Below are 512273 nucleotides of genomic sequence, written 5' to 3'. Positions count from 1 at the left end.
ACGAGACACGAAATTCCCTCCTCTCTCTCTCTTTTTTTAAATAATATTTATTACTTTTCCAACAATTTAAACACTACAAAAAAGAAGAACAATACAATACAAAAACACTACATAACACGAACATTAAACTAGCAAAACAAAACAAAAACAGTTTAAAACACATCAAATAATTTCAATATCTTATCTTTCATTCACTTATTTCCGCGACCTCCTCACACCTCCCTTTTTGTATTCCACTTCTGTTAATTGTTTCAGCAATTCCTTTCCATCTTAGAATGTGCTAATTATCTTAGCACATTCTAACCTTATTTTTTCCTTTAATACTCTATTAATCTATTTATACTTAATTCCTTATAACGTTTCTACTAAAGCCATATAACTTCATTCCAACATTTTTCTAGCATTCATTAATTTTACAGTATTCCCGTAAATAATCTTTAAACTTTTCCCAGTCTTCTTCCACCGACTCTTCTCCCTGGTCTCGGATTCTGCCAGTCATTTCCACCAGTTCCATATAGTCCATCAACTTCATCTGCCATTCTTCCCGGGTGGGTAGATCTTGTGTCTTCCAATACTTTGCGATGAGTATTCTTGCTGCTGTTGTTGCATACATGAAAAATGTTCTATCCTTCTTTGGCACTAATTGGCCGACCATGCCCAGGAGAAAGGCCTCTGGTTTCTTCAGGAAGGTATATTTGAATACCTTTTTCATTTCGTTATAAATCATCTCCCAGAATGTCTTAATCCTTGGGCATGTCCACCAAAGGTGAAAGAATGTACCTTCAATCTCATTACATTTCCGAAATTCCCCCTCCTTGACCATCTCCTCGCTTTTCTTCCACCTTCCTGCTCAGACAAGCCTTTGGGAACTGACATGTAGACCAGGGTCTCCCAAACTTGGGTCTCCAAGTTTCTCGACTACAAATCCCATCACCCCAAGCTAGCAGGTCCAGTGGTAAGGGATGATGGGAACCGTACTCCAAAAACAGCTGGGAAACCTTGGTCTAGACCAAGCTGATCGCTGGGCTTCTTTCAGGGCAAACTGGATTTTAATAGCTGGTTCTAAATTTATTAATCTCATAAAATTTATACAATGCTTGATTGTAAAAAAAACAACAACCCTTGAAGCAGTTTACAAAAGACAAAAATCAAGGGGGTAGGAATCCTATTTTGGAACATACAAAAGCTAATATACTGAAACAGATTCACATTACCTCAACTTTCTAAGTCTCTGGGTGGACTTGTCCAAATAATAATAATAATAATAATAATAATAATAATAATAATAATAATTTATTTATACCCCGCCCATCTGGCTGGGTTTCCCCAGCCACTCTGGGCGGCTTCCAACAAAACACTAAAATACAAAAGCTTCCCTAAACAGAGCTGCCTGTTTAGAATGTCTTCATCACGGCACCAAAAATAATACAGTGATGGTGCCCGCTTGATATCACTAGGCAGGCAGTTCCAAAGTGCCAAATTAAAAGATGGATTCTTACAAATGCGGAATGAGTATTATGGGGCACTTGTAGCAGGGCCAATTCCTCCGATCGAAGTGGCTGAGTGGGCAGCTGTGAGGTAAGGTAATCTCACAGGTAAATTGCTCCCCAGTTGTTAGGGGCTTTATATGCTAAGAACAGCACTTCGAACTTGGCTTGGTAGCAGATGGGCAGCCGGTACAGATCTGTGAGCACGGGAGTTATATGCTGGCAACACCTCCCTCCTGTCAGCAATTGTGCTGCAGCATTCTGCACCCACTGCAGCTTCTGGGAAAAGCGTGAGAGAAACCCCACACAAATGCGTTTTGACATATTTTAATTATTGCTTTTCAGCTGGTTTGTTCTTACAGCTTTGCATTTTATAATGTCTCTAAGTGCTGTTAGCTGCCTTGCAGGAGTCGTTCGGAAGCTGGCGGACTCTTCTTCCTTGTGGTTTTTGAAAGAGAGGTTGGGTGGCCACCTGTCAGGGATTCTGGAGCGGTGGTCCCCGCGTGGCAGCGGGTTGGGCTAGATGACCGCTGGGGAGCCCCCCCAGCTCTACAATTCTATGAGCTGAACGCCGACATGGGAGAAAAGCAGGCTATAAATACAGTCATACCTCTTGTTACGTTTGGTTCAGGTTGTGTCCCACAGCAACCCGGAAGTACCAGAAAGGGTTACTTCTGGGTTTCGCAGCTCGCGCATGCGCAGATGCGCAAAATGATGTCACATGCATGCACAGAAGCGACGAATCGTGACCCCCGCGCGCGCAGGCGCACAGACGTTGGGTTGCGTTCCTCTCGGGTTGCGAACGGGGCTCCGGTACGGATCCCGTTCGCAACCAGAGATACCACTGTACAGTAAACAAGAACAATCGAATAAAGGGCATGCGCACTGCTGCCGATTCGAACACCCAGGAATGCCGGCCCACCACCAGCCCCTGAGCTCATAAACATAAATCTCATTAGCACGCTTTCGTTCCCCGTTTTCTCCAGAGCCTCTTGAGCCCCGAACAGGTTTTGCAAGATGTTGGCACGCCTGGGACCTTGGTGTCAATTGTGGAGAGAGATGTGCCAGATATAAAAATAGAGCCCGCTTTGAAGTTCTCACCTCCTCCTTGGCTTCTGAACGTATTATCTTACAGCGCCTTTGTATCAACAGCATCCCCGTTCTTAGGCCCATTTTTAAAAGAAATGGGAAGGGGCAGGCACACAGAAACACGGGAGCTGCAGAGTCTTGAGAGCTCAGCAAAAGAAAGAAAACCAGGAGCAAAACGACAGAGCGAGACCAAGAATGCAATGAACCCTGCAGCCATTGCCAACCTGGTGCCCCTCAGATGTTCTGGACTTCTTCATGAAAGCGCTTCTTCCTGCAGTGCACCATTAAACTATGGAACTGATAGGGATGGCCACCAACCTAGATGGGTTTAAAAATTAAGCAAATTCATGGAGGGCAAGGGCTACTGAGCCGTGTTAGAAACTGAGATATGAAAGCTAGGAGCTAAAGGGCACCTTAAACCGAGGTTATGGGTGCAACAACGAAATGGGCGCATACTTTTTTAAGAACAAAAATGCAAAGCTGAAAATGAATGAACTGCAGCTAAAATATTATGCTCATGTTTCACATGGTCTAGTCCAGAGGTGCCCAGCTTTCAAGATACTGCGATCTATTCCAACTAAAAAAAAAATAAAACTGGCAGTAATATGCCCATTGTATTGACCAAAGTTGTTGAGCTTTTCGGGGGTAGCACTGATCAGACGCGGGTGGCGCTGTGGGTTAAACCATTGAGCCTCTTGGGCTTGCCGATCAGAAGGTCGGTGGTTCGAATCCCCGCGATGGGGTGAGCTCCCGTTGCTCGGTCCCTGCTCCTGCCAACCTAGCAGTTCGAAAGCACGTCAAAGTGCAAGTAGATAAATAGGTACCGCTCTGGCGGGAAGGGAAACGGTGTTTCTGTGCTCTGCTCTGGTTTCACCAGAAGCGACTTAGTCATGCTGGCCACATAACCTGGAAGCTGTATGCCGGCTCCCTCGGCCAGTAAAACGAGATGAGCGCCGCAACCCCAGAGTCGGCCACGACTCGACCTAATGGTCAGGGATCCCTTTACCTTTATTTAACTATTATTATTATTATTATTATTATTATTATTATTCCCCGCCCATCTTACTTGCCCCAGCCCCTCTGGACGACTTCCAACAAATATAAAAACATAATAAAACATCAAACATTAAAAAGCTTCCCTATCCACCGCTGCCTTCCAATGCCTTCTAAAGGTTGTACAGTTACTTATCTCCTTGGCTCGGGGGTCACATAACTCCATACCCTCCAACATTTCTCCGATGAAAATACTTTATACTTTATTGTATACAGTGAAATTACAGGAGCACCCCCCACTCAGCTCTCTTGGTCTTAATTCCCCTCGTTTACCTTACTGATCAGAGTTGTTGAGAGGAGGAAGCAGCAAAGCTGTTGAGCAATTTTTTATTTTTGAAAAAGTGGTTGGGGGTCCCAAGATCGACCAGGATCAACCAGGGGCACACCCTGCAATCGACCAGTAGATCGTGATCAACCTGCTGGACAGCCCTGGTCTAGACCTTCCCCCCCTCTAACTTCTGCAGTCTTCAGAGAGCAGCTGGAAGCAGGGAGGCAGAAAAAGGTCGTCTTTTCCTTCCACTCTGCAGTTTTAATCTCAAATCTTAGGCCCAGTCCTGCACCCAGAGCTCAGAAACTGCTTGCACTATTGACATTTCCCATCGCAAAATGCGCCGAGAACAATGGGAGTTATGAACGTTGCCACTGAGGGCTACTAGACAGCGGTAGCTCAGTTGGTAGAACATGAGACGCTTAATCTCTGGGTAGTGGGTTTGAATCCCGCATTGGGGGAAAGATGACTGCACCTGCATGTTTGTTGTTTTAAATCAAGTTATATAATAATAATAATAATAATAATAATAATAATAATAATAATAATAATTTATTATTTATACCCCGCCCATCAGGCAGGGTTTCCCCAGCCACTCTGGGCGGCTTCCAACTGAATATTAAAAACACAATACAGCAATCAACAGTAAAAGCTTCCCTGTACGGCGCTGCCTTCAGATGTCTTCTAAAAGTCAGATAGTTGTTTATTTCCTTGACATCTGCTGGGAGGGCGTTCCACAGGGCGGGCGCCACTACCAAGAAGGCCCTCTGCCTGGTTCCCTGTAACCTCACTTCTCAGAGGGAGGGAACCGCCAGAAGGCCCTCGGCGCTGGACCTCAGTCTCCGGGCAGAACGATGGGGGTGGAGACGCTCCTTCAGGTATACAGCACCGAGGCCATTTAGGGCTTTCAAGGTTAGCACCAACACTTTGAATTGTGCTCGGAAACGTACTGGGAGCCAATGCAGATCTCTCAGGACCAGTGTTATGTGGTCTCGGCGGCCGCTCCCAATCACCAGTCTAGCTGCTGCATTCTGGATTAACTGCAGTTTCCAGGTCACCTTCAAAGGTAGCCCCACGCAGAGCACATTGCAGTAGTCCAAGCGGGAGATAACCAGAGCATGCACCACTCTGGCGAGACAGTTTGCGGGCAGGGAGGGTCTCATCCTGCGTACCAGCTGGAGCTGGGAGACAGCTCTGCCCTGGACACAGAATTGACCTGCGCCTCCATGGACAGCTGTGAGTCCAGAATGACTCCCTGCTGTGAACAAGAATTATATGCAGATGTGCTACAAATTACCCAGAGATCCACCAGCAGATCCCAGCCTAGCCTGAGCCCATTCCCAATCCAGGAGCACCTGGGGAGGGAGCCCTGAGCACACTCCAATCCGGATCCCATCGTCCCCTCCAGCGATTTGGCAGAACCATCAGGCCCTGGGCCAAGGCCAACTTCTCCCCCAGCCTGGGACCATCTGGTTCTGCTCATCCTCCAGAGGAGGAGGAGACGTCCTTTTAAAGCACGTCAGACCAAAATGTCCTTTGGAGCTGAATTGGGAAGCAACTTCCAGATGGGCCCGTGTCGGTCTCTAGCAGAAAACAAAGAATCACGTCGCAGCACCTTTAAAAAAAAAAAAAATAGCCAATTTATTTGCAATGAAAGGAGATTCCGTCTAAACATTAGGAAGAACTTCCTGGCAGTGAGAGCCATGTCTGGTTTTCAAATAGAGGCTGGAGTGCCGTCTCTCAGGGATTATTTAGCCGCAATTCTTACACTTTGGGGGGGCTGCACAAGATGACACTTAGGGTCCCTTCTAACGCCACGGACGTGAAAGATTTCACTAGAAATTATGAGCCTCAGAAGTAAAGAGTGTGGGCATGTGCAGAGTGCACGTCCCTCACCATGAGGACCCTCTGAATTAGGAAGATGATTCCGTTATGCAACAATATTCCTTATTTTATTCAAATTCTACGATTTCTAGTAATAATGAATGATGATTAGCAAATGTTGATTATAGAATCATAGAATCGTAGAGCAGCAGCCCCTCAGATATTTGAAGCTGGCTCTCAAATCTCCTCTTAGCCTCCTCTTTTCCAGGCTAAACATACCCAACTCCCTCAACTGTTCCTCATAAGGCTTGGTTTCCAGACCCTGGGTCAACTTGGTTGCCCTCCCCTGAACATGTTTCTTGACTTTTGATTACATTTATGTTCCTAAAAAACTTGGGTTGGTGTCGAGAACAACCTTATGAGCTCATCAACAAATATTTATTTTTTTATTATTATTATTATTATTATTATTATTATTATTATTATTATTATTATTATTATCATCATCATCATCATCAAGGGGCCGATGAACTCTAACGTCTGAGGAACCCTTTCTGGGAGTCAGAAAGTCCTGTGGAACAAAGAACCTGCAAGCAGAAAAAATTCCTCTGCCAAGAATTAACTGATTGCAAGTTTCTTCAGTATACCTGAAGGAGTGTCTCCACCCCCATCATTCAGCCCATATACTGAGGTCCAGCGCTGAAGGCCATTCCGCACCCACCCCAAAAAGTCTTAAAAGCAGGTTTGGGAGTTGAGTTGGCACGGGAACATCAAACTAAGGGTTCTGTTGGTGGGGGGTGAATGAAAAGAGGTTCACAGAACGATGATGATGATAGGGAAAATGCAGAAAGGGAAGTTCATCTCCCTCTTTCTAGGGCCTTATTATTATATTATTATTATTATTAACCCAGCCAGTCTGGGTGGCTCCCAACAGAATATTAATACTAATAATAAAAGTGACAAAACATGAATTCACACAGGCTTTTACAGTAGTGTTTTAAATCGGGGCTGTTCTCATGCCATCTGTTACAATAGGGTGGGTGGTGGGTACATTTTCTTTTCTTTATTTTAACTATGATATACTGCATTTTTAGGAATGCAACCACATAAAATTAAAAGGAAGGGCTCCACAAGACCGAACTCAGGGGGCTTGCTCTAAATAAAGCGCTGTTTGCTTTGTTCCTTGAAAGAGTTTTGGGTTTTGTTTTTTCCCCCATCAAGAAAAGAATGGATCTCCAGTCTACTGTCAGCAGCATGTCTACATTCCCATTTTTTCGAAACCTGCCATTCAGTAATTTTACTGGCAAGACTCAGGCAGCTCACCCCCCACAGCCTTCAAACAGATGGGTGTCTGACTGAGAAATGGAGATGGGAGGATGGGAGGGAGAAATCGAAGAAATATCCGGGGTTTTTTTCCAGGCAGAGAGGACTATAGCTCGGAGACACAGCAGCTGCTTGGCCTCCAGAATGCCTCAGGTTCAATCCCTGGACATCAAGTGATGCAGAGCGGAAAATTTATTTATTTATTCAGGCTTGATAGCCTCACCTTTCTTAGCTCTCTCTTCCTTGCATTCAGGAAACAAGCAAGCTAAATCAGATCGCTCTCATTTTTTTTATTATTTTGAACGCAAGAGGAAAATGATCCTAATCTGCACAGGAAAACCCCTCCAGAAAACCCACAGGGGTGTCTGACACTGGCCATTACTTGCCTACCCAGCACTCTATAAGGCAGCATCACATATGGCTCAAATCCTGCATTCAGAAGAGCTCAAGGTGAACCATCGGCAGGAGGAGCCTAGTCAGAGCAGGTGCAGAAAGGTGAGAAGGAGGGATCCCAAAGACCTGAAATCAAGGTGAACTGCAGACATGTTTTTTGTGTTATCATCACACATGCATTTTATGCACAGAGGAATAATAATAATAATAATAATAATAATAATAATAATAATAATAATTTTTATTTATACCCCACCCTCCCCAGCCAGAGCTGGGCTCAGGGCGGCTAACACCAGTAAAATTACAGCAAAAACTTAATAGGGGAAAAAACACCAATTTAAAATACAGGTTAAAATGCAATTTAAAATGCAGCCTCATTTTAAAAGTAGCCCATAGATCAAGACCATAAGGGGAGGGAAACGTAAGGGTCAGACTGAGTCCAAACCAAAGGCCAGGTGGAACAGCTCTTGCTTGCAGGCCCTGCGGAAAGATGTCAAGTCCCGCAGGGCCCTGGTCTCTTGGGATACAGCATTCCACCAAGTTGGGGGCAGTACTGAAAAGGCCCTGGCCCTAGTTGAGACCAATCTAAGCACCTTGCGACTTGGAACCTCCAAAATGTTGTCATTTGTGGACCTTAAGGTCCTCCGTAAGGCATACCAGGAGAGGCGGTCCCGTAGGTACGTGGGTCCGAGGCCGCATAGGGCTTTAAAACACAGGGAATAAAAACAAACCACATTTCTAACATTCCCCAAAATGGAAGAGCAAAATACCGTAGATTGTTTGTGCTTGGAAGGGAGGGAGGGAATGAACATACAGGGAAAGGATTGTGCTGAGGGTCTTATGGGATTAGAAAGAAAAGGAAGGGATTAGGGAAAATCACCTTCGAGGCAAAGGCTGCAATCTTAGAGGCAGGCTTGCCTTCAAGAAGCCCCCATTGCACGCAAAGGGAATCACATCCGAGTCAACACCCTATAGGGTTGTCCCACTAGGCTGCACTATCCACTGGTCAGAATGGGGCTCACTTTCAAGGAAATATATGGAGCACCAGGTTGCAAATTTGTGGAGGAGGAGAGGACTATGGGTGTCTCCCAGCCAGGATGGCTGTGCTCTTGCTTCCACAGGAGGGGAGAGGGATCTTGCGTGGGGGTCCTCCTTGCTGGTTTCCCGCAATGGACACCTGGTTGACCCCTGCAAGAACAGGAGGGTGGAGGGGGTGGGCCACTGGGCTGATTCGAGCACAAGACCAGCCCTCTCCCGTCCTGTGGTTTCCAGCAACAGGTATTCAGAAGCATTTCCGCCTCCGACCGACCGTGGAGGCAGCTCAGGTGGGCATAAGAGCCCTCTTATTTACGGGACTGCCTCTCCTGGTGTGCCCCGCAGAGGACCTTAAGGTCCATGAATAACCATGGTTTAGAGGTCCCGGGCCCTAAGGAAGCCGGACTATCCTCCACCAGGGCCAGGGCCTTCTCAGTGATGGCTTTTTTCAGTGCCTTCTAAAAGCATTCCTGTTTAGACAAGCTTAAAGGTAAAGGGACCCCTGACCATTAGGTTCAGTTGTGGCCGACTCTGGGGTTGCGGCGCTCATCTGACTTTATTGGCTGAGGGAGCCGGTGTACAGCTTCCAGGTTATGTGGCCAGCATGACGCTTCTGGCGAACCAGAGCAGCACACGGAAACACTGTTTACCTTCCCACCGGAGCGGTACCTATTTATCTACTTGCACTTTGAGGTGCTTTCGAACTGCTAGGTTGGCAGGAGCAGGGACCGAGCAACGGGAGCTCACCCCGTCGCGGGGATTCGAACCGCCGACTTTCTGATCGGCAAGCCCTAGGCTCTATGGTTTAACCCACAGCGCCACCCACGTCCCTCTAGACAAGCTTACCCGGATATTTAATCTGCTCTTAGTTTATTGTGAGTTTTAAAACTGTTTTGAGTTTACTAGTATTTTAACGAAGACAGGGGTGCCTGGCGTGCTCTGGTCCATGGGGTCACGAAGAGTCGGACACGACTAAACGACTAAACAACAACAACAGTATTTTAACTTTTCGAAGGTCTTAAATGGCCTATTCTCCTTACGACCTTCCCTGCACCTGATGATCTCAGGTGTGGGAAGGCAGGTTTGGGTTGTGGTTTGGGGGAAACGGCCTTGCGGGCCAAATTAGATCTCCGGTTGGGCCAAATTAGAGCCGCGGGCCACAGACTCACCACCACGACGGCTCAACCTTGGCTTCGTGTACCTGGGTTTTTTAAAAAACAAAAGGGGCAACTCTGTGTGTTTGCCGTCTCTCCAACAGCTGCCTTCCTCCATCTTAGTACGGTGAACACTAAGTAGATTTCTCTCCCCCCGCCCTTTCCCTCCTTGTGGAAATATTATTTACCGAGCCCATTTCCATTAGGAAGGGAGCTCTTTAAAAGCCGAAACACCCCAGGGCTTGGCTCTGAGCCGCCAGACTATCTAATGCCTTTTTCACTAACCACATCCCTCTGGCAAATGTTGCAGACATACGGGGTTATTGCTGTTGCTGTGCTTTCGCTGCTTCGTGCGTCGAAAGATCACAGCCATTTCTCCTGCTCCCCTCCTCACTGAATGTGTAATCCAGGCTAGGCTTTGGGGGGGGGGCTTTCTGTTTGGGAACACAATGGCTGCAGCTGCCGCAGCGCCACAAATCCTGGCTCAGCCCCAAAAGCCACCAAGACAGGTAACAGAATTGGGTCTACATAGTACATAGTGCGTGTAACTGCGTGGATGATGGAGCAGCTCCCCAGAGAAGGAACGTCGCAGTGATTGGGACTTTTCAGCTTAGAGAAGAGGCCATAGGAGGCAACACGACAGCCGCTTATAAAATTACATGTGGCATAATAGTAATAATTTATTATTTATACCCCGCCCATCTGGCTGGGTTTCCCCAGCCACTGGGCGGCTTCCAGCAGAATATTAAAATACAATGATTCGTCAAATATTAAAAGCTTCCCTAAACAGGGCTACCTTCAGATGTCTTCTAAAACTCAGTTGTTTATTTCCTTGACATCTGATGGAAGGGCGTTCCACAAGGCGGACGCCACTACCAAGAAGGCCCTCTGCCTGGTTCCCTGCAACCTCACTTCTCGCAGGGAGGGAATGGCCAGAAGGCCCTCGGAGCTGGACCCCAGTGTCCGGGGTGGAGATGCTCCTTCAGGTATACTGGACCGAGGCCAGCATAGGTTAGCCCCAACCCTTTGAATTGTGCTCGGAAACGTACTGGGAGCCAATGTAGGTCTCTCAGGACCGGTGTTATATGGTCTCGACAGCCGCTCCCAGTCACCAGTCCAGCTGCCGCATTCTGGATTAGTTGCAGTTTCAGGGTCACCTTCAAAGGTAGCCCCAGAGAGAACACATTGCAGTAGTCCAAGCGGGAGATAACCAGAGCATGCACCACACTGGTGAGACAGTCTGCGGGCAGGGAGGGTCTCATCCTGCGTACCAAATGGAGCTGGGAGACAGCTGTCCTGGACACAGAATTGACCTGCGCCTCCATGGACAGCTGTGAGTCCAGAATGACTCCCAGGCTGCGCACCTGCAGAAAGCGAACAAAGAAATATTTTTCTCCTCCTCTTGTAGCACTGGGACCTGTGGGCATCTAATGAAGCTGAGTATTGGAAGATGCGGGACACAGAAAAGGAAGCTCTTCTTTCATGCAGCGACTGGTTAAACTGTGGAACTCCCTCCCACAGGATGCAGAAATGGCTAGTAATTCGGGTGGCTTTAAAAGAGGATTAGGCAAATTCATGGAGGAGGAGAGGGCACTTGTGTTCGAATCCTGCTTGCGGGTTTTTCTCCGGGGCATCTGTGAGAAGAGGATGCTGGACTTGGAGGGGCCATGGGCCTGATCCTGCAGGCTCCTCTTTCGTTCTTATGGCAACCAAATATCATAACTGAACATTGGGCTTTGTTATGGGTCCTTCTCTATTCTGAACTGGCTAAAGCCCACCTGGAGTCCTGTGTCCACTTCTAGGCACCACAATTTAAGGTTAAAAGTGCATCCCCACCTCACCTGTCCAGTTTTCTATGTACTTGCAAGACAACTAGACAAATTGGTGTTTATCTCCCTAGAAAAACCAAGAACAAATGGGCCAGCTTCCACCCTGTGTGTGCTGTTAGCATGAAATATAGCAGAAAGGAATTACTTTCCAAACAGTAACTAAACTGCTCTGTTATACTAAAAGTAAAAATCCAACTCTATACTTTTCCTGAGAGCAATTGCATCTTACTCAGTGGGACAAGCAAGAACCTTTCTGGGATTTTTGCATTTAGCGTTTGCTAGAAAATTTCCCTCTGCAGAATTAGAATAATTTGCACTGGGAACTGTTTCGCAGAATTCTTCGTCAGCATCTGACATGAGCACTGTTCCACAGCATTTGATATTTTCATTTATATACATTCATTCGAAATGAAATGGGTTTATAAAGCAATTCTATAACTTCCCACCATGCTGACGAACAATTTTACGAAACAGAAGTCAATATCCAGAATCACTGTTCAGCGTTGAGACATCATATTTGCTGAATACATAAAGCTTCACAGCTTGTCTGTCATCGTACAAAGTCTGGTACCTCGCTTCATTTAAAGATTTTCAGAGACTTTGAGACTAAAGATCTCATTTTGTACTTGTTATGGTTTGAAGGAATTCTATAAAGATTGTCTATTGCGTATGTACATGGTCATCGTGTTGCCTAAGACATTGTTGACCACCCAGCTGTAGGTCCGAGAATCTCAGAATTGTTGCATTAGAAGGGACCCAACGGGTCATCTAATCCAACCCCCTGCAATGCAGAATTCCTGTCCCTGGGTGGACTCGAACCACCAACCTTCTGGTGAACAGCCATGCAAACTGAGCCACTGAAGGGATAGTCTATCATCCTGTTCTCTCAGTGGCCAATCACATCCCTGTGGGAAACTCAAGAGTAGCAGGACTTGAATTCAAGATTACTGTATTCTCCCCACAAACAATTCCCAGCGGAGGGCATTCAGAGGCCTAATTCTCCATGAATTTGCCCAATCCTCTTTCAAAACCACCTAGGGTCTTGCCTAGCACTGCCTCCTGTGGCAGGGAGTTCCATAGTTTAACCGTGCGCTGCTTGAGGAAGTCTTTCGTCTTGTCTGCCCTGAAATCTCCCCGCGCTGAGCTTCGTTGGAGGTCCGTGAGTTTTAGCAACGTGGAAAAATATTACCCTGGTGCAAACTTTAAAAGATAAACAGAGAAATATTAAGTGCAAGGAGCAGAATCAGACCGGTGCCTTCAGCTGTACCCAAAAAATTTCACGCCAACCAAATAAGCCCAGTGAAACTTCTGGCAAAGAGCTCCATGTCTTTGGGGTGGAAATAGAATTTAAAACCCAATAATTCATTCCCCCTTTGCACCAATTCCTGTAGCCAACACAAAGAAAGTATTAAACATTCCATGCCTTCTGTCTTTGATAAGAGCTTACAGATTTAGAGGATACAAGTTCCCAGCTTCCTTCCATATCAGAAAGTTATCCTTTTCAAAAGGAGATTTTGAAAAATCCATTTTGCCCGCTGCTTAGCATTCAGAGCAGCCCCTAACAGGATCAAGCTGCTAGATTTCCGTCATCGGCAGCAGCAAAACCATGAAAGCCTGCTCTGCACGCGCGCGCACACACACACAAGTTTATTTAGGGTACTAATTTGTCTTGCAGAGACAGTGTGGGAGAATTTAATCGCTGCCTTCCAACAGTCAGTGGCAGACCAAATCCTGCCCTGTCTCATGCAGCTGGCACCAAGCCAAGCACGATAATCTTGTCACCGTCGTGTTGGGGTGCAGGGAATGTTGTGCATTACTGTACTTTGGAAACGTAAGCAGAGAAGGCAGCCCCCACCTGCCCCACCAAATCCTCTATTTCCCAGGTAGGCAGGGAACCCAGGGGTGGAAGGCCTGGCAGCAGCCAGACAAGAGACGTCAAAGGACAACCGTCTTCCAAAAGGCAGCAAAGGCTGCAGGCTGCATGCTTGCCTTGGCGCTGCGCATGACGTCATGCAAAATGTATGGGGATTTTGAAGCCATGCGGTTGAGCGGAGCAGGGAGACAGCAGTGTTAGAAACTCATCAATATATAAGCTGGGAGACAAATCGCTCCTTAAACAAAGGTTACAGAAGCCAAAACAGAACGTCTAGTAGCCATTTTGGGGCCAGACACCTCCAATGTCTTACCCATGGGTAGGCAACCTAAGGCCCAGGGGCCGGATCCAGTCCAGTCACCTTCTCAATCCGGCCCACAGACGGTCCGGGAATCAGCGTGTTTTTACATGAGTAGAATGTGTTCACTGCTCCTGCTCAGAGAATGAATTTTTGGTTCCTGAAAATCTTTCTGATTGTGCAGATAAACGATATTCTCAAGAGTGATCTAAGTTAGCATGTTTACTTACTTGCATTTAGTAAGCCAACGGAAAAACTTGGAAACTCGCCTAATAATATCTTGATTAATCTTTATTTGCAATTGCACCCTTTTGTTGTTTACCTTACGAAATGGAAAATTTCCTGTGGGAAAGCTTAAATAACTGAGCTGGGAGGGCAGGGTAAAGTTCTGCCCCACTTGGCTGCACATTATACCTATTTTATAGCAGGAAATCCAGTTTAGAAAGTCAGACATATGTTAACACCTGATTCTGCAGAGGGAAACTTTTCCTGGGACCGCCCCACCCAGATCACGGCATGTATGGACTGTTTTTTTATTAAGCCATGCACCACCATCGATGCAAACACGGAACGCCATTCCCAAGAGAAAGGTCCCTGCCTCAAGGAGCATGCAGAAGTTTTGAATTGAGAAAAGGCGCAGCTGCCACCCTCACCAAACCTTCAAAGTTCGAAGAAGGTTTCCAGGCATGTCGTCGTCGCTTCCGTTGCCACGGCAACAGCATCGTCTCACTTCCATCCATCAGGACGCAAAAGGCAACTTTGCACATGAGGAATGCTTTTGCTTGCACAAACGGGAGGCAAGGGCTCCAGGAACCAAAAACATCTCACCGAAAGTCCACTGTCTCACTGTCAGACCCCTTCCCTTCCCCAGGGCTACAACTGTTTTGCACAAAGTTACGGCAACTTGGGCTTTCAGAGGACCTCCTGGGTGCTGTGGCTTTTCCAATCACCAAGGCCATGTTAAAATAGGCTGTGGGACATAGACCGCCAGGAACTCATCTCAGCTGTGGGGGAAAACATGTTCCCCTCTTTATTTTCGAGTCTCCTGGGCGCAGGAATTTAACCTTAATTATTTACCATTTTTGTTCAGCCCACAAGAAAGAAGGGCTTTTTGGCTGGCTAGGTTCAATTGTCTCCTCCATGGATCACTGCCTTGCCGTGGCGAAGGGGCTTGAATAACTCAGAGAAGCTATGAGCTATGCTGTGCAGGGCCACCCAAGACGGACAGGTCATAGTGGAGAGTTTTGACCAAACGTGATCCACCTGGAGCAGGAACCGGCAAGCCACTCCAGTATCCCTGCCAAGAAAACTCCATGGAAAAAGACAACAGGCATATAAAAGTTATGACGCTGGAAGATGAGCCCCTCCGGTCGGAAGGCGTCCAACATGCTACTGAGGAAGAGCGGAGGACAAGTACAAGTAGATTCAGAGCTGATGAAGTGGCTGGGCCAAAGGCGAAAGGACGCTCAGTTGCAGATATGCCTGGAAGCAAAAGGAAAGTCCAATGCTGTACAGAAAAATATTGCATAGGAACCTGGAATGTAAGAACCATGAACCTTGATAAGGGGACGACAGAGGACGAGATGGTTGGACAGTGTTCTCGAAGCTACAAACATGAGTGACCAAACTGCGGGAGGCAGTGGAAGACAGGAGGGCCTGGCGTGCTCTGGTCCAGGGGGTCACGAAGAGGCAGACACGACTAAACAACAAGGTTCAATTGTAATCCTTCTATCCTCCTTTGGGGTAGGTTTGCGGGTTTGGCAGAAGGAGACAGGATCTGCCCATGTGTTGCTCACCTTGTGAAAACTCTAGCTCACACGGCCCTTAAATGTAAAATACATTTGGAAACAAGAAGAATTACCGACAAATGGAGAATGAAGTTGATGGACTATGCAGAATTAGACAAATTAACAGGAAGTATTTGAAACCTGCAGGATCAGAGATTCTTAGAAGACTGGAGTAATAATATGAACTATTTTGAAAGTAATTGTGATGAACAGGTTACGCTAGTAGGACTGCAAGAAGTTCTGTAAGGTGGATAATCTGAAATATTGCAAGAAGGACCATGAAAAGAATTATTAGTTAAGGACAATTAAATGCAATATAGAAATTAAGTACGGAAACTCATCAGAGGTGTTGACGGAAGTCTAAAATATTGTATAAGATGAGAAGATGTATTGTATGACTGTTGGAACTGATATTTTTTTAAAAAAAAATCAATAAACATGTATTTTTAAAAATAAATAAATGTAAAATATACAGTGGTACCTCGCAAGACGAATGCCTCGCTAGACGAAAAACGCGCAAGACGAAAGGGTTTTTTGTTTCTTGAGTTGCTTCGCAAGATGATTTTCCCTATGGGCTTGCTTCGCAAGATGAAAACGTCTTGCGGGTTTGCTTCCTTTTTCTTAAAGCCGTTAATACCCAGGGAATCCGCGCTCCGCAAGACAAAAAAATCGCAAGGCGAAGCAACTCGCGGAACGAATTAATTTCGTCTTGCGAGGCACCACTGTATTATGATCTCCACCAACAATTCTTAGACCACCTATGTATCCCAACATGGAAACCAGAGACAGAGGTTATACGCTTCTTATTAAAGGGGAGAGACCAGGAGCTCACCAAGGCAGTAGCCAAGTTCCTCTATTTGATTTTCTTCTGCCCAAGTACGCTACAGGACCCTGCCCTTGCTGGAGACCCACAGAGGTGAAATAGATCGCTCGCCTTTTCTTCCCTTTGGCAAATGACTGTACTGTTGAAATGGCGACGAGATCGCATTGGCCTATTTATTCTGCAAGGGATGCCAATAAAGGTTTGATGATGATGATGGAAGTCCACACCCTCGCATGCCTCTGGCAGAATAAAGGAACTCAGCCGAGATAAGAGGCGAGGCAAACGCCAAGCTCTGCGGACGGCGCAAACCCTAAAATGAGCAGGGACCTGCTCCATTTATTTGGCACAGAAAGAGAAAGGAGGTTATTCTGTTTCCAGCTCTTCAACAAGGTCACCTGGGGGGAAAAAGGTTTTCTATAAAAATAATCTAGTCTTAATGTCCTCCCCTTGCACACACAGGCTGCTGTTTTTGACGCTGGAGACTGGGAAGAAGGACAAGGAGAAGGAATTTTAGCTATTAACCATCAAACCTTGACAGCTCAGTTGGTAGAGCCTAAGACCCTTAATCTCAGGGTTGTGGATTTGAGAACCATGCCGGGCAAAGAGGTCCTAAGGGGGTTGGGCGAGGCGATCCTTGTGGTCCCTTCCAACAATTCTATGACTGTATGAAACTGAAGGGTTAGACACTGGTCATAGAACTGCAGTGTTGGAAGCAATGCAGGAGTCACAACTGATCCCAGCAGGCCTGATGGATATAGACTCCCTGGCTCGATTCGGAGGCAGACTTCCCAAGGAGTCAATTACAAACACTATCATGTCCACTTTCTATGTGACTAGCATATTTTTTGCTCCATAAGACACACTATTTTCCTCCTAAAAAGTAAGGGGAAATGTCTGTGCGTCTTATGCATAGTCCCTGGAGCTAAATTGCCCAGGGGCGAAAAGCAGATTGTGGGGTTTTTTTAAAAAAAGAAAGAAGGAAAGGGGTGTTGAAACGAAGCCGCTGAGCAGCTGATCGGCAAGCGATCAGGAGGGAGATAAGGGACGCTAGTGATAAAGGAGGCTGCTTTGGAGGGGGGAGGTAAAAGCCCATGGATCCTCAGGATTTTTGCATTGGGTCACCCCAAATTCACCATCAGATCACATTGCATGTCCATGGCTACAGCCTGCACCAAAAAAATCACGCATCCACTGTTTCGTGGGGCCGCAATGGTGCAAAAACGTGGTTACAAAGCACTGATCCACATGGATCCTCAGGATTTTTGCATTGGGCTACCCCAAACTCACCGTCAAATCACATATCATGTCTGTGGCCACAGCATGAACCACAAAAATCATACACCCACTGTTTCATTCAGAATATTTTTTTCTCTTGTTTTCCTCCTCTAAAAACTAGTTGCGTCTCATGGAGCGAAAAATACGGTAAATTTTGTTGGGCTAGATGACCCTTGGCGTCCCTTCCAACTCTACCCTTCTATGACTCCCAGAACACAGATTTCTCGTGTGAGCTAGACAGAAATTTCACACCCAGAAAGTGCCGGCAGTGCACAAACCCCTTGCTCCTCTTGCAAATACGTTTGCTCTTGCCTCCGAAGGCGATTCCCTCTTTTGCAGCCAGCGCATTCTGGGCTGTTCCCCGGCAGAGAATAAAAATTCCAGAGGCGAACAGAGAGAGCCTGGCAAGGAAGGGAAACGGGGTTTGTTTCCCTTTAAAATAAATTAAAGCCCATGTTTGGCTCAGCTCTTGGGCGAAGGCATCCCAGCCAGATCTCCGGCGAAGATTCAGGAGCAAAAGAGCACAAAGGCAACATCGGCAACAACCGGCTGGCAGCCGGCACATCGGCTGCAGAGGCTGGCATCTTGCCCGCCCTGGCACACCCTCGCCTGCATAGGGTGCACTCTGACTGCAAGCTCTCCCACCCTTTCCTTTTCTGTGTTGGCAGAAGCCCATGGTGGACGGTGGACGGGACCCACCAGGAAGCGAAGGGGCAAAAACCAGCCGCTTTGGCAAATTTAAAGGAAGAGGCAGAAGAATCTAGCTTCCTGAACAAGGAAATCTATCAATGGTTACTAGCCACAACAACCACAACAACACAAAGCCTCCCTGTTGAGGTACAGTATACCTGTAAATACCATGGAAAGGTCACTTCGGTGCTGTTAATGCAGCGGTTTGACTTCACCCACGGAGGCAAACTCCATCGTCTCTGGAGACAGACAGGTGCCAATCAAGCAACCAGAGTCTGGACGTTTTAGGTATCATAAACGCTAGAGTTGTTGTTGTTGTTTAGTCGTTTAGTATGTCCGACTCTTCGTGACTCCATGGACCAGAGCACGCCAGGCACTCCTAGAGACTTACCCTTCAAAAAGAAAGCTGGGCACCTGGAGTGTGTTTATTTATTTTATTCCATTTCCATCCCAACTTCTCCTCCTAGGAGCTCAAGGTGGGGTACAGAGGTCTCCCCTCCCACATTTAATCCTCAGGCTGAGAGGCAGCGACTTGGCCCAAGGTCACCCAGTGAGCTTAATAATAAATAAAAATAAAAATAAAAAATTATTTATATCCCGCCCTCCCCAGCCAAAGCCGGGCTCAGAGAGGTTAACACCAATAAATGTAACACGCCATTCTAAAATAAATTCATTTCAAAATCAATTCAAAATCAAATTAATGGCAACCATTGGGCTAGAGTTCTGTGAGGATTACCAAAGGGTTCATGGCCAAGTAGGGATTCGAAGCCAGCTCTCCCACGTCCTAGCCAAACACTCTAACCACTACACCACCACTGCCCCTTAGGGTTCATGCAGCACACACACACACACACACACACACACACACACACTGGCACCCTCTGTCCCTACCCAAGGTGGCTGTGCTGGTTAACGTGAGCCATTCCCACACCCCTGGAGTCAGGCAAAAGAGCTCAGAAGAAAGCTTATAGAAATCTAGGGTTGGAAGGGAACCCCAGGGGTCATCCAGCCCAACCCTCTGCAATGTCATAGCTATAGGATCCCTGGCAGGTGGCCACCCAACCTCTGCTTTAAAACCTCCACAACCTTATGAGGGAGCTGCTTCCACTGACGAAAGGCCCTTACCATCAGATAGTTCTTCCATTTTAAAACTGAAGTCCCCCTACCCAGCACACAACTGATTTATCCTTCTGCAAGAGAGAAGGGGAACTGACTGCCACTGTTTGCCAGGCTCTTAGCACAGGGAAAGAAAGCCGCTCTATGTACTCAAGAGATCACACCCAGCGATGCCAGAACTATGATATTCCAGCAGAGAGAGAGAGAGAGAGAGAGAGAGAGAGAGAAGGCGGGGGAGAAACCACCATGTCTAACTGGCCCCAACTTTATTTCCAAAAATATGCATGGAACAGTATGTCATATATATGTACAGCGGTACCTCTGGTTGCGAATGGGATCCGTTCCAGAGGCCCGTTCGCAACATGAAAAGAACACAACCCGCAGCGCCACACACGCGGGTTGCGATTCGCTGCTTCTGCGCATGTGCGTAGCATCATTTTGTGCTTCTGCGCATGCGCGAGCGGCAAAACCCGGAAGTAACCCTTCCTGGTACTTCTGGCTCACTGTGGGACGTAACCTGAAAGAACGTAACATGAAGCGGACGTAACATAAGGTATAAATGTATACACACACAAACACAACCAGCAAGCAGTGTTTGAAGTTAGCCAGGCGCCAGGCACATTTTGCGACCAAGTGACGATGCCTGGGTGCCAAGATGATGCCTGACATCTCCACCCTCTGGGGATCCTTGGATCTTGACTGTTTTCCCAAACGAAGACCCCATCCTGTAGAATTCTACTGGTTATATCAGAAACCAGGCCTGATGAGGAACGGTTGAGGGATCTGGAGAAAAGAAGATATGAGGAAGAGATATGAGAGCCATCTTCAAATATCTAAAGGGCTGTCTCGTGAAAGATGGAGCAGACAGGTGGATTCCAACGACCAGGAAGGAGATTCTGATTGAGCATCAGGAAAGACTTCCTGAAGGCAAGAGCCATTCTACCTCCTTTTTTGGAGGTTTTTAAGCAGAGGTTGGGTGGCTGTCTGTCCTGGATGCTTCAGCTGAGATCTCTGCATTGCAGGGGGTTGGAATGAATCCTAGAATCATAGAATCATAGAGTTGGAAGAGACCACAAGGGCCATCGAGTCCAACCCCCTGCCAAGCAGGAAACACCATCAGAGCACTCCTGACATATGGTTGTCAAGCCTCTGCTTAAAGACCTCCAAAGAAGGAGACTCCACCACACTCCTTGGCAGCAAATTCCACTGTCAAACAGCTCTTACTGTCAGGAAGTTCCTCCTAATGTTTAGGTGGAATCTTCTTTCTTGTAGTTTGGAGCCATTGCTCCGTGTCCGCTTCTCTGGAGCAGCAGAAAACAACCTTTCTCCCTCCTCTATGTGACATCCTTTTATATATTTGAACATGGCTATCATATCACCCCTTAACCTCCTCTTTTCCAGGCTAAACATGCCCAGCTCCCTTAGCCGTTCCTCATAAGGCAGCGTTTCCAGGCCTTTGACCATCTTGGTTGCCCTCCTCTGGACACGTTCCAGTTTGTCAGTGTCCTTCTTGAATGGATGACCCTCGGTACCTCAACTCTCCATTCTACGACTGTAAGCGTGTCTACACATCGTGGGAAAAGCTTCCTCTCTTTCAAACCGCTTTCAGCTTGCAAAAATATATCATTTGCCCAATAATAAGTGCTGGAAATGTAAAGAAAATGAAGGTACATTCTTTCACCTTTGGTGGACGTGCCCAAGGATTAAGGCTTTCTGGGAGATGATCTATAATGAATTGAAAAAAGTATTTAAGTATACCTTCTTGAAGAAACCAGAGGCCTTTCTCCTGGGCATGGTCGGCCAATTGGTGCCAAAGAAGGGTCGAACTTTCTTTATGTACGCCACAACAGCAGCAAGAATACTCATCGCAAAGTATTGGAAGACACAAGATCTACCCACCCTGGAAGAATGGCAGATGAAAGTAATGGACTATATGGAATTGGCGGAAATGACTGGCAGAATCCGAGATCAGGGAGAAGAGTTGGTGGAAGAAGATTGGAAGAAATTTAAAGATTACTTACAGAAACATTGTAAAATTATTGAATGTTAAAATGATGTTGGAATGAAACGAAGCGGTTTTAGTAATAAGGTTAAACAGGAATATGTAAAAAAGGATTGATATTAGATGAAAATATAAAGTTATAATATGTGAAGATAAAGAACTAAGATAAAACAAAGAGGGTAAGGATTTGCTGAATTAACTATTTGAACTGGAATACAAAAAAGGGAGGTGTGAGGAAGTCATGAAAATAAGTAAATGAATTGTAAGATATAGAAAGAGGGATTTATTTTTAACTGTTTTTATTTTTTTCCTTCTTTTGCAATTTGTATTTTTTGTTTTTTTCTTTTATCATTTTTGTAACCTTTTTCCTATTGAAAATTTAATAAATAATTTTTTTAAAAAAAAAAAAACCGCTTTCAGCTCTCTTCAAACCAATCGCCTGTCTCCAGGCCAAATCTAACAGGAGTTTTGTAACACAATCAGGAAAGGAAAAAGATGTTTGGCGACATAAAGAGACGGTGTTAACCAGATCTGGACTGCAGCCAAGTCTGGTATACATGACCTTGTAGATATAGTTACAAAGCTGGGGTGGACACACAGAGCTATGCAGAAACAGGAGTGACCCCAGCCCCTCGGTGGGGGGAATGCTCTGCAGCCAACGTAGATAAGATTATTTTTCAGACACAGAGGAAAGGACGACTCCAACCCGCACAGACGAACTGCCCCACATCGCTCGGGTCTGGAGAGGAAAACTGGGAACAGGTGGTAAACACAGAATAAGGCAGGAATCAGGAAGTGTTGATAGAATAGCTGGAGAAGCGAGGGAATTAAGAGGGTCAGAAAAATTAGAGGATCAGAGAATTGTAGAGCTGGAAGGGACATCAAGGATCATCTAGTCCAAACCCCTGCAATTAAATATACACTGCTCTAAAGAAAAACCCCAAAAAGCAAAACAAAAAACCCACTCTACACTGCTCTGCTTTGTATCCATTGTAGGTCAGGTTACCCCACCTGGTCATCTATAGAGATCACGCAACGCTCACCTTTGGTGAAAGACTGCATGTTCATTTATTTAATTTAATAAAATTCATATACCGCTTGATTATAAACAAAACCCAACACCCCCCAAATGGTTTACAAAATACAGTCAAACCTCGGTTTTCAAACGTCTCAGATGCCGAACGTTTCAGAAGCCGAACGCGGAAAACCCAGAAGTGAACGCTTCCATTTTCGAACGCGCATCAGAAGTTGAATGGCTTCCGAGGCTCGTTTCTCAATTTCCCCCATTGGACTTGCTGACAGCCCTTAGATCCTCGGTTTTCAAACGTTTCGGAAGTTGAGCGGACTTTAAGAACGGATTACATTTGAAAAGTGAGGTTCCATTGTATAAAACACTAAAATCAAGACAAATTGGCAACGCTGCTTTAAAACATACAAAAGTTAACAAAACTAAAACAGATTAAAATTCCCTCAACTTTCTAAGCATCTGGAAAGGCTTGTCTAAATAAGAATGGTTTTTAGCAGGCGCCGAAAAGAGTACAGTGAAGTCACCACCTTGATCTCAATTGGCAGGGAGTTCCAAAGTTTATGCACTGCTAGACTAAACGGCCGAGTACTTACAAATACGGAGCGGCATTATGTAGCACGTGGAGGTGTGCCATTTCCACTGATCATCTATCAGTGTTATTTGGGTATTTTTACCCCAATCATGGTGCTGGAGGAGACTCTTGAGAGTCCCATGGACTGCAAGAAGATCAAACCTCTCCATTCTGAAGGAAATCGGCCCTGAGTGCTCACTGGAAGGACAGATCCTGAAGCTGAGGCTCCAAGACTTTGGCCACCTCATGAGAAGGGAAGACTCCCTGGAAAAGACCCTGATGTTTGGAAAGATGGAGGACACAAGGAGAAGGGGACGACAGAGGACGAGATGGTTGGACAGTGTTCTCGAAGCTACGAACATGAGTCTGACCAAACTGCGGGAGGCAGTGGAAGACAGGAGTGCCTGGCGTGCTCTGGTCCAGGGGGTCACCAAGAGGCGGACACAACTAAACGATTAAACAAAACAAAACAAACAGGGCTGCCTTTAGATGTCTAGTGCAATCACAAAGGGTGCTGTGGTACCCAGAAGACTGCTCAGTTTAACGCAGGACCCTCTTCCTCATAACAGTACCATGGTCCCAGGTGCCACCCATTTTCTTCCAGTTCGTCTTGCCAGGCTCCTTGAGAAGGTCTTTTGCCCCAAATCCGTAGAACCAGGTGCGAGGGGCAGAGTGGTTGCTTCTCAATCAGGGGTGCAGATCTGGATTATTATTATTATTAATAAATAATAATAATAATAATACCCTGCCCATCTGGCTGGGTTTCCCCAGCCACTCTACTAGCAGATCTCTGGTTGATTTTGCAACAGGATTTCTGGCGCCCCAATTGCTTAAGCACATCAGCAAAACGCCACCCTTCCTTCCCCAAATGGTGCTTCTGAGATGAAGGAATCTCGGAGTTGCTTTTTGTGCGAAAAATCCATGGACACCATCAGATTCTGGTGCTCATAGGAAGCTCTTTGACTCAAACTTATTTTTAATTCCGAGTCTGCTTCCCTTGCGTCAGGCTATGCTTGATGGATTTGGGGCTTTAGAAGACCCTGCAAGCCCTGGTTTAGATTGTGTCGTTTAACACAGGGACCTCAGTGTGAGCTAGAGCTAGGCAGTAACCCTAGAAAGGGGGTTCTGGGGGGGGGTTGCAAAAGATGGAAGGGAGCACCTGTATGTTCCTCTTCTCTTTCACCCTAACCACCCATCCTATGGTCCAAACATTTCCCTTTTCTGCAGCTGGTGCATCTCTTAACAGCTTTCTGGGAGCTGTTCCATGCATCCTTCCTTTTTCCTGATATATTATCAACTTTTTGCCGCCTCCTGCTTCAAGTAAGTAGGCGTACAGTGGGCAACGAGTGGCCTCCTTGCCCATGAACCTGCTCCCCTTTGCCCCTTCCCCAGTGACACTGTGTTTGGTGCAATACAGCCTTGGACACCACAGTACCTTTCTTCTCAAACCCATTTGCCTCGGCTCCTACCTCTGAGCAAAATTCCTGCTGGTTTTGATTCGTGTTCCGCCCCCATCCCACCCTCTGTGTGCCCCCTTTTATTGGCCATGTGGCCAACTGCAGGTGAGAGGGAAAGGTCAAGGGGGCAGGAGGCTGGCTGGATCAGGAGGGCAGGTTTACACCTTAGATATACACTACCACTAGTAATAATAATATTATAATAATTTACGGTATTATTTATACCCCGCCCATCTGGCTGGGCTTCCCCAGCCACTCTGGGCGGCTTTGAACAAAATATTAAAATACAGTAATGCATCAACAACCTCAGATATGCAGATGACACAACCTTGATGGCAGAAAGTGAGGAGGAATTAAAGAACCTTTTATTGAGGGTGAAAGAGGAGAGCGCAAAATATGGTCTGAAGCCCAACATAAAAAACCAAGATCATGGCCACTGGTCCCATCACCTCCTGGCAAATGGAAGGGGAAGAAATGGAGGCAGTGAGAGATTTTACTTTCTTGGGCTCCATGATCACTGCAGATGGTGACAGCAGTCACGAAATTAAAAGACGCCTGCTTCTTGGGAGAAAAGCAATGACAAACCTAGACAGCATCTTAAAAAGCAGAGATCACCTTGCCAACAAAGGTCCATATAGTTAAAGCTATGGTTTTCCCAGTAGTGATGTATGGAAGTGAGAGCTGGACCATAAAGAAGGCTGATCGCCAAAGAATTGATGCTTTTGAATTATGGTGCTGGAGGAGACTCTTGAGAGTCCCATGGACTGCAAGAAGATCAAACCTCTCCATTCTTAAGGAAATCAGCCCTGAGTGCTCACTGGAAGAACAGATCCTGAAGCTGAGACTCCAAGACTTTGGCCACCTCATGAGAAGAGAAGACTCCCTGGAAAAGACCCTGATGCTGGGAAAGATGGAGGGCGCAAGGAGAAGGGGACGACAGAGGACAAGATGGTGGGACAGTGTTCTGGAAGCTACGAACATGAGTTTGACCAAACTGCGGGAGGCAGTGGAAGACAGGAGTACCTGGCGTGCTCTGGTCCAGGGGGTCACCAAGAGGCGGACACAACTAAACGACAAAACAAAACAAAACAAAACAACTAGACTAGATGTCTAGTGCAATCACAAAGGGTGCTGTGGTACCCAGAAGACTGCTCAGTTTAACGCAGGACCCGCTTGCGAAAGCTCACAATCTTCCCACAATAACGTCATGTGGAGAGGCACCGTGGATGCATCTGCGTGGAGAAGGCAAAGCATCCATTTAACAAAGGAAGGAAGGCTTTGGGGAGTTTCTGTCAGGGGGAAACTATCAGCGCCAGAGAGCAGCATAGCTTTCTAGCTTAAAAAGAAAACAAACAAGGCTAACAGCAGGTGAGAGGCAGAGAGGTGTACTGCAACCTGCCTTGGAACCTTAGGGCAAAGAGCAGGTAATAAACAAATTAATAATAGTAATAGTCAGTGCTTTTTTTCCTATAACAAAAAAAAGGTTTAGGGGTACTCTCATAAAATCACCATTTTATAGTTCAAATCGGGAAAAATAAATTCAGTAAATGGACATACCGGTAAGTACAAACATTCACAAAATGTTTAGGAGTACGTGTACCCCTGGAAAAAACAACTGGTAGTAATAATAATAATAATAATAATAATAATAATAATAATAATAATAATTTATATCCCGCCTTCCACAGCCAAAGCTGGGCTCAGAGCGGCTAACAACAGCAAAATAATACAAGATTCTAAAATCATTTCATTCTAAAATCAGTTCAAATAGTAGTAATAACAATAGCAGAACTATAGAGGCTTAAAGCTGCATTAAGAAGCACGGGGCAGAGAGCTAGAGAAAGGAGGAATCACAACGGCAGGCGCTAGCAGGATCCAACCTAGTTATCCCCCTCCCTTTATAATAAAAACACACACACAAAACCTTGTATAGACAAAATGAGACCAGGGTCCTCTGAAGCACGTGGCTGCTGTCCGGTCGCGCCTGAGCCTTGACACTCAACCCCCCCCCCAAAAAACAACCACAAATCAAACTTTGACTGCAAACTCCTGCGGGGCAGAGACCCTTTCCCCAGACGCTTATTGCTACCGTTACCCCTTAACAGCGCAGACACGTGAACGCTCGCGATCCAAGGCAGCTGACCGTGTGGATGAGCAGACACGTGAACGCTCGCGATCCGAGGCAGCTGACCGTGTGGATGAGCAGACACGTGAACGCTCGCGATCCAAGGCAGCTGACCGTGTGGATGAGCAGACACGTGAACGCTCGCGATCCAAGGCAGCTGACCGTGTGGATGAGCAGACACGTGAACGCTCGCGATCCGAGGCAGCTGACCGTGTGGATGAGCAGACACGTGAACGCTCGCGATCCAGGGCATCTGAACGTGTGAATGCGACCGAGGGCGAGCAAGGGGGAGGAGGAGGAGGAGGAGGAAGGGGTTCGGTGCACTCACGGCTGGCGCGGGGGCGGAGGGGTCAGCGGCGTGGCCGGCCGCGTCCTTCCTGCTGGAGCCTCTCTCCCACCCGGAGAGCCAGAGCTCGGAGACGCCCCGCCCCCGCCGCCGCTCATTGGCCCGGGCAACAAAGAGGGCGAGGCTCCTCCCGATTGGCCGCCGCCGAGAGGCCCTTCGGCCAATGGCGGGCGGGGGAACGGGGCGGCGGAGGCGGGGCACGGAGGAACGGCGGGGGCGGGGCGCGGGGGCGGGGCAGGGAACGCCCTTTAGAACGCGGGGGCGGGCCGAGGCGGGAAAGGCTCGGCCAATGGCAAAGGAGGGAAATCTTGCAGGGCGGGGCGGGGCCGCTTGCGTGTCCGGCTGCACGTGGGAATGGAGAGCGCGCGGTACGAAAACGACAGTGCAGCACAACAACCCCTGGCTCTTTTCCCCGCTGACCTGCGGCCGGGACTGTCCCCGCTCCGTAGAATCCTAGAATCATAGAGTTGGAAGAGACCACAAGGGCCATCGAGTCCAACCCCCTGCCAAGCAGGAAACACCATCAGAGCACTCCTGACATATGGTTGTCAAGCCTCTGCTTAAAGACCTCCAAAGAAGGAGACTCCACCACACTCCTTGGCAGCAAATTCCACTGTCAAACAGCTCTTACTGTCAGGAAGTTCCTCCTAATGTTTAGGTGGAATCTTCTTTCTTGTAGTTTGGAGCCATTGCTCCGTGTCCGCTTCTCTGGAGCAGCAGAAAAGAACCTTTCTCCCTCCTCTATGTGACATCCTTTTATATGGATGAACATGGCTATCATATCACCCCTTAACCTCCTCTTCTCCAGGCTAAACATGCCCAGCTCCCTTAGCCGTTCCTCATAAGGCATCGTTTCCAGGCCTTTGACCATTTTGGTTGCCCTCCTCTGGACACGTTCCAGTTTGTCCGTGTCCTTCTTGAACTGTGGTGCCCAGAACTGGACACAGTACTCCAGGTGAGGTCTGACCAGAGCAGAATACAGTGCCACTATTACGTGACTGCAGCTTCTGCCGCAGGGCACTTCACCGTGTCCAAGCAAAGCCAGGCTGGGTAAGCCAGTTGTTGTTGTTGTATATTTATCATCGGGGGCAGGAGTTGTTTGAGCAGGAACACGGGGGAACTGAGTTCCCTTGCCTTTCCTAAATTAAATAATTAATTCCTCCACCACCACCCGGAGGGGCTGGAACAGGATATGCACCCAATGCCTGAGCCAAAAATCCACTAATAATAATAATAATAAATTTTATTTATATCCCGTCCTTCCCTGCCAGAGCTGGGCTCAGGGAGGTTAACACCAATAAAATCACAGTAAAAACATAATAGGAGGGAAAGGAAAAAAACACCCCAATTTATTTATTTATTTTTTTATAAAATATTTATTAGGGTTTTTTATAAAAGAAATACAAAGATAATAAACAGCATTGCTTTGTTATAACAAAATTTCATAACTTCTTTGGACTTCCTCACGTCTCCCGCTCCCACTTACATCGTTAATAATTTTTTTTCAAGCAAATTATCATCTTATTTGCAAATTTATAACCACTCAATTCAATATAGTGTAACAATTCTCCAACAAATTTTTGTTTCTCTTGATCTCATTTATCATCAATTTCCGATCCAATTTAGTGATGGCCAATTATTTATAACCAAGCATCCTTATTAACATTCCTCTAAATCACAATATTTTTGTAGATAAATCTTAAATTTCTTCCAATCTTCTTCAATCCTTTCTTCTCCCAGGTCTCGAATTCTGCCAGTCATCTCCGCCAGTTGCATATAGTCCATCAGCTGCATCTGCCATTCTTCCAGTGTGGGTAGATCTTGAGTTTTCCAGTTCTTAGCGATGAGTATCCTTGCTGCCGTTGTTGCATACATAAAGAATGTTCTATCCTTCTTTAACACCTTCTGGCCGACAATACCCAGAAGGAAGGCTTCTGGTTTCTTAGTGAAGGTATACTTAAATACCTTTTTCAGCTCATTATATATCATTTCCCAGAAGACCTTCACTTTAGGGCAGGTCCACCAGAGGTGAAAGAATGTTCCTTCATTTTCTTTACATTTCCAACATTTATTATCAGACAAATGGTATATTTTGGCAAGTTTAACTGGGGTCATGTACCATCTGTATATCATTTTCATTACATTTTCCTTTAAAGCATTACATGCAGTAAAGTTCAGCCCAGTGGTCCACAACCTTTCCCAGTCCTCAAACATAATGTTATGCCCAATATCCTGTGCCCATTTTATCATAGCCGATTTAACCATTTCGTCTTGTGTATTCCATTTCAACAGCAAGTTGTACCTTGTACCTTGCAACAGGTACCTTGCAAGTTGTACCTTGTACCTTGCAAGTTGTACCTTGGTCTATTCCATTTCAACAGCAAGTTGTACCTTGGTCTTTGGTTCTAACAATTCTGTTTCCAACTTCGATTTCTCCACCTGGAACCCTAGCTTTTTGTCATTTTTAAACACTTCTTTAATCTGAGCGTAATGTAACCAGTCTCGCACTTTATCCTTCATTTTCTCCAAACTCTGCAATTTCCAATTATTTCCATCTTTTTCTAATATTTCCCAATATTTTGGCCAGTCGGCTTCCATATTGGGTCTTTTTCGGGCCTTAGCTTCCAGAGGTGAAAGCCACCTTGGAGTTTTATTTTCCAATAAGTCTTTGTATTTTGTCCAGACATTAAATACTGCTTTCCTGACAATATGGTTCTTAAAGGCCTTATTGATCTTAACTTTGTCATACCATAAGTATGCATGCCAACCAAAAGCATTGTTAAAACCTTCCAAATCCAGCACGTCAGTGTCTTCGAGAAGTAGCCAGTCTTTTAGCCAGCAGAAGGCTGCGGCTTCATAGTACAACCTTAAGTCTGGCAGGGCAAAGCCCCCTCTTTCTTTCGCATCGGTTAATATCTTAAACTTAATTCTGGGCTTTTTGCCCTGCCAGACAAATTTGGAAATATCTCTCTGCCACTTCCGGAAGCACTCCGTTTTGTCCACAATCTGCAACGTTTGAAACAAAAATAGCATCTTTGGCAATACATTCATCTTAATAGCTGCAATTCGGCCTAACAAAGAAAGCTTCAATTTTGTCCAACTGTCCAAGTCTCTCTTGTTTTCAGACCAGCATTTTTCATAATTATCCTTAAATAGACTCAGATTTTTTGCTGTTATATTTACCCCTAGGTACTTTACCTTTTTGACCAGTGATAATTCTGTTTCTCTCTGAAACCGTTCTGACTCTGTATCTGTCAAATTTTTTCCCAACACCTTTGTTTTCTGTTTATTTAGCTTAAATCCCGCCACCCGACCAAAATCATGAATCAATTGTAATACGCTTTTCGTACTAGATTCTGGCTCCTGCAATGTCAAAACTAGGTCATCTGCAAAAGCTTTAAGTTTATATTGTTTCGCTCCGACCTGAATCCCTTGCACCAACCGGTCCCCTCTAATCAAATTCAAGAGCACCTCCAAAACTGAGATAAATAACAAAGGAGAGATCGGGCAGCCTTGTCGTGTTCCTTTTTCAATTCTAAACTCTTCTGTTACCACATTGTTAACTATCAATTTTGCCTTTTGTTCTGAATATATCGCATCAATCCCATTTTCAAAACCCCGCCCCACTCCCATTTCTTTTAAATTTCCCTTCATGAATTTCCAGGAGATGTTGTCAAAGGCCTTCTCCGCATCTATAAAGATTAGCACTGCTTTAGTGTTTATATCTGTTTGCAAAAGTTCCAAAATGTCAATAATGTTCCTTGTATTAGCAAACATGTGTCTACCTGGGAGAAAGCCAGCCTGATCTTTATGTATTACTTCATTTAAAACTCTTTTGAGTCTGCCTGCCAAAACATCAGCAAATATTTTATAATCCACATTTAAAAGGGAGATGGGGCGATAGTTCTTAAGTTGTGTCTTTTCAGTTTCTGATTTGGGTATCAATGTGATAAAAGCTTCCTTCCACGATTCCGGCGCCTTCTTTCCCTCCATAATTTCATTGCTAACCTCCAACAATGGTTGAATCAAATAGTCACTTAAAATCTTATAGTACTTGGAGGTCAAGCCATCTGGCCCTGGAGATTTGCCCAGTTTCATGTTCTGAATGGCACGTTCGATCTCTTGTCGTGTTATTTTGCTGTTCAGGAGTAATCTGTTTTCTTGTGACAGTTTTTTAAGTCCATTTTTTTCCAAAAATTGTACAATCTCAGCCTCATTTTGCGGCCCTTGAGTATATAGTTTTTAAAAATATTTCTGGAAACACTTTCTAATCTCCACAGGGTTCTGAATATTTCTTCCTTCAATTTCCAAATTTGTTACTATATTCAACTTTTGTCTCTTCTTCAACTGCCAGGCCAGCAGTTTCCCGCATTTATTTGCCGATTCAAACGTTTTTTGTTTCATTGATTTAATCTTCCATTCTATTTCCTGGTTTATCAGTTTAGAATATTGTGCCTGATGAAGTTTAATTTCTCTCAAAATCAGCTGTGATTTCGGATTTATTCTTAACTTCTTCTCTAATTCTTTAATTTTCTCCAAAATCTTTTCTTTCTTTTCATTTTGTGTTCTTTTCTTTATAGCATTCTGTTGTATCAAGAACCCTCTCATCACGGCTTTGCTTGCGTCCCAAATTATTCTCTTTTCCACCGAAGTGTTCAGATTTATCTCAAAATAGTCCTTTAAAACTTTTTGGGCCTTCTTAATGATCTCCTGATCTCTGAACAAGTTGTCATTCATCTTCCATCTAAAGGAGCCAGTTGGTAATAGTGTCATATCCATTTTCAAAGCGTTATGGTCGGAGCAGGTCTTTGGGCAGATTTCCACTTTCCTGACCTTAGGTGCCAGACCTCTAGAAATCCATATTTGGTCGATTCTTGTCCAAGTCAGCTGGGCTTCAGAGAAGAATGTTCCTTCTTTTCCCAGGGGGTTCTTAGTTCTCCATATATCAATCCAGTCCATATTGTCTGTCATTTCGAAAAAAGTCTTTGGTAGTCTGCCATCTTTGGTAACTTTTTGGCTTTGTGACTTATCCATGTTAGTTGATACAATCCCATTCATATCTCCCATCATAATGATGTTGTCGTAGTCCAGATATTCCAGCATGCTCTCATGCAACTTCTTATAGAATTCCGATTTCCCATCATTTGGTGCATAAATTCCTAATAACAAAATTTTTTCTCCTTGATGTTGTATTTCAATTGCCAAAATTCTGCCATGTTCATCTTTGAATAGAAATTTAGGTGAAAGGCTCTCTTTTGCATATATCACCACCCCTCTCTTCTTCACTATGTCTGAAGATATAAATTCCTGGCCAAGTCTTTTGTTTATCAACACTTTTCTGTGGAGCCTAGTCACATGTGTTTCTTGCAGACAGATAATGTCCAATTGTTCCTTTTTTAGTATATGAAAAAGTTTCCTCCTTTTTTCCGGAATGTTACAGCCATTTATATTCCAGCTCAAAAGTTGCAGAGACATCCTGAATAAATCTGGTTATTTTTCTGGGGGTGGTACCTTATTCGCTGGATCTTCAGGATCCAAGGGTGCAGGTGCCTCTGGTGCTCCAGGCCCCGAAGGTAATCCAAGTCCTTTATGAAGGTCTTCTCCGTGCTGGTTCAGAAACTTATCTCTGTCTTCCAGTGTTCTAATTTTATTCTTCCTCCCTCTAAAAGTAAAAGATAGTCCTTGCGGAAAGTCCCACCTAAAAATGATGGAGTTGCTCCTCAGCAGTCTTGCTAGTTCCAAATATTCAGATCTCAGATCCAAAAGCTGTTTAGGAATATCCTTGTAAATTTCAGTCCTTTTGTCCAAAATGTCCAGTGACTTCCCGTAGTGTAGGCCCAAAATCTTGTCCCTCTCCTCCTTTGATCTCAGTGTTATCAAGCAGTCTCTGGGTTTGTCTTTTTTTGTCAATCTTCCGAGTCTGAAAGCTGATGTAATCTTGAAGTCTTTCTCCTCTAGATTCCAGTGCTTGGAAAATATTTTGGTCAGAAACTCAGCCAAGTTATCTTCTTCCACTTCCGGTACCAGCCTTATCCTTAAATTAGTCTCCCTATTTTTCAATTCAATCATCGAAAGGTAGGTCTGATGTTCACCTACTTGTTTGTTGAGTGGTCTCACCTCTTTTTCTAGCTTTCCAAGTCTTTGGCTAGTGTCTTCAGCCAATTTCCTGTTCTCCCCTGTAGCCTCCTTCAATTCTGCAATTGTTTGGGCGTTCTGTGCCACTTGTCCAGTTAATCTATTTAAACTTTCTGTGTTTTGATCTATTTTAAATGTTTGTTCATCGGCCTTTTTATCCAAAGATTCCACTTTCTTGTCCAAAGATTCCAATTTTTCATAGATTTTTTCTAAGATAGAAGCAGCTGTTCCTGAGGCCATATCTTCCAGTTGTAATTCCTCTGTTTCTCCTTCCCCTGCACGTGGCAGTGAAGCGGTTTCTTCCTCAGAAAGCAAAATAGGCACAGACGATCTGCGTTGCTGTAAAGTTGAGGCTAAGGTTGTTTGTCTAGTTCTTGGTCTTTGTTCTTTTTCTTTAGACTCCTTTTTCTTTGCGCCACTCATTCCAAATTTATCTAAAAGTCAAGGTCAGGCTGAGTTGTTCCCATGAGAAAGAGACGGCCCAGATAGTAACAGTCAGCCAGGAGGCCGGGAAATGGAAAGTAAAACAATGTCACTGCTGTAAAGTCCAAAAGCCTCTAGGGGGAGCTTAAAATGTCTTTCAGGAAGGAATCAATTAGTGCAAATCACAGAGAAAATAAAGTTAATGTCCAAAAACCTTCAAATGTTAGATTTTCAGCAGAGTTGGTGTTACAAAAACACAATGTCTCAAACAGTGCTTGCTGGTACTTCTAATGGTGTTTCAAAGTAACAAAGTCCAAACCCCTCAGATTTTTTCCCAATTTATGTTTCAAAGTATTTAAGTCTGCAGACTGACTGCTACTGTTGCCAGGCAGTTCCAGCACCTGGGTTTCTTCTTTAAATGTAAGTTCAACAGAGGAAGATTCCACCATCCAAATCAAAACATAAATCCAATGCTTACAGTCTTTTCTGCATTAAAAAAGATTCAATGAATGCTCAGATCCAATTTGTTAAAAGTTCATTCACTGCCTCCACTCCTCCTGCTCTTTGCTTTGAAGTTTAGTGACAGCGGAAGACGGACTTCCTTTTTTTTCGTCCTCCGCTTTCAGCCAAATTCTGCAGCTTTTGATCTTTAAATTGTTTAAAAGTCCTTATTGCTCACGGGTTGCTGCTTTCCAAAGTGCCAAATCCAGGAAGAAAGGTCAGCGCTCACCGGCAACAGCTACGCGGCTTCACTCCGCCGATTGCGGAACGACCCTCAGCGCCGCAGCCTCCTCCGCGATCCGGAGCCCCTTACGGGGTTCCTTCAACGTTTTGGGGGCCGCTCCTGGCGCCCGCCGGGTCCCAGGACCGCATGCTTCTGCCGCCTGCGGTTCTCCGTTGTGGGTCTCCGCTTCGCCGTAGCGGACGACCCGTTTTCGAGCGGAGCTCCCTTCCCGGTTAGGAAAGGGCAGCCATTACCCTTCGCGCCGCCTCCGGAAGTTCAAAAAAAAACAAAAAACACCCCAATTTAAAATACAGGTTAAAATGCAATTTAAAATGCAGCCTCATTTTAAAAGTAGCCCATAGATCAAGACCATAAGGGGAGGGAAACATGAGGGTCAGACTGAGTCCAAACCAAAGGCCAGGCGGAACAGCTCTGTCTTGCAGGCCCTGCGGAAAGATGTCAAGTCCCGCGGGGCCCTGGTCTCTTGTGACAGAGAGTTCCACCAAGTCAGGGCCAGTACTGAGAAGGCCCTACTATATCTGTAATCAGTAAAGTACATAGTGGCCATTTCTAGTCCAGATCCTTGTCTGCTTGAATTTATTAATCACACATTTAGCCGCTGCACGAACTTTGCGGTGAGTTCCCCCACCTATTTTCTAGAAAAAAAGCACTGTTTGTTGTTGTTATTACTATCATCTTCGTCATTTATTAAATTTGCATATTGCCCTTCTTCCATAGACGGGCATACCCGCTCCATACACATCATTCCAGCAGCTAAACCTGCAACCTTAGAACTGTAAGCATCACTCTCTAACCAACTGAGCTATGGGAAGCAAGACCTAAGAACCAGCAGAGGTGCCCCTGAAGGACCAGGTGCGCAGCCTGGGAGTCATTCTGGACTCACAGCTGTCTATGGAGGTGCAGGTCAATTCGGTGTCCAGGGCAGCTGTTTACCAGCTCTATCTGGTACGCAGGATGAGACCCTACCTGCCCGCAGACCGTCTCGCCAGAGTGGTGCATGCTCTAGTCATCTCTCGCTTGGACTACTGCAATGCGCTCTATGTACTTTTGAAGGTGACCCGGAAACTGCAACTAATCCAGAATGCGGCAGCTAGACTAGTGACTGGGAGCGGCCGCTGAGACCACATAACATCTCCACCCCCATCGTTCTGCCCGGACACTGAGGTCCAGCTCCGAGGGCCTTCTGGCGGTTCCCTCACTGCAAGAAGCCAAGTTACAGGGAACCAGGCAGAGGGCCTTCTCGGTTGTGGCACCCGCCCTGTGGAACGCCCTCCCACCAGATGTCAAAGAGAAAAATAACTACCAAACTTTTAGAAGACATCTGAAGGCAGCCTTGTTTAGGGAAGCTTTTAATGTTTGCTAGGTTATTGTATTTTAGTGTTTTGTTGGAAGCTGCCCAGAGTGGCTGGGGAAACCCAGCCAGATGGGCAGGGTATAAATAATAAATTATTATTATTATTATTATTATTATTATTATTAGGAATAATCCCAGTGCTTCTGCTAGCTGAGAGCTAGCAAAGCCGTCCTAACTAGAAGCTGGTCCAACGAAGAAGGAAGTTAAAAAGAGAGAGGTGTGGTATGTGACTCGTCCTTTTGTTACCTGGACAGGTAAGGTCAAGCCTACCTTCTATCACATGCAAAAGGTAGGATGCTCCAACTAGGAAGAACAGGAAGTTTCGACTGGCTGAACCCAACATTCCCTCGCATGTCTTCTCTAGGATTACAAGGAATGTTGTACTTGACTGACTGATTACATCCCATAGCTTTAGCTGTGACCCCTGCATTTCAGGGGGTTGGACTCAATGACCTTTGGGCTCCCTTCCAACTCTACCATTCCAATGCCCCCATGTCAAGCATTGTTGTGACGACGGTCTGCCTCTGCAGCCAGTCACCGAAATGTGCTTTGTGCAACCACATGCCACCCCACCACACTTGAGAAAATAAATTTGTCTCCCAGAAGCAGCCAGGAGCGATCTGTTTTCTGCTCCCGGCAGCCCAGAATAACTTGGGTAATCTCATCAGAATCCATAATTCACTAATGGATGGTCTGTAGCCGACAGAGGGGTCTTGCTTCTTCGTCCCATTAGTCATCGACAGCCTTGGTCTCCTGCTTCCTTTACTGGGCCCGATTTCTTTGCCCTTCATGGGGAGCCAGGAGGTTGGGTTTCGCCATGGTGCCTCCCCAGAGATCAAGGAACACAGAGCAAATGAGATGATATGAGATACAATCTATGGGAGCAAATGGCACCTGGGGTTCTGGAAACAAGGCTCCAGTCACACTGAAGGCAGAAATCAGGATAATGTTCCCTCGTCACCCTGGGGGAAAGTGATAAGCAGGGTGCCGCAAGGTTCTCTCCTGGACCCATTGTTCAGCATCTTTTTAAACAATTTGGACAAAGGAATTGAGGGGATGCTCATCAAATTTGACAATGATGCCAAACTGGGAGGGATAGCTAATGCCCCAGAAGACAGAATTGGGGTTCAAGATGACTGCAACAGATTGGAGAACAGGGACCAAACAAACAAAATGAAGAATGGCAGATGAAGATGATGGACTTTTTGGAGCTGGCCGACCTGACTGGAAGAATCCGCGATCAGATAGAAGAGGAGACACAAGAGGACTGGATGAAATTTAAAGAATATTTAGCTAAAGATAAATAGAAAATCCTTGGAAGTATCAAATAGGTTTAGGGGTAGAATAGGAATAGGTGTTAGTAAGTATTAAAGATTAGAATAATAGTAAAGGAGAAAGGGTTAGTAAATGAAAGGAGTTAACATTATGAAATATACTCAGAGTCGCAAAGTGATTTCATGCTCTTTATTCAGCTCATAGTGGTGAGGAGGAATGAATGAATGTCCCCTCAAAGTATCTGCTTTATATACATTATTTACACAATGGGCTGCACATGATTGGCTAATTCCAGGATTCTACTGTAGGCCAATCAGGTTGTGGATTCACTTCTATCTGGAGCATGATTGGGTGGTTCCTGCTAACCAATCATACTGCTGCATTGTTCTAGGACCAATCAGACTGCTGCATTCTGAATCCTATTGTTCTAGGACCAATCAGACTGCTGCCTTTTGGAGCCTATTGTTCTAGGACCAATCAGACTGCTGCAGTTTGGATCCTATTCAACTCAGTACATAACACCCCTCCCCTCTAAGTTCCAGTCCTGCCCAGAAGGTCGCATTCATAGTCCTCAAGGTACGCCGGTGGCCTACGTGTGCGTTGCGGCCTGGGGTGTTCCCTGGTCCGGGGTTCAGGTTCTGGCTCGTGTTCCAAGGATGGGGCTGTTTGGTCTGGCGCAACCGGCTCGCTCAGTCGTGGTTCTGGTTCCGGTGTCCTTTCGGCCTCGCGGGTCCTCTCTGTATTTACTGATTCTGCCTCTCCTGCTTGCCCCTGCTGCTCTATGGGCCTCACTGCCCCACTGTTCCCTTGGGACTCCTCTGACCTGTCCTCCTCCTCCTGGTTTTCTCCCGGGAATCGTCGCCGTATCTGGTCGCAGTGGCGGCGCCAGCATTGCCCCCCATCTGTTAGCACCTCGTACGACACGGGGCCCGTGACCCTGGTGACTGTGGCAGGTACCCATGCAGGGCCTGCCCCAAAATTCTTTGCGTACACTGGGTCCTGGGCCTCGAAGGTCCGGGGGTTCCTGCCTTCCCCCACCACTACCTCATCCTGAGCTCTATCGGGGTGAAGGCGGTCCAATCTGATTGCAAGGCGCCGACCCATTAGTAGTTCAGCGGGGCTCCGGCCAGTCGTTGAGCTGGGGGTGCTGTGCTGTGCTAGAAGGAATGTGGCAAGGCGGTACTCCCAATCCCCTTGCGTCATGCGGCGAAGGGTGTCCTTGGTGGTCCGCACCATGCGTTCTGCTTGGCCATTGGTGGCAGGGTGGAATGGCGCCGAACGGATGTGGCGGATGGCGTTCTGCACTGTGAAGGTTTGAAATTCTCCTGATGTAAATGCAGTCCCGTTGTCTGAGACGAGAGTGTCAGGGAGCCCGTGGGTTGCAAACAGCCTGCGTAGTACCCGGATGGCTGCGGACGTAGAAGTGGACGGTACCAGTGCGACTTCCAGCCATTTGGTGTAGGAGTCCACCACTATGAAGAATGTTTTCCCCTGAAAGGGGCCAGCGAAGTCCACATGCAGGCGTGACCATGGTGCTCGGGCGGACTCCCAGGACTGGACTGGGGCCCTTGGGGGATCTGGGCGGGATTCCTGGCAGGCCTGGCAGTGTTTGACCCAGGCCTCTATCTCTCCGTCGATCCCCGGCCACCACACATAACTCCTGGCAAGGGCCTTCATTCTTACTACCCCTGGGTGTGTCTCGTGTAGGGCTGTGAGGACCCTTTTGCGGAGGGGCTGGGGAACAATGACCCTGCTTCCCCATAACAGGCACCCCTTGTGGGCTGACAGTTCATGTTTGCGGGTTGTGTAGCCGGCGAATTCTGGCCCGGGGCTGCGGCTGGGCCATCCCCTCCACACCCAGTCCAGGACCCGGGAGATGACCCTATCTTTCTTGGAATGGTGTGCAACTTCTTGTGCCTGAATGGGGCGGTCAGGAAGCAGCTCCAGGCTCATAACCTCTTGTGCAGGTGCTGGGTCGGGGCCTGTTTCCGGTAGTGGTAGCCTGCTGAGGGCGTCTGCATGGCCCATCGCCTTTCCAGGGCGGTGAATCAGTGCATACTGGTAGCTGGCAAGGAAAATTGACCACCTGAGGACGCGAGGAGACAGCACTTGGGGGGTCTGCTTTTCGGGGGCAAACAAGCCAAGCAACGGCTTGTGGTCAGTCACCACGGTGAAGGGCCGCCCGTACAAGAAATCATGGAATTTTTTTACTCCCTTCACGATTGCCAGACCCTCCTTGTCGATTTGCGAGTAGTTCCGCTCGGTTTCGTTGAGTGTCTGGGAAAAGTATGCTACCGGTACCTCTCTTCCATCCGGGAGTTGGTGTCCCAGGACAGCGCCGATGCCATAGGGCGAGGCGTCGCATGCTAGCACCACCGGCAGCCTCTCGTCGAAGTGTGCCAAGACCGAGTTTGAGACAAGCAAGTCCTTGACTGCCTGGAATGCGGCCTCCTGGCGCTGGCCCCACACCCAAGGGGCCCGCTTGTCCAGGAGTCTGTGTAGGGGCTCCGCTACCGCCGCCTTGTGGGGAAGGAAGGAATGGTAAAAGTTCAATAATCCCAAGAAGGCCTGAAGTTCAGTCTTGTTCTTGGGCGCTGGGGCATCACAAATGGCCCGTACCTTGTCCCCAGTCGGGTGAACCCCTTCTGCATCCACCATAAATCCCAGAAAGTCCACTTGAGGCACTCCTAGTAGACATTTTTCCCGCTTCACCTTGAGACCCGCCATCTGGAAACGGTGCAGAACAGTGCGGAGGCGGTCCTCAAACTCCTCTGGTGTGGGCCCGGCAATCAACACATCATCAAAGAAGGGGGTGACACCAGGAATCCCTTTAAGGAGAGAGTCCATTAGATTCTGGAATATGCCTGGTGCCACGCTGACCCCGAATTGCAGCCGCTTTACCCTGAACGCTCCTCTGTGCGTCACAATCGTCTGTGCCTCTGCTGTGGCCTCATCTACTGGCAGCTGTTGATATGCTTGGGCCAAGTCCAGCTTGCCAAAAATTTTCGACCCAGCCAGGGTGGCAAGGACATGGCTGACCACTGGCACTGGGTATGCATGGGCCATGAGGGCCTTGTTTATGGTACATTTGTAGTCTGCGCAGATGCGGACCGAACCATTAGGCTTGACGGGTGTGACGATTGGGGTTTCCCAGGGGGCATTAGGCACCGGCTCCAGCACTCCTTGCTCCACGAGTCGGTCCAATTCCTCGTCTATACGGGGTTTCAGGGCGAATGGGACCCGGCGGGCCTTGAGCCTGACTGGTCGTACTGCGGGGTCAAGCTGTAGAGCAATGGGGGGGCCCGTATACTGTCCCAATTTCCCATCGAAAACCCCCGGAAACTCCTTGCATATGGCGTCCACGTCCACTTGTAAGCTCATGTGGTTCACCCCGGTGATGGCTAGTCCCAGTGGTCCAAACCATGCCAACCCCAGTAAGCTAATGTAGGGGCCCTTGACCACAAGCAAGTCCAGTTGCCGCGTCCGCCCTCGGTATTGCACCCTGAAGGTCCCCACCCCCATTGTGGGGACCTTACGTTTCTGGAAGTCCCGGAGGGTGAATGGGGCCGGCCTGAGTTTGGGACCCCCAGTAGGACACAGTTTCCTTAAGGTCCTTGCCGAGATTATGGATAAAGTTGAACCCGTGTCAAGCTCCATGCGGCATGGGGCCCCCTCTATCTGTACCTCTACATAAATTTTCTCTACGTTGGGGTGGGGCAACTGGTATACCTGGAAGTCTGTGAGCTCCGTCGAGTTGCCTTGGTGCGTTGGGCCCCGGGACCTGGGGCTCTTGGATTGGTCATCTGATGCCTGGCTTCGGGTGGGCCGAGCCCGACACACCCGGGCGATGTGTCCCAATTTTCTGCACTGCCTGCACTCTGCGTTGCGGAAACGGCAGGTCCTCCTCTCGTGACTTTCTCCACAGCTTGCGCAGTTCCCTCCTTCTCGTCGAGGCAGCTGTGGTATGTGGGCTGCTTGAGTGCGCTGCTGTACTCGGTGCACCTCCTCCCTGTCGGATCCCGAGTCGTTGGTGAGGTCTTCGTGGTGGACCCTCGGTTGGGACGGCTGGCTCAGCCGTGCCTCTTGCGTCGACCTCTCAGCAGCTTCCGTTGCCAGGGCCTCCTCCAGAGCGACCTGGAACGTTAGGTTCTTCTTAGCGTAGAGGCGTCGTTGCAGCTTCTCATCCTTCAGGCCACCGACGAGGCGGTCACGAAGCATGTTCTCCAGCTCTGAGAAGTTGCAGAACCGGGCAGCTTGGCGGAGAGAGGTCACAAACCCAGTTATGGTTTCCCCAGGGGCTTGCCGCTTTGCGTAGAAGGCATTTCAACGAGCCACCACTGAGGGCTGTGGCGAAAAGTGCCCCTTCAGCTGTTCCATTATTGTTTTGTATGGAACAGTAGCGACGTCTTCAGGCGCAAGGAGAGCCCGGGCGATTTCAAATGTCTCCTCTCCGCAGACGCTGAAGAATATTGCCCTCTTCTTGGCGTCTTCTTCATCGGTGACCCCTTTGGCTTCTAGGAGGAAGGTGAAACGGGAGGCGTACGCTTCCCAGTCTCCAGATGCTGGGTTGAATGGCGAGAAGCTGCTGTCAGTTGCCATTCTGAGTTCCTTGTGTCCCGGAGCTGAAGCCTGGATACACGGTGCGAGGCAGCGGTGCGGCAGGTGGCGGTGCTGCGGTGCTGTGTGTGGCAGTCAGCTCAGCGGGATCCCATCCTCGTCGCCAGTGAAATATACTCAGAGTCGCAAAGTGATTTCATGCTCTTTATTCAGCTCATAGTGGTGAGGAGGAATGAATGAATGTCCCCTCAAAGTATCTGCTTTATATACATTATTTACACAATGGGCTGCACATGATTGGCTAATTCCAGGATTCTACTGTAGGCCAATCAGGTTGTGGATTCACTTCTATCTGGAGCATGATTGGGTGGTTCCTGCTAACCAATCATACTGCTGCATTGTTCTAGGACCAATCAGACTGCTGCATTCTGAATCCTATTGTTCTAGGACCAATCAGACTGCTGCCTTTTGGAGCCTATTGTTCTAGGACCAATCAGACTGCTGCAGTTTGGATCCTATTCAACTCAGTACATAACACATTATTAGAAATATGAATTTGGAGAACTGTTATAAAAGTGATATAATGAAATTCAGTTAGGGGGGATTTGAGGAAGTCCCCTATTAATGTGAAGTAGTTGGGTACTAGAAGAAATAGACTTTTTTGTATGTGTTTAGTTTATTGCTGTGTTTTCTTTGTTGAGTGTTTTTATGTGTTTATGTGATGTTTTAAATGTTGAAAATCAATAAAAAAAATTGGGGGGAAAACAAACTAACAAAACTGAGTTTCAACAGGTACAAAAGCAAGGTTCTGCACTTAGGCAGGAAGAATCAGCTGCACAAATATAAGATGGGGGGACCCCTGGCTTGCCAGTAGTACATGTAAAACTGTTCTAGGGGGTCGTAGTAGACCAGTAGCTTAGCATAGGTCAACAGTGTGATGATGCAAAAAATAAATAAAAGCTAATCCTATTCTAGGTAAAAGGTAAAGGACTCCTGGATGGTTAAGTCCTGTCAAAGGCGACTGTGGGGTTGTGGCGCTCATCTCACTTTCAGGCCGAGGGAGCCGGCGTTTGTCCACAGACAGTTTTCCGGGTCATGTGGCCAGCATGATTAAGCTGCTACTGGCACACGGAGGACCGTGATGAGTGTCACAGCGCACGGAAACGCCATTTTCCTACCCGCCACAGCAGTACCTATTTATCTACTTGCACAGGTGTGCTTCTGAACTGCTAGGTTGGCAGAAGCTGGGACAGAGCCTCCGTCGCAGGGATTTGAACCGCCGACCTTCTGATCGGCAAGCCCAAGAGGCTCAGTGGTTTAGAACACAGCGCCACCCATGTCCCTGTATTCTATAATGCTATTCTAGGCTGCATCAACAGAAGTTTAGTGCTCAGTGAAGTAATAGTTCCCCTCTATTGGCCTTGGTCAGACCCTACCTAGAGTTCAGTGTCCAGGTCTGGGCACCACAATCTAAGAAGGATGTTGACAAGCTGGAAGGTGTGCAGAGGCAGGCAACCAAGACAAACAAGGGTCGGGTAACCAAGCCATATGAGGAACGGTTGAAGGAGCTGGGTATGTTTAGCTTTGCCAGCCTATGATTCCCAGCAACAGGTATTCAAAGGCATGACACCTCTGGCAGTGCAGGAGAACATGCCCATTGTGGCTAGTATCCATTGATAGCCTTCTCCCCATGCATTTGCCTAAAGCATCGAGGGAGCCCTAGCTTGGGAGTGCTGCTCCAAAATCTTTTGGAGCACTCTCCCTGCTGCTAAAGGACCCCTGACCATTAGGTCTAGTCGTGGCTGACTCTGGGGTTGCGGCGCTCATCTCGCTCTATTGGCCGAGGGAGCCGGCGTACAGCTTCCAGGTCATGTGGCCAGCATGACTAAGCCGCTTCTGGTGAACCAGAGCAGCGCATGGAAGCACAATTTACCTTCCCGCCGGAGCGGTACTGTCAGAGCTGCCCCTTGGTCCCAGCTCACAAAGGACCAACGCCCGGCTGTAGTTATGTACAAAAGTCTTTATTGAAGTTCAGTTTCCATTTCAAAGCCGCAGCGTGCCGCTCTACGTCTTAAAGTCTAGACCGGCGAAGTCCCGTCTGAGTCTCCGCCCCCCTGACACCAGTTTAAGACTCTAGCCTTGCCCCACCTCTTCCTTCGCTCCTTCCTCCTCTGGGCCCTCCTGCCCGCTGGGGTTTCATCCTTTCTGGACTCTTCTGACGCTGACCCCCCTGATTCTTGCCCCTCCTTCCGGCGGGCTTTAGGACCTGGTTCCCTATCCGGGCTACCTGCTGTGCCGCTCGCCTGTACATTTGAACTTGGCGCGCGCGCCCAGCCGGTAACCTTCCTCTCGACCGTTCCCTCGCTCTCCGATGGAGGCGTGGTCAACCCTGACTCATCTTCTCTCGCTGGTGGCGAATATGCTGGCCCTGATACCTGGGGCCCTTCCCCCCCACTATGCTCTGGTGGGGAAGCTGGTCCTGATTTCCAACTGCTGCTCTGGGAGTCCCCGCTGGCCCCTTGCTTCTGGGGTGTCCCCCTTGGGGCCCCCCTTGCCCTGGCCATCGGCGCCCCCTTCTGTGAATCTTCCGATTCGCTGGAGAGGCTCATGGAATCTCTCGGGCTACTGTCCTCTTCTCCTACGCTGCCCTCGGATTGCTCCCCCTCACTCTCCATCTCCTCCCCTCCCTGCGCTCCCGCTGCGTCCCTGACAGGTACCTATTTATTTACTTGCACTTCGACTTGCTTTTGAGCTGCTAGGTTGGCAGGAGCAGGGACCGAGCAACCGGAGCTCACTCCATCGCGGGGATTTGAACTGCCAACCTTCTGATCGGCAAGTCCTAGGCTGTGTGGTTTAGACCACCCGCGTCCCTCCTCCCTGCTGCTAGAGTGCTCCAAATAAAAGAGACGAGGAACGAGAAGGATAAACTGTTTTAATGCTGAAAGATCTTCAGACAAGCCCCTATGCAAAGAAAAACACGATTGTACAGAAACCCCGGCCCGTGATGACCCAACGTTACCCAGATGCAACATTAGCTTCACCATAATCGAAAAGCGATTGATTAAAAGCAACTGATCAGAACGCCTGCTCCATCGGCGGGAGGGTCTGCTCGTCCACGCCACCGTTTTCGCATCAGAGCTGGGCCAAGGACCCCCGTCTTGTGTCTGCTCTAGACAGCATCTCCTGAGAAAATGCTCAAGCATTCATCGTAGTCAGGGCATGGCATGGTGCCAGCCTTCCCCCATCCCTTGTGGCCACGTTCCTTTTTCTGCATGGCATAAGGAAATGTGGCGTCCGCCTCCGAGAGCCCGGGGCAGCAGCCATGGTGGAATGGCATGTTTTGAAGCAGATTAGCTTGTCCCTTCAAGTTCTGTGTTCCAGGCTGCAACAGTCACAAACGTTTCACCAAGGAAAACAATAGCTATTATGTGAATTGCTCACTAGATGCCTGAGGACAATAGAAAGTGGGATATCTCCTCCAGCTTCCTGTGGCGCTAGGAGAAGGCCCCATGGTTTAGACCATGTGGTGCCCCTTTAAACGTTTTGGGACTACTGCTCCCATCATCCCTGATCACTGGTCCATGTGATGGAAGCTGGGGTCAAACAGCACCACGTTGGCGACCCCTGAATTCAACCCTCCCTTGCGACAGCGGGGCAGATGCAGGCATCTCTAGAAGATTCTGAGATCTGCATGGCAGTTCCAGAGATCTATTGCGTTGGAAGAAAAGGTCATTATGGGAGCTAAACAGGGAGAGCCGACTCAAGAGTCCCCGTGGCAAGCTTGGAATCTTACACAGTATTGAGCAGTGAAGCCCACGCAGAATTATATGCAGAGGTCTGTTGGAGGCTGTGCGCAGGTCTGCTGATGCCATAATTGAAGCTTGCTGCAAAAAAATTCTGCACACCCCCATATGATGGGCAGATCCTGAGGTCAATAAGAGAGAATGTTGGAGGTTTGCAAGGTCAGACTGAATTGCATACAGCAAGGGCCAAATAATAGAACAAAGGAGCCCTCGCGACAACGTTCGGTTCTGTTTGGACTGAAATTCATTGGATGCAAACCTTCCTTAGTGGCCCAGCATATGTGAAGATCTAGCACAAAAACCCAAGAGAAAAAAACAACAGGGCTTGCAAAGTAAAAGGACATCCCGGGTGGTGTTCCCGAACTCTCCCAAAACCTCCCACCTGATAGGTCTAGATTTGGAAGGTTGGAGGTAAGGCAAATGACTTTTCTCCTATCGCCAAGGACGGTCTCCTTTGCCCACCAATCTTCAAATAATATAGCTGCTTTCTGAGCCACGACCGACCCGCGAGTTGTCATCACAAACATCTGGGGGGCACCAGGTTGGCAAACTCTGGCTTAGGACAGCAGAAGCTGCCTTCTTTCATTTTGGCAAAAAAAAAAAAAAAGGAAGTTGACTTAAAATTTAAAAACAAAATAAAATTGGGGAACCTATGTTCAAAACACAGGCCTGCAACTAACTTATCAAGCGGAAGTCACGACGCCTCTTTGTCGTTGCTGCATCTGCAGATTCCACTTTTGTGCAAGAGCCCCATTTGCCTGCTGGGGTTTGCAACCGTTTTTCTTTCACAGTTGGGATTTGCATGCCCTTTGCCACAGAGGCACAGAGTGCAATTGTGCAAAAAGCTTTCACGGGCACCAACAGGGTTCAAGGGGTGACCCACTCCCTATTTAATGCACGAGGTGCCTGCCCCTCACTGCAGAAAAAGTGGGGTCTATGGGGGAACCGTTCCATCTGCACATCTGCAGCACTGGGAGCAGGGAGATGAAGAAACAGAAGAAACAGCCAAAACTATCGCGCCCCCCCCCCAAAGGTGAAAACAATGCTGGAGAGAGAGAAGACCCACAGAAGGATGTTGGATCCTGATTGCCGCGTCACCCACAAAGGCCTGTACTTCTCAGAACGACATTTCCCAGGGGCAATGCACCAGCAGGATCCCCCCCCCCCGTGTACCCTGAAAGTACAGTTTCTCCTCAACAGAAAGTCGCAGAGCTCAAGACACCTGGCAGAACGCCCTGTTGCTCCATCCACAGCCCTCAGAGCCTTCGAGATGTTCCAGTGCCACCTGCAAGCGCAAGGACTTGGGAGAGAGTGGGCAAGGCACAGAGGCTGGCCTCACCTGGGAGGAGGCAGGCCTGGACCTAGTCACCAGGTGAGGAGGCGGCAAGCAGGGCATCCAAGGCAACAGTGAAGCCACAAGCCCATTTCCTAGACTGTTGCGGAGTGGGGAACTCTCAAGCGAGTGCTGGTTTTGGAGAGCCCAAGAGGGAGCTCTCATCCCTGAGCAGCAGAGCCCCCTGTACCAGGGCAGTCTAGCCCTTGGATGTGGACCAGCAAGAGGGTTGGGGAGAATTGAGGGCACGTCCTCCTGGCCTGGCACCTCTTGGCTGACTCCTGCTTTTCATCCCATCCCTGGCCTCTGGGCATCGGCGAGGCCATCTGCCCGCGCCAGCCAGACTTGGGACCTCTGCCAGCCTTTGTTGCTCTGACGTCTCAGCCTGCCTGGAGCCTGAAAGCAGCTGTTTGCAAAGGAAGAGGTGGCAGAAAAGAGAGAAAGAGAGACAGACAGACAGAGAGAGGAGGCCTGGCCATCTGAAAAAATCGTCTGGTGGGCACCAGAGAGGGGAACCCGAGACGGCGCCTTCACTTCCGCCTCTGCTCCGCCTGCTGCAGGCGGCGGGTTAGGTCATCGATCCGGACGTTCTTCAGGTGCAAGAGATGCTCCAAGCGGCGGACCTTCATCTGGAGGATCTGGACCAGGGAAGAGACAGAGAGGGGTAGATTTTGAAGGGTAGCCCCAGCAGTTCCTGGTGGAGAGGAAAGAGACCCAGGGCCCTGAGGCAGCCACAACCGGCATCCTGTGGCAGGGAGTTCCTTGGGTGGTGCGTGTGGCTAACAGCCTCAGACACGTCTGTCCAGACTAACCCTGCCCACCTGTAGAAACAGGCGGAAGGGGCGCTGTGGCAAGTGCCACATAATGCCCATTCTGCAGCAATAGGAACTGAGATCTTTGAGTCTGTTGGCACCTGATGAAGGGCAGGGCAGGGCTAAAGTTTGGGTGAGGAAGATGAACCTGGCTGGGCCTCAGAGGAAGGGCAAAGGAGCGCCTCTCACCTGCACCATCTCCTGCGAGGCCAGAAGGGCTTGTTCCCTCTCTGCTAAGTGGAGTCGTAGGTTGGCATCCGTTTGCAGAGGCACCGTGTAGCTCTGGTGTCCTTTGGGCCCCCTGGAGACAAGGAAAAGTTCTGGAGGTCACGGTGGTGCAAAAACCTGGGGGGTTCCTACCCAACACACACACACACACACACACGAGCAGCCAGGTACTTTACCAGGTCAAAGCAAAACCCCAGATTTGGTTCAGGGCTTCAGCTAGACTGCCACTAATCCTGGAGGCTCCATTTAGCTATCCCAGTTCGCAGCAGAGCTCGCCAACGTGGCGCCCCCAGATGAACTACAACCTCCCCACTCCTCCTCCCTGGCTGGCTGGCTGGCTGCCGGCGCTGATGAATGCTGCGAGTCCACCAATATCAGTGTGGACTAGTGGTTAGAGTGCCTGTCTTTGGGGGCCTGGGAGGCCGGGGTTCGAATCCCCGCTTAGCTTGCTGTGGCCATTCGCCACCTCCCAGCCTACCTCACAGGGCTGTTTGTGGGGATAAGATGGGGAGGGGCGGGTGGGAGTTGAGCGGTGGTCAAATGTGCCTGGAGGGCCCTATGTTGGGGAAGTCGGGCAAAGGACACAGACAGGGCGGCACTGAGGCTGCCGCAGGGCTCAGGTGAGAGAAAGAACCAAGAGGATTTCCACCGGGCTGCCCAACCTGGTGGACCTGCTCCTTAAACTATGGAACTCCCTGCCACAAGAGGCAGTTATGGCAGGCTAATAATAATAATAATAATAATAATAATAATAATAATAATAATTGCTTGCAGCTGTAATGCCAGCCCTGGCAAAACAGGGTTTCCCTAACTGCCAGTAATTCTTCTCTTTTTTTTAATTACCTTTCCAACCCAGGAGAGTCCTGGGTGCTGTTGGGCTTGGGCTTTGAAGTGAAGCCTGTAAAATGCGAAACAGAGACTGTAATGAGAGGCATGTAGGATCTCCAAAATCCCCACCCCGCAATGAAACCAGAATTCAACGGAGACTGTATTTATAGCTATCTATGCCTTTATATGACTTTAAAAATAAAAAAATTGCATGAGAATTTATTATTTATTGATCCATCTTATTAGGGAAGGTCCACAGCTCAGTGATGGAACATCTGCTTTGCATGCTGCAGAATGTCCCAGGTTCAGTCCTCGATGGCATCTCCGGGCAGGGCTGAGAGAGACTCCTGCCCAAAATCCTGGAAATCTGCTGCCAGTCAGTGTAGACAATACTGCGATGGATGGTGTCAGGGTTCGGGGAAGTGGCTTCCTCCCTCGCTTTGGCCGTGCATAAGCAGAACAAAGCAAAAATAGTCTCTTTCCATTTAAAGAGATTCTAATGAACACAGTGAAAGAGCAAAGAGTCCGTTCTCAGAGTAAAGGTGCTCCCAGTTAAGGCTTACACCCACTTCTCCCCCAGAGTCACTTCTTCGTCTTGCAACCTGATCTGGCATCCACCGTGCCTTCTGTGCAGCCACCTTATCTAATCTCCTTGACCTTTGTCAGGAGTGCATGCAGGAGCCAGGCCCTGGGACCAGTAGGGCTTCGCAGGACTGGGGCCTTCCTAAGTTTGTTCTGAAGAGGCAAGGCGCGGCCACACAGGTGAGGCTGATTGGTAACTAACAGCAGCTGGTGGCAAGAGCCGGAAAGGGATATAAGGTCAGTTTTTCCCTTCAGCTCTTGGCCACAGCAACACGTTCCCTGCCTTGCTGCATTTGGCTTCTTGTTTCCTGATCCTCGAACCTCGGCTTCTTGACTCCTTGCTTCTTGATCCTCGGACCCCTGACTTTGTGACTCCCTGCTTCTTGATCCTCGGACCCCTGACTTTGTGACTCCTTGCTTCTTGATCCTCGAACCCATGACTTCGTGACTCCTTGCTTCTTGATCCTCAGACCCTTGGCTTCTTGACTCCCAGCTCTCTGACCCTCGGACTCTTGGCTTCCCAACTCCTGGCTTCTGATCTCCCGTTCCTGCTCCCACTCCGCCATCTTGCCCCCGGTCCCGATGTCCCCAGCCAGGACTTCGATCCCCCATGAACCGGACCGTGACAACCTTGGACTGAACGGCTGGACGCTTTCCAGTGAACCAGAGTCTGTTAACTCTCTCTCTCCCTGCCGGTTCTCCTCCTCCTAGCTGTTCACCACCCAGTTCTTCCCAACTTTTGCTTTCTGGACTATGCCCCTCTGCGAACCACAGTTCCAAATCTATACTGCCCCACTGCTCCTGTGAAGATTCAGGATTCTGGTCCGGAGCAGGCTCCCACCATTCCTCATCAGTGCAGCCCTCCTCAGCACAGTCCCTGACGGATGGATCCTGTTCCTTACTGCATTCTGGTGACTGATTTAGGAAAAAGATGCATACACGGCTTAATAATAAATAATGGCTATGGTTGATTGGCATCCGTCTGGCTCGGGAGACAATGGAGGAGGGTGCCTTTGAGGGTAAGGTTCCAGCACCTCCTGGGGTCATGTGAAAATTTTATAATAACAAATAGACTCTCTTAGCTATATGCATAAATATCCCTCTAGGAGGATAGGCTGCCACTTTGTACAGCAATCATACCTCAGGTTACGGACGCTACAGGTTGCGTTTTTTCAGGTTACGGACGCGCCAAAACCCAGAAGTATCAGAACTGGTTACTTCCAGGTTTCGCGCATGTGCAGAAACACCGAATTGCAACCCACGCATGCGCAGACACACCACTGCGGGTTGCGAACGCTGAGGTTTGCGAACGTGCATCCTGCACGGATCACGTTCGCAACCCGAGCATCCACTGTACTGAGTCAGACCTCTGGGTCCTCTGGCGCAGTATGGCTTACACCAGGGGTTGCCAACGTGTGGCCCATGGGCCGGATGTGGCCCACGAAGACCGCTTTACTGGCCCACGAGCCACCCCTGAACTGAGCCACCCACTTGGCAAGTCCCCTGCGCACTGCGCTAAACCGGCACAGCGTGGTGCGGGGACTCATCGAGCGGCGCCAGAAATCGCATCTGCACATACGTAGATACCGGAAATCGCATCTGCGCATGTCCAGACACCGGAAATTGCTTCTATGCAGGTGCGATTTTCGGCGTCTGGGCATGCGCAGTAGCGATTTTTGGCGTCGCAGATATGCGCAGATGCAATTTCCGGCATCGCGCTGCGCCACTCCGGCCCACGGACTATCTCCATGGGAGTGATCCAGCCCATGGCTGGTAAACCTTGCCGACCTCTGGCTTGCACTGACTGGCAGCAAGTCTCCTCCAGGCCTTAGGACTGGGGTTAACTCACTTGGTGGAGCAGGAGACTCTTAACCGCAGGGTTGTGGGTTTGAGCCCCATGTTGGGCAAAAGGTTCCTGCATTGGACTGAATAAATCTTGTGGTCCCTTCCAGCTCTAGTTGGAATACCCCACAGACACGTTTAAAAGCTGGGTGATGGAAGTTTCAGGACAGGCAAAAGGAAGCCCTTCTTCATGCAGTGCAGAGTTAATCTATGGAACTCTCTGCCACAGGAGGCAATGATGGCCACTAACTTGGACGGCTTTCAAAGGTTAGAAAAAATCATGGAGGAGGACAGCTGTCAATCACTACCAGCCATAGTCAGAGGCAGCAATGCTTCTGAATGCCAACTGCTGGGAACCACAAAGGTGGTCTTGTGTTCAAATCCTGCTTGCCGGTTTCCCACAGGATGCTGGACTAGATTACTCATTGGTCTGATCCAGCAGCTGGCTCTTCTGGTGTTCTGGCCTGATCCAGCATTGATCCTTTGTTGTTGTTTAGTCATTTATGAAGCTCAACATCAAAAAACCACTAAGATCATGGCCACTGGTCCCATCACCTCCCGGCAAATAGAAGGGGAAGAAATGGAGGCAGTGAGAGATTTGACTTTCTTGGGCTCTATGATCACTGCAGATGGTGACAGCAGCCACGAAATTAAAAGACGCCTGCTTCTTGGGAGAAAAGCAATGACAAACCTAGACAGCATCTTAAAAAAGCAGAGACATCATCTTGCTGACAAAGGTCTGTATAGCTAAAACATTGCTCCTACCTGTATCCAGGTAGTTGTTTTCCTCCAGGGTCGAGCGCATTCCCAGCTCCTGTGTCGAGAGAGCCAGAGAAGAAAAGCAAGTTGACTCTTCGAGCGCTCAGGGTCCCGCTCCTCCCTTCCTCCATGAAAAGCCCTCCTGGCCACATCAACACTACAGTGGCATCTCAGGTTACATACGCTTCAGGTTACATACACTTCAGGTTACAGACTCCTCTAACCCAGAACTAGTGCTTCAGGTTAAGAACTTTGCTTCAGGATGAGAACAGAAATCGTGCTCCGACAGCGCGGCAGCAGCAGGAGGCCCCATTACCTAAAGTGGTGCTTCAGGTTAAGAACAGTTTCTGGTTAAGTACGGACCTCCGGAATGAATTTAGTACTTAACCTGAGGTACCACTGTATTCAATTAAACTGGCTTCTCCCCACCTTCTGGTCTGATGCTGGTTTGAGTTGTGACATGCAGGTGTGAGCTTGGAAAGGAACATAGGGGTCGCAGCAGCCTCTGAGCAGGGCAGGATTAATCCCACAGCAGCAGAGAAAGGAGGGCAGCAAAGGAAAGAGGCACAGCAGTTTGGCGACCCGTTGAGGAACAGCCACCGAAATCGTTTCTGGGGCTCCTGAGAAGCTGTCAGGGAGAGGGGAGGCTTCCCGGGCTTTTGAGATTATTTTCTTTGTCAGGGTCCGGCCGTGAGCAGCCATGCACTAAGGAGACCTCAAAGCCCATCCCAATGCCAGACTCCCAAATAAATAGATAGAGGAATAAATAAATAGAGGAAATCCCTATTTTCAGTCCCGGATTTACAGAAGCCGTCCTGGTTTCTGATTTGATCCCAGAATTTCCCACTTTTCCTTAGAACGTCGCTATGATCTCTGTCTACTGGTCCGCAATAGAAAGTGTCCTTTCACACTGCATCACGGTGTGGTACGCTGGTTTGACATCAACTGATAGGGAGTGGTGAATACAGCACAAGATATTATGTGATGTCCCATGAATCTGCTGGATGAAATAGCGGAAGAACGTTGCCTCAGGAGAGTGAGGAAAATCCTCAGGGATGATTCACACCCTGGCCGGCACTTTCTTGATCTCCTGCCCTTGGGCAGAAGGTATGGAAGCATGATTAGTCGCGCCAACAGGGTAAAGAACAGCTTCTATCCCTGGGCTGTTAGGATGCTGAATGGAAAGATAACAACAGGGCAACTGACTTTTGGGTTTGGTGTGTGTGTGTGTCAGTAAATGAGGGGAATTAAGACCAAGAGAGCTGAGTGGGGGGTGCTCCTGTAATTTCACTGTATACAATAAAGTATAAAGTATTTTCATCGGAGAAATGTTGGAGGGTATGGAGTTATGTGACCCCCGAGCCAAGGAGATAAGTAACTGTACAACCTTTAGAAGGCATTGGAAGGCAGCGGTGGATAGGGAAGCTTTTTAATGTTTGATGTTTTATTATGTTTTTAGATCTGTTGGAAGTCGTCCAGAGGGGCTGGTGCAAGTAAGATGGGCGGGGAATAATAATAATAATAATAATAATAATAATAATAATAATAATAATAGTTAAATAAAGGTAAAGGGACCCCTGACCATTAGGTCCAGTTGTGGCCAACTCTGGGGTTAGGCGCTCATCTCGCTTTATTGGCCGAGGGAGCCGGCGTACAGCTTCCGGGTCATGTGGCCAGCATGACTAAGCCGCTTCTGGCGAACCAGAGCAGCGCACGGAAATGCCGTTTACCTTCCCACCAGAGCGGTACCTATTTATCTACTGTACTTGTACTTTGACGTGCTTTCGAACTGCTAGGTTGGCAGGAGCAGGGACTGAGCAACGGGAGCTCACCCCGTTTCGGGGATTTGAACCGCCGACCTTCTGATCGGCAAGTCCTAGGCTCTGTGGTTTAACCCACAGCGCCACCCGCGTCCCCTACATATAGTAGGCGTATTTAAAATGAGTCATCATAGCGTACCCTTTTGTGCTCTTCAAAATATGGCAACCCTAGCTCTGCTTGAAGCAAAGAAAGAAAAAGCAGCCATGGAGGACTAGAGACAGATGCACTAAGGAGAGGCAGATAAATGGCTATTGTCCATGACTGCTACGTAGAACCTTCAGGTTCAGAGGTAGTTACCACTGAATACCAGTTGTGGGGCAGGGAGGGAGAGCAGGCAGTGAGGAAGGGTTACTGCAGTCCTGCCCTGCATGGGGGTTTCCTGGATGCCGTCCCTGCCCCTGCCCTGGGTGTAAATTCACCAGCTTCTTTCTAGATGCTGGACAGAGTGGATCAAGCCAGGCTGCCCTGCGCTGCATTAAACAAGTTGCAGCGCTGGCCTGTGCCTGTTCCGTTGAGTCCCACAAACGAGCTGCACGTAGGATTGTGGCTCCTTCTCTCGGCTGACAGCCGCACGTGCTGTATGGAGCGCAAGTGCACACAACCCACCCATTACTCCACAACCGCCGGCTGTCATTTGTGCATGGGCTGTGGCAGATCAAACAGCTCGAGCCCAGTGCTTTCGGACGGAGGCCATTCATATTCTCTGCGACAGTCCCGGATGCGTCAGGCTGGCATGAAAGAGCCCTGACCTGGCTCCCTCCCTGGAATCCATCCAAGAAGAGAGATTTTGCAGCCCAGCTCACGTCATGGAAGAATCACGCCTGGCCTCTTGACGCAGATCTGCCTTTTTTGCATATTCACCGCAGATGATAAGAGGAGTTACAATCTCTTCTTATTCTTGCCAGAATCCTTTACTTTTCCAGCAAGCTCTGTGATGCCGCAGACCCTCCAAGTCTTCCTATTTTCCAGGGACATTTACAGAAGCCGTCCCGGTTTCTGATTTGATCCCGAAAAGTTCCGCATTTCTTTAGGACATCCCTATTTTCATTGGAGAAACGTTGGAGGATATGGAGTTATGCAGCCTTCTTGAAGCCAAGGAAAGAAGTAACTACACATCCGAAGACATCTGAAGAAAGTTCTGTACAGGGAGGCTTTCAGTGATTGGTGTTTTCTTACTGTTTAATATATTTTAGAAGCCACCCAGAGTGGCTGGGGCAACTCAGTCAGATGGGTGGGATATAAATAATAAGATAATAAGACCTACGGGACCGCTTCTCCTGGTATGCCCTGCGGAGGACCTTAAGGTCCACAAATGACAACATTTTGGAGGTCCCAAATCGCAAGGTGTTTAGATTGGTCTCAACTAGGGCCAGGGCCTTTTCAGTACTGGCCCCGACTTGGTAGAATGCTCTGTGCCAAGAGACCAGGGTCCTGTGGGACTGGACATTTTTCCGCAGGGCCTGCAAGACAGAGCTCTTCTGCCTGGCCTTTGGTTTAGACTCAGTCTGGCCCTTATGTTTCCCTCCCCTTACGGTTTTGATCTATGGGCTACTTTTAAAATGAGGCTGCCTTTTAAATCGCATTTTAACCTGCATTTTAAATTGGTCGGTCCCCCCCATTATGGTTTTACTGTAATTTTACTGGTGTTAGCTGCCCTGAGCCCGGGGAGGGCGGGGTATAAATTATTATTATTATTATTATTATTATTATTATTGTTATTATTGAATAGGATGTTCCCATTTTTGTTGGAGAAACGTTGTAGCTTCTAGCTCTGATAATAATAATAGTAACAGTGTAGTAATAAATAAGTTAAATAGGACATCTCTATTTTCATTGGAGAAATGTTTGGCAGTGGAACAGTCTCTCTCAAGAGGCGGTGGACTCTCCTTCCATGGAGAATTTTAAGCAAAGTTTGGATGGCCATCTGCCAGGATGCTTTAGCTGAGTGAATCAGACAAGCAGAGGGGGAAAGAGGGGGAGCGAGAGAGGGGGCCTTCGAGGAGGGGTTGTGCTGAAGAGGAAAAAGGCTGAGACCTGGGGCAATGGAGACGGAAAGGAGCAAAGACTGCAGGAGCCCACAGCGGTTGGAGGATGGCCCTGGAAGGAAGCAAAAGGGAGGAAGGCGTGAAAAGGGGCTTGCCTAGGAAACACCCGTCCCAAGAGGTTTTCCGTTTGCCCCTCTAATTTCCCAGGAAAACCCTCTGCTTATTGCTGAATCAGAACGAACTCCAATCCATTTTTTTCTGATTCAGCAGTAAACAGAAGAGCAACCAGCTGCTGCTTTGGCCAGATCTAACTTCACCCCTGTTATGTACTGAGTTGAATAGGATCCAAAATGCAGCAGTCTGATTGGTCCTAGAAAATAGGATCCAGAATGCAGCAGTCTGATTGGTCCACAGGAGCCACCCAATCCAGCTCCAGGTGGAAATGAATCCACAACCTGATTGGCCTACAGGAGAATCCCGGAATTAGCCAATCACGTGGGGCCCATTCTGTAAATAATGTATATAAAGCAGACATTCGGGAGGAACTTCCATTCCTCCTCACCACTATGAGCTGAATAAAGAGCATGAAATCCACTCTCGACTCCGAGTTTATTTCAACCCCTATCGATTTATCTCACTTTCCAGAGATGTGGGCATCACAGCACAGCAAGAAACATTTCAGAAGAACATGCTAAGCAAACGTCTTTCAGAACCAATGCATGCCGTGGTTGCAGCCTTAATCTTGACACCGTGTTCCCAGTGCCTGAAACAAGCAGTCTGGCGAACTTAGGGTGCGAGCACCCTCTGCTGCTCTCCAGAAAAATAGCAAGCAGCCTGGCCCCTTTCTTGCTTTGCTGATAGGGACTGTCCTACTTTATTTATACTCTGTGGCATAAACCTGATGGCTTTGTCCCCACATGCAAAATAAACTGTGGTGCAATGACCAAAAAATACCAACGGACAAGGAACGGTTGCATGAAAAAAAAACTGGTGAATTTAAGGTGGCTTAGTATTTTCACTGCACCGCTACAAATGCTGGGCATGATCCACTGGGAAGTTCTCCTGTGGAAGTCCCATTGAAATGAATGAGCTCTATGCAAGAGCACAGAGCATGAGCAGTAGTGATTATGGCGCAACAAGAAGCCGCATTTGCAGCCCGCAGGCTTGATGGCTCTGCGTGGATCTGGGAGGCAGCGGTTTGGACTTGGCTGGGCCATTAGCAAGGAGTTGTTGGCGCTCTGGGGGCAAACTGCTGCCTCTCAGCCTCAGTTTTGTAATCTGTAAAATGGGCACAATAGTTTCCTGTTGCTAGGATGACTTGCAAGGTTGCAGGTGAACGGAAATGCTGTAACAGTGCAAGATGCAACAGGCCAGGGCTAATTGCCTTCCATCCCTCGTTCCTTCCGGGCTCTGCTAACCTGATAGGAGCTAGACATCTTGGCCTGCTTCTGTTTTTCCTCGATTTTCTGCCGCAAGGGAATCAGCACCAGCTCTACCATCCCAGGGGTGCACTGGGCAATCTTCCGGACCATGTCTTCTGGGATGGAGAAGTTAAGCTTGCTCAGCACTTTCCTGCAGAAGAAGAAAGGCAATGAAATCAAGCGTATCCAAAGTCCCCACTGGAACACAGGGTGCAATAATAATAATAATAATAATAACTTATTATTTATACCCTGCCCATCTGGCTGGGTTTCCCCAGATACTCTGGGCGGCTTCCAACAGAACACTAAAATACAATAACCTATTAATCATTAAAAGCTTCCCTAAACAGGGCTGTCTTCAGATGTCTTCTGAAAGTCTGATAGTTGTTTATTTCCTTGACATCTGGTGGGAGGGCGTTCCACAGGGCGGGCGCCACCACCGAGAAGGCCCTCTGCCTGGTTCCCTGTAACTTGGCTTCTCGCAGGGAAGGATCTGCCAGAAGGCCCTCGGCGCTGGACCTCAGAACGATGGGGGTGGAGACGCTCCTTCAGGTCTACTGGGCCAAGGCCGTTTAGGGCTTTAAAGGTCAGCACCAACACTTTGAATTGTGCTCGGAAACGGACTGGGAGCCAGTGTAGGTCTTTCTAGACCGGTGTTATGTGGTCTTGGCGGCCACTCCCAGTCACTAGTCTAGCTGCCGCATTCTGGATTAGTTGCAATGAAATCAAGTTAGCGTATCCAAAGTCCCCACTGGGACACAGGGTAGCCTTGGACGCATCAGGATGGTGTTGGCAAGGGCTTAAGGCACCCAGGTTTTTGACTCCTGGGAGTACATGGGCACCTCTGGAAGGCTGTGATGGATTTCCAAAGGTGTTTCAAAGTTCAGTGGCCAGCTATGCTCCGTTTTGCAGCAAAATGCCGCAAAGACGAGAACATCACCAAGCAAAACAAGCAGCATTTAACATTCAGTGTTCCCATTTGACACGTCCCATATCTCAGCTGGCAGCGGTGGATTTTAAATTCAGGACATAGCTCATGGATGTCACTGACCTGTTCAGGTGTCCCCAGTTGGAGAGCTTCTGCTGCGTAGAATTAGCCGGAGCGTAGTTGTGCATTTCCACTATTTTTGGGAAGTAAAACTTCACCACTTCGGCCACCAAAACTGCATGGGAAATCAAAGGGAGAAGTAGGAACAGAATCAGCTGATGAGCCCCCTCCAAAGCCCACCGCATCCCTGGCTTTTCCTATAGACTTCGTCTATGGTGGCCCAACATGTCTCCAATCAGAGCAGAAACTATCAAATGACATTATTATTATTATTATTATTATTATTATTATTATTATTATTATTATTATTTATTCATACCCCACCCATCTGGCTGGGCTTCCCCAGCCACTCTGGGCGGCTTCCAACAAAATATTAAAATACAGTAATGCATCAAACATTAAAAGCCTCCCTAAACAGGGCTGCCTTCAGATGTCTTCTAAAAGTCTGGCAGTTGTTCTCTTTGACATCTGATGGGAGGGTGTTCCACAGGGCGGGCGCCACCACCGAGAAGGCCCTCTGCCTGGTTCCCTGTAACCTCACTTCTCGCAATGAGGGAACCACCAGAAGGCCCTTGGAGCTGGACCTCAGTGTCTGGGCAGAATGATGGAGGTGGAGACGCTCCTTCAGGTATACTGGACCGAGGCCGTTTAGGGCTTCAAAGGCCAGCACCAACACTTTGAATTGTGCTCAGAAACGTACTGGGAGCCAATGTATGTCTTTCAAGACTGGTGTTATGTGGTCTCGGCGGCCGCTCCCAGTCACCAGTCTAGCTGCCGCAGTCTGGATTAGTTGCAGTCTCCGAGTCTACGTCAGTACAGTGCGCGCATGACTTAGTGTTGATGTCACTTTAAGAGCCCCACATGCCCCACATCTCAGCAGCCTCTCCTTAAAAACTTCAGGGAAGTTTTTAATATGTAACGCTGTACTGTTTTTAACACTTGATTGGGAGCCGCCCAGAGTGGCTGTGGAAACCCAGCCAGATGGTGGGGTATAAATATTATTATTATTATTATTATTATTATTATTATTATTATGACTCATACCTTCCAACATTTCTCCAACAAAAATAGGGCCATCCTATTCAACAACAACAACAACAACAACAATAATAATAATAATAATAATAATTTTATTATTTATGTCCTGCCCATCTGACTGGGTTGCCCCAGTCACTCAGGGCAGCTTCCAATGTATATAAAAACATAATAAAACATTACACATTAAAAAAAAACTTCCCTATGCAGGGCTGCCTTCAGATGCCTTCTAAAGGTTGTACAGTATAGTTACTTGTCTCAAGGGTTGCATAACCCCAAACCCTCCAACATTTTCCTGATGAAAATATAGATTGTTCCACCACACCCTCCAACATTTCTGCAATTAAAATAGGGACGTCCTAAGGAGAAGCGGGACATTCTGGGATCAAATCAGAAGCTGGCGGGACGGTTTCTGTAAATGCGGGACTGTCCCTGGAAAATAGGGACACTTTTAGAAGACGTCCGAAGGCAGCAGCCCTGTTTAGGGAAGTTTTTAATGTTTGAAGTTTAATTCTGCTTATAATGCTCTGTTGTGGTGTTTTAGCGGCTGTTTTTCCCACGTGCACAAGTTGTTATTTATGTGTCGTTTTTACCTGTATGGGCCTATGGCCGTAAATAAAATTACTACTACTTGCTAAAATTAATACTACTCTGTTGAAAGCCGCCCAGAGTGGCTGGGAAAACCCAGCCAGATGGACGGGGTAGAAATAATTTTGTTGTTGTTGTTGTTGTTGTTGTTGTTGTTGTTGTTATCATTAGAGAGTCTGCAAGGCTTTTGCAGCAGCTGCTGGCATCGGCCCAATGGACAGGATAGGAATAAATAATAATAATTATTATTATTATTATTATTATTATTATTATTATCAGAGAGTCTGCATGACTTTTGCAGCAGCTGCTGGCATCGGCCCAAGCCAAAGGCCCTGGGTGCTATGATTCTATAATCCACTGTGAAACACACATATACAAGTGCCAGGACACACACAAAATTGGCCGCCCCAAACCTCCATCGCTGAAGTCGCGGGCGATGTTCCTCTTGGGGCGCGAAAGAGGGATGGCATCGACCCAACTGTACAGGTCGTTCAGGCTCTCCTCGTCCAGCTCCCCGTTGGCCATGCCGATGCCCGTCTCCCCTGTATCCTTGGCAGCCTCTAGGTGCCCCTCTGGACCGGGCTCAGAGCTTCTCCTCCAGCTCCCTTCTGCCCTGCAGGGCTGGGCGCAGCCATATTGTTTGCCTCCGTGACCATGGCAACATCAGCACCCCCCCCCCATCTCAGGTGTGGCAGGCCCCAAAGCACCCTGGGAGCGGTAGTTCTGAGCGGATGCCCAGCAACCCGCAATCGCAACAGCAGGGTTGCTAGGCAACCAGAGCATCTTAGCAGGCGCCTAGCAACGGGATGGGAGCTGGCAGACTAAGAGACAACTGGGGGGAAAGAGCCAATAAGTGGCTGTTTGTGTGTCTGGGGGTCCAAAAAGCATGCAAGAATAGGGGGCAGAGGCCAGGAGAGCGGGACGTATTCACAAGTTCAAGGGCAGCTAAGGTCGACAAGGGATTTTGAACATCTTCACCGGCTCGCTCCTGTAACTTTAACTGCAGCTTGAGCAACAGGAATCAGCAGCTGGTACTGTACTTTTCTTGGCTTGGAAGGCACCCAAAGGGTCATCTAGCCCAACCCCCTGCAGTGCTTGGGAAACAAGAAGTGTGGTGGTCTGCTCTTCAAATCAAATAATAATATAATAATTTATTATTTGTACCCCGCCCATTGTGGCTAGGATTCCCCAGCCACTCTGGGCGGCTTCCAACAAAGATTAAAAATACTATACATTAAAATGCCACACATTAAAAACTTCCCTGAAATGTCAGGTAGTTGTTTATTTCCTTGACATCTGGTGGGAGGGCGTTCCACAGAGCGGGCGCCACTACCGAGAAGGCCCTCTGCCTGGTTTCCTGTAGCTTTGCTTCTTGCAGTGAGGGGACCACCAGAAGTCCCTCAGAGCTGGACCCTGGTGTCTGGGGTAGAGACGCTCCTTCAGGTATACTGGACCAAGGCCGTTTAGGGCTTTCAAGGTCAGCACCAACACTTTGAATTGTGCTCGGAAACGTACTGGGAGCCAGTGTAGGTCTTTCTAGACCGGTGTTATGTGGTCTCGGCGGCCGCTCCCAGTCACCAGTCTGGCTGCTGCGTTCTGGATTAGTTGTAGTTTCCGGGTCACCTTCAAAGGTAGCCCCACATAGAGCGCATTGCAGTAGTCCAAGCAGGAAATAACCAGAGCATGCACCACTCTGGCGAGACAGTCTGCGGGCAGGGAGGGTCTCATCCTACATACCAGATGGAGCTGGTAAACAGCTGCCCTGGACACAGAATGGACCTGCACCTCCATGGACAGCTGTGAGTCCAAAATGACTCACAGGCTGCGCACCTGGTCCTTCAGGGGCACAGTTACCCCATTCAGGACCAGGGAGTCCTCCACACCCACCTGCCCCCTGTCCCCCCAAAACTGTACTTCTGTCTTTTCAGGATTCAGCCTCAATCTGTTAGCCACCATCCATCCTCCAGCCGCCTCCAGACACTCACACAGGACCTTCACCGCCTTCACTGGTTCTGATTTGAAAGAGAGGTGGAGCTGGGTATCATGCGCATATTGATGGACACCCAGTCCAAACCCCCTGATGATCTCTCCCAGCGGCTTCATGTAGATGTTAAAAAGCATGGGGGAGAGGATGGAACGCAAATCAAAGTCCTTGTCTTCTGTGAATTTGTCCACCCCTGTCCCCTGGCCTTTGAAGCCTTTCGGTTTGATAACTGCATCACCACACCCTGTCACAGTGAGTTCCGTAGCTTAACCACACACAGTCCTTCCTTTGGGTGGTCCGTTTGAATTGATCAGACAGTCCTAGGCTCCAGAACATTATCAGAGGGTCAGTAAACAGGCATGGAAGAAGCACATTGGCAGAAGATATGAAATCATGTGTGGCGCAGAGAGAATGGAGAGAGAAACCTTTTTCTCCCTCTCTCATGGCACTCAAAGTTGTGGACGTCCAATGAAGCTGAATGTGGGAAGATTCAGGACAGACAAAAATAAACGAATTGTTCTGCATGCAGCACACGGTTAAACGGTGGAACTCCCTGAGACTGGAGGCAGTGACAACCACCAACCTAGATGGATTTAAAGAGGATTAGACATGGGTCAAACATATGTTGGAAATGTAAAGGAAAGGGACCTTTTACCATATGTGGTGGGAATGCAGAGAAATTTAAAAAGTTTTGGGAAATGATATATAATGAGTTGAAGAAAATGTTTAAAATGACATTTGTGAAAAAACCAGAAGCATTTTTGTTAGGGATTGTAGGACAAGACTGGGTGCAAGAAAAATAAAGAACTTATTAATGTATGCTACAACAGCGGCAAGAGTCTTGATAGCACAAGGATGGAAGAATGAAGAAACCCCGACAAGAGAACAGAGGCAAGAGAAATGGATGGACTATGCAGAACTGGTGAAACTGACATACAAATTGCGAGATAAGGACAACTGTGACTTTAAAGAAGAATGGGAAATTTTTACAAATTACTTTAAAAGGCAACAAAATGAACTGGACTCCTTGGCAGGTTTTGAATAAACATACACAAATTTAGTGAGGGTTAATATAGTAGATAGCTAATACAAGGATGTATACAATTTTACAATATGCAGAGAACAATATGAGTTGAGAAATCAGAGAGAGAAGCTGAGGGAAGTCTTTGGGGGGGGAGGGAGGGTTTGTTGGGGAGGTGGGAGGGGGAAAAGGGGGAAAATAATGAAGATGATTTGTTTTGATAATTTTATGTTGAAATTGTTAATAATTATATATATATATATATATATATATATATATATATATAGTTAGACAAACTCGTGTTCTCTCGCCGTAGCTGGAGGCAACAATGCTTCTGACCACCAGTTGCTATAAAACCACAGAAAGCGAGAGCATTTCTCTTGTGTTCAAATCCTGATCTCAGGTTTCCCACAGGGTCATCTGGTTGGTCACCATGAAAATAGGCTGCTGGGGTCTTCTTGAATTTTTATGGCGTGCAAAGCTCTACCAGTTGAGCTACGGCCTTCCCCCCCAAATACTTAGCTGGCATCACCCCCTTCTGGAGCCAGGCTCTCTCCAATGGCTCACTAAACTCCATGGGCTTGTCTGAAGGTGTCACCAATTCCATCAGGCAAACAGTTGCCAGGCAGCAGCTGTAACCATTGCAGATCCTCATTCATTCCCCCATTGCTCCCAGTTTACACAGTACGGTATTGCAGTTTTAAGTGCACCCAGTGCTTTTTTTCTTTAAAAAATAATGTTTAGGGGTACTCTCATTTTGACTCAGGAAAATCACCATTTTATAGGTCAAATCACGAAAAATAAATACGGTAAATGGACAAAATTACAAAGATTCACAAAATGCGTCCCTCCCCCAGAAAAAAAAAAGCCCCAAATGCACCCTACGTTTGCCCAGGAAAGCATTCAGCCTTAAGGATTGTGTGCAATGGGGAAAGGGGCACACATTCCTTTTTTATTCCTTTTTTTATTATTGGCTTAAAAAAACAAAGAAGCCTAAATTAACATCGCCTTCTACCAATGAGAAATAATAATAACTATTAAAATAATGAAAAATACTAAAATTACATTTACTTCCCCTTTTAGACTTCGATTCTGGTGACAATATATTACTGTTCTCTAAGAATCTGTTATATCCTTTGCTGTCCCATATTTTATTTCCCAAATTTGGGAATAAGGGCGACGCATTCTTGTGCATGCAAAATAGCAGACTTTGCATGCTTTGTTGTGTAGAGTCATGTGGAACTCAGGTCTCAACGTCTTTTAGCCAGAATACCACCAGGTGGCAGCAGAGACTACTCTGTAATCATAGCGTCATTAAATTGTAGACTTGGAAGGGAACCGAGGGTCATCTAGTCCAACCCCCTGCAATGCAGGAATCTCAGCTAGGTTTGTGAGAACTTGGTTTTGTTGGCGGTTTAGGACAGGTTTGTCTTTGCCGACTGGTTGCCTCCAGATGTTTCAGGCTACAATTTCCATAACTGGCGGGAGTCCAAAACATCTGGGGCAGGTTGGTAAAGCTCTACTACAATGCTAAATGCTAATACCTCAGATGGGTATATTTTTCTCTAAAGGGTTTGTATGCCTTTAGCAGCTGCTCTGCAGGCAAAAATTCAACAGGTGCAGTTTCCCCATTTATTAGAGCCTTCCAGCCTAGAGAAAGCTGGGCATATCTGTTGGATATTCTAATTTCAGAGCAAGCCCAGGCACATCCTCATAAGTGGGAGGCAGAAAGACATTTACGTTGCAGTGCTTATTTTGATTTATTACCCGTCTTTTGCCATATGGTGCCAGGCTGCGTTACAGCAATTTAAAAACGCAGTTTTAAAAACAGTTTGACACAGTCCTAGGATCAGTGGAACAGGTTTTTTTTGGGGGGGGGAGATTCAGAACAGAAAAAAAAAATGTGAAAGAGTTTATTTTGTGGCATTCACAAAATGCAGCGTTGGTTAGTTTTTGAGATGGCTTTAAGCGGGGCTAGATCGTGGAGGAGCAGAGGCCAGTACTCTATTCATTTCATTCGTTATTACTCTCTGTTTTCCTCTGTGTAACAGCAGACCTGTTTGTTTTCCGTCTCATCTTACTCGTTCAACAATTTTGCGAGGTAGGAAAGGCTGGGAGACAGTGGCCACAAGGTCACCCGCAGTGAGAGAATTCTGGCCAGGTAGGGTGTGGACCAGAGCTACTCTAACCACTACACTGCGCTATCAGCTATGAGTAACAACAACAACAACAACAACAACAACAACAACAACAACAATAATAATAATAATAATTTATTATTTGTACCCTGCCCATCTGACTGGGTTTCCCCAGCCACTCTGGGCAGCTTCCAACAAAGATTAAAAATACATTAAAATGTCACACATTAAAAACTTCCCTAAACAGGGCTGCCTTCAGATGTCTAAAAGTCAGGTAGTTGTTTTTCTCTTTGACAACTGGTGGGAGGGTGTTCCACAGGGCAGGTGACACTACTGAGAAGGCCCTCCACCTGGTTCCCTGTAGCTTTGCTTCTCGCAGGGAGGGAACCGCCAGAAGGCCCTCAGAGCTGGACCCTGGTGTCCGGGCTGAACGATGGAGGTGGAGATGCTCCTTCAGGTATATTGGGCCTTTGAGGCCGTTTAGGGCTTTAAAGGTCAACACCAACACTTTGAATTGTGCTCGGAAACATACTGGGAGCCAATGTAGGTCTTTCAAGACCGGTGTTATATGGTCTCGGTGGCCGCCCCCAGTCACCAGTCTAGCTGCTAATTCTGGGTTAGTTGTAGTTTCTGGGTCACCTTCAAAGGTAGCCCCACATAGAGCGCATGGCAGTAGTCCAAGCAGGAAATAACCAGAGCATGCACCACTCTGGCGAGACCGTCTGCGGGCAGGGACGGTCTCAGCCTGCGTACCAGCTGGAGCTGATAAACAGCTGCCCTGGATACAGAATTAACCTGAGCCTCCATGGACAGCTGTGAGTCCAAAATGTCTCCCAGGCTGCGCACCTGGTCCTTAAATAAAAGCTCCAAATTCAGAGGCACTCTCCACCTGCATAACAGTTGCTATGTGGAACACCTTAGCATTGGAAACCTTTTCTTTTTCAGCAAACCTTAAAGATTTTTAAAAAACCTAATTTGTATCTGTGTTGGATTCGAACTTGTTTTCCATGTGTGCTATTGCTTTATATATTGCTGCATGTCAAACCAATCTCCAAACACCGGGGTTCCAGGAGTTCCCCCAGGGTTTGGTTTCTTTGGAATGAGGGACAGCAGAGACTCTGGTGTCTTTAGGATATATGGTTTATTTACAGTTATATGCAACCTGAGCCTAGGATGGAGGGGTTCACAGCATTGCACCCCAAGAAAGTATTTATTCTTCCATAGCCACAGCCTTGGATCCCAGCAGAAATCAGGCATGGCTCTGTTGTTTAGCTGCCCAGCCTGCAGCCCACCAGCTTCTAGCTAGCTCTAAAAGGTCACCAGGTTCATAGCAGGAACAATCAGAATGAGGGCCACTAACTGACTGCTGATTCAGGACTTTAAATTGTGCTTTTATATCAAATCTCCTTTTCTGCGTATACTGTAATGTTTTATTGTTGCTATGGCCATTGGCTAATGCGAATAAAGTTTTATCTAAGCATTAAATGATTTTGTATCAGGCAGTTAAGGAAGGGCCCCGCCCCCAATTTGGTCTCTGGCACAGAGCCACTTCTTTTGTTCCCTTAATGACCCATATTTAGTGTGGCCATTATCTATCAAGAAGCAATTGAATCCTTGCTGGATTCAGGAATTAGAAGAGCCTCGGGCTCACGGCCTCAATGCCCCCTTCCTCGCTCAGAAACTCACAGGACTTTCTTCCCAATCTGTTGTGAAGATGCTTGTTGAAGACCACAAAACCAGGAGAGCTGCTCTTGTGTTCGAATCCTGTCTGGTCGGCCACTGTGAGAACAGCATGCTGGACTAGAGGGGCCCTTGGCCTGACCCACCAAGCTGCCGTTATTTTCTTATGTTTGATCTGGTCAGGCCGGCACTTATTTTTAAGGTGGCAGTTCCTAGAATTGAGGGGCAGGGAGAAGCCATTGCAGTTCAGATGGCTTTGATATTTGTAATGTGGAGACTCCGCTGTCCTGATATGTTGCCTTAATATGCCTTCCAAAGAAATTGTTTCTGTATGTCACGACTGCCGCCCGGATACTGTTAGCCCAAAGATGCCTTATGAGGAACGGCTAAGGGAGCTGGGCATGTTTAGCCTGGAGAAGAGGAGGTTAAGGGGTGATATGATAGCCATGTTCAAATATATAAAAGGATGTCACATAGAGGAGGGAGAAAGGTTGTTTTCTGCTGCTCCAGAGAAGCGGACACGGAGCAATGGCTCCAAACTACAAGAAAGAAGATTCCACCTAAACATTAGGAAGAACTTCCTGACAGTAAGAGCTGTTCGAGAGTGGAATTTGCTGCCAAGGAGTGTGGTGGAGTCTCCTTCTTTGGAGGTCTTTAAGCAGAGGCTTGACAACCATATGTCAGGAGTGCTCTGATGGTGTTTCCTGCTTGGCAGGGGGTTGGACTCGATGGCCCTTGTGGTCTCTTCCAACTCTATGATTCTATGATTCTATGAAAGATGGAAAAGAAGAAGCTGTCCCAACTAAAGAAAACTGGCAAATCAAGTTAATGGAATACGCCTAAATGGCTAAATTAATTGGAAAGCTCCGAAACCAAGACGACAAGAAATTCAGAAAAGAATGGGAAACGTTTGTTGTAAAAGTATTGTAACCAAGTTAACACACTGGCAGGATTTTAAGAACACTTGTAGTTTTAGAGATATAATAGAGAAAATTGGATGATGATGATGATGATTTTTTGAATAGTAATGATATGCAGTTGAAAAGAAAAATTAAGGAACCAGGGGAAGGGCTGGAGGGAAGTCACGGGATTCAGAGAATCCCTATTTTTGGATTTGAAATTGTTTTGGTATATAGTTTTGTGTGTGCGTGTTTGTTATTATTGTTTCTGTTATGGTGATTTTCACTTTTATATACAGTAGTTGGAAGAAAATCTAATAAAATGTATTTAGAACCAAACCAAAACCCAAACATACCTTCCAAGTGTAGAAGAATTCCAACTGGAGAACAATTAAAAGTGGTGTTGGGGGGGGTTGTAGGTGCAAAAACAGAGCCCTGTTTTATCCTGAAAATAAAACTCCGGCTCCAAATGAAGGAAATGAAGGGCTTTGCTGCCATGCAAAGCCCTTCCCATAATTTTGAAGGGATAGGTCACTAATCCACTTTAAATCCTTCCATTGCAATGCTTCCGCATCCAGCCATGATTTAGGAATAATGTGGGCGTTTATTCCTTTATTGCAAATTGAGCAACCTTTATCTGTCTGCTCAGAAGTAAGTCCCACTGTTTTCAATGGAACTTACGCCCAGGTAAGTGGGTAAAGTCTGTGTGTTCAGTGGGGCAAAGGGCTTTCCCTGTTTGCACTTGCCATTGGTCAAAAGAAGCATGATTTGGTTAAAACCTGGGCACTGATTAGATTGTCATTCCTAGTGCTGCTTTTGTTGCTGCAATCACAAGGTCTATCAAAACAGGTGGGGCAGGCTATTTCCCTTCTGGGAGACCCCACCCCAGTTCCATGCAGACTGAATATGGGGGGGGGGATTAAATGCTCTTTTCACTTTGAGGCTAGCTAGGAAATCACATCTCGCTTTTGAGCATTTGAAGGTATGTCTCTTTATCTCCTTCCAACATTTGAAGGAATGTCTGTTTATTTGTTTCCTAAAATTTACTTCTGAAAATAGCAGCAGGCTAAAAACAGATTAAACTCAAGTCTACCTTCACAACACCTGGGCGGGCTTGTCTGAACAAGACTGTTTTCAGCAGACCCCGAAAAGAGCACAGCGAAGGCGCCTGCCTGGTGTCAAGTGGCAGGGAGTTCCGAAGTCCACTAAAAAAGAGCGATTTATGCCTTGCTCCCAGTGTTGCTAAACTGGATCGCTCATGGATCTTCCAAGTCCTGGAGCAGTATATATCTGAATATTGGATGCTGGAGATAAACAGTGGAGGGGTGTTATAACTTCTGTGTCCTGCTGGAAGTGAGCTGCTGGAATGGGAAGAGTTGTGCATTTCTCCTGTTCTTTCAGGACTGCTGGGTTTATCGCCTGCAAAAATCAAGGCGTATGGGGAATAAATTCCAAGAGGGAGAATGCAAGTCATTTAATCCCTCCCAGTGACTGTCAAATACAATAACCCACATTTCCCCAGGAGCTTTTTAAAGGATTATAGAATGCAACTCACACGTGTTTTGACTCCATTGCCTAATATGGTTGGTTCTTGGTGCCTGCTTCGCTTGGGTCGTGCAAATTCTCCCAGATTCCTTTTCCTGCCAGATCTGCCTTTTTCAGTTTGGCTGGGAGGCCCAGTTCCTTTTCATCAGCAGGCTGCGGGGAGTGGGAAGAAGAGAAGAGATTGCTGGTTGTGCATGGACTTCATTTTCAACAAGCAGCAACAACAAGCAGCCGAAATCCCTGGAGAGTGCTTTGATGCCTCCAAGCTGGGGGGTGGGTGGACATCTGCAAAGTGGCTTTCTCCCCCTCGGCTACCACTGTCTATGGCAAGAAATATTAGGATTATCCATCAATAATGAACAATGACAGGAATTCTTTTATATATATATATAAATTTTTATTAGTTTTTAACACACCATTTTCAACAATAATTAAACATACTTTTTCATCTTATTCATTTTTTTGACTTCCATCAGTCCTGTCTGAAAATTTTCCAATCTAATCTCTTAGTATGCATTTCTTGTTTTCCCTACTACATTTAAAACTCATAACCAATATCTCTCTCTTTTTCTACTTTGTAACACTTCGTATATTTCTCCTTACAGAACTTCTAGTAGTCTTACTAATGTAATTTGTTGATTGCAGTTGCTCTTCAAATAATTCATATATTTCTTCCAATCTTCTGTAAATCTCTGATCCCGCAGGTTTCAAATCCTTCCTGTCATTTTGTCCAATTCTGCGTAGTCCATTCATTTCGTCTGCCATTCTCCTTTCGATGAATCCTCCTCCTCCTCCTCCTCCTTCTTCTTCTTCCCTGCCCATCTGACTGGGTTCCCAAAGGACATCTAGTCCAACTCCCTGCAATGCAGGAATCACAGCTGATTTGAACATGGGATTCACTGGTCGTAGTTGAATACTCTAACCACTATACCAGCGCTGCCCTTCCTATTACCCCCCCTCCCCACTTCCTTGTCTGGTGCTCTTGCCATTTGTATCCCCTCCGCTCCTTTCTGAGCCCCAAGTAGATTGTAAGATCCTTGCGTCTGAGACCTGTCTTAAAAAAACAAAACACTGTGCATTCCGCCCCCTCGAAATCTGGCTGGCCTTTGAGAGATTACCGTATATGCTTCCTTTCCAGGTCTAGACGCAAACAGTTCCTGAATCCTGCCCTTAAAGAAAAGCAACATTTTGAGCTTTTCTTCCAGCAGAGGAGAAAGCACCGGTCACTTTCCTCCTGAACTCTTCTGCTGAATCCCACCTCCTTCTCCCCAGGAAAGAAGGGGCTCAGTGCTCTCCAATGGCCTCAGAAGAGAAGCCGGTCTTTGGCTTGGGAGACAAAGCTAGGAAGGGCCGAGGACCAAGACACCTTTGCCATGGGCAGTGGAAAGCAGTGAAATAAATGAGTTCGTCGAGTCTCAGTCTCTTGCAAGCTGAAAGTTCTGTGGGGTCTGGCAAGAGTTTGGGGTTCCCTGAGAACTCAGCACCCAAAAGATAGGAAGAGTCGTCTTGGCGGTCCATGCGAAATCCCTCATCTAGCCCCTTTTAGGCAAGTGTGGAAGGCCAGTTCTTCATAAAACAGGGATTCATAGGATCATAGAATGGTTGAGTTGGAAAAGGACCCAAAGGGGTCATCTAGGCCAACCCCCTGCCGTGCAGGAGTCACTTTTCCTACAATCCTTTGGAGACGGTTTTCAAAATTCCCATCATAGCCTCTGCCTCTGCTCTTGCCCAACTGTTTCCCTCGCTTGCTCAAACGCCAGCTACTTTGCAGCACCCTCCAATATTCACTTCTCCACGCCTCACTGCCCTGGCTCCTCAAGCCTCAACTGACCCCTTGGATTCCTCTTTATCAGTCCATCCCCGATTCCAAGTGCTATCTTCAGTCTCCTTTGGCCTGGCCTCCTTATCCTTCAGATTCCCTAAACCCTATTCTCATTCTTTGCTCCTCAGCCTGCTCCATGTCCATCTTTAACCCCAGCCAGACTGAATCCGAGATCAGGGAGAAGAGTTGGTGGAAGAAGATTGGAGGAAATTTAAAGTCTATTTACAGAAACATTGTAAAATTTTTGAATGTTGATGACACTGAAATGAAATGAAGGGGTTCTGGTAATGAGGTAAATTATGTAAGAATGGACTGATGTTAAAAGAAAGTTTGAAGTTAATGAACTTGCTGAACTAATTTTTAAGTGGAATACAAAAAAGGGAGACGTGAGGAAGTCAGGAAAATAAGTTAATCAAAGAGGAGAGGGAAAAAAGAGGGATTTTTGTTTTTTTCTTTGTATTTTCTTTTTCCTTCTGTTTTTTTGTTAATTGTGAGAATTTCTTGTATTTTTGTGTTTATGTATTCTCTTTTGTGTTTCGTTATTGTTTGCTTTATGATCTTTTTTATTGTTAAAACTTAATAAAATATCATTTTAAAAAAAAACCCAGCCAGACTGACAACTTTTCCTTCAGTCTCAGAAGCTGGACGACTCTATTTCCTGAGCAGCTGGGACATTCCATATATCACCAAGCCAGCTCAACCGAGGTCACACAGGAGCCATATGGCAGAGTGTGGTGTGTGAAATGTAGCGTAGGAGCAAGGAGACCTGGGATCACATCCCTCCTCAGCCGTAAAGCGCACTGGTGATGTGCAGCCAGCAATCTTTTGGCATTACGTGGCACTCTTATAGATGCCACATAATACCCGTTCCTCATTTTAGGAAAGGAATCCCTTTAGTGTGGCAGCACCTAAGCCTTTGGAACTCCCTGCCTATTGACACCTATTGACCTCTTTTACAGGGCTCATTTATGCAGATCAAAGCGGTTGAATGGGCATATACGGGTGATGATGATAATAATATATACAGATAATAAAAATAACATTATATTCTTTTTCAAGTGCACCAAATCCAGAATGTAAAATACTTGAATACACAAGCATTGTGACACCTCTCTCCTGGGGCAAAAATATTCTTGGCATTCCTTTTTTTAAAATATATCTTTATTAATTTAAAATAAATACAGTACATTTATGGGAAAACAGACTACGTGCAAGTAAACAAACATACAATCAAACAAACAAATAACAGAAAAATCAAACAAACCACCACACTATAAGATACAGGAAGATTAATATAATTATCATCATATATACTCCTGATACTGAACACAATTACAAAACTTATAGAGAAGAAATTTAAAACTGATTTCCAATTAATCTCACTGTACTTTATCTATTACTTTATACCGCACAGTTACATATTTCTTACATAATTTCTTTTTACCTCCCTACGAACTTATATTTATACAATACAGGGATCAGTCTAATTCTGCCAAGAGTTTCCTTTTATTCCATAGTTTTCTAAATATTCTTTAAAGATTCCTTATAGACTTTTTGTTTTGGTTGGCCTCTTCCAGTCGCTTTCTCTAGCTGCAGATATTCTTGGCATTCCTTTTCCTGGCTCCTTCAGCCTCAGCTTAGCCTTTGGTAGAGCAAAGACCCTTCTCTGAATGTGGCTTCGGAAATCTGGCAAGGAGGAGCAGATCAAGGAGTCTAGCTGCCCCCAAACTAATGCCATTTTCCATTTACCTGCTGATTTCTCAGAGCTCTGACGCAGCAGCCCCAGAGCCGCATCTGCATAACAAAACCCATGATTAGATCACTTGCTTCTTGCCAGCTCCAGCTGCCCACTGATCCCACTGGAGCCATTACTTTAGGATATCTGGTGATAATGGGGTTTCAGAAGCCTCCCCCCACCCATGGGGAGGGTGGTTTCTCATACTTCCCCTTACACAGCTATTTTTAAAAGAGGGAGCCGGCGACCTTGAGACCTGGTGACCAACAGATAATTAAATCTCTGAATTCAAGTTGGAGAGGCACCCGTTTGCCCCCTGGTTCCCCCAAGGTCAACACACTGGAAAGATGGAGTCATTCGCAAGGCACTTACAAACATCTGACCTTTTAGCATCGCTGGCCTGACTCTCGTGGTCACAGCTGGTTTCAAAATAGCAGCGGTCACAAGACTTTAAGCCATTAAAGGCTGGTTGCCAATATTAGGCATACTCCATTGATATCAAGAGGCCTACTCAGTAAGTATGGCTTAGTTGGATGTCACCCAATGTTTTTTTACATTTCCATTTTATTTGCTGGTTTATTGAATCTAGGTAAAGGTAAAGGGACCCCTGACTGTTAGGTCCAGTCATGGCCGACTCTGGGGTTGTGGCGCTCATCTCACTTTACTGGCTGAGGGAACTGGCGTACAGCTTCCAGGTCATGTGGCCAGCAGGACTAAGCCGCTTCTGGTGAACCAGAGCAGCGCACGGAAACACCGTTTACCTTCCCGTCGGAGCGGTACCTATTTATCTACTTGCACTTTGACGTGCTTTCGAACTGCTAGGTTGGCCGGAATCTACATCCCATCTTTTTCTCCAAGGAGATTCAGTAGGAGGCAGAGGTGCTGAGTTGCAACCAAAATTGGGTGGGGGCTGTTGTGCATGCATGACGTCACATGTACGAAGCCCCCAAGCCACCCGGCCAGGCCGACTAAGCCCGCCATCCCTCGCCCAGCACCACCACATTCAGGATGGATAAAATAAAGTTCTTGTTCACGCAGTGCATCAAACTGTGGAACTCGCAAGATGCCACTGGTCGGCGGTTCGAATCCCCGTGACAGGGTGAGCTCCCGTTGCTCAGTCCCTGCTCCTGCCAACCTAGCAGTTCGAAAGCACATCAAAGTACAAGTAGATAAATAGGTACCGCTCTGGCGGGAAGGTAAACGGCATTTCCGTGCGCTGCTCTGTTTCGCCTGAAGCGGCTCAGTCATGCTGGCCACATGACCCAGAAGCTGTACGCCAGCTCCCTCAGCCAATAAAGCGAGATGAGCACTGCAACCCCAGAGTCATCCGCAACTGGACTTAACTGTCAGGGGTCCTTTACCTTTACCTTACTAGCCAGGATGGCTCTGTCCTGCTTCCACAGTCAGAGGCTGCAATTGCTTCCGAAGACCCGTTGCTGGAAACAATTGCAGGGGACAATGTTCCTCTTGTGCTCAGATCCTGGGTTTCCCTGTAGTCATCTGGTTGGCCACTGAGATAACAGGATGCTGGACTAAGTGGGCCGTTGGCCTGTTCCCAGCAGAGCTTTTCACATGTTCTTATGACCAGAATTGGAAACCACAAACATGTTCAGTTGTGGCACAAAGCTTTTATGATTCTGTTTTTTTTTTTTTTAATTTTTTTATTGAGATTCGTTTGAGACACACATACAAAGACAATATACCAAAAAAAAAGAGAAAAAAGAAAAAGAAAAAGAGTAAAGCAAATACATTTGTATAGAAAAACACAGGTACCACTGGTCACTGAATATCTTAACAGAAAAAATTGTAGGAAAAAAAAAATGCACAAAAAAACGCGAAACAGAAAAAGACTAATACATTACACATAAAACATCAAAGCTTTTATGATTCTGGAAGAACCTTCCGATGGAGAAAGAGCTTTTTGACAATGGAATGGGCTCCCTCGGAAGATGGTGACCTCTCCTTCCTTGGAGGTTCTTAAGCGGAGGTCGGATGGCCATCTGCAAGGAATTCTTTAGCTGAGATCCCGCAGGGGGGTGGATTAGATGACCCTTGGGGTCCCTTCCAACTTTACAATTCTGTGATTCTATAGAGTGAGGAAGCCGAAAGGTGAAGTACACGTGGATGCAAACACACACACACACACACACACACACACACACACACACACACATTTTCTGAGTTTTGGGGAGGACAATTGAAAAGGCATCTTTGTCCTATACAACAAACATTCCAGCGATTGAACAGAGCCCAACCTTTTCAACAATGTTTGATCAGAGCAAAACTCGGTTCGCACCACAAACAAAGGCTTCCCTATGCCGTGGACAGAGACACTTGCCCTCTGAAGCAAGCAAGATTTTGCCACCTATTTCCATGAAATCTAGGATTTCACAAAGGCCTGGTTAACTCTTCTGAGTCACAGGGAATTCAGGAACTAACAATATTGCCGTCTTTCGTTTGTCTAGTTCTTAGGCAGAATCCATAGCTCAGTCGCTTGTTTGCTTAAAGCTAAAATGGTGTGTGCTTTTCGATCTGGCAGTTCAGTAACTATTCAGTATGCAGTTCCTCTGTGAGTCAAAGCAGATTAAGATTTCAACCTGTGAGAACGGTATGTGGGACTATGATGGGCCTGATCCAGGGGGTTCTTCCTACGTTCACAATGCCGTATTCCTTCCACCGCAACCACCCCATATCAGTTCAATTCTCTGTATTGCTGAAAGCATTTAAACAGCAACAATGAATAGAGTGGCTAGGAAAACCCAGCCAGATGGGCGGGGAATAATAATAATAATAATAATAATAATAATAATGGGAGCTGCATTCCATTAAAACTCCTTTTTCAAATATTACATCAGGGGTCAGCAAACTTTTTCAGCAGGGGGCCGGTCCACTGTCCCTCAGACCTTGTGGGGGGCCGGACTATATTTTGAACGAATTCCTATGCCCCACAAATAACCCAGAGATGCATTTTTTAAAAAAGGACACATTCTGCTCATGTTAAAACACGCTGATTCCCGGACCGTCCGCAGGCAGGATTGAGAAGGCGATTGGGCCGGATCCGGGTCATTCTATACTCATAGCTGTCTATGGAGGCGCAGGTCAATTCTGTGTCAAGGGCAGCTGTTTATCAGCTCCATCTGGTACACAGGATGAGACCCTTCCTGCCTGCAGACTGTCTTGCCAGAGTGGTACATGCTCTGGTTATCTCCCGCCTAGACTACTGCAATGCATTCCACATGGGGCTACCTTTGAAGGTGACCCGGAAAGTGCAATTAATCCAGAAAGCAGCAGCTAGACTGGTGATGGGAGCGGCCGCCGAGACCACATAACACCGGTCCTGAGAGATCTGCATTGGATCCCAGTACGTTTCCAAGCACAATTCAAAGTGCTGACCTTGAAAGCCCTAAACGGCCTTGGTCCAGTATACCTGAAGGAGCGTCTCCACCCCCATCTGAAGGACCGTCTCCACCCCCCTCGTTCTGCCCGGATACTGAGGTCCAGCTCTGAGGGCCTTCTGGCGTTTCCCTCATTGCAAGAAGTGAGGTTACAGGGAACCAGGCAGAGGGCCTTCTCGGTAGTGGCACCTGGCCTGCGGAATGCCCTGCCACTGGATATCAAAGAGAACAACAACGACCAGACTTTTATTTTTATTTTTAAATATATTTATTATTTTTCCAGAAAAGAAAGAAACATCAAAACAATACGCAGCAACAAAAGCAATCACCAATATACATCAGAAAAAAGAAAAAAGAAAAAAAGTTAAAAATAAAAACTCCAATTTTTAAACTCATGTTTACAGCTCTGAGGGCCTTCTGGCGTTTCCCTCATTGCAAGAAGTGAGGTTACAGGGAACCAGGCAGAGGGCCTTCTCGGTAGTGGCACCTGGCCTGCGGAATGCCCTGCCACTGGATGTCAAAGAGAACAACAACGACCAGACTTTTATTTTTATTTTTAAATATATTTATTATTTTTCCAGAAAAGAAAGAAACATCAAAACAATACGCAGCAACAAAAGCAATCACCAATATACATCAGAAAAAAGAAAAAAGAAAAAAAGTTAAAAATAAAAACTCCAATTTTTAAACTCATGTTTACAAAAACATTCTTTCTTGACTTCCTCACGCCTCCCTTTTTTGTGTTCCTCTTTGTCCAATCAGATACAGCAAATCCTTGCCCTCCTTCAAAACTCATTTCTAATTATTATAATCACTTCTATTATGTCTCCGATCTTTCCTCCTTATAATTAAACACTTTTAACATATTGTTTACTTTTAACATAATATAGCCTTATTCTTTCACCCTTTTTCAATTACATTTTTGCATACTTTTTTAACACTGTATCACTAATGCCACATTATTTTCATAAACAACGACCAGACTTTTAGAAGATATCTGAAGGCAGCCCTGTTTAGGGAAGCTTTTAATATGTAATGCTGTATTGTTTTTAACACCCAGAGTGGCTGGAGAAACTCAGCCAAATGGGCGGGGTATTATTATTATTATTATTATTATTATTATTATTATTATTATTAGCTGGTTGAGTGTCCGGAACTTTAGTCCAAAACCTCTGAAGGGTAGGCACTAGCTTAGAATCATGGAATTGAAGAAGAGTCCTGCAATGCAGAAATCTCAGCTCCAGCATCCCTGGTGACCTTGTGGCAAGGTGCTTCTTTGCCTTGAATAAAAGTGCTTTGAAATTCAAAACCGCATGCCCAAGCAAACCCACAACCCATCACAATGCACCCTGGCATTCTTCAGAAAGAAGGGGCGGCAGCTGGAGAATGAAATCCAATCAATAAAATCCAATCAACATCACAGACCAAAGGAGCTATGTGCAGTTTAGCCACAAACACCTAGATAAAATTTAAATGAGTGCATAAATAAAATTCAAATTAGTTTCCTTTGTGTTTCAAAATGAGCATTCTGGAGCTAAAGGGGTGAAAATTGTTTTCACCTTTACACTATGTACAGCATTGTAAGAGGAGTGCAAGAGATACAAAAATAAGGTGGTTTTAAAAGGGCGGTGCAGTAATTTCTATCAGAATTGCTGCATTCCTTTTCTTCAGAAAGTTGCCTTCATTTTTCCAAGCTGGTGTTCATAGCCAATGTAGGCTGAATTTTCCACAAACACAACCAGGCTCACAACAAATATTCGAAATACAGTAATAATAATAATAATAATAATAAATTTTATTTATAACCCGCCCTCCCCAGCCGAAGCCGGGCTCAGGGCGGCTAACAACACTAAAACAGTACAACATTATAAAACATTATAAAAATGAATTAAAATCAAAATTGATGGCAATAATGATACATAATAAAAAGTGTAAATACCACTACAGCATTAACACTTTATTTATTTAGGACTTCCGGGTTAGCGCGAACGGCTAATGGCGGATTCCCTCCGAGCTCCGGAGGGAATCGGCTCTGCTGAGGACGGGTCTTGCCGTGCCGGCGACACGGGGACCCTCAGAAACCGCAGGCGCGGAAGCCTGCGGACTTGGTGACTCGGTGGGCACCTTAAGCGCCCTCCCCGACCCACGAAGAGCCTTTTTAAAGGCTGCGGAGAGGGTACGGAGAGTGGCGTGGTGCTGAGAGTAGACCGCTACCTCAGTAGAGCGAAGCCGCAAGCCATGGCCGGAGAGCGCTGACTTTCTTCCCAAAATTTGGACTGGATAACAAAGGACCCGTGAGTAGTGGAATTTGGACTTTAAAAATTTTATCCTGTGAATTCGGCACGATCGGGGGATGTGTTAAAGGGAAGTCCGCACCCCCCCTCTACTTATAGACGTTTCAAAGCAAGGAACGGAGAATTAAGGCGGAATGAATACTGTTTTGAGGATTTAAAAGTTTCTCACAAATTTGATAGAACAAGATTTTTGTGCTGGAGAGAAAGGGAATTTGGAACTTTGTGTGTATCCCCCCCAAAAAACCCGGGAGTGTCCTATTTGGGTCCCGGAGGAAGAAGTGAAAGGAGTTTGACAGCTGTCAAAGAAGCTGTCAAACGGGCGGACAAAGTAAAGAATTTTGCTATTTAATAACTCTTGGAATTAAAGCTGATACATTTGGACTGAGGCGATTGGAAACAAAGTATTGATAATAACAAAGTAACAGATTATTGGAAAAGGACTACTAAATAACTGAAAGCCCCCTAGGGGGAATTAGTGACATTACAATGGCTGCAGAGGGAAAATTACTGGCGGAGATAGAAAAAATGTTTTTTCTCGTGGGAATCCTGCAGGAGCAGAGTATGGCTCTGAGTAAAGTTTTTATGACCTTGAATCCTGAAACAAACAACTCTGCTGAATGCACAAAGGAGATGTACGATAAAAATTCTGCAGCTGAGCAGGAAGAGATGCCTTTGGAATTGACAGAGAAAAAAGAAGGAGTTCAGACACTACAAGTGGAAAATATCAACCAGAAATCTGCAGCGTTAGAGTATGAGCAAGAAGACCTTTGGATTATAGACCTGCGAAAGATGAGAAAGAAGAAGAGAGAAGCCCCTGGAGTACTTGGAATATTAAAACTAGAAAGAACAAAGCAATATGATTGGGACTTTTCTCTTGAGTATGGAAAACTAGATGGTCTTTCGCAGCAAACACTCTTCAACATTCTGAATGAAAGAAAATATGATCTGACTCTGACTGAACTCCTTCGGGGTCTTAGGACCATCAAAGAGGACTACCAATATAGCTGGCAGAGAGGGACTGACAGAGAATCAGACGCCTCGGACGTGAGGAATCCGGGCTAGAAATACTTTTTGTTTGTTTTCTGGACATTTGTCTAGGAAGGGACAGAAACCGGGGCAGGGGGGGGAGAGAATAGAATTATAAAATGTTATGTTTTGTTTTACTTGGTCAATGTGACCTATAATTAATATAATAAAGGGAAAATTTGTGAAGGGGAAGTTAGATCGACCTTAAAAAAAAGAGAAATTAATGATAATAAGAGAATTGGATAGTTGAATACAGATAAACAAAAGATTTTAACTTTTAAAAGCAATGTGAATATCTTTAAGAGGTTAGGTAAGAACTTGCTGAATTAATTTTGGAATTGGGATGTAAGAGGAGGGGGTGGGGGGAAGTCAATGAAAGTGGGTAAAGAAACTTAGGGTATGTAATTGTATTTGTGTGTTTGTTTGTCTTTGTCTTTGTGTGTGTGTCTGTTGTCATAAAATGTAAAAACCCAATAAAAATTATTTAAAAAAAAAAAAAAACACTTTATTTATTTATTTATTTGTAGATTTTATTGCAAATTTTATTTACAACATAACATAATCCCCCCACCCCCCAATACAGAAATACAATAAGCATAACATACAACAATGCAAACAACCAAATAAAAGACTTCCTTTATCCTGGATCTGGTCTCCTTATTTACTTCTTATAAGCTGTTTCCTTTCTGAATAATTATTAAGATTTTTCTAATTTTAACTTAAATATGCACAAAGTTTCCTGCAGACATTAGTCGAAACAAGTCCAGGAATGTATTTTAGGGTACTATTTTGTGAAGTATTCTCTGCATTTTCCTCATGCTTTTTGAAACTCTTGTCTAGTGTGGTCTCTAATTGCCTCTGTTAATCTAGCCAGTTCAATATACTCTAACATTTTGTCTTGCCATTCCTTTTTTGTTGGCACAGTTTCTTTTTTCCAGTTTTTAGCAATTAGGATCCTTGCCGCTCCTGTGGCATAGAGGAATATTTTCTGATCTCCTCTTGCTATACCTGTGTCCGTTATCCCTAGTAGAAAAGCTCCTGTATTTTTCATAAAGTTACACTTAAACATTTTTTTAAGCTCATCATACACTGTGTTCCAGAAGCTTTTGATTTTTTTCACAGGTCCACCAAACATGTATAAGTGTCCCCTGTGTTTTACCACACCTCCAGCACAGATTTGTTTTTGTCTTAAAGATTTTAGCTATTCTGGTAGGTGTTAAGTACCATCTATAAAAAATCTTGATTAGATTTTCCCTCAATACTTCACAGGCTGTAAATTTCCAGTTCTTTCTTCATTGCTCTTCCCACGCTGCTAATGACAGCATTAACACTTTAAAACAACAGCAGCAACCCCACCCATTCATTTTATCTTACAGTACCTAAAAGTTTAAATGGGGAAACAGGTCAGGTAAAAATATTCAACTCCAAAAATATCCTCAAAGCTGATGGCGTTGGTTAGTGCCTTGTTTTTGGTTCGCAAGCATCTCCATCGAAATAAAGGAGCAGTTTCCTTATTTATATATTTATGTATTAAGAATATTTCCGTACCACTCATCCTTAAAACTCCTAAAGATGCTGTGAGATTAGTGTTTCCTTTTTCCTGTAGTTTGTTTTAGCTGTTTTTTACAGATACTGGATTTTAAATTGTTGCAAGCTGCCCTGGGACCTGCTGGTGGAGGGGAGGCAAATAAGTTTAATAATGATGATAGTAATAATTACCATGTCATTTGCCATTTGCAGCATAGCCAGATCATCCGTCAGAGCTTTTAGCGCCTAAAGAAACGGGATCGCCAACTTTTTTTGGGAAAGCAGAGAGTTTCTCTGAGCCCGGCTTCGGCTGGGGGAGGTTGGGATATAAATAAATTATTATTATTATTATTATTATTATTATTATTATTATTAGCCACGGGCACCCCCTCGCAAGTTGCTCCCCTTGCCCTCCCCTGGACACTCCCCCCAAAATAAGGTTTATTGGCAACGTGTGAGATCACAGAGCACACACAGAGTTAAGAATCCTTTCCTATGGTTTTGTGGGGAAGGTTTGATCCAGTGGAATTAAAAGGGATCCAATTGCAAATGATCACCGGGCAGCTAATTCGCTTAGAGCAGGCACCCCCAAACTCGGCCCTCCAGCTGTTTTGGGACTACAATTCCCATCATCCCTGACCACTGGTCCTGTTAGCAAGAGATGATGGGAGTTGTAGTCCCAAAACAGCTGGAGGGCCGAGTTTGGGGGTGCCTGGCTTAGAGTGAGGTGTAGATAACACCAAGGTTGCAGGATGAATCCCTGTATGGGGTAGAGGCAGAGGCCTGCAGGCTGGACTAGATGATCCTCAGGGTCTCTTCCAACGTCACAAATATATAATTTCCTTGATCCTTCTTCTCCACCTCCATCACATCAGATGCGGAGACGTTTTTCTTTCAACAGACTTGTACAGTGGGTTGAAAAGCTCTCTGTCTTAGGTCCTTATTCTATATAGTTTATACACCTTGCCTTCTCTGCTGGCTTTGACCCCCCCCCCAATTGTTTGGGCAGTTGGAGGATGGATGGCAGCTAACAGATTGAGGATGAATCCTGGCAAGACAGAAGTACTGTTTTGGGGGGGACAGGGGCGGGTGGGTGTGGAGGACTCCATGGTCCTGAATGGGGCAACTGTGCCCCTGAAAGAACAGGTGTGCAGCCTGGGAATCATTCTTGACTCACAGCCGTCCATGGAGGCGCAGGTTAAGTCTGTGTCCAGGGCAGCTGTTTACCAGCTCCATCTGGTTCGCAGGATGAGACCCTACCTGCCCGCGGACTGTCTCGCCAGAGTGGTGCATGCTCTGGTTATCTCCTGCTTGGACAACTGCAATGTGCTCTATGTGGGGCTACCTTTGAAGGTGACCTGAAAACTACAAGTAATCCAGAATGTGGCAGCTGGACTGGTGACTGGGAGTGGCTGCTGAGACCACATAACACCGGTCTTGAAAGACCTACATTGGCTCCCAGTACGTTTCCGAGCACAATTCAAAGTGTTGGTGCTGACCTTGAAAGCCCTAAACGGCCTTGGCCCAGTATACCTGAAGGAGCGTCTCCATCCCTATCGTTCAGCCTGGACACTGAGGTCCAGCGCCGAGGGCCTTTTGGTGGTTCCCTCGCTATGAGAAGCCAAGTTACAGGGAACCAGGCAAAGGGCCTTCTCGGTGGTGGTGCCCGCCTTGTTGAATGCCCTTCCACCAGATGTCAAAGAGAAGAACAACTATCAAAGAGAAGAACAACTTTAGAAGATATCTGAAGGCAGCCCTGTTTAGGGAAGTATTAATGTTTAACGGACCCCTGTATTATTATTTTTTTAAATAATTTTTATTAGTTTTCACAACAATAAACAAGAAAAAAGAAAACAAACACAACACAGAAAAAACAAATAAACATAAAACATGACTTCCCCATACCTCCTTTTCACTGCATCCTTATTCCAAAAGATTTTTTAGCAACCCTTTAATCAATTTTTCTATTGGTTCTCTTTAAGTTTCCATAAAATTATTATTTACAGCTGTAATTCTCTGTTTCTCACCCCTTAACATCTTAACAGTCCTCAATTTTGCAGCAGTTTTTAAGATATACTTTAAATTTTTTCCAGTCCTCTTCCACCGCCTCTTTCCTCTGGTCACGGATTCTGCCGGTCATCTCTGCCAGTCCCATAAATTCGGTCACCTTTGTCTGCCATTCCTCCAGCGTAGGTAGTTCTTGCGTCTTCCAATACTTTGCTAAAAGAATTCTTGCCGCTGTAGTTGCATACATAAAGAATGTCCTATCCTTCTTTGGTACCAATTGGCCCACCATGCCCAAGAGAAAAGCTTCCGGTTTCTTTAAAAACGTCCACTTAAGGACTTTCTTAATTTCATTATAGATCATTTCCCAGTAGGCTTTAATCCTTGGGCAGGTCCACCAAAGGTGGTAGAAGGTTCCTTCCGACTCATTGCATTTCCAGCAATTGTTATTGGGCAAATGGTAAATCTTTGCAAGCTTGACTGGGGTCATGTACCACCTATATATCATTTTCATTATGTTCTCTTTTAAGGCACTACATGCCGTAAACTTAATACCAGTGGTCCATAACTGTTCCCAGTCAGCAAACATAATGTCATGACCTATATCCTGTGCCCATTTAATCATAGCTGATTTAACCGTTTCTTCTTGTGTATTCCATTTCAGCAGCAAGTTATACATTCTAGACAAATTCTTAGTATTGGGTTCTAACAGTTCTGTTTCTAACTTTGACCTCTCCTTCTGGAATCCTAATTTCCTGTCTTGCTTAAATGTCTCATTTATCTGATGGTAGTGCAACCAATCTCGAACTCTATGCTTTAGCTTATCATAACTCTGAATTTTTAGCTTTTCACCCTCTTGTTCTAAAATTTCAGAATATTTTGGCCAGTCAGGGTCCATATTAAGTTTCCTGTATTTTAATACTTTGTTGGAAGCCGCCCAGGGTGGCTGGGGAAACCCAGTCTGATGTGCGGGGTATAAATAATTAAATATTATTATTATTATTATTATTATTATTATTATGTAAATCACCTTGAAGAGGGACGCAGGTGGCGCTGTGGTCTAAACCACAGAGCCTAGGACTTGCCGATCAGAAGGTCGGCGGTTCGAATCCCCACGACGGGGTGAGCTCCCGTTGCTCGGTCCCCGCTCCTGCCAACCTAGCAGTTCAAAAGCACATCAAAGTGCAAGTAGATAAATAGGTACCACTCCGGTGGGAAGGTAAACAGCGTTTCCGTGTGCTGCTCTAGTTCACCAGAAGCGGCTCAGTCCTGCTGGCCACATGACCCGGAAGCTGTACACCGGCTCCCTCGGCCAATAAAGCGAGATGAGCGCCGCAACTCCAGAGTCGGCCACGACTGGACCTAATGGTCAGGGGTCCCTTTACCTTTAAATCACCTTGAAACCTATAGTAGCACCTTAGATGATGGAACTCCCTGCCACAAGAGGCAGGGATGGCCTACAACCTGGAAGGCTTTCTAAGAGGATTAGGCAAATTCATGGAGGAGGAGAAGCAGAAATGCTTCTGAAGACCAATTTCTGGAAGGAGGAGAGAGTGTTGCTCTTGTGTTCGAATCCTGCTTGATGGTCCACCACAGGCCTCTGGCCTAGGAACAGTAATCTGGGCCACACGGGACATGTCCTTGGGCCTAGCCGCTCTCTCTCAGCTTAACCCACCTCACAGGGTTGTAAACAAACAAACAAATTAGCATACATAAGAATGTGAGAAGAGCCCACTGGATCAGGGCCAGTGGCCCTCGAGTCCTGCTTCCTGTTCTCACAGTGGCCAACTATTCTGGGAAAACCCGCAAGCAGGATCTGAGCCATGGGTAGGCAACCTAAGGCCCGGGGGCTGGATCCGGCCCAATTGCCTTCTAAATCCGGCCCACGGACGGTCCGGGAATCAGCGTGTATTTACATGAGTAGAATGGATGTCCTATAATTTAAAATGCATCTCTGGGTTATTTGTGGAGCATAGGAATTCGTTCATTCCCCCCCACCCAAATATAGTCCAGCCCCCCCCATGGTCTGAGGGATGGTGGACCGGCCCCCTGCTGAAAAAGTTTGCTGACCCCTGATTAATTCTGAGCCCAAGAGCAACTCTCCCCTCCTGTGGCTTGCAGGAACTGGGATTCAGAATTGTTGCACCCTGTGGCAGGGAGTTCCGCAGATTAACTACGCCCTGAGTGAAGGAGAGCTTTCTTTTCCCTGCCCCGAACCTTGTACTGTTCAGTTCTAGTCTTATGACAGTGGCAGAGACCCTCCAAGTGTCCCTGTTTTCCAGGGACGTTCCTGATTTAGAGAAGCCGTCTCGGTTTCTGATTCCATAACATAATGTCCTGCTTTTCCTTAGGACGTTTTAATCAGGGAAATGTTGGAGGGTATGGAGTTATGTGACCCCCCCCCCAAGCCAAGGAAATAAGTAGCTATACAACCTTTAGAAGGCATCTCAAGGCAGCCCTGTATAGGGAAGTTTCTTTTCAACGTTTAATGCTTTATTATGTTTTTATTTTATTTTTTATAATATATTTATTAGCAATTTTTTAATTTAGTTGCAATTCCAATAAACAATACAATATAACATATCTTTTAACACAGTCTTCTTGACTTCTTTGGACTTCCTCACATCTCCCGCTCCTGCGTTCCTAACCAAAAAACAAATTTTCCAACAAATTTATTCCCTTATTTCCATTCTTATTATCTAATTTTCCAATATTATATCTCTAATTTTTGATATCCTTTATTCAATTCTTAAAAAATTAAATATAACTTAAAATTTTTCCAAATTAATCTTTTCTTAAATTTAACTTATCTTCATATATCCCTCCCTCTATCTTAATGGTGCCCAGTTGTTTATATTCTAGCATCCTTCTTAACATTCATATAGTTTACAATATTTTTGTAGATAAATCTTAAATTTCTTCCAATCTTCTTCAACCTTCTCTTCTCCCAGGTCTCGGATTCTGCCGGTCATCTCAGCTAGTTCCATATAGTCTATCAGTTGCATCTGCCACTCTTCCAGTGTGGGTAGATCTTGAGTTTTCCAGTACTTAGCGATGAGTATCCTTGCTGCCGTTGTTGCATACATAAAAAATGTTCGATCCTTCTTTAACACCTTCTGGCCGACAATACCCAGAAGGAAGGCCTCTGGTTTCTTAGGGAAGGTATACTTAAATACCTTTTTCAACTCATTATATATCATTTCCCAGAAAGCCTTCACTCTGGGGCAAGTCCACCAGAGGTGAAAGAATGTTCCTTCACTTTCCCTACACTTTCAACATTTGTTATCAGACAAGTGGTATATTTTTGCAAGTTTGACTGGGGTCATATACCATCTATATATCATTTTCATAACATTTTCTCTCAGAACATTAAATGCAGTGAAATTCAGCCCAGTAGTCCACAACCTCTCCCAGTCCTCAAACATAATATTATAACCAATGTCCTGTGCCCACTTTATCATAGCCGATTTGACCGTTTCATCTTGTGTGTTCCATTTTAACAGCAAGTTATACATTCTAGAAAGTACCTTTGTTTTGGGCTCTAGAAGTTCAGTTTCTAACTTTGATTTTTCCACCTGGAATCCTAACTTTTAATCAAGTTTAAAAACTTCTTTAATCTGAGCGTAATGCAACCAATCTCGCACTTTGTCTTTCATTTTCTCCTGACTCTGCAATTTCCAATTATCTCCATCCTTTTCTAGAATTTCCCAATACTAAATAATGCTTTATTATGTTTTTATAACTGTTGGAAGCCTCCCAGAGTGGCCGAGGCAACCCAATCAGATGGGCGGGTATAGATAATAACATTATTAGTGTTATCCGAACCCCAAGCCATCTGAAGGCCATGCTGTTGTTTGTTTAATGTTTTATTATGTTTTTATATATGTTGGAAGCTGCCCAGAGTGGCTGGGGCAACCCAGTCAGATGGGTGGGGTATAAACAGTAAAATTATCATTATGGAAGGGGTCGTGCCTGTTTCCAGGGCCAAATTGAGGTTTGATGAGGCCCTAAACTAATGAAGGTAATGGGGCCATTTATATGTCCAGCTGTCCTTTGTCAACAACAAATTATCACCGTTTTTTGTGTTGAATATATGCTATATGGTCATTTATGGACCTAATAGGTATCTAAAGCAATATGTATTTTATCAGAGTAACTTGTTTTTTATCTTATATTTTGGAAATGTACATCCAGGTTCCCCCCTCCTTTAATTTAGTTTCTAGAGCCATTTGCACATAGCAAAAATATGCATTTTTATCAAAGTAATTTGTTTTTTCATCTTCTATTTTGGAAATGTAACATCCAGGGGTTTTTTCCCCCCTTTAATTTTTTTTTTTTTGGGGGGGCCCCCAAGAGAGTGAGGTCCTAAGCTGCAGCTTGTTTAGCTTATGTGTAAATCCGGCGCTGCTGGAGGGCGTGCAGCCCTGCCCCCCCCCCGCTCGCCCTTTTTCCGGGCTCACTCGTGCACGTGCACCGTGCACTTTTCTCGCGGTGCCCCCCCCCTTTGCAAATTCCTCCTCCTTTCTTCCCGCGCCGCTGCCATTGGCTGCCCAACATTCTCCTCTTGGCTCTGTTATTTTTCGAATATGCAGGCGGCGCGGCGAGGGATGCGGGCGGAGCATCCGCGGAGGCAGCCGCGTCGCCGGGCGGAGCTTCCTCGCCTGCATCCCGCCTCCCGGCCGCCTATAAATCCCCCCCCTCGGGGCGCCGCGCATCCTTGCTTCCTCTTGTGCAAGGAGCATCTCTCTCCTTTCGCCCTGTCCTCGCAGCGCCAGCTTTTGAAAAGAAGCCTCCGGGATATCTATTTCTGCTTCTCTCCAAAGCACCATCTCTTTCACTAGGGAGCACGCCGACGCGGCAGCCTCTCGCCGAGCCTGGATGCATGCTCGTGGGAACGCGACCCGACACGTGTCTTCGCAACCGAAGCGGGCAGCCATCCTTCCCTCGGATCGGATTCCTCCTTTGATTTTCGCGGCGCTTCGAGAAAGAAACTCGGAGCCTCCCCAGCCTCTCGCCTTTACGCGCAGCAGCCCCAGATGGAGACCGCCCGGGTCCCCGCGGGGTCCCCCCCGGCCTGCCGCGAAGCCCGGAGATCCAGAAAAACCCTCGGCTTCCTCGCCGTCGGGCCCAAGACCCTTTTCCCGGACGGCGACGGAGCCGCCGCGATGTCCCCGGTCACCACCTTGGCCCTGAATATGGACAAGCTGACCGGCCTGGGCAGGTAAGACCACGAGGACTAGCGCCTTGGAGGAGGAAAATTGGGGATCTTGCAGGTCCGCGGGGCGCGTGTGTGCGTTTGCAGGAATTTAGCTTTGCATGTCATTTTGTGCACGCAGGACTTGCCCCGGGGGTGGGATAAAAACACAACGGGCCTAAAAGGAAACCCCTTATTTTTTTTGGGGGGGTGGGGGTGGGGTACGTGTCGCTTTTTGCAAGCGACCGAGCAGCCTTTCCAGAGGCGCGCGTGGCTTTCTTCCACGCGAAAAGGGGGAAGGGTAGTTTGCAGGATAGGGGGGGCCACGTGCGCGCCTTTGCAACATTGCAAGGTTTTTCCCCCCTGTGCGTTTGGAAAAAAGCAAGAGTCTGTAACCCCCCCCTCTTCCTGCCCCCCCAACTTCTCTCCTGGGTGGAAAGAGCGAGCAGCTGTTTTGCAGGGGTTTTTTTGGGGGGGGGCCGCCCGGGCCGCGTGGGAGCCGGACAAAGGGAGCCTTTAACGGGATCAGGAATGCCGGCGGGGGTCGGAGGCGGAGGGATGTCTGGGGGTAGGTGGGGGACACACACATGTGTGGGGTCGAGGAGGAATGGGGGTCCCTGCGGAGCTGGAGGAGGCCCCCCCCCGGCTGGATGGTTGGGAAAGAGGCCGGAGGCGCCTTTCCAGATGTTGCACGACTCGCAGCTGCAGGGTCTGGGATTGTGCTGGGGGAGGGAGCGATGGGCCAGCAACATCTGGAAAAGCTCCCCCCCCATTCCTGCTTTACCCCAGCCTAAGCACTGGTTAGTTCCCCTTTATTTTTCTCCATTAAAAAAAATTAAATTTGTATATTCATCCGCAGAGCTCCGGGCAGGGGCAGCAATATATATATATATATATATATACAAGATAGAAACTCAAAATGCAGAATAAAGGCAAAACAAACGGCCCCCCCTTGAGATTGCCATATAATAATAATAAAAAAAATTATACCCCGCCCTCCCCAGCCAAGACAGGGCTCAGGGCGGCTAACAACCAATAATAAAAACAAGTTGATTAAAATACAATTTAAAAAACAAGATTAAAATACAACATTAAAACAATATAGGATTGTCTTCCATATATATGTGTGTGTGTGTGTGTGTGTGTGTGTGTGTGTGTGTGTATGAGACACATAGGGTCTCCTAGTACAGCCCCACTGCCATGCAGGAATTGCAAAGAAACTAAATCTTTTCGAGTTTCCTTTCCTTTCATTCTCCCTCCCTCCACTCCCAATGTAAGAGTTTTGCAGCAGGATCAGGCCTGGGATTATTGGGGCAGGTGGGGGGGCGGCCTTTGGAATCTACCCACATCTGGAAGGTGCTCTTGCCGTACCCTAAACACTGATCAGTTTTCCTCTGGGTCATCCTAGGATTGTCAAATTGCAAGGGGAATCCAGAGGTCCTTTAGCCCAGCCCCACTGCAATGCCCTACCTTCCTTTCATTCTCTCCCCTTCCCCAAATGTAAGAGTAACACAGCAGGATCTGGGCCAGAGGCCCATCTAAGCCTAGCATCCTGTCTTCTTGGAAGGCCGCAAGAAGTGCTTTGAGTGTGCGCAGACTTATACACACTCCTGTTTCCCAGTTCAGGGTTGCGCATGTTGCACCTGTGCGCACCTGATGCATTGAGCTGTGTGGTCCATGCGCATGTTGAATTTAAGGGCGCTTTTATTCTGGAAGGAGCCTCACTGCCTGCAACACAGTGCATGCTTCCTTGGAAATAAGGCCTGCTTTTCCAGTGCAAACAGGATATTAAAAAGGTCTAAAAACCCACATTCCGAACAGCTTCACTGCCGCTGCTCATTTTGTGATTTCTAAACTCTGCTGGGAGAGTGTTTAGCCCCACGCTTTGGATCTAGCGATCCAGCAAAGTTACAGAATCCTAGAGTTGGAAGGGTACCCCCAAAGGTCATCTATGCCAGCCCCGCAATTCAGGAACTTCCGCTAAGGCACCCATGACAAAAGTCTTTTATTAATTACCCCACATGGGGAAATCTATATATTTTTCTCCCTGCACAGTGGGGCTCATTCCTTATTATGCCCCTCCAACACATTCTAAGCCCCCAAGAGTCAGCCTTTATGCCATAATCGAACTACATAAACGAAATATGAACACAACTCTTAACATTTATTTTTGGTCAGATGTGAAACCAGCCATTCCAAACATGGTTGACACTAAACTGATTCTTTTTTATTTTTTAAAAGCAAGTGCTAATAATGTTTTCACGAAGGCAAATAAATAAACAGATGTGTAAAAACCAACAACCCACAGTGACCACAATCTAACCCCTTTGAGTGACATCTGCTAGACCAGGCATGGCCAACCTTGGCCCTCCAGCTGTTTTGGGACTACAATTCCCATCATCCCTGACCACTGGTCCTGTTAGCTAGGGATGGAGGGGGTTGCAGTCCCCAAACAGCTGGAGGGCCACGTTTGGCCATGCTTGCTCTAAGCACTATGCCACACAGCCTTTAGGATCTGCATGCATGCATGCGCCAGAAACGAGATCCATTGCTTTTTCCATTTGCCTTGTGGGATTTTTCTGTTTGCTAATGTGTGGTGCCCTGCTGAATAATCCCGTGCAAGATTGGGGGGGGTCTGGGTAGGTGAGGGGAGTATTGTTGTGAGGGGAGGCTGTGGTTGGTCAGGGGCCCTGTCAATATACCATTCCCCCCCCCCTCCATGCAACCATCTTGCCTCCATGTTGGAGAAGAGAACTGGCTCCTCTGAGATTTGGGTGGGTGGGCTGCAAGCAGCGGCCCTGAGGCTTTCTGAAAGGGAGTTTCCCTTTTGGAAAAAAAGTGCATGAGGCTGTAATCCTAAGCATGCATATTTGGGAGAGAGGGGGGCCCTAGGAATGAGTTGGAGCTGTGCACATGTGCTCAGCAGCGGGACAGGAAAATCAAATGGGGATTTATTGAAACCTGAGTTCAGTTGTTAAACCCAGGGCATAGGCTGAAGTCCATGTAAACCTGCTTTCTTAGGTTGCTTTTTAAATGCTCCCTTTTGTCCTCCCCCAGTGGTTGCATGCATGCATTCTTTATTCTCCCCCCCTTCCCCCCCTTTGTTCTAACCTCTTCTTCTTCCCTCCCCTCTTTGAAACCCTTTTTCCTGCCTCTCAGGGCTGGCTTTTCTCTGCAGGACTGTTTGCCTGCACAATGTCACTTCTGTTCAAAAAGAAGAAATAATGCGTGCTTGGGGTGTGTGTGTGTGTGTGTGTGTGTGGTTTCCTCTCCTTCCCCTGCCAGGGTGTGCAGCAGAGCAAATAATGTTTGCATGCCTTTCATGTGGGGGGGCACACACACACAGGACTTTTTTTTTTTGCTCTTGCCTGGTAGAAGCAAAAGGCTTTGCAGAAAAAGTGGCTCTTGTGAAACTGCGACTGCATGACTGTTTTTATAATTATGGTGTCTGTAACCCAGTCTGAACCACAGGATTTTTTGGGGGGGGGGGCTTTTGACAAGAGCTGCTTGCAGACCGACTAGTAATATTGAGGCTGTATTCCTGAAGTCCTTTGCTCAGGAGGTACCATGTGGGGTTGGCAAGACCTTCTATGGTTTTTTTGGAGTAGAGGAAACTGCCTTAACTGTGAATCGGGCCTTTGGGGTCCACCTGTCTCCCCAGCTGCTGTCCCACCATCTCTTACTAGCGGGGCCAGCAGTTGGGGAATGATGGGATTTGTAGTCCAACAACAGTCGCAGCTTTGCAAGGTGAGGAGCATCTCCCGGGGGGGAGGGCTCTGGTGGAATGCAGACTGGGGATAGCTCTGTTGGTAGAGCATGAGACTTGTAATCTCAGGGTCCTGAGTTCGAGTACTGCGTTGCTGGGGGTTGGACTAGATGACCCCCATGGTCCCTTCCATTTCTACAAATCTGTTTTTCTACTCAGCGAATTGGGTGCTGGAAAGGCCCAGTTTGCAATCTGAACACATGTGGGGGGGAGTGTGTGTGTGTTGGAGGGGAAACCACCACTCAGTGGGTACTGAAGCCCCTACTGTGTCTGGGAGAAAAAAACTCCTAGATTTAGCAGAGAAGCCACTTTTCTGTCTGCAAAGAAATATGACGCAGCACTGGACTTAAAGCACAAAGACAGGCTGGTGGGGTCTCAGGCAAGACCGTAGCCCATCCATTTCCCTTCTCCTGGGCTCTCTGTGTTTTCACCCACTCCCTCAGAGGTTGTGGCGAGAACATTTTTTGTGCAGCTGGGTGGAGGAAGAGGAAATGGGTGCGAGATATATTATTTTATCTCTGGGCCTGCAGTTAACCTTGCCCAAGCAGCCTCTCCCATCACGTTAGCCGACCTGCCCTGTAAGTTAATCATTGAGCAGCTGGCATCTCGCTGTGGCTTATGATAAGGTGACTGGCACTCTGTACGTTGCCCAGAAGCCTGAAATTTGGTGTGCCCCCCAAGGTCTGGAACCCAGCAAGCATTTCGGTCTCCTTAGTTTTTAAACAGGAAGTCGCAAAGGAATGAGCAAGCTTTCTCTGTTTCACAAAACTCTTCCCCAGATCCTTTTTTTTTAAAAAAAAAGTAAAACAGGGAAGTTAGTTGAAAGGGGCACGATTGCAACACTTAAGGTGGGAAGCTCTGGGTTCAAATCTATGCTTGGCTGTAAAGCTATTCTTGGGCTGAGAGAGTGGCTGGCCTAAAGGGAAAAGGTAAAGGACCCCTGGACGGTTTAAGTCCAGTCAAAGGCGACTATGGGGTTGCGGTGCTCATCTTGCTTCCCCAATTTTTTAAAATTCCTTTTATAACACAAATAAACAACACAAACAGAAAAACACAACAATACAAGCAGATTATTGTCTTATCCTTATTTTTTTCTAAACATTGTTAGGTGGGCTTCTCCAAGTCCCCCCTATCTGATTTTCATTTCACCTCATCTTTAGCAGTTTACATATCATAATTTCTAACCATTTTTTAAATCACACTTACTTTAACCATAAAAAACCTTCACATTTTATCACTTACAAATAATACTACTTTAAAATACACTACTTCTAACCCTACAGCCTAAATCCACTTCCAAAGCTATTCTAAGGTGTAAATATTAACATATTTTTTCAAATATTCCTTAAACTTCTTCCACTGTCTCTTCTCTCTTGTCTCGGAGTCTCCCGGTCAGTTCGGCAAGTTCCATATAATCCATCATCTTCATCTCCCATTCTTCTATAGTTGGTAAATCTTGTTTCTTCCATTTCTTCTCTAGCAATATTCTCGCAGCTGTTGTGGCAGACAGAACAAAAGTAACATCCTTTTTGGGGATTTCACCCCCCACTATACCAAGTAAAAAGGCTTCTGGTTTTTTAATAAATGTGTTTTTCAGCACTTTTTTCAGTTCATTATAAATCATTTCCCAGAAGTCTTTTACCCTGGGGCACGTCCACCACATAGGACAAAGGGTTTCTTCTTTTTCTTTACATTTCCATCATCTCGCTTTTGAGCTGAGGGAGCCAGCGTTTGTCCACAGACGGCTTTCCGGGTCATGTGGCCGGCATGGCCAACCTCGCAGGGTGGTTGTGCAGGTGAAATGAGAGCAGGAACTATGGCTTTCTCTTGGGCCTCCTTAGAACCAGGAACCTTAGCTCCCATCAGCGCCCCAGACAGCAGGATGGGAGCTGGCGTCCGAACATATGGCCATGGCTGCCTTGGAAGGACAACGTGATTTTGAACAAAACAGAAGCTATGCTTTTAATATTTGATGTTTTATTATGTTTTTATATAGGTTGGAAGCCACCCAGAGTGGCTGGGGTGTGTGTGTCAGATGGGTGGGGTAACACTACTATTTATTATCAATAATAATAATAATAATATATTCCAAGTTTCTTAATCACTGGTCTTTTCTCGGTTTGCAGTGATTGTGACACCCCCAAGAGAAGGAAGCGGTTGGGCCTTGACTTCAAGAAAGAGTGGTCCTCGCAGGATTCCGTCTCTTCTGAGTCTTCGCAGGAATCGGGAGATTCAGGTCGGTGTTTGGAGGTGGCTGCCAACTTCACCAAAGGGGGCTCCTGTGCTTCACTAAACTATGTCAAGAGGGTGTTAAGAAAAAACTACCTGCTCACTGTGTGGGGAAGAGAGGGGATTAGGAGAACAGCCCCTGTTGAATTGTCTTCCAACCCTGTAGTAGTAGAAGTAATAATAATAATAATAATTAATATTTTTTAATTTATACCCTGCCCTTCCTGGTTCAAAAACCGGTCTCAGGGCAGCCAAGAACAAATTTAAAACACTTAATTATAAAAGCAGCATAAAATACAGTATAAAAACATGAATAACAGTATGGAACTTTAAAACGTTACTGGGCAGAATCATAGAATCATAAAGTTGTAAGGGATCCCCCCACAAAGCCGGGGAGACTAGTGTGTCTCCCCTATATTATGTTAAATAATAATAATAACTAATTTTGTATCTCCTTTTATCCGATGGTCACAAGGAGGTTTGCAATATAAAAACATAAAAATGCACGTCATAGTAGCAAACAAACGATCCCAATTGATAGTTTTATCTCTCTACCCCAATTAAAGCAGCTGCGAAAGGACGGGCTCTTATTCTCTGGGAAGAGCAGTTCTGAGTGTGGTCTTTTTTCGATGATTAAACATGTGATTTTGCCATCTCGGCTAATTCTAATAGGCACCCTTCCATTGCCGGTCGTAATCTCTTGGAGTGCAAAGGCAGCTAACTGCTGGTCCTCCAGTTAAGCGTGGGACTAAAATTCCCACCCTCCCTGACCATTGTCCGCAGCGTCTGGTGCTGATGGGAGTTGTAGTCCAAAGATTCCCGGAGGGCGCCAGTTTGGGGAAGCCTGATGGGAGAAACTTCTTGCTGGTTTTCCCACCTCGTTTATCTCTCTTGATAAGATTCCAGAGGGGTTCCTGCCTTTAATCTGTAAAACCTTTAATCTGTAAAAGCAGGGCATTCCCAAAAGCATCTGAGACTCTCCTAGGAGGTGGTATCTTGCAGTTGCAGATCAGGGGTTGGCATGGCCTGAAGCAGATGATCTGTGATCCAGGATCACAGATTCTATATAATCAGGGATCAGGAGGATGTGTGGCCTTTTGGAGGTGTTTAGTGACTATCAGATTGTCATCGCTGGACCAAGTCCATCCCTTTTGTTGCATTAATCCAGGGGTCAGCAAACTTTTTCAGCAGGGAGCCGGTCCACTGTCCCTCAGACCTTGTGGAGGGCCAGACTATATTTTGAAGAAGAAAAAAGAACGAATTCCTATGCCCCACAAATAACCCAGAGATGCATTTTAAATGAAAGCACACATTCTACTCATGTAAAAACACCAGGCAGGCCCCACAAATAACCCAGAGATGCATTCTAAATAAAAGGACATATTCTACTCATGTAAAAACACGCTGATTCCCAGACTGTCCGTGGGCTGGATTAGTAGGCGATTGGGCCAGATCCGGCCCCCAGGCCTTAGGTTGCCTACCCATGCATTAATCAAACTAAACAGTTTGAACCGCTTTCTTTAGTGGGTTGTGCAAGCCGCAGTTCTGAAGGATGCTTTTTATGGAGTAGGGGGCACTGGGGCTCAGTTTATGGAGCTTACGGGGGCAGTGTCCAGAGTTTTTTTTTGGGGTGTGGGGAATTTAAGTTCAGTAATACCTGAAAAAGTCCAGGGTTTCCGCACACCTGGAACACAAGAAGTGCCCTTCTCCTTCCCAAGCCCTAAATCTTTATGTGGCAGCCCAAATATACGCCCTCTCTCTCATTGCCCCTTCAAATGTTTGCACCCCACCATTATCCCATAAGCTCCCCAAACCTAATGTGCCTTCTGGAGCCTCTTTGTAGCTCTTCCCAGAAATGTCTAGTTTTGTCAGGCTCCTTAGTGTAATATGACATTGGAAGAGAAGAGCCCCACGGAAGACCTCAAAGGCTGGGGGGCTCCCTCCGATACTCCTCGAATTTCTCTTTCCTCACGGGAACATCTTTTTGTTGTTGTTGACGCAGGCATGGGCCCCGATTCCCCAATGGAGCCAGAGCTGGAGATCTTGGAAGATGTGTAAGTTGGATTTTTTTTGCTGATCCTTGAAGGGTAGGGAGGTGTTGGTTGTTTGGTTTCAGCCCCCAGCAGAAAGGCTTTAAATGAGGATTTGATGGAGCGTGAAAAAGCGTTAATCCCGAGGCTCTGTCTTTTGATGCAGTTTGCTGATACTTAGTTTTAGTTTGCTAGCTTCTTGGAACAGAAAGGGCCAAGGGCTTTTTCCAAGAAACAACAGAAAATGGCTCAAGAATTGTGTTGTGGAAGGGGGGATTATTGGGTTGCTTTTAGTTTTGCTTTTATTATTTATTCTTTTATATATTGTGATTTTATGTCTTGAACCACCCAGAGATCTAAGGGTAGATCATATTATTATTATTATTATTATTATTATTATTATTATTATTATTATTACAACTAATAAGAATAACTAATCATAATGAGATCTACACGTAGATCTCAGGGTGGTTGACGACATAAAATCACAATATATAAAAGAATACATAATAATAATATTAATCATCATCATCATCATCATCTCTCCACCATTATTCAAATACAACCCCCCCCCAAAAAAAAATATATTGGTGGCCTGCAGAAGATGTGCAAAGATGATGCGCCGGCCTTGTTGAAGAAAGGACCACTGGTCTTTAATTCAATTTAGGTTGCCCATGTGTCTCTTTCCACCCCCCCCCCCCGGGGGGGCGAGAACATGGCAACTTCCCCTAATTTGAAACCTGTGTCATTCTCATTCCTGTTAACTGTAATCTGGGCTCTGTCCGCTGTCGCATGGACTTGCACCCAGAATGCATCTCCTGAAGTTCTTCAGCAGGAGCTATGCTGGGCTCCAAACCAGTTTCAGACCTGTAGTGTAGCCAAAGGGGGGGGGTGAAACCTAAAAAGATTTGGTTCTGTTCTTTGGGGATTGCTCGAACCTTCCAGCATTTGCTGGAGAGGGTGAGGTATAGCTGGTTTCAGGTTTGCTGGGTGTGTGTGGCAGGTTTATGGCTTGGTTGTTTTCAGGTGACTTTTCAAAGCTGAGGATGTGTTTTCTGGCCCTCTTAATCCCTTTACTGCTTGTGGATTGGCGTGGCCTTTGTTCTCTCCTCGAATGTATTTGAAGTGCCCAGATTTCAATACTTTGAAATGCTGGTCTTCGCTGGAAGTTTGCATCCACTGTGACTAATCCATTTCCCATATCGTGCCGGCATTCCAGGGTGCGCCAGAATGCTGTTCTGTGCCTAGGGCTGCGCACAACAGTCCAAAAATCTGCTTGCATGGCCTCCGGTAGCATAAACAGAGAATCTGTGTTCAGGCGCTTGAAATCGATACCAAATTTGTAGGGTGTGCAATGCACTTAATGGATGTGACAAAAACAGCATGAAATACAGTATAAAACGTGAATAACAGTAAATTCAATTTAGGGGAGAAATCCATCCAATAAATATTAGATGATCACCAGGGCTAGCTGGCTAAATTAGTCCTATTTGGGCCAACAAGGAGACCAGGGGAGAATTAGCTGTGGGACCCCAGAGCGGGTAATCTTCATAAAAAGGGGAGGGGGAGGGAAGGAAGGGGAATATAAGATCAGGCTAAGTTCAAATTGAAAGCCAGGTGGAATAGCTCTGCAGAAGGAGGTTAAATCCTTCAGGGCCCTGGTCTCATGGGACAGAGGATTCCACCAGGTCGGAGCCATCACTGAAAAGGCCCTGTTCCTGGTGGAGGATAGTCTGGCTTCCTTAGGGCCCGGGACATCTAAACTATGATTATTCATGGACCTTAAGGTCCTCTGCAGGGCATACCAGGAGAGTTGGATGGGGTCCCTAGAGTCATCTAGTCCAGTCCCCTGCAGATGCACTTATATAGTCAGGTTGGGCCAGGCCTCCCTCGCCTCCAGCGAGCCGAGAGGGGTTGACAGGTGTGGTCTTGTGGGAAAACGGGCCTCTCCCATCTCTCAGCAGCCTTAAGAGAAACCAGTCTCCGTGGGAGAATTAAGAGCGCTCCACCTTTGGGCCATGCCACTGCCAAGAGATGGTTCCAACTGGTATTTTTGAAACCTGCCCTCCCCAAAAATAGGTGTGGGGCTGCGTGGGTGGACCGCTGTCTAGTTCTTGGGACTTGATGGGTTAAGGTCTTAACCGCACTCCTGATGGTTTCCTGTTGTTGTCAATGTCTTCAGAGTCTTAACAGGAAAGACTCTGCAAAGTTGTGGCCAGGATGACGCTGAGAGTTTCCTTTCAAAAGGTTGCTTTGCTTTCGAAAGGCTGCCTGCTCTTACCCTATCTGTTTATTTCATAAAATTCGCACAGTGCAGGATTGAAGAAAATAACACTCCCACCTCAAAGTCGTTTGCAAGCAGTTAGGGAAAAAAGAGAGATGAAATTATCAATGGGAAAAACCAACCACAACAATTTAAGACAGTTAATACAAAGTGTGTGTGTTGGGAAACCACAGCAAATTGCATTTTTTATTTTACTTGAACCCCCAATATGCCAGGGACTCATTGGGCCTGGGGGGTGGGTGGGTGAAACGTGTGTCCTTTGGGAGTCTTTTTCCTTCTGTTTCTCCCCCCCCCCGAACCACAGAAGGCTGGGTCATGCTGAAAGTACTGCAGCTTTTAATCCATTGCTGCAGCTGATCAGTTTGCCAGCATTTTAGAAACTTGATTAAAACTCCCCCTCCCCATTAGTTGGGAGGGGCTGAAGGCAGGCAGGGACCCCTGGGCACTCGAAGGGCAAGCCAGCATTTTAAGGGGGGGGGTTTACTGAAACCAGGGCCAGTCCATCTGTGACAATGGAACCTTCCCAAATGCTGGAGGTTTTTGGAATTAAGGCAAGTTTGTCTGTTTCCCTCTCAAATACAGCGTTGACACACTTTTTTTTTGCTGGGCAAAATGTATCCTGTTCCCCCATTCCTAATATTATTTTAAAAGGCACCTTTTTGAGATCGTGCAATTAGAAGCTTCTCTCGCTTCCCACAACCGAAGGGCTGGAGATTTTTTTAAAAAGTGGGTTCGGCTTGGTCTTTTTAACAAGTTAAAAGTCCCCTTTTGCACCTGTCCTTTTGGGGGGGGGCGTTTCTAGCCCGGCAGCTGCAAGGCGGGTGAATGGGGATCGGAGACAGATGGTTGGAACTCCACCCCCGCCCCCTTTATTGAAGCAGGGAAACATCTGCCTGGATTTCTGAGCCACACAGCCTCTTGTTGAAAAGCTTGCATTCCTTGGGAGTGTCCAGTTGAAGGACCTTAAATACTTCTCTTCCCAGCCTTCTGCCTCCTTCTCTTGCATTCATCCATCTTCAAAGGTTCAAGGAGGCCTTTTGTACTTGGGGTACAGACGCAAAGGGGGATCTGCTAGGCTGCGATTTGCTTGTGTGCAGGTTGAAGGGGGGAATGGCAAGAAAGCCTTGGAGAGCCACCCCCACCCCCCCGCGTCTAGGTGGCTTGTGAGAAGTGGCCTTCCATTGGGGGGAAGTTAGCTGTGTTCCCTTCCTATGAGTATTTCCATTTTCTGTATTTATAGCCCAGCTTTTCCTCCCAGGAGCTCAAGGTGGCATCCATTCTTTTCCCTCTTTGTTTAACTGCCCCCATACAACATCCCTGCGAGGAGGCTAGGCTGAGATAAGACAGCGATGGGCCCCCCGAGGAGACACCTAGGGAGCTTCACGGCCGAGCAGTGGGATTTGAACCCACGCCCTCGTCCGACACTGTAACCAATACGCCACACTGTCTCTCTTCTGTCTTGGGTGCATTGGGGTGGGTGGAGATTGCCTTTGTGAAGAGTCTGCAGCGAGGGGTCAGGTGGGCTTTGAATTTTATTGTATTTTAGTTAGGTTATTTATTTTAGTCTTTTGTTTGGAAGCCGCCCAGAGCGGCTGGGGAAATCCAGCCAGATGGGCGGGGTATAAATAAATTATTATTATTATTATTATTATTATTATTATTATTATTATTATTTCCATTTTCCTTTTGGTTGGGACCTGCAGTGACTTGTGGTGTGCGTCTTCCTCCAGAGCAGGCTTCCTCAACCTCGGCCCTCCAGATGTTTTTGGGACTACAACTCCCATCATCCCTAGCTAGCAGGACCAGTGGTCAGGGATGATGGGAACTGTAGTCTCAAAACATCTGGAGGGCCAAGGTTGAGGAAGCCTAATCTAGGGCAACTCTATGTGTTCACGTAGCAAGCCAGCCCTGGACCACTACGCAGTGGTCTCCTCCTGGCTCAAATAGGACTAATTTAGCCAGCTAGCCCTGGTGATCAGCTAATGTTTATTGGATGGATTTCCCCCCTAGATTGATTTTGAATTTATTGTTATTCGCGTTTGATACTGTATTTTATGCTGTTTTTTGTTGCATCAATCAAGTGTTTTAAATTTGTTGATAGCCGCCCTGAGCCTGGTTTTCTAAACCGGGAAGAGCAGGGTTTAAAAAAAAAATTATTATTTATTACTGTGCTCGGATCCTGCTTGCCAGTTTCGCACAGGCAACTGGTCAGCCGCTGTTTGACTGGACCACATGGGCCACTGGCCTGATCCAGCCCTCTTTGCCATCCTTATAAGTGATCTGCGACGCGTGGCTTCCTGCGTCTCCTGTTGCGCAGCCCTAGCTGAATTAAGCCAAACCTCCGATCCTCCGTTGCAAATGTTGCTTAACAGCAGAGGGGAATAACCTCACTCAGAAGGCTGGCGATGGGTGCGTGTGTTCAGCAATAGCCGGGGGGGGGGGGATTGGGTTTGTGCCACGTAGCTGGCAGATGGCACCCGGGAGAGTCCCCACCCCGATTCGCAGCAGCACCCGCTGCCATGGGAATGCCCTCGTTCTCCCCACGCCTCCATGCAGAAAGGGATCTTTGAACCAAGGCCCCCTCCCTCCTTGCCCAAAGCTGGCAGCAGCTGGCAGCCGCTTTCATGTCTCCACAAAGACCACCCTGCAACCGCCCGGGCCACGCTTATTAACTCTCGAGTGGCCACAGCGCAAGGGGGCCCATCTCAGGGCAGCTGGGAAACTCTAGTGTGTGTGTGTGTGTGTGTGTGTGTGTGTGTGTGTGTGTAACCACTGCACAGTGGGAGACAGGAATGGCTGAGCACGGTTTGGCTATAGAGGAGTGGGATCTGAACTTGGCACAAAAAAGCAAGGCGTTGGGCAACCGTGCTTTTAGTTCTGAAGTGCAGAATTGAAAAATAATAAAAGAAAAATGCGTAGCTTTGGTCAGCTGATGGATGGCCTTCCTTGGTGAATTCCAGCACATGGTTAGACTGTGGAACTCCCTGCCACTAAACTGGATGGCTTTAGAAGTGGATTAGGAGAAGGAGGAGAGGGTTATGGCCGCAATGGCTCTGCTCTGCTTCCACAGTCGCTCCTGATTCCCACTTGCTGAAAAACCACAACAAGTGGGAGCGCTGCTCTTGTGTTCGAATCCTGCTTTGTAGATTTCCCTTTGGGGCACCTGGGTCATGGCCATTGTGGACCAGCTGGGCCTGATCCAGGAAGGCTCTTTTGATGGTCTTTAGTTGTGTGACTTCTTTATGAATGGGAGGATTTCTGCCTCCCTCTCTGCTTTTGGGGCAACGCAGCCTGGATTAGGGTGTAGCTGGCCCTGATTCGCACCCACGCTAGCCCACACGGCACCAGCAACACATTGGGGGTGCCCCTTGGCACTGAGCGAAACATGCATGATTTTCATGTCTTCATCCAACAGGTTTGAGAGGAACATGTTCGGGTCTCAAAGAGTCTTCAGAAAGTAAGTGCTTTACATCCTACAGTGGCACAATGACCCAGGAAAGCCCCCTGACTCTTTCTCTCCCACCCCCTTTCTCCTTTGAGATTCTCTCAAGCCCCCATCCTTGAGGGCTTCACCTTCCCACCCACTCCTGTCTTGCTTAAGAAACCATCTGCTACCTTCTGCATGTTGTCTGAGCACGCCAAGACTTGCAGACGCTAATAATATTGCAGGGTTTATTATCTCCAGGTTCCTGGGTTTGGTGGGTGGGCTTTTTTCCTGTCTCTGCTCATTATTGTTATTATTATTGGCAAAGCTCCCATTATGGCGGCTGGGGAGATTAACTAGGTCGCCTATGCATGCAGCACAATCGAGCGGCAAAGGTTTTCCTGGTCTGCATGCAGGAAGCTGCCTTGTACTGTCTTAACTCGCTATTGCCTCCATTGATTGTTAGCTGTGTATCTGCAGGTTTTCATAGAGGTCCCCCTACCTGGATCTGCCCTTTGGGATTGTTGGGGTGTTGTTGAGAGGCTGCAAATGTCCCTTGTGGAAATTGCTATTGCATGTGAAAGAGAATTTACCAAGCGGGACTCACAGCTGTTCATTTGACATTCTGCCTTTGCACACCCAGAAAGTGTGCTTCGGGGTTGGACTAAATGACTCTTAGTTTCTCTTCCACAACCCTACAGTTTTTTATGATTCTCTGAAATCATAAGATGTGGTCCCTTGCCTGCAGCCAGAGGGGGGACAGTCAGGAGAAAGCTTTTCTGTCTGGGAGTCCTCTGAAAGTATCAGCCAGTCCTTAGATTTGGCAGAACCCGAGCAAATATATTTATCCCGTTCCAGATATGAATATCTTTTTATGGAACATTGCAAAGCGATTTGAGAATAGAACATCGACAATAAACACAGCAGTTTCATATGTAAAAAACAAATTTTGAAACCTTCCTAAATAATTTCAGACCGGGCACAGATTCAGAGTAGGATAAAAATCTCCAGTGGGAGAGAGTTCCAAAGTCTGCAGCTGACGATGATTTCTCTCTTTTTCCTTGCAGTGATTATCTTCCCATCAGAAGAATCCAGTCTTTGCCGGTAAGTTTATCAGCTGTTTTTTTAAACCAGGGAAGCTTTGCTTGGTGCCTCCTCATCTTGAGAAGTGGGGACGGAAATATTCTGTACATGCTCAGGAGCAAGGGAGTCTTCGTGCAACTATTTTTCAAAATAATAATGATAATAATAATTTATACCCTGCCCATCTGGCTGGGTTTCCCCATCCACTCTGGGTGGCTCCCAACAGAATATTAAAAACATGATAAAACACCAAACATTTTAAAATTTCCCTAAACTGGGTTGCCTTCAGATGTTTTCTAAAAGTCTGATAGTTGTTTATTTCCTTGGCATCTGATGGGAGGGCGTTCCACAGGGCAGGCGCCACCACCGAGAAGGCCCTCTGCCCGGTTGCCTGTAACCTCACAGTGAGAGAACTGCCAGAAGGCCCTTGGAGCTGGACCTCAGTGTCCTGGCTGAATGATGGAGGGTGGAGACGCTTGTCCTGTGGGGTTGCCCATCAGAATCTAAACCTGAGTGCAAAACTCATCATCCTTCTGTGGCTTGACAGGTGCAGTTTCTGGGCTCAAGTCCCACGCTGAGGAATATTTCCAACTGCAAGGAATTCAACAGGCCAGCGGCAGCCGAGACGGACTCTGGCCTCCAAGGCAACGGGGGAAATGTAAGTGGTGAGAACTGTGCCTTCCTGGTGCAGCCCCCTAACCCCCCTCTCCGCCCACTGTGCGGCGCTGCTGAAGGGTGACTGCCTCTCGTCCTTCCGAAAGTTGCAGCGCATCTCTACTTCCTCCCCCTGCAGGAAGGTGCCATCTTCAAGAAGCCCCTGCGACCTGCGGGCAGGTTGTGCCTCTCCGGTGGTGGGGCTGGCAAGAAGGACTCCTTTGCACAGAGGCCCAACTCTGCTCCAGATCTCATGGTGAGTGTGCTTCTTTTGGGTAAGAGCAATACTTTCTGATTTATTTGCTTTTCTGCAGTTTTTGGTCGCCTCTCGTTTCCCAGGTCCTAATTCTTGGCGTTAAAGCCAAGATGGATTTTTGGTTCTCAGCCAGATGATAACTGTGCCTGTGACTCTTAGTTTAGGTTAGATGCAGACATGCACAGTTCCAGCAGTTGCTTCGTTTTGGGAGAAAGAACCCCCCCCCCAGGTTTTTTTTTCCTTTTGCAGCCAATTGATAACTGCCAATTAAAGTCACATAGCTGAGTTTAAGCAGGTCTTAGTCTAGACAGACCCCGGGTGGGAGATCTCCTGGGATTCCTGTTACATCCTGCTGCCATTGTTCTACGTTTGATGAAGAACAGGAGATATGCCCATAACAAAATGAACAAGGTGGAGGGGCAAGGTGCTTTGAAGCAAACACACAACGGTGGCTTTTTTCAGCCCCCTCCCATTTCATGTCTTTCACTGTTGCATGTTTTCCTCGTCCCTCCTGTCCCTTTTTCCTCTTGTGCTGTGTCTTTTTTAAGATTGCAAACCCAAGAGTAATGCTGCTGAATTTATTATTATTATTATTATTATTATTATTATTATTATTTTATTATTTTAAAAAGCCACTCTGGGAGCCTTCTCGTAGGGCATTAAGGATTTTAATAAAGGCAAAATGTCTTGATGGTTCTGTGTTCCTTGCCCCTTTCAGTATTCGAGCCCAGAGAAAGAGAACAGGAGTCCGGGGTCTGATAGCCCTGTCTACCTCCGCCGTTCGTCCTTGACCTCCTTCATGGTTGACGAAGATAATGATGATGATGGGTTTTTGGAAATCCTGGATGAAGAAGACCTGAAGGTAAGGCTTTTAGTGTTCCTATCTTGTGTCAAAGAAACCTGGTTGGCGTTGCAATTTAACTTTCACGGCTCACGGCTGTTTTTTGATGTCTGCGTGCGAACTGCTGTTTTTTGTTGAGTTTCCTCCAAAATAACAAAATTCATTATTAGACTTGTCTGCTTGTTAGGCGTATAGAAGGGGAGGAGCTGTGCTAAACACAGCTGGCCGATTTTTGAACTTGTCTTTGTGACCTGGATAGAAAATATACTATCAATTTTGAGATTTTCTCTGAATTCTGTGTGGAGTTTGTCATTGCTTGCAGCTCGGACTCAACAGAAGGCAGTTTTTTGTAGAATTTCTACAAGGGAACAGCGCTGTGGGTCTGTGCAAGGACCGCTTTTTTGTATGACATCCATATTCCAACCTTCCTCCGAGGAAGGTGATGGTGGCATCCATAGTTCTCATCCTTGCAACAACCATGTCAGGCAGGCTAGGCAGAGAGATGTCAGCTGGCTGAAGAATCACCCTAGTGAGCTTCATGGCTTAAGAGAGAATTCGAACCCTGGTCTTCCAGGCTCTAAAACAACAAGTAAAGAATCCTTGGCAGATCTCTTGTAACTTGATCCAGTAGCGTCACTACATATGGCAGATTCGAATATACAGATAAGAGTACTGTCCTGTGTTGTATGTGGGGCAGCCATCAAAAAATGGCCCAGTAATCAGCTAGCGCAGAATATTTTGTTCTCCTAAGCTTTTAAAATCGGCTGCTTTGATTTTAATTCCTTTTCTTTGGCTGTCTTTCTTCTGATGTGTTTTGAGGCTGCCTGCTTGTTAGATTTAGCCACTTTCTCCTTTCGTATCGCTGTTGGGTTTTCTTTGGGGTTCCCCTGCCCTCTCTTTCCTATTGCACAAACCCCCAGCCTGGGGTGGGGGTCTCCTGAGCCAGCCCCGCTTCAATAAATGGGTCCTACCTTCCCTCCTCCAGGGCGATGGAAATTTCCCGTTGGGTATGGAGAACTTGCTAATGGCCCCTCTGGTGAGGAAGGAAGATGAGTCCAGCCTGGTACGTGACAGTGCCGTGTTAACACCCTTTGTTTGTCCCTGTCCCCCCCCCTCCAAAAAAGAATTTATTCTGTGGGTGACCAAGGTCTTGGTACTGGTGTTGGCGTGGCATTTTAAGGAAGAGAAACTTCAGCTTGAGGGCAGGCCCTCGTTCTCCCTCGTTCTTTCCTCTCCTGAGATCCCCATATCCCAGTGGGGAGTGGTGGTGGGACGACAACGGGTGGTAAGAGCGGGAGGACTGGGAAGAAGATGTGTTGGAAGATCAAGAGGCAACAGGGCTCAGTGAGCAGGGAGAGACTGGGGAAGAGAGCAGTCCAGAATTGGAGGCAGAAGCAGGAGAGAGGTAGAGATGAATCTCCAAGAACCAGGAGAGGTGTGAAGAGGGCGGAGGAGAGGTTGGCTTCACAGAGGCACAGTCTCCGATTGCTTGGGGGAAATCCTGGAGAGGAGGAGACTTAGGAAGCTATGGGGAGTCAGGGACTTTCAGTCTCAGCAACTGCTTCATGGGGGAAGACCTACCAGATATGAGTTGCTGTCCTCATTAGGCCCGAAACCCCTGTGCAGATAGTGTGTGTGTGTCTTTTTGCTAATAAAGAGTTATTGCAGTGGGGTGTTTGGGAGCAGGCCGCTCACTCCCAGAGCTTCTTGCAATCTGCTCTGGATATGCTAGGGCCGGACAGCTGCCTGGCCTTCCAGCTACTTGTCTGCATGTTAGTCTGTTTCAGTGACTCCTATGTCCTGGCAGGGGCTGATGGAAGTTGTAGTTCGAAGCCTCCGGAGGTTGCCAGGTCGGCAAAGCCTTGCCCCACATTTGTGAGGGGAAATTCAAGTTGATTCAAGCCTTCCCCATGTGGAACTTGATTCTTTTTTTTCCCAAATTTTTAAAAATCAATTTTCAATGTGGAACTTGATTCTTGCTAAGAAACAGCGGTGGAGAATTTCTAGAATCGTTGTGTTGGAAGGGTCCTGAAGGTCATCCATTCTAGTCCCCTGCAATGCAGGAAGAAGCTTTGTCTTGGACCTTTCCTCCTGACCCTGCGATATTTCCACAAACAGGATATTTTTCAAGGCCATGTGCAATGGCTTTGTCTTTGTTGCATTTTTAAAAGTCTGTATACCGTGTTTTTCGCTCTATAGGACACACCTGACCATAGGACGTACCTTGTTTTAGAGGGGGAGAACAAGAAAAAAAACATCTCTCCTGCCGCTTCGCTGAAGGGGCGCTGCGCAGAGAGGGGGAGATTTTTTCCCCTTGTTCTCCCCCTCTAAAACAAGGTGCGTTTAAGGTGTGTTCAGTCGCCTTCAGTGAAGGCACTCCAAAGCCTCTGGAGCGTAGCGGAAGTTCCCGCTGTGCTCCGGAGGCTTCAGGTTCCTTTCGACCTGCTCTTTGGGGCTGGCGGGGGAAAGCCCGGCTCTCCCCCACTGCCAGCCCCAGAGAGCAGGTCGGGGAGCAGCAGAAGGCTGCGCAGCCTTTCCGCTGCTCCCCGAGCTTGTTGGGGCTGGCGGGGGAAGCCCAGGCCCCCCCAGCCCCAGGGACCACACATTCGCTCCATGAGACACACAGACATTTCCCCTTAGATTTTAAGAGGGGAAAAGTGCGTCTTATGGAGTGAAAAGTACAGTAAATAAAAAGTACCGTGCCAAGGTCGGTCTATCTTTCATACAGTATTGGAGTCTCATGATTTTCCTCTTTCTCCCCCAAACTGGAGCAGAGCCCCCTGGGAACCGGCAAATGCCGCCGTCTTTTCCGCTCCCCGTCCATGCCCAGCGCTGTCATCAGGCCCATCCTGAAGCGGCTGGACCGGCCCCAGGACAAAGAGACGCCAGTGAAAAACAAGAGGCGGAAGAGTCTGGCTGGCGGCGCCATCGAAGAGAAGGAAGAAGAGCCGGTAATTCATGCAGCAGAGGCTGCCTCACAAGGACGTGGGAAGAGGGAGGGTTGGAGGCAGCAATAAAGGGAACAGGGCCTTTGTAGGGGTGGCTCCCTGCTTGTGGAATGCTCTCCACATCTGACACCATCGTTGCATATCTTTATGCGCAAGGCGAAAACGTTCCTCATTCACCAGGCCTTTGGCTTTGAACCATCTGCGGGCTTTTGCAGGGATATTTTAGTGCAGTTTAAACTTCCAGATTTTTCTTTTTGACGTGTGTGTTTTGCTTAAGATGTTGGAGGTTGTTTCGAATTACTGCGGCAAAAAAAGAGCAACTAATGAATTTAAATAATAATATAATTGGGGGGAGGCAGGCTGCTGGTGTGAAGGCTGGTTGAGCCTTAGCTTGCCAAGTCCTAAGGGCTCTTTCTGGCCCTGTCTTTTAAAATGGGTTGCCACATATTTCTTGCGAGGTTTTGCTCAATTTCTGGGGGCTGCATCAGAAGAAAGGGGTGTGGCAGCTTTTTGGACACTTATTGTGGGTTTGTTTATTTCATTTTGCAAGATTTGTATAGCGCTTGACTGCAACGAAACCACGAAGAAGTGATAAAATTATCAGTTGTTATTTAAAAAGCAAAAACATGGGAGGAGATTCACTTCTGCCCCAAATGGCTTGCTTGAGCCCATTGCTGGTGCCCAGGAAGGAGCCTCTGCTGGTTTTAGTGGGAGAAAGTTCCCACCTCTGGCCTTCTGGGTGTCGGTGATCGGTGATCTACAACTCGCACCATGCGTTGGCATGGTTGCTGGGGCTGATGGGAGTCGCAGTCCACCAGCACCGTACAGGGCCGATGGGAAGCTTACTGGGTTTGGCACCCTGGATGTGGCCGCAGAGCCTCCCTAACAGTCCTTTTTGTCTGCTTTTCCTAGAAACCTCGGCTGGTTCGCTCTCGCTCCTGCTGCCCCAGCGAGATCGCAAACATCTTGGACAATGACCACCGGGAGCTGATAGGAGACTTCTCAAAGGTACCGGCAAGAATCCCGCTCTTTGCATCCCTGCAAACCGTGTTAGGTTATGCTATGCTATGCGTGCACTGCCTTTTGGCCAAAAAAGACTGCTCGCAGTACCAGTGCAAACACAAAACAATGCAGAAATCGGAGACTTCCGGGGTTGGCGCCTCCGGCAATGGCGGAGCTCCTCCGATCGGGAGGAACTTGCACCGTGAAAAGTAGGGTCTGACCGCCATGGCAAAGGCGGAGACCCATAGAAATCACAGGCGGAAGAAGCCTGTGAACTTGGGATTCGGCTGGCACCATTCGCGCCTCCCCTACTCGCGGGGAAACCCTGTTTTGGGGATCCGGAGCGGCGTGGGGTGAGCGGCGCGGTGCTTTGAATCGACTGCTTCTTTCACGGAGTGAAGCCGCATTGCTATTGTCGGAGAGCGCTGACCGTAGCCTTTCAGAAGGACTAAAATGCATTTGTTTCCCTGCCAGGCTTACGTTTTGCAAACGGTGGAAGGGAAGCACCAGGACCTCAAGTACATCTCTCCAGAAATGGTGAGCAAGTTTGGAATCCAATATCCTGGGCCTCTTTAGCACAAGGGACCTGTAGCTCTGCTTTCTGCAGCTGTTGGGGCCACCACCTTGAAGACCTGGTCATAGAGCCTTGCTTTACCCATGGATCTTGCGCCCCAATGCAACTGTTCAAAAATACTATAATGGGGGAAGGAGAGCTGGGAGGAAATTCATATCTAGAAACCGATGCGCCCTGGTTCTGACCAAAGTCAGCCTCCTAGAGCAAAATATACACCTGGAGTTTGGTCAGAATTGAGTCTACACTTCCAGAGTTAACACTAAAAACATTACTTCTGGAACATGAGCCACCATAGTCGCTAGAGGGCCATTAAAATTTGGGCTTTTTAGACTCCTACCAAATCCTACCTATCAATTTGATTTTTGATTTCATAGTTACTCACGTTTTATACTGTATTTTATGCTGTTTTTTGTAGCATCAATTGAAGTGTTTTAAATTTGTTGTTAGCTGCCCTGAGCCTGGTTTTCTGAACCGGGAAGGGCAGGGTATAAATAAACGTTGTTGTTGTTGTTGTTGTTGTTATTATTATTATTATTATTATTATTATTATTATTATTGGATATATTTAAAGTAGATAATTAAATGAGTAAATTAAATGAATTTGGATATGCAGAAGATGATAAATTTAAGGGACCACAGAAAGAGGGGGAAGGAAGTTGAACTTTGAAATGTTAAAATGATTGTAGAATAATAATAATAATAATAATAATAATAATAATAATAATAATAATAATAATACAACAACAACAACAACAACAACAACAACTATTTATTATTTATACCCCGCCCATCTGGCTGAGTTTCCCCAGCCACTCTGGGCGGCTCCCAATCAAGTGTTAAAAACAATACAGCGTTAAATATTAAAAACGTCCCTGAACAGGGCTGCCTAATGAAGAACTAATGAAATGTATAAACATGAAAAGTACAGTGGTACCTCGGGTTAAGTACTTAATTCGTTCCGGAGGTCCGTTCTTAACCTGAAGCTGTTCTTAACCTGAAGCGCCACTTTAGCTAATGGGGCCTCCTGCTGCTGCTGTGCCGCTGGAGCACAATTTCTGTTCTCATCTTGAAGCAAAGTTCTTAACCTGAAGCACTATTTCTGGGTTAGCGGAGTGTGTAACTTGAAGTGTATGTAACCTGAAGCGTATGTAACCCGAGGTACCACTGTATAAATAAAAACATAATAATAATAATAATAATAATAATAATAATAATAATAATAATAATAGAGAAGAAGAAGAAGAAGTCTGGCACCAGTGACCTCTTCCAGGCTGCACAAGCAGTGCTTAAAGTCTCCGGTGCAAAATAATACAAGTAATTCTGCGTACGGCTTATTTTTTACTGTTGTCATTTGCCCACAGATGGCGGCTGTGCTGACAGGCCAGTTCAGCAACCTCATCGAGAACTGTGTGATCGTGGACTGCAGATACCCCTATGAATACGAAGGAGGCCACATCAAGGTGAGTCGTCCATCTGCTTGAGGTCACGGCTGGAGTCGGGTGCTGGCCCGTATCTGCCCTGGGTTCGAGGAACCTCCCCTGTCCCAAGCGCAGCTCAAGGGGCGGAGGGATCGCCCTGCCAGAGTCCTGCCCGGCTTGGGACCCTCCTGGTGCCAATAAAACAACGTCCGTCTCAGGCTGGAGGATTGTACAGTACACAGGACACCAGCGACTACATTTTTGTAGTATTTTAGTTGGGTTGTGTTGCCAATGGGAGCTGTTTGCTCCTTCCACACGACACCCCACCTCTGGAAACCCCAATACGTGGTGCTATTCCCAGTGGGGGCCCAATATGCCTCCTGAGAATTACTTCTGACCCCTGAGGTTCGTGGCCCCATCCCTTTGTGTAATTTTGGAGGTGGAAGGGGACACCAGGGGTCATCTATTCCAACCCCCTTCACTCCCCACGACCGACTTTGGAGGGAAAACAAAACCTTGCATCATTTTTCTCTCTTATCAAATTGTGTTTTCCTCCCTGTATCCTCAGTGTTTTGTAAACTGTATATTGATGGATGCTTTTTAAAAAAAATAAATCAGTGGTGGCCCTTGCATTTGGTGTTGTGTTTGGCACTCTGCATTTGGTCTTGTGTTTGACGTGCAAAAAGGCTTTCTTTTGCTCTGGCAAACCCCTCCTGTGAGGTAGGCTATTCCTGTTGCCTGCAGAGCCCGCCTTCCAGGCTACCAGAGGAGGTCTGGGAAGTGGTGACCTTTCAACACCCCCTTGTCCCCCAGATCAACATCCAGCTCTTCAGCTGCTGGCTTCCTAAAACTGGACCGCATTTCAACAACAACAACAACAATAATTTTTTTATTATTTGTACCCCGCCCATCTGGCTGGGTTTCCCCAGCCACTCTGGGGCGGCTTCCAACAAAGATTAAAAATACATTAAAATGTCACACATTAAACACTTCCCTGAACAGGGCTGCCTTCAGATGTCTTCTCAAAGTCAGATAGGTGTTTTTCTCTTTGACATCTGGTGGGAGGGCGTTCCACAGGGCGGGCGCCACCACTGAGAAGGCCCTCTGCCTGGTTCCCTGTAACTGGGCTTCTCGCAGCGTCCGGGCCGAACAATGGGGGTGGAGACGCTCCTTCAGTTCATTTCAATTATCAAGAGTCCTGGCAAAGCACAAAACCCATGCCCCTATATCACTCTCTACTCCTGGACTAGCCAAGGGCTTGTTGACATCTTCCTAACCAGGGGGTTGGACTGGATAGCCGCTGGGGGGTCCCTTCCAACTCTTGATTCTACAAAATCGGAAAGTATCACGCTAGAGACTTGGCATTGAGTGGCAGTGATAGTCTTTGGCGGGAAGTCTGAGTCTTGCTCACCCACAGAAATCTTTATTCTCTTAAGATCGATTCCCATATTTCAACAAGCTTCGTATTCTGTTGCATACCTGCACTTAAAAGTGTGTTTTGCACACCAGGTGTGGAAGGGAGGGAACTGGTGATGCTTTTTGCTATGGTTCTGTTTGATGGATCCTGTCCTGACCCTACCTTTCTCTCCAGGGCGCTGTGAACCTTCCTCTGGAAAAGGATGTGGAAGAGTTTCTTCTCAAGAAGCCCATCGTGCCGTGTGACCCGGCAAAGAGGGTGATCGTTGTTTTCCACTGCGAGTTCTCCTCTGAGAGAGGACCCAGAGCGTGAGTAGCTTCTGCCGCCGCCTCTCCTGAAACCCAGCCACTCCCAGTTTTTCTGAAATAGGTGTTTTCAGATTTCCATTTACTTCAGGACTAGGGGCTTGAAGTGGAATTATTATTATTATTATTATTATTATTATTATTATTATTATTATTGTTATTATTATTACGCAGCCCTCAGGGCGGCTAACACCAATAAAATCACAGTAAAAACATAATGGGGGGGAAGGGGGGGGAGAAAAGAAAAGAACCAACTTAAAGTGCAATTTAAAATGCAGCATCATTTTAAAAGTACCCATAGATCAAAACCATAAGGGGCGGGAAACATAAGGGTCAGACTGAGTCCAAACCAAAGGCCAGGTGGAACAGCTCTGTCTTGCAGGTCCTGCGGAAAGATGTCAAGTCTCACAGGGCCCTAGTCTCTTGGGACAGAGCGTCCCACCAAGTTGGAGGCAGTACTGAAAAGGCCCTGGCCCTAGTTGAAACCAGTCTAACCTCCTTGATGCTCTGGATCTCCAAGCTATTATTATTTGCAGACCGTAAGGTCCTCCATGGGACATCTCAGGAGAGGCGGTCCCGTAGGTACGTGGGTCCTAGGCCGCATAGGGCTTTAAAGGTCAAAACCAGCACCTTAAATCTGACCCTGTACTTTTAGTCCTTCGATGCCAAGAACAGCAAGAAAACTCTGTGTGTTTGTGTGTTTTTTTTTGTGTGTGTGTGTGTGTGTGTACCTGCATCTCCATATTTAAGATTATGTGTGTTAACAATTTGCGCTCTCCTCCACAGGTGCCGTTTTGTCAGGGAAAAAGACCGGGCCAGCAACGATTACCCTTCCCTGCACTATCCTGAGCTGTATGTCTTGAAAGGAGGCTATAAAGAGTTCTTCCCGCAATATCAAGTGAGTTTTTCGCGATGGGCTTAGACAAGCTGGAAGGTGTGCAGAGGAGGGCAACGAAAATGATAAAAGGCTCTCTCTCTATATATATATAAGACCTAAAAATTCTTATAACAGTAGCAACCCCAAAAATAAACTAAGCAGTGTTTGTTCTCCTCTTCCTTGCCCCCCAAACTAGATGCACTGTGAACCCCAGAACTACCGCCCAATGCACCACAAAGACTTCAAAGAAGACCTTCGCAATTTCCGCCTGAAGAGTCGCACATGGGCCGGGGAGAAAAGCAAGCGAGAGCTATACAGCCGCCTCAAGAACTTCTAAGGCGGGGAGGGAGTGGTTGGGAAGGGGGGCGGATATTTGGGGAGAGGGGCTGCTGCTGCTGCAGTAATTAAGGAGCCAGCCATTTTTCCCTCACACACTTAATTCAGGGTGGACTTCTGCAGCGCGGGAAAAACAATCGACGTTTCTTTTTTATTTTCTCCCACCGACTGCGCTCATTTGGAGACTTCAGATTCTGGGATTTGCTTTTTTGGGGAGGGTGGGGGAAGTCGCAACTGCTTATCTAAACAGCAACTCCAGCAATAGCGATACCTCTGGGTCCAGCGGGCTGGAACCTGCCTCAGATGCTGTGAATCTCCCTCTGCCGGTTTGGGTCTTTTTCTCTCTCTCTGACCCCGGAGATGTGCTTCCATCGCCGGCTTCTGAACCTTTTCTCCGGGAGAACTTGGGGGAGAATCTCCTGCACCCTCCGGCTCGTGACACCGCCTCCCTTCAAGAGGAGGGGGGAAACTAGGCAGCTACTGGGAAACGTCCACTATAGGGGCAACGAGGAATCTTGCCCCACAAACTGCATAGGAAGCGACATCGAGGTTGTGCATGGTGTGTTGTGCATGAGCCCTATCGAAGGGCCTGTCTGCTTGGAGGCGAGGATTTCGGAGGCCAAAATGCGCCCGGGAAGCAAGTCTTTTCCTCTCTCCTACCCCAGGACTACCATTGAAAAGAAACGCAGTAAGGCAGCCTGTGCTCCTGGCTGGGGAATCTGCCTCCCACCTCTAGATCTTCCACCCCAAAGTGTGGGGGCAAAGGTTTATCAGCTCTGTCCATAACGAAAGCTTCTTTCCAGTTGCACACCGCAAAGGACCGGGGGGCAGAAAGCACTTAGAAGGAACTCTTAGTTTGCACAGATTCCCACGTTCTGTGTTTTTGCAACGTTGAAATCGGAAAGTAGAACGACTTGCTGTTGTTTTTTTAATGAAGTTGTGGGACACATCACTCCTATCAGGCTCTTCTGAACCCTTTTTTGTGTTTTTATGTTTTATATTTAAAACGTGCGTGCGTTTTAAAAAATTGGGGAGTGCTTTTAATTTTTTGTTTGGACCGCAAACCCATTTTACCAATCCTCTTTTATTTCCACCGCATGTGGCAGATGCATGGAAAACAGAGATGTACCTTTTAAATTTGGATGCAGTTTATTTATAGTGAGCCCAGGATGCTGGGCAGAGATGACACAGAAGTTCTGAGCGGAAGGGAAACATTTTGAAGAAAAAATTACTGCGTTTTAGTATTTGGGGGACTGTCCTCTATGAAAAGCATCCCAGCTCCCCCCCAAAAAACCTGCCAGTATCTGGGTGACAAGGAGTCTAAAGGGCTTCAATATTAGGAATTTTAGCAGTACTTGGCACTTGGAACTATCCCCCTGCCCTGGAAACCCAACCCTGGAGCTCTGAAGAAACGTCTTGTAGCTTGAGAGCCCTCTACCTGAATGCTGTATGTTTCCGTCTAGAGAGAAAGGACTTTCCGTTAACTGATTTGTAGCGTGAGAGGCCAGGCCTTTGCTCACTGGTCAGGCTTAGATCTGTGGCGTTCCGTGTGTGCCACCAAATTGTTGGAGACTCTGGACATTGAACTGTTTACTGCCCGTTGGTGGCTTCCAACTTGTGTGCTTGTTGCACTTGTCTCTTAATAAACCTCCACATCACTGTGATAAGCCCTGCAGCCATTGCTAACCAGATGCCATGGGGCTGAAGGGCACTGTATTCCCAAATGCCTGGAATGGCGCGCGGTTCCACTGCCATTGTTGACCGACCTAATTCTGGACGCAGCTCGGACCCGGTTGCTGTGTCTCCCGCGTCTTCACGGTGGCGCTTAATCTCTGCAAGTTAGGAGCCATCGCTTCTACTGTGAATCCTGCATCATCCCTGGGTTGCAGGGAACCGGGGAATTGGTGCCCTCCACCTCGCGCTTGAAGTTCCCGCGGAGACCCTGCTCTGATGCAGAGGAAAGGCCCTATTTATGTGTGTGTATATATATCTATTTATGCTCATGGTTCATGATCCTGAAGCCCACACTTGGGTTTTCTCTGCGTCGGGGTGACCATCTGTAAAACTCTTGAATCCGGTTTGGCATCAAAGTGTGTATTAAACTTGTGTTTTCACCTGAGGGGGGGAGAGGGGCTCTCGGATATTGCAAGAATGATGATTGTTTGCTTTGTACACCCAGTGTGTGCTCTCTGCACCCCTTAACATTTCTTCCATTGGAAAAAGGAAAAACGCTCTTTTTTTGTCCCTTCGCCCCCACCCCTAACGCTGTCGTGTGTAATCAGGGAGTGAATAAACTGCGAAGCTGTTTCAGAAAAAGTCTCAAATGCTGGTCTTTGTGCAGAGCTTTCCTGGCGAGCTGTGGTGGTCGCTCCCGTTTGAGGTGGGAGATGCACAGAATTGCAGAACGGCAGATTTGGGAGGGAACCCAAGGACATCTAGTCCAGCCCCCTTCAGTGCAGGAATCACAGCTAATCACATGATTTCCCCCTCTATTGTGTGAATGCGACTTGACTGGGGTTGGTGATTTTTCCACAGGGCTAGTGATTTTTTTCTTGGGGGAAGGAAGCAGGGGTACACATGGCCCTAAACATTTTGTGAATCTCTTTGGCCTTATGGGGGGCAGTATTTCAATATGAGTAGGAAAATGAGAGTACCCCTAAACATTTTTCTAGAAAAAAAAGAGCACTGCACAGGGCTCTCATTTATTTTTATTTTTTGCACCAGCTATCCCAAAAGAAATTACAGCTCTTCGTGAATTTCGCCGACTTCTGCAGACTTCTCCCGACTTCTGCCCAGAAATTACAGCTCTTGGCGTTTCACCATGGCATCGGATTTCTTTGCTGTCCTGGTTTCTTAATACACTCAAGGGCTGTTGGCACTGCCCACATTGCTTAGAGTAGGCCATGTGGGTTTATGGAGGACAGTCTCCTGCCTGGCCTGTCACCCCTCCACATCTCCCAAGGCACTTGGCCTTGGATCTGTGCCCTCTACTTTTGCTACTGCCATGTTCAATTCATATGCCACCCCACAAAAAATAGCTGGCAGGGATAGGATGACTGCTTGGGGGTATCTCTCAAAGCTGTAGAAACACACACACAGCTGCAGGTGGGATCCTAGCTTTCCTCCTAGAAATGATAAAAACTTTCATGAGGACTAGGAACCATGGTATCAATGAGATTTGAAATCTTCCAAGGTGGTTCCCTGCAAATAACATTCACTTAGTCCAGTTCTGAGACCGCAGAGACATGAATGACGGTTGCCAGGTTCAAATTAGCTTGGAGGAGTAGTAATGATATGTTTTGCCTTGATTGAATCTATAAATGTGGGTTTTAAGAGCAAATCTTGCGCATGTTTACTTGGAGGTAAATCTAATCAAGCCCAGTGGAGCTTTCCCCCATGTTAAATGCACAGGCTAGCAAGGCTTAAACCTGCTGAAATGCAAGCTTGGCTTAGCTGGAGACTTTTATTCAGTCAAAACACAAAAGGATAGCTTGCAGAAGCTATCCTGTCCAAAGGCAGTGTGGTGCAGTGGTTAGAGTGTAGCACTAGGGCCTGGGAGACCAGGGTTCAAATCCCCACTCGCCCATGAAGCTCACTCTCAGGCTAATCCACTGTTTCTCGGCTGCTCCTTCCACACAGGGATTTTGTGGGAGACAACAATAGGGGGTTGGACTCGATGGCCCTTGTGGTCTCTTCCAACTCTGAATACCCAGAGCGCTTTGGGGGGGGGCAGGGGCGGTGAGCTATGAAGGCAATCGATAAACAAGCCCCACTGAATTCGTGATGGTTAGAAAAAGCGCTGTTGTTTTCCAAACAGCCTTCAAAATAAGCTGCATTCGCAGCAGATCCCAACTGGCAGCTCTCGGTTAACTTTTTAAACTTTAAAACCAGGAATTAAACGGCCTCTTTGTGTCACGTGGCCTCTGCTGGCCTCCTTGGCACGCGCTTCCCTAACCTACAATTGACAGCTGCCAAAACGGGCAGAAGTTCACGTGGCTCACGTTTTTGGGAAGCAAAAAGCCTCTACCCACCCAGAGCAGAACCACGTGCTCTTTATCCAGAGTTGTTCAAAAAGGCAAACCCTTCACTTGTGTGATTCGCTGGCAGCATTTGGGGGAAAATCCGATGTGAGCTCTGCAAAAGTTGGGAAGCCGTCCCAACACATGCCTTGGAAGGGAGCCTTGGTCACGTCAACGTGGAAAGTTTAAAATAAACCTTGGCACGGCTGTGGAACTCCTCTCTCTTGCTGCTCTAGCTAGCACAGCCTTCCCCAAAGCCGGTCAGAATGAAATTGCTTGCCCAGGTGTAAACCTCGTGGCTTCCGTCTGTTTGGAATAAGGCCTCGCTGTAGAAAGTTAAGGGCTGTATCCATTGCTCCTCTCTCGCGTGAACCGTAGAATAGCACAGTTGGGAGGGACCCCCAAAGGACATCTAGTCTAACCCTCCAGCAACGCGGGAACTGTGACTGGAGAATCACTAACAGATGGCCCCCAAAACTGCTGCATGAGGCCCCTGGAAAGTTCCCCAGAAGGAAACTGTGGCCCTCAGACTGAGAAAGGTCTCCTGCCCTGAACCTGCCATTAGATGGAATGAAGTAGCTGACTTGGGGTATCAGGTAAAGGTAAAGGGACCCCTGAACATTAGGTCCTGTTGTGGCCGACTCTGGGGCTGTGACGCTCATCTCGCTTTATTGGCCGAGGGAGCCTGCGTACAGCTTCCAGGTCATGCAGCGCACGGAAACGCCGTTTACGTTCCCGCCGGAGTGGTACCTATTTATCTACTTGCACTTTGACGTGCTTTCGAACTGCTAGGTGGGCAGGAGCAGGGATCAAGCAACGGGAGCTCACCCCGTCGCGGGGATTCAAACCGCCGACCTTCCGATCGGCAAGCCCTACCCTAGGCTCCGGTTTAACCCACAGTGCCACCCGCATCCCTTTATTATTTAATGTACTGCTGCTGTGTTTTTCCTTTTTTTGCTTGGCCTCAGGCACCAAAATAACAAGTGGCCTTGGGCACCTTGACTGCTGGAGGGTAGAGATGCTGATGGGTTCTCTGCCTTGGGCCACCAAATGTCTCAGGCGCCCGCTCTGGTTTTGAAAGCCGACACTCCTTTTGGACACACCTGGTGCAAGGGTCAGGATCCTGCCAGGCTTCTTCTGCTTAAAAATGTTAGATTGGTCCCTGCACCTAAATTGAGGAGGCCTTAAGCAAGGGGTTTCACTCACCACTTTTGTCTGGCCTTTGCGAACCTGCGCCATTTGCAAAGAAAATAAAAACACAAACAGCGGCATGTGTGATCTGGCCGTCTCCCAAGCTGGCGCCCTCCTGGTGGGAGTTGCAGAAGGGCAAAACACTTGGAGGGCGCCAGGTGACAATCCGCAAACTTGTGCAACCCCTGAATGAGTAATACGCTGCTTCTCCTCCGACTGTTTGCATTTTAACACAGGAGATGCTTTTCCATTCATGAAAGGGAGGGCTATGCCTGGAATGCAGGCGTGTCTGGAGCCACAAACAGAGAAGGGCGTGGGGCCTTCTGGGCTTAAATGGAGGCCCCACCACCGACTTCACCCCCGCTGGTTTGGAGTCAGATGCCTGTGTGGTCTATGCCCTGCCCAAGCCAAATGGGTATTTATATAAGCCTGTCTCAGCAGACGTTTCCACATCACATGTAAAGAAGTCATTGTCCCCCCCCCCCCCACCACCTGAAATGGTTTGATTTGGAAATGGAAGTCTGGTTCCTTCCTGGGAAGGCGAAGGCATATAATGTCTGTGTGTCTCTGGGGTGCATTTTTAAAGGTACACTTTGGAACCTAGGTGAATGGCAGCTAACAGATTGAGGTTGAATCCTGACAAGACAGAAGTACTGTTTTGGGGGGACGGGGGGCAGGCGGGTGTGGGGGACTCCCTGGTCCTGAATGGGGTAACTGTGCCCCTGAAGGACCAGGTGCGCAGCCTGGGAGTCATTCTGGACTCACAGCTGTCCATGGAGGCGCAGGTCAATTCTGTGTCCAGGGCAGCTGTCTCCCAGCTCCATCTGGAACGCAGGATGAGACCCCTGCCCACAGACTGTCTCGCCAGAGTGGTGCATGCTCTGGTTATCTCCCACTTGAACTACTGCAATGCGCTCTACGTGGGGCTACCTTTGAAGGTGACCTGGAAACTACAACAAATCCAGAATGCAGCAGCTAGACTGGTGACTGGGAGTGGCCGACAAGACCATATAACACCAGCCCTGAAAGACCTACATTGGCTCCCAGTACGTTTCCGAGCAAATTCAAAGTGTTGGTACTGACCTTGAAAGTCCTAAATGGCCTTGGCCTAGTATACCTGAAGGAGCATCTCCACCCCCATCATCCAGCACAGACACTGAGGTCCAGCTCCGAGGGCCTTCTGAAGGTTCCCTCCCTGCGAAAAGTAAAGTTACAGGGAACCAGGCAGAGGGCCTTCTTGGTAGTGGCGCCCACCTTGTGGAATGCCCTCCCACCAGATGTCAAGGAAATAAACAACTACCTGACTTTGAGAAGACACCTGAAGGCAGCCCTGTTTAGGGAAGTTTTTAATGTCTGATATTTTATTGTATTTTTAATATTTTGTAGGAAGCCGCCCAGAGTGGCTGGGGAAACCCAGCTAGATGGGTGTGGTATAAATATATTATTATTATTATTATTATTATTATTATTATTATTATTATTAAGAATATGTGGGTGTATGATTGAATAGGACCTTAGAAATCAGACGTGGTGCAGAGAAATGCATAGCTGTCAACCTTCCCTTTTTTTGCGGGAAATCCCCTTATTCCAGCGCCGTTTTCCACTGCTTCCCACTGCTATCCCGGATTGTTAGATATCCCGTAGACTGTCCCCGGGACAGATGAGGCTGCTGATCCCTTGTTTTTGAGGATGCTGATCCCTTATTTTCAAATCTGAAAGTTGATAGCTATGGAGAAATGTAGCCAGACAACTTGTGCTTTCACCTGAAGGTAACAGGTGAGAGATACCTAGGAAGCTGCCTTATACAGAGTGACACTATTGGTCCACCTTGCTGTCTTGTCTACATGGGCTGGCAGCAGCTCTGCAAGATTTCAGGGACGCTTTCTCAGCTCCGCCTCCAGGTTTAGGACCTTCTGCCTGCTCCCATGGGAGAGAATCTGTGATGGGGGAAGCTGGACCTCTTGAACAGATTCTCATGCCATAGTTAAGGCATTTGGTCCCCATCCTAAAGAAGAAGGAGGTAATAGCAGTGTGATTCTGGGGGTATTTAGGGTTCATGGTGTAAAACCATAGTTTTAATTCTATTCCTGCGTAAGTGTTTTTAGCTGTTATTATTTTATCTGTAAGCTGCCTTGAGTCCCTGTTAGGGCAAAAGACAGGACATAAAAATAACAAGAAGCCTGGATAGCTCAGCAGGATTGCACATGGCATTGATAACACCAAGGTTGCAGGTTCGATCCCCATATGGGACAGCTGCGTATTCCTGCATTGCAGGGGGTTGGACTAGATGGCCCTCAGGGTCCCTTCCAACTGTATGGTTCTACAACTGTTAGTACACCAGCCTTCAGCAACGGGACCAGTTTACCTGTGAGATCGCCTTACCCCAGATACGACCTCTTGGCTGCTTTGATCATCAGAACTGGAACTGTTACAGGTGCCACCTAATACCCGTTCCACGTTGGTAAGAACTCAACTGTTGAGTGTGGCAGTGCCTATACTTTGGAACTCCTTGCCACTTGAGATCAGGCAGGCTCCTTCACCCCACCCTTGAAAACATTTTTATTTACACAAACCCAGGGTTTTTCCCCCCAGCCAGAGCTCAGCTCCAGCACCTCTCACGTAGGTGCCTTGGCATTCTAAGAGGGCAGGAGGTCATGGTGAGCTCTGGCACCTCTTTTTCTAGGAAAATAGCACTGGGCAAGCCAACCTAGTTAGCTAGAATGTTGGTGTGTGTCTTAGTTTATGGCTGGTTTTAATCTTTTTGATCGTTTTGGGGTTTTTTAAACAAATAACTGCGTTGTAGTAAACTGTTTTGAGGTTTGTTTGCTTTTGACAATCAAGTGGCGTATACATTTTAGGAAATAATAAATGTGTGTGTTTGCGATCTGTCTGTCTATATACAGTGGTACCTCGGGTTACATATGCTTCAGGTTACATACGCTTCAGGTTACAGACTCCGCCAACCCAGAAATATTAACTCGGATTAAGAACTTTGCTTCAGGATGAGAACAGAAATTGTGCTCCAGCGGTGCGGCAGCAGCAGGAGGCCCTATTAGCTAAAGTGGTGCTTCAGGTTAAGAACAGTTTCAGGTTAAGAACGGACCTCCAGAACGAATTAAGTACTTAACCCGAGGTACCACTGTATATACATATGCACAAAACACCAACGAGAAGTATACAAAAACCAACAACCCCAGCGACAACCATGGTCGTATATAACAAGGATGTTGCTTTGCAGCAGGGTGATGTTTGGGTTTAAATAATGGCTCTTTTTTGGAGGGCAGAGAGGCACGTGTGAGGCTGAGGGAAACCCTCTCACGTGGCCCTGCATGTGAATTTGGCCGACTTTTGCTGAAGTACGGCGAGGAGGGCAGGCCCTTCCTGCTCAGCTTTAGATCTCGGGTTTCCGGACTCTGTGCCAAGTCTTCCCGGAATTGTGAATCACTGTTATGCTAAACCACTGCACTCGGTCTTCAAACCTCGCACATGGGACCTTCCTTCATGTGACTGGAGAGAGGCCCTTTTCCTCTGTCTCACACTGGAGAACAGGACCCCCTCCGCCTTCTAAAATCACAAATCCCATCCTGCAAAGGCTTCGGATCTCTCTGTCCCGTGGTTGGTATTTCCCCCCCCGGCCACTTGGCACGATTTTATTTCACGACAGGTTAAGAGGTGTGTGGCAGAGGAGTCGCAATGGTTTGGGTTCTGGAGTCAAGTTGATTACAGTGGAGAGAACAGGTCATAATTCATTTGCAAACACACACAGGGACGAGCTTGAGAAATACTGTTTCTGCACTTCTTGTTGCCTGGCCATGCTTTCTCCTGAGGCCTGCAATGAAAAGAAAATGTTTATTATTCACTTTTTGCCAAGGCGCAAACCACACTCAGTCCCCAAGATTTTAAGTAGAAGGCTTGGGAAAGAACACTGACCTCAAATAATGGAGAATTCTAAATTGGGAAAGACTGCAGAGGGAATAAAACTTCAGTGAAGGAATGGCAACAAATGGAAGGCTGATGGGAACATGGTAGGTGATGTGAATCAGAATCAGAATCAGAATCAGAATCAGAATCAGAATTAGAATTTATTTATACCCCGCCCATCTGGCTGATGGGCAGCTGCCACTCTGGGCAGCTCCCAATCGAGTGTTAAAAACAATACAGCATTCAAATATTAAAAACTTCCCTGAACAGGGCTGCCTTCAGATGTCTTTTAAAGATAGGATAGCTGCTTATTTCCTTGACATCTGGTGGGAGGGTGTTCCACGGGGCGGGTGCCACTACCGAGAAGGCCCTCTGCCTGGTTCCCTGTAACCTCACTTCTCGCAGGGAGGGAACCACCAGAAGGCCTTGGCGCTGGACCTCCACCTGGGGGTGGAGATGCTCCTTCAGGTCTACTGGGCCGAGGCCATTTAGGGCTTTAAAGGTCAGCACCAACACTTTGAATTGTGCTTGGAAACGTACTGGGAGCCAATGTAGGTCTTTCAGGATCAGTGTTATGTGGTCCCGGCGGCCGTTCCCAGTCACCAGTCTAGCTGCCACATTCTGGATTAGTTGGAGTTTCTGGGTCACCTTCAAAGGGAGCCCCACGTAGAGCGCATGGTAGTAGTCCAAGCGGAGATAGCCAGAGCATGCACCACTCTGGCGAGACAGTCGGTGGGCAGGTAGGGTCTCAGCCTGCATACCAGATGGAGCTGGGAGACAACTGCCCTGGACACAGAATTGACCTGTGCCTCCATGGACAGCTGTGAGTCCAAAATGACTCCCAGGCTGCGCACCTGGTCCTTCAGGGTCACAGTTACCCCATTCAGGACCAGGGAATCCTCCACACCTGCCCGCCTCCTGTCCCCCAGAAACAGTACTTCTGTCTTGTCAGGATTCAACCTCAATCTGTTAGCCACCATCCATCCTCCAACCGCCTCCAGACACTCACACAGGACCTTCACCGCCTTCACTGGTTCTGATTTGAAAGAGAGGTAGAGAGAAGGCATAAACAAGAGAAAGAAACAGGGTTGCCAAGTTTTTTTAACTCCACTCTGTTCTTTTTGCAAACAAATCTGTCCTCGCCACCAGCAGTTGGCAACCCTGCAAAATGGGCTCAAAGAGGCAACAATCTTCTTGATATGACGTCTGAAACATGTGCGTGTCTATGTAGGAAACAGATCAGAAATTTTGAGCAGAATTTGTTCCTTAATATGGGGACTGGAGGGAACCTCTTCTGATAAACCAGCCTAGGACTGGCCTTCATCTCTTGCCGTCTCCACCTTTTCCAGGACACCTTGACTCGGCAGCCAAAACGTTGCCTTCCCCTCTCCATCCCCTCCCATCTTGCCTGCAAAATTCTGGGAAATAAAGAAAGAGCAACTCTCTCCCTCCGCCCTCGATAATTAAGTGCATTTCACCCCCCCTTTTGCACCATACGGTTTTTGCTCTCCCTCACAACAACCTTGCAAGGTAGACTCTGCTGAGCAGCCCAGGGTCAAGCAAAGCAGCTTCATGTGTTGGTGGGGAATGGAACCCAGGCTCATAGTCGAACACTCTAACCACTACACCATGCTTCCTCCTGTCCCCACCCACCCCTGAGGACTTTCTCATAGTGGGCAAGGATGCGTAACTGCTGACCCCTTGAGAAAACCAAAGTCCTCTTTTGCACAGTCCTTTAAAAAAGCCTCTCTGGAAACCGCCAGGAGTTAGCGGAGAAGCACAAGAAGGGTTAAGAAGCTGCACCCTCCCTGGTTTGGCTCCCTAATCTGAAGGGGAGGAGCTGGACTTGGGAGTCTTGGCCCCCAGGCAAGGAGAAGCGTGGGAAGCGAACTGAGGGAGTGTCTGAAAATTCGTAACCTCCACTAAAGTTCTCCCAAAGGCACAACTTTCAAGCCTGGTCTTGCTTTTCTGCATTGAGCCTCCTCTTGCAGCGACACACACACACACACAGAGGCATTTATTTGGGAGGGAAACTTTGACAGCAGGCAAATGGAAAGGAAGGTCACCTTCTAAAACTGCTCCTGTGCTGGATAGGGGAATAAGTTCAAAGAACCCTTGCAATTTCCTAGTTTCCGCTGCTTTGATTTTTGCAGCCTTTCAGGGCATGGTGGTGCAAAACAGGCGGGCTTCCATCATAGCATAGGAGATTCAGGGGATATATTATTATTACTATTACTAAGAAAAAGTTGCTTTTATGTGTGTGCAAAAGTACTCGCTTATTTTTGCTGCTGCATCATCACACTGTTGACTCGTGTTAAGATGGGCCCCTTTGGCCTGATCCAGCTACCGGGCTCTTTCCGTATCCTTATCTAACGTTTACCAGAGTAGAGTAGGGCCATTGAAATTAATGGGTATGACAAGCTTTGGGCCCCTAATTTCAGCAGGTCTATTTTGAATTGAACTTAGCTGGAATTCAAACAGCAGTTGAATATGAACTAAAGCTTGAAGCTTTTATAGAACCATAGTATTCTGGGATGCTTAAGGCCTGAGTTATAATGTTTTATTATTTTTGACAGTTGCTAAATCAATTATGGCAAACCATAGAATTGTAGAGTCCCCAAGGGCCATCTAGTCTCACCCCTTGCAATGCAGGAATCATAGCTATGCAGTATATATAATCAGAGCAAAAAACCTGTAACAGGGGGAGACTGGATAAGAAAGTTTAGGAATCAGCCCAATGTACTAAATTACCTGAATACATAAGATTAAGAGATGGAAGGCAACTAAAACCCAAATTTGAAACCAAGTGTGGGTATACTATGAATTCTAATTGTTTAATGTGAATTTAGTGGATTGCAATGAATGTATTTTGCTACTCTCTTTTCTACGTTTTTGGCATCATTGGCTCTCCATTTGAAATTTCAAATCATGCTGGATTTAAGACTGTGCAAAACAACAACAAACCTCTGGTTACGTGAAACATATTCAATAAACACACAAGACGTAACCAGCTGTACATTTGAACAAATAATATATACTACTCATTGTATTGAATTGTAGATTTCAACAGAAGTAGTTCATAAAGTTCAACGAAAAAAGTAGAAGACCCAGTGGATCAGTTCATTCTCTAATCAGTTTATGCATAAGATCCATACATGTGAAAGTGTCTATTCCTGTCTGTTCATAAAGTCCAACAATCCACACAAAAGGTTGTTGCAGTTCCACAGAATCCTTTCACAGAGTTTAAGACAAGGATTTCCGGAATATTATCCTTGTTTCGCCGTCTTGGGCTTCATCAGTAGTACAAACTCATATATGATGTCACAGGACAGTGGATCTTATAACATAGTAGAAGGGTCTTCTACATTTTTCGTTGAACTTTATGAGTTATTTCTGTTGAAATCTACAATTCAATACAATGAATAGTATATATTATTTTTTCAAACGTACCGCCGGTTACCCCTTGTGTGTTTATTGGATTTAAGACTGTGGCAGGTTGCAAACCCAATCTTGGAGCTCCCCCTGCTGGCTGACAACTGACAATGTTGTTCTGTCCTTTTGCAAATAGGGTCACACCCGCACCAAAGCTTTAAAGCACATGGTTTCTACCCAAAAGATGCTGGGAACTGTAGTTTGCTAAGGGTGCTGGGAATTGTGGCTCTCTGAAGGGCAGACTGCAGTTCCCAGGCCCCTTTGGGAGAAGCTATGTACATCATCTTGCCAACAAAGGTCCATATAGTTAAAGCCATGGTTTTCCCAGTAGTGATGTATGGAGGTGAGAGCTGGACCATCAAGAAGCCTGATTGCTGAAGAATGGATGCTTTTGAATTCTGGTGCTGGAGGAGACTCTGGAGAGTCCCATGGACTGCAAGAAGATCAAACCTCTCCATTCTGAAGGAAATCAGCCCTGAGTGCTCACTGGAAGGACAGATCGTGAAGCTGAGGCTCCAAGACCTTGGCCACCTCATGAGAAGAGAAGACTCCCTGGAAAAGACCCTGATGTTGGGAAAGATGGAGGGCACAAGGAGAAGGGGACGACAGAGGACGAGATGGTGGGACAGTGTTCTGGAAGCTACCAGCATGAGTTTGACCAAACTGCGGGAGGCAGTGGAAGACAGGAGTGCCTGGCATGCTCTGGTCCAGGGGGTCACGAAGAGTCGGACACAACTAAAGGACTCAACAACAACAACAACATGTGCTTTATGTGTGTTCAATGTGTGGTGTGTGTGGATGTGACCTGGGTCACTTAGATCTTACAAATGAGTTAGAATAATAGAATTGTAGAGTTGGAAGAGACCTTGAGGGTCATGGCCAACCCCCTGCAATGCAGGAATCTCAACATACTGTCTCCCATCCACTTTGAAACCATACAGGACCCTGCTTAGCTTTGCAAATGTGCTAGCCATTTTATTGCTGGGTGCTGTGGGTCATTTAGATAGCACAAACAAGTTGTTGGCAGCAGAGCTTCATATATATGTGTGTGTGTGTGTATATATATATATATATATATATATACACACACACACATATATATATACATATATATATATATATATATATATATATATATATATATATATATTCAGATCCCCCCCCCCGGATAAATTTTGATTAAAGCAGGAGAGAGAGGGAAAGGCTGGGAGATTTGGATGATTCTGAGCCACCTGGGTCAGGGGAGGGTCTCCTGCTGCTCTTGCAAACCTATTCCCTTGCAGGAGTTCATTTTGGGGAGGAATTTACTTCAAAATGCATCCAAAACCCACCCAAAGCTGTGAAAAGGAAAAGATCAAAGGCAGCCATAGCCAAACTCTGCCTTCCAGATGTTTTAGGACTACAACTCCCATCATCCCTAGCTAACAGGACCAATGGTCAGGGATGATGGGAGTAGTAGTCCCAAAACAGCTGGAAGGCAGAGTTCGCCTATGCCTGATCAAAAGGCTCAAACCCATCAAAGGGGCAGAGCGCTCCAAAATCCAGCCTAAATTTGCATTCCGAAGGACTAGCCAATCGTTGGAGGGTCCAGCCTTGTCTATCAGAACCGCGGCCCAATCAGCGCCTGCTCCCTTTGGGAGACTTTCCCCGCCTCCTGCCCCCTAAGCCTCCCCTTTCCTCCTATTGGCCGAGCGCCTGCCACTCGCACTTGGGATACGCCCACCGCTCTGTGGACCCGGAAATTGTGAAGCCGCGCCTCCTTTAGCCCTTTAGCCAATCATAGTAAGAATAACAGGCAGACGCATGCGCATTTGGCGAAAGGAAGCGGCAGTCAGGATGGGCGGCCAGCTTTGTGCCACAAAACTACATCTCCCAGAGTGCATAGCGGAACGCTCCAGCGGGCGGCTGCGCCCACTTTCAACCCGCGCGGCATGCTGGGAAATGTAGTTTCTCCAAGTCCTCCCCTTTAGAAGCAGCTGTTTTGCAGCTTCGCCTTCGCTTCGGGAGCCTCTGGCCGCTGCCGCCGGGAAGACGGGTCAGTGGGGGCGTAGAGGGGGGGGGGCTGGCAATGCTCCAGTGGCAGAAGGTTCCGCGGGTGGCTCTTCGCAGGAGAGGCAGTGTTGCTCAGTGGTTAGAGCTGGGAGGGAGCGGGCTCAGCCCCTGCACCTCCCATTTCACAGTGTTGCTGCTGTGGGGATCAGATCTAGTTCTGCAGTGAAGGGATCTCAGCTAAAGAATTCCCACCCAGTCTCTGCCTCTGAACCTGGAGAGGAAAAGCTCCCTGACAGTGGATATTTAGTTCCGTCAAGGGACTTTAAAGATGAATGGGAATCCTTTACAAAGTATCTGAAGACGCAACAAAGTGAACTGGACTTTTGAATAAACATTCACAAACTTTTTATTGATAATAATCAGCTAAATAGTTTGAGGATCTATACAACTTTGTAACATGCAGGAAGCAGCATCTCTAGAGAAATCAAAGACTGGAACTGAGGGGAGTCGGAAGGTGGGGGTGGGTGGGTTTTGTGGGGGGGGGATGGAAAAATGGGGGGGGGAAATAAGGATGATATGTTTTTGGATAATATGTCTTGTTTTAATTTTGAATTTTTTTTTTTTTAAAAAGAACTGGGAGGGAGCAGGGTCAGCCCCTGCACCTCTCATTTCACAGTGTTGCTGCTGTGGGGATCAGATCTAGTTCTGCAGTGAAGGGATCTCAGCTAAAGAATTCCCACCCAGTCTCTGCCTCTGAACCTGGAGAGGAAAAGCTGCTTGACAGTGGATATTTTCCCAAGGTTGCTGCAAGAAACCTCCTAGTTCAGATGCAAATTCATGGAGCGTAGGGCTATGACTGGAATCATAGAGTTGGAAGAAGCCTGAGGGTCATCTAGTCCAACTTCCTGCCATGCAGAAATCTTTTCCTGCAATGTAAGACTCGAACTACTGATGTATGGAAGTGAGAGCTGGAGCATAAAGAAGGCTGATCGCCGAAGAATGGATGCTTTTGAATTCTGGTGCTGGAGGAGACTCTTGAGAGTCCCATGGACTGCAAGAAGATCAAACCTCTCCATTCTGAAGGAAATCAGCCCTGAGCGCTCACTGGAAGGACAGATCCTGAAGCTGAGGCTCCAAGACTTTGGCCACCTCAGGAGAAGAGAAGACTCCCTGGAAAAGACCCTGATGTTGGGAAAGATGGAGGGCACAAGGAGAAGGGGACGACAGAGGACGAGATGGTGGGACAGTGTGCTCAAAGTTACCAGCATGAGTTTGACCAAACTGCGGGAGGCAGTGGAAGACAGGAGTGCCTGGCGTGCTCTGGTCCAGGGGGTCACAAAGAGTCGGTCATGACTAAACGACTGAACGACAACAACCATACATTCTTCAACATATAGATGCAGGGAGTCTTCTCTTCTCATGAAGTGGCCAAAGTATTGGAGCCGCAGCTTCAGGATCTGTCCTTCCAGTGAGCACTCAGGGCTGATTTCCTTCAGAATGGATCGGTTTGATCTTCCTGCAGTCCATGGGACTCTCAAGAGTCTCCTCCAGCACCAGAATTCAAAAGCATCCATTCTTCGGCGATCAGCCTTCTTTATGGTCCAGTTCTCACTTCCATACATCACTACTGGGAAAACCATAGCTTTAACTATACAGACCTTTGTTGGCAAGGTGATGTCTCTGCTTTTTAAGATCCTGTCTAGGTTTGTCATTGCTTTTCTCCCAAGAAGCAGGTGTCTTTTAATGTATGGTAAGAAAGCATATGTAAAGAAAACAATAAAAAGTTATTGGAAAAAGAGTCTACTTTACCGACTGAGGTATCCTTTGTTCTCTCCCAGTGCCCAGCGTCCCGCCATGGTCCACGCCTTCTTCATCCAGACGTTACGCTGCCGACCCGGGGAAGAGGCCGGCTGCTGCCGAGTGCTCTATTCCAGGGTCTTCGGCCCTGAAGGGTTGGAAGATGCCCGTCCCCAGGATCGCGAGAAGGAGCGGCTGCGCAAGAAGGAGCAGATCCTGGCCGTCGCCAGGTAACGCAACCTGCATGCTGTGCTCTGGAATTGTGTACGTGATTCTGACCTAACTCAGCCTCCTAGAGGAAAATGTACAGCAGGAGGCTTAGTTTGGTCAGAACGGAATATAAACTTCCAGAATTAATGTTAAATACGTCACTTCTGGTGAATGAGCCACCATAGCCGCTACAGGGCCATGAAAATTTGTGTCCCAGGCTTTTAAGACTCGTCTACACATGTACTGTCTGGAACCAAAGGGGCGCATTGGTTAAACAGGTGTGAATCCCACCCCCAAGCTCTCCCACCCCACCATCTACAGTGGTGCCTTGGTTCTCAAACGCCTTGGTTCCTAAACTCCGAAAACCCAGAAGTAAGTGTTCCGGTTTTTTAACGTTTTTCAGAAGCCGAACGTCTGATGTGGCTGTCGGCTATTGTTTCCAGGGCCAATCAGAAGCTGCACCCTGGTTTTCGAACATTTCAGAAGTCAAACGGACTTCCGGAACAGATTAAGTTTGGTGTGTTTTTTTTTGCTATTTATTTTGCGCTTTTGTTTTTGAGGCTTTTTCGGTTCATTTGTTTTTGTGACTGTGTGGAACCCAGTTCAGCTCATCAACTCAGTTCAGTTCATCAATTGATTGATTGATTGATTGTGTGACTGTGGAAATGGATAAAAGCCCCCCATCCAAACAATGACTATCATCAGTGCAGGTAAGAAAACATTTTTAATTTTTTTAAAAATCATTTACAATACAGTCATACCTCGGGTTGAAATAGCTTTGGGTTAAGTATTTTCGGGTTGCGCTCCGTGGCGAGCCAGAAGTAACGGAGTATGTTACTTCTGGGTTTCACCGCTTGTGCATGTGCAGACGCTCAAAATGACGTGCATGCGCGGAAGCGGAGAATCGCAACCCACACACATGCAGACGTGCGAACGAGGGTTGCGTTCGCTTCAGGATGCGAACGGGGCTCTGGAACGGATCCCGTTCGCATCCAGAGGTACCACTGTTCTGTCTTATTGCTTTCATTTTATGGATCAATGGTTTCGTTAGATAGTAAAATTCATGTTAAGTTGCTGTTTTAGGGGTTGTTTTTAAAAGTCTGGAACAGATTAATCCATTTTGCATGACTTTCTATGGGAAAGCGCACCTTGGTTTTGGAACGCTTTGGTTTTGGAACGGACTTCCGGAACGGATTAAGTTTGAGAACAAGGGTACCACTGTAGTGGTTTGTTGGTCTCCCACAGGTGAGCCACTGTGAGAACAGGATGCTGGATAAGGTAGGCCATTGGCCTGATCGAGCACTGCTCTTTTTATGCACACTATTTTATTGCGTCTCTTTCTCCCCACTGCCACCTTCGTGGAAGGAAAGCTCCCTCCGATAAACTTCAAAACTCCGTTTCCTCTCCATTCACAGGCAAGTGGAGTCAGCCTGCAAACTCCACCAGCAAGCCTCCGGGAAGCCTCAGTCCGAGCACCTAGCCCAGCTTCCTGACGAACCCGTTTCTCTCCAGGATGCCCCGTCGGGGGTGTTCCGCCTCCCCATGGGGGACCCCTTCTCTGAGGACAAGACTGTTCTGTGGCTGGGCATCCAGTGCCTGGGCTTTGCTCTGGTCTGCGACCCCCACGAGAACCTCCTGCTGGCCGAGAGCACCTTGAAGCACCTTGCCAAGACCCTCGTCGACCACCTCAAGCTGCTGAGCTCAGGGAGCAACGTCGTCCTCAAGGCCGACAGGACAGAGGTCCTTCTCCACAAGTTCCTGCCGCACGGGCAGCTGCTCTTCCTGAACGACCAGTTCGCGCTGGGCCTGGAGAGAGAGGCGAGCACGGCGCTTTGCAAATGAAAGATCTCCAAAGGGATGGAAGCTTGAACGGCCGTGGGCAGCTGTGGACGGGTCAGCTGGTTTGCTGCATGCTGCGTATGCCAGCCTGGACCTGCCTGCAGCCCCTCGGAGCGCTTGGGACTACAATTCCCATCGTCCACATCCAGCACTGGACAATGGGATTTGTAGTCCCAAGGACCCAGAGGGGCTGCAGGTGGGTGAAATGTGCTCTGTGCGACAGCAATGTCACACGGCACACGGCATGATGGAGAAGAAAGAGGAGGAAGAAGAGGAGATGGGGCTTCAGAGACTTATTACCGCTTCTCTGCCAAAATCTCGAGTTCTTTCCCCCCTCTTGACAAAATGTTCTTTAATTGTGTATGAGGCAGTAAATCGTATATCCTCTCGCCAGAGATGGATAGTATGTCCGAGATCCTGAGTCCATTCAATCATCGTTTCTTTCACTTCTTCCTCCATCAATTCCCAGTCCTATAAAAGATTATATGACAAAACTCAAGTTCCGATTTCCCCTCTGCTCCCTTGGAACAGGCCCTGACTGGTGAAATTGTTAGGAGAGTTGCTGTTGTAATTGCCTCGAATAATAAAACATAGCTGTGGTTTTTCAGTGTTCAAAGCATATGGCATAAATCAGGGATGGAGAACCATCAGAAATGTGGCCCTCCGAGCCTTTCTGCCTGGCCCTCGAGACTCTGCCACACCCATCTCCAGCCCTGCTTCGTGCCTCCCTGAGGGATTTTGCCTGGCTGCAATTGGTCCTTGAGCTATGATCATGCAGCTTGGTTGCCTGCGAGGAGGACAGAGAAGTAGAATCGTAGAATTGGGACCCCAGCAAGAAACATCTAGTCCACCCCCCTGCAATGTAGGAATCTCAGCTAAAGCATCCTGGACAGGTAATAATAATAATAATAATAATAATAATAATAATAATAATAATTTATTATCTTTACCCCGTCCATCTGGCTGAGTTTCCCCAGCCACTCTGGGCAGCTCCCAGTCAAGTGTTAAAAACAATCCAGCATTAAATATTAAAAACTTCCCTAAACAGGGCTGCCTTCAGATGTCTTTTAAAGATAGCTACTTATTTCCTTCACATCTGGTGGGAGGGCGTTCCACAGGGCGGGTGCCACTACCGAGAAGGCCCTCTGTCTTGCTCCCTGTAACCTCACTTCTCGCAATGAGGAAACCGCCAGAAAGCCCTTGGAGCTGGACCTCAGTGTCCGGGCAGAACGATGGGGGTGGAGATGCTCCTTCAGGTATACAGGAGCGAGGCTGTTTCGGGGGGCAATAAGGTAGCAGGTGGGTGAGGGAGCTGTGTAAATCAGACTTTGCAAAGCTGGTCTCCCTGGATCAAGTTTGTTGAATTAATCAAACTAAATAGCTTTATTCGGGTTTCGGATAAATTGTCGCTGTATTGAATTCTGTTTTGTTATTGTCTTCCTTAGTGGGCTGTGCAAACTGCTCTTTTCTTAATAATCCTTTTTATGGGGTAGGGGGCTCAGTGGGCACTAAAAGTTTGGGACTTTGGTACAAAGGCAACTCTCAAATTGATTGCTCGACCTGCTTTTTCCGTCTGGCAAAAGTCCATCAAGGCAGCCTTGCCTCTTCCAAGCCTTTAAAATTCTGACATGCGGATTGGGGAAAAGGAAGAGGGTGGAGGGTTTTCCTGCAGTGTTCCCATCGATTAAGAAAATCTGGCAGTCATGGGGCTAGGCCTCTCCTGGAGTGACAGCTGCTTCTGAGCTTCTGGAGACCTTTGGCTGTCCTCTGCTGGATCCAGAACACTGGGTTCGGTGGCCCCTTAGTCCTGTCCTGGAAAGGCAGCGGGGCATCTGCTCAGGAGAAGGCCTTCTTACAGATCCATTTATAGTTGTATGTGCAGCTGACGTCGTTCCAGTGCGTTGTGAAATGAACACAGTCTTCCTCATGTTGTGGTGCTCCATGCCAGTTGTCTGGTTGTCCTTGTCCCCAGAAACTGGAAAAGAAGGCAAGAGGCTGTGATTATATAGCTGGCATGCTTTAAAATATATATATATATATCTTAGGGACGCGGGTGGCGCTGTGGGTTAAACCACAGAGCCTAGTGTTAGAGGACATTCGGCACAGAAACATGTGTGTATACCTTTAAGAAGTTTCTGCAGCTGGCCGTTGCTATAAAGGAAAAAAGCTGGGTTTTGTAGCCTGCCTGCAGGAATAACACCCACCAGAGTTTGTGTTTATTGTTTAGTAATAAAGTCTTCCTTTTAGTTTGGGTTTTTACACCTATGTCTCCTGGAGTCACTCTGTCCTCTGCCACCAGCTGGAAATCCCCCTCCAACACCTAGGAGTTGCCGATCAGAAGGTCGGCGGTTCGAATCCCCGCAATGGGGTGTGCTCCCGTTGCTCGGTCCCTGCTCCTGCCAACCTAGCAGTTTGAAAGCACGTCAAAGTGCAAGTAGATAAATAGGTACCGCTCTGGCGGGAAGGTAAACGGCGTTTCCGTGCGCTGCTCTGGTTCGCCAGAAGTGGCTTAGTCATGCTGGCCACATGACCCGGAAGCTGTACGCCGGCTCCCTCGGCCAGTAAAGTGAGATGAGCGCCGCAACCCCAGAGTCGTCCGCGACTGGACCTAACGGTCAGGGGTCCCTTTATGCATGCAGTGCAACAGATCCCTTGTTGGCCTCCGTCTGTCTTGAGAGACAACGGAGTGCACCTCTGCGGGTGAAGTCAAACTGCTATGTTAGCAGTGCCACAGTGACCCCCCCAGGATGCAAGCCTGGATGTCCTGGGCTGCCCAGACGACAAGACCCCTCTCTCAGCCTCACTGATGGGGTCCAAAGGAAAGCAGAGCAATATTTTTGGCACCCGCTTGGCTGTAGCATTTGCTGGAAGGAGGCGTGCAAGGCACCAGCCAACTGTCTTAGGGACTCCACTCTGGAATTGTGTAGAGTTTACTCCTTGGCCTTTTCTTCTCTGGAAGATGTCCCACAAGGCACCAGAAGTTTAGAATCAGAGTTTTCCTTCTCCTAGATGGGCTGCCTTCCCAGGTGGATGAGCCCCACCTGCCTCTCTCTCTCTCTCTCTCTCTCTCTCTCTCTCTCTCTCTCTCTCTACAGCAGGGGGCTGGTCCACTGTCCCTCAGACCTTGTGGGGGGCCAGACTATATTTGAAAAAAAAAAAATGAACTAATTCCTATGCCCCACAAATAACCCAGAGATGCATTTTATATAAAAGCACACATTCTGCTCATGTAAAAACACGCTGACTCCTGGACCGTCCGCGGGCTGGATTTAGAAGGTGATTGGGCCAGATCTGGCCCCCGGGCCTTAGTTTGCCTACAGCATGTGCAGAAATCGCCTTTTTGACAGTCTATTAGTCTCGTCCGCTCAATTCCCAGAGCCTGTCTTTGCAAGTCCCTAACTCACTGAGAGCTTGAGGCCCATCAGCTGCCCTCTATTTGTTTAGCCGGCCAGTCGAAGCCATTCCTGGGATATGGCTGCTGTCGCATGCTAACACATTCTACGAGCCACAGGTGAGAGCTGAGTGCAACCAAAGGTGGTCAAACTATCCCAGAAGAAGGAGCATGATGTGTTCCTATTAGTCAGGGTCCCTATTACTCAAAGATCTCTATTGGTCAGGGATTATCTTTCCTGATTTTGGTTTGTTTTAGGAAATCACAGAGTAGCACTTTTCCAGGGTTCTCCTGGGACGGAGGCGAGGACTATATGAAAAAGTCTGTTTTGTAGGGGCACTTGAAGTGAAAGAATACAGAAAGCCACACACTGTGTTTTCTTCTTTTTTAAAGAGCTGATCAGACCCACCTAAGCTTTTCGTTGTACTTTGTGCCGTCCACCCAGGTCCAAACGCCTTCTGTATTTTGGTCAGAGAGTCCGATCCAAAAGCGCTGATTTCTGGCTTCCCTGACAAGGTATTCCTGCAAAACAGTTTCAAACCACAATGGTCCAGGGTTGCAGAGAGAGAGAGAGAGAGAGAGAGAGAGAGAGAGAGAGAGAGAACGAACTAGGCTCAGGGACAGGATACCATTCTCAAATCCTGGCTCAGCAGCAAATGGCCTTTAGATTTGCAGCTGGGCAGCTTGATCCTGTGCACATTTACTCAGAAGTAAGCCCCACCCAGTTCCCAGAGGCAGGCTGGGACTTTAGGAATCAGCAAGTTGTGCCTAACCCCTTCTGTGCAAAGGACCCTCAACTCTAGAAATGCCAACTGACCAAGAAAACAAACCCTTGTGTCTCTAGCAGCTGCTTGATGCGCAGAGAGCAGCAGCGGCTGCTTTTCCCAGGAAGGGGACTGGCCTGGTAATAGTGGCAGGCTAAGTTGCTGGCAAAAGTGCAGAAGCAGAGGCCAGCAAAGAAGGTGGCAGCGCAGTCTTAAGGCGGCTGCTTGGGCCAGGAAAATGTTTCGGGCCAGCCCAGGTGTTGGTGTTTTTGTTAGCCGAGCAGGTAAATCCAGGTGTTTTGAAGTGTGTGTGCAGGGCTGTCTTAAGCATATGTGGCTCCGGGGTGCAGAGATCCGTTCGGCGCCTCCCCCAGGTTGCCCAGTCCCAGGTGCGCAGGAGGGTGGAGACAGCTGGCCGCCTCAGCGTCTTGCTGGCTTGGTTGTCCCTGAACTTGCAGCGCAGAGCCGCCCGCAGCAGAAGAGCCCACTGTAGCGCTCTGACCGACAGACGGGCTCTTCCCTGGACTCAACTCTCGGACCCTGGACTCAGCCTGGCGCCCAGGTGCCCCGTGTCGGCATCTCCGCTCGGCCAAGCTGATAAAGCTCATCTATCACCTCCGACGAATAATTAACGACCTGAGCCTTTGATGAGGCCTCAGGCACATTCCCGTTCAGCAGAGTTTCCAGCACAGGGAAGTGATTTATAGCTACATCGCTATGCTTTATTTCTTACTACACAGACAGCAAAGAAAAATACGCCCTCCCTCTATGAAAGCAGAGAGCAACTGGAACAAAGGAACCGGAAACCAGTAAACATCACATCCGTCTCCTGCCCCCGTGAGACTTCCAACAGCCTGGAAGGTCTCTGGAATGTAAACGGAGCCTTTAGAATCCTAGAGTTGGAAGAGACCCCAAGGGCCATCGAGTCCAACCCCCTGCCAAGCAGGAAACACCATCAGAGCACTCCTGACATATGGTTGTCAAGCCTCTGCTTAAAGACCTCCAAAGAAGGAGACTCCACCACACTCCTTGGCAGCAAATTCCACTGTCAAACAGCTCTTACTGTCAGGAAGTTCTTCCTAATGTTTAGGTGGAATCTTCTTTCTTGTAGTTTGGAGCCATTGCTCCGTGTCCGCTTCTCTGGAGCAGCAGAAAACAACCTTTCTCCCTCCTCTATGTGACATCCTTTTATATATTTGAACATGAACACTTTGACTCTAAGCAGCTGCTCAGTGGCAAACAGAAACTAACACCCCGCACCCCTAGCGCCTATGGGTAAGACGGCCCTGTGTGTGTGCTCACCATCTCTTCCTTTGACGTGATGGAGACCAGGTGTGTCCCCTGGGCTCTACAGGTGTCCTCAGCTTCCTGCCAGGGCTTTGCCTTTTGGGAAAGGAAATAGACGCTGCCGTTGTAAAACTTCCAGCCTGTGGAGAGGAATGCCAGGAGTTCCCCTTTGGGAGAAAAAACGGGAGTGGGTCTCAGGAACCCTGAACTGCAGGAAAGGCTGATTGGAGGGGTTGGATCTGAGCATCGTCTGTTCGAGGATGTAGCATGGGTGTCTCAAAAAAGGGAATGGATGTGTGCTAGAGAAGGGATGGGGGCTCAAGCATGGTGTGTGCATAAATATTATTTATGTATTGCATTTATAGCCAACTCCCGCCCCCCATTCAGTTCAAGAAGGAGCTTGTCATGCAGAGGTGTGAAAAACCACAGTTCTTGAACATTTTTTCTTGTTCATTACATGTACAAGGTGTGACCGGAAAGTTCGGTGAATGGTCACGGAAATCGGACAGTGAGAAATATTTGAACATACATACCTTAAAGGTAAAGGGTAAAGGGACCCCTGATCATTAGGTCCAGTCATGGCCGACTCTGGGGTTGCGGCGCTCATCTCGCTTTACTGGCCGAGGGAGCCAGCGTACAGCTTCTGGGTCATGTGGCCAGCAGGACTAAACCGCTTCTGGCGAACCAGAGCAGCGCATGGAAACGCCGTTTACCTTCCCGCCAGAGTGGTACCTATTTATCTACTTACACTTTGATGGCTTTTAAAGATAGCTGCTTATTTCCTTGACATCTGATGGGAGGGCGTTCCACAGGGCGGGCGCCACTACCGAGAAGGCCCTCTGTCTGGTTCCCTGTAACCTCATTTCTCGCAATGAGGGAACCGCCAGAAGGCCCTCGGAGCTGGACTTCAGTGTCCGGGCAGAAAGATGGGGATGGAGACACTCCTTCAGGTATACTGAACCGAGGCCATTTAGGGCTTTAAAGGTCAGCGCCAACACTTTGAATTGTGCTCGGAAATGTACTGGTTGCAAGAAGGAGATTCTGACTAAACATCAGAAAGAACTTTCTGATGTTAAGAGCTGTTCAACAGAGGAACAGACTCCCTTGGGAGGTGGTTGCCCCAGGTCTGGCCAGGAGGATCGCCATAACTCAAGTTAGGGTGGGGACTTGGTTTTGCCCCTGCAACATTAACTGGATTGTGATATGCAGAAATCATGTGGCAAAGTCCTTTAATTGAATAAGGACCAACATTGCCGCCTCCTAATATGTTTCAATTACAGGAGCAGTAGGCGTTTAAGAAGTTGGCACCGCTTATGTCCAGAACCGGAGATGGTTTGGGATGCTGACTCCCAAGGTGGGATTGGAAGAGGTCTTCGACACTGATTTTGACCCCTACTTACTGTGACGATTCTGGATAGCGGTTTTTGACGCACTGACATTCCCCAGGTGGGTTTGGATCTTGTAGAAAGCCTCAGAGATGTTTTGGAGCAGCTGAACACCTGGAAGGGCAGAGTTCGGTGTAGTATCAGACCAAAGTGAGCTTTGTGAAATGGGAGACTAGGAGAAAAGTGTCAGGAGCTCGTCCTACACTCGAGTAGGACCCTGGCAGAGACATATGCCTGACTGGCATGTTCTCTCCCTCCTGGTCGATTGTTCAGGAGCTTCAAAGCTTTCTTCAGCCCAAACATCACAGCGACCGATGCCAACAGATACCAGCACACTTAGGGATCCACAGAGTTTGTGCAGCATGCGTAACAGACCTCAGCAACTCAGCATTTTGGCTAATCTACTTTATTTACATATAAACACACACGGAGCACTGCAACATGGCTCCCCCTCTCTCTAGCATCAGACAGCAAAGAGAAAAAGAACAAAGGACAACAGTCCCAATTTAATGGAACACAGTAACACCAAACATCCTTTCTCCATCGCTTCCCACTCGGTGGAGTCAAAACATACACCGTCATGTGAAAGACAACAATCCCATAACTGCAATCACGGAGCAGGAATTCTAACAAAAAGTAACGTTTTCATAAACTTCTCTCTGGCTAAGAAAATCACTGAGATGCAGTGATTGGGGCAGCTGCACCTGTTGGGTTTCTGTTTAAAGGCACAGGGTACTCTAATAAGAGAAACAGGTGTTCCTTATCCCTGAAGGAGGTATTTAAAATCTGCCAGTTGCTGGAAACTACAGGAGAGGAGAGTGTTTCTCTTGTGGTCGGATCCTGCTTGCTGCTTTCCCATAGGGGCATTGGTTGGCCACTGTGAGAAGAGGATGCTGGACTAGGTGGGCCATTGGCCTGATCCTGCAAGATCCACTTCTTATGCCATAGACGCATTGTGTGGCCTATTATCACAGCCTCAGTTTCCCAACTGTAAAATGGGCACAACAATAACCTACCGTACTTTCCTAGCTTGGCTGTGAGGACAAACACTTTTCATTATGCAAATTAAATGACGAAGAGCACAAATCATCTGGAGGAAAGGAAGGGAAATGATTAAAAATAGGAACCTTTCCCATCCTCACATACTCTGAGGGTTGTCCTCATTTCTGGGTTTTGCAACTTACTCTCAGATGCTTCCGCTGGCGAAAGAGAGATATTACTGAGAAACAGGGAGGTTCTGATCTTCTCCATCACTCCTTCGATTTCCTGGAGTTTCTTCTCCTTCTGGGAATCTACAAACCATATGAACATCATAAGAGCATGCTGGATCGAGCCAATGGCCGACCTGTGGGAAACCCACAACCAGGATTCAAACACAAGAGCAGCACTCCTCCTTCTTGTGGTTTGTCTAATATTATTAGACAATTATTTGTCTAATAATCCTTTTTAAAACACATCCAAATTGGTGGCCATCACTCTTTCCTGTGGCAGGGAGTTCCACAGGTTATCTGTGCGCTGCATGAAGAAGGACTTTCTTTTATCTGCCCTGACATGGCAGACATGCAGGATTAACTTCCAAATAAAAGTGCCGGCGAAGGCAAGAGGTGTGAAGGGGGCGTGCAAAGTAGGAAATCCAAAAATCTGAAAATGCTGAACAGATTTCAGAGTTTGGAGTTTTGCTCAGAACTCCCTGCTACCCCTTTTCTTTTTAACAGGGCCGGAACTTTTTTTTGTTCTCCTCCCAACTGCAGCGGAGTCACAAACGGAACTGCGTCGGCCCACAATCCATTTGAGTATCCTTGCCTCTCCTACCTGCCCTGCCAAATTCTAGATTTTGTAAGCTCCACGGGGCAGGGACCTATCATTCATGTTCTCCTGCAAATTCCCATGTACTTCTAGGGCAGGCATAGGCAAACTCTGGCCCTCCAGATGTTTGGGACTACAATTCCCATCATCCCTAGCTAACAGGACCGGTGATCAGGGATGATGGGAATTGTAGTCCCAAACACCTGGAGGGCCAGAGTTTGCCTTTGCCTGCTCTAGGCAGCCTTGCAGTATCTTCTGGGATGTTACAGCCCATCCTTTAGCATGCCTCTTGAATACCAATGGCACTTTGGCCCTTCCAAGATTTTGTTCTGCTGGTCTTCCTGGCAATGGGGCTGGTGGCATTTTCTGCAGGCCAGCCAACTCTTCCCTATTTAGATCAAATCCCTTCCTTCCCCACCATCGCTTTTCAAGGCTAATTTCCCCTCCCACTTGGAAAAACCTCACCTTTGCTCTGGTTCTCTCATTTTTGCAGGGTATTTTCAGGGGTGGGCAGTGACCAGCATTTAGCTTTTAATTATCGTAAACAAAATCTGCCCTTATTCCCTTATGGGGGACACAAGAGCCCTTATAGAGTCCTTTGTAAGTTCTCCATTGGTAGGAGACAATAACAGAGGCCAACCAGAGAAAGCCCTAAACGGCCTCGGTCCAGTATACCTGAAGGAGTGTCTCCACCTCCATCTTTCTGCCCGGACACTGAAGTCCAGCGCCGAGGGCCTTCTGGCGGTTCCCTCACTGCAAGAAGCCAAGTTACAGGGAGCCAGGCAGAGGGCCTTCTCGATGGTGGCACCCGCCCTGTGGAACGCCCTCCCATCAGATGTCAAAGAGAAAAACAACTACCAGACTTTTAGAAGGCCCCCTCTAGGCAGCCCTGTTTAGGGAAGCTTTTAATGTTTGACAGACTATTGTATTTTAATATTTTGTTGGAAGCTGCCCAGAGTGGGCAGGGTATAAATAAATTATTATTATTATTATTATTATTATTATTATTATTATTATTATTATTACTATTATTATTACTATTAGTACTATTTTGAGAAGCAAAGCAGTTCGTAAGCCTGATCTTTATTGAACTGTTGCAACAGGGTGCTCCCCTCACATGCAGGAAAGGAGGAGGAACCCTGAACCAAGGTGTGCCTGCCTTTATAAAGACATTTTAAATTGCCCGCCCTGGAGTCCAAGACCACCCCCAGAAACATCATCTATACATCACAGAAGGGGTGTAGCTCAAGACCACCCTCCCGATATATCATCTATTTCAGTCCGGTTTCCGTCCTGGTTTTGGGACCGAGACGGCTCTGGTTGCCCTCACAGATGATCTCCGTAGACAACTGGATCAAGGTGGGTCAGGACTGCTGATCCTTTTAGATTTGTCAGCGGCCTTTGACATGGTCAATCATGATCTTCTGGACCACCACCTCACAGACATGGGGATACAGGGCATAGCCCATAACTGGCTGTGCTCTTTTATCTCTGGTCGGGGACAGAGGGTGGCACTAGGGAGGGAAATGTCGTCGCGCCACTCCTTGGTGTGTGGAGTGCCGCAGGGCGCAATTCTCTCCCCGATGCTTTTTAACATCTTTATGCGCCCCCTTGCCCAGATTATCCGGAGCTTTGGGCTGGGCTGTCACCAATATGCTGATGACACTCAGCTCTATCTGCTGATGGATGGCCACACCGACTCGGCCCCGAACACATTGACCAGATGCTTGGAAGCTGTGGCTGGATGGTTTCGTGGGAGCCGATTGAAACTAAATCCTTCGAAGACAAAGGTCCTATGGCTGGGTCGGGATGGCATGGGGATGAGGGGCCAACTCCCTTCTCTTGTGGGGGCCCAATTAGTGCCATTGCCCTCCTTTAAGAGTTTGGGTGTAATCCTTGACACCTCCCTTTCCATGGAGGCGCAAGTTACAGCAACAGCCAAGGCAACATTTTTCCACCTTCGCCGCATCAAGCAGTTGGTCCCTTACCTCTCCCGCCCCGACTTGGCCACAGTGATCCATGCGACGGTCATCTCCAGTCTTGACTACTGTAATTTGCTCTACGCAGGGCTGCCCTTGAAGCTGACCCAGAAACTCCAGAGGGTGCAGAATGCTGCAGCGAGGCTCCTCACAGGGTCTCTGCCATGGGAGCATATTCACCCAGTGCTTTTCAAACTGGACTGGCTCCCGGTAGAGTACAGGGTCAGATTTAAGGTGCTGCTTTTGACCTTTAAAGCCCTTCCCGGCCTAGGACCCTCGTCCCTACGGGACCGCCTCTCCTGGTATGCCCCACGGAGAGCCTCAAGGTCCACATATAGCAACACCCTAGAGGTCCCGGGCCCTAAGGAAGTTAGATTGGCTTCAACCAGAGCCAGGGCCTTCTCAACACTGGCCCCGGCCTGCTGGAACGCTCTGTCTCATGAGACCAGGGCCCTGCAGGATCTGATTTCTTTCCGCAGGGCCTGTAAGACAGAGTTGTTCCGCCTGGCCTTTGGCTTGGAGCCAATTTGATTCCGTCCGTCCGTCCATCCGTCCCTCCCTTTCTTTCTTTTTTCCTTTCCTTCTTCTCCTGCGATGAGGCTACATTTTAATATTTTAATGTTTCCATATTTTAATGTTGTATTTTAATTTTGTTTTTAAGTTGTAATCATTCAATTTGTTTTTATTATTGCTTGTAAGCCACTCTGAGCCCGGCCTTGGCTGGGGAGGGCGGGGTATAAATAAAAATTATTATTATTGTTATTAATATTATTATTATTATTATATCATACCTACATCACAGAAAGGGCGGTCTACAACAGAAATCTGAGTGCGTTGTTTATCTCCTGTCTGGCAGGTTATCTGATAATGCCTTATCAGATGGTAGTCTGGCGCCCGCCCTGTGGAACGCCCTTCCAGCAGATGTCAAAGCGATAAACAACTACCTGACATTCAGAAGACATCTTAAGGCAGCCCTGTTCAGGGAAGTTTTTAACGTGTGATATCTTACTGTATTTTTGCTTTCTATGGAAGCCGCCCAGAGTGGCTGGGGAGGCCCAGCCAGATGGGCGGGGTATAAATAAATTATTATTATTATTATTATTATTATTATTATTATTATTATTATTATTTGAGATGGTGATTACCCAATCCCTGAGACAATGGGAAGGTTCCCTCACCCCCTCCCACCTTGCAGAGAAAACATTTGGTCAGTTTGGGAGTCAAAATAGTTTCAGGGCGGTCTTCCTGCGCTGCTCCAGACATGTGGTCCACACATCTATGTACGTGCTTGGTTGGTACATTTATGAACATTTAAAAGACCTTAAATTTTTTATTACATAATGGGAGCCTGTGTGTGATCGCCCGAAGCAGCAAAATGGTTGCGTCGTTCTGCACGTCCTCAGAGGCACTCTCAGCACCCATTGGGGCCTGGACAGATGTAATTGAGATCAAAGTAGGAAACGTGTTGTTGTACTTACAGAGAAGGGCCATTGCAATGAGGGAGGTGGCCAGCAGTAGCAGCAGCAGAGTCAGGAGCGTCCCGATGATGGTGGTGGAGATGTCTCTCTTGCGAGATGGAGAAGAAGCTGAAGGAGGCAGAGGATGGTGGGAAAGATTAACATTTTATTCCCCCACCCTGCTGTCTCTTAAACGTGAGGCTTCAGGGGACCACGACCCCCTGAGGCAGGTAAGGTTTCTTGCCTGCCCTCCATCGGCAGGTCTCAGGCAGGGCAGGTTAGAACCACACCATTAAAATCTTAATTGCAAGAAACTGGAAAAGTGACAAAACACCTACGATAAATGAGTGGCAGGTCCAAATGATAGAATACCTACAGATGGCCATGATGACAGGGAGAATTAGAGGTTATCCAAAACAGAAAGTACAGAAAGAATGGGAAAGTATTTGGAAAAGCATTACAAGAACAAATATCTCCTGGCAGAAATAGAACGATGCTTGTAAAACAACAAATATAATGTTTTTTTGATATCTGATGAAAACAAAGAAACAAATACAATAAATTGGAACTGTGTGTGAAAAAATTGTGGAAATAATAATACAATGAGTCTAATCGGAAGCCAAATGTGTTTGTTTTGTTTTGTTTTTCCTTTTTTTCTTCTCCCCTTCCCCCCTTTCCCTCCCCCCTCTTCTTCTTCCTCTTCTCTTTTCTTTTTTGTACCTCCTTTCTTGGTCTTTCTCTTTTTGATATGTTAAGAAAGAGATAAAGAGATAAAAGTGTAATATGAAGACTTTAGTAAGTTAAAAGTGACGTTGTGTAATTTTTCTATTATTATTTATATACTGTTAAAATTGGTTAATTGTAATGAATTGATGTAACAACTACCGTGGGTTTTTTCCTTTGTTATTGTTGAAATCTAAATAAAGTATTATTCTTAAAAAAAAAGAACCATACCATTAAAAACCAAGCAAAGCAGTTTACATAAAACTCGATGGAAAAAAACCTGAGGGGCTGAGTAGCACTGAGTGGTGCCCCAGTGAAGAATAGGGATGGAGGTGGGTGGGGGGCAGTGGTGTAGCGTGGGTTGTCAGCACCCGGGGCAAGGCAAGTAATTTGCGCCCCCTAGCCCATGGATTTGTGCCCCCTAACCCTAACCCTAACCCCCAGATGTTGCGCCCGGTGCGGCCGGCCCCCCCTGCACCCCCACGCTACCCCACTGGTGGGGGGAGAGAGAAATCAATGTATGGTCTTGTTGAGATTCCTCCATTGCAGGGGGTTGGACTAGATGACTATCAGGGTCCCTTCCATCTCTGCAATTCTATGATTCTATGATTCTAGTTCACATTTAAAGCCAATTTACCCCCCCCATCTAATTCACACTTCCCAAAACAATATGAGAAATGAAAGGAGGGAAGAGTGTCCTTGTGCTCAGATCCTGTTTGCAAGTTTCCCACAGGTAGCTGCTTGTCTGCTGTGAGGGCAGGATGCTAGGCTAGGGGGAACCCCTTGGGCCGAATCCTGCAGGGCTCTCCTTATGTGCCCTTATGAGATGCGTTTGAGATGGAGTTGCTGTGGTCCATTGTGGGATTGCACTTCGTTCTGCTTTTACAGTGTCATGCGCTATGCAAATCGGCAGTCTATAAGTATATATTTTTGAAGAGAAACAAATAATAAATTCCCCACTAAAAAAGAAAGAAAAAACCCCGCTCTGGTGCCTTTGCAAAACACAATGCAAAGGAATACAGAGAGATAAAGAAACACAGCTCACACAACTATGCAGTCAATTATATAGAACTTCCCAAAGACAAAAAATGTCAAAAATATAACATAAATGTCTTATTTTTTACATTTTGTCTCTAGTCCATTTGCAGGTGTGTTCTGCAGTGTGTCTCGCTTGATGCCTGGTTTGGGTGGGGTACACGAGTTGGTGTGGGAATCAGGCGGGAGGGATGTTTCTTAAGAGCTTATTTATTTTCATCTGTGAAACTCTGCAAGCTCTGCAGTTTCACAAGAGCTTTATTGCGGATGTTGAGTTCCACCCCATCGTTTCCGGCCATCTTTTCAGAGGAGGATGAGAGTCCAGCAACTGCATCCCGCAGGAGGACCATAGGTGTGTGTTTGGTCCCCCACCTCACCCCCAGCCCCATATTATGGATTAAATTCAACCTTCACACAACAGGAAGCCACTGTGGACTCTGGGGCACTGATAAGCAGAGAGGAAGCAGGATGTTGACAAGCCCATTCTTGCAAAAGATGCCTTGCACCAGACTTCGCATTGGGCACCGGCAATTGACCTTACGACTCCTTACGTTCCTATCACCGGACCCAGGACTGGCTCTCAGGATTGCGTTGCCACAGGTAAGAGCAATTGCTCAGGTAAGGCAATTGTCCTCCACAAGGAAAGCCACTCCCCTCAAATTTACCAAATGGATGGCCTGATCCAACAGGGTCTTCTGATATTCTGGTGCCTGGGGAATTTCAAACACTGCAAGGGGCAAAGAGGAGCAGACAGACCTCCTCCCCAATATCCCCCACTTTGATATTCACTTTGGACAAAGGTGCATTTCAATTCCTGCTGGATCAGGCCAGAGGGCTCCCATTCATCCTGGTCTCACGATGCCCCAAAGGGACCTGGGTGCAACAGCAACACTCCCCAGAAACTGGTGCTATTCAGAAGCACTACTGCACCCCAGAGCATAGTGATAACATAGCCATTGCAGACCCTCCAAGTGTCCCTATTTTTCCAGGGACCATGTCAGATTTACAGAAGCCTTCCACATTTCTGATTTGATCCCAGAATGCCCTGCTTTTCCCTAAAAAAAGGTAAAGGGACCCCTGAGCATAAGGTCCAGTTGTGTCCAACTCTGGGGTTGCAGCGCTCATCTCGCTTTATTGGCCGAGGGAGCTGGCGTACAGCTTCTGGGTCATGTGGCCAGCATGACTTCTGGCAAACCAGAGCAGCGCACAGAAACACCGTTTACCTTCCCGCTGGAGTGGTACCTATTTATCTACTTGCACTTTGACGTGCTTTCGAACTGCTGGGTTGGCAGGAGCAGGGATTGAGCAACGGGAGCTCACCCCGTCGTGGGGATTCGAACCGCTGACCTTCTGACTGGCAAGTCCTAGGCTCTGTGGTTTAACCCACAGCACCACCTGCGTCCCCTAGGACGTCCCTATTTTCGTCAGAGAAATGTTGGAGGGCATGGAATAGGATGTCCCCAAGGATTCCCCCCAGCTGGAACTCACTGGAACTGAGTTCTGGCACCTCTCAGATGGGCACCATTGCCATTCAAAGAGAATGACAGAGGTGTCCATGAGTTCCAGCCTCGTTTCCCTTAGAAAAATAGCAATGAATGTCCTTATTTTTACTGGAGAAATGCTGGAGGGGATGCAATTGTGGTTAGAAGCCATTGATAGCCTTCTTCTCCATGAAACTATCTAATCCACTGCTGTAATGCCTTTCCTCCCCTAGACCAAGCCCCAATTCAAAATGTGAGACATTTCTTAAAAGGGAAGGGAGCCTGTCATTAAAGTGTGCCCTTACCACCGACTTCAAACTTCGTTGTATTCGCATAGATGATCTCTTGCGCCATCCTTCTCTCGATGCCACCAGCCTTGCCTGTTCTTCTCTAGCTGTTCCCTCTAAGACAAACGCCTTTCTATTAAGCCTTTCGTTCCGGCGTCCTGCTCAGCTGTCCCGGCTGCCACGCCCCCTGGCAGCCAACCAATCAGGCAGAGGCTTGGGGGCGGGATTTAGCTGCTCAAATGTGGCCACGGCAGCACTGCCCTCTCATTCTGCTGCTGGTTTTCGTTGGATCATGCACGCACCCTCCCTTTAGTTCATTGCTATGTTTTTGACCTTGCTATGGACCTGTGGTTGGTCGCCTTGGTTGTCCAAGGGGCCTGGTAGGAACTGGCAAATTGGCACTGGCCACTTGGTTTTTCGCCTAAAAGGTAAAGGTAAAGGGACCCCTGACCATTAGGTCCAGTCGTGGCCGACTCTGGGGTTGCCGCGCTCATCTCTCTTTACTGGCCGAGGGAGCCGGCGTACAGCTTCCGGGTCATGTGGCCAGCATGACTAAGCCGCTTCTGGCCAACCAGAGTAGTGCACGGAAATGCTGTTTACCTTCCCGCCGGAGCGGTACCTATTTATTTACTTGCACTTTGACGTGTTTTCGAACTGCTAGGTTGGCAGGAGCAGGGACCGAGCAACAGGAGCTCACCCCGTCGTGGGGATTCGAACTGCCGACCTTCTGATCGGCCACACCTAGGCTCTGTGGTTCAACCCACAGCGCCACCCGCGTCCTGGTTTTTCGCCTACCTTGTAGCAAATTGTCACAACTTTTTGGGTATTGGCGGTTAGGCATTGGAATATGTTTGTGTATTGGAGGGCAGGATGTGGCCATCCCCTACCCCTCCACTTTTTGGGTATTCCGTTAAAGGGATCCGGTGGTTTTTGGATCCTGTCCAATGCCCTTGTTGTATTTGCATCAACAGGCTCCTTCTACTGGTGGTTAACCCTTGATAGACTTACCTTCCTGAGGGTATGGAGTCAAGCTCTGTTGTTTTATCCAATGCCTAAGCCAATATCACTCACATGCTGTAATCAATAAAGTTGTGGCCTTTTTTAAACCTATTAACCTAATATACTGCGTCCTTGTGTCTTTCTTATCCTCAAGTGGGTGGCAGGTCCTTGACTCACAACTGTCATACTGCCAGAGAGAGGCTTGTGGGCTTTGTGGTTAAAAACACAGTGACTTTGCAACTTTGCCGTATTGTTTTTAATATTCAGTTGGAAGCCGCCCAGAGTGGCTGTGGAAACCCAGCCAGATGGGCAGGGTATAAATCATCATCATCATCATCATCATCATCATCATCATTCTGGGATTTCCCTTGCCAGCTCTGCTCATTTGGCACAAGGCTGGAAGTAGCATTCAGGGACACCTGGCTTATTAGCAGTGTGTGTGAAAAGGATCTAGGGGTCTTGGTGGACCACAAGCTGAACACAAGTCGGAGGGTCACAGCTGGGGTCAGAAAGTTGATGAGGAGTTTCCTGGTACCTTCACCTACTTAGATGCCAAAGACTGCTGCCTCACAGGCCCAGCGCCATCACAATCTGCCTTACCTTTCAGCCACAGGTGTGCTTGTGATGGTGAATGGTGGCAGGCAGCCAATCAGCAAGGCAGGGCATGCAGCCAATCAGCAAGCGGCTTGTGTCACAGGGCTGCTGCTTGGACCATCCTGGGAGGACAAAGGAAGCGAGTATAAGGCCGTGGAGGGAGGCATAGGAATCCATGGGAAATATAGAGCAGAAATAGCGTAGGGTTCAAGAGAATCAGACTCGAAGAAGAACAAGGGAAATCCTTGACAGATACTCTGGAAGGGAATCCTAAGGTGAACCACAAGCAGAAGGTACAGTAGTTGCCTCGACACTACAGCAGATTATCCAATGTTGGGAAGATCTTCTTATGCCAGGGTTGCCATCCCTCCAGAATTTTCCGGACATAGCCGGAATACCGCAGTCGGAAGCAATGTCTGGGCAAAGAATCGCAAAAAAAATGTCCGGGAAAATTTGATCATATGGCAACCTATGTCACTAGTGTTGTTTTCGGCTATTTTCCTTTAAAAATAGCTCAGAAACCTCTCTCTTTTTTGGGGTGGGGGTGTCAATTTTGCCCAAAAAGCTCAACAACCTTTGTGTACAGATGTTCACTTTTTGAAATATGGCAACCCTAATTTAGGCAATCCCTGATTTTTTTTAACCTCAGCTCTCCATTACTGGAGGGACGTGGGTGGTGCTGTGGTGTAAACCACTGAGCCTAGGGCTTGCTGATTGGAAGGTTGGCAGTTCGAATCCCCTCGACGGGGTGAGCTCCCGTTGCTCGGTCCCTGCTCCTGCCAACCTAGCAGTTTGAAAGCACGTCAAAGTGCAAGTGGATAAATAGGTACCGCTCGCTCCAGCGGGAAGGGAAACGGCGTTTCCGTGCGCTGCTCTGGTTGGCCAGAAGCGGCTTAGTCATGCTGGCCACATGACCCGGAAGCTGTCTGCAGACAAACACCGGCTCCCTTGGCCTATAGAAAGAGATGAGCATGCAACCCCAGAGTCGTCCGCGACTGGACCTGACGGTCAGGGGCACCTTTACCTTTACCCCATTACTGGAGCTTAAACTGTTCCCTTTCCGCAGTGAATGTCATTATTTGAGAACTTAAAAGAACAGTTAAAATCTGTTAGGCAACTGCCCCTCCTTTCCCACCTTCTCCAGATGATTCTGAGCCCCCCGCCCTAAGAGACCCCCTGCTCCTTTGAGACCCCCGTGGTCTCCATTACACCACGACAGATTTGTCTGAATTTGAAATGCAGTATCATCCATGAATCGCAGGTGTGACTGCCTTTTGCTCAGTTACCACCAAATGTTAGGGGGTCCCTCTGCCTATTGGGTCCTGAGTGCAGCACCCAGATCCCTGAATAGGCAAAAGGCAGGGGGCCTGATGATGAACTTGCCCCTCAATTTGTTGTCTTCATGGGTCTTTCTTCCTTCTTGTCATTGCAGCCATGGCCCCCAAGAAACCACCAGCACCAGCACCAGCAAAGGCGGCGGCAGCGGCGGCACCACCAGCACCAGAACATCTTGGCATGACACCGCAACGTTTAAAGATGATATGGATGTGCATTGGTGGGACGGTATTGGTCTTCGGTACCATAGCTGCAGTGATGGGCTATCTCTGTAAGTTCAACTCTGTCTGCTGACACACACCTTCCCTAAGCTGCCCCTGAACAAACTGTGCCGCTTGGTTTCTCCTGCTGAAGGACAGAGGCTTGAACAAGGTGCCCTTGCGCAGTGAACAGGGGAGGAGGGCTGGGCACAGCTAAGATGCGTCTGTTGGCACTCCGCACCTGGCGGCAGGCTTGTTGAAGGGGCCCTTAGCATGTACAGACGCTCCAAGCACCCTTGTTTTCCAGGGCTGGATCTATGCTGAACTTTTTAACGTTATTAGAACGATATTAGATACTTTGTTCTAAAACGTCACAGGACATACTGGTACAGTCATACCTCGGGTGACCCGGAAGTGATGGAGCGCGTTACTTCCGGGTTTCGCCGCTCGCGCATGTGCAGACTCTCAATATGACATCACATGCATGCGTGAAAGTGGTGAAATGCGACCCGAGCACGTGCAGATGCGCAGTCGCGTCTTACATTTACTTCAGGATGCGAACAGGGCTCTGGAATGAATCCCGTTCTTATCCAGAGGCACCACTGTACATTAAATAACATCCCTTACCTGTTTTTTGTTGGTAACAATGCAGTTTGCCTATCGCCTGGTTCCTGGTTGCTCTGCAGAAACCTCTGGCATCAAATTTTAATAACACATTGTTAACATTACAAGCAACACCTAATGTGTCCATCTATGTTATGAAAAGCATTCCTTAATTCTTCCTATTTTTATAAACCATGAGTGTATATCAATCACGGGGACAATCACAGATTTACAGAAGCCGTCCCGATTTCTGATTTTATCCTGGAATGTCCCATTTCCCCTTAGGACGTCTTTATTTTCATTGGAGATATGTTGGAGGGTGTGCCGTTTTGTGACCCCCCCCCCAAGCCAAGCAGATAAGTAACTATACAGCCTTCCATCAGCTTTGTCTGGTGGCCCAGCTACGCCCCTGTCTGGACAGGGATAGCCTAACTACTGTTGTCTAAGCTCTGGTAACCTCAAGGTTAGATTACAGTGGTACCTCGGGTTAAGAACTTAATTTGTTCCGGAGGTCCGTTCTTAACCTGAACTGTTCTTAACCTGAGGTACCACTTTAGCTAATGGGGCCTCCCACTGCTGCCACGCCGCCACCACACAATTTCTGTTCTCATCCTGAAGCAAAGTTCTTAACTTGAGGTACTATTTCTGGGCTAGCGGAGTCTGTAACCTGAAGCGTCTGTAACCTGAGGTACCACTGTACTGCAATGCGTTATATGTCAGGCTGCCGCTGAAGATGGTTCAGAAATTTCAGCTAGTGCAGAATTCAGTGGCCAGGTTGCTCACCGGAGCAAGATGGTTTGAACATATTACACCGATCCTGGTCCGACTGCGCTGACTACCGATTAGTTTCTGGGCCCAATTCAAAGTGCTGGTTTTGACCTATAAAGCCTTAAACAGCTCAGGACCGCAATACCTCAAGGACCGCCTCTTTCCATATGAACCTACCTGGACCCTGAGATCATCTTCTGAGGCCCTCATTCGTGTGCCTCCTCCTCGAGAGATACAGAGGGTGGCAACATGAAAACAGGGCCTTCTCTGCAGTGGCTCCCCATCTATGGAATGCTCTCCCCAGGGAAGTTTGCCTGGACTCTCCTTCCTTGGAAGTTTTAAAGCAGAGGTTGGATAGCCATCTGTCATGGATGCTTTAGCTGAGATTCCTGCATTGCAGGGGGTTGGACTAGATGGCCATTGGGGGTCCCTTCCAACTCTATGATTCTGTGATCTCAGGCTGGGTAGCTGGTAGAGGGCTTTGCAGGAGTCTCTGAAGAGCTACTACCTGTTGAGAAGACAGTCCAAGGCTTGGTGGAAAACGGCTCAACCTCTGAATATGGCAGTTTCATGTGCTTATTATGGGGTTATTGAGGGGGCAGTTGTTTGGCAGCTGGAAATCTGAGTTCCCGTCCTTGTCTTAATACCTTTAGATAGCAATATGCTAGCGGAACCACCCCATCACCTCGAACCATCGTTGAACAGACTCAGAAGCTCAATGGCCGCTTCGTACAGACGCCCTAAGCTCAATTACGGAAATGGTAAGTGGGATAGGAATAACTGTTTATTTCCAATTCCGGTTTCGAAATGCGGGGTGCGGCACAGTTTCCATAGCTCTGAGGACTGAAATGAAAAGGCGGAAATCTCCTGAAGATTGTTGTTATTTAGTCGTTTAGTCGTGTCCGACTCTTTGTGACCCCCTGGACCAGAGCACGCCAGGCACTCCTGTCTTCCACTGCCTCCCGCAGCTTGGTCAAACTCATGTTTGTATCTTCGAGAACACTGTCCCACCATCTCGTCCTCTGTCGTCCTCTTCTCCTTGTGCCCTCCATCTTTCCCAGCATCAGGGTCTTTTCCAGGGAGTCTTCTCTTCTCATGAGGTGGCCAAAGTCTGGGAGCCTCAGCTGCAGGATCTGTCCTTCCAGTGAGCACTCAGGGCTGATTTCCTTCAGAATGGAGAGGTTTGATCTTCTTGCAGTCCATGGGACTCTCAAGAGTCTACTCCAGCACCAGAATTCAAAAGCATCCATTCTTCGGCAATCAGCCTTCTTTATGGTCCAGCTCTCACTTCCATACATCACTACTGGGAAAACCATAGCTTTAACTATACAGGCCTTTGTTGGCAACTCCTGAAGATACAGATGTGGAATTTTGGCTAGCCTTTATAGGAAGTTTGTGGGTTCTGTGTATATAGCAATACCCACCATAATATCAAATCATGATAGGATGTTCCCAGAGCTTCCCCCCCAGCTGAAACTCACTAGAACTGAGTTCCGGCACCTCTCAGGTGGGCACCATTGCCATTCTAAGAGAACGAGGGGAAAGCTGATGGTGAGTTCCGGTAACCCTTTTCCTAGAAAAATAGAACTTATTCTTATTATTTAGATATAGACCCCGCCCAAATTCCTCCAAAGGAGGTCAGAGCAGCGAACATGCCAGCACTAATATTTATTGACAATGCTAGCACAACTGAAACTTCTTAATAACAGTTTAAAACAACCTTCTAAGGAAGGAATGTTGCATTTGATTACATCCCACAGTTGTAACAGTTATCCTGGAAAAGGATATCCATTTGCTGATATCCATTTCCTCAAATATTTAACCCCCCTGTTTTAATTCTCGTAATATTCTCAAGTCTTTCTTTTGCCTGTGAGTCTAGATTTTTAACTATCGTTCCCCCCTTCCCCTTATTTATATAGAATCCTGCTAAGTTGCCAAATTTTGTTATTCTTTCTATTGTCCTTGGGACACTTTCTATCAGATTTTCCAACGTCAACACAACATTGTCCACAAGGCTTTGACTTCGGACTCTCTCAGCCCAACCTTAATTCCTGTTATTTCATTATTTCCCCATATTTCTCTACTTAACACTTCCAATGTTGGGATTAACAACAGTGGAGACAGGGGGCATCCCTGCCTTGTCCTCATTATTGGGATTTCAGTTGGGGGGGGGAGGGAATTTCCGAAAGGCAGCACTTTAGATCTTAGGCAAATCAATTAAAAAATTGTGGGTTTTTTTGACGTTTTAGAGTGTCCTCCTTTTTATAATGGGTGGCGCTGTGGGTTAAACCACAGAGCCTAGGCTTGCCGATCAGAAGGTTGGCGGTTCGAATCCCCGTGACGGGGTGAGCTCCCGTTGCTCGGTCCCTGCTCCTGCCAACCTAGCAGTTTGAAAGCATGTCAAAGTGCAAGTAGATAAATAGGTACCACTCCGGCGGGAAGGTAAACGGCATTTCTGTGCACTTCTCTGGTTCGCCAGAAGCGGCTTAGTCATGCTGGCCACATGACCCGGAAGCTGTACGCCGGCTCCCTTGGTCAGTAAAGCGAGATGAGCGTCGCAACCCAGAGTCGGTCACAATTGGACCTAATGGTCAGGGGTCCCCTTTACCCTTTACCTTTTTATAATATGGGAACCCTAAAACATGTTCAAATGAAGAAGCAAACGTGTCTGGGTCTGGGTTGGGCTGGTGCTGAAGAAACTCTCATTCTAATTTTGGGAATACTTTCAGCCATAAAGGTATCAGATTTTGCTTTGACGTTGATGGACACATTGAAAAGCAACCAGCATGAATATGCTGAGCAGAAGAAAAACTACCGTAAGTACCTGCATGTCAAAATACAGGGCACACTCTGAGAACGGAAGGGGGGCAAATAGATATGGCGGTGAGCCAGAAACTGAATGCTGGAATTGCAAAAGGGGGGGGCACACCCTTAGCTTCCACAAAAATTAAAGGCCACCCCGAATGAACATTAAATGCTGGCACAGAGCACCGGCTAAGGGAAGGAGCTGGGACATATCAGTGTTCAATCTCAGCCATTGGGCAGCTTTCTCTTGCGTTTACCCAGGCCCTGATCTGCCAGTTTTGGTTTCTTTATTCAGCTTCTCAGTTTCCCACATTTCCGCAGCAGTTTGCATTTATTTAAAACAGGTTGTTATGAAAATGCACGAGCATTTCAGCGCACGTTTCTCCTCAATATGCCCAGTTTTGCTTGCAGTTTTGCTTCAGATGCAATTTTTATTTTTATTTTTTGTAAAGTAATTTCCTCTTAAGAGGATGCGGTCCCTGCCCTCCCCCGTTATCATCACAAACATAGGCATTTCAACACTCCCTTCACCCTGGTCTATGCCTTTTTCCAAAGTTCCTTGCCTGGCGAACTCCATTTCAAAACCCACAGGAGTGTAACTTTTGAGGAGTGGTTGTGTTTCAGGTCATTTCGGAGAGTGCAAATCGGGCAGGTTTGCCTTTAAATCAAACCCCCTCTTCCACTGAAGCAACTGCTTATGGAGCCACAGGTCAGCAGAAAAGCCCAACCGTTGCAGGGAAATAATCTTTGAGCGACACAGGGAATCCAGGAATCCTTGTCTTGTCTGCCTGGGCCAGCATCCATCAGTGCCATTAATTTACCGTAATTTGATTTTGAATTGATTTTAAAATGAATTGATTTTAGAATGCTGTGTTACTTTTATTGTTGTTAGCCGCTCTGAGCCTGGCTTTGGCTGGGGAGGGCGGAATATAAATAATTTTTATTTATTATTATTATTATTATTATTATTATTATTATTATTATTATTTTGTCTGCCAACCCTATCATCTTCATTAGACACTTAGAATATTATTTCACACCACTCTTCTAAGGAATATGACAGAAAGAAAAATACAAGAGCAGATGAAGAAATTAGAAAAATCATGTAGCACGGCACTGACAATCTAGGACTTGTATTTTGTACATACTGAACTTGGTGGTCAACTGGAAAGCTACATTTTAATATATTATGTCGCGATGTTGATTTTGTGCACAACTGCATGCACTCCATGCACCATGCAATAGCAGCATTCCTCTCTCTCACTCATAGAAAGTCTCTACAAGAAAGATACTAAAGCCAGATCTGCTGGTACCTGGGATACCTTTGGGAGGAATCTCTACTATGTTTCAAAAGGAAGAAAGACCTGGTATGATGCAGAGAACTTCTGTGTGTCCAGAGATTCCCACCTGGCCTCCGTCTTAAGTGATGAAGAACAGGTTATATATATTTTTCCTTCTCTCTTCCACAAAGTGGTCATCCTCTCTAGTGCCCAATGCTCCTGTCAACCTTGTTCTTCTTGCCCTCGCCTGCAAATGTGTTATGATTTCTTGCAGTAATTGCCATGGCTGCTTCGTTTTTTGTTTTTGTTTTAAATAATTTCTATTCATTTTCAATTACAAAAATCCAATATGTGTCAAATTATATTAATACCCAATAGCAATACCAATTCAGATACAAATCAATTACATAGCCAATTATAAATTTTGTATGGCTTCCCATGTGCTGTACTTCAGGGTCTGGTTCTCTTTAGTTCTGACTCCAGATTATTGCTCAAACCAAATGCAATCCATTCTCCATAAAATCCCTTATACCACAGCTACAATGATTAACTTCAATTTGTATTAACACATATAAAGGTACCCCTGCCCGTTCGGGCCAGTCTTGCCAGACTCTAGGGTTGTGCGCTCATCTCACTCTAGAGGCGGGGGGCCAGCGCTGTCCGGAGACACTTCCGGGTCACGTGGCCAGCGTGACAAGCTGCATCTGGCGAGCCAGCGCAGCACACGGAAACACCGTTTACCTTCCCGCCAGTAAGCGGTCCCTATTTATCTACTTGCACCCAGGGGTGCTTTCGAACTGCTAGGTTGGCAGGCGCTGGGACCGAACGACGGGAGCGCACCCCGCCGCGGGGATTCGAACCGCTGACCATGTGATCGGCAAGCCCTAGGCGCTGAGGTTTTACCCACAGCGCCACCCGCGTCCCATTAACACATATAGTAGTTTGTAAATTTGCAAACGAAGTTCTCTTTTCTTCTTCCTGTGTGAGGTTTTAAGTTCCATCAATTGTTCTGTTATCAAATATTATGTCCATATTAATTAGTTCCTGATCTTCTTTGATGACTCGGAATTACTCTGGAGAGGTATCTCTCTTTGTTCTCATCTCTTCTGATGCGGCTGTAAAATTCCATTTTCAATTTCTAACAGGGAGTCACCCAATGTTTTGCCAAAGTCCTGCCTGGCTGGCCTCCAGGTTCTCCCCTACACGTCCAGTCAAAGCAATTAATTATAATTATAATTATGCCCCACCAGAGCCCCGGCAAGTCTTTGAAATCCAGTCCCTCCTCCCCTCAATGAGGGGGCAAGTGAAAAAATTAACTCCGCAGTTGTTCCAAGCCATTTTTATTATCTACCTCAAAGTACATGTTTCCGTTTGCCTCGCAACAAGTCACAGCATTCAGTGTGCAGTTCCTTTTTTTAATATATATAATATTTATTGGTGTTTCAAAAAGTTACAAGAAAAAAACAGAAAAAAAGCAGAAAATACAAAATACAGATTTTTTTAAAAAAACAATTAAAAACAAATCCATCTTTCCATATCTTATCTATCATTTGCTTGTTTCCTTGACCTCCGCGCACCTCCCTTTTTTGTATTCTAGTTCATTAGTTGTTTCAGCAAATCCTTTCCTTCTTTGTTTTTATCTTACTAATTTATCTTAATATATTGTAACTTTACATTCTGACCTCTTAACAATCCATTTTTACTTAGTCCTTTATAACATTACTGCTAAAACCACATAGCTTCATTCCAGCATCCATCTAACATTTCTTAATTTTACAATGTTTCTGTAGCAATGTGCAGTTCCTTACTGCCACATTGCTCAGGCTTAGGTAGTTGAATTGGGCCATTTTGTCAGCTGAGGTCGTTCCTTCTTTCCGCAGAATTACATCACTTCTCAGCTCAAAGATCCCGCCTGGATTGGTTTTACAGATGAAAAAGAGGAAGGCAAATGGGAATGGACAGATGGCTCCAGGGTAACAAAACAGTAAGTCTTTTTTAAGAAGGGGGGGCGTATTTCAAGAGGTGTTAGGGAACTGTTCTTGAGCATGTAAAGAAGTTAAGTAATCTTTACAACACGATCTGCTGCGGTGCCTTGAACATGCATACGTGATGCACCCCCAAACTAACCAGGCCAGCTGACCCCTGATTTACACAGTGGGTCCTGCGTGATTGGCTGATTCAACTCCCCTCCTGGAGCCTGATTGGACTGCTCCTGCAGGCCAATCCGGTTGCTGATTCACTTCCGCCTGGAGCTGGATTGGGCGGCTCCTGCAGACCAATCAGGTTGCTGCCTTCTAGGATCCTACCTGCCTATTGTTCTAGGATCCAAGCTCAGTACATAACAGTGTCACAGCCCATTTTGCCTCAACAGGTCTTGCCACCTCTCACATCCTCCTCATCCTGTTGCCTTGGTAGACCCAGCCTCTCTGTATGTCTTGGATTTAATGGAAGTCTTTCCTCTCTGGTCCCAGGTATTGGCACGAGGAAAACACTTACTTCACAGAAAGCAAGAGAAGACTGGAGAAGGACTGCACATCCATAGTGCCTTCGCTGGCTGGAAACAATTGGCACGATACCTATTGCCACGAACTACGGAACTGGGTTTGTAAGGAGAGCGTAGAAATTTAAGTTGGCAAAACCCGAGCCAACACGTGACTGAAGACAGAATGGGTTTCATCCCATGGTTCAACTTCAGGAGACGTCTGCTTAGAAAGAATGAACAGAAATATACTATTCCACGCAAGCCTTGTTCTTTGTGCTCCCTGAAACCAAGAGAGTTGAGAGATTGTTTCAGGGGCGTCTTACCCATAGACGTTAGTGGTGCGGGGCGCCAGGGCACCAGATTTTGGAGGGCGCCACAGGCTGAGTGTCTGGGAAGGAGAGTCAGGTTTCCCTCCCTTCCCTGCTCTGGGGCAGCCCACTCCTCTCCTCTCAGCCACCCATCAGAGCGCGCTTCGTCCGGCTCAGGGAAGCCCCTTCACGTCCCCTGTCACCACGGCTGCCTGGGTGTCTGATGGGTGCGATCGGGAGCGGTCGTGGGGCACCCCTTTCTGGCCACGGCACTGCCTGCGTGCCTCCCTGCAGAGTCTGTGAGCAGAGCAGGGAAGCACCCTGTGCGATCCTGGCGCCAAGCGAGGATGGCACAGCCCGCAAGCCACCTGATCTGCTTGCTGGCACTCCTGTGGAGCAGACTTCCCCAGATGGGGGCAGGTAAAGGGCACCGGGCGCTTAGAGGGAGGCTTCACAGGAGGCCATCTGAGTTGTGATCTGTGCGCCTCTTACTTATGTGCAGTGCCGAGCACACGCCGGACCACGCGATGTAAACGAGCCTGGCCAAAGCCCGTCCCCCCACTTAAAAATTACGGTTATTATTTGTTGTTCCCTAATATAATTTTTTCCCAAATTCTTAGCCTCCTCTTTCTTTATCCTTTTTAAAGACCTCACTTAGTTGAAAATATTGAAACCAATCTATAATCCAATTTGGAATCCCTTCCTTATTTTATTTTTTAAAATCTCTTAAAATTAAGGAGATCTTTATAAGTACCCCAATTCTTATCCAAATTTACTTTTTTCACTGCCGCAGCCCCAGTAGGGGATATCCAATCAAGGGTCTTCCTTTCTAGAAGGTCTTTGTGTCTTGCCAAAACACTACGTAAGTTCTTCCTTATTATGTGGTTTAGGAATCCCTTATGTGGCTTGGTTTTTCCATAGTAAAGGTAAGCATGCCATCCAAAAGATAGGTTGAACTCCTTTAGGTCTGGGATGTTGGCATTTTTTAGTTCCACCCATTCATTCACCCAACACAAACATGCCGCCTCGTAATACAATTTCAGGTCTGGGAGAGCAAACCCCTCTCTTTGGAGAGGAGAAAGCAATAGAAAAAGAAATAAATAAACAAAGAGTAGAAAAGAGGTTACAAGATAAAGATAAGACAAATAAGATGCCAGAGTAAAGGGTTTTCGATTCTTCATATGTCTACTATATAAAACCAATATTTGCTTCATCCAATCAAATATAACACCCAACAAAGCCACTTTTTATAAACAAACATGTTCAATCCTCAAATGGCGCTGGACACTTTCTGCAGTTTTAAAAGTTGTTCCTGGCTTTGTTGAGGGCTCTTTCTCTTCCTTTTGTTGGGGGCGGGGAGTGACTTTCTTGCAGCAGATCAATAAAGATGAGTCTTAAAGAGCCTGTCTTGCTGAGAGCAGACCTGTAATTCCTCCTCAATGATTCCTTATCATTTACAGTAGTAACTTTTTGTTGGTAAGCTGGATCAATTCATTTCAGACTTTGCTTCCCTGTTTCTTCTTCTCCTGCGCAGCTAGTTCAAGGGTGTCTGAGCATGTGTGTTAACCTCTTCACTCCATATTGGCCATTAGGGCTGGGCGATATTGTTGGGAAACAAGCCTCCTCGGGATAAGCTGGCAACTCTCCCGGGCTCCCGGCTTGGTCTCCGGTGACCTCCCTGGCTGCAATCCCTGCAGGATCCAGGCTAGGTCTCAATAGGCGACACCTCCCAGCGTGGGAGATGCACACCCCCTCCCTCCTGCTTCCCTGGCAGGGAAAGGAGAAAGTCAGAAACGTCTGTTTACATGCTTTTATTTCTGACTTTGCAGCACTACAGAAAACATGTCCGTTCACTTCAAAATCCAGCAAACAAGAGAGAGAGAGACTTCCTGTACGTACACAACAGGAAGGTCTCATACTACACACTGAGCAAATTCCTGTGAACTGCCCTGTGAACTGACTGTAACCTTGTTTCCCACAGTCAGCCCCATCATGTGATGTAAACAAGCTGGCTGTCTGCAGCTGCGATGATCTCATATTCTGACAGCAGACATCATCCAAAACTGGTTTGAAATCCATATTGTGGCATTGGTTTTTGGCCTGGCATTATATCGCGAATCATGACGTGTGTGCCATGCGAAAATCACAACGTGGGAAAAACTGTGAAGCCAGCCAATGTTTCTCTCAGTTCCTGCAGCCCCTGTGAACTCTGCTGGCTCAGCTCTCCCTGGCTTCTGCAGCGGGGCAGCAAATCCCTAGAACTGACACCGGCAAAAATCACAATGCAGGAAAAACTGTGAAGCCAGGCAATGCCTCTACATTGCTCTATCCTTACTCCAGAAGCTGTGATATATCGGTATACTGCAATGCTTAGCTGGTGATATACCACGATGATGAAAACCAGATATTGCCCAGTCCTACAGGCCATATGCCAAGCCTGTTCTCAGAATGGCTTTGTCTGCCAGGAATAATAAAACGTAAGTTTCTTCATTCTTTCATCCAGCACTCGTACCAGAACCCTTATGTCTGCACAGTATATAAATACCAAACTTCAGCAGAACGCACAATAAAAATAAATTCTGGGGCCCACCCCAAGACAATGTGCTGGCAGCGTCCATTGCGAAGTGACCATTTTAAACCTTTACAAAGTCACCTCCTAGGAAGTGACCCCGAGATTCCTAATAATTTGTCCCCAGAGAGGAGCACTTTGGAACGGCAGAGGGTTCTATTTCATTCTATTTCTGCAGCTAGTTCCACAGGATTGCTTCCCTTTCCAATGCTTTGCTGAGCTAATCAGTGTACAGGATCCAGCATGAAATTCAATTGCCTACCAGGAAATGGCACAAATAGATGTGCTCAAAGCATTGATCTGAGGGACACCTGGTCAAGTAGACTTCTGGCTCCCCAAGAATACTTATCCCTTCTGTATCTATCATGGATGCTTTAGCAGAGATTCCCACATTGTACAGGATTGGACCAGAGGACCCTTGGGGTTCCAACTCTACAATTCTATGATTCTATATGGCTTATAGCAAAAGTACATTCTCAACTCCCTTTTATTTCACCAGCTTAATTGCTTTTGCTGCTCACATTACAGCTCTAACATTTTCCGCATGCCACTCTAATCTCAGAGCGGTGGAAGATCCCAGGGGTTCTAGGCTCTCATCCAGGGTCCAGATTCCTTAGAATGAGCAACAGCTGAGACTTCAGTGTCTTTATGTTATGTGGTTTATTTAAACATATGCACAGTCTGAGCCTAGGATGGAGGGGTTCACAGCATCAACACCCCAAAAGATCTTGCTGTTGGGATATTCCATTCCACCTTAAGGATGTATGGAATTGTTGTGTGTCACATGTCTGTTTACACTCCAGCACAGTTTGCTGGGAACTTCCGTTTGTGTATAGCTTTTGCTTTTAGCTGCTTGGTTTGGACACGAAGGAGATCGGACATGTTTCCTTTTCTCCTGATGTATGCTGAATCAAAGGGACGTGGGTGGCGCTGTGCGTTAAACCACAGAGCCTAGGACTTGCCGATCAGAAGGTCGGCGGTTCGAATCCCCGTGACGGGGTGAGCTCCCGTTGCTTGGTCCCTGCTCCTGCCCACCTAGCAGTTCAAAAGCCCGTTCGAAAGCACACCAGTGCAAGTAGATAAATAGGTACCGCTCTGGCGGGAAGGTAAACGGCGTTTCCGTGCGCTGCTCTGGTTCACCAGAACTGGCTTAGTCCTGCTGGCCACATGATCCGGAAGCTGTACGCCAGATCCCTTGGCAATGAAGCGAGATGAGTGCCGCAACCCCAGAGTCGGCCACGACTGGACCTAATGGTCAGGGGTCCCTTTACCTTACCTATGCTGAATAAACTGCTTGTAAATATGCTCACACAGCCTCTCCGGCCACTTCTGTTGTGTAGCATTTACTCTGCTGAGTGGCGTGCCCTTGCTTCTGAAGTTCAGGTCGCTGATGCTGCACCAAGGACTGGAGATTGCCCGGCACACCGGCCGACGGGCTGGAGCCAGCTGGGGGCTTGCCAATTGCCCCCGTTTCCTTGGATGCAGGCCAACTTGCTTTCCCCCTAGTCACAGCCTTGGAATCCCACAGAAAGCAAGCATGGCTCTCACACCCTGGCTTCTGCCTGCAGCCTTCTTCCAGCTCTCTCACAACCCCTGCACTCACTGTTGCCCTTCTCACTACTTGCCAGGGGAGGGAGGGGGCTCACCCATTTGTCCTCTGGCACAGAGCAACTTCCTTTGTTATACTAATGATGGCACTTAGGGCCATAATCTCAACGAGAAACCTGCCCGGCTCGTTCAACAGTGGGATCCTCTATTAGGTTTTAACCCTTGCTGGATCCAGGACTCCGGGGACTGGGAGGAACTCAGGCACCATACAGGACACCCCTCCCCAACTCACAACAATATTAATATGCTGTTGTCATTATGGTAGCAATTTTAGGCAAAATTCCATGATTCCTATTGGGGCAGAACTGTAGCTGACCACTTGCAACTTCTGGATTTAGACCAAGGGAAGTTCCACAAAGACTGCAAGGTAGTAATCCACTCTGGAAGCTACCAGTGCCAGGTTCATTGTATTTATTTATTTATTGTTTGTTTGTTTGTTTTTATAAATATACCACAAAGTTTTACAGTGAAGCAAAATATACCAGAAATCAGCCACAACAGGCGCTATAACTCTCCTGTGGTTTGACTTCACACTTGAAGGCATGCTCTTCTGTTGTCCCCCAAGACAGATGGGACGCCAGCAGTAAAATACTTAAAAAGTTCAAGCTACCAAGGCCAAGCTATCTTAGTCCATAAGTGCCCTAGGAACTGAAGCTAGAAGAAGGCACTCCCAGCTACTGATAGTTGGTTAGAATATGGTGTTGACAAAGCCAAGGTTGCAGGTTCGATTCTCATAAGGGGCAGCTGCATATTCCTGTTAGATTTCTGTTATGCCACTGTGCAGTTTTTGGAGTCACAAGACTCTATTGACATTCCAGACATTCCAGACTGCTGGAGGTCGATGGGAGACGGATGTTGATGTTACTGGTTTCCTGTTCATTTCTTCCAGTTGTTTCTTACAGCTCACAGAGAGCGGATGTATATTCTTTTCTATCCTGCGTAGTTAGGAATAAAAGTAGCAATGGAGCACATTTCTCGGCTCCTTCTGCTGTTTGGATACTCTGTGTAATGGGGGAGCGTGCCTGAGCCTCATCAAAGGCTTAGGTCCTTAATCATCGTTGGAGGAGAGCCTGGATGGATTCCGAAGATACGACGAGGAGGAGAGCCATTACAGCTCGGTCGTATGGAACCTCTGACAATTCCTGCATTGGACCAGATGATTCTCAGGGCCCCATCCTACTCTATAATTCTATGGTTCTATGTCCCTCAAGTGACAGAGATGGATCTAGAAGTACTTGCAGACTACATGTTTCTTCCTTCTGAAGCAATTCAACCCTGTCCAAAAAAGGTAACTAACCTATCTTTGTTGTGATGCAGCCAAGGAATCAGGGACAATTGGCAGGCCCCCAGCAGGTCCCAGCCCACCGGCCAGTGTGCCAGGCGATCTCCAGTCCTTGGATCAGCATGAAACTGTGACCTGAGCTTCAGAAGCCTTCAGAAGCTGGGCACGCACACTCAGCAGAGTAAATAACGCTGCGCAACAGAAGTGGCAGGAGACGGCTGTGTGAGCATATTTGCAAGCAGTTTATTCAGCGTGCAGCAGGACAAAAGGAAAACATGTCTTCTCTCCTTCGTGCCCCAAAGCAAGTAGCATAAGCAAAAGCTCTACACAAAGGGAAGTTCCCAGCAAGCTGTGCTGGAGTGTAAACAGGCATGTGACACACAACAGCCATGCCTGTACTTAAGGTGGAACAGAATATCCTAACAATCTCCAGGACACAGGAGCCATGCACTCACAGAGCCAGGATTTAAAACCAGTTTGTTGAATATGAATATGATAGATAGATAGATTCTTTATTGTCATTACACAAGTGCAACATTGCACAAGTGCAACGAAATTGGATGCCATCCCTTAAAAACAACAAAAGCAAAACAACAACAACAACCAAACAAACCACATTCCAGCCACACCCACACCCACACCCATCAAACTCCCAGGTCACACTATCGAGTTACTGCATTTAAGAAGGCCACAGCTCTTGGATAGAAACTATTTTTCAGTCTATTTGTCCTTGACTTGATGTTTCTGTATCTCCTGCCAGAAGGCAGTAGTACAAACAGACTGTGTCCCGGGTGAGATGCATCCTGCAGGATATTGTTTGCTTTCCTAAGACAACGGGAACCGTACAGTTCTTCCAAAGATGGGAGGGGATGACCAATAATCCTTTGGGCTGTGGTTATGACCTTCTGGAGCACCTTCCTCTTCCTAGCTGTACAGCTGGAGAACCAGGCACAAATACAGTATGTGAGAATGCTCTCTATGGAGCCTCGGTAGAAGGACACCAGCAGTCTCTCACTCAGATTGTAAGGAAAGGAAAATAGATTATGGATGCAATTGTAAAGAGAAAAGATGTTGTAAGATCTGTAAAGTTTTTAAATGGCAATAAAAATCATTTTAAAAAAATTAAAACCAGTTGATTGACCTCTATCCGGTCCACCACTGCACTCAGGTATCGATGCAGAACCAACCAACTTCCCTTCCACATCAAATTCAGATGGTACAAGGCAAGAGCAGTGTGTCATCAGTGTACAGGTGAAACTTTGCTTCAGATCCCCCAATGACTGTTCCCCAACTGTCTCATACAGCCCCAAACCTGATTTCAGCCCAAAATATTTCCAGGGACTAGGAAGATGGGAGATGGCTAGTCTCACCAAGCAGGTGAGGAGCTTGTTGATACCATTGCCCATGATGGGTGGAGATGGTCTTGCTCCACTTTCTTTGACATGGGATGCCAGAGACTGCTGCCTCACCCTGCCTCCCCACCCCCAAATGCCATCACAATTCACCTTACCTTTCAGCTACAGGTGAGATTGTGAATGGTGGGAGGGGAGAGCAGGCAGCCAATCAGCAAGCAGCTGGACTCCCAGGGCTGTCGCATGCACCATATTGAGAAAATAAAGGAAGTTAGTAAGGCAGGAGGAGGGAGTGGCAATGTGCAGTGCAGATGAGAAGTATTGCAGGAATCAATTGCATCAAACTCGGAGGAAGAACAAGTGATAGCCTTTAATGGTGTCCTGGCAGGGAATCCTAAGATAAAGGAGAAGGTACAGTATGTGGCCCCCAGAGTATTTCACTTCAACCTCCAGTTACTAGAGTTTAGACAGTTTCTTTCTGGCCCTTTGCAGAGAGAACAATTTCATCAGATAACTTTTTTAATTGCTAAAAGCAGCTGCTCTTTTCCAGCCTTCTGCAGCTTAAAGATGTTTCCCTTCTAAGATCTGCCTCCCGTGAACCACCCTGAGACCCCTGGGTACAGGGCGGTATATGAATTCAAATCATCATCATCATCCAGCGGCGTAGCGTGGGTTGTCAGCACCCGGGGCAAGGCAAGTAATTTGCGCCCCCTAACCCGGGGCAAGGCAAGTTATTTGCGCCCCCTAACCCAGGGCAAGGCAAGTAATTTGCGCCCCCTAACCCGGGGCAAGGCAAGTTATTTGCGCCCCCTAACCCGGGGCAAGGCAAGTAATTTGCGCCCCCTAACCCGGGGCAAGGCAAGTTATTTGCGCCCCCTAACCCGGGGCAAGGCAAGTAATTTGCGCCCCCTAACCCGGGGCAAGGCAAGTTATTTGCGCCCCCTAACCCGGGGCAAGGCAAGTAATTTGCGCCCCCTAACCCGGGGCAAGGCAAGTTATTTGCGCCCCCTAACCCAGGGCAAGGCAAGTTATTTGCGCCCCCTAACCCGGGGCAAGGCAAGTTATTTGCGCCCCCTAACCCGGGGCAAGGCAAGTTATTTGCGCCCCCTAACCCGGGGCAAGGCAAGTAATTTGCGCCCCTAACCCCTAACCTGCCGCCGCTGCCAGCTTCTTCTTGCTGCTGCCTGGGCTGGTCGGGTGTGGTTCTCTCCCACGCTCAGCGCTGCGCTGGGCGGCCGCTGCACTGTTCCTCCCCCAGATAGTCCCTCCCTCGCTCTCCGCTCCGCACTGCAACGCACGCCTGGCACCCTCCCCCTTCACAGTGGGCGGCGACCCGGCAGCTCGGATCGGATTCGCACAGCCAGCACTGCAGTGAGAGAGAGAGAGTGAGCCAGGTAGGGGCAGAGAGCTGCGAGTGCGAGCGCACCCCCCCAAATGTTGCGCCCTGTGCGGCTGGCCCCCCCTGCACCCCCCACGCTACGCCACTGTCATCATCACCTTTGCACATGCAACCGGCCACTGCTTAGTGAGTGACCACCCAATGTTGACACAGTTCCCACTGCTGATTGGGTGTTGTGCACAGTGCCAATTTCCCCGTTGTTACAGGACAGTGACTTTTCCCCGACCCCGTGTTAGCCGTGCAGTCAGTGGAAAACCATATCAATCCAAATGTTAAGCACAAAGAGTTGATCTTCTTTCTTATGACAGCAGCGAGACAAATAGTTGCTTCCAACTGGGGGAGAAAAGCACCACCGAAACTTGGACCCAATGTATGTGGAATATAGCACTTACGGAACGCTGAACTGAGCATCGGAGGGTGATAACAAGAATAACAAAGAAAGATGGCTTTGTCTTCCTAGGGTCTTGATTTATATCGTTTCGTAACAATGATACAGTAATCTGTCTTCTGTCTAATCTGTTCCCCCTGCAACTTTCCCCCTGGGCAAACTGTGGTTTACCTCTGAATCAGAAACAGCAGCAAGCAGGTTCCCGAAAGGTTGCCGTTTGTTCCGATTCAGTGTTAAATCGGAAAGCAGCAGGGCAAAGGGAAACCACTCAGACCTGTATCTAGAAATCAGGGAACAAGCGGAAGTGTGTGCCATGACTTGTAGAAGCCAACTGGCCAAGAAAATGTTAGCCTTGGGCCCACTGTTGGTTGTTGATACCACACCATCCTTTGACTAGTGTGATCAGCGGAGTATGCACTGCTCCAGAACACCAAAGTCTGTAGTCGTCCTTTTACAGAGTTCCCGGTTAAGAAAACTCCTTTCCAACTCAGTCCAGTTTAGAGTATGAAATGAAGTCTCCGGCCTTCTATCTGTCAGCCTTCCTAACAAGGCTAGAGAGGCTAGCAAATAGAAGGCTGGAGAGCCTCTTTCTGTTCTTCCCTTGAGAAATATGCATTTGGGCTGATCTGCCCATTTTTCCAAACTATTGATTGTATACCGCTTAGACTTCACTGTACAGCCCGATGATTACAAGGTTTAACATCTGTACATGCGTTTGTCGCAGAAGGCAACACTACATTTGCTATGGGTTTTTTTTAAATTCAAAAAAAGTTTGTAAATAAGTAAATAAACCCCAGATGGGCAAAAGTGAACCTGATGGTAAATCTTTCCCTCGATGAGTCATCTTCACACTCAGTTTTTTTGTTTTAATTTCTTCTTGTCATTCAAGCTATGGCACCTAAACCGAAAGCAAATCCGAAAGCAAAACCGAAAGCAAAAGCCCCTCCAAAGAATAAAGCATCCATACCAGGATCGCCATCGCCACCGCCACCGCCACGCAAACCTATCGTTCTTCTCATGAATGAAACCCGCGTGAAAGTCGTGTGGACTGTCATCACTATTGCTATAATAACCTTAATTGCCGTGGCAATCGGGATGGGTGTTTCCTGTAAGTTCAGCTCCCCCTGATCATGCACTCCCCTGAACAATCCTGAATAAATTGTCCTACTTGGGTTTTCCTCCTGAAGGGGGATTAGATTATCATTGCAGGGTTTGGGGCTTGATGACCCTTTCATAGCTGTCAACGTTTCCCTTTTTTAAAGGGAAATTCCCTTATTCTGAATAGGATTCCTCACAAGAAAAGGGAAAAGTTGACAGCTATGGACCCTTTGGGTCCTTTCCAACCAGTGGCGTAGCGTGGGGGGTGCAGGGGGGGCCGGCCGCACCAGGCGCAACATCTGTGGGTTAGGGTTAGGGGGCGCAAATCCACGGGTTAGGGGGCGCAAATTACTTGCCTTGCCCCGGGTGCTGACAACCCACGCTACGCCACTGTTTCCAACACTACAGTCACTATGAGTATATAGGCCAGACTGTTACCTAGGGCTGGGCGATGTCTGGTTTCCAACATTGTGATACTGTATATCACTAGCTAAGCATTTCGATATACCAATATATCACAATGTCTGAAATAAAGATGGAGCATTGGCTGGCTTCATGGTTTCCCTGACATTGTGATTTTTGCATAGCACACACATAATGGTTCGCGATATATGTTAGGACCGTCCTACCCTCGTGTAGAACCCTGGCAGAGACTGGCATGCCTGACTGGTATGGTCTCTCCCTCCTGGTCGATCGTTCGGAAGCTTCAAAAGCTTTCTTCAGCCTGAACATCACAGCGACTGATACCAAGAAGCATCAGCACACTTAGGGATCCACAGAGTATTCACAGTTTCCGTAACAGACCTCAGTAGCACAGCATTTTGGCTAATCTACATTTATTTACATATATTACACTTGGAGCATTCTGATTTAGTTCCTTCCTCTTTCTCATCAGACAGCAAAGAGAGGAAGGACAAAGGACAATAGTCCCACTTCACGGAACACAGTAACATTAACATCCTGTCTCCATCACTTCCCACACTGTGGAATGAAAACATACACCGTCATGGGATATATTACAATCCCATGACTGCAAACATGGAGCAAGAATCCTAACAAGGTCAAAAATTATGAAACCGATATCATGATATGGACTTCAAACTGGTTTTGGACAGTATATGAATATATCTCCCAGCCCTAGTGAGCAAGGGAGCGCAGGGTTGGGCCTGAAGGCTACCCCACATCTAGAATGCATCTGTTGGCTGTGCCCTTGGTGAATATGAGAAGGGACGGTTGGCAGGATCCCTGGTCATGTGGCCAGAAGAACTGGGTGTTCTTCATGCACCAGAGATGAGGCTTTCCCAAGTGGCCCCCTCAAGCCCTTTGCACTTTGAGGGGTTCAAACCCAAGTCCCCACTGCTGGCCTCTACAGCTGATGTTGCATGGAGAGGAATGCCATATGTCTGGAATTTCCTGGACATAGCCGGCAAAACTAAAGGTGATTTGAGATTTTGCAAACAAAACACACCAACCTTTTGTATCCAGATTTCCACTTTTTGAAATATGGCAACCTTATGCATGGATCAACAGCAGATGAGAGCCATGGAGCCATCGCTTTGCAAACTTCAGTGCTAAACAGGTGGACATGGGGAGGGGACAGGGGCAGTGAGAGTCACAACCCCTGGAGGGGGTGAGTGGCAGATAGTGTTTCCCTTCAAGCTGTAGTACTCCTTCACACATGCAACGCACCAAGAGAACTTCATTTAAGACCTCGTGCTGGGTTTAAAACCCTATCAGTAATACAAATATTCTTTGGTGGGTCTAGCGATGGGGGAGAAACTCAGTCTGGGTAACATTTGACACTGAATCTATCTGCACCAACATACAACTGACCTCAGAAATTAGCACGTCTCTGAATTTTTTGATGCCAGCATTTATGAAAATGTATAGAACACAGGAAATGTGCATAAAAACGAATGTCGTATTTAAAAGTCATTATAGGAGGAATTTGTAAGTTATGAGGAGAAAAATGTGTGTGCATTACTCAAAACCGCATACACAAATGTGCTTATTAGAAGCAATTCGCAGGACAAAGCTGAAGAATTATCATGAGTCTTTAAAAATAATAATAATAACAATAATAATAATAATTGCAAAATGCTTCAGAGAGATGGAGCATTGCATTTAAGATTAGAAAAATGGAGAGTATTCAAATGAAGATGATGTAAATAATAATAATAATAATAATAATAATAATAATAATAATAATAATAATAATAATATAATAATAATAATAATAATAATGCTCCCATCTGACTGGGTTGCCCCAGCCACTTTGCGTGGGGCAACAGGTCCTCTGTGGGATATTCTCCTTTGCCTCCTGTAAGTGAAAAATCCTTTGTAGACTCCTAGGTATCAAATGAAGCAGACTGGGGCAGAAATTGGGCACCTGCAAATCTTAGCACTCATCCTTGTCTTTATAACTTTAGATCAGAAGCTGAAAAGAGCACCTAAAGATCCTCGCACAGACCCATTGATCACACTAAGGAGCACAATGGCTGCCTCACTAAACCGTCCTAAGATCAATTCCGAAAATGGTAAGTGGAAAAGCAAGGATGGTTTGTTCCTGACTGGCTTTCAAAAGGGGATGGGGGCTGCTTCCATTCCACTGAAGCAAATATGAAGGACTGCCTTGAAGGCATCGCAGATAAGACACAGATGTAGACTTTTGGTCAGGCTTTACAGAAAATGTTACCACTTCTGTGTACCACAGGTGTGCAAGTAACTTGCAACTTACACGCATTTAACTTGCAAGATTTCAAATTTATGTGCTGGGTGGCCAGTCAGTTGAAATTACATGAATTGAATGCATGTAAGGCATAGCGCTTAAAAACTCTTTTTGCACTGAGTTTTCCTGGCACAAGAATAGCTTTTATTTTTATTTTTTAAAATAATATTTATTACTTTTAAAACTTACAAAAAAGAAAGAGAAGAAAAAAGACAAAAAGAAAAAAAAAACAAGAAAGGAAAAAAACAATACAATACAATATATAAACAATACAAAACACAACATTGACACATTGACCTAAACAAAACAAAACAAAAACAATTTAAAACCATACATCATACCATTTCAGTACTCTATCTTTCATACCCTTGTTTCATCGACCTCCTCTCACCTCCCTTTTTGTATTCCACTTCTATTAATTGTTTCAGCAATTCCTTTCCATCTTTCTCTATTTTCTGTCATATAAATATCTTAACTTATTTTTACCCTTATTTTCCATTAATACTATAATGCTTATTTATGCTTAACTCCTTATAACATTTCAACTAGTCATAAGATCTCATTCCAACATTTTTCTAACACTCAGTAATTTTACAATATTTCTATTTCTGAAAATAAATTTTAAACTTTTTCCAATCTTCTTCCACCATCTCTTCTCCCTGGTCTCGGATACTGCCAGTCATTCATCAATTCCATATAGTCCATCAACCTGGTGATCTTCTGTCCGAGGTTCTTAACTCTTTTCCAAGTCCCTTCTGCAGGTCTTCTTCATATTTATACATGCACTTTACTTTGTCTTCTACTGATCTTGTTCTTATTTTCCTTCCTTTGATACTGAAGAGCAGATCTCGGGGAAGCTCCAACCTAGCAATGCTTTTATTCCTTCTCGACAGGTCAACCAAATCTCCATGGTTAAATCTAAAATCCATAAGGTATTTCAGGACATGTTTCAAAATTCCTCCAAATCTAAAGGCCCCAAGAATAGCTTTTAACCTCTCTACTTTGCTTAGTGGGCTCTGGGCATCTTCTCCCATGTGCTCTAGAGTCTCTTTTGAGATCTCTCATGGCCCTGTGAGATCTCATGAGAGCCTCCAGAGACAGCAGGAGAGGCTTCTAGAGCCTGATAAACAAAGTGAAGAGCCTAATAGTTATCCATCTTGTGTGTGTTCACAGGGAGTAAGGTCCACAATGTGGAAATGTTCAGGGATGCAGGAGAGGATATATTGTTTGATTATAGCCTTTCCAACTTGTGTAAACAAGTTCACAATTTAGCAGAGTAACAGTCCCCTTTTTAAACTTGCAGCAGATGCGTTTCCTCAGGCTCGCTAAAGCCTCTATAATAACTGTTCTGGTATTTCCCCCTTATTCCCTCATAAAAGATAAGACACAACACAGTCTTTTATAAAAGTATAAAAAGAGTTTACTCACATTCTGTTCACAATGGGATCCCAGAAGGCAGACATAGCTTAGAAAAGTAAGCTAAACTATCTCATAAGGAGACAGTCCCTTTGTCCTCTTTTGGCTGGAGGCCAAGAGAGCATCTTTGGCTAAGCAGATGTTGCTTCTTCAATGCATGTAGACAAAGAGAGAGAGATGGCTACCCTGCCCTGTGCTTTTGTCGTTACCTGCACAGGTGAGGCCACGCTCACCTCTAGTCACATACAGAGGAAGGCTGGGCTGGGTGGGTTCTGTTATCTATATCTATATCTATATATCTATATCTATATCTATATCTATATCTATATCTATATCTATATCTATATCTAATCTATATCATCTATATCTATCTATCTATCTATCTATCTATCTATCTATCTATCTATCTATCATCTATCTATCTATCATCTATCTATCTATTATCTATCTATCTATCTATCTATCTATCTATCTATCTATCTATCTATTATCTATCTATCTATCTATCTATCTATCTATCTATCTATCATCTATCTATCATCTATCTATCATCTATCTATCATCTATCTATCTGTCTATCTATCTATCTATCTATCTATCTATCTATCTATCTATCTTTTAAAAATATATATATTTATTAATTTTTAAACATATAAGTTCCAACAATCATTTAACATAACTTCTTATACAATGTTTTAGACTTCCGTCAACAACCTCTGATGATTTTCCGTTCTTTATCACTTATTCTCCATTTCTTAATTTCTCTTTTACTTTTAATTGTCCTTAACTAATAATTCTTTTCAATGCCTTCCTTGCAATATTTCACAAAGTCCTCCTTGCAGAACTTCTTGCAGTCCTACTAGCATAATCTGTTTATCACAACTGCTTTTCAAATAATTCAAATATTTACTCCAGTCCTCTAAGAATCTCTGATCCCACAGGTTTCAAATCCTTCCTGTTAATTTATCTATTTCTTCATAGCCCATTAATTTCATTTGCCATTCTTCTTTCGTCGGTAATTCTTCTTGCTTCCATTTTTCTGACAATAATATTCTATCATCTATCTATCTATCATCTATCTATCTATCTATCTATCTATCTATCTATCTATCTATCTATCTATCTCTATCATCTCTCTCTCTCTCTCTCTCTCTCTCTCATCTATCTCTATCTATCTATCTATCTATCTATCTATCTATCTATCTATCTATCTATATCTATCTATCATCTATCTATATCTATCATCTATCTATCTATCTATCTATCTATCTATCTATCTATCTATCTATCTATCATCTCTCTCTCTCTCTCTCTCTCTCTCTCTCTCTCTCTCATCTATCTATCTATCTATCTATCTATCTATCTATCTATCATCTATCAATCATCTATCTAGCTATCTAGCTATCTAGCTATCTAGTTTTGTTCTCACACCAGACTTCCCTGGTTGTAAGGCTAAGATATAAATACTTAACTATAACAAGCAAATGTGTCTGTGGTGGTGAAGGTGAAGAAGAAACCTTCTAACTGTGGGAATGCTTATAGCCATGCAGGTAGCAGAAGAAGTGAAGACATTGCCAGACCATTTAGAAGAGGCTGAAAAGGCCTACAAGAAACGGAAACTGAAGTACCGTAAGTAGCTGCATGCCTGAACTCAGCACTTTTTGAGAATGCAAGGGCGATCAAATGGCAGGAGGCGCATGCTTAAATTGCAAAAAGGACACCCCCCCCAGCTGGCAGGCACAAAGATTAGAGGCCACTTTGGTTGAACGCCAGATGTGGCACAGAGAGGAAGTTATGAAACACATCTGTTGGCTCTTGCGCAAGCAGATTGCGCAAACAGGCAGAAGCGCCTGCGTTTGAATATTTGATGGCATTTTATTGAAAGACAGAAAACTATATACAAAACAGAATCCTTTTCTTTGTTGCTTTTCTCTCTGTTGCATCCACCACTACTACTGTTCACCTTGAACTACCTGCCATGCAGGAGTGCCATCTTGGCCCCACAACTGTGGGTGCCCAGGGCCATGGGTGCCATGCAGTGTGCATGGCTCTGGCACCGAAATTTGTGAGTGCCCAGCCGCTTTGTGGGGAATTTTGTGGGTGCCCGGGCACCCAGGGCCCCAAGGAGTTGGCACCTTTGCTGCCACTTACTGTACCAAGGCCAAACTGTATTTACAGCTTCTGAGCTCCAGTGTCCTTGAGCTTAATAATAATAATAATAATAATAATTTTTATTTATACCCCGCCCTCCCCAGCCAAGGCCAGGCTCAGAGCAGCTTACAAGCAATAATAAAAACAAGTTGAATGATTACAACTTAAAAACAAAATTAAAATACAACATTAAAATATTGAAACATTAAAATATTTATATGTAGCCTCATTGCAGGAGGAGAAGGAAAGGAAAAAAGAAAGAGAGGGAGGGAATCAAATTGGTTCCAAGCCAAAGGCCAGGCGGAACAACTCTGTCTTACAGGCCCTGCAGAAAGAAATCAGATCCTGCAGGGCCCTGGTCTCATGAGGCAGAGCGTTCCACCAGGCCGGGGCCAGAGTTGAAAAGGCCCTGCCTCTGGTTGAAGCCAATCTAACTTCCTTAGGGCCCGGGACCTCTAGGGTGTTGCTATTTATGGACCTTGAGGCTCTCTGTGGGGCATACCGGGAGAGGCGGTCCCGCAGGTACGAGACAGACCAGGTGCATGGCCCTGACCAGGGTATTTCAGTTAACTGTTGCAGAGTGCATAAATTACTGACAATATCAGCATTCAGATCCCTGGGCAGATGTATGCAAAACCCTCTCTCTCACGGTCAGACCTCTCTCAGCTTCTGCCCTCTGGGGATGGAAGCATGTGTCAGTTTTGGTTTGTCTCAGCTTCTCATTTTCTGGTCTTCTCAAGATTTCCACATCCACTTGCGATTTGTTGTTTGTTTTGTTTTTTAAAGAAAAGGTTCTCATGAAAACAAACCAGCATTTTGGAGCAAGTTTCTTCCTCATATGCACATAGTCACATGAAATTGTGATATATATATATAACCTGCATTCCTGTACCCGTGAAAATCTACGAAAGCATATATATATATATATATATATATATATATATATATATATACACATATATATTGTGATATTGTGATATATTGTGAAATTGTGATATATATATATATATATATATATATATATATATATACACATACATACATACATACATACTTTGGCAAAATGATTTCAGCTCACAAGATGCATACTTGTGAGCTACCTCCGCAAGACACAAGCATTTAACACAAACTTCACTTTAGTATATGCATTTTTGTGAAATTCCTTGGCTGGAGAACTGAAATTCAAAATTCAGAAAATTCGGGGAATGGTTGTGTTTCATGCATTATTTCAGAAAGTGCTGGCTGGGAGGGTCGTGGTTCTGCTGCAAAAGGACCTTGGCTCCACCTCACTGGGGAGCAGAGCTCTAGATTTTAAGCATGTGCTGAAGTGATCAGTTGGTGTTCCCGGGCTCACAGAAAATGGGGAAATATGAATTCAGTTCTAATGGGACCCAGAAGTGGGTTCTGCAGCAATTCCCAATATTTCTTATATTTGGGGTCCCTCCCTTCCCATAAGGAGCTCAGAGCAGCGTGGATTGGATTATCCAATTTATCGGCACAAGAACCCTTGGAGGTAGGCTAAGCTGCAAGAATTAGCCCACGTCACCCATTGTTCCTCAGGGATGAGCAGGGGTTGAATTCAACTATGTATAGAAGAGAATACATTATCCTTTTCTTCCTACTTATTTCTTCTTAGAATCCTTCTTCCTTAAAGGTGGGAAGTCTTCTGGTAGGTGGGATGCTTTTGGGAGGAATCTCTACTACATTTCAAAAGGAAAAAAGAGCTGGTATGATGCTGAGAATTTCTGCGAGTCCAGAGATGCCCACTTGGCCTCCATCCTGACTGATGAAGAACAGGTTATTTACATCTGCTTCTCTCCTTTCTGTTCTCGCTTGCAAATATTGTACGATTTCTTGCCTGCTTCCTATCCACACATCCCAGCTGGATAGCTCGGTTGGTTAGAGTGTGGTGCTAAGAACGCCAAGGTTGCAGGTTTGATCCCTGTAAGGGACAGCTGCTTATTCCTGCATTGCAGGGGCTTAGGCTAGAAAATCCTCAGGGTACCTTCCAACTCGGTGATTTTGCTACTATTCTGCCTTTGTAGCATCAATGCAATGGCTTGAAAATTCTGTCCCAAATAGTCCCGGGCCTCCATGAAAGCTTACAAGAGGCTCCTCAATTAAGTTAGAAATGACAGGCAGGCTTCACTGAAAGGCATTTGTCGCTCCACGTCTGACCTTTCTGGAACAGGAGAACATGGTTCTTTGGCACAGTCCCATTGCACATGCAGCGATGGTGAAGCCCAGTAGGCAATGGTAGAATCTCAATGTAAAGTCATTATAGAACACAGCCCAGAATATTTTGCAACCTGCAGAGGCTCCATTACAGTTGTGTAAGCAGTTTCTTGGCTCAGAATCTGAGGCGGAGAATTTTTTAAAATGAAAATTGTTTATGTGGGTTACACTGAACCTGTTGCAGATATTAATGTTGCGCAGTCTGAAGTGACTGGAAGCGTAAGAACTGAGGCCTTTGGCAATGAAACCTTGTGCAGGCTCATAAAAATATTATTCAAAGTTTTACTGGCAGAACTCTTCAAAAACAGAACACAAGCATCAAAGATACAATCAAAATATCTGCACATTGTCTTGTGCTGTCCAGCACAGGCTCAACATCTTAGAAAAGATGAAATGATCCAAGAGACTGAGAACCTGAGGTCTGTTTCTCCCCACAGCCTTCATTCCAGCCTCCATTGGCTTTAGGCTGCTTACTCTCCCTTCAGGAGAGCTTCATTTGAAGCCTCATTCCATAGAGTTTAAGAGATAAAGGAAGCTTTCCAGATGGCAAATTTGCAATCCAATACCTCTCACATGATCTAAGGTTACAACACTCACACGTTAGCTACCAGAGAACAACAATCAGTTAATTCTCAACTCAGCAAGAGCTCAGAGTGCTCTTGTTGGCTTTAATACAGGCCCATGTTAAACCTTTCAGCAATATACCTTTAGCCATTCTTCATCTCTGCGACAATTAAACCAATTATACTGAACAGAACCTAACTTTTCTTACCACACATTTAGGGCTACGTTGGCAAATCTGTGAAGGCTTACCGACATGTGCAACCCTAGGCAGGCTGTTGTCTCTTTCTTGCCTCAATGACCTGACACAATGTCGAGTGAGGTTGTTCCTTCTTTCTACAGAACTTCGTCACTTCCCTGCTCAGTGACCCCACTTGGATAGGCCTTACAGATGAAACGGAGGAAGGCAAATGGGAATGGACAGATGGCTCCCGATTTAAAAAAGAGTAAGTCTGAAATAGGCGGTGTCGAGGAATTGTTCCCAAACACTAGAGGAAAAGTCAAGTCATCTTGCAGAAATTGCTGCAGCATTTCACACAGGAGTGTTTCCTGTGTCACGGACATTCATGGACCAGGGTGTGTGTATATGTGAAGGCGGGAGGCGCATAATGGAGTAAACCCCTGAACACCTTCTTTCCATGTTCTAAGATATGCACTGTATTATGGTGTTCAGATGGTTCTTTCCCAGGTATAGATGAGCACACTTACTTGCCTGTCAAATGTCCCACACTATTCAGAATCTTAAAAGGTAAAGGTAAAGGGACCCCTGACCATTAGGTCCAGTCGTGGCCGACTGAGGGGTTGCGGTGCTCATCTTGCTTTACTGGCCGAGGGAGCCGGCGTACAGCTTCCGGGTCATGTGGCCAGCATGACAAAGCCGCTTCTGGTGAACCAGAGCAGCGCATGTAAATGCCGTTTACCTTCCCGCCGGAGTGGTACATATTTGTCTACTTGCACTTGGGTGTGCTTTCGAACTGCTAGGTTGGCAGGAGCTGGGACCGAGCAACGGGAGCTCACCACGTCATTGCGGGGATTCAAAACACCGACCTTCTGATCGGCAAGCCCTAGGCTCTGTGGTTTAACCTACAGCGCCACCCACATCCCTATTCAGAATCTTGCAAGGGTCCAAATACAGTCTGATACAGCCTCTCCTCTTCCTGGGAAAAGGAGACACCCATCCCATAATTATTTTGAGGTGTGGTTAAGTTTCTGTGTTACGCTTCCCAACTTGCAGGGATTTCTTTTTTAAAATAATAATAATAATATAATAATAATAATAATAATAATAATGATGTTGGGGAGCATCTAAAAATGTGGCCCTCCTGCCTCCCACAATCCAAGGGGGCTGCATCCCATTCTCACCCCACAGGTCTCAGCATGCCTTGCTTCCTCCTCATTGGTAGACCCAGCCTGTCTCTATCTTTCCTGTTTAATGGGAAGTCTTTCCGCAGGTACTGGTCTCACAGTGAGACTCCCCACAGACAGCAAAACAGAGAAATAGAGGAGGACTGTGTCTCCATCGTCCCTGCAAGTAACAAATATAACTGGAACGATGCCTACTGTCATGAACCGCGCAGATGGGTTTGTAAGGAAAACCTGGATATTGAAGAACTGTAAAGTTGGGGGAACCAACGCTTGAGTGAAGACAGAATGCTTTGCATTTCACCATCCAACCCCATGGAAAGCCTTCAGAGCTACAGAATAAACATAAACATCCGATTCCATTCAAGCACCGTTCCTTTAGCTGCCTGAAACCAAGAGAGATTAGAGTGTGCTTTGTTATTATCTGTTGGCTGTGGGGATCTGTTTCTCAGGTGATGGGTACCTGGAAACTGGCACCTACTGGACCTGGCAGGGCTGCCAGCAAGTCACAGAGCATGACCAGTTGTTCTGGTGCTCTTCCCAGATACGATGGACACTTAACATACCCTCCAACATTTCTCCGATGAAAATTAGAGACACCCCCTTCAATATTTCTCTGCTGAAAATAGGGATGCCCTAAGGAAAAGTGGGACGTTCTGGGGTCAAATCAGAAACTGGGACAGCTTCTGTAAATCCGGGACTGTCTTTGGAAAACAGGGACACTTGGAGGGTCTCCGTTTAAGCACTGCAGTTGCACTAATACCAACTAAATTAAGAAATGTCATAGTTTTGTTGGGAAGGGATGCCTGCTGTCACAGTTGCTTCCTTGCTGCTTCTAAAGGACCGTCTCTCCTGGTCTGCCCCGCAGAGGACCTTAAGGTCCATGAATAACCATAGTTTAGAGGTCCAGGGCCCTAAGGAAGTCAGATTATCCTCCACCAGGGCCAGGACCTTCTCAGTGATGGCTCTGACCTGGTGGAATGCTCTGTCCCATGAGATTAGGGCCCTGCAGGATTTAACCTCCTTCCGCCGGGCCTGTAAGACAGAGCTATTTCACGTGGCCTTTAATTTGAATTCAGCCTGATCTTTTATTTCCCTTCTCTTTCCTCCACCTCCCCTTTTATGAAGATTACCTGCTCTGAGACCCCACAGCTAATTCCCCCCTGGCCTCCTCGCTGGCCCAAGTACGACCAATTCAGCCAGCTAGCCCTGGGGATTATCTGATTGATTTTTGATTTTGATTGTTATTCATGTTTTTATACTGTATTTTATGCTGCTTTTATAATTAAGTGTTTTAAATTTGTTGTTAGCCACCCTGAGCCCAGTTTTTGAACCAGGAAGGGCGGGGTATAAATAAATTATTATTATTATTATTATTATTATTATTATTATTATTATTATTATTATTTCCCAAAGCTTAGTTAGTGCTTTGCCAGCTTTGGGAAGGACTCTAGGACCCTGCCAGAGACTTGCACCTCCTTCTGAAGTTGGGCACCTCACTTACCTGGCTTTGGGAAGGCAGCAGGAGGGCTGGGGGGGGGCATCAAAGGGTTGCCACTTTCCTCCCAGGTCATGGCTGGCAGGGACTACTCTGTTGAAGATAAAGAGCCCTGGAGCATGGTAATATTCAGGCTACCTGTTGTGTTTGCTGCCCGCTCCACCCCTCAACTGCCAGGAAGTGTTGGGAGAAGCTACATACCTAGAAACATACATAAATAATTTTCCTTGTGTGCTTTCCATAGTTCAACCCATGCTCAAAGTGGCTTACAAAAAAATCCACATAATTACAAACACAACAAAATTAGTCATGAACAATAAAAAATACATTAACAGAACACAACCAAATCAAGCAATTTCCACAGAAAAAGTAATAAGGTCTAAAATGAAGATACAAAAATTAAGTGCCGGCATCCGCCTGTCTCAGAGGACAATGGAGGAGTGTGCCTTTGGGGGGTGTGTGTGTGTGAAGTCAAACCGTTGGAGCGTTACAGCTGTGGCCATAGAGACCGATATAGGAGAGACATGTTTTGTTACAGCTGGGGCAGATGAAGGCCTCCAGTTGGGCTGCTGCAGATGAACCATGGTGTTTCTTCTCTCCGTGTTTCTCCCAGCAGTCTGATCACTGCACAGCTGACCACTGAGACACAATGATCTCTCCTACTGGTGGAGGCAAACCATGGTGCTCATATCTTATGCTAATCAGGTTGAGCTTCTAACTCGTAACTGCTTCCTCCTGTGTTGTTTTTGCTGCGTTTGCAGCACCCAAGTGACCTCTCTGGGGCCCAAGCCTGAGCAGTTTGTCTGGAGGTCCTGGGCTGCCAAGATGACAAGGTCCCCCTTTCGGCCTCGCTGGTGAGGTCCAAAGGAAAGCAGAGCAATTAATCTGGCTCCACCTTGGCTGCAGGAATTGCTGGAAGGAGGTTTCAAAGCGCCGTCCAATTGCCGTAGAGACTCCACTCCAGGTTTGTGTTGGGTTTACTCCTTCGTCTTTTCTTCTCCTGACGATGTCCTGCAAGGCACATATTAATATTGATTTAATATCAATAATACCAACAGCTCCCTCCCCCAACAGAACCTGCTAAACCAAGAGGTGCATTTGACAGAACTTTACAAGAATGTATTGCTCTCCAGTTGTTGCTGAACTGCAGCTTCTATCAAGCCTGATTTTGGGCCATGATGGCTGGGGCTGATGGGATTGATAGCCCTCCACTATCTGGAAAGGCACAGCCCCCATCCGTGCCCCAAAGGAAGGAAACTGGCCTGATGAGGTAACTGTTAGGTGGATTTGTAGCTGGTTGACTGACCGAACCAAAAGAGTACTCATTAATGGTTCCTTGTCATCCTGGAAAAAAAGTGACAAATCCGCTCCACTTCCCCGTGGGGGGGGGAGTTGTGGTGGACCGCGTGACCACCCACTCCCCTCTGGGGGCAGGGGACCCCGGCCACGTCAGAGCCTGGCCAGCCAATCCACTGGCCAGGGGTGTGTGGCCGGGACCATTTAACCAGAGGTGTGACCTGGAGGGCTTCCTCTTTGGCTCGCTTCCTCAATTACCCAACCTCCCTCCCTATTTTGCAGGTTTTAGGCACTGGCCTTGCTATGGACCACGGTTGGTCGCCGTTGATGGGCCTGGTAGGAATTTTTCCACTTGGCAAATTGGCACTGGCCATTTGGTTTTTGTCTACCTCGTAGCAATCGTCACAACTTTGTTAGGGTTGTGTTAGGCATTGTTTGACCTTGTGGTGGGGGAGGTGAGGTGTGGCCATCACCTGCCCCTCCAAGCTTAAGGGTATTCCATTAAAGGAATCCGGGGGTGTGGATCTTGTCTGAAGCCTGGGGCGGGTCTAGGGCCATGCCATGACCCCGGCGGGAACATCTGGGGGAGCTTGAGTTGGTCTGCATCGACGGGGCTCCCCCTACTGGTTGTTTACCCTTACCAAACTCCCTGCACTCCGGGGAGGAGTCAGATATAGTCGGGTCTATTCAATGCCTAAGCCAATACCGCTCACATTCTGTAATCAATAAAGTTGTGGCCAAATTTGCCCAATAACATTAACCTAATATCCGTGTCTTTGTGTGTGTTATTTCTCAATGAGGGAGTGGCTTCGGGGTCTCGACACGCAAGTGGGGTGCCGCAGGGTTTTGTCCTGGGCCCGGTTGTTCTTCAACATCTTTATAAATGACTTGCATGAAGGAGTTGAGGGGATGCTCATCAGATTAGCAGATGACACCAAACTGGGAGGGGCAGCTAGTGCCACAGAAGACACAATCAGAATTCAAGATGACCTTAACATATTGGAGAACTGGATGCAAGCTAACAAAACAAATTTTAATAGGGACAGATGTAAGGTTCTGCACTTAGGCAGGAAGAACCAGATGCACAAATATAAGATGGCGGACACCTGGCTTGCTAGTAGTACACGTGAAAGGGATCTAGGTGTCTTAGTAGACTATAAGCTTAACGTAAGTCTACAGTGTGATGCTGCAGCAAAAAAGCCAGTGCTGTTCTAGGCAGCATCAACAGAAGTCTAGTATCCCAATCAAGAGAAGTAATTATTATTGAGGGGAAGTGTGTGGAACAGGTCTCGGTGTTTCGATTTCTGGGAATGGAGTTGAGAGACGACCTAACCTGGGGAGAAAACAGCAAAGACCTGATGAAAAGAGCACAGCAGAGGTTATATTTTCTGAGAATCCTCCGGAAAAACAATCTCTCAAAGGATCTGTTGATGGCATTTTACCATTGTACTGTGGAGAGTGTATTAACTTATGGTCTGTGTGTGGTTTAGGAGCTGCACAGTCAGGGAAAAAGCAGGGTTGTAAAGGGGGGGTGTAAAGACTGCAGAGAGAATAATTGGGTGCACTCTTCCCACCTTGGATCAAATCTATGCTTCCAGGTGCCATAAGAAAGCTGCAGAGATAGCACAGGATAGTGCACACCCCGGAAATGATCTCTTTCAGCTTCTGCCTTCTGGAAGAAGGTCCAGGGTTATAAAGACTAGGACTAGCCGCCTGAGAAACAGTTTCTATCCAAATGCGATTTTGGTTTTAAATGCAGGGTAAGGAGTCTCTATGGGAGTATATTGTATTTAAAAATGGGGTCTGATACCCCAGTTTTTAGGGGGCTAACCAGGTTGGGATAGCTGGGATAGCAGGCTTGTTGGTTTTGAATGTCTTATTTGGATATTTTCAATTTCGTTGTTCTGTATGGGACAATGACAATAAAGATTATTGTATCGTATCGTAATAGTCCCACTCTATTTTGCCTTGGTCAGACCACACTTGGAATACTGTGTCCAGTTCTGGGTGCCACAATTTAAGAAGGACGTTGGCAAGCTGGAACATGTGCCGAGGAGGGCAACCAAAATGACCAAGGGTCTGGAAACCAAGCCTGGTGAGGAACAATTGAGGGAGTTGGGTATGTTTTGGCTGGAAAAGAAGAGACTGAGAAGAGAAACTTGCTGGTATCTACACCCACAATGGGTGAGGATCCTCTTGCCCTGCTTTGTTTGACACGGGATGCCAAGGTCTGCAGCCTCACCCCCCTCAGTGACATCACAATGCATTTTACCTTTCAGCTACAGGTGTGCTTGTGATTGTGTATGGTGGAAGAGGAGAGCAGGCAGCCAATCAGCAAGCAGCTGGACTCACACAGCTGCTGCTTGCACTATGTTGGGAAGATAGGGAAGTGAGAAAGGTAGGTGGAGAAAGGTGAAACAGGCCTCGCCAAAGACTCCCGAGTAAGCTTAGAAGTCATGGAATGAGAGGAGAGGTCCTCTTGTGGACCAGGAATTGGTTAAGTAGCATAAAGTAGAGAGGAGGAAGAAATGGCAGCTCCCCGAATGGAGAAATGGAGAAAGTGGAGGCCCCAAAGGATCAGTGTTGGGATCTATGCTTTTAAATGATCTAGAGTAAGCAGTGAGGTGTATGAGGTATGCTGATGTCAACAAATTGTTCGGGGCCATTACAACAACAAAAAATTGTGACATGCTCCAAATTGTTGTTGTTGTTTAGTCGTTTAGTCGTGTCCGACTCTTCGTAACCCCATGGACCAGAGCACGCCAGGCACCCCTGTCTTCCACTGCCTCCCACAGTTTGGTCAAACTCATGCTGGTAGCTTTGAGATCACTGTCCAACCATCTCGTCCTCTGTCGTCCCCTTCTCCTTGTGCCCTCCATCTTTCCCAGCATCAGGGTCTTTTCCAGGGAGTCTTCTCTTCTCATGAGGTGGCCAAAGTATTGGAGCCTCAGCTTCAGGATCTGTCCTTCCAGTGAGCACTCAGGGCTGATTTCCTTCAGAATGGAGAGGTTTCATCTTCTTGCAGTCCACGGGACTCTCAAGAGTCTCCTCCAGCACCATAATTCAAAAGCATCAATTCTTCGGTGATCAGCCTTCTTTATGGTCCAGCTCTCACTTCCATACATCACTACTGGGAAAACCATAGCTTTTACTATACGGACCTTTGTTGGCAAGGTGATGTCTCTACTTTTTAAGATGCTGTGCTCCAAATGGACCTCTCCCAATTGACTGAATGGGTGGTAAAATGGCAAATGTAATTTAGTGAAATCAAGTTGATAGACACTGGGGTCAAAACCCCTTAGTTTCACATATGTGTTCATGGGATCTGAACGGGCAGTGGCTGACCGAGAATGAAACCTTGGGGTTGTAGATGGATAAAGATGTCAACTCAGTGTGCGGTAGCTGTGAAAAAGACAAATTCCATGCTAGGGATCGTTAGGAAAGGAACTGAAAACAAAACTGCCAGGACTCAGGAGGGTCATAATGTCATTATACAAATCTATGGTGTGAAAGCGCTTAGAGTACTGGGCACAGTTCTGGCTGCCACACCTCAAAAAAGATGATGTAGGGTTGGAAAAGGCTCAGAAAAGGGCACCCCAAAACGAGCAATGAGTGAAGGTTGCAGCATTTGGGACTTTCTAATTTAGGGGAAAGGTGATTGAGTTGTGACGTGATAGAAGTTCATAAAATTGTGCATGGCATGGAGAAAGTGGATAGAAAAAAGTTTTCCAACTCCCTTTCTCATAATGCTACAACGCGTGGGCATTTTATTTTTTAAAAATTATGTACTGCCCTTCATTGAAAGATCTCAGAGTGGTTCATGGAATAAAATACAAGATAAAACACAATAAAGAATTAAAGCAAAACAACAACACAACAATCGCCCCTTCTCACAGATACATTTAAAAGGCTGCAGGATATAATAATACTAATAATACTAATAATAATAATAATAATAATAATTTTATTTGCATTTCTGATACATTACAATGCAAGAAAAAAACAAAAACCTGAAAATAATTACATATTATTATATGTATTATTACATATTCTATTACATTAAAAAAAATACAGTCATTGTCAGACTTCCCTTCCTCTCAATACATGGTTCCTTTTAACTTCCACTTCCTCTCACGTCTTCTTAGTTCCCCCAGTCTTTCTCTGCTCTTCCCGTTAACTCTAGCTCTAACTTACACTGCTGAAAATATTACCATCCTGCTAGGTTAATTGTCTGCTTATAATATTTTTTCATATAATCAATAGATAGTGTCCAGAACTTGTGGGTATTCAATGCAGCTAAATGTTTGAAGATTAAAAGGAAGTCCTTCTTCACACAGTGCATCATTAAACTATGGAACTCCCTGCCACAACAGGCAGTGATGGCCAACAATTTGGATGACTTTAAAAGAGGATCAGAGAAATTCATGGAAGAGAGGGCTATTGATGGCCAGGGGCGTCACAAGGGAGGTGCAGGGGGTGCGGTCGGTCCCGGGTGTCATGCTGGGGTGTGTGTGTGACAAAATCCCCTGGGCGGATTGGCGTGGCGGTGCTCACACCCCTGGCAGGGGGATTTTCGCGATCGTCACAAAAATCTGCCCACTGATTGGAGAAATACACCTGGCGTGCGGTGCTGGCCGCCGGGGATGTACCCGGCCAGCGGGCAGCCTTTGTACCCCCTGGGGGTGGCGCTCGCACCCCTGGTGTGACGATCCTCCTGGGGGTGCTAGGGCCACCCACTGACTGCACAAATATGCCCAGCGTGTGGTCTGGTTGCCAGAGATGCACCTCCTGGAGGCCGCGTAAGTGCGCTGGGATGTAGAACTTTGCGGGTGCCTGGGGGCCCATAGTGCTGCATAGATGGTGCCTATGTGTTCGAGGCTTGATGGTGAGCTTGTCTCTTGATCTAGTCCCTTTGTGGGTGTTTCTTTCTGCTTGTCTCTCTAGCCATGGCCCCAAAGAAACCTGCAGCGCCAGAAAAGCCAGAGGAGCCACCAAAGCCACCTCCCGGGAAGCTCAAATGGACATTCTATTCCACCTTTGGAACCATCTGCGTTATCAGCTTCTTCACTATGCTCGTTCTCTGTAAGTCCAGCTCAAGCTGCTGTCATGCAACCTCTGTTGAATAAGCTGCGCTGCCTGCTTTCTCTTGCCGCGCACTAGAGTTGCCGCAGGAGGATTAAACAAACCAGCCTGTGTTTGGCATGCACAAAAAAGGTGGGCCAGTTTGCCTGAGGCATTGCTTCACTCTGTACGTGCCAACACCAGTTTACTTCCATCTTCGGAACTTGCACGTTTCCAAATGCCACACGGTGCCCCTTCTGCACTTGTAAGAAGCCACTCGTTTAGCCTGGTGGCACCTGAACTTTGGCAGGTACCATCTTCTTTGAGGGATGCAGGTGGCGCTGTGGGTTATACCACAGAGCCTAGGACTTGCTGATCAGAAGGTCGGCGGTTTGAATCCAAGCGACGGAGTGAGCTCCCGTTGCTCGGTCCCAGCTCCTGCCAACCTAGCAGTTTGAAAGCCCGTCAAAGTGCAAGTAGATAAATAGGTACCGCTCCAGCAGGAAGGTAAACAGCATTTTCATGCGCTGCTCTGGTTCACCAGAAGTGGCTTAGTCATGCTGGCCACATGACCCAGAAGCTGTACACTGGCTCCGTCGGCCAATAAAGCGAGATGAGCGCCGCAACCCCAGAGTCGTCCTCTTTGAGACAATTGTCAAAAACACAATGGCGTAGTGTGGGGTGGAGAGAGGTGACATGGCCCCGGGTGCAGAATTCTGAGGGGGCGCAACCTGGCTCCCTCACCAAGGCTGTGTGACTGCTGCCTTCTGGAGCCATGGGGAGGTGAGCTGAACCTAGGGCCAGGTCTTTGGGGCTGTGACGGTGACTCCTTCTCCTCGTGGCTGGTGAACGGACACCTGTCCCGGGGTGGAACTTCCACTGGCTAGAGCCCAGACTTTTTCCAGCTTGTGCCAGTCTTTCCGTCTCAGCATGTGTCGTTGGGGAGGCAAGTACCTTGCAGTGGGAGCATAGTGATGAGGGAACTGTGTGTATATTGCTTTTGATCATTGCTTTATTCATCAAACCTTTTATTGGCATCGCATACAAACATCCAAAACAAATCAATACAGTGCCCAGTGGCACAAAACATTTGCTAAAAGAAAGGAGGCAGAGCAGTCTATCGTCACACCTCTTGGTCTCCAGGGAGATCAGACGTCTGCAGTGTATTTTGACCACAACAAACCAAAAAGAGATATTTCTCCACTAACTTGGTGAGCTCCTGATCATTCCCCAGTAACAGAAAATGCATGACCTCCGACTCTGGTTTCCATTTGGGGATACAGAGTTGATCTAGAAATTGCTGACAGAGATCAACATATAGTTTACAATTGAAAACCATGTGTGTGAGGGTTTCCACCAGGTGGTCTTCACATGGGCAAGTTCTTTCTCCTTCCACCCCCCCCCCAGAACCTTTCCCAAAGGGGGTTTGATGGGTTTGAATTAAACCTGGCCAGCAAAAATGCCCTTCTTTCTTGAGGGTTAACAGAGGTTCAAGGTAATTGTGGTTAGTTTCATGTGCCCAAAAAAGTTGGAAATAAAGAGGGAAACATGTTTTCTCTGCTGCTACTGTTAGTTCTTGGCGTTCAATGTCCCACAACCTAGTTTTTATTATAGCCTTGGCAGATGGTAGGGACATCAATTGCAAAAGTTCCACTGACAGCGCGAGTTGCTGTACCTTCTTGTTAAACTGTTGTAGTCCCGGGGAAAGGGGTCTGACAAAACTTAAAGAGGATCTTTATCTGATGTAAGGCAGATGTTTAACAAGCATAGAAGAAATCTCAACCAGGCGAAATCTCAACCAGATCTCCCTCTAGACACAAGGCTGCAAAGGGTACACAGCGTGAGACAGTAAAAATCTTGAAGAGGAAAGCTGCCTGCAATCGTTCTACCAAGTGGGTAAACCCTGGCAGCCAGACTGGAATACCATAGAGCTTTATTGAGATTGCTTCATTATTATTTTTTGTCATGGGAATTTTGTCATAATAATGTACAGACATTATTAATAAGTAAGCAGATATTAGGCAGCTGGAAATCTAAGCACCCTCCCTTGTTTCAACAACTTTAGATATCAAGTTGATCACAGATTCCGAAAACCCGCTTCTATTACCGATGAAAAAACTGAGGATCAATATGGCAGACGGGCTCAGGAATCCGAAGATTGCTCACACGTCTCGTAAGTGGAACAGAAAGACTGGTTCATTTCTCATTGGTTTAAAAACAGCTGCCCATTTTTAAAATCTCAGAAGAAAAGAAAATGGAAGAGTCTTCTGAAGATGGAGAGGATGTAATCTTAAAGGCACAATCCTCCACATGTGCTGAGACTGTCCGCTGCTTAAAGGTTTCTGAATCCAAATTTTATTGTTGTCATCCTTAAGGGGCAACATCTTGTACCCGATCCCATGTTAGCCCTGCTGTCAAAAGAAAACAATACCAAAGCAAGTGTCAAACATAAAGTGTTAGTCTTCTTTCTTATGACACCAGTGAGACAAGTAGTTGCTTCCAGCCGAGGGGAAAAGCACCCTCTCCCACCACAGAAATTTGCAACCAGTATGTGTGAAATATAACGGTTATGGAATGCCAAACTCACCATCAGAGGGTGATAAAAGGAATAACATAAAAAGATAGCTTTGGCTCCCTATGGTCTCAATTTACATTGTTTAGCAACAATAATACAGTACTCTCCCATCTCAGTCACAGAAGCCACTAGGGAGAAATTATCCTAGTGCTTTAAATTGAAGTGCACGATGTGGATTTAATAGAATAGAATAGAATAGGATAGAATAGAATTTATTATTTATACCCCGCTCATCTGGCTGGGTTTCCCCAGTCACTCTGGGGGGCTTCCAACAAAGTATTAAAATACAGTGGTCTAAAATATATATATATATAAAATACAGTGGTCTGTTAAACATTAAAAGCTTCCCTAAAGAGGGCTGCCTTCAGATGTCTTCTAAAAGTCTGGTAGTTGTTCTTCTCTTTGACATCTGGTGGGAGGGTGTTCCACAGGGCGGGTGCCGCTACTGAGAAGGCCCTCTGCCTGGTTCCCTGTAACTTGGCTTCTCGCAGTGAGGGAACTGCCAGAAAGCCCTCGGTGCTGGACCTCAGCGTCTGGGCAGAACGATGGGGGTGGAGACGCTCCTTCAGGTATAATCCGTAATATAAAAGATTTCCCATGGTGACATGTGGGTGAAGGCTTAACACCTGCATTCATCCTGGAAGGCAGCACTTTATGCTTGGTAATTGTTTAAATATTGTTTATAAAACATTCTATAAAGTTTGTAATTTAAAGAAGAAAAGAACAGCTTGCTTGCTCCCCTTATCTAATATTCATTCTGGCTTCTAGGATAATTTTCTTGCTGTTTTCTTGCTGTTGCAGACATTGCTTTCAGCACTTAATGGTTCAGGTAGGTAGCCGTGTTGGTCTGATGCAGTCGAAATAAATTAAAAAATTGTCCAGTAGCACCAACTAAGTTTGTTCTGGGTGTAAGCTTTCGTGTGCATGCACTGAAGTGTATCTGAAGAAGTGTGCATGCACACGAAAGCTTATACCCAGAACAAACTTAGTTGGTCTCTAAGGTGCTACTGCATTTTTTTTTTATTTTAGTGCTTAATGGTTTTAGTTTCATGAGGAGGGGGGAGGGTTGTGCATTGTTGTTGTTTTTCTGGGGAAAATATGGTGTTTTGTTTTATACCTGACTTGTTGACTTCCTTGGGCACCCTACATTGTGAGATAGGAAGACAGGTTATTTAAATAAACTAGCAAATGTATCAGTGTATATAGGTTGGTGATAGCAAAAAATAAACTAACTCTAAGAATGTTTTTAGCCATAGCTTTAGCAGAAGAAGTGGCAAAGTTGCCAGCAAAAATAGAACAATCAGAAAAGACCTTCCAAGCACGGAAAGGAAAGTACAGTAAGTATCTAAATGTCTAAATACGAATGAATTGAAAAAGATAACTTTTATTAAGAACCCAGAGGCCTTACTTTTGGGAATTATGGGACTAGTGTTACCTAAATAATATAAAAATGTATTTATGTATGTGACCACGGCTGCTCGAATGATATGTGCCCAAAGATGGAAAGAAGAAAATGTTCTGACTAAAGAGGAATGGAAACAGAAACTACTGGACTATGCAGAAATGGAAAAACTTACTGGAAGAATAAGAAACCAAGATGATGAAGTTTTTTTAAAAAATAAAGAATGGAAATAGTTTTTTGAATATTTTACAAGATTATTGTAAACAGATCAAGACATTAGCAGGATTAATGTAAAAATGTGCAGTGATATAAAACATACATTGGACATATTGGGTAAATAATAAATAGGTTTAATTCGGAAATGCAGTAAAAATATCATAAACATAAGGAACCGCAGAAAGAGGGGGAGGGGTGTCAAAATAGGACACATGTAATAAGTTGCTTTTTAAGGGATTTCACTTTTGTTTGTTGTAAAATGAAAATTATAATTTAACAAATAAATGTCTAAATTTGACACATCTTGAAAATACAAGGGCAAGCAAATATATATGTGAGTTGAAGTTTGTCTGTCACACGCTCTGATTACAGCATGGGAAAATGGCAGCCCGTTAACTGTCACCAAAATCAAAGAATACCTTACATGAAAGTTAAATGCTGATAATCAGAGTTTATGGTGGACTCAGGAACCAAACTCTATTGGGGATTAATAACTGGAAGATTTGAAACAGCCCTGTATAGTTTTAAGTCCAGTTCACAGTGATATTTTTCTCCCCCATGGGCCTTCTAAGATGTTCAGGAAAGGAACTGTTCCAAGTTCTCATCTGTTTATTTTTTGTTGCAGGATTGTGTGTGTGTGTGTGTGTGTGTTTGTGTTTGTGTGTGTCAGTCTGAATTATGCCAAGTCTCTTCCGATACTTGGGGTGTTGCAGCCAGTGAGGTTAGAATATGACAAGAGGAGTTTGTTGAACAGGTCAGACAATGGCCTTACCTGGCCACATAAGTGTCCTTATCAGCATCCCAATAGAATGGGCTATGCTGCTAGAGCTACAGCTAAGTGCAACTGCCCCCCATTAATGGGTTGGTTTCCCCCTCCCCAACTGTCAGGTGGAGAGAACAACAGGAGCGTATTGTGTGTAGCTGAGGAGAAAGCAGGCTAGAAGCTAGAGATGCAGAAGAGGCAAGAGATTTTGCACTAGAACAATAGAATTGTAGACCTGGAAGGGACCATCAGGGTTGTCTAGTCAATGTAGGAATCTTTTGCCCAACATGGGGCTTGAACCCACAACCCTGAGAGTAAGAGTCTCATGCTCTACAGCCTTAGCCGTGTTAGTACTAATGCTGTGAGCCCCTCAGCCTTGTGCTCAGGTTGTTGTTGTTTATTCATTTAGTTGTGTCCGACTCTTTGTGACCCCCTGGACCAGAGCACGCCAGGCACTTCTGTCTTCCACTGCCTCCCTCAGTTTGGTCAAACTCATGTTGGTAGCTTCGAGAACGCTGTCCAACCATCTCGTCCTCTGTCGTCCCCTTCTCCTTGTGCCCTCCATCTTTCCCAACACCAGGGTCTTTTCCAGGGAGTCTTCTCTTCTCCTGAGGTGGCCAAAGTATTGGAGCCTCAGTTTCAGGATCTGTCCTTCCAGTGAGCACTCAAGGCTGATTTCCTTCAGAATGGAGAGGTTGGATCTTCTTGCAGTCCATGGGACTCTCAAGTGTCTCCTCCAGCACCAGAATTCAAAAGCATCAATTCTTCGGCGATCAGCCTTCTTTATGGTCCAGCTCTCACTTCCTTACATCACTACTGGGAAAACCATTGCTCTAACTATACGGACCTTCATTGCATATATGTGTAAATAAAACTATATGCCATAAAGACAGAGCAGTCTCTGCTAACCTTCGTTCCAGGAGATCCAAACCCTGGGTAACCTCTCCCACTCTTTCACCCTTAAATGGTACCTTACTCCCATCCACCCCATACTGCCCGTTTGTTTCATTCTTCCTTTCACTTTCACTTTGTCCTCCTGTAGCAGCTTCCCTCTCTTAGCTCATTTCTCTCTCTCTCCCGTGGTACTTTGGTTTACAAACAGTCTGGTTTGCATATATTTTGGATTACAAACACATCAAACCCGGAAGTGCGTGTTAGTTTCTGTGTGTTGCCACTGTGCAGTGCTCTTGGAGTCACAAGACTCTGTTTTGCATTCCAAAGATTCCAGGCTGTTGGAATTCTCACAGAAGACAGGAGACAGATGTGATGTGATGTCCTGTTCCTTTGTTGTTCGGTTGCTCTCTGCTCTCACAGAGAGAGGATGTATTTTCTTTTCTGTCTGCGTAGTTAGGAATAAAACGCTCTTTAGCCATGTAGTGCATACTATCTTGGCTCCTTCCCTGTGCTGGATATTCTGTGTAATGGGGAAACACGCTTGGAGCCTCATCAAAGGCTCAAGTCGTTAATCATGTTGGAGGAGCTCGGAGGAGCGACAGTGAGTGTCCCAGTTTGCAAACTTTTTTTTTATTACAACCCATTTTTTTGGATTACAAACAAATTTTTTTGGGAGGCCTCATTAGCGAAAGCTCGCCTTGGGTTACAACCTGTTTTGGTTTACAGGGCGACATTCTTCACCATTCTCAGAACAGAATAGAAGAATAGAATTTATTATTTATACCCCGCCCATCTGGCTGGGCTTCCCCAGCCACTCTGGGCGGCTTCCAACAGAGTATTAAAATATAGTGGTCTGTTAAACATTAAAAGTTTCTCTAAACAGGGCTGCCTTCAGATGTCTTCTAAAAGTCTGGGAGTTGTTCTTCTCTTTGACAACTGGTGGGAGGGCGTTCCACAGGGTGGGTGCCACTACTGAGAAGGCCCTCTGCCTGGTTCCCTGTAACTTGGCTTCTTGCAATGAGGGAACCACCAGAAGGTCCTCGGTGCTGGACCTCAGTGTCTGGGCAGAACGATGGAGGTGGAGACACTCCTTCAGGTATACAGGACTGAGGCCGTTTAGGGCTTTCAAGGTCAGCACCAACACTTTGAATTGTGCTCGGAAACGTACTGGGAGCCAAAGTAGGTCTTTGAAGATTGGTGTTATGTGGTCTCAGCCGCCACTCCCAGTCACCAGTCTGGCTGCCGCATTCTGGATTAGTTGTAGTTTCCTGGTCATCTTCAAAGGTAGCCCCACATAGAGCGCATTGCAGTAGTCCAAGCGGGAGATAACTAGAGCATGCACCACTCTGGCGAGACAGTCCGCGGGCAGATAGGGTTTCATCCTGCGTACCAGATGGAGCTGGGAGACAGCTGCCCTAGACACAGAATTGATCTGCGACTCCATGGACAGCTGTGAGTCCAGAATGACTCCCAGGCTGTGCACCTGGTCCTTCAGGGGCACAGTTACCCCATTCAGGACCAGGGAGTCCTCCACACCCGCCCGCCTCCTGTCCCCCCAAAACAGTACTTCTGTCTTGTCAGGATTCAACCTCAATCTCAGGATTCAACTTCTATCTCAGCACCCTTCCTGGCCTACAGAACCTCTTTCAATGCAGAGGGTTCCATTATCCACCCTAACCTCAAATATGGTGATGATAAACAGCCCTGAAGTGCTTCTCAAAATCTACTCACTTGATCCTTTGCAATGGAAACACTACTGATATAACGTTTATTCTCAATGGGGTTCTTTCCTTCCTCCAAGAAGCTCAGAACAGCATGCATTAGATTCTCCATTTTATCCCTGCAACAATCCTATGAAGTACAGAAAGGGATATGAGAATAACCTCAGGTAACCCAGAATGCCTAAGGCCTGAGCAGGGATGTCAACCCCTTGCTCAAATATTTTTTTTATTGTTTTAAAACCCAAACAAAAATACAATAACCACGAAACACTTATCCAGTAGCATATCTTATTGTGTCTGTTTTATCCATGGACTGAGAGGAGATATGATGGCCACCTTCAAATATCTGAAGGTCTGTCACATGGAAGAGGGAGCATGCTCTGGAGGGTAGGACTTGAACCCAGGGCTTCAAGTTACAAGAAAGGAGATTCTGGCTAAACATGAGGAAGAACTTTCTGACAGTAAGAGCTGTTTGACAGTGGAATGGTCTCCCTTGGGTGGTGGTGGACTCTCCTTCCTTTGAGGTTTTAAAGCAGAGGTTGAATGGCCAACGGTCATGGATTCTTTAGCTGAGATTCCTGCATTGCAGGGGGTTGGACTAGATGACCCTTGGGGTCCCTTCCAGCTCTACAATTCTATGATTCTATGAATGAATAAACCAAGATTTCTTTTTTTTTTGTCTTTTTAAAGCATGTTTAATAAATGTCTTTTTAAAGCATGTTTAATAAAGATATGTATAAAATTAAAAAAAAAAATAAACCAAGATTTCAAAAGCCCTTCCAGCATATACTCAATTCAATGCCTGCTATTTCAAAAGCCTTTTTTTCCTCCCAGAAGACCTCTTCAAGAAAGGTAAACCGAAGACTGCTGGTGGCTGGGATTTTTTTGGGAAGAGTTTCTACTACATTTCTAATGAGGAAAAGACCTGGCATGATGCGGAGAGCTTCTGCCTGACTAGAGACTCCCACTTGGCCTCCATCCTAAGTGACGAAGAGCAGGTCTTATATGTTTCTTTCCCCCCTCCTCACTCCTTGATATTTGGGATTCAAAGTGTATTGTTCTGTCCACCCCTGTTCTTACTTTCACATGCAAATATTTCATGACCCACAAAGTGCAACTCCTTGCATTATCTGTGCTTTATTTATGACGCTTGAATGCTAACGCATAACGTAAAGCTTGCTTTATATTCCAGTTATTTTTTGCTTGATGGAAGACATGGAACTAGTGCTTTTTCCCCCTTAAAAAATGTTCAGGGTTATTCTCATTTTCCTACTCGTATTGAAATACTGCCCCTCAATGAGGCCAAACTTTGATTCACAAAATGTTTAGGGGTATGCATACCCCAACAGAAAAAAAGTACTGCACAAAACTATTAAAAAAAAAATGTATCTACAGTGGTACCTCAGGTTAAGTACTTAATTCATTCTGGAGGTCCGTTCTTAACCTGAAACTGTTTTTAACCTGAAGCACCACTTTAGCTAATAGGGCCTCCCGCTGCTGCCGCGCCGCTGGAGCACAATTTCTGTTCTCATCCTGAAGCAAAGTTCTTAACGTGAAGCACTATTTTTGGTTTAGCGGAGTCTGTAACCTGAAGCATATGTAACCTGAAGCGTATGTAACCCGAGGTACCACTGTATATAAATACAATACACCACACACACTCCAGAAGTTCAGAAACAAAGCAGAACACCCCCAGAGGTTAAAAAATAGAGGCCCAGACTCAGCAGTGTCTTGTGCCTGGTTGGCACCTGGTTGGCACCTTGGGGGAGCAGGCACAGGGGCGTAGGAATTGGGGGCGGTTGGGGCAGGCCGCCCCAGGTGTCATCCCTGAGGGGGAGTTGACAAAATCCCCCTGGGCAGATCGCCACAGCACTGATCGCACCCCCCAGCGGATCGCCCAGCTCCTGGGTGCATGGCATGTGTGCTACTCTGGTTGCCCGAGTGGCTAGCTCTGTCGCTGGGCAGGCACCCCCCCCCCAGGGCAATACCTTGACCTTCCTGTTCTGGGTGCATGTATGTTACATCTTCCTCACACAGCCCTAGAACATCGCAAAGCGGCAACAAGCATGCTGCCCTGCCAGGCCCGTGCCACTTTGCGATGCTCTAGGGCTGTGTGAGGAGGATGTAGCACCCAGAACAGGAAGGTCAAGGTATTTCACATCTGGCAACCAAGGAGCCCCTTTGGTTACGGATAGTAGAGGAGTAGATGAGCCTTAAAAGGCTAAAATGTGTATACAGTGGTACCTCTGGTTGCAAATGGGATCTGTTCCGGAGGCCCTGTTCATGTCTGCACGTCTGTGCTGCGCGGGTCGTGATTCGCTGCTTCTGCGCATGAGCGTGACGTCATTTTGCACATCTGTGCATGTGCGAGCGGCAAAACCCGGAAGTAACCCTTTCTGGTACTTCCGGGTCGCCGCAGGATGCAACCCTAAAACGCGCAACCTGAAGCAAATGTAACATGAGGTATAACTGTACTCGATTTTGACCAAACTCAGTCTCCCAGAGCAAAACATACATCAGGAGGCTTACTTTGGTCCAAATCGTTTTTACACTTCCAGAGTTAACACTAAATACAGTGGTGCCCTGCAAGACGAATGCCTCACAAGACGGAAAACTCGCTAGACGAAAGAGTTTTCCGTTTTGGAGGTGCTTCGCAAAACGAATTTCCTATGGGCTTGCTTCGCAAGGTGAAAATGTCTTGCGAGTTCCTGCGGGGGTTTTTTCCTCCCCCCCCTTTCTAAGCCGCTAAGCCGCTTATCCGCTTATCCGCTAAGCCGCTAAAAGCCGCTAAAAGCCGCTAAACCGCTAATAGCGCTAATCCGCTAAGCCGTCAATGGGCTTGCTTCGCAAGATGAAAAAACCGCTAGACGAAGAGACTCGTGGAACGGATTCTTTTCGTCTTGCGAGGCACCACTGTACATTGCTTCTGGTAGATGAGTCCCCCAAGCCACCATTTCTCCAATGAAAATAGGGACGTCCCGTTCCATAAAGAAAATTTTCCTATTCATACCCCTCCCATCTGACTGAGTTGCCCCAGCTACTCTGGGCAGCTTCCAACATATATAAGGTAAAGGTACCCCTGACCATTAGGTCCAGTTGCCGACGACTCTGGGGTTGCGGTTCTTGGAGAACTGCAAATGGATGACAGTGAGGTAGCACAGATGGTGGTTGTGACAGAATTAATTCAGTATCTGTGCAGTGGCTTTCAACTTGTGTCCTCGAGAACCTGAGTTCCATGGCAGCTTAAGTTCCATGGCAACCTTCAGTTGGAAGATGAAAAAGAGGCTTTTGTGAAATTCACTTCTCCACCACTACTGAAATTTCTTGCAGTGAGTCACCACAAGAATATGTCAGGCAAATTCTCCAGCATGTTCCCACTTAACGTAGGGTGAAATTAAACAGGTTCCTGGCAAGAAAGGTTGAGGTGACTCCTGAAATGTGTTATTTATGCAATTCAGATTGCTTTGCCAATATGCACAATACTGTATTGGCCCAAATATAAGCCTCAAGCAAAAATAACCCGCACATTTAAAATTCATGGAGGGGGGGGGGGGAAAGACAGTACCCAAATATTAGCAGCTCCTTTAAAATTCACTCACACCTGTTCCGTTTTACTGCATGTCTGTTTCAGCAGCGATATCGTAAAAGCCAATTTTAGTAAGGTCGCAAATTTAAGCCATACTTTAACTTTTCACGGTCAGAATTTTGGGGGAGGGGGGAGGAAGTGCAACTTATATTCAGACCAGTAGGGTACTTATGCTTCAGTAGCTGAGTTTGGGCATTTTGTCATGTGAGGTTGTTCCTTCCTCCTGCAGAACTACCTAACTTCTCAGCTCAGTGATCCTACCTGGATTGGCCTTACAGATGAAAACGAGGAAGGCAACTGGAAATGGACAGATGGCTCCAGAACTAAAGCACAGTGAGTCTTCAAAAGTTTGCTCAAGTTCAAAAGTGGTGCAGGACCCTCATTCTTCTGCTTTGGTAGACCTAGCTTCTCTCTGTCTCTCCAGTTTAATGGCCTAGGACCCTCTTACCTACGGGACTGCCTCTCCCGGTATGCCCCGTGGAGGACCTTAAGGTCCATAAATAGCAACACCCTAGAGGTCCCGGGCCCTAAGGAAGTTAGATTAGCCTCAGGCAGAGCCAGAACCTTTTCAACCCTGGCCCCAGCCTAGTGGAACACTCTGTCTCATGAGACCAGGGCCCTGCGGGATCTGATTTCTTTCCACAGGGCCTGCAAGACAGAGTTGTTCCGCCTGGCCTTTGGCTTGGAATCCACTTGATCCCCTCCCCCTCTTTCCTTTTTCCTTTTTCCTTCTGTGATGGAACTCCTATTTGGGGACTTCCCTGGCTTTTTTCTGGCCCACATAGGACCAGCCTTGGTGAAGACTTGACGTTTTCATCCCCAAAAAGTTTTTGATTTGAGTTTCTATCGAAATGAGGCTGCATTTTAAAGTTGTATTTTAATCTTGTTTTTAAGTTGTATCTTAATCAATTGTTTTATATCTGGTGTTAGCCGCCCTGAGCCTGGTCTTGGCTGGGGAGGCCGGGGTATAAAAAATGATGCTGCTGCTGCTGCTGCTGCTGCTGCTGCTAATAATAATAATAATAATAATAATTAATAAATAGAAGTCTTTCCACCTTTTGCCCCCAGATATTGGTCTCTCGGCAACCCCAGCTACTCAGAGCATGATGGAGCGCTGGATAAAGACTGCACATCCATCGTGCCGTCATCTGGCGGATATAACTGGAATGACGACTACTGCCACAAACTACATAAATGGGTGTGTAAGGAGAACATAGACATTGAAGAACCATAAAGTTGGGGAAAACTGGGCCAATACCTTACTGAAGGCAGAATGGTTTTCATTCCATTGTTCAACTCCAGGAGAAGTCTGCTTAGCCACAGAACGAACAGAAACATCCAGTTCCACCCAAGCCTTGTTCTTTGTGCTCCGTGAAACAAAGAGAGTTTGAGAGGTTGTTTGCTATTATCAATTGGTTAGAGAGATTTGTGTCCCAGGTGATGGGTGCCTAGGAAGAGTTGCCATTTTCCTTCAGGGCAGAGTTGATAACGGCTGCTGTCTTATCAAGGCAGATCCTTGGGATGGGAATAGCTGCCCTTGGCAGAGCTCTTAAAGGAAGGAAACTCATGTCCTGAATTAAAGATGGCAGCTCTGTTGTGGTTAGCAAACAGGCCTTTTCATTTCTTTCATCGCGCCCGCCAGTTATCTCTTCTAAGAGAGGGGAGGACGTGAAATAGCCAAATTACAGCCTTCTGACAACTGCAGGATAGCCTGTGCCCAGAACCCATTTACCATTCTGCCACTGTTCCTGAAGAGGCATCAACGGGTTTAGAAAGGAAAGTGCAAGGGGGAGAGTCTGTTCTGATTGTGACTTTCCTGATGCATGCATTAAAAGGAAGAAAGAAAAAAGATTTAAGACACTCAAAAAGGTGCCCCAGTTAATAAAACAGCAGATAGCAGGCTTGTCTTAAGAATGGTGTTCCTTTATTTTTAACCATTGCATGCAGGTTGGCACGCCTATTTTAAGATAGGCTTGCTGTGACACATATGTGTAATAAATAGTGGAAATCAGACATTTTTTTCTGGGGGTACTCAAGGGTTCGCAGCACCAGCAAAACCCGCCCCCGCCCCCTGTTAAAAGTGTGGTCCTTACTGTAACAACTAAATGCTGAGTACAGGCAGCTTTCCCCCCCTTTTCTTTTTAAACTAAATGTTATTAGAGTTTACAAAGAGAAATACAAAACTTAATCTCAAATATCTTTTTGTCCAACATTAATCTAAGAAAGATAAAAACATGGCAAAGAAGGAAAAACAGGGAGAGGGAGTAGAAAAAAGAGACTGAAAAGAGTTTTTAAGAGGCAACAGAAAAAATACAGTTCACAGATGAAAGAACTTCCAATTCTTCATCTGTCTGCTATAAATAAATAATAATCACTTCATCCACTCTGATAGAACACCTAACAAAACCACTTTCTATAAACATTATCTTCAATCCCCAGATCCAAATGTCATTATTTCATATTCTTTTTCACAAAAATAGTCTATGGGAGGTTTCCAGTATTTAGTCAATGTTAACAATGACCTTTTCCTGTCAATATTGTCATCTCAGCTGAGTCCGTTAATTTTAGCAACCATTCTTCCATTTTTGGTGTCAGGGAACTGCCATCAGCTCAGAGGCGAGAGGTGGAAGGGCAGTTGGGTTACAGGGAGCCTCCGAAGATCGTGAGAAGCAGCTCTTCTTCCGGGGAGGAAGGAAGCCCCGCTGTTAAGTTGTGGGTGAACATATCAGACGACACAGCGATTCTTCAAACAGCTCTTGTTTATTCACAGGCCAGGACAGAACTGAACTGAAGGGTTCAGTCAGCCTGCTTATATAGAGCTGCAGTACAACGTAACTGTAACAATTTTCTAAAACTATCCAATCACTGAACGTCACTTTCAATCCTTTATTTGCATAACTATCTACAGTATCCCCCTGCTGGCCCAGGGTGAGAACTTCAGTACATAGCACCTGCCTCCAGTGGGGAAAGGATGCAGGGCTTGGAAGATGCTAGAGAGAGCCGCAACACCGAGCCTGAGCATAGCGGGGGGGGGGGAGGCAGGTCCCCCTTTGCCCACGCCCTCCCTGCACAGTCGGTTTATGCACAGAGAGGAGAGGCGTAGGGTGGGGGTCAAGAGACTGCTCTGCTGGGGAAAGTTTAAGGACCACCCACTCCCAGATTCTGCTAGTGACTGAGCAGACATGGAATTGAGTCGTTCTGCACTGTGAATGTTTTTGCACCAATAATAAAGCCTTCAAAAGACCAGTGGGGGTCTTGCCTGTTCGCTCTCAAGCAACCACACCGGTATACACCTAACAGTTGGTAATGAGGAAGCTTTCTATCTTTGTTCATATAATCGTCTCGGTCAAAGGAATGCTCTGGCAGAAATATTACTCTTGCTTCAGGAATAGCTCCACTCCACCCCAATATGTAAATATGGGAAAATCAAATTAATCTACAAAACCTCTGATATATATATATATATATATATATATATATATATGTGTGTGTGTGTGTGTGTGTGTGTGTATATGTATATATATATATATATATTCCATATAACCATATAACCATATATTCCATATATATATATATATATATATTCCATATAACCGAAATAACAAAACAGAGCTTCACATAACTAAGACATAAAAACTAAACCAAAATGAAGGTTGATGAGATGTTACTTTCACAAGAAGAAATGCTAAAGCTGGTTTTCTGGATATTTGCCATCAGATACAAGACAGGTAAGTACCGCCATAAGAATTGAAGAGAGCACAAGGTTTAAAAGATATACAGAAACTGTTACCAGAAAATAAGGGCGTGCTTTTCGATGGCCCAACTCCCCAAGTTCGCTACCAGATTAATGAGCTGAGGCAGAAATTCAGTGAAAGCAAGGCTGATTTTTATTACCTGTTGCAACAGAGTCCCCCCCCCCCCGTCCCCGCTACTGTGAAGAAGGACCCAGAGCCAAGAAAAAAACACTCTTTTAAAAGGTTTGCCTTTCCCTCTGGAGAAGGGCATCCCCTTTTGCAAACGTCAGAAATGCGTCACACATAAGGTGGGGTTATAGTGGCTCAGGCAGGTCAAGGTGTGATATTCCTGAGGATTTGCAGGACGAGGTATCCGACTTCCCATACCCCAACCCATATAAATAAGAGACCAATGAGACTGGGTTTTGGGTAAAAATAGGCCACAACCTTATTGAATACAGATGAAAGAAGTTTGAGAAGATATTGAATTATTTGGGTAGGTTTGAACAATTTGGGGCAATTAAAATGTTAAAAGTTAAATAAACCTTGTGGATGGAGGAGTGTTAACGTACATAAAATTGTACATATGGTTGATTTGAATATGTTATTATTGATTATGTATACCCAATGTATCAGCCGCCTGGGGGGTTTTACTGTTTGTGTTTGGGTGTTGGTAAAAAATAAAATTTTTAATAATAATAATAATAAACAGATGAAAGAGGTTTGGCTTGGGCATGCGGCAAACAAAGTACTTCCGGCCTGCCTGCTGGAAGTGATGTGTGGTCAATCCATGTGGGAGTTCCTAAAACTTACATCAAATAGGGTGACCCCCACAGGGACCGCTGTCTGGGGGAGTGCCTTCGTCTTTGGCCTCTCTGGGCACTCGGACATGGCCACTCCCCCTGGATCCCTTTAATGGGATACCCCAGTGTTTGGAGTGGCAGGCAGGGGCTACAACCTTCCCTCCGTCCAACACAAGGGATTGCCCCAATGCTCAACCAGTTGTGACAAATTGCTATGAGGTAGGCAAAACCTGGTGGGCAAATTCCTACCCGGCCCAGTAAGAACGGCGACCACCGTAGCCACAGCAAAGTCATTGCCTATCAGTGTAAACCGTGGGTGGGTAGGATGGGGAGAAAACCCAGCGCAGGAACAAACAGGACATGCCCCAGGTGTGGGCTGCTTAAATGGGCAGGGGTGGATCCGAGGGAAGCCCACCGTTGGCTCCACCCCTGGCTCTGCCCACATCCCAGCCTTCATCCCCCTTCACCAATGCAGGGTGCACGCTGAGATCCAGCTCCTGATTGGCGGCGGGGGCAAATACCCCTCCGAGTATCAGGAAGGGCACTGCCGTTTGAATTCCAGAGTCGGGGACCCAGTGAAACCTCTTCCATCCAGCAATGCCACCGCACCAAGGGGGGGGTGAGTGGACTTAGCAAGTTTCACGTGGCTCCAGACAGTTTTACACAAAGCATTTGCATTTCATGAAGACAATCGGGATGCCCACCTGAGCAAACAATGGCAGATTCAGGAACTTCCCCTGATGGCTACCTGCCTACATGATCTCAGGCTAGGGGAATCATGGAGTATTTCCCACAATGCAAAGAGGCAAGAACACATTGTTCCATGGGGAAATTCAGGTCTTCCTTGTTTTCACAGGCTAGAGTGAAAGTATCTGGCATAAGTATACAGTGGTACCAAACTTAATCCGTTCCGGAAGTCTGTTCCAAAATCAAAGCGTTCCAAAACCAAGGTGCGCTTTCCCATAGAAAGTAATGCAAAACAGATTAATCTATTCCAGACTTTTAAAAACAACCCCTAAAACAGCAATTTAACATGAAAATGGTCAAAGGCCTGGAAACGATGCCTTATGAAGAACGGCTAAGGGAGCTGGGCATGTTTAGCCTGGAGAAGAGGAGGTTAAGGGGTGATATGATAGCCATGTTCAAATATATAAAAGGATGTCACATAGAGGAGGGAGAAAGGTTGTTTTCTGCTGCTCCAGAGAAGCAGACACGGAGCAATGGTTCCAAACTACAAGAAAGAAGATTCCACCTAAACATTAGGAAGAACTTCCTGACAGTAAGAGCTGTTCGACAGTGGAATTTGCTGCCAAGGAGTGTGGTGGAGTCTCCTTCTTTGGAGGTCTTTAAGCAGAGGCTTGACAACCATATGTCAGGAGTGCTCTGATGGTGTTTCCTGCTTGGCAGGGGGTTGGACTCGATGGCCCTTGTGGTCTCTTCCATCTCTATGATTCTATGATTCTATGAATTTTACTATCTAACGATACCATTCATCCATAAAATGAAAGCAATAATCAATGTACTGTACTATAAAATAAATAAAACAGTATTGTAGAGGATAAAAAAAAAATTCTTACCTGCACTGAGGATAGTCATTGTTTGGATGGGGGGCTTTTATCCATTTACACAGTCACACAATCAATCAATCAATCAATCAATCAATTAGCTGAACTGGAATCCACACAGTCACAAAAACAAATTAACTGAAAAAGCTTCAAAACAAAAAAATGCAAAATAAATAGCAAAAACAAAAGCACCAAATATAAGGTCCAAATATAGACTCAGAACACTGCAATTGGAAACGGAAGGCTTGAATTACAATGGTGAGAGCAAATGAGCAGCGCAACAGGAAACACGGGGGCTGCGCAAATGAGCATATACTTCTGGGAGTGAGACCCCTTCCACCCACCCACCCACCCACCCACTCGTCCCCTCCCAAGATGGGACCATGTGATGAGCAAATGGGCATCTGAGTCTCTGTGTTCCCCCCGTCTCTCCTCTGCCCTGCAGCTGTCCCTTTGGCATCTGTGCTTCTGCCCCCCTCCCCGAGTTCTCAGTCCACCTTCTGACTGATCATCCTCTCTCCCCTCCCTCATTTTTGGTCCCTCTCCCTCAGAGCATTTCCTATCTGAAGAAGGGTCCGTTTACCACCACCACACCAACGTCACACAGCACAATGCCCTCCACTGTCCTGAGAAACCCTTAATTCTGATTTTATTTTATTCTTTGGTAGATTTACAAAAAGAAAACATACACCAATAAATACATTTTAGAAAGGGGCAAGACTGGACACTGAATTTAATTTATTTATTTTTTTAAATCAAGATTCCTTGCACTCTGTCCTTTTCCCCTGCCCCCCCAATAATATAGGCTCTTAGTCTCCTTTTCTGCTTAGAAATTCTTTCTCCCTTCTGCTCTTCAGAAATACGCTATTCATGAGTTGCAGACGCAAGGTGTACGCTTATCTCTGCATATTTTCTGCCTAGCCTTTCCTAACAACACCCTTAGCAAGAAGCAGAGATGTCATGCAGACCCTCATAACAGCCAACTTAGATAACACTTATTTATTTTGCCAATTAAAAGACTGGCTGGAATCAGCTCGAGGGTGATGACACCTGGGTAAGATAGGTGATTCCCAAGGTAAAAAAACAGTTCCGTGGTTGGAACATCCAATTGAAAGTTAACTTGAAGGGCCCATAAGCTGTTCATGAATTCAGATAACCAATCATATCATTAGGAAGGCCTGCGTACAAGGTCATCATTCATAGAAAATGTTATGAAGGTGCCTTGAATGTTTTGGAGAAATCCTCTGGACCACCGAATAAAGTTTAATTATTTCCACGTGCTGTCTGTTTTCTTTTGGCTTGAAGAACCGGTGAAACCAAGACCCTCCTTTGTAGGGTAACAGTGTTCCACTCCTCCTTTCTCCCCACCTGGGGCGTGTTAGGATATAGTTCCGTTCCACCTTAAAAGGAACAGGCATGACTGTTGTGTGTCACATGCCTGTTTACTTCCAGCACAGTTCTGCTGGGAACTTCCATTTTGTATATTGCTTTTGCATTGCCGTTTTGCTGGACACGAAGGGAAGCAAACATGTTTTTTCCTTTGTTCCTGAACTATGCTGAATAAATGCTGCAAATATGCTTACACATGACTCTGTCCGCCACTTCTATTGTAGAGATTTATTCACTCTGCTAATTAACGTGCTCGGTAGCTTTAGAAGGCTACTGAGGCTTGAGTTGCTGATTGATTGATGCTGTTCCATGACCTGGAGATCGCCCGGCTGCCAGCCGGTGGCTGGAGCCAGCTGGGGGCCTGCCTGATGCCCCCGTCTCCCTGGCAGCATCTCAACAGGGCGGCCCTGCCCTCTGCCTGCCCTTCAGAACCAGCATGTCATGCGGTGCTGGGCCTCATTGGTGGCAGCCCCTTTCCTTCCCCGCCTGCCCTTCAGCCACCTCTATGAGCTGCCGAAAGAGGAGGCTGGCTGCGGCGGCCATGGAGAGGTCATGGAGAGGTAATGGGATGTTGCCTTGCCTCCACCGCTTGGGACAAGTGCCAGCTCATCCTCCTCTCTGAGCTCAGTGGCGGCAGTACTGGCAGGGTGAAGTGAAGGCACAAGACTGGGGGTGATCATCAGTGAGCTGCGCACAGGTGAGCTGAAGCTGAGGCATCTGATCAAGGCCTGTATTTTAAAATGAGCTTAAAGATATATTTGCAAATGTTTGTATGTTTCATGCCAGGCAGAAAGCAGCTGGCTAAGTACTTTGGCAGTTGTTTATCCTCCTGAAAAGGCCCCCCCCCCTGATTTATAGCAGTAGCAGGAGACAAGTTTCTCAAAGTTGTAAAAGGGAATTACAGGCTGGGAGCAAAGGTTATACTGACCCTACATATTACAGAATACAATCAAGCTGCAAAAACACTAATTAAGAGTTGGTAAATAGTAAGATTTATTGTTTAACAGAAAATAATACCATGTGCCTCCTATCAGACTCTAGCCATATTTTCCTAAAGTTAAAGGGCAAAGAGCTAATGGGAAAAGCAGCTGGCTGGGAAAGGGGGGTGAGAACGGAAGAGGCTTCTTTGAAGCTGTTTTTACTGAGTTCCTTTTTACTTTTGAAAAGGCCTTTTCTTCTAAAAAGCTATCTATGTTATGTATGAAATTTGTTGGCTTAATGTAATTATGCAAAGGATTTAGAAAGTAAGAAATGTTAGATTCTTATTTCATTGATGGTGTGTGAGAATTTGAACCCAAGATCTCTGTTTAGATACCACGAGCCATCTGTTTTAGCCATTTGTTTTGGAATGCAGGGGCAACAGGGGCAAAAGGTGATCTGGTAATTAAGGTGTCTTGTCGAGGCAAATGTAAGATATATGGCTACTTGTCTGCCATTTATGGATATAGAAGGAAATATAGCTCTTTGTCTCCCATAAAAGGTAATAGGAAATGGGTGTATCTTTTATGATTGGTTCTAGCAAACAGCCAATAGGAATTTCAACCAGGCTGATTGGACAGAGGCAGCCAAAGGAGGAGCAAGGGGGCTGGGCTGAGGAAATATAAGTGCTGGCCATCAGGGCTGGAGGGCAGGCAGAGCTTTGGTAACCATATACCACTGTGCCTATTATTTATTTGTCTGACAAATAAATTATTATTTTAATTTCTCTATTGCTGCGTTGAATATTTCATTCCAGCTAAGCGTTAACCACGAGCAGGGTGCTACAAAGCTAGTTGCCCGCTAGCCCTGCAGAGCCTCCTTTTATTGAGACAAATATGCAAGCCAGGCAAATACATTTTGGGCTGTGACCTTTACATATCTTCCGTCCCGAGATCGAGGGGTAGTACAAAGTTATTTTGGCACCTGTTTCCACCGCGTCATTTTCCCCTTGCACAGTGTATGACGAAGGAGACAAAAGGTATCAGAGACAAAGGTTACAGACAGGACACCGCAGACTGCTGAGACCGCAAAAGGTCAGACAGAGGGAACGATGTACAGACAGCTGTGGCTTGTCTGGGGGGGGGGATGTGCCCTGCACCCCAGGGTCACGCGTGCAGGCAGACTGTGACTGCCTGCTGGTGGGGAGTGTGCTCCCTCCGGACCCCACTGCCCACTCCGCGATATCCCTACACAGGGAAAATAGGGACATTCCAGGATCAAACCAGATGCCAGGACAGTTTTCGTAATTCCAGGACTGTCCCTGGAAAACTGGGACACTTGGAGAGTATGAAATCTGTATCACTTTGAAGGTTACAAAGCTCTAATATTGCAGAGCTTAAATACCAAATGAGAAATGATGTAGCCCGTGGCTTCTTGGGCTCTGCTTTCTGCCCTGGTTTGTCTTAGTCCTCACCCAAAGTGTAGGAGGTGGTTCTTCAGTGGTAAGAGAAAAATGCCATGTCAATATTAATCTCAGTAGTGGCCTTCTCGGTAGTGGCACCCACCCTGTGGAAAACTCTCCCATCATATGTCAAGGAAATAAACTATCTGACTTTTAGAAGATGCCTGAAGGCAGCCCTGTTTAAGGAAGTTTTTAATGTTTGATGCTTTATTGTATTTTTAATATTTTGTTGGAGCCGCCCAGAGTGGCTGGGGAAACGCAGCCGGATGGGTGGGGTATAAATAATAACTTGGCTCAGAGCTGTCCAGCAAAAGCCAGCGGCAGACAGGACAGATTGGATAGTGCCCTCGTAGTCACCAAGAAGCCTTCCCATTATTCCTAAAAGTTTTGAAAGCATTCCTCTTTCAACACACACATGTACATAGTTTAATGTATTAAAATAAAACCACACAGTGGCTGATAGTAGTAGTGGCATTCTAGGAATAGTGCTGGGTCAAATTTCTCCCTCTAGGAGATTCTGAAGGTGGGAGACAGCTAGGCTCACAGAGCCAGTGAAGGACCTTTCTTTAGCCACAAGGGTCTTGCCCCACTTGGATTGACCTGGGATGTCAAAGACTGCTGCCTCACAGGCCCAGCGCCATCACAATCTGCCTTACCTTTCAGCCACAGGTGTGCTTGTGATGGTGAATGGTGGCAGGCAGCCAATCAGCAAGGCAGGGCAGGCAGCCAATCAGCAAGCGGCTTGTGTCACAGGGCTGCTGCTTGGACCATCCTGGGAGGACAAAGGAAGCGAGTATAAGGCCGTGGGAGGGAGGCATAAGAATCCATGGGAAATATAGAGCAGAAATAGCGTAGGGTTCAAGAGAATCAGACTCGAAGAAGAGCAAGTGAAATCCTTGAAGGGAATCCTAAAGGGAACCAGAATCAGGAGGTACAGTAGTTGCCTCGACACTACAGCAGATTATCCAATGTTGGGAAGATCTTCTTAGGTAATCCTTGAATTTTTAACCTCAACCTCCCATTAATGGAGCTTAAACTGTTCCCTTTTCACAGTGAATATTTTTATTTGAAAATTTAAAAGATAGTTTAAATCTGTTAGGTGACCGTTCCTTCTTTCCCACCTCCTCCAGATATTTCTGAGTTTCCTCCTAACCTTTGCCTCCTTTGCATCACAACAGACTTGCCTTAATTTGATGCAGCGCCATGCTTGGTGGCCACTAAATGCTGGTGGTTCCCGCTGCTTATTGGGCCTTGAACGCAGCACCAGAATCCCCGAAGAGGCAAAGCTCTTCTCACAGTGTGTAGTTAAAACTTCACACAGTGTGTAGGTGAAACCTTTGACAAATTGAGCTTATGGACTTTTTTGCTAGCGTTTGATTACCATGTACACTTTATTTTGTATATGTACAGGGCAAGCAGGTATATAATTTGATAAAGCTGCAATCATAAAGTATTAACAGAAGGTGTAAGAAATCTCTCCATGACCTAATTTTTTTGTGTACCTTGTAAATTATTTGCCCTAATGTTTTAGTAAATAGTTTTCATAAAAAAAAAAAGGTTGGGCGCACATCCACAATTACAGGATAGTAGAGATGAAGATTGTAATACATTTTGTAAATTGTAAGCAAAAGGTTATTTTTATATTATATACAGTTTCACTGTCATTTGTCCTGGTTTTCATCTAGTCATGGAGTCCATAAGTGCCTTGAAAATTTCAGATTTTAGCATGAATATGTTCACTGACTGAGATCAGCATATCAACTTATTTGAACTGCCAGTAAAAAAAAAAAAGGATGATTTTAATTAATTTTTATAATGAAATGTTTTTAGAATGTTTTATTGTTTTATTGTTGTTAGCCGCCCTGAGCCCGGCTTCGGCTGGGGAGGACGGGATATAAATAAAAAATATTATTATTATTATTATTATTAAGCTATGGTACTCATTCCTAAAGGGGCCAGTGATAGCCAGCAACCTTGATGGTCTCAAAAGAGAATTAGCAAAATTCATGGAGGAGGAGGGCTATTGATGGCTGCTAGCCAGGATGACTATGCTAGTCAGAGACAGCAATGCTTCTGAATGTCAGTGGCTGGAAACCGCAGGAGGGGAGAGCTGTTATTGAGTTCGAATCCTGCTTGTGGGTTTCCCAGGGCATCTGGTTGGCCACCGTGAGAACAGGATGCTGTGCTAGATGGGTCATTGGTCTGATCCAGCAGCCTCTTCTTAGGTCCTTGTGCTGCAGGAGGGTATTCAGTGTTGGGTAGATACACACGGGTAATTCCTGAATAGTTAATAATAATAATAATAATAATAATAATAATAATAATAATAATAATATATTTATACCCCACCCATCTGGCTGAGTCTCCCCAGCCACTCTGGGCGGCTTCCACTCAAGTGTTAAAAACAATACAGCGTTAAATATTAAAAACTTTCCTAAACAGGGCTGCCTTCAGATGTCTTTTAAAGAGAAGATAGCTGCTTATTTCCTTCACATCTGAAGGGAGGGCATTCCACAGGGCGGGCGCCACAACCAAGGAGGCCCTCTGTCTGGTTCCCTGTAATCTCACTTCTCGCAATGAGGGAACCGCCAGAAGGCCCTCGGTAACCTTAGCCACCAATTCAAAGTGTTGGTGCTGACCTTTAAAGCCCTAAACAACCTTGTTCCAGGATACCTGAAGGAGCATCTCCACCCCCATCATTCTGCCCGGACACTGAGGTCCAGCGCTGAGATCCTTCTGGCGGTTCCCTCACTGCGAGAAGCCAAGTTACAGGGAACCAGGCAGGGGGCCTTCTTGGTGGTGGCACCCGCCCTGTGGAATGCCCTCCCATCAGATGTCAAAGAGAAAAACAACTACCAGACTTTTAGAAGACATCTGAAGGCAGCCCTGTTTTGTTGTTGTTTAGTCGTCTTCGTCACCCCATGAACCAGAGCACACCAGGCACTCCTGTCTTTCACTGCCTCCCGCAGTTTGGTCAAACTCATGCTGGTAGCTTCAAGAACATGGTCCCACCATCTCGTCCTCTGTCATCCCCTTCTCCTTGTGCCCTCCATCTTTCCCAACATCAGGGTCTTTCCCAGGGAGTCTTCTCTTCTCAGGAGGTGGCCAAAGTCTTGGAGCCTCAGCTTCAGGATCTGTCCTTCCAGTGAGCACTCAGGGCTGATTTCCTTCAGAATGGAGAGGTTGGATCTTCTTGCAGTCCATGGGACTCTCAAGAGTCTCCTCCAGCACCATAATTCAAAAGCATCCATTCTTCGATGATCAGCCTTCTTTATGGTCCAGCTCTCACTTCCATACATCACTACTGGGAAAACCATTGCTTTAAGTATATGGACCTTTGTTGGCAAGGTGATGTCTCTGCCCTGTTTAGGAAAGCTTTAATGTTTAATAGGTTATTGTATTTTAATATTCTGTTGGAAGCCACCCAGAGTGGCTGGGGAAACCCAGCCGGATGGGCAGGGTATAAATAATAAATTATTATTATTATTATTATTATTATTATTATTATTATTATTATTATTAGCCTCCTGTTGATGGAGCTTAAATTACTTCCTTCTTTTCTTTCCATAATGAACAATTTTATCTGAGAGCTTAAAAAAAATGGTTAGCCTGGAGAAGAGGAGGTTAAGGGGTGATATGATAGCCATGTTCAAATATATAAAAGGATGTCACATAGAGGAGGGAGAAAGGTTGTTTTCTGCTGCTCCAGAGAAGCGGACACAGAGCAATGGCTCCAAACTACAAGAAAGAAGATTCCACCTAAACATTAGGAAGAACTTCCTGACAGTAAGAGCTGTTCGACAGTGGAATTTGCTGCCAAGGAGTATGTTGGAGTCTCCTTCTTTGGAGGTCTTTAAGCAGAGGCTTGACAACCATATGTCAGGAGTGCTCTGATGGTGTTTCCTGCTTGGCAGGGGGTTGGACTCGATGGCCCTTGTGGTCTCTTCCAACTCTATGATTCTATGATTCTATGGTTAAAAGCTATTAGCAGCTGCTCTTTCTCAGCTTTGAAGATGTTTCTGATCACCTGAATGTAATAGAACCATAGAATTGTAGAGCTGGAAGGGACCACAAGGATCATCTAGTCCAACCCCCTGCACTGCAGGAATCTCATATGAAGCATCTGTGACGGACACCCAACCTCTGCTTAAAAACCTCCAAGGAAGGAGAGTCCACCACCTTCTGAGGGTGTCTGCTGATCAGACCATAAGAAGAGCCTGCAGGATCAGGCCAAGGGCCCATCTAGTCCAGCGTCCTGTTCTCACAGGGGCAAACCAAGGAGCATGACATGAGCGCAAAAGCCCTCTCCCCTCCTCTGGATTCCAGCAGCTGGTATTCAGAAACACTGCTGCCTCAACCTGTGGAGGTGGAGTGTAGCCATTGTGGCCAGTAGCTGTCGGTAGCCCTCTCCTCCGTGAATTGGATTAACCCTTCTTTTAAAGCCGTCCAAGTTGGTGGCCGTTGCTGCCTCCTGTGGCAGGGAGTTCCACAGTCCTTTTGTTTCTCCCGAATCTTCCAACACTCAGCTTCATTGGATGCCCATTGGTTCTAGTGTTAGGGGAGAGGAAGAACATTTCTCTGCCTACTATCTACATGCCACGTGTAATTTTTACAAACTTCTGAGTTTCCTCCTAAGATTCCACCCCACCTCTTTGAATCGCCGAATCCCCAGAATTAGACGCTGCATCAGCCACAAATAACAGTGCAATGGGCTGATGCTTAGCAATCACAGTGTGCTAGTGCTTCCTGCTACCTGTTGGGTCTTTGGTACTATGACAAAATTGGCAAATGGGGAGATGTTAGAGGCCTTGGAACGAGTCTGCCCCTGCAGCTTGATGGAGGTAGAAACTGTCTCTCATGCCTTGTTACGCTGCCGTTTCTACGGGGATATACGCTCGGTATTTATTACCCCTGCTATGCAAAAATCTCCAGATGAATCCGAACTTCAGTGTCTAAAATCCCTGGTAGAGGACAAGGATCCTGAGATCATGTTAAAAGGTAAAGGTAAAGGGACCCCTGACCATTAGGTCCAGTCGTGACCGACTCGGGTTGCGGCGTTCATCTCGCTTTATTGGCCGAGGGAGCTGGCGTACAGCTTCCGGATCATGTGGCCAGCATGACTAAGCCACTTCTGGCGAACCAGAGCAGCGCTCGGAAATGCCGTTTACCTTCCTGCTGGAGAGGTACCTATTTATCTACTTGCACTTTGACGGGCTTTCAAACTGCTAGGTTGGCAGGAGCAGGGACCGAGCAACGGGAGCTCACCCCGTCGCGGGGATTCGAACCGCTGACCTTCTGATCAGCAAGTCCTAGGCTCTGTGGTTTAACCCACAGCACCACCCGCATCATCACGTTAAGATCAAGTTAAGGGTAGCCAAATTCTGTGTGTTTGCCATAAAACTTAGGGAACAAGCTGTGCAACCATAATGATTAAGGCCAGGCCTTAAATGATAATTTTAGGTGATATGTTAGTGACTAAGTTTTAATTTATATATTTTTTAACTGTTGCTACATCTGTAGTGTACCTGTTATACCTAATTGCAAATTCAAATGTATCCCTATTCTGTTTTATGACTTCCTTGATATTGTATGTGGGCTGGAACTGGTCTGTGACCGACATAATAAATTGAATTCAATGTTAGAGGCCTGATGGTGAACTTGTCCTTTGAGCCATTGTCTTCATGGGTGTTTCCTCTTGTCATTTGAGCCATGGCCCCCAAGCCGGCAGCGGCGGCGGCACCAACACCACCAGCAGCAGGAGCAGCGCCACCAGCAGGAGCAGCGGCGGCAGCGGCGGCCAAAGGGAAACCCGGTGCTGCTCCTCCGACCAAACCGAAACCACGCTGGCGAATTCCTCTCAAGGTTGGATGGATATTTCTCGGGATTTTCGCCTTCATCTGCTTTTGTGTCTTGGTCACCACGGCTTTCCTCTGTAAGTTCACTCAAATCACCTCTTGACCAATCTGCACTGCCTGTGTTCTTGTTGACTTTACCTTGTGCTGTATATTGGTATGTGTGCTGGTCCCGGGGGGGTTACCGTGCAGCGTGGTCTAAGTCCGGTCCTAGGTCAAGGGTAAGGAGGTTGTCCATCAGGGGTGAAGCGAGGTCCAAAGCGAGGAGTTGGGCATGGTCAGGAACTCAGGAGAGCAGGTCAGGGTGCCGGCAGGAACAGGTTACCAACGATGTTGCTCCCGCAACCTGGGACTGAGCTGGCTGGCTTTTATCTGCCCCGAGGCATAGGGCGGTCCCGGTCCACAGGTGACTCGCCTCTACTGGCCTTAAGGCGAGCACTCCTCCTGTGAGAACTTAGTTCCCTCCGCCTCTCTGCCCTGTGCCTCTGCAGCTCCTCCTTGGTGGAGACGGTGTTCTCTGTTGCTTCCAAGAAGAGCTCCAGCTCTCTAATTCTTTGGAGCGTAGCTACACGTTCCTCCAGTTGCTGGACTTTGTCTTCTAAGAGGGCAATAAACATGTAATTGCTGCAGGTAAAGCTGCCTGCAGGTAGGGGCTTCCCTTGTGTTTGATCCGGAAACTGCAGTGAGTTCGGAACACTGTAGTGGCACTTGCTGATAGGAGTGAGTCCTGTTGGCATGTAACACCTCTGCTCAGAGATTTGCACTGTTTGCTGTGTTGTTACCATGCCAGGTGCAGAGATGTAGCTATAGGGGCGAGGGGCTAGGCAGGTTTTTTGCCCTGGGTGAAGCCTTCAGATGGGTGCCATTGAGGCTCCCAGACTCACTCTCTCTGTATACTAAACTGGGTCTTTGATCCAGGTGAAAGAAGCCTAGTTTCACCCACCAAGTGCAAAGTTTTCCTTATGGTATGAAAAGCCCTTAACAGGGACTTCCGGGTTGGCGCCATCGCCGAATGGCGGGCTCCCTCCGAGCTCCGGAGGGAGCCTGCTCGGCAGGGGCTGGGTCCTACCGCGCCGGCGACGCGGGGACCCTTAAAAACCATGGGCGCTGAAACCCATGGACATGGTGACTCGGCTGGCACCTTTTGAGCCCCCCCCCGACCTGCGAAGGAGCCTTTTTAAAGGCTACGGAACGGGTGACGGGGGGGGTGGTGGTGCTTTGAGTCCTCCGCTTCCCCTGCCGAGCGAAGCCGCATGCCATTCGACGGAGAGCGCTGACTTCTTCTATTGGAAATTTGGACTTAAAAGCATAACCCGTGAGTAATCGGAACTTGGATTAAAAAAGGCGAGAAATTTTTAAAGAATTCGGAACGAGTGGGGGAGGCGTAAAAAGGAAGTCAGCCCCCCCCCCGTTGTAGAGGAGCTAAAGTAAAGGACTTAACATCTAAGATTGAGCGCAACCCTATTTTGATAAAGTTATGAAATTTCGCGATGGAAAACTATAAGATTGAGCTGGAGGAGAAAAGTGGAATTTAATCAAAAAGCAACCCCCCCCCCGGAACCTGGGAGCATTTTAGTTAGAGCGCCGGGAGAAGACAAGGAGAGGTTTTGACAGCTGTCAAAGAGCTGTCAAAGCAGAAGAACAAAAATGAGAACTTTGTTACGAGGACTTTGCCGGTTATATTTGTTACAAATTGGATACAAAATGTTTAAAACAAGGAATAATAAGTTGCTTTGACTGGTGGACGTGATCTGGAAGGGAACTGAGTTACTACAATCCACCTAGAGGAGCCGAGGGATATTACAAGTTGTTGGCATCTAATTTGACAGAACTTTTTATCTCCTGGGAAACTGCAGAAATGGAACACTATTTTGGCTACAGAGGTTTACACACTAAAGTAGACAATAGACTTATCTATTGAAAAATGGAAGGGACTTGGCATCATGTTTCGTTCCTGAATAACAGAGCCTCTGCAGTGGAATTTAGAAGCTTTTGGAATTAGAACATTTGTGCAGGAAAACAGGAAAAGAAAGAGGAGAGAGATTAACAAGAACAACAAGAATAATAAGAATTGGACAAAGTTGGAAGTGGGAACATTTGGGACATCCAGATTTGAAAGGTTTAAGAAATAAAATTGGAGTTTTTACTCCCAAGTATATAAAAATCTGGATGAAAAAAAATGGGCCTTTTTGAGATAGACTCCTTCCAAGATTGGACATTTAAAATTAAAGAAGACTGGTAAAGGACTATGGTTTAAATAAATGTGGGAGCTCCAGGAAGACATCAGATGTTGATTAATATGGGGAACGCAACCAGGAAAAGGGGGAGGGAAATTTGGAATCCAAAGGGTGTAAAATCATATTTTATTTTATTATATTTTAATCTATTATGTATATTAAAGGGGGGAACGTGCGGAAGGGAATAGGTCGATCTTAGGAGATGGGAAAATATTTTTAAATTGGGTTAATGATAATAAGGTTAAAATTTGGGATAATAAATTGCTGAATTTATTTGTAAGAATTGGAATATAAGAGGGGGAGGGGAGGGGAAGTCCTGGAAAGACGTTACGGAAAATAAGATCTTAAATTTGGATGTTTTGTTTTTTTATATTGTTATAATTGGAAACTCTTAATAAATATTATTAAAAAAAAGAAAAAAAGAAAGAAAAGCCCTTAACAGCTTGGGACGGGTTGACTGGTGGGATATGCGGCCTCGGACCCACGTACCTACGGGACCGTCTCTCTTGGTATGTCCTGCGGAGGACCTTAAGGTCCACAAATGACAACACTTTGGAGGTCCCAAGTTGCAAGGTGGTTAGATTGGTCTCAACTAGGGCACTGGCCCCGATGTGGTGGAACGCTCTGGCACAAGAGACTAGGGCCCTGCGGGACTTGACATCTTTCCGCAGGGCCTGCAAGACAGGGCTGTTCTGCCTGGTTTGGACTCAGTCTGACCCTTATGTTTCCCTCCCCTTATGGTTTTGAACTATGGGCTACTATTAAAATGAGGCTGCATTTTAAATTGTATTTTAACCCGTATTTTAAATTGTTTCTTTCCCCCTTCCCTATTATGTTTTTATTGTGATTTTACTGTGTTAGCTCCCCTGAGCCTGGCTCTGGCCAGGGAGGGTAGGGTATAAATACTACTACTACTACTACTACTATTATTATTATTATTATTATTATTATTATTATTATTATTATCTTACCCAATATATGCCAACTCTGCTGCTTTGAATGGCAGAACTAACACTTCACAGGTGCTAAACTAGGGTTATGAGACGTTTCCGTTTCCTGTGGACAGTCCCCAGATTTGTGAATAAGTCCCCGGACAAATTCCATCCCCAGAATGTCCCCGGATTTCATCTGATGTCCCCGGGAAATGCAGCGGTGGCAGTCTCAGCAGCCCGGAGCAGTTGGCTCTGGCTGGCTTCAGGAGCTGCTTGGAAGTTCCCATATGATGGTGGTCCAGGGGCTCTCAGATGCAGCTTCTGGGCTGCCTCCACCTTCCCTGACCCCAGCAACTAAGCTGTGAAGGGAGGCTTCATGCTGCCTAACGGAGCAGCCTCTCAACTCCTACTTGCGTGCAAGCAAGAGCGGGGCAGGGATCTCTCAGTCAGGCAACGGGAAGCCTCCCTTCCCAGCTGAAGGATCCCCACCACCTCCTGCTTGCACGCAAGTAGGAATGGGATTGGAGCTGCTCTGATGGGAAGGGAGGCATCGTGCTGCCTGAGAGATCCCTGCCCCCTCCTGCTTGCACGTGAGTAGGAGTTGGGATGGAGATGCTCTGAAAGGCAGTGTGAAGCCTCCCTTCTCTCTGCCACCGCCATCGCTGCAGCATCAACATCCCGAACATGTAACATGTATGTATGTATGTATGTATGTATGTATGTATTTATTTATTTATTTATTTAAAAAGTCCCCAGATTCATTGAAAAAAAATCTGGTAATCTTATGCTAAACAATACTCTTTCCACACTTGTAAGAAATCACTATTTTAGTGTGGCAGCACCTGCACTTTGGAATTCCCTGCCCATGCCCACTTACAACATTTTTTGTTTAGGCAAATATAGATGCTGATGTGTCTTGATTTCTTTTTGGCTTACTGCTGATTTTAATTTTTTAAAAAATATGTTTTAATTTACTTGTTTTGAACTGTTTTCATTGATAGTCTTAACATTTCTTGCAAACCACGAAAGTGTTTTGTTACAATCACGTAGTATATAAATTCTATTTATTTATTTAATTAAAAGGTCTGTTTAAAAGGATATTGGGTAAAGATCCCTGTTTGAGACCTTTCTCCCTATGTAACAACAACAACAACAATAATGTATTATTTATATCCCACCCATCTAGCTGGGTTTCCCCAGCCACTCTGGGCAGCTCCCAGCAGAATATTAAAAACACAATAAACATCAAATATTTAAAACTTCCCTAAACAGGGCTGCGTTCAGATGTTTTCTAAAAGTCAGATAGTTGTTTATTTCCTCGATGGGAGGGCGTTCCACAGGGCAGGTGCCACCACTGAGAAGGCCCTCTGCCTGGTTCCCTGTAACCTCACTTAGGCAGTCCTGGGCATAGCGAAGCAAACTCTGAAGAAGATATCTTCACACATTTATGGGGACGTGTGCATGCAGGGAGATGGGGAAAGGCTATTTAGGTGTAAGCTTTTAACAGCTTCTCATTAAAATTACCTGTATTTGTTTCAATGCCTTTAGTTTATAAGATGAATAAAGAAAAGCAGAGCCCACTTGATCAGCCAATGGACAAACTGAGGACCGCAATGGCAACTGGGCTAAGAAATAATGAACTCATGACTGAAAATCGTAAGTGGAAGGACAATAATCATTTGTTCCTGCCCCCCCCCAAGCCCCAACAGAAGGTAGAGAACAAGAGAGAACCTACAAAGAACACTGAACATCTTGACCTGGCTGTGTGGGAACTATGCCACAAGACTTCCAGTACAAACCTAAAAGAAGCTTAGGATCTCACCTTCCATCAATAGGAAATATGGAAGCCATCTTTTGAATGAGTACTGAAGAAGTGAACCTATGCTGCCAATTCTCGTAGTAAGACCAGTATGAAGTAAGCAGCACATAAGCAGCACTAAAAACACTACCAAACCATTCTACATTCTAAATATGAAATTAATAATCCAAAAATTGAGAGAACGAGGTACAAGATCTACTACAGAAGCCACAAACAGAAAACTCATTCAAATTGTGTCCAAAAGGAAAAGTCAGTCTTTAAATTCCGGCGTTTGTCACCTGTTTCGCCCATGAAGAGTCTTGGGCTTCGTCAGTAAATTCTCTCTCACGGTTTTGATATATTTATAGACATACATTTACATACATTGGCTTAGCAAATGAATAAATGCTTAAGTCAAGAAAGAACTTAGCATATGAAGTGGAATGTATGTAAATACACCAAAATCTTGAGGGAGAATTTCCTGAAGAAAGAAACTAAATTTTGCAGCTTAAGCCAAGAAGGAATGTAACGTATGGACTTGAATGTTTATAAATATATCAAAACCGTGAGAGAGAATTTACTGAAGAAGCCCAAGACTCTTCATGGGCGATACAGATGACAAACGCTGGCACCCTGTCTAACTCTCGTGCGTAACATCGCTGACGCTTCGTTTGATCAAACGTACCTTTGTTGATATCTACAGGAGCGTGGCTAAAGGAACTTTAAAGACTGAATCTTCCTTTTGGACACAATTTGAATGAGTTTTCTATTTGTGGCTTCTGTAGTAGATCTTGTACCTTGTTCTCTCAATTTTTGGATTGCTAATTTAAGATTTAGAATGTGTGGAATGGCTTGGTAGTGTTTTGTGTGCTGCTTACTTCATACTGATCTTTTGAATGAGGGCTCACCCACAATTCCACTTGCCTCGCCATTTCCCCCCAAGGGAAACTGGCTGTTTGCCACTGAATCAGAGCAAACACCAATCTGGTTCTCCAGATTGCACCAATTGCACAGTTTGTACCGATTTAGCACTAGAGAGGGTTTCTTGGGGGAAAGCGGTGGGCCAAAGGCAAAATTTCTTGGACCCAAGGGGAAAAAACACTCAGAGCAGTGTTTTCTAGGCACGAGTCACATGGATGTGTGGATGAGCTCTACATCTGTATACTGGCTCCTTCCTTCTTGTGCTTTGGCTCTGCTTCAGGATTGTAATCCTTAGCGCTTATTACTGGTGGATGCAGTGAACTATCTTCTTGAGGATAACCATCCTTTCCTTCAGAGTTCTGTATGTTGTGGATGGAAACAGGGCAGATGCAGATATAGTCTAGGTAGAGAAATTGTATCTGTAATATTTAGACAGCAAGGTGAAATCAGTGCAAACTCTGTTCATATTTGGGGGTAGGAATCACACGATCATATTTCCTAGTCTTTGTCTAATGATCTTAATAGGGAGTAAGGTGAATATCTGAAGTATCATCTTCTGACACATGATTCTGATTGGTCTATGACTTCAGAACAGCTGAATAACTTATTTGTTCACCTTAAAAACAACCACCACCACCAAAACAAACAATTTTATATTTGTACCTCGCCCATCTGGTTAGGTTGACCCATCCACTATGGGGATCCTTATTTTGATTTCGGAGGCTATTTTGGGTTTTTGCTAATGTTCTTTAAGCTATCAACTGTTTTAGCTTTGGGGGAGTTTTTACACTTGATTTGTTTGTTTCCTTGGGTGAGATAGGAAGGTGGGAGACAGTTATTTAAATAAATGGAAGTGTTGGGTGGGAGAAAAGAAACCCTCATCTAAGTTTGGGGATGCTTTCAGCCATGAAGGTAGCTGAAGAAGTCACGAACCTGCCACAGCACATAGCAGATGCCGAACACCTCTACAACGAGCGGAAAGTAAAGTACCGTAAGTGCCTTCAACCCTCAATATGGTGCCGTGGCACATTTTGGGAATATTCAGGCGAGCAAACTTAGACGAGTTGAATTGTGATACTGTGGGTTATGTTGCAGATATTAACAGGGTGCAGTTTGAAGTGACTGGATGCATAAAAACTGACTCTTTTTTGCCCAGACCCATTAGATATTATTCAAAAACTTTACTTGAAGAACTTTCTTCAAAACAGATCAAAAGCATCAAAGATACACCCACATAATTCAATGCAATATCTTGTGCTGTGCAGCACAGACCAAGCATCTTAGAAATAAAATATAATTCCAAACAGAACTATTTTTAAAAAGGTCTCTCTCCTTGCGGCCTCCATTTTGCCTGGAGTTGTTTTCCTGCAGAGACATTTAAACATCCCTACTTCCTCAGAGAACTGGAAATGAAGACTAAAGGCAACTCCCTTTCAAAATGGAGATTTTCAGCCAAATACCTTTGTCACCTGATCTAAGGTTAAACACTCATGTGTTAGCTAGCAGAAAACAACAGTGCTTAACATCTTGAGGCTGTTGGGCGAGGTCTTTAGGGGATTAGGGTCATGGTATTACCGGTGTGCTGATGATACCCATGTCTATTTATCCTTGTCATCTGATTCAGGTGGAGCAGCGCATGCGCTTGATTAGTGTTTGAAGACAGTGATGGGCTAGATGGATAGCGACCAGTAAATGGAGGTTGAATTTTGGCAAGATGAAGGTGCTATGGAATGATAGTTCCTCAGTCTTGGAATAGAGTAGGCAGCCTGTTCTGAATTGTTGCCCCTCCACCCCTGGGAAGGATTAGGTCTGTAGTCTCGAGATACTATTAGAATCCAGCTTGTTACCAGAAGCTCAGATATCTTCAGTGGTGTGGAGTCTGGTTGTTGCAGGATGGGGATGGTTCACCCTCTAGTAACCTCCAGGACAGACATTTTCAATGTGTTCAATGTGGGGCTGTCCCATAGCTGTCAACCGTCCCTTATTTGGTGGGAAACTCCCTTATCCCAGGGCCGTGTCCCTTATTGATGATGTCCCTTAAATTTCCCAGGTTTCAAAGGAAGCAGCTCCTCTCCCTCCCTCCCTGCTGGCCAGGGAGGAGGGAGGCTCCAACTGTGTTGCTTGGCTGCGTTGCTCACCCAATAAGGAGTCTAAGAATGACTGGGGGGGGTGGAGCTTGCATGCATTGTACCGATCAAATCGGCCACGTTGCCTGCCTGCCTTTGCTCAGTGCTTCCCAGCGGAGAGGTGACGGTGGTTTTCCTTGCTGCATCCCCTTTGCTGGGTTGCTGCGCTGTGGGAACCACCGCTTGAGGCTTCGTTTGGCTGCTGGCTGGGCTTTCTGCCTTTGGCTCGGAGGGGCTCAGAAGTTGAACGTACCTGTGCCCGGAAAATCCCTTATTTTGGCTGCTGATCCCTTATTTTCAAGGCTGCTGGTCCCTTATTTTCAAATCTGTAAGTTGACAGCTTTGGGCTGTCCTTCAAGGTGGTTCAAAGGTTACAGCTAGTCTCACATGCAGCCACCAAAGATCATATAGCTCAAGCAGCCAGGCTAACTCTTTTAGAGTCTATTTAATATTCAAGGTTTTGGTTTGACATAAATTCTCTAAACCAGTAGCAGGGAACCTCTGACCCACAGGCCTGTTTATTTCAACAATATATATACTGCTTAGAACTGTAGAGTTGGAAGGGATCACGAGGAATCTCAAATAAAGCATCCACTGTAGTCTCTAAGCAGGCTACAAAAAGGTTATAATATTGATACAATAGAGGTAAAAATAGTTAAAATTAGCTTTAAAATCAGTAAGATGCCTGCTGAAATAAAAAAGGTCTTCATTGATAAGGGCTGATATGGGTCCCAATGAGGTCATTTTCCACAAACAACTTCCACCTGCCTCACAGCTGATGTCACACACAACACCAGAAACTTAAAATGAGCTCCTGGCTGTTCCTTGAAATGCAGGGCTCCTGGTCAGTGCCAAGCAGCTGAAACTGGGAGTGTGCCTTCTCTGAAAACAGCGTGATGATAGACATGGGATTCTAGAAGCTTCCAGTGAGCAGGTCGTGGTGTTCAGTAATCTGAACTGGGTCAGGTTGTTGCAATCAAAGCTTGCCCTGTCTTGTTGATATACCCAAAATCACATGAATCAGTGGGTGGCGAAGGAGTCGTATTTGTATTTTATTTCTGTGCAGAAAGGACCAGCAGGGATGTTTCCCCAAATTAACTGGCCCCGGACAAAGCGTTCCAAACAGTTTTATACATTTGGCACAAATTCCACACATTCCATTAAGTTTAAATTTCCTATCCAATAGTTTCCCTCCCCACAGCTGTCTCCCTATGAGCAGTCCAAATTACAAACAGTGTGAGCATGCGTGCTGACTACCATTTTAAACAAAGGAGCTTCCCCATGGTCTGCTAGACTTTTATTGCAGGATTAGATTTCACCTCAGTACAGTGGATGCTTGGGTTGCGAACGTGATCCGTGCAGGATCCACATTTGCAACTTGCAGCATTTGCAACCTGCAGCGCCACGTTTGCGCACACATGGGTTGTGATTCAGTGATTCTGCGCATGTGCAAAGCAAAATTTAGTGCTTCTGCGCATGCACGACCACCGAAACCCGGAAATAACCTGTTCCGGTACTTCTGGGTTTCGGCAGGTTTGTAACCCGAAAAAATGCAACCTGAAGCTTCTGTAATCCAAGGTATGACTGTATAGTATTTCATTCCAGTTACTGAGCATAGTCTGACCACAGTCCAAGCATGCTCAGTAGGTCAAAACCTTATATGGTATGGTTCTTTTTATTTCATTACTACAAGGTGATGAAGGAACCATGGGGCCTGTGTTCTTATCACTGCTGCCGCAGGAGAGGGTTCTTCAGCAATTCCCCAACACAAGAGCTCTAGGGAATGTGTTTCCACCAGTCTTTAAACTCTTTCTGGGATAGAGTCTTCTATTGCTGAGGATTCTGAATCCATATCCTGGGTTATGACCATCACCAGCCTCATAGACAATGATTATAAGTGCCCCTCAAGTTTGCTCAAAATCTTCCCACCTGAACCTTTCCAATGGAAACATTTTGAGACAATGTTTATTGTCTTGGGGGTCATTTCCTTCCTCCTAAAAGCTCAAAGCATGTGTTGGGTCAACCAAGTCCATTCCCCAAGCAAAATGTTTTGAGGTAAGCCAGGCTGAGAGGATGACTCTTCCCCAGATCCCAGAACTGTCCGGCAACACAGTGCCGGGTATGTTAAAGTCTTTGCATTAATTCCTCCTAGAAAACCTCTTTAAGAAAGGTGCAAAGTCTTCTGGTGGCTGGAAGCTTTTTGGGAAGAATCTCTACTACGTTTCAAAAGGGAAAAAGACCTGGTATGATGCTGAGAACTTCTGCATGTCCAGAGATGCCCATTTGGCCTCCATCCTGACTGATGAAGAACAGGTTATATAATAATAATAATAATAATAATAATAATAATAATAATAATAATAATTTATTCCCCTGCCACTCTGGGCAGCTCCCAACAGAATATTAAAAACAATGAAATACCAAACATTAAAAACTTCCCTTAACAGGGCTGCTTTCAGATGTCTTCTATAAGTCAGATAGTTGTTTATTTCCTTGACATCTGATGGGAGGGCATTCCACAGGGCAGGCGCCACTACCAAGAAGGCCCTCTGCCTGGTCCCCTGTAGCTTCACTTCTCACAGGGAGGGAACCGCCAGAAGATTCTCAGAGGAGGACCTCAGTGCCCAGACTGGATGATGGGGGTGGTGATGCTTCTTCAGGGATACTGTTCTACCTCATGTATACTGAACAATATATATATTGTTCTTCTTTCTCTCTTCCTGTTTGGGGTTTATTAGCATCTTCTCCAATGCCTGTATTTTTCTGACTGTCTTTTAACTGTCACATGCAAATACTTCAGGACCTCTTGCAAATACTGCTGTACCTTCTTCCTCTCCACACACCACAAACCCTGGTCTGCCAGAGATCCTGTCCTGAAATGTGTCACCACAAAAGAATGTGACTTTGAGCACGATCCCATTTGCACATGCAGTGGCGTAGCGTGGGTTGTCAGCACCCGGAGCAAGGCAAGTAATTTGCGCCCCCTAACCCGTGGATTTTAGCACTGGATTTTAGCACCGCCCCCCCAGATGTTGCGCCCGGTGCAGCCCGCCCCCTCTGCACCCCCACGCTACGCCACTGTGCACATGAAGTGATGGTGAATCTCAGCAGGTGATGCTGGGGCTTCATTGCTTGGGCACCCGAGAACAGGGGTCAGCAAACTTTTTCAGCAGGGGGCTGATCCACTGTCCCTCAGACCTTGTGGGGGGCCGGACTCTATTTTGGAAAAAAATAATGAACAAATTCCTATGCCCCACAAATAACCCAGAGATGCATTTTAAATAAAAGCACGCATTCTACTCATGTAAAAACAGGCTGATTCCTGGACCGTCCGTTGGCAGGATTGGCAGAAGGTGATTGGGCCGGATCCGTCCCCTGGGCCTTAGTTTGCCTACCCTACATTCTCCCTAATTTTTTGGCAATTCTGAGATTTGGTGATGGATGTGCAAGTGGTGTGAATTGTTCATGAAGGTCATGGAGCCCATTTAATTGCTTAGCACATAATGTGGGTTTACTTGTCAAGGATTATGAAAGACATCATGGAGCAAAGGATATATGGAAGCCCAGGAATGCTCGTATCTCTTTATTGCCATGATGCTGAATTCCACTTCCCTCTTTCTGCAGACCTACATCACTTCTCAACTCACCACTCCTGCCTGGATTGGCCTTACAGATGAAAGTGAGGAAGGCAACTGGGAGTGGACAGATGGCTCCAGATTAATAACACAGTGAGTCTACAAAAACCATCCCCCAGGAGGTGATGCTTCTGCATGTCTGAGACAACTGCACCATTTCTTGCAAACTCTGTAGCAGAACTTTGGGTCCCCTTCATTTGGGGTGCCGGTCCTAAGTGCTCAGGCCCCAGCAAGAGAGAAGTTACCTTTGGAATTTGTAGGACCTCATTGACACAAAAGAGAGTGTTCCTTGCTGGGGAGAGTTGTGGATGGGAGATCTGAGCATTACCTCCCTAGGACCCTCATTTTACTGTCTCCTTCAAAGTCTACATGGCTCCTCCACAGCGAGTGGACATAACACAAAGATCAGGTGTACAAGAAATGTACACTTGCCTGCCACAGCATGGGCATAGACAGGATTTATGTTGGGGGGCAGTACCCACCAGTCGTGTTCCAGATCTGAGCTACCTACAATGTGATTGGTCAGTTTGTGGAAGCCACGCCTAGCGCTCAGTTGGGTTGCCAGTTGCAATGCTTTGGCTGAACTTGGGGGGGGGGGGGGATGAAAACCAAAAACATGGATTTGCAAAATTTTAAAAATCCACCTGGACAAGAAAATTAACCATGAAAAAGAGGACGTGTCCAGGAAAATCTGGACATAGCTTTGTTAGGCTCAGCCTCTTTTTTCCGATTTTATAATACAAGCCCTCCTGCACCCCCAGGTACTGGTCTGCTGGCAATCCCAACAGCTGGGAGAACTATGGAGACTCAGAGGAAGATTGTGCTTCCATTATTCCTTCATCTAGAGAAAAAAATTGGAGCGAGTGTAACTGCCACGAACTTCACAGTTGGGTTTGTAAGGAGAGCCTAGATACGGGAGAATTGTAAAATTTGACAAACCCGTTGCCTGGAGCCACACTGGAGTGAAGATGGAACGTGTTTCATTTCACTTCATGGGAAGTCTGCTCAGCCACAGAATGAACAAGAGCGAACAAGAAAAGTCTATCTCATTCAAGGACCATTCCTTCAGTTGCCTGACGCCAAGAGAGATCGGAGTATGTGTGCTATTATCAGCTGATTGTGGATATCTGTGCCCTGAGTGATGGGTGTTGAGGAAGGGTTGCAATTTTCCTCCCCAGGAAGGCTGGTTGGGTCTACTCTGTTGGCAAGGCAGAGCTCTGGAGAAGGGCAACATTCAGCAGATGTGTTGAGTTTGCTCCCTCCAGACGTAGCCTGGGTCAGGGGCATAGTGTGGTGGGGGCCGGGGGACCACAGCCCTGGGTGAATAATTTTAGGGGCTATGACCAGGTGCCCCCATGCAGGGATCCCCTGTCCTGCTCTGCCCACCGCATCCCCAGCCCTCTCGCTGAATGTCTGACTGGCCATCATCGGAGGGGGTGGGATTTGCCTGCCAAGGGCTGCATTGGCCCGTCAGGTTCCTCTCTGTATGGGTGGCCAGGGCTAAGCTGGTATGCGGGCTCCAGGAATCCTCCAAGCCTTGTGCGTGGCACCTGGCAGCATTGGAGGCAAGGTTCAGTGGGTTCTGTTGACCCTCTGTGCCCCTTCCTTCTGGGCACATGCACCAGAAATTGATGCACATTCCAGCCAATGAAAAACTGGGGATACAAAGTAGGAGAATAAAGGATTCCAAGGGCCAGGTAGAGAAGGCTTGAGGGCCACATGTGGTCCCTGGGCCTAAGGTCTCCCACCACTTTAAGAAACAGAAATCTGCTCCCACACTTTTAGATTTGATTGCTTTTGCAATATCATGTGCTTCACCACTGAGCTATGGTCCCTTCCCCTTCTTTTTCAAACAATCCCTGCAAGGCTGTAGGAAAGGAATCGGAAGCAAAAACGTTCATGCACTGGACAAGTGGAAGTGCAGACGAGCCCTCTGCCTTTGGCAGAGCTCTAATACATGGGTGGGAACTTGTGGCTTTCCAGATGTTGCTGCACTGCACAGAATTGCAGAATCATAGAATTGTAGAGTTGGAAGGGACCCTAAGAGTCATTTAGTCCAAATCCTTGCAACACAGGAATCACAGGTAAAGAATCTGTGACTGATGGCCACCCAACCTCCGCTTCAAAACCTTCATGGAAGCTGCCACCATCTCTGACCGTTGCCCATGCTGGCTGGGGCTGCTGTGAGTTGTAGCCCTCCAACATCTGGAGGGTCACAGGTCACTCATACTTGTCCTAAAGGAAGGAAACCCACATCCTGGACAGAGCATACAGGAGCTCTATTTTAGAGGATTTTATGTGGTCAGAAAAGGGGAATTTTAATTTCCTCCATCACATCTGCCAGTCATTTTCCCAGGGGAGAAAGGGACCAAGTTACAGCATCCTAGCAATTGTAGCATGAAGTTCCCAAGCACTGCCTTGGGAACATTTTTAACAGCTGCTGTTGTTCATGCAGAGATGTACCAGGGAAAGAAGTGTTTGCCCTTCAGGTGCAGAACGGCAAAACGTGGATACTCTCTTCCGATGGTGGTTTCTCTAACTCAGGCACACGTGGTAAGAAAGGGTCAGGCATGGATATTTGGGCTGTAAGCCACTTTGAACGCAACCGTCAGATTAGACGAAAAGGTTGTCTGAGTTAATTGAGCAGAGGATTTAAAACAATGCTACTCCTATTCAGATTCGGTGCATTGAAGTTAATGGACATGACTGGCAGTTTCATTCATTTCAATGTATCTACTCTCAGTAGGACTTAGCGGACTACAACCCAATATATTATTTGTAAGTGCTTATATTCAGGTAGCAAAGCCCCTTCTTAAGAGAGGCCTCCCCTTTCCCACATCTTGTCTTGGATGAATGTCTTTTCTAAGGCACCTGCATGACATCTAAAAACAGAGGAACCATAAAGCGATGGGGCCAGTTTAAAACGGTTTGAACAGCTGGCCACGAGAGCAAATGAAAACATCCTTGGAAAATGCATCTATCTAAACCTGGCCCATTTCTCTGCTCAAGCCAACACTTGGCAATAAATTGGTTTCAGTAATCAGAATCAGAGTTGCAGAGTTGACCCCTAAGGGTCATCTAGTCCAGCCCCTGAAATGCAGTAATATGCAGCCATTCCATATGGGGATCGAACCTTGGTGTTATTCCGCTTTTCAGAGTGTAAGGGCCCCTCCAGGTCAGCGTTTTCAGGCAAGTGCATTATGCAACATGTTATTGACACAAAGAAAGTGCAATAGTGGTGGTTTTAGTCTCCCTCATTAGCAGTGCAGGGATCCTTCCTCAAAAATATTATATTATTGCTGTCTGGAGGGACTACAGATGCACGTTTTTACCCTGGTCTTTGACTGTGGGTTAAACCACAGAGCCTAGGACTTTCTGATCAGAAGGTTGGCGGTTCGAATCCCCGTGATGGGGCTAGCTCCCGTTGCTCGGTCCCTGTTCCTGCCAACCTAGCAGTTCTAAAGCACACCCAAGTGCAAGTAGATAAATAGGTACCACTCCAGCGGGAAGGTAAACAGCGTTTCCGTGTGCTGCTCTGGTTCGCCAGAAGCGGCTTAGTCATGCTGGCCACATGACCCGGAAGCTGTACGCTGGCTCCAGATGAGCGCCGCAACCCCAGAGTCGGTCACGACTGGACCTAATGGTCAGGGGTCCCTTTACCTTTACCTTTTTGACTCATGAGGTGTGTGCTTTCAGGCTTCATCCTATTCTTGTGACTGCAATCTGTTTTAACTGTTTTTAATTCTCAATTTTAAGTTTTTCGTAACCCACCCTGGGCAATTGTTGTTGTTGTTGTTGTTGTTGTTTGCTATTTCAACAGCAATAAAGCACAGCAAACACAGGGCAACACACACACACTCTGGAATGTTTGTGGTATGAAAAGTTGTAGGATATGCAGTGATTGGACATGAAGCAGAGTCTGTAGGCACTGGCTGGAGATGCTACACAAAGATGGAAGGAATGGGTGCTGGAATCACTTGGGTCCATATGCACTCACTTGACAGCTCCAATGAATGGGACTGGGGCATGGGGCAGTTGTGTAGGGTGCAGGATGGAAGCACAGAATATATAACAACTATACACAGACACGCACACTAAATCAGGGGTCAGCAAATTTTTTCAGCAGGGGGCCGGTCCACTGTCCCTCAGATCTTGTGGGGGGCTGGACTGTATTTTGAAAATAAAAATAAAAATGAATTCCTATGCCCCACAAATAACCCAGAGATGCATTTGAAATAAAAGCACACATTCTACTCATGTAAAAACACCAGGCAGGCTCCACAAATAACCCAGCGATGCATTTTAAATAAAAGGACACGTTCTACTCATGTAAACACACACTGGTTCCTGGGCTGTCTGTGGGCAGGATTTAGAAGGCAATAGGGCCGGATCTGGCCCCCAGGCCTTAGTATGCCTACCCATGCTCTAAAACTAGCTTCTCATTTTCAGCTATGGCAGCAGGGATGGAGCATGGCCTCTCCTGCCTGTTGTGGACTGGTCGGATGCAGAAAAGTGATAGGAGGCATCCGTCAGGAAACCATCAGGGGAAGAAGGCTCAGAGCCAGGGGATTGGTGTTGGGTTGACGATGAGCGGTCAGAGGGAGAAGACTGGGGAGAGGAGGCGTGGAAGCTGGAAGGGCAACAAAGCAGGAAGAGGTGGTGGCAGACTGCAGTCCAGACTCTGAGGCCGAAGCAGAGGCTGGAGAGAAGGGCGGCCAAGGGGCTGCTGAAGAATCCAGGGAGTCTCCACCTCCTGCTGTGACCAGCTACCCTCCCTCCTGGCTTATGAGAATGTGCAGAGAAATATGAAAAGAGCGGAACGGAGATTAGTTGTGCGCAGATGCAGTTTGAGACTGCGTGGGGAAAACCCAGGAGAGGAGGAGCCCTAGAGGGGTGGGAAGTTGGGGACCTTCAGTTGCTGAAACCACTGGGCCTGAGCTGTGGTTTGTTTCTTTGAATAAAGATTTAACTTCATCGGCCTTGGATGATTTATTGCTTTTTGTTGCTGACCTACGCCAGGCCCAAGCCCTGACACTGCCTGTCCCAAACACACCCGAATGAACGAGGAGAAGCAACTGGTTCTTTAATTCGTTATTGGTGAAGCACTCGGCTACATCAGATCCTAATTGCAAGTAATACACAAGAACACTCCCTGCTAACTAGCTCTCTAGGCAACCTGTGGCCTCAGACCTATGCCCTGTCTTGGATATTTGGAAGAGCAGCCTGGCTCTGCCCTCATTCTTTCTTAAACCTCCTTGGCTGACGTGGTTCCCTTCACTTCAGTACTTGGCCCCACAATCAGGACCTATAGCAACTGTGGGATACAGTGGTACCTCAGGTTAAGTACTTAATTCGTTCCCGAGGTCCGTTCTTAACCTGAAACTGTTCTTAAGATGAGGTACCACTTTACCTAATGGGGCCTCCTGCTGCCGCCGCACGATTTCTTTCTCATCCTGAAGCAAAGTTCTTAACCCGAGGTATTATTTCTGGGTTAGCGGAGTCTGTAACCTGAAGCGTATGTAACCTGAAGCGTATGTAACCTGAGGTACCACTGTATTTTGTTCAGCCCCCGTAGGGCTGCTATAATCAATGCCAACAACAAAGCATTGATTTTTCACAACTTTTAATGCGTGGATTCTCCAGATCTGAAGGAAAAGCCAAAATCCAGGGAAGGGGAATGTTCATGAATACTCACTCTGCACTGATTTGTTGCCACGGAGAGTGGGATATGACTGAAGTAATTCATGCATTATTTTTTGGTGTCCATCTCTGTGGGATTCAAAATAAGTTCTATTTTTCCGGCCTTGAGGAAGCAGGATTAACTAGGAGTGGAGTTTTTTCACGCACCGTTTTCATAAGGTGGTAAGCTGACTTTTGCAGTGAAATGGCGCCCTGTCCATTTTTTTTTCTTTTGCCTGTAGATCAGGGAGACCATCACTTAAGACTTATGTCATCCACCTTTCATCTGGACTCACCCTGCAAACTGCAGCTTTTCTCTCATCGCAGTTAACATTGTTCCAACAGTTTCCTGGGGTTGCACAATTCATTCGAATTTCAACACAATCTTCCCTTAAGGGACCCCACGAGTCTGGCTGACCTGGCTCCCAAAAGCTGAAAAGACGAGGCAATACAAATCAATCCAGAATGGCGCTCTACTTTTGCTATGGAAAAAAAAAAAAGCTCTGTGCAGTGTGCAGACTCTTAGCACTAAAGTAGAAGCAGACTTCTCACACTAAGTAGATGGTTTGAGAATTTGAATTTGAACCAATGGATTCAAGTTACAAGAGATTGCAGCTCAGGGGCGCCGACTTATAAAAAATATTGGGGGGGGGGGCCCATACCGGGGTCCTGCCCCGGGAAGTTTTCTAAATTTTAGATGAAAATTAGTGAGTTTTAAAGTTTTTTAAAAGTATTTTAGAGTCATATGATCAACATTAGAACCCCGAAAACTCGACTCTCTATAACTCCACACTCCGGGAAACTTGACAAGCCTGAAACACTTTTTGGCTTTGAAAAAAGAAACAAAACATAAACACGCACAGTATTTTCGTAAAAAGCTAATTTAATTTACAGTAACAATTATGCTTATAGACTATTACAGAGCAGTGAATATATAGCTCTGAAAAGACTGAAATGATATTTAAATAAATCCTAAACTATCATTAAAAGAATAAAACATAAAATATTGCTGTCGCACAGTAATAGCACTTTGATTAATAAGTGAAATAGCTAATTTAAGCTTACTTTGAATAAGGCTGAGGGTTCATTAAATAAAAATAATATCTCAAAGTTAATGCTTTAATACAGTTAATAAAGTTAATACAGTATGCCTAATACTGTATGTAAATACTGTAATACTGTATGTAAATAACGGGCTTTAATTGGGTCTTACACCCTAAAAATATTTAAGTATTTGAAAATAACTAATACAGTACTATAGTAATATAGAAATACAGTACTAAACTAGTACTAATATTTCGAAACTGAAAATTTAACATTCTGTATGTATTTAATTCTCTATTTTATAAAGATTTTTAATATCTGACAGTGAGTTTGGAGTAGCCCAATGCAAAAATCCTGAGGATCCATGTGGATCCATGCTTTGTAACCACGTTTTTGCACCACTGTGACCCTAGGCAACAGTGGGTGCGTGATTTTTTTGGTGCAAGATGTAGCCATGAACATGCTATGTGATCTAATGGTGAATTTGGGGTGACCCAATGCAAAAATCCTGAGGATCCATGTGGATCCGTGCTTTGTAACCACGTTTTTGCACCACTGTGGCCCCAGGCCACAGTGGGTGCGTGATTTTTTTGGTGCAAGATGTAGCCATGGACATGTAATGTGATCTGATGGTGAATTTGGGGTGACCCAATGCAAAAATCCTGAGGATCCATGTGGATCCGTGCTTTGTCACCACGTTTTAAATGGGGAGGGAAGGAAAAACACAGAAGGGACAAGAAGCACAAGAGGGGTGTGCGGAGAAGCAGCTGGCTAAGAATGCAGGGGAGGAGTTTAACGGGGTGGGGGGGAGGAAAGGAAGGCAAAAGTCCCCATCCCCCCAAGCCAGCCCTCTCTCTCTCTCTCCCATCTGCATGTTTTTTCGGCTGCCTGCGAGTCCCTAGAGCACGGAGATGAGGAGGTGGTGGGCTGGAGCCTGCACGCAGTGTGACTAGGAAAGAATTAGAAGGAAGGACTCGATCCTTTCCTTAACCCTCTGCTTGCCAGGAGGGCAGGGGATTCCCTGCTCTTTGTTGAGTTTGAGCAAACGCAGCAACAGAAGCGGGTGGGCAGTAAGACCCTGAGGCAGAATGCAGGAAAGCAGCAGCTTCCGCCTTCCCTCCGCCCGCCCGCCCGATCTTATTTTTGCCTGATTTTTGCCTATTTTTGCCCCTGCGCTCCGGCGAGTCAGCTCCGGGGACCACACATTCGCTCAATAACACGCACAGACATTTCCCCTTACTTTTTAGGAGAAAAAATCTGCGTGTTATAGAGCGAAATTTACGGTAATAATTTTCTTAAATTATTGGGGGGGGCAGAGCCCCCCCAAACGAATTTTTGAGGGGGCTCGGGCCCCCTCAGGCCCCATGGAGTCGGCGCCTATGTTGCAGCTCAACATCAGGAAGAACTTTCTGGAAGTAAGAGCTGTTCAACAGTGGAACGGTCTCCCTTGGGAGATTGTCAACTTCCTTGGAGGGGTTAAGCAGAGGCTGGATGGCCACCTGTCAGGGATGTTAGGGGGTTGGAATAGATGACCCTCAGGGTCCTTTCCAACTCTACAATTCTATGATTCTATGTTACCGCAAGCAAGCGTTATCAAACACTTTCCTTATCACAGAAGTCCATTTTGAGGGGAAACAGGTTGAATTGCACAACCTGAATTTGTCAGTTGAATGCCACCCGAAAATAGTGACAGCCTGGAAGAGCTCTTATTAACATTATTTTTGAGAAAGTCTATACAAGAAAAGGCTGCAGAGAAGCTTTCTCATGGACCCACCTGGTTTTGAATGGCGTCTTACCATCAATCCACTTCCAGCTTTTGCCATCTTTTATGAGTCCAATCCATACACTTTGTTTGGATGCCTTGGACAGTGATTCCACAAAAGTCTGCAAGACAGAAATAGAGTGTCTTCACCTGGAATAAGGGGTAAGGGGGAAATTCAACTGAGTTCACATTTAAAGCCAAATCAATCTGATTCGCAGTTTCTGATACAACACATCAACCAAAACACAGCCATTCAACGGTGACCAACCTAGGTCCATAGCAAGGCCACTGAAGAAAAACCTGTAAAACAAGGGAGGGAGGGAGTTTGAAGAAACGAGCCAAGAGGAAGCACTCTGGCTCGCGCCTGATTTTAAATGTTCCCAGCCACGCCCCCACCAGCTGCTGGATTAGCTGGCTGGTCAATGACATGACCGGGATCCCCTGGGCAAAGCGGGACTTCGTTCCCCGCCCCTGGAGGAGAGTGGGTGGCTGTGTGGTCCACCGCAACTCCTCCCCGCAGGGAAGTGGAGCGGATTTGCTGGGGCAGAAGCACCACATTGGTTATTCTACTTCAGCATCTTTCTGAGAAACCAACCATCCATGCTGACGTGTGACAGGGAGCATTTCCCAGATTGTACCACTTCAGGTTGCAGGGAAGGGGCTGTGTGTCTTGAGTGGCGCATCTCCACATGCAAGGTGGCTTTCAAGTAAGGCAAGGGTGGCCATCTCCCAAGAGACTGCAATCTACTCACAGAGTTAAGAACTGGCAGTGATCTACCCCCTTTTTGGGGGTTCAGGTCAAAGTTGTTGAGTTTTTTCAAGGAGGAGATTGAGCTTTTTTAAGGGGAGCCACAGTTGTTCAGCTTCTTTGGGGGGGGGGGAGCCAATGATCTACCAGTGATCTACTGCAGACATCCAGTGATCATGATCTACCTGTTGGACATGCCTGAAGTAAGGCAATAAAGGCTTTCTGGGAAATGATATACAATGAACTGGGGAAAAAAGTTCAAAATAACTTTTGTAAAGAACAACAACCCAGAAGCCTTCTTATTAGGAATTGTAGGTACCAACATCCCAAAGGAACAGAAAAGACTTTTCATGTATGCGACAACAGCAGCATGGATGCTACTAGCCCAGAGATGGAAAGAAGAAAGAGTCTCTATCAGAGAAGAATAGCAAACCAAGACTACGTTGAAATGGCAAAACTGACCGGAAAGCTCAGGAACTAAGAAAAGAAAGAATGGGAAAAATTTAGAATTTATTTAGGAGACCCTGCAGGATTTATTTAGGAGACCATTAGCAGGATTTTAATCTCGCTTGCAGTGTAACAAATACTATGGACAATATGGATAGATATAAAATATAGACTAGGAAATAATATGCAGTTGAAAACGTTCACAATAAGACCCATGAAGGGGATGGGGGAAGTCTCGAGATTCAGAGAAATCTCTATATGGATATGTATTTGGTTTTGTTATAAATTTATATCTGTAAAATCAAATATGAAAGATCAAAACAAGGTGCCTTCGAAGTAAAGCACCACCATGCTAAGGCATCATAAAAGCACAAAAGATAAATGTGCTTGGCTTCTGTCAAATAGTACCATTCAGAGGGTGCCCCTACACACTGTGCTTATCTGTTTGTCCAGTTGGTCCCCCCTCTATGGTCCTCCTCAGCGACATGGAAGGGTGTTTTGGGCCCCCCACTTCACTCGAAGGATCAGGTTGTAAAATCAGGTTGTGTTATGAATGCATTTGCCTTCTAGCATCCCATTGTTCGGCTTACCTCCTCGCTAGCAGTGGTGATGGGAGTCAAAGTAGCATTTCTGTTTTTACATGCCCTTCGGGCATAAAAAAATGATGTTTCAAAAGCGTCGAGGTAATAGAGGTGGCCATCATGTTGCTTCCATCCAGTGGATATCCTTTCAATGAAGGCGTCTTTGAGCCAACGTGGCCGGATCATAAAAGGAACCCACCGAGAACAAGAAGGGCGGACATTAGGAACCAGCTTTTAGATCTCTGCAGATTTTAATATGCATCTCAGAAGTACATGTATTTCATTAAGTGCCAATATGATACAAGACAGAGTTTTGACGTAATCCAACCCTGCAACATTCCAGTACGTTCCCAAGAACATTTGTGATGTCTCAAAACAGGGAATCAAACCTGGTCAAAACATTATAGATTTATTGTTTACATCTAATTAGGAAACACTGTAACAGACACAGTTGGGAGGGGGCAAAGGGACCTTAGCCCCCGGAAGTTGGCTCCTATCCTGCACCAGTTGTTAGAGCTGGTGAGGAAGAGGAGCAACATTATCATCTTTGAATCTCACAACCAGCTTGAGGTTCTAGGGCTCTCCCAGTTTGTTTTGGGCCCCACACATCAAGCAGGCCTCACGCTGGATTTGATCTTTTGTGCAGGCGTAGATGTGATCATGTCCCCCTCGATGGAGGTGCCACTACGCCCTGAAAGCCAGGAATGACTTACCGCCCCCACCCTCCTTAGGTGGCGAGACTATTTGGGCTCACCCGTGGAGGCTTATGGACCCTGATGGATTCTGTCAGGGCTTGCAGGACCCTGCTCCCCCTGGCGACTCATTGACTGAGCTTGGCGGCCATTGATGAGATCACACCTAGGCGTCCTCTGAGACCCCACAGAGACCAGGCCCCCTGGTTTACCAAGGAGCTCCGGAAAATGAAGCGGGACCTCAGATGGCTAGAGCGAGTATGGCAGGGTGCCCGCGATGGAGCCACAAGAACATCTTATAGGGCGTTTATGAAAACCTCTGAGATGGCAGTGAAGGCTGCGAAGAAGTCTTATTTCTCAGCCTCCATTGCATCCGCTAGCTCTTGCCCAGTGTAACTTTTTAGTTTGGAAGCTGTGACGGGATAGTTACGTGGGAGCCAGTTAAAGTTAAATCCTTCGAAGACAGAGGACCTTTGGCTGGGTCGAGATGATATGGGGTTGGGGGGCCAAATCCCACCCCTTGTGGGGGCACAATTAGTTCCGGCGCCTTCCCTCAGGAGTTTGGGTGTAATCTTTGACGCCTCCCTTTCTATGGAGGTGCAGGTTACAGCTATTAGAAAGGTGGCATTTTTTCATCTCCGCCAAGCTAAGCAGTTGGTCCCTTATCTCTCTCGCCCTGACCTAGCCACTGTGATCCATGCGGTGGTCATCTCCAGGCTTGATTATTTTAACTCATTCTACGTGGGGCTGCCCTTGAAAATGACCCAGAAACTCCAGCGGGTCCTCGCCACAGGATCACATTCACCCAGTGCTATACCAGCTGCACTGGCTCCCGGTGGAATACAGGATCAAGTTTAAGGTGCTGGTTTTAACCTTTAAAGCCCTATATGGCCTAGGACCCTCGTATCTACGGGATCGCCTCTCCTGGTATGCCCCACAGAGGACCTTATGGTCTGCAAATAACAACATCTTAAAGATTCTGGGCCACAGAGAGATCAGACTGGCCTTGACATCTTTTTGCAGGGCCTGCAAGACGGAGCTGTTCTGCCAGGCCTTTGGTCAGGGTTCAGTCTGACTCATTTTCTCCTTGTATAAGAACAAGCACAAAGGAGGTTCCCAGCCCGCTCACAGGTACTTATAATATCAGTGGAAACAGTTGGTAACCACCTTCAGTTTTAACCTGAAGATTGCCACTTGTCCAGTTTTAATTTTAATTCATTTGAATTAATTGTGGGATTGCTTGTTTTTAGGCATTGTCTTACTTGTATGATGTTAGCCACTCTGAGCCCAGCTTTGGCCGGGGGGCGGGCAGGATATAAATAAAATTTATTTATTTATTTAATAGGGCACCCTTTCCCAGCCTGGTAAGCTCCTGTGCTGGCTGAGGCTAATGGGAGTTTTGCTCCATGTGTCTTGGACTACATGGGAAGGGACATGGTAGAGGCTCAAGAGGGGCCAGATGCAAAGAGGGGCCACCACCATGTTCAGAGACTGTGGGACTTTCAGGAGGTACAGATTCAGCTGGGTGAGGTTCTCCTTGTGCTCTGATTTGTTTGCATCACAGTCGCATGGAGTAACTTACCAATTGATAGCTGTAATTCAAAAATTTTAGAATCTATCTTGACCACTTCCTGCAGTAACTTCTGAGCTTCATTGAGTATTGCCGAATCTAAAGAGTTGTAGTGGATCAAGTCAGGGAGATCTCAAACACACACACACACACACACACACACACACACACACACACACTACCGTATTTTTCCGGGTATAACACGCCCCCATGTATAAGACGACCCATATTTTTGGGGACAAAAAATAAAATTTTGGAGGGGGAGACTGCCCAGAGTTGTTGAGTTTTTTTGGGGGTGGGATGCCCACCTGCACACTCACTGAAACCACAGCAGATGGCACACACGCCACAAATCAAATGCCCAATTGCTGCAGCTACAGCCAATCATCAGCAGGCCTTGCCTCAGCAACCAAATACGCGCCAAATCGCCCATCACCCCTCAGCTTTCCATGTATAAGAAGACACACAGTTTTAGCCAATTATTTCTACGGAAATAATATCACCTTAGGATCAGAAAATTATGGTAATTGCGTTACATTCTGTTGCGCTCTGGCATAAGACAAGAAGCAGATCCCAGGGTTATGCTGATAGGAGCAGTCCTGATTCTCTGCAGCAGGGATCACCAAGAGGGAGGGATCCTGGTTAGACTATGCCATTATATCAGTATCCCTTTGTCTCAACCCCCAAGATTGTGTGTGGGAAATTGCTCTTATGGACATGGCACATACATGTTAGTTATATCTATCCCTAGTCCCCCACCTGCAACTCTACTTGGTGAAGCTTTCACCCCTCCAACTCTGCCCCCAAACCCTGGAGATCACCTTGCAGTGACTACAGCTATGATCCTATAGATCAGGGGTAGTCAACCTTTTTATACCTACCACCCACTAATGCATCTTTCTTGATGGTAAAATTTCCTTACTGCCCACCAGCGCTCGATGGAAGGAGGATTCAGCTTGTGCCGTAGAACCCCCTACCACCCACCTAGAATCCTGAAATGCCCACTAGTGGGGCGGTAGGGACCAGGTTGACAACCCCTGCTATAGATCTTCCAGATGCAATGGGATTTCCTCCCAAGTAAGAGAGAAAAAGTATAAATAAATGCATCACTGAATTGAAGTTTAAACTGTTTATTATTATCAAATCCAAACTTTCTTCTTCTTATTATTAGCAATTCTATTTTTAAAAAATAAATTTTTGTCGGAAATTTTATTTACAACATAACACAACCCCCCCAACACAGAAATCCATCCCCATCAGACATGAACATAACAAACAACAAGCATAATATACAACAATACAAACAACCAAATAAAAGACTTCCTTTATACTGTTTCTGGCATTCTTATTTACTTCTTATAAGCTGTTTCCTTTATGAATAATTATTAAGATTTTTCTAATTATAACTTAAATATCCACAAAGTCTCCTGTAGACATTAATCGAAACAAGTCCAGGTATGAATTTTAGGGCACTGTTTTGTGAAGTTTTCTCTGCATTTTCCCCGTGCTTTTTGAAATTCTTGTCTAGTGTGGTCTCTAATTGCTTCTGTTAATCTAGCCAGTTCAATATACTCTAACAGTTTGTCTTGCCATTCCATTTTTGTTGGCACAATTTTTTTTCCAGTTTTTAGCAATTAGGATCCTTGCCGCTCCTGTGGCATAGAGGAATATTTTCTGATCTTCTCTTGCTATACCTGCGTCCATTATCTCTAGTAGAAATTCTAGCCCTTCCTTATACAAACACACACTTCCCTTCATGCCCCATTTTTAAAAGCCAGCAATAATTAAAAATGGGCTATATAAGATCTAAGATGAACCCTACCCAGTACCCTGGCCACTACATTTTGGGCCCCTTTCTTTCAAGGGCAGCCTCACATAGAGCACATTGCAATGCTCTGTGTGAGAAGTTTGGACCAAAGAAAGGGGAATCAGCTAGTGAACTTCTGCTGCAATTCCTCAGGACTAAACTTTATCAGATTCTTTGGCAAAAAGGTACGTTGGACTTACTGCGAACTTCCTTTCTCTTCAATAGATGGAAGTTAACCAGGAATGGCTTGCTCCTCCCACTTTCCTCAGAAGCAGGGCTATGCAAATGACTTTGGGCTTGGTCCGAACCAGTAGGAAAACTCTCCCCTGGTTTCAGGACACAATGCAGCTGAATGAAAAAAGGCATTATGGAATATTTCTTGTAGTTCAAGAAACCATTACCTTCTGTTCCCGTAAACACAAATAAGTGGGCATATAACTAACCCCTGCCTGAAGAAGATTAGACAGAAGGTCACCCCCCAAACCTTAAACTATCCTAATAATTGGCTCCTGAAGTCAACCCTAACCCTAACCTCTTGTACTGTGGCAGGGAGACAATTCTTGGGTGATTCATCTACTGAAGAGAATTAACATCCATGGGAAACCCAGTCTTCCCTGCTTGGAGTAATCTAGGAACAGCATGTTTAAAAAAATGGCAAAGCAGTATAATGTACAGTGGATGCTCGGGTTGTGAATGTGATCCATGCAAGAGGCATGTTCGCAACCCGCAGCGCCGCGTCTGCACACGCGTGGGTTGTGATTCAGCACTTTTGCGCATGTGCACAGTGTGATTTAGTGTTCCTGCGCATGCGTGAGCGCCGAAACCTGGAAGTAACCCATTCCGGTACTTCCAGGTTTGGCGCAGTGCACAACTTGAAAACGCACAACCTGAAGCGTCTGTAACCCGAGGTATGACTGTACACCCGCCCTGGAGAGCTGTCCAATTCAGACAACAGACAGAGCCTCACAAGTTACATTCTGTCTTGGTCTGGGTGGAGTTGTAGGACCTTGGACAGCTCCAATAACAAGAGGAAGAAAGTCTGACGTTAACCTGTGCTGTCTCTGGCTGGCAATGCAGAGTTTGGCTGCCATTTACATTTCTGTTGTTCGTTTGTATATATAGGTTAATGGGAGGGTTTTGAGATGGAGCATTTTTGATGATTTGACAGATTTTGTGGCGACTTATCCAAGCGTTTCCATCTTGTGGTCCTCGCTGCTTGAGAGGAGGACATGGAGAGATTGTGTGAGCCCGGCTGGAATCAATAAAGCAAGAAAGGTCTTGGAGCGGGCCGTGGCACGTAGAGTGGCGGATCTGGGCGGGTGCGTCATTGGCCACCCAGGCATCCAGTACAACAATGAGGCCCTCTACAGATGGGATGGCGTGCATCTTTCAGATGCGGGAAATGACATTTGGTTGGGGGACATCATAGCAGGGATTAGGGGTTGGTTACGGGCCTGAAGGTATTGGCGGCGAGCCTTGCTCTTGTGGCGGTTAGGCATTGGCATGGGGCAAATTATAGGAAAAAGGAGGGGGGGAAGGGAGCACCATCACCTTCCCCCAATGAGAAGGGGTAGTCCGGTAGAGGACTCCCAGGGGGGCGTGGCCTTGTCCGAAGCCTGGAGAGGTAGAGCCTCCGGCACGCCCCCGAGCGGTGACACCCGTGGGATCCTAGTTGGTGTACTTCAACAGGACTCCTGCGGTGTGTTCAACCCTTCCCGGTCACCATGCCGGGTAGTCGATAGAAGCCAATGCCTAAGGCCAATACCTTCAATTCCGTAATCAATAAAGTTGTGGCCTTTCACGCCCATTAACCTTAAAGCAACGTCTCTGTGTCTTCATTTCAACTGGGGGAGGAAACTTGCCACGCAACAGACAGAGCCTCACAAGTTACATTCTGTCTTGGTCTGGGTGGAGTTGTAGGACCTTGGACAGCTCCAATAACAAGAGGAAGAAAGTCTGACGTTAACCTGTGCTGTCTCTGGCTGGCAATGCAGAGTTTGGCTGCCATTTACATTTCTGTTGTTCGTTTGTATATATAGGTTAATGGGAGGGTTTTGCAAAGGAAATGGAACGAATTGGCCTCTAACTATAGACTGGCATTTAAAGGTACTGAGCCCAAAGTCATTTGATAGCCCTGCCTGTGGAGCAAGTGAGGAAAATGGCCTGCTCCTAACTGCCCTCCAAAACTGAAGGGGGAATCTTGGGTTCCATATGGGGTTACACAACTGCTGGATATTGTGAATGGAATAGAAGGGTAGTCTTAGAGAAGAGGCATTGGAAGACAGGTGGACAATAAAACACTCCCTCTTTACATGACTGTAAGCCCTGCTTCAGGTGTGGGATGATGACCCAGCATGGGAGAGAGGAAAAGGACTTGAGCATCAACACTGCAACTCATTACTTACCATTCATGTGTTCAAAGGACTGATTTCGACTGACCATGAATTCCCGAATCCTCTGCATAGCATTGATCTTTACTGCTACTTCTTGTGATTCCAAATAATCTAATACCAAGGAAGGTAGAAAAAGAGTGCTGTTTAGACACAACATGCTTATACCTAGTGAGATGGTCATTCTGAGCATAGCACACACCTGCCTCCCTCTACCATGGTCACAAGGACTCAATTTCTAATGCCATTGCTCAGCCCTGGAACAGGCGATGCCATACGAAAGGAGACAGTGCACTGGAGCGCATGTGGAAATCTATACAATCTATACTTGGGGCATCAGCTACCTCTTTGCGCAGAGCTTAGTTGGTGGGGTTTTCCCCCCACATAGATTGAATCAAATCAATGGGGAGTACAAGGACTTAATGGAGGTCGGGTTGTGCCTCCCCTCTTTTTGAAAGGGTTCTTCATACTGAAGGAAGGCTATCCTTATCACATCTGATGAGCTTTCTTTGCTAGAAGAGTAGGAACTTACACAGAACAAGCAGCACAGTTGAGATAGAAAGCATGAGGACACACAGGAACCCAACAGCCCATTCACCATAGTAAGATTCCTCCTCATCAGGCAGTGTCTCTGGAAGGAAAAAAAGGAACGAAAATTGTCCTTGGACCACCCATAGAAAGCATCCTGGCATCATCCCAGTGGACAAGCTTGTTCATATATTCTGGCTGTAGCCAGCAGCACCTAAAGCACAAAAGCTTTGAAAGCTGCTGCTCAATAAACCTGCAGTGGACTGAAAGCTTGATAACTTGATAACCATGGGCTTGTCACAAATCTTCCCTCTGTCTTCCAAGGAGCACCCTGTTGGGATTTTTGCCTATCTGATGCAGCTTCCCACAGAAGCAATTAAGGAAGACTGAGCAGAGGGAGTTATTCTGCCTAGAGATATGGGACCTTGGCTACAACTCTGCTATTGGACGAGGTCACTCACATAGGCATGATGACACATGACCTTCCTGTTGGTTAGTGGTTGGTTGGTCAGTGTTGTTCTGAGAGTTAGTTGGAGTTTGTTCAGAGAGAGTTAAGATCCGTGTCTGTATCCTGTATATAGTAACTTGTGAGTCTGCTGTAAATAATAAACCTATAAGTAACCAAGTTACTAGTAGCAGTGTCTTGTTCCTGCTTCATCCTGCCAGCTAGCAACCGACTGCTTCTGGACAGTCTGCATATGCTCTGCAATATTCAACAGGTTATGGTTGAGATCCTTCAACAGGTTATGGTTGAGATCCTTCAATACACCCTGCCATCATTGCTGCCACTGCAGCACCAGCAGGTGTAGTGAATGGTATAGTTTGCATGGGCCAAAAAGATGGCTGAAGAACATCACAAAATGGATGCAATGCCTTTGAACTGGTCACGAACTGTGTTGCAGAAGCACTAATGGAATGTGGAAAACATCACAATGTTTTCGCAAAAACAGTGTGTGCCGGGAACGGTACACAGACGGAGGCTTGGAGGTGGGCTGTACAACTTTACACAACGTTCAGATAAGATAAGAGTTGTAAGATGATGCTAAGGACAAGGATGTGAGATGCCAAAACCATGCCAAGAACAAGGAGTAAGGAGTTGTGTAACGGAAGACCAAGGTGTATAAATGGCAAAGCCTTACAGCCTCAGTTGTGTGCCAGACATTGACAGCTGTCGTCTGGTCACTCATGTCTCTTACTGGGTCTGATCAATCCAGTGTAGAGTGGTGAGTAGGGGAGATGTATGGATGTATGTGTGATTGAGTGCATGTTCCTGTCTTGTCATGCTTATTAATCAATAAAGCAATGTTACAGAGAAAATCCAATGCTGGTTGTCTGAGGTTTACTTGCGCTTTCCTAGAGTGTACTACTGGTCTCATTTATGCTAAACACCTAAACAGATTAAAAGGACCTATTGGTCATAACACAGGCTGGATCCTTAGAGGTTGGATCTGCTGCCTTCGTGGATTCCACCACCTGAGGGAATCACCTCAGCTTGTGAGTTGGGTGTGAGGAGATTTTACCCCTCCCATATCCAAGAATCTCCTGATGAATCTGGTGATTTTCCAGAGAGGAGGGGGCGGTGTTCTGCTCTCTACTTATTCTGCTCCAGCACCACATCAAAGAATCAGTCAGTCAGTCAGTGACTCGGAGAGAGAGAGACTGAGTGTTAGAGAGAGATCGTGTGTAGAGATAAGGTTGCTGCTAAGAGCAGGTGCAGACACTCAGTGCAGTTCAGCATTCATTTTGCTTAGACCTCATATAGCTCTGTACATAGTTGTGTATTATAGTTGTAGATAGAATAAAGAAGATATTCTACAGAGATGCTCTCCGAGTCGTTTATGCTCTGCAGTACTCTGCTATACTCTGCTGTGCAACAATCGTCTTGTGGAAGTGAATCCGGTGCTCACAACTCTAAGCTGTGAGTCCACAGCACTTTGACCTGTGCAGAAGGTGGTCTCTGGAAGTGCTACCCAGCTCGCCTAGCCCTGTCGGGGCTGAAGTGGATGAGTCCAGTTGGTGACACTGGCTCAATGGCGATGCTGACAGGGTGGGACCAGCCTTGGCTTCTTGTTTCACCAAGCCTTTCCCCCCTGTAAATCAACAATGTCAGTATAAAATAAACATGATGATCAATAGAAGGCAATAGTCAATAACACCTAACTTGCTCCATGTAGGGTACAGACACAACAACAACAAAACCTTGCTAAGCACTGCAAAATATAAAGGCTTATATTCAGAAAGATAGGCAGAGTCCCACTGATTTTAACTAGACATTTTCATCTGAATTCTACAGATGTATAAATTACTGAATTTCTTAAACACTTGGAGGAGTTCTTCTTTCTCTTCATGTTCCTGCCTGGAACTTAGGCCTGGATCTATATATTTGGCAGTGATTCGCTAATGGAACTTTTCAGCCATGATGCCCCATTTTTGGAATTTTCTACCCACTGAAATTTTTCTGGCACTTTTGTTGTTGACATTTATACACCAAGTCAATACGTGGCTACTTCTCTGAGCTTTTAGAGACCAAGAACTAAGCCATGGGTTGGAAAACTTAGGCCCGGGGGCCGTATCCAGCCCAATCGCCTTCAAAATCCTGCCCGCGGACGGTCTGGGAATCTGTGTGTTTTTACATGAGTAGAATGTGTGCTGTTATTAAAAATGCATCTCTGGGTTATTTGTGGGGCATAGGAATTCGTTCACCCCCCCAATATAGTCCTGCCCCCCACAAGGTCTGAGGGGCAGTGGACCAGGCCCCTGCTGAAAAAGTTTGCTGACCCCTGTAGTAAGCCATAGTAAGCAGCGTGTGAGAGGGGGCAGGGATGAAAAAGAAAGAGGAAGCAGAGGGCTTGCAGAAGACCAGGTAAGATTTTTTGCTCATTGGGGATGGGCAAAGATATCAATTTCTCATTTTTTCCAATCCTTAATTCAGTTCTCCACATTTCCAGACTAGATTGTGATTATTATTTTTTTAAAAAACACATTCTAATGAAAATTCGCCAGTGTTTTAGTGCGAATTTCTCTTAATATGCACATATTTTATTGCAATTTGCCTAATCTACACATTTGCAAAGGAATTTCCTTACTCTAAAGGTTTTTTGGTATGTTACTTTTATCAATGCATGCATTTTTATGCACACCTACTGCTAATTTGTGTGTGTGTGTTTTTAAATAAACATTGCTTGGCTGGACAAACACTTGCAAATTTTGGAGAAGTGTGAGTTTCAGAGTATGGCTCTGTTTCAGTTTGCATGTTGTTCTGGGAAGGAGAATCAGGTAAGTACACCTTTAAATGTGAACGGAGCTGAGTTTCTCCCCACCCCTAATTCTTAAATGGGGAAAGAAGCCCAAACTGGGAGTAGCTGTGTCTCTCACATCCCCTCTCCAGTTAAAGAGAAGTAAGCAAGGAAAGCGGACAGTACGGAGGCCCCTGGGCCTTGCTCCAAATATAAAAATATGGTTTGTTTTCCTGTGAACTGAAAATAAAATTAGAAACAACTAACCTCCTGATGGGAGACTACTGCCACTCTTCATTTTGCCTACTCATTTTCACTGGCTTCTCCACCTGGATTGTTCTCTATGGAAATATATAATGGACTTTGTTTTTTTAAAAAAATTATTATTATTATTATTATTATTATTATTATTATTATTATTATTATCATCATCATCATCATCATCACTTTTAGCAAATCAATTTATAAATCAATATATCCAATTACATTTTCCCATTTTCCCCTTCCCTCCCATTCCCACCCTCCAAAGACTTCCCTCACCTCCTCTCTCTGATTTGTTTATACATATTATTCTCTGCATGCTATAAAATTGTACATATCATTGCCTTATCTGTCATATGTTCTACTAATGAATTTGTGGATGTTTATTCAAAACATGCCAAGAAGTCCAAATCCTTTTGTGGTCTTTTAAAATAGTTTGTAAATATTTCCTATTCTTCCTTGAAATCACAATTGTCCTTCTCTCTCTCTCTTTTTTTAAAAATAATATTTATTCAAATTTTCAAGATACAAAAACATTTAAAGCATAAACAAACAAAAACAGAAAAAAGGCAAAAGAAAAAAGAAAAAGAGAGAAATGTATACAAGATTCAAAATAACTTCATTTCATTATCTTGTGTCTTAGACCTCCTCATACCTCCCTTTTTTGTATTCCAATTTAATCATTGTTTCAGCAAATTCTTCCCATATTTATCAAAAAAAGAATAATTTATCTTAACAATCTATTTCAAATTTATCAATATTACCTTTAACTTTATCTTTACTTTCAGAACCATATACCTTTAAATTTAGACTTTAAATTATATTTATACTTATTATCTTCGAATCTTTCTACTAAAGCCAATTATTTCCTTTCCGCCACAGTCTATTATTTCACCAATGTTACTCAGAAATAGCCAAATATATAAAAGAAAGTTCTCTTCTAGTTTTGTCCATCGTCCCTTTCTTCCTGGTTTCGGGTTGCGTCCGTCCTTTCTTCCCTTTAATCTTAATTTTCAGTCCGGTGTTCTAATGTCTGAGGCTCTCAAGTCACTTCCATGCCACCTCTGCAGATTTTCTTGCTCCTGGTTGTGATACGATGCTTTCTTGTCCCTTGTTGAAGTCTTTCATACTTTCTTCCCCTTCTCTTTGGGGAGTGGATCTCTGGGAAGTTCCATACAGTCATAGTCTCCATTTTCATTTATCAGGTTGTTCCATTCCCCCCAGTTCCACTCCCCATTGTTGAATTTGTATTCCAAACGGTAGTTGCTCCAAAATTACTTATTCTCTTGTTTCACAGTCCCACTAGAGCTAAGAATCCCCTTAACTCCAGAAGTTTGCAGACACCCTTTGGATTCAACGACAATAGATCTCTCATTTTGTAACTTTTGAGGTATATTAACAATCTCTTCCATCTCCCACTGCCCTTGGGTTTGCTTTAAGTCAGTTTCCTGGGTCAATTGTTGTAAGGTTTCACTCTCTTCTTCTCCTGTCAATCCATACTTTCTAGCTACAGCAGTCATGGCATCCAGTTTCTCATCTACCAAGTTCATATCCTCCTGCAGCTGCTGCAGCATAGCATCCACTTTAACAAGGGCAGCAAGAAAAACTTCCTTCCTGCTCATTTTTAGTCAAGGTCAGATATCTGGTCTCACGCTGATTTCCACAGCTGTTATGTCTCTTTGTGAACTGCAACAAAGAAACTAACAAACTCCCTCTAGAGGGCAAAACTTCTGTTAACCTCCATCTTTAAAATGTATCAAACAAAGGAGAATTTACTTTCAATTTTCCAATACTTTGTTTCCTTGCAACAAGCACAAGCAGAAAGCGACATTAAAGTCTATTTGTTTCTCTTTTATTTCTATCTGTCCAAGTCCGTTTCCTTCAAAGAATCTGTCCTGACGTCCCGTCCCCAGGTTGGGGGCAATGGAAATTTATTCCTTTACTTTCTATCTGCAGGATTAGATAGTCAAAGTTCTTTTACCCCCTTTCCTCCTGCCGTCAAGGGGGTTTTAATGGTCATAAGTGCCGGAAATTTCAATCTTTGAATCAAATTCAAGGCTAATTAGTTTGTACAATCTTTGCTTCAGTCTGTTTACAAAAAACGGGAGGCAGACTTCATTTTTATACCTTCCCGCTTCGTACCTAATTCAAAAAAATTTTTTTTCTTAATCCAATCCTCCGTTTTTACTCACGGGTACTTGTTTAGAGTCCAAATGTCATCAGGAAAAAGCCGGCGCTCTCCGTCGATGGCTATGCGGCTTCCCTCCATGAAAGTAGCAGTCGGTTCGTTTGCACCACGCTGCTCACCCCACTTCACTCCGGAGCCCCCAAAAAGGGTTTCCCGGCGAGTAGGGGAGGCGCTCTTGGTGCTCTGCCGAACCCCACGTCCCCAGGCTCCTCCGCCTGGGGTTTCTAGCGGGTCCCCACCTTCGCTGCGGTGGGAAGACCCAATTTTCACAGAGCCCGTTCCTCCAGTCGGAGGAACTCCGCCATTCAACGATGGCGCCAACCCGGAAGTCTCCACAATTGTCCTCACACAGTTTATATGTCAACTTTGCCAACTCCACATAGCCCATCAGTTTTGCTTGCCATTGTTCTTTCGTCAGGACTTCCTCATTCTTCCATCCTTGTGCTAACAAGACTCTTGCCGCTGTTGTAGCATACATAAATACGTTTGTAGGCTGCTTAAACTGTAGCTCAAAGACATCCTTCACAAACCTGGCATTCTCCTAATGGCTATTTTGGCAGGGGCTGATGGGAATTGTAATCCAAAACCACCTGCAACAGACCTGGTTGATGAAGGCTACATTAAGACGAATGGAGTACTTAAGGAGCACTCATAGCATTCATTGTTATGCTCCTCCTGCTTTGTATGATAGGGTGGCTGGAGTTTTGTGGCGCATAGTTGACAGAGAATTTGCACCCAGAAAGCCTCTGGGATCTCCAGTAGCAGCAAAGCAATGCCTGAGATTTTGAAGTGTGGGTGACAGTGTCAGATGACGCAGCACTGGGCAAGGCAGGGACTTCTCTGACTCAGTGAAAAGAGGGACAGAGAATTTTGTTCTGTCTGCCTTCTTAAGCAGACTGACCTAATTTGCACCTCCTGAACAAATAAGCAGCTCGAAATGTAATTATCATTTAGGTTTTTCACTTTTCCAAATTTTGTGATATAGTCCTTGGCTCAAAATAAATACAAATGCATTTTTTAAAAAACACACAACCTGTGTACTTTGTGATAAATACACTCAGAAAGGTGTGCGCCAAAATAAAATATATATCTAAATACTTATTTTGTGTTTAAAACTCATATTTGAATACAATTTTTCTACCGAATTTTCTTTCTTGTTGAAATTCACACCTCAGCATAGAAATGGGATGGAATGGACTTATGAATAAACACATATGAAACACATGTGAAAGTGACATGGATGAGAAAGCGACTAATCCACCCATCCTTAAGTACAGGGCAGTTTCATACGAATAACATCCCCCACCCAATTCTGCCCCTATTTGGATACCGTGGTGCTCCCATCAGCTGATCTCTCGGCCTCAGCTTCTTCCTGCAGACAGATGTTCCTTCCTTCAACAGCTCCAACCACCTCCTACTTTGATGCAAAACATTCTAGAACTCTTCCCATTCAGCTTCTGCTGCACCCTAACTGGGACTGGCAGCCAGCCAATCAGCATTCCACATAGAGCAGAAAGTCCGGGAGCCAGCGTGGTGTAGTGGTTAAGAGTGGTGGACTCGTAATCTGGTGAACCGGGTTTGATTCCCCGCTTGTCCACATGCAGCTGCTGGGTGACCTTGGGCTAGTCACACTTCTCTGAAGTCTCCCAGCCTCACTGGGAGTGTTTGTTGTGGGGAAGGAAGGGAAAGGGGAATGTTAGCCGCTTTGAGACTTCTTAGGGTAGTGATAAAGCAGGATATCAAATCCAAAATCTTCTTCTTCTTCTGGGGAAATATTTAGTTTACATATTTGCTAGAAGCCTTGTACCTGGGCTGGAAGATTGGGAAAATATTGCCTAACAGAAAGATCATTTGGATGTCATTCTGGAGTGAATATTTTGAATATCGAATAGACCCCTTACTTCCTCTGTGAATGATCAACTGGTTTGATGGTTCTGTTTTCCAATAGATGATGCAGTAAAATATTATAAAAGCAAGGAACTGCAGAAAGACGGGGGAGGGGAGCCGAAATAAAATATATATGATAAATTGTTTGCTTTCCAAGTTTTTCTTTTTCTAGTTTTGGTATGTTGTAAAATTAATTATATAAAGAATATGTGTGTGTGTGTGTGTATTTGTTGTTGTTTAGTCATTTAGTCGTGTCCGACTCTTCGTGACCCCATGGACCAGAGCACGCCAGGCACTCCTGTCTTCCACTGCCTCCCGCAGTTTGGTCAAACTCATTCTGGTAGCTTCGAGAACACTGTCCAACCATCTCGTCCTCTGTTGTCCCCTTCTCCTTGTGCCCTCCATCTTTCCCAACATCAGGGTCTTTTCCAGGGAGTCTTCTCTTCTCCTAAGGTGGCCAAAGTCTTGGAGCTTCAGCTTCAGGATCTGTCCTTCCAGTGAGCACTCAGGGCTGATTTCCTTCAGAATGGAGAGGTTTGATCTTCTTGCAATCCATGGGACTCTCAAGAGTCTCCGCCAGCACCATAATTCAAAAGCATCAATTCTTCGGCGATCAGCCTTCTTTATGGTCCAGCTCTCACTTCACACACACACACGCACACATTTCCAAGAGATGATTTTTAGCCACCAAAAATTCTGGTGCTTCTCCAGAACCTAGGAACAAGGTGTTGGGACAAAAACGTCTCAAGGATGAGATGCAAACTCTAGAGCACATCCCTGTCTTACTGTCTCCATCACCTAGCTGTCTGAGCTGACATCCTTCCAACGGTGTGTGAAAGCCAACAGCCTCACCCTCACTGGACGTGAAAGTAGACTTGATTCCGAGTCAGGAGGAGGAAGCCTCCTACCTACCTTCTGAAACTTTTTTGTATAGAAAACGAAGTGTCCCCCGCTCTGTGTGAGAGAAGTGGGAAATCCCTGGCCTGATCACACTTAAGTGAGCTTCTCTGGAACTCCACGGCCCTGCTGGGCTCACACTAACACCCCCATACTCAGTCATATTCAAGATGATAGGGAGGAATACACAAGAGGATATTTTTTTTACATTTTTTAAAGCACAAAATGGTGGAAACCACAGAAGGGAAGAGGGGAAGACAGACAGGAGATGGACCAAAAGAACTCTTAAGGACAGGAGAACACTATGGGACTAATCCAGACATTCAAAGAAGTTAAGCAAAGAAGGTGTAATTGGAAAAAGGAGTGAAATTGCTTGTTTGGATCTTGATATCTTGTTTAGAGATCGGATGTCAGGTGCACTGGGTTGCCTAGCAACAGTACAACACTGAAAGTCAGGCTTGCTGACTTATCCACCCTCACTTTATCTCAGGATATATCTCAGGATATACCAAGAACTGACTTAGTTGGTCTTTAAGGTGCTACTGGAAGGAATTTTTTTTGTTTTGACTATGGCAGACCAACACGGCTACCTATCTGTAACTTTATCTCAGGAATGTGCATATGTGCAGAAACTGGTATAGAAGTCAAGACTGCATTGCATTCTGTAATTTGGGGGCAACAAGGCGAGAGTTGGCGATCAACTGTGTTTGGTGGGTTTTACACAGCACAGTGTGAGCTAGTGTGGTAAAGAGCTGGTGGATCTCTTCTGGCTACCGGAAACCAGGAAAACTCTGATGTTCAGCTGGAAGACTGCTGGAGCTGTGGATTCTCTGTTGACCCCACTGGTCGAAGTGTGGTGAAGTACTAACTGATAGTTGGCCCATGCCCCGGCTGATGTCTGCAAGTCATAATATGGAACAAGACAAAGGAAACTGACACACTCACAGGAAGACCAATTCTCTCAGAAACAAAGAGAGACACCATTGACTGCAGGCAGGCTTGGTCTTGGGGAAGTGAGATGGCTCCTACCCCTAGAAAGGCCATGAAAACCCTTCCTGTTGCCAATAGAGGGAGTAATCCTTAAAGACAAGAGTGTTGTGTTCACCTCCCCACCCCCAATCTGGTAAAATGTTCCCCTCTAGCAGGTATACTAAATCAATCTTCCTCCAACGCAACCTGTTGGTTAGGGCTGATGGCACCTAGAAGGCACTGGGTAGGGGAAGACTGTATTGGATTAATTATTGCAGCAGAACATGGGCTACGACTGAGTCCTTCTTGCTTTATTTTCCAGGAGTTTCCATTATCTGAGGTTGCAAAATCAGGTCACCTGAGGATGCAGGATTGACAAGGGGCTTTTGGTGTCAGAGACCAAATCTCTTCCATGCCCTTAATTCCATAATCTGGAAAATTGACCATGGCTTCTATTAAAGGTGGGTTGATTCACTGTCCACGAAGAGTTTTAATTGAACCATTGTTTATCAGGCTTCTTCTTACATATGCTTCTTTTTTGATCAAGACGGGGAAAGTTCTCCCAACATCGCAGGGGTGTTGCACACTTTGCTTTTATTGCAGCGACTGGACTATAAAGCGGGTTGTCTGGCTTACCGACTACCCAATAACTGAAAAGAAAAGGAAGCACAAATCAATGAGTGAGTTAAAAGCAAATTATTATTATTATTATTATTATTATTATTATTATTAATTTATTTATACCCTGCACATCTGGCTTGGTTTCCCTGTCCATCAACATGGGGTGTGTACTTTATTTCAGCATTAAGAGATCTCCCCATCTCAGAACCCTCAGATTCCAGGGCATTAAATGAAGCTGCACTGAAAAAAGAAAAGGCTTCTTCAGACAGCATAGAGTTAACCTGTGGAACTCACTTCCACAGGAGGGGGTGATGGCCACAAACTTGGAAGGCTTTAAAGCAGAGGCTCCCAATCTTATTTGGCCTAACACCCTCTTTTCAGGGAAAAAATAAAAATACTCAGCCCCCCCCCCCGGAACCAACCTTCTTTACGTGAACAAATAAAAGATGCAGTGACAAATTTGCATTCTTTTATGTGTCTGTATTTCTACCCAATGCTATTTTTCTAGAAAAAAGATGCTGGAACTCACCATGAACACCTCCCTCTGTCTCTTCGAATGGCAATTGCACCCACCTGGGAGGTGCCAGAACTGAGTTCCTGTGAGTTTCCCCTGAAAAAAGCCCTGTTTCTACCTACGTCCTACAACATAGTAAAGACAGATTAAAATTCCATGGAGCGGACCAGAGTTAAGACTGCCGGTTCAGTCCAATCCATCCCAGGGGCGGAGCTGGTTCCGCATCCTGCCTGCCATGGGCCAAATAGGCAGGCAATCTGCGATCCACTTCCTGGGTCTGGGTGAAGCCAAAAATGGTTCACCCTAACCTGGGAAAACATCTCACCTCCAGCACAATTGCCGGATCCAGGGGAACTTTTGTTGCCAACCCACAACGGAGCCCACCCTGGCAGTAAGCATCATTACATAACAGATGAATCTTCTCTTCTCTTCTCTTCCACCCCACTTATTTTTATTCAACGCCCCCTTGGATCGTTCCAGTGCCCCCCAGGAGGCGGTATCGCACACTAGGGAAAAGTGGCTTTTAAGAAAGATGACTTCTAGAGTAATGAGAGTAGGAGAAAACCTTTTCTCTATCCTCTTTCTCCACACTCATTAGTTCTGAGTGGATATAGGATCCTGCGGTTCCAGTAGATTCTTCATTATGTAGTGCCAGAGCTAATAATTAACTGGGGTGATGATGGTGGAAAGCAACAATAACCACTGAATGATACTATGGAACAATGCAAGCCTTGTGTACCTGCATTCCTACACTTTAGAAAACATTTAAGAAGCAGTAGAATTCTTCACACTTACGTTTTCTTCTCTGTTCAAAGAGACAAACTATCATATTTTAACAAGGTGAGGTCAAAAAGCATTGCTTGGTCTTCCAAAGAATGGAGAGGATCAAAACTGAGGGGGAAGCAAAGGGGACATGTTGTCGCCACCCTGCTCTAGTCATGGACTGGTCATATTGTTCGGATGCCTGTCTTCCAAAGTAACTACTCTATTCCGAATTTTAAAATGGAAAGTGTAATGCCGGTGGCCAACAAAAGAGGTTTAAAGACTCTCTCAAGGCAAATATTAAAGAATGTAGTATAAACACCGACAATTGGGAATCACTGGCCTGTGAGCACTCCAGTTGAACAGCCTTTACTAAAGGTGTCATGGACTTTGAAGACACTCAAACTCAGGACAAAAGGGAGAAACGTGCTAAGAGGAAGGCACATTTGGCAAACCCTCACCGTGCTCAACTCCCGCCAGGAAACCAGTCCCCGCTGTGGAAGGATGTGTGGATCCACTTACGGACTCACTGTTAAGACTGTGTTCATGGAAGACAATCTTACACGGCTATAAGAAGATGAAGAACTGGGGTGTTTTGAAGGACTACAGTGTCCATTTACATGGTGAGGGTGGAGAGAGACTGTGAGAAGGCATGGGTGAGGGGGCATTTGGCTATGTGGAGTCCCAGGTGGCTGGTGCCCATAAGAAGTGGCAGAGTGGAAGGCAAGGAGACTAACCATATGTGGAGCCAGCGACTGGAGGAACCACCGCCACCCCACCCCAGATTGGTTGTAGGTATAAGAAGGCTGAGGACAGACTGAGGTTGGTGAGGCACATTCGCCCTGCTGGACCAGCCCCCGCCATATGGGGTGATTTCTTGTCTCAGTGTAGAAGCCCTTCATTGTTGAGCATGAAACTACTATCAAGCCCCGTCAAACTACGCAGCATTACCATTTCTGATGAAGCTGGACAATATAATATTGCTTCCTTCCTACAAAACCGTCTCTCTGACATGGAACATAAAATGCAATGGAAATAAAATACTGTGCTGGGTTCTAGATGCAGGCAAAGGACAGGAAGAGCTTTCAATGAAGAGCAAAAAACAAATTCTTAGCAAAGTTTCTACAATACAATAAACAGAGAAACGTTGCTTCAAGACTCACTATCGTGGTGGGTAAGTGTTATCTATCCATTTCCATCCAACGAAATGACGGAGCCCAATCCAGAAGTCATGCTGTTCATTTTTAATTGCATTTTCCAGGAACTCCTGCTAAAAGCACAATCAGAAAGTCTTTCCTAGGAATGAGAGGCCAGAATCCCCTCTCAGATCACCCCCAGACTGTGGCCCCATCTGCACTGTGAAGTATCATACCACTTTAAACAGTCAGTGCTGCCTCCAAGGCATCCTGGGAACTGTAGGGTTTTTTTTGGGGGGGGGGGCAATTTTTTAAAATTGATTTTCATTTTTTCTTTACAAATTAGTCACTAATTAAAACAAATTTAACATTTTTCCAAATCTGACTTCCCATAAGTCTTCCTAGACATGTTAATGATTCTCCTTCATGCTGCATCATATTTCCCGATTACTTCTAGTTTATCTTCAGACATTACAAATAACCTTACAAAATACAATATTTTTACTTTTCAAACAGCTCTCTAGCAATCAATTCCTGCACATACATTATTTAACATTTCCAGTTTTGACAAGTGAGGCTACTTATCAGATTGTCAATCCCTACTAAATTATTAATTAATGTTAATTAAAATAAAACTTCCTCTCCTTCCATATGCATATATAGTAACATAGCAATCCAGTCCAATAATTAGTCTTCTTGCTGCTCAGCTCCTCTGTCCCACATCACATGTAGAAGGGACCAACTGGTTAAAGGTATACAAGTCGGAGCTAAACAGTACAAATTGAAAGCATTTGCAGATGACCTAGTATTGACATTACAGGAGCCAGAATATAGTACTAGTCCCACATCACATGTAGTCTGAAGTCTTTTTCTTTAAGATAGAAACTCCAAGATCAACCATCTTGCTTGGTGTAATTTCCCACCAGTAAGATCATAGCAACCAGCCCATATTATTATTATTTTTTTTTGGGGGGGGAGTGGGAGGACGACGACACTAACCACATTCTCCTAGATATTTCACAGTTCAAATCCATATTATAGCCTCTCCCCCAATCTGAGATTCTCAAATGGATATATCCCACCAATAGAAATCCCAGTTCTTCTAGAAATCTGCTCCTTTCTAGCCCAGAATCCCAGAATTGTAGAGTTGGAAGGGACCCCAAAGGTCTAACCCCCTGCAATGCAGGAATGTCCTGTCTAAACTCACCGGTGGGGTTTGCTGTTAGCATGTGCAACAAGGCTTCCTCTATCAAGTTGGATCACTTGGGGTTCACTAAGTTCTTATTGTCTGCTCTGTGGGATGTAACCCACTGGTGCAGTCAAATGCAATATTCTTATTTCCCTAGAGTGGGCACAAGTGGGGACATCCAGTCAGTGTAACTTCCTGTTCCGCTGGTGTGGAGCATCCTTCCACCTGGATGTGACCTGGGAGATGGGCATGGCCCTGGCTGACTCCATAAAAGAGCAGTCACGCAGCCATCCTCCCTCTCTTGCCGATCTCTTGCTTGCTGCTCTCATGCAGCCATGTTATTCTCTTAATGTAAATTTTGCTGTCTGCTGGCTTTCAGCCAGCAGCACATGAGCTCAATCTCCATGCGAGATGAATTCACAGATTGTTATGTAACTACTAAAGTAAAGCTTGCCTTTCAGGGGTCGAATCGTGAACTGAAATGTGAGTAAACCTCTTTTTATTTCGAAAGAAAAGACTTGTTTCTTTATTCTTCTAAGAGGGATAAAAGGGGACACCAGGAATAATCCATCTGGGCAAGCCAGATTGGATTACTTAACTAAAGAGATTCTGTTATGTACTGAGTTGAATAGGATCCAAAATGCAGCAGTCTGATTGGTCCTAGAACAATGCAGGAATATGATTGGTCTGCAGGAGCCACCCAATCCAGCTCCAGATGGAAGTGAAACCACAACCTGATTGGCCTACAGGAGAATTCCGGAATTAGCCAATCACGTGGGGCCTATTGTGTAAATAATGCATTTAAAGCAGATACTTTGGGGAAACTTTCATTCCTCCTCACCACTATGAGCTGAATAAAGAGCATGAAATCCACTCTCGACTCTGAGTATATTTCAGATTCAAACAAATCTGCAAACTAGCTTCCTGCTATATTGAAGGGAATCTGTTCTGCTACATCACTCACTACGCAGGATAACACCAACACAATCCAAGAGTCCAAATTTTAATCTGCGTCACATCTTCATCTTCTTTGAATCCCTTCAGTTTAGGAGGGGAAAAGGCACAGTGGACTTAGAGACTGCTTCAATTGCAGAGGGCTTAGCACCCAGCGCCTCACACACCTCTGCTTCCATGGAGGCAGGAACGGGTTCAGGAGATGACCGTGGGTATCTTTTCTCCTTTATATCCCTCAAGGAAGTACGGAAGGCAATTCAGCCTCAGGTTACCCCCTTCCCCTGTGCCAGAGTCTTTCTCACGAATGGGAGAGATGCCACTATTGGCACAGACTAGAACAGGAAGTTAGGAGCTGTAATTTCTTGTTTGGTACTGAGAGTTGTTAGTTGTTAGGAGGGCTCTTTTCCCCCTCAGATTCCAAAGTGGGTTATCTATCCATCCCACTTCCCACAGAACTCTGGGAATTGTAACACTGTGAGGGGAATAGGAGGTCTGCTAAAAAGCTCTCAGTATCTTTAACAAACTTCCCAGCATCCTTTGGGGGATGCCATGACCATAAAGTGGTACAATCATGCTTTAAATGTATGGTGCAGCTATGGCCAAAGTATCTTGCCCAGGAAGGCTTAAAACCATCAAACTGCAAAGGATTATTCATGCCATTTCTATATACAGTGTTCAGCTAGGTTACCTCCTCTTTTTCGTTTTCAATAATAACCAGTTTGGATTTTTGACTCTCACAAAAGCTGTCTGCCTGACTCCAGTCTACTAGTCCTTCATCAAATAAATAGAGAGCCTCTTTATATATCTGCCACTTTTGATGATGATCTGAAGTGAGGTCATCTTTGAATACAGCCAGAAATTGGGAAGGGGAGGGGGCGGAGAGAGAGAGGAAAACAAACAAACCAGTTTTAGCTGGACTGAAGGTCTTACAGGTTTTATTATTATTATTACAGTGGTACTTCGGTTTAAGAACAGTCCGGTTTAAGAACGATTTGGCTTACAAACTCCACAAAAACGGAAGTAGTGTCCTGGATTGAGAACTTTAACTCAGTCAAAGAACAGAATCCAAATGGTGGAAGGGCACTGGCGGCGGGAGGCCTCATTAGGGAAAGCACGCCTCGGTTTAAGAACGGTTTTGGTTTAAGAACGGACTTCCAAAATGGATTTAGTTTGTAAACCGAGGTACCACTGTATTTAAATTAAGTCATTATGAATTACATACTGATATTTCATTACAATCCAACAAAAGACATGGTAGCTAACACTCTGAAAGATTTGTTCTAATAAAGGACATATTTAGCCAGGTCATTTGTCCTCCTTTTCCTTCGCTGTTCCAATGTTTGCATTCATCAACAGATTGGTAATGCTATGAAGATTGTGTGGCACCCCCAATCTCTGCCGAGCAGTAGCAAGATTCTGGGAGGTTCCGGTTGCTTGCCCAGGGTTGTGTTTCCATTGAGAAAATCGAGGAATAGTGGAGGTGAGTGTCGTTAAGAAGTATAGTTTATTTGACACATATTTAGACAAGATACTTCAGATAAGATTCTTGCATAGTAGCGGGTTGGACTAGATTACACTTGGGGTTCCTTCCAACTGTACAATTCTATGATTCTGCTTGCAGATAAAGTCTTCAATGGAGAAGGTACAGAACATTATACCCTCAACATCACCATCTTAAGAATAACTTACTGATTGCAGACTGGACTTCATTTGCTCTGTCAGCCCATATAAGCAATTCACCTGCTAACTTCTCAGCTTCAGCAAGTATTTCAGAATCTGAAAGGTTTGGATAATCCAGGTCAGTGAGATCTCAAACAGCTATTCAACTTTATAAAAAGGCTGTTTCCCTATAACTTGTGACGGGCCACATTCTAGCATTCTGGGTGGTCTGTAATCTGCTGAGCATTGATCTGATTAACTGTGCTCTGGAGCATAGGCGCCGACTCCATGGGGCTTGAGGGGGCCCGAGCCCCCTCAAAAATTCGTTTGGGGGGGCTCCGCCCCCCCAATAATCTCCGGCGCCCCTCCAGCAGAGCGCCATCGCCGCCCCTCCCCCAGCCCAAAATGCACAGGGAGGGGCGGGCTGCATGCCTCCTGCCCTCCCTCCCGAGCAAAAGCTCCACCCAATTTCCTTTGGAGCTGATTAATAGGCGCAGCACGCTCTCCCCTATTCGCTCACGAGGAGGCGGCGCCACTTTATTTGCATATTCATGAGCTTATTTATTATTCATGAGCTTTCCCGGGCCCCCCCAATATTTTTTATAAGTCCGCGTCCCTGCTCTGGAGATCTTAGAGAGGTGTTGTGATTCTGTTGCTTGTGTGCTAAGAATTCACCTCTGCACCACTTCTGTTTGTGACCCAAGTGTGGGACCACCTTTTAAATAAACCACAAAACCAAGGAAATTATTTCGAGTCCAGCATCCAGATTTTGAGACTCAGTATTTTTATTTAGTTGTACCTTGGATCTCAAACGCCTTGGCTCCTGACCAAATTGGCTCCCAAACGATCAAATCGGAAGCCGCACTTTGGTTTCAAAATGTTTTAGAAGTTGAACAAACTTCCGGAACAGATTCCAATTGACTTCCAAGGTACAATTGTATTTTATTTATCTATTGCAATAGGACAGAGCTCAACCCAAGGTGCTAGTTGAGAAGGTCTGTCCCGAGGCGCTTCAGAACAAAAGCTTATATAGTAGTTCAAACATAGCAAACAAAGAGTCACCAAACATTTTCTCATACGTCAGGAAAGGTTACAAGCCATGGGATAGAAAACATGTATGTGTCTTCCTGCTCTCCACTTCCCCCACTATCACCTTGGGCAAAACAAAACAAATTCCTTCCAGTAGCACCTTAAAGACCAACTAAGTCAGTTCTTGGTATGAGCTTTCGTGTGCATGCACACTTCTTCAGATACACGGTGTATCTGAAGAAGTGTGCATCTGAAGAAGTGTGCTTCTTCAGAGTGTATCTGAAGAAGTGTGCATGCACACGAAAGCTCATACCAAGAACTGACTTAGTTGGTCTTTAAGGTGCTACTGGAAGGAATTTGTTTTGTTTTGACTATGGCAGACCAACACGGCTACCTATCTATCACCTTGGGGTTGACCAGAAGTGCCTTTTGCTCTTTTTAGGTATTGGATGTCCCACTTTGCTTTGGCCACCTAGTCTATGATCAGTCTTTAATAACATTCCTTTAATAACATTCCTCCATTTGTCTTTCTGCTTAACACCCTGGTACTAGCTCATAGGAAAACATCCTGCCATTTGTGCTGCTTTCAGGGTCAGATAAAGAGAGACTCACAAATGGAGAACTCACAGAAATAAAGCCTCATACATTTTAAAAGGTTAAATGCAATTAATATGAAAGACTGAAACATTATTAAAATAAATATATATACACCCGGGGTCTTTAATTCTTATATCACGTAGCACTGAGGATAAAATTGCTTGCCTCTGCAGCTAGATTGATGTGACAGTGTTGTTGTTTTATTATTTTTTACATTTCTATACCGCTTTATATTTTTAAGAAAATATCAAAGCGGTTTACAGCATATTGAATCAATAAAATATAAATAAAACAATCTGAAGAAAGTAAAATATAGAGTATACAGTGAAAGCAACGTGACAGAAAACTAAAATATTATCTTAAAGATTTGAGAATAAAAGATTACAAAGGAGGTCAACTACAGAATACATATTTAACATAGTAGGGCTGGTGGGTGCGGGCCCAGCCCCCTAAGCCAGGAGGAAAGGGCCTTGCAGGGAGCGGCCTCCATGCCCCACAGCCAGGCAATGTTCCTCTGGCCTCATGAGGAGCCTCTTCAGTGGGGCTGGTGAGTGTGGGCCTCACCCCCTAGGCCAGGTGAAAAGGGCCTTGCAGGGAGCGGCCTTCATGCCCCACAGCTGGGCAATGTTCCTCCGGCCTCATGAGGAGCCTCTTCAGTGGGGCTGGTGAGTGTGGGCCTCACCCCCTAGGCCAGGTGAAAAGGGCCTTGCAGGGAGCGGCCTTCATGCCCCACAGCTGGGCAATGTTCCTCCGGCCTCATGAGGAGCCTCTTCAGTGGGGCTGGTGAGTGTGGGCCTCACCCCATGGCCAGGTGGAAAGGGCCTTGCAGGGAGCGGCCTCCACGCCCCACAGCCAGGCAATGTTCCTCCGGCCTCATGAGGAGCCTCTTCAGTGGGGCTGGTGAGTGTGGGCCTCGCCCCATGGCCAGGTGGAAAGGGCCTTGTAGGGAGCGGCCTCCAAGCCCCACAGCCAGGCAATGTTCCTCCGGCCTCATGAGGAGCCTCTTCAGTGGGGCTGGTGAGTGTGAGCCTCGCCCCATGGCCAGGTGGAAAGGGCCTTGCAGGGAGCGGCCTCCATGCCCCACAGCCAGGCAATGTTCCTCCAGCCTCATGAGGAGCCTCTTCAGTGGGGCTGGTGAGTGTGGGCCTCACCCCCTAGGCCAGGTGAAAAGGGCCTTGCAGGGAGCGGCCTTCATGCCCCACAGCTGGGCAATGTTCCTCCGGCCTCATGAGGAGCCTCTTCAGTGGGGCTGGTGAGTGTGAGCCTCACCCCATGGCCAGGTGGAAAGGGCCTTGCAGGGAGCGGCCTCCATGCCCCACAGCCAGGCAATGTTCCTCCGGCCTCATGAGGAGCCTCTTCAGTGGGGCTGGTGAGTGTGAGCCTCGCCCCATGGCCAGGTGGAAAGGGCCTTGCAGGGAGCGGCCTCCATGCCCCACAGCCAGGCAATGTTCCTCTGGCCTCATGAGGAGCCTCTTCAGTGGGGCTGGTGAGTGTGGGCCTCACCCCCTAGGCCAGGTGAAAAGGGCCTTGCAGGGAGCGGCCTTCATGCCCCACAGCCAGGCAATGTTCCTCTGGCCTCATGAGGAGCCTCTTCAGTGGGGCTGGTGAGTGTGGGCCTCGCCCCCTAGGCCAGGTGGAAAGGGCCTTGCAGGGAGCGGCCTTCATGCCCCACAGCCAGGCAATGTTCCTCCGGCCTCATGAGGAGCCTCTTCAGTGGGGCTGGTGAGTGTGGGCCTCGCCCCATTGAAGGAGTGAGGACCAGGGGTCCACCTGGGTCCACTTTGGCGAGCCAGACCGAAGCCATTTTATAAGAAGCAAGCTAAAAGCTAAAAACTATTTCTCTCCTCTGCCTGCACACAGCATTTTTGTAAATGCAGCAAATGTGGTCAGAGCACTTCACACCTGCTCTGACTGTTGACCCAATTCCAGTAAACAGACCGAGAAAAGAGCGAACAACAGGAAGATGTAGCCCACCACAAGACTAACAGATGGTCAATGTGGTTTTACAAGGAATTGCAAATAGGTCAAGAGGATTATAAGCTAACAGCACCACCTAGTGGATAATGTAGCCTGGAACCGAAAGGCCACCATCAATTCTTTAATTGGTTGAGCTTCAATGAATATGCATAAAGGGGAATGTTTGAGGGCTGGGTCAAGGGCTGAACTGTGCTTTTGCCAAAAGGTATAAAAGTTGTCTGCCCCTGGTGTTCGGGGGCATTCTCTCATTTTTCCTGAATGTTCCCCTCTTTGATTTTGTCTGACAAAACCAAATTGAATAAAATGTTTTCTCAAAGAAATATTGCTGCCTGGATGTTTCCATTCTGGTCTAGATTCTGAATTTACAGAATCTGAAGTCTCTAACATTTCTGGTGCCACAGGTGACTCGGATCAAGGACCTTAAGTCCTCAAAAAGACCAGAAGGCAGCTCCCTTGTCCTTTTCTAGACAGGACGCAGGGGAAGAGCCAATAGGCCGCTTACTCCTGGCGCCACCGAGGTTTTTCTTCGGAGGAGGGCGAAGCCAATTTGACCCTTCTGCTGGATCCTGTGAGAGGAGACAACGGATTGAAGGACCGAGGTTGACAGGACAGGACAGAGGCCAGCCGGCTGGGGTGAGTAGAGGAAAACAAGTCCTGTGGGGAATAGGAAGCCTCCTTTTTTAAGGAGAAGGGAGATCTTGATCACATCTCCAGCGTGCTTGGTGGCAGTAAGGGTAGAGTTGGCCCCTGAAAACCACCCACGCTTAAGGATTTAAAGGTATAAGGAAGGCAGAAAGGAAAAAGGGGGGGAACCGGGAGGCTAGTGTGTGGTACAGCGTCCAGTGAAAGAGGCACTTGGTGCATGTGTGTGTGCAACCCCAGGGTATTCCCCTGGGGTAGAACCAATAAGTACTTCGTTTCCCAGCAGCGCGAGCTCGACTGGGCAAGGAAAATTGGGAACTGCATGTGTGTGTGTTTGGTGTTTGGGGACGCTGCACAAGGACCATATTAAATATGGGAGGGGGTGGCTCAAAAAAGTCCGGTAACTCCCCTGCAATGCATGCTGAACAATTTCAAGAAAGGATTCAGCGGAGACTATGGCATTGTGATGATGCCAGAACGCTTGCGCACTCTGTGTGAACTGGGAAGAAACATAGAGGCTCTAGCTGGGACAGGGCAACAAGGAGTATCTCTTTGAGGCTGAGTATCTACTTAGGGAAGAGTTTCAGACTCAGATTCAGATTTGGGAGCGATGGAGGGGATCGCTCCAGAGATCCCTTAGGTTATCCAAGTTAGTATACAGAACTAGAGTGTATACAAAGGTTTCAGATCTCTGGACCTCAATGAAGGCAAGAGTTCAGCCAGGCAGAGCTGGAGAATTCTCTGCTGAGCTGTGGCTTTGGTAGTAAGGCAAGCCTCCTAGTTTCTCCAAAGCCCATTACTGAACTGGGAAGCACATGAGCCTTGCAGACCTCCAATAGTTTTGATCCCTATAGTAACTACAGCTTGACCAGGGAGGCCAACCTAAATCCCAGAACTTAGTTAGGGAAGAGCTGGGTAGCTTTGTGACCAGCGGCAGCTTGGAACACATCAGGGAAACCACCAGCAGCCCCCTAGCTTCTCTGATAACCAGTGAGAGGTGGTCTATGGCTAGGAACTATGAAATGCTTTCAGACCTATAGCAGTTACAGTTGAGACAGGGAGGACAATTTAATTGGTGCCCTTAATCAGGCACCAGCTGGATGGCTCAGAGCTCAGGTGTGTCTCAGAGAACACTGTAACAGACCCCTGGTTTGAGGCTTAGGCAGAGGAGCCTCAAGAGAAGACCTGCATCTTTGTGGCCACCACAGTTGACAAGTTAGTTGCCACAGAAAAGGGATGAGGGAACAGATGAAGAAATAATCCGGACACCTGAAGCTGACCACAGGGTGTGAGCAGCCAAGGTCAGGTGTCTGCTGGCAGAGCTACTAGAAGTTTAAAAAAACAAAACAAAACAAAACAAAACAAAAACTGCATAAAAAAAAGAGGAAGAACTTTCTCCATTTAACTTGGATGAGTTTGTGAACATGGATGAAGTTCTAGAGGTTTACGTGATAATAGAGAACCCCCCCCACCCCCCTGGCTGAAGAAATATAAGACTGATCAATGAAATTAAAGGAGCACAGGCAGGAAAACGCCTCAAGAAGCCCATTTACCAGGGATCCGAGGCAAAAGTGCCGTGGTGGCCCCCTTGGGAGGACAGGGACAGCCCCATATCCTCAAAGCTCCACCGCTGCCCCGATATGCAGCCCCAGGAGCCAAAGCAGGAAAGGGGGGGCTGCCAGCCAGCCCAGAAGTACACAAGGCAGAGCCCAGTGACCAGGTCCTGGATGAATTATACCCCAGTCTTAAAGAATTGAGGAAAAAGATGAGCAAATACAGAAGTTCGACCACTATGTATCGAGATGCTGCAGATGCTTATCACAGGGGTCGAGAAAAAGCCTTTGGAAAGTACCTAAAACAGTGCAGATCCAATCAGCCCACGTCCAGTGTAGAGGCAGGGACAACAGTCCTGACCCCCCTTCGCGTGGTTTTTAACAATCCACCACCTCCACCCCCTGCACGTCCAGCAGGTCAAGACGGTGGTCAAAATGTCCTTGCCCCACCTGCCCCGCCACCGCAGCCTAGGACATTCACCCTTCAATATGTCCCCTTCACCACCATTGATTTGATGAATTGGAAGACCAGACCCACACCCCTGCGTTTGCTGAGAAGCCCCAGGCAATGGTGGACTTGCTGTCCTCTATATTTGCAGCACATGAGCCTACCTGGACAGACTGTCAGCAATTGCTGAACACTCTCTTTACTTCAGAGGAAAGGAGGAGAATTAATACACAGGCTCTAGAACACCTAAAAGAACAGCAGGTTCAGGAGGCAGAGTGGCCTCAACGATATCCCTTAACCAACCCACAGTGGGACCCAAATAATGTGGACAATCGCAATGCTCTAAGTACCTATCATAGGACAATGTGCAAAGGACATTAGAACCAAAATCCAAAAACAGCCTGAGTTCCAGGGCATGTGCAGATCTCAGATCATGACCATCGCCCAGAAGGTGTTTAAACAAAGAGGAGAGACTGAGAAGAGGGAGAAAAAGCAGTGGAGGAAAGAAAAGGCAGCAGTGATAGCCACGGCAATGGCTCACAGCCCAGGGATCCGAGGGGTCCGCCGTAGCCATTCAGAGACCCGCAGCCAAGGGGAGGAAGATGCCTGCTCAGCAACAGCAAGGCCATAAGAATTACCCCTGTAAAAGGCTGCATGGAGCCAATTGGGAAGCCTGGTCAAAATGCATGTATTACTGACTGGCAGAAAAGCAGCTATGGGAAAGTACACAGGCTGAAACAGGCTTTGCCCAGCCCATTAAGAAGTTTACAGGCGTAGTGGAGGCTTGTAAAGGAGACGTGGCTGATGCTCTAGAGAGAGACCAAAGGGTGCTAGCCATTTAGAGCCAGCGTTGGTGTTTGGCTGTTGCCAATGCTACAAGGGAGAAAGCCCTGGGTTGCGTGGCAAGCACTGAAGACGGCATGTCAGGCCGCAGTAGAAGCCAGACCAGAGGGGCCTAGAGGATGCCCAGAAAGAGTACCAAGCCCAGAGGGGGGCTGAGTACCAAGCCCAGAGGGGGCTGAGGCTGCTTTGGGAAGTTGTTTCTACGGTTCACCGCATCTGTATGATGGACTGTGTGTTGGAGAAAGGCTGAAAAGGCAGTTGCAAGCTGTTCCTCAGGCAATAGAGCACCCAAAAGTGGGGGTGCAGGCCAGGCAAGCCATTCCAAGAGTTCTGAGGAGGCCAAAGTCTCCAAGAGTTATTTGTCCTTTGAGGTGAAGTCCAACAGCGAAAGGCATTGCCATGCAATTGGCAGCTGGATGCAAGGCTAACATCTATACTGATTCTAAATATGCCTTCTTAACCCTGCATGCGCATGGCGCCCTATGGAAAGAGCCGGGAAAGCTCTGAAATACGGTCCAGAAGTTGAGACGTTACTAGAAGCTGTATGGGCCCCCAAAGAGATTGATGTGATGCACTGCAAAGGCCATAGCAGAGGTCGGGACATGGTCACCACCGCCCTCAACCCAGCTACCCTGTTGCCGGTAGGAGAAGGTGAGGAACAGACGCACGATTGCATTGAGATTATGGACACAAGACTGGACCAGGAGAAGTGGCCAGGGGAAATCGATTGGCAGACAGAGTGGCCAAGGAAGCAGCCCGGTAACCAGCCCCAGCCTCAGTTATTGGGGCAGTGGTCCCAGAAGGGATCTTAAGCACTGCTAACAAACCAGATACTATGAGTCCACCCACATGAGGCCAGATGCCACAACCAAGCAGCTGGAGAAGTATGTCTATATAGCCAACCTTTATCAACTGGCAGCCCAGATTTCCAGAAAATGCCTGCTATGCCAAAAGAATAATCCCAGAACTCACTCCAGACGATGTGGAACAGCGTTACACCCTTGATGAACAGCAGAGGGCAAGCCAAGAAGGAGCAACACTCCAGGAGGGATGGTTTCATCTACCAGACAGCCGTGTTTTTGGTGCCCCAGCATCTGGCCAGCGTGATTGTGAAGAATTACCATGAATCCACCCATTTGGGAAGCCCAGCTGCTAAAGCACACCTTGGGAGAATACTCTACATCACCAACCTATCTCAACTAACTGCTGCTACAACTAACTGTTGCTATAACTAACTGCTGCTATATCCCAAAACTGTGTCCTGTGCGCCAACCAAGAGACTGAGACTATCACCCTTTGAACTTTTGTATGGCAGGCCACCCCCTTTCGTCCGAGACACCCCCGCCAGTTTGGGGCGGATGAGAGATCACATCACCCAAGGACAAGTGCAATCCCTGTGTTTGTCGTGTGTGTTTGCTTCCTTTCCAGGTATTCCCTCGAGCGTACACCGTGCAGTCCTGCGGCAGTCTCGCTGAGCCGGTTCACCAGTTCCAACTGGGTGACAGCGTCTGGCAACCCCCTCATCCCCAACTGCAGTGAAAGTAGCCGAGGTGATCCCCTGGGTACATCACACGCGTCTGAAATCCTGCTGACCCTCTGAAGCTGATCATCACCTTGTGTTTGACGCTACCGGGAATGCGTTGAGCCACGGGCAACGAGATCCTGCGACTACTCATCACAAGGACAGTCACAAAGACTTTATATTTTCTCTCTTATTTTCTGTATTGATTTGCTCTATGTCTTATTGCCCTGACCCTACCGAACCATACCAACCCCATTTGATAAACCAGGCCCAAATCTTACTCCAGGTGTTGCATGGGTGGGAGCCTTAACCAGGTGTGCATTAAAATTGCTGAACAGGTGTCTGTAAATTCTGCAGCCCCACCTGTGATTATTGTGGTGGCTCGAGTCTCCCAAAATCCCAGAATACTGCCTGAACTACTGGGCCTGGTAACTCCACACCGAATACCCTTGAATGTGGCAGGGTATTTTTGTGGCTGCATAAGGGTTGCCACCCAATAGACAGACAGGGCACCTAGTTCCAGAAGAATTGGATGGGAGGGGTGCCCGAGGGCAGCATCCCCAACGTAGAGACTTGCTCTCCAGCAAATTTAGAGGCACCACTAGGACTTTTGGTATTGGGACCAGAACCCCTTGATATAGTCACCCCGTGTGTCAGGCCGTTGCAGGGATGGATATATTCTTGTGGGTGCAACATCATTTACGTGGAAGAAGGGGCCCCTTTTGGATATAGTATTCTCCCAAGAAACCACAGGGGTCTCCACCCACCGGGAATAGTTGGGAAGTTGATCCAAGTGGTAGGAGCTTCCGAAATAAGGTGGAGAGTCACCCCTGAGGTCCAGCGAATAATTGAATACGAATATCAGTGGGCCCTTCAGCGGTAAAAGAACATTAGGGATGGCCCCGAGTATTGGTGGGTAGGAGTGGTACGTAATGCCCTATTTCTTTGGATGGTCCTGTATTCTTGCTGGCATGAACAATATCGTATCTGGTTGGAGAATTGGAGAACCTACCTGTGTATTGGCCAAAGCGAGTCCCCTGGCCTCCCATGCCAACTTTTCCCATCTGGCTCTCTATAATGTGGTACCTATAGGTCCATCAATCGAAAATGAGGAACCGTAACCGGTCAGCATTTTCGTGATGGAAAGGGGGGAATGAAGGAGTGAGGACCAGGGGTCCACCTGGGTCCACTTTGGAGAGCCAGACCGAAGCCATTTTATAAGAAGCAAGCTAAAAGCTAAAAACTATTTCTCTCCTCTGCCTGCACACAGCATTTTTGTAAATGCAGCAAATGTGGTCAGAGCACTTCACACCTGCTCTGACTGTTGACCCAATTCCAGTAAACAGACCGAGAAAAGAGCGAACAACAGGAAGATGTAGCCCACCACAAGACTAACAGATGGTCAATGTGGTTTTACAAGGAATTGCAAATAGGTCAAGAGGATTATAAGCTAACAGCACCACCTAGTGGATAATGTAGCCTGGAACCGAAAGGCCACCATCAATTCTTTAATTGGTTGAGCTTCAATGAATATGCATAAAGGGGAATGTTTGAGGGCTGGGTCAAGGGCTGAACTGTGCTTTTGCCAAAAGGTATAAAAGTTGTCTGCCCCTGGTGTTCGGGGGCATTCTCTCATTTTTCCTGAATGTTCCCCTCTTTGATTTTGTCTGACAAAACCAAATTGAATAAAATATTTTCTCAAAGAAATATTGCTGCCTGGATGTTTCCATTCTGGTCTAGATTCTGAATTTACAGAATCTGAAGTCTCTAACACCATGGCCAGGTGAAAAGGGCCTTGCAGGGAGCGGCCTTCATGCCCCACAGCCAGGCAATGTTCCTCCAGCCTCATGAGGAGCCTCTTCAGTGGGGCTGGTGAGTGTGGGCCTCGCCCCATGGCCAGGTGGAAAGGGCCTTGCAGGGAGCGGCCTCCAAGCCCCACAGCCAGGCAATGTTCCTCCGGCCTCATGAGGAGCTTCTTCAGTGGGGCTGGTGAGTGTGGGCCTCACCCCCTAGGCCAGGTGAAAAGGGCCTTGCAGGGAGCGGCCTTCATGCCCCACAGCCAGGCAATGTTCCTCCAGCCTCATGAGGAGCCTCTTCAGTGGGGCTGCTGAGTGTGAGCCTCGCCCCATGGCCAGGTGGAAAGGGCCTTGTAGGGAGCGGCCTCCAAGCCCCACAGCCAGGCAATGTTCCTCCGGCCTCATGAGGAGCTTCTTCAGTGGGGCTGGTGAGTGTGAGCCTCGCCCCATGGCCAGGTGGAAAGGGCCTTGCAGGGAGCGGCCTCCATGCCCCACAGCCAGGCAATGTTCCTCCGGCCTCATGAGGAGCCTCTTCAGTGGGGCTGGTGAGTGTGGGCCTCACCCCATGGCCAGGTGGAAAGGGCCTTGCAGGGAGCGGCCTCCATGCCCCACAGCCAGGCAATGTTCCTCCGGCCTCATGAGGAGCCTCTTCAGTGGGGCTGGTGAGTGTGAGCCTCGCCCCATGGCCAGGTGGAAAGGGCCTTGCAGGGAGCGGCCTCCATGCCCCACAGCCAGGCAATGTTCCTCCGGCCTCATGAGGAGCCTCTTCAGTGGGGCTGGTGAGTGTGGGCCTCGCCCCATGGCCAGGTGAAAAGGGCCTTGCAGGGAGCGGCCTTCATGCCCCACAGCCAGGCAATGTTCCTCCGGCCTCATGAGGAGCCTCTTCAGTGGGGCTGGTGAGTGTGGGCCTCGCCCCATGGCCAGGTGAAAAGGGCCTTGCAGGGAGCGGCCTTCATGCCCCACAGCCAGGCAATGTTCCTCCAGCCTCATGAGGAGCCTCTTCAGTGGGGCTGGTGAGTGTGGGCCTCGCCCCATGGCCAGGTGAAAAGGGCCTTGCAGGGAGCGGCCTTCATGCCCCACAGCCGGGCAATGTTTCTCCAGCCTCATGAGGAGCCTCTTCAGTGGGGCTGGTGAGTGTGGGCCTCGCCCCCTAGGCCAGGTGGAAAGGGCCTTGCAGGGAGCGGCCTTCATGCCCCACAGCCAGGCAATGTTCCTCCGGCCTCATGAGGAGCCTCTTCAGTGGGGCTGGTGAGTGTGGGCCTCACCCCATGGCCAGGTGGAAAGGGCCTTGCAGGGAGGTCTTGTCAGTCATCCAACACTGCTTCCTGCCCTGTCCTTTGGGGTTAGTTTTGGATGAAGACATGAGCAATATGCTTGCACTAACACACTCAGTGATATGCTCTCTTTACTGCTCTACTTTCTGGTTTTTTAAAGCTGGGGGGCGGGGGCGTGGCATATAACTCCAGGGTGTGCACATTGTGGTCTTCTTGTTGGGCTTGGTGCAGTTCAGGTTGGTTGTTGGGTGTCATGGCACTTGGATCATTTTGCAGGTCTTAGAATGGAGTCTTGCTGATGTTCTGGTTTGGGGCTGAACCATTGTCTTCTGGGTACGAGAACTCCAGCATTGCTAAGAATTGGCAAGTGGGCCAAAGTTCAACTCGTAAGCCGGACCTAGGTGCAAGAGAACCCTGCCCTTCTGTGGTTTTCAGCAACTGGTATTCGAAGACATACTTCCATTAAGAGTGGAAGAACCTAGTCTTTGTGGCTGGTGCCAAAATGATTAGCTGTTGTGATGGCCTGGGATTCCGATTCAGAGGATGAACCAGAGGAATCCCAGCCTGCACAGGAGTCCCCGCCTCCAGGGCCGGCTGAACTGGGGCAAGGCCTAGATGCTGAAGAGCCTGCACCTGTGACAGAGCATCAGGAGCTGGCCCCAGGTGAAGCCCTTCTGGCCCCAGAGGGGCTTGACGACTCAGTGGCCACAGGTGAGCCTCCTCCAGGGCCCAGTAACCCTTCGGCCTCTCCTGATCTGCAGAGGCTTAGGGCAGAGAGGCGAAGGGAACTGGTTGCCCCCAGGAGGAGTGCTCGCCTTAAGGCCAGAGGAGGCGGGGCTCCTGGGGGTCGGGACCGCCCCCGGCCTTAGAAGAGGATAAAAGCCCAGTCAGCCTGGCCCCAGGTTGCGGGAGCAACGTCGTTGTTGGCTTTGGACCTTCCTGTGTTCCTGATCCCTGCTTGGCCTCCTGTTCCTGACTATCCGGTGTTCCAGTTCCCAGCTCGGCCTCCTGTTCCAGCGTACCTGTTCTCCGCCCGGCTCCCCGTCTTGGACCTCGCCCCTCTTCGTGTGGACTCTGCTTACACCCACGGTACCTTCCCCCGGGACCAGCACAGTTTGCTCCCGCCACACCCGCACTCCCCCTTCGTTGGGGTGCGTTCGGGAAGAGCCAGAGGCCATGGCTGACCAGGCGGCTGCGCTGGTGGCATTGGCCCAGGAAAACCAGGCCTTGACCCACACCGTTCAGCAGCTAAGCGATGTGGTTGCGGCGCTTCAGCAGCGGTTGGAAGCCTTTCCAGATCCTGGGGCCGACGCCCTAGCTCCAGGCAAGTACCCAGTGGCCTTGCCAGAGAAATTTGATGGGACCCAGGCCAGTTTTCCCATGTTCCTCGCCCAGGCCAAGTTGTACATTCAGGGGCGAGCCCGGAACTTCCTTGACGACCGCACCAAGGTGCATTTTTTAATCAGTTTGTTAAAGGACCAGGCGGCCAAGTGGGCTTTGCCACTGCTCCGGCAAGACTCTCCTTTGCTAACGGACTATGTGGGGTTTTGTAACCACTTAGAGACTGCGTTTGGTAACCCACTGAAGGAGAGCCAAGCCAATCGGGCGATTCGTCGGTTGAGACAGGACAAGTCCACAGCCGCCGCCTACGCCACAGAATTTCGGCTGTTGGCACAAGACTTGTCTTGGAATGACTCTGCACTACGGGACCAGTATCTTGAGGGACTGCCGGACGAGATACTGGACCAGTTGGCCATGATGGATCGTCCCACCACACTGGATACCCTCATTCAGCGGAGCCTGCAGATAGACGATCGGTTGGAGGACCGTCGCCAGACCCGGGACCGCCAGCACTCCCGACTCCTGGCGCCAGTCCTTCCCAGCAGGTCCACGCCCACAGCCGAGTTGCCAGTCGAGCCAACGCCGCTCGGGGCTGCGCGACCTCGGCTCTCCCCCTCGGAGAAGTCGCGGCGTCGGGAGGGGAACCTGTGCCTTTACTGCGGTGGGGGTGGACATTACGCCCGTTCCTGTCCCGAGAAGCTACCAGTCGCAGGGAAACCGCCAACCCTGGTAGCCGAAGGCCCTAGCAACGTGGGGTCCCAAACCATGCAAGAAGGGCCCTCACCAGTAGAAATGCGACATCTCATGGTACCGGTGCGTCTCTACCCTCCAGGTGGGCCCTGGATTCTTACCCACGCTTTGGTAGATTCGGGGGCAACCCGCTCCTATATGGACGCTGCCTTTGCCGCGCATCATCAGGTGCCACTTCAGAACAAACCAGAACCGGTACAGGTGGAGGCAATTGACGGACGGCTCCTGCGTTCGGGTGCCGTCACTCGGGAGACCCAGCCCTTGGTCCTGTGTCTCCAGCAGCACCGGGAGGTGCGAACCTTGGACATTGCCTCCATGCCCCGGTTCCCCCTGGTGCTCGGAATGGACTGGCTAGAGGCTCACAACGTTCAGATTGACTGGGTCAAACGGACCGTACACTTCCCAGATCCGTGTTCCCATGCTCAGTCGCAGATGCTAGCGGCCGCACCCACGGAGGAGGCAGCACCCACGCTCCCAGCCGTGTACCGGGACTACCAAGACGTGTTCGAGGAACGGGGGGCAGACCAGCTGCCGCCGCATCGGTCTTTTGACTGCGGCATAGACCTCCAGCCCGGAGCGCCCCTACCGGTGAGTCGCTTATACTCTCTAACAGAGCCAGAGCGCGAGGCTTTGCAGGACTTCTTGCGCAAGAACCTGGAGCGTGGGTTCATTAGGCCTTCCACCTCGCCTACTGCGGCACCAGTGCTCTTTGTTAAGAAGAAATGTGGGGAACTCCGTCCTTGCCATGATTACCGAGCCCTGAACAAAATCACCATCCCAGACCGGTACCCCTTGCCCCTTATTTCGGAGTTGCTGGAGCGGGTGCAAGGGGCACAGGTGTTCACCAAGCTGGACCTCCGGGGGGCCTACAACTTGATTCGGATCCGAGCCGGGGATGAGTGGAAGACAGCGTTTGGGACCCGGTACGGGCAGTTCGAATACTTGGTTATGCCTTTTGGTTTATGCAACGCGCCTGCTGTGTTCCAACGCTACATCAACCACGTGTTCCAGGATTTGTTAGATAAGTACGTGGTGGTGTACTTGGATGACATACTGGTTTACTCCCGTGACCCGGCTCGCCATGAGGGACATGTCCGGACCGTGCTGCAGCGCTTGCGTGAGCACCGTTTGTACGCAAAGCTCAGCAAGTGCGAGTTCCATCAGCGGACTGTGGACTTCCTTGGTCACCGGCTCTCTCCAGATGGGGTGCAGATGGACCCTGGGAAGGTAGCAGCGGTTCGAGAATGGGCGGCACCCCGGAACCGCAAGGACCTACAGCGTTTCCTGGGGTTCGCCAACTACTACCGGACCTTCATCGCAGATTATGCTCATCGCACCACCCCGTTGACCCGGCTACTGCGCCCAAAGACGCCGTTTTCCTGGGACGAGGAGGCAGAGGAGGCGTTCCAGGGGTTGAAGGCCTGTTTCCAGAGGGCGCCGATCTTACAACATCCTGACCCCTCTCGACCCTTTGTGGTGGAGACCGACGCCTCCAGTACGGCTCTCGGTGCCGTCTTGTCTCAACAGAATGGACCTGAAGCGCCACTCTTGCCCTGTGCCTTCTATTCCCGCCAGCTCCTACCAGCGGAGCGTAACTATACTGTGTGGGAGCGGGAACTACTGGCCATCAAGGTGGCCTTTGAGGTCTGGCGCCACCATCTTGAGGGGGCACGACATCCGGTGGAGGTGAGAACCGACCACCGGAATCTGGAGTACCTCCAGACCACCCGCAAGCTGAACCAAAGACAGATCCGGTGGGCGTTGTTCTTTTCCCGGTTCCAGTTCCGGATCCGCTATATCCCTAGCTCTCAGAACCAGAAGGCAGATGCCCTGTCCCGGAAACCTGAAGACAACGCAGACACGGTACAGCAAGCAGAACCCACCACGATCCTACCTCCAGCCTCGTTCCTGGCCACCCAGGAGGCGGAACCACTGCAGGCTCGGGTGCGGGAACAGCAGCGGGTCGACGCTTGGGCCCAGGAACGACTCCGGGAGCTGGCTGAAGGGTCCAGCCCACAGTATCCGGGGCTGGTCCTGCATCAGGGCCTTCTGCTGCACCACGGCCGTCTGTACATCCCGCCAGGGCCACTGCGGCTGGAGGTTCTCCGGATGGCCCATGATGCCCCAGCAGCGGGGCACTTTGGACGGTATCGGACCACCCATCTGGTCAGTCGTGAGTTTTGGTGGCCCCGCCTGAAGGCCGACGTGGCTCGCTACGTTGCTGGTTGCGATGTCTGCCGGCGCGCCAAGGGTCCTACCGGGCGACCCCCCGGCCTACTTCAGCCATTGCCAGTTCCACCGCGCCCTTGGCACACGGTTTCGTTGGACTTTGTAGTGGACTTACCCCCGTCTCGTGGCTGTACCTGCCTTCTAGTGTTCTCCGACCATTTCACCAAGATGGTGCACTGCACCCCCTGCCCATCTGTACCCACAGCCAAGGAAACCGCTCAGCTGTACCTTCAGCATGTCTTCCGCCTGCATGGCCTACCAGAGCGCGTGGTGTCCGACCGGGGCGTTCAGTTCACATCCCGGTTCTGGCGAGCATTACACCAGACCCTCGGGACAGAGGTCTGCCTCTCGTCAGCCTACCACCCACAGACCGATGGCCAGACGGAACGGGCGAACGCGGTGCTGGAGCAGTACCTCCGGTGTTACTGCAGCTACCAGCAGGATGACTGGGTCGACCACCTGGCATTGGCGGAGTTCGCCTACAACAACGCGGTGAATGCATCCACCCAGCAGACCCCGTTCCAGGCCAGTTACGGTTATCATCCACGGCTGTTTCCAGATGTGCTGCCGGCATCCGCGGTCCCGGCGGTGACGGAGTGGCTTCAAGAGCTCCAGTCCCAGCAACAGCTTTTGGTGGAGCAACTGCACCAGGCCAAGGAAGCGTACAAAGCCCAGGCCGACCGCCACCGCCAGGTGGGGCCGGAACTTCGCGTCGGTGACCTGGTTTGGCTCTCCACTCGCCACCTCCACCCCTCTCGACCTTCGCGGAAGTTGGACGCCCGCTTCACCGGCCCGTTCCCTATCGTGGACCAAGTCTCTCCTGTAGCATTCCGTCTCCGGTTACCCGCAACCCTGAAGGTTCACCCGGTCTTCCACAGGTCCCTGCTGAGTCCGGTGGCCCCACCCGACGAGTTCCACCCGAACCGTCCCCGTCCGCAGCCAGTGTTGGTTCAGGGAGAGCCTGAGTATGAGGTGGAACGCATCCTGGACTCCCGATACCGCAGGGGAAAGCTGCAGTATCTCATTGACTGGAAGGGATATGGACCGGAGGACCGTTCCTGGGAACCAGCGGCCAACGTCCACGCACCTGCCTGCCTCCGAGAGTTCCATGCGACGTACCCCGGCAAGCCGGGTCCGGACCCTCGGTTGAGGGGGGGGCCTGGGAGGGGGGATGGTGTGATGGCCTGGGATTCCGATTCAGAGGATGAACCAGAGGAATCCCAGCCTGCACAGGAGTCCCCGCCTCCAGGGCCGGCTGAACTGGGGCAAGGCCTAGATGCTGAAGAGCCTGCACCTGTGACAGAGCATCAGGAGCTGGCCCCAGGTGAAGCCCTTCTGGCCCCAGAGGGGCTTGACGACTCAGTGGCCACAGGTGAGCCTCCTCCAGGGCCCAGTAACCCTTCGGCCTCTCCTGATCTGCAGAGGCTTAGGGCAGAGAGGCGAAGGGAACTGGTTGCCCCCAGGAGGAGTGCTCGCCTTAAGGCCAGAGGAGGCGGGGCTCCTGGGGGTCGGGACCGCCCCCGGCCTTAGAAGAGGATAAAAGCCCAGTCAGCCTGGCCCCAGGTTGCGGGAGCAACGTCGTTGTTGGCTTTGGACCTTCCTGTGTTCCTGATCCCTGCTTGGCCTCCTGTTCCTGACTATCCGGTGTTCCAGTTCCCAGCTCGGCCTCCTGTTCCAGCGTACCTGTTCTCCGCCCGGCTCCCCGTCTTGGACCTCGCCCCTCTTCGTGTGGACTCTGCTTACACCCACGGTACCTTCCCCCGGGACCAGCACAGCTGTGCTGCTGGGCTAGTGTGGACAGGAACATCTGGGATAGATTGTGGAGGCATAAAATTGTAAAATAGCTCGTGTTTGGCTGAAGATGCAGAAACAGTGTCTCCACACACACATGAACACTCTGATGCAGACACAGGGGGTTGGACTCGATGGCCCTTGTGGTCTCTTCCAACTCTATGATTCTATGATTCTATGTCTCTTCAGCAAACATGGGCTCCCAGTTTTGTTCCTGTTGAATGCTATGAATGGTGATATGAGCTGGGGGCCCAGCATTTCCAGAGGGCAAGTGGTAAGTGAGAGGATGGAACGTAATTCTTCTTCCACCTACTACTATCTTACTGTAGTTCAGCCACTTCACAGTGACTTTTCTTTCTGCTGAGTCAAGAGGCTGGGAAGAAGCTCTGCTATGGGGCAATACCCCCTGATGGAGCTGGGGCAAGGAGTGGCCCTAAGTGTATGGACTATAACACCTTACTTACCACTCCTTCCTTGGAGGGATGGTTTCTGTTTGATCATGAAGTCCCTTATAGTTTTCATTGCTAAATCCATATCAGGTGATTTTTGATCCCGTTTATGAATATCTATGGAAGAGTTAGGAGGGAAAGAAATGGTGAGTCAGCTGATGCGACAGTACCTCCACCCCAGAATTGCTGCGGCTGATTTGGAATCAAGGCTCCCCGTGTGTTAGCAATTTTTTAAGGCTCTTCGCATCTCAAAGGAAAAGTGTTTAATGAAGCATCAGCAGCAGAGTGGGCAGCATTCCAGTAATAAAACTGCATTAAAATGAAACATGTAAATCACCCTGTGAAGGGTGGTTGATAAACTGAAGACCTCTTTTGTTTGAATTCAGCTGTTCCGACCACTCAGTGAAGCAGACCGTACACTTGTTTTTCTAGGAGGAAAGTGGGACAGGGAGTTGCAAGGTAGGACAGGTGAGTGCACAGGTTGCTTCATAATGTTGGCCTAAGAAGTCCCAAAGCAGTTATTGAGGGGCAAGAAACAGGCATTTATTTGAATGGGTGAGATTTAGCCACATCCTTACCTTACACACTGGAATCAATGGGAGGTAAAAGGGCTTAGCTGTGGTTGGATTATGGTGACACTTTTGAAAGTGTTCTTCACACTGATGTAAAGCCAACTAGGATAATGCTAAAGGCTACACAGCCTAGACTTACACAGACTAACTGCTCCAAATGCAGCAAAAAACAGGACCAGGCACAGCATCACTACAATAAATGTACCAATGGAAGAGAGAAAGAACTCTTCTATTTCATGCAAAACAGCAGCAAGTTTTCCTTGATGGACAAAAAGAAAGAAAATCTGCTTAAGTATCATGGCTAACTTTTTTGGCTTTTCATTTCAAGTGACAGTAATGGATCCAGAAGTACTCCTTCAGAGTACAGAGCAGGCCATATCCCACCCATCCTGTCTAGGGAACCACCCACTGACTGCACCTCAGTCTTGTCTGGATTAAACATCCGTTTATTGGCTCTCATCCAGTCCATTACTGAGGCCAGGCATCCGTCTAGTATGTCAACTGCCATACCTGCAAATGTAAAGGGGAGATAGAGCTGTGTGTCATCAGCATTTCTCACAACACACTCCAAAATCTGGATGACCTTCCTCTGCATGGATGATAAAACTGAACTTTGAGGAACCCTGCATTGAAGGCTCCATGGTGCTGATCAGAACTCTTCAAGCACAGTCACCTAAGCAGGACTAGAACCATTGCATAGCAGCGTCGCCCAATCCCAGCTCATTCAGAAGAGTTTGGATTTGATATCCCGCTTTATCACTACCCGAAGGCGTCTCAAAGCAGCTAACATTCTCCTTTCCCTTCCTCCCCCACAACAAACACTCTGTGAGGTGAGTGAGGCTGAGAGACTTCAAAGAAGTGTGATTGGCCCAAGGTCACCCAGCAGCTGCATGTGGAGGAGCAGAGACGCGAACCCGGTTCCCCAGATTACGAGTCTACCACTCTTAACCACTACTCCACACTGGCTCTCAGTCAGCCCCTCCGGAAGAATACCATAGTTGATGGTAGTGAAAAGCACTGCGAGATCAATGAGGATCAACAGAGCACACTTCTCCTCCCTTTCTCCCAGCAGAGCAAAGGCTGTCCCATTGCCAAATAGCTTTAATAAACGAGGTCCCTACAGGATGCTTGGCTTGATATTCTCTTTGTTGCATGTTTATTTAAAGGTTTGTTCCCTCACCTGGGTGAGGAGCAGTGGTATAGAGGTAAATCCTTACCACATTGTGGATCAGGGGAGAACACAGTCTGAGGCTGGCATAGCACTAGTTTGCTTGGCTAAAGGAGCCTGTTGGAGTGACAGAGCACGGCTGGCTTTTCTCCAGCCCTTCCCACTAAGACTGGTCACACATGCCTCCTGTTGCTCTCCCACTTTTTCTTTCCAGTGTGTTCCTCGTCTAGGCTATGAACCAGTTCTATGTGTGCTGCATACATACCCTTTCTGGGAGGTGGTTTTCGTCTGCGTTTTAGTATTGACCTGGATGCCACATTAGATCTGGAAGAGACATTGGATCTAGAAGCCACGTTGGATCTGGAAGCCACATTGGATCTGGAAGCCACATTGGATCTGGAAGCTGCATTGGATCTGGAAGCCACACTGGTTCTTGAAGCTGCATTGTGGTGTTGGGTCACATAGTATGTAATTTACTTGAACATCAGCGAAAACTTGCAAAAAAGCCATTGTGTGATAGCAGCTAAATCCCAGTAGGGTAAATCCCTGAAAAACTTGTAGCTCAGGAGCAAAATCGTAGGCAGTGATGATCCTGCAGGAATTCAGTTTTCAGCTCTACTCTGCCAGACAAATCTCATTTCTTTTTTTTTTTTAATGGAGTAACAAGCTTGGTGGAACAGGGGAATGATGTGAACATAGTGTATCTTGATTTCAGTAAGGCTTTTGACAAAGTTCCCCATGTTATTCTTGTGAGAAAACTGGTCAAGTGTGGGTTGAATGAGGTAACTGTTAGGGGGATTTGTAGCTGGTTGACTGACTGAACCGAAATAGTGCTCACTAATGGCTCCCTGATTCAGGTAGGAAGCCGTGTTGGTCTGACACAGTCGAAATAAAGAATAAAAAAATAGTCCAGTAGCACCTTAGAGACCAACTAAGTTTGTTCTGGGTATAAGCTTTCGTGTGCATGCACACTTTTTCAGATACACTGAAGGAGAAGTCTCCAGGCCCCTATATATAGTGGGAGGATGGGGTGGGATTTTTCTCAGAATGGTAGTGGGATATGGGTGATTGACTTAATGGGTATGGAAAAACTGTTGACGACTGTTAATGACTGCATTTAGTTCTACGGGAAAAAGCAAGGGATAGTATGCAGATATATAAGGGTCTGGTGACTTCTGCTTCAGTGCATCGAAGAAGTGTGCCTGTACACAAAAGCTTATACCCTGTACAAACTAAGTTGGTCTCTAAGGTGCTACAGGACTATTTTTTAATGGTTCCTTGTCATCCGGGGGAAAAGTGACAAGGGGGGTGCCACGGGATTCTGTCCTGGGCCCGTTGTTGTTCAACAATTTTATAAACCACTTGGATGAAGGAATTGAGGAGATGCTCATCATATTGACAGATGACACCAAACTGAGAGGGGCAGCTAATGCCATGGAAGACAGAATTGGGATTTACATAGGTTTTGCCATTTCTTGAAACATTGTTGCCAAACTTGGCACAAATGTTCCCAGGGTTTGGGAGGTGGTCCTCACCACCATTTAGATACCAGGTTCCATTTTTCTGCCACTTGAGATATCATCCCTAAACTCTGCAGAAAGGAAGGCTCATGCTCTCCCTCCCAAGATGTAGGTATGGGTACAGGAACTCTGCCTTCCTGTATTGCAATGAAGAGGAAAAAGTAGGAACAACTTACGTTCTGTGAATGTCAGGCCTCCCGCCATTTTAACTGCTCATTTGGATTGGTGCCTTATGTCATCCTGCGTTCAGAACCATATAAAGGAGTAGAGAGTTAGGACAACTTCTATGAAAAAAATTAGTGGTCAAAAACCAAATCAGAGTAGCAGTCTGCAGAAGCTCACCTCTTTTCATTGACAGGATCTTATTCTTAGCTGCCATCTTATCTCCTCATTTTGAGTGGGGTCTCATCCTGGAGTTCTTCTAAGTGACCATTTAATGGATTAGGCTGTTAAAATGTTTTGAGACAAACCTACTGTTTAAAGATTGGGTGTGGGTGGCGCTGTGGGTTAAACCACAGAGCCTAAGGCTTGCTGATCAGAGGGTCGGCGGTTCAAATCCCCGCGATTGGATGAGCCCCGTTGTTTGGTCCCTGCTTCTGCCAACCCAGCAGTTCGAACGCACATCAAAGTGCAAGTAGATAAATAGGTACCACTCTGGCGGGAAGGTAAACGGCATTTCCATGTGCTGCTCTGGTTCGCCAGAAGTGGCTTAGTCATGCTGGCCACATGACCTGGAAGCTGTACGCCAGCTCCCTCGGCCAATAAAGATGAGCCCTGCAACCCCAGAGTCGTCCGCGACCGGACCTAATGGTCAGGGGTCCCTTTACCTTTACTGTTTAAAAACCAGTCATATCAAGCTCTTCATTATACAAGGAAGTAGACATGAAAAGCTCTCTGGCATCCTGTCCCCGCTTCATTTATAGACATGGAATCTCCTATTCCCTGGATATACAGTGGGAGAGAAGCAGACTGCTTTTCTCCCAATGTAAAGGGGCAGCTGGGGCCTTCTGAATTCTAGCTTAGTGACATACTTCATGCAAAAGGCTCTAGTTCAATCCACAGCATTTCCCACCAGAAGCATCTCCAGCAGGAAGCCTTAGAAAGACCTCTCTTTTCCAGGGATCCTGGGCAGCTGTTGCCAGTTGGGCTAAACAGCACACGGGGCAAGACAACCAATGGCCTTAGAAAAAGACAGCTGACTACGAGCGACTTTCCCCTTTCCCCTTTTGGATACCGTGGTGCCTCCCGGAGTCCTTTGTCTTCTCTCCGCCGCAGCTTCTTCCTGCTGATGTTCCTTCCTTCAACGGCTCCAACCACCTTCCGCTTTGATGCAGAACATTCCAGAGTTCCCATTCAGCTTCTGCTCCTCCCTGATTGGGACTGGCAGGCAGCCAATCAGCATTCCACATATAGCAGAAGTCCAGGAAAATATCTAGTTTAGTTATTGCTTACTCCACTTCCATAGTACTCTCATGCACAAAAATGACTTTCATGAGTATCTTTGGAACGCTGCAAAGGACAGGCATGTTCTGTCCACCTTTAACCCCAGGGCTTAATGACTCCTGGGGAACTTCTTCAGTTAAGTGGATGAGCGCCCCCACCCCACAAATTGTAGTATTTTTCCTCTTCTGAGACTAAATTTGGAACATGGACTGTTATCTCACAGTTTCCCGCTTAACCCTAGGCATTAAATATTTATTCAGGTCCAGCAGAGTTCCACCCACCATGTCAACTACAGGCAAGCAATTGAAATTTAAAAGTATAATTTAATGGACCAAAATAACTCTTAAGGGCAGGAGAACACTATGGGACAAATCCAGGATTTCAAAGAAATTAAGCAAAGAAGCTGTAATCAGTAAAAGGAGTGAAGAAAAAGAAGAAGAAGAAGAAGAAGAAGAAGAAGAAGAAGAAGAGGAGAAGGAGGAGTTTGGATTTTATATCCCGCCTTTCACTCCCCTTCAGGAGTCTCAAAGCGGCCAACATTCTCCTTTCCCATCCTCCCCCACAACAAACACTCTGGGAGGTGAGTGGGGCTGAGAGACTTCAGAGAAGTGTGACTGGCCCAAGGTCACCCAGCAGCTGCATGTGGAGAAACAGGGAAGCGAACCCGGTTCACCGGATTACGAGACTACCGCTCTTAACCACTACACCACACTGGCTCTCAAATTGCTTGGCCTATGTTTGGATCTTGTTTATTTTGTTTAGAGATAGGATGCCAGGTGCACTGAGTTACCTAGCAACAGTACAACACCGAAAGTGAGGCTTGCTGACTTATCCACCCTCACTTTAGAACTGAGTGGGACAGAGGTTTTTCTTAACCAGGAATTCTGGAAGATGACTACTGGAAAGCAGGAGAACTCTGATGTTCAGCTGGAAGACCGCTGGAGCTGTGGATTCTCTGTTGACCCCACTGGTCAAAGTGTGGTGAAGTACTAACTGATAGCGGGCCCATGCCTGGCAGGTTATGAGCCAACTGACGTCTGGAAGTCGTAATATGGAACAAGAAAAAGGAAACTGACACACTCACAGGAAGACCAATTCTCTCAGAAACAAAGAGAAGAGAAAAGCCACTGCTCTGACTGCAGGCAGGGTTGGTCTGGGTGAAGTGGGGCGACTCCTCCCCTAGAGAGGCCACGAAGACCTTTCCTGTTGCCAATGGGGGGAGTCATCCCTGAGAAGAGTGTTGTGTTCCCCTCCCCGCCCCCCCATCTGGTAAAATGTTCCCCTCTAGCAGGTATAGTAAATCAATCTTCCTCCACTTGGTGCCCGCCAACGCAACCTGTTGGTTAGGGCTGATGGCACCTAGAAGGCACTGGGTAGGGGAAGACTGTATTGAATTAATTATTGCAACAGAACGTGGGCTACGACTGAGTCCTCCTTGCTTTATTTTCCAGGAGTTTCCATTATCTGAGGTTGCAAAATCAGGTCACCTGAGGATGCAGGATTGACAAAGGGCTTTTGAGTGCTGGTGTCAGAGACCTAATCTCTTCCATGCCCTTAATTCCATAATCTGGAAAATTGACCATGGCTTCTATTAAAGGTGGGTTGATTCACTGTCCACGAAGAGTTTTAATTGAACCATCGTTTATCGGGCTTCTTCTTACATATGCTTCTTTTTTGATCAAGACGGGGAAAGTTCTCCCAACATCGCAGGGGTGTTGTACATTTTGCTTTTATTCCACAAGCCCGTTTATTATGCAGGTCATCTGGCTTGCCGACTACCCAGTAACTGAAAAGAAAAGGAAGCACAAATCAATGAGTCAGTCAAAACCAAATTATCCACATGGGATGTGTACTTTATTTCAGCATTAAGAGATTCCCATCTCTCAGAACCTCAGATTACAGGGCATTCAATGAAGCTGGATTGACAAAAGAAAAGGCTTCTTCACACAGCATGAAATTAACCTGTGGAACTCACTTCAACAGGAGGTGGTGATGGCCATGAACTTGGAAGGCTTTAAAGCAGAGGCTCCTAAACCTATGTGGCCTACCACCTCCTTTCAGAATATATATATATATATATATATATATATATATATATATATATACACTCAGCACCCGCCCTGGAAACCAACGTTCTTTAACTGAACAAATGTGGCCTACCACCTCCTTTCAGAATATATATATATAAAAGATGCAGTGACAAATTTGCATTCTTTTATGGTTCGATATTTCTACCCAGTGCTATTTTTCTAGAAAAAAGATGCCAGAACTCACCATGAACGCCTCCCTCTTTCTCTTTGAATGGCAATTGCACTGTGTACCTGCATTCCTACACTTTAGCAAACATTTAAGAAGCAGTAGAATTCCTCAAACTATCATAGTTTAACAAGGTGAGGTCAAAAAGCATTGCTTGGTCTTCTAAAGAATGATGGGGAGCAGAGCTGAGTGGGAGGCAAAGGGGACACACTATTGCCACCCTGCACTAATGGATTGGTCATGTTGTTCGGATGCCTGATTATTGTCTTCCAAAGTAACTACTCTATTCTGAACTTAAAAATGGAAAGTGTAAAGCCGGTGGTCAATAAAAGAGGCTTAGAAACTCCCTCAAGACAAATCTAAAAAAATGTAGTATAAACACCGACAATTGGGAATCACTGGCCAAAGAGCACTCCAGCTGGAGAAGAGCCTTTACCAAAGGTGTCACGGACTTTGAAGACACTCAAACTCAGGACGAAAGGGAGAAATGTGCTAAGAGGAAGGCATGTTTGGCATGTTAGGATATAGTTCCATTCCACCTTAAAAGGAGCAGGCATGACTGGTGTATCACATGCCTGTTTACTTCCAGCTCTTGCTGGGAACTTCTGTTTGTACAGTGGTACCTCAGGTTAAGTACTTAATTCGTTCCGGAGGCCCGTACTTAACCTGAAACTGTTCTTAACCTGAAGACCATTTTAGCTAATGGGGCCTCCTGCTGCCACTGCACCGCCGGAGCACAATTTCTGTTCTTATCCTGAAGCAAAGTTCTTAATCTGAAGCACTATATCTGGGTTAGCGGAGTCTGTAACCTGAAGCGTATGTAACCTGAAGCGTATGTAACCTGAGGTACCACTGTATATAGCTTTTGTATTCTGGCTGTTTTTTTCCTGGACATGGAGGCAAGCAGTCATGTTTTTCCTTTGTTCTGAACTACGTTGAATAAAGCTGTATATATACTCTCTCTCTGTCTGCATCATTTGTTTTGGAGACACTCTGCTGAAAGGGTGTGCATGGGTCTTGGAACGCCTCTGAGGCTTGTGCCGCTAATTGACTGATGCTGTTCCATGGGAGACAGGGGATCGTCCAGAGACAACTGGGGGCCTGCCTGATACCCCCGTCTCCCTGGCAGTATCCCAACATGGCAAACCCTCACTGTGATCAACTCCTGCCCGGAAACCAATGTCCCCACTGTGGAAGGTTGTGTGTATCTAGAATTGGCCTCCATAGTGACTTAGGGATTCACTGTTAAGACAATCTTATTCAGCTACAAGTGATTGCTGAAGAAGAAGAAGAAGAAGAAGAAGAAGAAGAAGAAGAAGAAGAAGAACAACAACAACAACAACAACAACAACAATGGGGGTGTTTTGAAGGACTACAGTGTCCATGTACATGGTGAGGGTGGAGAGAGACTGTGAGAAGGCATGGGTGAGGGGGCATTTGGCTATGTGGAGTCCCAGGTGGCTGGTGCCCATAAGTAGTGGCAGAGTGGAAGGCAAGGAGACTAACCATATGTGGAGCCAGCGACTGGAGGAACCACCGCCACCCCACCCCAGATAGGTTGTAGATATAAGAAGGCTGAGGACAGACTGAGGTTGGTGAGGCACATTCGCCCTGCTGGACCAGCCCCCGCCATATGGGGCAATTTCTTGTCTCAGTGTAGAAGCCCTTCATTGTTGAGCATGAAACTACTATCAAGCCCCGTCAAACTATGCAGCATTATCATTTCTGATGAAGCTGGACAATATAATATTGCTTCCTTCCTACAAAACCGTCTTTCTGACATGGAACATAAAATGCAATGGAAATAAAATACTGTGCTGGGTTCTAGATGCAGGCAAAGGACAGGAAGAGCTTTCAAAGAAGAGCAAAAAATGAATTCCTAACAAAGTTTCTACAATATAATAAACAGAGAAACGTTGCTTCCAGACTCACCCTCGGAGAAGGGCAGTTTCATCTATCCATTTCCATCTGCCTATATAATATAGCCCAATCCAGAAGTCATGTTGTTCGTTTTTAATTGCATTTTCCAGGAACTCCTGCTAAAAGCACAATCAGAAAGTATTTCCTAGGAATAAGAGGCCAGAATCCCCTCTCAGGTCATCCCCAGACTGTGGCCCCATCTGCACTGTGAAGTATCATACCACTTTAAACAGTCAATGCTTCCTCCAAAGTTTAAGAGACTTTAGAGAGGCCTTCGGGACACTGCTGCTGCTGCTGCTGCTGCTGCAAATGCCAAAAATGGTTTTAAACACTTAAATGTTTTAAAAGCGTTTTTAATTTGTTGCACTTTGGTTGGTGTTTTTTTCTGTTATTCATTCATTCATTCATTCATTCATTCATTCATTCATTCATTCCCCTTTCTCTCTGTTGGGGTGGGACAAATGCTTAGCTGGGGTGGGGATTAGTTTACTTTTAGCATAATTGTTTTTGGCTTTGTTTTTACTTTTACTATCTTGTTAGGCTGTTGTATTGTTTGTATTTTGCTTTTTAAGGGGAAAGGGTCAGGGCTGCCTGGGAGTGGGCCTCAGCCAACAGAATAGCTGGGGCAGGTTCCACAGGGGCAGAAGCACTGGGACATCCGATCTCAGTGATCATGGGCCAGAGGAGGAGTTAAGCTAAGACCAGACCTTGTCATTACTGAGGAGGCAGGCTTAATCGTTGTTTGAGGACTATCTCTGCCTCTGGGTCTGGTCCTGACTGGAAGAATACTGGAATCAGCAAGGGAAACCCACATGACCTGAAGGTGCTGCTGTGTAATGCCAGGTCAATGATGAATAAGACCACTGCCATCCACGATCTGATTGTGGATGGAGGACTTGACCTGGCATGTGTGACAGAGACTTGGTTGGATGAAGCAGATGGGCCTGTTCCTGCTGCTGCTTATCAACCAGGTTTCTCTTACGCACAGCAAACCAGGTCATGTCGGCGGCGGGGGGTGGGGGTTGCAGTGATTTGCACCAGGCGTCCTATTGGATAGACTTTCTGAGTGCATGTTCTGGAAGTTGGGCAATAGGGGCAGTACAGGATTCTTTTTGGTGTACTGACGTCCCTGCTGCACCAAAGATTCCCTGTCTGAGCTGCTTCAGGTTGTGGCGGATGTGCTCCTGGAGACACCTAGTTTGGTTGTCCTATTGGATTTTAACATCCATGCCGACACAAACTTACTAGGGGCTGCTCGGGACTTTGTGAAATGCATGGCCTCCATGGGGCTGTCCCTAAATAAGCTTGGCCCAACTCATAGCCGTGGACATGCCTTAGACCTGGTGTTCACCTCTATGGATGGTGGTGATCTGACATTAAGTAAAAGTGAAACAAAAGAAGTGCCATGGTCAGATCACTTCCTGGTGCAACTGGACTTCTCCACTACCCTTCCCCTCTGCAGGGAGGTGGGGCTGGTTCAGATGGTCCGCCCCTGCCACTTAATGGATCCAAATGGTTTCCAGAGAGTGGTAGGGGATGCTTTATCCCATGCTGATGGCTTTCAGCTGATTCCCTGGTGGCCCACTGGAATGCTGAGTTAACCAGGGCTATTGATTGTCTGGCTCCAAATTGCCCTCTCCAGTTGCATGAAGCCCGGACAACGCCGTGGTTTTCCATGGAGCTGAGGGCGATGAAACAATCATTGAGACTGCTAGAGCGCCGGTGGTAGAAAACTCATTTTGAATCAGACTGGACACAGGTCAGAGCTCAACTTCAAGCCTACCAAGTGGCAATGGTGACAGCAAAGAGGACCTTTGCCACCTCTATTGCATCTGCAGAAAACAGTGGCAGGAGACTCTTTCAAGTGGTTCTCAATCTATTGGAAACACCTTTGTCAGCAGGGCCTGGTAGGGATCCCAAGACCTCCTGCAATGCTTTTTCAAAGTTTTTTTTGCAGATAAAGTTGCTCAGATTCGGAAGGAAGTAGATTGCATCGTGGGAGCAGGGCCGAGGCAGGAGATTGCTGGAGTCCTGTCTAGTCATGTTATATGGTATCAGTTCCAATCTGTTACCTCTGAGGATGTGGACAGGCTGCTTGGATGAGTGAAACCAGCCACCTGTCTTCTTGATTCTTGTCCATCCTGGTTGATAAAAGCAAACTGGGAAGGCTGGAGTGATGGGCTTCGGGGGGTGGTGAATGCTTCCCTCTGTGAGGGAGCCTTTCCAGGCCCACTGAAAGAGGCGGTCATTAAACCGCTTCTTAAAACCATCTTTAGATGCTGCCAATATGGCCAACTATCGCCCAGTCTCAAATCTTCCTTTCTTGGGCAAGGTGATTGAGCAGATTGTTGCTGAACAACTCCAAGCATGCCTGGAGGATGCGGACCATCAGGCGGGATTCAGGCCTCACTAGGCGACTGAAACTGCCTTGGTTGCGCTGGTCGATGATATCCAGTGGTCTAGGGACAAAGGTGAGAGCTGTTTCCTAGTTCTTTTGGATCTCTCAGCAGCTTTTGACACCATCGAGCATAACGTCCTTCTGGACCATCTAGAGGGGCTGGGAGCTGGGGGCACTGTTATACAGAGGTTCTGCTCCTTCCTCCTGGGGCGTGTTCAGAAAGCGGTGTTGGGGGATGAGTGTTCAGACCCCTGGGCTCTCACTTGTGGGGTGCCTCAGGGTTCTGTCCTCTCCCCCATGCTTTTTAACATCTACATGAAGCTGCTGGGAGATATCATAAGGGGGTTTGGGCTGGGTGTTCATCAGTATGAGGATGATACCCACCTCTACCTCTCTTTTAAATCAAAACCAGTGAGGACAGTGAAGGTCCTGTGTGAGTGTCTGGAGAGGGTTGGAGGATGGATGGCAGCTAATGGATTGAAGTTGAATCCTGACAAACAGAAGTACTGTTCTTGGGGGACAGGGGGCGGGTTGGTGTGGAGGACTCCCTGGTCCTGAATAGGGTAACTGTGCCCCTGAAGGACCAGGTGTGCAGCCTGGGAGTCATTTTGGACTCACAGCTGTCCATGGAGGCACAGGTTAATTCTGTGTCCAGGGCAGCTGTCTCCCAGCTCCATTTGGTAATCCGGCTGAGACCCTGTCTGTCCGCGGACTGTCTCGCTAGAGTGGTGCATTTTCTAGTTATCTCCTGCTTGGACTACAGCAATGCGCTTACACGGGGCTACCTTTGAAGGGACTCAGAGACTGCAATTAATCCAGAATGCAGCAGCTAGATTGGTGACTGGGAGTGGCTGCCGAGACCATATAATACCAGTCCTGAGAGACCTACATTGGCTCCCAGTACGTTTCCGAGCACAATTCAGAGTGTTGGTGCTGACCTTTAAAGCCCTAAATGCCCTTGGTCCTGTATACCTGAAGGAGCGTCTCCACCCCCATTGTTCACCCCAGACACTGAGGTCCAGTGGCGAGGGTCTTCTGGCGGTTCCCTCACTGCGAGAAGCTAAGCTACAGGGAACCAGGCAGAGGGCGCCCTCCCTGTGGAACGCCCTCCTGTCAGATGTCAAGGCAATAAGCAATTCACTGGGAAACAACATTTTTGTTGCATTGACACCTGCAGTTGTTCTAACCTAATTTCAACAGGCTGATTTCATATCTGAAGTTGGTTTTGTTCCGTAAGCTCTAGTTTTTTTTGCAATTTATGTTTTTCACTTTTCACCATAATCTTTGTTTCTCACAATGCAAGAATTCAATATTTTATTAAACACATAGCCAAAGTAGTACATGACATGTATCTCTATGTACAGTTGGAGGTATTCAAAAAATGTATTCCCTTGGGATACACAGTATGCTGGGGAACAATCCCCCCCCCCATTTTCTGTTGTATGAGATTTTTCAACTGTTCTTATATGTTCTTTCAATGCTGATTTCAAATCTGAAATCGATTTTCGTGTACGTGCTATAGTTATCTTTCAATTTCCAACTTTTGCCGTTAAGTGGGGATAAGTGGACATTGACACGTTTATCTACCCTAACCACATGGTAATTATTGTTTTGCAAACTTAATTTTTCTTTATTTTTATAGTTTTGTAACCTAAATATTTGTATTTTCCCGATCACACCATGGCTTCTTCTTTAAGTAGACAAAAATGTGTAAACAAGCCTGTTTGAGTGTGCACATATCTTCGGATATGTTCTGCTGCTGTGCACCGGGGCTGAAGAGTTACAGAACGTCCTGTGCTGCGCTCCAGAGGGAAGATGCCCAGAGAGGTTTCAAGTGCGGGGGCTTTGTATAATCGCCCCCCAGTGTTTCCCACAATCCCTTCCCCCCTGAGATTCCAAAGTGGGTTATCTATCCATCCCACTTCCCACAGAACTCTGGGAATTGTAACACTGTGAGGGGAATAGGAGGTCTGCTAAAAAGCTCTCAGTATCTTTAACAAACTTCCCAGCATCCTTTGGGGGATGCCATGACCATAAAGTGGTACAATCATGCTTTAAATGTATGGTGCAGCTATGGCCAAAGTTTCTTGCCCAGGAAGGCTTAAAACCATCAAACTGCAAAGGATTATTCATGCCATTTCTATATACGGTGTTCAGCTAGCTTACCTCTTCTTTGTCGTTTTGAATAATAATCAGTTTGGACTTTTTATTCTCACAAAGCCTTTCTGCATCATGCCAATATACTAGTCCCTCATCAAATAAATAGAGAGCCTCTTTGTATGGCTGCCACTTTTGACGATGATTTGATGTGAGGTCATCTTTGAACCAAGCCAGAAAGTGGGAAAGTGGGGGCAGAAAAGCAGATTTAGCAGGAGCTGGGCTGAAGGTCTAACAGATCCCCCCCATAAAGTCATTATGAATTACATACTGATATTTCATTACAATCCAGCAAAAGACATGGTAGCTAACACTCTGAAAGGTTTGTTCTAATAAAGGACACATTTAGCTTGCCCAGGGTTGTGTTTCCATTGAGAAAATCGAGGAATAGTGGAGGTGAGTGTCATTAAGAAGTATAGTTTATTTGACACATATTTAGACGAGATACTTTAGATGAGATTCTTGCATGTCAGTGCAGCCTCTTCCAGCCACATGGAATTCTACCTCTTTCCCCATTCTTGTTCCCAGAACACCTTGCTCTAAGCAACTCCCCCCCTCCCTCCAGGCCTTGTTTTTAAAGGTGGCATTTTTTCTTGTAACCTATGTAATCATTCAGCATAACCTTGACAACTTCCCCTCCCCAGAAATAGCCTGTCAGAAGCGCTTCACTATAGGGAATTCAGGTGTATTCCAGGTGAGGAAAAACCACATTGAGAGAGAGCTCAAATTCAATGGGATGCAGCAATCTTCTCAGTGTTTCCCAAACTTGGGTCTCCAGCTGTTTTTGAACTACAATCCCCATCATCCCTGACCACTGGTCCTGCTAGCTAGGGATGATGGGGGATGTAGTCCAACAACAGCTGGGGACCCAAGTTTGCGAAACACTCTTCTAACTCCTAAACTTATTCTCTGATACCTCTTTGAATTCTCCCAGTCTTAACAAACAGTGGAACAGTAACAGAAAGGTATCCTGTTTCTTTCCCAGAGACCTTACTGTCGGTGTCTGCTATAGGAGAGATATAGTAGTCATGGGGGATTTCAGCTACATTGATATCTGCTGGAACTCACCCTGTCAAGAGTGTAAAGGTAAAGGGTAAAGGGACCCCGACCATTAGGTCCAGTTGTGGCCGACTCTGGGGTTGTGGCGCTCATCTCGCTTTACTGGCCAAGGGAGCCGGCGTACAGCTTCCGGCTCATGGGGCCAGCATGACTAAGCCGCTTCTGGCGAACCAGAGCAGTGCACGGAAACGCCGTTTTCCTTCCCTCCGGAGCGGTACCTATTTATCTAATTTGACGTGCTTTCGAACTGCTAGGTTGGCAGGAGCAGGGACCAAGCAATGGGAGCTCACCCCGTTGCGGGGATTTGAACCACTGACCTTCTGATCGGCAAGTCCTAGGCTCTGTGGTTTAACCCACAGTGCCACCCATGTCCGTGTCAAGAGTGTAAGGTCCAGCAAATTCCTCATTTGCCTTGCTAACAATGGTTGGCAGGGGAGAGTCACAGTGGTCGGGTGATAATGAGCAAATCCCAATTTGAGGCACAATGACCCGAGGTCTAAGCTTGGAGGGGTCCCTGTTCACCTCATATGGAGGGTGAGGCACTTCAGTCTTCATATCCCAAACTCCCAGAATTCAGCCAACTTCCGCCACCAATTAGGAATCCATTCAAGGAGGAGTTTATCAATTCACACAGCCACAAAAATCCAAAGTCACAAAACTCTAATCCAAATTTCTCCCTCGAGTTGCTTGGTCTTTTTCTCAAAGTGGAATTGATAGATTCAACAGCTGTGCAGATGAGGGGCTTTCAGTACATGGGTCCCCCTATCCTCTGATTTCTTAGCATCACCATCTTAAGAATAACTTACTGATTGCAGACTGGACTTCATTTGCTCTGTCTGCCCATATAAGCAATTCACCTGCTAACTTCTCAGCTTCAGCAAGTATTTCAGAATCTGAAAGGTTTGGATAATCCAGGTCAGTGAGATCTCAAACAGCTATTCAACTCTATAAAAAGGCTGTTTCCCTATAACTTGTGACGGGCCACATTCTAGCATTCAGGGTGCTCTGTAATCTGCTGAGTATTGATCTGACCCCCCCCCCATAACGCTTTGTATTTTTAAGAAAAATCTCAAGCGGTTTACAGCATATTAAATCAATAAAACATAAATAAAACAATCTGAAGAAAGTCAAATATAGAGTATACAGTCAAAGCAACATAGCAGAAAACTAAAATATTATCTTAAAGATTTCAAAATAAAACATTACAAAGGAGGTCAACTACAGACTACATATTTAACATAGTAGGGCTGGTGAGTGTGGGCCCAGCCCCCTAAGCCAGGAGGAAAGGGTCTTGCAGGGAGTGGCCTTCACGCCCCACAGCCGGGCAATGTTCCTCCAGCCTCTTCAGTGGGGCTGGTGAGTCTGGCCAGGTGGAAAGCAAAGAAGCTCTTCTATGGGGCAATACCCCCTGCTGGAGCAGGGGCAAGGAGTGGCCCTAAGTGTATGGACTATGACACCTTCCTTACCATTCCTTCCTTGGAGGGATGGTTTCTGTTTGATCATGAAGTCCCTTATAGTTTTCATTGCTAAATCTATTTCAGGTGTTTTGTGATCCCGTTTATGAATATCTATGGAAGAGTTAGGAGGGAAAGAAATGGTGAGTCAGCTGATGCGACAGTACCTCCACCCCAGAATTGCTGCGGCTGATTTGGAATCAAGGCTCCCCGTGTGTTAGCAATTTTTTAAGGCTCTTCACATCTCAAAGGAAAAGTGTTTAATGAAGCATCAGGCAGCAGAGTGGGCAGCATTCCAGTAATAAAACTGCCTTAAAATGAAACCTGTAGATCACCCTGTGAAGGGTGGTCTATAAATTGAATAAAAGCAATGTGGATAAATAAAGGCCAGGTTACAACATCTCGTAACAACATTAAATAAATGAGATAAAGTAAAAGCTCAGAGTTAGGGCCATATCCAGTGCCGCAGTGCCACTGGTGAAATGGACTTCTGTATGGACAAGGAAGCTTTCCTGTCCCCTCCAGCCCAGCCCACCACGTGCCCTCAAAATTCTCACTGGAAGCAGAAAACCTAATATTCCCCACCAATACCCAGAAAATGCCTAATATTCCCACCAGAATATCTGGAAAACAAACAGATATTAACCAGGTGCCAAAATGGCAAGTTTTCCCCTTTTTTGGGAGTCCGAAGCGACGTGGGGTGAGTGGCGCAGTGTCTTGAATCGACCGCTATTTTTACGGAGTGAAGCCTCACAGCTGTTGCCGGAGAGCGCTGACTTTTTCCTGTGGACAATTGGACTCTAAAACAAGTACCCGTGAGTAGAACGGAAAATTGGGCTAAGAAATATTTTAATTTGGCACTCAAGCGGGAAGGTTCTAAATAGGAAGTCCGCCTTCCGTTTTTGTAAATAATCCGAAGCAAAAATTGTGCAAGCCAAAGTCTGAAAAGCTGTTCATAAGGATCTAAAATTCCTCCTGTTTTAACCATCCAAACCCCTCTTTGAAGCAGGAGTAAAGAGGGGAAATTTGACTGTTTATACCTGCAGGACAGAGAATAAAGAAAGATAAATTTCCACCGTCTCAAACCTGGGAACGGGGTGTCAGAGACAGAGACTTCTGGCGAAGTTCATTGACCGTGAAAGAAACATCTTTTGACAGACAGCTAAAGAAGAGATACAAATTATCTTCAATGTTGCCCTTTGCATTTAAAAGGAACTAAAAATTCGAAAAGTGAAAGTAACTTTCTTTTGTTGGATTTGCTTTTAAGATGGATACAAATAGAAACTGCCTCCTCTAGAGGGAGTTTGTTAAATTGTTGCTGGAGTCGATCTGGGGTTTTTCCAGCTGTGGTGATTAGGATCCTGGGAACAGACTGTGACCTTGAACAAAAATGTGTCTGAAAGAAACTTTGGTGCTTGCTCTTTGCAAGATGAGTGCCCTGTTAGAACAGGTGCATGAGAAGATGGATTTGATGACTGTTGCAGTTGAAAATTTTGGACAAACAGTGAATATTTATACAGGAATTACTCAGGAGCCAACTCAAGAACCTGATTTGATGGAGCAAGTGCAAATGCAGAAGACAGGGGAGGAAGTTGTTGTTGAACTTCAAGCAATGCAAATGGAGAAGCCTGAGGCCCCACAGGAGCATAAGCCGTTGTTGTTGAAGGTTGAACCTGGAGCGGGCCAGGGGGGATCTGGAGTTGTGGGGGCCCTTAAGTTTGGAGGGTCCTTGAAGCATGTCTTTAAATACCCTCTGGACTACGCTGTTGACTGTGGGGAATGGAACTATGAGGAATGGGCTGATTTCTTGAGGAAAGATGGAGACATTTTCGAGTTGGAACATCCCCGAGATCTACTCTTCAATGAGAAAGGAAAGAAACTAAGAAAGAGATCAACAAAAGAGAAGGTAAAGTGCAAGTATAAACAAGAAGAAGATCTGCAGAAGGGACATGGAAGAGACTTAAGAGCCTCGGACATAAGATTACCAGGTTGATGGACCAGAAGAAAAGGACAATAAGGACTGACATAACCCGAGACCAGGAAAAAGAGATGCTGGATGAAGATTGGAAGAAAATTGTTAAAGTTTTATTTTGGAAATTAGTGTAAAATTAATGAATATTAGGAAAAACGTTGGAAGGAAACTATTTGGCTTTAGTAGAAATAATATGGAGTTATGCACAAATAAGTATTAAGTCTTAAGCTTTAAGGTATTTTATGGTAAGATAAGGTTAAAATAAATTAAGGCAAATTGAATGACAGAATATAGTAGTGAAAGATGGAAGGATTTGCTGACTTAATTAACAGGTTAGGTTTTTTAAGATAAATTATTTAATTGAAAATTGAGTGTTATTAGGTGAAAATGCAAAGTTATAATATATTAAGATGAATTATCAAGATAAAAGAAAAAATGGAAAGGATTTGCTGACATTACTAATTGAACTAGAATACAAAAAGGGAGGTGTGAGGAGGTCAGGGAAACAAGTAAATGAAAGTTAAGATATGGAAAGGATGACGTGTTGTTGTTTTTTAATTGTTTTTATATTATTTTTTGTATTTTGTATTTTTTGTTCTTTTTTTCTTTTTCTCTTTTATATTTTTGTAACCTTTTCGAAACTTCAATAAATATTATTAAAAAACAAAAAACAAAAACAAAATTGCAAGTGTTGATGCATTATATAATTCCAGAGCTAGGACATTTCACAATCAGGGGGCTACCACACAGAAGGCTCTTTTCCGTCATGCCACCTAATGGACAGTGGGACAATGAGACAATCCAATCCTATGTCCAAGATCTAGGGACCTGAGCAGGTTGTACAAGACAATGTGTTCTTCAGACCCTTGGGATCCAAGTCAGTGAAGACTTCCTAGGTCAATACCAGAACCTTAAATTCATCCCACAAATGAATAAGTAACACATGAAGGGCTTAGACTTTTAAAAGGAGACACACACAAACATCTGATTGCACTCAGAAATCAATATGATTTCCCTGTCCTTTGACAACTTTCTTCTACTCATCTAGGGCTAGGGAGAAGGTCCGAGAGGGAAGATGGCTTCCTAGATGACTTGAAGACCTCTTTTGTTTGCCTGTGAGATATCCTGCAGAACCTGTGACAGTCTCTTTAAGAGAAGCAAGCTCTTACCCAGCATGCAAAGATAGAAAGAAAGACGAACAGGGAGTTGCAAAGTTGGACAGGTGACTGCACAGGTTGCTTCATAATGTTGGCCTAAAAAGTCTCTGGAGCAGCTAAGCAGTTATTGAGGGGCAAGAAAAAAGCATTCATTTGAATGGGTGAGATTTAGCCACATCCTTACCTTACGCACTGGAATCAATGGGAGGTAAAAGGGCTTAGCTGTGGTTGGATTATGGTGACACTTTTGAAAGTGTTCTTCATACTGATGTAAAGCCAACCAGGATAACGCTAAAGGCTACACAGCCTAGACTTACACAGACTAACTGCTCCAAATGCAGCAAAAAACAGGACCAGGCACAGCATCACTACAATAAATGTACCAATGGAAGAGAGAAAGAACTCTTCTATCTCATGCAAAACAGCAGCGAGTTTTCCTTGATGGACAAAAAGAAAGAAAGAAAATCTGCTTTAAGTTTCATTTCAAGTGACATTAATGGATCCAGAAGTACTCCTTCAGAGGGAGTCTGACCCCATCCAGAGCAGGCCATATCCCACCCATCTTGTCTAGGGAACCACCCACTGACTGCACCTCAGTCTTGTCTGGATTAAACTTCTATTTATTGGCTCTCATCTAGTCCATTACTGAGGCCAGGCATCGGTCTAGTATGTCAACTGCCAAAGCTGCAAATGTAAAGGGGAGATAGAGCTGTGTGTCATCAGCATTTCTCACAACACACTCCAAAATCTGGATGACCCTACTCCGCATGGGGGAATGAAACTGAACTTTGAGGAACCCCGCGTTGAAGGCGCCATGGTGCTGAACAGAACTCCCCAAGCACAGTCACCCAAGCAGGACTAGAACCATTGAATAGCAGTGCCACTCAATCCCAGCTCAGTCAGTCCCTCTGGAAGAATACCATAGTTGATGGTAGTGAAAAGCAGTGCAAGATCAATGAGGATCAACAGAGCACACTTCTCCTCCCTTTCTCCCAGCAGAGCAAAGGCTGTCCTATTGCCAAATAGCTTTAATAAACGAGGTCCCTACAGGATGCTTGGCTTGATATTCTCTTTGTTGCATGTTTATTTAAAGGTTTGTTCCCTCACCTGGGTTAGGAGCAGTGGTATAGAGGTAAATCCTTACCACATTGTGGATCAGGGGAGAACACAGTCTGAGGCTGGCATAGCACTAGTTTGCTTGGCTAAAGGAGCCTGTTGGAGTGACAGAGCACGGCTGGCTTTTCTCCAGCCCTCTCCACTAAGACTGGTCACACATGCCTCCTGTTGCTCTCCCACTTTTTCTTTCCAGTGTGTTCCTCGTCTAGGCTATGAACCAGTTCTATGTGTGCTGCATACATACCCTTTCTGGGAGGTGGTTTTCGTCTGCGTTTTAGTATTGACCTGGATGCCACATTAGATCTGGAAGAGACATTGGATCTAGAAGCCACATTGGATCTGGAAGCCACATTGGATCTGGAAGCCACATTGGATCTGGAAGCTGCATTGGATCTGGAAGCCACACTGGTTCTTGAAGCTGCATTGTGGTGTTACGTCACATAGTATGTAATTTACTTGAACATCAGTGAAAACTTGCAAAAAAGCCATTGTGTGATAGCAGCTAAATCCCAGTAGGGTAAATTCCTGAAAAACTTGTAGCTCAGGAGCAAAATCGTAGGCAGTGATGATCCTGCAGGAATTCAGTTTTCAGCTGTACTCCGCCAGACAAATCTCATTTCTTTTTTTTTTTTTAATGGAGTAACAAGCTTGGAGGATCAGGGGAATGATGTGAACATAGTGTATCTTGATTTCAGTAAGGCTTTTGACAAAGTTCCCCATGATATTCTTGTGAGAAAACTGGTCAAGTGTGGGTTGAATGAGGTAACTGTTAGGGGGATTTGTAGCTGGTTGACTGACTGAACCAAAATAGGGCATGTTTAGCTTGGAGAAGAGGAGGTTAAGGGGTGATATGATAGCCATGTTCAAATATATAAAAGGATGTCACATAGAGGAGGGAGAAAGGTTGTTTTCTGCTGCTCCAGAGAAGCGGACACGGAGCAATGGTTCCAAACTACAAGAAAGAAGATTCCACCTAAATATTAGGAAGAACTTCCTGACAGTAAGAGCTGTTCGACAGTGGAATTTGCTGCCAAGGAGTGTGGTGGAGTCTCCTTCTTTGGAGGTCTTTAAGCAGAGGCTTGACAACCATATGTCAGGAGTGCTCTGATGGTGTTTCCTGCTTGGCAGGGGGTTGGACTCGATGGCGCTTGTGGTCTCTTCCAACTCTATGATTCTATGATTCTAATGGTTCCCTGATTCAGGTAGGTAGCCATGTTGGTCTGACACAGTCGAAATAAAAAATTAAAAAATAGTCCAGTAGCACCTTAGAGACCAACTAAGTTTGTTCCGGGTATAAGCTTCTGTGTGCATGCAGACTTTTTCAGATACACTGAAGGAGAAGTCTGCTTCAGTGCATCGAAGAAATGTGCATGTACACAAAAGCTTATACCCTGTACAAACTTAGTTGGTCTCTAAGGTGCTACAGGACTATTTTTTAATGGTTCCTTGTCATCCCGGGGAAAAGTGACAAGGGGGGTGCCACGGGATTCTGTCCTGGGCCCGTTGTTGTTCAACAATTTTATAAACCACTTGGCTGAAGGAATTGAGGAGATGCTCATCAAATTGGCAGATGACACCAAACTGGGAGGGGTAGCTAATGCCATGGAAGACAGAATTGGGATTTACATAGGTTTTGCCATTTCTTGAAACATTGTTGCCAAACTTGGCACAAATGTTCCCAGGGTGGGGGTGGGGGATGGTCTCCACCACCATTTAGATACCAGGTTCCATTTTTCTGCCACTTGAGATATCATCCCCAATCTCTGCAGAAAGGAAGGCTGATGGTCTCCCTTCTAAGACGTACAGAAACTCTGCCTTCCTGTATTGCAATGAAGAGGAAATAGTAAAAACAACTTACGTTCTGTGAATGTCAGGCCTCTCACCATTTTAACTGCTCATTTGGATTGGCGCCTTATGTCATCCTGCGTTCAGAACCATATAAAGGAGTGGACAGTTAGCACAACTTCTATGAAAGAATTTAGTGGTCAAAAACCAAATCAGAGTAGCAGTCTGCAGAAGCTCACCTCTTTTTGTTGACAGGACCTTATTCTTAGCTGCCATCTTATCTCCTCAATTTGAGTGGTGTCTCATCCTGGAGTTCTTCTAAGTGACCTTTTAATGGATTAGGCTGTTAAAATAATGTCTTGAGACAAACCTACCGTTTACAGAGCAGTCATATCAAGCTCTTCATTATACAAGGAAGTAGACATGAAAAGCTCTCTGGCATCCTGTCCCCACTTCATTTATAGACATGGAATCTCCTATTCCCTGGATATACAGTGGGAGAGAAGCAGACTGCTTTTCTCCCACTGTAAAGGGGCACCTGGGGCCTTCTGAATTCTAGCTTAGTGACATACTTCATGCAAACGGCTAAAGTTCAATCCACAGCATTTCCCATCAGAAGGATCTCCAGCAGGAAGCCTTAGAAAGCCTTAGAAAGCCTTAGGAAGACCTCTAAACAGCACATGGGGCAAGACAACCAATGGCCTTCGAAAAAGACAGCTGACTACGAGCGACTTTTCCCCTTTCCCCTTTTGGATACCGTGGTGCCTCCTGGAGTCCTTTGTCTTCTCTCCGCCGCAGCTTCTTCCTGCTGATGTTCCTTCCTTCAACGGCTCCAACCACCTTCCGCTTTGATGCAGAACATTCCAGAGTTCCCATTCAGCTTCTGCTCCTCCCTGATTGGGACTGGCAGGCAGCCAATCAGCATTCCACATATAGCAGAAGTCCAGGAAAATATCTAGTTTAGTTATTGCTTACTCCACTTCCATAGTACTCTCATGCACAAAAATGACTTTCATGAGTATCTTTGGAACGCTGCAAAGGACAGGCATGTTCTGTCCCCTTTAACCCCAGGGCTTAATGACTCCTTGGGAACTTCAGTTAAGTGGATGAGCACCCCACCCCTCAAATTGTTGTATTTTTCTTCTTCTGAGACTAAATTTGGAACATGGACTGCTATCTCGCAGTTATTCAAATCCAGCAGTTCCACCCAGAATAATAATAATAATTTATTATTTATACCCTGCCCATCTGGCTGAGTTTCCCCAGCCACTCTGGGCGGCTTCCAATGGAGTGTTAAAAACAATACAGCATTAAATATAAAAAACTTCCCTAAACAGGGTTGCCTTCAGATGTCTTTTAAAGAGAAGATAGCTGCTTATTTCCTTCACATCTGAAGGGAGGGTGTTCCACAGGGCGGGCGCCACTACCGAGACCATGTCAACTACAGGCAAGCAATTGAAATTTAAAAGCACAATTTAATTCTGAATATTTTTTAGCCTTCTACAGTGGTACCTCGGGTTACAGACGCTTCAGGTTACAGACGCTTCAGGTTATAGACTCTGCTAACCCAGAAATAATACCTCAGGTTAAGAACTTTGCTTCGGGATGAGAACATAAATCGTGCGGTGGCGGCAGCGGCAACGGCAGCGGCAGCGGGAGGCCCCATTAGCTAAAGTGGTACCTCAGGTTAAGAACAGTTTCAGCTTAAGAACAGACCTCCAGAATGAATTAAGTTCTTAACCTGAGGTACCACTGTATTTTGAAAGCTGAAGTACAAAATATAATGGATCCAAAATACAAAAGGTATATGATATTATTTGCATAGCACATTTCTGCTAGCAGCAGGTCATCTTCTGTCCACTGGGCATGTGGTCTTTTTGTACCGAAGATCAAGGAGTGACCCCCAGTTACAAGTTAAGCGTCTTTCATTTTGATTTAGTTGTTGTAAGACAAGTGTGAGGTTGACATTTAATCTTGAACTGGGATTGGTCTTTATCCCATTGATACCTGGATTTTATGACAGCAGCTTGGAGATCCCATGCATTGTGTTATGTTGTACCAAGGATGCTTCCTTCACCACATCTCTACACCACCCACGGCTTTCCCTAACTAGCACAGGTGTTACATCTTGTGCTTCAGACCTACGCTATACATTCCCAGTTTTAAAACTCCTAACTACAGTGCTACTTTGGTTCTCAAACGTAATCCATTCCTGAAGACCATTTGAGTTCCGAAGTGCAAAGGGCTGTCTGTAAATTCAACTGAGAAAATTGAAAATACACACAACAGAATCCATTTCACCTCTGAGGCGTGTTAAAAAATGGAAGCATTTACTTCTGGGTTTTCAGTGTTCGGGTTCCGAAATGTTCATCAACAGAGGCGTTCCAGAATCGAGGTACAACTGTATTTGCTTTCATTGCTTTCATTTGCTTTTGTTCATTATATGTTGTGCGCCTGTTAATTGATTATCGGACATATATTGTCCAACACCAGGTACAGTCCCTGGCAGAACATGTGTTGGGGCATCCTTCAGGAACGATGGGCGGGTGAGTTGTTGGACACGACTGCTTAAAGTCCTTGAGGGACCTTCCAGTGGTGGCACCAACATGGCACACTCCAGTCTTGACTAACCCTCCCTGGAGAGAGGCAAGTGTGGTTATGGCTCTGTGAAAGTTCTAAGGGTTCATCCAAGTAGTGGCAGCTATTGTGGCATCTTTATGATGGCAACTTCCTCCCAAAAAGTCTGTGGTTTTGGACAACACCATCTGAAGTGATGGTTGGACTCCACCAAACCAGCAACCCTCTCCACATTCTGTTCTCCAGGAAAAGATTATGGCAGGTCATGAGAGGCTTGGCTGGATAAGGACTGTGGGACAAAATAGGGACAAATGTAAGGTTCTGCACTTGGGCAGGAAGAACCAGCTACATAAATATAAGGTGGGGGACACCTGGCTAACTAGTGGTATATGGGAAAAAGATCCAGGGAGTTTGGTGGACCACAAGCTGAACATGTGTCAACAGGGTGATCCAGCAGCAAAAAAAGAGTGAATGGTATTTAGGCTGCATCAACAGAAGTATAGGATCCAGATCAAGGGAAGTTATAGTCCTGCTCTGTTCTGCCTTGGCCAGATTCCACCTGGAGGACTGTGCCAATTTAAGAAAGATATTGACAAGCTGGAAGGTGTGCAGAGGAGAGTGACCAAGATGACCAAGGGTCTGGAAACCAAGCCTTATGAGGAGTGGTTGAAGGAGTTGGGTACCGGTATGTTTATCCTGGAAAAGAGGAGACTGAGAGCAGATATGATAGCCATCTTCAAATATCTCAAGGTGGAGCAAGCTTGTTTTCTCCTGCTCTACAGGGTAGGTCTCAAACCAATGACTTCAAGTTACAAGAAAGGAGATTCAACAGTGGAACGGTCTCCCTAGGGAGGTAGTGGACACTTTTTGACGCTTTAGTTGAGATTCTTGCATAGCAGGGGATTGGACTAGATGACCTTTGGGGGTACCTTTGAACCCTACAATCCTGCGATTCCATGATTCTGTGAAACTCTGGTGACTACAGTGTTTGGCTTTCCTAGTAAGGCCAACCAAATATCATAGACTCCTAATCAGCCATAAAAATGAACACTACATAATAGATAAACCCAAACAACACAACAAGAGAGAAGGAAAAAGTATGGCATGCAAGAGAGTTACCATAATTTTGGAATAAAGAAGGAAGGAACAGAAAGATAGAACATATGAACCTCAGAAAGCAAAAAACACAGCCAATTGTCTACTCCAAGAACTCTGACAAACAGGCAGCTGTTGGTAGAGAAATCACTGAGGCTGCTACACTTTGCCCATTTTCCTGGAAATTAGCGCCACTGAGCAGAACTGACTATCCCAGCCAACCCACTTCACCACAGATTTGAAGGTGATCTGAATATATTCAGAGCAGAGATGCTTGACTTGAAGTGGTGCCTTGTGCAAGGAGAATACAAAGCAACGATTATACCAAATTAATTTATTGGAAGTACAGAAGCTGGTTTTGACCGAACTCTCCCATGCTTCATTTTCTTGGAGGTTCAAATCTTTGAGGTTGCAAATTAAGGTCTCTTTTTTCCAGTCTTGAGGAAACAGGACTGCTAAGGTGCTTTCAGTTGTTGATGGCAGAGAGTTGAGCTCTTCCATGCCCCAATTCCATAACCTGGATTGCTGATTTTTTTAAGGGGGAGATTAATCCATTGCTTTTAGCATAGAGATCACAGAATCCAGTTTTATCAAGGTTTTACCGTATACCATCTTTTATCAGGCATCTTCTTACATATCCACCGTTTTTCTACATTGCAGGGAATGTTTTCCCAACATTTAGTTGTTCTGGAACAATGTGATTTTAATATGACACAGGGTTCTTCTTTTATTTTGTCAGGCTGACCATGCATCCAATAACTGAAAGCAAAAGGCAGCAGTCAGAAATCCATCAACTGAAACTAATGAATGCATGCTGGATGTCTACTTTTTTCTAGAATTAATGAGATATTTAGCTCAGTTCTGTCTCACTCTTGCTTTCTACCTCAAGATTGCCAGCTACTCATAATTGTAGTGCATTGTTTGTATTTTTCAGATTTTGTCCATCAGCAGAAAAGAAAAGTATTATGGGGGGTAGTTTCCCTCTCTATTGTTTGCTCCTGCAAGTTATTTCTCACACAAAATGGCAAAACAAAACAAATTCCTTCCAGTAGCACCTTAAAGACCAACTAAGTCAGTTCTTGGTATGAGCTTTCGTGTGCATGCACACTTCTTCTGTATCTGAAGAAGTGTGCATGCACACGAAAGCTCATACCAAGAACTGACTTAGTTGGTCTTTAAGGTGCTACTGGAAGGAATTTGTTTTGTTTTGACTATGGCAGACCAACACGGCTACCTATCTGTAACAAAATGGCAAAGAATGAGTGCATTGCTTGGAATACACAATGCCATGCTCAGGAAACTGCAATGAAGTCCATCTGCTTATTTAAGAATTTTACAATGCTATATTTCAACCCCAACATTTTCAAAATAGTTTATTAATCCTGGCTCCATCTGAAAAAAGTGGTTTTTTTTTTTGAAAGAGTCAGAGAAACTGAGGTCCACTGACTCTGAATATAGTGAACTTGCTTCTCCATCATACCTATGATTAATCTGTCACCCGTGAATTCCCGACAAAGTTTCTGCAATACGAAAAGTAAAGAATTTTTGTTCACACTTACGTGGCTACTACATTTGGGCCATGATGCCATTTCCATTTTCCATTCTCATGATGGAGTCCAATCCAGGAATCTTCATGCGCAAATTCTGTTTCTTTTTCTAGAAACTCCTGCAGAAAGCACAACCAGAGTCTTTCCTAGAAGTGAGGAACCAGAACCCCCTTTCAAGTTATTTCCAGACAATGTATCTTCTCTGGAAGACAAGAGGCTCCTCCAGATGTTTAACAGGAGTGAAATGTGAATTGACAGCGGGAAGTTGCACCACAGAGATAGGCTCTGCCTCCTACACCTTGCAACTAAATCAAGGATGGGCAAACCCCAACCCAAGGGCAAAAGTCATAGAATCCTAGAATCCTAGAATCCTAGAGTTGGAAGAGACCACAAGGGCCATCGAGTCTAACCCCCTGCCAAGCAGGAAACACCATCAGAGCACTCCTGACATATGGTTGTCAAGCCTCTGCTTAAAGACCAGCCTGACATGAGTTTCAATTTAGGAACCATTGCTTCACAGCCTAGAAGGAGAGCCCCCGAGTTCTAGAATACTAAAGCTCAGTTTAAAAACCCCACACAACTTGCTAAAAGCATGGTAACAGTAAAAACTCAGCTAGAGAAGGAACAGAAGGTTCTAGTCAGCCTAGAATCTGAACCCTTAAGCTGAGTGCACACAGGAGAGTACTCTCTCAAGATGCCAAGGATCTTCAGAGTCCTTTACTCTGTGAGGTTGGGTACTCCTTTCATCATTAGATCCTGTCTCTTAACAACAGAGCGTGCAATATAACCCCCTTCCGGCAAGCCCTTTCTCCCTCCTTTCTTGACTCACCACTGGGCCTGCAAATCCCAGATCCTCTTCTGTGCCTTCTGCTGGCCTAAAACCTCCTCATTTGTGGGGACAGATACAATTTAAAGACTGCCTTTCTAGTGCCATGCCTGATGGTTTCCACCAGCTTTACTTGTACATTTCTTAATAGATACTACCTCCCCTGCTAGAAAAAAGCAAAACAAGCATCCAGTACTCTCCCTTCACTAGATAAGAGTATAGCATCTATAGGAGTATAGCATCTAGATCAAGGGAAGTAATAGTGCCACTGTATTCTGCTCTGGTCAGACCTCACCTGGAGTACTGTGTCCAGTTCTGGGCACCACAGTTCAAGAAGGACACTGACAAACTGGAACGTGTCCAGAGGAGGGCAACCAAAATGGTCAAAGGCCTGGAAACAATGCCTTATGAGGAACGGCTAAGGGAGCTGGGCATGTTTAGCCTGGAGAAGAGGAGGTTAAGGGGTGATATGATAGCCATGTTCAAATATATAAAAGGATGTCACATAGAGGAGAGAGAAAGGTTGTTTTCTGCTGCTCCAGAAAAGCGGACACAGAGCAATAGATCCAAACTACAAGAAAGAAGATTCCACCTAAACATTAGGAAGAACTTCCTGACAGGAAGAGCTGTTCGACAGTGGAATTTTCTGCCAAGGAGTGTGGTGGAGTCTCCTTCTTTGGAGGTCTTTAAGCAGAGGCTTGACAACCATATGTCAGGAGTGCTCTGATGGTGTTTCCTGCTTGGCAGGGGGTTGGACTCGATGGCCCTTGGGGTCTCTTCCAACTCTATGATTCTATGATTCTATGATTCTAGATCACAATTCATTCAAGAGTGCCCCATGACATCTTTCTCCTCATAGAGAAAGAGGGGGAAGTAAGGGGGGGAAGTAACTAGTGCATACTGCACTAGTACAGTATGTGGAGGTTGCCAGAGAACTTTTATAGGCACCCAAAAGGCTTCAAATCAATTAATTTCAAGAGAGTGTCAGGAATGTGCCCCCCCCAAAGCACAGTGGAAGAGTCAGCCTCACAAATTGAGCTGAGTGAGCAAAGGGCTGACTCTGCAGATGGGAGCTGTCTGTCTGATTTTAGACAGAACAGCCCGGCCCCCCTCCTTTCCTGGGAAGAAGCAGTTAGCTCCCGAGGAGAGGAAGAGTGAGAAGTTGACCAAAGCATTGCCATGCAACCACCAGATAAGCCAGTGTTGGAGGCTGAGTCTTCTGGGAAGAGCCAGCTCTGTAGTCCTCAAATGAGGACATTGGAGAAGATCGGATAGCAATGGAAGGAAAGGAGACGAAAGGCGGGATTTTGGCGTTCTTCCTGTTGGGCAAGGGACAATGAGTCAGACTGAGCAACTAAGGTTAATGAGAGCTGGCAGAACACCATGCTCTGGATGTGTGTGTGTTTATATATAAACTTATATAAAATTGATGGAGAGTCCTTGCTGCTTATCAGGCTGCTTGCCTGCTAGAGATCATTATAGCGAGTTTCCTGGTGTTGTACCTACCTCCACACCAACATCTTCAACAAATGTCAGCCAGGACTTTTCCTCCTCACAAAATTCTTTTGCACCGAACCATGACTTTCTTCGAACTTCAAACAAATAGAGAAGCCCAGCATGTGGCATCCACTTTAGACGAAATTTTCTAATAAGGTCCTCTTTCAACCCAGCAAGGAATTCACAGGGAAAAGAGAGGGGGCAGAATTTGAGAGATGCCAAGTTGAAGGCCTGTGGATCACTTTAAAATACACACACAAACTCGAAGTGAATGACATAATGATATTTCATTACCATCCAGCACAATTTACTACTTTAACAGGATAGCCAGGCTTCTGCCCTCTGAAACGTTTGTTCCTGTAATGAACATATTTAGAGGCTGGTTTCAATGAGAAGGTGTCATTGATTTCCCTCCCTATTACCATCTTTGCATTCACCAATTGATTTGCAAATAATTTTCTCATACATTTATCTAGACAGCCTATTAGAAAGCTATATACTAGGTCTGCACTAAAATGGGTACCATCCTTACTAATTTTTACTGATAATGTTTGGAATTTCAGTGAAAATATGCAAAAAAAGAAGGCCACCCCATTGGTTTAGAAGTTTCCTCGTCCCTCCCCCACTGTCAAATGTGCATCGCCGAGGTACTCAGGTGTGTCTCATGACATAAAACCCACAACAATTAGAGTCCACTTATAGTCTCAATTTAGTAGGATTTTCTGACTCCTAAACTAACAATGAAATCCCTTCCCTGATACACCTCTTCTCCCAAACTTACATGACAGTGGAACACAGCATAAAGGTCTCTCATTCCCACTCACACCTGAAGTACTGCAACAGCAGCATCCCAGGTGCAAGGGGACCTGGTAAAGGTAAAGGTAAAGGGACCCCTGACCGTTAGGTCCAGTCGTGACCAACTCTGGGGTTGCGGCGCTCATCTCGCTTTAGTGGCCGAGGGAGCCGGCGTACAGCTTCCGGGTCATGTGGCCAACATGACTAAGCCGCTTCTGGCGAACCAGAGGGGCGCATGGAAATGCCGTTAACCTTCCCGCCGGAGCAGTACCTATTTATCTACTTGCACTTAGACGTGCTTTTGAACTGCTAGGTTGGCAGGAGCAGGGACCGAGGAATGGGAGCTCACCCTCTTGCGGGGATTTGAACCGCCGGCCTTCTGATCGGCAAGCCCTAGGCTCTGTGTTAAAAACATAAACACCTGCTGGATCAGGATCAGGAGAGAACCCATGTATTCCATCATCCTGTTCTCACAGTGGCCCATTGGAACTCTTGCAAGTAGGATCTGAGCACAACAGCACTCTGATTTGCAGTGGTAGTGGTGATGAAGAAATATGATCTCAAGGTTAAATCTGGAAGGGTCCTGGCTCACCTCATATTGGGGGTGAGACATTCTTGTATCCCAAACTCTCACAATTCCAACCAATTTCCACCATTAATTAGGAAGTCATTCAAGAAGGAGCTCATCAACTTGCAGAGCCACAAAAATCCAAAGGCACAAGGTTCTTCACATCTGAATTTCTTCCTGGATTGTGAAGGTCTGAACTGCTCAATCTGTTTTATCAAAGTAGTGTGTGAGAGGCAGAGGGCAGCTGGGCCCCTGAACCTTCAAGAGCTGTGCAGACAAATAAATTTCAATACTTGAGTATCATTGTCTCAGAGGAACTTACCAATTGCAACTTGTACTTCATACACTTTGAAGTTCCATGCAACCAATTCATCTGCCAACTTCTGAGCTCCACGAAATATTTCAGAATCTAAAAGGTTTGAACAATTCAAGTCAGTGGTTAATGCAAACATCCATCTATGTATATAAAAAAGTCATTTTCCAAAATCTGATGTACAATCACATTCTAGCGTGAAAAAAAGAAGCAGAACTCTGTTATGGAGCCTAGATAGGAGGAGTCCTGGTTCTCAGTGTCTGGGATGACCAAGATTTACTCCACACTTGCCCCAACTGGGTCAGCTGTTAACATCCATTTCCTTTCTACTGAGAGATATTGGTATACTGATGGTAAAACTTGTCCTATCTCCTGGAGAAGGCCATTTTCTGGCTTGACCTTCATGGTTCTTGAAAGGGAGGGGGTTGTGTGTCTTCTTTGTGAAGAGCACACAAGGACACACTGGATGGAGATTGCCCTATTCAAGTGGAATTTTCAGTGTACGAGCTCCAGACTCATATCCCTTTACCGTTTTGCTAGTACTGAATAAAGGTTCAAGCTTCCTTAAGGGTAACTTAGGTCCCCAAAGTAGTATTCATGGTGCCAGCAATAGATATGTGCTTTCTGCAACTGAAAATGTTCTCGGGCAAGTTCTCCACGTTCAAACTTACAGTTTGCTGCAAAATGTTCAGTACACAAAATTCTCAAGTTGAATATCATAGGATTAAATAAAAGTTTTAGAAGAGCCATGAGAATATTGAGTTGGAACCTCAACTGGGGAGGTGCCAGAGGTTAGCAGTGGGACCCATGTTTTACACTCGCACAAGTCCAGCCACCAATGTTCCAAAGTACATGGCTGAAACTGGCATCACGTGGCAATGTTCACTTGCCTGCTTCTCAAAATAGCCAAACAGAATGATTTGTGTGGGGCCAATGTTGAATTTAGCCATTTAATGTGGTCTGAGTCACAACAATTTCCATTTTATTAAATCAGTTCTATGCATGTCGATTCCGTAGCTATTAACCATCTTATCAATAAATTAAAAATAAAAGTGGGGAATAGCTTGGCACGAGGGGTGAGCACTTTTCAGAATAGTGGTACAGTGGTATCTCGGGTTAAGTACTTAATTTGTTCCGGAGGTCCGTTCTTAACCTGAAACTGTTCTTAACCTGAAGACCACTTTAGCTAATGGAGCCTCCTGCTGCTGCCGCGCCGCCAGAGTACGATTTCTGTTCTTATCCTGAAGCAAAGTTCTTAACCTGAGGTACTATTTCTGGGTTAGCAGAGTATGCAACCTGAAGCATATATAACCTGAAGCGTATGTAACACAAGGTACCACTGTACTGGGGACTTGCACAGAGACTTGCAGGACCTGGGGGCAAAATATAATTTTGGAGGCTAACCTGTGCCATTCCCATGGAGTTAGGGGGCATCCAGTAGACATGAATCAGGAAAGCCTTCCTCCTCAACTGAAGGGGAAGTGTCATGGGCAGAGGAGAGGGACGATGGAATTAAAGCCACCTTTCCTCCTTACAGGGCAAAGGTAAAGGTACCCCTGACTGTTTGGTCCAGTTGCGGATGACTCTGGGGTTGCGACGCTCATCTCGCTTTACTGGCCGAGGGAGCCGGCGTACAGCTTCTGGGTCATGTGGCCAGCATGACTAAGCCACTTCTGGCAAACCAGAGCAGCGCACGGAAACATTGTTTACCTTCCCGCCGGAGCAGTACCTATTTATCTACTTCCACTTTGATGTGCTTTCAAACTGCTAGGTGGGCAGGAGCAGGGATCGAGCAACAGGAGCTCACCCTGTCGCAGGGATTTGAACCGTCGACCTTTTGATTGGCAAGCCCTAGGCTCTGTGGTTTAACCCACAGCACCACCCAATTATAACTGGTTTAGGAGATCAACAGTTGTTTGGGAATACTTACAGCCCATTGGCCTTCCCTTTGAACCAAGAACTTAAAATCTTAAGCCGTAATTGATAAAATGGGCCTAATTTAAACCCACACTTCATGTCTTACATGCTTATTTCTAGAAACCTCACACCATGTGTGATACTGTAGCATATGGGAACTGCATACACATGGTACAGATATTAAGATGGGCAACTTAACATAGAATTTTAGGACTTTCTGGTGCATGTGTCAGTTTGTAAGCATCTTGAGTCTTCTCTTACAATGATAGCTTTTTCAATATTAAAATTGTCCATGCAGTACCTCAATTCCTACCCCTCATGGGTTTTGTTTTTTCTGGGATGGGTAAATTCACTATTATTATAGTAATATTTATTTGTATCTCACTTTTCCCCAAGACTGGGACTCAAGGAAGTTTACAGATAAAAAATGCAAAACACAGATAAAATAGAAAAGCTAAAATCATAGCAAAGTCAATCATTAAAAAGTTATTAAACATTAATAAAAACAAAACAACATAAGAAACAAATCTTTTAAAAATACGAATTACAACAATAAAAAACATCACGGTGCCAGCCCTTTCCTTAAAAAACAGCCAGTTCCTAGAGGCCTGTTGGAATAAAAAATGTTGCCACTTGCTGAAGAAAGGGCAACAAGGAGGCAATCCAGCTTTTCTAGCCAGTCCCATAGCAAAGTCAACCAATTCAGGGAAATCATAACAAAATGGATGTGGAGTGTGTAAGGTTAAACCTCCTGAATGTCCTACATCTGGGGAGGAGCTTCCTACATAACGGAAGCTGCAGATTCTTTGTCTATGTGAAAGTAGTTTCACTTTTAGTTGGAGCGAGAGAGACACAGCATGTGTCTGAGTTCTGGTTGAATCGTTTGTTCTTTTACTTGCTGATGTAAATAAAACACTGTTTAGATAGAAGAAACAGTGTGTGGATTTTTTCCTTCTTCTCACACGAAAGCAACTGCTGCTAGCTCTGCTACTGCCTGGAAGAATTTATGCACAGAGGAAACGTGCTGGACAGGCAGCGATTCCACAATGGACAGATATACAAAGGAACTGGGTGATGATTGGTTGTGATTTAACAGTTCCAGGCTTCCGCAGACACAACAGGCTCCTAACTCTGCATATTTTGAAAGTGGTTGTTTGTGGGAAGAGGAGCATTTTCAGAGGGCCAGTGTTGGAGGAAAGGTGGGCTCTTAGTTCTTCCTCTTCCAGTCACCCTCCACTCTCCAGCTACTTTCACCTTTCTACATAAGAGACTTGAAACAAGTTCTACTGTGGGGCAATACCCCTTGATGGGATGTAGAGCTGGGGAGCAGTGTTCATCATCATCATCATCCTCATCCTCATCATAAATTTTTATACCCTGCCCTCCCGAACCAGAGCCAGGCTCAGGGCAGCTAACACCAATAAAATGACAATAAAACATAATAGGGGGAAACAAACAAACCAAAAACCAAAAAAACCGGTTTATTAAAATACGGGTTAAAATACAATTTAAAATGCAGCCTCATTTTAATAGTAGCCCATAAATCAAAACCATAAGGGGAGGGAAACATAAGGGTCAGACTGAGTCCAAACCAAAGGCCAGGCAGAAGAGCTCTGTCTTGCAGGCCCTGCGGAAAGGTGTCAAGTCCCACAGTGCCCTAGTCTCTTGTGACAGAGGGTTCCACTTGTTAGGATATTTCCGTTCCACCTTAAAAGGGAGCAGGCTGTGTGAGTCAGAGTCTGCGTATTTCCTCTTCACAGGGTGTTTATGTTTGCTATTGCTTTCGTTTCTCTCTCGGTGCCTGAACACGCTAGCAGGCGGTCATGTTTTTCTTTGTTCTGACCAACGCTGAATAAACTTGTAAATATGCTCTCCTGCTGTGCAACTTTTGCTGTGTGAATTCTGCTGATAGAGTGTGCACCAGCCTAAGAATGTGGCAATCTATTTCTGAGGCTTCATGTTGCTAATTGCTGATACTGTACGTCTACGGGAGATCGATGGACGTCCGGAGTCCGGCTGGAGGCAGTGATGGCCTATGTCTCCCTGGCAGTATCCCAACACCACCAAGTCGGGGCCAGGGCTGAAAAGGCCCTGGCCCTAGTTGAGACCAATCTAACCACCTTGCGACTTGGGACCTCCAAAGTGTTGTCATTTGTGGACCTTAAGGTCCTCCGCGGGGCATACCAGGAGAGTCAGCTTCAAGGGCAGCCTTGTGTAGAGTGAATTACAATAATCAAGCCTGGAGGTGACCTTCGCATGGATCACTGTGGCCAGATTAGGGCGAGAAAGGTAAGGGTTCATGAATATACTGATGGAAACTTGTCGCTTACCATTCTTGTTTTGAAGGGATGGTTCCCTTTTTATCATAAAGTCTCGGATAGTTTTCATTGCTCTCTTTTCCAAATGCATTTTGTTCTGCTCGTAGATATCTAGAAGGGATTAAAGAGAAAAAGAAATGGTCTTCCAACACACTAGTCTGGGCATGAGTGTGCTACACCCCCCCCCCAAAATATTAATTGCTTAGAATGATTTTTGAAACAAGACTCCCTGTGCCTTCGCTGTGAAACCTGCTTTTTGTATGACAGTCATAGTTTCTAGCAGGCGATCTGCAGTCTTGTATATACCTTGTGAACTGGTCCTCCCAGCCCTGCTGAATCCATTGTGATTTGATGTCTTCCTTGGGATATAGTCATGCAAAGATCATGGGCACATTGGGTGAGGACATCATAACTGTCTAGGGATGCAACACCTTCCTCCCATTTTATCTTTCAAGTGGAAAAGGCTTTCTGCCACCACATGAGCAGGAAGGAACAAGGCGGACAGACTGCAGACATTTATTCCTAGGAGGAGGCACAGCCAGCAAATGTGTTCAACAGAGATCCCCTGTACAACTTAGGAGAGTCGCTTTAAGAGAAGGAATCTCTCATTCAGCAGACAAAGATTAGAAGAAATAGGAGCAGAGAATTGCATGCTGGGAGAGAGATCTCTGCAGGATGCTCCAAAATGTTGTCTTTCCAATGGCAGGTGAAGACTTTCTTATCTCAACAGACTTTTAGGAACTGACTATTTTGAATGAAAGGACTGGTGCTGTGATGTTTTTCCTGTAGTTGTTATTTTTAATACAAAACAAATTCCTTCCAGTAGCACCTTAAAGACCAACTAAGTCAGTTCTTGGTATGAGCTTTCGTGTGCATGCACACTTCTTCAGAAGAAGTGTGCATGCACACGAAAGCTCATACCAAGAACTGACTTAGTTGGTCTTTAAGGTGCTACTGGAAGGAATTTGTTTTGTTTTGACTATGGCAGACCAACACGGCTACCTATCTGTAACTGTTATTTTTAATAGTTCTTTATATATATTATTTTAATTCCATTAGTGTTTAATTGCTGTTTTGTGATGATCGTATCTATGTTTTTAGCTTTCTCTGTTTTATCTATAATAATAATAATAATAATAATAATAATAATAATAATAATAATAATTTTATTATTTATACCCCACCACCCATCTGTCTGGGTTTCCCCAGCAACTCTGGGCAGCTTCCAGCACATACAAAACACAATAAAACATCAAACATTAAAAACTCCCTGATACAGGGCTGCCTTCAGATGTCTTCTAAAAGTCAGGTAGTTGTTTATTTCCTTGACATCTGGTGGGAGGGCGTTCCACAGGGCAGGCGCCACTACTGAGAAGGCCCTCTGCCTGGTTCCCTGTAACCTCACTTCTCACAGGGTGGGAACTGCCAGAAGGCCCTTGGAGCTGGACCTCAGTGTCTGGACTGAACGATGGGAGTGAAGATGCTCCTTCAGGCATACTGAGCCAAGGTCGTTTAGGGTTTTAAAGATCAGTACCAACACTTTGAATTGTGCTCGGAAATGTACTGGGAGCCAGTGAAGATCCTTTAGGACCCGTGTTAAATGGTCCCAGTGGCTACTGTAAGCTGTGTTGAGTCCCAGTCTGAGGAAAAGGTGGGATATAAACAAACAAACAAACAAACAAACAAAGTCAGCCTATGAGGTCTCTGGAGTATTCAGGGACAAGAAACAGAAGCATTTGTTTCAATGGGTGAGATTCAACCACTTCCTTACCTCACACACTGGGAGGTAAAAGGGATTAGCTGAGGCTGGATGATGCCCCCACTTTTGAAAGTGTTCTTCAAAATGATGCAAAGCCAACCAGGATAACTCTATAGCACTCCCCCCCCCCCAGTTGAACTTACACAGATTAATTACTCCAACTGCAGCACAAAACAGGACCAGGCACAGCACCACCGCAGTAGTTGCAGCAAGGGAAGGTACAGAGCACTCTGTTATGTACTGCAAAAGTGCAGCGTATTTTCCTTGAAGTGCAAGAAGAAAGAAAATTATGCTTTAACAATCACGTATGAACATCCCGCCATTGAAATATTATAAAGGAATAAGTAAAAATAGACTGTTAATGGATGAAAGGAGGAAAGGTAAAGTTACATTATATTAAGATAAATTATAGGATAAAAATTGGGAAGGATGGAAAGGATTTGCTGAAATAGCTAACCGAACTAGAATACAAAAAAGGGAGGTGCGAGGAGGTCAAGGAAACAAGCAAATGAAAGATAAGTTATGGGAAGGTTCGTTGTGTGTTTTTTTTTAATTGTTTCTATTTTTCTGTTTTTTACAAGTTTGTGTTTAACTTGGTGTGTTTTCTTTTTCTTTTTGTAACCTTTAAAACTTTAATACATATTATAAAAAAAAAGGAACATCCCGCCATTATCCCATTAAGGTAGGGTTCATTTTGCTGTGTTTTTGGAATTCTTGCTGACGCATAAAGCTATTAACATATATACAAGAAAATAAGGCGAGACGGAGCACATAGTTGAACTATGGAATTCACTCCTACAAGGAGTAGTGATGCCCATCAACCCAGGTGGCTTTTAAAGAAGGTTAGACAGACTCATGGAGGTGAGGTTGACCAATGGCTACCAGCTACAGCAGCTATGTTCTGCATTCGCTGTTAGAGGCAGTATGCCTCTCAAAAGCCATTGCTGGGTATTGCAAATAAGGACTATGCTGTTGCATTCAGGTCCAACTTGCAGGCTTCCTGTAGGCATCCGTTTGGCCACTGTGAGAACAGGGTTTTGGACTACATGAGCCTTTTGCCTGAACCCAGTGGAGCTTTAAAACACAATCTATATCAAACAAATCTATAAATTGTTTTTTTAAAAAATATATTTATTTATTTTTCCAAAAACAAAGGAAACATCAAAACAACACAAAACAACAAAAACAGTACACCACATAAAAAAGTAAAAAGAAAAGAAAGAGTTAAAAACAAAAACTCCAGTTTTCAGACTCATGTTTACAAAACTTTCTTTCTTGACCTCCTCACGCCTCCCTTTTTTGTATTCCTCTTTGTCCAATCAAATACAGCAAATCCTTACCCTTCTTCAAAACTCATTTCTGGTTATTGTAATCACTTCTATTATGTCTCCAATCTTTCCTCCTTATAATTAAACACTTTTAACATATTTTTTACTTTGACATAATAGAACCTTATTTTTCCACCCTTTTTCTATTACAATTTTTACATATTTTTTAACACTGTACCACTGATGCCATATTAATTCATATCCAACATCATTTTAGCATTTGTACACTTTACAGTGTTTCTGCAGATAGTTCTTAAACTTCTTCCAGTCCTCTTCCACCGCTTCTTCTCCCAGGTCACGGATTCTGCCAGTCATTTCTGCCGATTCCATGTAGTCTATTACTTGCATCTGCCATTCTTCCAAGGTGGGCAAATCTTGTGTCTTCCAGTACTTTGCGATGAGTATTCTTGCTGCTGTTGTCGCATACATAAAAAACGTTCTATCTTTCTTTAACACCAGTTGGCCGACTATGCCCAAGAGAAAGGCCTCTGGTTTCTTAGGGAAGGTATATTTAAATACCTTTTCCAGGTCATTATATATCATCTCCCTGACCCAGTGGAGCTTTAAAACACAATCTATATCAAACAAATCTATAAATTGTTAGGGGTGTTTTCTAGATATGTAAGTTGTCTCTTAAGGAGTCTGCACTAAACAAACAACTAAGACATTCCAAACATCAAAACACACACACTATCCTTTCTTATAACAATCTGAAACAAGGATGCAGACTTGGGAACAAAAGATTATATGAACAGCACCTCAATGAGCAATCCCGAGTGGAAGCCACCAGAGCATGGCCTTGGCACCAGCTGGCCTCACCATAAAGAGGTCCAAGAAGTCCCTCTTCATACATAGCTTTAGCTTCTCCCCAGGAGTGGTCCATTCTGCTTTGCCACCTGAGGCAAAATGGGAAGGTGGCACCATGTTTGCATGCCATTGACCCCACCTTCCTGCCCCTGCTGAAGTCTGGCTTACAAGGGTCATGCAGCTGCAGTTTCCAGGTTCTGGCAAGATCTCACAAGAGCCCCATGAGATCGGACAGAGGCCTTGCGTGATTTTCCCAAGATCCTGGTGAGGCCACACAAGACATGAGGTCTTCAGGCAATTTCATGGAGCTCTCACCCAGAAACCACCTCAACCACTTCTCCCGTGATGGAGGAGCATGTGCCCATTAGATTCTACAGCCTGAAGCAGTTTCCTCAGTCTGCCTCATGGATGGGTTGCCCCTGCTTCTCCCGCCCCACTCTGTGATGGAGCATTAAGGCCACACTTAAATGACCACACCTGCCAAGTTTTCTGCCATAGGGATCTCAGGATAAGCAAGCCAAAGCTGATTTTCTTAGCCTGTCTCCCATGTCAATTGTCAGGCTAAGTGAATGGAGAAGTCTTTCTTGCCTGCCATTTCTTTCAGTCTGAGGTTTCCTGTTTAAATAAGTAGAGAGGAGAGAACATAGGCTGAAGCTTGGTGCTTCACACCACCGCTGCCATAGCCAGCAGAGGACGTTGGACTCAAACCTTGGTTGGTTGGTTTGACTAAGTGAGCCTGTTGGAGTGACAGAGCACTGCTAGCTTTTCTCCAGCCCTTCCCACCACGACTGGTCACACATGCCTCCTGTTGCTCTCCCACCTTTCCTTTCCAGTGTGTTCCTCATCTATGCTATGAACCACTTCTCTGCGTGCTGCATACATACCCTTTCTAGGTGGTGGTTTTCGTCTGCGTTTTAGTCTTGTTCGGGATGCCACACTGGATCTAGAAGAGACATTTGATCTAGAAGCCACATTGGATCTGGAAGCCACATTCGATCTGGAAGCCACATTCGATCTAGAAGCCACACTGGTTTTTGAAGCTGCATTGTGGTGTTGGATCACATAATACGTAATTTATTAGAACATCAGCTCGTAAAAAAGGGAATAGAAAAGGCGCTGGGTGCTAGGAGCTAAACCCCAGTAGGGTAAGCCCCTCCAAAACTTGAGATGTCTTCACCAAACTCTGCATGAGGTTTCCTGGGGTGAGGTTGGGCGTCTGTCAGGGATTGGCTGGTTGAGGAAGAGTGGGGGCAGCCAGTAGTCCAGGAGGCACCTGAGCGGGGAGGGGACTTTGAGCCAGGTTCAGACTGGTGGCACAGGGAGGAATCAGCAACAGAAAGTGAGGGTGAAGGGGAGATGCTTGAGGTAGCCACAGAAAGAAGGGTTGAGAAAAGGCTAAAACAATTAAGAGAAGCTGAGTCACAGCGAAAAAACGCATGGAGGGAGGTATAAATAAGGGAGAGAGAGGATGGAACTGTAGCTTCTGCAACTGACTTGCTTAGCTGATATATGTGCAGTGCACTGTCTCCTGGGTTACTGAGCAATAAAGTTAATAACGGCCAAGCCCTTCCGGTTTCTGCTTACAGCGTTGGACCCTAGACGGAAGGGCTTTTCTGGCAGCCTGACAGGGTCTCACCATAAGTGCCATTTTGAATCAAATATGGCTTTGGCATGATTTCACCCAATTGATGGCACAATGGGTCCAAACTCATATATTACAGTGTCCATTTAAAAAATAACAACATTCTGAGATCCCAGGCAGCATCAAGCACTACCTGCTAGGAAGGTATAAAAGGCAGTTAATCCGGGGGATTGATTGGGTGAAATATATAGCAATGCTATTTAAATGCATCATTAATCAAGTTGAATAAAGATACGACTATATGAATCTAGGACTAAATGTGAGTTCATATGTGCTGACGATGGAGTAACAAAGTAAAAGATAAATAATCAAATGATTGTTTCAATTAATGAACAGTATGGTTCATTTCTTTTATTAAATTTAATAAAATTTAATAACATTTTAAGAAAATTTAATTAAATTTTAATAAATTTTAATAAAATGTCGGGAGGTAGAAAAGAGGCAGGCGCTCAACCTGAGAGTAGTGTTGCCCAGAGATAAATCTCTGCCCTGTCACACTCTCATGGCAGAAGGAAGGAAAGGAAGCAGGAATCAGAAGGACAGAAGGAAGGCTCAGAGGTGAGTAGAGTAACTCTGCCTTCCTGTATTGCTCTGAAGAGGAAATAACAACGGGGGAAACCTACCTTCTGTGAATGTTAGGCCTCCCACCATTTTAACTGCTCATTCGGATTGGCACCTTATGTCATCCTGTGTTCGGAACCATATGACAGAGTAGACAGTTAGCACAACTTCTATCAAAGAATTTAGCAGGCAAAGACGAATCAGAATAACAACCTACAAAAACTTGCCTCTTTCTGTTGACACGATCTTTTTCTTGGCTTCCATCTTATCTCCTCATGTTGAGTGTTGTCTCATCCTGGAGTTCTTCTGTGTGATCATTTAATGGAGTAAACTATTAAAATAATGTATTGAGACAAAGCTACCATTTACAGAGCAGTCACACCATGCTATTCATATACAAGGGAGTTGGCATGAAAAACTTGCGTGCATCCAACCCTTACTTTGTTTTCAAACATGGAGTTGTCTATTCCCTGGAGAACTACAGGAATCTTCTCATCTCCCACTATAATAGGGCAACTGGGGCCTTCTGAGTTCTAGTTCAGTGACAGAGCACATACTTCATTCAGAAGGCCCGGATACAATCTGCAGCATCTCCCATCATAAGGAACTCCAGCAGTAGGTCTGGGAAAGACCTATAATTGCCAGAGATCCTGGGCAGCTGTTGCCAGTTGGCTAGATAGCACATGGGGCAAGACAACCAATGGCTGGACTTAGAAAAAGGCAGCTGATTATGAACGATTTGTTCCCCCCACTTTGGATACCGTGGTGCCTCACTGAATCCTTTATCTTCTTTCTGCCTCAGCTTCTTCCTGCAGATGTTCCTTCCTTCAACGGCTTCAACCACCTTCCACTTTGATGCAGAACATTCCAGAACTCTTCTCATTCTGCTCCTTCCTGATTGGGACTGGCAGGCAGCCAATCAGCATTCCACAAATAGCAGAAGTCACTTACTCTACTTTCAAGGCATTCTCACACATGAAAGGGCTGCTCATGAAGATCTTTGGAAGACTATGAAATGCAAAATGTTCATTTGCCGCAACCTGCTGGGGAACCTCTTCATTGTGTTCCATCATGCTGCTGTTGGGAATCTGCAGTCTTTTGAATGCTACCGGACTACAATGCCTTATGAGGAACGGCTAAGGGAGCTGGGCATGTTTAGCCTGGAGAAGAGGAGGTTAAGGCGTGATATGATAGCCATGTTCAAATATATAAAAGGATGTCACATAGAGGAGGGAGAAAGGTTGTTTTCTGCTGCTCCAGAGAAGCGGACACGGAGCAATGGATCCAAACTACAAGAAAGAAGATTCCACCTAAACATTAGGAAGAACTTCCTGACAGTAAGAGCTGTTCGACAGTGGAATTTGCTTCCAAGGAGTGTGGTGGAGTCTCCTTCTTTGGAGGTCTTTAAGCAGAGGCTTGACAACCATATGTCAGGAGTGCTCTGATGGTGTTTCCTGCTTGGCAGGGGGTTGGACTCGATGGCCCTTGTGGTCTCTTCCAACTCTATGATTCTATGATTCTATGATCATCCATTTCCATTTTCCATGCTAATTTTGTTTGATGGGTGTTCATAGAATTGTAGAGTTGGAAGGGAAACCAAAGTCCACCTAGTTCAACCCTGTGCAATGAAGGAATCTCAACTAAAGCATCCATGACAGATGGCCATCCAACCTCTGCTTAAAAACCTCCAATGAAGGTGAGTCCACAACCTTCCGAGGCACCACTCCAAGTGGAGATTCCCCCATTCTGGACTTATTTGGATCAATATGGACGTGTGGTGGTGACGTGGGCTGGCTCTGATACTTTGAAACCACCTCAGAGCCTTGGGAGGGCTTATGACATTTTTTGATACATTTTTGTAAATTGCTCCACCCCCGGGTTTTGCCCCACCTTAAAGCTTCCCATTACCTGCCATGATCTTTCCTTAGGGAATAGGATGTGGAGAGAGTTGCTGGTTTGGTATTATCCAAAACCACAGACCTAGACCAGGAGGAGGGTCAAGTGGGTTCTGACCAAACAATGGTGACTCTTCCTGGTAATGGTGCGAGCATTGTCCTCTCCTCTGAGGACAAACACGGTGATGTAGAGGTGAATTCTTACCACACTGGTTTTTTGTTTTTGTTTTTTGAGTCACACAAGGCTCCAGCCATTGTGTGAAATAATCCATGGCAACCCAAATATAACGGTTGCCAGTCCCTGTTTCCGGCAAGTTCCCTAGTACACCCACCATCTCCCGCTCCATCGGAGCGCCCACCAGGAATTGCTGCATCAGGGTCCTCCTTTGCTGTGCACGCATCATGTCTTCAGCATCTGGGCCACTGAGAGGTTGTATGCAACCCTGAATTGCTACCAGGTGGTAGCAAGATTCCAGAGGGTTTTAGGCAGTTACTCAGGGATGTGTTTCCATTGGGAGACAAGACTCAGCGGAGACTGTCATGTCTTTAAGAAATATGGTTCATTTTACACATATTTACACCAGGGTGTTGAAAGAAAACTATAAAAATGTGGCAGATGAAGGTGATGGACTATATGGAACTGGCGGAAATGACTGGCAGAATCCGAGACCAAGGAGAAGAGTTGGTGGAAGAAGATTGGAAGAAATTTAAAGTTTATTTACAGAAATATTGTAAAATTAAGGAATGTTAGAGGGATGTTGGAATGAAGCTTTGTGGTCTTAGCAGAAATGATATAAAGGATTAAGTTAAAATAGATCGGCAATTAGTGAAAGAGGAGAATGTAAAAATATAGTACATTAAGATAATTTTTTTCAGGATAATAACAAGGATGGGAAGGATTTGCTGAAATATCTAATTGAACTAGTATACAAAAAAGGGAGGTGTGAGGAGGTCAAGGAAAGAAGCAAAGGAAAGAAAGTTATGTAAAGGTTGGATTTCTGTGTTTTTTCTTTTTCTTTCTTTCTTCTTCTTCTTTTTTTCTTGGATTGTGTGTAATTTTTGTAATCTTCAAAATTGGAATAAATATTATTTTTTTTAAAAAAAGAAAGAAAACTATAAAAATGATTTATACAAAAATGAGCAAAAATGAAAAAATATATACCAGGTATTTGCTGGAAAGGCCAAGAGGAGGAAGGGTGATTTTATCACATGTGGTGCTACTGTAAAAAGTTGAAGGGCTTTTGGGAAATTATGAAAAGGATGTTTAAATTAATAATCTCTTAAAAAAACAACCCAAAGCGTTTTTACTAGGAATAATGGGGACACAGGTCACAAGAAAGCTGACTTGTTTATTTATGTATATGGCAACAGCAGCTAGAAGTTTATATACACAGAAGTGGAAAGAGAAAAGATCACCAGCTAAGGAGGAATGGCTTAGGAAATGGATGGAATATGCTGAAATTGTGAAATTAACTGCCAAATTAAGAGGACATAATGACAAAGTGTTTAAGGAAGAATGGAGACCCCGGATGGGTTACCTTTCAAAATATCACCAATATTTTTATTTTTTTTAAATATTTTTATTAATTTCACAGAATAAAAAAGAACAAAAAATAAAATACAAAAGTTTCATAAATCATATTTCTTTTACAGAGTCTTTTGGACTTCCCCACATCTTCCCGAATCTGCATTATTTATAAAACCAACTTCAGCATTTTGTTATCTTATTTCATCACTTATTGTATCTTTCATTTTGTCATATTACCCATTTCAATATATTTGTAACCCAATATTCATAATATGAAGTCTTCAACTATATTATTATCTTATTTCATTACTTATTGTATCTTTCAATTCATTATTATATCTTTCAATTCATTACTTATTGTACCTTTCAATTTCATGTTACCAAAATCAAAGTTATTGTAACCATAGTCTTATATGTTATAGTTAAAACATAATGCAATAAAAATTTTCCTTAATTTCACCTCTCTTTTCTTGTACCTTAGTTTTCATTTCACCTAATTACCGTTGCTGGGGCTAGTATTTCCTAAAAAGTGCATTTTCTTAACATTCATAGAGCTTATAGTATTTTTGCAAGTAATCCTTAAATTTTTTCCAGTCCTCTTCCATTTTTTCTTCTCCCAAGTCTCGGATTCTGCCAGTCATTTCCGCCAGTTCCATATATTCCATCAACTGCGTCTGCCATTCCTCCAGTGTGGGTAAATCTTGTGTCTTCCAACACTTTGCGATGAGAATTCTTGCTGCTGTTGTAGCATACATAAAAAAAATTCTGTCCTTCTTTACCACATTCTGGTCTACAATGCCCAGAAGGAAGGCCTCCGGTTTCTTAGGCAAGGTATATCTAAATACCTTTTTTAACTCATTATAGATCATTTCCCAAAAGGCCTTCACTTTCGGACATGTCCACCAGAGATGAAAGAACGTCCCTTCCGCCTCTTTACACTTCCAGCATTTATTATCAGACAGGTGATATATCTTAGCAAGCTTGACTGGGGTCATGTACCACCGGTATATCATTTTCATAATATTTTCTTTCAGGGCACTACATGCCGTGAATTTCAATCCGGTGGTCCATAACTTTTCCCAGTCCTCAAACATTATATTATGTCCAATATCCTGTGCCCACTTTATCATGGCGGATTTGACTGTCTCATCCTGTGTATTCCATTTAAGCAGCAAGTTATACATTCTTGAAAGTAATTTGTCTTTAGGTTCTAACAATTCTGTCTCTAATTTCGATTTTTCCACCTGGAACCCAACCTTTTTGTCTGTTTTAAAAATTTCCCAAATTTGGGCATAATGCAACCAGTCTCGCACCTTGCTTTTTACATTTTCAAAACTCTGCAGCTTCCAATTGTCACCATCTTTTTCTATTAATTCCCAATATTTTGGCCAATAGGCCTCCATGTTAAGTCTCTTACGTGCCTTGGCCTCTACCGGTGAAAGCCACCTTGGTGTTTTGCTCTCCAATAAGTCTTTATATTTTGTCCAGACCATAAAGATTGCTCTTCTAACAATATGGTTTTTGAACATTTTATGAACTTTAACCTTGTCATACCACAAATACGCATGCCACCCAAAAGCGTTATCGAACCCTTCCAGATCTAGGACATCGGTGTTCTCTAACAAAAACCAGTCTTTCAACCAGCAGAAGGCTGCAGATTCATAATATAGCCTCAAGTCTGGCAGGGCAAATCCCCCCCTTTCTTTCGCATCTGTTAGTATTTTAAACTTAATTCGGGGCTTTTTGCCCTGCCAAACGAACTTAGAGATATCCTTCTGCCACTTTCCGAAGCATACCACTTTGTCCACAATCTGCAGGGTCTGAAACAAAAATAACATTTTCGGCAAAACGTTCATCTTTATAGCTGCTATTCGGCCTAACAAGGAAAGTTTTAGTCTTGTCCAAGTTTCCAAATCCCTTTTGATTTCTGACCAACATTTCTCATAGTTGTCCTTAAACAAATTCAAGTTTTTAGAAGTCAAGAACACCCCTAGATATTTTACCTTTTTAACCACATTTAATCCTGTCTCTTTCAAAAACTCATCTGTTTCTGTAGATGTTAGGTTCTTAGCTAAGACCTTAGTCTTTTGCTTGTTCAACTTAAATCCCGCCACCCGACCATAATCAGATATTAAATCCAAAACTCTTTTTGTGCTAGAAACTGGCTCCTGTAATGTTAGTACCAAATCATCTGCAAATGCTTTCAGTTTATATTGTTTCGCTCCGACCTCAATGCCCCGAACTGACCGGTCCCTTCTAATCATATTCAAAAGCACCTCCAGGACCGAGATAAACAATAATGGGGATAGAGGACACCCTTGTCGTGTCCCTTTTTCAATATTGAATTCCTCCGTCACCACATTGTTTACTATCAATCAAAATATCACCAATAGATGAAGTTGTGGGCAGGATTTAAAAATATAAGCAGTGGATTAATGAAAGATTTAACAGTAGAGGGGTTTAGAGGATAAAAATACATGTGTTGCAAAGCAGCTAATGAAAAGGAGTAAAAAACTAACATCAGGAAAGGATGGGAGGGAAGTCAGGAAGCAAATTTGTATATGATGATCGATGCTTTGGAATATTGTTGGAGACTTAATAAAAAATGATATAAAAAAGACTCAGCAGAGACTGTCGTGTATTTGAGAAATATGATTTATTTTACACATATTTACACCAGGGTGTAGATGGAGGGAGTGCAGAGGTTATAGCATTCACATCTCTGTGAATCATTTACTGCTTGTTCCCCACAGCAGTGCAGCATGAGATTGCAAGACAGCTCCTTGCCTCTGTCCCAGTCCGACTTCAGCCAGCCTGCCAAGATGCTTAATAATAATAATAATAATAATAATAATAATAATAATAATAATTTATTATTTATACCCCGCCCATCTGGCTGGGCCTCCCCAGCCACTCTGGGCGGCTTCCATAAAAACCAAAAATACAGTAAGATATCACACGTTAAAAACTTCCCTGAACAGGGCTGCCTTAAGATGTCTTCTGAATGTCAGGTAGTTGTTTATCGCTTTGACATCTGCTGGAAGGGCGTTCCACAGGGCGGGCGCCACTACCGAGAAGGCCCTCTGCCTGGTTCCCTGTAGCTTTGCTTCTCGCAATGAGGGAACCACCAGAAGGCCCTCGGCACTGGACCTCAGCGTCCGGGCAGAATGATGAGGGTGGAGATGCTCCTTCAGGTATACTGGACCGAGGCCGTTTACGGCTTTAAAGGTCAGCACCAACACTTTGAATTGTGCTCGGAAACATACTGGGAGCCAATGTAGGTCTTTCAAGACCGGTGTTATATGGTCTCGGCGGCCGCCTCCAGTCACCAGTCTAGCTGCCGCATTCTGGATTAGTTGTAGTTTCCGAGTCACCTTCAAAGGTAGCCCCACGTAGAGTGCATTGCAGTAGTCCAAGCGGGAGATAACCAGAGCATGCACCACTTTGGCGAGACAGTCCGCAGGCAGATAGGGTCTCAGCCTACGTACCAGATGGAGCTGGTAAACAGCTGCCCTGGACACAGATTTAACCTGTGCTTCCATGGACAGCTGTGAGTCCAAAATGACTCCCAGGCTGCGCACCTGGTCCTTCAGGGGCACAGTTACCCCATTCAGGACCAGGGAATCCTCCACACCTGCCCGCCTCCTGTCCCCCAAAAACAGTACTTCTGTCTTGTCAGGATTCAACCTCAATCTGTTAGCCGCCATCCATCCTCCAACCGCCTCCAGACACTCACACAGGACCTTCACCGCCCTCACTGGTTCTGATTTAAAAGAGAGGTAGAGCTAGGTATCATCCGCATACTGATGAACACCCAGCCCAAACCTCCTGATGATCTCTCCCAGCGGCTGCATGTAAATGTTGAAAAGCATGGGGGAGAGGACAGAACCCTGAGGCACCCCACAAGTGAGAGCCCAGGGGTCTGAACACTCATCCCCCCCCCACTTTCTGAACACGGCCCAGGAGGAAGGAGCGGAACCACTGTATGACAGTGCCCCCAGCTCCCAGCCCCTCAAGACGGTCCAGAAGGATGTTATGGTCGATGGTATCAAACGCCGCTGAGAGATCCAGCAGAACTAGGAAACAGCTCTCACCTTTGTCCCTAGCCTGCCGGAGATCATCAACCAGTGCGACCAAGGCAGTTTCAGTCCCATGATGAGGCCTGAATCCCGACTGGAAGGGATCCAAATGGTCCGCTTCTTCCAGGCGTGCCTGGAGTTGTTCGGCAACCGCTCGCTCAATCACCTTGCCCAAGAATGGAAGATTTGAGACTGGGCGATAGTTGGCCATCGTGGCCACATCTAAAGATGGTTTTTTAAGAAGCGGTTTAATAACCGCCTCTTTCAGCGGGTCTGGGAAGGCTCCCTCATGGAGGGAAGCATTCACCACCCCACGAAGCCCATCGCCCAGCCCTTCCCAGCTAGCTTTTATAAGCCAGGATGGGCAAGGATCCAGGAGACAGGTGGTTGGTTTCACTCGTCCAAGCAGCCTGTCCACATCCTCGGAGGTAACAGAGGGCTTGTGCCCTCCAGTCCCCATATGAAGTTCTGGCCCCTCCTTTCTCCTTCCCAAGAACCTTTGCTAAGCGGCCCCTCCCCTTCTCCAAATCTCTCAGTTTTAAAAGGGATACGTTTTCCCTATGTCGCATCATGCTCTCACCATGCTCTTGGCAACCCCTGTTGTGCACAGACCCAAGGGTGTTTCTCTGACATTTTGATGACTGCCACTGTTTCATAATGGCTTGCACTCAACTAGCCTGGCCAGAACTTCAGCCCAGGCTAGTTTGCATAGGCTAAACCCAGGAATTTCTGTGTTTGGCACAGTTCAGGAGACCTGCTGCAGCCTGTATTTTCCCCTCAATGTCCCCAATATTACCTGAATTCCACCATTTTATTAATTTCTAACATTCACTAGCTCTAGACCTGTAACATTATACAAAATTAATTTATTGGAAGTACAGAAGCCAGTTAGGACTGAATTCTTCCATGCAGTCCAAGTCTTTGAGGTTGCAAAATAAGATCTCTTCTTCCAGTCCTGAGGAAGGAATACTGACAAGGTGCTTTTGATTGTTGACAGCAGAGGGTTGAGCTCTCCCATGCCCTGATTCCATAACCCGGACAGCTGACTTTTAAAAGCGGGATCGATCCACTGTCTGTTTTTAGCATAGAGCTCATGCAATCCAGTTTCAAGGGTTTAACGTGTACCACCTTTTATCAGGCATCTTCTTACATATCCATCTTTTTTGTCTATCACAGGGAATGTTTTCCCAGCATTTTTGGGGGGTAGAGCAATGTGCTTTTAGGATGGCACAGCGTTTGTTATCTAAATCATGCGGCATACCTGCCTTCCAATAACTGAAAACAAAAGGTAGCACCAGAAATAAGTGAATCAAAAGTAATGAATCCACATTGGATATTTACTTTATTTAGGAATGTTAAGGAAATGTTCAGCTCAGTTCTCTCACACTCCTGTTTTCTGTCTCAGGGTTGCCACCTACTCATAACTGCAATGCATAGATTTATTTATTTTTAAAAGATTCTGTCCATCAGCAGAAAATATATAAAGGGGGGAGTTTCCTTTTGCCTCTGTGAGTCGTCTCTCACAGTGTACATCCCACGGTACATTATCTGATGCCTTTTTCACACTATACAATTTTATTGTATTTTATTTCTCACAGTTATATTGCAATTAGCGCAGAAGGTATCCCCCTACTAAAGAGCAGGTAATAAATTGTAGAATAAAACAAAGCACTCCCTATTTGATACATGAGAATTGGGTTGCGGATTGGGGGAGGGGCACTCATTTTGTTAAGCCTCATGGAAATTTAACTCTAGAGATGAGTAGCGTGCCTCATTAAAGGAAAGCCACAGAACCACAACAAAACCCAATCAATTTTTTCTTTTTCCTTTTTCTTTTAAAAAACCTCATGATAACAAACATTTTAATATATATTGTTTTTTTTTGGGGGGGGGAATAGTTGGAGCAGAAAAATTAAACAAGGCCTGAAAAGCAGATGAGAAAGCAGGTTGGAAAAACTTTTGCTTAAAATACCCTACTACTCTAGCAATGAAGCTCAGCAGTGGAGAGTCCCCCTCCTGTACCCAGGGTGCTTAGGCATGTGATCTGGCCCTGTAAGCCCAGTGCTGCTTTTGCGAGTGGTGCTGGGTTTGCAGGAAGGATGCTGTGAACTGTTGAATCCTTCTCACAGTGTCCTCCAATTGGAGGGTAGCTGAGAAGGATACAACAGGCCTGGTCCCTGGTCCCTGGTCCCTGGTAGCCCAGAGCTATGGACTTACTCGCAGGGTCCAGGGTGCATGCCTGTTGCCTCCTTCTCAGTTGCCAACAGAAGGACACAACAGGCCACAATGCCCTCCCTGAACAATGCCCTTCAGGAAAGCATCACTGAGCTTGCAGGGCCAGGGCGCATCCTGTTGTGTCCTTCTCAACTGCTCTCCAGCTGGAGGGCACTGAGAAGGATGCAACTGCTCATGATGAGGCAGGGTGCCATGATGTGCCCCCCCCAAAAAAAATTGTGTCTGGGGTGGCAGTCCCCTCATCCTCCCCACACCCTACACCACTGATGAACCTCATTTGGTGGGGTCAGAAAAAATGGATAGCAGAGCAACAACCAATCATAGGCAGAGCCAACTAATTGTGCTTTTGTTCCCATTCTCCTTTCTGTTGAGCTCTATGGTGGCAACATTGAGTCCAAGTAGGCATGGGGCTGACAGCCATTGCAACCCTCTGGACTGTTTGTAAATAAGGTGGTAATGGCTGGCTTGCTAAAGATGAGGCAACAAAACTATCAATACTTTTTAAATACTCAAGATCACTGCATGCCAACTTTTGATTAAAATGGACTAGAGATGGTTGTTTGCCTTCTACTAAACTCCTATGGAGCTCAAAAAGAAACATAAAACCACAGCCTGTGTGAATTCCTGATGCAGGTAAAGCAGAACAAGTGTGCTCAGAGATGAATGCCTAACAAAGTTTCTACAATACAATAAGCAGAGAAATTTTGTTTACACTCACGTGGTTCCAACATTAATACCGTTATACCATTGCCATTTCCCATCCTTATAAGGGAGGCCAATCCACGAGTCTTGATGTGCAGTATTGGTTTCTCTTTCTAGAAACTCCTGCAAAGAGCACAATCAGAAGGTCTTTCCTAGGAATGAGGAACCAGAATCATCTTTCAAATCAATTTCAGATTACATATCTTTCTTAGGGGGAAAACCGTCTCTTCCAGTGGTGAAACAAATGTGAAATGTGCATGGGCAGAAGAATGTTTCATCACAGAAACAAGCTTGGTTTCTTTTCCCACCTACATGTACTCATTTGAATGTCTGATGAAAGGAATAATGGGGGGGGGGACGACTCAAAACAAATGGTATCAATTAGTTAATGAAACCATCAGAGGTGAATTAATTCAGGTTGGGCACCTATGTACTTACAGTGGTACCTCGGGTTACATATGCTTCAGGTTACATACACTTCAGGTTACAGACTCCGCTAACCCAGAAATAGTACCTCGGGTTAAGAACTTTGCTTCAGGACGAGAACAGAAATCGTGCTCTGGCCCCATCAGCTAAAGTGGTGCTTCAGGTTAATAACAGTTTCAGGTTAAGAACGGACCTCTAGAACAAATTAAGTACTTAACCCAAGGTACCACTGTATTAACATTCCTCTCTCTCTCTCTCTCTCTCTCTCTCTCTCTCTCTCTCTCTCTCTCTCATTTCTCATACCAGGAGGTGTAAGAAAATTGACATTGTACTATGTCCAGTCTGCAACTCAAAACACATTCTAGCAAAGTGCCCAGCAATCTCATACTTTTAGCTTGGTTCATAAACTCTGCAGTAGGATTTTGATTATTTGAAGTATTGAAGGGAAGATTGCAGTAGAAAAACACAGGCTAAACTTCCCTTCCAAGCCAAGGCCTCACCTGGGATAGAGGTATTAACATGACAAAAGTTGTTGATGGCCCATCTAAGAGGAATCTTGGGCCTGGGCAGACAGAAGGTGGCCAAGGTAACTGGGTGTGAAGTGACGGGAAAAGAAAGTCTTTAGTAAGGTGTGCTGGGAAGAATAAAGAAGAGAAGAAAGACTGGAATCCATCTTGGATAGGCTGCCTGCAGTCTGGCTGGGAAGATGCCTTTGACTCCAGAGCTGCACGGCTGTGGGATACAAACCCCTTTTGAAACGACTATGCTGTAGGATCTGGACTCCATGCAGACTGAAGGTGTAAATAGGCAAATAAATCATATTTCTTAAAGCTACGGCAGTCTCTGCTGTGTCTCAGTTCTCTAAAGGAACACAGACCCTGGGTGAGTGCTGGGAACCTACTGAGATCTTGCTGTTGAGGTTTGTGAGAAACCTTTAAAGTGGACAATTAGTGAGTTGGCAAGAAGCCAAGTTAAGCAAGAGTATGTGAGAAAGTTTGCTTGGAGATAGGGAAGCCTAGCAGCAGATGATGCTTGGGTAAAAGTTTTCCCTTATAAGCAGCATGACACAGTAGTTTGGTGTTGGAGTTCAGAGGTTGGCGTGTGGAGTTTGAATTGAGTCTGTGCATATAGTAACTTGTACAAAGCTGTGCTATACTCTGTATATAATAAAAGCAAATACAAATCAAGTTACTGTTCAGCACATTATGTTCCTAAGTTCTCATCCTGGACTACACAGACTAAGCAGCCGGTAGCAGAGAGTTTTGGTTGAGATCCATCAACACTTGCCACCACTCGGCAGAGAGTGGGGGTGGCACCCAACTTTTGTAACACTATTTTAAAAAATAAACACCCCCCCCAATCTCCAGAACTTTTTGATTATTGGAGCACAGTTTATATAATTTTGCCCCGTGATTTTTTTCTGCTTGTGGAGGAAAGGAGTAGGAAGTAGTTGAGATGCTACAGAAGTTTCATAAGAACCCAAAAAACATAAAACAATCAAATTGTGAAGGAATAGTCTTGGTGTTCATGTATTCCAGTGTTCTGCTCACCTCCTCTTCAAGACTTCCAATAGTAATCAGCATGGATTTTTCATCCTCACAAGCTGTTATTGCTTTGTGCCATGGCTTCGTTCTGTCTTCAAATAAATATAAGACTTCCTTGTACGGCACCCATTGCTGACGAAGCTTTTTGCTAATATCCTCTTTGAAACAAGCCGGGAATTTGCAGTGAAAAGAGAAGGGAGGGAAATAGGGAAATAAGAGAAGCCAAACTGAAGGTATCTCTCTCTCTCTGTTTACAAACAAACACCCCCCCCATTACATACTCCTATTATAAGGTAAAGGTAAAGGGACCCCTGACTATTTGGTCCAGTCGTGACCGACTCTGGGGTTGCGGCTCTCATCTTGCTTTATTGGCCGAGGGAGCCGGCGTACAGCTTCCGGGTCATGTGGCCAGCATGACTAAGCCGCTTCTGGAGAACCAGAGCAGCACACGGAAACGCCGTTTACCTTCCCGCCAGAGTGATACCTATTTATTTACTTGCACTTTGACGTGCTTTCAAACTGCTAGGTTGGCAGGAGCAGGGACCAAGCAACAGGAGCTCACCCCATCGCAGGGAATCGAACCGCCGACCTTCTGATCGGCAAGTCCTAGGCTCTGTGGTTTAGACCACAGCACCACCCGTGTCCCACTCCTATTATAATCCATCATAATTTATTGAAACAACTGGATAGCCAACCCTCTAAAACGTTTGTCCGTATAATGAAAACATTTAGGCTCGTTTCATGGAGAAGTGTCTGTGAAGGGATTCCAACAGACTAGCACTGCCCTCTTGATCCAGCAGTTGAGCCACCGTCGTGCTGAGAAATGGAAGGTGGAAGCGGATAACCATGATTCTCCAGCATCACCGTCTCAAAGAAACTTACCAATTTCATCTTCTATTTCAGTCACATTGATGATCAAGTCAACCAGTTTGTCTGCTAACTTCTGAGTTTCACGAAATATTTCAGCATCTAAAAGGTTTGAATAATTCAAGCCAGTGGGATCTCAAACATCCATCAATGTATATTAAAAGCCACTTTCCAAAAATCCAGTGAACGGTCACATTCTAGCATGAAAAGAAGAAGAAGAAGAAGCAGAACCCAAATATAGAAAGAACAGTCCTGATTTTCAGCGTCTGGCATCATCGAGGGGAAAGAGCAGGCTTAACCCAAATCATGTCCTCATGTGAATAAAATAAAAGCCTAAGCTTGTAGGTTCCATTTCTTATGGGACCTGCAGGTTCACTCCCTAGTTTTTCTTGAGTTTCACAGCAAAACCAATCACAAGTGATTTCATACCAAAACAGACAAGCATATAAAGAGTATGTGTTATGTTTGAGTCTGATTTATCAGATCTAAACTACATCTTTTCAGCAAGCGCAAGGTTCTCTGTTCTGGCTGAATACTATGAATGAAGGGATAGCATTTCCAGAAAGAAAGTAGTAGATGATAAAAGGGTGTGTAATTTTTCTTCCACCTACTGCAGTGCATCCAGTTCCCTGCATTTCCCCCCTCCCTGCTGAGAATAAGTTCTTATGGGAGAAGCAGCCTCGTATAACCAACATGAAGTATAATTAATGCATGAAGGGGTTAACACCATAGAATAAGCTGTCCTGCCAGGCTTAGCTAGGTCACTTTCCCTCACCTTGGGATGAAGCTAATCAAGGCCTCTGTTTACTTTCAGTCTACCCAAGAAGCTCAGCATGTGAAGAGTTTTTGAGCTGGTTGTTGCAGCCCAGACCGCAGGGCTCTTACAAGTCATTCTTGTGTTCTTATACCAATAATTTAGGAACTTCCACTACTGTAACTTAAGCCAAGTTTACTGCCTGTGCTTTCTGGCTGATGTATGGAAAAGCACATGAACCCAGAGGTGAAGCAACCTGCTCCGGTACTGGGAGAAGCGCTCGTCCCGGGGGGTGTGGCGTGTATCCCTAGGGTCATGGCACATGTCCCAGGGGGCATGCCATGCCACCCGCGAAGGCGTGGCGTGCATCCTTGGGGGTGACCGGCGCGTCATGGGGATTGCCGCCAATCGGGGGTCAGCATTTTGTCACCCCCTTTTGGAATGGCACCCAGGGCGAGCCGCCTCCCCCCCCAACCTCGGAATGCCTCTGCATGAACCTGACCTTTGAGGAGTTTGTAAGTAAATCAATTTTTAACTTACCAAATGTTGGGTCTTTTTCTATGCTAGGAGAAGACATGAAGTTTGGAAGGGCATATTTTAAAAGCCTCAGAGCCTATCTTTTCATGCTTTACTCTGCTTCATATTTTGTGGTTTTAAATCTCCGCTGGGGTTCTCTCACCAAAGTGTCGTTGCCCCAAACCTGGATCTTTGCATCCAGGGAATTCTCCTTTTTAAACCTTTTTTCCCTTGTCACAAACAGTTTTGCCATGGGGTGATATCCCTGGGTTGGGCGGGGGGGGGGGGCGTGGTCTTGAATGCACAGACTGAAACCCATTGCTTACCATTCTTGCCTTTGAGAGAGGGTTCCCTTTTTATCATAAAATCCTTAATGTTCTTAAATGCTTTTACTACAGCAGATGACTTTCCTGATCCCTGAATATCTAGAAATGAGTTAAGAATAAAAGAAATTGTATTCTAACACACTTGTCTGGGCATGCCTGAACCCCCACTCTGGAATTTCTGAGACTGGTTTTGAATCAAGGCTCCCCATGCCTTAGCTATGGAACCTGCTTTCCTTGTAGGGAAGTCATGTTTTCTGGCATGAAATCTATGCTTTTGTATACTGCATGAACTGCTTTCCCCAACCCTGCCTACTAAATCCATTGTGTCCTACCTAGAATGCGGTTCTGCAAGCATCATGGGCACATTGGGTAATGACATAATAACTGACGAGGGATGTGATGTACCTGCATTTTTAGGAGACACTGTCAGCACAGGCAAAGCCACTTTATCCCCTCCATACATAGTGGTGTGTGTGTGTGTGTGTGTGTGTGTGTGTAAAATGGGATCTGACCAGTGGACTAGATTCTTATTTCCCACACACCCACTGTGGGCCAACTTTGACAGGTGGATGGGATCACTCACCTGTCACTCACCTTACATCATTATGACATCAGGTGGCAACATCTAAAGGGCTTGTTCTTAGCACCAGTCAACTGATTGGTGTTGAGAGCAAATACATTTGATTGTGTTTTGTTAACACCAATCAGCTGATAAGATATGGATTCCCATGGGGCATGCAAATAGACATTTTTCCTCTGTAGACTGGTAGAGGAAAGAGGTCTGATGGTGAGTTTATTAGTACTCACAACCCACCTTCTAAAGCATGGGTTGGCAAACTAAGGCCCGTGGCCCGGATTAGGCCCAATTGCCCTCTGGATCCGGCCCACGGACAGTGCTGGAATTGCCGCTTGGATCGACGTGATCGTTCACGCTGCGCCATATTTTTTGCAAAAAAAAATTGGGCACCATTCCCCCCCCCAAAAAAAACCAGTGGTGGCGCCTCCTCCATCCTCCCCCCTCCTCCTGGCTTCTCCCCGCCCTGCGGAGGAAGGGAGCTGAGCTTTGTCTGGTGCCAGCTAATCCGAAGGTTCACCACCCGTGCGCTAAGGCACGGCCCAGACTCGCCACCCACCCCCTCATGCCTCTGTCCATGGCCACGCTATGGGCATTGTGATGGGCGCATCACGGGGCTTTGGCTGGAGCTGGCTGCACCTGCTGGCCCCGCGCCTAGCGCCCAGGAAAGCTGGCCTGGAATGGAGAGGCGACGCCATTGCCGCTGGCTCCCAACTGCAGGCAGAGTGGCAGAGGAGGTAGGAAAGCAGGGGGAGGGGAGGGGCTGGGGGATAGAGGTGGGGAGAGAGAAGCCCCCCTCCACTGCGTGGGTGTGCATGCGTGCGTGCACAGTCTGGCCCGCCACAAGGTCTGAGGGGCAGTGAACCGGCCCCCTCCTAAAAAAGATTGCTGAGATTTGTTCTAAAGGCTGTGTTTTCAAAGAGGCTCAGCTGACTTGCTCTGCCAATGAGCCTTTCTCACCAAGGAAGAATTCACAGCACACTTTAAGCTCCCAGCATTGCTAGGTAGCCTTGTCTTTTCCCGCGCAATTGATTGTTTGGATGAATATACTTGTAGGCTGCTTTCCCACAATGAGCTGTGCCCATAGTAGGTGCCGGGTAGGTCAGCGTTGTTTCAGGGAAATGGCTTAGCTGAGGCACACTCTGTTTGAAAGCCTACATCACACTGAAAGTCAAACCAGCCCAGAGGACTTGATGGGTTTTCTTTGCTACTTACACAAAATAGTCATCCCGAGTGCAGCAAAAAATAGGATCAGGCACAGCGTTACTGCAGTAAATATACCAATAGAAGATGGAAACAAGTCTCGTATATTATGCAAAAAAGCAGCTAGCTTTCCTTGAAGGACAAAAAGAAAGAAAACTCTGCATTAACTATAATGAGCCAACATCCTACTATTATCCCAGTAAGGGGGGTTGGGGTAGAGTTGTTTTTACAATACTGGCTTATACACACAGAGATATTTGCATCTATACAAAAGCATATAAAATACAAAATTGCATATATAAAAGCATAACCCGCATTGAATAAATCTATAAATCATTAGCGGTGTTTTCAAAACACATAATAGGGCTGCCATAAGTCCAGAATGTCCTGAACATATTTGGGATTTGTCCGTCGAAAACCTGGGCGTATGGCAGCCCATATCAGAAATGTTATTTTTTGGGTGAATTTCCTAAAACTTTGGCAAAAATAAAAATGATGGCAGCCCTGACATATAAGATATTTATCCTAAAGAATCTATACTTGTCAAGACCCATTGTTTTCTGGTTTCACCCCTCACAAGGTCCTCAGGATGAGTAAGCCATGGACAGTTTTCCGATTTTTTTCTCTCCTGTCAACTGCCAGGGCCAGTGAATGATGGAATCTCTCTTACCTGCCATTGAGATTCCCTGTTTAAATGGTTAGATATGCTGTTGAAATGCTTCTGGGAGATGATATATAATGAGATGAAAAAAATGTTGAAATATACATTCATAAAGAAACCAGAAGCATTTTTACTGGGCATTGTGGGGAGTGATATAAATAGAAAGGAATGTAAGCTCTTTTTATATGCAATAACAGCAGCAATAATATTACTGGCCCAAAAATGGAAGCAAGAAGAATTACCGATGATTGAAGAATGGAGAATGAAGTTAATGGACTATGCAGAACTAGATAAACTAACAGGAAGGATTCGAAACCGGCAGGACCATAAATTCACGGAAGACTGGAGTAAATTTACGGACTACTTGAAAAGTATTTGTGAAGGTCAGACAACGTTTGTTGGTTTGCAAGAAGTTTTGTGAGGAGTATTATTGGAAGTATTGCAAAAATGGAGAAGGGGAAGGATGATTTGTTAAGAGATGTAAAGGCAATATAAAGTTAAGAAATGCATAAAAAGTGGTTAAAATAGTGGATCATCAGAGGTGCTGATGGAAGTCTAAAAGGATTGTATAAGTGATAAGTTTTGTGGTACATTTTATAATTTATATGTATGTATGTGTATATATATATATATATATATATATATATATATATATATGGTTAGATATGCTGAATCTTGTGAAGCCTTTTCCACGTATGTTAGCACAGTGTGGATCAGGCGAGAACACAGGCAGAAACTTGAGACTTCTCACCATCACTGTCATAGCCAAAAGCTGATGACTGACTCAAACCCTCAACCTCTGCTGTTTGTTGAGCTAAGTGAACCTGTTTGGCTGGCAAAGCACTGCAGGCTTTTCTCCAGCCCTCCCCACCACGACTGGTCACAGATGCCTCCTGTTACTGTTCCTCCTCTATGCTATGAACAACTTCTCTGTTCTGCATACATACCCTTTGCAGGGACCTGTTTTCTTCTTCTTTTTAGTCTTGTTCGGGATGCCACACTGGATCTGGATGACACATTCGATCTGGAAGCCACATTCGATCTGGATGACACATTCGATCTGGAAGCTGCATTGGATCTGGAAGCCACACTGGTTCTTGAAGCTGCATTGTGGTGTTGGGTCACATAATATGTAATTTATTTGAACATCAGCTAAAACTTGCAACAACGGCACAGAAAAGCCATTGTGTGCTAGCAGCTAAATCCCAGTAGGGTAAATTCTTGAAAAACTTGTAGCTCAGGAGCGATGATCCTGCAGAAATTCAATTTTCAGCTCAGCTCTAGCAGGGTGGCCTTTAGGGACACAGTAAACTGCAGCCATAAACCTAGAATAAATCCTATACTTGGAGAGAGGTTAAAAAACCAAAACAATCTAGCCTAGCCCCACAGATTACAGTCCTAATTAGTGGGGAAAGCAGCTCATGATGGGAAAAATGTACCCTTCATTCTCTGCTCAGCCTCAACACAGGTTTCAATTTCAGGTTCAAAAGTACTACATATAAGCTAGGAGTTACTAATTTCAGTATTCATTTCAGTTTAAAGCAAGCTCAACTCAAACTAGTTCAGGCAATGAAAATCCCCTCGGGTCCAAATTATAACCCCACCATGTTTACAGCAATAAATGAGACTGGTCATTTATTGTAGTAACACAAGGGGTGGAATGAACGAATTGCGGTTCCCATATTTAGGAAGGTGACAAGACTGACCCAGCAAATTATAGACCAATTTCCCCATTGTTACCAGCGAGCAAACTGTATTTACAGTACCTATTGTCAAGAAAGAAGCATTGAATTAAAGGAAGCAAATATATTGCCCCAAGAGTAAATAGAATTTCAAGAAGGAAATTCAGTAGTTGATCATTCTTTTTTAATAACTCAGTTGATTCCCCAGTATGGCAGAGTAAAGAAATGCTCCTTGTATTCTGCATTTGTTTATTCGAAGACTGCTTTTGGTCTGGTTAGTAGGGTAAATTTGTGGGATGAATTGTCTCAAGCAAGTATTGATGTCAGATTATGGTATCGTACATAAAAAGATTTGAGTAGAACATTCTGGAGAATAGGGCAGCATAGCATATACAGTTAAATTATTAAATTATAGCAGCATTAGAGAAGGATGACAGTTGGAAACCAAATTTGTGGAAAGATGGAGTTTATTCGTTATGCATGGAAATAAACTACTGTATACAGTAATACCTTGGTTCTTGGACTTAATCCGTTCTGGAGGTCTGTTCGACCCCCGAAACCATTCGAAAATCTTTTTTTTTTTTTTTTTAATAATATTTATTAAAATTTTCCATATAACAACAAAACAGAAAACAAAAATTAAAAAACACAAAATATATCCAAAAAAGAGAAACAATAAAAAAGACACATAATATTTATAGAACCTTATCTTCTTTCACCTTATTTCTGCGACCTCCTCCCCCCTCCCCTTCTTGCATTCCAATTTATGTTATCTACCCAACAAGTTCTTATACATTTTCTCAATTAATTTTAAAAACCTTAAAAAACCCAAATTTAACTTAATCATGAACCTTTTTCCTAAAGTCGACCCAAATTTCCCTTCCACAATTTCCCTATATTCCATAAAAATCGCCAAAAATCACAAAATTTATAAAAAAGAAAAACATGAAAAACTTAACAAACTATATTTAACAAACAAAATTTAACAAACTATATTTAAACACCCTTTGGATTCCCAAATCCCACCCTCCCATTCCCGGTTTGATCCCCAAATCAATATCCGTCAATCCATCAGTTCTCAGCCTGGATCCCAAACTTCTGAGGCTCCTAAAATTCTTTCCATTTCACTCTGCCGGATTTTTTGACCATCCTTTGTGTTCAACACCAACTCTTGAGGAAGATCTGTCCCAATAATAACCAATTTTTTCTCGAGCCTGTCTCTAGATTTGAAAGTGGAGCTCAAATTTAGTGCTTTAAGTTTTTTCAAACTGTATGTCCCAAAAGCTCCAACTTCCATCTTGCTCTTACTTATGCTAACAGGCCTCTGATCTGCCTTGATCTTCCACATCATTATGGCTTCATCCTCATTTCCCACCAAATTTTCCATCAAATCCTCGTATGTCTGCCCAACTGCAGCAATTTCTGTTCCAACTTCAAGGTCTTTTGGCTCCACAACAAAGACTTGTCCTGTTCCAGCAAGTTTGTTTAGTGCTTCATTCAATGTTGTCACCCTTGTAGTCAAAATATTAGCCTGGTCCTTGATCTCTCCCTGTAATTCCAGAAGCTCTCCCAGGAGATGAAGTGTCCTATTCAACTCAGTCAGTATTTTTCCACTTGCAGCCATTTCTTGCAAAGTTCCAAAGCTCCCCTCTAGGGGGATTTTATTTACTTAGTATCTTTCCAATTCCAATCCAAAAGTCCAATGTAGCTTATTTTTCTTTTTTCCAGCAAATTTGTATCCAAATTACAAAAAATCTAACCGGCAGAATCACCAGAAACAACGTTTCCTTTTGTTTCCCAGCTTTGACAGCTAGTTTGACAGCTGTCAAAGTCCGTATCTTTTCAACAGGCTCTCTCACTGATCACTCCCGGGTCCCGGGGGGTTGCACTTTAGCTTTCCAAACCAACTCTTATCCTCCAGCAAAAATTAATTGTAATGTCCAATCATGAAATTAATAGTTTTAAAGATGCTTCTCTCAACTTTAGCTCTCTAGTCCTTGCTTTATAATGTCTGCAAGGCAGGGGGGGGGTGGACTTCCTTTTTTCACCTCCCCCAGTCGTACCGAATTTAAAGAAAAAAGATCTTTTTTAAGTCCAATTTTCGTGTTACTCACGGGTTGTTGCTTTTAATCTGAATGTTCAAGGGAAAAAGTCAGTGCTCTCCGTCCATGGCATGCGGCTTCACTCAGCAGGGGAAGCAGAGGACTCTCAGCACCGCGCCGCTCCCCAGCCCCCGTTCCACAGCCTTTAAAAAGGCTCCTTCACGGGTCGGGAGGGCGCTAATGGTGCCCACCGAGTCACCACGTCCACAGGCATCCGCGCCTGTGGTTTTTAAGGGTCCCTGCGTCGCCGGCGCGGTAGAACCCAATCCCTACTGAGCCGATTCCCTCCGGAGCTCGGAGGGAATCCGCCATTAGGCAATGGCGCTAACCCGAAAGTCCTGAAACCATTCGAAAATCAAGGCGCGGCTTCCGTTTAGCTGCAGGAGCTTCCTGCACTCAAGCACAAGTCATATCAGACGTTCGGTTTCTGAAAAATGTTCGCAAACCGGAACATCCAGGTTTGCGGCGCTCGGGAGTCGATTTGTTTGGCAACTAAGCCATTCGAGAACCAGGGTATGACTGTATTCTGGAAAGTGGTTTGTCTGTTTGTTCATTTTTTTAACGTCCTCTTGAGACACCAGCTGTCCAGAGCGGCTGGCTGGGGCAACTCAGTCAGATGGGCAGGGTACAAATAATTAAATTAACATCATCACAGCCACCAAACTCAGCATGAGGGTTGCTGAGGTGGTGGCACATTTTGTTGATGTTTGGATGCCAGGCACCATCTTGAAATATTGTTGACACACTTGGCACAAGAGTTCCTAAGGTGGGGGCAGTGGTCTTCATCACCATTTAGATACCAGGCACTATTTTGAATCAAGAGTGCAGATTGAAACATAACTTTGGCCTGACCTCCTCACCCAATTTTCCGCATGATGGAAATCTGTCTTTCTGAATTGCACTGAAGGGGAAATATCAGAAACAACTTACGTTCTGCGAATGTCAAGCCTCCCGCCATTTTAACTGATCATTTGAATTGTGTCATCATTATCCTGTATTCAGAACCATATAATGAAGCAGACAGTTAGCTCAATTTTCAGCAAATAATTTAGTAGTCAAAAACCAATCAAAATAGCAGGCTGTAGAAACTTACCTTCTTTTGTTGACAGGACCATCTTCTCTTATTTTGAGTGGTGTTTCATCCTGGAGTCCTTCTATATAACCATGAAATGAAGTGGACAATTAAAATAATATCTCAAGACCTACCTAGAATCATAGAATCATAGAATCATAGAGTTGGAAGAGACCCCAAGGGCCATCGAGTCCAACCCCCTGCCAAGCAGGAAACACCATCAGAGCACTCCTGACATATGGTTGTCAAGCCTCTGCTTAAAGACCTCCAAAGAAGGAGACTCCACCACACTATTTCGGTTATTAATTTATAAGATCTCTTATCTGTCCTTTACCCACATGGTTCCAGGGCAGGTTACAACAACAGAATATATAAAATTATAAATTGCAGATAAAACTATTCAAATATAAAACCATTCAGACCAATACAGAACAAAAGAGGTGGGTCTCACAAGACACATCACTTGTCAAAGGGCAGGTAATGAAGTGTGCCAGGAAAGGCTGTTGCAGCAGCTGTCTTCTCATTCTGTCAATTCGATGGTCAACTGCAGATGTGAGTCAGATAGACCCAAAGAGGCTGAGCAAAATGGCTGCACTGGAGCAGATAGGCCTGAGCAGCCAAAGAACAAAAGCAGAGTGGGCAGCTGCAAGCAGGGAGGGATCAATGGTGAAGAAGAAGTAAGAACTAAAGAGCTAGGCTATTGGCCAGTCTTGCCACAGTGGATTAGGATACAGTTATGGGAGGAAAGAGAAGGGACGCGGGTGGCGCTGTGGGTTAAAGCACAGAACTTAGGACTTGCCGATCAGAAGGTTGGTGGTTCGAATCCCCGCGACAGGGTGAGCTCCCGTTGCTCGGTCCCTGCTCCTGCCAACCTAGCTGTTCGAAAGCAAGTCAAAGTGCAAGTAGATAAATAGGTACCGCTCCGGCGGGAAGGTAAACGGCATTTCCGTGCACTGCTCTGGTTCGCCAGAAGTGGCTTAGTCATGCTGGCTACATGACTCGGAAGCTGGACACCGGCTCCCTCGGCCAGTAAAGGGAGATGAGCACCGCAACCCTAGAGTCGGCCATGACTGGACCTAATGGTCAGGGGTCCATTTACCTTTACCTATGGGAGGAAAGGAAAAGGCAGACATTCTGGGGCTGGCTGCTCAAATGATGAGTCAGGGAAGGAAAGCATTTGCAGAAGGACGCGAGAGGGTGTTTCACACCAGATGATGCAGGGATTGATGGGGAAGCAAAATGGTTTAAATACACAGAAGGGCTCTGCGGAGAAGGGCTCCAGACTCAGCTGAGTGGAGAGCTCACCAGGAATCAATTTGCAGTTGGGGTGGGTGGGTCAAAGCTACAGAATGAAGATGTTAGGTGTGTGGAGAGGGAATTGAGCAGAAGGGGTGGTGTCTGTGGCACCACCAGAAATCCAAGTGTGTCTTCAGGGCTTAAGAAGCTTGGTGACCTCTAACCTTGAAGGAAGCCAGAGAGTGGATAATAAAGGGAGGTTCACAGAGGGTGCTGGAATAAGTTGCTCCCTCTCACTGTAGACCTTATCAAGCATAAATCAATCTACCTCTGCCTTTCTGAAGAAAGATAAGGAGTGGCAGCAGCCAAAGGAGGACACTGAGAGGCCTCGCCACCTCCTCCACTTCTCCCTCTGTCTGCAGGTTGAACAATGTCGGTTGTGCTTCCCAATGCCTGAGGGCAATTCTTCTGTCTCCTTGCCCTGTAAAGCCAGGAACTTGGTCTTAAAAGCATCAGGCCAGATATAATTAAGCAGACTCTTTCCTTGCTTCTCCTGTGTGACTTATTTGGCCTGTGCTACTTACTGTAAGGGACGCGGGTGGTGCTGTGGGTTAAACCACAGAGTCTAGGACTTGCCGATCAGAAGGTCGGCAGTTCGAATCCCCGCAATGGGGTGAGCTCCTGTTGTTCGGTCCCTGCTCCTGCCAACCTAGCAGTTCAAAAGCACATCAAAGTGCAAGTAGATAAATAGGTACTGCTCCGGCGGGAAGGTAAACGGGCATATCTTTTAAAGTGGCATTGATAGAAAGCGGAGGGCAGCCCTGGCACAGAAGCTCTTGAACCTCGTCTGATACTTTCAATTCAAGAACAGTCATAAAGGATCCAGTCAAAATTAAGCGCCAATACATTTGAGTGATGTTCCCCACCCAGCAGTGCCCTGTCTAGATACCGTGGTGCCTCAGTCAGTTTTTCTTCTCTCTGCCTCTGTTTGTTCCTGCAGTTGTTCCTTCCTTCAGTAGCTCAACCACCTACCCCTTTGATGCAGAACATTCCAGAACTCTTCCCATTCAGGTTCTACTGTTGCCTGATTGGCTGACTGCCATGCCAAATCAGCATTCAACATAGTGCATAAGCTCAGGAAAACATTTCACAGCATTTTTTAATGGACTCATTCATTATGTAGATATACCGGATTTAGAGAGCAGTAGCTGTGTGAGGCTGACACAACAATAAGGAGGACTGAATAGCACTTGCGGTCCCAGATATCTCACTTCCTGCACCAGGCAGAGCAGGGGCAATTGCCAAGCAATGGCATTTGCAGTTAGTGAGATGAGACTGTGAAGGAACTGTCAGGCGAGCACAGGTCATCCACAGGGCAGGAAAGAACACAAGGCAAGAAAATCAATCAGCTTTTATTCACAGGAAGTAACATCATAGCAGAGTTCTTCTGGCTCGTCTTAATCCAGCTGGAGATGTTGCTGAAACTGACCACTGACCCCGCTGTGATGGCATGGGACTCGGGCTCAGACTTGGAACCAGAGGAGTCTCAGTCTGCACCGGATCCTTTGCCTCAGGCATCATCTGAACCAAGTCTGGAGCCTGATCCTGAAGAGTCCCAGTCTGCACAGGTTCCCCTGCAACAAGCACCAGCTAGGCCGAGTCCGGGGCCTGAGCCTGCCCCGGCTCCAGATACAGGGATTACCTCCTTCCCTTCAGCTGGGCCATCACTTACAGCTGCTCCACTACCTGTTGGGTCGGGGGGGCTGAGGCGGCCCCTGGGTCTAGTAACCCACCGACATCTCCCGAGCTGCAGAGACTGAGGTCTGAGAGAAGGAGAGACCTGAGTACTCGCTGGAGGAGTGCTCGCCTTCGGGCAAAACAGGGAGGTGAGTCGCCAGGGGATCAGGACCGGCTGCTACCTCGAGAAAGTTAAAAGGCTGTCGGACCCCAACCCAGGTTGCGGGAGCAACATTGCTGTATGCCAGACCCTGCCTGAGATCCTGTACCTGTCCTTGCCTGGTTTCCTGCCTCATGTCCTCCCTTGACTCCCAGCAAAACCTTTGGATTCTGGTCCGGTCCTGGACTGCATTTCACGGGTTACCCCGAGGCACAGCACACCCGCCTTTTCACTCTAGCCTCTCACCCTGGATCCCTCCCTTAGACAAAGGCTGTGTCGAGAGGGTGGGCTCCTCCTCTGGGCCTATCTGGCCCATTGCTCAGCAGTGTGCAGACTCTCCTTGAGTGGAGTGTCAGAAAGGGAGGAGAACCAGTAGGACTGGGACTATCCCACTGCTGGGTAGCAAAGGCAACCTCCTTTTCCTTTCTGTCTGAATCAGTGCTCACACTGCAACTCTCAGCCTCTAGCCCTGTCCTGGAAGGGCATCCTTCTCCTGACACCCCTGCACCCCCCAAAAATCACCCAACCTCCCCTGCTTCTAGTACCTCCCAGCTCCTTCCTTCCCCAGACTGCTCCTCAGTGTTCCACCACCATGATCTGGGGTCGAAGTCTTCTTCTTCCTTGGGCACTCACTGCCCACCAGTCTTCTTCATTCAACCAGTCCCTGACAGACTGCCTTGAGGAAAGGATAATCTCCAGCATTATTCTACTTCCAGCAGTGGTGGGTAAGAAATGTCAACAGGCAAGTTGATCCCAAAGTGGTCACCCACTGGACCAGCGTCAAGGATCAGGCAACTGTTGAGAGCTCCCTCACCCAGTGAAGGCAGACACTGGGTACTTCTTGTCTTCACTGTTGAAACCTGCATGCTTGTTCACCTGCCTCTCACTCTGGCTCAGACAACAGAGCTGTTGAGAAGGAAGAGCAATATTTGCCACTGCCAGCTTGCCCTTTGGATCTCTGCATGGCAAGCAAGCGGGTGGTAGCAATGAGGAAGAATAAGAGCAGGGGTTGGTGTTAATGGGAGTCGGGAGGTAGGCTCAGTGTGGGAGGGAGAAGAGGGTCCATGGAAAGTGCCTGGCTCAGGACTCCTCCAAAACATGGCACTGATAGTGGTCACCCCTTTGGGGCTTAAGAGCATAGGAAGAGCCCTGCTGGATGAGACCAAAGACCCATCTGGTCCAGCATTCTGTGCCCACAATGGCTAACCAGATGCTTATTAGCAGCCCAGAAGCAGACTCTGAATGGGACACCACTCTCCCCACCTGTGATTCCCAGCAATGACTGTTCAGAGGTATACTGCCTTCAGCTGCCTTCAGCATACCAAAGACATGGCTACTATTCTGCCTGGCTGCTCTGTCATAAGGGGAAATAGAAATCAAATGCAAGACATTTTCTAAACTCTTCCTGGCAGGGTGGAAGGGAGGCAAAAAAACGCCTGTAATAATCACCCTGTTGAAGATTCATTCCCCGTGATTGCAGTCATGGGATTTTTGTCTTTCACATGACGGTGTATGTTTTGACTCCACAGAGTAGGGAGTGACGGAGATGGGATGTTTGGGTTCCTGTGTTCCGTGAAGTGGGACTATTATCCTTTGTTCTTTTTTCTCTTTGCTGTCTGATGCTAGAGAGAGAGGGAGCCATGTTGCAGTGCCCTGTGTGTGTTTATATGTAAATAAAGTAGATTAGCCAAAATGCTGAGTTGCTGAGGTCTGTTACTCAAGCTGCGAAGACTCTGTGGATCCCTAAGTGTGTTGATGTCTGTTGGCATCAGTTGCTGTGATGTTCAGACTGAAGAAAGCTTTGAAGCTCCCGAATGATCAACCAGGAGGGAGAGAACATGCCAGTCGGGCAGGTGTCTCTGCCAGGGTCCTACTCGAGTGTAGGATGAGCTCCTGACACCCAACCCAGAAAACGACCAATGTAAACAGCAATTGTCTTATTTCAGAGGTGGGAAAAACTTTTGGCCCCAAAGAACAGGTCCTTATCAGGCTCAACCTTGTGGGCCAAATTTGTGGGCAGGACCACCCACCTGTCAATCACATGCCACTATGAGACAACCATTCTCTTTGCTAAGATAATGGCACTGGCCAGGTCTGTTAAGCATCCTATTTCAGTAACTAACGGGTTGACCATGTTGCCATGGAAACAACTAAGCTAATGGTGCTCCCCAAAGGAGGTGGTAATTTTCTCATCTCATCACCTGTCTGAAGACCACATCCTCTTGTAGGGAGGAGAACAGGAGAAAAATTAGCTTTTGTTTAGTCAGGGAGAAAGCTGGAAAAAGAGACAGAGAAGCTTGACTTTGGTCTGCGCTGAGACTAAAGCTATGGTTTTGGAGATCCCCTTGGAAACCTAATGGGGAAGCAAGATGTCTTGGGGTGCTGATGCTAAATATTCCTAGGTTTAGACCATCTGCTTGGAGACACTAGTATACATTTGGACCATATCTTGGTCTAGGATTATCAAATTTCAATTTTCCAGTGCTGAAGTCTGTACTGGAAACAAAAGGGTATAATTTTATTACTGGCTCTCATCATAAACTACCAGGCTATTTCATATCAGGATGTGGTAAATGGATACAGAACTCCATAATTTAAATACTTTCAGTTAAGGCACATTATAAATTTTATAATGTGTATATATATATATAACTTCCTCTCTGCCCAGAACATTGGAGGCTATACACCACACCCCCTCTACAGTATTTATAGGAACTCAAACACTGAGATCCTGCTCTGTTCCAGTAACAAGAAGCCGAAAGCACCAGCCTGAAGATGACGAGTGAGACCTCGTCGAAACGTCGCCTAGACACCCCAACTTTTACACGGGAAGACACCCGAGGACACCAAAACCTGCATTCCTGTACCCGTGAAAATCTACGAAAGCAAATATATATATATATATATATATATGGTTTTGGTGTCCTCGGGTGTCTTCCCGTGTAAAAGTTGGGGTGTCTAGGCGACGTTTCGACGAGGTCTCACTCGTCATCTTCAGGCTGGTGCTTTCGGCTTCTTGTTACTGGAACAGAGCAGGATCTCAGTGTTTGAGTTCCTATAAATACTGTAGAGGGGGTGTGGTGTATAGCCTCCAATGTTCTGGGCAGAGAGGAAGTTCCCAGGCTAGTGTGCCTTTTCTTCTTTTGTTCCTTAATTACTTGAGAGATATCTTGAGTGATTTCTTGAGTGATATCCTGAGTACCACTTAGGTGGGTCATTAGGTGTGGATTAGTTGTTAAAGTCTTTGTGTCTTGACCTCTTGAACTTTGTGAAGAGTTTTCCTGAGAAGATGGCTGTACTGTACTTAGTTGTGCTCTGGCTTGGCTTCGTGTATAGGGGCGAGCTGTGGTTTTGTGGCTTGTGTCAGCCAGATCTGTGTAGGGATTGCAGGGGGGTGCAGCATCCGGAGGTGCCACCATGGATTGGCTACTGGATGGTGTCTGTAATTCATCTGTGGAGAGGGTCTGGGTTTGGGTCTGGTGTGGTTGATTGGTGTTGGCGTTCTGTGTGCCTCTGGATCTGGTGTCAGTTTTAGTGGGGAGGGCTAATTTCCAGATGTCTGGCAAGCGGGATGTGTCGTCACGCTTGTTCATGTTGTGAGGGTGTTTCTCTATCTCGATGGCTTCCATGATTATTCTCTTGTGGTGATGTTCCGTGTTAAAGAGCAATTTGGAATCTGCAAAATTAATTTCGTGTCCTGTTTCTTTCATGTGTTGGAAAAGAGAGGAAGTTTTTTCTTCTTTTTTGACGGCATTCTTGTGTTCTGCGATACGTGCATTTATTCGTCTGTTTGTTTGTCCAATGTACGTGGCTGGGCAGACTTTGCAGGGTATTTCATAGATCCCTTGGTTTTCCAACTGGATTTTATCCTTGGGGTTTCTGAGGATATTGGCTATTTTTTGGTTGGTGCAAAAGGCTGTTTTGATATTGTGTTTATATCAAAATAGAAATGGAAATGGAAATAGAAGCCAACAACCAACTTCCCTTCCTTGACGTCCTAATCTACAAAAAACCTGATGGCTCCCTAGGACACACTATCTACCGGAAAAAAACACACACCAACCGCTACTTACATGCACAATCACACCACCACCCTGCACAAATAAACTCCGTAGCCAAGACTCTCATCTCCAGAACCAAACGCCTGGCTGACAAAGACCACTTGACAACTGAGTTACAGAATCTCTCAAACGTGTTAATCGCCAATGGATACCAGCAAAACAGGATTACGAAGCTAATCCAAAAGGAAACACCCCCCAAAAACCAAGACACAGAAGAAAACAATGGCATGGCCCTCCTTCCTTATATCAAGGGCACTACAGATAAAATTAGCAAAATCCTCCATAAACACAATATCAAAACAGCCTTTTGCACCAACCAAAAAATAGCCAATATCCTCAGAAACCCCAAGGATAAAATCCAGTTGGAAAACCAAGGGATCTATGAAATACCCTGCAAAGTCTGCCCAGCCACGTACATTGGACAAACAAACAGACGAATAAATGCACGTATCGCAGAACACAAGAATGCCGTCAAAAAAGAAGAAAAAACTTCCTCTCTTTTCCAACACATGAAAGAAACAGGACACGAAATTAATTTTGCAGATTCCAAATTGCTCTTTAACACGGAACATCACCACAAGAGAATAATCATGGAAGCCATCGAGATAGAGAAACACCCTCACAACATGAACAAGCGTGACGACACATCCCGCTTGCCAGACATCTGGAAATTAGCCCTCCCCACTAAAACTGACACCAGATCCAGAGGCACACAGAACGCCAACACCAATCAACCACACCAGACCCAAACCCAGACCCTCTCCACAGATGAATTACAGACACCATCCAGTAGCCAATCCATGGTGGCACCTCCGGATGCTGCACCCCCCTGCAATCCCTACACAGATCTGGCTGACACAAGCCACAAAACCACAGCTCGCCCCTATACACGAAGCCAAGCCAGAGCACAACTAAGTACAGTACAGCCATCTTCTCAGGAAAACTCTTCACAAAGTTCAAGAGGTCAAGACACAAAGACTTTAACAACTAATCCACACCTAATGACCCACCTAAGTGGTACTCAGGATATCACTCAAGAAATCACTCAAGATATCTCTCAAGTAATTAAGGAACAAAAGAAGAAAAGGCACACTAGCCTGGGAACTTCCTCTCTGCCCAGAACATTGGAGGCTATACACCACACCCCCTCTACAGTATTTATAGGAACTCAAACACTGAGATCCTGCTCTGTTCCAGTAACAAGAAGCCGAAAGCACCAGCCTGAAGATGACGAGTGAGACCTCGTCGAAACGTCGCCTAGACACCCCAACTTTTACACGGGAAGACACCCGAGGACACCAAAACCTGCATTCCTGTACCCGTGAAAATCTACGAAAGCATATATATATATATATATATAATGCATCTCTGCAAAAAGTCTCAATCGGAATGATTAATGCCTTCACTTTCTTCAAAGATTCTCATAAGCAATGTTTGTATTTGTAACATTCAATTAGAACACAATAATATCTTAATTTTAAAGGGTGTGGGACAACCAGTGCTTGCTACCTTGTTTTGTTTTGATTTATAAATCACCTTAGAATCCTTCCCAGGGCTCTGGAGCCATAGAGCCAGTCAACTTCACCTCAGATTCCAAAGTAGTTTGAGTACCTCCAAGACCTGTGCCTTGTTTAAGAATGATGCAAAGCCATGGTAGATTTACCAAATTAATTTATTGCAACTCGAAGCAGGCTATGACTGAACTCTTCCACACTTTATTTTATTGGAGGTCCAAGTCTTTGTGGTTGCAAAATAAAGTGTCTTTTTTCCAGCATGGAGGAACCAGATTTGACAAAGTGCTTTTGACTGCTGATTTAAAAGACTTGAGCTCTTAAATGTCCTAATTCCACAACCTGGATAGTTGACTCTTTAAAGGAGGGATCGATGCATTCTCTTTGTTTTAGTGGAGAGATTGTGGAATCCAGTTTCAAGGGCTTCATGTGTACCATCTTTTATCAGGCTTCTTCTTACATATGCTCCGTTTTCGGACCCTGCAGTTGGTGTCTTCCCAACAGCCTCTTGAATCCCGGCAGAAACCTATTATATAGACACAGGGATTTGGCACGGTCAGGCTTGGCATACCAGTCCTCCAGAATCTAAAAACAAATGGCAGCACTAATCAGTAGTCAATTCAGACTGGATGTCTGCTCTCTCCTAGCCTAAAACCACCTTCCGTACCTGCAGACTGGAAAGGAGCCAACGCAGCAACAATTTCTTAAATGGGATCAACAGGGGAACTTTGAAAAATGGAATTTTTACATACTGCAAATCCCTATCTGATGAAACGAACAGAGGACTTTCCTGGTGCCGATGAGGATTCCTCCTGGCCGTGACAGACAGGGTCTTGAGTTCTTCAGCTCCTCTCTGGTAGGCAAGGAGAATCATGCTGCCATCCCTCTCAACTGGCAAAGCAAAGGCAAACTCCTTGACCCCCAAAAACCACAACTTGAAAAATGGAATCTGTCTATTCAGAGGTGTAACTTCAAAGAAAGAGTGCTGAGAGACACAGAGGAAAGAGGAAACAGCCCTGAAAACATTTGAGGAGGAAAGGCAAACAAGGCAAGATACTAATATTCTGTCAGGGAACTGACATCAGAGCGAGAGGTGGAGGCAAAGCTCCAAAGCGATGCAGGAGAGGGACCAGCAGGTGGGAAGGAATTCAGTGTAACACCAGTAGAGAAGGGAGGGAAATGGAGGATGAGGAGAGAGGTCTCCAAGACTCTTCACCCGAGACTAGTGGAGAGAGCACGGGCACGCCTCTGCCTACTCCTTCCTTGCGTAGAAAAGTTCCATGCAGGGAGAGTAGGAGGAGACTTGGCGTCAAAGAGCTCTTATGCTGGAAGAAGTTCAAGAAACACCCACTGACGGATTCTGCAAGCGACTGAACGGCCACGGAGTAAGGGCTGTCAGCCAAGGCATGGTTAGCCAGGCACTCTAGCCAAAAGTAGCGGCAACTTACGCACAAGTAACCCCTTATAACCATTACATATTCTAAACAATGTTTGAAAGCTATAAGGCACTGACAGAAGCCCTAAGCCATGAAAACCTTCTGGGGGGTGGGGCACAGAGGAAGGAGAGGTAGGCAGAATGTCCTCATCCTTATCACAAATAGAAATTAATGCTAAGTAAAATTTCCATTTTTGCTTCATAAGGATGGAAGACACTTCTGGTAGGCAAACATCAGGGTAGTGTTCCTCAGTCCAAGGAGGCCTTCCTTGGCATCCACCTATTGTGGCAAGGCTCTCTGGAGGGCCTTATCCTCAAATACTGCATCAGCAGATGAAAGTGAGCCTATTTTATAAAAGGTAAAGATAAAGGACCCCTGACAGTTAAGTCCAGTCACAGACGACTCTGGGGTTGCGGTGCTCATCTCGCTTTGCAGACTGAGGGAGCCGGTGCTTATCTGCAGACAGTTTTTCTGGGTCATGTGGCCAGCATGACTAAGCTGCTTCTGGTGAAACCAGAGCAGTGCACAGAAATGCCGTTTACCTTCCCGCCGGAGCGGTACCTATTTATCTACTTGCACTGGCGTGCTTTCAAACTGCTAGGTTGGCAGGAGCTGGGACCGAGCAACAGGAGTTCTACCCGTCTCGGGGATTTGAACCACGACCTTCTGATTGGCAAGCCCAAGAGGCTCAGTGGTTTAGACCACAGCGCCACCCGCATCCCTGAGCCTATTTTATAGTGCTTTACAAAGCTTCACGTAGAAGCCCGTGTTGTCACTCTACAAAGATCCACAATGGGAAAATTACCATTACAGGTAGCTGAGGTGGCTACCTTGATGAAAAATGCAGACTTGGAGGTCAGAAGACTAGGCCTCCTACTCTGAAACTCTTTGTGCTAAAGTGAGTGCCACCAGCAACACAGCCCTAAACATCAAAATGTTATAAGGGCAGGTAAACTAGGGCTCAAAGGGGAGAGCAGTCATAAAAATGCTCAAACTGGCAGCTGCATGCTGAGAGATATGAGGTATACCAAAGTCCAATCTCAGAAAAAGCCACTAATAAACCTGCCCAGCCAGGTGAAAGCAAAGTCAAAACATTCCTGTCTCAAATCAAAGTGGGAGACAGCGCTGAAATTAAGGCAGGGGAAGAAAACTTGTGCCATGAAAGATAACAGTAATAGAACAGAAATAGGCAGTGAACAAAGCAAAATTCAGAAGAAGGAAGGTGAAAAAACTTCACAAATTCAAGGAGGATGAATTTTTCAAAAAAGGCCCTAACTGTTGTAGACCACAGGCAGGGTTGTTCTGGAGAATGGAAGACTCTTCCCCCAGTAGAGCAGCTGAAGAATTCAAGACACAGTCTGTCATGGCCAGCAGGGGGGACTCATTCCTACCAGGACTGTTCTCCATCCCTATCAAGCAAATTACAGGTGAGTTAGTTTAACACCTATTCTAGGAAAATGGGGGGAGCAGGATAGATAGATGATAGATAGATAGATAGATAGATAGATAGATAGATAGATAGACAGATAGACAGATAGATAGACAGATAGATAGACAAATGATAGATAGATGATAAAAGCTTCTTAACATGTCTATACTGTACATTGCAGTTACAACTGAGGAAAAAGGATCAATAGAATCTTCCTCCTATTCCCTCCTCCGCAAGTGAGAAGAAGACAGTCCCATCAGCAAAATGCATTGCACTATAGTTGTTTGTGTGAATGTGGTAGGGACCTAATTGTCTTATCAGTTGAAAAAGTCATAAATGGACACTAGAGGACCATGGAATCATGAGTGACATGAGTTTTGAGTGACATTCATTGCTTTTACAGTGGTACCTCGGGTTAAGAACTTAATTTGTTCTGGAGGTCCGTTCTTAACCTGAAGCACCACTTTAGCTAATGGGGCCTCCCATTATTATTATTATTATTATTATTATTATTATTATTATTATTATTAGCAAATGGTATGGTTTGCATGGGCCAAAAAGATCGCCGAAGAACACCACAAAATGGATGCAATGTCTTTGAACTGTCAGTGAACTGATCACGAACTGTGTTGTATAAGAGCTAATGGAATGTGGAAAACATCATAATGTTTTGGCAAAAACAGTGTGTGCCGGGAACGGTACGCGAAAGGAGGCTTGGAGGTGGGCTGTACAACTTTACAGAACATTCAGATCAGATAAGAACTGTGAAATGATGCCAAGGGCAAGGATGTGAGATGCCAAAAACATGCCAACAACAAGGAGTAAGGAGTTGTGTAAGCTTCAGGAGTTGCCAAGCATCAGATGGACAACATTGTGTATAAATTGCAAAGCCCTCCAGCCTCAGTTGTGTGCCAGACATTGACAGCTGTTATCCAGTCACTCGTGACTCTTACTGGGTCTGATCAATCCAGTGTAGAGTGGTGAGTATGGGAAATGTATGAATGTGTGTGTGATTGAGTGCATGTTCCGTGTCTTGTCATGTTTGTTAATCAATAAAGCAATGTTATAGAGAAAATCCAACGTTGGTTGTGTGAGGTCTACTTGAGCCTTCCTAGAGTGTACTGGATCTCATATATGCTAAACACCTAAACAGATTAAAATGACGTATTTATATCAATTTTTTTGACAATACAATAGAATGCAATACAATAAAATTTAATAGAAATTTTAAATTGACTTCCACCCTGTTTTTGCAGTGTTCCCCTTCTCCTCACGTCTTACTGCATCAAAATACACACTTTACTCTACATCCCAATCCTTTACTTAAAAATAGTTTATAATTTTATCGTTCATTATTTTTTTCCTTTATCCTTTTGCATCGGCTGTTCATATTTCAGTTACTGCTCATACTATTACTTAACTATAATGTATTTCTGATTAATCAAATACAATAAGAGGAAGGGGATCAAGGCAACACCACCCACACTGGGCTCATTTGGAAGACTGCAGAATGTGAGTGCAGAGAAGGAAAGGGTGCTACAATATAATTTTATTCAGAGACTCACGTGCTTTTAGGTGCCTGGTCATCAATACATTTCCATCCCCCAGTATTATAGACTCCAACCCAATGGTCTTTGTATGTAGGAAAGACTTGTTTCTCTATGAATTCCTACAAAGAGATCAGAAAGTATTTCCTAGAAATAAGGGGTCAGAATCTTTTTGCAAATCCTTTCATACTGCATATTTTACCTAGGAACACAATAGCACCTTCCAGACATTCTGCAGGAGTGAAAATTGCGTGGAAAGGGAGAAAGTTGCATCAGAGATAGGCTCTCCCCTCGTATATTCATGTAAATAAATGTCTGAACAAGCTACACATACCGCTTGTGCAACATAAAAACGTGCAAGGCCAATTTGTTTCATTTATTAGTTAACAGAACCATCAGAAACAAATTTATTCAGAATAGGTATCTCTGCAATCACTGCCATTCATTTCTTTCTGCCTCTTTCAACTCTCCTCACAGCAGTTTCTAAATCGGCTTGAGTTTGCAAAGAGGCAGGGAGTGAATAACGAATTGAAAGGGCATTCTGTGTCTGTCTGCTCTTGGGGTCTATAAACAGGGAATACTGGTGCTGACTGACAGCTGTATAACATCCTTTCCCAGTACACTCAGGCACTCCAACTATGAAATAGATCATTATAATGAATCACCTGTTTGGCCAACACAACCCTCTGACTCAGAATGGTGCTGCACCAAGTACCCAGGTGGACACAGCTGGGGCAGCATAGGGCCACCGAGCTCATCCACCCAGGTCTCAGGTATACATGCTAAGTTCTTGACCCCTCTGCTTTGCCTGCTGTATTTCAGAATTTGGAGATGCCAGTCAACCAACCCAATGGCCAGGTGGTGGTGTTATGAAATGCAAGGTCAGATTTGAAATTGTATTATGAGGCTTCATGCTTTTGTTGGTTGAGGGATTGGATATTATTAGAGAATACAGATCTCTTAGATCTGAAAGGATTCGATAACAGATTCAGATGGCATGCATATCTATGGTATGATAAAGTCAAAGTTCATAAAGGATTTGGAAACCACATATTTCGTAAGTCACTGTATGAAGTATGGGATACATATAAAAATCTATTGGGAACGTAAAACACCATGGTGGCTCTCACCATTAAAGGCAATGAATGTGAAAAAGATAAATATGAATAAAAATTGGGCCATCTATGAACAGTTAATGATGGAGATGGAAAACCAATGGAAATTAAAGCCGTATGAAGAGGTTAAAATTTTCGTGAATGATTGGTTGCATTATCGTCAAGTCAATGAAATGTTTAAAGAAGATAAAAGGAAAAATGGATTTGGATATATTAAATCGAGATTTGAATTGGAACTGTTAAACAATAAGTTTAAAATATTATCTAAAATGTATAAATTACTATTGGAATGGCATCTAAAAGATGAAGAAGTCAAATCAGTAATTATACATTGGGCTAAAGATATAGGGCATAATGTACCAATAGATGGTTGGGGGAGGTTATGGAGAGAGGGAATAAACTTTAAAAGAAAATATAATGAAAATGATGTACAGATGGTATATATCACCGGTGAAACTAGCCAAAATTTATAAAATGAATAATAAATGTTGGAAATGTAACAAAAAAGAGGGCACGTTTTACCATAGGTATTGGGAATGTAAAAAAGTGAAAGACTTCTGGGAAATGATTTATAACGAAATCAAAAAAATGTTGAAATATACGTTTCCAAAAAAACCAGAAGCTCTTTTATTGGGTATCGTAGGTACAGAAATAAAAAAAAATGGTAAAAAGCAACTGTTCTTATATGTGACCACTGCAGCAAGAATATTATTAGCCCAAAGATGGAAGCAAGAAGAAATGCCAACAAAAGAAGTGTGGCAAATAAAATTGATGGGCTACGTTGAGCTGGCAAGATTTACAAGGAAAATTCGAAACCAACGGGACCAGCCTTTCCTAAAGGACTGGAAGAAAATTATGTTGTATTTGAAAGAGAACTGTAACTACTTAACATCGCTTGTAGGATTGCAAGAAGTTTTGTAAGGAGGAGTATTGTAAGAAGGACTATCCAGATTATTGTGAGAAGTATTAAGATTAGCTGATGTAAGATTGGGTCTAAAACAATAAGCATAGTAATAAAATGCATAATTAGAAAGGAATTCAGAAAAACATTAGAAGGGGTTGATGGAAGTCCTTGGCTATGACAGCCAAGGATTGTTCTGTTGTGTTGGAGATGCTGTGTTGGAAAAATTGTGTAAAATTTAATAAAAATTATATTTAAAAGAAGAAGAAATGCAAGGCCTGTTCAGAATAAAACACTAGCAGTAAAACACCAGGGTGCTTGTTAATGCATATGTTACAGAAAATAGCATACAAAAACAGAACTTGTCAAGAATGTATAACTTGCTGTTGAAATGGAATACTCAGGATGAAATGGTGAAATCTGCTATGATAAAATGGGCACAAGATGTTGGACATAACATTATGATGGCTGACTGGGAACAGTTATGGACCACAGGTATGAAGTTTACGGCATGTAATGCCTTAAGAGAGAATATAATGAAAATGATCTACAGGTGGTACATGACGCCAGTCAAGCTCGCAAAAATTTATCATTTGCCCGATAATAAATGTTGGAAGTGTAAAGAGATTGAAGGTACATTCTTTCACCTTTGGTGGACATGCCCAAGGATTAAGACTTTCTGGGAGATGATTTATAATGAAATGAAAAAGGTATTTAAATATACCTTTCAGAAGAAACCAGAGGCCTTTCTCCTGGGCATGGTCGGCCAATTGGTGTCAAAGAAAGATAGAACTTTCTTTATGTATGCCACAACAGCAGCAAGAATACTTATTGCAAAGTACTGGAAGACACAAGATTTACCCACCCGGGAAGAATGGCAGATGAAGGTGATGGACTATATGGAACTGGCGGAAATGACTGGCAGAATCCGAGACCAAGGAGAAGAGTTGGTGGAAGAAGATTGGAAGAAATTTAAATTTTATCTACAGAAACATTGTAAAATTAAGGAATGTTAGAAGGATGTTGGAATGAAGTAATGTGGTTTAAGCAGAAATGATATAAAGGATTAAGTAAAAATGGATTGTTAATTGGTGAAAGAACAGAATGTAAAATTATAGTATATTAAGATAAATCATTAGGATAGAAATAAAGATGGAAAGGATTTGCTGAAATATCTAATTGAATTAGAATACAAAAAAGGGAGGTGTGAGGAGGTCAAGGAAATAAGCGAACGAAAGAAAGTTATGTAAAGGATTGATTTGTTTTTTTCCTTTAATTATTTGCATTTTTTCTGTTTTTTCCCCCTTTGTTCTTGTATTGTTCTGTATTTTTTTCTGTTTAAATATGTTCTTTATTTTTTCTTTTTGTAACCTTTAAAATCTCAATAAAAATCTATTGGAAAAAAGAAAAGAAAATAGCATACAAAAACATTAAGGGAAATGAAACAAATTCCTTCCAGTAGCACCTTAAAGACCAACTAAGTCAGTTCTTGGTATGAGCTTTCGTGTGCATGCACACTTCTTCAGATACACTGAAACAGAAGTTTCCAGACCCTTCTATATAGTGAGAAGGTGGGGAGGGGTATTACTCAGAAGGGTGGTGGGAATGGGTGATTGGCAGATAGCTGTGATGAGCCTGTTGACGACTCTTAACGACTGCAATAGGTCTTACAGGAAAAAGCAAGGGGTGAAAAGGTGAAAAATGGCTTTGTCATGTATAATGAGATAAGAATCCAAGGTCTTTGTTCAGACCAGGTTTCTCCATTGTTTTGAGTTTGGTGATAAGTTGTAATTCAGCAGCTTCTCTTTCCAGTCTATTTCTGAAATTCCTTTGTAGTAAAACAGCTACTTTGAGATCTTGTACTGGCACCAGAGCCTGCAATAAACCCAGATGCCAACTTTGCTGCCACATACACCCGGACAACACCATTACTGGCCCCAACAACATCACACATACCATCTCGGGACTATTTAATTGCTCATCGTCTAACATTGTGTATGCCATAAAATGCCAACAGTGTCCTTCAGCTCTCTATATTGGACAAACAGGCCAGACCTTACGCCAAAGAATAAACGGACATAAATCGGACATCAGGAATCACAAGACAGAGAAACCAGTAGGAGAACATTTCAATCTCCCAGGACATTCTATACAAGATCTCAAAGTAGCTGTTTTACTACAAAGGAATTTCAGAAATAGACTGGAAAGAGAAGCTGCTGAATTACAACTTATCACCAAACTCAAAACAATGGAGAAACCTGGTCTGAACAAAGACCTTGGATTCTTATCTCATTATACATGACAAAGCCATTTTTCACCTTTTCACCCCTTGCTTTTTCCTGTAAGACCTATTGCAGTCGTTAAGAGTCGTCAACAGGCTCATCACAGCTATCTGCCAATCACCCATTCCCACCACCCTTCTGAGTAATACCCCTCCCCACCTTCTCACTATATAGAAGGGTCTGGAAACTTCTGTTTCAGTGTATCTGAAGAAGTGTGCATGCACACGAAAGCTCATACCAAGAACTGACTTAGTTGGTCTTTAAGGTGCTACTGGAAGGAATTTGTTTTGTTTTGACTATGGCAGACCAACACGGCTACCTATCTGTAACTGTATTAAGGGAAATGCTTTGCAAATTGTGTACGTTTGGGCAAAATTGCATACAAAAATGTGTATATCAGAGAAGTACACACTACCATGTGAATAAACTGAATGATTATTCTTTTGTGAAAGTACGGAACTGAATTTAAGACTAGGGGTAAAAAGATTTGCCTGTCGTTATGGCATAGCCACGATCATCTAGGGATGCTACTTCTAGACATGTGAGCTGGAAATAGACATTGGATTTTAAACTGTGAAAGTGTCCCAAGAAAGGATTTTTGTGTGTGTACATACTTTTAAATAGATTTGGCATTTTCAGTGAGATTTTTGAAAAACAGGCTCAGGTGTTTAATTCATTGTTTGTTTTTAGTTGTATCTGTATTAATTCTTGCCATGAGCCACCTTGGGACTGCACAAAGTGAAAGGCAGGATGAAAATAAACAAAACAGAACAAGAAGAGGAGTTCTAGGTCTGGAGCTGGCAGAAGTTCACCACAATTTCTTTCATCTGCTGGATAGTAACTGCACCTCTCACTTGTGTGGCGGCCTTCCTTCCCAGCTGTCAACTGGATCTCCTCTTTCAACCACTTCCCCACCTGTCACCTGAGGAGGTAAAAATTGCCACTCCACCTTCAAGCCCAAGTCTGAGATTGCACTTAGAAACCCCTAATGCACTGCCTCTTTGCCCCTTGGCCAAGTCCTCCTCCTCCTTTTCCTCCACTACAGTGGTACCTCGGGTTACATATGCTTCAGCTTACTTATGCTTCAGGTTACAGACTCCGCTAACCCAGAAACAGTACCTTGGGTTAAGAACTTTGCTTCAGGATGAGAACAGAAATCGTGGGGCGGCGGCAGGAGGCCCCATTAGCTAAAGTGGTGCTTCAGGTTAAGAACAGTTTCAGGTTAAGAACGGACCGCCAGAACGAATTAAGTACTTAAGCCGAGGTACCACTGTACTTCATACCATTTCCAATCCACTATGAAATCCACTAGCATCAGCAACATACAGTGGTATCTCGGGTTAAGTATTTAATTCTTTCCGGAGGTCCATTCTTAATCTGAAACTGTTCTTAACCTGAAGCACCACTTTAGCTAATGGGGCCTACCACTGCTGCCATGCCACCGGAGCACGATTTCTGTTCTCATCCTGAAGCAAAGTTCTTAACCCGAGGTACTATTTCTGGGTTAGCGGAGTCTGTAACCTGAAGCGTATGTAACCCGAGGTACAACTGTAATAGAAAATGCCATCACCCTCAAGGCTTTGCCCATCACCTTGCTGCAGATGATGTAGTTTGGATCAGAGAGTCAGTCTTCAGACACCCATGGGCTTTACCTCATCTCTTATCTGGGTAGTGTAGACTCCTGTGCAAGGAGACCTTATGTCCCCTGTTGTGAACTCTCACCTCACACAGCAGCTCATAATCTCCTCCCACACTCTTCAGCCAATCAACATACATTTATCCAGGCTTGAGACTGTACCATCTCAGAAGATGGTGCCCTTGGTTTTACTGCATTTCAGTGTTCTACTCACCTCCTCAGCTTGAGTTTCAATACAAATCAACATGGCTTTTTCATCTTCACAAAAGTCTCTTGCACCTTCCCACGTCCTTTCATTGTTTTCAAGGAAATAGAGGGCCCCTTTGTGGTGGATCCACTTTAACTGCATTTTTGCATGAATCTCATCTTTAAATCAAGGCAGGAATAGGGAAGGAAAATAGGGTTGGGGAGGTTATACTCATTATACTCCAGCATAATTTATAGAGATCTGACTTTCTGAAATGTTCGTTCTGATAACAAATACACTTATTTAAATGAAGTGCCATTTATTTATTTCCATTTCCATCTTTGCCTTCATCAATAGATTTGCAACCATTTTTCTTATTTATTTAACAAGATTAATATATCGCTCAATCAAAAAATGTCTCTAAGTGTTTTACATACAAATAGTACCTGATATTCATTATAATAGCACATAAAACAGATTTTAGAAATAGCAGGCATATTCAAATTACCAAAAATATATAAAACCACAATTTTTTTAAATACTCCCCCATACATAATAAAATTGCACAACTTGCCTAAACAAAACTGTTTTCATAGGCATAGGAAACAACACAGGAGAGGTGCCTGTCTAGTATCAATGGGCGGACAATTCCATTTGTACAGGCTGCCAGATTGAAGGGTCAGTTCTTGCAAGTGAAGAACGAACATTATGTGACACTTGTATAAATGTCAGTTCCAAAGACTTAAGCAGGCAAGAGAGAACATATGGGGTAAAGTGATCCTTCAAGTAACCTGGTCCCAAAGTGTCGAGGGCTTCGTATACTAATAGTTACACCTTGAATTTTCCTCAGTAACAGAGTGGCAGCCAGTGCAGATGTCTGAGTGGGGGTACAACGGACTCCCCCTCCATACATCTTCTCTAGGAGGTGGGTATTTGAGACTGACTGGCAGTTTAGTCGAAACTGTACCTTCAAGAAATATGCAGATGAGGGAATCTAAGTTCAGTCTCAAGGCGGGTTCTCTCCATACTATGAAATTTAAGCATTGCTGTTTCAGAATAACTTACCAATTCCAGCTTGTACTTCACGTGCTTTGGCATCCCATACAAGCAATTCTTCTGCCAACTTCTGAGCTGCTTTAAGTATTACAGAATCTAAAGGATGCAAACAATTCAAGGCAGCTGTATCTCAACAGCTATACAGATATATTAGAAAGCCATTTCCCAGATTCTGGTGGCTTGTCATATTCTACCTCATGTAAGAAGATCAGAATTCTAATACAGTACCCATGTAAGAGCATTGCATGGACAGGCGGAGTCCCCAGATCCCACGCGGTCCCCCCCGTCATGTGGAATAACGACTCAAGACAACGTGCTATGGGATTAAATTGGCCACAACTTTATTAAATTTCAAATGTGGGTAGACCTTGGCTCAGGCATTGGGCGTTCTCCCTCCCCAGTCCCCAGCCGGGGACCTAGGGAGCAATCAGGGTTATCCAGTGTGTGTGGGGGGGATGGGCCGGCTCTGGAGAACATATGTTCAAGCAGAGATAGGCCGCCCCCGTTACGCCGCCGCCGCAGGGGAGAGCAATGACGACCTTTCGGCGTACGGTCAAAGCCTCCCTTCAGAAACCCCTTTAATGGGGAACCCTGGTATTGCCGCCTGAGGGAGGCAAAGCCAAGCCTATGCTGTTGGAGCTGCGCGCGTCCATGCAAAGGGCGCCCCCCGTTTTAAGCGGGGAGCGGTCATTCCTGGCTCACATCATCAAGGACAGAAAGCAGCTCAAACTTCTACCCAAATGGAACCCCCAAGTGTATACTTTTGCTTTTAACTGAGCCCATGCCAAAATACTTATGTCATAAGGTGGGAAAGATTTAGCTATCTAAACTACTGGCAAAAGTTGTGTATCTGCAAAATTTCTAGTCCTATGAGCAACTGCAGGGGGAACAGCTGCCCCTCCTTTTGGGGAAGGGGTTGCACATGGATACTGTGCCTAACTCAGTCCCACCACAACCCATCCACTCTGCTCCTTGCTGAGACAAGACTGGAAATAAGTTCTGTTGCAGAAGAATAACCCTGGGTAGGAATGGTTCTGAATTTACTAACTAATCCATTGCCTCCTTGGATACCCAAAGATGTACTCTACATGGAGCTGGCTTCAGGCACCAGGCCTATTGGCATACCAACTCTGCACTACAAAGATGTGACATTAAGAATGGCACCATGAACCCCACTGTGTGGGAATCCCTTGCAGACGACTGCAGTGGCTGGAGACAGGTTGTGCATCCATAGCAATGGCCAGAGGAGGAATGAGTGCTGGGAGGAGTGCAGAGAGAAGAAGCTCCATGGTGCATCTACAATAGTACAACCGGACACCTTCATCTGCCCCAACTACAGCAAAACACGTCTCTCCTGTATCAGTCTCTACAGCTACAGTACGTGCTGTAACCTTCCAACAATTTGACTTCACTCTTTCGTTGTCTCCCAAGACAGACGGACACCAAGCAACTCATTGCTTACCGTTTTTGCGTTTGAGGGATGGTTGCTTTTTGATCATAAACTCCCTAATCTTTGCAACTGCTGTTCGTAGGGAGACTATTTTTTTCGATCGCTCATGATCTAGAAAAGAGGAAAAGAAATGGTGTTCCAGCACACTAGTACGTGTATGGCTGCACTCCTACCTTGGGATTACCAGGGCTAATATTGAATCAACATTCCCTGTGCCTTATCCCTGAGCCTCTTTTCAACACCAAATAAAGCAGTCCCTTCACAACCAGATCTTCAGACTAGAAGAGCAGGCAGCATTCCAGCAAAAATTGCTTTAAATTTACAAGGCTTGGACAAGTAAAAAGGTCTTCACTACACAATTTGTATTAATCAAAACTACCTGTCTTTTGCTTGGAGCCTAAAAAACAAGGTGAGCTCTCTCTGGTTCCAACAATGCTGAGCTCAGTGGACCCACATTTTCACTCTGTACAGGTGAGTTTCTGAAGCCCAAAAGCTATGTTGGCTTAAATGGTAAAGGGACCCCTGACCATTAGGTCCAGTCATGGCCGACTCTGGGGTTGCAGCGCTCATCTCGCTTTACTGGCCGAGGGAGCTGGCGTACAGCTTCCAGGTCATGTGGCCAGCATAACTAAACCACTTCTGGCGAACCAGAGCAGCGCACGGAAATGCCGTTTACCTTCCCGCCGGAGCAGTACCTATTTATCTACTTGCACTTTGACTTGCTTTCGAACTGCTAGGTTGGCAGGAGCATGGACCGAGCCATGGGAGCTCACCCCGTCGTGGGGATTTGATCCGCTAACCTTCTGATTGGCAAGTCCTAGGCTCTGTGGTTTAACCCACAGCGCCACCCGCGTCCCATTATGTTGGCTTAGGAAGTATCTAAAGCAGTGGTTTTCAACCAGTGTGCTGTGGCACTCTAGAGTGCCTTGAATGATGGTCAGGGGTGCCATGGACAGCACTGGCCTCTGTCCCTCTTTCCTTCCTTCCCCCCTCTGATGCCATCTTTCGTCTTCCAAAGCAACTACTCTATCCCAAACTTAAAAATGGAAAGCATAATGCTGGTGGACAATGAAAGAGGTTTAAAGACTTTCTCAAAGACAAATCTAAAAAAAGATTGTATAAACACTGACAGTTGGGCAATACTGGCCTGTGAGAGCTTCAATTGGAGAACAGTCTTTACCAAAGGTGTCATGGACTTGGTAGATGTTTGAACTCAGGAAGAAAGGGAGAAACGTGCTAAGAGGAAGGCACATTTGCCAAACCCTCACCATGATCAACTTCTTCCCGGAAACCAATGTCCCCACTGTGGAAGGATGTGTGGATCCAGAATTGGCCTCTACAGTCACTTATGGACTCACTGTTAAGACTGTGTTCATGGAAGACAATCTTACTTGACTATGAGTGAGCGCTGAAGAAGTAGAAGCAGCAGCTTTCCAGGCCCCCGTGGGGCATTTAGAAGAGGCACCTCTCTTTGGGGCAAGGGGGGGGGCAGCTCAGAGACCAAGGGCAGCAGCAGGGGCTGCCCAGAGGACTCCCAAGGAGAGAAGAAGAAGAAGAGTTTGGACTTGATATAGAAGAAGAAGAGTTTGGATTTGATATCCCGCTTTATCACTACCCTTAAGGAGTCTCAAAGCGGCTAACATTCTCCTTTCCCTTCCTCCCCCACAACAAACACTGTGTGAGGTGAGTGGGGCTCAGAGACTTCAGAGAAGTGTGACTGGCCCAAGGTCACCCAGCAGCTGCATGTGGAGGAGCGGGGAAGTAAACCCAGTTCACCAGATTACGAGTCCACTGCTCTTAACCACTACACCACTCTGGCTGGGGAGAAGGGGAGAAGAGAGGAGGGAATACTCCTTAAGGGAGGGTGTTTGAAAAGGGGTGAGGGGTTGCCATCTCTGCAGGCAAGGGGTGACCTAACTGGGCTCCTGAGCCCCACAGAGGAGCTGCAGAAAGAATGTAGTAGGTCAAGGGAGCCGTGGTTGAAAACCTCTGATCTAAAGTGTCTAGGGACAAGATTTCAGGGGTGTTTATTTCAACAGGCAAGATTTAACCACACCCTTAGCTCACTCTTTGAAATTAAGAGGATGTAAAAGGTCTTAGAAGAGGCTAGATTGATAGTCTTATTCACAATGAAATAAACCAAGTCAGGATAATACTAAAGGCTTTTCTTTGCAAAAGGAGTTGAACTTACAAAAAGCAACAGCTCCAATGGTGGCGAAAAAAAGGATCAGGCACATCATTATTGTAATAAATGTACCAACAGGAGATTGAAGAGCAGCTAGCTTCCCTTGAAAGACAAAAAAGAAAGAAAATTTGGCTTTAACTACAATGAGCCAACGTAAGACTTTTGCTTCAGTTAGTAATATAGCTTGGTCCTTTTGCGTGTGTGTGTGTGTGTGTGTGTGTGTTGCAGTACTTGCAGTTTGTGTGTTGCTTATATATACTATTATTTGCATATATACAACTATATAATGCTTTAAGAAACAATAGATATTGAATGAATCCATACATCATCAGGGGTGTTTTCCAAATGTATCTGTCTCAAATAATCTATATTTTCCCCAAACCATGCCCACATTCCCCACACCTGAAATCATATGTGGCTGCTTCTCTGCAGCAGAAGCCTGGGAACAACCAGTTAATTTGGATTGGCAGTAGTATCAACGGAGTCAAGAAAATGCAAATAAACAGATGAAGTTAATTAAAGTTCTTGAAGCCAGGTAACAAAACTAATTTAAGATGAGAAACATTTGGGTCGACAGTAGTTCCTAAGCAGAAGGGTATATTTCTATAAAGGAATTTATCACCCCCCACCCCCCACTATTTATTTATTTAATTTCATTCGTAGATCTCAGGATGACTCATAAAAATAAAAATAACAGTACAAAATACATAATTAAAGCAAGTACAAGAGCAAATCAAAGCCGTAGCCTCCCCCCTCCCCCAAGCACATTTAGAAGTACAAAGAAAATTAATCAGACAAAGGCCAAGGTTGAAGAGGAACATTTTCGCCTGGCTCCTAAAGATATATAATGAAGGCGCCAGATGAGACTCCCTGGGGAAAGCATTCTACTACAGCAACCTTTGCCAACCGGATGTTCTCTACATGTTTCTGACTAATGCTTAAAAAATAATTATTATTTGTGTACTGTCCTTTATCCGCATATCTCAGGATAGTTCACAACATAGAAAATGTAGTATGAAAAAGACAAAATACATAATCAAAACAAGAACAAAAAAACCTAACCAATAACCACACCTCCCACAACACATTTCAGTGGCGCTGACCTGGGCCCGCCCACATCGTGATGTCAGGGACTGGACTGAACAGGGAAGCTGGGAAGAATCCCCTCAGTCTGCTCAGCTTCTCTCAGAAGAGGAGGGAGAGTGGGAAGGTTTTCCCCCTTGTCTCCAACAGTTTCAAGAGGAGAAGAAAACAGAGCTGAATTATAGCTGAAGGTAGTGGTGGAGGAGGAGGGAGTGAGAGAGCAGACAGCAGAGACCTCCTTGGAAGGTTTGGGAGATCCCCCTTCTCCAAGGGCTCATAGGTCCCTACGCATCCAAGAACAAAGAATGTGAAGGAGTATGACTCCTGGGACTTTCTGTAAACTTTCAGGATGTTGTTGGGGATGTTTTGCCTCTGATGCTACCGGGGAAGAGAGGATTCTCCACGCCTGACACATGCTGTGGCATCATGATCTCATAGCACATGGTGGGGCATGAGATCCAGCAGCGCGCCAGTGACCCCTCCCACCTGAACTCCTCTCCCCCCCCCCAATTCCACACTCCCTCTTCCCTTTTTGTGCTTCTCATTACAGGATGAATAATAATAATAATGACAATAATAATAATTTATTATTTATACCCCGCCCATCTGGCTGAGTTTCCCCAGCCACTCTGGGCGGCTTCCAATCGAGTGTTAAAAACAATACAGCATTAAATATTAAAAACTTCCCTAAACAGGGCTGCCTTCAGATGTCTTTTAAAGATAAGATAGCTGCTTCTTTCCTTGACATCTGGTGGGAGGGTGTTCCACAGGATGGGCGCCACCACCGAGAAGGCCCTCTGCCTGGTTCCCTGTAACTTGGCTTCTCGCTGTGAGGGAACTGCCAGAAGGCCCTCGGAGCTGGACCTCAGTGTCCGGGCAGAACAATGGGAGTGGAGATGAACCACTGCTAGTTGTGCAATGTACATACCTGCCATATTTTGCTGTCGCTTTCTCATTCCTATTTTTGATCTGGAACTCACATTGGATCTAGACCCCACATTGGATCGGGACCCTATGTTACTTTTTGATTCCATATTAGTTCTGGAACTAAACTGGGATTTGGAAGCTCTTTCTTTAGCTGCATCCTGTGGCACTGTAAAATAACAACTTCTCTTTAAAATAAATATAAAGAAATTACACAACACTAAGTAATGTACATACATAACAGACTACTTCCTAAATATTGCAAGGTGTGGGGGAGAGACTTCTGATAGTGACTGATCTGATCAATATGACCAGGAACACAATGGGTTGGATACAAGTGTATAGACTGCATGGTGACCTCTTTTTGTTGCATGGATTACCTGTTTCCTAAAGTGGTTTATTTTATTTTATTTTAACCCCACTTTTTACTCCAATGAGCCCAAGGTGGCATACAAGGTTCTCCCCCCTCCTCATTTGATCCCCAAAACAGCCCTGTGAGGTAGGTTAGGCTGAGAAGCAGTAACTAGCCCAGTGTCACCCAATGAGTTTAATGGCCGAGTGGGGATCTGAACCCTGGTCTCTCAGGTCCTAGTTCCTTTGCCTTTTCTTGGTTAGGATCTTGAGGGTTCTTATTGCTGAACTCACAATGCTTCTGATCTAGATATGTATAGTAGTCTTATGCATTTTCCCTTAAATGTTCAATCCTGGTTTTGTGGAAGAGCAACCAAATCCAAATTTCTGCTGGCGTCATGATGGCAGGGCAGAAAATGCTCTCCTCCTCCTCCTCTCCTCCCATGGGCATTTTTTAAACAACAACAACAAACCTCCCATTGATATGGTTGGAGAGCGGGGGCGTTGGAAGAAGCGGAATTTTTTTGGATCAAGAAGATCCAAAGTCTTAGTGATATTTTTATTTTTTAAAAAACATGTTATATTCCACCACCCCCTTTTTCCCCTTTTACTGCAAAGGAAGGACAGTGGCTAAAGTTCCTGCAGATGCAACAAGGAAAGGAAAGGAATGTCCACAAAATCCTATGGCTGTTGGATAACCTCACAAGGACCATAAAATTAGGCACTTGGCTGGGCACTGTGAGAACAGAATGCTGAACTAGATAGCCCTTTGGTTTGGTCCAGCAGGGTTCTAATGACCTTCAAAATACTCTGCCAGGTGGTTCGCATCCTGAAAGCAGAAAGGTGGGGCAGGAGCTCAAAAAGGGATTAATAATAATAATAATAATAAGAATAATAATAATTTATTTATACCCCGCCCATCTGGCTGGGTTTCCCCAGCCACTCTGGGCAGCTTCCAACAGAACACTAAAATACAATAACCTATTAAACATTTAAAGCTTCCCTAAACAGGGCTGCCTTCAGATGTCTTCTAAAAGTCTGGTAGTTGTTTTTCTCTTTGGCATCTGGTGGGAGGGCGTTCCACAGGGTGGGTGCCACTATCGAGAAGGCCCTCTGCCTGGATCCCTGTAACTTGGCTTCTCGCAGTGAGGGAACCGCCAGAAGGCCCTCGGCACTGGACCTCAGTGTCCGGGCAGAATGATGGGGGTGGAGATGCTCCTTCAGGTATACTGGACCGAGGCCATTTAGGGCTTTAAAGATCAGCACCAAGACTTTGAATTGTGCTTGGAAACGTACAGAAACCAAGACATAACCTTCTGCCCCCCTCCTTGATATCATACTCCCAAGACAAAAGGAAGGAAGGAGGAGTCAGAGGGGCAGAAGGGACATATTTGGGCCTCACTCCCAAGAGGAGAGTGTGGGTCCTGTTGTCCTGGGTTCCTCTGAAGAGAAAATACAAACAGAAACAACTTGCCTTCTGCGAATGTCAGACCTCCTGCCATTTTAACTGCTCATTCGGATTGGCTCCTCACGTCATCCTATGTTCAGAACCATATAATGGAGTAGACCGTTAGCACAGCTTTTAATTAAGAATGTAGTGGTTAATGAGCAGTTGGAAAAGCAGTGAGCATAAATAAAAGTGGAAAGTGCTTACATTGCTTCATTGATGGGGACTTTTCCTTGGCTGCCATTTTACCTCTTCATTTTAAGTGGAATTTCATCTTGGGTTCCTTCATGTGACAATGTAGTGGAGCGAACTCTTAAAATAATAAGGAAAAAATAGAATTTAAAGATAATATCACCTTGCCAACAAAGGTCCGTATAGTTAAAGCTATGGTTTTCCCAGTAGTGGTATATGGAAGTGAGAGCTGGACCATCAAGAAGGCTGACTGCTGAAGAACTGATTCTTTTGAATTCTGGTGCTGGAGGAGACTCTTGAGAGTCCCATGGACTGCAAGAAGATCAAACCCATCCATTCTGAAGGAAATCAGCCCTGAGTGCTCACTGGAAGGACAGATCCTGAAGCTGAGGCTCCAAGACTTTGGCCACCTCATGAGAAGAGAAGACTCCCTGGAAAAGACCCTGATGTTGGGAAAGATGGAGGGCACAAGGAGAAGGGGACAACAGAGGACGAGATGGTGGGACAGTGTTCTCTAAGCTACCAGCATGAGTTTGACCAAACTGCGGGAGGCAGTGGAAGACAGGAGTGCCTGGTATGCTCTGGTCCATGGGGTCACGAAGAGTCGGACACGACTGAACGACTAAACAACAACAACATCCTGCCCCCCACCCTCAGTATTTAAGCAAAATTTTTACTGCCACCAGGGTACCTCTATGAGATTACATCTCTCGCAGCAGAACAGGAGAACTGGAACTTTGCGAGTGACACCTAAATGACAGACCAGATGCTCTGCAGGATAAGACCCAGTTGAACTGGTAAAGGACTTCTTCCTGCTTGAGAGCTAAGGAAGCTGCTGGAAATTGTACTACCTGGGCAAAATACCCAACAAACTGATGCAGTGGGTATAAAGTAGTTTCATATGAATAACATTTATAACATTCACTGTGATACCGTGGGATACCGCTGGGATATTGTTGTGCCTCAGTCAGTTCTTCTTCTCTTTGCCTCTCCGTTTGTTCCTGCAGCTGTTCGTTCCTTCAGCGGCTCAACCACCTAGCCCTTTGATGCAGAACATTCCAGAACACTTCTTGTTCAGGTTCTGCTGCTCCCTGATTGGGCATGACAAGCAGCCAATCAAGATTCCACACAGAGCATATACCTAGGAAAGCTATCTTATGGAATTATTATTATTAATATTAAAATTCCTTCTGAATTCAGGCAGCAGTAGCTGCGTGAGGCAGACACAACAGCAAGGAGGACTGAATAGCAGTTGCAGTCACAGGTTCTTCACTGGCTGCACCAGGGAGAGCAGAGGGGAAATGCCAAGCAATGGCATCTACAGTTGCAGAGAGGAGAGAGGCTGCCTCGGGGAAAGGACTATATCTAGGCTTATTCTAGCTCCAACTGTGGTGAGCAAGAACTGCCACAGACAAGTGGATCCCAAAGTGATCACTCACTGGACCAGCATCAAGGACCAGCATGGCTGGGCAACTGCTGAGGGCTCCATCACCCAGTGGAGGAGGCCACTAACAAAAGCTCTGGTGACAGAGGGGGCCTGGGGCTGCACGACATCACTGTGACGTTTGCACGTGACGTTGGCTTACTGACATGTAATGCAGACTCCCTGCAGCATGGGCGCATGGCCGCGTAGAACCTTTTTGGGGGGCGGCCCCTTCATTGAAAATTTATGGGTGCCTGGGCCCCCATGGCCCCATATAGAGGACTCCTCTGCCTCCTTGTCTTCACTGTTGAAACTTGCATTCTTGTTCACCTGCTTCTCACTATGTCTCAGACAACAGTGGTAGTGAGAAGGAATCGCAGCAACGAAAAGGGAAAGCCCACACAAATGAGTTGAGGGAAGCAAGGAAGTAGTGGAAATAATGCAATCCCCCATGAGTATCCAGAGAAGGAGGACATATTCTAGTTAGAAGATTGAGTGCACTATATTGTCAACTGCCCTGTGTGTTGTGGTCTTGCTCCAGAGGAAGCCTCAGCGAAGTGAAAGCAGAGTAAAAATCCTTAAACACTGAAGGCAATATAAGCATCTAGTTTGAAATCCATATGTCTAGATTTTTAAGGACATTACAGGGATGTCAATGGCGAAAGTGATGTCCAGGGGGAAAAGCAGCGGTTCGACATACAAATCACCACTCAAATGAGAGAAAAAACACACAGAAACAAAGTCCAGTGGTACCTCTGGTTGCAAACGGGATCCGTTCCGGAGGCCCGTTTGCAACCTGAAAAGAATGCAGCCAGCCTCTGTGGGTCGCGATTCACCGCTTCTGTGCACACATGTGACGTCATTTTGCACGTCTGCGCATGTGCGAGTGGTGAAACCCGGGAATGACCCTTTCCGGTACTTCTGGGTTGCCGTGGGATGCAACCTGAAAATGTTCAACCTGAAGCAAATGTAACATGAGGTAGAGAGAAAACCAAGAAAGGAAAAGAGAATGAAACCAGGCTCCTTATGTTCTGTTATTAAAAGACACTATGACCTTGGGGAAAAGATTATAGGATCAATTCATTCTTCTTCTTTTTTTAATATATTTTTAATAGGTTTTTACACATATTTCCCAAACATAACATCCCATCTTATACAACATAACAAACCTTTGGCTATCACAGCACAGCCTGAGAATTCCTTCAACCTCGACTAATGGTTTTCTAACTTTCTTTTGGCTTCCATCCCCAACAACATCCTGAAAGTTTACAGGCCAGGAAGTCTCAGGAGTCATACGCATTCTTTGTTCTTGAATGTGTAGGGACCTATGAGCCCTTGGAGAAGGAGGATCTCCCAAACTTTCCAGGGAGGTCTCTGCAGTCTGCTCTCTCTCTCCCCCCTCGTCCTCCAATGTCTCATAACTAGGCATTTCTTCCTTCAGCTATAATTCAGCTCTGTTTTCTTCTCCTCTTGAAACTGTTGGAGACAAGGGGGAAAACCTTCCCACTCTCCCTCCTCTTCTGAGAGAAGCCAAACAGACTGAGTGGACACTTCCGAGTCTTCCTGTTCAGTTCATTCCCCGACAATAAAGAATTAAAAATATCAGTTCTCCTTGGCTGGGTATACAGGACAGATCAAAGCAACTACAACAACTTCCAGCCTTCAATCATGCAAGATGTGGCAGGAGACGTCCCCAGCTAGATTCCTGGGGTGCTAGTCCTCAACACAGACCAAGCTATTCACAACTAGTAAAGGTCAGATTCAGGACAGCAGAGTCTAATTGGTTACTTAACTCAGTTGACGGCCACTGTACATTTGATCCAACTTCAAGAGGTAAAGGCCCCCATAAAATATTTTAGGGGGCCTCCTCCCCAAAGTTCATGGGCATTGCCATTCAAATGATGTGTGTGCACTGTCTTGTGATCAATTATGCAGGGGGGAGCTTACCTGCTCCACCCCCAATATTTTATTCAAGTTGGCACCCCTGCTACCATGAATGCCACGAAAGCACCAGCACATGCTGCCAGTGCTGTGCCAGCACTGGTGTGGACCCCAGTCTTGCCCCCTGCCAAGTTCTGAAGAAATTGAGAGCAGTTCAATGTGTTTGTTTCCCAATGTTAGCTCTACATGAGAGTAAGGGTGCCAGAGTTGCCAGTGATGAAGCCAAAGTTGTATTTCTGATTAGTCTGTTACAAGGGGACACCAAACGCTGGGTGGCCCCCATTCTCATTGCCTGGCATGCAGGGTTGTCCTTCTGTGCCTTGTAAGGTAGTGGCGATGGAGATCAGAAGGGGCAAAGGGGCATCAAACACACAGAGTAAGGAAACAAATATTGGTATGCATTGCAAATAAATACATGAAACAGAAAACAGGCTATGACTGGACCCTTCCATTCTTTATTTTCGTAGCCATCTACGGTTGAGCTTGCAGAATAAGGTCTTTTCAAGGTGTTTTTGAGGGCTGATGCCAAAGAGTCCCATAATCTAGATGGCAGAGTGTGGATTGTGCATTAAAACAGCACAGTGGGGTGATCTCTTGGTTTTGGTTTTGTGTAGTGATCATGAGATCCAGTTTTGTTCATCTTGAAAGTGTCTTCTTAGAGCCAAGCATCATTCGGCACCTTCTTGCAAATATACTGTGTCATTTGCTCACAGTTTAATGCTGCCCAGCAACTTCCGCGGCAATTAAAGGCCAATACACCACAGTCGTGCTTCGCGGCTCTATTTGGCTCACCCCATTTCCAGAAGCTGAAAAGAAGAGAAACAGCAGCCTTGATCAATCAAGATTGGATGTCTACTTCTTCACCCGCTCCCCTTGCCTTCTATCATTAAAAAGATGCTCAGCTCTTTCTCTCTTAACATCCACTCACAAGTGTGATGGATTTTTCTCCCCATATTTTAGAATTCTAACCATGTAAGGAAAACAACAACAACAACTATTGGTGTTTTGCAACTTTCTAACTTGTTGCAGGACCTTAGCAGAGTATACGTAGAGTTCACGAAAGCAATCGGTTGCAGGCAGGATGGACAAAGCAGGTGTATCTGAAGAAGTGTGCATGCACACGAAAGCTCATACCTAGAACTAACTCAGTTGGTCTTTAAGGTGCTACTGGAAGGAATTTTTTTATTTTGTTTTGACCATGGCAGACCAACACGGCTACCTATCTGTAACTGAAAGCAGGAATCAGTTACTTGTTACTTATAGGTGTTTATTATGTACAGTGGACTTCAAGTTACTATTTACAGGAACAGAGCACAACATGGATCTTTAGCTCTCTCACCACACGACTCTTTCACTAACACTCAACTCTCAACGCTCTAATAACACATTTCAGTCAATAGGCCATAAATCATTATTCCCATGAGTGAGCTTGACCAATGAGGGAGCTGTCTCCAGGCCTCTATATCTCCAGGCAGATTTTACTCCTTTACATTGCCTTGGCTGTTGGCCAACTCCTAATTGACTCTGTGTGAAGCTGCATGTATTCAAAATCCCAACAACAACAACTGTGGGTCAAGACTGTCTCTTTTCTTTTCACATGAAGTGATTTCTCATAAAGGTAAAGGTAAAGGTACCCCTTCCCGTACGGGCCAGTCTTGCCAGACTCTAGGGTTGTGCGCTCATCTCACTCTATAGGCCGGGAGCCAGCGCTGTCCGCAGACATTTCTGGGTCATGTGCCCAGCGTGACAAGCTGCATCTGGTGAGCCAGCGCAGCACACGGAATGCCGTTTACCTTCCCGCTGGTAAGAGGTCCCTATTTATCTACTTGCACCCGGGGGTGCTATCGAACTGAGATGAGCGCACAACCCTAGAGTCTGGCAAGACTGGCCCGTACGGGCAGGCATACCTTTACCTTTACCTTTACCTTTACCTTTACTAAAGGGCCCACCCCATGCATGAGGAGAGCAGTGACACTATACAGAAACAAACATAGCTATGTCCTCAAATGAATTGCAAAATATAATCTATAACCACAAAGCCATTACAGGGTTGGTTGATTGAAATGATATGATATCTCTCATATATATATATCTTATCTAAATCTAACAGGCTGGTTCTAAGTTTACTTTAATCAATTATCCATAGTTGACAAAGGTATCACCCTAGCCTCACTTTTATTGTCACTTGCATTCTCCAGTGTCCATTGTATACTGAATCAAGTCCCACTACACAGCACTAAAATTCTGTGATAAATGTATTCTATAACTCCCTCATTTTTAGCACTCTGTGATTCTATTAAATTGATATTACTAGTAACGGTGTAGTAGGTGTTTTTTTTTTTTTTTTTACTCCCATGAGATGTTTGGGTGAGACGTGCCCTTTAATCAAGTCTGAGATCACAAACAGCTGTGGTTCCCAATTGGTGGTCCACAGACCACCCACCCAGGGGCTCCATGGTGTCATTCACATAACTAAAACTGCCACGGAGATATCAAAATGTTCAAAGGTAGGGTGGCCCATGGCGTGGCTTTTGAAAAACAATAGGTCTGCAGTACTTAGCTAACTGGGAACCACTGGCATACAGGATTTAAGTTCCCAGCTAGTATTATACAACCCCACTGTCCGTTTGTAAAGTTTACTCAATACCTTTGACAAAAAGGATTAGTGGTTGGTATTGGGTGCATCAACGGAGATGAATGTCATTGGATTTTGTTCCAGGAGACCTTGCAAAATTGAAAGCAGCCCTCTGTTAATGCAGCCTTGGTAATAAATGCCAGTCCAGTTCTCTGTTCTGCTACCAAGCTGTGCATGAGTGAGATCTTACTCTGACCTTATACATCCATCCACACAAGCTGAAAAGAGTTGTTAGATACTTAAAGGGAACCATGAAGTGTCTTAAACTGCCAGCTGGCAGTGTTGCTCAGCTTTAGGTTCCTGCAAGTCCTTTTGAAGCTGAACTAAGGAGCACAAACCATTTAAAAGCATGCCTTCAGAGACTTCCGGGTTGGCGCCTCCAGCAATGGCAGAGCTCCTCCGATCGGGAGGAACTTGCTCCATGAAAAGTAGGGTCTGAACCACCACGGCAAAGGCGGAGACCCACAGAAATCACAGGCGGAAGAAGCCTGTGAACTTGGGATTCGGCTGGCACCATTCACACCTCCCCTACTCGCGGGGAAACCCTGTTTTGGGGATCCGGAGCGACGTGGGGTGAGTGGCGCGGTGCTTTGAATCGACTGCTTCTTTCACGGAGTGAAGCCGCATTGCTATTGTCGGAGAGTGCTGACTTTTTTTCCTGTGGACAATTGGACTTTAAACAACAACCCGTGAGTAGAATGGAAAATTGGATTTTTAAATACCTTAATTTGGCAACGAGCGGGGAAGGTTCAAAACAGGAAGTCCGCCTTCCCTTTTTGTAAATAGACTGAAGCAAAGAGGTTGCAAGCTAAGGTCTTGGAAAGCCTCATGTAAAGGATTAAATTTCCATCCAATGAAACCATTAAACCCCCCTTGGAAGCAGGGGAAGAGGGGGGAAATTGTGGACTGTGCATCCTGCAGGAGAGAGTGATAAAAACTAAATTATCACTGCTCTGAACTCCTGGGAACGGGCTGCCAGCAGATTGACGTTTGGAAGAGTTCATTGACAGCGAAAAACAGTCAGTTAATAAGAGAAATATATTGCTTTCACTGTCCGCTTCTGCGTTTTAAAAGGAAGAAAAAGCAATTGAAAAAGTAACTGAAAACTGAAACTATTTTACTTTTGGAATTGTGTCGGAAAGGATTGATACAAGTGGAGATTGCTCCCCCCTAAAGGGAGTCTTTGAAACTGTTACAAGAGTTGAGCTGAAACTGTTACAAGAGTCAAGCTGAGGAATCCAGCTGTACGATAAGAATTGTGAGAACTAGAGACTGACCTTGGACTAAAATGTCGGCAGATGAGATAATAGTGTCTGCATTTTGCAGGATAGATCATTTGCTGAAACAGCTTCACAAGAAGATAGATGCTATGGCTACTAAAATTGACATTTCGGGACTAAAAGTGAATACCAACACAGAAATAACTCAGGATCTGGCACAGGAATCTATTTCAACAGGGCAAATCGTTGAAAAGGAGAAGGAGAAAGTTGCTGTTGTCGAACTTAAAGTAATACAAGGGGGAGCCTTAACCTCACAGAGGCAGTTACAGATAGGTAGCCGTGTTGGTCTGCCATAGTCAAAACAAAACAAATTCCTTCCAGTAGCACCTTAAAGACCAACTAAGTCAGTTCTTGGTATGAGCTTTCGTGTGCATGCACACTTCTTCAGATACACTTCAGTGTATCTGAAGAAGTGTGCATGCACACGAAAGCTCATACCAAGAACTGACTTAGTTGGTCTTTAAGGTGCTACTGGAAGGAATTTGTTTTGTTCTCACAGAGGCAGGTTGAGGGTTACAGGTTGGGGCCCTTTGTGACTGAAACTGGAAGAGGTCAGATTTTGAGGATTGGAGCCTGGCCTGGACTGGAGGGGGAAGGTTGGAGAGATCCCCTTATGAAGGGATCAATTGACATTTGGGACATGGATTCGGGTCAGGAGGAGATTGGAGCTTTGGGGGTCTTTGGATTTGGAGGAACCTTGAAACAAGATTTGAAATATTTTATGGATCCTAGTTTTAACTATGGAAATCTGGCTGACCTATCGAGATGGAACAAAAGTGCTGTTGGATCGGAGCTTCCCCGAGATCTGCTCTCTAGAATTAAAGAATATGAAGAAGATTGGCAGAAGGGATGTGGAGAAGGGATGTGGAGAAGGGTTAAGATCTCCAGGTTGATGGACTATATGGAATTGACGGAAAGGACTGGCAGAGGCCGAGACCAGGAAGAGGAGACGGTGAAGAAGATTGGAAAATTTAAGGTCTATATAGGGAAATTTTGTAAAATTTAAAGAGGGATAGAAAAATATTGGAATGGAAATTTTTTTGGGCCTTAGTGGAAATGTTTTAAGAGGTTAAGTGTAAATAGGTATATTAGATTTAATGGGGAATAAGATTAAAAATATTTTAAGATAAAGGATTTGCTGAGATAACGTATAGAAGTGGAATACAAGGAGGGAGGTGAGAGGAGGTCAATGAAACAAGGGAATGAAAGATTGATTATGGTAAAGGTATGATGTGTGTTCTTAAATTGTTTTTGTTTTGTCTTGTATAGTTTATGGTGTTTAGATGTTAAGGTTGTGTTTTGTATCGTCTATATTATATTGTTTCTTTTGTTTCTTCTTTCTTTTTCTTTCCTTTTTTTATAAATTTTTATTAAGAATTTTGTTAATACAATAAAGAGAAAAGACAGAGTAAACAGAAAATAGACAAAAAAGAAACAAACATAAAATTTGACATCTTGTGATACCCATCTTTTCTTCATTTTTGGACTTCCTCACATCTCTCGCTCCTGCGTTCCAAATTCGTAAAAACTTTAGCCAGCAACTTATCACCTTGTTTCCATTCTTATTGTACACATTTCCAATATTTTGTCCCTAACTTTAATATTTTTATCTAGGTCTTAGATACCTAATTTTAACATAGTATTTATTCAAAATTTATTTTTTTTTCTTCTCATAAAATTCACTCATTCTCATAATCTTTTCAGCTAACTTTATGGTGCCCTGTTGTTTTCAAATCTCTCATCCTTCTTAACACTCATATAGTTTACAGTGTTTTTGTAGATAGTCCTTAAATTTCTTCCAATCCTCTTCCACTGCTTCCTCTCCCAGGTCTCGGATTCTGCCGGTCATTTCTGCTAGCTCCATGTAGTCCATCAGTTGCATCTGCCATTCTTCCAGTATGGGCAAATCTTGAGTTTTCCAATATTTGGCAACAAGTATCCTTGCTGCTGCTGTTGCATACATAAATAATGTTCGATCATTCTTTAACACCCTCTGGCCAACAATGCCCAAAAGGAGGGCCTCTGGTTTCTTAGGGAAGGTATACTTAAATACCTTTTTCAGCTCATTATATATCATTTCCCAGAAGGCCTTAACCCTGGGGCAAGTCCACCAGAGGTGAAAGAACGTTCCTTCAGTTTCCTTACATTTCCAACACTTATTATCTGACAGGTGATATATTTTTGCTAGCTTGACTGGGGTCATGTACCACCTATGTATCATTTTCATAATGTTTTCTTTCAAGGCATTACATGCCGTAAACTTCATACCGGTGCTCTTCTTTCTTTTTCTTTTTTTTTGTTTTTGTAAGTTTTAAAAGTAATAAATATCATTTTTTTTAAAAAAGCATGCCTTCAGCCTCTTCCGAATCACCACATTCATTAGGTTAGAGAAGCAGAAAGAGGAGCCTTCCTGCCTCTCCAATGTAGTGAAAAGCACCAGTCACTCACCGGGACAATAATGTGGAGGAGTACATATGTAGGTCTTTGGTAGTATGGCAAAATGTATTTGGGGAGGGAAAGGATCCATTATGTAAACAGAATCTGCAACTTTTTGGAATGCATGCCATTAGCAAATATTTCTTCAAGAACTTACTGGGCTTTAGGTATTGTGCCTGACAGCCATTTCCATTTCGCTTGGTTGTCTTTAAAGAGTCCAATCCAAAAAAGCTTTCTTAGGGTTTTTACTTGATTCACCACAAATTGCTGGGGAAGGGGTGGGGAGAAAGAAAAACAAGAAATTTTTCAGTAGGAATGAGGAGCAAGGCAGTTCTCTGAAAGCCTTTCTAGACAATGTCCCTTTCTCTGAGCTACTATAGCCCTTTACAAACATCCAACAGGCATAAATCAAACACATTTCAAAAGACACAGGGGTCACCTTTGAAAGCCAAATCCATATTTTTGGAGGAAGCCGTGATCAAAACTATGGTATTCCAAGTATGGTTGCATCAAGCACCAAGAATAATTTTGTACTGAGGATGTGCTATTGTCCCCCTGATCCAAGTTATGATGCTGCTGCTGATGGAATCAAGGAAGCATCCCAGAGAGAAAATATTGTAGTGAAGGGTAACTTCACCTGCCCTCACCAAGACTGACTACATGTGTGTTCCAGTCATGACACAGAGTTAAAATTTCCAGATACTGTAAATGACTGTGCCATAAAACAGTTCATCTTGGAACCATCTAGCGGGACAGTGACCCTGTGTGGCAAATACTCCAGTATCTGTATCCATGTTTGTTTGTTGGTTCCAGAGCTATTGGAATCAGTCTGGTTGTGGTATGCTTGATGGGATGACGATGGGGTCTCACCTATGTCTGTGCCCTGCAGCATCCCAGTAGCCCCTCTGCCTGGGTTAAGGGCTGGGAGATGGATATACCTTGCAAGCTCCTCTAGAGTCATCTCCATGATCCCCTCATGAATCATAGAATCATAGAGTTGGAAGAGATCACAAGGGCCATCGAGTCCAACCCCCTGCCAAGCAGGAAACACCATCAGAGCACTCCTGACATATGGTTGTCAAGCCTCTGCTTAAAGACCTCCAAAGAAGGAGACTCCACCACACTCCTTGGAAGCAAATTCCACTGTCAAACAGCTCTTACTGTCAGGAAGTTCTTCCTAATGTTTAGGTGGAATCTTCTTTCTTGTAGTTTGGAGCCATTGCTCCGTGTCCGCTTCTCTGGAGCAGCAGAAAACAACCTTTCTCCCTCCTCTATGTGACATCCTTTTATATATTTGAACATGGCTATCATATCACCCCTTAACCTCCTCTTCTCCAGGCTAAACATGCCCAGCTCCCTTAGCCGTTCCTCATAAGGCATCGTTTCCAGGCCTTTGACCATTTTGGTTGCCCTCCTCTGGACACGTTCCAGTTTGTCAGTGTCCTTCTTGAACTGTGGTGCCCAGTACTACACTGGACACAGTACTCCAGGTGAGGTCTGACCAGAGCAGAATACAGAGGGTTAGGGTGGTGAGGGAAGCCTTTTTTCTAAACACTCAGTACATCTCAAAGAGCAGAGGAAGAATCTACAAGATTTCCCTCAAGTATCTACTCCTTCTCCTTCAAGACCTCCTTCCTGACTGCCAGGTTCAGGCTATTAGAGTTCAGCGGTTCTAAGAAACCTTAGTTAGCCCCAGATGGTAGCAGCTGTTCCCTGCCCCACCCAACCCTTGGCTTGACTGATGGTGTTGCTCTATTGCCTGCATACAGGTGGATTGGACCTTCTTAAATGGATAGTGATGATAGGAGCCCTTTGACTCAAGGAGATCCCCTACCTTTTCAATACTCGGCTTTGATGCTCACCTGTTCTACTCCTGTTTCCAGAGAAATTAGCTTGGAGCCTTCCTTCTCACACGCTTTTTGGGAATTCATCCATGATTGTGGCCCATGAGAAAACCAATAGTATGCCGTTGCAAATAAAACCCAACCATCATTCACATTTTTAGAGATGATGTCTTTGAGTCAGCCAGGTATGGAGGAAGAAGAGAAAAAGAAAACAAGATAAGGAATTTAAGGGGAACCACCTTGTATGCCTGTGCAGATTTCAATTACTTTTGTGAAGTTCAATTCACCGGACACATGATAACATATATTAATCTAGGAAGCTCAGAAATCTTAAAAAAAAAGAAGAACAACATTAACTCATCAACCCATGCTGATGTTGATGGTGCAGTAAATAGCTGGGTGGGCATAGCTGGAACAGGGAGCACAGTCAAGAACCTCACCTACTTGTTTCCACCTGGATACTCAGGGCAGCATTAGGGCAGACTTGAAGGATGGAGAGGGGGAGTAGCTGTGGTTTATCAAAATTCTCTTTCTCTCTCTAGGCTAACTGTCCAGTTGCGGAGGTGGGGAGGGCAATCTGGAGTGGGCAACTGGGACAGATGAGGGATTCTGGTGGTTTACCACCTGGTTTGCTCCCCAGCCGTCTCCCTGCCTGAGCTGACAGGATGGTTCCAGTGGGCTTCCAAATGCCTCTGGGGGATTTTCCAGCTCATCTGAAAGTGGGTGGTGCTCCTGCCAAGTTTTGGCCAAGCTGTGGAACAACTGAATAAAGATGATGATTATGACGACGACGACAGTGATACTTTATAATATGCTGCCCATCTAACTGGGTTTTCCTCAGCTACTCTGGGTGAATTCCAACAAAATAAAACGCAACTGGAATTCAACCATTAAAAACTTCCCTGAACAGATGTCTTCTGAAAGTCAGACAGTTGTTTTTTTCCTCGACATCTTGGCTTGGGCCATTGACACGATTAGTCCTGAGCTCCTTCTCCCACTTCATGCAGCCTGTTTGGCCCCCTGGTATACTGCAGAGGTTAGGGCAAAGAAAGAAGCTGGGAAATGGCTTGAGCATGTGTGGAGGAAAAATCTGGTTGAATGTAATTGAACACTGGTGAGGGCTCATCCTCGAGCCTACCAAGTGGCAGTGAAGGCTACAAAGAAGTGTTGCTTAGCTTCCTCCATTGTGCCATCCAGCAGAGCTTTCCTGGGTAGAGCAGGGCCTGCTGCAGTCTGGCCTGAAGGAGATGGTAGAACTGAAAGCAGCTTTCTGTGATTTGTTTGCAAAGTATTTTGAGGATAAAATTGACCCTTCATGACCCTTCTGTTACAGCAGATAAATCTTAAAGGGTGTCCAGAGCAGAGGCAGTGGTAAAATCACTCCTTAAGAAACCCAGCCTGATGGGCAGAATATAAATAAATTGTTGTTGTTGTTGTTGTTGTTGTTGTTGTTGTTGTTGTTGTTGTTGTTATTATTATTATTATTATTATTATTATTATTATTATTATTATTCCCTGGGCTCAGAAAGATCTAAGTAACAGTCCATCAGTTGCTAATCTCACCTTCCTGGGCAAGGTTCTTGAGTGGGTGGTGTTGGACCAGATCCACATGCTCTTGGAGGAAACTGATTTTCTAGATCCATTTCAATCAGGGTTTAGGTCTGGTTTTGGCATAATGTCTTTAAAGGCAATCATATTTCCCAAGGCCAAAGAAAAAGAGGGGAAATGGCATTGTACAACATCCACAAAATGTGTGTTTTCGTGCTGACCATCCTTCGCTTGTTTTTATGTATAAGTGACGCAATCTGCATTTGTTCCCCTTCTCTGCTTTTGCATCTAAAGCTTTATAAGCTATTTTATAATCACTTTACCTATTATGTATTCAATGCTCTGTGCTTGCCTGAATTTGAATATGGACTAAGGATTCTGAGCCCCTGTGTTCTGACTCAATACATGCTATCCAGTCGCGCCATTCCTTTCTTCCACACAAGGCTGCAATCATGGAGGACCTGCACTGGCTTTTGGACAAGAAATCTCCTTGGATCTGGGGCCATGCTCAAAAGGCTGCTTTCAATGCTGTCAAACAGCTGCTCTCCCCTGAAAGAGACCTTACCCATTTTGATGAGACCAAGCTTGCTGTGCTTGCCTGTCACACCTCCCCATATGGAACTGGCACAGTCCTCAGCCACCAGTAGCCAGATGGGTGATAGGCCCCCAATGCATTCTACTCCAGACCTTTGTCGCACCATCTCTCGAGTCCTCAACTGGGTGTGGAGGGGGTGCCCAGCGGGTCATCTTGATTCAGAATTCTCCCCATTTGTCTCCCAGCAACCTGAGCTGTCAGTTCACAAGGGATGCCTGCTGTGGGGAAACTGGGTCATGATCCCTGCCAAGCTGTAGCCAAGAGTGCTGGAGGCTCTCCAGGTGAGTCACCCAGGCATTGTCCATATGAAAGCTCTGGCCAGTAGCTACATCTGGTGGCCAGGCAGTAACGCAGCAGTAGAAGAGTGGGTCCAGCATTGCCAGGCCTGACAAGAGTCCTGAGCAGCCATGCCTCAGGCCCCAATCCAAAGGTAGATGACACGCACACCATGTTTAAGACTCCACATCAATTTTGCTGGTCCATGCCAAGGTCAGACATTCTTGATCATTGTGGACTCCTTGTCAAAGTGGCTCGAGGTGGTGCCCGTCTCAGCAATGACCTCCAGGATCGTCATCTATGCCCTGCTGCGGGTCTTTCTTCACCATACATGGCCTGCCAGACACCATCATGACTGATCATGGAGTACAGTTCATGTCAGCCGAGTTACAGAAGTTCATGGCCAACAACCTCATCCAGCATGTCCCAGCAGCACCGTTCCACCCATCAATGAATGGACCGGTTTAGAGAATGGTGAGAACCACCAAGGAATCCCTCACCCGGATAGCCCAGGGGGACTGGAACAAGATCCTAGTTGATTTCCTTCTGCAGCAGCACATCAAACGCTGCATTGCCACAGGTTGAAGCCCAGCAGAGCTCCTTATAAACCAGAAGCTGGCATCACTCCTGGATTGGCTGCACCCCAATCTTGCATCTGATTGGCCTCCTGGCCAAGGGGCTCCAGCGGCCCCCAGGTCCTTCACACCTGATGACCCTGTCTACATCCCGAACTACGGGGATCATCCTGCCTTTATCTCCACTGCTGTTACCGGGGTGACAAGCTTGCCACACCGGATGTTCAGGTCCACTGCCGGCATGTGGACCAAATACGTTGACGCCTGTCCGATGCCCCAGCGCCAGCCACTGCTACCATGCCAGAACACAAGGTGAACGATCAGCCTGACTCACAGGCTGATGTACCTGATGAGAACCTGCAGCACAGGGTAGAGTTGAGGAATGGGGCCCCAACACTGCAACACCAAACAGTGTAGAGGCAATGACACCAGTGTCACCCATGACACCAGCTCCAGCTCCATCAGGATCCCCAACAACCCAAGGGGATGAGCTTCACCCATCTCAGTGGGTGAGGCACTGCCCACATCACTTTAATGAATATTTGTGTTGACAGGGATGAGTGTTCATGTCTAAGGGAGAAGGGTGTTATGTATTCAGTGGTCGCTGTTTTCCTGAGCTTGAGTCCGGACTAAGGATTCTGAGCAGCTATGTTCTGATTTGATACATGATATCCAATCATTCCCCTTCTCTGCTTTTTCATAAAAAGCTTTATAAACATCATTATAATCTCTTTACCTATAAAGCAAGTGTTCCCAGTGAAGGAAAGCCCACCTTAGAGACCTGTGCAGATAAATGGAGGATCCTATCCTGACCTAGGTTTGGCCGTCTGGGTACTTGCCGTGGCACCAAAACAGGCCTGTGGGTAGAGTGAGAGTTGCTATGATCTGCAGGTATTTTATCCCACATGCCAATGAGCCAATTCACTATGTGAGGAGGCTTGAGGGCTTCTTTCTGATGATGGGCTTGTGAAACAAGAGAGATTTTGTTGTTGCACCAATCACCCCACTGCCCAGCAGTCTCTCTGACCAAGTTGTCAGAGGTTGCCTCAGATGTGCTGTTCAAGAATCTCTCTTCCATGGATGAGTATAGTAAAGGACAGGTCTTTTAGCTGACCTGAAAAGGAGGACAGCTCTCTGCTCTGGCTCTAAGAGTTTTCAGCTAGAGGAGGGGCTTTCAGCTGGGGCAGAATCAGGGCAGGATCCCACTGCGTTACAATTCTTCAGCATCATAGGGTAGCTTACCAATTTCCTTTTGCAGTTGATCATTTTTGATGGCAAAATGCCGCACTTCCTCTGATAAGTTTTGAACTACAGCGAGTATTTGGAAGTCTAAAAGATTTGAAACAGTTTAAGGCAGGAGTATCTGAAATAACAATCTGCAAATATTAAGAAACCATTTCCAAACATTTTAAAACACTTTAGCCTGAAACAAGAAGCAGAGCTCCAGGATGGGGTTCTTATGAATATGAGGACAGACTTGATTCTCTGTGGCTGAGATCACCAATGCAGAAGACCCCTGCAGCTGGATCAGACCAAAGACCCATGCAATCCACTATCCTATTCTCATATTGAAAGTGGCTCATAAAGTATCTCTAATGTTCCCCTCCTTTGTCCTCCTTTTCTGCTGGGAATCACAGGGTCAGAAAACAATTCCCCACTGAGTCACACAGTAAAGCGAAATATGCAAAGATTACTTTACAGTTTTCTATTATGCTTTCTGAAATCTAAGAAAATACAGGCACCCAAACTCTTTTCCTGATGAATATTGGGTTGCATTCCACATAGTTCTAAAGAGGGCGTTCTGTAAGCTCAGGAATTTCTCCTTGTGCAATGCAATCTCCAGCCCCTTTCCCTCCATTCTGTTCTGAAGTTTCTCCCCACCCTGGGGAGCAGCTTTGGTGATGGCATGCAGGGAGAAGTGGGGGCAAAGTTCCCTTGTGCCAGTGCTAAAATCTTGCAGTAGCACAAACATTGTGAATTAACAGTGTGATGGGGGAGGACAGCATTTCTAGTGGGGAGATGTGAGAATCACAACCCCCTGCTTTTCTTCATGCTGAGCAGGGAAAAAGTGATAAACTCTATTGGGTGATGAGTTTCACTGAATGTTTTGCTCACACAATATGAATCCCAAAGGGAACTACAGGAATTGAAGTCCGTTTAAATTAAACATGTTCTAGCAAAAGTGAGGATTTGTATATAAAATGCTTACCATCCTTGTCCTTATAGGTTGAATCAATCCCAACAACAATGCTTCGAATCATTCCCAATCCCACTTGAAATTCAGCTCTTTTTTTCATTTCCTTCTGATCTAAGGAGGAGGTAGGTAGAAAAGAAATGAAGAAATTCTGTTCTAGCTTACTAGTCTGGTGACCTGGGGGAGGGGGATACTTGGTTTCAAACTGCTTTTGACATTGAATTTTAAATGCTGACTTGTAACGTGCCCTGGGAGCTTAGGGAGAAGAGTGAATAAAAAATCAAATCAACAAAAACATGAATATGACTTCTATTAATATTTTCTCCTCTCAGGCCTTATATTGATGTTTCCTGTGCCTTGATTGTGGCTGCCCTGCTGGTCTGAAGTCCTGTTTCCATTTGGCCTGTTGCTTCTGTCATCAGATGGTTGGCCTTCTTTAGAAAGCTCTAGATTTTTTGGTGTCTACATACACCTGTCCTCTTTGTCCTAGAGACTTTCAATTGCCAAGCTGCCTCATGCCCTGCCGTATGCTTAAAATATGTAAAGTCTTGGATCATTTGGTTCCCTCCCCCTGAGCTTTGCTTACTTTGGAGTGCCCTTTAAAAATGAACTAGGTTTACAAATAGGTCATGTGTTCATCTATCCGGTGCTATTTTTCTAGAAAAAGAGGCACTGGAACTCAGCATGAATGCCTCCCTTGTTCCCTTAGATTGGCAACGGAGCCCACCTGAGAGGGCCTGGAACTGAGTCCTGATGAATTCCGGCTGAAAAAGGCCCTGCATATATCTAGATATTTACGTAGGCTCTGGACTCACCCACTTTGGCCATGGCCTTTTCCTCTGCAGCCTGTTTTCCCCAAGCACTTTCCTTCAGGGGACTGGAGCCCTGGCAGAGGGCAGGCTGGCGAGGACCAGGAATGGGGGCTCTCCCCCAGCAAATGAGGATTAGTTGGGAAAGGAGGAAAGAATTGCAAGCTGGGAAAGGGAATTGTCTAGGGTGTCCCAGGGACTTGTGTCAGCCTGTGCTTCTGTTCCAAGTGCTGGAAATCACTTATTCAGGGAGAACAAAACAGTGCCATTGCTCTCTGGGTGACAGCTGTAACTCAACCCCTGATATCAAAGAGACATGAAAGGGGTAAACGGAAGGTGGATCCTGCCATCTCTTTTTGGAAATGCTATTGGCATTTAAGCAAAGCACATGACATTAGTTGCAAAGTATGCTAATTGTGTACTTACATAGAAGGAAAAGCAGCAGTGTCATGGCAGTTAGGATGAAAATCTCAAGTATGATAAATCTTTCACCCGTTGGAGATTTTAAGAAGGTAACCATGTCCTGAAAAGTAGATGCTTGAAGAAAGAAAAATCTGATTTAGCCATCAGTAGCCAACAGTGCTCTTTTTTTTAAAAAAAATAATATTTATTACTTTTCCAGCAATTTAAACACTACAAAAAAGAAGAACAATACAATACAATACAATACAATACAATACAATACAATACAATACAATACAATACAATACAATACAATACAATACAATACAAAAACACTACATAACACTAACACATTATACTAACAAAACAAAACAAAAACAAGAACAGTTTAAAACACATCAAATAATTTCAATATCTTATCTTTCATTCACTTATTTCTGTGACCTCCTCACACCTCCCTTTTTGTATTCCACTTCTGTTAATTGTTTCAGCAATTCCTTTCCATCTTCCTCTGTTTTCTATCCTATAATTATCTTAGCACATTCTAACCTTATTTTTTCCTTTAATACTCTATTAATCTATTTATACTTAATTCCTTATAACATTTCTACTAAAGCCATATAACTTCCTTCCAACATTTATCTAGCATTCATTAATTTTACAGTATTTCCGTAAATAATCTTTAAACTTTTTCCAGTCTTCTTCCACCGACTCTTCTTCCTGGTCTCGGATTCTGCCAGTCATTTCCGCCAGTTCCATATAGTCCATCAACTTCATCTGCCATTCTTCCCGGGTGGGTAAATCTTGTGTCTTCCAATACTTCGCAATAAGTATTCTCGCTGCTGTTGTTGCATACATAAAAAATGTTCTATCCTTCTTTGGCACCAATTGGCTGACCATGCCCAGGAGAAAGGCCTCTGGTTTCTTCAGGAAGGTATATTTAAATACCTTTTTCATTTCGTTATAAATCATCTCCCAGAATGTCTAAATCCTTGGGCATGTCCACCAAAGGTGAAAGAATGTACCTTCAATCTCATTACATTTCCAACATTTATTATCGGGCAAATGGTAAGTTTTTGCAAGCTTGACTGGTGTCATGTACCACCTATAAATCATTTTCATTAAGTTTTCTCTTAGGGCATTACATGTCGTAAATTTCATACCTGTGGTCCATAACTGTTCCCAGTCAGCCATCATTATGTTATGTCCAACATCTTGTGCCCATTTAATCATATCAGATTTCACCATTTCATCCTGAGTGTTCCATTTCAACAGCAAGTTATACATTCTTGACAAATTCTTAATTTTTGAATCTAACAATTCTGTTTCCAATTTTGATTTTTCCACCTGGAAGCCAACTTTTTTGTCCAAATTGTATGCCTCCATTATTTGATAATAATGGAGCCAATCTCGCACTTTATTTTTCAATTTTTCAAAACTCTGCAATTTTATTCTGTCTCCATCTTGTTCCAAAATTTCCCAATATTTGGGCCATTTGGCTTCCATATTGAGTTTTTTCTGTGCCTTCGCTTCCATTGGTGACAACCATCTTGGGGTTTTCTTTTCTAACAAATCCTTATATCTTATCCAAACATTAAACAATGCTTTTCTAACAATATGATTTTTAAAAGCTTTGTGTGCTTTTACCTTATCATACCACAAATATGCATGCCAGCCAAAAGCATTATTGAAACCTTCTAAATCCAATACGTCAGTGTTTTCAAGAAGCAGCCATTCTCTCAGCCAGCAAAAAGCGGCTGATTCATAATACAGTTTAAGGTCTGGCAGGGCAAATCCACCTCTTTCTTTAGCATCAGTTAATATCTTAAATTTTATTTGAGGCTTCTTGCCCTGCCAAACAAATCTGGAAATATCTTTCTGCCACTTCTTGAAACAATCAATCTTATTAATGGGGTCCATGGGGTCACAAAGAGTCAGACACAACTCAACGACTAAATAGCAACAAGCCAACATACCATTCCCAACCCAGGAAAAAGGGTTTCCATATGCTGTGGTAGCCATCAGCCAGAGACAGTCAACTGTTCAAGGGGTGGTAATCTGGGTGGGTAAGCAGGTGGAGGAAGCAAGGGGGGATACCTTGCTGCTTGAGGAAACTGTTCTGACCAATGTCTGGATCAGAAGACAGTAGCCTTTGATACTAAAGGACTTTCTGCCCACTAGGCAAATGACAAGATGCTCCCTCCAAACACATAATTCCACATACAAAAGCTGGGCTGAACTGGCCATTGGCTCTTATTTTGATACTGCTGATGGGACAGCAGACTAACTGAGGAGGTGCAATGCAGCTTGTGTGGTCTACATATCTCTGCCCACCACAGCACCTGCTACCTGAGGCAACTGCCTCATTCTGCCTAATGGTGGAGCCATTCCGGACTGCACAGAGTAAAGGAACACCACAGCCAGCAGCAAAGAGTGGCCTGAATCCTGGGGTTTCTATGGGGCTTCATGGATCTGTGGCACCCAAAGAGCTGTGTGCGCTTTTCTCTGCACTCCTCCCTAGCACAACCTGACTGGTTCCACTCCCTGCCTGTCTCTCCATCAACTTCCCTTTCCCATGCATTCCTCTACTTTATGAGAAACCTCATCCAATATGACTGGGCTGTATACAGACCACGAGTTTCTTTTGCTGCTGCTGTATCCTTTCTGGATGCTTCATCAATTCCGGACTTTTCCATCCTCTCAGTTGCATCTGTGAAACAACAAGCTATTATAACGACTATGAACACATTGGTTGGATGGTGGGTGTTTTCCCTTCCAAGCTCAGAGTATTAGTCTCTTGTCAAGCATGAAAGCTCACAAAATTTGCTTTTGTTGTCCTGCACTTAATCTCCAAGTTCAAGTTAGTTTTACTGCGACACAGAACACCACAAGATCAAACAAAAGGAAATCATATACTTAATCTCCCTATTACACTTTATACTTAATCTCCCTATTACAGGAACATAATTTTTAAAATAGATGCACATCTACAATGTCAAGGATTTCATCAGTACAAATGGGCAACAACATCAGGCCAAAAATATGTCTCAGTGAGGCATTTCCAACATTAAACTTTGCGGTCTATCAGTATTAGACAATCATTTCCTGTAAAGACATTGTTGAGTCCAATATAACTGAAATGTCTTTCGTTTTCATTTGCTGGATCAGTCTCCATCTTATACCAAAAAGATGTTCCATATGGATTCAAAAGTATTGAAAAATGTTTTAGATAATATAGCATTCTCTCTCTCTCTCCACATTTTTATTAGTTTTTTTAAACATATCATTTCCAACAATCATTTAACATAATTTCTTATCTTATATAAAGTTTTAGACTTCCATCAACAACCTCTGATGATTTTCTGTTCTTTATCACTTGTTCTGCATTTCTTAATTTCTCTATTACTCTTAATTATCATTAACTAATAAGTCTTTTCATAGTTTTTCTTGCAATATTTCAAATAATCCTCCTTACAGAACTTCTTGCAGTCCTACAAGCATAATCTGTTCATTACTGTTAGGTTTCCAAGGGGTTGCCCATGCGCAAGCAGGCAAATCTCTCCCTGGTTGGCTGCTAATGTAAACTTTATCTGTCTGGAGAGCCACTCACCCGTGGCTGACTCAATCGCTGGCAGAATCCGTGAGTGGGTGTTTCTTAAACTTCTTCCAGCATAAAAGCTCCTTGACGCCCAGTCTCCGCCTTCCCTCTCTGCGCGAAAGCCTTCTGCACAGAGAGGGCGTGGGCAGCAGAGGACCCCTTCCTTCTCTGCTTGTCCCAGGCAAGGAGTCGTGGGACCACCTCGCCACATCCGACTCCTGCCCCCCCCCCTCCACTGGAGCTGCATTTATTCTCTTCTCCAGAAGAGGAGCTGCTTCTCCCGATCCCTGGAGGCTCTCTATAATCCCTCTGGCTTTTGCTCTCTCCCTCCGGCACTGATGGCAGTTCCCTGACAATTACAATTGCTTTTCAAATAATTCATATATTTACTGATAATATAGCATTCTCATTTGCATTCTCATATCTAGTTTATAGGACTTCAGTAAGCATTTGCAAACAACAGTTATGAACTGACGTTAAGAGGAGCAGCCAATTAAATTACAGTAATTTTTCCTTTCTTCAGCTGTGGACATCAATAATATTGTATTGTCCTTTACTTATTGCCTAATTTTTAATAAGTTACTGTGTATATATTCCCGAACTGTTCCCTCATCCCCTAGTTGTCTACAGAGATCATCTGTTAGGGCAACCAGAGCTGTCTCGGTCCTGAAACCAGGACGGAACCCAGACTGAAATGGATCTAAAGCCGATGTTTCCTCCAGAAACCTACCAAGCTGTTCAGCAACCGCTCTCTCAATTACCTTACCCAGACATGGAAGATTTGAAACTGGGCGGTAATTGGATAGGTCTAAAGGATCTAGCGAAGTTTTCTTTAAGAGCAGACATACCACTGCTTCCTTCAGCTCCCCTGAGAATGTCCCCATGCCAAGGGACAAATTGATAATTTCAACCAGATACTTCCAGATCTCCATCAGCTGGAGAGACATGAAGAACTAAACCTATTCTATCTGTTTTGTTGTTGTTGTTGCCTGAGATATTTTGCTTATTGGTTATATTGCTAGCTTTGTAGTTTATTCCAGTTGCTGTTGGCTTTATATTAGACTGCATTCCAGGTTGCTGATCAATTTCTTTCCTGATGTTTATCAATTAATAAGAGTTTGTCTCTACTTAAGAGTCTGTCAATTCTCTGTCCAGTGGAATCCAAAGAACCTGTTGCTTGCCTGGTGGTTACTATTGGCCAAACAGCCAGCAGGGGACGCTGGCAAGACAGCACCTGTGCACATCCTTATAATGTTCCACCACTCAGTTTCATTGGATGACCCTGAGGTCTAGTATTTGAAAAAGAAAAACCATCTGTAGTTTATAAGAGCTCCCTATCATTTTCCCTCTTGGTGACCTTTTGGCCCTGGAATGAGTCCCTGCAAATATCATAGCTTGTAAGGAAAGTGTTACACCCCTCAGACCTCTTTCTGTTTGGATACCTTGGTGTTGCCATGGAACAATCTTTCCCCTAATTTCCTCCTAAGGGTTTTTCATCCTTCCACTGGCTAAGAACCACCTCCCTTGTGATGTCAGGCATTCCAGAACTCCTCCCATTTAGGCTATACCATTTCCTGATTGGCTGCTCATCACATCCAATCAGCATTCCACATAAAGCATAAACCTAGGGAAATGTTGGTTTCAGATTTGATATACTATTTATTCCCCCCCCCCCCAAAGTTATTAGTTTTATTTTTTATTTAGGCTGGGTACATACTTTTCCTTCAAAGCATATCCCCCAGAAGAGTCCTTACTCCTCACAAACTCTGCTAGTAATATTGGAAAGCTTCCTATCTCAACACTTGTACCAGGAAATATGGCAAAGTGTGGGGCCTCTCCCTCCTCAGGCTGATTCCATCTGGCCTAGGGGGCGGGGCCCAGGCTCACCTTCACCACGGCTTTAAGAGGCCTCATTGAGGCCAGGGACATTGCTGCTGCTGCATCGTGAGTGCTTGGAGTGTAAGGCCTCTCCCTCTCCCTCCTCAGGCTAACTCCATCTGGCCTAGGGGGTGGGGCCCAGGTTCACCTCCCTGATAAGGACGGTGCTGCTGCAGCAAATGCGAAAGATGTTTTATATATTTTAATGTGTTTTAAACGTGTTTTTATTGCTTATTTTGTTGTACCACCATGAATGGTGGGTTTTATCTATGTATTCTTGTTTCTTCTATCTTGTTCTGTTTTGGGGTGGGATATTGAGTGGGGTGGGGATTGGTTTTTGTTTGGGCACAATTGTTTTTTGGTTGTTTTGTTTTTCTATTTTGTAAATGGAGGTTACTATGAGGCTTGGGATTGCTACCGTGGAGGGGCGAGGGAGGTATGGCGGTGGGGGCAGATGTTATAAGCGAAGGGGATCGAGATACGGATATGCTCGTACCCCTTCAATCTGCGCCCCATCCCGAGAGACGGGGGTAGGGTGAGCAAGGATTACTCACCTCCTTCACTGGTGTTGTGCAATGCCAGGTCTATAGGCAACAAAACCGCCACCCTGCGAGATTTCTTTACCTCGCAGGGGGTCGACCTGGCTTGTGTGACGGAGACCTGGGTGCGCGAAGGGGTAACTGTTACCTTACGAGAGATGGCGCCCCGGGTTTCTCTGTCCTCCACCAGTCACGGACTGTGGGCCGGGGGGGAGGGGTGGCATTATTAATCCGGGAAGATTGTTCTTTCAGGGCTCTACCATCGCCATCGATCCCCGGCATTGAATGTGTTGGCCTAGTGTGGGGCTCCGAGGAGAGCTTGGCTGTCTGGCTGGTGTACCGGCCACCTAGCGCACCAGCAGCCACCCTGTCAGGCCTGCTGGAGGTGGTGGCCGGCTGGGCCTTGGAGTTCCCTAACCTATTGGTATTGGGAGACTTCAACATCCATGCTGATGCCACTCCCTCCTCACAGGCTCTGGACCTGGTGTCTTCCATGGCGACACTAGGGCTCTCCCAGTTTGTTTCGGGCCCCACACATCAAGCAGGCCACACGCTGGATTTGATCTTTGGTGCCGGTATAGATGTGATCATGTCTCCTTCGATGAAGGTGCCATGGTCTGATCACTACGCTCTGAAAGCCAGGATTGACTTTCCACCCCCACCCTGCTTAGGTGGCGAGCCGATTTGGGCTCGCCCGCAGAGGCTGATGGACCCTGATAGATTCCGTCAAGCCTTGCGGGACCTTGCTCTCCCTGGCGACTCATTGACTGAGCTTGTTGAGGGCTGGAATACCCAGCTCCTGGCAGCCATCGATGAGATCGCACCTAAGCGCCCTCTGCAACCCCGCAGAAACCGGGCTCCCTGGTTTACCGAGGAGCTTCGGAAAATGAAGCGGGACCTCAGACGGCTAGAGCGAGTATGGCGGGGTGCCCGTGACGGAGCCTCAAGAACATCTTATAGGGTTTTTATGAAAACCTATGAGATGGCTGTGAAGGCCGCTAAGAAGTCTTACTTCTCGGCCTCCATTGCATCCGCTAGCTCTCGCCCGGCGCAATTATTTAGTATAATTCGGTCTTTAACGTCCCTTGAAGGACAGCCAAATTTAAATACCAATCTGACACACAGCTGTGAGGCATTTGCGAGCTTTTTTGCGGAGAAGGTCCTGTTGCTCCGCCATGACCTCCCTGCCAATTTGGATACAATAAAGGAACTGGAGGCCCCTCGACTGTCCTCGGGTTCAGTATTGGACCATTTTGACCGGATATCTCCAGCCGATGTGGACAGACTCCTCCAGGGACATTGCTGCTGCTGCATCGTGAGTGCTTGGAGTGTGGGGCCTCTCCCTCCTCAGGCTAACTCCATCTGGCCTAGGGGGCGGGGCCCAGGCTCACCTTCGCCACGGCTTTAAGAGGCCTCATTGAGGCCAGGGACATTGCTGCTGCTGCATCGTGAGTGCTTGGAGTGTAAGGCCTCTCCCTCCTCAGGCCAACTCCACCTGGCCTAGGGGGCGGGGCCCAGGCTCACCTTCGCCACGGCTTTAAGAGGCCTCATTGAGGCCAGGGACATTGCTGCTGCTGCATCGTGAGTGCTTGGAGTGTAAGGCCTCTCCCTCCTCAGGCCAACTCCATCTGGCCTAGGGGGCGGGGCCCAGGTTCACCTCCCTGATAAGGACGGTGCTGCTGCAGCAAATGCGAAAGATGTTTTATATATTTTAATGTGTTTTAAACGTGTTTTTATTGCTTATTTTGTTGTACCACCACCGCCAAGCTAAGCAGTTGGCCCCTTATCTCTCTCGCCCTGACCTAGCCACTGTGATCCATGCGACGGTCACCTCCAGACTGGATTATTGTAACTCGCTCTACGTGGGGCTGCCCTTAAGACTGACCCAGAAACTCCAGCGGGTGCAGAATGCCGCGGCGAGACTCCTTATGGGGTCTTCGCTGCGAGACCACATTCAACCGGTACTATACCAGCTGCACTGGCTCCCGGTGGAGTACAGGATCAGGTTTAAGGTGCTGGTTTTAACCTTTAAAGCCCTATACGGCCTAGGACCCTCGTACCTACGGGACCGCCTCTCCTGGTATGCCCCACAGAGAAACCTACGGTCTGCAAATAATAACATCCTCAAGGTCCCAGGCCTCAGAGAGGTTAGGCTGGCCTCAACTAGAGCCAGGGCCTTCTCGGCTGCGGCTCCAATCTGGTGGAACGCTCTGTCACAAGAGACTAGGGCCCTGCGGGACCTGACATCCTTCCGCAGGGCCTGCAAGACAGAGTTGTTCCACCAGGCCTTTGGTCAGGGCGCAGCCTGACTCCCTCCTCTGGCAACCTGCTTAGAATCTTGCTTGATTAGTTGCCATTAATTTGATTTTAATTGATTTTTATAATGTAATATTTTTAGAATGTGTGAATATTTGATTGTTTGATTGTTGTTAGCCGCCCTGAGCCCGGCTTCGGCTGGGGAGGGCGGGATATAAATAAAATTTATTATTATTATTATTATTATTATTAATATAAATCTTCATTTGCAAAGTTAAAGCACAAAGACAAGGAACAGAAACATTCAAATTTCAACGTTTTTGGTTCTACATTTATTGAATGCATCATCATCAAAACATACACGCCACCAGTGCTATTTTTCCAGAAAAATGGGTACCAGAACCACTGGCAGAGGAATGGGAGTTCAGAGGGAGCGGCCCACCCCCCATCCCACTATTTCGTTAGTGTGCCATTGCTGCGCACCCCCGGACACACGCCGCACACACCTGCATGTACCGGGTGCCATGCCCCCCAGAATGTGCATCACGCCCTTGCAGACAGCATACCACGTCCCCAGGATGCGCACCATGCTCCTGCAGGTGGCGTGTCACACCCCCAGGATGTGCGCCACATCCCCGGGGTGAACCCTCCTCCCCACGGAGGGTGCCAGCCATGCCACTGCCTGCTCTCCGCCCGCAGTAGCAGAGCATGCAGCTTCGCCACTGACCGGAACTGACCACAAGCACTTCCCTTGCTCTCTTACAATGGTGTCCACCTAAGAGGTGTCAGAACTGAATTCAAGCGAGTTCCAAATGGAAAAAAGCCTTGCATGCAGCTGACCTTCAACCAATGGCAACTCATAGAGAACTGTACTTGGATAGAAAGACAGATCTGCACAAACTCTGAATTGGACTCTGATAAGCTTCATATGCTAGAAACCCCTCATAACTACGTACACTTGTTTCTCTTGTTTATTATGTTTTTGTATGTTTATATGTCACTACCAATAAAAATATTGTTCAAAAATGTTTTCTGTCATTTAAATCCTGTCCTTCTTTACAGAGATGCAAGAATCATATAATACTGGTTCGTAAAGGTTTTCCAGGGACTCCCAGTACATTTCCGAGCACAATTCAAAGTGTTGGTGCTGACCTTTAATGCCCTAAACAGCCTCAGCCCTGTGTACCTGAAGGAGCGTCTCTACCCCATAGTCCAGCCCAGATACTGAGGTCCATCTCCGAGGGTCTTCTGGCAGCTCCCTCACTGTATGTGTAGCATTATGAGGCTTTGCCCTCGGGTGGGAAAAAGCATTGCACCTGGGAGAGGGAGTGGGAGTCAAACAGACATTTAAGGAATAGTTTCAATGAAAAAGCTTTATTTCTACCATCCATGAACTGGCAGAAGGAGCAAGTGTGATAACTCACAAACAAGCACAGGTCATTTTGCACAGAGCATATATTCCCCTTCCAGTTCCCTCCCCTTTCTCCTCCTCTTCCTCACGAGTCCTCCCCCATGAGTTCCCCTGAGCATGAACAGAAAGCTCCTGCCTTGGGACTCTTTTGGACTCTTCCCAGGAAAGGGGGTAGAGAAGCCTTGCGTTCAGCGTGTTCAGATGTGGTACAACCAAATGAGATAAGATTCAGTTCTGTTCTTTTAGCTAGGTCAGCTGGCCTGAGAAATGGAAAAGCATTGTTCTATTCAGCTAAGATGCTTAGCTAATGGCTTTTAGCTGCTGAGAAAATGATTTTGAAAAGCTTTGAGCCTGCTTTGGCCGGGGGTGACTTCGGGCCTAGGTGGGGCACCTGTCCTCGCCTCCTTCATTCCCCCCTCTTAATTTGGACAGCTGCCAGGCTCATCCCAAATGGGCCACTATCCTTTCTTGAGGCGACTGATGCTTGCCCCAATTTTGGGAGCAATTGTTGCTAAGTCAGCCGAATGCCTGTTCTTCGACGGGGTGCAGAGGTTATCGGGTCAGGAAGCAAACCCCATGCCTGCTACATACCCAATATACATCATGTTCTTGAGCAGATACATTGCCTCCCCCTTCTGAAGCCCACACCAAGCGTGTCAGGCATGCAGTCAGATTGCAGCCAAAAGATAAGTTCCTGGCGTGGACTCAGGTGTAATGGTTTGGGCTGGGAAGGTATGATTGCAGTGGGATTGCATCTCCCTGGAAAGGGATGGAATGATCGGGACTGTAACTGATGATTCATTCCAAGGCACAGGGAGGAGGGGCACTCCCCCAGAGCATCTACAGGTGCCAGAGTGCAGGCGGTGCAATTGGTTCGATTTGCGGAATAAGCCACCATTTCTGCCATTTGCACCCACATTTTATTTGTGGTTCAAAGGGGGCTTTAGGTAAGTTCTGGAGGCTCTGGGTGGAGCTCTGCCAGGTGGCAAGATAATGAAGTGGGCTGGGGTTTAAGTACCCTGAATGAAAGACCCACTAAAACACCCTCCTCTGCAGGGGTGGTGTACCTTCAATAAAACTGAATATGCAAAGGGAAAGAAAAGAAAATGAGAAAATGTCCTCTTTCAATCCATGCTGGATTCTCCAGCCGTGCAAAACATCAGCATCCAGGAGTGATGTCAGCAGGGCAGTAGTTTCGCGGGCGGTGGACGTCTTGGGTCTCTTCCAACAAGGCTGGAGCGGCTTCTGGGTCCAATCTGGGTCCTCATCACCTGGTTCATAGGGATGCAGAGGCTCGACTAAGGCACAAGGTGTTCAAGCAAAGGCTCACCTGTTAAAAGAAGAGGAAAAAACACGGTAGAGCGACTGCACATTTGATAGATAACATTCGCACATAAGGTATATTAACTCAAAAGGGTATGCTTGGCAGGAAACTTTGCAAGGGGTAAGCTGAGATTTTTAAAAGTCTTTTTTCCTGTGCTCTATTTTTTCAGAGCTTTTGTGGCCTGTAAGCCATGTTGCAAATTTCAGTTCATCTGCTAGTGTCTGTAGGAAGAACAATGTGTTCCTTCACACTGGCAAAGTTTCAAAAATTCTATGTTATGCTGCGGCTCCTTCTTCAGAGTAAAATAGCACCTTAAAAAGAAAAACTTTTGACAAAGTTTACAGAAAGCATTCACTTGATTTTAAGAAAATCACTTTCCAGGTTAGTACTTGGGGCAGGGGGGTGGGTAACCTTTGGCCTTCTGGGTTTATGTCGCTTGACTGTAAATCCTAATTGGCTCCAGGCAGTAGCAGGTCAGAGGCCTTTCTCCTGGGCATGGTCGGCCAATTGGTGCCAAAGAAGGACAGAACTTTCTTTATGTATGCAACAACAGCAGCAAGAATTCTCATTGCGAAGTATTGGAAGACACAAGATTTACCCACCCGGGAAGAATGGCAGATGAAGTTGATGGACTATATGGAATTGGCGGAAATGACTGGCAGAATCCGAGACCAGGGAGAAGAGTCGGTGGAAGAAGATTGGAAAAAAATTAAAGATTATTTACAGAAATATTGTAAAATTAATGAGCTATAGAAAAACGGTGGAATGAAGTTATATGTCTTTGGCAGAAATGTTATAAGGAACTAGGTACAGATAGATTGTTAATGCATTAAAGGGAAAAAACAAGGTTAGAATATGTTAAGATTAATTACAGGACAGAAAATAGATGATGGAAAGGAATTGCTGAAACAGTTAATTGAAGTGGAATACAAAAAGGGAGGTGTGAGGAAGTCTATGAAACAAGTGAATGATAGTTAAGATTGAAAATACTGGAAGTGTTTTTAATTGTTTTTGTTTTGTTTTGTTAATTCAATGTTTCATTTTTGTTTCTGTTTTTGTATTTTATTATATTGATTTGTTTAATTCTTTTTCTTTCTTTTTGTAATCTTTAAACTCTTAATAAATATTTAAAAAAAAAAAAAAAAACAGAGTAGCTGGTTGGCGAGAATGCAGCAGTGTCCTTCTGATATCAGCCAAGAGATAAACATGCCTCACATCCCTTCCCCCCCCCCGAAGCTATTGCGAGTGCCTGGCACAAGTAAAAAAAAGCTGATGTCCTGTTTGTGGGAATGTTCTGGGGTGCAGGAGAGGATATATTGGCTAATTATATCCTTATCCAACTTGTGCTAACAAGTTCCCAAAAATATCAGCAGAGTTTATGACATTCCCCTTTTAGTTCGCAACGGTAACATCTGCACAGGTTCGCTAGAACCTCTGTAATAATTACTCTGGTAATTTCCCCTTTGTTCCCTCTTAAAATACAAGACACGACACCGTTTTTATAAAAGTATAAAAGAGTTTACTCACGTTCTGTTCACAATACCAGAAGGTAGGCAGGCTTTAAAAAGGTTACATACACTTAGAATCTATCTTGTAGCAAGATAGTCCTTATCTCCTCTCTTGGCTGGGAGCCAAGAGAGCATCCTTAGATGTTTCCTCATTGAAGGAAGATGGCAGAGAGAGGCAAGAGGCAAGAGAGAGAATGGCTGCCTGCCCTGTGCTTTTATCATTACCTGCACAGGTGAGGCCACACCCACCTCTGGTCACATGCGGAGGAAGTCCGTCCCCAGGAAGTTTACCTGCTTGCTGGACAGACATCCCTCCCCATGTTCTAACATGTACACTCTAGGAATGTTGTCATTGACTGCTCCTGTGTTTACATCCCACACTGTTACTTGCATGAATTGAGAAACAGTCTGTTCACTTGCCTTTGCTGCAACAGTCTTTTTGCTTGGGGGTTGTGGAGGGGCAGCGGGCAGGGAGGGAATCTCATTTGGATCCTTAGCCTGGGCACGGGGCAGAGAAGCAGCCCTTGGAGCCCTATTTGTTCCCAGATCTGGTAGCCTCGGTGCAGTTGCTGCATAGGGTGGAGGGGGGCTAATTATTCCTCCCTCCTCTGCAGTTTGGCTTGGGTAAACACAGTTCTACTTTTCCGAAGCCATGGGGATGGTCAGGCAACTTCACATTAGTGTTGGAGTCTATTTTTCTTCAGTTTTTAAATCCCCACTCCTCTATTTTCGTTGTGTCTTTCCAATTTTTTCCAGGAAGCACTGTAATGGGGTCGTGGGAGTTGTTTTACTGCTTTTATTCCCCTTGACCCTGGGACCCTCCATCCTCCTAGCCTTATTTCTCACTCGGTCACCTTTTTTTGAGGCTTATTAGTGGCCTGTACGGATTTGCCAAAGACCACACATCACTTCGCCGGTGGCGCTGCGCCCCCAACGTCTCACGCACTCAAAACATTCACTAGAGTGTCCCCACACGCACATTCAGAAACCCATGCACCTCCCCCAATCCCCCTTTTACCAAAAACCAACTGGCAGCACTTCACGGCTTCGACTGGGGCCCAGCAGCACCTTTACTGCTCCTACTGGGCGGAACCAAAACCAGTGGCACCTTTATTGTCCTACTGGTGGGGGCTGATCAAACCCCTCTGCTCCCACAAATGCCCTGTGGAGCTTTACCTTTTTCCTCGAGGTACCTTCCTTTGGCCGTTGCTGTTTCTCCGGTCCTTGCAGTGTCTCCACTCAGGAACGGGTGGCAATTCCTCCCAGAAACTTGGCAGGATGTGCACTGGAACCGCTGACACCGAATCCGAGCTGTTCACGGGGCCACTAGGGGGTGCATCGGAAGATGGCTGACAATAACATCTCTCCGACCCACACGAGGTAATTTGGAGGCTATGATGGGAGTAATTAGCCTCCCTACCCCCCCCCAGGGTGGTGGTGGGGACTGCCTTGCCTGCTGTGCCCTATACCACCCCCGAATTTGTGGGGATGGGGGCACTAGGCACAAAGCCCTCCTGTGGGATTCCGGTGCTCCTGGACGCCGTCCCTGATCCACGCCACTAGCTGCAAGAACTTCAAAAGAAACAATTTGGATGAAGGAATGCACATATCTCAAAGAAGAAGGGGGAGTAAAGACTGCTAACAGAAGAGATCTCTGATAAAATAAGACGAGTCAGAGGAACAAGAGAAATCATGAGAAGATACGCCAAGACTTGGTATGGCAAATGACTGATGGGGGAGGGGGGGGGAATTTCCTTTGTTTCCTTATGTGATTAAACAAGAATCCTCTCCCCTCACGAGTCAGAAATGTCGTTTTAAGGACTTAAGCTGTGGATTTAAGGCTGTGTGGAGATAAACTTTCGAACCAAAGCATGTTTTAAGAAGAGCGTGGAATGTATAAGAGCTTTGGAATGACGCAGTTAAAAATGCCGTCGCCATATTGGGAAGTTCTGTTGGAGGACTTAAGTCTGAGAGGAGAAATAGAGAAATAGAGCTGTTTTTATATTGTGGGTGAAACTCCTCAGTGGGACTTAAGAGCGACAGTTTTGCGAGATTAATGATGGAAAGAGCGATGTTATCTATGAAGGCGATGTTATATGGAAACCATCTCGATTTGAGGATTGGAAGAACGGAAAAATTCACACAGGATTATTATTGGTGTTTATCGGCTTAAGGAGACTATCAGAAGAGATCATAAAGAAAAAAGAGAAAATATATGAACAAGATGTGATGTGGAAACAGCAAGATAAGACTGGATAGAATTATGAACTCTGTTTGGATTGATTTGGACTGATTTGGACATTAACGCAGTAGCAAGAAGATGATCAGAATCCCCCTTCGGATCTTGAAATATGGGTCCCCCGAACAAAATTTAAAATTTGGCTTTGTAATTCGGAATTTATGTGATGTGATTTAATTTGATTTGATTGGCCGGTTAATAATTTTTTATTTTTTTTTTAAAAAAGAATCCGAGCTGTTCACCACAGGGATGCCTTGGACCCACATCCCTTGTCCTCGGGGAATGCTGTTTTCCCGGCCAATGCACCAAGAAATGCACCAAGAAATGAATTTTAGAAACAGTCTAACACACACACACACAGAGGGAGGAGATTGTGAGGGGGTTCTCTCTCACCTGCCACACCCCACAGGTTCTCCCCATGGGACAGCCTTGGCTGCTGCTCCTGCAGAGGCAGCTGGTGGCACCCCTCTGCACCACAGGCAGCCATCCTCTCAGCCACGAAAATGACTCACCCACCGGAGCGCCCTTTGCAATCATGCATGCCTCCATTGCCGCCTATCGTCTGCCCGATTAGGATAAGCAGCTGCCTGTCACTCACAATTGACGCAGCCACCGCCAATACACAGTGGACAAACACTGCTGATACTATTCTGCTTGCGATAACACTTGTCCCAACGAGGCACACCCCATGTATAAGATGACCCCCTCCCCATTTTAGACTTAATATTGAGGTAAAAAAAGGTTGTCTAAATAATACATGGAAAAATACAGTATTTATTATTTCATAACAGGTAGATTGTTAAGAGCTGAGGTGGTTTCAGTGGCGGGCGCCTGGCGCCCCCCATAATTTGGGACCCAGGTGCACCACACCACTTTCACACCCGAGTAAAGACGGCCCTGGCTATAACAGCGTCATGATTTTGGACATTAAAGTAGTTAAAGAAAGGGGTCTATATTTCTTGGAAGGTGTCTCTTTGTTTTTGCCTTGAATTGCCCTTCTGTGTTTCATGAGGCACTCAGGTATTGCTGTATCCCAGATATTATTTCCCCATACTCCAGGGGTATTTAAGTCTGGTTCTTCCATTGTTGAGCTACTGTGTTGCTGTCAGTAAAAAGCCTACTAGTTCTCTGTGGTACAGAAAGGTTGCCATATTTTGAAGAGCAAAAAGAGAACACATTTGCTGACAAGTTAGGAAATTGTTCTAATCCTGGATGTTTGAGGGATGTTTCAAGTCCCATTAAACTCAGTGGAATTTACTTGTGAGTAAACGTGTGTATGAGCAGGTTAGAACTACATTACACTTGTATATGATTTGATGAAAAACTTTTTGTAGATTCACAGATCAATCCGACACATATCTATTCCATGTAAGGCATATTGAATTTAATGAAACTTGCTCCTGAGTCTGTTATTTAAAAGTACCTCAAGGCTGAATCATGGTTCTGAAAAGAAACGAAACCTGGAACCTACTTAAAAGTACCTGTTCATCCATAAAACTTGCTGGTTCACCTTTCAGCAGTCCCTCAGACTTGCCTTCCTCACTGAGTGCTAGTAAGGTTAACCTGACCCTATTCATTAGAACTGGGCAGGAGAGAAACCCAAATTCACTGAAATAAAGCTAGCATGATGGTGGGAGTGTGTTTGTGTGTGCGCACGCATGGAATAAGAGGCACATGCTCCTTGCCACGATGCCTTCGATCCTATGCAGGTTTCTTTAGTCCCACCAAATTCATTCTGAGCAAGCACTTGCAGCATTGAACTGAGTGGGGAGGGGGAGGGGGGAGAAAGAATAAATAAATGTATGAAGAGGAGATGGTTTTTCAAAGGAGCAACTGACAGCGTGAAAAAAGCAAAGGTGGGGCAGGCGATGGAGCTTGGAGAGAAGGGAGGGGAGAGAGAGAGAGAGAGAGAGAGAGAGAGAGAGAGAGAGATGGGTGTTGTGAAGGAGCACCTGTGGTGAGAGAAAGCCCTAGTGGGGTGGCCAGTGAGTCGGCAAAGGAGGCAGGATGCTCAGCGCAGTGGGACTGCTCCACCTGCCATCCTCCTGGCCAGCCCTGCCCTGCCCAGCCTGCCAGTGGGGGCGTCAGCATGGTTGGCGCTTTCTTTGAAAGCACAGTGGCTGCTGCTGCTGCCCTCCTCCTTTCCCCAGTGTACTGGTTGCCTCCTCTTCCTGGAGCCTCTTTGTGTGTACTTGGGCACACTGCTGCACCAATGGTGTAGCTAGGGCTTTTGCACAGCAGCAGGCTCCACTGGGGGTGAATAAAATACCCCTTCCCCAAACAAACACTGCAAGTTAATGTGCGGTGGGTGAGACTCCCATGAAACAGCCTTCGCTATTCTGCCTTCGCTATTGGGCACAGGTTGAAGCACCCAGTGTGGAAAAAGAGCTCCCTTAACTTCTTCGCTTGCAGCTGCTGAGAAACATAGGAGGGCAGAAACATGAAACAAAAGATTGAGGCCAGCTGTGCTTCTGCCTTCTCTCGGTTCCCATGTCAGGTCCAAGGGAGCCAGTAGAGAGAGAGATGGTTCTGGCAGGGTTGTGGGATGGGGGCACATTGGACTTGCCTTGCACATGCACACTCTCTGGCTGGGAAGGAAAGCTCCCAGACACACCACTTCCCAGGGCACATGTGTTCTATGTCACACTCCTGGAGTGGGAGTTCCCAAGCACAAATATGCTCCTGTGGGGCTTCTCTTGGTACCAAAGGAAGAAAAGAACACCCCCCCGCCCGGAAATTTTGGCAAATTCTAAAAATCCTCGAGGATGGGGATGTAGACCCTGAAAAAGGAGATGTGTCGGGGAAAACCCAGATGTAGGGCAACCCTACCACAGGGTGGAGCCCAAGTGTATGTTCAAAGATAGTAGGGCTAAGGCAGGATTTGGAGAAAGATGGAACATCCTCTATAGAAGTGCCTTTGCCTATTTGGATGGTCTATTTCATGTATGCATAAAAACAATTCTATTAATTTTTTTTTTTTATTTTTTAGGTTTTCACATAATGCATGTTAAGAACATCATATGTTACCATTCTTATTTTTCTGTGGCTTCCCATATTGCTTTTATAAGACGTTATATCTTCACTCTCTGAACTGCTCATTTGTTTCTAACATTACACAAAGTATAAAATAGAAAACTGAAGCTAACACATTCTTGTTCTTCTGTTGCTCACAATAATTTCTTTCTGAATTGAAAGCTCAGTCCTTGAGGGAACTCCCAAGATGTTGGGTTTTCTTAAAGCATCTGCTCGGAATTTGTAGTCTTTCCTTTTATTTAGGAGTCTAGTTGGGATTTCCTTCACTTGTAATCCTTTGGATGTCAATCTGTAGGTTGTTCTGAGTTTGCAAAATCTTGTCCTGAATGGTTCTTGTAGAGAATTGAACTAAGCAGTCTCCTGGAACTTCCCTTGCTCTTGCAGATGCTGATTTAGTGCTGTGTGCCCACTCAATTTGTTTCTCCATCTCATCTTCCTTGATATCCAGAAAATTATCCAATTCTTTAATCAACAGTTGTTTAAAACCTTCCTCTGGAATCGATCAACATCTCAAATACATTTCCCTGGGATGCATCTCTAGGAGAGCAATCTGGTCAGCCAGTATTTCTGTGTTCTGCTGTATTGCAATCATCTGTTCTTGAGTTTATGTGATTTGTTCCTGCACCACAGTGTGGTGTAGTGGTTAAGAGTGGTTAATTAGTCTCGTAATCTGGGTAACCGGGTTCGTGTCTCCGCTCCTCCATATGCAGCTGCTGGGTGACCTTGGGCTAGTCACACTTCTTTGAAGTCTCTCAGCCCCACTCACCTCACAGAGTGTTTGTTGTGGGGGAGGAAGGGAAAGGAGAATGTTAGCCGCTTTGAGACTCCTTAAAGGGAGTGAAAGGCGGGATATCAAATCCAAACTCTTCTTCTTCATCATCATCATTTCTTTCACTTGATTTCATGTCTCTGATTTCATTGACCAGTAGTGTGTTGTTGTTTTTTCAGTTTCTTCCAGAGAGCTAGGCCTTTAAAACAGATCACTTATTTCTTTGGAGCAATCCCTTAAATCCCTTGCAACTTCTGCAAGTGTTGCTGGCTTAGTGATACTCTCATTACTGTCAAAATATCACTTAAATCTCCTTCTTGTTGACGTTGCCTTTTAAAATCCTGTTACCACCATTTTGTACATTTACCCCTGTGTGTCAGTGTTGTATTATTTATACTTCAAATTATCTCACAATTTCCAAGCGCTTGTTGCTGCAGTTTCCCACCATTTGATGCCACCGTTGTATTATTTATAGCTCACTCACTGGATCACCCCCTTGTTGTGGTGAGTGGGCTTGCAATTCCTATGACCCTTGTGAGTGAAGCTGTCGGGAGTCTCATACTCCCAGCAGGGTTACCAAGGCGGTAAGGTCAAAGGAGAGGAGCTAGACAAAGAATGATCCAAGAAGTTCTCAATGGCAGGACAGGTGGACGATAACAAGTGGTATGTTACAATGGCTGTGAAGGCAGATGAAGGCTGGAGCAGATAAGAATCTACCAGTCATCATGATACTCATGCCATCAGAATAGAGCCTTACTGCGAAGACTGTACATTGGTCAGCATGCTCTGATCTATACACATAAAACAAATTCACACACAGGTGTCTTCCAAAAACCCATCTCAAACCCCAACCCAAAAAATTCCATGGCAATCAACAAATGGTAATGGGGGTGGGACCATGAAATCTGGAAGCCCCGAATGCTTTTTTTAGATCTTTCCCCTCTGCCTGTGCCTTTCCCCTATATGGAATTTTATTTTTCAATGAATCTGTCAGTAATTTAGTTATTTGATTTTCTAAGTAATCTACTAGGAATTTCCTTTGAAATGATTATATTCTGTTCTATTTGTAATATTTTTTGGTAATTCGTTTGTAATATTGTGTTTTTTTTAAAAAATAATATTTATTAAAGTTTCAAAAATTACAGAAATAAAAAATGCCACCTTAAACAAAAGCAAAACAACACAATTCAGCATATGTAAACCACTTTACATTCTTTCCAAGTGGTTTGAGCAATAAGGCTTCATGTGGTGAGAGCCACTAAGGGGTCTTCTGTTCTAACAAGTCTTTATATCTCTCCCATACTCTCATTAGTGATTTCCTAATTATATGGTTATAAAAACTTCTATGTACCTTCCCTTTCCCATACCATAAATATGTGTGCGAGCCGAATCTGTTATCATGTCCTTCCAGTTCTAATGCTTGCCTTTCCAACTTCATCCAGTCCCTGATCCATACCAGGCATGTAGCTTCGTAATATAATTTAAAGTCTGGGAAGGCAAACTCGCCTCTATCTTTAGTATCTGTAAATATTTTATATTTTATCCTTGGCCTTTTGCCCCCCCCATTGAACTTAGAAATTTCCTTCTGCCATTTTTTAAAACGTTCATCTTTCAGGATCACTGAGACTGATTGAAAAAGGAATAACATTTTTTATGGACTTCTATCTCAATATTTTGCTCTGAATCCTTTTCTACTTCTTCCTTCAAGTTTTTGACTAGTAGTTTAGTTTTGTTCCTATTTAGTTTAAATCCTGCCACTTCCTAGCGTCGTCCTGCCTGTTCTGGGGAGGAGCTTTCTCCACATCCGGAGAAGCTGGTTTCTTTGTTCTGTCTGACTTTCGTTTTTGTCCAGCGTGGAGGATGTTTTCATGCCAGACACTGGCTGATTAAGTACTGCTGTAAATGGTGAAGGGTGGAGGTCCTGCAGGCTTCCGCTGCATATTTCTGCTCCTTCAGACCTCTGAGCACAGCAGAGTAAAACACAGCAAAGTGACCTTCTGTGCGTGCAAAGTGTGCGTAAATCAGAGACTGCACTCAGCTTCTCTTCTACTCTAAAGGTAAAGGTAAAGGTACCCCTGCCCGTCAGGGCCAATCGTGACCGACTCTAGGGTTGCGCTCTCATCTCGCTCAAGAGGCCGGGAGCCAGCGCTGTCCGAAGACACTTCCGGGTCACTGGCCAGCGTGACAAAGCTGCATCTGGCGAGCCAGAACCAGCGCCGCACACGGAAACGCCGTTTACCTTCCTGCTATAAAGCGGTCCCTATTTATCTACTTGCACTTAGGGGTGCTTTCGAACTGCTAGGTTGACAGGAGCTGGGACTGAACGACAGGAGCTCACCCCGTTGCGGGGATTCGAACCACCGACCTTATGATCAACAAGTCCTAGGCACTGAGGTTTTACCCACAGCGCCACCCGCTTCCCTCTCTTCTACTCTAGAAGTATTTATTTACAGCTGTCTGTACCTGAAAGGGTCAGGAGAGTCACAAGAACTGGTTTTGGTTTTTGTGGATGACATAATTCATGTCTCAAGGTGCAGAAGTTTGCCAAAGAGCTTGGAAAACGTTTCCAACTCAAGAACCTGGGTTCAGTGAGTCTACCTAGGGGTACAGATAGACAGGTCTGAAGATGGAAGCTTCTTGCTCAGTCAGAAAGGCAAGATTGAGCAGTTTCTTGAGAAGTTCAGAATGTCTGATTGTGCAGGGGTTAGAACACCCATGGAGAAAAGCTACGTGAAAGACAGTCAGCTAGCGGAACACACTGAGTTTGAGAAAGCTGAGAACTTTCAGTCAGCTCTGGGTAGTCTGCTGTATCTTTCCCAGTGGAGCAGGCTGGACGTTGCTTTTGCTACCAATTAGCTCAGCAGGGAAGCCACAAGTCCAAGTGTGCAAGCCTGGAATGGTATTAAACGGGTCCTGCGTCACCTGCAAGATACCAAAGACTTTTGCCTTAAGCTGTCAGCTACAGGTGACGCCAAGCTCATGTGTTGGGCAGATAGCAACTGGGCAAATCTGCATGACAGGAAGTCTGTATCTGGGATGGTCATAAAGTTTGGGGAATATCTAGTTGGGAGGAAGTCCCGGAAGCAGAGTCTCATTGCGCTGTCCTCTACTGAAGCTGAGTTCAGTGCACTGTCAGAGCTGTGCTGGGAACAGGAGTTCTACAGATGTCTGGTTCAAGAAATCTGCGGGGAGTGTTGCTTTGCCCATCACTGTTTGGGAGGACAATCAACCCTGTCTGAGTCTGGGCAGAGTCTGGGCAGTTTAAGGCCAGAACCAAACTGTGAGGAGAATCAGAACTTACAGGGTTAAACAGTTCTGTGTGAAGTCTCACATTCTGAGGCGTGGTTTTGTTCACATACAGGAATCTTTCTTTGTGTGTGAGTTACTTTCGCTTTTAGCTGTTGAGCCAGAGAGGATGTCCGCTAGTCCTCCGGGCTGATTTATGATGTTTTTCTGTACCTAATTAAAGCCTTCTTAGATAGCAAGAAGCCTGCGAACAGACTTTGATTTATCACCCACACAAGGCACTAACCACTGCTGCGAAACTCTGCTTGGAGCCAGGAAGAAAGCTTAAGGCTCACATTTGGCACAGGGAAGTGTGCCGGACACCATCACATCTGGGCATGCATTTCCAGAATGTGTGTCAGAGTGTCCAGACAGGCTTGGTGAAGTTGCAGTACTTCCCAAGCCAGAAGAACCTGGCAGATGGGTTCACAAAACCTTTGAGCTTCCAGCATCATGGGGAGTTCTGTGAAGGTTTGGTTTTGGGGTAGGTGGTGATACTTACAAGCCCCCAGCAGCGCAGGACAAGAGGGAGTGTGAGGGGAATCAGAGCTTACAGGGTTAACAGCTCAGAGTCCTAGTGTCATCCTGCCTGTTCTGGGGAGGAGCTTTCGCCACTTCTGGAGAACCTGGTTTCTTTGTTCTGTCTGACTTTCGGTTTTGTCTGGCGCAGAGGATGTTTTTTGTGCCGGACACTGGCTGATTTATTACTGCTGTAAATAAACGCTGATAGAGCAGAATGTTAGCTCTATATGAGAGTAATGTTAGCTCTATATGAGAGTAAGGGTGCCAGAATTTCCAGTGATGAAGCCAAAGTTGTATTTGTGATTAGTCTGCTAGAAGGAGACACCAGGTGCTGGGTGGCCCCCATTCTCATTGCCTGGCATGCAGGGTTGTCCTTATGTGCCTTGTAAGGTAGTGGCGATGAAGTCTTGTGATCGATTTTGCAGGGTGGAGCTTCCTTGCTCCACCCCCAATATTTTATTCAGGTTGGCACCCCTGCCATATGAACGCCATGAAAAGAGCAGCACATGCTGCCAAAGCTGTGCCCACACTGATATGGGCCCCAGTCTTGCACCCTGCCATGTTCTGAAGAGATCGAGAGCAGTTCACTGTGTTTGTTTCCCAATGTTAACTCTACATGACATTAAGGGCATCGGAATTTCCCAGTGATAAAGCCAAAGTTGTATTTGTGATTAGTCTGCTAGAAAGGGACACCAAACGCTGGGTGGCCCCCATTCTCATTGCCTGGCATGCAGGGTTGTCCTTCTGTGCCTTGTAAGGTAGTGGCGATGAAGATCAGAAGGGGCAATGGGACATCAAACACACAGAGTAAGGAAACAAATATTGGTATGCATTGCAAATAAATACATTAAACAGAAAACAGGCTATGACTGGACCCTTCCATTCTCTATTTTTGTAGCCATCTACGTTTGAGCTTGCAGAATAAGGTCTTTTCAAGGTGTTTTTGAGGGCTGATGCCAAAGAGTCCCATAATCTAGATGGCAGAGTGTGGACTGTGCATTAAAACAGCACGGTGGGGTGATCTCTTGATTTTGGTTTTGTGTAGTGATCATGAGATCCAGTTTCGTTCATCTTGAAAGTGTCTTCTTAGAGCCAAGCATCATTCGGCACCTTCTTGCAAATATACTGTGTCATTTGCTCACAGTTTAATGCTGCCCAGCAACTTCCGCGGCAATTAAAGGCCATTGCACCACAGTCGTGCTTCGCGGCTTTATTTGGCTCACCCCATTTCCAGAAGCTGAAAAGAAGAGAAACAGCAGCCTTGATCAATCAAGATTGGATGTCTACTTCTTCACCCGCTCCCCTTGCCTTCTATCATTAAAAATACGTTCAGCTCTTTCTCTCTTAACATCCACTCACAAGTGTGATGGATTTTTCTCCCCATATTTTAGAATTCAACCATGTAATGGTGGAACGCAGGTGGCGCTGAGGGTAAAACCTCAGCACCTAGGATTTGCCGATCGCATGGTCGGCAGTTCAAATCCCCGCGACGGGGTGAGCTCCCGTGTTTCGGTCCCAGCTCCTGCCCACCTAGCAGTTCGAAAGCACTCTTAAGTGCAAGTAGATAAATAGGTACCGCTTTATAGCGGGAAGGTAAACGCCGTTTCCGTGTCCTGCGCTGGTGCAGGCTCGCCAGAGCAGCTTCATCACGCTGGCCACGTGACCCGGAAGTGTCTCCAGACAGCGCTGGCCCCCGTCCTCTTAAGTGAGATGGGCACACAACCCTAGAGTCAGACACGACTGGCCCATACGGGCAGGGGTACCTTTACCTTTAACCATGTAAGGAAAACAACAACAACAACTATTGGTGTTTCGCAACTTTCTAACTTGTTGCAGGACCTTAGCAGAGTATATGCAGAGTTCACAAAAGCAATCTGTTGCAGGCAGGATGGACAAAGCAGGAATCAGTTACTTGTTACTTATAGGTGTTTATTATGTACAGTGGACTTCAAGTTACTATTTACAGGAACAGAGCACAACATGGATCTTTAGCTCTCTCACCACATGACTCTTACACTAACTCTCAACGCTCTACTGACACATTCCAGTCAATAGGCCATAAATCATTATTCCCATGAGTGAGCTTGACCAATGAGGGAGCTGTCTCCAGGCCTCTATATCTCCAGGCAGATTTTACTCCTTTACATTGCCTTGGCTGTTGGCCAACTCCTAATTGACTCTGTGTGAAGCTGCATGTATTCAAAATCCCAACAACAACAACTGTGGGTCAAGACTGTCTCTTTTCTTTTCACATGAAGTGATTTCTCATAAAGGTAAAGGTAAAGGTACCCCTTCCCGTACGGGCCAGTCTTGCCAGACTCTAGGGTTGTGCGCTCATCTCACTCTATAGGCCGGGAGCCAGCGCTGTCCGCAGACATTTCTGGGTCATGTGCCCAGCGTGACAAGCTGCATCTGGTGAGCCAGCACAGCACACGGAATGCCGTTTACCTTCCCGCTGGTAAGAGGTCCCTATTTATCTACTTGCACCCGGGGGTGCTATCGAACTGAGATGAGCGCACAACCCTAGAGTCTGGCAAGACTGGCCCGTACGGGCAGGCATACCTTTACCTTTACCTTTACTAAAGGGCCCACCCCATGCATGAGGAGAGCAGTGACACTATACAGAAACAAACATAGCTATGTCCTCAAATGAATTGCAAAATATAATCTATAACCACAAAGCCATTACAGGGTTGGTTGATTGAAATGATATGATATCTCTCATATATATATCTTATCTAAATCTAACATGCTGGTTCTAAGTTTACTTTAATCAATTATCCATAGTTGACAAAGGTATCACCCTAGCTTCACTTTTATTGTCACTTGCATTTTCCAGTGTCCCTTGTGTACTGAATCAAGTCCCACTATACAGCACTAAAATTCTGTGATAAATGTATTCTATAACTCCCTCATTTTTAGCTCTCTGTGAATCTATTAAATTGATATTACTAGTAATGGTGCAGTAGGTGGATTTTTTACTCCCATGAGATGCTCAGGTGAGATCTGCCCTTTGATCAAGTCTAAGATCACAAACAGCAGAGGTTCCCAATTGGTGGTCCACGGACCAGCCACCCAGGGGCTCCATGGTGTCATTCACATAACAAAAACTGCCACGGAGATATCAAAATGTTCAAAGGTAGGGTGGCCCATGGTGTGGCTTTTGAAAAACAATGGGTCTGCAGTACTTAGCTAACTGGGAACCACTGGCATACAGGATTCAAGTTCCCAGCTAGTATTATACAACCCCATTGCCCATTTGTAAAGTTTACTCAATACCTGTGACAAAAAGGATTCGTGATTGGTATTGGGTGCATCAATAGAGATGAATGTCATTGGATTTTGTTCCAGGAGACTTTGCAAAATTGAAAGCAGCCCTCTGTTAATGCAGCCTTGGTAATAAATGCCAGTCCAGTTCTCTGTTCTACTACCAAGCTGTGAATGAGTGAGATCTTACTCTGACCTTGTACATCCATCCACACAAACTGAAAAGAGTTGTTAGATACTTAAAGGGAACCATGAAGTGTCTTAAACTGCCAGCTGGCAGTGTTGCTCAGCTTTAGGTTCCTGCAAGTCATTATGAAGCTGAGCTAATCAGCACAAACCAATTAAAAGCATGCCTTCAGCCTCTTCCGAATCACCACATTCATTAAGTTAGAGAAGCAGAAAGAGGAGCCTTCTTGCCTCTGCAACCTAGTGAGAAGCAGCAGCCGCTCATCTGGGCAATGATGTGGAGGAGTACATATGTAGACCTTTGGTAGTAGAGAAAATTGCATGGCAAAATATATTTGGAGAGGGAAAGGATCAATTACGTAAACAGAATCTGCAACTTCTTGGAATGCATGCCATTAGCAAATATTTCTTCAAAAACTTACGTGACTAAAGCCTCTACTCCTGCCAGCCATCTCCATTTCGCTTGGTTGTCTTTAAAGAGTCCAATCCAAAAAAGGTTTCTTCGGGCTTTTACTTGATTCACCACAAATTGCTGGGGAAGGGGTGGGGAGAAAGAAAAACAAGAAATTTTTCAGTAGAAATGAGGAGCAAGGCAGTTCTCTGAAAGCCTTTCTAGACAATGTCCCTTTCTCTGAGCTACTATAGCCCTTTACAAACATCCAACAAGCATAAATCAAGCATAAATTGGCGTCTCAGCAGCGCAAATACCACTGCTCTGGTGAAGAAGGCCCAGCAGAGAATTTATTTCCTCAGACTTTTAAAGAAGAACAATCTGAGTGAGAGACTGCTGGTGTCCTTCTACCGAGGCTCCATAGAGAGCATTCTCACATACTGTATTTGTGCCTGGTTCTCCAGCTGTACAGCTAGGAAGAGGAAGGTGCTCCAGAAGGTCATAACCACAGCCCAAAGGATTATTGGTCATCCCCTCCCATCTTTGGAAGAACTGTACGGTTCCCGTTGTCTTAGGAAAGCAAACAATATCCTGCAGGATGCATCTCACCCGGGACACAGTCTGTTTGTACTACTGCCTTCTGGCAGGAGATACAGAAACATCAAGTCAAGGACAAATAGACTGAAAAATAGTTTCTATCCAAGAGCTGTGGCCTTCTTAAATGCAGTAACTCGATAGTGTGACCTGGGAGTTTGATGGGTGTGGGTGTGGGTGTGGCTGGAATGTGGTTTGTTTGGTTGTTGTTGTTGTTTTGCTTTTGTTGTTTTTAAGGGATGGCATCCAATTTCGTTGCACTTGTGCAATGTTGCACTTGTGTAATGACAATAAAGAATCTATCTATCTATCTATCTATCTATCTATAAATCAAACACATTTCAAAAGACACAGGGGTCACCTTTGAAAGCCAAATCCATATTTTTGGAGGAAGCCGTGATCAAAACTATGGTATTCCAAGTATGGTTGCATCAAGCACCAAGAAGAATTTTGTACTGAGGATGTGCTATTGTCTCCCTGATCCAAGTTATGATGCTGCTGCTGATGGAATCAAGGAAGCATCCCAAAGAGAAAATATTGTAGTGAAGGGTAACTTCACCTGCCCTCACCAAGTCTGACTACATGTGTGTTCCAGTCATGACACAGAGTTAAAATTTCCAGATACTGTAAATGACTGTGCCATAAAACAGTTCATCTTGGAACCATCTAGCGGGACGGTGACCCTGTGTGGCAAATACTCCAGTATCTGTATCCATGTTTGTTTGTTGGTTCCAGAGCTATTGGAATCAGTCTGGTTGTGGTATGCTTGATGGGATGACGATGGGGTCTCACCTATGTCTGTGCCCTGCAGCATCCCAGTAGCCCCTCTGCCTGGGTTAAGGGCTGGGAGAGGGATATACCTTGCAAGCTCCTCTAGAGTCATCTCCATGATCCCCTCATGAAAGAGGGTTAGGGTGGTGAGGGAAGCCTTTTTTTCTCAGCACTCAGTACATCTCCAAGAGCAGAGGAAGAATCTACAAGATTTCCCTCAAGTATCTACTCCTCCTCCTTCAAGACCTCCTTCCTGACTGCCAGCTTCATTCTATTAGAGCGCTGCAGCACCAAGAAACCTTAGTTTGCCCCAGATGGTAGCAGCTGTTCCCTGCCCCACCCACCCCTTGGCTTGACTGATGGAGTTGCTGTATTGCCTGCATACAGGTGGATTGGACCTTCTTAAATGGATAGTGATGATAGGAGCCCTTTGACTCAAGGAGATCCCCTACCTTTTCAATACTCGGCTTTGATGCTCACCTGTTCTACTCCTGTTTCTATAGAAATTAGCTTGGCGCCTTCCCTCTCACACGCTTTTTGGGAATTCATCCATGATTGCGGCCCATGAGAAAACCAATAGTATGCTGTTGCATATAAAACCCAACCATCATTCACATTTTTAGAGATGATGTCTTTGAGTCAGCCAGGTATGGAGGAGGAAGAGAAAAAGAAAACAAGATAAGGAATTTAAGGGGAACCACCTTGTATGCCTGTGCAGATTTCAATTACTTTTGTGAAGTTCATTTCCCTGGCCACATGATAACATATATTAATCTAGGAAGCTCAGAAATCTTAAAAAAAAGAAGAAGAACATTAACTCATCAACCCATGCTGATGCTGATGCTGCAGTAAATAGCTGGGTGGGCATAGCTGGAACAGGGAGCACAGTCAAGAACCTCACCTACTTGTTTCCACCTGGATACTCAGGGCAGCATTAGGGCAGACTTGAAGGATGGAGAGGGGGAGTAGCTGTGGTTTTTCAAAATTCTCTTTCTCTCTCTAGGCTAACTGTCCAGTTGCGGAGGTGGGGAGGGCAATCTAGAGTGGGCAACTGGGACAGATGAGGGATTCTGGTGGTTTACCACCTGGTTTGCTGCCCAGCAGTCTCCCTGCCTGAGCTGACAGGATGGTTCCAGTGGGCCTCCAAATGCCTCTGGGGGATTTTCCAGCTCATCTGAAAGTGGGTGGTGCTCCTGCCAAGTTTTGGCCAAGCTGTGGAACAACTGAATAAAGATGATGATTATGACGACAATGATACTTTATAATATGCTGCCCATCTAACTGGGTTTTCCTCAGCTACTCTGGGTGAATTCCAACAAAATAAAACACAACTGGAGTCCAACCATTAAAAACTTCCCTGAACAGATGTCTTCTGAAAGTCAGATAGTTGTTGTTTTTTCTTGACATCTTGGCTTGGGCCATTGACACGATTAGTCCTGAACTCCTTCTCCCGCTTCATGCAGCCTGTTTGGCCCCCTGGTATACTGCAGAGGTTAGGGCAAAGAAAGAAGCTGGGAAATGGCTTGAGCATGTGTGGAGGAAAAATCTGGTTGAATGCAACTGAACACTGGTGAGGGCTCATCCTCGAGCCTACCAAGTGGCAGTGAAGGCTACCAAGAAGTGTTGCTTAGCTTCCTCCATTGTGCCATCCAGCAGAGCTTTCCTGGGTAGAGCAGGGCCTACTACAGTCTGGCCTGAAGGAGATGGTAGAACTGAAAGCAGCTTTCTGTGATTTGTTTGCAAAGTATTTTGAGGATAAAATTGACCCTTCATGACCCTTCTGTTACAGCAGATAAATCTTAAAGGGTGTCCAGAGCAGAGGCAGTGGTAAAATCACTCCTTAAGAAACCCAGCCTGATGGGCAGAATATAAATAAGTTGTTGTTGTTGTTGTTGTTGTTGTTGTTGTTGTTGTTGTTGTTGTTGTTGTTGTTGTTGTTGTTGTTATTCCCTGGGCTCAGAAAGATCTAAGTAACAGTCCCTCAGTTGCTAATCTCACCATCCTGGGCAAGGTTCTTGAGTGGGTGGTATTGGACCAGATCCACATGCTCTTGGAGGAAACTGATTTTCTAGATCCATTTCAATCAGGGTTTAGGTCTGGTTTTGGCATAATGTCTTTAAAGGCAATCATATTTCCCAAGGTCAAAGAAAAAGAGGGGAAATGGCATTGTACAACATCCACAAAATGTGTGTTTTCGTGCTGACCATCCTTCGCTTGTTTTTATGTATAAGTGACGCAATCTGCATTTGTTCCCCTTCTCTGCTTTTGCATCTAAAGCTTTATAAGCTATTTTATAATCACTTTACCTATTATGTATTCAATGCTCTGTGCTTGCCTGAATTTGAATATGGACTAAGGATTCTGAGCCCCTGTGTTCTGACTCAATACATGCTATCCAGTCGCGCCATTCCTTTCTTCCACACAAGGCTGCAATCATGGAGGACCTGCACTGGCTTTTGGACAAGAAATCTCCTTGGATCTGGGGCCATGCTCGAAAGGCTGCTTTCAATGCTGTCAAACAGCTGCTCTCCCCTGAAAGAGACCTTACCCATTTTGATGAGACCAAGCTTGTTGTGCTTGCCTGTCACACCTCCCCATATGGAACTGGCACAGTCCTCAGCCACCAGTAGCCAGATGGGTGATAGGCCCCCAATGCATTCTACTCCAGAACTTTGTCATCTATGGAATGCAATTATGTCCAGATTGACAAGGAGGCCCTTGCTATCGTAGCAGAAGTAAAGAAGTTCCATGACTACACCTATGGCCACCACTTCATTATCATAAGTGACCACATGCCTCTGCTGGGCCTTTTTGCTGCTGATTAGAAGACGCCCCAGGTCCTGTCCCTGAGGATGCTAAGGTGGTCCATCTTTCTCAGGGCATATAACTACGTGCTGCACAACGTTCCTGGCAAGAGCCTGGGCCACGCAGATGCCCTAAGCTACCTGCTATTACCAGACATAGACATTGACCCGTCCCCAGCCCACAGTGTGATGCTGCTGGAGACTCTTCCCCAGCTGCCGCTCCATGCCATGGATGTCACCACACACTCATGTGTCCATCTCCTGTGTCCTCAACTGGATGTGGAGGGGGTGCCCAGCGGATCACCTTGATGCAGAATTCTCCCCATCTGTCTCCCAGCAACCTGAGCTGTCAGTTCACAAGGGATGCCTTCTGTGGGAAAACTGGGTCATGATCCCTGCTAAGCAGTGGACCAGAGTGCTGGAGGCTCTCCATGTCGGTCACCCAGGCATTGTCCATATGGAAGCTCTGGCCAGTAGCTACATCTGGTAGCCAGGCAGTAACGCAGCAGTAGAAGAGTGGGTCCAGCATTGCCAGGCCTGACAAGAGTCCTGACCATCCATGCTTCAGGCCCCAATCCAAAGGTAGGAGATGACACACACACCATGGTTAAGACTCCACATCAATTTTGCTGGTCCATGCCAAGGTCAATTTTGCTGGTCCATGCCAATGATTCTTGATCATTGTGGACTCCTTGTCAAAGTGGTTCGAGGTGGTGCCCGTCTCAGCAATAACCTCCAGGATCGTCATCTATGCCCTGCTGCGGGTCTTTCTTCACCATACATGGCCTGCCAGACACCATCATGTCTGATCATGGAGTACAGTTCATGTCAGCCGAGTTATAGGAGTTCATGGCCAACAACCTCATCCAGCATGTCCCAGCAGCACCGTTCCACCCATCAACAAATGGACAGGCTTAGAGAATGATGAGGACCACCAAGGAATCCCTCACTCGGATTGCCTAGGGGGACTGGAACAAGAGCCTAGTTGATTTCCTTCTGCAGCAGCACATCAAACGCTGCATTGCCACAGGTTGAAGCCCAGCAGAGCTCCTTATAAACCAGAAGCTGGCATCACTCCTGGATTGGCTGCACCCCAATCTTGCATCTGATTGGCCTCCTGGCCAAGGGGCTCCAGCGGCCCCCAGGTCCTTCACACCTGATGACCCTGTCTACATCCCGAACTACGGGGATCATCCTGCCTTTATCTCCACTGCTGTTACCGGGGTGACAAGCTTGCCACACCGGATGTTCAGGTCCACTGCCGGCATGTGGACCAAATACGTTGACGCCTGTCCGATGCCCCAGCGCCAGCCACTGCTACCATGCCAGAACACAAGGTGAATGATCAGCCTGACTCACAGGCTGATGTACCTGATGAGAACCTGCAGCACAGGGTAGAGCTGAGGAATGGGGCCCCAACACTGCAACACCAAACAGTGTAGAGGCAATGACACCAGTGTCACCCATGACACCAGCTCCATCAGGATCCCCAACAACCCAAGGGGATGAGCTTCACCCATCTCAGTGGGTGAGGCACTGCCCACATCACTTTAATGAATATTTGTGTTGACAGGGATGAGTGTTCATGTCTAAGGGAGAAGGGTGTTATGTATTCAGTGGTCGGTGTTTTCCTGAGCTTGAGTCTGGACTAAGGATTCTGAGCAGCTGTGTTCTGATTTGATACATGATATCCAATCATAGAATATTTCAGAAGTCATTCCCCTTCTCTGCTTTTTCATAAAAAGCTTTATAAACATCATTATAATCTCTTTACCTATAAAGCAAGTGTTCCCAGTGAAGGAAAGCCCACCTTAGAGACCTGTGCAGATAAATGGAGGATCCTATCCTGACCTAGGTTTGGCCGTCTGGGTACTTGCCGTGGCACCAATACAGGCCTGTGGGTAGAGTGAGAGTTGCTATGGTCTGCAGGTATTTTATCCCACATGCCAATGAGCCAATTCACTATGTGAGGAGGCTTGAGGGCTTCTTTCTGATGATGGGCTTGTGAAACAAGAGAGATTTTGTTGTTGCACCAATCACCCCACTGCCCAGCAGTCTCTCTGACCAAGTTGTCAGAGGTTGCCTCAGATGTGCTGTTCAAGAATCTCTCTTCCATGGATGAGTATAGTAAAGGACAGGTCTTTTAGCTGACCTGAAAAGGAGGACAGCTCTCTGCTCTGGCTCTAAGAGTTTTCAGCTAGAGGAGGGGCTTTCAGCTGGGGCAGAATCAGGGCAGGATCCCACTGCACTACAATTCTTCAGCATCATAGGGTAGCTTACCAATTTCCTTTTGCAGTTGATCATTTTTGATGGCAAAATGCCGCACTTCCTCTGATAAGTTTTGAACTACAGCGAGTATTTGGAAGTCTAAAAGATTTGAAACAGTTTAAGGCAGGAGTATCTGAAATAACAATCTGCAAATATTAAAGAAACCATTTCCAAACATTTTAAAACACTCTAGCCTGGAACAAGAAGCAGAGCTCCAGGATGGGGTTCTTATGAAATATGAGGACAGACTTGATTCTCTGTGGCTGAGATCACCAATGAAAAGCCTCAGAAGACCCCTGCAGCTGGATCAGACCAAAGACTCATGCAATCCACTATCCTATTCTCATATTGAAAGTGGCTCATGAAGTATCTCTAATGTTCCCCTCCTTTGTCCTCCTTTTCTGCTGGGAATCACAGGGTCAGAAAACAATTCCCCACTGAGTCACACAGTAAAGCGAAATATGCAAAGATTACTTTACAGTTTTCTATTATGCTTTCTGAAATCTAAGAAAATACAGGCACCCAAACTCTTTTCCAGATGAATATTGGGTTGCATTCCACATAGTTCTAAAGAGGGTGTTCTGTAAGCTCAGGAATTTCTCCTTCTGCAATGCAATCTCCAGCCCCTTTCCCTCCATTCTGTTCTGAAGTTTCTCCCCACCCTGGGGAGCAGCTTTGGCGATGGCATGCAGGGAGAAGTGGGGGAAAGTTCCCTTGTGCCAGTGCTAAAATCTTGCAGTAGCACAAACATTGTGAATTAACTGTGTGATGGGGGAGGACAGCATTTCTAGTGGGGAGATGTGAGAATCACAACCCCCTGCTTTTCTTCATGCTGAGCAGGGAAAAAGTGATAAACTCTATTGGGTGATGAGTTTCACTGAATGTTTTGCTCACACAATATGAATCCCAAAGGGAACTACAGGTATTGAAGTCCGTTTAAATTAAACATGTTCTAGCAAAAGTGAGGATTTGTATATAAAATGCTTACCATCCTTGTCCTTATAGGTTGAATCAATCCCAACAACAATGCTTCGAATCATTCCCAATCCCACTTGAAATTCAGCTCTTTTTTTCATTTCCTTCTGATCTAAGGAGGAGGTAGGTAGAAAAGAAATGAAGAAATTCTGTTCTAGCTTACTAGTCTGGTGACCTGGGGGAGGGGGATACTTGGTTTCAAACTGCTTTTGACATTGAATTTTAAATGCTGACTTGTAACGTGCCCTGGGAGCTTAGGGAGAAGAGTGAATAAAAAATCAAATCAACAAAAACATGAATATGACTTCTATTAATATTTTCTCCTCTCAGGCCTTATATTGATGTTTCCTGTGCCTTGATTGTGGCTGCCCTGCTGGTCTGAAGTCCTGTTTCCATTTGGCCTGTTGCTTCTGTCATCAGATGGTTGGCATTCTTTAGAAAGCTCTAGATTTTTTGGTGTCTACATACACCTGTCCTCTTTGTCCTAGAGACTTTCATTTGCCAAGCTGCCTCATGCCCTGCCGTATGCTTAAAATATGTAAAGTCTTGGATCATTTGGTTCCCTCCCCCTGAGCTTTGCTTACTTAGGAGTGCCCTTTAAAAATGAACTAGGTTTACAAATAGGTCATATGTTCATTTATCCAGTGCTATTATTCTGGAGAAAGAGGTGCCAAACTCACCTTGAATATCTCCCTTGTTCTCTTAGATTAGCAACAGAGCCCACTTGAGAGGGGCTGGAACTGAGTCCTGATGAATTTCGGCTGAAAAAGGCCCTGCATATATCTAGATATTTACGTAGGCTCTGGACCCACCCACTTTGGCCATGGCCTTATCCTCTGCAGCCTGTTTCCCCCAAGCACTTTCCTTCAGGGGACTGGAGCCCTGGCAGAGGGCAGGGTGGCGAGGATCAGGAATGGGGGCTCTTCCAAAGCAAATGAGGATTAGTTGGGAAAGGAGGAAAGAACTGCAAGCTGGGAAAGGGAATTGTCCAGGGTGTTCCAGGGACTTGTGTCAGCCTGTGCTTCTGTTCCAAGTGCTGGAACTCACTTATTCAGGGAGAACAAAACAGTGTCATTGCTCTCAATGAATGACAGCTGTAACTCACCCCCAGAAATCAAAGAGAGATGAAAGGGGTAAATGGAAGGTGGATCCTGCCATCTCTTTTTGGAAATGCTATTGACATTTAAGCAAAGCCCGTAACATTAATTGCAAAGTATGCTAATTATGTACTTACACAGAAGGAAAAGCAGCAGTGTCATGGCAATAAGGATGAAAATCTCAAGTATGATAAATCTTTCACCCGTTGGAGATTTTAAGAAGGTAACCATGTCCTGAAAAGTAGATACTTGAAGAAAGAAAATTCTGATTTAGCCAACAGTGTCCTCGAAGCTACCAGCATGAGTTTGACCAAATTGTGGGAGGGAGTGGGAGACAGGAGTGCCTGGCGTGCTCTGGTCCAGGGGGTCACGAAGAATCGGACACAACTCAACGACTAAACAGCAACAAGCCAAAATACCATTGCCACTCCAGGAAAAAGGGTTTCCATATGCTGTGGCAGCCATCAGCCACAGACAGTCAACTGTTCAAGAGGTGGTAATCTGGGTGGGTAAGCAGGTGGAGGAAGCAAGGGGGGATACCTTGCTGCTTGAGGAAACTGTTCTGACCAATGTCTGGATCAGAAGACAGTAGCCTTTGATACTAAAGGACTTTCTGCTCCCCAAACAAATGACAAGATGCTCCCTCTGTACACATAATTCCACATACAAAAGCTGGGCTGGACTGGCCATTGGCTCTTATTTTGATACTGCTGATGGGACAGCAGACTAACTGAGGAGGTGCAATGCAGCTTGTGTGGTCTACATATCTCTGCCCACCCCAGCACCTGCTACCTGAGGCAACTGCCTCATTCTGCCTAATGGTAGAGCAATTCCTGGCTGCACACAGTAAAGGAACACCACAGTCAGCAGCAAAGAGTGTGCTGAATCCTGGGGTTTCTATGGGGCTTCGTGGATCTGTGGCACCCAAAGAGCTGTGTGTTCTTTTTTCTGTACTCCTCCCTAGCACAGCCTGACTGGCTCCACTCCCTGCCTGTCTCTCCATCAACTTCCCTTTCCCATGCATTCCTCTACTTTATGAGAAACCTCATCCCATATGACTGTGCTGTATACAGACCACGAGTTTCTTTTGCTGCTGCTGTATCCTTTCTGGATGCTTCATCAATTCCGGACTTTTCCATCCTCTCAGTTGCATCTGTGAAACAACAAGCTATTATAACGACTATGAACACATTGGTTGGATGGTGGGTGTTTTCCCTTCCAAGCTCAGAGTATTAGTCTCTTGTCAAGCATGAAAGCTCACAAAATTTGCTTTTGTTGTCCTGCACTTAATCTCCCTATTACAGGAACATAATTTTTAAAATAGATGCACATCTACAAATGTCAAGGATTTCATCGGTACAAAGTTGAAATGGACAACAACATCAGGCCAAAAATATGTCTCAGTGAGGCATTTCCAACATTAAACTTTGGCCTCTATTAGCATTAGACAATCATTTCCTGTAAAGACATTGTTGAGTCCAATATAACTGAAATGTCTTTTTTTTTTATATGCTGGATCAGTATCCATCTTATACCAAAAAGATGTTCCATATGGATTCAAAGGTATTGAAAAATGTTTTAGATTATATAGCATTCTCTCTCTCTCTCCACATTTTTATTAGTTTTTTTAAACATATCATTTCCAACAATCATTTAACATAATTTCTTATCTTATACAAAGTTTTAGACTTCCATCAACAACCTCTGATGATTTTCTGTTCTTTATCACTTGTTCTGCATTTCTTAATTTCTCTATTACTCTTAATTATCATTAACTAATAAGTCTTTTCATAGTTTTTCTTGCAATATTTCAAACAATCCTCCTTACAGAACTTCTTGCAGTCCTACAAGCATAATCTGTTCATTACTGTTAGGTTTCCAAGGGGTTGCTCATGCGCAAGCAGGCAAATCTCTCCCTGGTTGGCTGCTAATGTAAACTTTATCTGTCTGGAGAGCCACTCACCCGTGGCTGACTCAATCGCTGGCAGAATCTGTGAGTGGGCGTTTCTTAAACTTCTTCCAGCATAAAAGCTCCTTGACGCCCAGTCTCCGTCTTCCCTCTCTGCGCGAAAGCCTTCTGCACAGAGAGGGCGTGGGCAGCAGAGGACCCCTTCCTTCCCTGCTTGTCCCAGGCAAGGAGTCGTGGGACCACCTCGCCACATCCGACTCCTGCCCCCCCCCTCCACTGGAGCTGCATTTATTCTCTTCTCCAGAAGAGGAGCTGCTTCTCCCGATCCCTGGAGGCTCTCTATAATCCCTCTGGCTTTTGCTCTCTCCCTCCGGCACTGATGGCAGTTCCCTGACAATTACAATTGCTTTTCAAATAATTCATATATTTACTGATAATATAGCATTCTCATTTGCATTCTATTCTTCTCTAAGCTCCTGGATATCTAGTTTATAGGACTTCAGTAAGCATTTGCAAACAACAGTTATGAACTGACATTAAGAGGAGCAGCCAATTAAATTACAGTATTTTTTCCTTTCTTCAGCTGTGGACATCAATAATATTGTATTGTCCTTTACTTATTGCCTAATTTTTAATAAGTTACCGTGTATATATTCCCGAACTGTTCCCTCATCCCCTAGTTGTTTACGGAGATCATCTGTTAGGGCAACCAGAGCTGTCTCGGTCCTGAAACCAGGACGGAACCCAGACTGAAATGGATCTAAAGCCGATGTTTCCTCCAGAAACCTACCAAGCTGTTCAGCAACCGCTCTCTCAATTACCTTACCCAGACATGGAAGATTTGAAACTGGGCGGTAATTGGATGGATCTAAAGGATCTAGCGAAGTTTTCTTTAAGAGCAGACATACCACTGCTTCCTTCAGCTCCCCTGAGAATGTCCCCATGCCAAGGGACAAATTGATAATTTCAACCAGGGGGATCCGGGCGACACCTGGGCATGCCCTAATCAGCCAATGATACACTGGGTGAAAGATTTTGGGTATAATATACAACTTGCAGCATGGGAGAACTTAGGGAATTGGAATTTAAAATTCGCAGCATGTTGCACGCTGAAAGGAAATTATATGAAAATGATATATCGTTGGTATTTAACTCCCAGTCAGTTAGCAAAAATGTATAAAACAGGGTCAAATATATGTTGGCAATATAAGGAAAAAGAAGGCACCTTTTATCAAATGTGGTGGACATGTAAGGTAGTAAAAGAATTTTGGGAAATGTTATTTAATAAATTGGGGAAAAAGTTTAATTTCCCCCCTAAAAAACCTCAAATACTTTCTGTTAGGAATTCTAGGTGCCAAAATCCCAAAGGAGCAGAAAAGACAATGTACATGACCATGGCTGCGAGGATGTTATTGGCCCAGAGATGGAAATAAGATGAATTCCCTACCAGAGAAGAATGGCAGATAAAGTTGGTGGATTATGCCGAAATGGCAAAAATGAATCAGAAATCAGGAAAATTTTAAGGAATGGGGAAAGTTTGTAATCTATTTTTAAAACCACTGTAAACAGCTATAATTCTTAGTGTGGTTGGAATACCACTTGTAGTTTAATGCAGAATTTTGGACATAATAGAAATGTAAAAGATTTGGATTATTATAAAAGATGCAGGAGGAATTGACTAACAATCGGACCCACAAAGGGGAGGAGGGAAGTCCAGGAGATTCTTTGGAATCTTGTTTCTATATTGTGTGTTGATATTTGATTGTAAAGTTTTAATTTGAAAAAACGAAATAAATAAATAATAATAAAAAGACTTTAGAGACCACAAGTTGGACATGGAAAAGAAGCAGACAGAACCTGTGCATTTCCCATGCATCCCTCTACTTTATGAGAAACCTCATCCCATATGACTGTGCTGTATACAGACCATCAGTTATAGTTGCCGATAGTGTTGCAGGATTTGTGGGTGCTGGCTGCTCCATCCTCTCAGTTGTGTTTAGGAAACAATAAGCTAGAATAAGACAACAACAAATGGAGAATAAGATTATGAGCACATTAGGTAGAAAGTGGCATCAGTATTAGAAGATCCTTTCCTGTAAAGACGTTGTTGAGTCCAATATACAGTATTTTTCACTCTATAAATCCAATTGAATCTAGCAAGACTTTGGAGACCATAAGTTGGACCTGGAAAAGAAGTAGAGGGGAAGCTGTTACGTAGGCTTTCCAAGTGTGCCATTTTGTTTTCTTTTTGCAATGACCCAGCCTGACATCTGATGCTGTGGCTTAAAGGAAGAAGAGGACTGTTGTCTAATTCCATTTCAAAGCCATCTGATCTAGCAGCCCTTGATATGCAAGTAAATGGGTTTCCCAAAGACTTATATTTTCTGGATCATGCTCTAGATCTGGATTTACAAACTGGGCCCATGAATCAGAGCAGGGCACCTGTATTGCCAGGGAATAAAACAGAATGTGATGCCCCTGGTTTGCAATGTAGCTGGAGCTTTAATATAAGGAACCTGGCTGTTTGAGAAGAAGTGAAAGGAACTTCATGGCTTGGCCAGCTATCAAACACCTGCCTGCATGGGGGAAGGAAGGAGGAAGCAGTTGACTGGGAACAAGGAAAGTAACCTTACAGTGACTGAACTGCACAGATAAAGAATGCAAATGAAGACTCACGCCCACATGTGTCGACTCCCAGGCCAGATTAAAGGATGGGAACGGAATTACATCATGAATTACATCTATTGTCAGCTTGGCATGAGACCTACACTACAGACTACCATATTTTTCCGTCTATAAGATGCCCCCATGTATGACACCCCTTATTTTGGGAGACTCCAAATTAACAAAACACCCCTCAGCACAACCCATGTATAAAACGAGCACCAATTTTAAACCTAATTTTTTAGTTTAAAAACCCTAGTCTTATACAAGGAAAAATACGACATATAAGGGCCAGAAGCTGAAGGAGACAGGGAGATCTTGATACATTGTTCTATGCTCCATTCCAGAATGTGAAGAGAACAACCATCTACCAGTCTGAAGTATCCCAGATAAGCCTTCCAGATCTCCATTGGCTGGAGAGACATGAAGAACTAAACCTATTCTATCTGTTTTGTTGTTGTTGTTGCCTGAGATATTTTGCTTATTGGTTATATTGCTAGCTTTGTAGTTTATTCCAGTTGCTGTTGGCTTTATATTAGACTGCATTCCTTTTTTTTTAATGAATATTTATTGGCATTTCCAAATTTATACAAAATACAAAAAGAAAAACAAAAACAAAAAAAATCAAAAAATACAAAAATACAAAACTCAAAAACAATTAAAAACACATAAAATTTCAATTGCTTACTTTTCTTTTATCTTATTTCTCAGACCTCCTCACCCCTCCCCTCTCTGCATTCCAGTTCAAGTTGTTAACTCAGCAAGTCCTCACCTAATTTAATTCACTTTAAAAACCAATTTTACTTTGTCTCATCTTAGCTCTCACCAAACTTATACATCAATATTTATTCTTTAAACATTTTCTAAGATCGACCACAATTCCCTTCCACGAATTTCCCAATTTTCATACAAATAATAAAAAATAAAAAAAATAAAACAAATTGTAATTATATACCCTTTAAATTCCCAATTTCTATTCCACCCATACCGCCTTCCCGGTTTCCATCCCCAACAAATGTCTATCAGTCTCAATATGCAATCAGCCTGGAGATCTAACATCTGAGGCTCTTAATTCTCTCTCACTTCCTCTCTGCCGGTCTTTTTGATAGTCCTTAATGTTGAACAGCAAATCTCGGAGAAGCTCCGGCCCAACAAGGTCCATATTTCTTCCGGTCAGACCTCCATACTTAAGGGTGGAGCCTATGGGGTAGTCCAAATCTTGTTTCATACTCCTTTCAAGTCCAATTATCCCTACAGCTCCAACCTCCACCTTAATCAAATTTGTAATCCTTAGGTCTTCAGATCTCCACATAAGGAGATCTCTCCATTTTTCACTCTCCAATTCAGGCCAGACTTTCCACATCACATTTTTATTTTCCTTTATTGCCATCATGTCAGGCCTCAAATTGCAGCTCTCTTTTGACATCTGCAAAATTACGGCTCCTCCTTCCTTTTCTTTAGGGACAACATATATCTCCTTCTCCAAGTTCTCAAAGCTCTCAAGTTTCTCTATTTGTCCAGTTGAATAGGCTTCCTGTTCCAGATCCTTATCAAATTCAATGATAGTGTTTACTGTTAAGTCCAGAGTTGTAACATTTGTAGCCAAAACATCAATTTGGCCTTGTAACTTTCCCAAGAGAACAAATGCTCTGTTCAGCTCAGCCTAAATTTTCCCTCCTCCAGCCATTCTTGTAATGTCCCAAAACCCCCTCTAGGGGGATTTTAGCTCCTTAATGTTCCTTTCAGCTCAAGTCCAAAAATCCAATTAGTTTGTATCAGCCCTTCCTTGTTTTCAACAAGTTGTAACAAAATATAACCAACAAGAGCAACAGAAACAAATTTCTCTTTTTCTGTCTTGACAGCTAACTTGACAGCTGTCAAACTCTTCCGTAGCTCAACAGGCTCTCTCGCGGAACACTCCCGGGTCCGGGGGGGGGGGATGTGGCACTCCCAAGATTAATTCTTTGTCTGCAGGCTCCCCTGCTTCCAGTAAAGTTTCATATAATGTCAAACCGTGAAATTTAAGTCTTTTGCAAAAAGAAGACAGATTCTCTCGACCTTAGTTAGCAGGTCCTTTGCTTTAGATTGTTTACAGAGAGGGAAGGCTGACTTCCTGTTTGGACCTTCCCCGATCGTGCCTAATTCATAAAAAGGAATTTTTCTTTAAAGTTCCAATTTCCGTACTACTCACGGGTTGTTACTTTAGCGTCCAATTGCTCACAAGAAGAAGTCAGCGCTCTCCGACCACAGCTGTGCGACTTCACTCCGCGGGAGAAGCAGTCGACTCTCAGCACCGCGCCGCTCACCCCGTACCGTTCCGGAGCCTTTAAAAAGGCTCCTTTGCAGCTTGGGGGGGCGCGCAAAAGGTGCCCGCCGAGTCCCCACGCTCACAGGATTCCGCGCCTGTGATTTTTAAGGGTCCCCGTTTTGCCGCAGCGGCAAGACCCGATCCCGCGGAGCCGATCCCTCCAGAGCTCGGAGGGAGTCCGCCATTAGTCAGTGGCACCAACCCGGAAGTCGAGCACGGCACCTTACCTGGCAGGGGAGACACCTTGATCATATTAGACTGCATTCCAGGTTGCTGATCAATTTCTTTCCTGATGTTTACCAATAAATAAGAGTTTGTCTCTACCTAAGAGTCTGTCAATTCTCTGTCCAGTGGAATCCAAAAAACCTGTTGCTTGCCTGGTGGTTGCTATTGGCCAAACAGCCAGTAGGGGACACTGGCAAGACAGCACCTGTGCACATCCTTATAATGTTCCACCACTCAGTTTCATTGGATGACCCTGAGGTCTAGTATTTGAAAAAGAAAAACCATCTGTAGTTTATAAGAGCTCCCTATCATTTTCTCTCTTGGTGACCTTTTGGCCCTGGAATGAGTCCCTGCAAATATCATAGCTTGTAAGGAAAGTGTTACACCCCTCAGACCTCTTTCTGTTTGGATACCTTGGTGTTGCCATGGAACAATCTTTCCCCTAATTTCCTCCTAAGGGTTTTTCATCCTTCCACTGGCTAAGAACCACCTCCCTTGTGATGTCAGGCATTCCAGAACTCCTCCCATTTAGGCTATACCATTTCCTGATTGGCTGCTCATCACATCCAATCAGCATTCCATATAAAGCATAAACCTAGGGAAATGTTGGTTTCAGATTTGATATACTACTTATTTTTTTCAAAAGTTATTAGTTCTGGTTTTTTTTTAAACTGGGTACATACTTTACCTTCAAAGCATATCCCCAAAAGAATCCTTACTCCTCATAAACTCTGCTAGTAATATTGGAAAGCTTCCTATCTCAACACTTGTACCAGGAAATATGGCAAAGTGCATTGGTGTAAATCTTCATTTGCAAAGTTAAAGCAGAAAGACAAGGAACAGAAATATTCAAACTTCAACATTTTTGGTCTACATTTATTGAATGCATCATCATCAAAACATACATGCCACCAGTGCTACTTTTCCAGAAAAAAGGGTACCAGAACTGACCATGAACACTTCCCTTGCTCTCTTATGATGGTGTCCACCTGAGAGGTGTCAGAACTGAGTTCCAGTGAGTTCCAGATGCAAAAAAGCCCTGCATGCAATTGAGCTTCAACCAATGGCAACTCATCAAGAACTGTACTTGGAAAAGAAAGCTAGATCTGCACAAACCATGAATTGGACTCTGATAAGCTTCATATGCTAGAAACCCCTCATTACTATGTACACAGAAACATGAAACAAAAGATTGAGGCCAGCTGTGCTTCTGCCTTCTCTTGGTTCCCATGTCAGGTCCAAGGGAGCCAGTAGAGAGAGAGATGGTTCTGGCAGGGTTGTGGGATGGGGGCACATTGGACTTGCCTTGTGCATGCACACTCTCTGGCTGGGAAGGAAAGCTCCCAGACACACCACTTCTACTGCGAAGACTGTGCATTGGTCAGGGTGCACTGATCTACGCACACAAAACAAATTCATGCACAGGTGTCTTCCAAAAACCCATCTCAAACCCCCACCCAAAAAATTCCATGGCAATCAACAAATGGTAACGGGGGCGGGACCATGAAATCTGGAAGCCCCAAATCCTTTTTTAGATCTTTCCCCTCTGCCTGTGCCTTTCCTCTATATGGAATTTTATTTTTCAATGCGTCTGTCAGTAATTTAGTTATTTGGTTTTCTAAGTAATCTACTAGGAATTTCCTTTGAAATGATTATATTCTGTTCTATTTGTAATCTTTTTTGGTAATTCGTTTGTAATATAGTGTCTTTTATCGCACGTGAATTGGAAACTACCAGGCAATCTCTTGGTAGTGTTTTGGTTTTTGCAAAACTTGATTTTATCTTAAACATTTTATCTTTCAAATTCTCCAAAATTTCTTCCTGAATCCCTTTCCATTCTGACAACTCTATGATTACCGTAATTTAAGTCTTATATCTTCTTATGATTCTTCTGGAATTCCCCAGAAGCCAAGATTTGTTTCTTCTGGTGCATTTCTAGAACAGCTATTGCATCCCAAACTGATTCCTGCAAAGCCCTCAATTCTGCTGATTCCTCCTTTAATTTCTCATGGTCCTTTTTTAGGTCTTTCCCCTCTGCTTGTGCCGGTTTTGTCTTTTCTTCTAGACTCTCTGTCTTAGTTTTAAGGTCCAGTACTGTTATTCCCATCAATTCTTTAATTTGTCCTGTTGAATCCAATACTAACTTTGTATTCTGGTCAAGTTCACTCCCCAATGCCTAAGCGTTTCCCCTATTTTCCCCCCTTAAGTCCATAATCATATCTGTGAGATCAGTTTTTGGTTCTAATTCCTGGGCCAAAATCCTTCTCCACCTGTGCTGGAGTGGTTGCAGAAGTTCCAGTCGGGACCAGTGGTTTTCTTGCAGCCATATTTTGATATTTATAATTCAACAATTTAATTCTATTATTTGACACAATCTATCCCAATTAAAACACAGATTTTACCAATATATATTTCTATAACCACTAGATGTCACACTTCCTCTTTTTTTAAAAAATATATTTTTTATTATGGATTTCAACAATTAACAATTTATCAAAAATACGTCATCCTCAATTTTTCTCTCCCCATTTCCCCCTCCCTCCTCCTCTAAAAAGAAAAGCCCGCCCTCCCACCCCACCCAGACTTCCCTCAGCTCCTCTCTCTGGTTTCTCAGCACATATACTCTGCATGTTACAGAGTTGTAAAGATCCTCAGTTTATCTTTCAGTATATTACCAATAAAAAGTTTGTGAATGTATATTCAAAACCTGGCAAGGAGTCCAGTTCATTTTGTTGTTTCTTTAAGTACTTCGTAAAAGGTTCCCATTCTTCTTTAAAGTCACTTTTATCCTTGTCACGTAGTTTATGTGTCAGTTTTGCAAATTCCGCATAATTCATCAGTTTCTCTTGCCACAGTTCTTTAGTCAGGATTTCCTCATTCTGCCATCCTTGTGGTATTAAGACACTTGCCGCCGTTGTTGCAAACATGAAAATGTTTTTTTAATTTCCTTGGCAGGTCTTTTCCTACAATCCCTAACAAGAAAGCTTCAGGCTTTTTTACAAATGTTAATTGGAATATTTTCTTCAACTCATTATATATCATTTCTCTTTAAAAAAATTTTTTTTACTACACTCCCACCACATGTGATAAAAAGTCCCTTCTTTTCCCTTAAATTTCCAATACAGATTTGAACCAGTTTTATACATTCTTCCTAACTGCACTGGTGTTATATACCATCTGTACATCATTTTCATATAGTTTTCTTTCAGCAAAGAACAATATGTGAATTTTTTAAAAAATGATATTTATTCAAAATTTCAAAAAGAATACAAGAAAAAAACAAAAATACAACAACAAAACAACAAAAAACAGAAAAAAGAATAACAAAGAAAAATACAAATCCAAATTACATCCTTTCATTTACTTATTTCTTGGACCTCCTCACACCTCCCTTATTGTATTCTATCTTAATTCATTATTTCAGCAAATTCTTCCCATACTTCACAATTTTTATTTAAATAATTTGTCTTAACAATCTGTCTCTCTTCCCCCCACCCCGTTAGCTCAACATATCCTTTCCAACTTTTACTATATTCTGTTATTCAATTTACCGTTGATTTCATTAACCTTATCTTACCTAAAGAACCATAAAAATTCAAAATTTAAACCATATTTCTGCATACCTCCTTCAAACCTTTCTACTAAAGCCAATTAATTCCTTTCCAACATATTCTGATATTTCATTAGTATCACACTAATTCCAAAAAGAAAATATATAAAAAGAAATTCTCTTCTAATTAAATCCAACGTCCCTTCTTCCTGGCTTCGGGTTATGTCAGTCCATTCTAACCATTACATCCTGTCCATCAATCTGGTGTTCTAATATCCGAGGCTCTCAGGTCTCTTCCACGCCCCTCTGCAGATTTTCTTGTTCCCGTTTATACTTGCACCCTTCCCTGTCCCTTGTTGGTTTCTTTCGTAGTTTCTTCCCTCTCTCCTTGAGGAGAGGGTCTCCAGGGAATTCCAAACGGTAATAATCTTTATTTTCTTTCATCAAGTTAGCCCATTCCCCACAATCCCCCTCCCCTACTTTAATTTTGTAATCCAAAAAGTAGTTATTCCAGAAGTAGTTGTCAACTTGTTTCACAGTCCCACCAGAGCTAAGAGCTTCCTTGACTCCAGGCACTTCCAGACACACTCCAAATTCAATCTTCCAATGTTGCGGCTTTTGGTCATGCAGGACTTTGGATCTCTCCCTTTGTATCTTTTGAGGTGCAATTGCAACCTCTTCCATATTCATCTGCCCTTGGATTTGCCTTGTCGAACCAGTTTCCTGCGTTAATTGTTGTAGAATTTCTTTGTCTTTGTTTCTTGTTAGTTCATATTTACTGGCTACAGCAGTCATAAAGTCTAACTTTTCATTCATCAAGTTCATTTTCTCATGCAACTGCTGCAGCATAGCAATTGTTTTGCCAAGGGCAGACGTTAGAACTTCCTCCCTGCACATTTCTGTCCAAGGTCAAATAGCTGGTCCCACGGTCTAATTCTCACAACTATAACGTTTCCCTGTAGACTGCAGGAACAAACTGACAAGCTCCCTCTAGGGGACACAGTTTCTAACGTCCATCTTTAAAAAGTATCCAACAAAGGGAAATTTACTTTCAAATTTCAAATACTTTGTTTCCTTGAAATACAAAAATGCAGAAAGTAGCATTGAAGTTCGTTTGTTTCTCTTTTTTAACTATCTGTCAAAAGTGTTCCGTTATCAATCAATGGACATCTCCAACCATTTCTGTCCTGGCACCCCGTCCCCAGGTTTGGGACGATAGAAACTTATATTCCTTTACTCTTTTTCTGCAGGATTAAACGGTCAAAGTCCCCCCCCCCTTTTCTCCTGCTGTCAAGGGGGTTTTGTTGGTTATAAATGCAGGAAATTTCAATCTTTGGATCAATTTTCCAGGCTATTTAGCTTGCAAAATCTTTACTTCAGTCTATTTACAAAAAGTGGAAGGCGGACTTCCTGTTTAGACCTTCCCGCTTCGTTGCCTAATTCATAAATTTCAAAAGTTTCTTAGTCAAATCTTCCATTTTTACTCACGGGTACTTGTTTTAGAGTCCAATTGTCATCAGGAAAAAGTCAGCACTCTCCGGCGATGGCTGTACGGCTTCCCTCCGTGAAAGCAGCAATCGGTTTGCAGCACCGCGCTGCTCACCCCACTCCGCTCCGGAGCCCCAAAAAGGGGTTTCCCCGCGAGTGGGGGAGGAGCTCTTGGTGCTCTGCTGAACCCCACGTTCCCAGGCTTCTCCGCCTGGGATTTCTAGCTGGTCCCCACCTTCGCCGCGGTGGGAAGACCCAGTTTCCACGGAGCCCGTTCCTCCGATCGGAGGAACTCCGCCATTCGCCGATGGCGCTAACCCGGCGCTAACCCGGAAGTCCCAATTGGTGTTATATACCATCTGTACATCATTTTCATATAGTTTTCTTTCAGCAAAGAACAATATGTGAATTTTAAATCAATTTCCCATAACCTTTCCCAATCTTCCAACATGATGTTAGGGCCTATATCTTGTGCCCATTTAATCATAACTGATTTCACCTCTGCGTCTCCCATTCTAGCAGGATGCTATATGCACCTTTTAACAGTTTTACTTTCCTTTCTACCACTTCCTTTTGACATCTGGAAGTCGTATAGCTAAATCCTTTCTTGTTGTCTTCTTTGTATGTTTCGTGTAATTGTCGATAATGTAACCAACTCTGAAAATGGTCTTTTATTAATCATAATCTCTTAGTTTCCATTTTCCATCTGGGTCCTTTAGCAAATCAGCCACTTTACTTTCTTTCCAAGTGGTTTGAGCAGTAAGGCTTCATGTGGTGAGAGCCACTAAGGGGACTTCTGTTCTAACAAGTCTTTATATCTCTCCCATACTCTCATTAGTAATTTCCTAATTATATGGTTATAAAAACTTCTATGTACCTTCCCTTTCCCATACCATAAATATGTGTGCCAGCCAAATCTGTTATCATGTCCTTCCAGTTCTAATGCTTCTTGCTTTTCCAACTTCATCCAGTCCCTGATCCATACCAGGCATGTAGCTTCGTAATATAATTTAAAGTCTGGGAAGGCAAACTCGCCTCTATCTTTAGTATCTGTAAATATTTTATATTTTATCCTTGGCCTTTTGCCCCCCCCCCCATGAACTTAGAAATTTCCTTCTGCCATTTTTTAAAACGTTCATCTTTCAGGATCACTGAGACTGATTGAAAAAGGAATAACATTTTTTATGGACTTCTATCTCAATATTTTGCTCTGAATCCTTTTCTTCTTCTTCTTCAAGTTTTTGAGTAGTAGTTTAGTTTTGTTCCTATTTAGTTTAAATCCTGCCACTTCCTAGCGTCGTCCTGCCTGTTCTGGGGAGGAGCTTTCTCCACATCCGGAGAAGCTGGTTTCTTTGTTCTGTCTGACTTTCGGTTTTGTCCAGCGTGGAGGATGTTTTCATGCCAGACACTGGCTGATTAAGTACTGCTGTAAATGGTGAAGGGTGGAGGTCCTGCAGGCTTCCGTTGCACATTTCATAGAATCATAGAATCATAGAGTTGGAAGAGACCACAAGGGCCATCGAGTCCAACCCCCTGCCAAGCAGGAAACACCATCAGAGCACTCCTGACATATGGTTGTCAAGCCTCTGCTTAAAGACCTCCAAAGAAGGAGACTCCACCACACTCCTTGGCAGCAAATTCCACTGTCGAACAGCTCTTACTGTCAGGAAGTTCTTCCTAATGTCTAGGTGGAATCTTTTTTCTTGTAGTTTGGAACCATTGCTCCGTGTCCGCTTCTCTGGAGCAGCAGAAAACAACCTTTCTCCCTCCTCTATGTGACATCCTTTTATATATTTGAACATGGCTATCATATCACCCCTTAACCTCCTCTTCTCCAGGCTAAACATGCCCAGCTCCCTTAGCCGTTCTTCATAAGGCATCGTTTCCAGGCCTTTGACCATTTTGGTTGCCCTCCTGTGGACACGTTCCAGTTTGTCAGTGTCCTTCTTGAACTGTGGTGCCCAGAACTGGACACAGTACTCCAGGTGAGGTCTGACCAGAGCAGAATACAGTGGCACTATTACTTCCCTTGATCTAGATGCTATACTCCTATTGATGCAGCCCAGAATTGCATTGGCTTTTTTAGCTGCCGCGTCACACTGTTGGCTCATGTCAAGTTTGTGGTCAACCAAGACTCCTAGATCCTTTTCACATGTACTGCTCTCAAGCCAGGTGTCACCCATCTTGTATTTGTGCCTCTCATTTTTTTTGCCCAAGTGCAATACTTTACATTTCTCCCTGTTAAAATTCATCTTGTTTGTTTTGCCCCAGTTCTCCAATCTGTCAAGGTCGTTTTGAAGTGTGATCCTGTCCTCTGGGGTGTTAGCCACCCCTCCCAGTTTGGTGTCATCTGCAAATTTGATCAGGATGCCCTTGAGTCCATCATCCAAGTCGTTGATAAAGATGTTGAATAAGACCGGGCCCAAGACAGAACCCTGTGGCACCCCACTAGTCACTCTTCTCCAGGATGAAGAGGAACCATTGATGAGCACCCTTTGGGTTCGGTCAGTCAGCCAGTTACAAATCCACTGAGTGGTAGCATAGTCAAGTCCGCATTTTACCAGCTTCTTTACAAGAATATCACGGGGCACCTTGTCAAATGCCTTGCTGAAATCAAGGTAGGCTATTTCTGCTCCTTCAGACCTCTGAGCACAGCAGAGTAAAACACAGCAAAGTGACCTTCTGTGTGTGCAAAGTGTGTGTAAATCAGAGACTGCACTCAGCTTCTCTTCTACTCTAAAGGTAAAGGTAAAGGTACCCCTGCCCGTCAGGGCCAATCGTGACCGACTCTAGGGTTGCGCTCTCATCTCGCTCAAGAGGCCGGGAGCCAGCGCTGTCCGAAGACACTTCCGGGTCACTGGCCAGCGTGACGAAGCTGCATCTGGCGAGCCAGAACCAGCGCCGCACACGGAAACGCCGTTTACCTTCCTGCTATAAAGCGGTCCCTATTTATCTACTTGCACTTAGGGGTGCTTTCGAATTGCTAGGTTGACAGGAGCTGGGACTGAACGACAGGAGCTCACCCCGTTGCGGGGATTCGAACCACCGACCTTATGATCAACAAGTCCTAGGCACTGAGGTTTTACCCACAGTGCCACCCGCGTCCCTCTCTTCTACTCTAGAAGTATTTATTTACAGCTGTCTGTACCTGAAAGGGTCAGGAGAGTCACAAGAACTGGTTTTGGTTTTTGTGGATGATATAATTCATGTCTCAAGGGCAGACAATCAGGTGCAGAGGTTTGCCAAAGAGCTTGGAAAATGTTTCCAACTCAAGAACCTGGGTTCAGTGAGTTTACCCAGGGGTAGAGATAGACAGGTCTGAAGATGGAAGCTTCTTGCTCAGTCAGAAAGGCAAGATTGAGCAGTTGCTTGAGAAGTTCAGAATGTCTGATTGTGCAGGGGTTAGAACACCCATGGAGACAAGTATTTATTTACAGCTGTCTGTACCTGAAAGGGTCAGGAGAGTCACAAGAACTGGTTTTGGTTTTTGTGGATGACATAATTCATGTCTCAAGGTGCAGAAGTTTGCCAAAGAGCTTGGAAAACGTTTCCAACTCAAGAACCTGGGTTCAGTGAGTCTACCTAGGGGTACAGATAGACAGGTCTGAAGATGGAAGCTTCTTGCTCAGTCAGAAAGGCAAGATTGAGCAGTTTCTTGAGAAGTTCAGAATGTCTGATTGTGCAGGGGTTAGAACACCCATGGAGACAAGCTACGTGAAAGACAGTCAGCTAGCGGAACACACTGAGTTTGAGAAAGCTGAGAACTTTCAGTCAGCTCTGGGTAGTCTGCTGTATCTTTCCCAGTGGAGCAGGCTGGACATTGCTTTTGCTACCAATTAGCTCAGCAGGGAAGCCACAAGTCCAAGTGTGCAAGCCTGGAATGGTATTAAACGGGTCCTGCGTCACCTGCAAGATACCAAAGACTTTTGCCTTAAGCTGTCTGCTACAGGTGACGCCAAGCTCATGTGTTGGGCAGATAGCAACTGGGCAAATCTGGATGACAGGAAGTCTGTATCTGGGATGGTCATAAAGTTTGGGGAATATCTAGTTGGGAGGAAGTCCCGGAAGCAGAGTCTCATTGTGCTGTCCTCTACTGAAGCTGAGTTCAGCGCACAGTCAGAGCTGTGCTGGGAACAGGAGTTCTACAGATGTCTGGTTCAAGAAATCTGCGGGGAGTGGGACTTCCGGGTTGATGCGATCGGTGTAATGGCGGATTCCCTCCGAGCTCCGGAGGGAATCGGCTCCTCTGAGGACGGGTCTTGCCGCGCCGGCGACGCGGGGACCCTTAGAAACCACAGGTGCGGATACCTGTGGACCTGGTGACTCGGTGGGCACCTTAAGCGCCCCCCTTGACAGTCGAAGAGCCTTTTTAAAGGCTGCGGAGAAGGTACGGGGGGTGGCGTGGTGCTGAGAGTAAACCGCTACCTCAGTGGAGTGAAGCCGCAAGCCATTCACCGGAGAGCGTCAACTTTCTACCTGAAAATTCGATTGGATACAAACACCCCGTGAGTAGAAGAAAATTTGGTTTAAAAAAAATCGTTATTTTTAAATCGGGCAAACGGGGGGATGTGCTAAAGGGAAGTCCGCACCCCCCCTTCATACAGGCAATTGGAAGCAAGGAGCGAAAATCTAAGATCGGAAAAAAGATTTTATGTTTACGGAAACTGGTAAGAGACTTTAATAACTTTTAAGAACAAGTTTTATCTTGTCAAGTTGTGCTGGAGGGAAGAGACGAACTTTGAAAACTTTTGTGACCCCCCCCCCTTGGACCTGGGAGCGTCCTGCACCAATCTAGCCTTAAGGAATCGGAGTTTGACAGCTGTCAACTGAGCTGTCAAACAGCTGAACAAAGGACAAAACTGTATTACTATATATCTCTTTGGTTTAAAGGTGTTACATATAAACAGACGTGATTTGAAACAAAGTAAATAAACAATAGGGTAAAGGATTGCTGGCGTAGAACTTTGAACAATGGCAATCCCCCTAGGGGAAACCAGTGACACTACAATGGCTGCAGAAGGAAAATTACTAGCACAAATAGAGAGAGCCTCTTTTCTCGTGGGAATCCTACAAGAACAATACATGACCTTGATTTTCAAAACAAACAACCTTGCTGAGGGAACTAGAGACTTGTTCTTGAGAGACTCTGTAGCTCAACCAAATATGACATCTTTGGAGGGGGTGAAGGAGGAAGTCGGAGAAGAGAAAGTGTGGAAACCTATGTTGCCAGAGAACAAAGAAACCTTTTGGATTACAAAGTATGAAGACATGAGACTGAGGAGAAAAGTGAAGGAGGAAGCCCTTGGAAACTGTGGAATTATGGAAATTAAAGGAGTAAAGAAATATAACTGGGACTTCCTCCTCTTTTCTGGCCTTTATTATTTGCAACCTGGAGGACTTTTGGTAGAACCCTGGCAACAAGTTTTCTCAATTAGGTTTGAACTGGGAGAAGAGGAAGTAACTGTAACAGACACCCTTCGAGACCTGGAAACCAGCAAAAAGGAATATCAACAGAAAAACCGGAGAGAGACTGAAATAGACTTGAGGGCTGGAGATGTGAGGAATCCTGGCTAGGAATTTTATGGGAGGATAACTACCTGGGAAGGGACAGATACCCGGGCAGGGAGGGAGGGGGGAAAACAGATTTTTGAAAAACTTTATGATTTTTGGTTATTGTAAATTTGATTTATACTTTAATACAAAAAAGGGGAGATTGGTATATAAATTTTGATTGATCTTAGAAAAAAGGATTTATTGCATATAAGAAGATAGGGTAATAATATGGGGTTTAATAAGATGAACTAAGTTGGAGAATAATGAGATTAAGTTTAGAGAGAGGAATAAGAACTTGCTGAATTAAATGGGGGAAGTGGGATGTATGTGGGGGGGTGGGGGGAAGTCATATGTGTTGTTTGTTGTTAAAAAATTTGAAAACCCAATAAAAATTTAATAAAAAAAAAAAACAAGAAATCTGCGGGGAGTGTTGCTTGCCCATCACTGTTTGGGAGGACAATCAACCCTGTCTGAGTCTGGGCAGAGTCTGGGCAGTTTAAGGCCAGAACCAAACTGTGAGGAGAATCAGAACTTACAGGGTTAAACAGTTCTGTGTGAAGTCTCACATTCTGAGGCGTGGTTTTGTTCACATACAGGAATCTTTCTTTGTGTGTGAGTTACTTTCGCTTTTAGCTGTTGAGCCGGAGAGGATGTCCACTAGTCCTCCGGGCTGATTTATGATGTTTTTCTGAACCTAATTAAAACCTTCTTAGATAGCAAGAAGCCTGCGAACAGACTTTGATTTATCACCCACACAAGGCACTAACCGCTGCTGCGAAACTCTGCTTGGGGCCAGGAAGAAAGCTTAAGGCTCACATTTGGCACAGGGAAGTGTGCCGGACACCATCACATCTGGGCATGCGTTTCCAGAATGTGTGTCAGAGTGTCCAGACAGGCCTGGTGAAGTTGCAGTACTTCCCAAGCCACAAGAACCTGGCAGATGGGTTCACAAAACCTTTGAGCTTCCAGCATCATGGGGAGTTCTGTGAAGGTTTGGTTTTGGGGTAAGTGGTGATACTTACAAGCCCCCAGCAGCGCAGGACAAGAGGGAGTGTGAGGGGAATCAGAGCTTACAGGGTTAACAGCTCAGGGTCCTAGTGTCATCCTGCCTGTTCTGGGGAGGAGCTTTCTCCACTTCTGGAGAACCTGGTTTCTTTGTTCTTTATTACTGCTGTAAATAAACGCAGATAGAGTAGAATGTTAGCTCTATATGAGAGTAAGGGTGCCAGAATTTCCAGTGATGAAGCCAAAGTTGTATTTGTGATTAGCCTGCTAGAAGAAGACACCAGGTGCTGGGTGGCCCCCATTCTCATTGCCTGGCATGCAGGGTTGTCCTTATGTGCCTTGTAAGGTAGTGGCGATGAAGATCAGAAGGGGCAATGGGACATCAAACACACAGAGTAAGGAAACAAATATTGGTATGCATTGCAAATAAATACATTAAACAGAAAACAGGCTATGACTGGACCCTTCCATTCTCTATTTTTGTAGCCATCTACGTTTGAGCTTGCAGAATAAGGTCTTTTCAAGGTGTTTTTGAGTGCTGATGCCAAAGAGTCCCATAATCTAGATGGCAGTGTGTGGATTGTGCATTAAAACAGCAGGGTGGGGTGATCTCTTGGTTTTGCTTTTGTGTAGTGATCATGAGATCCAGTTTTGTTCATCTTGAAAGTGTCTTCTTAGAGCCAAGCATCATCTGGCACCTTCTTACAAATATACGGCATTTGTAGATGACATTCTAATGCTATCCAGCAAGTATCAATGCAATCAAAGGTCATTGCAGTGCAGTCATGGTTCAATTCATCATGTAGCGAATAATAAACCCAGTACCTGAAAAGAAAAGAGCAGCACTGATCAGTCAAGATTGGATGTCTACTTCCTCACCCACTCCCCATGCCTTCTACCATTAAAAAGAGGTTCAGTTCTTTCTCTCTTAACATCCACCCACAATAGGAATGGATTTTTCTCCCCAGATTTTAGAATTCTAACCAAATTTTTAAAAAATCTGTGGGTCAAGACTGTCTCTTTTCTTTTTATATGAAGTGATTTCTCATAGGAAACTACAAAATAGTGAGGATGTGACTTTGGAAGGCTCAGAGGTACACACAAGAACTGTCAGTCAATTTAGTTTGGGCAGTATCCAATGCAGTACTTCTGCTATTGCCAGGATTTCCATTTCTGCAACAGAACTGGCCCTCTCTCCTTTCCATATGCACCCACATCCTCCTCAGATCTGCTCTGGACCATTGTGAGTGTTGAGAGATCCTTACTCTCAAGTAGCAGAGTTAGCACAGTAGTGATTGTTCTGAGCATATTAAAACCATGTTAGATTTGCATCCACCTTCATCCACCTCCTCTCACATCCATCACCCACCCCATGCATGAGTATAGCAATGACACTATACAGAAACAAAAATAGCTATGTCTACAAATGAAATACAAAATATAATCTATAACCACAAAGCCATTATACAGTTGTCTGAAATGATATGATATCTCTCACATATATATCTTATCTAAATCTTACATGCTGATTCTATGTTTACTCTAATCAATTATCCATAGTTGATAAAGATATCACCCTAGCCCCACACTTATTGTCAATTCTGGTAAGGCCTTGCATTCTCCAGTGTCCATTGTATACTGAATCAAGTCCCACTACACAGCACTAAAATTCTGTGATAAATGTATTCTATAAATCCCTCTTTTTTAAAGCTCTCTATGAATCTATTAAATTGAAATTACTAGTAATGGTGTAGTAGGTTTTTTTTTACTCCCATGAGATGTTTGGGTGAGATCTGCCCTTTGATCAAGTCTAAGATCACATACAGCAGTGGTTCCCAATTGGTGGTCCATGGACCACCCACCCAGAGGCTTCTTGGTGCCATTCAAATAACAAAAACTGCCACAGAGATATTAAAATGTTCAAAGGTAGGGTGGCCCATGGCTTGGCTTTTGAAAAACAAGGGGTCTGCAGTATTTAGCTAACTGGGAACCACTGGCATACAGGGTTTAAGTTCCCAGCTAGTATTATACAACCCCACTGCCAGTTTGTAAAGTTTACTCAATACTTTCACCGAAAAGGATTAGTGGTTGGTATTGGGTGGAACCTTCTTCATGGGTCATTGCCTTGTTGTGGAAAAGAGGCTTGAATAACTCAGTGAAGCTATGAGCTATTCCATGCAGTGCCACCAAAGACGGACAGGTCATAGTGGAGATTTTTGACTAAACGTGATCCACCTGGAGCAGGAACCGGCAAGCCACTCCAGTATCCCTGCCAAGAAAACTCCATGGACAAAAAAACCCAGGCATATAAAAGTTATGATGCTGGAAGGTGATCCCCTCAGGTCAGAAGGGGTCCAACATGCTACTGAGGAAGAGTGGAGGACAAGTACAAGTAGATTCAGAGCTGATGAAGCAGCTGGGCCAAAGCCAAAATGCCACTCAGTTGTGGATGTGCCTGGAAGTGAAAGGAAAGGAAAGAATGCTGTAAAGAAAAATATTGCATAGGAACCTGGAATGTAAGATCCATGAACCATGGTAAGTTGGATGTGGTAAAAAATGAGATGGCAAGAATAAATATTGACATCCTGGGCATCAGTGAACTAAAATGGACAGGAAAGGGCGAATTCAGTTCGGATGACCATCATATCTACTACTGTGGGCAAGAAACCCGTAAAAGAAATGGAGTGGCCCTTATAGTCAACAAAAGAGTGGCGAAAGCTGTACTGGGATGCAATCTCAAAAATGATAGAATGATCTCGATACGAATCCAAGGCACACCTTTTAACATCACAGTAATCCAAGTTTATGCACCAACTACCGGTGCTGAAGAAACTGAAATCGACCAATTCTATGAAGACTTACAACACCTTATAGAAGTGACACCAAAGAAGGATGTTCTTCTCATTATATGGGATTGGAATGCTAAAGTAGGGAATCAAGAGATAAAAGGAACAACTGGCAAGTTTGGCCTTGGAGTTCAAAATGAAACAGGGCAAAGACTAATAGAGTTCCATCAAGAGAACAAGCTCACAAGCACTCTTTTCCAACAACACAAGAGACGACTCTACACATGGACATTACCAGATGGGCAGCATTGAAATCAGATTGATCACATTCTTTGCAGCCAAAGTTGGAGCATCTCTATGTGGGACAAGCAGCTACATTTAGAACTGAACATGGAACAACTGACTGGTTCAAAATTGGGAAAGGAGTATGACAAGGCTGTATATTGTCTCCCTGTTTATTTAACTTATATGCAGAATTCATCATGTGAAAGGCTGGACTGGATGAATCCCAAGCCGGAATTAAGATTGCTGGAAGAAATATCAACAATCTCAGATATGCAGATGACACAACTCTGATGACAGAAATGAGGAGGAATTAAAGAACCTCTTAATGAGGGTGAAAGATGAGAGCACAAAATATGGTCTGAAGCTCAACATCAAAAAAACGAAGATCATGGCCACTGGTCCCATCACCTTCTGGCAAGTAGAAAGGGAAGAAATGGAGGCAGTGAGAGATTTGACTTTCTTAGGCTCCATGATCACTGCAGATGGTGACAGCAGTAACAAAATTAAAAGAGGCCTGCTTCTTGGGAGAAAAGCGATGACAAACCTAGACAGCATCTTAAAAAGAAGAGACATCACCTGCTGACAAAGGTCTGTATAGTTAAAGCTATGGTTTTCTCAGTAGTGATGTATGGAAGTGAGAGCTGAAGAATTGATGCTTTTGAATTATGGTATTGGAGGAGACTCTTGAGAGTCCCGTGGACTGCAAGAAGATCAAACCTATCCATTCTGAAGGAAATCAGCCCTGAGTGCTCACTGCAAGGACAGATTGTGAAGCTGAGGCCACCTCATGAGAAGAGAAGACTCCCTGGAAAAGATCCTGATGTTGGGAAAGATGGAGGGCACAAGGAAAAGGGGACAACAGAGGACGAGATGGTTGGACAGTTTTCTTGAAGCTACTTACATGAGTTTGACCAAACTGTGGGAGGCAGTGGAATACAGGAGTGCCTGGCATGCTCTGGTCCATGGGGTCATGAAGAGTCGGACACGACTAAACAACTAAACAACAACAACTTTGGGAGATTTTGATCTAGGAGACCTTGCCAAATTTAAAGCCGCCCTCTGTTAATCCAGTCTTGGTAAAAAATGCCAGACCAGTTCGCTCTTCTACTACCAAGCTGTGGATGAGTGAGATCTTACTCTGAACTTGTACATCAATCAACATAGGTTGAAAAGAGTTGTTAGATACTTAAAGGAAACCATGAACTGTCTTAAACTGCCAGCTGACAGCAAAAACAATTAGGAATCTGTCAGGGCTTCTTCAGTTGTGATCCCTGCTCTGCAGGGGTTGGACTAGATGACCCTTGGTGACTCATCCAACTCTAAATTTCTATGTGTCTATGATTCTATCCAAGAGAGTGACATGAACTACCCTCTCTTACACACTTACTTCATCTGCTGCTATTATTTTAGGTTAGAGATTGCATTCACTAGGTTAGAGAAGCCTTTCTGCCTTTCCAATCTAGTGAGAAGCAGCAGTCACTCACCTGGACAATGATGTGGAGGGGTACATATGCAGATCTTTGGTAGTAGAGAAAATTGCATGGCAAAATGTATTTGGGGAGGGAAAGGATCCATTATGTAAACAGAATCTGCAACTTTTTGGAATGCTTGCCATTAGCAAATATTTCTTCAAAAACTTACTCGTCTTCAGGTAGCTTCCCTGACAGCCATTTCCAGTCCACATTCTTGTCTTTAAAGAGTCCAATCCAAAAAAACTTTCTACGACCTTTTACGTGATGGTTTATAAAAAACTAGAGTAGGAGTGGAGAGAAAGAAAAAACAGAAAATCTTCAGTAGGAATGAGGAGCAAGGCACTTCTCTCAAAACCTTTCTAGACAATTTCCCTTTCTTGGGGAGACTATAATCCTTTGCAGACATTGAACAGACATAAAACAAAAACATTTCAAAAGGAGCAGGTGTCACAATTGAAGACCCAATCCATATTTTTTGGGGAAGCAATGATCAAAATTATACATAGTATTCCAAGTATGGTTGCATCAAGTACCAAGAATAATTTTGTATGGAGGATGCGCTATTTCCCCCCTGATCCAAACTATGATGATGCTTATGATTGATGAAATCAAGGAAGCATCCCAAAGAGGAAATATTGTAGTGAAGGGTAACTTCACCTGCCCTCACCAATACTGGCTACATATGTCTTCCAGTCATGACACAGAGTTAAAATTTCCAGATACTATAAATGACTTTGCCATAGAACAGTTCATTTTGAAACCAGCGGGACAGTGACCTGTGTAGCAAATACTCAAATTTTGGTACCCATGCTTGTTTGTTGGTTCCAGAGACACTGGAATCAGTCTGGTTGTGGTATGCTTGATGGGCTGATGGTGGGGTCTCAGCCATGTCTGTGCCCTGCAGCACCCCAGTAGCCCCTCTGCCTGGGCTAAGGGGCTGGGAGAGGGATATACCTTGCAAGCTCCTCTAGAGTCATCTCCATGATACTCTCATGCCAGAAGGTTAGAGTGGTGAGGGAAGCCTTTTTTCTAAGCACTCAGTACATCTCAAAGAGCAGAGGAAGAATCTACAGGAAATCCAAGGGATAGATTCCCCTCAGGTATCTACTCCTCCTCTTCCTTCAAGACCTCCTTCCTGACTGCCAGGTTCAGGCTATTAGAGTTCAGCGGTTCTAAGAAACCTTAGTTAGCTCCAGATGGTAGCAGCTGTTCCCTGCCCCACCCACCCCCTTAGCTTGACTGATGGATTTGCTGTCTTGGCTGCATATAGGTGTATTGGAACTTCTTAATTGGATAGTGATGATAGGATCCCTTTGACTCAAGGAGATCCCCTACCTTTTTCAATACTTGGCTTTGATGCTCACCTGTTCTTCCACTGTTTCTATAGAAATGAGCTTGGCGCCTTCCCTCTCACACTTTTTTTGGGAATCCATCCATGAGCGTAGCTCAGCAGAAAACAGATAGTACGCATTTGAAAATATAACCCAACCATCTTTCAAGTTTCTAGTAAGGGTGTCTTTGAGTCAAGCCAGAGGACGAGATGAAGAGAAAAAGAAAACAAGATAGGGAATTTAAGGGGAACAAACTTGTATTTCTGTGCAGATTTCAATTCTTTTTGTTAAGTTCATTTCTGCGGCCACATGATAACATATATTCATCTAGGAAGCTCAAAAAGATTAAAATAAGAGCAACGTTAACTCTTCAACCACTTTATGATGCTGCAGTAAATACTGGGGGGGGCATAGCTGGAACAGGGAGCACAGTGAAGAACCTTTCATTTGAGGGAATAGACAAAAGATGCAAGTCCCCTCACAGGCCTTATCTGAACCCCAGGGGCCTCACCCACATGTTTCCAACTGGATACTTAGGGCACAATTAGGGCAGACGTTGTAGCCTTATTAGACTTTACCGATTGGTGGGCTCTGCGTTGCTCCCAGACGGGAGGAAGGAAGTCAAATGACACCGAGGGTTGATTCAGAAAAAGAGTTCTTTATTTCTGCTCTCCGGAACAGCAGAAAGGCACCTGCGTGGTCAGTCCACAGCAAGTCCAAAGAAATGAGAGATTTCATGCAGTATAGATAACCTCCAGGCACCCTCTCCCCCTTCCCCAGGAATCCAGCCCCGTCAGCTTGTACACACAGGTTGACATCACAGATGTTCCTGCTCTGGTTACTCTTAACCATAAAAGGGTTTTCCTTCCTGTACTTCTGACCATAAAAGGATATTCTTGTTCTTATACTCTTATCTTGGAGCAAGAGGTCACCAACTCCAAGAACACACTCTGGCACTGTTCCCAGACTAGGTATGTGCGTCAGAGTGTGTCCAGGACGTAAGATAAGACCTAGATGTGTCATCCATGTTCTACTGAACAGCCAAGGTCATCCTTGCCGTCACAAACTGATAAAGGAGAGGGCTCTGAGCACTTGTTTATACAGCTGCGCTTTTGTTTATACATTGAGCTCAGAGCTCAAGTTAATGGATTTTAGCTAAGGAAAAATAGGGATTTTGGTGCAGTTTCAAACTGCCGGCGCAGTCAGTTTTGGGTTTGGGAAACCCATTCCTTCAACGTGAAGGTTGGGAAGGGGGAGTAGCTGTGGTTTATCAAAATTCTCTTTCTCTCTCCAGGCTCTCTGTTCAGTTGCGGAGGGGAAAGGGGACTCTAGAGTGTGTTGTTGATATTGGGCAACTGGGACAGATGAGGGATTCTGCTGGTTTACCACCCGCTTTGCTGCCTAGCTGTCTCCCTGCCTGAGCTGACAGGATGAATCCAGTGAGCTTCCAAATGGCTCTGGGGGATTTTCCAGCTGATCTGACTGGTGCTCCTGCTGAGCTTTGACCAAGCTCTGGCACAACCGACTACTGTTGTTGTTTTTGTTTAGCCGTTTAGTCATGTCCGACTCTTCGTGACCCCATGGACCAGAGCATACCAGGCACTCCTGTCCTCCACTGCCTCCCGCAGTTTGGTCAAACTCATGCTGGTCGCTTCGAGAACACTGTCCAACCATCTCATCCTCTGTCGTCCCCTTCTCCTTGTGCCCTCCATCTTTCCCAACATCAGGGTCTTTTCCAGGGAGTCTTCTCTTCTCATGAGGTGGCCAAAGTATTGGAGCCTCAACTTCAGTACTACTACTACTACTACTACTTCATTTACATGCTTTTTTGTTTTCCCTAGCCACTCTGGGTGACTTCCAACAAATTAAAACACAATTGTACACAAAACATTAAAAACTTATCTGAACAAGGCTACCTTCAGATGTCTTCTGAAAGTCAGGTAGTTGTTTATTTCCTTGACATCTGGTGGGAGGGAGTGCCACAGAAGGCCCTCTGACTTGGCTTGGACCATTGACACAATTGGCCCTGAGTGCCCTCTCCCGCTTCATGCAGCCTGTTTTGCCCCCTGGTATACTGCAGAGGTTAGGGTGAAGAAAGAAGCTGGGAGATGGCTTGAACGTGTGTGGAAGAAACTCTGGTTGAATGCAATCGACTACTAGTAAGGGCTCATCCTCGAACCTAAAAAGTGGCAGTAAAGGCTACAAAGAAGGCTTGCTTTGCTTCCTCCATTGTGCCATCCAGCAGAGCTTTCCCAGGTAGTGCAGGGCCTGCTACAGTCTGGCCCGATGGAGATGGTAGAACTGAAAGCAGCTTTCTGTGACTTGTTTGCAAAGCATTTGGAGGATAAAATTGCTTGCATCTTGACCCTTCTATTACAGCAGATGAATCTCGAAGGGTGTCCAGAGCAGAGTCTGTTTCCATTGTGATGGGTGTGTTTCAGTCAGTATGGTTCAAGAATGCGGACAAGGTGCTTGGATCGGTCAGGAAAACCACTTGCACTCTGGCCCCTGCCCCTTGTGGCTGATACAAACTAGCAGGGAGGGTACAGCTTTTTTAAAGTCACTATCTTCTTGATTCCTGAGTCTGCCAGTCACTTTTGCCTTTTCAGGATAGTCCAGCATAGTTTGTGATTCTTCCTTGCTCGGAACTGTTGCTTCTTTTCATCTTTGGGCTAGTAGCATCCTTGCAGCAGTTGTTGCATACATAAACAATCCTTTCTGGTCTTTTGGAATATCAGAACCTGTGATTCCTAACAGAAATGCTTCTGGTTTTCTAACAAATGTAACTTTAAACATTTTTTTCAATTCATTATATATTATTATATATTCATTATTTATTAATTCCCAGAAAGACTTTGTTATCTTGCATGACCACCACATATGATAAAAGCTACCCTCCTTCTCTTTACATTTCCAACAAATTTTAGAGCTTGTTCTATCCATTTTGGATAACTTAGTAGGAGTTGGATACCACCAACACATCATTTTCATATAATTTTCTTACATCGTACAACATGCTGTGAATTTCAAATCTGTTTTCCATAGCCTCTCCCAATCTGCTATTTGTATGTTATGTCCTAAGTCCTTTGCCCAGTTTATCATAACCTATTTAACCTGTTCGTCCTTTGTATGCCATTCTAGGAGCAGGTTATACATTTTGGAAAGATGTTTTAGTACTATTTTCTAAAAGTTCTTTTTGGAATCTTGAAGATATCATTCACTTGCAAATACTGTAGCCAATCTGTTGCTAGTTCTCTTATCTCTTAAAAAACTTTTAATTTTAACTGATTTTCTACTTCAGTTTACAATTATCTATGGCTCTTATGTTCACTTTTCTCAAAGATATTGCTTCCAAAGGGAAAATCCACCAGGGTGTTTTTTTCCTCTGAAAATCAATTTTCTTATTATATGATTCTGAAATGCTTTATGAACCTTTGCTTTTTCATACCATATGTAAGCATGCCATCCAAATCTATTATCTAGAATAGATAATAAATCTACATCTAGAATGTCTGCACTTTTCAGCGTGATCCAGCATCCTGGAGCCAGCAGAAACAGGATGCTTCGTAATAGAATTACAGATCCGGCAGGGAGAAACCTCTCTCTCTTGCATCTGTTAATAATTTATATTTTATCCTTGGTTTCTTCCCTTGCCAGATAAACCTGGAAATGTCCTTTTGCCATTGCTCGAAGTATCCGACACTGCCTATTACCGGGGCTGATTGAAATAAGAATAACATTCTTGGTAGTACATTCATTTTTTCAAAGATATTCTTCCCCAAAATGATAAGTTCATTCTTCCCTATAACTCTAAGTCTTTCTTTTATTTCTTTCATTCCTTCTCATAATTTTCCTTATATAAATTAGTATTCTTAGCTGTTAACAAAACTCCTAGATATTTTCCTTTTTTATGTATAACTAAATCTGTTTTCTGTTGTAAATCTTTTTTTCTTTCTCCATCATACTTTTAACCAAAACCACCAACCGTCTAATCGACAAGTCCTAGGCTCCGTTGTTTAACCCACAGTGCCACCTGCGTCCCTGTGTCTTATTTAAATTTAATTTAGAACCTGTGACCTCCCCAAAGTCCCGTATCTTTTCTAAAACTTTTGGTAGAGTATCTTTAAAGTAAAGATACTTCCTGGGCAAGGTTCTTGAGTAGGTAGTCGTGGACCAGATCCGGGTGCTCTTGGAGGTAACTGATTTCTAAATCCATTTCAATCAGGGTTTAGGTCTGATTTTGGCATAATTTCTTTAAAGGCAATCATTTTTCCCAGCGTCAAATAAAAAGAGGGGAAATGGCATTATACAACTCTCATGAAATGTGTGTTTGGTGCTGACCATCCTTCACTTGTTTTTATGTATAAGTGACGCAATCTGCATTTGTTCCCTTTCTCTGCTTTCGCACCTAAAGCTTTATAAACTATTTTATAATCACTTTACCTATTATGTATTCGGTGTTCTGTGCTTGCCTGAATTTGAATATGGACTAAAGATTCTGAGCCCCTGAGTTCTGATTCAATACATGATATCCAATCACGCCACTCCTTTCTCCCACACAAGGCTGCAATCGTGGAGCACCTGCACTGGCTTTTGGACAAGAAATCTCCTTGGATCTGGGGCCATGCTCAGAATGCTGCTTTCAATGCTGTCAAACACCTGCACTCCTCTGACAGTGTCCTTACCCATTTTGATGAGACCAAGCCCGTTGTGCTTGCCTGTGATGCCTCTCCATATGGAATTGGCACAGTCCTGAGCCACCAGTTGGCAAATGGGTGGGAGGCCCCCAATGCATTCTACTCCAGAACTTAGTCATCTACAGAATGCAACTGCACCCAAATCAAAATGGAGGCCCTTGCTATTGTGGCAGAAGTAAAGAAGTTCCATGACTACATCTACGGCCACCGCTTCACGATCATGACTGACCACAAGCCTTTGCTGGGCCTTTGCGCTCCTGCATAGCAGACGCCCCAGATCCTGTCCCTGAGGATGCTAAGGTGGTCCATCTTTCTCAAGTCATATGACTATGGCCTGCACCACCACCATGGCAAGAGTCTTTGCCACACAGATGCCCTAAGCTACCTGCCTTTGCAAGGCATAGACTCCGACCCATCTCCAGTCCTCAGTGTGATGCTGCTAGAGACTCTGCCCCAGCTGCCGCTCCATGCCACGAATGTCGCCACACACTTGGTGAAGCGTTGCGCCATCTCTCGAGTCCTCAACTGGGTGTGGAGGGGGTTGCTAGTGGGTTGCCTTGATGCAGAATTCTCCCCATTTGTCTCCCGGAAATATAAGTTGTCAGTCCACAAGGGATGCCTTCTGTGGGGAAACCGGGTCATGATCCCTGCTAAGCTGTGGACCAGAGTGCTGGAGCCTCTCCATGTGAGTCACCCAGGCATTGTCCATATGAAAGCTCTGGCCAGTAGCTACATCTGGTGGCCAGGCATTGATTCTGCAGTAGAAGAGTGGGTCCAGCACTGCTAGTCTTAACCAGACATGCCTCAGGCCCCAATCCGACAGTAGGAGATAACACACACACCATGGTCAAGACTCCGCATTAATTTTGCTGGCCCATATCAAGGTCAGACATTCTTCATCATTGTGGACTCCTTGTCAAAGTGGCTAAGGTGGTGGCAGTGTCAGCAATGACATCCAGGATCGTCATCTGGGCCCTGCTGTGGGTCTTTCTTCACCATACATGGCCTGCCAGACAACATCATGTCTGATCATGGAGTACAGTTCATGTCAGCCAAGTTACAGAAGTTCATGGCCTACGACCTAATCCGGCATGTCACAGCAGCACCGTTCTACCCATCAACGAATGGGCGATCTTAGAGAATGATGATGACCATCACGAAATCCTTCAACTGGATTGCCCAGGGGGCTGGAACAATTGCCTAGTGGATTTCCTGCTACAGCAGCACATTCAAACTCTGCATTGAATAGTTGAAGCCCAGCAGAGTTCCTTATGAACTCGAAACTGGCATTACTCCTGGATTGGTTGCACCCTAATCTGGCATCTGATCGACCTCTTGGCTGAGAGGCTCCAGCGGCCCCCAGTTCCTTCGCCCCTGATGACCCTGTCTACATCCAGAACTATGGGGATTCTCCTGCCTTGCTCTCCACCGCTGTTACCAGGGCACTGGGCCAGGCTCCTACAAGGCTGCCACACCAGATGCTCAGGTCCACTGCCGGCATGTGGACCAAACACCCCACCGTCTGGCTGATGCCCCAGCTCCAGTCACTGCTCCCACACCTGAGCACAGGGACAAGGTGAACAATCAGCCTGGCTCACAGACTGATGCACCCGATGAGAACGCTGCAGACCAGGGCAGGGCTGAGGAATGGGGCCCCAACACTGCACCACCAGACAGTGCAGAGTCAATGACATCAGTGACACCCATGACAACAGCTGCAGCTTCATTGGCATCCCCAAGGACCCAAGGCAATGAGCTTCACCACTCCCAGAGGGTGAGGCACTGCCCTCACCACTTTGATGACTAGGTGTGTTGACGGGGATGCAGTTTTGTGCCTAAGAGGGAGGGGTGTTATGTATTCAGTGGTCTGTGTTTGCCTTAGCTTGAGTCTGCACTAAGGATTCTGAGCCCCTGGGTTCTGATTAGATACATGATATCCAATCACTGGGCATTTCAGGATTTGGGCTATTGCGATTGGCCCTTAAACTCTCAGTTATGATTCTCAGCTTGGGAGTTTAGGCAGACAAGCACAATGAGAGTGACAGTGGTCCAGGACTTCAGAAATGTCTGTAAGCATTTGCTTTGCCCCTGTTGTCCAGTTCTGTTAGTTCAATAAAAGGTTCTTGCTGTTATCACTGGGTCTTGCTTGGTGGGAACCCACCTAAAATTCATTACCTATTTAGGAAGTGTTTCCACCTTAGAGATCTGTGCAGATAAATGGAGGACCCTATCCTGACCTAGCTTTGGCGGTCTGGGTACTTGCTGTGGCACCAGATCAGGCCCGTGGGTAGAGAGAGGGTTGCTATTGTCCACAGGTATTCTAACCCACATGCCAATGAGCCAATTCACTTTGTGAGGGGGCTTGAGGGCTCCTTTCTGATGATGGGCTTGTGAAACTGGGGAGAAATTTTGTTGTTGCACCAACCACCCCACTGCCCAGCAGTCTCTCTGACCAAGTTGGTGGAAGTTGCCTCGGGAGTGTTATTCAAGAATCTCTCTCCCATGGGTGAATATAATAAAGGACAGGTCTTTTAACTGATCTGTTTTGATTGTCTCTTCTATAGCAAAGAATAGCAGTCTTTTCTTTCCTCACCATAGAAGCTAAATCAATTCAGCAGATCAGGAGAGTTGAACTGAATTTCTCTGATGTTTCCCCAGGGTGGCCAGGTGTAAAGGAGGGCAGCACTCTGCTCTGGCTCTAAGAGTATTCAGCTAGAGGAGGGACATTCAACTGGCGCAGACTCAGGGCAGGTTCTCACTGCGTTACAATTCTTCAGCATCATAGGGTAGCTTACCAATTTCCTTTTGCAGTTGATCATTTCTTTTGGCAAGATACCGCACTTCCTCTGATAAGTTTTGAGCTGCAGCGAGTATTTGGAAGTCTAAAGGTTTGAAACAGTTTAAGGCAGGAGTATCTGAAATAACAATCTGCGAATATTAAGAAACCATTTTCAAACATTTTAAAACACTCTAGCCTGAATCAAGAAGCAGAGCTCCAGGATGGGGTTCTTATGAATATGAGGACAGACTTGATTCTCTGTGGCTGAGATCACCAATGAAAAGCCTCAAAAGAATCCTGCAGCTGGATCAGACCAAAGACCCATGCAATCCACTCTCCTATACTCTTATATTAAAAGTGGCTCATGAAGTATCTTTCCTTTGTCCTCCTTTTCTGTTGGGAATCATAGGGTCACAAAACAATTCCAAAACTCCAGGCTGGAGCCGCCCAGAGTGGCTGGGGAGACTCAGCCAGATGGGCGGGGTATAAATAAATTATGATTATCATTATGATTATGATTCCCGCCTCGAGTCTCACAGTAAAACCAAATATACAAAGATTACTTTACGGTTTTCAATTATGCTTTATGAAATCTAAGAAAATGCAGGCACCCAAACTCTTTTCCTGATGAATACTGGGTTGTATTCCACAGAGAACTAAGCAGGATGTTACGTCACTGCAAGGATTTCTCCTTGTGCAATGCAATCTTCAGTCCCTTTCCCTCTCTTCGCATCTGTTCTGAAGTTTCCCCCACTTTGGAGAGCAGCTTTGGTGATGGCATGCAGGGAGAAGTGGGGGCAAAGTTCCCTTGTGCCAGTGCTAAAATCTAGCACTAGCACAAACATTGTGAATTACAGTGTGATGGGGAAGACAGCATTTCTAGTGGGGGGATGTGAGAATCACAACCATCTGCTTATCTTCCTGCTGAGCAATGAAACCGTGATAAACTCTATTGGGTGATGAGTTTTATTGAATATGTGTTTTGCTCACACAATATGAATCCCAAAGTGAACTAAAGGAATTGAAGTTTGTTTAAACTAAACACGTTCTAGCAAAAGTGAGGATTTGTATATAAAATGCTTACCATCCTTGTCCTTATAGTTTGAATCAATCCCAACAACAATGTTTCGAATCATGTTCATTGCCATTTCAATCTCCACTCTTTTTTTCATTTCCTTCTGATCTAAGGAGGAGGTAGGTAGAAAAGAAATGAAGAAACTGTTCTAGCTTACTAGTCTGATGAGCTGGGGGGGGGGGATATTTGGTGTCAAACTGCTTTTAATATTGAATTTTAAATACTGACTTGTAACATGTTCCAGGACCTTAGGGAGAAGGCTGAATAAAAAATCAAATCAACAAAAACATAAATCCGAGTTCTATTAATATTTTCTGCTCACAGCCCTTATATTGGTGTTTCCTGTGCCTTGATTGTGGCTTCCCTGCCGGTCTGAAGTCCTGTTTCCATTTGGCCTGTTGCTTCTGTCATCAGATGGTTGGTCTTCCATTGGAAGCTTTGGATTTTTGGTTGTCTAGATGCACCTGTCCTCTTTGTCCTACACACTTGCATTTGCCAAGCTGCCTCATACTCTGCCACATGCTCAAAATATGTAAATTCTTGGATCATTTGGTTTCCTTCCACCTGAGCTTTGCTTACTTTGGAGTGCCCTTTAAAAATGAATTAGCTATGAAAATAGGCCATTTCTTCATCTATCCAGTGCTATTTTTCTAGAAAAAGAGGCACTGGAACTCAGGATGAATGCCTCCCTTGTTCCCTTAGATTGGCAACGGAGCCCACCTGAGAGGGCCTGGAACTGAGTCCTGATGAATTTCGGCTGAAAAACGCCCTGCATATATCTAGATATTTAGGTAGGCTCTGGACCCACCCACTTTGGCCATGGCCTTTTCCTCTGCAGCCTGTTTTCCCCAAGCACTTTCCTTCAAGGGACTGGAGCCGTGGCAGAGGGCAGGCTGGCGAGGACCAGGAATGGGGGCTCTCCCCCAGCAAATGAGGATTAGTTGGGAAAGGAGCAGAGAATGGCAACTGGGAAAGGGAATTGTCCAGGGTGTTCCAGGGACTTGTGTTATCCTGTGCTTCTGTTCCAAGTGCTGGAACTCACTTATTCAGGGAGAACAAAACAGTGTCATTGCTCTCTGGGTGACAGCTGTAACTCAACCCCTGATATCAAAGAGAGATGAAAGGGATAAATGGAAGGTAGATCCTGCCATCTCTTTTTGGAAATGCTATTGGCATTTAAGCAAAGCACATGACATTAATTGCAAAGTATGCTAATTATGTACTTACATAGAAGGAATATCAGCAGTGTCATGGCAGTGAGGATGAAAATCTCAAGTACGACAAATCTTTCACCCGTTGGAGATGTGATGAAAGCAACCATGCTCTGAAAACCAGATGCTTGAAGAAAGACAATTCTACTTTAGCCATCAGGAGCCAACATACCATTCCCAGCCCAGGAAAAGGGGTTCTATATGCTGTGGTAGCCATCAGCTAGAGATAGTCAATTATTCAGGGGGTGGGCACTTGGGAGGAGAAGTAGTTGGAGGAAGCAAAGCCAGATGCCTTGCTGCTTGAGGGAACTTTTCTGACCAATGTCTGGATCAGAAGACAGTAGCCTTTGATACTAAAGGACTTTCTGCTCCCCAAACAAATGACAAGATGCTCCCTCTGTACACATAATTCCACATACAAAAGCTGGGCTGAACTGGCCATTGGCTCTTATTTGGATGCTGCTGATGGGGCAGCAGACTAACTGAGGAGGTGCAGTGCAGCTTGTGTGGTCTACACATCTCTGCCCACCACAGCACCTGCTACCTGAGGCAACTGCTTCATTCTGCGTAATGATGGAGCCATTCCTGGCTGCACACAGTAAAGGAACACCACAGTCAGCAGCAAAGAGTGTGCTGAATCCTGGGGTTTCTATGGGGATTAGTGGATCTCTGGCACCCAAAGAGCTGTGTGGGCTTTTCTCTGCACTCCTCCCTAGCACAGCCTGACTGGCTCCACTCCCTGCCTGTCTCTCCATCAACTTCCCTTTCCCATGCATTCCTCTACTTCATGAGAAACCTCATCCCATATGACTGTGCTGTATACAGACCATGAGTTTCATCTGCTGTTGCTGCTGTTGCTGCTGCAGAATCCTTTCTGGATGCTTCATTATCTATGGACTCTGTACCCTTTTCGGGTGCTGGCGTCTCCACCCTTTCAGTTTTCTCTGTGAAACAACAAGCCATTATAACATGGAGGATAAGAGTATGAACACATTGGTTGGAGTATAAGTCTCTTGTCAAGCATGAAAGTTCACAGAATTCACTTTTGTTGTCCTGCACTTAATCTCCCTATTACAAGAACATAATTTTTAAAGTAGATACACATGTAGAAATGTAAATGTTTGCATTATTATAAAAGATGCAGGAGGAAATGACTAACAATAGGACCCACAAAGGGGAGGGGGGAAGTCCAGGAAATTCTCTGGAATCTGATTTTTATATTGTATATTGAAATGTGACTGTAAAATTTTAATTTGCAAAACCAAATAAATAAATTTTAAAAAACCCCAAAAAGACTTTGGAGACCACAAGTTGGACCTGGAATAGAAGCAGACGGAAGCTGTGCATTTCTTGTGCATTCCTCTACTTTATGAGAAACCTCATCCCATATGACTGCGCTGTATACAGACCATCAGTTATGGTTGCAGGTTGTTCTGCCTCCGCTGGGGCTTCTGCTGGGGCTTCTGCTGGTGCTGTACGCTTTGTGGGGTTTTTGGGCTTTGTGGGCTTCGCAGGCTTTGTGGGTGCTGGCTTCTCCATCCTCTCAGTTTTGTCTGTGAAGCAACAATCTAGAATCAGATAAAAACAAATGGAGAATAAGACTATGAGCACATTAGGTAGAAAGCGGCCTCTATCAGTATTAGACCATCCTTTCCCATGAAGGCATTGTTGAGTCCAACATAACTGAATCGTCTCTCTCTTTTCCTTTTGCTGGATCAATCTCAGTTTTAAACCAAAAGAATGTTCCATATGGATTCCAAGGCATTTAAATTTTTTTTAAAAAGTAATATAGCACATTCTCATTTTGCATCTTATTCCTCTCTAAACTCCTGGACATCTAGTTTACAGGGCTCCAGTAAGATGTTCACCATGTAATAGATAGTGTGGGATCTATTAGGGAAGTTTTTAATGTGTGGTGTTTTATTTTGTTTATTTTGTTTTTAATCTCCTGGCAGTCACCCAGAAAGTTGCTGGGGAAACCCAGCCAGATGGGCGGGGTATAAATAGTAAATTGTTATCATTATCATTTGAGGTCTTCAGATGTTCCTGGGTTCCAATTCCCTCCATCACAGGCATCATGGTCAATGGTTGGGGATGACAGAAGTTGTAGACCAATAACATGCTCCCCATCCTTGATGGAAGGTGTATGCATTTAATTATATAACTACCTCCTGATCATCAGAAAAGATGGAGTCCTAGATCTGGTCTCAGTTGGATGCATGTAAATCCAACTGAATCTAGCAAGACTTTGGAGACCATGAGTTGGACCTGGAAAAGAAGTAGAGGGGAAGCTGTTACGTAGGCTCCCCAAGTGTGCCATTTTGTTTTCTTTTTGCAAAGACCCAGCCTGACACCTGATGCTATGACTGAAAAAAAGAAAGAAAGAAAGAAAGAAAGAAAGAAAGAAAGAAAGAAAGAAAGAAAGAAAGAAGTTGTCTAATCCCATTTCAAAGCCATCTGAGCTAGCAGTCCTTGATATGCTAGTAAATGGTTTTTTTTTCCAAAGAATTGTATTTTCTGGATCATGATCTGGATCTGGATCAACAAACTGGGCCCATGAATCAGAGCAGGGCACCTGTATTGCCAGGGAATAAAACAGAAAGTGGTGCTCCTGTTTTGCAATGTAGCTGGAGCTTTAATATAAGGAACATGGCTGTTGGAGAAGAAGTGAAAGCAACTTCATGGCTTGGCCAGCTATCAAACACCTGACTGCATGGGGGAAGGAAGGAGGAAGCAGTTGACTGGGAACAAGGAAAGTAACCTTACAGTGACTGAACTGCACAGATAAAGAATGCAAATGAAGGCTCACGCCCACATGTGTCGACTCCCAGGCCGGGAGGATGAGAATGGAATTAACATCATGAATTACATCTGTTGTCAGCTTGGCATGAGACCTACACTCTGGGCTATATAAGGGCCAGCAGCTGAAGGGGACAGGGAGATCTTGATACATTGTTCTATACTCCATGTGAAGAGAATGACCACCTGCCAGTGGTGTCCCAGATAAGCCTTCCAGATCTCCATTGGCTGGGGAGACACAAAGAACTGAACCTATGCTATCTGTAATATCATTATTGTTGCCTAAGACATTCTGCTTATTGGTTATATTGCTAGCTTCATAGTTTATTCCAGTCACTGTTGGCTTTATATTAGACTCTATTCTACGTTGCTGATCAATTTTTTTGCTAATGTTTACCAATTAATTGACGTTTTCCCTACCTAAGAGTCTCCATCCAGTGGAATGCAAAGTACCTCTTGCTTGCCTGGTGGTTGCTATTGGCCAAACAGCCAGTAATACAGTAATACAACTGGTAATACAGCACCTGTACACAGCCCTAGAATGTTCCACCACTCAGTTTCATTGGATGACCCTGAGGTCTAGTATTTAAAAGAGAAAAACCATCTGTAGTTTATAAACGCTCCCTATCATTTTCCCTCTTGGTGACCTTTCGGCCCTGCAAAAATCAAAGCTTGTAAGGTAAGTGTTCCACCCCTCAGACATCTTTCTGTTTGAATACCTTGGTGTTGTCATGAAACAATCTTTTCTCTAATTTCTTCTTAAGGTTGTTTCATCCTCCCACTGGCTAAGAACCACCTCCCTTGTGATGTCAGGCATTCCAGAACTCCTCCAATTTAAGCTATACCATTTCCTGATTGGCTGCTCATTATATCCAATCAGCATTCCACATAAAGCATAAACCCAGGCAAATGTTGGTTTCAGAATTGATATCCTACTTATTTTTTTCAAAAGTTATTAGTTTTATTTTTTATTTAGGCTGGGTACATACTTTACCTTCAAAGCATATTCCCCAGAAGAATCCTTACTCATAAACTCTGCTAGTAATATTGGAAAGCTTCCTGTCTCAACACTTATACCAGGAAATATGGCAAAGCGCATTAGTGTAAATCTCCATTTGCAAAGTTAAAGCACAAAGAAAAGGAACAGAAGCAGTCAAATTTCAATATGTTTGGTCTACATTTATTGAATGTATCATCATCAAAACATACATGCCACCAGTACTATTTTTCCAGAAAAAAAGGTACTGGAACCTACCATGAACACCTCCCTTGCTCTCTCACAATGGTGTCCACCTGAGAGGTGTCAGAACTGAGTTCCAGTGAGTTCCAGATGCAAAAAAAGCCCTGCATGCAACTGACCTTCAACCAATGGCAATTCATCGAGAACTGTACTTGGATAGAAAGACAGATCTGCACAATCTCTTAATTGGACTCTGATAAGCTTCATATGCTAGAAACCTCTCATAACTACGTACACTTGTTTCTTTTGTTGTTCGTTGTGTTTTTTGTTTGAGCCTCTTGGGCTTGCTGATCAGAAGGTCAGTGGCTTGAATCCCTGTGATGGGGTGAGCTCCCATTGCTCTGTCCTAGCTCCTGCCAACCTAGCAGTTCAAAATCATGCCAGTGCAAATAGATAAATAGGTTCCGCTGTGGCTGGAAGGTAAACGGTGTTTGTGTGCTCTGGCACTCGTCACGGTCCTCCGTATGCCATTCATGCTGGCCACATCACCCGGAAAACTGTGGACCTACGCCGGCTCCCTTGGCCTGAAGGTGAGATGACATCCACAACCCCATAGTCACCTTCAACTGGACTTAGCCGTTCAGGGGTCCATTACCTTTTTTTACCTACCAATAAAAATATTGTTCAAAAATTATATCCTGTCTTTCTGCATACATAAAGATATGAGAATCATATAACACTGGCCCTAAAGGTGCCTCCCAGTACATTTCTGAGCACAATTCAAACTGTTGGTGCTGACCTTTAATAGACTTGGCCCTGTATAACTGAAGGAGCATCTTTTCCCCCATCGTCCAGCCTGGACACTGAGGTCCAGCACCGAAGGTCTTCTGGCTGCTCCTTCACTGTAAGTGAGGTTACAGCAAACCAGGCAGAAGGCCTTCATGAGAGTAGCACCTTCCCTGGGGAACTGCTTCCCATCAGATGTCTATGATATTTAGAACTACAAAAGAAAACATCCTGTATCAGGAAGTTTTTAACACTTGACTTTGATTATATTTTTATATTCTGCTGGAAGCCACCCAGAGTTGCAGGGGAATCCTAGCCAGATGGGTGGGGTATAATTGTCGGCATTTCCACTCGGCCAAGCTGATAAGGCCTCATCTTCCTCTGAGCCGAGCCTATGAAATCACCTCCAATGAATAATTAACGACCTTGAGCCTCTGATAAGGCTCCAAGGCACACACGCTGGGGTCATGATGGCAGGGCAAAAAATGGGACCTGGCTGCTCTTCTTCTCCTCTCCTCCCATAGGCATTTTTTTTTAAGCCTCCCATTGATATGATTGTAGAATCGGTGTGTTGGAAGAAGGGAATTTTTTTTGGATCAAGAAGATCCCAAGTCTCAGTGATAGATAGATATAGATGATATAGATAGATAAGAGATAGAGATAGATAGGTAAAGATAGAGATAGAGATATAGCTTGTTCTATCCCACCACCCCCTGACCTGTTCCTTTATATCCCTTTTACCTCAAAGGAAGGACAGCGGCTAAAGTTCCTGCAGATGCAACAAGGAGTTCATGGAGAGGAAAGTCCACAAAAACCAATGCTGTTGGATAACCTCACAAGGAACATAAAATTAGGCACTTGGCTGGGCACTGTGAGAACAGAATGCTGAACTAGATAGGCCTTTGGCTTGATCCAGCAGGGTTCTAATGACCCTCAAAATACTCTGCCAGGTCAGGCAAAGAACAGGGTCTGTTGTGTAGACAAATGTACTGTGTTGTTGAAGGCAAACTTGGTGAGTGCCAACTTCTCCACCCAGTCATCTTGCTGTTAATTCATATAGCAGCGTAGGTAATAATAATAATAATAATAATAATAAATTTTATTTATATCCCGCCCTCCCCAGCCGAAGCCGGGCTCAGGGCGGCTAACAATAATCAAATAATCAAACAATCAAATAATCACACATTCTAAAAATATTTCATTATAAAAATTAATTAAAATCAAATTAATGGCAACCGATTAAGCAAAATTCTGTGCAGGTTGCCAGAGGAGGGAGTCAGGCTGTGCCCTGACCAAAGGCCTGGTGGAACAACTCTGTCTTGCAGGCCCTGCGGAAAGATGTCAGGTCCCGCAGGGCCCTAGTCTCTTGTGACAGAGCGTTCCATCAGATTGGAGCCGCAGCCGAGAAGGCCCTGGCTCTAGTTGAGGCCAGCCTAACCTCTCTGAGGCCTGGGACCTTGAGGATGTTATTATTTGCAGACTGTAGGTTTCTCTGTGGGGCATACCAGGAGAGGCGGTCCCGTAGGTACGAGGGTCCTAGGCCGTATAGGGCTTTAAAGGTTAAAACCAGCACCTTAAACCTGATCCTGTACTCCACCGGGAGCCAGTGCAGCTGGTATAGTACCGGATGAATGTGGTCTCGCAGCGAAGACCCCATAAGGAGTCTCGCCGCGGCATTCTGCACCCGCTGGAGTTTCTGGGTCAGTCTCAAGGGCAGCCCCACGTAGAGCGAGTTACAATAATCCAGTCTGGAGGTGACCGTCGCATGGATCACAGTGGCTAGGTCAGGGCGAGAGAGATAAGGGGCCAACTGCTTAACTTGGTGGAGATGGAAAAATGCCGCCTTTGTTATAGCTGTAATCTGCGCCTCCATAGAGAGGGAGGTATCGAAGATTACACCCAAACTCTTAACGGACGGTGCTGGCACTAATTGCACCCCCGCAAGAGATGGGACTTGCCCCCTCAATCCCATATCGTCCCGCCCCAGCCAGAGGACCTCTGTCTTCGAAGGATTTAACTTCAACCGGCTCCCACGTAACCATCCAGCCACAGCCTCCAGACATCTCGCCAGTGTGTCCGGGGCCGAGTCAGGATGGCCATCCATCAACAGATAGAGTTGGGTGTCATCAGCATACTGATGGCAACCCAGCCCAAAACTCCGGACAAGCTGGGCGAGGGGGCGCATAAAGATGTTAAAAAGCATCGGGGAGAGAATCGCACCCTGAGGCACTCCACACACCAAGGAGTGGCGCGATGACAATTCCCCCCCAAGCGCCACCCTCTGTCCCTGACCAGAGAGAAATGAGCACAGCCATTGAAGGACTGTGCCCTGGATCCCCACGTCGGCAAGGCGGTGGTCCAGGAGTTCGTGATCGACCATGTCGAAGGCTGCTGACAGATCTAGAAGAATCAGCAGCCCCGACCCGCCTCGATCCAGCTGCCTGCGGAGATCATCTGTTAGGGCAACCAGAGCCGTCTTGGTCCCATGACCAGCACGGAAGCCGGACTGGAATGGATCCAGAGCAGATGTTTCATCCAGAAACCTACCAAGCTGTTCAGCAACTGCTCTCTCAATCACCTTACCCAGGAATGGAAGATTCGAGACCGGGCGGTAATTGGATAGATCTAAGGGATCTAATGATGTTTTCTTTAAGAGCGGATGCACCACTGCCTCCTTCAGTTCCCCTGGGAATATCCTGGTGCCAAGGGACAAATTGATGATATCCCCCAGGGGGGCCCGCACCTCGTCTGGACACGCTCTAATCAGCCATGATGGGCACGGGTCAAGAGGACAGGTGGTGGGCTTTCCAGCTCGGAGGAGTCTGTCTACATCGGCTGGAGATATCCGGTCAAAGTGGTCCAATACTGGACCCGAGGACAGTCGAGGGGCCTCCAGTTCCTTTATTGTATCCAAATTGGCAGGGAGGTCATGGCGGAGCAACAGGACCTTCTCCGCAAAAAAGCTCGCAAATGCCTCACAGCTGTGTGTCAGATTGTTATTTAAATTTGGCTGTCCTTCAAGGGACGTTAAAGACCGAATTATACTAAATAATTGCGCCGGGCGAGAGCTAGCGGATGCAATGGAGGCCAAGAAGTAAGACTTCTTAGCGGCCTTCACTGCCATCTCATAGGTTTTCATAAAAACCCTATAAGATGTTCTTGAGGCTCCGTCACGGGCACCCCGCCATACTCGCTCTAGCCGTCTGAGGTCCCGCTTCATTTTCCGAAGCTCCTCGGTAAACCAGGGAGCCCGGTTTCTGTGGGTATTCTCATCGATGGCTGCCAGGAACTGGGTATTCCAGCCCTCAACAAGCTCAGTCAATGAGTCGCCAGGGGGAGCAAGGTCCCGCAAGGCTTGACGGAATCTATCAGGGTCCATCAGCCTCTGCGGGCGAGCCCAAATCAGCTCGCCACCTAAGCAGGGTGGGGGTGGAAAGTCAATCCTGGCTTTCAGAGCGTAGTGATCAGACCATGGCACCTTCATCGAAGGAGACATGATCACATCTATACCGGCACCAAAGATCAAATCCAGCGTGTGGCCTGCTTGATGTGTGGGGCCCGAAACAAACTGGGAGAGCCCTAGTGTCGCCATGGAAGACACCAGGTCCAGAGCCTGTGAGGAGGGAGTGGCATCAGCATGGAAGTTGAAGTCTCCCAATACCAATAGGTTAGGGAACTCCAAGGCCCAGCCGGCCACCGCCTCCAGCAGGCCTGACAGGGTGGCTGCTGGTGCGCTAGGTGGCCGGTACACCAGCCAGACAGCCAAGCTCTCCTCGGAGCCCCACACTAGGCCAATCCCAAGCCTCATACTAACCTCCATTTACAGAATAGAAAAACAAAACAACCAAAAACAATTATGCCCAAACAAAAACCAATCCCCACCCCACTCAATATCCCACCCCAAAACAAAACAAGATGGAACAAAACAAAAATACATAGGCAAAAACCACCATTCTCGGTGGTACAACAAAATAAGCAATAAAAACACGTTTAAAACACCTTAAAATATATAAAAACATCTTAGCATTTGCTGCAGCAGCACCAGTGTCCTTAAAAACTATCACGGAGGTGAGCCTGGGCCCCGCCCCCTAGGCCAGATGGAATTAGCCTGAGGAGGGAGAGGCCTTCTCCAACACTCACGATGCAGCAGCAGTACTGTTGTAAGGTGGCATTCATTCTCTCTGACTCTCCGTTTGCCTGTGGGTGCCTAGCCGATGAAAGACATACTTCTACCTTCAGTAGTTGCATCAGTTTCCTCCAGAACTGGGAGGTAAATTGCGTCCCCCTATCCGATATGATCCTTCGCGGCAACCCATGCAGCTCGTACACATGCTCTACAAAGAGTTGCACCGTCCCCTGCATCAGAGGCAGTTTCTTGCAGGGCATGAAGTGCCCCATCTTAGAGAACACTACCAATATGACTGTCTGTTTCCGTGACTCTGGTAGGTCGGTGATAAAGTCCATCGGTATTGCTTCCCATGGCCCTTGGGAGGGTGGGAAGAGGTTGAAGCAACCCTGCTGGTGATTCCTGGGGCCTCTTGATTCACTGGCAAACTTCTCACGCCTTGACATATTCCCTGATTTCTTCCTGCATTCTTGGCCACCAAAATTTCTGACGTATGTTAAATAAAGTCAAAATAAAATATTCTACGCAAGTTTTCTTAGGAATATAATCCTTTGGTATTTAGTCATAAGCAGGAAAGCAAGAAAAAAGACATCTTCTTACACTTGTAGAATATTCCCATGCAGAGTAAAATCATCTGCAGTTTGGATGGAGTTCTGTTTCAACCTCGCATCAGATCGCCAGATCAATCCAAATGAGTTCAAAGAATTTCTTCAGCTTTGCAGGTTTTTTTTGGAAAAGCAAACACTGTCAGCTGGAACTTTAGGCTTTTCTTTGCTGGGTTGAGTTGGAGCACTTACTCGGCGACTCAATCTTGCCCCCCCCCCGCTCCTTTCAAAGCAACTCAGGAGAGAGAGAGAGCGCTCACGTTTCAGAGCCTAAAGAGATCCCTTTAGGTTTTTTAGGGGTGCACATAGCCTTAGTACTTCCCCTAACCCCTCGCGAAGACCGAGCCTGTTGGAACAATCAGGCTTGCACTCCAACTGCCATTCCTATGGCACCCAGAAATCCAGACCCATGGTTTCAAATTACAAGAAAGGAGATTCCAACTAAACATCTTTCTGACACTAGGAGCGGTTCAACAGTGGAACAGTCTCCCTCAGGAGGTTGTGGACTCCTTTAATGGAGCTTTTAAAGCAGAAGTTAGATGGCAATCTGTCATGGAGGCTTCAGTTTGAGATTCCTGCATTGCAGAGGGTTGGACTACATGACCCTCTGAGTCCCTTCCAACTCTACAATCCTATGATTCAGTGATTCTAACCCTCAAGAATGTGGTAAAGCCACATGACAGCATGGAATCCACCCAGAAGTTCTGAAAGCCGGCTTCAGTTCTTCCCTCATGAAACACCCCCACGACCTCCTCTTTCAGAGTTAGGAACAAGGATACACGGCACAAGTATCATATATACCACCAAGGTGCTATCCTTTTGTCAATAAATGATTAAAATACCAGTTCTCCTTGGTTGGATATGCAGGACAGATTGAAGCAACCACAACCACTTCCAGCCATCAGTCATGCAAGATGTGGCAGGAGAGGTCCCCGGCTAGAGTCCTGGGGTGCTAGTCCTCAACACAGACCAAGCTATTCACACCTTGTAAAGGTGTGATTCTGAACAGCAGAATCTAATTGGTTACTTAACTCAGTTGATGGACACTTTGCATAGGAGCCAACTCCTAGGGGTAGAGGACCCAATAAAATATTTAAGGGGGCCACCTCCCCCAAGTTCATGGACATTGCCATTCAAATGGTGTGAGTGCACTGTCTTGTGATCGATTATGCAGGGTGGAGCTTCCTTGCTCCACCCTCAATATTTTATTCAAGTTGGCACCCCTGTCATATGAACGCCATGAAAAGAGCAGCACATGCTGCCAGTGTTGTGCCCACACATGTGTGGGCCCCAGTCTTGCCCCCTGCCAAGTTCTGAAGAAATCGAGAGCAGTTCACTGTGTTTGTTGCCCAATGTTAACTCTACATGAGAATAAGGGCATCGGAATTTCCCAGTGATGAAGCTAAAGTTGTATTTGTGATTAGTCTGCTAGAAAGGGACACCAAACGCTGGGTGGCCCCCATTCTCATTGCCTGGCATGCAGGGTTGTCCTTATGTGCCTTGTAAGGTAGTGGTGATGGAGATCAGAAGGGGCAATGGGGCATCAAACACACAGAGTAAGGAGACAGATATTGGTATGCATTGCAAATAAATACATTAAACAGAAAACAGAATATGATTGGACTCTTCCATTCTCTATTTTTGTAACCATCTACATCTGAGCTTTCGGAAGAAGGTCTTTTCAAGATGATTGTGAGGGCTGATGCCAGAGAGTCCCATAACCTAGATGGCAGAGTGTGGATTGTGCATTAAACCTGTGGGGTGGGGTGATCTCTTGGTTTTGCTTTTATGAAGACATCATGGGATCCAATTTCACTCATCTTAAGGTGTCTTCTTAGAGCCAAACATCATCAGGCACCTTCTTACAAATATATGGTATTTGTAGATGACATTCTAATGCTATCCAGCAACCTTTGTAGCAATCAAAGGTAACTGCAGCGCAGTCGTGGTGCCTTTCAATATTTGGCTCGTAGAAATTCCAGAACCTGAAAAGAAAAGAAAGAGCAGCACTGATCAATCAAGATCCCCGTGCCTTCTACCATTAAAAATATGTTTAGTTATTTCTGTATTAACATCCATCCCGTTTATCGTCACTTCTGATAAAGCCTTACATTCTCCAGTGTCCATTTTATATTCAATCAAGTTGAACTACACAGCACACAAAAAATGTTGTAACTGTATTGTATAACTCATTTTTAGCTCTCCATGAATCTACTGATAATAATAATAATAATAATAATTTATTATTTGTACCCCGCCCATCTGGCTGGGTTTCCCTAGCCACTCTGGGCAGCTTCCATAGAAACCAAAAATACACTAAAATATCACAGATTAAAACTTCCCTGAACAGGGCTGCCTTAAGATGTCTTCTGAATGTCAGGTAGTTATTTATCGCTTTGACATCTGAAGGGAGGGCGTTCCACAGGGCGGGCGCCACTACCGAGAAGGCCCTCTGCCTGGTTTCCTGTAGCTTTGCTTCTCGCAATGAGGAAACCGCCAGAAGGCCCTCAGCGCTGGACCTCAGCATCCAGGCAGAATGATGGGGGTGGAGACGCTCCTTCAGGTATACTGGGCCGAGGCCGTTTAGGGCTTTAAAGGTCACACCAGCACTTTGAATTGTGCTCGGAAACGTACTGGGAACCAATGTAGGTCTTTCAAGCCCAGTGTTATGTGGTCTCGGCGGCCGCCCCCAATCACCAGTCTAGCTGCCGCATTCTGGATTAGTTGTAGTTTCTGAGTCACCTTCAAAGGTAGCCCCACGTGGAGTGCATTGCAGTAGTCCAAGCGGGAGATAACTAGAGCATGCACCACTCTGGCAAGACAGTCCGCGGGCAGGTAGGGTCTCAGCCTGCGTACCAGGTGGAGTTGGTAGACAGCTGCCCTGGATACAGAATTGACCTGCGCCTCCATGGACAGCTGTGAGTCCAAAATGACTCCCAGGCTGCGCACCTGGTCCTTCAGGGGCACAGTTACCCTATTCAGGACCAGGGAGACCTCCACACCAGCCCGCCCCATGTCCCCCCAAAACAGTACTTCTGTCTTGTCAGGATTCAACTTCAATCCATTAGCCGCCATCCATCCTCCAACTGCCTCCAGGCACTCACACAGGACCTTCACCGCCTTCACTGGTTCTGATTTGAAAGAGAGGTAGAGCTGGGTATCATCTGCATATTGATGGACACCCAGTCCAAACCCCCTGATGATCTCTCCCAGCGGCTTCATATAGATGTTAAAAAGCATGGGGGAGAGGACGGAACCCTGAGGCACCCCACAAGTGAGGGCCCAGGGGTCTGAACACTCATTCCCCCCCCCCACTTTCTGAACACGGCCCAGGAGGAAGGAGCGAAACCACTGTATAACAGTGCCCCCAGCTCCCAGCCCCTCTAGACGGTCCAGAAGGATGTTATGGTCGATTGTATCAAAGACCGCTGAGAGATCCAGCAGAACTAGGAAACAATCCAGCAGAACTAGGAAACAACACCAGCACTTTGAATTGTGCTCGGAAACGTACTGGGAGCCAATGTAGGTCTTTCAAGACCTGTGTTATGTGGTCTCGGTGGCCGCTCCCAGTCACCAGTCTAGCTGCCGCAGTCTGGATTAGTTGTAGTTTCCGAGTCACCTATTGATACTAGTAACAATGGTGAAATGGGTCTTTTTTACTTCCATGAGATGTTTGGGTTGCATCCAGAGGCAGAAATATTTGCATGGGGTGGGTGCAGCTTGCCCTGGGTGCCATCCCTGAGGGGGGGGGGTGGCATTGCTGCACTGCTCCCAACACTCGTCACAGGCTGCACCTGCAAGGAGGCTCACGGCAGCCAGTGCCCCCCCTGAGACATGCGCCCAGTCCCCTGGGACACTCGCCCCGCCCCCAGGTACACACCGCTCCAGATGCCGGAGCACCTAGCTCCACCTCTGCTTGGATCTGACCTTTGATCAAGCCTAAGTTCACATACAGCAGTGGTTCCCAATTGGTGGTCCACAAACCACCCACTCCATTATACCATTCACATAACAAAAACTGCCACAGAGATATCGAAATGTTCAAAGGAAGATGGTTTGGCTTTTGAAAAACAAGGGGTCTGCAGTACTTAGCTAACTGGGAACCACTGGCATACAGGGTTTAAGTTCCCAGCTAGTATTATACAACCCCACTGCCCGTTTGTAAAGTTTACTCAATACCTTTGCCAAAAAGGATTAGTGGTTGGTATTGGGTGCATCAATGAAGATGAATGTCATTGGATTTTCTTCCAGGAGACCTTGCAAAATTGAAAGCAGCCCTCTGTTAATGCAGCCTTGGTAATAAATGCCAGTCCAGTTCTCTGTTCTACTACCAAGCTGTGGATGAGTGAGATCTTACTCTGACCTTGTACACACAAGGTGAAAAGAGTTGTTAGATACTTAAAGGGAACCATGAACTGTCTTAAACTGCCAGCTGACAGCAAAAACTATTAGGAATCTGTCAAGGATTCTTCAGTTGTGATTCCTGTTTTGCAGGAGGTTGCATTAGATGACCCTTGGGTGTCTCGCCCAACTCTAAATTTCTATGTGTCTATGATTCTATCCAAGAGAGTGGCATGAACTACCCTCTCTTACACACTTACTTCATCTGCTGCTATCATTTTAGCTTAGAGATTGCTGGTTATTCAGATTGCTTAGCAGATAACTGTAGAAATACTTTCCTAAAGACTGTTGCTCAGCTTTAGGTCCCTGCAAGTCCTTTTGAAGCTGAGCTAACCACCACAAACCATTTAAAAGGATGCCTTCATCCTCTCCCAAATCACCACATTCACTAGGTTAGAGAAGCCTTTCTGCCTTTCCAATCTAGTGAGAAGCACCAGGCACTCACCTGGAGAATGATGTGGAGGGGTACATATGTAGATCTTTGGTAGTAGAGAAAATTGCATGGCAAAATATATTTGGAGAGGGAAAGTGTCAATTATGTAAACAGAATCTGCAAGTTTTTGTAATTAATGCCATTAACATATGTTACTTCAAAAACTTACTCGGCTTCAGGTAGCCTCCCTGACACCCATGTCCATGTCCCTTCCTTGTCTTTAAAGAGTCCAATCCAAAAAAACTTTCTACGATCTTTTACTTGCTGGTCTATAAAAAACTACGGTAAGGGTGGAGAGAAAGAAAAAACGGAAAATCTTCAGTAGGGATGAGGAGCAAGGCACTTCTCTCAAAGCCTTTCTTTACAATGTCCCTTACTTGGGGAGACAATAGCCCTTTACAGACATTCAATTGGTATAAAACAAACACATTTCAAAAGGAGGAGGTGTCACCATTGAAGGTCCAATCCACATTGTTTTGGGAAGCAGTGATCAAAATAATACATACTATTCCATGCATGGTTGCATCAAGCACCAAGAATAATTGTGTGCTGAGGATATGATATTGTCCCCCTGATCCAAATTATGATGATGATGAATGATGATGATGGAATCAATGAAGTATCCCAAAGAGGAAATATTGTAGTGAAGGGGAACTTCACCTGCCCTCACCGAGACTGACTACATATGTGTTTCAGTCATGACACAGAGTTAAAATTTCCAGATACTATAAATGACTTTGCCATAGAACAGTTGGTCTTGAAACAATCTAGTGGGACATTGACCTGTATAGCAAATACTTCAGTTTCTGTATCCATGCTTGTTTGTTGGCTCCAGAGCTACTGGAATCAGTCTGGTTGTGGTATGCTTGATGGGTTGATGATGGGGTCTGACCCATGTCTGTGCCCTACAGCACCCCAGTAGCCTCTTCCTGGGCTAAGGGGCTGGGAGAGGGATATACTTTGCAAGCTCCTCTAGAGTCATCTGCATGATACTCTCATGCAAGAGGGCTAGGGTGGTGAGGGAAGCCTTTTTTCTAAACACTCAGTACATCTCAAAGAGCAGAGGAAGAGTCTACAAGATTTCCCTCAAGTATCTACTCCTCCTCCTTCAAGACCTCCTTCCTGACTACCAGCTTCATTCTATTAAAGCTCAGCAGCACCAAGAAACCTTAGTTAGTCCCAGATGGTAGCAGCTGGTCCCTGCCCCACCCACCCCTTGGCTTGACTGATGGAGTTGCTGTCTTGACTGCATAGAGGTGGATAGGACCTTCTTAAATGGATAGTGATGATAAGAACCCTTTGACTCAAGGAGATACTCGGCTTTGATGCTCACCTGTTCTTCTTCTGTATCTGTAGAAAGAAGCTGGGCACCTTCCCTCTCACACTTGTCTTTGGAATCCACCCATGAGCGTAGCTCAGGTGAAAACAAATAGAACGAACTTGAAAATATAATCCAACCATCTTTCAAGTTTCTAGTGAGGATGTCTTCGAGTCAAGCCAGAGGGAGAAGAGAAAAAGAAAACAAGGTAGGGAATTTAAGGGGAGCCACCTTGTACGTCTGTGCATATTTCAATTATTTTTGTTAAGTTCATTTCTGTCACCACATGATAACATATATTCATCTAGGAAGCTCAGAAATCTTAAAACAAGAAAAACATTAACTCTTCAACCCATGTTGATGCTGCAGTAAATACCTGGGTGGGCATAGCTGGAACAGGGAGTGCTGTCAAGAACCTCACCTACTTGTTTCCACCTGGATACTCAGGGCAGAATAAGGGCAGACCTGAAGGTTGGGAAGGGGGAGTAGCTGTGGTTTATCAAAATTCTCTTTCTCTTTCCAGGCCCTCTGTTGAGTTGTGGAGGGGGGGAGGGGAATCTAGAATGTAGGTTCCTGGCATTGGGCAACTGGGACAGATGAGGGATTCTGCTGGTTTAGCACCTGGTTTGCTGCAAAGCATTCTCCCTGCCTGAGCTGACAGGATGGATCTAGTGGGCTTCCAAATGACTCTGGGGGATTTTCCAGCTGATCTGACTGGTGCTCCTGCTGAGCTTTGACCAAGCTCTACAACAACAACAACAACAACAACAACAACAACAACAACAACAACAACAACATACTTTATCTATATTCTCTTATTTATGTTTCCCCAAGCCACTCTGGGTGGCTTCCAACAAATTAAATCACAATTGTACACAATTGTATATAAATCATAACATAATTTGTTGGATCGGTCAGGAAAACCACTTGCACTCTGGCCCCTGCCCCTTGTGGCTGATACAAACTAGCAGCGAGGGGAGAGCGTTTTTAAAGTCACTGTCTTCTTGATTCCTGAGTCACTTTTGCCTTTTCAGGATAGTCCAGCATAGTTTGTGATTCTTCCTTGCTCGGAATTGTTGCTTCTTTCCATCTTTGGGCTAGTAGCATCCTTGCAGCAGTTGTTGCATACATAAACAGTCCTTTCTGGTATTTTGGAATATCAGAACCTGTGATTCCTAACAGATTCCTAACAGAAATGCTTCTGGTTTTCTAACAAATGTAACTTTAAACATTTTTTTCAATTCATTATTTATTAATTCCCAGAAAGACTTTGTTATCTTGCATGACCACCACATATGATAAAAGCTACCCTCCTTCTCTTTACATTTCCAACAAATTTTAGAGGTTGTTCTATCCATTTTGGATAACTTAGTAGGAGACTCAGGGCAGGTTCTCACTGTGCTACAATTCTTCAGCATCATAGGGTAGCTTACCAATTTCCTTTTGCAGTTGATCATTTCTGTTTTCAAGATACCGCACTTTCTCTGATAAGTTTTGAGCTGCAGCGAGTATTTGGAAGTCTAAAGGTTTGAAACAGTTTAAGGCAGGAGTATCTGAAATAACAATCTGCGAATATTAAGAAACCATTTTCAAACATTTTAAAACAATCTAGCCTGAAACAAGAAGCAGAGCTCCAGGATGGGGTTCTTATGATTATGAGGACAGATTTGATTCTCCGTGGCTGAGATCACCAATGAAAAGCCTCAGAAGAATCCTGCAGCTGGATCAGACCAAAGACCCATGCAATCCACTCTCCTAATCACAGCTCCTGAGGGCTCCAGTCCTGCCACTCACCTCCTGGCCTAGGGCAGGGTCTGATATGCTCTCTAAAGGACAGCTGCCTCTGCTGCTGCTGGGCAGAGAGGACTCCATTTTGTTTTTTGTTTAAACTGCTGTTATTTTTTACCTATGTCATTTTAAACTGTGATATTAATGCTATATACTGGTATATGCTGCTTGAGAATTGTTTTTTAACTGTGGAAAGGCGGCATACAAATAAAAAATTATGATGAAGATGATATTGAAAGTGACTCATGAAGTATCTCTTATGTTCCCCTCCTATGTCCTCCTTTTCTGCTGGGAATCACAAAGTCACAAACCAATTTCCCACTGAGTCACACAGTAAAGCCAAATATACAAAGAATACTTTGCAGTTTTCAATTATGCTTTGTAAGATACAAAAAATACAGGAACCCAAATTTTTCCCCCACCCTGGAGTGCAGTTTTGGGGATGGCAGAAGAGAAGGGAGAAGTGGGGACAAAGTTCCCTTGTGCTAGTGCTAAAATCTTGCAGTAGCACAAATACTGCACTAGCACAAACATTGTGAAGTACAGTTTGATGGGGAGGACAGCATTTCTAGTGGGGAGATGTGAGAATCACAACCGTCTGCTTTTCTTCCTGCTGAGCAATGAAAAAAAAGTGATGAGTTTCACTGAATATATGTATTGCTCACAAAATACGAATCCCAAATTGAACTACAGGAATTGCAGTCTCTATAAATTAAACATGTTCTAGCAAAAGTGAGGATGTGGAAATAAAATGCTTACCATCCTTGTCCATATAGAATGGTTCAATTCCAACAACAAAGTTTCGAATCATATTCATTGCCTCCTGAATCTCCTCTCTCTTTTTCATTTCCTTCTGATCTAAGGAGGAGGTAGGTAGGAAAAAAATGAAGAAATTGTGTTCTAGCTTACTAGTCTGATGAGCTAGGGGAGGGGATATTTGGTTCCAAACTGCTTTTAATACTTTTTATATTTTCTGCTCCCAGGCCTTATATTGGTTTCCTATGCCTTGATTGTGGCAGCCCTGTTGCTCTGAAGTCCTGTTTCCATTTGGCCTGTTGCTACTTTCATCAGATGGTTGGCCTTCCTTTGAGAGCTTTAGATTTTTGGTTGTCTAGATGCACCTGTCCTCTTTGTCCTACACACTTGCATTTGCCAAGCTGCCTCATGCCCTGCCATATGCTCAAAATGTGTAAATTCTTGGATCATTTTGTTTCCTCCCCCCTGAGCTTTGCTTACTTTGGAGTGCCCTTTAAAAATGTATTAGCTATGAAAATAGGCCATTTCTTCATCTATCCAGTGCTATTTTTCTAGAAAAAGAGGCACTGGAACTCACATGAATGCCTCCCTTGTTCTCTTAGATTGGCAACGGAGCCCACCTGAGAGGGCCTGGAACTGAGTCCTGATGAATTCCGGCTGAAAAACGCCCTGCATATATCTAGATATTTAGGTAGGCTCCGGACACACCCACTTTGGCCATGGCCTTTTCCTCTGCAGCCTGTTTTCCCCAAGCACTTTCCTTCAAGGGACTGGATGTGGGAGTTCAGAACTTAACTGGTTAAGTGTTCTGAGCTGTGCGTCAGCTTTCTGACGTCAGCTGTAGAAGCTGGGAGGAGTCTGGGAGGAGACTGTACTGTTGTTGTTCTCTCTGTGTGTCTTGAGAGAGACGGACATGTTTTAACATGGCTGCAAGCAGTGATGGACAAATGTTTGAATAAAAGCTGTAAATAGACGGATCTGTCTGTGTATGCTTGCATGGAGCAAGGGAGAAAAAGACTGTTTTACACCGCTGTGTGCTACTCTGCTAAGCCGTGACCAAAGAGACAGCAGACTTTGGTGCGCAGCTAGAAGGAAGCGTGCCGGACGCTGCAAATGACTGATTGGGATCGTAAAGCTGTCTGAGTACACGGCTCCATCGATCAAGCTCAGAGATCGTTATCTCTGACAGGTTATGGAGGTCAGTAAACGCTCGTAAAACAGTCGGTGTGAGCTCCAGGAACGCTTTGAAGTCGGCACGGAAGCTAGCTGGAGGTTGGAAGCTGCATTCCTTGAGTCTAGCCTAATGCCGGGAAGCAGAGGGAGTTTTTGCCTGCTTCCGAGAGACAGTGAGAGCTTCTGATACAGAAAGCTGGCTGGAGCTGGAAGCTGAGACGCAGCTGAAAAATCGTTTCTCCACGGAAGGGTGAGGCAGAGAAGCTGTACCTGATCGTAAGTAAGCTTGGGCCCCCTTGGGAGAACGGGAAGAAAATGGCAGAGAGCCAAGATATGCCGGTGGAAAAGCTCACTCTAACAAGTTGGGCAACCTGGAGCAGAAGAGTCAGGGGCTGGTTCTTGGTCACTGGGCTTTGGGAAGGAAGCCAGTCAGAGCCAGCTGAAGCAGGCTGTGAATCTGCGGTGCCTGGAGATGGCAAGCAGAGAATGCAAAGAGAGCTGAATATGCTCAGAGCATGCGTTGATGCTTCACTGAGGCCTCATTTGGAAGGTGTACAGACACCAGGGGCTGCCTGGAATGTGCTGCGAAGTTTGTGTGAAACTGCAGCAGGAGGCCAGGGCCCTGGAGAAGAAATGGAGAGCCCCAAGATGGCTGCGGCCCCAGTTCCCGGTACTTCAGTCTCAAGGAGCACTGTTGGGCAGATCGGGGGGGCGAAGAGTTCCAAAGGCAAGTTTAAGAAACTTTCCACTGGTGCTGAAGCGAAGAGCAGCTTCAGGGGGGGCCAGGCTGGTGGGAGGCGCCGTTCCAGGAGAAGGAAGGCCAGGCCAGCTGGGAGGAGCCCCGGGCAGTGTTTTTCCACTGGAGTTCAACGTCTGCATGGCAGTTGCCCCCACCGGAGCACACAGGCACAGCAGGATGTTGTCAAGGACACTTCTCATGGGAACCAGGCGAGTTTCCATGGCAACAGGCCTGGGAAGACAGGCAGGCGTGGAACTGAGCCAGGTGGTCGTGGTAAACAGCAGGAAGGGGCTTATCAAGTCTCTGCGAGTATGGCATTGTTCGAAGACGGCAGGATGGAAAGTTTTGAAATGGCCTTTGTTCTTGACTCAGCAGCTAACCGCAACATGGTTCCAGAGACATCTGCAGTCAAGATGGGGAATTGCACGGCAATTCCGGCCGGACAAAATGTTATGTTCGCAAATGGACAGAGAACCCAGATTAAAACTGTCACTAACGTTTTCCTTTCTGTTTTGCAGGAGACGCTGCAGTTTTGTGTTATCCCAGAGGGGGATCATTGTTTGTTATCTGTGCCTTATTTGTTAAGTAAGGGGTTCAAAGTTTGTTTTGAAAATGATGTCTGCACAATCTCCAGAGGAGGGAGGTTACTTGCCACGGTTAAGAAGGGGCAGAATGATCTTTTCATTCTTAAAATGTCTCTTGGGGGTGAGGGGAAGGTTGAGAGAGCACAGGCGCAGCGTGCTACAGTTCCCACTCATGTTCAATGTGCTTGTGCATGGCATCAGAGGACCAATCATAGTTCTCTAGAAGAACTGCAAGTACTTCCTGAGGTTACCAGAGGGTGTAAAATTAGAGATTGTGGACGTGCCATTAGTTGCGCCACATGCAAGCAGGCGAAGGTGAGGGGGTGCAGTTACCCAAAGGTGGAACGGGTAACCACTAAACCTTTTGAGCTGGTTCACATAGATTTGGCCGGTCCTGTCAAGGAACCAAGTCTGGGAGGGGCCAGGTTTCTGCTAACTTTTTTGGATGATTTTTCGCAGAGCACCTGGACCCACGGCCTCAAATCCAGGGAGGATGCAGCACAGCTGATCAAGAGCTGGATTGAGGGGGTGGAGCTAAGATTCTCCACCAGGGTTCAAGCGATCATGAGTGACAGAAATGCTAGGTACACTGGTTCTGCTTTGCAGCAGTTCTTTCACAGAAGAGGGATACGTCACACAGTTACTTCACCCAGTAAGAGGGGGGTGGCAGAGCTGAGAAGTGAAGCTCTGGTTAAGGCTGGACAGGTGATGCTGAAAGAAGCCAGGTTACCTCCAAAGTTTTGGCTGGAGGGAATCCGTTGTGTGTCGTTCACCTGGAATCGTGTCTACAACTCACTGGTAGGTGACACACCGTACTCGTTGTTAAATGGCCGCAAACCCCAGGTTCACTTTCTGCGCAAGTTTGGATCTCCTGCGGTTGTCCCTGTGCCTAAGGCTTTGCAAGGGCCAGATGGAGCCAAAGTCCAGAAAATGATCTTCTGTGGGTATGAGCCAGACGCTCGTGCATGGAGATTTGCTTATCCGTCAGGTGATCAGAGTAAGGTGCTGGTCAGTAAACACGCTGAATTCTTTGAGCAGTATGAAAGGCCAAAGATTTCTGCACAGCATGATGTTCTTTCAGAATGTCTCTCTGATCCAGAGGACAGTTCTGGTGAGGAGGAAGAAGAGGCTGAGTCTGCTGATGACGACCAGGTCACTGACCAGGGTCAGGAGCAGGGTGGGGTGTCTCCACAAGTTGTTAGGAAAGGACAGCCCAAGAGTGAGCCTAGTTCTCCTGTGAGTGTAATGGAAAGGATTCGAAGACGCTTTAAGTCAGAGGGGGAATCCTGTGATGCAGAGGACACACCTGCTGGTGACAGTGAGCCAGAGGAAACACCAGAGTTTGTGCCTAGGCGATCCAGTCGCACAACCAAGGGTATTCCACCTGAGAGGTACCAGGCCACAGGTACGTGGGTAAGTTTCGCACAGTGCGATTCTGAGAGTTGTGAGGTGATTCCACAGATGCCCAACAGGTACGCCAAGGTAGGGCGCAAGGCATTGGGGAAGGGATTGATCTCACAAGGTGTTGCTGAAGATGTTACACAGGTTTTGTCAGAAAGCAACGCAAGGGGGTGTGTGGGAGTTCAGAACTTAACTGGTTAAGTGTTCTGAGCTGTGCGTCAGCTTTCTGACGTCAGCTGTAGAAGCTGGGAGGAGTCTGGGAGGAGACTGTACTGTTGTTGTTCTCTCTGTGTGTCTTGAGAGAGACGGACATGTTTTAACATGGCTGCAAGCAGTGATGGACAAATGTTTGAATAAAAGCTGTAAATAGACGGATCTGTCTGTGTATGCTTGCATGGAGCAAGGGAGAAAAAGACTGTTTTACACCGCTGTGTGCTACTCTGCTAAGCCGTGACCAAAGAGACAGCAGACTTTGGTGCGCAGCTAGAAGGAAGCGTGCCGGACGCTGCAAATGACTGATTGGGATCGTAAAGCTGTCTGAGTACACGGCTCCATCGATCAAGCTCAGAGATCGTTATCTCTGACACTGGAGCCCTAGCAGAGGGCAGGGTGGCGAGGATCAGGAATGGGGGCTCTTCCAAAGCAAATGAGGATTAGTTGGGAAAGGAGGAAAGAACTGCAAGCTGGGAAAGGGAATTGTCCAGGGTGTTCCAGGGACTTGTGTCAGCCTGTGCTTCTGTTCCAAGTGCTGGAACTCACTTATTCAGGGAGAACAAAACAGTGCCATTGCTCTCTGGGTGACAGCTGTAACTCAACCCCTGATATCAAAGAGACATGAAAGGGGTAAACGGAAGGTGGATCCTGCCATCTCTTTTTGGAAATGCTATTGGCATTTAAGCAAAGCACATGACATTAGTTGCAAAGTATGCTAATTATGTACTTACATAGAAGGAAAAGCAGCAGTGTCATGGCAGTGAGGATGAAAATCTCAAGTACGACAAATCTTTCACCCGTTGGAGATGTGATGAAAGCAATCACGTTCTGAAAACCAGATGCTTGAAGAAAGACAATTCTGCTTTAGCCACCAGGAGCCAACATACCATTCCCAGCCCAGGAAAAGGGGTTCCATATGCTGTGGCAGCCATCAGCCAGAGATAGTCAATTATTCAGGGGGTGGGCCCTTGGGAGGATAAGCAGGTGGAGGAAGCAAAGCCAGATGCCTTGCTGCTTGAGGGAACTTTTCTGACCAATGTCTGGATCAGAAGACAGTAGTGTCTGATACTAAATGACTTTCTGCTCCCCAAACAAATGCCAAGATGCTCCCTCTGTACACATAATGCCACATACAGAAGTTGAGCTGGACTGGCCATTGGCTCTTATTTTGATACTGTTGATGGGGCAGCAGACTAACTGAGGAGGTGCAGCACAGCTTGTGTGGTCTACACATCTCTACTCACCCCAGCACCTGCTACCTGAGGCAGCTGCCTCATTCTGCCTAATGGTAGAGCCATTCTGGACTCCATACAGTAAAGGAACACCACAGCCAGCAGCAAAGAGTGGGCTGAATCCTGGGGTTTCTATAGGGCTTCGTGGATCTCTGGCACCCAAAGAGTTGTGTGTGCTTTTCTCTGCACTCCTCCCTAGCACAACCTGACTGGCTCCACTCCCTGCCTGTCTCTCCATCAACTTCCCTTTCCCATGCATTCCTCTACTTTATGAGAGACCTCGTCCCATATGACTGTGCTGTATACAGACCACCAGTTTCTTTTGCTGCTGCTGCTGAATACTTTCTGGATGCTTCATTATTTATGGACTCTGCTCTCTTTGCAGGTCTTGGCTTCTCCATCCTCTTAGTTTTGTCTGTGAAACAGCAAGCCATTTTAACATGGAGAATAAGACTATGAACACATTTGTTGGAGTATAAGTCTCTTGTCAAGCATGAAGGTTCACAGAATTCACTTTTGTTGTCCTGCACTTAATCTCCCTATTACAGAAACATAATTTTTAAAGTAGATGCACATCTACAAATTTCAAGGATTTCATTGGAATAAAGTTGAAATGGTCAAAAACATCAGGCCAAAAATATGTCTCAATGAGGCATTTCCAACATTACACTTTGGCATCTATCAGTGTTAGACCATCCATGACTAATAATAGGACCCACAAAGGGGAGGAGGGAAGTCTTTTTATATTTTGATCCATTCTTATGTCTTGGTTAAGTATCTCCAGCACTCTTTTCCTATTCATAATAGTGCTGCATATGTGATTGTAAAATTTTAATTTGAAAAACTAAATAAATTTATAACTACCACCACCACCACTTTGGAGACCATGAGTTGGACCTGGAAAGGAAGCAGACGGAAGCTGTGCGTTTCTGGTGCATTCCTCTACTTTATGAGAAACCTCAGCCCATATGATTGTGCTGTATGCAGACGATCTTGTCTCAATGGTTGAGAACCCAGTAGAAAGTATTGAGATTATATGAGATTATACTGGGAAAAAAGTTAAATTTTGGTCAAGTATCTGGACTTAAGCTTAATAAAGACAAAACAAAGATAATGGTTAAGAGAATGGGAAATCAGGAGAAAACAAATAGTAAGAAAATTTGGCTTCGAAATACTAAAAAAACGTTAAATATTTGAGAATAGAGATCACAATGAAAAACATAAACCTATTTGAGGATAATTATAAAAAAATCTGGACTGAAGTAAAAAGAGATATGGAAATTTGGTCAAAATTGCAATTAACACTATGGGGTAGAATATCAGTAATAAAAATGAATAGTCTACCAAAACTACTATTTCTGTTTTAAATGATTCCCATAATATGCAAACTAGAATGTTTCAACATATGGAAATCAGACTTGATGAAATTTATATGGCAAGGCAAAAAGCCATGCAACAAATACAAACTGTTAACAGATAAGAAAGAGGTGGGTTTGGGCTCCCTGATTTGAGAATTTATTACGAAGCTGCAGGGATGGAATAATAGATTTGGCTGGCATGCCTATTTAGCTTATCACAAAGTAGCTGTACAGTAAACCATGTAATTAGAAGGTCATTATCTAAAGTCTGGGAAAGACATTGAAGACATTGAAGACTGTTAGAGCCCAAAACACCATGGTGAATATCACCATTAGAAGTACTATCTGTTAAAAAGAAAAATATGGAAGGCAAATGGGCCACATATCAGCAATTAGTAAAAGAAGATCAAGGCCACTTAAAATTAAAACCATATGAAAAACTTAGTCAATATTGTAATACATGGCTACAATATTACCAAATTGATCACCTATTCAAACAGGATAAGAACACTGGATTTGGCAAAGAAGAATCAAAATTACAAACAGAGTTATTAAAAAATCCCAAATGGATATTATCTAAATTATACAACCAGTTATTAGAAGGGAAATTAAAAGATGAAGAGGTGAAGGAAGTTATGATTAAGTGGGCCAGAGATATAGGCCACATGATTTGATTAGACCAAAGGGAGAAATTTCAAATTTACAGTTTGCTTCACAATCAGAGAAAATATAATGAAAATGATATACCAATGGTATTTAACCCTGGCCCAATTGGTGAAAATTTATAAATCAAAATCTAATTTGTGCTGGAGGTGTAAAACAGAGATAGGAACAATGCATCATATGTGGTGGGAATGTGTGTATATTAAACAGTTTTGGAGCGGCATCCAAGAGGAACTAAAAAAATGCTTAAAATATCATGTAACAAAAAACCAGAGGCATTCCTCTTGGGAATTATATCGACTGACATTCCTGCTGCTAGGAAAAAAGTTTTCTAGAATGATTATAGCAAAAAAATGGTAGGGAGAAAAAACTCCCTCAATAAAAGAATTGCAAATAAGATTTTGTGAAAACATGGAATCGGCAAGACTTACAGCAGTAGTGAGAGGCCAATCAGATAAAAAATTGATAGAGGAGTGGACTTGCATGAAGGAATACATGAATAAACATTGTTCTGGTACAAATATATCAATATGCAATGAATGAAATTTATAGAGTAAAAAATTAAGAAGAAATGGGTATAAGATGAGATAGCCAAGAATAATATTGATAACACAGCGAAAAGAAGAAAAGAAACAAAGGAAGACACACATGGGTGGAGGGAGGTCAAGATTTATGTTTTTATATTTAGTTATTTTATTTAATTTGATATTTCTTTGGATTAACGTATGTTTAATTGTTTTCTTTCATATGAATTAAGGAGTTGTGTGTGTATATATATGTGTGTGTGTGTGTGTGTGTGTGTGTGTGTATGATAAGTTTGTTTTGTGTTTTTTGTGTTTCTGAGTGTTGTATTTATCAATAAAAGTTAATTAAAAAAGAAATAAATGTAAAAGATTTGCATTATTATAAAAGATGCAGGAGGAAATGACCAACAATAGGACCCACAAAGGGGAGGGGAGAAGTCCAGGAGATTCTCTGGAATCTTGTTTTTATATTGTATGTTCATATATGATTGTAAAATTTTAATTTGCAAAACCAAATAAATAAATTTTAAAAAAACCCCAAAAAGACTTTGGAGACCACAAGTTGGACCTGGAAAAGAAGCAGACGGAAGCTGTGCATTTCTTGCGCATTCCTCTACTTTATGAGAAACCTCATCCCATATGATTGTGCTGTATACACACCATCAGTTATGGTTGCAGGTTGTTCTGCCTTCGCTGGTGCTGCAGGCTTTGTGGGTTTTTTGGGCTTTGCAGGTTTGGCGTGTGCTGGCTTCCCCATCCTCTCAGTTTTGTCTGTGAAGCAACAATCTAGAATCAGATAAAAACAAATGGAGAATAAGACTATGAGCACATTAGGTAGACAGTGGTATCTGTCATTATTAGACCATCCTTTCCCGTAAATACATTGTTGTGTCCAATATAACTGAAAAGTCTTTCTCTTTTCCTTTCGTTGGATCAATCTCAGTTTTAAACCAAAAGAGATGTTCCACATGGATTCCAAGGCATTTTAAAAAATGGTTTAAGTAATATAGCACATTCTCATTTTGCATCCTATTCCTCTCTAAACTCCTGGACATCTAGTTTACAGGGCTCCAGTAAGATGTTCACCATTTAATAGATAATGTGGGATCTATGAGGGAAGTTTTTAATGTGTGGTGTTTTATTTTGTTTTGAATCTGTTGGAAGCTGCCAGGGTATAAGTAAAAATTGCTATTATTATTATTATTATTATTATTATTATCTTTGAGGTCTTCAGATGTTCCTGGGTGCCAATTCCCTCCATCACAGGCATCATGGTCAATGGTTGGGGATGTCAGGAGAGGTAGACCAATAACATCCTCCCCATCCTTGATGGAAGGTATATACATTTAATTATATAACTACCTCCTGGTCATCAGAAAAGATGGAGTCCTAGATCTGGTCTCAGTTGGATGCATGTAAATACAATTGAGTCTAGCAAGACTTTGGAGACCATAAGTTGGACCTGGAAAAGAAGTAGAGGGGAAGCTGTTACGTAGGCTCTCCAAGTGTGCCATTTTGTTTTCTTTTTGCAAAGACCCAGCCTGACATCTGATGCTGTGGCTTAAAGAAAGAAGAGGACTGTTGTCTAATCCCATTTCAAAGCCATCTGATCTAGCAGCCCTTGATATGCAAGTAAATGGGTTATCCGAAGCCTTATATTTTCTGGATCATGATCTGGATCTGGATTGACAAACTGGGCCCATGAATCAGAGCAGGGCACCTGTATTGCCAGGGAATAAAAAAGAATGTGGTCTCCTGGTTTGCAATGTAGATGGAGCTTTAATATAAGGAATCTGGCTGTTTGAGAAGAAGTGAAAGGAACTTCATGGCTTGGCCAGCTATCAAACACTTGACTGCATAGGGGAAGGAAGGAGGAAGCAGTTGACTGGGAACAAGGAAAGTAACCTTATTTTGACTGAACCACGGAGATAAAGAATGCAAATGAAGGCTCTCATGCCCACGTGTGTTGACTCCCAGGCCAGATCAAAGGATGGGAATGGAATTACATCATGAATTACCGTACATCTGTTGCCAGCTTGGCATGAGACCTACTCTGTGGTCTATATAAGGGCCAGCAGCTGAAGGAGACAGGGAGATCTTGATACATTGTTCTATGCTCCATTCCAGAATGTGAATGACCACCTGCCAGTCTGAAGTGTCCCGGATAAGCCTTCTAGATCTCCATTGGCTGGGGTGACTGAACCTATGCTATCTATATAATGATTATTTTTGCCTAAGATATTTTGCTTATTGGTTATATTGCTAGCTTTGTAGTTATTTCCTGTTGCTGTTGGATTTATATTGGACTCTATTCTACGTTGCTGATTAATTTCTTTGCTAATGTTAACCAATTATTAAAAGTTTGTCTCTACCTAAGAGTCTGTCAATTCTCTGTCCAGTGGAATGCAAAGAGCCTCTTGCTTGCCTGGTGGTTGCTATTGGCCAAACAGCCAGTAATACAGTAATACAACTGGTAATGCAGCACCTGTACACAGCCCTCAAATGTTCCACCACTCTGTTTCATTGGATGACCCTAAGTTCTAGTATTTAAAAGAGAAAGACCACCTGTAGTTTATAAAAGCTCCTTATCATTTAGCCTCTTAGTGACATTTCGGCCCTGGAATAAGTCCCTGCAAATATCAAAGCTTGTAAGGAAAGTGTTACACCCATCAGACCACTTTCTGTTTGGATACCTTGGTGTTGTCATGGAACAATCTTTTCTCTAATTTCATCCTCCCACTGGCTAAGAACCACCTCCCTTGTGATGTCAGGCGTTCCAAAACTCCTCCCATTTATGCTACACCATTTCCTGATTGGCTGCTGATCATATCCAATCAGCATGCAATATAAAGCATAAATACAGGAAAATGTTGATTTCAGATTTGATATACTGCTTATTTCCCCCCCAAAAGTTATTAGTTTTATTTTACTCCTCATAAACTCTGCTAGTAATATTGGAAAGCTTCCTATCTCAACACTTGTACCAGCAAATATGGTAAAGTGCATTAGTGTAAATCTTCATTTGCAAAGTTAAAGCACAAAGAAAAGGAACAGAAGCAGTCAAATTTCAACATGTTCGGTATACTTTTACTGAATATACCATCATCAAAACATACATGCCAGCAGTTTTATTTTTTCCAGAAAAAAGGGTAGTGTTCCATCCAGGGTCGTCTTTACCTGGGGGTGCAAGGGGTGTGGGGCCCCAGGCGCCCGCTGCTTGAAGCTGCCTAAGCTCTTAACTATATACCTGTTATGAAATAATAAATAATTTTGATCAAGCTAGGAAAACAAAATTCATATATACCTAGGTATTACCAAAATACTCCCCGCAACCCCCTCGTGAAGATCAAGCCTGTTGGAACGATCAGGCTCACGCTCCATCTGCCATTCTCATGGTACCTGCAAGTCCAGACCCATGGTTACAAGTTACAAGAAAGAAGATTCCAACTAAACCTCTTTCTGACACTAAGAGCAGTTCGACAGTGAAATGGTTTCCCTACACTGGTGTGGACCCCAGTCTTGCCCCCTATCAAATTCTGAAAAAATCAAGAGCAGCTCAATGTGTTTGTTGCCCAATGTTAACTCTATATGAGAGTAACGGTGCCTGAATTTCCAAAGTTGTATTTGTGATTAGTCTGCTAGAAGGGGACACCAAACGCTGGGTGGCCCCCATTCTCATTGCCTGGCATGCAGGGTTGTCCTTCTGTGCCTTGTAAGGTATTGGCGATGGAGATCAGAAGGGGCAATGGGGCATCAAACACACAGAGTAAGGAAACAAATATTGGCATGCATTGCAAATAAATACATTAAACAGAAAACAGGCTATGATTGGACCCTTCCATTTTTTATTTTTGTAGCCATCTATGTCTGATCTTGCAGAATAAGGTATTTTCAAGATAACTGTGAGGGTGATGCCAGAGAGTCCCATAACCTAGATGGCAGTGTGGATTGTGCATTAAAACACTGGGGTGGAAGTAATCTCTTGGTTTTGCTTTTGTGTAGAGGTCATGGGATCCAATTTCATTCATCTTAAGGTGTCTTCTTAGAGCCAAGCATCATCTGGCACCTTCTTACAAATATACGGCATTTGTAGATGACATTCTAATGCCATCCAACAACCATCAATGCAATCAAAGGTCATTGCAGTGCAGTCATGGTCCAATTCATCATGTGGCGAATATAAATTCCAGTACCTGAAAAGAAAAGAAAAGAGCAGCACTGATCAATCAAGAATGGATGTCTACTTCCTCACGCGCTCCCTGTGCCTTCTACCATTAAAAAAATTTTCATCTCTTTCTCTCTTAACATCCACCCACAATTGTGATGGATTTTTCTCCCCATATTTTAGAATCTAATCATGTAAAAGAAGAAGAAGGAGAAGAACTCTGGGTCAAGACTGTCTTTCTTCTTCTTATATGAAATAATTTCTCATAGGAAACTACAAAAATAAAAATAAAAATAATGAGGTCTCCCTTTGGAAGGCTCTGTTACACACAAGAACTTGCATTCAATTTATTTAACAATTTTGGGCAGGATCCAATGCAGTACTTCTACTATTGCCAGGATTTCCATTTCTGCAACAGAACTGGCCCTCCCTCCTTCCCATATGCACCCACATCCTCCTCAGATCTGATCTGTATAGTTGTGGGTGTTGGAGAGAGGGTTTTGAAAGAGAGATCCTTACTCTCTCATAGCAGAGTTAGCACAGTAGTGATTTTTCTGAGCATATTAAAACCTTGTTAGATTTGCATCCGCCTTCATGCATCTCATCTCACCTCCATCACCCACCCCATGCATGAGGATACACTACACTACACAGAAACAAAAATAGCTAAATCTACAGCTGAAATACAAAATATAATCTATAACCACAAAACCACAAAGTTGACTGATTGAAATGATATGATCTCTCTCACATATATCTTATCTAAATCTTACATGCTGGTTCTATGGTTAATCAATTATCCATAGTTGATAAAAATATCACGCTAGCCCCCACTTATTGTCACTTCTAGTAAAGCCTTGCATTCTCCAGTGTCCATTGAATACTGAATCAAGTCCCACTACACAGATCTAAAATTCTGTTTTAAATGTATTCTATAAGTCCCTCATTTTTAGCTCTCCGGGAACCTTTTAAATTGTTGTTAATAATAATGGTTTAATAGGGTTTTTTTTAAAAAAAAGATCACATATAGCACTGGTTCCCAATTGGTGGACTCCATGACGCCATTCACATAACAAAAACTGCCGCAGAGATATCAAAATGTTCAAAGGTAGGGTGGCCCATGGTTTGGCTTTTGAAAAACAAGGGGTCTGCAGTACTTAGCTAACTGGGAACCACTGGCAATACAGGGTTTAAGTTCCCAGCAAGTATTATACAAGCCCATTGCCCATTTGTAAAGTTTATGTCAGTGTTTGAAAAAGAAAAGTTTCTGACTTCCTTTGACTCCTTCACCTGGCCCTCAGACCCTTGTTGGCACAAAGGAGTATCTTTGCAGAATTCTGCTTTTATTCTTAAAAAAAGTCTTCTCCAACAATGACTGAAATCTTTTATACACACCAAACTCAGCCAACTTTCTACCATCCAACCAATCCACACCACATACAATCAATGACCACTCCACATGTACAGGCATATGTAGGTGAAAGGTTGCATGAGTCATGCAGGATTTGCCGATTCATTGTACGCCTCTGACTCATGCCGACTCAGTTCCTTTTGTATTAAAGAAACAGTGGCAAATTTTAGGCCGTGACAGTTTACTCAATACCTCTGCCAAAAAGGATTAGTGGTTGGTATTGGGTGCATCAACGGAGATGAATGTCATTGGATTTTGTTCCAGGAGACCTTGCGAAATTGAAAGCAGCCCTCTGTTAATGCAGCCTTGGTAATAAATGCCAGTCCAGTTCTCTGTTCTACTACCAAGCTGTGGATGAGTGAGATCTTACTCTGATCTTGTACATCCATCCACACAAGCTGAAAAGAGTTGTTAGATACAGTGGTGCCCCGCAAGACGAATGCCTCGCTAAACGAAAAACCCGCAAGACGAAAGGGTTTTCCGATTTTTAGCGGCTTCGCAAGACGAATTTCCCTATGGGCTTGCTTCGCAAGACGAAAGCCCATAGGGAAATCTCCGGGGACAGTGGGGAAGCGCAGCGCGCCTTCTCCTCTGTTCCTGGACCTGTCCTGAAGGCTTGCGGTGGGAGGTCCGGGAACAGAGGAGAAGGCGCGCTGCGCTTCCCCACTGTCCCCGGGGCTTGCGGTGGGAGGAGGGTTTTTCCTCCCCACCGCCAACATTCAGAACAGCTTTCTGAATGTTGGCGGTGGGGAGGAAAGCCCTCCTCCCACCGCAAGCCTTCAGGACAGGTCCGGGAACAGAGGGGAAGGCGGCAGCGCTTCTCCTCTGTTCCCGGACCTGTCTTGAAGACTTGCGGTTGGAGGAAGGTTTTCCTCCCCACCGCCAACATTCAGAAGGCTGTTCTGAAGGCTGGCAGTGGGAAGAAAAGCCCTTCTCCCCCGCCAGCCTTCAGAAGAGTTCCCCGCAGGGCTCTCCAAGCTGCAGATAGCAGCCTGCTGCCCCTATCCGCAGCTTGGAGAGCCCTGCGGGGAAGTCCTGCAGGGCTCCCCAAGTTGCGAATGTCTGCCCCACGTGAGGGGCGCTCTGAAGCAGAGCGCCCCTCGTGCGGGGCAGCAGCCTGCTATCCGCAGCTTGGAGAGCCCTGCGGGGAAGTCCTGCAGGGCTCCCCAAGCTGCGAATGTCTGCCCCGCGCGAGGGGCGCTCTGAAGCAAAGCGCCCCTCGTGCGGGGCAGCAGCCTGCTATCCGCAGCTTGGAGAGCCCTGCGGGGAAGTCCTGCAGGGCTCCCCAAGCTGCGAATGTCTGCCCCGCGCGAGGGGCGCTCTGAAGCAAAGCGCCCCTCGTGCGGGGCAGCAGCCTGCTATCCGCAGCTTGGAGAGCCCTGCGGGGAAGTCCTGCAGGGCTCCCCAAGCTGCGAATGTCTGCCCCGCGCGAGGGGCGCTCTGCTTCAGAGCGCCCCTCGTGCGGGGCAGCAGCCTGCTATCCGCAGCTTGGAGAGCCCTGCGGGGAAGTCCTGCAGGGCTCCCCAAGCTGCGAATGTCTGCCCCGCGCGAGGGGCGCTCTGAAGCAAAGCGCCCCTCGTGCGGGGCAGCAGCCTGCTATCCGCAGCTTGGAGAGCCCTGCGGGGAAGTCCTGCAGGGCTCCCCAAGCTGCGAATGTCTGCCCCGCGCGAGGGGCGCTCTGCTTCAGAGCGCCCCTCGCGCCGGACAGCAGGCTGCTATCCGCAGCCTAGGCAGCCCTGCAGGAACTCTTCTGAAGGCTGGCGGCGGGAGAAGGGCTTTTCTTCTTCAGCCTTCAGAAGCCCTCAGACTGTCCCCGGACCTGGTCTGAAGGCGGTCTCCCTAGGAACGCATTAATTGATTTTCAATGCATTCCTATGGGAAACCGTGCTTCGCAAGACGAAAAACTCGCAAGAAGAAAAAACTTGCGGAACGAATTAATTTCGTCTTGCGAGGCACCACTGTACTTAAAGGGAACCATGAACTGTCTTAAACTGCCAGCTGACAGCAAAAACTATTAGGAATCTGTCAGGGCTTCTTCAGTTGTGATTCCAGCTTTGCAGGGGTTTGACTAGATGACCCTTGGTGTCTCATCTAACTCTAAATTTCTATGTGTCTATGATTATATACAAGAGAGTGAGATTCATCTACCCTATCTTACACACTTACTTCATCTGCTCTTATTATTTTAGGTTAGAGATTGCTGGTTATTCAGATTGTCTAGCAGATAACTGTAGAAATACTTTCCTAAAGAGAGTGTTGCTCAGCTTTAGGTTCCTACAAGTCCTTTTGAAGCTGAGCTAATCAGCACAAACCATTTAAAAGGATGCCTTCATCCTCTTCCGAATCACCACATTCATTAGGTTAGAGAAGCAGAAAGAGTAGACTTCCTGCCTCTCCAGCCTAGTGAGGAGCAGCAGCCGCTCACCTGGAGAATGATGTGGAGGAGTACATATGTAGATCTTTGGTAGTAGAGAAAATTGCATGGCAAAATATATTTGGAGAGGGAAAGGATCAATTATGTAAACAGAATCTGCAAGTTTGGGGAACTTATGCCATTAACAAATGTTGCTTCAAAAACTTACTGGAATTCGGGTATTTTCCCTGATAGCCATTTCCAAACCGCTTCCTTGTCTTTAAAGAGTCCAGTCCAAAAAAACTTTCTACGACTATTTACTTGATGGTTTATAAAAAACTAGAGTAGAAGTGGAGAGAAAGGAAAAAACAGAAAATCATCCCTATGAATGAGGAGCATCCCCAGACAATGTCCCTTTCTCTGGGAGACTATAGTCCTTTGCAGACATTGAACAGGCAAAAAACAAACACATTTCAAAAGGAGCAGGTGTCACCACTGAAGGTCCAATCCATATTTTTGGGGGGAAGCAGTGATCAAAATTATACATAATATTCCAAGTATGGTATATATACTATTGTCCCCCTGATCCAAATTATGATGATGATGATGGAATCAATGAAGTATCCCAAAGAGGAAATATTGTAGTGAAGGGTAACTTCACCTGCCCTCACCGAGACTGGCTACATATGTGTTTCAGTCATGACAGAGAGTTAAAATTTCCAGATACTATAAATGACTGTGCCAGAGAACACTTTATCTTGGAACCATCTAGTGGGACAGTGACCCTGTGTAGCAAATACTCCAATCTCTGCATCCATGTTTGTTGGTTTGTTCCAGAGCTACTGGAATCAGTCTGGTTGTGGTATGATTGATGGGTTGATGATGGGGGTCTCATCTATGTCTGTGCCCTGCAGCACCCCAGTAGCCCCTCTGCCGGGGCTGCGAGGGGCTATACCTTGCAAGCTCCTATAGTCATCTTCATGATACTCTAATGCCAGAGGGTTAGGGTGGTGAGGGAAACCTTTTTCCTAAGCACTCAGTACATCTCAAAGAGCAGAGGAAGAATCTACAGGAAATCCAAGGGATAGATTTCCCTCAAGTATCTACTCCTCCTCTTCCTTCAAGACCTCCTTCCTGACTGCCAGCATCAGAGCTCAGCAGCTCTAAGTAACCTTATTGATACAGATAGGTAGCCGTGTTGGTCTGCCATAGTCAAAACAAAACATATTCCTTCCAGTAGCACCTTAAAGACCAACCAAGTCAGTTCTTGGTATGAGCTTTCGTGTGCATGCACACTTCTTCGTGTGCATGCACACGAAAGCACATACCAAGAACTGACTTAGTTGGTCTTTAAGGTGCTACTGGAAGGAATTTGTTTTGTTTTAACCTCATTGAGTCCTAGATGGTAGCAGCTGATCCCTGTCCCACCCACCCTTTGGTTTGACTGATGGAGTTGCTGTCTTGGCTGCATACAGGTAGATATGACCTTCTTAAATGGATAGTGTTTTTTCTATACGCGGCTTTGATGCTCACCTGTTCTTCCTTTGTTTCCATAGAAATGAGGTGGGCGCCTTCCTTCTCACACTTTTTTTGGAGTATGGTTGCATCAAGTACCAAGAATAATTTTGTATGGAGGATGTGCTATTGTCCCCCTGATTCAAACTATGATGATGCTTATGATTGATGAAATCAAGGAAGTATTCCAAAGATGAAATATTGTAGTGAAGGGTAACTTCACCTGCCCTCACCGAAACTGGCTACATATGTCTTCCAATCATGACAGAGAGTTAAAATTTCCAGATACTATAAATGACTTTGCCATAGAACAGTTGGTCTTGAAACCATCTAGTGGGACATTGACCTGTATAGCAAATACTTCAATTTCTGTATCCATGCTTGTTTGTTAGTTCCAGAGCTACTGGAATCAGTCTGGTTGTGGTATGCTTGATGGGTTGATGATGGGGTCTGACCCATGTCTGTGCCCTACAGCACCCCAGTAGCCTCTTCCTGGGCTAAGGGGCTGGGAGAGGGATATACTTTGCAAGCTCCTCTAGAGTCATCTGCATGATACTCTCATGCAAGAGGGCTAGGGTGGTGAGGGAAGCATTTTTTCTAAACACTCAGTACATCTCAAAGAGCAGAGGAAGAATCTACAAGATTTCCCTCAAGTATCTACTCCTCCTCCTTCAAGACCTCCTTTCTGACTAGCAGCTTCATTCTATTAGAGCTCAGCAGCACCAAGAAACCTTAGTTAGGCCCAGATGGTAGCAGATGGTCCCTGCCCCACCCACCTCTTGGCTTGACTGATGGAGTTGCTGTCTTGGCTGCATACAGGTGGATTGTACCTTCTTAAATGAATAGTGATGATAAGAACACTTTGACTCAAGGAGATCCCCTACCTTTTTCAATACTTGGCTTTGATGCTCACCTGTTCTTCCACTGTTTCTATAGAAATGAGCTTGGCGCCTTCCCTCTCACACTTTTTTTGGGAATCCATCCATGAGCGTAGCTCAGCAGAAAACAGATAGAACGAATTTGAAAATATAACCCAGCCATCTTTCAAGTTTCTAGTAAGGGTGTCTTTGAGTCAAGCCAGAGGAAAAAGAATTTAAGAGGAACAAACTTGTATTTCTGTGCAGATTTCAATTATTTTTGTTAAGTTCATTTCTGTGGCCACATGATAACATATATTCATCTAGGAAGCTCAAAAAGATTAAAATAAGAGCAACATTAACTTTTCAACCACTTCATGATGCTGCAGGAAATACCCGGGGGGGGGGGGGGGCATAGCTGGAAAAGGGAGCACAGTGAAGAAACTTTTATAAGAGGGAATAGACAAAAGATGCATGTTCCTTCACAGGCCTTATCTGAACCCCAGGGGCCTCACCCACTTGTTTCTACCTGGATACTCAGGGCAGCATCAGGGCAGACTTGAAGGTTGGCAAGGGGGAGTAGCTGTGGTTTATCAAAATTCTCTTTCTCTCTCTAGGCTAACTGTCCAGTTGCGGAGGTGGGGAGGGGAATCTAGAGTGTGTATTCCTGACATCCTTTTTATATTGACATTAGAAATATTGTTGTCGGAAATAAGGAAAGACAAAGAGATGATAGGAATAACATTGGGAAAAGAGGTTTTTAAGATCAGGGCCTTTGCAGATGATATTTCGTTAACAACAGAAGAACCAGAAGCAAGTATCGCTAAAGCTATAAATATAATATATGACTGGCAATGTGTCTGGCTTTAAAATGAATATGGAAAAGACAAAACTTAGGTAAAAAAATATGCAAGAACAAGAGCAAAAAGAACTTCAGGAAAAGGTTCGCTTACAGATTGTTAAGAAAGCAAAATATTTTGTTATAGATCTAACTATGAAGAATATTAACCTGTACAAAAATAATTATGAGAAAGTTTGGAAAGGAATAAGGAAAGGTTTTGAAACCTAGAGTAGATTAATGTTATTAATATGGGGAAGAGTCTCCATAATTAAAATGAATGTCCTGCCGAAAATGAAATATTTGTTCCAACAATACCAATTATAAATAAAGAGAATTGCTTTGAAGAATGGAGGAAAGATATAACGAGATTCGTATGGCAAGGAAAAAACCCGTGGATAAAATATAAATTATTGACAGAAAGAAAGGAAAGGGGAGGATTAGCATTGCCAAATCTAAAATTATATTATGAAGCAGAATGTTTAATTTTGGTAAGACATTGGATTAGATTGGAAAAAAATAATATATTGGATCTTGAAAGCTTTAATAATAGACACAGATGGCATGCGTATTATGAGAAAGTAAGTCAATAAAGAATTCACAAGTCATATATTAAGAGGTGCATTATATATATAAAGTTTGGAACAAATATAAATTATATCTGGAACCACAGACACCTTGGTGGCTATCACCACTGGAGGCATATGCTATCAAAAAATTGAATAAGAGGACAAATTGGCCAACATATAGACTATTATTGGAAGAGGAACAAGGGAAACTCAGATTAAAATCCTATGAAGAGATACAGCAATTTGAAGTTGACAGAGGGCAGTATATACAACTTAGAAGTATATTCAACTCAGATCAAAAGAAAGGATTTGCAAAAGAGGATTTGAAATTAAACGTCACAGTGACACAGAATAACAAGAAAATGTTATCCAAAACATATAATCTTTTATTGGACTGGGAATTGATGGAGGAAGAAGTGAAAGAAACGGGAATTGATGGAGGAAGAAGTGAAAGAAACGATGATTAAATGTTCTCAGGATCTCGGACATACTATCTATCTAGAGCAATGGGAGAAACTCTGGCAAGAGGATATATGATTTACTGCCTCATATACAATTAAAGAAATTTTTGTAAAGATGTTCTATAGGTGGTACTTAACGCCAGTTAAGTTGGCAAAGATATACACTGGTACCTCAGGTTATATACGCTTCAGGTTACATACGCTTCAGGTTACATACTCCTCTAACCCAGAAATAGTGCTTCAGGTTAAGAACTTTGCTTCAGGATGAGAACAGAAATCGTGCGGCGGCGGCGTGGCGGCAGCAGGAGCCCCATTAGCTAAAGTGGTGCTTCAGGTTAAGAACAGTTTCAGGTTAAGTACGGACCTCCGGAACGAATTAATTACTTAACCTGAGGTACCACTGTATCGTATTTTTCACTCTATAAGATACACTTTTCTCCTCCTAAAAAGTAAGGGGAAATGTGTGTGCGTCTTATGGGGCAAATGCAGGCGGGAGGCTCTGTCAGCGCTCCATTTTAAGAGCCACATGGAGCATGTGTGCGGCTCTTGGGGGCTGCGCACATGCTCCGTGCGCTCTTTAAAAGGAGCGCGGCTCTTCGGGGAGCCTTAGGATCGCGCAGCTTCTTCCGGGCAGGGAATGAAGGCTCCCCTTGCCCGGGAGAGGCTGCGCGTGGCTAAAGAAGAAGCCCTGTGTTTTGATTCAAGACATGATATCCAATCACAGGACATTTCAGGATTTGGCCTATTGCCATTGGCCCTTAAACTCTCAGTTATGATTCTCAGCTTGGGAGTTTAGACAACCAATCATATTGAGAGTGGGAGTGGTCCAGGACTTCAGAAATGTATATAAGCAGTTGCTTTGCCCCTGTTGTCCAGTTCTGTTAGTTCAATAAAGGTTCTTGCTGTTATCACTGGGTCTTGCTTGGTGGGAACCCACCTAAAATTCATTACCTATTTAGGAAGTGTTTCCAGTGAAGGAGAGCCCACCTGAGAGACCTGTGCAGATAAATGGAGGACCCTATCCTGACCTAGCTTTGGCGGTCTGAGTACTTGCTGTGGCACCAGAACAGGTCCGTGGTAGAGAGAGGATTGCTATTGTCCACAGGTATTCTAACCCACATGCCAACGAGCCAATTCACTATGTGAGTGGCCCTGAGGGCTCCTTTCTGATGATGGGCTTGTGAAACAAAGAGAGATTTTGCTGTTGCACCAATCACCCCACTGCCCAAGTTGGTGGAAGTTGCCTTGGGAGTGCTATTCAATAATCTCTCTCCCATGGGTGAATATAATAAAGGACAGGTCTTTTAGCTGACCTGTTTTGATTGTCTCTTCTATAGCAAGAATGGCAAAGTCATTCTTTCCTCACCATAGAAGCTACATCAATTCAGCAGATCAGGAGAGCTGAACTGAATATCTCTGATGTTTCCCTAGGGTGGCCAGGTGCAAAGGAGGGCAGCACTCTGCTCTGGCTCTAAGAGTATTCAGCTAGAGGAGAGGCTTTCAGCTGACGCAGACTCAGGGCAGGTTCTCACTGCGTTACAATTCTTCAGCATCATAGGGTAGCTTACCAATTTCCTTTTGCAGTTGATCATTTCTGTTTTCAAGATACCGCACTTTATCTGATATGTTTTGAGCTGCAGCGAGTATTTGGAAGTCTAAAAGATATGAAACAGTTTAAAACAGGAATATCTGAAATAACAATCAGCAAATATTAAGAAACCATTTCCAAACATTTTAAAACACTCTAGCATGAAACACGAAGCAGACATCCAGGATGGGGTTCTTATGAATATGAGGACAGACTTGATTCTCTGTGGCTGAGATCACCAATGGAAAGCCTCAGAAGAATCCTGCAGCTGGATCAGACCAAAGACCCATGCAATCCACTCTCCTATTCTAAATTAAAACTGGCTCATGAAGTATCTCTAATGTTCCCTTCCTTTGTTCTCCTTTTCTGCTGGGAATCACAAGGTCACAAAACAATTCCCGCCTTGAGTCCCACAGTAAAGCCAAGTATACACAGAATATTTTGCAGTTTTCAATTATGCTTTCTGAGATCTAAGAAAATAGAGGTGGACAAACTATTTTATTAGTGAATATAGAGTTGCATTCCACATAGAGCTAAGGGGGTCATTATGTCAGTGCAGGAATTTCTCCTTGTGCAATGCAATCTTCAGCCCCTTTCCCTCTTTCCCCCATGTGTTCTGAAGTTTCCCCCACCCTGGAGAGCAGCTTTGGTGATGGCATGCAGAGAGAAGTGGGGCCAAAGTTCCCTTGTGCTAGTGCTAAAATTTTGCAGTAGCACAAACACTGTGAGTTACAGTGTGACGTGGGAGGACAGCATTTCTAGTGGGGAGATGTGAGAATCACAACCGTCTACTTTTCTTCCTGCTGAGAAATGAAAAAGTGATGAGTTTCATTGAATATATGTATTGCTCGCACAATATAAATCCCAAATTGAACTACAGTAATTGAAGTCTGTATAAATTAAAAAGTGAGGATGTGTAAATAAAATGCTTACCATCCTTGTCCTCATAGAATTTATCAGTCCCAACAACAAAGTTTCGAATCATGTTCATTGCCATTTGAATCTCCACTCTTTTTTTCATTTCCTTCTGATCTAAGGAGGAGGTAGGTAGAAAAGAAATGAAGAAATTGTGTTCTAACTTAGTAGTCTGATGAGCTGGGGGAGGGGATACTTGGTTTCAAACTGCTTTTGATATTTTTAATATTTTCTGCTCCCAGCCCTTATATTGAGGTTTCCAATGCCTTGATTGTGGCTGCCCTGGTGCTCTGAAATCCTGTTTACATATGACCTGTTCCTTCTGTCATCAGATGGTTGGCCTTCCTTTGAAAGCTTTAGATTTTTGGTTGTCTAGATGCACCTGTCCTCTTTGTCCTACAGAGTGGGATTTGCCAAGCTGCCTCATGCCCTGCCGTATGCTTAAAATATGTAAATTCTTGGATTATTTGGTTTCCTCCCCCGAAGCTTTGCTTACTTTGAGTGCCCTTATCCTCTGCAGCCTGTTTTCCTCAAGAACTTTCCTTCTTTGGACTGGAGCCCTAGCAGAGGGCAAGATGGCGAGGACCAGGAATGGGGGCTCTCCCCCAGCAGATGAGGATTAGTTGGGAAAGGAGCAAAGAATTGCAGGCTGGGAAAGGGAATTGTCCAGGGTGTTCCAGGGACTTGTGTCAGCCTGTGCTTCTGTTCCAAGTGCTGGAACTCACTTATTCAGGGAGAACAAAACAGTGCCATTGCTCTCTGGGTGACAGCTGTAACTCAACCCCTGATATCAAAGAGAGATGAAAGGGATAAATGGAAGGTAGATCCTGCCATCTCTTTTTGGAAATGCTATTGGCATTTAAGCAAAGCACATGACATTAATTGCAAAGTATGCTAATTATGTACTTACATAGAAGGAAAAGCAGCAGTGTCATGGCAGTGAGGATGAAAATCTCAAGTATGATAAATCTTTCACCCGTTGGAGATGTGATGAAAGCAATCATGCTCTGAAAACCAGATGCTTGCAGAAAGAAAATTCTACTTTAGCCATCAGGAGCCAACATACCATTCCCAGCCCAGGAAAAGGGGTTCCATATGCTGTGGCAGCCATCAGCCAGAGACAGTCAACTGTTCAAGGGGTGGTAATCTGGGTGGGTAAGCAGGTGGAGGAAGCAAGGGGGGATACCTTGCTGCTTGAGGAAGCTTTTCTGACCAATGTCTGGATCAGAAGACAGTAGCCTTTGTTACTAAATGACTTTCTGCTCCCCAAACAAATGACAAGATGCTCCCTCTGTGCACATAATTCCACATACAAAAGCTGGGCTGAACTGGCCATTGGCTCTTATTTGGATGCTGCTGATGGGGCAGCAGATTAATTGAGGAGGTGCAGTGCAGCTTGTGTGGTCTACATATCTCTACTCACCCCAGCACCTGCTACCTGAGGCAACTGCCTCATTCTGCCTAAGCAAAGAGTGGGCTGAATCCTGGGGTTTCTGTGGGGCTTCATGGATCTCTGGCACCCAAAGAGCTGTGTGGGCTTTTCTCTGCACTCCTCCCTAGCACAACCTGACTGGCTCCACTCCCTGCCTGTCTCTCCATCAACTTCCCTTTCCCATGCATTCCTCTACTTTATCAGAAACCTCATTCCATATGACTGGGCTGTATACAGACCACCAGTTTCATCTGCTGTTGCTGTTGCTGAATCCTTTCTGGATGCTTCATTATCTATAGACTCTGCACACTTTTCGGATGCTGGCGTCTCCACCCTTTCAGTTTTTTCTGTGAAACAACAAGGCACTATAACATGGAGGATAAGACTATGAACCCATTGGTTGGAGTATAAGTCTCTTGTTAAGTATGAGAGTTCACAGAATTCACTTTTGTTGTCCTGCACTTAATCTCCCTATTACAAGAACATAATTTTTAAATTAGATACACATGTAGAAATGTAAATGTTTGCATTATTATAAAAGATGCAGGAGGAGGAAATGACTAACAATAGGACCCACAAAGGGGAGGGGGGAAGTCCAGGAAATTCTCTGGAATCTTGTTTTTATATTGTATGTTGATATGTGATTGTAAAATTTTGATTTGAAAAACCAGATAACAAAATAAATAAATAAAAAGATTTTGGAGACCACAAGTTGGACCTGGAATAGAAGCAGACGGAAGCTTTGCATTTCTTGTGCATTCCTCTACTTTATGAGAAACCTCATCCCATATGACTGCACTGTATACAGACCATCAGCTATAGTTGCAGGTTGTTCTGCCTCCGCTGGGGCTTCTTCTGGTGCTGCAGGCTTTGTGGGTGTTTTGGGCTTCGCAGGCTTTGTGGGTGCTGGCTTCTCCATCCTCTCAGTTTTGTCTGTGAAGCAACAATCTAGAATCAGATAAAAACGAATGGAGAATAAGACTATGAGCACATTAGGTAGAAAGCGGTATCTGTCATTATTAGACCATCCTTTCCCGTAAATACATTGTTGTGTCCAATATAACTGAAACGTCTTTCTCTTTTCCTTTCATTGGATCAATCTCAGTTTTAAACCAAAAGAGATGTTCCACATGGATTCCAAGGCATTTTTAATTTTTTTGGTAATATTGCACATTCTCATTTTGCATCCTATTCCTCTCTAAACTCCTGGACATCTAGTTTACAGGGCTCCAGTAAGATGTTCACCATTTAATAGATAATGTGGGATCTATTAGGGAAGTTTTTAATGTGTGGTGTTTTATTCTGTTTTTAATCCATTGGGAGCCACCCAGAGTGGCTAGGTAAACCCAGCCAGGTGGGCGGGTATAAATAAAATATTATTATTATTGGTGTTATCTATGAGGTCTTCAGATGGTCCTGGGTGCCAATTCCCTCCATCACAGGCATCAAGGTCAATGGTTGGGGATGATGGGACTTGTAGGATGACTTATCATTTAGCCTCTTAGTGACCTTTTGGCCTTGGAATGAGACCCTGCAAATATCACAGCTTGTAAGCAAGTGTTCCACCTGTTAGACCTCTTTCTGTTTGGATACCTTGGTGTTGTCATGGAACAATCATTTCTCTAATTTCTTTTTAAGGTTGTTTCATCCTCCCACTGGCTAAGAACCACCTCCCTTGTGATGTCAGACATTCCATAACTCCTCCCATTTACGCTATACCATTTCCTGATTGGCTGCTCATTATATCCAATCAGCATTCCACATAAAGCATAAATCCAGGGAAATGTTTATTTCAGATTTATTATACTACTTATTTTTTTCCAGAGTTATTAGTTTTGTTTTTTTATTTCGGCCAGGTACATACTTTACCTTCAAAGCATATCCCCCAGAAGAATCCTTACACTTCATAAACTCTGCTAGTAGTATTGGAAAGCTTCCTATCTCAACATTTGTACCAGGAAATATGGCAAAGTACATTAGTGTAAGGGATGCCGGTGGCGCTGTGGTCTAAACCACAGAGCCTAGGACTTGCCGATCAGAAGGTTGGCGGTTTGAATTCGTGCGATGGGGTGAGCTCCCATTGCTCGATCCCTGATCCTGCCAACCTAGCAGTTCAAAAGCATGTCAAAGTGCAAGTAGATAAATAGATACCACTCCAGCAGGAAGGTAAATGGCGTTTCCGTGCGCTGCTTTGGTTCGCCAGAAGCAGCTTAGTCATGTTGGCCACATGACCCGGAAGCTGTCTGCGGACAAACGCCGGCTTCCTCGGCCTATAGAGCGAGATGAGTGCCGCAACCCCAGAGTCGTCCATGACTGGACCTAATGATCAGGGGTCCCTTTACCTTTACCTTTACATTAGTGTAAATCTTCATTTGCAAAGTTAAAGCACAAAGAAAAGGAACAGAAGCAGTTAAATTTCAACATGTTCGGTATACGTTTACTGAATGTATCATCATCAAAACATACATGCCACCAGTACTATTTTTCCAGAAAAAAAGGTACTGGAACCTACCATGAACACCTCCCTTGCTCTCTCACAATGGTGTCCACCTGAGAGGTGTCAGAACTGAGTTCAAGTGAGTTCCAGATGCAAAAAAGCCCTGCATGCAACTGACCTTCAACCAATGGTAACTCATAGAGAACTGTACTTGGATAGAAAGATAGATCTGCACAATCTCTTAATTGGACTCTGATAAGCTTCATATACTAGAAACCCCTCATAACTACGTACACTTGTTTCTCTTGTTGTCCATTGTGTTTTTTTATGAGCCTCTTGGGCTTGCTGATCGGAAGGTCAGCGGTTTGAATCCCTGCGAAAGGGTGATCTCCCATTGCTCTGTTCCAGCTCCTCCCAACCTAGCAGTTTGAAAGCATGCCAGTGTTTTTGGAGAGGTAACCGCTGTCAGCTGGAACTTGAAGTTTTTCTTTGCTGGATCGCATTGGAGCATTTACCGGGTGACTTGATCTCACCCCCCCCCCACTCCACTACCTTCAAAGCAGCTGGGGACCAAGAGAGACATCGTGTTTCAGGTTGAAGGACCCCTAGGAGCTTAAAGAGATCCCTTTAGGTTTTTAGGGGTGCACTTCGCCTTAGCGCTTCCCCTAACCCTCTTGCGAAGATTGGGCCTGTCAGAATGATCAGGCTCACGCTCCCTGCACCATTCACGCAGCACCCGGAAGTCCAAATCCATGGCTTCAAGTTACAAGAAAGGAGATTCCAACTAAACACCTTTCTGATACTAAGAGCGGTTTGACAGTGGAACAGTTTCCATGGGAGATTGTGGACTCCTTTAATGGAGCTTTTTAAGCAGAGATTAGATGGCAATCTGTCATGGAGGCTTCAATTTGATATTCCTGCATTGCAGAGGGTTGGACTACATGACCCTCTGAGTCCCTTCCAACTCTACAATCCTATGATTCTCTCAAGCATGTGGTAAATCCACATGACAGGACGGAATCCACCCAGAAGTTCTGAAAGCCAGCTTCTGTTCTTCCCTCATGAAACACCTCCACAACCTCTTTCGGTGTTGGGAACAAGGATCCATGGCACAAGCCACAAGAATCATATATACTACCAAGATTATATCATTTTGTCAATAAATTATTAAAATATCAGTTCTTTATGCTCCTTGGCTGGGTATGCAGGACAGATTGAAGCAACCACAAACACTTCCAGATATCAATCATGCAAGATGTGGCAGGACAGGTCCCCGGCTTGGCTCCCGGCTTGGCTCCAAGCTATTCACATCTTGTTGTTAGAATTCAGGCTCGGTCAGAGGTATGTGCCTATCTCTCCAGGCACCGGCTGAATTCTTTTGACCTCCCTCCAGCAACTCCCGGCAGGAAAAACACACGAGGTCCGTTCCGGTGATTTTCCTCAGGCTGTGAGAAAAACACACCAACTGCTTCTCCTCCTCCCTGCTCCCTGCATATCCCCAGGGAGGGGAATCAGACTCAGACAGAAATGTATCTACATTGCTTTATTCCTGTCTTTAGCAGTCATACAGTCAAGGATGTCTGCTCTCTTCAACAAACAGAGAGAAACTCCAAACTCCACCCATGTACATATTGTACAGGTCATATGACACACACACTGAGCTAACATCCGGTGCTCAGTACAGAATGGACTGCCCCTTTGTTCCCATGGCAACAGTCACAGACTTCCTGTCTGGCTTTGCAGCCACAAGCAGCTGACTGAGCTGCTAGAGCCTTTGCTTGCTGCAGCATTGCTGCTTTAGAATAACATACTCCCCCTAAAGTATCAATGCGTGCTGCGAGCAAAGCATCATCCAGAGAAGAAAACAAACAGTTGTTATATGTATAACACTCCCCTGTTGTTTCAGTTCCACCCTTGGAACTACCCGCCACTGGTTTTACCAATGTACCTCTCTGGTTGTGTGACTTCCAAGGAATGAGTGCTTCTGCATTACCTTGGTTAACAACTCTCTGTTGTGTCTTTGTCTCTCACTCAGACACAGCTTCAATTTGGCCTTGGTCGTTTACAACAGCAACACATGCAATAGCTAGGTTGGCAAACTCTTTTGAATACCTCTTGGGTGGTACACCCTTCGTTGCTCTCTCAGACCTACGTAAGAGGTGCTGCTCTTCTCTGCTTTCTGGTTCAACCTTTGGACTCTCTGGAGAACCAGTACCAATAGTAAACAGTGGTTCATCCTCCTCTTCTGAGGGTCTAGTCATTGTGTGAGATTTCCTCTCAATGACTGTGACAACTGAGCTGTCTGAGCTATCGCTGTCATCATCAGTACTACTGAACTCAATAAAATCATCATCATCATCATCATCATCATCATCATCTCCTGTGGGAAATGTGTGAACAATCACTCGCTCCTGTTCAGGAGCACTCTCTAGAAATTTTGTGAGAATCACCTTACCAGATTCAGACAAAATTACTCTGTAGAGACCCTTTTCATAACCCACAAAAATGCCTCTGGCATTCTTTACTCCACCCGGAGCTTCTGTCCTCACATGAGACCCAAAAACCTTGAAATGGGCAACAGAAGGTTTTCTGTGGAACAGTTTCTCAAAAGGAGAACTTCCCAACTCTTTTGAAAACTTTATCAACCACGTATAACAAAAAGACGTTAGCGACTCAGCCCAGTACTCATGTGGCAGATGTGAACTAAGCAATTGCGCTTCCATTCCCTTTTGCAATTCTTTGTTCACCCTAACACAGACACTTCTGTTCCAAGCTTCTTCGGAAGCTGCAATTTTGTGTCTTATACCTTTCTTCTTCAGGAACCTCTGGAAATCCTGTAAGAGAAAAATTGGCTTCTCATCTGTGCAAAGACAATTTATGTCAGCATCATGCATATTTTTAACCTTGTCACAAAACTCTTTAAACCTTTCTAAGGCTTCTTTCGGTCTCTCCAAAAGATAAATCCAGACAAAACCTGTGAAAGAATCAACACATATTAGGTAATACTTTGCATTGCCTCTAGATGGTGCTAAAGGACCAATCACATCAGCATACACCCGCTGAAATGCCTTGTCGACCCTCGAGGTGACCTGTTTGGCGTTCTTTTCAGCTACACCTGCAAAAGAGATCATGTTAGAATCACAAGAATTACATTCCATGTAATCACTTTGATCAAAAGTCAACAAATACAGTCCATCTTTCTCTTTGGCAGAAAGATACAACTCTCCATCTTTGTAGATCTCGCAGTGTTGATCATCATAGGACAGTTTTAGTCCCTTCTTGGCAATCTGCGAAACACTGAGCAGATTGTACTTCAACTCTGGAACCAAATAAACATTGTTTATAGTCAAGTTCTGACTTTTAAGATACACAGTCCCAATTCCGGACGCTTCTAGCTCTTGACCGTTGGCTTGTTGTACAGCGAAGCTTTGCTTCTTAAACGACGAAAATAGCTGTCTGTTCGGGGACATATGAAATGTGGCGCCTGTGTATACGACAAAAGCGTTCTCCACTTCCGGCTTGGTTCCTTTCGACATCAAAGCCTTTGCAGGCTTCGCCTTTGAGATGGTATGACTTTTGCCTGATGCCTCAGACTTTGCGGAGCTTCCCTTGGCTCCTTTGTTCTGACGTGGCTTCTTGCAGTACCACTGAAGATGCCCAGTCTGCCCACAATTGAAACATCGGACAAGGTTCAAAGCTACAGCGTCTTCTTCAGTAGCTACAGCAGTGGGGGCGTCAGAACTCCGTTCTTGTCTCCCCCTGTCCTTTACATCCAGGGTGGCAAGTCTGTCCTGTTCATTCAGAACGACGGCAAAGACCCTGTCCGACGTTAAATCTTGCGCTGGGAGAGACCCCAGCTGACTGGCAACTGTTTTGTAAGTCCGATTCAGACTGTTGATCACCATGAAGCAAAACACTTCCTCCTGCAGACGGAAATTACGTTCCACCATCTGTTGACGCAGAAATTTCATTTCCGTCAGGTGCGCTTGAACATCTCCATCAGGCGCAAGCCTCAGGTTGGTCAGCTTTTCAAAATACAGCAACGCTGAAGAACCTGCATCTCTCTGATGTGTCCTTCTCAGCGTGTCCCAAACATCTTTCACATGCTGTAAACCTTGTATATGGATAAGCTGAGAGTCTGACACGCACAGAATTATAGCAGTTCTGGCCTTCACATCCTGTGACTCCCAAGCACGCGTTGGTGCTGCAGGGATGGGGTTCTCAATCACCCCAAACAGTCTCTGATTCTGCAGCAAGGCCTTCATCTTAATAGACCAAGATGCATAATTGTCACTGGTCAAGAGGGGTGGAGAAGGCAGGCCTCCCCCCTTCTTGGCATCCATTTTGGTCCTTGCATTAACTCTCAAACACAAGCCTCTAAAATCCAATAGCTGGCTTGTTTACACTCTTGTGCACCTGGCAGCTATAACACTGGCCGCTTGCAAAGTCCCTTTCAAGAGTTCGTAAGGGCCTAGTCAAAACATGAGCTGTTTTTGCCTCTCTGAGGCTCAGCCTGACTTACAGCCCTTATCTTGAAACTGGCCTGCGTTGCTAAGCAACAGCATTCCTTTCCTTGGACAGGAAAAACCACAAGAATGTCTGGAATGCAGAGCTCTTCTCTCGGAGCTGTTTTTCCCAAACGTTGCTCCCTTGAAGCAGAGAATGAATCAATCTGCATTCACACTTCTAAGCCCGAAAATCTCATACCTGGGCTCCGTAGCTTGGCTTTCAGCTTCTTCTGGTGAGCTCCTGGCTGCAGAGAATCAGCCTCCATTTCAGGCTTCCATGGATCGTAGAAACCATCAGCTCTGGTACCACTGTTAGAATTCAGGCTCAGTCAGAGGTATGTGCCTATCTCTCCAGGCACCGGCTGAATTCTTTTGACCTCCCTCCAGCGACTCCCGGCAGGAAAAACACACGAGGTCCGTTCCGGCGATTTTCCTCAGGCTGTGAGAAAAACACACCAACTGCTTCTCCTCCTCCCTGCTCCCTGCATATCCCCAGGGAGGGGAATGAGACACAGACAGAAATGTAACTACATTGCTTTATTCCTGTCTTTAGCAGTCATACAGTCAAAGATGTCTGCTCTCTTCAACAAACAGAGAGAAACTCCAAACTCCACCCATGTACATCCTGTACAGGTCATATGACACACACACTGAGCTAACATCTGGTGCTCAGTACAGAATGGACTGCCCCTTTGTTCCCATGGCAACAGTCACAGACTTCCTGTCTGGCTTTGCAGCCACAAGCAGCTGACTGAGCTGCTAGAGCCTTTGTTTGCTGCAGCATTGCTGCTTTAGAATAACGCTTGTAAGGTTGTGATTCAGAACAGCAGAATCTAATAGGTTATTTAACTCAGTTGACGGCCACTTTGCATAGGAGCCAACTCCTAGGGAGCAGAGGTCCCTTGGCCTTCTGATCATCCTGTGATCAGTTATGCAGGTGGAGCTTATCTGCTCCGCACTCAATATTTTGTTCAAGTTGGCACCCCTGCTACCATGAATGCCATTAAAGCAGCAGCACATGCTGCCAGTGCTGTGCCCACACTGGTGTGGGCCCCAGTCATGCCCCCTGCCAAGTTCTGAAGAAATCAAGAGCAGTTCAAGGTGTTTGTTGCCCAATATTAGCTCTATATGAGAGTAAGGGTGCATGAATTTCCAAAGTTGTATTTGTGATTAGTCTGCTAGAAGGGGACACCAAATGCTGGGTGGTCCCAATTCTCACTGCCTGGCATGCATGGTTGTCCTTATGTGCCTTGTAAGGTAGCGACCATGGAGATCAGAAGGGGCAACGGGGCATCAAACACACAGAGTAAGGAAACAAATATTGTTATGCATTGCAAATGAATACAATAATCAGAAAACAGACTATGATTGGATCCTTCCATTTTTTATTTTTGTAGCCATCTACGTCTGAGCTTGCAGAATAAGGTATTTTCAATGTGATTTTGAGGGCTGATGCCAGAGAGTCCCATAACCTAGATGGCAGTGTGGATTGTGCATTAAAACAGTGGTGTGGGAGTGATCTCTTGGTTTTGCTTTTGTGTAGAAATCATGGGATACAGTTTCATTCATCTTAAGGTGTCTTCTTAGAGCCAAGCATCATCAGGCCCCTTCTTACAAATATACTGTTTTTGTAGATCACAGTCTAATGCATTCCAGCAGTTTTCGTAGTAGCAATCAAAGGCCATCGCACCACAGTTGTGGTTCTCTTTATAACTTGGCTCATAGTAATTCCAGTAGCTGAAAAGAAAAGAAACAGCAGCACTAATGAATCAAATTTGGATGTCTACCTCACTGGCTCCCCATGCCTTCTACCATTAAAAAGATGTCCAACGCTTTCTCTCTTAACAGCCACCCACAATTGGGATTTTTTTTCTCCCCAGATTTTGGAATTCTAACCATGTAAAAAAACCCCTGTGGTTTAAGACTGTATGTGAGGTGTGATACATAAGTAGCAGTCAAGTACAACATTCCTTGTTTTCCTACAGTGGACATGTGATGGGATGTTTGGTCCAGCCAGTCAAAAACTTCCCATTTCCTCCTGCACTGGGACATACTTCCTTTTGCATGTGACTAGAGGTGGGTGTGTCCTTACCTGTCCAGGTAACAAAAGGTCCAGGCACGCAGCACACACTCTCTCTTTTTTTGGCTTCCTCCTTTGTTGGACAAGGAGCTTTTTAGCTAGAGATGCTCTGTTGCTTTCGGCCAACAGAGGACAAAGGGATCTATCTCCATATGGGATAGAATCATGGAATCATAGAGTTGGAAGAGACCACAAGGGCCATCGAGTCCAACCCCCTGCCAAGCAGGAAACACCATCAGAGCACTCCTGACATATGGTTGTCAAGCCTCTGCTTAAAGACCTCCAAAGAAGGAGACTCCATCACACTCCTTGGCAGCAAATTCCACTGTCAAACAGCTCTTACTGTCAGGAAGTTCTTCCTAATGTTTATAGAATCATAGAATCATAGAGTTGGAAGAGTTCTGCATGTATATGCTTTGTAACTAAAACTGCCTACAGGGATCCAGCTGTGAATTGATGATGCTGTGAGTAAACTTCCTTTATTGACTTTAAATAATATTTTTGTTTGTTTATTCTTTTATAAGGGATATAAGGGGTCTTACCAGGAACATACAATTCAATTCTGAAGTGTATGCTATTGAGAGGCTTAAGCAAAGCCTGCAACCAGGTACCTGCTGTGTGTTAAAAGGAGAATGTAAAACTCTGCAAACATGAATTTGACCAAACTGCAGTAGGCAATGGAAGACAGGAGTGCCTGGGGTCATGAAGAGTCGGACACGACTAAAAGACTAAACAACAACAACAAAACTCTGCAAAGTTATATAACATGCTAGCACAAGTGAGGAATGATATTAATAAACAATATATCCTCTACGGCCTCCCTGAACATTCCCACATTCTAACCATTTTTTAAAAAACCCACAGCAACAACTGTGGGTCAAGACTGTCTGTTTTCCTTTCACATGTAGTGATTCCTCATAGAAAACTAGAAAAAAAGTTAGGGTGTCACTACGGAAGGCTCTTTGGTGCACACAGGAATTTTCAGTGAATTTATTTAACAATTTTGGGCAGTATGCAATGCAGTACTTCTGCTATTGCCAGGATTTCCATTTCTGCAACGGAACTGCCCCTCTCTCCTCTCCATATGCACCCACATTCTCCTCAGATCTGCTATCTATCATTGTGGGTTTGGGAGAGAGGGTTTTGGCAGAGAGATCCTTACTCTCTCATAGCAAAGTTAGCCCAGTAGTGATTGTTCTGAGCATATGAAAACCTTGTTAGATTTGCATCTGCCTTCATGCATCTCATCTCACCTCCATCACCCACCCCATGCATGAGGAGAGCAATGACACTACACAGAAACAATAATAGCTAAATCTATAACTGAAATGCAAAATATAATCTATAACCACAAAGCCATTATAGGGTTGATTGAAATTATATGATATCTCTCACATACATATCTTATCAAAATCTAACATGAAGGTTCTACATTTATTCTAATCAATTATCCATACAGTGGTACCTTGGGTTACAAACACCTCTGGTTACAAGCACTTCGGGTTACAGATTCCGCTAACCCGGAAGTAGTATCTTGGAGTTAAGGACTTTATTAAGGACAGAAATCATGCAGTGGGGGGGGGGGGTGAGGCCTGATTAGCTAAAGTGGTGCCTCAGGTTAAGAACTGTTTCAGGTTAAAAACGAACCTCTGGAATGAATTAAGTTCATAACCAGAGGTACCACTGTACCAGACGTTACACTTATTGTAACTTCTGGTAATGCCTTGCATTCTCCAGTGTCCATTGTATACTGAATCAAGTCCCACTACACAGCACTAAAATTCTGTGGTAAATGTATTCTATAACTGTCATGAGACAAAGGTTCTTGAGAGCAGAAGCAGTAAAACCTACAAAGGCTACACAATCATTCAAGCCTACTGTTAACTGTTAACAGCAAACTGCTAAGTCACTGTGAATCATGACTCATCTTGAGTGATGACTCAATCTCCCATAAAAGTAGCCAGCCTCTTTGTGTGACTCTGTGCCAGTGTGTGTCTCAGCCAGTGTGTGTGTTGTGTTGTTGCAGACAGAATGGCTCCAGGATTCAAATAAATCACTAACTAAGACTGTGGCTCTGTGAAGAGTCAAATAGCTGCTATGAGCACTCTGTGTATGCTCTTTGACTGTGCTGTTTATGAACAAGTTTATTTTCTTCAGTAAAAGTTTTGTTTTGTTTATAAAGAAGACTCTGCTTTCATTAATTTATTCCCTCATTTTTAGCTCTCCGTGAATCTAGTAAATTGATATTAGTAATAATTAGTAATGGTGTAGTAGGTGTTTTTTACTCCCATTAGATGTTTGGGTGAGATCTGCCCTTTGATCAAGTCTAAGATCACATACAGCAGTGGTTCCCAATTGGTGGTCCACGGACCACCCACCCAGGGGCTCCATGGTGCCATTCACACCATGTACCTTTAAACAAAAACTGCCACAGAAATATCAAAATTTTAAAAGGTACATTTTTGAAAAACAAGGGGTCTGCAGTACTTAGCTAACTGGGAACCACTGGCATACAGGGTTTAAGTTCCCAGCTAGTTATACAACCCCACTGCCCGTTTGTAAAGTTTACTCAATACCTTTGCCAAAAAGGATTAGTGGTTGGTTTGGGGTGCATCAATAGAGATGAATACCAATGGATTTTGTTCCAGGAGACATTGCACAAATTGAAAGTGAACCTCTGTTAATCTGGACTTGGAAATAAGTGCCAGACCAGCTCGATGTTCTACTACCTAGCTGTGATGAGTAAGATCTTCTCTGACCTTATCAATGCATCAACACAAGCTGAAAAGAGTTGTTAGATACTTAAAGGGAACCATGAACTGTCCTAAACTGCCAGCTGCCAGAAACTCAAACTATTAGGAATCTAAACAGTAGCACCTTAAGTAGCACCTTAAAGACCAACTAAGTTAGTTCTAGGTATGAGCTTTCGTGTGCATGCACACTTCTTCAGATACACTGAAATAGAAGTCACCAGACCCTTCTATATAGTGAGAAGGTGGGGAGGGGTATTACTCAGAAGGGTGGTGGGAATGGGTGATTGGCAGATAGCTGTGATGAGCCTGTTGACGACTCTTAACGACTGCAATAGGTCGTTACAGGAAAAAGCAAGGGGTGAAAAGCAGGAATCTGTCAGGGATTCTTGAGTTGTGATTCCTGTTTTGCAGGGGGTTCGACTAGATGACCCTTGGGGTGTCATCCAACTCTAAATTTCTATGTGTTTATGATTCTATTCAAGAGAGTGAGATTCATCTACCCTATCTTACACACTTATTTCATCTGCTCCTGTTATTTTAGGTTAGAAATTGCTGGCTATTCAGATTGTTTAGCAGATAACTGCAGAAATACTTTCCTAAAGAGAGGGTAGCTCAGCTTTAGGTTCTTGTTAGTCCTTTTGAAGCTGAGCTAATCAGCACAAACCATTTATAAGGATGCCTTCAGCCTCTTCCGAATCACTGCATTCACTATGTTAGAGAAGCAAGAATAGCCTTCCTGCCTCTCCAACCTTGTGAGAAGAAGCAGGCACTCATCTGGATAATGATGTGGAGGAGTACATATGTAGATCTTTGGTAATAGAGAAAAGTGCATGGTAAAATATATTTGGAGAGGGAAAGGATCAATTATGTAAACAAAACCTGCAACTTTTTGGAATGCATGCCATTAACAAATGTTTCTTCAAAAACTTACTGGACTGCAGCCTTCATTCCTGACAGCCACGACCATTTCTTTTCCTTGTTTTTAAAGATTCCAATCCAAAAAATCATTTTACGGTGTTTTACTTGCTTGTTTATAAAATACTAGGGTGGGGAAAAAAGAAAAACAGAAAATTATCAGTAGGAATGAGAAGCCAGGCACTTCTCTAAAAGCCTTTCTAGACAATGTCCCTTTCTCTGGGAAACTGCAGCACTTTACCAACATTCAGCAGGCATAAAACAAACACATTTCAAAAGGAGCAGGTGTCACCTTTGAAGACCCAGTCCACATTTTGGGGGGTGAAGCAGTGATCAAAACTATACAGTGGTACTTTTATTCTCAAATGCCTTGGTACTCAAACACCTTGGTTCCCAAATGCCGAAAATCCAGAAGTAAGTGGTTTGGTTTTGGAACGTTTTCCATAAGCCGAACGTCCAATGCAGCTGTTGGCTATTGTTTCCGGGGCACCTGCACCAATCAGAAGCTGCGCCATGGTTTTCGAACATTTCGGAAGTCAAACAGACTTCTGGAACAGATTAAGTTTGGCGCTTTTGTTTTTGCTATTTATTTTGCCTTTTTCTTTTTGAGGATTGTTAGCTTAATTTGTTTTTGTGACTGTGTGGAACCCAGTTGAGCTACTGATTGATTGAGGGTGTGACTCTGGAAATAGATAAAAGCATCCCGTCCAAACACTGACTATCATCAATGTAATAATAATTTTAATTTCTATCATCCTCAAAACTATTATTTATTTTATGGTACGGTACATTGGTTATTACTTTCACTTTTTGGATCAGTGGTCTTGTTAGATAGTAAAAGTCATGCTAAATTGCTGTTTTAGAGGTTGTTTTTAAAAGTCTGGAATGGATTAATCCATTTTGCATTACTTTCTATGGGAAAGCGGGCCTTGGTTTTGAAACGCTTTGGTTTTGGAACTGACTAAGTTTGAGTACCAAGGTACCACTGTACATAGTATTCCAACTATGGTTATATCAAGCACCAAGAATAATTGTGTACTGACGATGTGCTACTGTGCCCCTGATCCAAATTATGATGATGCTGATGATGAATGCTGATGATGGAATCAATGAAGTATCCCAAAGAGGAAATATTGTAGTGAAGGGGAACTTCACCTGCCCTCACCGAGACTGGCTACATATGTGTTTCAGTCATGACAGAGAGTTAAAATTTCCAGATACTATAAATGACTGTGCCAGAGAACACTTCATCTTGGAACCATCTAGTGGGACAGTGACCCTGTGTAGCAAATACTCCAATCTCTGCATCCATGTTTGTTGGTTTGTTCCAGAGCTACTGGAATCAGTCTGGTTGTGGTATGCTTGATGGGTTGATGATGGGGGTCTCATCTATGTCTGTGCCCTGCAGCACCCCAGTAGCCCCTCTGCCTGGGCTAAGGGGCTGCGAGGCACTATACCTTGCAAGCTCCTATAGTCATCTCCATGATACTCTCATGCCAGAGGGTTAGGGTGGTGAGGGAAACCTTTTTCCTAAGCACTCAGTACATCAGCCTAAGCACTCAGAGCAGAGGAAGAATCTACAGGAAATCCAAGGGATAGATTTCCCTCAAGTATCTACTCCTCCTCTTCCTTCAAGACCTCCTTCCTGACTGCCAGCATCAAAGCTCAGCAGCTCTAAGTAACCTCATTGAGTCCTAGATGGTAGCAGCTGGTCCCTGTCCCACCCACCCTTTGGTTTGACTGATGGAGTTGCTGTCTTGGCTGCATACAGGTAGATATGACCTTCTTAAATGGATAGTGATGATAAGAACCCTTTGACTCTAGGAGATCCCCTGTCTTTTCTATACGCGGCTTTGATGCTCACCTGTTCTTCCTTTGTCTCCATAGAAATGAGGTGGGCGCCTTCCTTCTCACACTTTTTTTTGGAATCCATCCATGTGCGTAGCTCAAGAGAAAAGAAATAGAAGGCCCTTGA

At 45.5% G+C, this 512273-nt stretch overlaps 16 protein-coding genes and 1 long non-coding RNA gene across 49 annotated transcripts in view; 5 read left to right on the top strand and 12 right to left on the bottom strand.

Moving 5' to 3' along the window:
• Nucleotides 1-44740: 44740 nt before the first annotated feature.
• Nucleotides 44741-60145, bottom strand: SPEF1 (sperm flagellar 1). Of its 2 annotated transcripts, XM_081877357.1 has the most exons (8): nt 59833-60145; nt 57800-57911; nt 56746-56899; nt 55377-55439; nt 51528-51576; nt 48354-48408; nt 47472-47583; nt 44741-47108 (listed from the first exon to the last, which is right to left on the bottom strand). In XM_081877357.1, exons 1-8 carry the CDS (start codon nt 59942-59944, stop codon nt 47001-47003), a joined length of 765 nt encoding a protein of 254 aa, XP_081733483.1. In that variant the 5' UTR covers nt 59945-60145; the 3' UTR covers nt 44741-47000. The 2 variants fall into 2 exon arrangements, with proteins under 2 accessions (XP_081733483.1, XP_081733484.1); XM_081877358.1 differs by lacking the exon at nt 55377-55439 and having other exon boundaries at nt 59833-60139.
• A 26947-nt stretch (nt 60146-87092) lies between these two features.
• CDC25B (cell division cycle 25B) lies at nt 87093-114549 on the top strand. Of its 2 annotated transcripts, none has more exons than XM_081876930.1 (16): nt 87093-87710; nt 93576-93685; nt 95681-95732; nt 101408-101449; nt 102484-102520; nt 103047-103157; nt 103293-103409; nt 104128-104271; nt 105236-105313; nt 107025-107201; nt 108111-108206; nt 108675-108737; nt 110136-110234; nt 111784-111917; nt 112701-112812; nt 112988-114549. In XM_081876930.1, exons 1-16 carry the CDS (start codon nt 87526-87528, stop codon nt 113126-113128), a joined length of 1698 nt encoding a protein of 565 aa, XP_081733056.1. In that variant the 5' UTR covers nt 87093-87525; the 3' UTR covers nt 113129-114549. The 2 variants fall into 2 exon arrangements, with proteins under 2 accessions (XP_081733056.1, XP_081733055.1); XM_081876929.1 differs by having other exon boundaries at nt 107022-107201.
• A 13091-nt stretch (nt 114550-127640) lies between these two features.
• On the top strand, nt 127641-131857 carry AP5S1 (adaptor related protein complex 5 subunit sigma 1). The gene is made up of 3 exons (XM_081877389.1): nt 127641-127725; nt 129521-129709; nt 131105-131857. Exons 2-3 carry the CDS (start codon nt 129537-129539, stop codon nt 131529-131531), a joined length of 600 nt encoding a protein of 199 aa, XP_081733515.1. The 5' UTR covers nt 127641-127725; nt 129521-129536; the 3' UTR covers nt 131532-131857.
• Nucleotides 131858-132892: 1035 nt separating this feature from the next.
• On the bottom strand, nt 132893-147379 carry LOC309350340 (C-type lectin domain family 4 member F-like). The gene is made up of 7 exons (XM_081877353.1): nt 147142-147379; nt 143619-143726; nt 139540-139647; nt 138371-138469; nt 136986-137137; nt 135329-135441; nt 132893-133503 (listed from the first exon to the last, which is right to left on the bottom strand). Exons 1-7 carry the CDS (start codon nt 147188-147190, stop codon nt 133365-133367), a joined length of 768 nt encoding a protein of 255 aa, XP_081733479.1. The 5' UTR covers nt 147191-147379; the 3' UTR covers nt 132893-133364.
• Nucleotides 145580-226079, top strand: LOC309350314 (uncharacterized protein). 4 transcript variants are annotated; one of them, XM_081877237.1, is made up of 7 exons: nt 145580-145955; nt 150149-150322; nt 152276-152383; nt 154352-154438; nt 155698-155864; nt 157588-157691; nt 158179-158450. In XM_081877237.1, exons 2-7 carry the CDS (start codon nt 150151-150153, stop codon nt 158333-158335), a joined length of 795 nt encoding a protein of 264 aa, XP_081733363.1. In that variant the 5' UTR covers nt 145580-145955; nt 150149-150150; the 3' UTR covers nt 158336-158450. The 4 variants fall into 4 exon arrangements, with proteins under 4 accessions (XP_081733363.1, XP_081733362.1, XP_081733361.1 ...); XM_081877236.1 differs by lacking the exon at nt 145580-145955 and adding an exon at nt 148820-149009; XM_081877235.1 differs by lacking the exons at nt 145580-145955; nt 150149-150322; nt 152276-152383; ... (2 more) ...; nt 157588-157691; nt 158179-158450 and adding exons at nt 148823-149009; nt 213237-213461; nt 218099-218206; ... (2 more) ...; nt 225020-225123; nt 225792-226079.
• Nucleotides 165575-179042, top strand: LOC309350317 (C-type lectin domain family 4 member F-like). 3 transcript variants are annotated; one of them, XM_081877247.1, is made up of 8 exons: nt 165575-165719; nt 165801-165925; nt 167985-168203; nt 170623-170730; nt 173880-173966; nt 176125-176285; nt 177627-177730; nt 178736-179042. In XM_081877247.1, exons 3-8 carry the CDS (start codon nt 167987-167989, stop codon nt 178899-178901), a joined length of 843 nt encoding a protein of 280 aa, XP_081733373.1. In that variant the 5' UTR covers nt 165575-165719; nt 165801-165925; nt 167985-167986; the 3' UTR covers nt 178902-179042. The 3 variants fall into 3 exon arrangements, with proteins under 3 accessions (XP_081733373.1, XP_081733374.1, XP_081733375.1); XM_081877248.1 differs by lacking the exon at nt 165801-165925; XM_081877249.1 differs by lacking the exon at nt 165801-165925 and having other exon boundaries at nt 165575-165728; nt 168006-168203.
• LOC309350341 (uncharacterized protein) lies at nt 183708-199266 on the top strand. 3 transcript variants are annotated; one of them, XM_081877356.1, is made up of 7 exons: nt 183708-183838; nt 186385-186522; nt 188567-188674; nt 190327-190413; nt 194910-195070; nt 197888-197991; nt 198727-199266. In XM_081877356.1, the coding sequence occupies exons 2-7, from the start codon at nt 186387-186389 to the stop codon at nt 198890-198892; spliced, it is 762 nt and encodes a 253-aa protein (XP_081733482.1). In that variant the 5' UTR covers nt 183708-183838; nt 186385-186386; the 3' UTR covers nt 198893-199266. The 3 variants fall into 3 exon arrangements, with proteins under 3 accessions (XP_081733482.1, XP_081733480.1, XP_081733481.1); XM_081877354.1 differs by having other exon boundaries at nt 194907-195070; XM_081877355.1 differs by lacking the exon at nt 183708-183838 and adding an exon at nt 183845-184052 and having other exon boundaries at nt 194907-195070.
• A 4557-nt stretch (nt 226080-230636) lies between the features above and the next one.
• Nucleotides 230637-249463, bottom strand: LOC309350344 (C-type lectin domain family 4 member K-like). 3 transcript variants are annotated; one of them, XM_081877361.1, is made up of 8 exons: nt 249294-249447; nt 245782-245855; nt 242283-242381; nt 241766-241864; nt 237566-237652; nt 235301-235452; nt 233528-233637; nt 230637-231141 (listed from the first exon to the last, which is right to left on the bottom strand). In XM_081877361.1, the coding sequence occupies exons 2-8, from the start codon at nt 245810-245812 to the stop codon at nt 230976-230978; spliced, it is 744 nt and encodes a 247-aa protein (XP_081733487.1). In that variant the 5' UTR covers nt 245813-245855; nt 249294-249447; the 3' UTR covers nt 230637-230975. The 3 variants fall into 3 exon arrangements, with proteins under 3 accessions (XP_081733487.1, XP_081733488.1, XP_081733489.1); XM_081877363.1 differs by having other exon boundaries at nt 231012-231141; nt 233528-233665; nt 249294-249463; XM_081877362.1 differs by lacking the exons at nt 245782-245855; nt 249294-249447 and adding an exon at nt 239561-239708 and having other exon boundaries at nt 242283-242300.
• Nucleotides 249464-252186: 2723 nt separating this feature from the next.
• LOC309350301 (uncharacterized protein) lies at nt 252187-281558 on the bottom strand. Of its 5 annotated transcripts, none has more exons than XM_081877203.1 (10): nt 281287-281558; nt 280395-280473; nt 280222-280292; nt 278798-278946; nt 277504-277623; nt 276808-276909; nt 258582-258668; nt 257581-257732; nt 254777-254883; nt 252187-252366 (listed from the first exon to the last, which is right to left on the bottom strand). In XM_081877203.1, the coding sequence occupies exons 3-10, from the start codon at nt 280254-280256 to the stop codon at nt 252207-252209; spliced, it is 912 nt and encodes a 303-aa protein (XP_081733329.1). In that variant the 5' UTR covers nt 280257-280292; nt 280395-280473; nt 281287-281558; the 3' UTR covers nt 252187-252206. The 5 variants fall into 5 exon arrangements, with proteins under 5 accessions (XP_081733329.1, XP_081733328.1, XP_081733330.1 ...); XM_081877202.1 differs by having other exon boundaries at nt 278798-278971; nt 280229-280292; nt 280395-280498; nt 281287-281555; XM_081877204.1 differs by having other exon boundaries at nt 277504-277554; nt 278798-278971; nt 280229-280292; nt 281287-281554.
• Nucleotides 259315-260078, bottom strand: LOC309350447. Its single transcript, XR_014160381.1, has 2 exons — nt 259986-260078; nt 259315-259704 (listed from the first exon to the last, which is right to left on the bottom strand). It is a non-coding gene; the product is annotated as an uncharacterized lncRNA (long non-coding RNA).
• A 1362-nt stretch (nt 281559-282920) lies between the features above and the next one.
• LOC309350296 (uncharacterized protein) lies at nt 282921-342747 on the bottom strand. 11 transcript variants are annotated; one of them, XM_081877196.1, is made up of 10 exons: nt 319081-319174; nt 299009-299087; nt 298836-298906; nt 297229-297377; nt 296186-296305; nt 292752-292853; nt 292092-292178; nt 290236-290387; nt 285684-285790; nt 282921-283281 (listed from the first exon to the last, which is right to left on the bottom strand). In XM_081877196.1, the coding sequence occupies exons 3-10, from the start codon at nt 298868-298870 to the stop codon at nt 283122-283124; spliced, it is 912 nt and encodes a 303-aa protein (XP_081733322.1). In that variant the 5' UTR covers nt 298871-298906; nt 299009-299087; nt 319081-319174; the 3' UTR covers nt 282921-283121. The 11 variants fall into 11 exon arrangements, with proteins under 11 accessions (XP_081733322.1, XP_081733318.1, XP_081733320.1 ...); XM_081877192.1 differs by having other exon boundaries at nt 297229-297402; nt 298843-298906; nt 319081-319173; XM_081877194.1 differs by having other exon boundaries at nt 285684-285787; nt 297229-297402; nt 298843-298906; nt 319081-319173.
• On the bottom strand, nt 326668-340392 carry LOC309350305 (CD209 antigen-like protein D). Of its 2 annotated transcripts, XM_081877210.1 has the most exons (8): nt 340344-340392; nt 336577-336732; nt 334981-335100; nt 333192-333290; nt 331611-331697; nt 330735-330886; nt 328775-328881; nt 326668-327096 (listed from the first exon to the last, which is right to left on the bottom strand). In XM_081877210.1, exons 1-8 carry the CDS (start codon nt 340369-340371, stop codon nt 326928-326930), a joined length of 918 nt encoding a protein of 305 aa, XP_081733336.1. In that variant the 5' UTR covers nt 340372-340392; the 3' UTR covers nt 326668-326927. The 2 variants fall into 2 exon arrangements, with proteins under 2 accessions (XP_081733336.1, XP_081733337.1); XM_081877211.1 differs by lacking the exon at nt 333192-333290.
• A 6586-nt stretch (nt 342748-349333) lies between the features above and the next one.
• Nucleotides 349334-369476, bottom strand: LOC309350309 (C-type lectin domain family 10 member A-like). Of its 3 annotated transcripts, none has more exons than XM_081877219.1 (10): nt 369345-369476; nt 368427-368531; nt 368247-368310; nt 366426-366590; nt 364421-364516; nt 362242-362340; nt 360789-360875; nt 359751-359902; nt 353621-353724; nt 349334-349775 (listed from the first exon to the last, which is right to left on the bottom strand). In XM_081877219.1, the coding sequence occupies exons 3-10, from the start codon at nt 368272-368274 to the stop codon at nt 349616-349618; spliced, it is 891 nt and encodes a 296-aa protein (XP_081733345.1). In that variant the 5' UTR covers nt 368275-368310; nt 368427-368531; nt 369345-369476; the 3' UTR covers nt 349334-349615. The 3 variants fall into 3 exon arrangements, with proteins under 3 accessions (XP_081733345.1, XP_081733347.1, XP_081733346.1); XM_081877221.1 differs by having other exon boundaries at nt 349334-349716; XM_081877220.1 differs by having other exon boundaries at nt 369355-369453.
• A 2732-nt stretch (nt 369477-372208) lies between these two features.
• On the bottom strand, nt 372209-458991 carry LOC309350311 (CD209 antigen-like protein D). 5 transcript variants are annotated; one of them, XM_081877225.1, is made up of 9 exons: nt 458941-458991; nt 424921-425004; nt 422160-422237; nt 421222-421332; nt 420001-420099; nt 419025-419111; nt 414421-414572; nt 378284-378393; nt 372209-372581 (listed from the first exon to the last, which is right to left on the bottom strand). In XM_081877225.1, the coding sequence occupies exons 2-9, from the start codon at nt 424973-424975 to the stop codon at nt 372431-372433; spliced, it is 843 nt and encodes a 280-aa protein (XP_081733351.1). In that variant the 5' UTR covers nt 424976-425004; nt 458941-458991; the 3' UTR covers nt 372209-372430. The 5 variants fall into 5 exon arrangements, with proteins under 5 accessions (XP_081733351.1, XP_081733350.1, XP_081733352.1 ...); XM_081877224.1 differs by lacking the exon at nt 458941-458991 and adding an exon at nt 428604-428709; XM_081877226.1 differs by lacking the exon at nt 458941-458991 and adding an exon at nt 428586-428668.
• LOC309350282 (uncharacterized protein) lies at nt 440239-484133 on the bottom strand. Its single transcript, XM_081877160.1, has 9 exons — nt 484110-484133; nt 456832-456990; nt 456250-456366; nt 455439-455549; nt 454221-454319; nt 453153-453272; nt 445694-445845; nt 444499-444608; nt 440239-440611 (listed from the first exon to the last, which is right to left on the bottom strand). The coding sequence occupies exons 2-9, from the start codon at nt 456959-456961 to the stop codon at nt 440461-440463; spliced, it is 990 nt and encodes a 329-aa protein (XP_081733286.1). The 5' UTR covers nt 456962-456990; nt 484110-484133; the 3' UTR covers nt 440239-440460.
• Nucleotides 484134-485365: 1232 nt separating this feature from the next.
• Nucleotides 485366-499304, bottom strand: LOC309350302 (uncharacterized protein). Its single transcript, XM_081877206.1, has 9 exons — nt 499199-499304; nt 498416-498553; nt 497845-497952; nt 497084-497194; nt 496192-496290; nt 495239-495325; nt 491859-492010; nt 489660-489769; nt 485366-485694 (listed from the first exon to the last, which is right to left on the bottom strand). The coding sequence occupies exons 2-9, from the start codon at nt 498522-498524 to the stop codon at nt 485544-485546; spliced, it is 927 nt and encodes a 308-aa protein (XP_081733332.1). The 5' UTR covers nt 498525-498553; nt 499199-499304; the 3' UTR covers nt 485366-485543.
• A 6609-nt stretch (nt 499305-505913) lies between these two features.
• LOC309350265 (uncharacterized protein) overlaps nt 505914-512273 on the bottom strand; it is a gene marked incomplete at its 5' end in the record, with an annotated part of 83533 nt that continues 77173 nt past the window's right edge. The window contains 3 exons of the mRNA XM_081877124.1: nt 505914-506287; nt 510315-510424; nt 512163-512273. The exon at nt 512163-512273 is cut by the window's right edge and continues 41 nt beyond it. Coding sequence (XP_081733250.1) covers nt 506134-506287; nt 510315-510424; nt 512163-512273 — 375 coding nt within the window. The 3' untranslated portion in view covers nt 505914-506133. The remainder of the gene's footprint in view (nt 506288-510314; nt 510425-512162) is intronic.

The sequence above is a fragment of the Podarcis erhardii genome (assembly GCF_964252035.2).
Source record: "Podarcis erhardii genome assembly, chromosome: 9".
NCBI classification, from domain to species: domain Eukaryota; kingdom Metazoa; phylum Chordata; class Lepidosauria; order Squamata; family Lacertidae; genus Podarcis; species Podarcis erhardii.
The sequence above is the reverse complement of the archived record's forward strand: the minus strand, read 5'-3'. Positions and strand labels throughout refer to the sequence as shown.

Excerpts from the sequence above, each read along its gene's own strand:
- SPEF1 (XM_081877357.1), bottom strand. The coding sequence starts at position 59,944 with ATGGCCAACGGGGAGCTGGACGAGGAGAGCCTGAACGACCTGTACAGT. Across the intron at positions 47,584-48,353 it reads GACTCTCCTGGGTTGGAAAG|GGGGCCCAAAGGACACCAGA; the intron begins GTAATTAAAAAA and ends CCTTGTCTCCAG. Across the intron at positions 47,109-47,471 it reads CCTCGCAGGAGATGGTGCAG|ATCCTCCAGATGAAGGTCCG; the intron begins GTGAGAGGCGCT and ends TCCCTGGTCCAG.
- CDC25B (XM_081876929.1), top strand. The coding sequence starts at position 87,526 with ATGGAGACCGCCCGGGTCCCCGCGGGGTCCCCCCCGGCCTGCCGCGAA. Across the intron at positions 103,410-104,127 it reads ACTCTGCTCCAGATCTCATG|TATTCGAGCCCAGAGAAAGA; the intron begins GTGAGTGTGCTT and ends TGCCCCTTTCAG. Across the intron at positions 110,235-111,783 it reads ACGAAGGAGGCCACATCAAG|GGCGCTGTGAACCTTCCTCT; the intron begins GTGAGTCGTCCA and ends CTTTCTCTCCAG.
- AP5S1 (XM_081877389.1), top strand. The coding sequence starts at position 129,537 with ATGGTCCACGCCTTCTTCATCCAGACGTTACGCTGCCGACCCGGGGAA. Across the intron at positions 129,710-131,104 it reads CAGATCCTGGCCGTCGCCAG|GCAAGTGGAGTCAGCCTGCA; the intron begins GTAACGCAACCT and ends CTCCATTCACAG.
- LOC309350340 (XM_081877353.1), bottom strand. The coding sequence starts at position 147,190 with ATGGCGCAAGAGATCATCTATGCGAATACAACGAAGTTTGAAGTCGGT. Across the intron at positions 143,727-147,141 it reads AACGAAGTTTGAAGTCGGTG|CTTCTTCTCCATCTCGCAAG; the intron begins GTAAGGGCACAC and ends TGCCTCCTTCAG. Across the intron at positions 138,470-139,539 it reads GCCAGCGGAAGCATCTGAGA|GTGTTCAGCTGCTCCAAAAC; the intron begins GTAAGTTGCAAA and ends CTGCCCTTCCAG.
- LOC309350317 (XM_081877248.1), top strand. The coding sequence starts at position 167,987 with ATGGCACCTAAACCGAAAGCAAATCCGAAAGCAAAACCGAAAGCAAAA. Across the intron at positions 168,204-170,622 it reads AATCGGGATGGGTGTTTCCT|ATCAGAAGCTGAAAAGAGCA; the intron begins GTAAGTTCAGCT and ends TTATAACTTTAG. Across the intron at positions 170,731-173,879 it reads TAAGATCAATTCCGAAAATG|CCATGCAGGTAGCAGAAGAA; the intron begins GTAAGTGGAAAA and ends GAATGCTTATAG.
- LOC309350341 (XM_081877354.1), top strand. The coding sequence starts at position 186,387 with ATGGCCCCAAAGAAACCTGCAGCGCCAGAAAAGCCAGAGGAGCCACCA. Across the intron at positions 186,523-188,566 it reads CTTCACTATGCTCGTTCTCT|ATATCAAGTTGATCACAGAT; the intron begins GTAAGTCCAGCT and ends CAACAACTTTAG. Across the intron at positions 195,071-197,887 it reads TCCTAAGTGACGAAGAGCAG|AACTACCTAACTTCTCAGCT; the intron begins GTCTTATATGTT and ends TTCCTCCTGCAG.
- LOC309350314 (XM_081877235.1), top strand. The coding sequence starts at position 213,239 with ATGGCCCCCAAGCCGGCAGCGGCGGCGGCACCAACACCACCAGCAGCA. Across the intron at positions 218,207-220,173 it reads TGAACTCATGACTGAAAATC|CCATGAAGGTAGCTGAAGAA; the intron begins GTAAGTGGAAGG and ends GGATGCTTTCAG. Across the intron at positions 225,124-225,791 it reads GGCTCCAGATTAATAACACA|GTACTGGTCTGCTGGCAATC; the intron begins GTGAGTCTACAA and ends CTGCACCCCCAG.
- LOC309350344 (XM_081877361.1), bottom strand. The coding sequence starts at position 245,812 with ATGAAGAGTGGCAGTAGTCTCCCATCAGGAG. Across the intron at positions 241,865-242,282 it reads AACTGTGCTGCTTGTTCTGT|ATTATTTGGAATCACAAGAA; the intron begins GTAAGTTCCTAC and ends CCTTGGTATTAG. Across the intron at positions 233,638-235,300 it reads TCACCACTGCTAGCGAGGAG|ACTTTTGTGGAATCACTGTC; the intron begins GTAAGCCGAACA and ends TCTGTCTTGCAG.
- LOC309350301 (XM_081877202.1), bottom strand. The coding sequence starts at position 280,256 with ATGGCGGGAGGCCTGACATTCACAGAAC. Across the intron at positions 276,910-277,503 it reads ATTTGGAGCAGTTAGTCTGT|ATATTCATAAACGGGATCAA; the intron begins GTAAGTCTAGGC and ends ACTCTTCCATAG. Across the intron at positions 257,733-258,581 it reads TGAAGTCCAGTCTGCAATCA|ATGACCTCACTTCAGATCAT; the intron begins GTAAGTTATTCT and ends CTGTATTCAAAG.
- LOC309350296 (XM_081877189.1), bottom strand. The coding sequence starts at position 318,409 with ATGGTGGGAGGCCTAACATTCACAGAAG. Across the intron at positions 312,334-314,124 it reads AGTTGGAGTAATTAATCTGT|ATATCTACGAGCAGAACAAA; the intron begins GTAAGTTCAACT and ends AATCCCTTCTAG. Across the intron at positions 304,135-306,320 it reads TTGAAGATGTTGGTGTGGAG|GAAAGACTCTGGTTGTGCTT; the intron begins GTAGGTACAACA and ends CCTCACTTCTAG.
- LOC309350305 (XM_081877210.1), bottom strand. The coding sequence starts at position 340,371 with ATGGCGGGAGGCTTGACATTCGCAGAAC. Across the intron at positions 331,698-333,191 it reads CTCTCTCAAAGGCAAGAATG|ATGCTGAAATATTTCGTGAA; the intron begins GTAAGCAATGGG and ends CAAACCTTTTAG. Across the intron at positions 330,887-331,610 it reads TGAAATAGAAGATGAAATTG|AGGATATTAGCAAAAAGCTT; the intron begins GTAAGTTTCTTT and ends CTTGTTTCAAAG.
- LOC309350309 (XM_081877219.1), bottom strand. The coding sequence starts at position 368,274 with ATGGCAGGAGGTCTGACATTCGCAGAAG. Across the intron at positions 366,591-368,246 it reads AGGTCTGACATTCGCAGAAG|TGCCACAGGATGCAGCTAAA; the intron begins GCAAGTTGTTTC and ends GTTATTTTACAG. Across the intron at positions 362,341-364,420 it reads CATTGGAGCTGTTGCTTTTT|ATCATGAGCGATCGAAAAAA; the intron begins GTAAGTTCAACT and ends CCTCTTTTCTAG.
- LOC309350311 (XM_081877223.1), bottom strand. Across the intron at positions 419,112-420,000 it reads AACCTATAAGGACAAGGATG|ACTTCCAAATACTCGCTGTA; the intron begins GTAAGCATTTTA and ends CAAATCTTTTAG. Across the intron at positions 378,394-414,420 it reads TAGAAACAGGAGTAGAACAG|CAATTTGTGGTGAATCAAGT; the intron begins GTGAGCATCAAA and ends CCCCTTCCCCAG.
- LOC309350282 (XM_081877160.1), bottom strand. The coding sequence starts at position 456,961 with ATGGAGAAGCCAGCACCCACAAAGCCTGCGAAGCCCACAAAGCCCAAA. Across the intron at positions 454,320-455,438 it reads ACTGCTGATATTCCTTCTAT|ATCAGAAGGAAATGAAAAAA; the intron begins GTAAGTACATAA and ends CCTCCTCCTTAG. Across the intron at positions 444,609-445,693 it reads TAGAAACAGTGGAAGAACAG|TTTTTTATAAACCATCACGT; the intron begins GTGAGCATCAAA and ends CTCCTACTCTAG.
- LOC309350302 (XM_081877206.1), bottom strand. The coding sequence starts at position 498,524 with ATGGAGAAGCCAGCACCCACAAAGCCTGCGAAGCCCAAAACACCCACA. Across the intron at positions 495,326-496,191 it reads ATTCTATGAGGACAAGGATG|ACTTCCAAATACTCGCTGCA; the intron begins GTAAGCATTTTA and ends CATATCTTTTAG. Across the intron at positions 489,770-491,858 it reads TAGAAACAGTGGAAGAACAG|TTTTTTATAAACCATCAAGT; the intron begins GTGAGCATCAAA and ends CTTCTACTCTAG.